Source organism: Bos indicus x Bos taurus, chromosome 2, assembly GCF_003369695.1.
Source record: "Bos indicus x Bos taurus breed Angus x Brahman F1 hybrid chromosome 2, Bos_hybrid_MaternalHap_v2.0, whole genome shotgun sequence".
NCBI lineage: Eukaryota > Metazoa > Chordata > Mammalia > Artiodactyla > Bovidae > Bos > Bos indicus x Bos taurus.
The window spans coordinates 7455960-8032675 of NC_040077.1; the positions used below are offsets into that span (position 1 = coordinate 7455960).

At 37.5% G+C, this 576716-nt stretch overlaps 1 protein-coding gene, 1 long non-coding RNA gene, 1 other non-coding gene and 2 pseudogenes across 10 annotated transcripts; 2 read left to right on the forward strand and 3 right to left on the reverse strand.

Moving 5' to 3' along the window:
- Positions 1 to 6001: 6001 nt before the first annotated feature.
- LOC113880625 lies at positions 6002 to 98527 on the forward strand (annotated as a pseudogene).
- A 6791-nt stretch (positions 98528 to 105318) lies between these two features.
- Positions 105319 to 110499, reverse strand: LOC113880730. Its single transcript, XR_003507809.1, has 2 exons — positions 110292 to 110499; positions 105319 to 105672 (listed from the first exon to the last, which is right to left on the reverse strand). It is a non-coding gene; the product is annotated as an uncharacterized LOC113880730 (long non-coding RNA).
- Positions 110500 to 139522: 29023 nt separating this feature from the next.
- On the reverse strand, positions 139523 to 476256 carry GULP1 (GULP PTB domain containing engulfment adaptor 1). 8 transcript variants are annotated; one of them, XM_027555736.1, is made up of 14 exons: positions 475698 to 476256; positions 347175 to 347300; positions 264915 to 264989; positions 258829 to 258890; positions 207994 to 208065; positions 201641 to 201739; positions 188896 to 189033; positions 173953 to 174069; positions 173183 to 173275; positions 157810 to 158034; positions 155388 to 155526; positions 148960 to 149054; positions 146926 to 146936; positions 139523 to 141549 (listed from the first exon to the last, which is right to left on the reverse strand). In XM_027555736.1, the coding sequence occupies exons 3-14, from the start codon at positions 264940 to 264942 to the stop codon at positions 141528 to 141530; spliced, it is 1101 nt and encodes a 366-aa protein (XP_027411537.1). In that variant the 5' UTR covers positions 264943 to 264989; positions 347175 to 347300; positions 475698 to 476256; the 3' UTR covers positions 139523 to 141527. The 8 variants fall into 8 exon arrangements, with proteins under 8 accessions (XP_027411537.1, XP_027411504.1, XP_027411555.1 ...); XM_027555703.1 differs by lacking the exon at positions 146926 to 146936 and having other exon boundaries at positions 475698 to 476252; XM_027555754.1 differs by lacking the exon at positions 157810 to 158034 and having other exon boundaries at positions 475698 to 476242.
- On the reverse strand, positions 372478 to 372615 carry LOC113881689 (annotated as a pseudogene).
- Positions 406809 to 406913, forward strand: LOC113881421. Its single transcript, XR_003508037.1, has one exon. It is a non-coding gene; the product is annotated as a U6 spliceosomal RNA (small nuclear RNA).
- Positions 476257 to 576716: the final 100460 nt, after the last annotated feature.

The following is a 576716-nucleotide window of genomic DNA, read 5'->3' on the forward strand; positions in this document are numbered from 1 at the left end:
TAATATTCTTGGCTTGTTCCTACATGTTTTGCTCCAGATTATTCAAGTTCAGCCATAGCAGTCCTGATAGTTTAGAGATAACGTTTCCTCTAAACTTATTACTTGCATCTTCTCTTAACATTCATATCATGACATTTAAGAAATTTAACATATTTATTAGCTCCTCAGCTTTTATCAAATCATTCAAGAAGGTTCTACACAGCAGTTAAAAAAATAACCCACAAAATAGAATTCTTAAATGATTGCTTCTTTCTTTCCAAGCCTTATACCAGTCTGCAACTATCATTCTAAATTAGAGACAAAGTGACAAATTTTACTAAATAATATAAATTTACATCTTCTAAAAGTTAAAAAGTTTTACTCAACTTCTCTCCAACCTGTCTGGGAGATAACCTGCATATACATTGAGAGTGCAACAGAGATGAGAAGTCACTGAAGCAATGCCCACATCGGTGTCTGTGTCTTGTGAATATTGCCGTATTTCCACAGTGAATAGACAAAAGAGTATCTTCTAATAATATCAAGGGACTAGTGCAAGTGCTAGCCCTAATTGGTCATTTCAGTCTGATTGCTGTAGACACTGCCCCATATTATTAACTCTTCAAATGAGAAGAGTCTTCCTGGTTCTCATTGCCAGGAAATAGCCAAGGCATATGATGTAAAATCCATAAATAGTGGGTTTATCCCAAGTTAACCTTTGAAATGATTTTGACCACTACATTCAATCTAGCCTTAAATAAATTACATTAGTTTGCTCCAAACTGGTTGAAATATTCCAGAACAAAGAACAGTTCATCTCAAAATTAATTTTAGCAACAGGTTTTACATGATGGCATGCTGCTGCTGCTGCTGCTGCTAAGTCACTTCAGTCGTGTCCGATTCTGTGCGACCCCATAGATGGCAGCCCACCAGGCTCCCCCATCCCTGGGATTCTCCAGGCAAGAACACTGGAGTGGGTTGCCATTTCCTTCTCCAACGCATGAAAGTGAAAAGTGAAAATGAAGTCTCTCAGTCGTGTCCAACTCTTTGCGACCCCATGGACTGCAGCCTGTCAGGCTCATGGCATACCAGCTGCTAACCATGGAGACCAGCACAACCTCATGAGTTTCTTTTTTGGCTTCAGTTTGAAATTTATTATGCATTTTGGGTTCTTTATTAAAATTCTGTGCTTTATTTCATTAGCCTCTGTGTTAAACACTGTACCTGGCACATAGTAGGAACTGAAACTGTGATAAATAAGTTTCATTGAACATGCTTTGTGTTCTTCTTTCAGTGAAATCCTTAGAGAAAGATATGCTTCTTTGAAGCATTAGTGCTGGGACCGTGAAAGGGTGCAGTTGAAACGATGGCTTTAAAGATAACATCCAGGCATTGAGCTTGGGACTCCCACTGAAATTTTGCCCTCAAAACAGCTATCTGAAAACCCAGGCCCAGTGTGTGGGTGACAAACTACGATTGAACCTGACTCCAAAGCCGGGGGCGGGGGAGGGGGCGGAATTTACTTGAAGGACTAGTCATTACATTTACTTCCCATGAAAAACTATTTACCTATATAAGTAAGATGAACACTGAACATGTTCATGTAGATGGAAATGTTGCTGTAACAAATAATTTACATCTGCTGATCAACAAGCATTTTGTCAGCAGGATTAGCTCTTATACAAAACAGCAAACAGGAGTAAGGAGTAAAGTGGTCCATGCTTGGTTAGCCCTAAACAAGCAAATCGGAGAAGGCAATGGCACCCCACTCCAGGACTCTTGCCTGGAAAATCCCATGGAGGGAGGAGGCTGGTAGGCTGCAGTCCATGGGGTCGATACAAGTCAGACAAGACTGAACAACTTCACTTTCACTTTTCATTTTCATGCATTGGAGAAGGAAATGGCAACCCACTCCAGTGTTCTTGCCTGGAGAATCCCGAGGACGGGGGAGCCTGGTAGGCTGCCGTCTAGGGGTCACACAGAGTCGGACACGACTGAAGCGACTTAGGAGCAGCAGCAGCAGCAAACAAGCAAATAATCCAAAGAATTGCCACCCTCCCCACTTTGCTAAAGGGAGTGAAAATATGATTGTCTTTAGAAAATTCCAGTGCGTATATATGGTAGACTCAGTTCATGTAGCTAGCCTTCCCCAGCTTCCTTTATGAACTCATGTTCCTGGAAATAACTTAGGGCAAACTGGGGGTGAAGTAAGAAAACCAGATAAGCCAAAGCTTTTCCTCTCTGCCTCTCAGTCCTTTCTTCCTTGCTTTAACTGATTTGTTCTTCATTTTTAACTGGCTTTAGCTTAACTGATTTTTTTTCTGTCACAGATGTTACTAATGATGCATAAATTGCTGGAACCAATGTGGAAACTATTGCACAAAAGAAATGCTATCCTTTTAGTTTTATTGCCAGGTATAATTGATTCCATACAGTCTGGCCATCATTTTAGTTATTCTATTTCTTCCAGCACAGAAATATATGATCTCCCACTGACTTTTGATGTTTTAGTTCTTCTCAGTACTTAATGATATCAATTCTTTTGGGGAGAATGAGATAGAGTAAAAGAGTCATGTTTACTTAACTGCTCAAAAACTTGAAAATAGGAAGTGACCATTTAAATACCTCACTGACTTTGCTTTATTTTTTCATTTATTTATATTTTAACTCATTTTCCAATGATCAACTATGATTTGACTTTTATAGTTTAAAATCTACCTTATCAAGGTTAACAGTCTATAAAATGTGCTGAAGTTCTCTTAAAAATGTATAATTATAGGACCTTTGCCATAAAGCCTCCTTAAATAATGTCTTATTTGTATTTGAGGAGCTTTCTTTAAATATTCAGCTTTAGATTATAAAGGGTTTTGCAACTAACTTTATACTTAAACAAAACCCCCACAATTATATGTCTACCCCCTGAATATTTCTATGCAATAAGTTCTTTCCTCATGAGTCATACATCACAGAATCACACTGAAAAATAAATCACTCAAATTTTTTAAATGATTAACTTGACATTTTTATGGTAATGTGTATTTTGAGTAAGTTGAAACCAGGAAAAAAATAGTAAAAATAACCTACCTGGTTTATGTGCTGTGTGCTCAGTCATTCAGTCATATCTGACTGTTTGTGACCCCATGGACTGTAGCCCATCAGGCTCCTCTATCCATGGGATTTTTCCAGGCAAGAATACTGGAGTGGGTTGACATTTCCTTCTCCAGGGGATCTTCCCAGTACAGGGATGGAACCTACATCTCCTGCATTGATAGGCAATCTCTATAGTGCTGAGCCACCTGGGAAGCCCATCCCTGATATATATACCTGTTCATTTGTTCACTGTGTGGTGAGGTCTCCTACATAAAGGCAGACTTTGATGATCTCATAGCTTTCTTTTCTTCTTTATATTATTATCCATAAATGATGTAAGTCATACTTGAAGAGATAATAAAAATTTGGAATATGATGTCCAAAGCATCCCTCTCACTCCCAAAAGCATCTTTATTTTTCTTCAAATTATTCCAGAATGTTTATTAAAAAGCATTTGCAAAACACATGGAAACATTTGCAGAAATGTCACATAGCCAACAGAAATGGAATACTTTTTTTAATATCAGTACCTTTTTAGATCTTTAGATCTGCTCACCATTTGGTGTTCTTGAGAAGTCAAAGAAAGGAATAATTAAATACAAATTACATTTCCCTGTATCTAAACAGAATTATTTTATCTTATGTCTACCTAATCTATTTATGGCAGTATAAGACTTCAAGACTGTGTTAGAAGAACTTGTAAACTGCCCAGAACATAGGTTCTAACCTTGTCTATAAGTTAAGCACAAAGAAATTAAGCAATATAATAAGTATATTTGAAAATAATGATGGAAATCTATCAGAAACAAGACATAAAATGCATAGTTTTGTGTTTTAGAAGCACCTATTAAATAGACAGTTTGTGTTCAGAGAAACCCAGGGCTTCTTTCTATTAGTTAAATGGAAATTGACATCTAGCATATATTGAAAGGCATTTTTGTAATAAAACCTTCACTTTGCATCAGTCTAAACTATGACTTTAAATCCATGCTAATGATAAATGCTAGTTACTGAAAGGTAGGAAAAGGTGTTTGTGATCTTTTCAATCAGTTGTTTAAGACGTAGTACAAGTGTCTGATTTTGCCATAGCGATGCTTAAAGTAAGGTGCCATGTGCTCATCTAATATGATGCCGAATAACTTGTAAGACCCAAAGAAAGTCTTATAGGTACAGATAATTGTGCCTTAATTGTTTTTATTTCCAAGAGAATTTGCTTTATTCCAGTTAGAAGCTTGCTCTGTAAAGATAAGAATATTGCATTTCCTGTTTTCATTTTCATTTGGAAACTAAGAGCAAGGGGAGCCATCTGTTTGCCGGGGCTGGTGACGCAGGCAATGCTGCTTCCCTTGGGTCCCTGATTGGCTCCCACGAGTGAATGTTAGGGACAAAGCTGGAGAAACCAAGGTTCCAAACCTGAAGATTAAGAGCCACAGCTGCCAGCAGCCAGGCGTTATCCCTAAACTATAGTTCAGGTTGTCATCTCTGAAGTTTGCCTTGAAACGTTAAACGGGGGAAATAAAATTACTTGAACTTATTTTTATGTCAAAATTCATGGTAGTTCAAGAAATATATTTTGAACTCACTCAAAATAGTGAATTTAAGGAAATGTATTATTAAATAAAGACTTTTCGTCAACTCATATAATTGAATGTTTTCATTGGGCAAAAAGGCAGAAACATACTCAATCAGTTTTGTTGTGGAAAAAAGAAGTGAACCATTTTTCAATTTGTGTTACAAGTAGATTTCTTCCTTTTTTTAACTTTTTTTTTTTATGGTGACATGAAAATTCGCTTTTTTATCACTGTCCTTTGCCTCTAGACAAATTAATAGACTCCTATATTTTAATCTTCATTTCCATATTGTTGATTCCCAAGTCTCTTGAATACGCCAACCTAGGCTGAAGCACAGATAAGCTCTGGAGTAAGAGAAATAAATCCCACTACACATGCACATCTCAGGATATCTTGAGGACAACACAGATTTATTACATCCTGAACTGAACTCTAATCCGTACTCCTCCTAAAAATAAAAACATAAATAAAAACTATCTCCCCTCTTCTTCATTATCATGATCTAATCTAAGCCTAGAAATCAGAAAGCCACTTCAGGAGCCCTCTTCAGCCCATATCACTCCCTCTGCTACGCCCAATTAGTGACCAATACATGGCACTGATGTCACTTAACATTTGGCTTTTTTTTTGGGGGGGGGAGGGTGGGTAGAACTGTCACCACTATCATGATTTCATAATTATAGTTTTTATCTCTTCATCCCCCACGTATATCCCATCTCTATGCTACTTTCAGAGTAAAATTATTTCAGTGTAAAAAAGCTAATCTTATCTCTTAAAAATACTGTCCTCTGCTTTCCATTCCATCAGATTCAAAGTTTAGTGTAATGTATAAGAGGCCCATGACCTGATCACCTTATTGCTTTTTTATACTCCCATCTCTCCCCTATACTTGTGGCTTTCTGTCCTATGCAAACACCATATATACCAACATTATATATGTATATAAGAAATTAAATTACTTGAAAGAATCTTGCTCTATTATAACTCCAGCCCTTTGTAAATGCCAGTTCACCTATCTCCTTTTTCCACAGTTTGCTTTTGTTGGGGTGATGCATTCACATTAAGATTAAATATCACCTCCTTAATATAATCACCCTGACCCCTGAAAGATTATCAATCCTTCCTTGTGCTTCCCTCAGGCTTCCCTGGTGGCTCAGATGGTAAAGAATCTGCCTGCAATGCGGGAGACCTGGGTTTGATCCCTGGGTTGGGAAGATCCCCTGGAGAAGGTCATGCAACCCACTCTAGTATTCTTATCTGGAGAATCCCCATGGACAGAAGGGCCTGGTGGGCTACTGTCCTTGGGGATACAAAGAGTCAGACACACGACTGAGTGACTAAGCACACTTCCTTGTGCTATCATGGTAGCTTATGTACCTACTTCTCTTTCTGACAGTTCGTCTGTGACTGTCGACTTTGCAGATTTCCTCACTAGACTTGGAGAAAGGTAAGTGCAGAAATCCTATATTATTCATGTTTGATTTCTCAGCACTTTGTCACTCTGCTTGGACATTTTTGTACAAATGATGACCTGGAAATATACCCACTATGCCTTAAAAGACTGGAGAAATAATATTTTCTAAAGCATGATGAGTGTCAGTGTATGAACAGATCCATTTCTCTAATACCTTAAGGACAAAAATACTGACAGGATGGGATGAGAGTGAGATCTGAAAACAACAAGTTACAGTTTGATGATCATTTGCTTCACTCAACACTATTAGTGTTAATCACTCAGTCATGTCCAGTTCTTTGCAATTCCATGGACTGTAGCCCACCAGGCTTCTCTGCCCGTGTGATTTTTCCAGGCAAGAATAGCTTGTCATTCCCTTCTCCAAAGGATCATCCCAACCCAGAGATCAAACCCAGGTCTCCTGCATTGCAGGCAGATTCTTTACCATCTGAGCCGCCAGGGAATAAACACAAGTATTAGAGCATTTCTCAAAATCCCATCACCATACATGCTTTCGTTTTAGCCTCAAACTATCATCTGGACAAGGAGATATTTACTTATTTTACTGATGAAGACACTAATTACTAGACAGGTTAAATGATTTCGCCAGGCAGAAAGTTAGAAAATGTAGGCAACAAGAATTAAACCCATAACCTCTGGCTATGAGTCCGAAGTTCTTTCCTCTCACATCATCAACTGTGCAAATAAGGTTCAGACATGTATTTTTGACGTTGGATGTATGGAGTCTTTCATAATCTCTGGTCAGATGCTGAAATGAAGTTTGTAGTGTAAGAGATTTAGTGAGAGATAACCCCCAGGATCATAGGAAGCAGGACTGGGCAGAGAGAGACTCGGATTATAACGCACTTATGACAATCTTAGTCAACCCAAAGGATAACTCAGGAGCACAGCTGGCACATCAGGTAAGTCTTTCATTGCAGAAATCGCCAGGCTCTGCTGTCCTCATTCTGCCCAGTCATTGACAGGGAGCTACTCTGAGAGTACTTGACCTTGGCTTGAAAGTGAGGCCCATCCTTCAGGCACTAACAGCCGGAGGCTGTCAGCTAAAATTGCAACTAAATGGCAAGGTCTTTCTTGAAGGTACAGCAATAGTAACTGTATTCACATATAAGCAGTCGAGCTAAATAGGAATCTAAACAATTTTGGAAATGATGCAGCAAGAGATAAGCAGTGAATTAACCCAGATTGCAGAAAAGAACTTAGCTCTGAGGTGGTATTAGAGTAATATATATTTTAAAGTCTTGTTTCTAGAAAAGTGTGAACCAAAAGTTCACGTGAGCTATATTACTTCATGAATTTGTCTTCCTTCTCCAAGAAAATAAGTTGGCCATGGTCAATGACTATTTTCTAACAGTCTTCAGAATATGAGAAAGTATTTCCTTATGAGTCACATAATTCTATTTTGGTGCCTTGTAAGCAAGTTTGTACATGAAACATGAAAATGGAAAGCAGCTGGCTTCAAAATTTTGTATATGAGAATTTTCTTTAGTAGCTTATTAGTTTATAGAATGCATAAGATGGCTTAGAATTACTATAGCCCAAAGTTACCAGATGATTCCTGAAAGGCAAATCCAGTTTCAGTATCAAGAGAACTTAAAGCATAAAAATACAACATACTGTTCCAAGGATTCTTAAGTAAGAAAAATTTGTAGAGATGCATGGCTAAGTATTGGATAAATTAATCAGCTTGAGATTGGTGGCAATAATGTTGTTAGAAAAATTATTGCTGAGCTGTTTCTCAGTTTCCATCCTGTATATATTATAGCAATGCTTATGAATATTTTGCTAAAGTGAAATAGAGTTAGCTATCTATAGGTATAAATAAATTTATCTACTGATTTACAGATGCAATGTTACTTAGATTAGTAGGTGTGTCCAAATCATTTAGAAGTCAAGCAGATACAGTTCAGCAACTAAACTATTTTCAAGACAGTTGAAAACCACTGGCTTATATTTTTCAGAGGATTCTGAAGAGAATCAAAATGTATCATTCTCATCAATATTTATAACATTCCCCTTACAACACCCTTCCTATAATGATGACATGTATAGTCATCGTTCTTCCTCCATCCCCAACAAATATTTTTTTTTCTTTTTCTCCACTTCCTTTTCTTTCCTGTCTTTTATTATGAAAGTCAATTTAGTCAATCTTTAATAAGCTAGAATCTTTTTAATTTCAGGGAGAGGAAAAAAAGAAATATTAATCTGGTAACAGCAATATTCTCTTTGAGTAAGGAATATCATGAATACAAACTAATTAATATAACTTTTGTTCTAGTCACATTTTGCAGAACTCAAAATTCACAATTTTATATAATGTTCAGGCATTAAGGAAAAACATTTTTAGAATATCTGAGTCTTAACAGAATCCCATTTCCTAATAATTCCTGGAATTCTTACTTACAAGACAAATCCATCTTCAATGCTGCTAACTTTACAGTTAGCATCTGGGCCTTTAACAAGCTTTGCCCTTAGGTCACCTCCTGCAGGCCCAAGGTAAGGATTCCTAGGATTTCTGCTACTTACACTATACATGCTTCTCTCTATGTATGGGCCCAATGCATCCTACAATGTATTTTCCTGGTTATGGTAACCAAATTGTGATGGTACACAAGACTTCAACGAATGGCTGAGGACAATACAAGAAAACAATCGAACAAAAACTGAGTTAAATTGAATAATCTCTCAGGGATATAGAGTACAAAATTTATAGGAAGTTCTTGTCATGCAAGTTGTTTCGTAGGTACATAATACAATTTAGTGGTTTAGAAAATTTTGTTTTCTTTGGAAATTCAAATTAACCCTTTGATTATGACATGAGCATACATGGCAAAAACTATACCAAGAAGACCTTTTGAATGTTTCTGTTTTACGCTGTTCTGTTTTGGATTTTTGCTATAGAGATTCTAATCCAGCAGTTTATATTATGTAGGTGTCAGCTGGGTTATTCTACATCTTTTGTTGTAACTTCTTAGGCAGCTACATGAGGCATGAAGGTTTTCTCTAGACTAAATGAGACCCTAAGAACCAGGAGCAAGTCAGGCAGAACTCCAGTCTAGCATGACCTGTAACCTAAGTTCACTTACTTCATGGAGCACAGAGGTAGAAAGAAGTTGGAGCTCTGCATGCCGCAATACCGCTTGCAGATTCAGCAATCAATGTAGGTATGCGAGAATGACATGGAAGGATAGGAACGTTCTTTCTTGCCACTACTTCTCAAGGAGCATAAGTTTCTATATTTTGGCTTAGTTTAGGAATACTGAAAAAAAAAAAAAAAAGAAATATATGGTTCTCCCTACAGTTTCAATCCATAATTCCTGTATTCATGAGGCTTAATTTGTCTGTACCTAATGATAATCTGCAATAATATATACATACTGATTTTTCACTCACATAACAGACGTCATAAAGTAGCGTTCAGCTATCTTTTGAAAGTTTTATTCTCATCACACACCTGAATAGCCTCTGAATTTTGTATTATAAACTTTATTTCATAGTGCACAAACCACATGAGCCTTCTTTTGGTTTTTTAAGCATGTTGTGTTCATTTCTGTTTTAGGGCCCATAAAATATGACCCATAATTGATCTAAGGGTCTGTTAGCCTGAGCTATTCGGAAGTGTCTAGATAATTGGCCTTTGTTCTACTTTTGCAGAAATAAATTCAGAAAAGTACTTAGGACAGGGTGTCCTGGCATGAGAGTGGTAAATAAGAGCCTTATTAATGCTGCATTAGTCTTATTGTATACTGATGAATACATTTTATACTCTGTGAATAGCAAGCTTAATTTTTTACTTTTTGATTTCCCATTGTAAGCTTTACTTACCACTGTGGAAGATGTAGATTTAGTTTCTCCCACTTAATTGCATCTTACTTAAGTATCCTTCTTTCCAACATACAAGCTTACCTCTTTTCACTGCTCTTTGAAGATACTGCTTATTTTTACAAATTGAAATTCTGTAGCAACCTTGTGTCAAGCAAGTCTATCGGCTCAGTTTTTCCAATAGCATTTGCTGTGTCCCATTTTGGTAACTGGAAATGGCAACCCACTCCAGTGTTCTTGCCTGGAGAATCCCAGGGATGGGGGAGCCTGGTAGGCTGCCGTCTATGGGGTCGCACAGAGTCGGACACGACTGAAGTGACTTAGCAGCAGCAGCAGCAGCAATATTTCAAATGTTTCCATTGTTATTATATTTATTACCTTGATTTGTGACCAGGAAATCTTTGATGTTACTGTTGACTGTTTTGAGACACCATGAACCACATTCATATAAAATGGAAAACTTAATCCATAAATGTTGTATGTGTTCTGACTGCTCTACCCATTGGCCTTTCCCTCATTTCTTTCCCTCTTTGTGCCTACTCATTCCCTGAAACACAACAATACTGAAATTAGGCCAGTTAATAACCCTATAGTGGCTTCTGAGTGTTCAAAGGAAAGGAAAAGAGTGACGTGTCTCTCAAATTTAAATCAAAAGCTATAAATGATGAAGCTTGGTAAAGAAGTCATGTCCAAAGCTGAGATGGGCAGAAACCTAGTCTTCTTGAAGCAAACAGTTAGCCAAGTTGTGAATGCAAAGGGACAGTTCTTGAAAAAAATAGAAAGTACCACTCCAGTGAACACACAAGTGATAAGAAAGTGAAACACCCTTATGGTTGATAAGGAGAAAGTTTTAGTGATCTAGATAGATCAAACCAGCCACAATATTCCCTTAAGCCAAAGCCTAATCCAGAACAAGAGCCTGATTCTCTTCAATGTTTTGAAGGTTGAGAGAAATGAGGAAGCTGCAGAAGAAATGTTTGAAGATAACAGAAGTTTCTTCATGAGGTTTAAGGAAAGAAGCCAACTTCATATCATAAAAGTACAAAGTAAAGCAGCAAATGCTGTTGTTGAAGCTGCAGCAAGTTATCCATAAGATCTAGCTAAGATAAACAATGAAACCAGCTTATATTGGGAAAAATAATACCTACGATTTTCACAGCAAAAGAGGTGAAGTCACTGCCTGGCTTCAAAGCTTGGAGGTTTGAAAGGCAGGGGATATATGTATCAGTTCAGTTCAGGCCTCCCTGTCCATCACCAGCTCCCGGAGTTCACCCAGACTCATGTCCATCGAGTCCATGATGCCATCCAGCCCTCTCATCCTCTGTCGTCCCCTTCTCCTCCTGCCCCCAATCCCTCCCAGCATCAGAGTCTTTTCCAGTGAGTCAACTCTTCGCGTGAGGTGGCCAAAGTACTGGAGTTTCAGCTTTAGCATCATTCCTTCCAAAGAAATCCCAGGGCTGATCTCCTTCAGAATGGACTGGTTGGATCTCCTTGCAGTCCAAGGGACTCTCAAGAGTCTTCTCCAACACCACAGTTCAAAAGCATCAATTCTTTGGTGCTCAGCTTTCTTCACAGTCCAACTCTCACATCCATACATGACCACTGGGAAAACCATAGCCTTGACTAGACGGACCTTTGTTGGCAAAGTAATACCTATGTTGAGGTATTCATGTTGAGGATTGACAGAAAACAACAAAATTCTGTAAAGTAATTATTTTTCAATTAAAAATAAATTAATTTAAAATCAAAAAAAGCTTGAAAGGACAGATTGGCTCTCTTGTTAGGGTCTAATGCAGTGGGGGATTTGAAGTTGAAGCCAATGCTTATTTACCTATTTGGAACTCTTAAGACCTTTAAGATTTATGCTAAACCTACTCTGCCTTGTCTATAAATGAAACACATAGATGTGCTGGATGACAGCACATCTATTGGCAACACGGTTCATTGAATATTTAAAGTTGAGACCGTTCAGAAAAGATTTCTTTCCTATTGCGAAAGATTCCTCTCAACAATCTTCACAGCATCCTTACCAGGTGAAGATTCTATCCCAAGAAACTAGTTTACTTATCCACAAGAAGCAACTCTTCATTTTTTAACATTTATTGTAAGATTCCCTTGTGGAATCGGGCTTCCCTTGTGGCTCAGCTTGTAAAGAATCTGCCTGACATGTGGGAGACCTGGGTTTGATCCCTGGGTTGGGAAGATCCCCTGGAGAAGGGAAAGGCTACCCACTCCAGTATTCTGGCCTGGAGAATCGCATGAACTGTGTAGTCCATGGGGTTGCAAAGAGTCAGACACGACTGGGGGCCTTTTTTGTTTGTTTGTTGATGTAAGACTGCAGCAATTCAGTCTCATCTTCTGGCTCCAATTATAATTATGCTTCTGCTGCTTTTCCACCATGTCTTCAGTTTTGAAAGACTCCTTTCAAAATATTACTGCTCACTGACAATGCAGCTAGTCACCCAAGAGGTCTGACGGAGATATATAATGATAATATTGTTTTCATGCCAGCTAACACATCCATTCTGCAGCCCATGGATTATAAGTAATTTTGAGTTTCAAATCTAATTCTTGAAATTTTGTAAGGCTGCCATTGTGGTTGATAGTGATTTCTGCAATGAATCTGGGCAAAGTAAATTGAAAACCTTCTGAAGAGGATCACCGTTTCAGACTCCGTGAAGAACATTAGTGAAGAGATCCAAATGTCAGCTTTATGTAGGAGTTTGGAAGGTGTTGATTCCAACCCTCATGGATGACTTTGAAATGTTCAAGACTTCAGTGGATGAAGTAACTGCAGGCATGGTGAAAACACCGCAGGCATGGTGAAAATAGCAGCAGAAGCAAAATTGTAAGTGGAGCTTGAAGATAAGAGTGAATTGCTGCAATCTGAAAATGTTAGGAAATGGAAGAGTTGCTTCTTAGGGATGCATAAAGAAAGTAGCTTCTTGAGATAGAATCTACACCTGATGAGGATGCTGTGAAGGTTGTTGAGAAGACGATAAAGGATTTAGAATATTACATAAACTTTGTTGATAAAGAAGTGGCCGATTTTGAGAGGACTTACTCCAATTTTGAAAGAAGTTCTGTAGGTAAATGCTGTCAAAATCATTATATTCTGTTGAGAAATCATTCATGAAATGGAGAGTCAATCAATGTGGCAAATTTCATTGTTGTCTTGTTTTAAGGAATTGACAAAGCTAGCCCAACCTTCAGCAACCACCATCCTGGTTATTCAGTAGTCATCACAAGGCAAGACCCTCCACCAGCACAAACTTGCCAAAGGTTCACACGATGGTTAGCATTTTTCAACAATAAAGCACTTTTAACTAAGGTATGTGCATTTGTTTTAGCCAATACTAGTGCACAGTTAGGCTACAGAATACTGTAAATATAACTTATGCACTTGGAAACCATAAAAATTAGTGTGACTTGCTTTATAGCAATATTTGCTTTATTATAGTGATCTGAAACCAAGCCCACAATATGTCCAAGGTATGCCTTAGTTAATTTGCACTTTTGATTAGTTCAATATCTAGTATCTACATTATACTTAGATTACATTATACCTAGATTATCTACATTATACATAGACATGTTGGATGTTATAATCATGTCTCTCATGTGTAACTCCTGTTTTTTCTAGAATTAATAAAGGATTTGAATGTTTATATTTGTAAAATTTTCTTACTATTTTCTATTAACTGAAGCCCTTACAATGGTTTCAGAATGCAGTACGCGGTAGTAGTAGTAGTTCAGTTGCTCAGTCGTGTCCAACTCTTTGCGACCCCATGGACTGCAGCACGTAGGCCTCCCTGCCCATCACCAACATATGTGGACTATAATGTATTTAATCATTCCAGTATCTTTAAACATTAAGTTTGTTATAACTTTCGCTGTTAAAAATATGAATATGGGATATTTGCATATAATAACAGCTAGCACTAGATCTTCTTACCACATTTCCACTTGGACTGATTTAACCTTCATAACAACCCTGTGGCTATACTTACTGCCAGATGAGCAACTGAGGCACAGTGATGTTCACACAGCTAGGAAGAGGCGGTCATAAGATGTGAGCTCCGGCAGCCTTGCTCGAGAGTCCATCCTTTTCCCATTATTTCATACAATGCCTCCAACAGTATCAGTGTCTGTTAGGGTTTTTTTTTTTTTTTCCCTTAGGATAAATTCCTAGAAGTCATATTTTTGAAACACATTGTAATAAAGACTATTTTTTGAAAGAATCTACTGTGCTGGAAAAAATTTTTCCTTAACACTGTTCCAATGGTAAGACTAGTGGGAAGGTAATGAAGATTGTCTTTCTAATCTAACTTAAAACTTGCTAATTCTCACTTTAAAAATAGCCCAAATAGGGGCTTCCCTGGTGGCTCAGTTGTAAAGAATTGGCATGTCAAATGCAGGATACAGGGCTTTGAACACTGATCAGGGAGGAGCCCTCATGGCACACAGCAACTGCGCTCTGGGCACCACAACTATTGCGCCTGTGCTCTTGAGCCAAGCAGCCACAACCCCTGATCCCACACACCACGACTACTGAAGGCTGCATGGCCGAGAGCCCGTGCTCTGCATTAAGAGAAGCCGCTGAAATGAGAGTCCTGCCCACTGCAACTACAGAGTAGTCCCTGCTTGTCGCAACTAAAGAAAAGCCCATGCAGCAATGAATACCCAGCACAACCATAAATAAATAAATAAATATTATTTTTAATGTAAATTTATTTATTTTAATTGGAGGTTAATTACTTTACAATATTGTATTGGTTTCGCCATACATCAACATGAATCCGGCACAGGTATACACGTGTTCCCCATCCCGAACCCCACTCCCTCCTCCCTCCCCGTACCATCCCGCTGGGTCATCTTAGTGCACCATTATTTTAAGAAATTTTTTAAGTAGCCCAAATCAAAGGTGCTGTGTCGTCATTTTTATATTCAATTTCTTTAAGTACTATAGGGCTTATAAAATATTTAACAATTATTTTCTTTTTTACTCTTTCTAACTTTTTATTCATGTCTTATATTCTTCACCAACAAATGTATATTTTCTTTATAATATGATGAAATTTTAAATGCTAAGGAAACCCATTTCCTGTCATGTTTGTGATAATTTTTCCTAAATTTTTCTGTTATATTAAATCTTGACATTTATAATTTTAATTCTTTTTTGTTGTTGTTGTTAGTTGAAAAGAAGGTATGTCCTTTAGTAGCTGAACATGTAACAAACTTAATAAAGGTACTTTCCAAATCATAAAAAATGCTTTTCAAAGTCTAAAATGTGTATCCTCTCACTGCTATTATATTTCTGACAGTTTATCAATATGTGCATGTGTGTGTATAAAACTTTACTTACATATTATTTAATTTTAAAAAATCATGCTTTTCAGCAATATGAGATAGTCTTTTTAAGAAAGATCATCCAAATTCTAATTACTAGAAACATCTGTAATATTTGATCAGCATTATTCCAGATAACTCTCTAGAGAGAAAGAAATGCAGATTTAATTTTAGAGGTGTATTTTAGTCTTAATAAAATTATATTTAATTTTAATTGTGTATAACTCCAAATTTCCATAAAACTTTTAGAACTAGGCAATTCCTTCCTTACCAAAAATGACATTTTTTTTCCTAAAATATTCTTCTAAAGTTAAGATTTAGAAATACAATGAAAACTTGAAGTGATTGGAGTTTTATTTAAATGATTTTCACATTTTGTCACAACTTATTTTGAAATTTTTGAAATTCGTAGATAATATACAATAACAGTAAAACAAAGACTCCATATACTCTTTCAAAGATTTATGGAATCATTGGCATTTTCTGGCTTTTAAAAAAATTGTTTCAATTAATACAGCTTTTATTTACTATTAGGAAAGATGATATAATGTACATTTATATGTCTCTTTTTCTTACTCCTTTGATTTATGTTATTAATATACTTATGTTCATATTGAATACTTTCTTTCTAAACTGATAGTTACCATAACTGAATTCAGTTTTGTAGTTAAAAGGATTAAAATTACTCCCAACAATTTCTCTTCCCATCTCCTCAAGGGAGTTTCTAAAGTACTGTGCTTGCTATACTGGTTGTTGCAGAATACTTTTGTTTGTCTATTTGACACTAAATTTGCTAAAATTCTTAGACACTGTGATCTTCTATCTGCTGCTGTTAATATGATGAACATGTACCTAAGAAAAAGCCTGGGGTTATATTTCATATCTCTCATATTTGTAGACATCATTTACTAGCTAGAAAACACTGTCTTCTGGCATAAGAGGCTGCTCCTGTCTGTCTGGATACCATCTATTAAGGATGTTAAATCCTCAAGACATGTCTGGTGCTTGTTCTTTTCTATCAGTTTTCCCTGGTAAATAGCATGCTCCACAAATCTACAGATTTCAGTCTTTGTTTCAGAATTTTCACCTATTATTTGAATTTGAATAGATTTTTATATTGTATGTATTCTGTTCTCGACAAAAGTACTAATTCTGTGTGGCCCAGATGTCTTTTGTTACTATATTTTTAATGTTTTGTAGTCCTATTTAATTAGTAAGGATTTTCCTTTTATTATGTGTTTTGGCTCAAAGCTACCCACATATTTCTGACATTCTTTTCAACCATTTTACTTTATCTTTTTTTGTTTCCATAGTATCTTAAATATTTTAATTCACTCCCACTTCTTCCCCATGCTCTGTTCACAAACTTTTCTTTTGCACTGAGGTATTGTCTTCTGCTATCTTAAGACTTTTCTTTCAGTTATTTACTACTAAAAAAAAAAGTTTTCTTTCATTATTTTGAGATTTTGAAGGATAATTTCTAATGTCTCCCTATATTTTTATGTAAGCATTTTTCTTGAGGTGCATGATGTTTATGTTTTGATTATGTGTCTATTCTTTCTATGATTAGCAGTTTTAATGCATCAAAATTTTATTAGTTTATTTCCCATTAAGATTCATCTTTGAATTAGCAATGGTCTTGAGAAAATACAATGTACAGAGAGGCAATTGGAAATAAAGCACAGAGAGCACTTATTTTCTGGAACACACACCCTTCCATTTTCTTTGTATCTGATAACGCTCTTTGTACAAGGGACATAATCCCCCTCAAGTCTTGTTTAAGAAACTCATGGGCCTCATAGCAATTCCTGTTCAGGCCCAGACCATCTGTTTGATGATCTGGCTCTTCCTCTTTCACTCCACTTCACACTCTGTCGTATCCTGGAGTTAGGTATCCAAATCCTAAATAAAAGAAGTTGCTTATCGTCTTAATTTTTCTCTTAGTTTCCCTATGTAGTTATTTTAACTGAGTTACTTTCTGGACATTCTATCTAAAACCTAAGACTATACTGAACTAGATCTAATCTCTAATCAAGCTACACTCACATATGCCTTCCATGAAGATGATACTTATGGAGAATATGTACTTTACTAAAGTTTAAAGGCAATAATGTTCAATACGTTCCTCATCTCAGTCTAGGCTTTACAGTTTTGGCAAGCGTGTCCCATGGTTTGTGGTTTGAGGTTATGATTGTCTTTGTGTTTTTTTGGCTGCATTGCAATGCATGTGGGGACATGTGGGATCCTGGTTCCCAGACCAGGGATCAAACCCTCACCTCCTGCATTTTGAGCAGAGTCTTAACTGCTGGTCTGCCAGAGAAATCCCATGGCTGTTTTTTAATACCACCGATGAAGTACTTTTAATACCTGATATTTGTTGCAAGATGTAAAATTGTGTAAACTGTGAATGTTTGTCTTAATTTCTGTAGATTTATTCATTTTTCTGGAAGATCACTTTGCCCTTCTGAGGTCAATCTTCCATTTCTCCAATGCAATTGGGAAGAATATGGTGATTCTTCATTAAAAGATGTTATCATGGTACTCACAACCTGAATTAGAAGTCATGACCATGTTTTTGAAGTGCAGAAGTTCCTATATCTTAGTAACAGTATATTTTTGTAATCAATTTTCTTTATGTTTAGAAAAACATCTTTCCCACAAAAAGAACAGCTATTTCTGCTTCATTGACTTCACTAAAGCCTTTTAGTGTGTAGATCACAACAAACTGTGGGAATTCTTAAAGAGATGGGAAAACCAGGCCCCATTACCTGTCTCCTAGTAAAGCTGTATGCAAGTCAAGAAGCAATAGTTAGAACTGGACAAGGAACAACACACTGATTCCAAATTAGGAAAGGAGTACCACAAGGCTATATATTGTCCCTCTGTTTATTTAACTTATATGCAGAGTACATCATGTGAAATGCTGGGCTGGATGAAGCACAAGCTGGGATCAAGATTGCCGGGAGAAATATCAATAACCTCAGACATGCAGATGGCACCACCCTTATGGCAGAAAGCGAATAAGAACTAAAGAGCCTCTTGATGAAAGTGAAAGAGGAGAGTAAAAAGACTGCTTTAAAATTCTACATTCAAAAAACAAAGATCATGGCAACCGGTGTTATCACTTCATGACAAATAGATGGGGAAACAGTGAAAGGCTTTATTTTCTTGGGCTCCAAAATCACTGCAGATGGTGACTGCAGCTATGAAATTAAAAAATGCTTCCTCCTTGGAAGAAAATCTATGAGCAACCTAGACAGCATATTAAAAAGCAGAGACATTACTTTGCCAACAAAGGTCTGTCTAGTCAAAGCTATGGTTTTTCCAGTCAAAGCTATGGTTTTCCAGCTAGTCATGTATGAATGTAAGAGGCCATAAAGAAAGCTGAGCGCCAAAGAACTGATGCTTTGAACTGTGGTGTTGGAGAAGACTCTTGAGAGTCCCTTGGACTGCAAGGAGATCAAATCAATCAATCCTAAAGGAAATCAGTCCTGGAAGGACTCATGCTGAAGATGAAGCTCCAATACTTTGGCCACCTGATGAGAAGAACCATAAACCAGAGCTTTGACTATGGTTTGCAAAAATCATAGCTTTGACTAGACTCACAACTAACTTTATTCCTCACAACACATTCTATCTTGAAGGGAGATCTTAATGGAACACTGCTTTTCTTGCCACAGATACCACTGATAAGCCAACAGAAAAGAAAAGCAAAGAGACTCTCCATGAATAATCCTCTTTTCTCAGATAGTGAAGTGAAAGTCGCTCAGTGTATCTGACTCTTTGTAACCCCATGGATTATACAGTCCATGGAGTTCTCTAGGCCAGAATACTGGAGAGGGTAGCCTTTCCCTTCTCCAGGGGATCTTCCCAACCCAGGGATCGAACTCAGGTCTCCCACAGTGTAGGCAGATAGGAGGCTCAATAATTATCAGGATCGGAGACACTTTTGTTATTATATATAAAGTTCTATTATTACATTAAAAAATCCATTAACTTTGTTTACTCAATTTTTCACCCAGTTTACACAGCCTCAGTTTCCATATGTGAAACCAACGAGTATCCCTAGAACCGAAGAAGCTCCGATTTTGCATTCTGGGTATGCTGATATATGCCAGTCCATTCTTGATTTAAAATAATTGTAGTTTAAGATAAAACCATAGGAAATTAGTTGCTAAAGTATGTGTAGGGCCCAGTTTAGTGTTATCAAGAGGTACACCCTTTCTCCTAGTGAATAAAAGACAAACACACACACCCATGCAGACACAGGGTATCTACAGAAAAAAGAAAATAGCTTCAACCGTATATTTATTGTATGTTTTTCTTGCAGAAGGTGAAGTTTCACACAAATTTTTATTTAGTGAAAAAAATACATGAACACACACACATACAGACACACAATGTTTACTGAGAAGAGAACATAGTTTCAGCAGCATATTTATTGTGTATTTCCCTTGGAGAACATGAGGTTTCACACAAGTTTTTATATATGGCTGGGCTGCATTTTTGGTCATCATGGAAATAATTTTATCTTTCACCATTCTATGTTCTTCTCACAATGCTTATGTTAAATATTTTCATCATTAAATAGCATTATCAATTTAATTTTAATGAATTTTTTATCAAACAAAAGCTTCATCATAGACCTTTTGTTTGTTAAGGCCATTATGTGATTATTCTGTACTTTTCCATACTGTGTATATATCTGACATTCTATTTCTTATTTATTTAAAAAAAAGCCACAGTCCTAATGTCTCATGAAAATTAAAGCCAAATTCTTAAACTGGGGGTATCTCCTTCAAAGAGCAATTCCAGAGTATCATCTGCAGTGAATATCTTGCCCCTTAGGCAATAGCCAAGTCTTGACAGCTCTACTCTCCAAATGATACAGATACGCTCTCCCTTCCATGAACTTGTTCACATCGTACTTGTACTGTGCTAATAGTTGTTGATTTCAACCAAACTGATTTACAGTAAATGACAAGGGGCAGAATGAACTCTCATTCATCATGTTCTGTAGCTTATCTTCTTCCATTGCTATGAGTATCAGAAATATACTTGGCCTAGTAAAAAAGAGCATGGTCTTTGCAAGTGGATAGGAATATAGGTGTATGTCATGACATTTGCAAACTGTGTGACCTGGTCCAATGATTGCATCCTTCTTGTCCCTTATTTTTCTCTTTTTTGAAAAGATGAAATAATAATACCTAAATTGCAGTTTTCTGTGAGGACTAAATGACAACATAAATGCAAAATCCTTACAGTAGTGTCTGAAATACACTACACACTCACTAAATATTCAGTTCTGTTCAGTTCAGTTCAGTCACTCAGTCCTGTCTGACTCTTTCTGACCCCATGAATCGCAGCACGCCAGGCCTCCCTGTCCATCACCAACTCCCGGAGTTCACTCAGACTCACGTCCATAGAGTCAGTGATGCCATCCAGCCATCTCATCCTCTGTCGTCCCCTTCTCCTGCCCCCAATTCCTCCCAGCATCAGAGTCTTTTACAGTGAGTCAATTCTTCGAATGAGGTGGCCAAAGTACTGGAGTTTCAGCTTGAGCATCATTCCTTCCAAAGAAATCCCAGGGCTGATCTCCTTCAGAATGGACTGGTTGGATCTCCTTGCAGTCCAAGGGACTCTCAAGAGTCTTCTCCAACACCACAGTTGAAGAGCATGAATTCTTCGGTGCTCAGCTTTCTTCAAGTCCAACTCTCACATCCATACATGACCACTGGAAAAAACATAGCCTTGACTAGATGGACCTTTGTTGGCAAAGTATTGTCTCTGGTTTTGAATATGCTATCTAGGTTGGTCATAACTTTCCTTCCAAGGAGTAAGCATCTTTTAATTTCATGGCTGCAGTCACTATCTACAGTGATTTTGGAGCCCACAAAAATAAAGTCTGACACTGTTTCCACTGTTTCCCCATCTATTTCCCATGAAGTGATGGGACCGGATGCCATGATCTTCATTTTCTGAATATTGAGCTTTAAGCCAACATTTTCACTCTCCACTTTCACTTTCATCAAGAGGCTTTTGAGTTCCTCTTCACTTTCTGCCATAACGGTGGTGTCATCTGCATATCTAAGGTTATTGATACTTCTCTGGGCAATCTTGATTCCAGCTTGTATTTCTTCCAGTCCAGCATTTCTCATGATGTACTCTGCATTTAAGTTAAATAAGCACAGTGACAATATACAGCCTTGACATACTCCTTTTCCTATTTGGAACCAGTCTGTTGTTCCATGTCCAGTTCTAACTGTTGCTTCCTGGCCTACACACAGATTTCTCAAGAGGCAGGTCAGGTGGTCTGGTATTCCCATCTCTTTCAGAATTGTCCACAGTTTATTGTGATCCACATGGTCAAAGGCTTTAGCATAGTCAATAAAGCAGAAATAGATGTTTTTCTGGAACTCTCTTGCTTTTTCCATGATCCAGCGGATGTTGGCAATTTGATCTCTGGTTCCTCTGCCTTTTCTAAAACCAGCTTGAACATCTGGGAAGTTCACGGTTCACGTACTGCTGAAGCCTGGCTTGGAGAATTTTGAGCATTACTTTACTAGCGTGTGAGATGAGTGCAAATGTGTGGTAGTTTGAGCATTCTTTGGCATTGCCTTTCTTTGGGATTGGAATGAAAACTGACCTTTTCCAGTCCTGTGGCCACTGCTCAGTTTTCCAAATTTGCTGGCATATTGAGTGCAGCACTTTCACAGCATCATCTTTCAGGATTTGAAATAGCTCAACTGAAATTCCATCACCTCCACTAGCTTTGTTTGTAGTGATGCTTTCTAAGGCCCACTTGACTTCACATTCCAGAATGTCTGGCTCTAGATGAGTGATCATACCATCATGATTATCTGGGTCGTGAAGATCTTTTTTGTAGAGTTCTTCTGTATAGTCTTGCCACCTCTTCTTAATATCTTCTGCTTCTGTTAGGTCCATACCATTTCTGTCCTTTATCGAGCCCATTTTTGCATGAAATATTCCCTTGGTATCTCTAATTTTCTTGAAGAGATCTCTAGTCTTTCCCATTCTGTTGTTTTCCTCTATTTCTTTGCACTGATGGCTGAGGAAGGCTTTCTTATCTCTTCTTGCTATTCTTTGGAACTCTGCATTCAGATGCTTATATCTTTCCTTTTCTCTAGCCGCTATTAACTTTTTTGAATTGAAAGTAGTTTAGTATATACTGTGTTTTTCTCAGTATATGCAATTGGGTTTTACTTTGGCTTATAGTTAAAGTTAGTCATAGCCCTTCCATTCCCCTTGTCAAGAACTGATTGAAGTTTAGTAAGTAAATTAGCACTCTCCGGGAGGTGAAACTATAATATCAATAAAACACAAGTGAATGCTCAATGAATGCCCCTAAATAAAGAAGTTTCAGTTTATTTGAAAGAAAGACATTATCATAATGCTTGATATCAGGACATGTATAAAGTCTAAAGTATACATGTATAAAGTATAAAGTGTGGAGCCCTGTCAGCCATCTTATTGATGGTTGATTAAATTATTTCTCCTGTATACCATGCCACTTAACTTCCAAATATGTGATCTGATTGATTTTTATATCATAATAAGCTTGTTTTTGCTTGGGTTTTCTGTTATTTGTCATCAAATGAAAACTATCACAGATTTTCTTCTGAAACATAAATGCACAGAGTGCATATGAATGTGTATGTACATTGGTACTGTCAGTTGCAATAAACAAAAGTAGAAAACAAATTTGAAGACAGAAAGTGTTATCTTACAACACATAACTGGAAAAGTCTATAGCTGAGTCAATAATCTGTTGTCATTCTGTAAGGGGTCTAGATTGACTTCCTTTATTCTCTCTGCTCTCTCCTCTCCATGTGTCCCCTTCATCTTCATGACAGTAGCAGGAGGGTTGTGGTAATTCTACACTGCATTTTTATACACAGGAAAGTATAGAGGAATGTAATAAACTTTCATCAGTTCTTTTTTTCCAGTTTTACTGAGAAATAATTGACATACTTAAATATGTTTAAGTTTAAGGTGTACAACATACTTATTTAACTTACATACATCATAAAACTATCACCACCATAAAATAGGTTTAGTTAACATCCATCATATCATACAGATAGGATAAAAAGAAAAGAAAAAAACTGTGATGAGAACTCTTAGGATCTACTCTCAGCAATTTTCTTATATATAACACAGCAGTGTTAACTATGGTCATCATGTTGTATATTACATACCTAGCACTTATTTATCTTACAACTGAATTTTGTACTTTTTGGTCTCTTCTTTTAATTCCCCACCCCCATTCCATATCTTTTTTCACCACAAATCTCTTTCTCAATGAGTTTAGTGAGGTGTTTTGGCTTTGTTTTTTTGTTTTTTTTTTAGATTATACTTATGAGTTAATACAGTATTTGTCTTTCTTTGACTTATTTCATTTAGCATAATGCCTTCAAGTTCCATTCATGTTGTTGCAAATGCTAAGATTTCCTTATTTTATGGCTGAATAATATATATATAATATATATTATGTAGATATTTATATGTGAACATAATGTATATTTTATATGTATTGTATCTGTAAATATGTGTGTGTGTATACCCAACTTCTTATCTGTTCATCTATTGATGGATACTTAAGTTGTTTCTATGTCTTAGCTATTATAAATAATGCTACTATGAACCTGGAACTACAGGTTTTTGTGTTACTGTTTTTGTTTCCTTTGGATATACTCCCAGAAGTAGAATTGCCAAATCATATGGTAGTCTTGATTTTAATTTTTTCAAGAACTTCCATATGGCTTTCGGGCCCAAGTGTTATCTTTTCTCCACTTTCAGGCCAATACTTGTTATCTGTCTTTTTGATGATTATTTTGACTCTGTCTTAGCATCAGGCAAGTATTCCACAAAAAAAAACCTATTTTAGCTTCCCTGGGTGTTTTATCAGACACTACGCTTCCCTAGTGGCTCAGCAGTAAAGAATCTGCCTGCAAGACAGGAGACCCGGATTTGATCCCTGGGTCAGGAAGATCCCCTGGAGGAGGGCATGGCAACCCACTCTAGTACTCTTGCCTAGAGAATCCCGTGGACAGAGGAGCCTGGCAGACTACAGTCCATAAGGTTGCACAGAATTGGACATGACTGAAGAGACTAAGCAGCAGCAACAGAAAATTAAGGGAAGTACTACAGGATGATTAACTTAAACCTTAGTTGCTAAACACTTGCAGAGAGAATGGAGGATAGAATCATCTTTAAAACAAATGAAATCCACTTAATAAAGATGGGGTCAACTTCCTTTCAAGCATAATGGATGTTTACTTAGCTGAGGGTTGGATAACTGAAAGAAATAGTGTTTCCATTAGAAAGGGACAAATAGATTAGTAATCAACAATTTTTGACTAGAGTATTTATATTTTTTTTAATCTATGCTTTCCCCTAGAAATTCAAAGAATTTTGAATTACCCGTGTAGCAGAGTTCAACCAATGGATATTTTTGGAATAGCCATGGAAAAGGATACATAATCCTTAAGTTCAACTTTGAGACATTACCTACCTACCTATCACCTTTGCAAATACCATAATACATTCCTTCGGGTAGAGTGATAAAAATAATTCTTAGCATTGTATACTATGTACTAATCACTCTTCTGAGCAACACATATTATTCATTTAATCCTCACGATTACCTGTTAGATGTTATTTCACAGAGGAGTTAACTTGGACATAGAGAAGTTAAGTGACTTGCCCAGTCTCACACTAAGTAGGTAACTGGGCCAGGATTTGAATCCAGGCATTCTGGCTTCAGAGACAATAATCTTTACTATTGTGGAATCTGCATCTTTGTGTTCCTAGCTCATAAAATTCAAGCATGTTTTGTCCTTTCTTAAATGCCCACTGATCTTATATTATTCTGACTCTACCCATCCAAGCTTACAAGCATGATTCAGTATGTTCCTGAATATGTGTATGCACCCATTGAGAGTATGAACAGATGAAGAACATGAATAAAGAAAAGATTTAATTATATATTGAGTTATAATCATTTCTTTAAACAGAGTCATCAATTTGTATTGCAATGACTTAGGGTTTAGGCAAAAAATATACTTGGAAATTTTCACTAAAAAAGCAGGGCATGTTACTAGCTATAGCAATATACATTGTGTCTAACAGCTGGTTGCATTAATTTACTTTTTCCTCCTTGGATAAATCAAAAAATCAAGAGAATTTTATATTTTTATTTTTTTTATAACCAAGAAATCTTAAATCCTTAAAAAATAAATTGGGAAAGTAAGTGGGAATTAAATTATGTCTGTCTTAGTTGTTTTAACTCAAATATTGATTTAGTAAATATTAATTATCTTAAAATTAAAATGTTAATTAAGATGTAGACACTTGATAATTATAAACAATAGAAGCAAACATATATATGGCAAATATATGGCAAAATGCCTTCAAATATATGGCAAAATATAATCAATTCAATATAAAAAATCCACAAAGATAAAATCCAACCCACAGTACATCAGCAAGACATGAATCAATCAAAATCTGGGCATCAAATTTCTAGAGCAGTATGACCAGCATCAGTATAATTAAATAAGCATGACAGAATGGCTTCACCATCAAAGAGTTTGGTGACTGATGTTGAGGTGGTTTTAATTATGATTCTGCTCTTCTGGAAAATGCACATTTATGGAACTACTTATTACTACATGTACAACTAGCTGCCTGATTTGTGCATTTTTAATTTATTCAGTGAAATGAATTAAATGCTTACTATGTTCCAGGCATATGGGTATGCAGCACTGCAGAAAACAGAACACTGTCATAAAATCATAGAAGAGTAGAATGATTTGAAGAAACAGAAACATAATCCAGTAATGGAGTGGAGCCAATGACAGCTGGAACAGACCATTGGTAAAGAAAAGAATCTGGTACATAACAAGAAAAATGGAATAATCTCCTTTGAAAAGGGATTTTGAGAAGCACATGAGTCTGAGTCAGAGCCACAAAAGTAATCCATCTAAGACAGACCATAGCCAGATATCAAGATATTTTTATGTCTAAACATTCATTTTTTGCTATCCTAGCTGCTGCAAGAAATTGCATCCTCAACATTCTAAATTCCCTTTTTTTTCCTTTCAACCAAACCTTCACTTTTACTCACAAACCCAATGATGTAAATACAGTAACTTGACATTTAAATACCAAACATAAAGAGAAAAGAATAAACATATAAAAGATTTGGTCAACAAGAGTTTAGAAGTCATTTATTTACCACTATACATCTAAATTACCAGGCTCAGACTCTGGTAAAATTATCCATCCCAACAATAACAGAATGACTCAGATTTTTCATCTAGCCCCCTAAATTATCATGTTGTTCTGGGAGAATGAGTAAGGGCCTTTGCCTAGTCATTTAATTGTACAGTATAAGTAAAGGGGCCAGGGAGTTTTAGTATTCTCATCCAAATATTATTGGGTTGAGTTTTCAAGGTAAAATACAGAGACCTTCATGTCTCACACTTCTTTCTTCATTAATGTCATGGCAGTCTGAACTTGGGTTGGAAAAGAATTTCCAGACACAGAGTAAAGCAGAAAGGAGTGAGTTTACCAAGAACAAAGAGCATAGACAATGAGGGTGCTGCTAACTCAGCAGGCTGACCTCCTGACAGAATGGGGAGAATCAAAGGAACACTATTTGAATAGCAGGTCAGCTCAAGAGAGAGCTGATGCTTTTCATGGGTTAGTAGCCAACTTTTATAGCCTCATGATAAAGAAAATTTCTGCTGTAATGGTGGCATTAGGTGATTGGTTAGGGCATTATTGGGTGAGAATTACTGGGGTGGGCATTTGTGCCCAATTTGGGGTCAGGAAGCTGGCTGGTAAGGTCAGGGGGACATTTGGTAATGGTTGCAATAGAGCTCAATCAGTTCCAGAGGCAACCTTGGTTCTAGGCTCCATTTCTGTGGCCTTCGTGCAAGGCCTTGCACCTGTGACCTTGGGATAGGACTCCACAATTAATGCTTCATGTTTTCTTATTGCTTTGCTAAATAAAAATTGGAGAAATCCACAAAATTTTGAAGTCTTATCTGAAGGTGCCAAGAAGAAAAAGAAAAACATGAAGGTGTTCTCTTTCCTGGGCAAATTTTTCCTTATTTTAACAGTTGAAAAGAGTAGCCCAGATGCTTATTCCTATATGTAAAGTGAGTCTTGGCCATCAGTATGCCTCACACATTTGCACAGATTTCAGTCAGTTCAGTTGCTCAGTCATGTCCGACTCTTTGAGACCCCATGGGCTGCAGCATGCCAGGCTTCTCTGTTCATCACCAACTCCTGGAGCTTGCTCAAATTCATGTCCATAAGTTGGTGATGCCATCCAACCATCTCATCCTTGGTCATCCCCTTCTTCTCCTGTTTTCAATCTTTCCCAGCATCAGGGTCTTTTCCAGTGAGTCAGTTCTTTGCATCAGGTGGTCAAAGTATTGGAGTTTCAACATCAACATCAGTCCTTCCAATAAATATTCAGGACTGATTTCCTTTAGGATGAATTGGTTGGATCTCCTTGCAGTCCAAGGGACTCTCAAGAGTCTTCTCCAACACCATAGTTCAAAAGCATCAATTCTTTGGCACTCAGCTTTCTTTATAGTCCAACTTTCACGTCTGTACATGACTACTGGAAAAACCATAGCTTTGACTAGATGGACCTTTGTTGGCAAAGTAATGTCTCTGCTTTTTAATATGCTATCTAGGTCAGTCATAGCATTTCTTCCAAGGTGGAAGCATCTTTTAATTTCATGGCTGCAGTCACCATCTGCAATGATTTTGGAACCCCCCAAAATAAAGTCTCTCTTTGTTTTGATTGTTTCCCCATCTATTTGCCATAAAATGATGGGACCGGATGTCATGATCTAAGTTAGATTTCAGTTACCCTCAAATTCAAGAAAGAGGTCAGACCCAGAGACAGACAGCAGAGAAAGCTTACCTCATTTACCTGTACTGACAGCATTGTTGTTGCTGTTGAGCTGCTGAGTCGTGTCTGACTCTTTGCAACCCCATGAACTGCAGCACACTAGGCTTAACATTGGCTTTCATTGATAAATGAATGACCATATCACCAAATATTTAAGATAAGATCAAGTAAGATAAGGGATTCCCTGGTAGCTCAGCTGGTAAAGAGTCTGCCTGCAATACACGTGATCTTGGTTTGATTCCTGGGTTGGGAAGATCTCCTGAAGAAGGGATAGGCTGGTCACTCCAGTATTCTTGGGCTTCCTTGCTGGCTCAGATGGTAAAGAATCTGCCTGCAATGTGGGAGACCTGGGTTCGATCCCTGGGTTGGGAAGAGCCCCAGGGAGGAGGGCATGGCAACCCTCCTTACCTGGAGAATCCCCATGGACAGAGGAGCTGGTGGGCTATAGTCCATACAGTTGCAAAGAGTTGGACATGACTGAGCAACAGAGCACAGCACAACAAGATAAGATCAAGATATTGATTTAAGAAAAGTTATTTCAAGAAATAAAAAATAAATTTTAAATATAAATCTATGTCTAAATAGGATCAAGGAAATACAGCATCAATAAAATAAGACTGGGCACCTATCAGTTCAGTTCAGTCACTCAGTCGTGTCTGACTCTTTGCGACCCCATGAATTGCAGCACACCAGGCCTCCCTGTCCATCACCAACTCCCGGAGTTCACCCAGACTCACGTCCATCCAGTCAGTGATGCCATCCAGCCATCTCATCCTCTGTCGTCCCCTTCTCCTCCTGCCCCCAATCCTTCCCAACATCAGAGTCTTTTCCAATGAGTCAACTTTTTGCATGAGGTGGCCAAAGTACTGGAGTTTCAGCTTTAACATCATTCCTTCCAAAGAAATCACAGGGCTGATCTCCTTCAGAATGGGCTGGTTGGATCTCCTTGCAGTCCAGGGGACTCTCAAGAGTCTTCTCCAACACCACAGTTCAAAGGCACCAATTCTTTGGCACTCAGCCTTCTTCACAGTCCAACTCTCACATCCATACATGACCACAGGAAAAACCATAGCCTTGACTAGACGGACCTTTGTTGGCAAAGTAATGTCTCTGCTTTTGAATATGCTGTCTAGGTTGGTCATAACTTTCCTTCCAAGGAGTAAGCGTCTTTTAATTTCATGGCTGCAGTCACCATCTGCAGTGATTTTGGAGCCCAGAAAAATAAAGTCTGACACTGTTTCCACTGTTTCCCCATCTATTTCCCATGAAGTGATGGGACCGGATGCCATGATCTTCATTTTCTGAATGTTGAGTTTTAAGCCAACTTTTTCACTCTCCTCTTGCACTTTCATCAAGAGGCTTTTGAGTTCCTTTTCACTTTCTGCCATAAGGGTGGTGTCATCTGCATATCTGAGGTTGTTGATATGTCTCCTGGCAATCTTGATTCCAGCTTGTGCTTCTTCCAGCCCAGCATTTCTCATGATGTACTCTGCATTTAAGTTAAATAAGCACAGTGACAACATACAGCCTTGATGTACTCCTTTTCCTATTTGGAACCAGTCTGTTGTTCTATGTCCAGTTCTAACTCTTGCTTCCTGACCTGCATACAAATTTCTCAAGAGGCAGGTCAGGTGGTCTGGTATTCCCATCTCTTTCAGAATTGTCCACAGTTTATTGTGATCCACACAGTCAAAGGCTTTGGCATAGTCAATAAAGCAGAAATAGATGTTTTTCTGGAACTCTCTTGCTTTTTCCATGATCCAGCGGATGTTGGAAATTTGATCTCTGGTTCCTCTGCCTTTTCTAAAACCAGCTTGAACATCAGGAAGTTCACGGTTCACATATTGCTGAAGCCTGGCTTGGAGAATTTTGAGCATTACTTCACTAGCGTGTGAGATGAGTGCAATTGTGCGGTAGTTTGAGCATTCTTTGGCATTGCCTTTCTTGGGGACCTATGAACTGAAGCAATTAAGGGAACAGAAATAAGTCCATTGGTATTAATTGCAATTGCAATATTTAAACTAAATAGAAAAATAATAGAATAAATGTTATTGACAATTAGTCCTGTGGAAGATAAATTTAAAGAAGTATCCTAGAACATACAGCAAACTGCCTTAAGACCAGGGAAGAATTCCATAAAAAAAAAAAAAAAAAAGAGAGAGAGAGACAATGGAGGGGCAGGGTGAATTTCAAGGAAATGTAGATCATTTTTATTATTGTCACGAACATTTCCTCCTCTGACTTCCAGAGTATACATTTCTGCCTTGTCAAACCCAGGAGTTGCAAGTAACCCCCATGCGTGCTCAACCACTCACTTATGGTGGCACACCAGGCTCCTCTGTCCATGGAATTTTCCAGGAGTGAATACTGGAGCAGGTTGCCATTTTCTCCAGGGGATCTTCCTGATCCAGGGATCCAACCCGAATCTCTTGTGTCTCCTGCATTGGCAGGTGGATTCTTTACCACTGGGCTACCTGGGAAGCCCAAGTGACTTGCTTTAGCCAATTAACCACTTGCAAAAGTCATGTAGGCCATTTCTGAACAGAAATGTTTAAGTCCAATTTACTTTTCCCCGTCTACCTCTAGATTTGCAATAAAGGCTATTTCTTAGCCAAAGTCCTACAGTGAAAACTCATAGGAGGTTACAATTTATCAAAACATTTTGTCACGGCACAATATTCCAGAATCTAATAACAGATCTCTCATCATTCTTGCCAGGTGTAACCCTCAATGGATATGTATGCAGAGAGTGTGAGAAAATAACGTTTTTGCACCACTGTTTTGTGAGAGGTCGAAGTTTTATTGTTGCAGGTAAAGCTTTGTGCTTTGCGGTTATACACAAATTGGATGTTACCATAGCAGAAAACCTCAAATATGTGTCACTGGCCTCATGAGCAGCCAGTGGGCATTGAGAAAATTATTACTCTAGAAGGATAGTGATGGTATGCAGTGATAAAACATTTTAAAACTGTCACCGGTTGTCATTTTGAATGAAGATGATGTACTGACTGAGTTTGTGCCTTTAGTCTGTTGGGAAACTCAGTGTAGGTTGCTTGCTGTGAAGCTGTTGGTTGCATTTAAAAAAATTCTACAAGACAGGGACAAACTCAGAAGTAAATTGGCTGGATTGCAAGCAAAATTTAAGGGGTACAGAAAATCAAAAATTTCGGATCCTTGTAGGGTTAAAAGTTTAAAAACTCTAAAACATCCAAAGAAAATAGTGGTACTAGTGGTAAAGAACTGACCTGCCAATGCAGGAGATGTAAGAGATGTGGGTTCAATCCCTGTGTTGGAAAGATCCCTTGGAGAAGGGCAAGAGTACTGGAGAGGGTAGCTATGCCCTTCTCCAGGGGATCTTCCTGACCCACATATTGCCCCTGGGTCTCCTGCATTGCAGGCAGATTCATTACCATCTGAGCTAGCAGGGAAGCCCTTATATGCATGTATATATAAATATATACACATCCTATTTACTCTAAAGCCCTGTGTGAGAAAAGTGCATTTTTCTGATTTTATCATATTCATTCTAAAGAAAACACAATGCTGTTTTCAAACAGTTAAAAGATTAATTAGTGGATTCTCCAGGCAAGAATACTGGAGTGGGTTACCATTTCCTTCTCCAGAGGATCTTCCCGACCCAGGGATCGAACCCCGGTCTCCCACATTGCAGGCAGATGCTTTAACCTCTGAGCCACCAGGGAAGCCCAATTACTGTGTTTAGCCAGTGGTGAATCAGCACACATATATAAGGAAACTGCTTTTCTGCAACTTGAATGATATAAAAGCATCAACCAAGTTAAAAAGGAGAGAAAAAGCTACAATTACATGTCTGTCTGAGCTTCTAGATGAGTTCTTTAAAACAATGCCCTCTTCATCTTTCTTGGTCAGATCAGATCAGATCAGTCACTCAGTCGTGTCCGACTCTTTGCGACCTCATGAATGGCAGCACGCCAGGCCTCCCTGTCCATCACCAACCCCCGGTGTTCACTCAGACTCACGTCCATCGAGTCAGTGATGCCATCCAGCCATCTCATCCTCTGTCGTCCCCTTCTCCTCCTGCCCCCAATCCCTCCCAGCATCAGAGTCTTTTCCAATGAGTCAGCTCTTCGCATGAAGTGACCAAAGTACTGGAGTTTCAGCTTTAACATCATTCCTTCCAAAGAAATCACAGGGCTGATCTCCTTTAGAATGGACTGGTTGGATCTCCTTGCAGTCCCAGGGACTCTCAAGAGTCTTCTCCAACACCACAGTTCAAAAGCATCAATCTTTGTAGGTGTTAAATAAATGTTCAGAACATTATTGGGTGGATTCTTAGGACTAGATGACACTGCATAAACATATCTGCCAGAGAGTGACTTATTAGAAACTTCAAAGCACAAAATTTTGGAAGACATCCACCACTTTGCCGAAAATGACCTGGATTCCATAATTAAACTATCAGATTAAAAAGCAATTAAAAAAATAATTTTTAGTACGTTACTGTGATATAACTATAAACTTCATCTTTTAGTTTTGGTCTCAATTATTGTTATGTCCAATTTTCAATTTCATTTTTCTTTTTCCCAACCTTTATAATTTTATTAGTCATTAATATGTATGCTTACCAATTTGTTTATTTCTTCATTCCACAAACATTTATTAAACCCTTTTGTGAATAAGATTATTACTACAATTACAAAAACCCTTGTTTGACAGATATTTATATTCTTCACAGGTAAAGAAGTTGTGATACAGACCTTTTTCTGCTTCTCTTGAAAATAAAATGAGATTTCTTACAAATAGTGATTTTTGATATATTCATAGCACCTAAGATGTATACAATAAGATTAACTGTCTCCTTTTTATCCATTTATTTTTTAAGTTCTGATGTCATCCTCATCATACAGATCACATCTGATGATCAGTAGGAAATGTAATCAGTCATCTAGATACTGCTGTCTATATAGAGAATGGATAAATGATATAGAGAATGGATAAACAAGGTCCTACTCTATAGCACAGGGAAATATATTCAATATCATGTGATAAACCATACTTGAAAAGAACAAGAAATATAATATATATATGTATAACTAAATCACTGAACAGCAGAAATTAACATTGCAAATCAAGTACATGTCAATAAAATAGAATTTTTAATAATGAATCTATATTAATGTCTATACAACTTAACGATCAGCAATTTAGAAACATTAAGATAAATTACTAATTTCTTTCTTCAGCATTTTAAATAAATATCTTGGAATATTGGAGGGCTTGACATTAGTAAGGAAATGAAATATTGAAGATCCAACTCCACTTTCAGATTTTTGTGTGTATTGTAAGTAGAACAAAGCCTAAAATAGGACAAGTCCTGTGAGAGACTAATGACAGATGTATGCCTGGGGAGTCTCACTTTTTTTTTTTAATCACCAAAAGCATTTGCATGTATTTTATCAACATGGTAATTGTGATTCCATCTTAAGAAGTTTTGCTTTTACTTTGAGGTTTTCATTCTTACACATCAAGAATTAACCATAAATATGCAGGTTTAAAAATAGTCCCAAATGATCTAGTTAGTCCCTTGAGCTTATGGCATGAAAAGAATGGGAATGAATGATGTGGTACCTGTTGAAACTCCTCCAAGATTTTTACCCACTTGTTCCAAAAAGGGCATTGCTAGTGTTGAGACACTAAACAAGCTAAATACTTGAAATGCCCCACAGCAGGTTTTTTTTTTTTTTTCTGGAAACACATCTATCCATGTTTTAAATTTATAACATTAGAAATTAAAACATACAGAGCTGACTAAAGACTATCTGCCAAGTATATCCTGCAGTAAGATACATAAACCATATATCACAATTTTCACTGTTACTGTATATTAAGGAAAATGTAAAAAAGTTTCTTTGGTCCTGCTGGGCCTTGTGTCACGCAGGTTTAGCTGCCCCATGGTATGTGGGATCTTAGTTCCTCCACCAGGGATGAAACCTGCATCCCCAGATTCTCAACCACTGGACTTCCAAGGCAGTCTGAATTATATACATATGAATAACATCTTAACATAGATTTAAGAGTAGATGCTGCTAATTAACAATTTCTGCTATTATACATATGAGTAAAATTGCTTATATCAGACATTTGTGACAAGATATGCTAACTTCATGAATATTAATAATAAAATTATATTAATTAATTATGAGAATAACACTGAGAAGTAATATGAATATAATGTAATTTAAAACAGGGCCCATAAAAGATTTGGTGTCTGATGGAGCCTGAAGTCAGGATCAACAGGAATGATATACTAGAGATTTTGGAACAGATTTGAATGTAAGAAGAAATCATTAAAATACTCTAGTTTTTAAAATTTTGTTGCAGTAATTAGATTTTAAATCAGAAAATCATTGGCTTGACAATTACAATAGTAAAAGGAATAATGGATGAGTTTGTGTGGGTGGATGATTAGTGGTTAGAGAGGTAATTCATGCTCAGAAAAGAGTATTTATGACAAAACCCTCGGCAATATTGCAATTAACCTCCAATTAAAATAAATAAATTAATAAAAAAGCAGTGAAATATTGTGCATGTGTGTTGCACATATATACTATATACATTTTATTTTGCATATATTATATGCTATGGAGAAGGCAATGGCACCCCGCTCCAGTACTCTTGCCTGGAAAATCCCATGGATGGAGGAGCCTGGTGGGCTGCAGTCCATGGGGTCCCTAAGAATCGGACACGACTGAGCGACTTCACTTTCACTTTCCTGCATTGGAAAAGGAAATGGCAACCCACTCCAGTGTTCTTGCCTGGAGAATCCCAGGGAAGGGGGAGGCTGGTGGGAGGCTGTCTATGGGGTCGCACAGAGTCGGACACGACTGAAGCGACTTAGCAGCAGCAGCAGCATATGCTATACACACACACACACACACACACACACACACACACACACACACTAACGCACACTTAGAAGTATCTCTTTAACAGTAGCTCTTGGTGAATGTGAGATGTTTAAACACTGTAGAAAAATCCTATGCTTTTACTCATATGTAACCTCTAGTTTTTGAGATACCACGTTGCAATTTACTGCTTCATTAGTCAGTGAACATTTGCTGGACATCTACTATGTGTCAAGTACTTTGTTAGAAATGGCAAATAAGGTTCAAATTATTTTTGCCCTCATGAGATTATATTGATAAAGATAGAAAATAAATAGGTGTATAAACAAATAAATGTGAAATTGCAAGTTTTGATAAGTGTGATGGAAAATAGACATTTGGGAAGTAATGAGATGGGCGAAGGTTTTTTTCTTTAGATGGGTTGTTAAGGAATACTACTTTGGGAAACTGACATTTGAGCTGTGATATAAATAACGAGAATCTAGATATAGTAGTATAAAGAACATTAAAAAAGAGCAAATTCCACATATAAAGATCATAAAGAAGCTAAAAGCACAGTATATTTTAGGAATTCAAAGAAAGTATAGCTAAAACAGTTGAGAAAGGTGACTGTCATAACATGAAACAGGAATAGTAGTGTAGAAGACAAATTATGTCTTTTAAGTGATGGAACATAAATTTAATTAATTCTAAATTTAGTTAAAAAATGTGTAGCTTTTGTTTCAGTTTATTCATTTGTAAAGTAGTAATAATAACTATACATCATATGATTTTTATGAAGATTAAATTAGTTGAAATAAGTAAACTTAAAATACTATCCAGGACAAAGGAAGTGCTCTGTAATTAACAATTATTTATATTATTGTTGCTATTATTTACAATAATAACATTGAAAGCCTTAAAAATATGTGTCAATATTCATCATTATTCAGAAGAGAAATCGAATAGACTATGATCCAGGTGGTAATTATTTAGGATTTGTAAAACATATGTTCTCTATCACAACTGCCCAACTCTACCATTGTGGCTTGTGTCCAGTAAAACTATTCACACAAGTAGGTGGTGGGTTAGATTTTGCTTGTGAGCTATAGATATAAGTCCCTGAATCAGAGGATTACACAGCTTAAACATCTGCCGGCATCACCAAAATTCCCCAAAAGGGCTGAAGATCTGAAAATCAGTTGACTTGCTACTAGAAGGTAAGGTTGATTAAAAAAAAATGGAAATTATTGGTTAAATTTATAATTGTCAAAATATATTTCAGCTGGTAGCAATAAAAAAAAGCATGGGTTATTGCTCCCCCAAGTATAATTTGTGATATCTAACCATTTTGACCACCCAGTCCATTTTTTGTTGCTGTTTATTCACGAACTCATGTTTGACTCTTTGCAACCCCATGGACTATACCCCACCAAGCTTCTCTGTCCATGGAATATCCCAGGCAAGGATAATGGAATGGATTGTTATTTCCTTCTTCAGGGGATCTTCCCAATCCAGGGATCGAACCCACGTCTCCTGCATTGTAGGCAGATTATTTACTGCCGAGACACCTGTGAAGCCCTCAGCCATCCCCCTTGCTAACCTGAGAACTCTCTACAGATATGAAAAGTCTTAGCCAAGATCAGGTGGGCCTGGACCAGGTTAGAACAGCTGGCCTGTCGCACTAAAGTTGATGATCTACAGAATCCTGGGGTAAATCAAAGTTATTTTTAAGCTATATTTGGGTATAATTTGCTAGACAGCAAAAAGTAATTGACATAACTGACTATCATTGTGTTAAACAAATAATGCATATTAAATGATGGCAAAACTTATATAAAACAGAATGAATATGAATAACAGCATTTACTATGTGCCGTCTATACATAGGGACCAGGCTGAGTTCTGAGATGCTCTAGGAATCAAGAATCTTGCCACATACCCACAAAAGTATTCATTTGTTATGTTCAAATAACAGGTTGTTGGAAAGATCCAGTCTATAGGTAAAGATTAACGTTCCACAGTGGCAAATATCAACAGTGGCATAAAATTCAAGATATCTACTTGGCGTGGCTCTAACCAAAGTGAGTTAGAGTGTTCATGGCATTTTAGATCTTACAGGAAATAGAAATCCTTGGTCTCCCCTTTTACTCATTGCTTCCAAACTGAAGAATAAAGTTTTAACCTTTTCTTTCCTTCAGTTTTGCTTTTGTAAAGGAGAAGCTTGTTGCTACACATGGTATTCACTGAGCCTCTTTTTTTTCCTTAGGAGTCTGTTATAAGTGGAAGACATAGGTAAGTGGGACTTGAGCATTTTAAAAGCGCTTTGGAAGATATCCAGTCCTTTGAAATCTAGTTCTGTTCTCTATGCTGTAATAGTTTCCGTTTTGAATCTTAGCATCAATATTTTGCACCTTATAACTATTTGCTACTGGCTTTGTTAACCTATTTAAAAACTCATTGATTTAAAATCAATAACATGGCTGTATGCATAATAAGGGCCCCAAATGCCCTTTTAAACTCATTTAAACTCAAAATTGAGCAAAGCAAGTATCATCACCATTGTCAGCTACATAATAATAACTCTCTTATTAAAATGTGTGGAATAACATATGTTGAGAATGATCTGTTTCTCATTTCCCACTATACAGAGATTCTCCACATTTTTTTTATATTTCTTTTTTTATTTTATTTTTATTATTTTTTTTAACTTTACAATATTGTATTGGTTTTGCCATACATCAACATGCATCCGCCATGGATGTACACATGTTCCCCATCCTGAACCCCCCTCCCACCTCTCCACATTTTTAACAAGAACTGAGGTTTTCTCATACTTCCTAAACTTTAAAATCTCTGTTGTTCTAGAAATAAAGAAAATAAGAAAGAGAAAGCAGCTTGTTCATGATCATAAAAGTATGTTCAAAGCAACTAAAATTGTTTCCATGAAAATTATTAAATTTGATATTAAAAATGAATATTTCTAAGTACCATTAATGCTTGCTACTAGATCTGATAGAGTGTCTGATGAACTATGCATGGAGGTTTGTGACATTGTACAGGAGACAGGGGTCAAGATCATCCCCAAGAAAAAGAAATGCAAAAAGCAAAACGGCTGTCTGAGGAGGCCTTACAAATAGCTGTGAAAAGAAGAGAAGAGAAAAGCAAAGGAGAAAAGGAAAGATATACCCATTTGAATGCAGAGTCACAAAGAATAACAAGGAGATATAAGAAAGCCTTCCTCAGCAATCAATGCAAAGAAATAGAGGAAAACAACAGAATGGGAAAGACTAGAGATCTCTTCAAGAAAATTAGAGATACCAAGGGAACATTTCATGCAAAGAAGGGCTCAATAAAGGACATAAATGGTATGGACCTAACAGAAGCAGAAGATATTAAGAGGTGGCAAGGATACACAGAAGAACTATACAAAAAAGATCTTCACGACCCAGATATCACGATGGTGTGATCACTGACCTAGAGCCAGACATCCTGGAATGTGAAGTCAAGTGGGCCTTAGGAAGCATCACTACGAACAAAGCTAGTGGAGGTGATGGAATTCCAGTTGAGCTATTTCAAATCCTAAAAGATGATGCTGTGAAAGTGCTGCACTCAATATGCCAGCAAATTTGGAAAACTCAGTAGTGGCCACAGGACTGGAAAAGGTCAGTTTTCATTCCAATCCCAAAGAAAGGCAATGCCAAAGAATGCTCAAATTACCTCACAATTGCACTCATCTCACATGCTAGCAAAGTACTGCTCAAAATTCTCCAAGCCAGGCTTCAGTAATATTTGAACCATGAACTTCCAGATGTTCAAGCAGGATTTAGAAAAGGCAGAGGAACCAGAGATCAAAGTGCCAACATCCACTGGAACCAGAGATCAAAGTGCCAACATCCACTGGATCATTAAAAAAGTGAGAGAATTCCAGAAAAACATCTATTTCTGCTTTATTGACTATGCCAAAGCCTTTGACTGTGTGGATCACAATAAACTGTGGAAAATTCTGTAAGAGATGGGAATACCAGACCACCTGACCTGCCTCTTGAGAAACCTGTATGCAGGTCAGAAAGCAACAATTAGAAATGGACATGGAACAGCAGACTGGTTCCAAATAGGAAAAGGAGTATGTCAAGGCTGTATATTGTCACCCTGCTTATTTAACTTATATGCAGAGTACATTATGTGAAACGCTGGGCTGAAGGATTCACAAGCTGGATTCAAGATTGTCAGGAGAAATATCAATAACCTCAGATATGCAGATGACATCACCCTTATTGCAGAAAGTGAAGAACTCAAAAGCCTCTTGATGAAAGTGAAAGAGGACAGTTAAAAAGTTGGCTTAAAGCTCAACATTCAGAAAACTAAGATCATGGCATCCAGTCCTATCTCTTCATGGCAAATAGATGGGGAAACAGTGGAAACAGTGGCTGACTTTATTTTTTTGGCCTCCAAAATCACTGCAGATGGTGACTGCAGCCACGAAATTAAAAGACACTTACTCCTTCAAAGGAAAGTTATGACCTACCTAGACAGTGTATTGAAAAGCAGAGACACTATTTTGCCAACAAAGGTCCATCTAGTCAAGGCTATGGTTTTCCCAGTAGTCATGTATGGATGTGAGGGTTGGACTATAAAGAAAGCTAAGCACCAAAGAATTGATGCTTTTGAACTATGGTGTTGGAGAAAACTCTTGAGAGTCCCCTGGACTGCAAGGAGATCCAACCAGTCCATCCTAAAGGAGATCAGTCCAGGGTGTTCACTGGAAGGACTGATGTTGAAGCTGAAACTCCAATACTTTGACCACCTGATGTGAAGAGCTGACTCATTTGAAAAGACCCTGATGCTGAGAAAGATTGAGGGCAGGAGGAGAAGGGGACAACAGAGGATGAGATGGTTGGATAGCATCACCGACTCGATTGACATGAGTTTGGGTGAACTCCAGGAGTTGGTGATAGACAGGGAGGCCTGGTGTGCTGCGATTCATGAGGTCACAAAGAGTCAGACGTGACAGAGCGAATGAACTGAAGTGAACTGAATTTCATAACACCTATATTTAGCAAAATAAAAACTTGAGTTTTTACATTTGAGAGTAAAAATCAACATATAATTACGTGCTTAAAATAGCATTGAAATTCTGAAGGTAAATTTTATCTATTTATGTACATTGCTAAATGGTAACAAAATAAACTGTATGACATCAATTAGCATTTTTATTTATATTCCACTTAGAATACTAGTAACAGAAGTCTTCCAGTATATTAGGTTAACATTATTTTTTAAGTTATCCCCCATATGGAGTAGTACATTAATATAACATCTGTATCATTCTAATATTTTCTAAAATCCTCCAAAACACTGTAAGTATCAGACGACCAAGAGTCTTGCACAGACGCAAGTCACAGGTGCAAGCCAAAAAGAAACAGACTGAAATTAAATCACCTTAAATGTTCTGTGTGTCAATCATCTTGAAAAAATAATGGGGAAAGTAGTCTCAGCATGAGAACTGATGAAGTGTTTATGAGTTTAAGCATTTGAATTCTATATCATTTCTCAAATTTTTAGATTAAAAATTTTAATACCCACATTTTTTACATTAGTTTTTCATAGATAAAATAGTCCAGGCTCAAAATAGGCAAATCCAGACTGCTACATTTTTTAACTATGATAAAAGAACCATATGCTTAATGAAACCTCATGCCTAAAATCTAAATGTTTATGGTCACATACGTTGTCTCCTACTCTCAACCTTTTGATTTAAAATGTTTTCATTTTACATTTTATTTTTAAAATTGAATGATGAACCTGAGATTTTTGACTTTTGATGGCATTCAATACCCTTTAGGTAGTTTTCTAAGCCACAGGACAGAAAAAGGGAGTTCAAGAAATGCAGGTAGAGAGTGACCTTCTCTAGGCGTAAACTAACATCAACACTCGAGACTGTCAACATAGCTGGAATTTGAGGGTCATACTAGAGAGGAAGGATCCACAGGGAAGAAACCATAAAACCTGTGTAAAAATTTATTCTGCTTCTTGGTCAAAGTTGTGTCTGACTCTTTTGCAATCCCATGGACTGTAACCCTCCAGGCTCCTCCGGCCATGGAATTTTCCAGGAAAGAATACTGGAGGGGGTTGCCATTTCCTTTCTCAGGGGATCTTCCCCAACCCGGGATCTAACCCATCTCTCCTGCATTGGCAGGCAGATTCTTTAACACTGAGCCACCTGGGAAGCCCAGATGAACACTTACTAGGCATTCAGTTGAGACAAAAAAGTCACATCCTTGTTCCCAGAATCTTGCTCCAAGAGTTAAGTGCTGCATCCAACAGGACAGGAAAACTTGAAAGAGACAAGCCAACAAAGCCTAAAGCCAAGTTTGCAAGGTTCAAAGTCATCATCCAGGAAGTTAACTGCTTCCCAGAAGACAATCAACATTTTGCTGTGTATAATTTACTAAAAATGTATGTTCCATTGGTTATCAATAAAGTAAATAATCTTAAAACCTGCGATATGTGATTGGAATTTTATTTACTGCCCTAGTTAAACATATTTGGGCTAAGAACTTTTTGTTCTTTTTTGCAAATACCTCCAGTCATTCCAGGTGATCCTACTTAAATCAATCTTCATCCTTCTACTTCCTCCCCAAAATTTGATTGTGTGCAATATTGTCCCCTTCCTTTTTATGTACATCATATATTTTTGATGAATTATAATATGACACTGTTCATGCTTTAACATTTCTATAGTTAGGTGTGACTTATAATCAATGATGAATCACTGTTTACTTTTTTTCTTTCTGATTGGCACATATAATGATAGTTGCATAAGGCTATCAGTGTAGACTTAGAGCCAATGAATTATGATAAATATGTAGAAATGCAATTAGTTATCTATTAAAAAATATAACAAATGAAAAAGAACTGCTTTATAAAGTCATAAGAGCTACCACCCTAAGACAATGATACCTGAAGTGCAGCATATTGGCATGGCAAAGATCTATTGTACGTTGGACTCAATAACGTCTCTGTCATTGACAAGCTGGTAGACCTTGCATAGTTTTCTGAATATTTTTCAGTCTTGGTCTTCTCATCAGTGAAATCATACCAGTAATAGTAGTGGATACCTCATAGGGTTGTGAGAATTTAAAAAGGTAGAAAAGAAACTGCCTAAAACAGTCCTGGAGTAAACTGTGCTCGATGAACAGAAACCATTTTTATTAGTAAGAAGATTATGAAGATACTGAGTTACCAGTTTCTTTTATATATTGGTAAAAAACATATCTTAATCTTTCATTCCTAAAAAAAAAAAAAAAAAGATGAAGTAAATAAGGAAGGCAGAAAGAGGGAAGAAAGAAGAAATTAAAGAAGCTACCATAGTGCTTCTGCCAATAATGCAATCAGCAGATAGAAATGCATCTTCTGTTCATTAATGAAGGAAAGTTGACTTCAGTTTCTATTTTACTAATTGCTGAGCTATTAGAGTTTCTGATATGTGAATAAGTGCGAAATCATGACTCTGTTTCTACCAACTAGATTGTAAGCTCCATGAGGGTAGAGATGAGTCTTTTCTTTTTACTCAACAGGGTTAATAAGAATTGAAATATATGATGAAAAAATGTTATACATTGTTAAATTCCAATTCCTTGAAGAAGAAAATAAATCCTGGTAAAACTACTGTATTTTGCAACTTGATAACAGAAATGAAGAAATATCTCTAACATGACAATAGTCAACAAATCATTCTATCAGGTAGAAATAATTACTTCCGTCTTTGGTCCCCTACAACTTTATGTAATATTTGTTACATTTGATTGCATTTATGTCTCTCTTTGAGGGCAGGGGCAAGCTTACTCATCTTTGAGGTGCAGCATCTAGAGAAGACACAGAACATAGAAGCTGTCAGTGAATGTCTGATGGATGAATGAGCCAGCAAATGGTTAATCCTGAAGCAGATCTTAGATCTGACTCTATCCTAATGGCTAAGTCACTTCAGTAGTTTCTGATTCTGTGTGACCCCATAGACGGCAGCCCACCAGACTCCCCCGTCCCTGGGATTCTCCAGGCAAGAACACTGGAGTGGGTTGCCATTTCCTTCTCCAATGCATGAAAGTGAAAAGTGAAAGTGAAGTCGCTTAGTCATGTCCGACTCTTAGCGACCCCATGGACTGCAGCCTACCAGCCTCCTCCTTCCATGGTATTTTCCAGGCAAGAGTACTGGAGTGGGGTGCCATTGCCTTCTCCGTCTATCCTAACAGAGACACTCTATTTAACTCAACTCTGACTGAATCTGGACCTATTACCAACCTTCTCCTAAAGCTGATCCCACTATTGACATTTTCTTTAAGGATAAGATGCCATTCCCTCAAAGGATAGAATTGACTCAACCACCATCTGTCGTGGGCTGACAAAGAGCCAGGTCCATTTCTGGGCACTGGGGCTTAGATGGCAGATAGGGGCCAGGCTGCGACCAAGCTTCCTAGAGGAAAAACTCAAAGCCAGGGCTAGAAAGAACTAGATGCTTTGTCTTCAGCCTTCGGGCAGCTGCCTGGAGCCAGCTCTCTGCATATCCCCACACTACCCTTACTGTGTCTTCCTCTCTCTGCCCCATTGTATTCACTCCCAGATCCCAAATTAGCAACTGAGGTGATTCTTGGAGGAATCATCACCAGTGGTTAAAGTCATCACCTGAGGCAGAATGAATAGGGACTGACGGATAAAGAGATCGAGGGTAAAGTCAACAAGGAATGATCAGTAGGAAGACACTTACAGAAAGAGCAAATAAATCAGTCCATGGTGGGAATAAAGATGAGGCAAAAAGGAGAAGGGAGGAGGGGTGAAAAATCATGGCTGGAGGGAAGAGAGGAAATAAAGGGGAAAATGAGGAGAAAAAGTAGGAGTAAAAAGAAAGGGAAAAAGATAAGGAAATGAGAGAGAAAAAAGGTAGAGAGGGGTTGTTAAGAGGGAAGGGGGAGAAAAGAGGAAGAAGATGACCAAGAAAAAGGCTTAGAAGGACAACACAGACCACCATAAAATAAAATAAAGAGTAATTTTATAAATTAGTTTTCATAAATAATATTTCTATATTTGTTATTTTATAAAACGGGACAGTTATTTTTAGAAAGATTTTCAAGAGCTAGATGTTTTAAAATAATGAGAAGCCTTTGTGCTTAGAAGACTATGTTTTGGTGCTTGGAAAATCCATTCATTTAAGATGCTGCTGCTGCTAAGTCACTTCTGTCATGTCCGACTCTGTGCGACCCCATAGATGGCAGCCCACCAGGCTCCCCCATCCCTGGGATTCTCCAGGCAAGAACACTGGAGTGGGTTGCCATTTCCTTCTCCAATGCATGAAAGTGAAAAGTGAAAGTGAAGTCACTCAGTCGGGTCCAACCCTCAGCTACTTTTCCCAAAGACATTAGCAAAACAAGAAAAGACCCAATTCCAGTCATGATAAGGTCAAGTGACAGAATATTTTGATTCCTTGTAGCTTGTATTGATCTTGAAAGTACATGTTTCAGCTTTACCAAACTGTATAAACAATAGAGAAAGATGTAGAGTCATTCTACTTCTTAAGAGGCTCAATTTTATCATTTTTCATTCTTACACAGTCTCTTGGAAGTGGACATCTGTGACGTGGTAAACTGGCTCAAAGAAGAGTGAAACTTATCAAGAACATGGACATTTCCTTCTCCTTTCTGCTGGAGGAGGGCTCTTTGTTATGGCATCCCCCCTCAAGCCACCCAGTTACTCTGCAGCCATGTTCTTTGGCTCCTAACAACAAGAATATGTCATAATTCCCAAAGACGCAGCTGCATGTAGTTACTGTGCTCTAGACATGCACACATCTCAAGCTGACACCTAATGAAATCATTAAAAACAGTTCAAACTCTATGTGCTTTGGAAGAGGCCAAAAGCACCAGTGTACATTACACAGGCATCAAGTGAAGAGTTCGGAGGAAGGGATGACATCACACATAATGAGAAAGTTTCTCAGAATCCTTCACCCTGTGAGTCACTGAAGGGGAAGAACTAGAGCACAGCCTAGTTCTATTGAAATAGAGAAAAATATTTTTCTCTAATAGATGGTGAAATCTTTAGATATCTTGCTTAAGATCCTTGTATCCCCAAAGGTTTTGATTTTATGCTATCCTTAATTTCAAAAGTGATTGTGCATGTACTATTACATGAAAAGGATAGCAAAAAAGAAGAGTCACTAAATCATTCATGAGTTGACTGATGAAAAGGGGCCATATAATTCCTCAGCTATACTTTTCCAGAGCTTGAGATACAATAAGTATCAAAATATATATTTAAAATATAATCTATTGTATAATAAATTATCTATATTTGGGTCTATGTCAGACTTTATTTTTGGGGGCTCCAAAATCACTGCAGATGGTGACTGCAGCCATGAGATTAAAAGACGCTTACTCCTTGGAAGGAAAGTTATGACCAACCTAGATAGCATATTCAAAAGCAGAGACATTACTTTGCCAACAAAAGTCCGTCTAGTCAAGGCTATGGTTTTTCCTGTGGTCATGTATGGATGTGAGAGTTGGACTGTGAAGAAGGCTGAGCACCGAAGAATGGATGCTTCTGAACTGTGGTGTTGGAGAAGACTCTTGAGAGTCCCTTGGACTGCAAGGAGATCCAACCAGTCCATTCCGAAGGAGATCAGCCCTGTGATTTCTTTGGAAGGAATGATGCTGAAGCTGAAACTCCAATACTTTGGCCACCTCATGGGAAGAGTTGACTCATTGGAAAAGACTCTGATGCTGGGAGGGATTGGGGGCAGGAGGAGAAGGGGATGACAGAGGATGAGATGGCTGGATGGCATCACTGACTCGATGGACGTGAGTCTCAGTGAACTCCGGGAGTTGGTGATGGTCAGGGAGGCCTGGCGTGCTTCGATTCATGGAGTCACAAAGAGTCGGACATGACCGAGCAACTGAACTGAACTGAACTGAACTGATTATTATATTTATGTACTCACATTTTTGTTCTTTTCTATTTTTGTAGTCTTATTTGTTGTTTGCTATTTACTCTGAATTGCTTATCTTTTGTGGAATCTATTACTCATCCCTTTGTCCATTTTCATGTTCTATTTTAAAAGTATTCAGTTATAAAATTGAAGTTGAAATTTACTTCTATTAGGTTTTCCATCTTGTGTGGAAATGTACAAATGGGTGGGGGGGAAACTTTAGAAAGGAAAGTGATTATAACTATTTCACATTGAATATCTAGGTTTCAGAGTATCTTTTAATGGTATCTTTTTCTCAAGCAGTTTATAAATACAAAATTATCTTTATGGGCTCCAGATGTGTTGTCAAATAAAAAGTGTCTCTAGGGCTATTTGGCATATTATACACTTGTTTCCACATGTGTCAGGCAAAGCAAAACTTGACCTGGGACTACATAAGGTATCTTTCTGAAACTGTTAAAACCATCAGTGCAGCTGCTCATTTTATGGGCTCTGTTTACTAAAATAATTATACAGACAGTAAATACATGGATAATGAAGACCCACAGAATCTCTAAGTGTATCCATAGAGATATTTTGAGATAAGCTTCTTGGGACCTACTAACGTCACAGTGGGATGCTTAAGTTATATAGTTAAAGGGAAACACACCCATTTTTTAATTTCACTTTTTCAATGTAAAGAAAACCTCAATTTGAAGCACAGATTTGCTGAACACTTTATAATTCAATTCTGTAAATCAGAATTTGTGTCAGCACTTCATTCTGATATGTAAAAGAGTATCAAAAAGATATATCTTCACTGAAGCAAAAAAGTTTTGGACCCCTCAGGCAAAGAACATAAACTATGTGTTAAGGTTTGCAAATATGAGAACTCATTGCCAGAATAGAAAGGATAAAGATGGGAATATACTTTTTAAAAATACATCTGATCATTTCATTAGCAGTATGAAAAAGAGAAAATGTACTTAATATCAAAGTTGGGAAATTCCGATTTTATCTCACATGTTTTTATACTCTTAAGTTCTATTTCTCATTAGCAGTGCATGAGAGAATATAATTGCAATAATGGCTAATCACCAGAGGGTAATGCACATATAGTTTATACATAAGATTGAATTTAGTTAAAATTACCACCACAATTTTTTAAGTTGGCATATTTTTAAAATTTGAACAAACAATTTCTTCCATAGCCTCATTTCTAATGTACTTAGTCAATATTTCTGTACAATAAAATAAATTCAAAGTTGATAAGGTGTATCAGTTTTTCTCCCTAAGTGCATAAAATATTGTTAAAAATATATTTTTTCAATCAAAATCACAATGCAATGCTATTTTGTCACTAGAATGGCTAGAATTTTTAAATGGAAAATGGAAAAATGAAGAGAAACTGGAATGCCCATACATTGTTGGTCAGAATGTAAGATGGTGCAGCCATTGTACAACATGGTTTGGTGGCTCTTAAATTTAGCCTATGACTCAGAAATTTCATTGCTAAGTAGATACTCAAAACAATTAAAACAGCTGTTCAAACAAAATTAATGTTCATAGTAGCAATTTTTTTGCAATAGTCCAACATAAAACAACCCAAATATTCTTCGACAGAATAGATAAATAAATGTGTTACTTCCATTCAATGGAACATTACTCAACCATGGAAAAAATAGAGTGCTGATTTGCTACAGAGTAAATCTTGAAAACATTGTGCTAAGTGAAATAAGCCAGACACAAATGGAGATATTATGTAATTTAATTTATATAAATTAATCCCAATAGCAAACACATAGGGTCAGAAAACAGAATAATGGTTGCCAGCAGCTGAGGAGTATGGAAATGGGGAATGAATATTCAACGGGTATGGAGTTTCCTTTTGGAATAAGGAAAATGTTATAGAACTAAATGGTGATGATGGTGGACCACACTGTAAAATGCTAAATGCCATTTAATTGTACATTTTGAGATGGTTAAAATAGTAAATTTTATATCATGTGTCTTACACTAACATTTTAGAAATATATCTTGACAGCCACGGTCATATGACTGTCTACTTAAGAATTTGTGCATTTGTATATTGAATTCTATAACAATTTTATACTGAAAAAAGCTCAAAGAAAGACTATTTCTGCTCTCTCATGAAATTATAAAATTATATAAATGAATTTGAAAATGGATATGAACTAACAATGACTAAGGGTAAACTAATATCAGCAAGAAGTAATTATCCACAATATTTAGGAAGCCAGGAAGTAAATTGATGGATCACATGGCAGAAAATGTTGAGTCCCAACATCTGCCCTCCAATTATGTTAATAAAATATGTAGATGAGAGTATGAAAATTAATTAGAATACTATTGCCAAAATATTTGGAGAAGGCAATGGTGACTCACTCCAGTACTCTTGCCTGGAAAACCCCATGGATGGAGGAACCTGGTAGGCTACAGTCCACTGGGACTACGACTGAACAACTTCACTTTCACTTTTCACTTTTATGCATTGGAGAAGGAAATGGCAACCCACTCCAGTGTTCTTGCCTGGAGAATCCCAGGGGCGGGGGAGCCTGGTGGGCTGCTGTCTATGGGGTCGCACAGAGTGGGACATGACTGAAGTGACTTAGCAGCAGCAGCAGGCAAAATATTTTATACTCAAAAATAAATTTTGAATTCTGCCTTAATTTTCTAAAGAAAGAACAGTGGCCTTTGTCCAGAGGCATTTCAAGAGGCTGGATTCATTATTATTCACCATAGAAGTCTGTCTCTAACAGTAGAGACCATGAAGAAATTTCAATATATATGGAAAGATTATGATTATGTGTGATTTCTGCTAAAATTTTCATAGTGAAAAAATTTACCTCCTAAGCATTGCCTCTGAATATTGTAAAACAAGTTTTATTTCTATCAAAAACCTTCAGAGTCTTAGTAAAATATGCTGTCATCCTGCGTGTGAATTACAGCAATAAATCCACAGTCTGGTTTAGAAACAAGAAGAAAGAATCTATGTTAACTTTAAATGAAAGTTACTTTCCCTTGAGAACCTTAATACAGTTGCAACACCAAGCAAAGGGTTTTAAGAAAAGAATCATAAAGATTCTGGAATGTAAACAGTTTTGCTATTTCAAATATGCACATGTTTGAATTCTTCCAAAGCAGTCCTTATACTATCTTCATATGCATGTCTCTAGTAAATTGTAATCACATGTATACATTTGGAATTTTAGAGTTTATACATGGTATAGATAGCCTTCTACATTGAATATTTTTAAGTTCTAGTTATCCATGATTCACTGATCTATGGGTTTAGAGGGTGTAGTGAGATTTGGTACAGAGAATGGGTAGTTTGTATCAGAAATTTGAAAGATTAAGTCAAGCGCCTAATAAAGATGCAGCCCAAGGGTGTAGTAATCTTAACGTAGAGAGACTGGGACATGGGCAGGCTTAGGCATTTGTACTGGTTTAATCTCCTTTTAACCTAACTATTTACCTTAGAAACATGGAGCAAATAATATGCACAATCTGATCAATGAACACTATAGTGAAGCATACAAGGACTCCATGTACCAAAATTTTCTATTTTCTTCCATTCTAATATTGCTTTCCTTATCCATTAACTAAAAGCTTATCTGAGTTTCTTAACTTTGCACTCCACTCTATAACTAAAAGTTTTCAGAGCTTTAGAACACAGAAATTAATATTTTGGATAACAATGCCAAAACTTAGTTTCAATAAATAAAGTGTCTGACTTTACTTGGTTAGTCTTCTATGAGTGGAAAACTCTAGTGTCATATGCCAAAATAAACAAAATGACAGAACAACTCTTAAAAGTTTAAAAGGTTATTAATTGCTGTCCTTTGTTTAAACAAATCTATAAAGATATTTAAATTTAGATAAAATATAAACTTTTAAATCACAGTATGTTAGTCTTAAATTTTACTCTAATCTTGGAGGAAAGAAAACACTCTTTTTCAGAAGCATCTGTCTATAGTTTTCTTTCCAATGATGTCTTTTGTCCTATTTGAGTTTCAGGATATTGCAATTCCCTAAAATGGGCTTAAAACTCAACATTGAAAAAAATAACGGACACTTAGTCCCATCACTTCATGGAAAATAGAGAAAAAGTGGAAACAGTGATAGATTTTATTTTCTCGGGCTTCAAAATCACTGTGAATGATGAAATTCACAGCCATTAAATTAAAAGGCACTAGCTCCTTGGAAGAAAAAACTATGACAAAGCTTTTATTCTTGTTGTTCAGTCACTCAGTCACATCCAACTCTTTGTGACCCCATGAACTGTAGCATGCCAGGCTTCCCTGTCCTTCACTATCTCCCAGACTTTGTTCAAACTCATGTTCATTGAATCAGTAATGCCATTCAACCATCTCATCCTCTGTTGCTAATGTCTCTCCTGCCCTCAGTCTTTCCCAGCTTCAGGGCATTTTCCCAATGAGTTGGCTCTTTCCTCCAGGTGGCCGAAACACTGGAGCTACAGCTTCAAAGTCAGTCCTTACAATTTTAGAATATTTAGAGTTGATTTCCTTTAGGAGTGACTGATTTGGTCTCCTTGCTATCCTAGACAGCATACTATAAAGCAGAGACATCATTTTGCTGACAAAAGTCTGTGGAGTCAAAGCTATGGTTTTTCCAGTAATCATGTATAGATATGAGAGTTGGTCCATAAAGAAGGTTGAGAGCTAAGGCATTGATGCTTTTGAACTGTGGTGCTAGAAAAGATTCTTGAGAGTCTGTTGGACAGCAAGGAGATCAAACCAGTCAATCCTAAAGGAAATTAACCCTGAATATTCATTGGGAGTACTGATGCTGAAGCTGAAACTCAAATACTTTGGTCATTTGATGCAAAGAGCCAACTTATTGGAAAAGACCTGATGCTGAGAAAGACTAAGGGCAAGAGAAGAGAGGACAGAGGATGAGTTGGTTGGATGGCATCACTAATTCAATGGATATGAGTTTGAGCAAACTCTGGGAGATAGTGAAGGCCAGGGAAGCCTAGTGTGCTGCAGTCCATGGAATCACAAAGAGTAGGACTTGACTTAATGACTGAACAACAAAAATGATTTCGGAAGTATTCCATCTTTCTCTATTATCTGGAAGGGATTTTGTAGAATTGGTGTGATTCCTTAAACCTTTGTTAGATGCTGCTGCTTCTGCTGCTGAGTTGCTTCAGTCATGTCATCTCTGTGCAATCCCATAGATGGCAGCCCACCAGGCTCCTGTGTCCACAGGATTCTCTAAGCAAGAATACTGGAGTGGGTTGCCATTTCCTTCTCTGTTTGTTAGATGAGCCCATGAAATTATCTAGGCCTAAAGTTTCCAACCTAGATAGCATATTGAAAAGCAGAGACATTACTTTGCCAACAAAGGTTCGTCTAGTCAAGGCTATGGTTTTTCCTGTGGTCATGTATGAATGTGAGAGTTGGACTGTGAAGAAGGCTGAGCGCCGAAGAATTGATGCTTTTGAACTGTGGTGTTGGAGAAGACTCTTGAGAGTCCCTTGGCCTGCAAGGAGATCCAACCAGTCCCTTCTGAAGGAGATCAGCCCTGGGATTTCTTTGGAAGGACTGATGCTAAAGCTGAAACTCCAGTACTTTGGCCACCTCATGCAAAGAGTTGACTCATTGGAAAAGACTCTGATGCTGGGAGGGATTGGGGGGAGGGGGAGAAGGGGACGACAGAGGATGAGATGGCTAGATGGCATCACTGACTTGATGGACGTGAGTCTAAGTGAACTCCGGGAGTTGGTGATGGACAGGGAGGCCTGGCGTGCTGCCATTCATGGAGTCGCAAAGAGTTGGACACGACTGGAGCGACTGAACTGAACTGAAAGTTTTTTTGGGCTTCCCTGGTGGCTCAGAGGGTAAAGCATCTCCCTGGCAATGAGGAATACCTGGGTTCGATCCCTGGTTCAAGAAGATCCCTTGGAGATGGAAATGGCAATGCACTCCAGTACTCTTGCCTGGAAAATGCCATGGACAGAGGAGCCTAGTAGGCTACAGTCAGTGGGATCCCAAAGAGTCCTACATGACTGAGCAACTTCACTTTATTTGGATAGTCAAATTGGAAAACTTAATTTGAATTTCTGCTTCAGGGCTTCCCTTGTGGCTCAGCTGGTAAAGAATCCGCCTACAATGTGGGAGGCCTGGGTTCGATCCCTGGGTTGGGAAGATCCCACGGAGAAGGGAAAGGCTCCAGTATTCTGACCCGGAGAATTCCATGGACTGTATAGTCCATGGGGTCGCAAAGCACACGACTAAATGACTTTCACTTTCAAAGTTTCTTGAGGGGAAAATTTTTAAGTAAAAATTCAATTTATCATACATGTGAATTGTTCAGATTATCTATTAGCTCATGTCTTCATAGAACTGGTGTGTTTCATTTAAGTAGCTGGATTTGCATGCATTGTTTACACTATTATTGTCCTTTGCAATGTCTGTGGGGTCAGTAATAATGCTCCCTCTTTCCTTTCTTGTTAGATAATTTGTATTTTCTCTCTTTTTATTTCTTGATCAGTCTGTTAAGGAGTTTATCAATACTAGTGGCTGTGCAATTGTTTTCTGCTCTCCTTTGCTCCTCCTTGTATTTTTAGTATAAACTCAAATTTAGCTGACTAAACAAAACCAATTTCTGTGACTTACATCTAGTGTCATTTTAATGTGCCTTTTTGTAAAGCAAACTGTAATATGATCAACAAAAAAATCTATAAACTTTGGAACATGACTCCTAGTAAATGAAATACAACAAAACTAAGCAATTTGTGTAAAGCAAAAGAAAACTACTTTGGGTTGAATGACTGCTTTCTCCTCTTATCCTCTAAACCTAAGGAAATATTGAATTACTCTGGGAATTTTTTTTAACAAAATAAAGTTGACAGTTTGTTCACAGAATCCTGTGATCTTCAAAGTATGTACACATAAATCCTTTGAAGTGCTGTGATTATATTTTCCAAGGTACTGAAAAAATTCAGAGTATTTGAGAATATATTAAGCAGCTTTCTAATATTTTCAATATTGTCACTGCACTAACTTATTTCTTGAACTTTAAAAAATATTGACTCTGAAATCTCTTCAATTGACTCCATAATTGTTCAAGTTTTAGGTCCTGATACATATTTTTGGAGGAGAACTTCCTTAGAATAAAATCAATTTGATTAAAATATACTATATTTGTTAAAATTAAACTTAGACTTGTTTGGAGAATTTTCAATTTCTCTTGAAATATTTGGAAAAGCTTATCAAGTCATAAGAATAGAAAACAGCAAAGCCTCAACTGATAAAGCAGCTATTTATCTACATTTTGATTTAGATAACTGTCCAAATTTCACAAATAAACACATCCTCTTAGTTTGCTAAATGATTAAATTTCACAGTTAAATTGATAATTTGCTTTTCGTTCACACCAAATAATAAAAGTAGTATTTTTAAGATTTTATTCCATGTAACTTCTATGTGTTGAGGCCATCAAGAAAGCATTTTAATAAAAGATATATTTCTCTTTTTTTGGTATTATTCCTCTGATATGAAAATACTACTTGGCGTAAATAGTCTCTGCTTTTAAAACATGCCCAAATCATTATTATTTTCATAAACCGTATTTAAAAATAACTGACTGTCAAATATCTTTAGTTACAAAAATATATAATTTTTTTTTTTTGCATACCTAAATGCCAACAAATTTGGAAAACTCAGCAGTGGCCACAGGACTGGAAAAGGTCAGTTAGAACTGGACATGGAACAACAGACTGGTTCCAAATCAGGAAAGGAGTACTTCAAGGCTGTATTTTGTCACCCTGCTTATTTAACTTTTATGCACAGCACATCATGAGAAACACTGGGCTGGAAGAAGCACAACCTGGAATCAAGATTGTCAGGAGAAATATCAATAACCTCAAATATGCAGATGACACCACCCTTATGGCAGAAAGTGAAGAAAAACTAAAGAGCCTCTTGATAAAAGTGAAAGAGGAGAGTGAAAAAGCTGACTTAAAGCTCAACATTCAGAAAACTAAGATCATGGCATCCAGTCCCATCACTTCATGGCAAATAGATGGGGAAACAGTGGCTAACTTTATTTTTTTGGACTCCAAAATCACTGCAGATGGTGACTGTAGCCATGAAATTAAAAGATACTTACTCCTGGGAAGGAAAGTTATGACCAACCTAGACACCATATTAAAAAGCAGAGACATTACTTTGCCAACAAAGGTCCATCTAGTCAAGGCTATGGTTTTTCCAGTGGTCATGTATGGATGTAAGAGTTGGACTGTGAAGAAGGCTGAGCACCGAAGAATGGATGCTTTTGAACTGTGGTGTTGGAGAAGACTCTTGAGAGTCCCTTGGACTGCAAGGAGATCCAACCAGTCCATTCTGAAGGAGATCAGCCCTGGGATTTCTTTGGAAGGACTGATGCTAAAGCTGAAACTCCAGTACTTTGGCCACCTGATATGAAGAGCTGACTCATTTGAAAAGACCCTGATGGGAAAGATTGAAGGCAGGAGGAGAAGGGGACGACGGAGGATGAAATGGCTGGATGGCATCACCGACTCAATGGACATGGGTTTGGGTGGACTCTGGGAGTTGGTGATGGACAGGGAGGCCTGGCATGCTGCGGTTCATGGGGTTCAAAGAGTTCAAAGAGTCGGACACAACTGAGTGACTGAACTGAACAGAAATGCACATTTTAAGGACAGTTTTATAAGCTTTTAATAATCTTGGAGAAAATATAAAATAAAATTACGTTTTGCATTAAATATCTAAAACTAAAATACAAAGCTAGACTGCAGAGTTTATCCAGTTGTCTCTAAAATGCCCTAAAATTATATTCTTTCACTGTCATTTCAAAAAGTCATATAAAATTATTTTCCAAAAACAATGTACATTTAAACTTAGCGAAAATTATTGTTATTATCTGCTCTTGCCAATCAAACAAATAATCTTTTTTTTTAATTTTATTTTATTTTTAAACTTTACATAATTGTATTAGTTTTGCCAAATATCAAAATGAATCCGCCACAGGTATACATGTGTTCCCCATCCTGAACCCTCCTCCCTTCTCCCTCCCCATACCATCCCTCTGGGTCGTCCCAGTGCACCAGCCCCAAGTATCCAGTATCGTGCATCGAACCTGGACTGGCATCTCATTTCATACATGATATTTTACATGTTTCAATGCCATTCACCCAAATCTTCCCATCCTCTCCCTCTCCCATAGAGTCCATAAGACTGTTTTATACATCAGTGTCTCTTTTGCTTTCTCGTACACAGGGTTATTGTTACCATCTTTCTAAATTCCATATATATGCATTATTATACTGTATTGGTGTTTTTCCTTCTGGCTTACTTCACTCTGTATAATAGGCTCCAGTTTCATCCACCTCATTAGAACTGATTCAAATGTTTTCTTTTTAATGGCTGAGCAATACTCCATTGTGTATATGTACCACTGCTTTCTTATCCATTCATCTGCTGATGGACATCTAGGTTGCTTCCATGTCTTGGCTATTATAAACAGTGCTGCGATGAACATTGGGGTACATGTGTCTCTTTCCCTTCTGGTTTCCTCAGTGTGTATGCCCAGCAGTGGGATTGCTGGATCATAAGGCAGTTCTATTTCCAGTTTTTTAAGGAATCTCCACACTGTTCTCCATAGTGGCTGTACTAGTTTGCATTCCCACCAACACTGTAAGAGGGTTCTCTTTTCTCCACACCCTCTCCAGCATTTATTATTTGTAGACTTTTGGATCGCAGCCATTCTGACTGGTGTGAAATGGTACCTCATAGTGGTTTTGATTTGCATTTCTCTGATAATGAGTGATGTTGAGCATCTTTTCATGTGTTTGTTAGCCCTCTGTATGTCTTCTTTGGAGAAATGTCTATTTAGTTCTTTGGCCCATTTTTTGATTGGGTCATTTATTTTTCTGGAGTTGAGCTGTAGGAGTTGCTTGTATATTTTTGAGATTAGTTGTTTGTCAGTTGCTTCATTTGCTATTATTTTCTCCCATTCTGAAGGCTGTCTTTTCACCTTGCTAATAGTTTCCTTTGGTGTGCAGAAGCTTTTAAGGTTAATTAGGTCCCATTTGTTTATTTTTGCTTTTATTTCCAATATTCTGGGAGGTGGGTCATAGAGGATCCTGCTGTGATGTATGTTGGAGTGTGTTTTGACTATGTTCTCCTCTAGGAGTTTTATAGTTTCTGGTCTAACATTTAGATCTTTAATCCATTTTGAGTTTATTTTTGTGCATGGTGTTAGAAAGTGTTCTAGTTTCATTCTTTTACAAGTGGTTGACCAGATTTCCCAGCACCACTTGTTAAAGAGATTGTCTTTAATCCATTGTATATTCTTGCCTCCTTTGTCAAAGATAAGGTGTCCATATGTGCGTGGATTTATCTCTGGGCTTTCTATTTTGTTCCATTGATCTATATTTCTGTCTTTGTGCCAGTACCATACTGTCTTGATAACTGTGGCTTTGTAGTAGAGCCTGAAGTCAGGGAGGTTGATTCCTCCAGTTCCATTCTTCTTTCTCAAGATCGCTTTGGCTATTCGAGGTTTTTTGTATTTCCATACAAATTGTGAAATTATTTGTTCTAGCTCTGTGAAGAATACTGTTGGTAGCTTGATAGGGATTGCATTGAATCTATAAATTGCTTTGGGTAGTATACTCATTTTCACTATATTGATTATTCCAATCCACGAACATGGTATATTTCTCCATCTATTAGTGTCCGCTTTGATTTCTTTCACCAGTGTTTTATAGTTTTCTATATATAGGTCTTTAGTTTCTTTAGGTAAATATATTCCTAAGTATTTTATTCTTTCCGTTGCAATGGTGAATGGAATTGTTTCCTTAATTTCTCTTTCTGTTTTCTCATTATTAGTGTATAGGAATGCAAGGGATTTCTGTGTGTTGATTTTATATCCTGCAACTTTACTATAGTCATTGATTAGTTCTAGTAATTTTCTAGTGGAGTCTTTAGGGTTTTCTATGTAGAGGATCATGTCATCTGCAAATAGTGAGAGTTTTACTTCTTCTTTTCCAATTTGGATTCCTTGTATTTCTTTTTCTGCTCTGATTGCTGTGGCCAAAACTTCCAAGACTATGTTGAATAGTAATGGTGAAAGTGGGCACCCTTGTCTTCAAACAAATACTCTTATCAAAACCAAAAAAAATGAGTCTAGTCAAGTATAAAAGTGACACAATTTTCTTCTATATATTGCAAAACTGATCACTTAGGTGTGGATAGGGAAAACTTTTAATCTTTCACCACTGAGTATGGGCTTGTCATTTATGATCTTTATCATGTTGAGATATATTTCTTTTTTACCCAATTTATTGAGACATTTTATATAAAAGTCTGCTCTATTTCATCAATAGCCTTTTTCAGCACCTATTGATATGATCATATGAGTTTTTGTCTATTTGCTTATAATTTATTTATTTTGAATTGAGAGATAATTGCTTTACAATATTTCTTGGTTTCTGCCATACATCAATATGAATCAACCATAGGTATACATATGTCCCCACCCTGTAGACCCTCACACCTACCTCTCACCCCATCACACCCACACACCTATGAGCACCTTATCTTTTACAAAGAATGAAAGAGTATACAATGCAGAAAAGATAGTCTCTTCAATAAGTGATGCTGGGATAACTGTATAGCTACATGTAAAAGAATGAAATTAGAACACTTTCTAAAACCTTTAGTTCAGTTCAGTTCAGTCGCTCAGTCGTGTCCGACTCTGCAACCCCATGAATCGCAGCACGCCAGGCCTCCTTGTCCATCACCAACTCCCGGAGTTCACCCAGACTCACGTCCATCGAGTCAGTGATGCCATCCAGTCATCTCATCCTCTGTCGTCCCCTTCTCCTCCTGCCCCCAATCCCTCCCAACATCAGAGTCTTTTCCAATGAGTCAACTCTTCACATGAGGTGGCCAAAGTACTGGAGTTTTAGCTTTAGCATCAGTCCTTCCAAAGAAATCCCAGGGCTGATCTCCTTCAGAATGGACTGGTTGGATCTCCTTGCAGTCCAAGGGACTCTCAAGAGTCTTCTCCAACACCACAGTTCAAAAGCATCAATACTTCGGCACTCAGCCTTCTTCACAGTCCAACTCTCACATCCATACATGACTACAGGAAAAACCATAGCCTTGACTAGATGAACCTTTTTTGGCAAAGTAATGTCTCTGCTTTTGAATATGCTATCTAGGTTGGTCATAACTTTCCTTCCAAGGAGTAAGTGTCTTTTAATTTCATGGCTGCAGTCACCATCTACAGTGATTTTGGAGCCCCCCAAAATAAAGTCTGACACTGTTTCCACTGTTTCCCCATCTATTTGCCATGAAGTGATGGGACCGGATGCCATGATCTTAGTGTTCTGAATGTTGAGCTTTAAGCTAACTTTTTCACTCTCCACTTTCACTTTCATCAAGGGGCTTTTTAGTTCCTCTTCACTTCTGCCATAAGGGTGGTGTCATCTGCATATCTGAGGTGATTGATATTTCTCCCAGCAATCTTGATTCCAGCTTGTGCTTCTTCTAGCCCAGCATTTCTCATGATGTGCTGTGCATAAAAGTTAAATAAGTAGGGTGACAATATACAGCCTTGATGTACTCCTTTTCCTATTTGGAACCAGTCTGTTGTTCCATGTCCCGTTCTAACTGTTGCTTCCTGACCTGCATACAGGTTTCCCAAGAGGCAGGTCAGGTGGTCTGGTATTCCCATCTCTTTCAGAATTGTCCACAGTTTATTGTGATCCACACAGTCAAAGGCTTTGGCATAGTCAATAAAGCAGAAATAGATGTTTTTCTGGAACTCTCTTGCTTTTTCCATGATCCAGCGGATGTTGGAAATTTGATCTCTGGTTCCTCTGCCTTTTCTAAAACCAGCTTGAACATCAGGAAGTTCACGGTTCACATATTGCTGAAGCCTGGCTTGGAGAATTTTGAGCATTACTTTACTAGCATGTGAGATGAGTGCCATTGTGCGGTAGTTTAAGTATTCTTTGGCATTGCCTTTCTTTGGGATTGGAATGAAAACTGACCTTTTCCAGTCCTGTGGCCACTACTGAGTTTTCCAAATTTCCTGGCATATTGAGTGCAGCACTTTCACAGCATCATCTTTTAGGATTTGGAATAGCTCAACTGGAATTCCATCACCTCCACTAGCTTTGTTCGTAGTGATGCTTTCTAAGGCCCACTTGACTTCACATTCCAAGACGTCTGGCTCTAGGTGAGTGATCACACCATCGTGATTATCTGGGTCATGAAGGTCTTTTTTATACAGTCCTTCTTTGTATTCTTGCCATCTCTTCTTAATATCTTCTGCTTCTGTTAGGTCCATACCATTTCTGTCCTTTATCGAGCCCATCTTTGCATGAAATGTTCCTTTGGTATCTCTAATTTTCCTGAAGACATCTCTAGTCTTTCCCATTCTGTTGTTTTCCTCTATTTCTTTGCATTGATCGCTGAAGAAGGCTTTCTTATCTCTTCTTGCTATTCTTTGGAACTCTGCATTCAGATGCTTATATCTTTCCTTTTCTCCTTCGCTTTTCACTTCTCTTCTTTTCACAGCTATTTGTAAGGCCTCCCCAGACAGCCATTTTGCTTTTTTGCATTTCTTTTCCATGGGGATGGTCTTGATCCCTGTCTCCTGTACAATGTTATGAACCTCATTCCATAGTTCATCAGGCACTCTATCTATCAGATCTAGGCCCTTAAATCTATTTCTCACTTCCACTATATAATCATAAGGGATTTGATTTAGGTCATATCTGAATGGTCTAGTTGTTTTCCCTACTTTCTTCAATTTAAGTCTGAATTTGGCAATAAGGAGTTCATGATCTGATCCACAGTCAACTCCTGGTCTTGTTTTTGCTGACTGTATAGAGCTTCTCCATCTTTGGCTGCAAAGAATATAATCAATCTGATTTTGGTGTTGACCATCTGGTGATGTCCATGTGCAGAGTCTTCTCCTGTGTTGTTGGAAGAGGGTGTTTGTTATGACCAGTGCATTTTCTTCGCAAAACTCTATTAGTCTTTGCCCTGCTTCATTCCATATTCCAAGGCCAAATTTGCCTGTTGCTCCAGGTGTTTCCTGACTTCCTACTTTTGCATTCCAGTCTCCTATAATGAAAAGGATATCTTTTTTGGGTGTTAGTTCTAAAAGGTCTTGTAGGTCTTCATAGAACTGTTCAACTTCCGCTTGTCTATCATACACAAAGATAAACTTAAAATGAATTAAAGACCTAAATGTAAGACCAGAAACTATAAAATTCTTAGAGGAAAACATAGGTAGAACACTCTATGACATAAATCCCAGTAAGATCCTAAATCATCCACCTCCTAGAGTAACAGAAATAAAAGTAAAAAGTAAATAAGTGGGGCCTAATTAAACTTAAGTCTTTTGCACAGCAAAGAAAACTATAAATAAGGTAAAAAGGCAACTCTCCAAATGGGAGAAAATAATAGCAAGTGAAACAACTGACAAAGGACTAATCTCCAAAATATACAAGCAGCTCATGAAACTCAGTATCAAAAAAACAAAAAACCCAATCAAAAAGTGAGCAGAAGACCTAAACAAACATTTTTCCAAAGAAGACATACAGATGATTAATAAGCAAGTAAGAGGATGCTCAACATTGCTCATTATTAGAGAAATGCAGGTCATATGATTTCTTTCACTCTACAAATGTGGTTTATCATATTTATTGATGTATGTATGTTGAACCATCCTTGCATCCCTGGAATAAATTCACTTCCCTTTGATTGCTGTGAATGATCCTCTCAATGTGCTCTTGAATTTAGTTTTCTAAAATTTTGTTGAGAATTTTTTCACCTGTGTTCAACAGAAATATTGGCCTATGATTCTTGTATTGTCCTTAAATAGCTTTGGTATCAGGGTAATGCTGGCCTCCTCAAATGAGTTTGAGGGTGTCACTTCCTCTGCACATTATTTGAAGAGCTTAAAAAAGCTTGGTGTTCTCTAAATGGTGGAATTCAATCAGGGAAGACTTTTGATCCTGGGTGCAAAACTCAAGTTTGTGGTTTCTTCCTGGCTTGCAGATTCTAGCTGGCTTTCTCCACATGCTCACTAACCATCTATGAAAGCTTGCTCTAACCATCATCACTGGGAATGCATATGAAATTTTGGCTTACGGAAGGGTGTGTGAGTGAGGCACAGAGTGCTGTGGGTGTCTGTTGGCCAACTGGGGGCATCCATGGTGGGGAATCCCCAGTGATTTGTAGTCTGGCTTCTTGCTATAGTCCACCACACAATTAGTGGGATCTGAGTCTTTTTAATGCCCTTCGAGATTCTACCTTCCACTCTCCCAGCTTCTTTCTGCATCCAGTCATTCACCTCATGACTCAGTAATCTGGATTGGGTGAGAGAGAAAGGAGACATTTGTGCACAGCTGGGGTAGCTGGGGGCTCATTCACAAGCTCTCACTCACCTAGAAAGATCTGTCTTGGCATTAAGCTCTGCAGCTTTGAGGGAAGGATGATGCAGGCAGGTGAAGTCAAACTCTTCCTTGTAGCCTCTCCATTATGTCCAAACTCAAACTTTTTGGCTTCAGTGTTGTGTGGAACTTCTGCACTTGAAACCTAGCCTTTAAAAAAGGTTCTATAAATTGTGGGTGTTTGTCTAAGATAATGCTTTCCAAGGGCTCTTGGACCATGGCAGAGAGGGGCTGGAGCCAGTTTCCACAGATGGGATCAAAGTGTTTATGCCTAATACCCAATACACAGGTGGGCCAGACTCCTCCTGGGTCCTTTGGTGTATGTAGCTGAATACCACAGAGCCATAAACACACTTTTGCCCATGGATCGATGCCAATTTTTTTGATTTTCAGGGGATGATAGCGCATAAATGAGGGATGTTTTTTTCAGTCATGATGCTGACTTTGCTAGATTTACCTGATGTTTGCTTTTAATTTTCATTTGAGGAAGTAATTTATTTAATAAACTGGTATTATGATGAACTGGCTTAGATTGGAGTATTTATGTAATTCCTATCATTTTAAAATTGGTAGGATCAATACAGTTTCATTTTTCATACAAGCATCTAAGAATTTGTTATTTTTCTAAGCAGGATTTAATAATTCTTTATGAGAGATTACATCTCTAATGATTTGGGCCGTTACTTATAGTAATTCCTGGTGTTAAAATTGCCACAAATATTCCTTTGTCCTATTAAAAGATGTAAAGTTTATAAAACTAAACCCACAAAAATCCCATATTCAAAATGACTATGATTACTGGACATGGAACAACAGACTGTTCCAAATAAGAAAAGGACTATGTCAAAGCTATATATTGTCACCAGGCTTATATAAATTATATGCAGAGTATATCATGAGAAATGCTGGGCTGGAGGAAGCACAAGCTGGAATCAAGATTGCCGGGAGAAATATCAATAACCTCAGATATGCAGATGACACCACCCTTATGGCAGACAGTGAAGAAGAACTAAAGAGCCTCTTGGTGAAAGTGAAAGAGGAGAGTGAAAAGATGGCTTAAAGCTCAACATTCAGAAAACTAAGATCATGGCATCCGGTCCAATCACTTCATGGCAAATAGATGGGGAAACAGTGGAATCAGTGGCAGACTTTATTTTTCTGGGCTCCAAAATCACTGCAGATGGTGATTGCAGCCATGAAATTAAAAGATGCTTACTCCTTGGAAGGGAAGTTATGACCAACCTAAACAGCATATTAAAAAGCAGAGACATTACTTTGCCAACAAAGTTCCGTCTAGTCAAGGCTGTTTTTCCCAGTAGTCATGTATGGATGTGACAGTTGGACTGTGAGAAAGCTGCACATTGAAGAATTGATGCTTTTGACCTGTGGTGTTGGAGAAGACTCTTGAGAGTCCCTTGGATTGCAAGGAGATCCAACCAGTCCATTCTAAAGGAGATCAGTCCTGGGTGTTCATTGGAAGGACTGATGCTGAAGCTGAAACTCCAGTACTTTGGCCACCTGATGCAAAGAGCTGACTCATTTGAAAAGACCCTGATGCTGGGAAAGATTGAGGGCAGGAGGAGAAGGGGACAACAGAAGATGAGATGGTTGAATGGCATCACTGACTCAATGGACATGGGTTTGGGTGGACTCCAGGGGTTGGTAATGGACAAGTGAGTCAATTCCTAGGTAGGTTGATAAGAAGTCCAGTGGTCCCCAAGGACAGAGAGGTCTGGAATTCTCAAGGATGAGGAAAGGATAAACATATTTTTTGTCTACAGTCATTCAGTCAGTTCAGTTCAGTGGCTCAGTCGTGTCCGACTCTTTGCAACCCCATGAATTGCAGCACACCAGGCCTCCCTGTCCATCACCAACTGCCAGATAACCAAACCACATAAGACTAATTGCCAAACAACATAACATTCATTTGAGCTGTTAGTTCCTTGTGAGTGTTATCTAAATGTGACATTTAAAAGTATTGATCACCTCCATTGATTTATGTTTATACAATTGATCTGTCATGGTTTTTACATGACAGGAATGGAAGGCACAAGTGGAAATTCCTGATTATCAGGATTTCCTGTACTGATCTCTGGGTCTCTCACACCAGCTATTTTTCTCATATGATAAAAAGGCCCTGGTTCTCTTGTCACCAAAAAGGCCAGGAACAGAGTCCCTCTATCTCTTGAGCTCTTCAATGTTCATTTGATCATCTCAGAACAAACACTGACCATTTGTCTACCCTACCATATGCCAAAATGCCATCTGTCCTACTAACTGGAAGTTAGGAAAGAATGGGAAATTACTTCAAGACCTAATATAATCTTTCTTATGTTGGTTATATGGAGGACATTCCTTTGAGGCAAGAGATATGCATAAGATCATCTTGCTGCTGCTGCTGCTGCTGCTAAGTCGCTTCCGTCGTGTCCGACTCTGTGCGACCCCATAGATGGCTCAGGCTCCCCCGTCCCTGGGATTCTCCAGGCAAAAACACTGGAATGGCTTGCCATTTCCTTCTCCAATGCACAAAAGTGAAAAGTGAAAATGAAGTCGCTCAGTCGTGTCTGACTCTTCGCGACGCCATGGACTGCAGCCTACCAGGTTCCTCTGCCCATGGGATTTTCCAGGCAAGAGTAAGATATTTTATTTCATTAAAAATTCAGCACTTTGCATATTCTTATTTATTTAATCATGGCCAACCTCATTCCAAAATGAATTAAGGCAGCTGATCTTTCAGCAGGGTAGGCATAGCAAAGTGATGCTTTCGGTTTCTAAACCCTCAGAATGCCTTGGATCCTATTTAAGTAACCCTAGAAAGTCTACAGCTACCTACCTCCTCAAATACAAAATATTGCTCCTTCCAGGGGACCCTTAATGTTCAAGCTTATACAAATGGAAGAATGATCTTTTGACTAATATTGCTTAAGTGAATTTGCTCTTAATTCTAGTTCTAATTCTAGTTCTAGCCAGGTGCTAGAACTAGGTTATTTTCTTAATAAATTTCTGTGTTGTTATTCCTTAGTGATTCTCAGTGGTTTTCAAGAAGTCTAACTTGGCATACGATTGCACTGAAAATGTTTCACAGATGTACCTTCAGTTTCTGATTAATTATAATGTATTTGTTTCTATCAATATAGCTCAGTATAATAATATCTCCTCGTTAGAATGGGGGTACGTGGGCTAATGAGACTCAGTGGTAAAGAAGCCATCTGCCAATTCAGGAGACATGGGTTCAATCCCTAAGTTGGGAAGATCCCCTGGAGGAGGAAGTGGCAATCCACTCCAATATTCTTGCCTGGAAAATCCCATGGACAGAGGAGCCTGGTGGGCTACAGTCCATAGGGTAGCAAAGAGTCAGACATGACTGAGCACACATGCATGCAGGGTAAGAAAAAATCAAGATGGGACAAAAGGAAGATGGCTTTTTAAAAAGAAAAGAACTTTGTATTGTACATACATATGCAAGAAATGGAGACAGATGGAAGATCAAGTACTTTCTAACAGGAAGCTGAAGGCAAAGAAAGTGACAAGTACACTCACGGAGGATACTTTTAAGCATGCCGAGGAACACTGCAAAAATGGTCATGTTGTTGGAGTTGATGTCTCATCAGTGTTTTGGATCTTTCAGTTCAGTTCAGTTTCTCAGTCCTGTCCGACTCTTTGTGACCCAATAGACTGCAGCATGCCAGGCCTCCCTATCTATCACCAACTCCAAAGCTTGCTCAAACTCCTGTCCATCAAGTTGGTGATGCCATCCAACAAACTCATCCTCTGTCGTCCCCTTCTCCTCCTGCCCTCAATCTTTCCCAGCATCAGGGTCTTTTCCAATGATTAAGTTCTTTGCATCAGGTGCCCAAAGTATTGGAGTTTCAGCTTCAGTATCAGTCCTTCCAGTGAATATTCAGGACTCATTTCCTTTAGGATTGACTTATTTGATCTCCTTGTAGTCCAAGGAATTCTCAAGCATCTTCTCCAATATCACAGTTCAAAAGTATCAGTTCTTCGGTGCTCAGCTTTCTTTATTGGATCTTTGGATCTTTAAGTCTCTGTAAGCTTAGGATGCAGAAGTGAGTTGTAGGGATGAACTGTATCTTAAGATTTCATGTCATCAATCACAGAACCAATAAATATTGTAAAGTTTAAAAATAAAATAAAATTTAAAAAATATATGACAAAATAGTTACTTCAAGCACAAAAATATTTTATATTCCTAGCTGTAGTATCTGTTTTGAAATCTTGGTTTTGAAGTAATATTGGGGCAAAAATCCTCAGGAGTACCTCCTTTCCATGAAACATGAAATTAAGCAATGTTAACCAGCCAGCCTGCCACTTTTATTCTCCTATCCCTTATATTTATAATCAAAGGAACCTGCAAGGAAAGGAACACATGTACATAAGCAGACTCAAAACTTTCAAGATCACCCTCCCCAGTGAACAGATTTAGCTGCAGGCATTCATTAAAATACGCTCTATCTCTTGGCACTTAGGATATATTATCTCCAGATTTACCTATTTAAATGCTCACTCAATCTTACCTGTTTCTCAATATAAACTTCCCATTTCAAATCTAGTTCTTTCTCTCCTTCTGCCCTTTGGACTTACTGCCTAAATCAAGCCTTGCTTTCCAGAGTCTTGGCGTGGACTGAGACTTCCATTGCTCCTTCCTGAAAACAGCTTCTTCTTCTAGGGTCTTTAGGTCAAGTAAGAACTTTAGGATCTCCACCCTTTTCAGAGGGAGGGAAAGAAGATTAAACAATTTTAATTTCCAAATATTACTCATCTAGGAGAGGAAGAGAGGAGAGAGTTCTGGAGAAGACAGAGAAGACTCATATGTATGATGAAATCCATCGTTACATTTGTATATTTTTGCTGAGTGGCATTATCCTTAAAAAAGCTTCACTAACTCCATTGTTCTCCCCATTCAAACTAGACTTTGGTCTCTCCTGATCCAAGGAAAAGATGAAAAAAGAAACAAAATATGATGTTTGAATTGAATTAGGGTTACTGGTGTCTAGTGAAGTTTCATTTCTTTATGTCTCTGATCATTTGATTTATTAGTCCTGATTCTCCCCTTCCCTGTAGACATTGCAATAGTCTCATGATGGACAGTGTATTTTGCAGCCTCTGGAAATTGAGGATAGCCTTGTGAGTTGTTTTAGCCAATGGGATATTAGTGACACAATGTGAACAGAAGCTTAAGATGTGTTTGTGTGGATGTGTTTCTGGTCATTCATTTATGTTTTTTCACTATGAGAGCATAACTTGAGTAGCCACTGGCCCAAGGTGGAACAGACCTAGATCCCATTTGCAACTTGAAGTCAAGCCCAACTGAACCCAGACTTGAAGAACCAAACTTCCACCAACCAAGAGTCATGCAAGCATATTTTTACGTCACTGAATTAAAGGTGATTTGTTCCATGCATTGTTTTGGCAATAGCAAAATGATCTACAGTCTCTGAAAAGATAAGATTGTCTAAACTGGAGAGGGGATCAGGAAATGTTGGAGACAACAACATGTTGGAGGGAAAAAAAAATAGTAAGAGATATGAATAGAAGTTTTCTACCAGCTTATTGCCTGCCTTAGGCTGATTCCATGGGAAAGGGTGGTAAATGAGAGAAGCCTCTTAAAAGTTTAGAGATCCAAGATGGAAGATGCCCCATGCAGATGATTTTCAGAGTCCAGGAAGATGTCAAGTCTCATTGGATAATCTCCTGAAACAGTGCTGTGTGATTGCTAGAGGAGAACTAGCTGCATACTATCCCAAGCATAAGTGGACCAGACCAGCACCCTCTAAGAGCACCGAAAATTTCCTGGCTCCACCCTTCTTCTGCAGGAGGAAGTGGAAGATTCTTCTAAAAGCGAAATTTGGAGATCTTGCAGACTGGGTATGTAACCAGGGAATTGATAAGGACCCCCGTGAATGTCAATAAGGAATAAAAGTATGCCAGAGATGCCTTGTGTCTCAAAGGATGCCAACATGAAACTTATACCATTGCAGCATCTGCCTAGTCTCCTATAGCTTAGTATTATCTTCAAGAAGTGAATCCAAGCTACAAATGCCCTGGATCACAACACATTAGATTGATTTGGAGATGGGAGATATTACCAAGTCATAAAACAAATCTTAGTAAACACCCCCACACACCAGAGTGTTTTTTTTAATCAGCCTATTTCCAGCTTTTAGTGATCAAGAGAGGCTTCTTCAGTCATTTCAGGAGGTAAAAAGGATCTCTCTCATTTCCTTTAGGCTCTATAAGAAAAAGCTAAGAAAGCATACTATATTTGGAAAAGAGCCCAAAATCTGATATTAATACCATCAGGAAACCAGAAACTAAGGACTATGTTGTACTAAATATGATAGCTTCCCCTCCTATAAAGGTCCTAAGGGATTCACAAGCTATATTACGCTTAAAAATTGCTTAGGCACCAGATCACCCACATTGCAAGGCTGAAATAGATTAAACTATTTAAAACACACACAGAGAATTCTTTGTAAACTTAGTTTTAAATAATATACTGTTGGCAGACAGGGAAACTTCCAGAAAAGAGAGAGAGAGAAATTTTACACATACCAACTTCTTTAATCCACATACAAAAGAATCTAGGTAATGATACTGTTCCATAGATGAAATAACTGTCACCACCACTGTTCAAGTAGGAAGTAGAGAAGTAAATGTGAACCTATAAGATAAACATATGCCCCAAATAGACACAGATCCTTTTTTACTTCATAATTTTGAAATTCCTTATTGTCGATCCTGATGTTGTTTTTTAACACCTGAAATTTTATTCCTTTACAAGTCTCATTGCTTTTTAGGTCTTGTTGATATGGAAATAAAATTAATTAATCTGTAACATGGCATTTTTTTGGTCATAATCTTGCATGTGAATCTACAGATAGATACGTACTAAGTATTTTCAATTACTTTGAAAAGGCACTTAAGTGTGCTCCCAAACTCTGTCACATCTTTAAATCAATAAAGAACTTTAAAATATTTAAAAATTTTAAAGTTAAAAAAAATTAAATTTTAAAATTTAATTTAAAAATTTAGAATCTTTAAATGTACAAAATGGAGCTTTTAGCCTATATTTTATATCAAAACAAATTAAATATACCACATATTTGATTAATATTCTTCCAACTATTTTAATATAATGTAGAAGTAAACATGTGTAAATGATAATCTTTATGTACAGTTTTAAAGAAAAATGGCAGGTTGAAAATATGGATTATCATTTAAAAATTAGCTATTAATTAGCTAGAAACAATCACAAATTTTATTTTGGCTCTTTTTAATCATAATTTGTATGACCAACTTTTAGCTAAATATACCACTGTTTCATATTATGAACCTTATCATACGAAAACAGCACTATTGATACAGTACCCTACTGTCAATCAGATTAGTAAGAAGTAATAGAACACTTTTAGTACCTTTGACATTCAACTCTGTCCTTCAACTCAAATATAATTATCTTATTTGCAATCATTCATACAGGGCTTACCAATTTCCAAGTACCATACTAAATGTGCTTTGGATAGTGATGTTAAAATCTCATGACTATCTTGATGTGCTGGTTACTGATATATTATTTCCATTTCACAGTGAGGAAACCGAGACACTAAGAGGGTAGGAGATCGTTGACACAGTTTTGATGATACTGCTCATGAGGAGAAGGCTAGGACTCTGATTTCTGCAGTCCACTTTTGGAGGCTGTCTTCCCAGTCATTATCTTCTACTGTTTCTTTTGTAGTTCTCTTTCTGTATTTGTTACACATTTTAAAATACAGTAGTTTTCAATTTAAGTCATTTATATGCAACATTATATTAACAAGAAAGCATGGTGCCATAAACACAAGTAAGTAATAACTCTAAACTATACATGGTTTCATATTTGTATTCTTTGAGTACATTATTATTTTTTAATTTGCTAATTTACTTATTCTTCTTCTCTGTCATACCAGAGTTATTTCAGACTGTGGGCTTTCTTTACTTAAATTAATCTTCATACTAATCAGTACTCCTGCATTATTTCTTCCACTCTAGCATCGCCTCCTTCACTCACTTCTACACAGTTTTAACTTATTATGGTTAAGGCTTGATGTCATGGAAGATTCTCTTCCTACCAAAGTAGTTTAAATCATTGAAATGACCAGATACATGACCAAAAGTGGAATATTTCTGAGAATTGAAGGGATCTTATTGATAAACCTACATAACAACAGATGTAAAACACACTCTTTGGTACAGATCTGAATTTATGTCTACTCAAGGGATCACTGACATGTGGGATGCATCTTGAAATGAATACATTGTTAGACAAAAAAGGTGGAGAAGTGTTTCAAACACAGGCAGTAGAGCCATTAAAAGCAGGAAAGCTTGATGTATGTTTAGAAAATACAAGAAGCCTAGGATGGCTGAGATAGAGGTTCCATGTTCCACTGCAACAGAAGACAAAGCTGCAGAGTAGTTATTTATAGTGAGAATACAGAGGACTGTGAACATCAGACTAAGGCATCTGACCTTAATTGTAGAGATGGAGAGTCGTTGAGTGCTCCATGGCACAGAAGGACCAGCAAAAATATGATGAATAGGGATGTCCTTGGTGGGCCAGCAGTTAAGAATCCACCTGCCAAAGGGTTCAATCCATGGCCCCAGAGCTAAGATCTCACATGCTGCTGAGCCTGTGTGCTGCAACGACTGAAGCCTGTGAGCCCTAGAGTCTGTGCTCTGCAACAAGAGAAGTCACTGCAATGAGAAGCCTGAGCGCAGCAACTAGAGAGAAACCCCAGCTCACCGTTCGTGCAGCAAAAAAAAAAAAAACAAAAAAACAAACATGTGCCACAAAGAAGTCCCAGTGCAGTCAAGCAAAAAGAGAGATAAAAAGTGTAAAAGTATGATGAATCAAAGTTTAAATAAGATTAATCTAGTCATTGACCATCACTGATGGGTCAGAGTATCAGTTAGAAGATGGATGAGATGGTTCATGTGTCAGGTGATCCTGGGAGGTCTAAGATGTGACCATTTAGAATAATTTGACTTCCTTTTGTAGTGCAGAGCAATATGAGGGATCTTCAGTTAGTTCTCAAGTTTTCACAGTTTACTTTACTCTTTAATTCTTGGTAATCAAATGTCTGCTATTATCACTTCTATCAAGTAAGTTTATGCAATGCTGTTTTATGACCCTCACATTTTATAACCCATAAAAGTTTGGAAGGTCCCCTTGCCCTTATTTTGTTCAAAGACACATGATAAAAGCACACTTGATAAAAACCAAACAAAGAAAAAAACAACTGTATTTGTTATTGAGTAATATCCACTTACTTAAATTTCTATAATGCTAATGGACTTCTTGTATTCATTTATTCACCACTTTGGTGCACAAGTTGTCCTTTTTAGAAAATCTGCCTAAGAAAGTGATACATTTGCTCTGGTGCCTGAAAGGATGGCACTTACTTTTTAATTAATAAATTAGACAAAAATTGGCTGGGATTTATTCAACTCACTGCTCAAAACTTTTGTGCTTCACCGAGTATGCATGTATTTTTAGTGCCTGTGCTAGCATTGAATTATTTGGGTTATATTATTATCTTCTGTAATTCAGGCCTATGCCTGCTTTACAATATCTGCTTGCCATAGATGGTCAGAATATCCTCATAAACAGGATGACAATAATTGTATGTTTATACTGATTTGAACTTATTTTAATCTAGCATATTTATTTAAAAATTTTATTTTCTGATCATTTCCTTTTAAAATGTGAATGAATCACAGGATAGCTGTTAATGTATTTTTATTTTTGGATGAATAGCAAATACACATTTCTTATTTTCATAATAAATTATAGTTTTAAATTGGTAACATAATTTTGCATATGTTACTAGTATCAAAATCTGTTGTTTTGCCTGCTACAATGAAATACTAGTTTATTTTTATCACATTAATTCTTGGCTTGCTTCCATTCCTAATAATCTTGAGATATTCAGTATCAGTTGTTATTTGTGAAGGGCTGAAGGTACTAGGGCACTCTTCGATTCATGGGGTCACAAAGAGTCGGACACGACTGAGCGACTGAACTGAAGTGACTGAACTGAAGGTATTATGGTAATAAGAGCCCAGCAGCTAAGATATTGAGTAGAAGGCGTTCTGCTCCTCAGGTCATATGGGACACTTGTGAGATGCTTGTGGTCCAGACTCAAAGATTTGAAGAACCCATAACTTCTTCCTCTTAATGTCATGTGTCTCTTTGTATCTTTTACAGAAGTTCTAGTCAGAAATGCATAGTATTGACTTTTTTGTATCAACAAACTACTTAGTTAACTTTCCATGAAAGCACGAAGATTCTGATAGCACTAAAAACTCCCAAACTCCCAACTCTTCTCAGGAATTGGCAATTTCTTCTCATCACCATCATAGTACCCTGTTACACTTTTGATGCCAAATCCTTGTTTCCAACCTCAGAGTCTCTAGTAAGTGCATATACCAAATATGTTATCTCAGAAAGCAACATTTTATAGGACAAGGAGGAAAGGAATGTTGAAATCAGTTACAGTGTGCTCTTGTCTGCAAGATAATGCTAACAATCTGCTATCGGTCAGCTTACTTGGCAGCGTTTCTTAAATCTAATCTCCAAAACTCTCTTCAGCTTGCACTGAAAGTGTCCAATATAGCCATTTGAATTAAAAGAAATGCAGATGTTCAAACACTGGAACTGAACTATTTTTTTCTTTAACATTTATCAAGATTTGTTGGTCACTTTTTTATTTTATAAAATGTGGTGTAGTGAGAACTTTTGCATTATCACTGTAATCTCAGGGTTTGAGAAACCCCATACTAGCAGTTTCAGTGGAACTTAAAATCTTTAGTGGTAGATTTCCTGGCAGAGATATTTTTTCCCCAAGATTTAGTCCAAAGTTATCTCAATCAACACAGCTGCAAAATCAAAACTTTGCAGCTTGAACTACAATTCCCTAAGACTGAATATCAGGAAATATGTACATTTTTCTAGTTTTTATACATGACTTCTAAATGAAGAAGTCAAATCATTTTTTATAACCATGAATTTATTCTGCTTACATATCATATCCCCAAAGCAAAATATACCATAAAATCTTGGATTTCCAAACAGAATAAAAGCCAAATTAATAACTCATATTACTATAATATGTATTGCTTCTATAAAATTAAAACATGAATTTTATTCTTCATTTATTATTTCATTTTGCAAAAGAAGAAACAAAAGGATCAAGGAAGCGAAGTGACTTCTGAGACTGCCCAGCAAATAACTGTTAATGAAAAATCAGTCTGGCCCTATTTCTAACTTTTCTACCAAAATCATGTAAAAAATTATTTTATAAATATTACCTTCATGTATTAGTAAAAGAGTGTAGTTCTATATTATTCTATACTTCACAATGATGAATAAAATTTGCATCATTTGCCCAAAGAAAGTCAAACCACAAAGCATTCCCATGTAACTGAGGCTAAAGGAATAAATAATCCACAAAAGAGCTTAAAAAATGTTAGTGATAAGTGATAGTACCAATGTTAGTTAGTTAGTGATAACATCACTCTTGCCTAGGGTATAGCTCCACACAAAACTTTTTTAAAGAGTAGTATGTGGCTTGTTTACTGGTGAATAATATTAATATCTTTGAAGTTTACTTTCATACTAAATGCAGAAAATCAACAGGTAGACTCACACACCTATGACAAAAAATATGTCTAACCTGTCTATTGTCTCCAAATATAACTTTTTCTCCACTACAAAGTTGCATATGATGCTTTTACAGGCACACCTTGGAGATATTGTGGGTTTGGTTCCAGACAACTGCAGTAAATTAGATATTACATTAAAATGTCATATGAAGTTTTTTGTTTCCTATGTATATAAAAATTATATTTACACTGCACTGTGCATTCTTCCAGAGAAGGCAATGGCACCCCACTCCAGTACTCTTGCCTGGAAAATCCCATGGACAGAGGAGCCTGGTGGGCTGCAGTCCATGGGGTCGCTAGGAGTCGGACACGACTGAGCGATTTCACTTTCACTTTTCACTTTCATGCATTGGAGAAGGAAATGGCAACCCACTCCAGTGTTCTTGCCTGGAGAATCCCAGGGACAGCAGAGCCTGGTGGGCTGCCGTCTATGGGGTCGCACAGAGTCGGACACGACTGAAGCAACGTAGCAGCAGTACATTCTTAAGTGTGGAATATTACCATGTCTAAAAAAGTGCACGTACCTTAGTTAAAAATAATTTATTGCTGAAAAATGTTTACCATCATTTGAGTTTCCAATGAGTTGTAATTTTTTGCTGGAGGAGGGTCTTGCCTTCATGTTTGTTTGTTTTTCTTTTTCTCTAAATTAGATGTTTTATTTATTCATTTTCAGAAAAGGAAAGTCACATGCAAATTTTATTTTGGAAAAATGCAACTGTCTACACATTTGGCTTTCAAACACCCATTTATTTCAAATAAGGTAGCTTATTCTATTTTCAAAGAAGGACATGTGTTTGTGAAATTTTATTTTTACATTAGAACTTTTTTTGTTCTGAGATAGTGGAGGTGGTTTAGAAACTTAGAAGTGATGTGAATATAAAGTGATCATTCACATGCACATGGACTCTAGAAAAAGGTACTGGTGAACCTATTTGCCTTATGACTGATCAATGTGGTGCTTGCTGAAAATTGAGGGGGATTTGGTAATTTCTTAAAATAAGACAACAATGAGGTTAACCTCACTACTTGTTCCTTTCACCAACAATTTCTCTATAGCATGTCATGCTCTTTGATAGCAATTCCACAAATAGAATACCTTTCAAAATTAGAGTCCTTTCAAACCCTGCTACTGCTTAACCAAATTTGTGTAATATTCTAAATCATGTGTGGTCCTTTCAACAATCTTCATAGCATTCCACACCAGGAGTAATTTCATCTCACGAATCAACTTCCTTTGCTCACCCATAAGAAGCAACTCATCATCCACAAGTTTTACCCTGAGATTGCAGCAATTCAGTCACAACTTCAGTTCAGTTTAGTTGCTCAGTCTTGTCTGACTCTTTGTGATTGCATTGACGGCAGAACTCCAGGCTTCCCTGTCCATCACCAACACTGGAGCTTACTCAAACTCATGTCCATCGAGTTGGTGATGTCATCCAACCAACTCATCCTCTATCATCCCCTTTTCCTACTGCCTTCACTCTTTCCCAGCATCAGGGGCTTTTCCAATGAGTCAGTTCTTTGCCTCAGGGGGCCAAAGTATTGGAGCTTCAGCTTCTGCATCAGTCCTTTCAATGAATATTCAGGACTGATTTCCTTTAGGATTGATTGATAGACCTCCTTTCAGTCCAAGGGACTCTCAAGAGTCTTCTCCAACACCACAGTTCAAAAGCATCAATTCACTGGTGCTCAGCTATCTTTATAGTCCAACTCTCACATCCATACATGACCACTGGAAAAACCATAGCCTTGACCAGAAGGACCTTTGTTGGCAAAGTAATGTCTCTGCTTGTTAATATGCTGTCTAGTTTGGTCATAGTGTTTCTTCCAAGAGCAAGTGTTTTTTAATTTCATGGCTGTAGTCACCATCTGCAGTGATTTTGGAGCCCCCCCAAAATAAAGTCTGTCACTGTTTCCATTGTTTCCTCATCTATTTGCCATGAAGTGATGGGAGCAGACCCATGATCTTAGTTTTCTGAATGTTGAGTTTTAAGTTAACTTTTTCACTCTCCTCTTTCACTTTCATCAAGAAGCTCTTTAGTTCTTCTTCACTTTCTGCCATAAGGGTGGTGTCATCTGCATATCTGAGGTTATTGATATTTCTCTTGGCAATCTTGATTCCATGCTGTGTTTCATCTAATCTGGCATTTCGCATGATGTCTGCATATAAATTAAATCAGCAGGGTGACAATATACAGTCTTGATGTACTCCTTTCCAAATTTGGAACCAGTCTGTTGTTCCATGTCCAGTTCTAACTGTTGCTTCTTGATTGGCATACAAATTTCTCAGGAGGCAGGTCAGGTGGTCTGGTATTGCCATCTCTATAAGAATTCTCCACAGTTTGTTGTAATCCACATAGTCAAAGGCTTTGGCATAGTCAATAAAGCAGAAGTAGATGTTCTTCTGGAACTCTGTTGCTCTTTTGATGATCCAATGGATGTTGGCAATTTGATCTCTGGCTCCTCTGCCTTTTCTAAATCCTGCTTGAACATCTGGAAGTTCACAGTTCACATACTATTGAAGCCTGGCTTGGAGAATTTTGAGCATTACCTTGCTAGCATGTGATATGAGTGCAATTGTGAGGTAGTTTGAGCATTCTTTGTCATTGCCTTTCTTTGGGATTAGAATGAATACTGACCTTTTCCATTCCCGTGACCACTGCTGAGTTTTCCAAATTTGCTGGCATATTAAGTGTAGCACTTTCACAGCATCATCTTTTAGGATTTGAAGTAGCTCAACTGGAATTCCACCACCCCTGCCAGCTTTGTTCATAGTGATGCTTCTTAAAGCCCACTTGACTTCGCATTCCAGGACGTCTGGCTCTAGGTGAGTGATCACACCATGTGGTCATCTAGGTCATGAAGATCTCTTTTGTGTAGTTTGTCTGTGTATTCTTGCCACCTCTTCTTAATATCTTCTGCTTCTGTTAGGTCCATGCCATTTCTGTCCTTTATCGAGCCCATCTTTGCATGAAATTTTCCCTTGGTATTTCTAATTTTCTTGAAGAGATGTCTAGTCTTTCCCATTCTATTGTTTTCCTTTATTTCTTTGCGTTGGTCACTGAGGAAGGCTTTTTAATCTCTCCTTGCTATTCTTTATACTCCACTTTTAATTCTAGTTTTCTTGCAGTTTTCACCATATCTGCATTTACTTTCTCCACTAAAGTCTTTAACCACTCAAAGTCATCCATGAAGACGGAGTTAGAATCAACCTCTTCCAAATTCCTGTGAATGTTGATATTTTTACTTCTTCTTATGTATCATGAATGTGCTTAATGAAATCAAGAATGGTGGATATCTTCCAGAAAGCTTTTAATTTACTTTGCCCACATCCACCAGGGCAGGCACTATCTATGGCAGCTATAAATTTATGAAACATTCTTCTTATATAATAAGACTTGAAAATTTATATTACTCCTTGATCCTTGGGTTTCAGAATGAATATTATGGTAATGACATGGAAATAACCTTAATCTCACTGTACATCTCCAACCAAGCTTTTGTATGACTAAGCGCCTTATCAATGAGGAGTAAGATTTTGAAGGGAATCTTTTTTTCTGAGCAAAATGTCTCAACTGTTGACTTACATATTCCAGAAACTATGTTATAAATGAACGTGCTATCATTCAGGCTTTGTGGTTCCATTTATAGAGCCAAAAGTAGAGTTAGCATAATTTTTAAGGGCCCTAGGATTTTCAGAAGGATAAAGGAGCATTGACTTCAACTTCAAATCACCAACTGCATCAGCCCTTAACAAGAGAGTCAGCCTGTCCTTTGAAGATTTCAAACCAGACATTAATTTCTCTCTAGCTCTAAATGTCCTAGATGGTATTTTCTTCCAGTGGAAGACTCTTTGGTATACATTGAAAATTTGTTTAGTGGAGTCACCTTCATTCATTAGCTCAGCTAGATTTTCTAGATAACTTGCTGTGCCCTCTACATCAACACTTGCTGCTTCACCTTGCAAGTTGTAGAGACAGCTTCCTTCTTTAAACTTTGTCAACTAAGTTCTACTGGTTAAAATTTTTCTTTGGCAGCTTCCTCACCTTTTAACCCTTCATAGAATTAAAGAGGATTAGGGCCTTGCTCCAGAGAAGACAATGGCACCCCACTCCAGTACTCTTGCCTGGAAAATCCCATGGACGGAGGAGTCTGGTAGGCTGCAGTCCATGGGGTCGCACAGAGTCGGACATGACTGAATCGACTTAGCAGCAGCAGCAGCAGCAGCAGCAGCAGCAGCAGCAGGGCCTTGCTCTGAATTAGGCTTTGGGAATGTTATGGCCGGTTTGGTCTTCAATCCAGACCCCTAAAACTTTCTCCATATCAGTAACAAAGCTTTTCACATTTTTTTAAATCACTCATGAGTTCACTGAAATAGCACTTTTAAGTTTTTATTTAAGAACGCTTCCTCTGCATTCAAAACTTGGCTGCTGCTGCTGCTAAGTCTCTTCAGTCATGTCCAACTCTGTGCGACCCTATAGACAGCAGCCCACCAGGCTCCCCCGCCCTGGATTCTCCAGGCAAGAACACTGGAGTGGGTTGCCATTTCCTTCTCCAATGCATGAAAGTGAAAAGTGAAAGTGAAGTCACTTAGTCATGTCTGACTCTTAGCGACCCCATGGACTGCAGCCTACCAGGCTCCTTCGTCCACAGGATTTTCCAGACAAGAGTACTGGAGTGGAGTTCCAAGGCCTTCTCCGAAATCTTGGCTAACTGATACTAAAGGTTTAGTTTCTGGTGTATTTTGGCTTTCAACATGCCTTCCTCACTACGCTTACTCACTTCTAGCTTTTGATTTAAAGTGAGAAATGTGTGATTCTTCCCATCATTTGAAGGGCATTGTAGGGTTATTAACTGGCATGATTTCAATATTGTTGTGTCTCAGGGAATAGGGAGGCCTGAGTAGAGGGAGAGATGGAGGAATGGCTTGTCAGAGAAGCAGTCAGAACACATACAACATTTATCAATGAGATTCACTGTTTTATGAGGTGGTTCATGTCTCTCCCAAACAACTGCAACAATACCATCAAAGATCACTGATCACAGATCACTATAACACATATAATAAAGCTGGAAAAATTTGAAATAGTGCTCAAAGCATGGTTATCATAGACCTTCAATTTGTTAAAAAAAAAATTTGTAAAGTGCAATAAACTGAAGTACAATGAAATAAGTTATGCCTGTACTTGATAAGTTTTTCTTTACTCCTTGATATAAGCTCACATAAAACAATATTTTGTTCTTCCTAACAATAGTCTAGACAAGTGGAAGTTTCCTCCTACCAGTTTGGCAACAAGCGGGTCTGTCCCTAAATTATGAGCCCCCAAGCAGAGAAGGCAAAGGCAACCCACTCCAGTACTCTTGCCGGGAGAATCCCAGGGACAGGGGAGCCTGGTGGGCTGCCATCTATGGGGTCGCACAGAGTCGGACATGACTGAAGCGACGTAGCAGCAGCAGCAGCAGCAAGAATGTGCAGAAAAATCTGATATACATATGAGTCACCTGGGGAATCTTCTTAAAATGTAGGTCTAGGGTGGGCCTGAGACTGTATATTTTTTTCTGAGCTTATATGATGCTTGCTGCTGATTCTCAAATCACACTTTGAGTAGTGAGCCATTATTAGTAGAACCCTAACTGTAAAGAACTTGGAAGGTCATTCTCTATGAACTCTCACAGTACTGTGAGTAGAAAATACTTGGAAAGCTCGTCAATACTGGGAATTGCAAATTTAATGCCAAGGCAGCTGCAGTCAGCTTGAGTGTATTCCCAGTTCACTCCATTCCACAGTTATACTAAAGGAATGAATAATCCAGGAATGATCCTCAAATGTGTTAGTGATAAATGTTAGAATTAATGCTAGTAATAAAGCATAACTTTAGTTAAAGATAGCTCCATCCAAAAAAAAATTTTTTTAAAGTCAAGTTCACTTCATTCTCTAATGTTTCTCAAACCCACCCATTGCAAAAATATTCTGCTAAGTAAATTTCAGGGGAAATGTCTTTTCATACACTAAGATACATTTTAATATTTTAGATAATAAAACTATATACCTTAGTATAGCTTTTCTTCTTATACTAACCCAGAAAATTTAGGGTCAGTTTTAGATACTATCATAGGCTGTAACTCCTAAAATCCTCACAAATATAATTTAATTTATTATTAATGAATTTATTATTTATTATTAATGAAGTTATTGCTTCATTTAGTTTCCATTATTTTGTATCCCTAATATTCTTATTGTATGTAATGTTTAATATGAAAGTGTCTCCAAATAATTTTTGGAGGCAACCAGGAAAATAAGAGAGGAAAGGAAAAATAATAAAACAAAAGTGGAGGGAGGACCTAGGAGGGAGGTAAGAGAAAAGAGCATGGAAGCAAAAGGAATGCTCCTAGAGAAGAAGAGAGTGAAGGAGGGAGCAAGGTAGGAAAGAAAGGAGGAAGGCAGCAAAGGAGAAAGAGAAAAAGAAAGACTAGGTACAAAGTATGAGAAATTAGTATTTTGTAAAATGTATCAGATAAAGGTCAGGTATTACCCCCTCTGCGTATGTGTGTGTGCGAATTCGTTTCAGTTACGTCCAACTGTTTGTGACCCTATGGACTGCTGCCTGCCAGGCTCTTCTGTCCATGGGATTCTCCAGGCAAGAAAACTTGAGTGAATTGCCATGCCTTCCTCCAGGGGATCTTCCCTACTCAAAGATCCAACCCATGGCCCCCTTAGACCTTGGCAGGCATTGGCAGGCGGGTTCTTTACCACTAGCACCACCTGGGAAACCTTTTTCCCCTCTGAAAGTGAAAGTCACTCAGTCATGTCCAACTCTTTAGTCCATGGGATTTTCCAGGCCAGAATACTGGAGTGGATAGCCTTTCCCTTCTCCAGGCGATCTTTCCCACCCAGGGATCGAACCCAGGTCTCCTGCATTGCAGGCAGGTTCTTTACCAGCTGAGCCCCATAGCTAGTTGCTCCAGCATGTGCTGTGTGCTCAGTCACTCAGTTTCATTGATTTCTAATTTTACCTTTATCCTTTCCCTCATTATGTTTGCATTGGGTTTATTTTGCTATTCAAAGTTCTTGAGCTAGGGACTTGGATTATTGATTTGAGACTTTTCTACTTTTCTAATATGTAGTATGCATGTTGGGCTTCCCGGGCCGGGGGTGGGGGGGGCCGGGATGTGGGGCGGGGGGGTGGGGGGAGGGGGAGGGCTCAGTGGTAAAGAATCTGCCAGCAATACAGGAGACCTGGGTTTGATCTCTGGGTTGTGAAGATCCCCTGGAGGTAGGCATGGCAACCCATTCCAGTATTCTTGCCTGGAGAACTCCATGGATAGAAGAGCCTGGTTATAGTCCATAGCATCGCGCAGAGTCAGACATGAGGAAAGCGACTAAGCTGCAGCAGCAGTATGCATGCTAGTGCTATAAATTTTCTTTTCATTGCTGCTTTAGCTATGTCTCACGTATTTTGCCATATTGTATTTTCATTTCCATTCAGTCCATTTTTTTGCAATTTCCCCATATTAGATTTTAACAAAATAGTTATTTATGTTATTCACTTTCCAAGTGTTTGGAGCTTTTCATCTTATTTCTTATTGCTTTCTGGTTTGATTTTATAGTGGTTGGTCATGCGAAGAGTTGACTCATTGGAAAAGACTCTGATGCTGGGAGGGATTGGGGGCGAAAGGAGAAGGGGACGACAGAGGATGAGATGGCTGGATGGCATCACTGACTCGATGGATGTGAGTCTCAGTGAACTCCGGGAGTTGGTGATGGACAGGGAGGCCTGGCGTGCTGCGATTCATGGGGTCTCAAAGAGTCGGACACGACTGAGCGACTGATCTGATCTGATCTGATCTGGTAAATACTTTGTGTGATATCAATTCTTTTAAGTTTCTTGAATATTATTTTATGGCCATAAATCTTCTGTTGTTGTTGCTTATTCGCTCAGTAATATCTGACTCTGTAGCCAGCCAGGCTCCTCTTCTGTAGACACTAGAAAAGAAGGTGCATTCTACTGTTGATGGGAGGAATAGTCTATAAAATTTATAGACTATAAAATGGTCTATAAAACAGGATCTTATTTGATCCTGTTGATTGATCAGTTCAATCAGTTCAGTTGCTCAGTCATGTCCAACTTTGTGACCCCATGGACTGCAGCATGCCAGGTTGATGGTGTTTTTAAATTCTTGTGTATTCCTGTTGACTTTCTGTCCAAGTAATTCTTGTTGAGACACAGGTGTTGAAGTCTCCAACTTTAATTTTCTATCTTTTCTATCAGGTTTGCTATACATATTAGGCAGCTCTCTTGTTTGTTTTAGAATTGTGATATTTTCTTGTTGCTATGACACTTTTATCACTACAGAATACCCAAGGAAGTGGTGGCTTACTGGTAAAGAATCTGTTTGCCCATGCAGGAGACAAGGGTTCCATCCCTAAGTTGAGAAGATGCCTGAAGAAGGAAATGGCAATCCGTTGTGGTATTCCTGGAAAATCCCATAAACAGAGGAGCCTGACAGGCTACAGTCCATGGGGTTGCAAAAGAGTAAGACACGACTGAGTGACTAAACAACAACATAACTTTTTCACAGTCTATTAATGTCATAATATTACTAGTTTGCATAAATTATAAAAACTTCCCCCCTTTACATCCATTTATGCTCACACATTTATAATTTAATTGCCTTTAATATTTCTTCTACATTCATTGAGAATCACTTTCAGTATATTATACATTTTTCTTCAATAATCAAAAATAATCTAGAAAACTCAACAAGAGAAAGTCCACCATACTTACCTTTATTTTTTTTTTTTTAACTTCATTTTTTCCTTCTATGATCCAAGATTTCTTTGTTGTTCACTTTCTGATTAGAGTACCTCTCTCAGTCCCTGATCAGGATGGAGCCTATGCCCCCTGTACCCCCTGCAGAATCTTAACCACCAGACCACCAGGGAGGCCCCTAGTCATTCTTTTAATAAAGGTCTACTGACCACAAATAATCTCAGTTTTGTTCTTCTGAGAATGTCTTAATTTCCCCTGAATTCCCCAAGGACGTTTTTGTCAGATACGGAATTTTTGACAGTTCTTTCAGAACTTGAAAAAATGTTTTGCCATTTCCTTCTGGACTCCACAGTTTCTAAAGAAATACTCTGTCATTCATATTTCCTTTCTCTAATGGCGATTTTTTTTCTTGCTGCTCTCAAGAATTTTTGTCTTTAGCTTTTAGAACTTCACCTATGGTGTTTCTTTGTGTGAAATTCTTTGCTATTTGCTGAGTTTTTCATACCTGAATCTTTATGTCTGTTGCCAAATTGGGAAGTTCTCAACCATTCTTTGAATATTTTTTCAGTCCCTCCCCTCTTTATCCTCTCCTTTGTGTTTCATAAAAAAATACTTGTTCTTTTATTATCCTCTCACACAGGCCTGAGGCTCTGCTTCTTCCTTTTTATGTCATTTTCTTTCTACTATTCTGCTCTTTTATCTTCCAGTTAACTGATTCTTTCCTCTCTCCTCTCCATTCTGCTGTTGAGCCGGTACATTTTTCAATGCTAACACTTCCACCATTCAAGTTTTCTTAATATTTCATATCTGTGTGCTGAGACTTTCTATTATGGTTGTTTCTCGTGTGTTCATAATTTCTCATTGAAGCATTCTTATGACGGCTGTTTTAGATGTCAGATAATTTTACTACCCCTATCGTTTCCATTTGTCTTTGTTTTCCCCTTTAGGTTGAGATCTTCCTGATTCTTAATGATAACTGAAAGTTAGAAAGTTTGGGTATCATGCTATGATGTTACTTAAACTTTCTATGTCTTATTAAATTTTATGTTTTAGCTGGCTTGCTTCTCTCTGCTCTAGTATTCCAGCTCTGTTGACTCCTGAGTGGGATGCTCCTCATTACTGCTGAATGAGAGTTCACTGATACCTCCCAGGCTGCTGGGTGGGGGCAGGGGGTGGGGGTGGGGGATGGGGACTCATCACTACTCAACACACTGAGACCTCCACTGAGACCAGGGATGGGTGGGGCCTTATTAGAGCTGGGTGGTGGTGAAATTCCTGATTCCCCTAGGCCTCCTTTAATACCACCTTAGTGGGGGATGGGGGAGGGCTTTTTCACTTCCAGGTGGAGGATAAAAGTTCAATTTATCTAATTGATCAGTCTCTCCTAAGGCTGGGGAGTCTTTACCTCCAGTGGTGACACTTCTAGCTCCTTACCAGGTCTCTTATACCTTCCCAACAGAAGGCTTGAAATGCTTCACTGCAGGAGGTAGAAAGTGGAAGCTTCGGCTCCCCTGGAAACAGTGGAAGTCTAGGCTCTCCTTTCAACATTTGCTGACTTGGGGAAATGTCAGGACACAGCTTTGTCTGTGATGTTTACCTTGAGTAGTGTTTGTTTTGCTACACTTCACCTTTCTGGGAATTTGGTTACAGAGAACAGGCTTTTTTGGGGTCATTTTTGTCTGTGTGCATTTGTTTTTCTGGGTTACCAGCTCTTTCAGCCCCAACTCTGAGATACATTAGTCAAAAAGGAAGCCAAAGGAATTTACTACTGTGTTCTTTCTTGGATCTGGAGACTCCTAGCCAGTCAGCCATCTTTCAACGCTTCTGAGTCTTACGTATGTTTTATGTATAATGTCCAGGGCTTTCGAGGGCTTCCCAGGTGGCAAGGGTAAAGAATCTACTTGTAAATGCAGAAGATGAAAGAGAAGTGGGTTCCACCCCTGGATCTGGAAGATCCCCTGGAAGAGGAAATGGCAAACTACTTCAATATTCTTGCCTGAAAAATTCAATGGACAGAGGAGCCTGGTGGGCTACAGTCCATCGGGTGGCAAAGAGTCAGACACGACTGAGGACACACATACACCAGGGCATTCAGTTTTACAGAAAAAGAGTAAAGTATGTCTATTTCATCTCTCTGGAAGCAGAAAATGTCCTCTCAATGTAGGCTTATTTTGCCTTTATCTTATTATATTTAAGATCCTTAATTAGATATCTTTCCTGAACTCTTTTGTATTTTGCCTATTTTTGTAACTTGGTTTTTGTCTTGTTTTCCTCAGATTGTAAGAGCCCATCACATGTTAGGAATCTTAACTCTTCATATCTGATACATATTAAAATATTTTCTTGTAGTGTTTAATATGCTTATTGAAGTTCCTGGTCATGTGCAGCAAGTTTACTTTTTAAATTTTTATGAGTCTAGTTGTATCAGTCTTCTATGTCACCTGGATTATGAATTACATATGTACCAGGTCACCTTAGAATTATGTATTACATATGTACCAGGTAGCCTGAGAAACCTGTATGCTGGTCAAGAAATAACAGTTAGAACTTGACATGGAAAAACTGACTGGTTCAAAATTGGGAAAGGAATACGATAAGGCTGTATATTGTCACCCTGATTATTTAACTTATATGCAGAGTACATCATGAGAAACGCTGGGCTGAAAGAAGCACAAGCTGGAATCAAGAGTTCCAGGAGAAATATCAATCACCTCAGATATGCAGATGACATCACCCTTATGGCAGAAAGTGAAGAACTAAAGAGCCTTTTGATGAAAGTGAAAGAGGAGAGTTCAAAAGTTGGCTTAAAACTCAACATTCAGAAAACTAAGATCATGGCATCTGGTCCCATCACTTCATGGCAAAAAGATGGGGAAATAGTGGAAACAGTGTCTGAATTTATTTTTCTGGGCTCAAAAACCCCTGCAGATGGTGATTGTAACCATGAAATTAAAAGATGCTTACTCATTGGAAGGAAAGTTATAACCAAACTAGACAGCGTATTGAAAAGCAGAGACATTACTTTGTCAACAAAGGTCCGTCTAGTCAAGCCTATGGTTTTTCCTGTGGTCATGTATGAATGTGAGAGTTGGACTGTAAAGAAAGCTGAGTGCCGAAGAATTGATGCTTTTGAACTGTGGTGTTGGAGAAGACTCTTGAGAGTCCCTTGGACTGCAAGGAGAGCCAACCAGTCCATCCTAAAGGATATCAGTCCTAGGTGTTCATTGATAGGACTGATGTTCAAGCTGAAACTCCAATACTTTGGCCACCTAATACAAAGAGCTGACTCATTTGAAAAGACCCTGATGCTGGGAAAGATAGAGGGCAGGAGGAGAAGGGGATGACAGAGGAAGAGATGGTTGGATGGTATCACCGACTCAATGGACATGGATTTGGGTGGACTCCAGGAGTTGGTGATGGACAGGGAGGCCTGGCTTGCTGCGGTTCATGGGGTCACAAAGAGTCGGCCATGACTGAGCGACTGAACTGAACTGAATGGCAGAAAATGAAGAGGAAGTAAGAGGCTCTTGATGAGGGTTAAAAAGAAGAGTGAAAAAGCTGGCTTAAAACTCAACATTCAAAAAACTAAGATCATGGCATCTGGTCCCATCACTTCATGGTAAATAGAAGGATAAAAAATGGAAACAGTGACAGATTTATTTTATTGGACTCCAAAATCACTGCAGATGGTGACAGCAGCCATGAAATTAAAAGATGCTTGCTCCTTATAAGGATAACTAAAATAAACCTAGATGGTGTATTAAAAAGCAAATACGTCACTTTGCCAACAAAGGTCCATATAGTCAAAGCTATGGTTTTTCCAGTAGTCAGATGTACAGGTGTGAGAGTTGGATCATAAAGAAGGCTAAGAACCAAAGAATTAATGCTTTCAAACTGGGGTGCTGGGAGAGGACTCTTGAGGGTCCCTGGACTGCAAGAACATCAAACCAGTCAATCCTAAAGGAAATCATCCCTGAACATTCATTGCAAGAACTGATGCTGAAGCTCTAATCCTTTGGCCACCTGTGCAAAGAGACTCTTCATTGGAAAAGACCCCGATACTGGGAAAGATCTAAGGCAAGAGGAGAAAGAGGCAGCAAAGAACGAGATATAGTTAGATAGCATCAGCGACTCCATGAACATGAAATTGAGAAAACTCCAAGAGGTAGTGAAGGAAAGAAGAGCCTGGCGTACTGCAGTTCATAGGATTGAAAAGAGTGGGACACAACTTAGTGACTGAACAACAACGAGTGTTTTCTGTTGCTGCTGCAACAAATAATCAAAATACAGTTTTTGTTTTTTTTTTTTGTAGCTCTGTAAGTCAGAAATCTGATGTAGATCTTACTCGGTACAATCAAAGGGTCAATAAGACAGCATTACTTTCTCAAAGCTATATGGGAGAATCCATTTTCCTTCCATCTCCAGCTTCTGGCTGTGATCCCTTCCACTGCTTTTAAAGCTAGAATGTTGGGTATGATTCCTTCATGTTTTCTTCTTCTAGTATCATATCTCTTTCTTATGTAGTTGAGAAAGATTCTCTGCTTTTAAGAATTTATGTAATTATATTGTATTTACCTAGATAATCCAGGGAATTTTTCCCATCTTAAAGTTCTTACCCTTTATAATATCTGCAAAGTCCCTTCTGTCACTTAAGGTAGCATATTGACAAGTTTCAGGGATTAAGTCTGGACATCTTTGGGGGCCATTATTCTAACATGTGATTCATAATTAAAAAAAGGAAAAAAACTTGTCTATAAAGAGTTATAGAAGAATTCACCCTTTTACCCGTACTTCTTATATTTGTTTCTTATTTTGACTGTAAGAAAATTAAGTGTCTTAAAAATATGCATATGTTCTCCTTCAGTATTGGTTCAGTGTACAGAATGAGTATTTATAGGGCTAATCAAGGTAATAAAAAGTCAATTCCTTCTGATGGCTCCAAGGGAAAATCCATTCCTTTCCTCTTCCAGCTCCCAGAGGATGTTGGCATTCATTCGCTTTCAGCCACATCACTCCAGTCTCCGCTTCCGCCATCAGATTGCATTTTTCATTTTGGAGTACTACTGTGTCTCTCATGTAATGACCCTTGTGATTGCGCCAGGTCTACATGGATAATCCAGGATAATCTTCCCTTCTCAAGATCCTTAACTTGAGAGCATCTACAAAGTCCGTTTTTTCCAAATAAGGCAAAATTTACAGATTCTGGGGATTAGGATATGGACATTTTGGGGAGTCTAAATTACTGTCTTTCTTCCTCCCTTCCTTTCTTTTTTTCTGTCTTTTTTCTTTGCTTTATTTTTAAGGATAAATATTTTCCCAAGAAGCATTTATTAAAGAGTCTATTTTTGCCATAATGACTTGAGATGCCACTTTTTTCAAACACTAAATTTTCATACTTACATGAATCTACTTTTGGAATTCATCTTTTCTTTCATAGACTGGATTGTCTACTCATGCCTGCTCAGCTTTTGTATGGGAATTTTTAGCAAATTTTAGTATCTGTTTTGGCTATTCAGTGCTCACAGCTTTTATCTTTCAATGTTTACTGTAGTATAATAATTGAGCTATGTAAACTCTAGGTTGAGTTTGCTTTACATAGTAAAAAAAAAAAAGAGTATTTATATTTTCAGTAGGATACAACTATAATAATAAATTGAATGACATTGTTATGATGTTGAGTTGTTACAATCAAGGACAAGGATATCTTTTCATTATTATCTCTTCCAAAGAATTTCTATTTCTCCTCATATACAGTGAGTATATTTTTATTAGGTTTACTCATGTATTGCTTTTTTTGTTCTTACTATATATGGGATTGTCTCTTCCATTATTTTCTCTAAGTGGGTATGCTGCTGCTCCTGCTAAGTCACTTCAGTCGTGTCCGACTCTGTGTGACCCCACAGATGACAGCCCACCAGGCTCCCCCGTCCCTGGGATTCTTCAGGCAAGAACACTGGAGTGGGTTGCCATTTCCTTCTCCAATGCATGAAAGTGAAAAGTGAAAGTGGAATCGCTCAGTTGTGTCCAACCTCAGCGACCCCATGGACTGCAGCCAACCAGGCTCCTCCATCCATGGGATTTTCCAGGCAAGAGTACTGGGGTGGGGTACCATTGCCTTCTCCCTAAGTGGGTATAGATTTCAGTTTATGAAGCCTTTTTATTTCTGTTTCTTGCTATCTTTAAAGTCATTAATGACTAATTCTGGTGGTAAAGTTAGCTTACTGCATACCATGGCAAACAAGTCGATAAACAGTACCTGTGAATGCCTGTAATTTGATGTCAATACCAGTAATGGCTTTGGGTAACTAAGTATTTGCTCTGATAGAACACCTTACTGAAAATAAGAAGTATCGTAGGGCTGGTAGACAGGTTATAAGTGCTCTGGAGAAATTGGGGAAAGAAAATGATTAATTTACATCATTAAATTCCTTCTTTCCATTTGTGTCTCTATCCCAATATTCAAGATCCTGCTTCTTCCCAATTAATGTTCTAACTTTAACAAATGATCTTGTTGGGAAATTAATGTGTGCTACTTCAGGCACCTGCAGGACTAACTGGTGGTCTTCCTTTTTAGAAATCTAGGCCCTTTTCTCTACACTTTCATAAACATTTTGCTTTCAGCTGGTCAGATTGGCAATATAGCTTGATGGTCATACCGCAACCAAGGCTATATCCTATTTCACTCCTGTGTCATAATCTAATCTTCAGGGACTTTGATTGCCTTTGTATTCTACAAGGCACAGTGCTGTTCTCTGACATTGCTAAGATCATGCTAAATGGACCTAGATTGATACAGTCTGCTTAAGCTTTTCATATCTAATGGGGTCCAATTTGGTAGACTATTTTCCTAGTAAATTACCCATTTCATCCAGGTTTTCAAATCTGTTTGTATAAATCCCACTTGTTTCCCTTCTGTTTCAATGTTTATGTTCACTATTATTTGTCATTTTGTAAATTTATTTACTTGCAGTTTCCCTCTTGTAAATTCTCCATTTTGAATTTTTAAAAACATATATCATTTGTTTAATTTTGGATACACTTTAAAATTATTTTACCTTCTTGATTTCTGTTTATATACTTATTATTTCCTTGTTTTCTATTTATTTATGTGTTGTTCCTTTTTTAGCTTCTGATTTGAGAATTTATTCATTTATTTTTATTTCCTAATTCTTACTGGTGTTTAGTGCCAGAAACTCTTCTTTTGTGACTACTTTAAATATACATCATAAATTCTTATGGGTAGTGTTTACATTATCATTGTCTTTTAGAAGTTTAATATCCAGCAATTATTTTCTCTCACTGACAGATTTATTTAATATAACATTTTAATTAATTTCTATATGGAAGAGCCTTTATAACATTTAAAAAATAATATGTACTCTACTATGATCAAATACTGTTGATTAAAATGTTTCTATCCCATGGAACTTACTGATGCATATTTAGAACCTAATATTTTATCAAGTTTTGTAATATTCCATATACAGTTGAGAAGCAAATGCCTTCTTTATGATCAGAGGACAAATTTCATGTGTAAAAAAATATATATGTTTATAAAATACAACTTATTACATTGATTTGTCTTTTACAGCTCTACTTATTTTTTGTCAATTTGCTCTCTTATATTGATTAGGAGTGTCTTATTCTTGGTGTGATTCTATATACATCTTCTTGACTCTCCTATACCTTTTAACATGTAAAGATAGCCACTATGTTCTTTTGGTTCAAGAATATATATAATATAATCATTACAAATTATAATAGTTTGCATTGAAAGTATCCTTTTCCACATTGAATTCTCCTTTTTTTTTGATATTAGGATGACAAGTGTTTTCCATCTGTCTAGTGTTTTGTACATTTAGTAGTAGTAGTAATGTTAGTTGCTCAGTTGTGTCTGACACTCTGCTATCCCATGGACTGTAGCTCACCAGGTTACTCTGTCCATGGAATTCTCCAGGCAAGAATATTGGATTGGGTAGCCATTCCTTTCTCCAGGGTATCTTGCTGACCCAGAAATTAAACCCAGATCTCCCGCATTGCAAGCAGATTCTTTACTATCTGAGCCATCACCCTTCCCTTAATTTTTAACCTAAAGAGTGTCTTAGCATTTAGTTTTGCTTTTAGATCCAAACTGAAAATGCTTTTCTTTTAAAATACGAATTAACTCCACTCACCTATATTGAGTGCTTCCCCTGTGGCTCAGATGGTAAAGAATCTGCCTGCAATTCAGGATATCTGGGTTCAGTCTCTGGGTTGGTGAGATCCGATGGAGAAGGGAAAGCTAGCCACTCCAGTATTCTGGCCTGGAGAATTCTATGTACTGTATGGTCCATGGGGTTCGAAAGAGTCAGATATGACTGAGCGACTTTCACTTTCACCTATGTTGATGCAATATTAGGTTTGAACTAATTTCTACCATGTTATTTTGTCATAATTTATGAACACCATTGCATATTTGCTGTGTTTATTTCTCCACATCTTGTATTCTCTTTTCTCTTACATCTTTTGATTTTTCTTTTGGTATACACAGAAGTTTTCTTTTTCTGTTCTAGTTCATGTATCCTCTTTAAATGGCATTAGCCCATTGTTTTACATATTTAATATTTTACTGACTTGGTTGTTAATTATTGATGATTTCCATCATTGTGCAATCGGTGAGCTTATTCTACTGTCTTCCATCTCTTTCTCATATTCTATAATTTTTATTTGAATTATTTCTATTTTGTTAGTATCCTAATATTTATGCATCGTGCTTTCATCGTTGCTCCCACATTTATTTTAGTCATAGATCTATATTTAAATATATTAAACGCTGGCCATCAGGCCCTTGCCGCCCTCTCCAGCCTCGTCTCCTACGATTCTTCTCATTATTTGCTACTTTCCACCCTCGGTTGCTCCTCGATCACCAGTGTCACCCTGTGTCTTGTCGTGATTTAATTTCTCCATAATATTTACCACTATCTGAAGCAATGTAATTAATTTATGGTCACTTTCTCTCTCCCCCAACAAGGTACACGAGGTTTCATCACTATAAGCACAGAGTCTTATCTGTAGTCCCCGTGGAACTCCCAGGTCCTGGCACATAGACAGTCACGTAGTTCATAGTCGGTAAGTATGGTGAATGAAGAGACAGTAGTACATGTTTGGTGTCAAATTTTTACTATCAATCCCATTCTATTCCTTCAGAAATTATCCTTAATGCAAGATGGGATGGTGACCTACCCCCAGTAATATTTTGTCCACTAAACAAGTTCAATCTCTTCTTTCCTAAAGCATGACCTCTTTCTTCAGGATTGCCACTAACTGTCCACTGTTTTGGATGGAAGAGTCACAATATTACATAAGTTAGGTTGAAAAATTACCTTACAGCATGCTTGAATCATTAAAACAGCCTTCACCGAGAAGCGATATTTCAGGTAGTGAGAGAAGCCTCTAAATTAGATTGCATCATCTTTTTCTGTCATCACATCTTTCTTCACCTTCCCATCCCTTATTTAAGTAGAAGAAAATTGTATTAAAGCTTGAAGTAAGTAGAGGTGAAGCACTAAGGTGAAACCAAGATTGTTAGCTACAGTGGAAAGTCTGCAAGGTCAAATAGTGGGTAGTCAGTCCTCTGCAAAGACGGGGAAAAACAGGACCTTTCCATAATATTGTGAAATGGCCATAGTTCAGGTTTGTGTCTTTGGAAATAAATCACACATTTTCCCCAAAGGAAATTTTAACCCGTGTGTCCAGCTGTATTTTTATCTTTGCATGTACTAAGAAAACTGTGTTCCTGAGATTTTAAGTGTGCTGCACTTAAAAGACAGAGCCAAATTCTCTGTAAGATATATGAGGTGGGGGCCATATGGCTCTCTGCCAAAACACTGAGCTCTTCTAAGGCTGTAGAGTTTCTGAATACAGAGATTCCTGAACTCAGACAACACACAAGAGAGCATCATTTCTCCAATCATTTCCATCCAAAGAACCACAATTTAATTTATATGAAAAAATTTGATAAACTTTAGAATGATCCAAATGTATGGCAATATTATTTTTAAACAAACTAAAGTTTCTGCTTTTGAATAACTATTTTTAAGAGCCTTGATTAATACTATTTATATTAATAAATACTGAAAATTGCCACATTTTAGCTGAAGTATATTTGGAGGTTAGAAAAAAACAAACTGGCAAGTCTGAATAAAGCCCAAGGAAGAGCAAATACATTTAGAGAAGCTTGGCTCTCAAGGCTTGTCACAGCAAGAATGAAGGGACCTTTAACACTGATCTCTGCCCACATTTATGATTACTTAAAATGTGTAAAAGTGTGCATTGGTTGCAATATAGTAAGTAGTAGCCTGGTTTTCTTCAGTCCATGGGGTTGCAAGAGTAGGACACGACTGAGCAACAGAACTGAAATGCATTTCATAAGTCTGTGCTTATGCTTTTATCTTATAATTCTTAAGTAACGTGAGGTAATTTTTCTTTTTTTTTTTGGTGAACAGCATGCGTTTCTGCATAGTTACAAGTCTGGCCAAAGTTCCCTATAACAGAACTCTTATTTTGTAACTCCTGGGCCAAACACACACTTGGGGTTTCAATAAATGAATATCAAACAAGTACCTGAAATAATAGTGATGAAAGTATTAGGATTCTCCACAGAAGCAGAATCAACAAGATGTGAAAAGATATATATATATATATATATATATATGTATATTTATTGTGAGGAATTGGCTCACAGAATTATGGAGGCTGAGAGGCCCACCATCTGCCTTTTGCAAGCTGTCAGCCTAGGGAAGCTGATATAATTCCAATCCGAGCCAGGGTAGCCATTGGCACAGCAAAAATAGTCCCAGCCCTAGTCAAAAGGCCTAGGACTGGAAGCAGTGATGTACTTGGGCAGAAGGAACTGGATGTTCCATTCAAGTAGAGAGAGCAAATTTACCCTTCCTCTACCTTTTTATTCTATTCAGATCCTCAGTGGATTGGTGGGGGCAATCTACTTTAGTCCACTGATCAAGTGCTAATCTCTTCAGGAAACACCTTTAATGATACTACTAGAAATAATTTTTAGTTGCTCTTTGGTGCATCCTTTACCTCAATCAAGTTAACATAAAATTAACCATTACGATGACTATAAACTACTTTTGAAAATAACTGTAAGTAAATAATTGTGCCACACTATTTAATCCAATTTTCTTTAGTTGACTTATTTTATAAAATCAAAAGTGATTTGGCTGAAGTCAGTTGCAGATTCAACAGTTCATCTGACTTTTGTGTATCTCCTTACAGACTGTGTACCTTAAACTTGGATGTGCATTCTTTCAAAAGTCTGGAAGCAAGCAATTGTTCTAGCTTTGGTTAGAAGATCTTGGCTAGAGATCTGTATATCCAGAGCACATTATTAAGGGCTACTAATACTCAGCTCAATTGATTTGAAGAGAGATGAAAATTAAATGAAATAGAGATTTGTAAAAGCTATACAGAAGAACATTTATTCAAATAAAAATTTTCATATGAGCAGATGGATAAAGATTTTAATTTGTGGCTAAAAGCATAAAAGAAAGGCAAAATAGAGTTAAATTACATTAAGCAAGGCTTCCCTTGTGGCTCAGCTGGTAAATGATCTGCCTGCAATCTGGGAGACCTGGGTTCAATCCCTGGGTTGGGAAGATCCCCAGGAGGAGGGAAAGTCTACCCACTCAGTATTCTGGCCTGGAGAATTCCATCACTGTATAGTCCATGGGGTCACAAAGAGTCAGACACGACTGAGCAACATTCACTTTCAACTTTCAACATTAGGTAAAAAGAAATTTAAGAAAACTGGGGTTTACCTGCTTGTGATAATGTTTATAATAATTTGCTCTTTCTTTATTTTGGCCATACCGTGGAGCTTCTAAGATTTTTGTTCCATAACCAAGGATTGAACCTGTGCCCGTGGCAAAGAAAAGGCAGAGTTCTAACCACTGGACTGCTAGGGAATTCCCTAGTTTGCTCTTTATAAGGGAATTAACTCTTATAATTCTCTAGAATATTTATGAGTTTTAACTGCATGAGTATTAGAGCTAATGAAATCCCAAAATTAAACTTCATTAGATACATGCTGCTACTGTTGTTGCTGCTGCTAAGTCGCTTCAGTCGTGTCCGACTCTGTGCGACCCCAGAGATGGCAGCCCACCAGGCTCCCCCATCCCTGGGATTCTCCAGGCAGGAACACTGGAGTGGGTTGCCATTTCCTTCTCCAATGCATGAAAGTGAAAAGTGAAAGTGAAGTCGCTCAGTCGTGCCCGACTCTTAGCGACCCCATGGACTGCAGCCTACCAGGCTCCTCCGTCCATGGGATTTTCCAGGCAAGAGTACTGGAGTGGGGTGCCATTGCCTTCTCCCCATTAGATACATAGTAGCAATTAATTTAAATTTTATGAATATCATAAAACATTGCTTTATTATTTGTGTTGCTTATGTTGTTTTTTCCAGCGGTCATGTATGGATGTGAGAGTTGGACTGTGAAGAAAGCTGAGCACCAAAGAACTGATGCTTTTGAACTGTGGTGTTGGAGAAGACTCTTGAGAATCCCTTGGACTGCAAGGAGATCCAACCAGCCCATTCTAAAGGAGATCAGCCCTGGGTGTTATTTGGAAGGAATGATGCTAAAGCTGAAACTCCAGTACTTTGGCCACCTCATGCGAAGAGTTGACTCATTGGAAAAGACTCTGATGCTAGGAGGCATTGGGGGCAGGAGGAAAAGGGGACGACAGAGGATGAGATGGCTGGATGGCATCACCGACTCAGTGGATGTGAGTCTAAGTGAACTCCGGGAGTTGGTGATGGACATGGAGGCCTGGCGTGCTGCGATTCATGGTGTCGCAAAGAGTCGGACACAACTGAGCGACTGAACTGATATTGAATTCCAAACTCTGTTTTCTCTGAGAATATACACAAGTATACACAAAAGAGTTTTCCTTGTCCATATGTGTCTGATATGTAGATACGTCCACAATATACTTTCATTAATACAAGGTGCAGATTTTGTCTTACTTTTTTAGATATGCACAATTCTAAGGGCAAGAGTTGTATCTTACTAATCTTTTAATCACCTCAAATACCCAGCACAATGTTCTGCACATAATTAGGTGAATGTTTGCAGAGAAAAGTCAAGGAAAAAAAGAGTTGACTAATAAAACTTAGGACAAGATGTCTTTCTCTCTTTTGCATTTGCATTTTCCATTTGCATGGAGTAAAAATCTTACATTATAGGAAATAAATTCAAGTAACATGAAAATTTCAGAGAAGACAATAATAAAGCAAAATGCTTCTTCCAAAACATAACCTTTGTCCTTTAACAATACTAGAATATTTGCATCAATTTACAAAGCATCCCAAGCATGTTTTAATAAAATTAAGAACAAAATAACAAATTTAAACAATTGTGAAACAAGCAGGCAACACTAATACCATATTTTTAATGTCTAGAAACTTCAATTGAGTGTAAAACAAACATTTTTTACTATGTACATATACGATACAAATGTACATTTAATTACTGATCATTAAATATTAGAAATTTACTATTACTTATTTACCTTCAGTGTCTATTTATTTTCTGAATAACTCAGCCAAATACATACAATTTCATTGAAAATAATCCTCCAAAATTATGATCATTATATCATTTTTAGAAGTATACTATACCTGGCTACTAAAAGCCTTCTGGAAAAAAAAAGGCTGAGAGCCGAAGAACTGATGTCTTTGAACTGTGGTGTTGGAGAAGACTCCTGAGCACCTTGGACTGCAAGGAGATCCAACCAGTTCATCCTAAAGGAAACCAGTCCTGAACATTCATTGGAAGGACTGATGCTAAAGCTGAAGCTCCAATATTTTGGCTACCTGATGCAAAGAATTGACTTATTGGAAAAGATCCTGATTCTGGGAAAGACTGAAGTCAGTAGGAGATGGGGACGACAGAGGATGAGATGGTGGGATAGCATCACCGACTCAATGGACATGAGTTTCAGCAAACGCTGGAAGATGGTGAAGGATAGGGAAGCCTGGCATGCTGCAGTCCATGGGGTCGCAAAGAGTTGGACATGGCTGAGTGACTAAACAACAAACAACAGGAAATGTTAGCATTAAAAGGTCTACACAAACTTTGAGCTGTCTAAATTAAGTCAAGTATTGTGGATTTGAACGATAGATCTAGGCAGGAGGCAGCTTAGGCAACTTAATTGATTATATTCTTCCTCTTAGTGGTATCAATCAATAGCATTTCAGAGTTGTCAAGGTAAAAAGATGGAATGTAAATTACTTAAAAGTTTGTTGATTTGTGGGAAGTGAGAGGGAGATTCAAGAGGGAGGGGACATATGTACACTTGTGGTTAATTTATGTTGATGTATGACAGAAATCAAACCAATATTGTAAACCAACCATCAATCAATTAAAAGTAAAAAAAATTTTTTAAAGTTTGTTGATTTGATTTATAATCTTAAATATTTAAATTTATGGCATATGGACCTCCATTTGTACCCCTATCCTGAGCCTTATAAATAATAAGACACAATGATAATTAGTGATATTAAGCATCTTTTCATGTGTTTACTGGCCATCTGTATGTCTTCTTTGGAGAAATGTCTGCTTAGGTCTTCGGACCATCTTTTTCCTAATAATGAGCTGCATGAGCTCCTTATATATTCTGGAAATTGATCTTCTGTCAGTTGTTTCATTTGCAATTATTTTCTCCCGTTCTGAAGTTTGTCTTTTAAGTTTGTTTATTGTTGCCTTTGCTGTGCAAAAACTTTTAAGGGAAGAATGGGATGGGGGGAGGGGAGGGAGGCTAGAGAGTGAGGGGATATATGTATCATTATGACTGATTTGCATTGTTTTATGACAAAAATTGGTCTTCCCTGATGGTTCAGACAGTAAATATTCCACCTGCAATGTGGGAGACCTGGGTTCGATCCCAGGGTTGGGTAGATCCCCTGGAGGAGGGCATGGCAACCCACTCCAGTATTCTTGCCTGGAGCATCCCCATGGACAGAGGAGCCTGGTGGGCTACAGTCCATGGGGTCACAAAGAGTCGGACACTACTGAGCTTTAAGCACAGCACATGACAAAAATCAACACAATTTTGTAAATTTTTTAAATTTTAAATAAAACAAACAAAAACAATAATAAGATACAATGTACAAATTCTGCCATACCAATTTATTTGCAAGCAGGCCCAGAAAAGTTATATAATCCTGGTCTATAAACTCTGTGAATTCTAATGTTTAGGAATTCTTATCTAAGTGCCTTGCATGAAAAATTCATTTGAGGCATATTCAACAATATTTCAGGGGCAGGATTCTGCTAATCTTCTCATCAGAGTCAGAGTAGAGTCATCTGTATGTGGCTTTGCAGGTAGACATACAGACTGAAATTTTAACTCAGGATGTAATTCAACTAGATTATTCCTTCTATTTACATAAGGACTGAGATGCCTGTCCATTATTTCTAGCCCATCCACATGGATTTCTACCATTTCTTATGAAAAAACAGTCAATTCTGGAATGCAGACTAAAATAGAGTTATTTAAAGCTCCTCTGTTAACTCCTGCTGGTGCGTGGTAATTAGGGTTTTTAGAATGTTACCTATCAAATTCTGAATAGATATTTGCCCTAGTAAGAAACTTGCCCTAGTGTAGAGATTAAATTTTATACCCATTTAGCCATATTTATGCTGAAATGTTTGGAGAAGGGCATGGCACCCCACTCCAGTACTCTTGCCTGGAAAATCCCATGGACGGAGGAACTTGGTAGGCTGCAGTCTGTGGGGTCTCTGGTCGGACATGACTGAGCAACTTCACTTTCACTTTTCACTTTCATGCATTGGAGAAGGAAATGGCAACCCACTCCAGTATTCTTGCCTGGAGAATCCCAGGGACAGGGGAGCCTGGTGGGCTGCCGTCTATGGGGTCATACAGTTGGACACGGCTGAAGCGACTTAGCAGCAGCAGCAGCATGCTGAAATGTTATAATGGAAATTAAATACATTAGAATACACTGTCATGAAGAGCTCCATCCTGGCCTCTCTGGAAGTTCTACAGCAGAAGAGGGGCCTGGAATCCTAGAGCTTTATGCATTCTTCCTAGTCATACAGTCTCCTGCCCACTCTGACATTGACTTCAAATCTAGAACAGTGCCTAGGGAATCTGAGTTGGAATCTTTGCCAAGTGCTATCTGTAAAACCATCACTATTGACTGCCTTTGTATCAACATGAAACTGTTAAAATATGAGACCTTGAAGGTCCATTTCGCTGGCTCTCAAGAAAATTAGAAAGATGATCTAACATGCAGAAATGGAATGATGGCTGGCTTTTACCCTTTTCCACTCTCCCCCCAGTGGAGACAAAGTTTTCACAATCTGAATGTCAGACTTCTGTTTTGTTTTCCGTTTTTCTTTCTTTCTTTTTGGAGATTCACAGGAAACAGCTTTATGAGGACACTATTCTTTCCAGGTCTCCAGAAGTTTGACCGCCAGCCCTAATGCCCACAGGAAGTCCACGAGAATGAGTTGCATCTGGTTCTCTGAGAGCCCATTCCTCTTGATCTCTGCCCTCCCTTGAGGTGTGTTCTTGGCCAGGAATTACATAAAGGATTTTGAAAGGAGTATCAGCCCACTGGGCTTTTCCTAAAGAGTCGACGCCCGTTTTATCTATAGCAAACACCTCCAAGCAGAGCCAGATTTTACAAGCCAGAGCCTAGGCAGAGTTCTAGAGGGCTGCATCTCATCAGACCCAAAGAACAAAGAAACAGCAAATTTTATCTGCCAGTTCTCTGACTGGCCTAGGCTTTCACGGTGCAGTGTTCTCAAGCAAAGTACCTAAAACTCTCAAAAGAAAAAAAGCATCCTGAATTTTCTCTAACATTTCCCGTCCACACCCTGCTTTCCTTACCCAGATGTCACAGCCTTGGAGAGAGCATTAAAGGGCCTCAGTCAAGGTCACCACGGCCCAGGCTCCTATCCCCACTCTGTCAGGGTGCGTACACCCGGAACACATCCTCCTTTCCCTTAGACTCCTCAGCCTGCATGTCTCTGGAGGCCCGCTCTGTCAGGGCTCTGACCTGGGCCAAGGGCAGCAGAAGTCTGATTTGGAATGCTGGTTCCTGAGACTGAGTACTTGCAGTGTTCTCTCTTACACTGAGGCCAGGGATGGAATAACAGCTCTGTAAACAGAAGGAGAGCAACTGCCAGATCCTGAGGTTCAATTACAGGGATTACCCTTGAAAATTTGCGGGGTGAAAGGGTTTAAATCCTGAGTTTCATAGAGTCAGGTGATGGGTAATGCCCCAATTTGAGGCTTTTGGCATCTTCACCATCGGGTGTGTACTGTGCCTCTTGTTCTTGTGTTCTATGATGCCAGCCACAAAACAAACATTCCATGCCTCTGCAGTATCCATCCTTTTTTTACCATATTTCTGAAGGCTTCTGGCTTATTCTGCAACAGTAGTCTAGAGCTGGGGGGTTTCCCATATGAGGAACATTGTCAGGCTCCCTAGCACTGGAATTCTTTTTTTTTTTTTTTTTAATTATTTTATTTTTTAAATTATATTTATTTTAATTGGAGGCTAACTGCTTCACAATATTGTAGCGGCTTTTGCCATACATTGACATGAATCAGCCACGGGTGTACATGTATTCCCCATCTTGAAACCTCCTCCCACCTCCCTCCCCATCCCATCCCTCAGGGTCATGCCAATGCACCAGCCCTGAGCAACCCATCTCATGCATCGAATCTGGACTGGCGATCTATTTCACATATTACATGTCTCAATGCTATTCTCTCAAATCATCCCACCTTCGCCTTCTCCCACAGAGTCCAAAAGTCTCTTCTTTACATCTGTGTCTCTTTTGCTGTCTCTCATATAAGGTCATTGTTACCATCTTTCTAAAGTCCATATATATACTGTATTGATTATTACTGCATTAATATACTGTATTGATCTTTTTCCTTCTGACTTACTTCAGTCTGTAAATAGGCTCCAGTTTCATCCACCTCATTAGAACTGATTCAAATGTATTCTTTTTAATGGCAGAGTAATATTCCATTGTGTATATGTACCACAGCTTTCTTATCCATTCGTCTGCTGATGGACATCTAGGTTGCTTCCATGTCCTGGCTATTATAAACAATGCTGCAATGAACATTGGGGTACATATATCTCTTTCAATTCTGGTTTCCTTGGTGTGTATGCCCAGTAGTGGGATTGCTGGGTCGTATGGCAGTTCTAGTTCCAGTTTTTTAAGGAATCTCCACACTGTTCTCCATAGTGGCTGTACTAGTTTGCATTCTCACTAGCAGCGTAAGAGGGTTCCCTTTTCTCCACACCCTTTCCAGCATTTATTGTTTGTGGACTTTTTGATGGCAGCCATTCTGACCAGCTTCTCACCTCATTGTGATTTTGATTTGCGTTTCTCTGATAATGATGTTGAGCATCTTTTCATGTGTTTGTTAGCCATCTGTATGTCTTCTTTGGAGAAATGTCTATTTAGTTCTTTGGCCCATTTTTTTATTGGGTCATTTATTTTTCTGGAATTGAGCTGCAGGAGTTGCTTGTATATTTTTGAGATTCTTTGTTAGTTGCTTCATTTGCTATTATTTTCTCCCATTCTGAAGGCTTTTTCACCTTACTTATAGTTTCCTTCATTGTGCAAAAGCTTTTAAGTTTAATTAGGTCCCATTTGTTCATTTTTGCTTTTATTTCCATTACTCTGGGAGGTGGGTCATAGAGGATCCTGCTGTGATTGATTTATGTCAGAGAGTGTTTTGCCTATGTTTTCCTCTAGGAGTTTTATGGTTTCTGGTTTCACATTTAGATATTTAATCCATTTTGAGTTTATTTTTGTGTATGGTGTTAGAAAGTGTTCTAATTTCATTCTTTTACAAGTGGTTGACCAGTTTTCCCAGCACCACTTGTTAGATTGTCTTTTCTCTATTGTATATTCTTGCCTCTTTTGTCAAAGATAAGGTGTCCCTATCTCTGGGCTTTCTGTTTTGTTCTATTGATCTATATTTCTGTCTTTGTGCCAGTACCATACTGTCTTGATGACTGTAGTTTGTAATATAAGCACTGAGACTTTAAAGACCCAAATGGATGTCCCTGAGGGAAACAGTCTTACCCCCATTTCTTTCCTGTTATGCGCCTTATGTGGCAAAGTAGGGTACATAGCTTAATCGAGGCAAAACAGAAATCATCATCTATTCTAAGTTTAGAATTTAATGCTTTATGATGTGCGTGTGTGTGTGTGTATGTGTGTATATCTGTGTGTAATTAGAATTTGGAGTACAGTTAGTTTGTATCAACCAAGGAGTTGTGTGATTGAGCTCCTCTGGGAACTGGAGAAAGGTTTTTGCAAATGACTGAGTCTGTAATTGAGACTTTATGTTCTACAGTGAAAAACCATGACAAGATAATTATACTTTATTGTTATTTGAAATGGATAAAGAAAGTGAGGGTAAAGAAAATGGGAAAAGTTAGGTCGGTAAGAACCTGGAAAGGAGGATGGGGGAGCTAAGGTATTCAACCCCAGTCATGGTACCTAAGAAAGTATAAAAGTTGCAGCTGAGGAAAAATGTCAAATGTGGGACCAAGGAAAAGACACCTTCAAGGGACACTGTTGCAATGTCTGGTCTTACTTGAGTTTCCATCTTCTTTGACCATCCATCTTCTCTCTGGGGCTAGTATGGCTGATCATCTCCCTGAACTACTGAATCCCTAACCTCCACCACCAATGGCCTCACAGGAGTTAACATGTGACTGTGTCACAAAACTTTGTTCAGACTTGATGTAGATAATCCCACAGCTTCTATGTGCATCAAGATTGTGTGATGGTGCATTGAGGACAGCTTTGGAGGACTGAACTAAACCAGCTGGAGGGCAGTTAGCTGAAGGTGATTTGTGACATCTCCACCACATGCATTTACCTTAGAGATATGTCTTTCACCCTCCATGAACTTTAGTTCCATAATCTGGCAACAAACCAGATCCCTGTCCTTAACACATAGATTCTAAGAGATGCTCGGGTTTTTTTTTGTTTGTTTGTTTGCTTTTTTTTTTTTTTAAACAAACTACTTAAATTAATGTCTTAGGAGCTATACTACACTAAGCGACTTCATGAATTTTGTGTACTCAGAACTGCATTGAAAATGAACCATTGGAAATAATGCAGTTCACTTTCCTAAGGGTCCAAGCTTCTCTTGTACAGGAATGCAGGAGGAGACACAATTGAAAAAGTTGGCTTGGCACTGTGTCTTATAAGGCACTGAGTGTCAAGCAGAGATTGTGGATGGGGGTATTGAAAGTTCTGAGCAGGGCATAAATTCTATGAAGTGTTACAGAACACAGAGGAAAATTCAAGGGCAGCTTCAAAGAAAAATTTAGAACTCCTGTAGGGGAGTAAAATACCAAAATGATTTGTTTTATTGAGTAAAAGAAAAAGGAATAAAATCTGAGAGACTTTATATTTGATTTCAAAAATAACATAGCTCACAGGGATAGCTTTAGAAAAAAAGAGTAAAATGAATAAAAAAAGAAATCAGGGTGCAGGTGTTGATTACATTGGAGCTATCCTGGAAATTTCCAATATGGTTATAGACAAAGTGCTGCTAATTTCTCTGAAGACAAGAAATACCTGGAGGATAAATACACTTATGACCTTATGATCTTTCAAAATCTGTCCTAACCCAATTCTACCTATGAGACAGTTTAGTTCAGTTCAGTCACTCAGTCATGTCCAACTCTTTGCAACCCCATGGACTGCAGCATGCCAGGCATCCCTGTCCATCACCAACTCATGGAGTTTACTCAAATCCATGTCCATTGGGTCGATGATGCCATCCAACCATCTCATCCTCTGTTGTCTCCTTCTCCCGGCTTCAATCTTTCCCAGCATCAGGGTCTTTTCCAATGAGTCGGTTCTTCACATCAGGTAGTCAAAGTATTGGAGCTTCAGCTTCAGCATCAGTCCTTCCAATGAATAAATATTCAGGACTGATTTCCTTTAGGATGGACTGGTTGGATCTCTTTGCAGTCCAAGGGACTCTCAAGAGTCTTCTTGGGGCTGGTACACTGGGATGACCCAGAGGGATGGAATGGGGAGGGAGGTGGAAGGGGGATTCAGGATGGGGAACACATGTACACCCATGGCAGATTCATGTCAGTGTATGGCAAAACCAATACAATATTGTAAAGTAATTAGCCTCCAATTAAAATAAATAAATTTATATTAAAAAAAAGAATCTTCTCCAGCACCACAGTTCAAAGCCTCAATTCTTTGATGCTCTGCTTTCTTTATAGTCCAACTCTCACATCCATACATGACTACTGGAAAAACCATAGCTTTGACTATGCGGACCTTTGTTGACAAAGTAAAGTACGAGACAGTAAACTTTCATTAATAGAAAAGACAAAAATTTATAAAGTTATAAAAAAATGTGCACAAAGTAGTTAAGTTTTTCATATAGATATTTCAATTATTCTCTACATTGTTTTTTGAACTCAGTACTCATTTTATAAAAAGAAAGAGCCTTGATTTATCTTTTTTTTTTTTGCTTTAAACCTACTTTCCAGGAAGGAGTTCTGCTAGCTGAAAAAAAGAAAAATATTTTACTTTTTTCCTTCAAGCCAGGAAAATTCAAATACTGAAAAGCAAAGAGACAAAAATTCAAGTTATAGGGCTATCACTTTAAGACCCATAGGTTTTTACTGATATATATTTTTGTTATTGTGTTTGGTTTTATGCATCAGAAAATTTAATCTACTGGATTAACTATTTTTTCCTTCCATAACAAGAAACTCAGAGGTAAATAGCTCAGAATTGGTATGATGGTAAAGGACCATGCCATTAAAGATAGTTCAACATGTTTTCTGTTATTTGTAGTATCCAGCTTTTATCCATATGGCACAAATTAGCTAAGAATATCTAGGCATCATGCTTACATTCCAAGATGAAAAAGAGAAAAGAAAGTAAAAATTACCCAACTGACTCTTCCCCTTTGCATCAATGAATCGTATAGATTTGGCCATGAATGGCATACAATGGCTGCAAAGGAATATGAGGAGGTAAAAAATTTTAATCTGGGAAGTTGATATCATAAACAAAATCGTCTCTCTTAGTAAGGAAGAGGGGGAAATTAAGCCGCAAGCAATAATGTTTTACTTGCTTAGAACTTTTTCAATTTTAGCTTCTATTAAAAGCTCAAGGAACTGTTATATGTACTGTTAACAAAAATGCCTTCGTGCATCCTTTATTGATCAAGATACAAGAATAAAATGTAATATTTTATATTATGTACTCTGTTCCAAATAGTTCATAGCACTGTATATGTTTGTGTGTATATGCAGCTGGATGAATATAAGAAGGAAAAAATGTAAACATATTTCTATATAAATCATACACGGGAATTAGTTTTCAAGTTATCTACACTAGGGTTCTAGAGCAAGTGGCTGGCATGGAGTAAAGAGACAGTGCCCTGCCATGCTCAGTCTTTTGAGACCCCATGGACTGTAGCCCTCCAGGCTCCTCTGTCCATGAGATTTTCCAGGTAAGAATACTGGAGCACGTTGCTATTTTTTTTTCCCAGGGTATCTTTCCAATCCAGGGATCGAACCCACATCTCTTGTGTCCCCTGCATTGGCAGGCAGATTCTTTACCTCTGCACTGTCTGGGAAGCCCACAAGGAAGTGGTACACAGTAGAGACTTCATAGATGAGCTGACAGATAAAATTTATCCTGTGTCCCAGGAGTTTAGCTAATTTCCATAATGTCATCAAGAACTGATCAAAGGCAGAAAGAAAGTGGCATTGAACAGCCACTCACATTGACACTTCACCTCCAAAATCTGGTCTTATGAAGTTGAAAGTCTACTATATGCCATGATTAAATATACTTTTGGGAATTAGTCTCAAATTACTTAACTGTAATATCAGATAGTTAGAACATTTAAAATAAATCATTTGATAAAATTTGAACCTGGAGTCTGCTTATTGAATTTTTTGATCGATTAAGTTTTAAAAATTAGGTTATTAAACTAATTGAACAAATATCAGTGATGCTGAGATATAAAATGAACAAACAAAAAATCATACATCTTCAGGCTTACACAATTACTTCCAAGAAAGAAAATGCTAAATTAGAGGTCACAATGGAAATATCTACTTCTTAGAGAAAGACTTTGTATTTATTTGTATGATAGGCAGACTGTGTTCTTTCATATCAAGCATCTGGAAAAGCAGAGACTGATCAAGGCAGGAAAATAACCAGATTTACTCCAATAGAACTTAACAGTTTTATAAAAAATAGACAGTTTGCAAATATTTAACCATAGCACCATCTGAGGCTTATGAACCATAGACAGAGGCTTAGATCAAAGCCCCAAGACATGCTGTGGCTTAGCCAGTGCTTGAGTTTATCCAGAAACAACGGAAACGTGATATCTTTTCACATCAGGGAATAAACTAAAGTGGAAACAGCACAATTGCAGTGACGGGTTCAGTCTGTGGTCAGACACGCAAGAAAAAGGAAGGCAAAAAATACATTGTTCTGCTACAAAGCTTCATTTCTGCTTGTAGAAAATTGTCATCAAATTGTGATTCATCCATGGTCATCAAATTGTGATCTGTTAAGATGAGAGAGAGATTATCAGAATAAGATATACCTTCAATAAGGATTTAGAGGGGTTTTTTTTTTTCTTTCTTTCTTTCTTTTCCCTTCCTTCTCTAATCTCATCTTCTATTATGACAGTGTCAAATTTTATATCAGGCCAGCTTGCAGGGGTAAAATGTGTGAAATCTGCTGAAAGAAAAGCAACATGTTCTCTAGTCCTTCCAGATAACTGTACAAAACCTAAAGCATTATTTTGAGAAGCACATTTTCTCTCTCCCAGCCAGAAAGGCATAATCATCCCTCTTGTACTGCCCATGAAGACAATTATATTATTTTATATACTTTAAAAGAGTTCATACAGGTTTTTATTTCACTATAAGCAAGCATATTTAGCATTCATTGAGGTCAAGCTTATATTCATTTTTAAATTTTTTTTTAACTTTTTTATTGAAGTATAGTTGATTTACAATGTTGTGTCTATTTCAGGTATACAGCAAAGTGATTAAGTATGTATATATTCACACATATATATTCATTTATATGAGGCTTCCCTGGAGGAAGAAATGGCAACTGACTCCAGTATTCTTGCCTGGAAATCCCATGGACAGAGGAGCCTGGTGGGCTACAGTCTATGCAGTTGCAAAGAGTCAGACACAACTTAGCGACTAAATAACAACAACAATATTCAATTATATACATTCTGAATATATATATATTTTTCAATTCTTTCCCCTTATAGGTTATTATAAAATACTGAGTATAGTTCTCTGTACTATACAATAGATCATTGTTGGTTATCATTTTATATATAGTAGTGTGTATATGTTCATCCCAAACTCCTAATTTATTCCTCCCTCAAGTATACATTTATTAATGAAACATCAAGTTTAAATCTTCTTGATTCCTTCATAACTAAGATGAATAAGAACAATTTCTTGTATTTGGTGTAGTTTATACTTTTTAATATTTTAACACCCATTATTCTACATATCATTCACCTTCACCTTCTCAACTAAATAAGCAGAGATATACAATTCTTCTTTTATGGAAAAGACAGGCATGAAGAGGTTAATTTACCAAAGTGACACATCGCACCAAAACTGGAGTTGGAACCAGACAACTATTTCCTTTCCCCAAACCCTGAAAACAATTGAGGAAAATTTGAAAACTAGTCACCTACATGCTTTTGTCAGGTAAATCTGGCTTATCTGGGGTTGCTTATTTGCCTGTTCTATTAAACTACACAGAACTTCCTAGAGTTTTTAATTGAATTATACAAAGTGTTTCAATTACCTCTGTCCAAATTTAAGTATAAATGTTTACAAGTTTCATTGAGAATCTTTCTGTTGCTCTATGGTTGTTGGATACAACAAGCAAATCAGTGATCAAGTAATGTTGATAATTGCATCTTTATTTTTAGAACAGAATTATTTTACTTTAAAATAGTGAGTTCTAGAGAAAGCAATGAATTACCAATGGCAGAACATCAGGAGTCAGTGGGTGTACCACCAAGGACCTTCAAGCTATATTTATCTGAAATCCAAATTTAATTTGATTTAAAAAATATTTAGGGGTTGAAATCTGCTAGAAAATGTAAAATTTAGAAGTAATTTTGAAGAACTGTAAAGACAAATTGGGAAGCACTTTCTAAAATAATCTTAATTTTAATATAATAAAAATTGAACAGTCAGTATAATTAGCACTCACTCTCTTCTGCATGTTTATCAGTTACTCTAATTTGTTCCCATTGCTGGTGGCTGACCCTCAATTTTACTGTTTCCTTCACCTGAGGACTTGTCTGTTTTATGGCACTTGGGCTTCAGACAGGTCTTCTTTCACCTACTTAAAAGTATGGCACAATACATACAGCATATTTTCAGGACAATTTTTAGCACAATAATACCAATTTGGTTTTTTAAGGTAATAAACATTAAAAGAATAATAAACAACACTACTAATTGAACCTCCTTGGAAGAAAAGTTATGACCAACCTAGATAGCATATTGAAAAGCAGAGACATTACTTTGCCAAAAAAGGTCTGTCTAGTCAAGGCTATGGTTTTTCCAGTGGTCATGTATGGATGTGAGAGTTGGACTGTGAAGAAAGCTGAGCGCCGAAGAATTGATGCTTTTGACCTGTGGTGTTGGAGAAGACTCTTGAGAGTCCCTTGGACTGCAAGGATATCCAACCAGTCCGTTCTAAAGGAGATCAGCCCTGGGTGTTATTTGGAAGGAATGATGCTAAAGCTGAAACTCCAGTACTTTGGCCACCTCATGCGAAGAGTTTACTCACTGGAAAAGACTCTGATGCTGGAAGGGATTGGGGGCAGGAGGAGAAGGGGACGACAGAGGATGATACGGCTGGATGGCATCACCGACTCGATGGACATGAGTTTGAGTGAACTCCGGGAGATGGTGATGGACAGGGAGGCCTTGCGTGCTGCGATTCATGGTGTCTCAAAGAGTCGGACACGACTGAGCAACTGAACTAAACTGAATAAGTTTTTTCTTGGTTATACTCATTGAGGCATAAGAGAGTTTGAGTAAATTCTCTCTATCATACAACTCACCAGTAGCAGATATGGGGTCAAATTCAGGATTTAGAGAACTAGAGTCTGCTGCTCATGACAGCATTCTGTTAATAATATCTTACTTTAATGTAATGCTATATCATTGCTTATGATAGATCAAGTTAATTATTTATGAGTTAGACAAGCACAGATCTAGACTTTTTGTTGCTGTTTTGAGCATTTTTTTTTTCCTGAATATTAGCTCAGTGAATTGGAAACTGGGAAATATTAGATCTCTAGTCTAACATAGCTCTGAGGTATTGAGATTCTAAACTCTTTATGCTTCAATTTCATTGTGTGGATAATGGAATTTTTAGAAGAGATTAACTTGATCTCAGGTGAATGGTATGTGTTTTTATCTGGAGAATGGATGTTTTTCCATTTGGCTACTCAGCAAGCCATGGGGGTGGGAAATCCTCAATATGGGCAGATCTTAGATGATGCTTTTACTCATCCACTTTATGAAGAGGGTTGCCCTCTTGTAATAATATATACACAATTATAGGCAGTGATGAGTCAATTTGTTGGTTGGTCTGAGACCTAGAGAAATATTGAAAGATTGAGAACAAGCATATCTGTACACATGTGGCCATATCCTTTACTGTAAAACAGAAGCTAACACAACGTTGGAAAGCAACTATACTCCAAAGAAAAAAGAAGGAAAGAACAAGCCTATCTGGGTTTATGGCACATGGGTGGCTTTATAGTCTTAAGTATGAAGCATGAAGATTTTTGTATTGTGTGTTAACAACCACTGTGGAAGAGGCAACATACACCCAGGTCGTCAGAATGACTTGGCCCGGTTTTGGTAGACACAGGCAGCTTCTGTCCTCAGAAAATTAACTATAAGAACAGAGTAGCATGGTGACAGAGATGGAAGCAATGCAGTCCAGCAGCCTAGGCACTCATTCCCTAAAGCTGATCTAGCCACTGCCATTGCCTAATGCCATTCTTCTAGCAACAGGAAATATCCCAGATTCCCCAAATAAGTACCATTCTATGAGGAGGAGAAGCGGCATTTGATGGCAACTTTACTACATTGGACCACTTTACCATGGAAGGTATTGCAATCCATCTATACTATTGGGTATGGTTTTACCTTGCTTGTCTATAAAACTTGAGTGCTTAAATAGAGCTTTTTCTATTGACAAAGAATTCCTGAATAACATCACATCAGACCAAAGAGACCTATTTCATAGACTAGAAGGGACAGTGTGGGCACATATTCATGGGATCCACCGGTTCAATCACATACTGTATAATCCAAAAACTGAATTCCTGATACAAATGGCCTTTTGCCAATGCACCTAAGGTACCAATTTGGAGATGACTTTCTATTAGCATGGCAAGTCATCCTCCACAGTGTAATACATGGCTTTAATCAATGACCATTATCAGTGACAGGTCACTGCCAGGTGGACTATATTAAGTGTGGTCCTGCTTACAATTACTTGCAATGACCCACATGAAGAATTCATGCTTCTAGGTCCTGCAATTTTTAGCTCTGTGGCTTCAGAAGTTTTGATTCCTGATACAGAAGTACCTCTACTAGGAAAATAACAAGAGTCCCATTAAACTTTATGCTACACATGCCATCACTTATTTCATGCTCCTTGTACAAGAAAACTTCTGGCAAGGAAAGGAGACACTATCCTGGTAGGAATAACTGATCCTGATCAACAGGTGGAAATAGGGCTGCTGCTAAACAATGGGACCAGATAATTTACTGGGGTACTGCTTGGTAATTCTGTGCTCAATGTTGATAATAAATAAACAAAAGTAGAAGTTATAAACTAAAAAATGTTACTCAGAGGCTCAGTCTCATTAATAAGCATCTTGGTTTCCCTGCTAGAGTGAACATGTACACAGAAAAGGGTGCCAGCTATGACAAGAACTTAATGGATAATGATGAGTATCATTTGCTTTCTAAATATAAGCTGTAGTGGTGGGAGCTCTAATTTTTCCCACTAATCTTACTCAAGTATATTTCCTCGTGAAACAAAGAACAGCTCAAACCATGCAGGGACTGTTCCCAAACAGGAAGAGCTTAAATACCCACATACCTCCATTAGGATGTTCCAAGGCACTCATGTTTGTGGTCTCCAGAATCACCACTTTCTAATGGTTTCTAGTTGAGTTCTTCCCTAGTAATTACTTTGGACCAAAGGGAGATGCCTCACCAGAATTAACTGCCTCACTCCAAAGCACACTGTATATAACCTCTAATCCATGGGAAGGTACAGCCCACTTTCTTCAATTTAGAATATCTCTGAAGGGTCATACCAGCCCCCCAGCTCCTTATTGGATGGTTGGAGCCATTGTTGCATCACAGTTCAACTTCTCCTTCTGCCCAATCCAGAGCCCTCATTCCTGCACAGGTGTCATTACCAAAAACAATCCCCAGTGAACCATCTGCATGCAAATATCCATCTCAGAGTCTTTTCCCTATGGAACTCGCCCTACAGCATTATTACATCTCGATTGCTGTAGCATATATTTAAAACGTGTTGTTAATTTGAATGTCACCTCCCAGTGCCACACCTTCCAAAGTGGTCTTTCCTTAGGTGATTCTTGGATTCTTGGAAGTGCTGCCGGCCCCTTTTGGCCATGCTTTCTTCCCAGGATTCTGGAGAAGTGAGGTCTTTACCTTCAGGCTCATCCACATGTTAAAGGCTGCTGTTCTGCTTATGTTTTCTCCCCATTGTGAAACCTCATGAGAGATTTTTACTAAGTTACAGATCAAACTGTCCAACTCAGCAGCCCTCGCTTGTATTCTGTGGTGGCTCAGACGGTAAACTGTCTGCCCACAATGTGGGAGACCCAGGTTCGATCCCTGGGTTGGGAAGATCCCCTGGAGAAGGAAATGGCAACCCATTCCAGTATTTTTGCCTGGAAAATCCCATGGACGGAGGAGCCTGGTAGGCTACAGTCCATGGGGTCACAAAGAATTGGACACGACTGAGTGACTTCACTTCACTCTTGTATTCATCCTCTTTTATTTCTGTGGTTTAAAGCCTGGTTTGGGACTGTTTACTCCAGATCTTCCATTCTGGGTAATCCATCCTTTAATAATTCTCAAGTTTCCTTTTTTACCCAACCTCCCACATTTTTGCTGAAAGTATCTGTACTCCTTTCTGCCTTTACGCAAGGAGAACAATTGGTGGTTTCAAGGCTGGGAACACCTTAAATACTCATTTTTAGGGAATTATGGAGGACAAATACACGTTTAAATTGTGCCTTTATTAGCAATGTTCATTTATTAGCACTCGAAACTATTTCAAAAATGTTTTGCTTTCTCAGTTAAAATTGATCAACTATTTCTCTGAGTCAACCCTCAGACCATAATTATCTTTGAGGAAAAATATCATTTTGTGTAAAGAATAGCAACAAAACTAAGAAAAATGATGAATAGGCAGCTGACTATAAAAGCACTATACGAGATATTGAAGGTCATAAATTGTATTTTATATTTGCTATGAATAAATTCTTAAAAGCTAAAGATGAAAAGCAGATGATATCACATAAAATAACATTAAATTAAAGGATTTAACAATATCCAAGTAGAAATGGATAAAACTATAAGAATGTGAGAGGAGATTTAAGTGAGAGAGAAAGAATTTGTACTTGCAAAAAAAGGGAGTATTAGAAGAGTGTAGACTCATGGAAACCAAATATTCAGATTTTCAAGAGGAAGAAAGATAAGGGCAGTGCATCTAAGCAAACTATAATCACATTCTACTCATGTCTACCATGTTCAACGAAGCAAAACTGGACTGATGTTTTATCAGCAGCCATTTATAACTCAGCATATTTTAGTTGCCTGAGTACTCACATTTTTAAAGAATTTTAGCCAAGTTTGGTTTTGGTCTGAATTCTTCTTTGGGATAAATTTCAAACCATAGAAAAAGCACATCGTTTTTTTGGCTTCCCACTAAGGCAAGCTGGGTTAGACTTTGTGGGACTCTGGGTTCTGTAGCCATGCTCAGCACAAAGGTTTCTGGCAGACACAGACCCATTTCAAAAGCCATGCCAATGGCTGCAATTGCGGGGATAAGCCCTTCAAAAGACCAAAATTCCTGTTTTCAATTATGTAGGTCTTGTTATGATTTATTTAGTTCTGGACATCCAATCCTGGAAAGATTGAACCCCACTTTCATTAAAGATATCATATGGAGCAAATAGGCAGCTCAAAATTGCAGAACAGTTTATGGAGCAGACAAAATGAAGTTATTCTGAAAAAGTATATTAAAACAATATTTGTTATTAAGTCATTTGATGATATGTAAAATATTAAAAGAAATACAAGGTTAAGCCCTTTTATATTACTTTCCTTACTGCTTTATTTTTATTACCTAAGACTTGTTTGAAGCATAAGAACCTCATGGTTGTAACAGTACCTCTGCATTCATTTTTATAATAATAGCTATCATTTATTTAGTTACTAATTTAGACATTTTATGTATTCAATTTCATTTTATCCTTAACCTCTGTGACTAAAAACTATTCATATTTTATAGGTAAGGAGACTTAAAGATGCTGAGTATTTTTTCAAAGGTCACAAGTTAATAAGTATTGGAGGCATTTAATAGGTATCATGGACTATATTAATGCAAAATTTGGCTTCCTCCCTTAGTAGTTTCCCTTCTGTAGCCATTTCCTGATGAACTCAGGAGTAGGTATGTACTTGCTTTGGCCAGTGAAATAATATGTGCTCACTTCTGAGCAAAAGTGTTGTGGGCTGCTACCAAGCAGAAGTGTGAAGAGTTAGCAAATGGGTCATCATGACTTTTTTCTTCATCATCAGAAATGCCCTAGTTAGAGACAGCTCCTTTAGCCTAGACTATATCTGCCTTGAGATAAACAGAAGCAGCATTTTGCAATGGACATGTAGTGTGAATGAAAATAAACTGTTACTCTCTTCTGATACTTGGGGGGTCATTTGTTGACACAGTATCATGGTCTGGCCTGACTGACTCAATAGAATCAGCAAGTAGAAGTCACTGTGACTTGAATTCAACATCTTTCCCATGATTGTTGCAAATAAAATGTGTTCTGATTACACATTCATATTTATCTCCATCAAAAAGTTACTTAAAGTATTTATGTGCCATCTACTGTGAGATTATGTTCAATTGCTTTCATGATTTCAGTTTTGTATTTTTAATCTATGACCAGATAACAGCATATATATTAATATATGTATATGCCTTTCCTTCTGCCTAAATTTAACTTATATGCAGAGTACACCATGAGAAACATTGGGCTGGAAGAAGCACAAGCTGGAATCAAGATTGCCAGGAGAAATATCAATAACCTCAGATATGCAGATGACACCACCCTTATGGCAGAAAGTGAAGAGGAGCTAAAAAGCCTCTTGATGAAAGTGAAAGAGGAGAGTGAAAAAGTTGGCTTAAAACTCAACATTCAGAAAACTAAGATCATGGCATCCAGTCCCATCACTTCATGGGAAATAGATGGGGAAACAGTGGAAACAGTGTCAGACTTTATTTTTCTGGGCTCCAAAATCACTGCAGATGGTGACTGCGGCCATGAAATTAAAAGATGCTTACTCCTTGGAAGGAAAGTTATGACCAACCTAGATAACATATTCAAAAGCAGAGACAATACTTTGCCAACAAAAGTCCGTCTAGTCAAGGCTATGGTTTTTCCAGTGGTCATGTATGGATGTGAGAGTTGGACTGTGAAGAAGGCTGAGCACCGAAGAATTGATGCTTTTGAACTGTGGTGTTGGAGAAGACTCCTGAGGGTCCCTTGGACTGCAAGGAGATCCAACCAGTCCATCCTAAAGCAGTCCTGGGTGTTCTTTGGAAGGAATGATGCTAAAGCTGAAACTCCAATACTTTGGCCATCTCATGCAAAGAGTTGACCATTGGAGAAGACTCTGATGCTGGGAGGGATTGGGGGCAGGAGGAGAAGGGGACGAGAGGATGAGATGGCTGGATGGCATCACTGACTTGATGGACATGAGTTTGAGTGAACTCTGGGAGTTGGTGATGGACAGGGAGGCCTGGAGTTTTGCAGTTCATGCGGTCGCAAATAGTCGGACACGACTGAGCAACTGAACTGAACTGAACCTTAAGTATATTAAGTGACAGTAGTAAGTCTTGAAATGGTGTCTTTGGAAATAATGCTGAAAATATTTCTGTAATTTCTACAACTTAAATCTAATATTTGTATTGAATTCATGTAAAATTACATCTTACTCACTCAATTCTGGTTTATCACCACTTCTATATTTCTAATGCACATTCTCTAGTACTCTTTAGATAGGTCATTTCCTCTGCTGCTTAGGTCTAGGGAAAAAAATGGCACTTAATTTTTCTTCTTTTATCTATATTTTTCTTTTTAATATTTTTAGTGTTATATTCATAAAATCTATATCCAGCAAACACATATCCCAAGAAGCTGTTAAAATTCATTAAAATAAAGTTTTAAAATTTAGAATATTCTTAGATTTACATATCCCACATAGGTTGCCACATATCTGAAGACACTGTTAAAATTCATTAAAATAAAGTTTTAAAATTTAGAATATTCTTAGATTTACAGAAGAATCACAAAGATAGTACAAGGTATTCATATGTACTGCACACATATACCCTTATTATTAACTTGTTTTGTGTAGTGCATTTGTTACAATAAATGGCTAAGAATGATGTATTATTATTCACTGAGGTTCACAAATTATTCAGATTTCCTTAGTTTTTACCTAATGTCCCTTCTCTTTTCCTGGATTTCATCCAGGATACTGCATTATAAAGAGTAGTTAAGTCTCCTTAGGCTCCTCTTTGCTGTGACAATTTCTCATGCTGCCCTAGTTTTTGATGAACTTGATAGCTTGACTAGTACTGGGTAGCTATTTTGTAGAATAACCCTCTCTTCTGATGTCTGGTGCTTTTTCCTCATGATTAGATGGAGTTGTGGTTTTATGAAAGGAAGTCCTCAGAGATAAAGTGTCATCTTCATTACATCATTTCAAGGGTAGATACTATCAATGTGATTGATTACTTCTGATGTGAGCCCTGCTCACCTGTCAGAGATAGTGTTGATCAGGCTTCTCCACCACGCAGTTAACTTTTCCTGACTTTTGATTCTATGCTCTTTTTCACCTTTCTTTACTATGCTGTGCTTCTCTCTGAACAGCCCATACTTAAGGAGTGGAGAGTTATGCTTCACTCCCTTGAGCGCAAAGTATCTGCACAAATTATTTGGAATCCTTCCGTTTATATTTTTATATTTTATGAATATAAAATTTATATTTATATTTTTTATATAAATGTTTATATTTTCTCCACAATTTGTTGATTTATTCAATCACTTGTTTATATCAATATAAACTCATGAACATTTATTTTTAGCACTGGATCATAATCGAATTCTATTTTCTTGCTCATTTTTATCCATCTTTGGCCACGGGAAGCTCTTTCAGTTGACTCATGTGTCCCTCTGATATACTCCATCATTGTGGTTTTCTTTTCTTATTACCAGCCCCTTACTTTCAGATACTACAGAAGACTTCAGGATCATTTTGTATACTTTTTCCCAAGATTATAGAGTCAGCTGCTTTTTTTCCAAGAAGTACCCTAGTCCCTTTTACTAGAAATCAAGATCTGGGTAACATGCTTATTGTTACTAAAGGGCACTGCTTCTGGATCCTCTAAGCTGACAAAGCAGGGAACAATATGTGTGAATAATAACTGGTACATACTCACATATCTATAAATATTTCTATATGTAACTGTTTTAATCTAAAAAAGGGTCTATTGCTGATGTATCCAAAGTCCATCGATTTCCACAAGATCATTGTAGTCTTCTTCCTTTGCTTATCTGTAATCTTCTGTTCCAGAAGTGAGAAATCTGGCTATTTTCATTGGCCATAGGTTCACTTAATTGTTTAATCACAATATACACATGTAGCGGTGTCAGAATGATTAATCCCCACCCCCTTGTGAAATAACTCTAATATCTAGAGCATATTGCTTATGCGTAGTTCCCTTTGCCTCTAGTCTTATAGACTGCACTTCTTTCCAAGTTTATTTAGGCCAGGACATTGACTCCCTCCCCTTCCAGTGAACTTGTTTCACATGCTCATAATACAGTTAGATTGTTTTGGTACATTCTGCCATTCGTCCTGGGATCCCCCAATATCCTAAGTGATTTTTAAAATTTTTCATGCGTTAAGGTTCAGTCTTTTGCTGCACAGTGTCATGTATCCACCATTATGCTGCTGCTGCTGCTAAGTCACTTGTCGTGTCCGACTCTGTGTGACCCCATAGATGGAAGCCCACCAGGCTCCTCTGTCCCTGGGATTCTCCAGGAAAGAACACTGGAGTGGGTTGCCATTTCCTACTCCAATCCACCATTATAGTGTAAGACAAAATATTTTCACCGCCTTAAATTGTTTTTTTTTATGTTTCATCTATTAAATCTTCTCCCATTCCCCAAACCCTTGGCAAACACATATTTTTTACTATGGCTTCAGTTTTGCCTTTTCCATAATAAAATATTCTTTGAATCATACAGTAATAGCATTTTCAGAGTGACTTCTTTCCATTAGAAACATGTAGTTAAGATTCACCAATGTCTTTTCATGGTTTGATAGCTCATATCTTTTTTCCCTTTAATAGTATTACATGAATATACCTTGTACGAGTAAACCACAGTTGATTTATACATTCACCTATTAAAGGACATCTTGGTTGCTTCCAGTTTTTGACAATTATGAAAAAGGCTGCTACAAGCATTTACATGCAGTTTTTTGTGAAACATAAATTTCCAAATAAATGACTTGGATAAATAACCATGCGAATGTTTATTGAATCGAATGCTAGGGCCATATTTAATTTTGTATAAAGCTGCCAAACCGTCTTCCAAGTTGCTGTACCATTTTCCATTTTCAGCAGCGATGAATTGGAGTTTCAATTGTGCAACATCCTTGTCTGCAGTCAGCACTGTCAGTATTTTGGATTTTAGCCAAATATTGAGGTCACCAAAAATTTCTTTTGGGTTTTTCTGTAACATCATATGGAAGCCATAAGATTATTTAATGTAGAATAATGTAGAAATAATGTACATTATTTAATGTAGAAGCTCTAGTTTAGAAAAGGCAGGTATCATTAAGTATAGACAAAGCTCTCACACTTTATACTTTTTCTGAGAATCATCAAGTCCACTTCAGAATACTTTAGCATTAGTAATTTGGGAAGACAACACATCCTGAATAAGTCATCTCTATGCACGAATTTTATTTCCACCATAAAATGAAGCTAGAATCAAAGTTAGAATTACTTTGATTAGAAACTAACAATTAGAACTGAACAACTTTCCTATTTAACATACAACATTGTTGATTATATTTATCATATTTTATATTACATCCCCAGTACTTATCTGGGGATAAATTAAATTGGAAGTCTGTACCTTTTGGTTGCCTTCAGCCAGTTCCCCCTTCACTTTCCCCACCACTGTTAAACACAACTTTGATCTATTTTCCTATTTGTTTTTGAGGTATAATTGACCAACCCTGTGTTAGTTCTTGTTACAAAGCATAGCAATTCCATATTTTTGCACATTTTAAAGCAATCACCACAAGTTTTGTTACCTTACTAAGATATTATTACATCAGATCAGATTAGATCAGTCGCTCAGTCGTGTCCGACTCTTTGCGACCCCATGAATCGCAGCACGCCAGGCCTCCCTGTCCATCACCAACTCCTGGAGTTCATTCAGACTCACGTCCATCGAGTCAGTGATGCCATCCAGCCATCTCATCCTCTGTCATCCCCTTCTCCTCCTGCCCCCAATCCCTCCCAGCATCAGAGTCTTTTCCAATGGTCAACTCTTCACATGAGGTGGCCAAGGTACTGGAGTTTCAGCTTTAGCATCATTCCTTCCAAAGAAATCCCAGGGCTGATCTCCTTCAGAATGGACTGGTTGGATCTCCTTGCAATCCAAGGACTCTCAAGAGTCTTCTCCAACACCACAGTTCAAAAGCATCCATTCTTCGGTGCTCAGCCTTCTTCACAGTCCAACTCTCACATCCATACATGACCACAGGAAAAACCATAGCCTTGACTAGATGAACCTTTGTTGGCAAAGTAATGTCTCTGCTTTTGAATATGCTATCTAGGTTGGTCATAACTTTCCTTCCGAGGAGTAAGCATCTTTTAATTTCATGGCTGCAGTCACCATCTGCAGTGATTCTGGAGCCCAGAAAAATAAAGTCTGACACTGTTTCCACTGTTTCCCCATCTATTTGCCATGAAGTGATGGGACCGGATGCCATGATCTTCGTTTTCTGAATGTTGAGCTTTAAGCCAACTTTGTCACTCTCCACTTTCACTTTCATCAAGAGGCGTTTTAGCTCCTCTTCACTTTCTGCCTTAAGGGTGGTGTCATCTGCATATCTGAGGTTATTGATATTTCTCCCGGCAATCTTGATTCCAGCTTGTGTTTCTTCCAGTCCAGCGTTTCTCATGATGTACTCTGCATATAAGTTAAATAAACAGGGTGACAATATACAGCCTTGACGTACTCCTTTTCCTATTTGGAACCAGTCTGTTGTTCCATGTCCAGTTCTAACTGTTGCTTCCTGACCTGCATACAAATTTCTCAAGAGGCAGGTCAGGTGATCTGGTATTCCCATCTCTTTCAGAATTTTCCACAGTTTCTTGTGATCCACACAGTCAAAGGCTTTGGCATAGTTGAATGTATTTCCCACACTGTACATTTCCTAGCTGTGACTCATTTATTTTGCAGCTGGAAGTTTGTACCTCTTAATCTCCCCCACTTATTTCTTTCCTTTCCCCATCCCCTCCCTTCTGGCAGCAGTGTTTCTTTTCTGTATTCATAACTCTGTTTCTGTTTTGTTTGTTCATTTGTTTTCTTTGTCAGATTCCACAAAAATGTGAGATCTTACAGTTCTTGTCTTTTTCTATCAAACTTATTTCACTAAGCATAATATCACATGATCGTCCATGCTGTCACAAATGGTAAGACTTCATTCTTTTTATGGCTAATAGTCCATTGTGTGTGTGTGTATGCATACCACATCTCTTTTATCCATTCACCTATTGATGGGAATTGAGGGTGCTTCCATATCTTGGCTACTGTAAATCATGCTGCAATAAACAGGAATGCATTTATCTTTCAAATTAGTGCTTTTGATCTTTTTAGATAAATACCTAGAAGTGGAATTGCTGGGTGATATGGTAGTTCTATTTTTAACTTTTTGAGAAAACTCCATACTATTTTCCATAGTAGGTGCCCAAAATTTACATTCCCACTGACAGTGTACCAACCTCCCCTTTTCTCCATGTCCTTGCCAATATTGTTATTTGTTTTTTGATAATACCCATTCTGCCAGGTGTGAGGTGATATCTTACTGTGGTTTGATTTGCATCTCTCTGATTAGTGATACTGAGTATCTTCTCATGTGAGGTGATATCTTACTGTGGTTTGATTTGCATCTCTCTGATTAGTGATACTGAGTATCTTTTCATGTGAGGTGATATCTTACTGTGGTTTGATTTGCATCTCTGATTAGTGATACTGAGTATCTTTTCATGTGAGGTGATATCTTACTGTGGTTTGATTTGCATCTCTCTGATTAGTGATACTGAGTATCTTTTCACGTGAGGTGATATCTTACTGTGGTTTGATTTGCATCTCTCTGATTAGTGATACTGAGTATCTTTTCACGTGAGGTGATATCTTACTGTGGTTTGATTTGCATCTCTCTGATTAGTGATACTGAGTATCTTTTCATGTGAGGTGATATCTTACTGTGGTTTGATTTGCATCTCTCTGATTAGTGATACTGAGTATCTTTTCATGTGAGGTGATATCTTACTGTGGTTTGATTTGCATCTCTCTGATTAGTGATACTGAGTATCTTTTCATGTGAGGTGATATCTTACTGTGGTTTGATTTGCATCTCTCTGATTAGTGATACTGAGTATCTTTTCATGTGAGGTGATATCTTACTGTGGTTTGATTTGCATCTCTGATTAGTGATACTGAGTATCTTTTCATGTGAGGTGATATCTTACTGTGGTTTGATTTGCATCTCTGATTAGTGATACTGAGTATCTTTTCATGTGAGGTGATATCTTACTGTGGTTTGATTTGCATCTCTCTGATTAGTGATACTGAGTATCTTTTCACGTGAGGTGATATCTTACTGTGGTTTGATTTGCATCTCTCTGATTAGTGATACTGAGTATCTTTTCACGTGAGGTGATATCTTACTGTGGTTTGATTTGCATCTCTCTGATTAGTGATACTGAGTATCTTTTCATGTGAGGTGATATCTTACTGTGGTTTGATTTGCATCTCTCTGATTAGTGATACTGAGTATCTTTTCATGTGAGGTGATATCTTACTGTGGTTTGATTTGCATCTCTGATTAGTGATACTGAGTATCTTTTCATGTGAGGTGATATCTTACTGTGGTTTGATTTGCATCTCTCTGATTAGTGATACTGAGTATCTTTTCATGTGAGGTGATATCTTACTGTGGTTTGATTTGCATCTCTGATTAGTGATACTGAGTATCTTTTCACGTGAGGTGATATCTTACTGTGGTTTGATTTGCATCTCTCTGATTAGTGATACTGAGTATCTTTTCACGTGAGGTGATATCTTACTGTGGTTTGAGTTGCATCTCTGATTAGTGATACTGAGTATCTTTTCACGTGAGGTGATATCTTACTGTGGTTTGATTTGCATCTCTGATTAGTGATACTGAGTATCTTTTCATGTGAGGTGATATCTTACTGTGGTTTGATTTGCATCTCTCTGATTAGTGATACTGAGTATCTTTTCATGTGAGGTGATATCTTACTGTGGTTTGATTTGCATCTCTGATTAGTGATACTGAGTATCTTTTCATGTGAGGTGATATCTTACTGTGGTTTGATTTGCATCTCTGATTAGTGATACTGAGTATCTTTTCACGTGCCTGTAGGCCACTTGTGCCTTTGGGAAAAGGTTTATTCAGATACTCTGCTCATTTTCTAATCACGTTGTTTGTTTACTTGATGTTGAGTTAAATGAGTTCTTTGGATATTAAACCCTTATCAGATATAATGTTTGCAAAATTTTTTCACATTCAGTAGGTGGCCTTCTCATTTTGTTGATGCATTTCCTCTGCTGTGCAAAAGCTTTGCAGTTTGATATAGTTCCATTTGTTTATTTTTGCTTTTATTTCCCTTGTTGAAGGAGACAGTTTCCCCTCCTCCCAAAAAACATAGTAAAACCAGTGCCAAACACCTTACTCCCAAAGTTTTCTCGTAAAAAGTTTATAGTTTCAAGTCTTACACTTAGGTCTTTAATCCATTTTTAATCACATTATTTGAGATTCCAATTCTTCATTTTAACAAGTTATCTACAACTTGTGGTTTTTAGACTGACTATTCATATAGAAACCCATTAGTCCATGTTTAACTATCACATATATAGAAATAAAGGATTATGGCATAGTAATCAGAAGTTTCTGTCAAACTATCCAGATAATTTAATACACTCTGGGAGAAATCTAAGCTAGAACAGTTGATAGTAAATGATTCTTTCATCACAGCACTAATCGATGATTTCTGCTCTACTGAAATAGTTCAGTGGAAGATATTGAATAAAGTTTTCTGTCAAAATGTAGTGCTAAATTAATAGGGAATCAGAAAAAGCATCACTTATATGGGTGGAGGCTAACTTAAAAATATTGTGTAGAATGAATGAACATTATATAGCATTAAAATCACATTAAAATTAAGAAGTAGAAACTTATAGTGAATTTATTTTCACAAAATCTTGATACAAAACCAAAATGTTTAATGAATATATACACATTCATTGTATGTTTTTTTTCCCCCAAATTTGAAGTTTTTACAAAAGCTTAAACATAGTAGGCTTCTCTGCCTTTCAAGTTGAATCTATTTATTTATTGCTATAAATAAGTAGAACTCACATACTTCTATCTCCAAAATTGCCTTGGCTCTAAATCATATCAATTTATAATCAATATGAAGTGTCAAATAACAAAGCCAAGAATAACTTTATGAGAACATCCGATTAAGTATTTTTTTTTAATTAGAAAAAATGCTTCTATATGGAACCCTATATCTATACAAAAGTATTTCATAATTTGTAATTACAATTCATTTAGGCAGGATAGAAATAGTTAGATGCAATAAGTTTGACTGAAATGTATAACTGATGGTCTTTGCAACTGTCTTTTGAGACTCTACAGCTAAGAAAATAAAGGGCAACATGGAATTTCTGTTCAACACTGTCCACTTTAGATCCACATTTTTTAGTTTGCTAATAACTTTTCCATATTATGCTGATCTGCAATTTTTGAAACCATATTTTAACCCAAGCAGTTGGCATAATTTCTAGAGTAACTGCTTTATTCTGGGAAATCTGGCTGCCATGATTAGTGGTTTGACTACAGTATTTCCATACGAGTAAGTTCCCACTGATGTATTTGTGGTTTCACATATACCAAGAAATATTCTGTGATGAGTGCTGGATGGAAAAGATTGTTCATCTCACAATGATCTTTCTGGCCACATAGACATACCACAATCTGTATCAGTAATCTTGAAATTTTGGCAGTCATAAATATACATTAGTCTTGCCAATATATATTCATTATTCAGACAGTTTTCTTTTGATGTTTTAGCCTTTAGGAAATGAAAGAAAAAGAAATATGTCTCTAAAATTTTTCCAAATTTTCTATTGAATACCCCAAGCTACTTTAATAATTGACTTAGACCAATTTCAGAGTCACATTTCTAGAATTATATATATATATATATATATATATATACACAGAGAGAGAGAGAGAGAGAGAGAGAGAGAGAGAGAGAGGAGAGAGAAGGAGAAAGGGAGGGTGGTAGGGAGAGAGAGAGAGACTTATACTGTGAGCAGTCAGAGTGCAGATGCAGCCAGGGTGCAGAAATTCCAATTGTTCCTTAAAAATATGTGCAGTTAAGGCACATAAAAGGATCAGTAGAGGACAATAACTTGTTTTTTCTTTCAGTCTATACCCACCAAGGAGAACAGACTCCAGTCACCATAAAAGGACCTCATCAGAGAAGGCTTTTAATATAAAGCATCTGTCTCAAGTTTTTAAAATGTGACTTCAGTTTTCCTCTTAAATACCATCACTGCTGACCTTTTGAAACAGAGCTGAAGTTTCTCTCTGCCTGAAATTGTTCATTCTCATAAAGAACAATAATCAATTAATGCATTTATTTTAATCTCACTTGGCCTTTCTTGAGAGCAAGCACATTCCAAAATAGCTCTCTGTGCTCTTTAAGTCCCAGTTACACTGTTTCATTTTACATCTGAAAAATGAATTTGCTAGAGCAATTTTCCTGATAATTGTTAAAGGAAAAGATAATGGTATTACATGAAAGTTAATAACATAATATATGATATAAAAATTATATATTTTTATATGTTAAAGGCTGTTCAGCTGTTGAACAGGCTTTAAAGTATAAAATTCAAAATGATAAAACATGTTCTTACTCTTCCATTTATTTTGTTTTGTTAGTTGTTAGACAATTTTCATGAATTGCTTTTTGGGACATTTTTGTACAATTTTCCTTTGACCTTCTAATTTTTAGTTGGGGAACAGTACGGGAAACAATCTGGTTTTGATGCAAACCCAAATTTTTGTAAGTGTGTGTGTTCTAAATAAACTCAACTAGGTCATATGACTCATGTGCTTTCCATGGTCTCATTGACTTTATGTCTACAAACTTTCTAATTAATTTTATTTGATCATATAGACATTTCTAATTATTTCTTTTAAAAAACTGAACTATTTGCTAAGAAAGAGGTACTGCTTTTTAGGGTTTACTTGGCAAGATAACTTTGAAAGGTTTGTACAAATTCGCTCAATTTGCATAGCAAAAATAAATACTTGAGCCCCTTGTGGTTTTCAAGGACAGCTGTTTTCTCTAGTTTCAGCTCTATGATTAAGCCTTAAGGAAGGGATACAGAGTGATGAGAAATTCAATTGGTGCCTTTGGAAGAGCTAACAGGCATGCTGGGGGTTTGTATGTTCTCTGTTTTTCTTTTCTTTATAGGTACAGTAATAAGAAAAACTTTGCCCAAAAAGTGACACAAAGGTGTATAACACAACATATGTCAAAGGCAAGTTCTATTTGAATCAGTTTCGTGGGAATATTCTAACATTTACCTTCTCACAAATGAAGTTTTGTTATAAAACCAAAGCACATATAAGCAAGACAAATTCTCTGTGAACTTAGCTATTTGACTTCATGTAAACATATTTAAGAATATTTGTGCTTTGCTATTTTATTATAGGTTTATTGTATACATGTCAGCATTTTTTGCTGGCATTTTTAAGGTTTAATGTTTACTTGGAAAAGTTAGGGGCCTCTGAATTCCTTTGGGACATGATCATTTATCTTGAAGTTATCCTGAAAATGCAGCAAGACAGTAATAGTTCTGAAGAGAAGGATAGACCCCATTTCTACCCTGTAAATATGCTCTGAGTCTGTGTGCCTAGGAGTATGAAAAGTTGAGAAATGAGAGAATGTTAGAACCAGGCTTTTGCCTTGCATTCAGATTTATTATGAAGGTACAGAACTCTTCTCTGGTTACTCACTGGTAAAGAACTTGCCTGCCGATGCAGGGGACATGAGTTTGATCCCTGAGTCAGAAAAATCCCCTGGAGAAGGAATTGACTACCCACTCCAGCATTCTCAGTTGGGAAATTCCACGGACAGAGGAGCCTGGTAGGCTACAGTCCATGGGATTTCAGGAGAGTTGGACATGAGTTAGCAACTTAACAACAACAGCAGTAGAACTGTACACACAGATTTTGAGATGGTGGGATCTTCCTGACCCAGGGATTGAACTTGGGTCTCCATCATTGCAGGCAGATTCTTTACCATCTGAGACACCAATGAAGCTCACTTTGAGACGATAAACAGATACAAAGGCTGGGACAGTTTTGTGCATTCTACTTTCCTTTTTAAAGGGACTCTGGCCAGCCAGATGCCTCATGAACCTAGAAGCCATTGATTCAATATTTATTTATAACTGGAATGTAAATAAAAGATGAAATATAGCTTCCTATGACTTTCTTAAGCTTTGGTTTATTTGGAGGACTTTCCTCCTTTTATGACAAGAATAGCTAATGTTCAAGAATGTTATTCCCAAAGTCAAAGATCAGTCTAGAGCTATAACCATGTCACATCACAGTATGAAGTTTTAAATCTTCATTCATTAATTCACTGTAGATCAGACTGAGTTGTTTTATATCAAACACAGTTTATATAAGTAATCTTTTTAAAAATAAGTTAAAAATTCATGTAATGTATGGTTAAGATATTTTCAAAATCTAGTCATGCTAAGAAAGAGATACATATTTTCCTAATCACCATGGATGTCAGGAAGTCATGAAAGAAGTGGCCAGCTTATCTTCAGGCATTTTCCTGTTTAACTCCTTTTATGTAGAAAAGATGAAAACTGGAAGCCTTTACCAGAGATCTAGGGGGGAATTGAAGATTTACTGGAGAAACAGTTTTTTACAAAATTGCATCATACTGTTTACTCCCAAGCCTGCAAATGATCCAAATTGTCTGAAAAATGAACAGGGCAGGTATCTGTGCTTAGTTCTTTGCCAAGTGTGAGTTAGTTTTTACCTCTCAACATTTACAACTGTCTCCTCACTATCTGTCTCCTCCCATTCCTTGTACTGTCCAGTACAAGTTTTATTTTGTTTTCAATTAAAGTAGATACTGTGAATAAAATAAATGAAGAGCTAAATAGATAAATGAGGTATGTGTGTTTGTGTATGTATATGAGAGAACATGGTTTAAGATGATTCTTTGCCAAAATCTGTGTTCAAACACTTCCTACATGTACTTAGCTATTTATTGCCAATTATTAAATTACACTCATATTAAACTTTAAAAAGTATGTAAAAAAGTGAAGTGACATGAAGCACTGGAAAAGAGCAACAATTTTAAATTAGTCCCAGAGCTACATTAATATTTTCAAGTATTAGTAGACTTCACCATAAAATTCTTTAATTTTTTTCTTTCAAAATGTAGCCAAGAAACTAACATCTTTCTTTGCTTTCTCTACAGGAAAGAACCAGTATCTGGATTATTTCCAGGCCATCCAGACAGCTATTTCAACTGGAACAAGTGACCTTTGGAACAGACTAGAACATAGCAGACTGGCCAGACAGAGGGGAGGGAGTGGTCAACTGGGAAGGGCCCCAGCATGTTCCTATGAAATGTCATTTGAAGTAAGAGGACAGTAAAAAGCTAAGGACAAATAAATGAACTTAAAAATACTTAAAGCCAATGAAAACTGTATGACCACAACATGGGAATGAAGAAAAGACACAGTTTGAATCTTTATGTATAATTCTTATTTTTTTTTTTTATTGGAGCATAGTTGCCCAACAATGCTGTGTTAGTTTCTGTTGTACAGCAAAGTGAATCAACTATAGTGTTCCTATATCTCCGTTTTGGATTTCCTCCCCATTTAGGTCAGCACACAGCACTGAGTAGAATTCCCTGTGCTCTATGGCAGGTTCTCCTGAACTGTCTATTTATACACAGTAGTGCATACATGTCAATCCCAATCTCCCAATCTACCTGATTCCCTACTTTCCCTCCTTGATGTCCATACATTTGTTCTCCGTATCTGTGTCTCTATTTCTGCTTTGAAACTAGGTTCATCTGTGCCATTTTTATAGATTCCACATATGTGCATTAATATATGATTATTTGTTTTTCTCGTTCTGACTTACTTCAGTCTGTATGACAGTCTCTAGGTCCATCCACCTCTCTGCAAATGGCACAATTTTGTTCCTTTTTATGGCTGAGTAGTATTCCATTGTATATATGTGCCACATCTTTATTCATCCTTCTGCTGATGGACATTTAGGTTGCTTCCATATCCTGGCTGTTATAAATAGTATCATTCTTTAATTCACATGCTCAACAAATACAGTTCTCCACCTGCTGAGTACATGCAATGCCCCTTAACTATACAACATTAATCTTTGAATCTTCACACCCTCTTTGAAGCTATATAATCAATTAATAAATACTATTAACATAATTAATATAAATAGTCAATTGTCTACCTCCCGTGACTGAGCCAGATTTCCTTAGTGAAATCTAAGTGAAATTTAGATATATCCATAGTGAAATCTATGGTGATTAATAGATGCTCATAGAGAATGTCAAGTTTTTATTTAGCAAATCATTGCTGCATAAAATAACAGTTAAAATTATGGTAAAGATTTTATCACAGAGGACAAAGTGATTATATTCTCCTAATATTTACTTGGAAGGCTATTGCTCTTTTCTTTCACAGATAGCATATGAAGTTTTAGCTTACATCATTAGCAAGAAACATGCTAAAGAATCATAAATCATTTTACTGAACACTTTGTGAATAAAATGTTGTGTGTGGCACCAAAGAAGATACAAAACTGTCAAAGCAATCCTTCATAACATTTTTGGAGAATAAATACAAAAGTTTAAAAAATATTTTATTAAAAATTTATTTTAAATGTTTCCAACAGAGTATTTTATTGATTTTGCAAATACACTAGTAATGAAAAGTTGATAAACCATGATTTATGGAGAAAATGCGATGAGATTTCAGAATATTTTTAACAGAGAATTTCATTAGACCCAGCGCATGCTGGGGAATTCTTTTAAGAAGATAGTTTCTACAGCTTCTAGCCAGACTCTCTTTAATGAGAACAGCAACACTTGGAAAGTCTAATGCAAGTTCCAAAGTGCCTATAGAGCTGCGTGCAAACTGGAAATATTTGGCTCAATGAATTCTGAGTGTGCATCTGAATAAACTCCAAAAACGTGGTTAAATGTAAATATAAGGTAATTAGCAAAGTTTTAGTTATGTAGAGTGAAGCAGGGCAAAGACTAATAGAGTTTTGCCAAGAAAATGCACTGGTCATAACAAACACCCTCTTCCAACAACACAAGAGAAGACTCTATACATGGACATCACCAGATGGTCAACACCGAAATCAGATTGATTATATTCTTTGCAGCCAAAGATGGAGAAGCTCTATACAGTCAGCAAAAACAAGACCAGGAGCTGACTGTGGCTCAGACCATGAACTCCTTATTGCCAAATTCAGACTTAAATTGAAGAAAGTAGGGAAAACCACTAGACCATTCAGGTATGACCTAAATCAAATGCCTTATGATTATACAGTGGAAGTGAGAAATAGATGTAAGGGCCTAGATCTGATAGATAGACTGCCTGATGAACTATGGAATGAGGTTCGTGCCATTGTACAGGAGACAGGGATCAAGACCATCCCCATGGCAAAGAAATGCAAAAAAGCAAAACGGCTGTCTGGGGAGGCCTTACAAATAGCTGTGAAAAGAAGAGAAGCGAAAAGCAAAGGAGAAAAGGAAAGATATAAACATCTGAATGCAGAGTTCCCAAGAATAGCAAGAAGAGATAAGAACGCTTTCTTCAGTGATCAATGCAAAGAAATAGAGGAAAACAACAGAATGGGAAAGACTAGGGACCTCTTCAAGAAAATCAGAGATACCAAAGGAACATTTCATGCAAAGATGGGCTCGATAAAGGACAGAAATGGTACGGACCTAACAGAAGCAGAAGATATTAAGAACAGATGGCAAGAATACACAGAAGAACTGTACAAAAAAGATCTTCACGACCCAGATAATCACAATGGTGTGATCACTAACCTAGAGCCAGACATGCTGGAATGTGAAGTCAAGTGGGCCTTAGAAAGCATCACTACGAACAAAGCTAGTGGAGGTGATGGAATTCCAGTTGAGCTATTTCAAATCCTGAAAGATGATGCTGTGAAAGTGCTGCACTCAATATGCCAGCAAATTTGGAAAACTCAGCAGTGGCCACAGGACTGGAAAAGGTTAGTTTTCATTCCAATCCCAAAGAAAGGCAACGCCAAAGAACGCTCAAACTACCACACAATTGTACTCATCTCACACGCTAATAGAGTACTGCTGAAAATTCTCCAAGCCAGGCTTCAGCAATATGTGAACCGTGAACTTCCTGATGTTCAAGCTGGTTTTAGAAAAGGCAGAGGAACCAGAGATCAAATTACCAACATCCACTAGATCGTGGAAAAAGCAAAAGACTTCCAGAAAAACATCTATTTCTGCTTTATTGACTATGCCAAAGCCTTTGACTGTGTGGATCACAAGAAACTGTGGAAAATTCTGAAAGAGATGGGAATACCAGACCACCTGACCTGCCTCCTGAGAAATCTGTGTAGGTCAGGAAGCAACAGTTAGAACTGGACATGGAAAAACAGACTGGTTGCAAATAGGAAAAGGAATTTGTCAAGGCTGTTAATTGTCACCCTGTTTATTTAACTTATATGCAGAATACATCATGAGAAACGCTGGACTGGAAGAAACACAAGCTGGAATCAAGATTGCTGGGAGAAATATCAATAACCTCAGATATGCAGATGACTCCACCCTTATGGCAGAAAGTGAAGAGGAACTCAAAAGCCTCTTGATGAAAGTGAAAGTGGAGAGTGACAAAGTTGGCTTAAAACTCAACATTCAGAAAACGAAGATCATGGCATCTGGTCCCATCACTTCATGGGAAATAGATGGGGAAACAGTGGAAACAGTGTCAGACTTTATTTTTGGGGGCTCCACAATCACTGCAGATGGTAACTGCAGCCATAAAATCAAAAGACGCTTACTCCTTGGAAGGAAAGTTATGACCAACCTAGATAACATATTCAAAAGCAGAGACACTACTTTGCCAACAAAGATTCATCTAGTCAAGGCTATGGTTTTTCCTGTGGTCATGTATGGATGTGAGAGTTGGACTGTGAAGAAGGCTGAGCGCCGAATAATGGATGCTTTTGAACTGTGGTATTGGAGAAGACTCTTGAGAGTCCCTTGGACTGCAAGGAGATCCAACCAGTCCATTCTGAAGGAGATCAGCCCTGGGATTTCTTTCGAAGGAATGATGCTAAAGCTGAAACTCGAGTACTTTGGCCACCTCACGCGAAGAGTTGACTCACTGTGAGGTACCATTTCACACCAGTCAGAATGGCTGCAATCCAAAAGTCTACAAATAATAAATGCTGGAGAGGGTGTGGAGAAAAGGGAACCCTCTTACACTGTTGGTGGGAATGCAAACTAGTACAGCCACTATGGAGAACAGTGTGGAGATTCCTTAAAAAACTGGAAATAGAACTGCCTTATGATCCAGCAATCCCACTGCTGGGCATACACACTGAGGAAACCAGAAGGGAAAGAGACACATGTAACCCAATGTTCATCGCAGCACTGTTTATAATAGCCAGGACATGGAAGCAACCTAGATGTCCATCAGCAGATGAATGGATAAGAAAGCAGTGGTACATATACACAATGGAGTATTACTCAGCCATTAAAAAGAATACATTTGAATCAGTTCTAATGAAGTGGATGAAACTGGAGCCTATTATACAGAGTGAAATAAGCCAGAAGGAAAAACACCAATACAGTATACTAACGCATATATATGGAATTTAGAAAGATGGTAACGATAACCCTGTATACGAGACAGCAAAAGAGACACTGACGTAAAAAAAAAAAAAAAAGAGTTTTGAAATCTGATGCTCCGCCAGACAGCTTCATACAGTCCCTGAACACTGTTGAATTGTCCCTGCCCCTGGAGTTCGGTAGCCTTGAAACAGACCTTGTTGAGGGATGCACGGAAGGGTGGATCACTCACAATATCGGCAACATTCTTTTCCTTAGGATGGCCATAGGGACGTGGCTGTTCAATTTATTCTCTGTTAAACTTTGTATATAATTTTTATAGATATGAAATATTTTCTTTAAAATATATTACTTCTTTTTGACAAACTTCACAATGTTTAAAAAAAAAAAAAAAGAAGAGTTGACTCACTGGAAAAGACTCTGATGCTGGGAGGGATTGGGGGCAGGAGGAGAAGGGGACGACAGAGGATGAGATGGCTGGATGGCATCACTGACTCGATGGACGTGAGTCTGAGTGAACTCCAGGAGTTGGTGATGGACAGGGAGGCCTGGCGTGCTGCGATTCATGGGGTCGCAAAGAGTCGGACATGACTGAGCGACTGATCTGATCTGCAGTGGTACTATTCGGCTTCCCCAGTAGTTCAGCAATAAAGAATCTTCATGCAATGCAGGAGAAACAGATCTGATTCCCGGGTCATGAAGATTCCCTGGAGGAAGAAATAGTAACCAACTCCAGTGTTCTTGCCTGAAAAATCCCATGGACAAGTGAGTCTGGGGGGCTAGTCCATAGGGTCACAAAGAGCTGGATATGACCTGGTGTGACAAGTGAGTGAGTGGTATTGTTAACTCACACAAAACCCAATATTTTTGATATAGAAATAAGAAATTCAGCTATTTCAATTTGTCATGTACTATCAGAAAAATATGAAATGAATTTTTAAATTCCTTATTTTGTACATTATTTAACTATGATTTTAGAAGTAGTGGGTCTTAGGATCCATGAATTAGAGTGGAAAGAAATGGATTCAGAGAAAGGCAGTATTTTCGTATACAGTGGAAGTGACAAATAGATTCAAGGGAGTAGATCTGATAGATGGAGTGCCTGAAGAACTATGGATGTAGGTTCATGACATTGTACAAGAGGCTGTGATCAAGACCATCCCCAAGAAAAAGAAATGCAAAAGGCAAAATGGTTGTCTGAGGAGGCCTTACAAATAGCTGAGAAAAGAAGAGAAGCAAAAGGCAAAGGAGAAAAAGAAGATATGCCTATTTGAATGCAGAGTTCCAAAGAATATCAAGGAGAGATAAGAAAGCCTTCCTCCATGATCAGTGCAAAGAAATAGAGGAAAGCAATAGAATGGGAAAAACTAGAGATCTCTTCAAGAAAATCAGAGATGCTAAGGGAACATTTCATGCAAAGATAGGCAGAATTAAGGACAGAAATGGCATGGACCTAACAGAAGCAAAAGATATTAAGAAGAGGTGGCAAGAATACACAGAACTATACAAAAAGATCTTAATGACCCAGATAACCACAAGGGTATGATCACTCACCTATAGCCAGACATGCTGGAATGTGAACTCAAGTGGGCCCTAGGAAACATCACTATGAACAAAGCTAGTGGAGGTGATGGAATCCCAGTTGAGCTATTCCAAATCCTAAGAGATGATGCTATGAAAGTACTACACTCAATATGCCAGCAAATTTGGAAAACTCAGCAGTGGCCACAGGATTGGAAGAGGTCAGTTTTCATTCCAATCCCAAAGAAAGGCAATGCCAAAGAATGCTCAAACTACCGCACAATTGCACTCATCTCACATGCTAGTAAAGTAATGCTCAAAATTCTCCAAGTCAGGCTTCAGCAATATGTGAACCACGAACTTTCAGATGTTCAAGCTGGATTTTGAAAAGACAGAGGAACCAGAGATTAACTTGCTAACATCCATTGGATCATTGAAAAAGCAAGAGCGTTCCAAAAAAAATCTACTTCTGCTTTATTGACTATGCTAAAGCCTTTGACTGTGTGGATCACAATAAACTGGAAAATTCTTCAAGAGGTGGGAATACCAGACCACCTGATCTGCCTCCTGAGAAATCTGTATGCAGATCAACAAACAGAAGTTAGAACTGAGAGAGTCAGTTCCTAGGCAGGTTGATAAGAGGTCTGGGGTTCCTAAGGAGAGAGAGTCTGGGCTTCTCAGGGAGGAGGAAAGGACAAAATTAATCTTTAGAAAAAACTGTTACAGCTGCCTCAGATGGTATTTATGGTAGAGAATATAAAGAGGAAAAAAAGAGGCAAAAAAGAACCAGGCAAAAGACTGAAGCCTCAACAATGGTTGTTAGATCTGCTCTGAAACAGCCTGAAGAAAATACCCAGAGGCACCCAGGTGAAAAGAGAGGGACTTGTTATACTGTGTTAAGGAGGGGTATCTCAAGCGGGATTGCCCTCAGGCATCTAAGCCACCCCTGGCTCCAGGTCCGGACTTCAAAGGACTACACTGGAAAAGAGACTGCCCTCTGAACTGTGGGCCCCAGGAGTCGGACTCTCAAGACAATCTGGACTGAAAGTGCCCCGGGGTCCCCATACAAGCTCCCGTCCTAATTATACCTGAGGAACCTGGGGTATTAATAAATGTGGAGGGCCAATCAGTTGATTTCTTTTGGACACTGAGGCAACTTTCTGCTCACTAATGCCCCTGGTCTGCTTTCCTCTCCATCCACTACCATAATGGGGCTGCCTGGACAAGCCAAATATTTTTCAATCATTGATTTGAAGGTTGCTTTCTAGAGTTAAACCTATATTAGATCACCCTCTACCTATCACTTTAAGACAATTGAAAGGATTCTTGGGCATTACAGGCTACTGCCTCATTTGGATTCCAGGTTATGGGAACTTGCCTGGCCTTTATATAAACTTACAACTGATGCCCACTCTTACCACTACTATTCAACATAGTTTTGGAAGTTTTGGCCACAACAATCAGAGCAGAAAAAGAAATAAAAGGAATCCAGATTGGAAAAGAAGAAGTAAAACTCTCACTGTTTGCAGATGACATGATCCTCTAGGTAGAAAACCCTAAAGACTCCACCAGAAAATTACTTGAACTAATTAATGAATATAGTACAGTTGCAAGATATAAAATTAACACACAGAAATCCCTTGCACTCTTATACACTAACAATGAAAAAACAATGAAAGAGAAATTAAGGAAACAATTCCATTCACTATTGCAACGAAAATAATAAAATACTTAGGAATAAATCTACCTAAAGAAATGAAAGACCTATATGTATAAAACTATAAAACACTGATGAAAGAAATCAAAGATGACACAAATAGATGGAGAAATATACCGTGTTCATGGATCAGAAGAATCAATATAGTGAAAATGAGTATACTACCTAAAGCACTATATAGATTCAATGCAATCCCTATCAAGCTACTAACAGTATTTTTCAGAGAATTAGAACAAATGATTTCACAATTTGTATGGAATTACAAAAAAACCTTGAATAGCCAAAGGAATATTGAGAAAGAAGAATGGAACTGGACGAATCAACTTGCCTGACTTCAGGCTATACTACATAGCCATAGTCATCAAGAGAGTATGGTACTGGCACAAAGACAGAAACATAGATCAATGGAACAAAATAGAAAGCCCAGAGATAAATCCATGCATCTATGGACACCTTATCTTTGACAAAGGAGGCAAGAATATACAGTGGAGAAAAGACAATCCCTTTAACAAGTGGTGCTAGGAATACTGGTCAACCACTTGTAAAAGAATGAAACTAGAACACTTTCTAACAAAATACACAAAAATAAACTCAAAATAGATAAAGATCTAAATGTAAGACCAGAAACCATAAAACTCCTAGAGGAAAACATAGGCAAAACACTCTCTGACATAAATCACAGCAGGATCCTCTATGACCCACCTCCCAGAGTAATGGAAATAAAAACAAAAATAAACAAATGGGACCTAATTAAACTTAAAAGCTTTTGCACAATGAAGGAAACTATAAGCAAGGTGAAAAGACAGCCTTCAGAATGGGAGAAAATAATAGCAAATGAAGCAACTGACAAAGTATTAATCTCAAAAATATACAAGCAGCTCCTGCAGCTCAATTCAACAAAAATAAGTGACCCAATAAAAAAATGGGCCAAAGAACTAAATAGACATTTCTCCAAAGAAGACATACCACACACAAACTACCACACAATTGCACTCATCTCACACGCTAGTAAAGTAATGCTCAAAATTCTCCAAGCCAGGCTTCAGCAATAGGTGAACCATGAATTTCCAGATGTTCAAGCTGGTTTTAGAAAAGGCAGAGGAACCAGAGATCAAATTGCCAACATCTGCTGGATCATGGAAAAATCAAGAGAGTTCCAGAAAAACATCTATTTCTGCTTTATTGACTATGCCAAAGCCTTTGACTGTGTGGATCACAATAAACTGTGGAAAATTCTGAAAGAAATGGGGATACCAGACCACCTGACCTGCCTCTTGAGAAACCTGTATACAGGTCAGGAAGCAACAGTTAGAACTGGACATGGAACAACAGACTGGTTCCAAATAGGAAAAGGAGTCCATCAAGGCTGTATATTGTCACACTGCTTATTTAACTTATATGCAGAGTACATCAGAGGAACGCTGGGCTGCAGGAAGCACAAGCTGGACTCAAGATTGCCAGGAGAAATATCAATAACCTCAGATATGCAGATGACACCACCCTTATGGCAGAAAGTGAAGAAGAACTAAAAAGCCTCTTGATGAAAATGAAAGAGGAGATTGAAAAAGTTGGCTTAAAGCTGAACATAGAGAAAACTAAGATCATGGCATCTGGTCCCATCACTTCATGACAAATAGATGGGGAAACAGCTGAAACAGTGGCTGACTTTATTTTTCTGGGCTACAAAAACACTGCAGATGGTGATTGCAGCCATGAAATTAAAAGATGCTTGCTCCTTTGAAAGAAAGTTATGACCAACCTCGATAGCATATTCAAAAGCAGAGACATTAGTTTGCCAACAAAGGTCCGTCTAGTCAAGGCTATGGTTTTCCCAGTGGTCGTGTATGGATGTGAGAGTTGGACTATAAAGAAAGCTGAGCGCAGAAGAATTGATGCTTTTGAACTGTGCTGTTGGAGAAGACTCTTGAGAGTCCCTTGGACTGCAAGGAGATCCAACCAGTCCATCCTAAAGGATATCAGTCCTGGGTGTTCAGTGGAGGAACTGATGTTGAAGCTGAAATTCCAATACCTTGACCACCTGATGAGAAGAGGTGACTCATTTGAAAAGACTCTGATGCTGGGATGGATTGGGGGCAGGAGGAGCAGGGGACAACAGAGGATGAGATGGTTGGATGGCATCTCCAACTCAATGGACATGAGTTTGAGTAAGCTCTGGGAGTTGGTGATGGACAGGGAGGCCTGGCGTACTGTCATGGGGGTCCATGGGGTCGCAAAGAGTTGGATATGACTGAATGACTGAACTGAACTGAACTGAAGTAACCCTAAAATGGACTGATATAACTGTGGCATGGTCACATTTGACTTTAAATTTTGATTTTAACTTGGTCTAATGACTATTTTGCCTTACATCTGTAACTTTATAATGGGGTTTGTTTCTAACTGTCTGAAAGCTTTTAAGTTACAAATGGTTGTTCAAGCTCCTATGAGTGCCACAATCTCCTCCAACTATTACTTGGGGCCCCTGGATCAGAGACCATCAATATGAGTGTTAGGAGAATGTTGCCTCAATAATTTAGGTACCACACCCCTAAACAGCAGGAAGTAGTTATGGAATGAAAACGATGCCCCTTTTCCTTGGCAACATAATTCTTCTAAAAGAAAAGGGAGGAATGAGAGTCAATTCCTAGGCAGGTTGATAAGGGGTCTGGTGTCCCTGAGGAGGAGAGAGGGGTCTGAGGTTCTCAAGGAGGAAGAAAAGACAAATGTTTTATTTTTTTCTCTACATTCCTTAGTCTTAGTCACTATATATATATATATATATATATATATTTTTTTTTTTTCTTTAAGCCCGGAACTGCTGCTGCTGCTGCTGCTAAGTCGCTTCAGTCATGTCCAACTCTGTGCACCCCATAGACGGCAGCCCACCAGGCTCCACCGTCCCTGGGATTCTCCAGGCAAGAACACTGGAGTGGGTTGCCATTTCCTTCTCCAATGCATGGAAGTGGAAAGTGAAAGTGAAGTTGCTCAATTGTGTCTGACTCTTCGCGACCCCATGGACTGCAGCCTACCAGGCTCCTCTGTCCATGGGATTTTTCCAGGCAAGAGTACTGGAGTGGGGTGCCATTGCCTTCTCCCCAGAACTGATGATTACACACCAAACAACTCAGTTTAAACTCTGTATTAGTGTTTATATAACAACAATGTATCTTGCTTGAGGACAGTTTTTCCTTCCTGAAAACATTCTGACTAATCCTGATATTTTAGATTGTATACTGTGAAGAAAGCTGAGCGCCGAACAATTGATGCTTTTGAACTGTGGTATTGGAGAAGACTCTTGAGAGTCCCTTGGACTGCAAGGAGATCCACCCAGTCCATTCTGAAGGAGGTCAGCCCTGGGATTTCTTTGGAAGGAATGATGCTAAAGCTGAAACCCCAGTACTTTGGCCACCTCATGCAAAAAGTTGACTCATTGGAAAAGACCCTGATGCTGGGAGAGATTGGGGGCAGGAGGAAAAAGGGACGACAGAGGATGAGATGGCTGGATGGCATCACTGACTCGATGGATGTGAGTCTGGGTGAACTCGGGGAGTTGGTGATGGACAGGGAGGCCTGGTGTGCTGTGATTCATGGGGTCGCAAAGAGTCGGACATGACTAAGCGACTGAACTGAACTGATACTATGGGAGTGCGTCTGGTAGGATCTTTCTATTGCTAAATTTGAATCCTGTTATCCTAAAATGTAAATTGTGGGAGTGGGTCTGGTAAAATTTTCACAATCTTGAGACATTCTTTTGATTTATTGTAATAATTAATTAAAATGTATATAACACCCTTGCTAACACTAGCAAGGGGGGCAGTCTCGGCCCCCTTCTGATGTTTATGTCAGAAGCTTTCTCAGTCCCTTTTTCACTTTAATAAAACTCTGCTACACAAAACTCTTGAGTGATCAAGACTGGTCCCTGGTCCTGAAGCTAAATCTTCTTCAGAGATCACGAATCCGACATTGTTTAGGTGGACTCCGGGAGTTGGTGATAGACAGGGAGGCCTGGCGTGCTGTGATTCATGGGGTTGCAAAGAGTCAGAAAAAACAGAGCGACTGAATGAACTGAACTTGAAAGTAAAGAAATAGACCATAAATTATTTTAAGAGGTGGTCTCCTCACTAGAGTAAAGGAATACCTTTTCAGATGAGAAATGTCTTTGAGGGACAGAATTTTATAAGTGGGTTACATTTGGACCTTAATAATATAAGGTTAATACATGGAACAAAGGTATGTAACTTTGTGTAAAATTTATGAGATGGGTGTTAGAGGGAGAAGTTCTTGAGATATTTGTCTGAGGTTATCTAGGAAGCAGAAGACAATTAAATTAGGTGCTTCTTGCATGAGTCACAGGTGGCTGAGGGCATACTAGCCATACCCGTATCAACAGTGCGTTAGCCGCCCAAAAAGAGTGTAGCTTGGGTGGAGTCTGGGATTTAGTTGTCAAAACTGAGTCCAAGATTCTTCAAGTAATTTAACAGAGGCTGAAACCCAAAATCATGAATAAATATTGAATTTGGAACTATAGATGGAAACACTGGAACAGAAAAATTATTAACAGCCAGGTTTTTTTCATGGTTATGTTAAGTAACATCAAAAAGAGCAAAAATAGAAGTCAGTATTTAGAAATGCAACAACACAAAATCTATCAGAAATTCTATCTGAAAGTGAAGTCCCATAATGTGACTAAAATTAAAAAAATCAAATATACAATATAACGAGAAAAGATGAAGAAAATTATCCTCACTGGCCTGTCTTCATAAGTCTGACCCTGGATTTCTAACATGATAGAGACTGGCCAGTACTAGGAACCCAAATTTAAGCATAGCTAAATAGTAATATTTGTGTCACACTGTACTTTAATACATATAGGTTTTCATTTACTAATTCATATAAATATCTTACTTTTCCTTTAGGACAATAAACTAACTGAAGGCAGGGATCTGGTCATCTTCTGTTTAACAATGTCTGTTAGAAACTTACCAAATGTTTTCTTACCCACCTAATACATGTTATTCACATGGAGGAATAAATGAATTTTATTGAACAGATGGATAAAGTGCTCATTGTTTTGCAAAGGCTGTGCATGTGTCTTGTGTACCATTAAAATATTTAACATTGCTTTTTAAATAGGTTCAAAACTTCATGACATTCTAATTAGCCACAACTTAAATTCTATTATCAGGTCCACCTTTATAAGACTATCAGCCAACATACCCCGTGTATTACTAGGATAAAAACGCTCTCCATTCTGAAAAGAGATATTTATATAATACGGTTATTATACCAAATGCTTCTGGTAAAAGGAAGCAAACTATGACCTCTCTCACCAGCAGGATGAAGTGTCCTGTTTTCACAACAGAATGATGTTTGACCATAAAGCTAGAATGTGTGTGGGCTGTAAGAAATTTCTGCTTCCTTCTTTCTCTTTCTGTCTTTCTTTTGGCACCAATTTACAACCAGTAAAATCTGGCATGAAATTAGCTTCAGAATGTTTCTAAATGAATTAGAGATTATTTAATGAGTTATAATATATACAAATATAAATTATACAATTTATTTAAAATCATTTATTCTCAGCAAAATCAAACATATCATTGAGTTTACATAGAAATACCATTTGAAACTGGATCTTCATAAAAATGCACTGGTGAAATAAAATGTTCATAATTAATGACCAATTATATATACTATTTAATCATGCCAGTAGCAGGATTGATTACTTTTAAAAATTGGTAAAGTAACTTATTTTAAATGTGCAAAGTACTCTATTGTGTTGCCATTGATAATAAATTGCCACTAAATATATACCTATTACATAAAGCTTTTTAAAGTACAATAAAAATACAAATTCTATCTGTTAAAAAAAGCCATTGATAGGGCTTCTAAACATCCTCATTATACAAATTCCAAAATACTATATGACAAACAAAATTATAAAGACTCTTCTTTATGAAACATATACTACCCTCTAATTAAGGTACAAATGAACAGATAACAGAAAACAAACAGGAAGGCTTATATAGACCATAGAATATTATGAAGATACATACAAATATAATATTGCATAAGCATATTTGATTTCTGTTCCTAGTGAAAATGTACCTTTAGCACATGAAGAAAATTCCCATGACTAAAAGAAAAGAAAAATTTTTGAGATCTACCTTCTATCTAAGCTCACATTTTCATTAATTTAATTTACTTTTCTTATAATGAGATGAACCAAATTATATATCTGACCGTAAATTTTTGCTGCACTCTGTATAAATTAGAGTCTGTTACACAACAGGTGAAGATGTAGGAAACAATTTTTTTTTAAAAAAGCTGAAGTTCACCAGCACAAGAGTCAGGTGCAAGAAAATGTTATTGTTCAGGTAAAAGACTAAACTGAACAGTAATTCCATTCATTTAAAAAATGAGATCCTGACTTTAATAGAAAAAACATTAAATTTGCTAAATAATATTGATAATTCATAAATAAAATGTTACAGAATTTTTAAATTATCAGAATTAATGGGCTATCACAAAATAAACCTTGATGAGAAGATATTTTAATCAAGGGAGAAATATAAGAAGAATAGTCTTATTCAGTGAGAAAAAATTTATTTTGTAAAGTAAATACGGGTAATAGATGCTGCGACTATAGACAGTATATATTCAAAATCATTTTGAGAAAACATCAGATCAAATGACATTTAGATGTTTAGTAATGTAACTTATCTTGATAGAAACTAAATTTTAAGTCCTTTGTGAATAGCAAGCTTTCATTTTTCCACAATCTTTATGTATGAAATAAAATATTTAGAGTATAGCTGATAATAATAGCTAACATTATTACCTTGAACTTAGTAATAACAACTCTAAACACATTTAGTTTAATTCTTGGGATTTATATTTCTGTTATTTTACCTGTTAAAAATGATATGGTGGTGTTATATTCAAAGTTTACATTTTCCCAATAATATGAACAACATTTCATACATAAAATGATATCTGTATAATTAATGGTAACATGTTTATTGGTTTGAATATAGAACATATTTAGTTTGGCATTGGTATATCTCTTAGAATTCTGAAAGGTATCATTTATGTATAGCTTTTGGGAAATTAATAATAAACTAGCAGCCTAGAGAATGAACATAAATTTGAAGAAGCTAATTATTTAGAACTCAGACAAAGGCAGATATTTGGATAATCTGTCTTTCAATTACAAATTCTTCTACAAACAAACTGAAAGGAACATAAAAGTATGATTTAATTTACAGCAAAATGTTACAGATCAACAGTGAATGCATCAGGAAATTTTACTGAAATAATTCTCAAAAAGTTAAGAGACTCAAAAATATATTGGCACATTTATAATACCTGACATAAGTAATAATGACTGATATATATATATATACGTATACAAAACAATTTTAACAGATTCCGGACCTCTTGTTCTTTACATCAGCACCTGCTGTCTAAAGGGTCGAGACAAAATACTGTGCCTTCAAGAGTTAGTCCCATTTTGAACCCCTCCTGTAAAACAAAGTAAAATCATTAAAATAGGAAATGCTCATAGGAAAAAAAAAATCTGTAAATGAAAAAGACTATGAACAAAAGTTGAAATCTTCATGCTTTGATCAAAAAAGAAATAATTATATGTCAAATGTTGACTTGTCAAATTTGTATCAAGTGCTTTTATATCCATTAACATATTAAATGTTTTAAAAATATACATGAGGTTAGCATCCATAAGCTAGCTAGATAGCATATTAAAAAGACATGACCAACCTAGACAGCATATTAAAAAGCAGAGACATTACTCTGCCAACAAAGGTCTGTCTAGTCAAAGCTATGGTTTTTCCAGTGGTCATCTATGATGTGAGAGCTGGACTATAAAGAAAGCTGAGTGCTGAAGAATTGATACTTTTGAACTGTGGTGTTGGAGAAGACTCTTGAGAGTCTCCTGGACTGCAAGGAGATCCAACCAGTCCATCCTAAAGGAAATCAATCCTTTTGAATATTCATTGTAAGGACTGATGTTGAAACTGAAACTCCAATACTTTGACCACCTGATGCGAACTGACTCCTTGGCAAAGACCCTGATGCTGGGCAAGATTGAAGGTGGGAGGAGAAGGGGATGACAGAGGATGAGATGGCTGGATGGCATCACTGACTCTATGGACATGAGTTTGAGTAGGCCCCGGGAGTTGGTGATGGACACGGAAGCCTGGCTTGCTGCAGTCCATGGGGTCACAAAGAGTCTGACATGACTGAGCAACTGAACTGAACTGAGCATCCATAAGAGACAGAAGAAAACAGAACTAATGGAATTAATTTTAAGACTTAAATGTTTCTTTTCAGTAAAAGTCTACTTTATGTCATTCTACTATAGTTTAAAAAGATTCCTTGACTTTAAAGGTCAGTGTTCATTTAAGTATAAGCACAATAGCTAGATCTCAAGTTGATGACAGTTTAATAGTTTTCATCTTTCTTTCTTTCTTTAATAGTTTTCACCTTTCTTTAAGTGAAAGGTGTTCACCTTTCACTGCCCAGAGCCTGGTAAAATAAACTGCATTGCATTTAGGAATTGCAATGCTGTATCCTATGTAGGGGATCCTATGGTGGCAATGGATTGCAGACCACTTTGCCATGGAAAGAGCTTCCTCTGCAGCTTCCCTGGTGACTCAGTGGTAGAGAATCTACCTGCCAATGCAGGAGATGCTGCTTCAATCTCTGCATTGGGAATATTTCCTGTGTTTCAGGGAAGAAGCCAGTTCTGACACCATGTTGGAAACTGTTTCTTTGACTTGCTTTCATTATTATAATCATACTAAATGGCTTGCCTGGCGGACCCTGCCCCTCTGCTTGATGATAAACTAAAGTGCCTTTGTTTAGCTCATGGAGAGACACTTGTCCTGCCCACCTGTGAATAGAAGAGATTAACATACCCCTTCTGAAGGCTGGGCATTCCCCTGGAGATGCTTTGCAAGACTGAAGACCCTTTCACTTTACTTCCCACTGCATCTCTCTCTCTATTCTGCCTTTTGATTTTAATTCCTCATTGATTCTTTTTCTCTGATCTATAAAAGAACCTGGCATCCAGACCCCAAGAAGATGGTTATTTTGAAGCAGAGCCTTCCATGTTCTCGGTCTGCCAGCTCCCCGATTAAAGTCTCTTCCTTGCCTCAACACCTGTCTCTTGGATTCATTGGCCTATTGTACGGCAGGAGAGCAAGCTTGGACTTGGTAACACCTGGAGAAGGAAATGGCAACCCACTCCAGTATTCTTGCCTGGGAAATACCATGGACAGAGGAGTCTGGCAGGGTACAGTCCATGGAATCTCAAAAGAGTCAGACATGATTGAGCGACTCAACAACTAGTTCTGCAGTTGCTTGCATTTGCAAATTATTTGAATCCCACTCACCCCAGCATGTTTTAGCATCTTCCCTGGTGGCTGCAATGTGGGAGAGTAGGGTTTGATCCCTGGGTGAGGAAGATCCCCTGGAGAAGGAAACAGCAACCCATTCCAGTACTCTTGTCTGGGAAATCCAATGGACAGAGGAGTCTGGTGGTCTACAGTCCATGGGGTCGCAAAGAGTTGGACATGACTGAGAGGCTAACAGTTTTTCATAGCATGTTTTAAATGCTTCTGGAAGTTAAACTGCCTTTAATTTATTAATAGCAAGGACCCAATTGCCGTGAAAATTTTTTTTCAAAGAGTTTTAGTAAAAATTCAGTGGCAAAGGATTTTGTCCTTCTCTTCTCAAAGCTCTCTTCTTTTCTGCACAAAGTAATTGAATGATGGACCATCTCTGGCCTTACTATCTCTCCCATACTCATCTTTGCCCATGAAATGTAGACAGCAGTCTGTTCCTGAGGAAAAGAAAATCTCTTTCAAAGAGAGGGCTTCTGCCCTCTGTCGTGCTTTGTCTTTCATTTAATTAGATGACAGCCAAATGCATATTCATTTGCATTTCCTCAAATGAATTTGAGAAATTTGAGTTACCTTCAAATAGAATTGGTGTCTAATGTACTTTAATTATAAGTTCAATGCAAACAGTATCATATAGAGGAAAAGAATCATTACAAAATGCAAGCTGCACCTTTTTCGCTATTAGTGTTTTGAGAATGCTCTTCATTATGTCTACCGCAAAAAGTCCACATGGCAATACCATCACTTTAATGGTTTTTCAAAACTACTTCTCATTATTTGAAATACAAATTCTATTTAGTTAAGTAAAAGTCAGAGTACTTACCATATATTTAAAAGCCTATTTTGTCACAAGCAGAAATATTTTGCCAACTGTATGCATATTTTTTAAACAGCTGCCAAATGGTTAGAAAAGTCAATACTTTAAACTGAAAATACTGTAAATAAACTTCTTTTTAAAATATTGTATTTGGATATCTGAGGATCTATGTACTATATCATCTTCTGGAATATTATTAGATAGATAGACAAGTACTGTGGGTATGTATTATCTTTGCAAAGATTTGATATCATTGTTTTTAAAATGTTATCAGTTCATTCTGAAATTAAACCACTATCTCTTTAATTACCCTGAAAATATAATTTATCAATGTGCTATTACTATAGGAAAAGCAGAATAGTAATCAAAGTAAGATAGGAGTTGATCATTATTTCAACAGCAGCAAAAAATATTTGTATATTAATTATAAGAATATCTCCAAGTTTTTATAAGGATCCTTTTGGATTCCTTTTACATTAACTTAATTATCTCTTTTGACAGACACATTGTCACATGGCTGCATGGTTTTCTTTCCTCCTAAAATAAAATTTCCCACACATTTTCTGACCCTTCCTCTCTAGGTCTCATTTAGTAAGTCATGATTTAACAAATGCTCAGTCCTTCTAAAGTTCCATATCCTCTTGAATTTTAAACCTCTGAATGAAAATAAAGCTTATTTATGTAGGGATGGAATGGAGACTATAATTAATATCACACAAAATAATGATTTTATTATTAATATATTATTAATAATATATGTTATATAAAATGTTTTCCCCAATTGTATTTTCTTACTTTGAAATAGAAAAGTATATCAAGAAAAAAAAAACACTCATATGTAACAATTAAACATGTTGAAGTATGTCCTTTGAATCTCCCTTTTCTCTAACTATAAATTTAAAAAATAATTTAATAATATACTATATATTATATATAACATTTATTTGATGTATTACATACATTATATATAAATTTCTGTATTCTATTTTTTTAATCTTAGCAGAACAAATTTCTTTGAGTCCGTGTAAAACTAATTTGATGATTTTATGATGTTTTATTAATTTTAATATGATGTTTCCTGAATTTTATAATTTTAAATACGGTTGACTGGATGTTTCTATACATAGAGAGTTTCCATATTCATAGTTATTTTCTCTTCAGGACAGATTGCATTAAAGTTTTTGATACCACATAGAAATACACGTATTAGCAACAAATTCCTGCTCGAGCGATGCTATGCACTGATCTTGACCCTGCAATGATTTAGAGTGCCTGTTTCATCACACTTTGATTTGTACTCATATTAGTAAAAAATAAAATGCTTAATTTGCTGAACTAAAGTAGCGTTTATAGTAGTTGATTTGCATGTTTTCTTTGATTAGATTTAACGTGTCTACAAGTACTAGCCATTTGTGGTCCTTTGTGAGCAACTGCCTTTTCATCTGTTGATTATTTAGTTTCCCTATCATTTGTCTACTTATTTTAATTATTTTAATTATATATACACAATATGGTTATACTTTTTAAAACAAAATTAAAAGAAGTATAGAAGTTTTTCTACAAGAGACTGCATGTACATATTTTCCTTATAAAGATTTCTTTATAATTCAAAAGTCTGATAAGTATGTAATTGTATTTCAAATATTTTAAACTATCCAAGGCTTCCAAAGTTTATCTGAATATTTGTTGTATATTTCAGCTATACACTGATCTTGCGAATTATTAACCACTTGAATTAGCATCATTTAATGCAAAATTCATTCATCTTTCATTGACTTACCATGGTTCTTTTTTAACATGTTAAATTATTATAATGAATAAGGTACACTTCTGGAATATCAATACTATTACACTAATTTGCCTGCCAGTGACAGGTAATGAGAAATGTAAATTATGTCAAATCAGATACCCACATAATTGATTTTAAAGAAATATCTAATTTTCTAACAATTTATAAAAAATATGGCTTAATAGTTCTGCTTAAATTCTTGCATTCATGAGATGTTTTTTCGATTTCCTCTGTAAATAAAACAGTAAAATCCAAAATTTCAGTAAGCTTAACTCAATATAATTTATATGCACTCATGCTAAGTCGCTTCAGTTGTGCTGACTCTTTGCGACGCTATGGACTGTAGACCGCGAGGCTCCGCTGTCCATGGGATTCTGCAGGTGAGAATACCGCAGTGGTTGCCAGGCCCTTCTCTGGGGAACCTTCCTGACCCAGGGATTGAACCTGAAGCCCATTATGTCTCCTGGCATTGCAGGAGGATTGTTTACCATTAGCACCTATACTGTATTAAGTTTTTACACTATACGTAAAGATAAAAATAGTAACTAAATGTGTGCATTCAGTTAATCAGGCTAACAAGATTAATAATGAAAGCTGTCATAGATTTTAGATAAAATATGATATTACTTGAGTTAAACTTGCAAATAAATCATGGATTAAAAGAAACAGACAAACAATGAGATGGACAATGCCATAGTGACTTATTCATTGAAAAAAACTTCAAAATATGAGTATAAACCTCTTTAAATAATAATCAGACATATCCATGTGAACTGCTATTTGAGTATTTATTAAATAAAGCATGCAAATATTAAGGTTTAACTTCAAGAAGCCATAACTTGTTTAAAATATGAAAATGATATACCAACCATCTCTGGCGCTACCAACCATGAAAGCAGAAAAGAATGAAAAAGACATTAGGAAATAACAAAAACAAAAGCAAAAATACCACAGTGTAACATTATTTATCTAACACATGTTAAATCATTCCAATACGTTGTTTCTCAAACTAAGTTTCTACAAAAATCTGGAGATATAGGCTTATCTTCAAATATCTATAGAAAACGTTTGTTGTGTGAAAATCTAAAAAAAAATAGTAGTAATTATTTGTGGTTTTTATAACCTTTGAGAACAAATACTACCATATCACTGTCCATGTTTTTGTCTGTTCCTACAAGAACATTAGCACCGAGGTAGAATAAGCGTAATTGATAAAATTAATGAAAAGGTAAATTATTTACATATGAAATAAATAAAGCATTATCACTAAATAATCATGCACTATTTGCATGAAGTCTCTTAGTATTTGAACTATAGAAAAGATGTGATACATGCTATATCAACAGAAGTTTGATATTGATGGTTTTAGCTTCAGCCAAGTAAAATAATCCATGCTATTATATTAAAGTTTGTAATTAGAATTTTATTAGGTGTTATAATTTTGCTTTTAATTGATGTTTTGAATTAACAGTTATATAAGATCTAGAAGGATAAAATGCTTTTCAACTTTTTGTAAGTATTTATGAAATGTTATAATAAAAGTTTAAGTCAGTATTAAGGATTTAAAATAATTTTTTATGCAAAAGGGAATTATAAATCATTCAACTTGAGAAATTTTTATTTTAACATATTCTTAAAAAATCTCAAGATATGTTAAACAATCCAACTTTTAAGATAGAGAGGTATTATTACATCTGGAATAATTACATCTGGAATAATAAGGAAGATCACATAATACTTAAAAACCTGCTTCATACCTTCAGTCCAAAATCAGTGAAAGGATTTTTATGATCTTTCTAAGAAGTAGTGTTTTTATCAGTGTTAGAAGATCATAATCCACCCCTTAATTTTTTTTCCAGGAAACAAAGCATAGAAGAGTGAGTATATTGTCCAGGCCGAATAAGTAAATTTATCACATCTTCTCTTTATCACATCTTTTCAGTCAGCTTCATATAAGCTGATTGATATAAGGAGCTGATATCTGACTGCAATCTACCACATATATATTGTCTTTTTGGTGAAAAATAGGACATAAAAACTTCATCAAGATATATAAGGAAATATAAAGAGAAGACCTTATTATAGTACTTATAATGCTAATTATTAATCATGGCCCACTACACAAAATATCTTCAAACTTTCAGAACAACTCAGAATTGAAAAATACAAGGGAAAGAAAGAAATGAAAATGCAGCTGGACTACATTCCTCAACAAGTGGTCATTTGGTGTCTGCTGCTTCAGTAAGAGCCCAGAAGAGCCCACAATGCTTCCTTCTTTTTCTACATCCCCACCCCCACTTCTTTGGAATTCTTGGTTTTAGCTATCAGCTTAGTTAGCTATCTTTTTTAGTTAATTGTGGTACATGGTTTATAACATTATATAAATTTTATGTGTGCAACATTACATTGCAACTTCTGTATATACTACAGTGTGCCCAAAAGTTTAGTTTCCATCCATAACCATACAGTTGACCTCTTTTACAATGATTCCTTTAAAAGAATGATTTCACTCTTACAAAGCTTTTCCTTCATTCACCCATTCACAATTTTGAAATTCATAATTGTTTTAAAAGACTGAGATCAAATCTTATAAATCTAATGCAATGACCTTTTAATTTTTGGATTTTGAATAATGAACTCATGAAGAATTCATGCAATTTTGTATCAAAAAGATGCACCACCTTATTGACACTGTAAATTGCACCATTAAGAAAAAAACACAACAAAACCTTATCTTTAGCATCTGAGTATTTTTAGAGTGAAATGTATATTGTTATTTTAAAGCAATTATTTTAAGTAAGTTGATAATAGTTCAAGGGAAGGATAACTATAGTATATAACATTTTCTAGGAACCACAGAAAAAAGAAAAAAAGATTATGGGCCAATCTGTTAAAATAATCACCTGCATCTCATCTAATTTTGATTGAATGTCTGGCGGGAAGTCCCCTGCTCCACAGTTAAATGGGTCAAAAGGTTCTGCTCCAAACAGGTCCCGCTCTAAAAGGAAGAAAATAATATAGTGAATGAAATGATAAGGAGTGAGTTGAAGTAAGTTAAGTTCAGTCATGTCCAACTCTTTGTGACCACATGGACTGCAGCCCGCCAGGCTCCTCTGCCCATGGAGTTCTCCAGGCAAGAATACTGGAGTGGGTTGCATAGCCCTCCTCCATGGGATTTTCCCACAACAGGGATCAAAGCCAGGTCTCAACCAATGCAGGCAGATTCTTTACCAGCTGAGCCACCAGGGAAGTCCTAAGTTTCGAAGCAAGATTAAATCAAGAAAAACCTGCATAACCAAATGAGCCTCTATCCACAGTAGTTAAAGACCAAAAGGAAGCAAAAATCCATTTTTATGATGATTTAAAAACTATTTGGTGGCAAAGGACTATTATTCAGAGAGGCTTTTAAGCCTTTAAGTAAGAAATAGCAAAATCACTAAATGTTTGATAATTAGTATATTTCAATGCCTATATTTTACCGAAGCAATTTATTTTCTTTTACATTTTTATTCCTTTTGAAGCAATTTAAATGTACTGAAATTGATGTATTATTCACTGAAACTTCCCTATTCCATTTACTGATGACCCTGAAACACAATAGTGACACAATATGTAGGACCTGGTAGATTAGTAAGTAGCTTAACTCAGTTCATGCACTTTAATCTCACCTTTTAGCCAGGAAAAAAAAAATTAAGGAACAATAATTTCTTGTGTAGCATGAAATCATATCACCTTCCTAGGTAACCACAATGAGACTATTTCTCTAAAAATGTCTCCTATTCCCCACACAGATTTTTTTTTTTTTTAATTGCAGTAATGGGGACTCTCTGGCTGCCCAGTGGTTAAGACTCCATGCTTCCAATGAAGGGGGAGTGGGTTCAACTCCTGGTAGAGTAACTAAGATCCCACATGCCACATGGCCAAAAAAAAAAAAAAAACCCAAAAGACCCCACAAGAGTAATAGAATATCAAAGATCCCTGTGAGTATATTTTAAAGTATGCATTGCAATGCATACTTCAAAACATATAGACAGGGAGTTTTATATATTCTATGGCTTATTATATGCCAAAGTTTTTAAAGAAATTTCTTTCCTCTGAATACATTCAAAGCCAGTCTTAAATGACAAAAAATTAAACTGTCCATAGGCAATAAAATTTATAATGTAGCAAGATTTTCACTTTTCAGTTCAGTTGCCCAGTTGTGTCTGACTCTTTGCGACCCCACTGACTGCAGTTTGCCAGGCTTCCCTGTCCATCACCAACTCCTGGAGCTTGCTCAAACTCAGGTCCATCAAGTCAGTGACACTATCCAACCATCTCATCCTCTGTCCTCCCCTTCTCTTCCTGCCTTCAATCCTTCCCAGCATCAGGGTTTTTTCTAAAGAATCACTTCTTCGTATCAGGTGTCCAAAAGTATTGGAGCTTCAGCTTCAGCATCAGTCCTTCCAATGAATATTCAGGACTGATTTCCTTCAGGATTGACTGGTTTGATCTCCATGCAGTCCAAGGGACTCTCAAGAGTCTTCTCCAACAGCACAGTTCAAAAGCATCAATTCTTTGGCACTCAGCTTTCTTTATGGTCTAACTGTCACATCCATACATGACTACTGGAAAAATCATAGCCTTGACTAGATGGACCTTTGTTGGTAAAATAATGTCTCTGCTTTTTAATATGCCGTCTAGGTTTCTCATAGCTTTTCTTCCAAGGAGCAAGCATCTTTTAATTTCATGGCTACAGTCACCATTTGCATTGATTTTGGAACCCAAGAAAATAAAGTTTGTCACTGTTTCAATTGTTTGCCCATCTATTTGCCATATGCCATGATCTTTGTTTTTTGAATGTTGAGTTTTAACCCAGCTTTTTAAATTCTCTTCTTTCACTTTCACCAACAGGCTCTTTCATTCCTCTTCACTTTCTGCCATAAGGGTGGTGTCACCTGCATATCTGAGGTTATGGATATTTCTCCTAGCAATCTTGATTTTGTGCCTTATCCATTCCAGCATTTCTCATGAATAAACTTTAAGCAAGGTGACAATATACAGCCTTGACACACTCCTTTTCCAATTTGGAACCAGTCCACTGTTCCATGTCTTCTTGACCTGCATATAGATTTCTCAGGAGGCAGGTAAGGTGGTCTGTTAATCCCATTTATTTAAGAATTTTCCACATTTTCTTGTGATCCACACAGTCAAAGGCTTTAGAATAGTCAGTAAAGCAGAGTAGATGTATTTCTGGAATTTTCTCACTTTTTCTATGATCCAATGGATATTGGCAATTTTATCTCTGGTTCCTCCGCCTTTTCTTTTTTTTTTTTTTCCCTCTGCCTTTTCTAAATCCAGCTTGAACATCTGGAAGTTCACAGTTCACATATTAATTGAGCCTTCCTTGGAGAATTTTAAGCATTACTTTACTAGCGTGTGAGATGAGTGCTATTGTGTGCTAGTTTGAACATTTTTTGGCATTTGCCCTTCTTTGGGATTGGAATGAAAACTGACCTTTTCCAGTCCTGTGGCCATTATTAAGTTTTCCAAATTTGCTGGCATGTTGAGTGCAACACTTGCACAGCATCATCTTTTAGGATTTGAAATAGCTCAGCTGGAATCCCATCACCTCCACTAGCTTTGTTGGTAGTGATGCTTCCTAAGGCTCACTTGACTTCACACTCCAGGATGTCTGGCTCTAGGTGAGTGATCATGCCATCATGGTTAGCTGGGTCATTAATATCTTTTTTGTACAGTTCTTTTGTGTATTCTTGCCACTTCTTAATATCTTCTGCTTCTGTTAGGTCCATACCATTCCTGTCCTTTATTAAGCCCATCTTTGCATGAAATGTTCCCTTGGTATCTCTAATTTTCATAAAGTCTTTCCCATTCTATTGTTTTCCTCTATTTCTTTGCACTGATCACTGAGGAAGGCTTTCTTATCTCTCCCTGCTATTCTTTGGAACCCTGCATTCAGATGGATATATCTTTCCTTTCTCTTTTGGTCACTGTAGAGAGTTTTTACAAAACATGGTCCACTGGAGAAGGGAATGGGAAACCACTTCACTTTTCAGGAATGCTCAGTTTCCTGAAATGCTTTGTAAGAAGTAATATTTATCTACTTGAGTTCTATGAATAACATATTCTCAACCATTCCATGACTCCCATTATGAAAGATTGTTATATACCTTATTGCAAATTTTTTTTTCCAGATTCATGTATTAAATAAGTTAAGAAAAGTAAAATGCTTAGAAGTTTCTGGTGCTGGTAAGTACTACATAAATAAGGATATACAATTTACATCCAAATAAAGTCGCTTTTAAGAATGAAAGGAATGTTACCAATAGTTTCATCAGGATGAAAGGTATAAGCCAGGGCAGTTCTAAATGAATGGGGATTTACTTTTACCTTAGGTATAACAGATGGGTGTTATTATTATTGTTGCTATTTATTTTCCTCAGTCTGATGTTTATTATAGGCAATAAATCAGAACTTGGAGAAACTTTTCTTTGGAAGAGTATCTTGGATACACATTAACAGGATACACATTAAGTGATGCTTTACACACGGTGAAGAAATGAATTAGTAAAGAGAAAGGTCTGTCAGGAGAGACAGAGATTCTCATTACACAGGTCTTCTAAAGTTGGGACTCAAAACCATCAGAGATTTCAGATGGGCTTAAGGGTTTCTTTTAACATTTCTAAAGTACAATGAAATTTTGTATGAGTGAGCATGTTGTGCTTTTAGGTGAAAGAGGTTTAACATTAAATTTATCATATTCTTTGGGGTCCATAAACCCCCAAGTTAAGAAACTACTAATTTAAATATCAAATATATTAATATCATGCAAATTAATAAACAGAGCTCTTTGGCATATTTTGGCCAACTCAGATGGATCTAAAACCCATAAAAAATCATGTGAGTCTAATTTTCAATTTAAAAAGATTTAGTATGTAATTAATAACATGAAAAGTATTTAATCTAATGTAAGAGCAAAAGGACAAAAACAGGTGATATTTCATTTGGTCATTCTTTCCTTCATCAACTAAACATTTATTGGACGCAGTATGTGCCATACATTTTGCTAGGCAGTGGATTAAAGCAGTGAGGAAAGGACTTTCCAGTCAAGTGCCTTCCCTCCTATAACTTATAACCAATTAGGAAATATGATATGAAACAAATTAAAACCTCATATGTATTCAGAGATCAAAAATTTGCTCTGGAGAACTACTAGGGTTCTCAGGCAGTAAGGAAAAAAACTAAAGGGTCTTGTAGGTTTCTGCTTTTATATATTTAGAACATAAAGAAAAGTAAATGAATGAATACATTTAAGAGTTCATTTAAAGAAAAAGTCCTAATACTAAAATCCCATTGGATTAGAGTTTTAGACAATTTTACAATTAAAATTGAGTTGAACAAATCTGTCCTTAAATTGTTAGTATAGATAGACAAAAAGACAATTGATAGATAGTTGGTAGATAGAAATGATACAGTAGTAATCAAAACTCCATATCTATCATTTATTATCTATCTAGTCTATCTATTGATATATTATTGTATTTACTAAACTCAGACATCAGCATAGGTAGACATTAAAAAATATAGCAGGATGTGATGTCAATTTCTCATTAATAAATTCCTTAAAACAATTTACCTATCTCTACCTAGATTTTCCAAAGATGTTTCAAACTCACAAATGTCTAAAAGAGAACTCCTTCACTTTCTCCCTCTCTACCTCAATTTTTCTCATTAACAACATTTGGTCTAAAATCCTGAATTGTAATTGATTTTGAACTCTCACTCATCATCCTGATGGATAACTCTCAATTACCATTCCTTCTAAATGTCTTAAAATCTATTCACGCTTCTCAATTTATATTCTATTTGGTTTTAAGTTGTCCATTGTAGATACACAGCTAACTTATATTTCAAAATCTACTGTGTATGATAAACAAATAAATATTGAATGAAATAAATGAATGAGTAAAAGAGTGAGAAAATCAGAGGAGGTAAAAACAGTGGTAAAAGAAGCGATCTGCCTGCAATGCAGGAGACCAGGGTTTAGTCCACAGGTTGGGAAGATCCCCTGGAGAAGGGACTGGCTACCCACTCCAGTATTCCTGCCTGGAGAATTCCATGGACAGAGGAGCATGGCAGGCTACAGTCCATGGGGTCGCAAAGAGTTGGACATGACTGAGCAACTAACAGTTTCACCCCTCTCAACATTTTCACAAACAAAGAGATGTGGGACACTCATGAGGACAAGAAATATCTCATTTTGGAAAGATTGTCTACCATGACATGTATATTATGGATTATTTCCCTGAAAAAATATTTTGCGTCAACAAAAAATATATTCAGAGGAATTTGAATATGCTATATTTCAACTTACATATTGAAATATTTTTGTACATTGACCTAATATTACTACTTTGCATTTACAAATTAGCCCTCAGAAATTTACTGAATGCCTAAAATGTGCAATGCAGTTTGTTAAGTTCCACAGGGGAAATAGACTATAGGCTCTGAAATACTTCACAGCTTTAAAACTTCAGAGCTACATTGAAAATGTCTTAAGTGTGAACCAGAGAGGAAGCAATAAAGCATAATACGTAAAACTCTTTTCTTCAGTGACCCTTTGGATTTGCTGACTGATCAAGACCATTGGAAACCATTCTTTAGCTTTCTGTGAGAGGGCACAGATCAAAATATAGTCAAGACATTGATGATTAGCATCTGCTAGATGCTTTCTAATTCAACAGAAAAAGACTTACATATAGAAAGATATATAGAAAGTAAATCAGAAAAGCAATGTATTTATTATAGCTTTTTAAATATCAAATAGAGAACACTCACATAAGAGTTAGTTATAAATAAATCATGAAATTCATAGATTTATATATATGAAATTCATAGATTCACATGTTTCTTTAAGACTACCCACATGCCCTATGATAAAAACTTAAACTGATCTCTCTATATATGTCAAAGATAATTAATTACCACCAGAGTTGTTTGTAATCATTGAAAACATATTAAAAATATAACCCCAAACACAATAAAAACATAATTAAGTACCTTGTATTATGATGGAATTAATCTTATACCAAAATACCATTTTTCATGAAATAGTTTTAAATGCAAATAGTGATGTCTTTAGTAGTATACTCTGAATTATAAAGTAAAATATATAATTCACTGAACTTGTTACATATATATAAACAAATTCTTTGGTTATTAAAATTTCTAGTGAGCTTGTTAAGATATATGATTTCACATAAAGAGCTAATTAAACATTTAAAATGTACACAAATGTAGCAAAAAATATTGATTTGTTTAGAAAGCTTACTAATCTCGTTAGATCGACTAGGTACTGGAGGCGGCTGCATGCCATTGTGAGTAGGTATTGAAGACTGGTGTGATACCGGAGAAAATGGAATCATATCAAAGATGTCAGTAGAGGGTGACTTAGGTGTCACACTGCCTGCCTGCAATGAAGATAACACGCATTAGGGTAGTAGTCCATATAGACACATTATAATGAAAAATATTTCACATACATATAAAAGACATGTCAACCCAACACATGTGGTTGAGTCATATGAACTTGCCACTCTGTAGATCAAAAATGGTTAAGTAGGCAATTTCATACGAATGAACCACATATGCCAAATGCTCATTGGCAAGAAAATCTCTACAAAAATGTTATCAAAGATGATGGCAAAAATGGTGACAACACTATTATAGACAGATGTATCTTTTATATTGGATTTTTTATATACCTAGAAATAATTGCCATTTATATCCAAGAATTGAAAACATGTTACAAACAATTTCTTTAAAACCTTGATATCAGTAATGTATTTTGCATAAGATTATAAGATTTAGACAGAAATAACTGAACTTACGTGATGCATCTTAAACATAACCATTCAAAAGCAATTGATAAAGATTTAAAAAAAATTTTCAAGGAGTCTATTTTAAATTGTATTTATAACTCTAGTGACTGCCAACTATTATATTCATTATAGTGACATTTATTCTTAGAATAAGTTTTCATCAAGTTTTCTACAATAAATAGGTACCTTGTAAAATAAATTATAGTCACTAAGTATACCACCAAAATGGTTAAGTTATCTGGGACAATCTGGACTTGGACGTAATGTCAGAATGAAACAATCATCACTTTACATAATATGTAATTTACATATAAAATTACATAATATGTAATTGTCATACAGGGAAGAAATTACATATATATATATCATCTATAAACCAAAGAGAATTTTCATTTTGGAGAGAAATAGTGAGGAGAAATTAACTTTTCCTATAAGAACATGAACATTGCTTGGAACTGCTTAGAGTGGTACACATTAAAATTTGTGTTTTCAGAATACATTTTTTTTTTATTTATAGGTGATGTAGGTAATGAAAAATAAGCCTGATTGTGTGTAAAGAGTAACTGATTTGCTATTCAGTTTACATGACTGTTATTACATTTTTTTCATGCAGGATAATAAAATAGCTGACATCTTCCTTTCTTTAGCAACTTACTTTCCCTTTATGGTTTATCAGTCACAAACACTATACAAAGACTTGGAGGAACCTTCCTCCTACTCAGCAATGTTCTCCTAATCAGCCTCTCTCTCCATTCCCCCTGGCATCCATCTCTCTCCTCTTTGTCAGGATTTAAAGATACTCGAATCTTGACTTTGTTAAAACAAACCAACCAAAAAGCTCTTTACTCAGCGCTTCTTTACTCCTCTAGACCCTCATTTCTCTTTCTCTTCTCTATTGAAGCTGAGCTCTTTGAAGGAGGTATTATATTTCTTGCCTGTTTACTTCATCCAATCCTCAATTAAGATCATTCTAGACTGTTCTTTTTTTTTTTTTTTTTTGATCCCACTCCATGGCATGTGGACCTTAGTTCCCCAAACAAGGATGGAACCCAAGCCCCTTGAACATGGAGTCTTAACCACTGGACTGGCAGAGAAGTCTCTAGATTGCTCTTTTTGCTGAGCTGTACTTAAACAGCTTTGCCAGTATCATCAATGGCCTAACTTCCCAATTACCATATTTGATGAATCTTTTTTTTTCTTTTTAAAATTTGTACTGGCGTATAGATGATCTACAATATTGTGCTAACTTCAGGTGTACAGCAAAGTGAATCATTTGTACATATACATATATCCACTGGTTTTAGATTCTTTTCTGATGAACCCTTGAAAGTACTTGTCCTACTTCATCTTTTTGTGGATTTGGACTACCACTCTCTACTAGAAGGGCTTCCTTTCTGGCTCAGCTGGTAAAGAATCTGCCTGCAATGCAGAAGACCTGGGTTCCATCCCCTAGGCGGGGAAGATCCCCTGGAGAAGGGAAAGGCTGCTGCTGCTAAGTCACTTCAGTCGTGTCCGACTCTGCAACCCCATAGACGGTAGCCCACCAGGCTCCCCCATCCCTGGGATTTTCCAGGCAAGAACACTGGAGTGGGTTGAAGGGAAAGGCTATCCACTCCAATATTCTGGCCTGAAGAATTCCATGGGGTTGCAAAGAGTTGGACAGGACTGAGTAACTTTCACTTTCAATTTCTCTACTAGAAACTCTCTGATGTCAGATGACCCAAGTATGCAAAAATGGCACATAAAGGCCCCAGATCACATCATCAATTCAAGACATACTTGATTTTTTCAATACTATATAAATGGCATATATTGGCAGAATTCAAAATAATATATGGGATAATAAAAATAATTTTCTATTTAGCAAATTACATGCGGTCTTGGGATGCTGTTGTCACTGTCTGGCTTGGGAAGGCCCCGTTTAGAAGGTGGTGGTATTAACAGTCCCAATGATAGTCTGGAATCAGGAGAGTTGACAGGAGTGACAGTAATGGAAGAAATATTTAGACAGGGAGATGAATCATCAGTACTATGCCAGAAAGAGGGCGAGCATCTCTGAAACCCGTGTTGCTCATGATCAGACATTTTGTGCAGCAGCTGTAAAGAAATGACAGAGAAATATACTAAGGAAAAGAAAGAAGACATGGAGGAAAAAGAATATATGAAAATTTATTCATGAAAGAATATTGTGAAAATGATAAGTAATTTCAAAACAACTTTTCTAAGATTAAAACAACTAGTTTGAGTAGATTTTTTCCTATGGCAGGACCTTCCGATTCTGTGTTCTTTAATTGGATGCTTTTTTACTGAAATATTACATTTTTATATATTTAAATAAAATATTGCATTCAATATAACTTAAGAGAAAGAAGGTAGAGAGGGAAATGACAAATGCCTGAAGATTTATTTCTGAGAGAGCTTCTTTGTGATGAGATGGGAGAAGGAAAAAATAGCAACAAGGAAAAACGTCAGTGGGAGTAAAGTCTAGTAAAAAGTTAAGTCTGTAGAATTTTCAAAAAGGGGTACAGCATACCTGTTAGATTTAATCCTCCAATCATTCTTTTAAAGTCTTAGTATTAGTAGTATTATATCATTATCATATTAAAGATAGGGGGGTCAAGGCCCATGGATTCTTTGTGATTTTAGACTTCCCTTTCACTTTTCACTTTCATGCATTGGAGAAGGAAATGGCAACCCACTCCAGTGTTCTTGCCTGGAGAATCCCAGGGATGGGGGAGTCTGGTGCACTGCCGTCTATGGGGTCGCACAGAGTCGGACACGACTGAAGCGACTTAGCAGCAGCAGGAGCAGCAAGGTAAGAAGCAAAGCCAAAATTCAAAACAATCTGACTCCAATCATCATGCCCTTTCTATAGGTAGTGAGTTCCAAGTGGTAAAATTTTGGGGGGATGAACAGAGGCATTGTTGAATGACTTCAAATAAATCAGAGAGATACATAATAATAAACAACTATTATAGTATACTGTATGGGGTCAGTCTTTGGATGACTTTTGGAAGCTATTTTCATTACATCATGGAAAGCTATCGTCAAATACTGAGCTGGACAGAGTTGAGCAGCCAGATGTCAGAATGGTCAGTTAAAACAACCACACAAATGAAAGTACATAATAATTGAGCCTTTATTCACTTACTGTAATAGTGTAAGCAAGAGGCCAAAAAGAAAGTGCTGGCTTCATTAAGGTCCCATTCCTCAATGAATGGCACTGGGCAAAGGTCAGAAGCATCATTACAGAAGCAGGGCATTCTCTCTGTCTTGCTAGGGAGCCCTGAACAAAAGGTTCCTACTGGTTTGGTTTGGTTTTGGGGGAGAGAATAGGGGAACAGAGGGAAGATCAAGGAAAAGAACTAAGAGTAGAAGATACTTAAAACTGAGCTTTACTGGAGAAATACCACTAGTATTTCTCTAGTGCAGTGATACCAAGGGATCATTTCATGCAAAGATGGACACAATAAAGGACAGAAATGGAATGGACCTAACAGAAACAGAAGATATTAAGAAGAGGTGGCAAGAATACATAGAAGAACTGTACAAAAAAGATCTTCATGAACCCGATAACCATGATGGTGTGATAACTCATCTAGAGCCAGACATCCTGGAGTGCAAAGTGAAGTGGACCTTAGGAAGCATCATTGCGAACAAAGCTAGGGCAAGATGATGAAACCTGAGCCATTTCAAATACTAAAAGATGATGCGGTTAGAGTGCTGCACTCAATATGTGAGAACATTTGGAAAACTCAGCAGTGGTCACAGGATTGGAAAAGGTTAGTTTTCATTCCAATCCCAAAGAAAGGAAATGCCAAAGAATGTTCAAACTAGTGCACAATTGCACTCATCTCACATGCTAGCAAAGTAATGCTCAGAATTCTCCAAGCTAGACTTCAATAGTACATGAACTGAGAACTTCCAGATGTTCAGGCTGGAGTTGGATCATAGGAAAAGCAAGAGAGTTCCAGAAAAACATCTACTTCTGCTTCACTGACTACGCTAAATCCTCTGTGTGGATCAGAACAAACTGCGGAAAATTCTTAAAGCGATGAGAATACCAGACCACCATATCTATCTCCTGAGAAACCTGTATGTATGTCAAGAAGCAACAGTTAGAACTGGACATGGAACAACAGACTGGTTCCAAATTGGGAAAGGAGTAGATCAAAGCTGTATATTGTCACCCTGCTTATTTAACTTATATGCAGAGTACATCATGTGAAACGCCAGGCTAAATGAAGCACAAGCTGGAATCAAGATTGCCAGGGGGAAATATCCATAACCTGAGATATGCAAATGACACCACACTTATGGCAGAAAGTGAAGAGGAACTCAAAAGCCTCTTGATGAAAGTGAAAGAGGAGAGTTTAAAAAGCTGGCTTAAAACTCAACATTCAGAAAACTAAGATAATAGCATCCAGTCCCATCACTTCATGCAAACAGATGAGGAAACAGTGACAGACTTTATTTTCTTGGGCTCCAAAATCAATGCAGATGGTGACTGTAGCCATGAAATTGAAAGATGCTTGCTCATTGCAAGAAAATCTATGGCCAATCTAGACAGCATATTAAAAAGCAGAGACATTACTTTGTGGACAAAGGTCTATATAGTCAAAGCTATTGTTTTTCCAGTAGCCATGTGTGGATGTAAGAGTCAGATCATAAAGAAAGCTGAGTGCCGAAGAATCGATGCTTTTGAACTGTGGTGTTGTAGACTCTTGAGAGTTTCTTGGACTCCTAGGAGATCAAACCGGCCAGTCCTAAAGGAAATAAATCTTGAATATTCATTGGGAGGACTGATGCTGAAGCTGAAGCTCCAATACTCTGGCCACCTGATGCAAAGAACTGACTCATTTGAAAAGACCTTGATGGTGGGAAAGGTTGAAGGCAGGAGAAGAAGGAGACAACAGAGCATGAGATGGTTGGATGGGATCACTGACTCGATGGACATGAGTTTGAGCAAGCTCCAGGAGTTGCTGATCGACAGAGAAGCCTGGCGTGCTGCAGATCATGGGGTCATAATGAGTTGGACACGACTGAGAGACTGAACTGAACTGAAGTGTCAAAATGTGTTTTCAAGGGCCCCCCAAAGATGGTCTGGATGAGACCATTAAGAGAGGCCTAGGCCAAGGGCCTCCAATAAGGAGGCCTGTAAATGGAGGCACCTGGGCTGAAATGCAGCTACCTGTAACAGTGTGGCTGCCTGGGTGGGGCAGGGGCCAAGTCTTGGCCTGCAACTCCTCCGCACGCAATGCACTAAATCTGCAGTGGTGCCGGCAGCTTTCCCCCATGAGACTTGCCACAGAAAGACTTTGTAACTTTGTAGGGTCTGGAGGATTTGGCCTGGAGCCAGGCTTCTAGGCTACAAATCACACCGCAGATATTTTTCAACACTAATAGGACTTGGTGGTAGCCAACACAAATCTGGCTTTTGACAAACTTCACGGTGAAAGGTGGTAACTAAAATTATAGTTAGAAGAAACAACAAGCTTGAAAGCATCTTTAAAGTTGAAGTCACTTCACACGTTTCAGGAAGCAGAGGGGGAAACAAGGCAGTGTAAAGCGAGAAATTTAAGCTGAGGAAAGCATTCAGTGTGGAAATAAGTCTATGATGGTCCAAATTATATAACTTATCACTATTAATACGCACATGCATGCATGCTCAGTCGCTAAGTCGCCTCTGACTCTTGTGACCCCATGGACTGTAGCCCCCCAGGCTCCTCTGTCCATGGGATTTTCCAGGCAAGAACACTGGAGTGGATTGCCATTTCCTCCTCCAGGGGCTCTTCCTGACTCAGGGATTGAACTTGCGTCTCCAGCATTGGCAGGTGGATTCTGTACCCCTGATCCACCTGGGAAGCATATTAATGTGCATATACAGTTACACAATGACTGCTCTCCCTATTGATCTTCATAGACACCTATCTATCTATAGATATGTGTACATATATGCATGTATGTGTATAATTTTAAGATCTATTTTATGGTCTATATAATTTGCTGTAAAATTCTGTAGTTGATGGCAACCTTTATGTAATTATAGGTAACAACTGTAAGCTCCTGGTGGACAAACCTTTGTCTTTCTAAATATTCTGTATAACAGATTACTTGGTATATAATAAACTGTCAATTAATATTTTTCTCTAATTTATACTCCAGCAACTGTTTTAACTTAAACTGTAACTTGACAAGGACATCCAAATTGAGTAGAACATAAAAAGATATTAACTGGAAGTTATCCCTGGGATCATTTGGCTTATAAATGGGAGTACTCTATATTATGATTTGTATTGACCAAAACATATTACCAGGTTCCTCAAAGCAAACTGAAGCCCAGAAAAACCTAACTTAAAAGTGCTCTAGTGTTTTATCATAGTGTTAATACTTACATTCTACTTCATCTGAGAAAGTATAAATATACTTCATTTAGATAATATAAATGAAGAATGTATATCATATGAAAATAATAGAATATGTCAGTACCCCAATTAAGAACTATTTTTACTTTCAATGGTAAAGCAGGGCTATCTATCAATAGCTTTAGTGTTCAAAGTTTAAAAATTCTAACACTAACTAATTCTTACTAGTTTCCTTTTGCATATACCTGTGTGCTGAGTTGCTTCAGTCGTGTCTGACTCTTTGCAACCCTATGGGCCATAGTCTGCCAGGCTCCTCTGTCCATGGGACTCTCCAGGCAAGAATACTGGAGTGGGTAGCCATGCCTTCCTCCAGGGGATCTTCCCGACAGAGGGACTGAACCCATGTCTGTTATGCCTCCTGCATTTGCAGGTGGGTTCTTTACCACTAGCATTGCCTGGGAATGCCAGTTTCCTTTGGTCATCAGTAATCTACATTTGGTCCCCTAGGATTTTTTTGTTTGGGTCATACAGGTCTTTAAAATATTGGTTCAGTTGTTTACAGGTTAATTTTAAGATTGTACCTTAAAAATCTAGAGTCTGTTTAGAAGTTAGAAAATCCAGAAAGTGGGCCCAAAAATTTATGTAAAAATAATTCACTGGTATTGAGAAATAGCTGTGCCTTTTAAGTTGGTGTCTGCCCTCCAACTCCTCACTCTAACCCCTTGACTAGGACACACGTTTATGCCACAGCCTGGGCTCTGCTGACATTTGTGTTTGTGATTCTTAACTTACAAACAATTCAACTTAGGGAATTAGATATTCCATCTGATTCCTTTTAAGAATGAAATCTAAACCCAGCATGTTTAAATACACAGACATATTTCACTAGTGTCTGATTCTGCCCCAATCTATTAGGCCTGGTAAATAAGAATAAGAGTATGTGACTACAGCCCCTAAATGGCATACAGTGGCATTTGGGGCACTGGATAAATATTTTGAGTAGTATCTTTGAAGTTAAGGGTTCAGGAACTAGCCATTTTTTATTATTCCATTTTTAAGTGCTTGAGAATTTTTTTTTTTAAGAAATGAAATACACAGCTCAGATAAAAATGGCTTGATATTTTTTTAGGCTGGGTGTTGTGTCAATATTTTGATAGATGGCTAGAAACCAAAATTTTGGAACTTTGCTACAGAAGTTGATGGCACTACCGTTTAATCCTTTTATGCTCACAATTATAAGTGCTTTGGTCTTTAGGAAGTTTCATGGGATCTGAATTACTATACTAAGGGAAATGAGGAAATCTATGCTCAACAATTATATGTTAATTATGCAGGAGTTGTTAGGTTATTCAGACATATTAATAATGAGTGTCCATAATTAAGATTTATAGCTATTATAGTTTTAAAGCTCTTTCTTTCAGTGAGTAAAGACTTGGTATATTAGGCCATGATGAATATTTCAACTGTGATATCTGCCTAAGAATGACAATGATGAGACATCATAAAAGGGTTTGAATCCTATCAGTTAATATTGAATACATTTAAACAATAACAAAAAAATGCATTAAAGATTAGAAATATTAGAATGATACTGAAATTTTATTTTATGCTGCTAGTTATTTTGGCAGTATAAATCTCGAGAGACTCTTTTAAAACATAAAACAAATAATTTCAAGATTAAAACATGATTTATCACAATCATTAAAATAGTAGAATTTAAAATTCTACTTAGAATTATATTTAAAAAATTAATTCTTTGGATTCATATTTTCAATATAGATGCCTAGCTCTTCCAGGTATCCGGAACAAGAAGAGATCAAATGACTTGATTAGGTACTCATTGTAAGAACAGGAATGAAATATATTTTTCTCCACATTAGACAGGGTTTAGTTCTTTACAACCATCACTTGCAAAAGTGACAGTTGTGAAAGTGAAGTTGTGAACTGGTTAATTCAAATGTTCTTGAATCAATGTTCATGTTTAAACTTTATGCTTTTGTTTAAAGATTCACATTTGGTTTGTTGTGTAATTGAAAGTTTTCACAATCTGCCCTTACCCATCTTCAATAGCAGTTGAGACAACCCCAGAGGAAGATAAATAGGCAGTTTTATTTACCCACAACGAAATATACAGTTTAGGGTATAATTTGCCCTATCAAGTCTAATCAGAGGCCACACAGTTGATTACGCAAAGGTAGACTTTTATCCAGTAACAGTTGGTTTAATTGAAAGGGAGACATTTATTTTACTCAGCAAGACAAAGTCCAGTATTTCTTAGGACTGCAATTTTATTCATTTAACTTCCTGGCAATGATCTGATTTGGTTAAAATCTTCTATAGCCAGAAAAGTAAAATGTAAGCATGTAAACACAAGAATCATGAACAATTTGATTTAACTTGCTCTGTCCACATCTTATAATGGAACGATCTTCTGGAGTGCTCACAAGGCTAAGAGGGCAGAAGAAACCTTTTTTTTTTTTTTTTCTGATATAAATACAGGCAGCACTGCCATGTGAATGTAACAAATGGAAATCAGATTGTCCCTAGTTAATTAGTACCAAATGGTGGAAAACCCAACCTCTAATCTGTTGCCAAGCCACCAGAACACAGCAAACAGCACAGTCAAGCAACGGAAATTTCTCAGTGTATCTAAATTACTGTATAAAATAAAGACCCAGTTTCTAAAACCAATGAAAAGATTTCCACAATTTCAATATGATACAGAGGTATGTAATATGGGTACTATCAAAGGATATTCCATTTGCCAGCAAAGGAACCCAAAATTGAATCATCCAAGTGGTGTTTAGGAGACTTATAAGCATTCTGGTTGTTAAGGACAAGTTTAAAGACAACATGCCAATTTACATAAGAAAAGATGAAAAATAGGAGTAGGCTTTCATTTAGTATGAGGAATTGGTTTCAAGTGAAAGAGTTTGGGATATATAATGGTATACAGTTTTGTGGTTAGAAATGTGCTTTAATATAATAATTATTTAATCATTATATTTTATTATATAATACAATAATACTGAGCACAAAAAAGTCTCTTATTTTGGTTTCCTTAGCTAGAACTATGTGAAAGTGAAAGTGTTAGTTTCAGTCATATCTGACTCTTTGCAGCCCTATTGTAGCCCACCAGGCTCCTCTGTCCTTGGAATTCTCCAAAGAATACTGGAGTAGATAGTCATTTCCTTCTCTAGGGGACCTTCTCCACCCAGGGATTGAGTCTAGGTATCCTGTATTGCTGGCAGATTCTTGACTATCTGAGCCACCAGAGAAGCTAGAACTAAAATCTCAACACTAAATTTTATACTGGGTATATTAACTACAATAAACAATAGTCCAAATAATGACAGAAAAAGAGCACTTTTAAATCAATTACTGTATCATGGGGCTTCCCAGGTGACTCAGTGGTAAAGAATCCTCCTGCAAACGCAGGAGATATGAGTTTGATCTCTCAATCAGTAAGATTCCTGGAGAAGGAAATGTTCTCATCTACACAGTGACTCCTTAGAGTACAAAGATTCTCCATGTGGAACATTCTACTCAACAAGGCCTCACATTTTTAATCTATGATTTGATATAGAATAATGAGGAACTAAAGAGCCTCTTCATGAAAGTGAAAAAGGAGAGTGAAAAAGCTCTCTTAAAACTCAACATTCAGAAGGCTAAGACATGGCATCCAGTCCCATCACTTCATGCCAAATAAATGGGGAAACAATGGAAACTGTGACAGCCTTTATTTTCTTGGGCTCCAAAATCACTGGAGCAGTGGACAGTGAGTGCAGCCAGGAAATTAAAAGACATTTGCTCCTTGGAAGAAAGGCTATGACAAACTTAGATAGCACATTAAAAAAGCAGAGACACTACTTTGCTTACAAAGGTCTGTCTAGTCAAAGCTATGGTTTCTCCAATAGTCATGGATGTGAGAGTTGGACTATAAAGAAGCTGAGCACTGAAGAATCGATGCTTTTGAACTGTGGTGTTGGAGAAGACTCTTGAGAGTCTCTTGGACTCCTAGGAGATCAAACCAGTCAATTCTTGAGGAAATCAACTATGAATATTCATTGGAAAGACTGATGCTAAAGCTGAAGCTTCAATTATTGGCCACCTGATGTGAAGACCTGACTCATTAGAAAAGATCTTGATGCTGGGCAAAATTAAAGGCAGGAGGAGAAGGAGACAACAGAGGATGTCTCCTTAGTTGGGGACATCCCCAACCAAGATGGTTTGATGGCATCACCAACCCAAATGACATGAGTTTGAGCAAGCTCTGGGAGATGGTAAAGGATAGCGAAGCCTGGTGTGCTGCAGTCCATGGGGTCACAAAGAGTTGGACATAACTGAGAGACTGAAAAACAACAAGAAATTCATTGGAAGTATTGATGCTGAAGCTGAAGCTCCAGAACTTTGGTTACCTGATGCAAAGAGCCAAGTCACTGGAAAAGACCCTGATGCTGGGAAAGATTGAAGGCAGGAGGAGAAAGGGGTCAATAGAAGATGAGATATTTGGATGGCCTCACTGACTCAATGTACATGAGTTTGAGCAAATGCTGGGAGACAGTGAAGAACAGGGAAGCCTGGCATGCTTCAGTTCATGGGGTCAAAAAGAGTTGGATATGAGTGAGTGACTGAATAAAAACAGCAAAGAAGGATTACCATCTATAAGACTGAAATTTCCTAATAGAAAATCTGATCCTCTAAACTATTATTCTATATTACAGAAAGCTGCATGGCGCTGGAGCATTGGCTGCACATGGACGTCACCAGATGGTCAACACCAAAATCAGATTGATTATATTCTTTGCAGCCAAAGATGGAGAAGCTCTATACATTCAGCAAAAACAGGACTGGGAGCTGACTGTGGCTCAAATCATGAACTCCTTATTGCCAATGTCAGACTTAAATTGAAGAAAGTAGGGAAAATCATTGAGGTAAAACTAAATTAAATCCCTTATGATTATACGATAGAAGTGACAAATAGATTCAGGGATTAGATGTGATAGACAGAGTGCCTGAAGAACTATGGACAGAGGTTCATGACATTGTACAAGAGGCAGGGATCAAGACCATCCCTAAGAAAAAGAAATGCAAAAAGGCAAAATGGTTGTCTGAGGAGGCCTTACAAATAGCTGAGAAAAGAAGAGAAGTGAAAGGCAAAGGAGAAAAGGAAAGATATAAGCATCTGAATGCAGAGTTCCAAAGAATAGCAAGGAGAGATAAGAAAGCCTTCCTCAGAGATCAATGCAAAGAAATAGAGGAAAACAACAGAATGGGAAAGACTAGAGATATCTTCAAGAAAATTAGAAATACCAAGGGAACATTTCATGCAAAGATGGTCACAATAAGGGACAGAAATGCTATGGACCTAATAGGAGCAGAAGATATTAAGAAGAGGTGGCAAGAATACAAAGAAGAACTATACAAAAAAAGATCTTCATGACCCAGATAATCATGGTGGTGTGATCACTCACCTAGAGCCAGACATCCTGGAATGCAAAGTCAAGTGGGCCTTAGGAAGCATCACTATGAACAAAGCTAGTGTAGGTGATCGAATTCCAGTTGAAGTATTTGAACTCCTAAAAGATGATGCTGTGAAAGTGCTTCACTCAATATGCCAGCAAATTTGGAAAACTCAGGAGTGGCCAAAAGATCAGTTTTCATTCCAATCCCAAAGAAAGGCAATGCCAAAGAATGCTCAAACTACCGCACAACAGCACTCATCTCACACGCTAGTAAAGTAATGCTCAATATTCTCCAAGGCAGGCTTCAACAGTATGTGAACTGTGAACTTCCAGATGTCCAAGTTGGATTTAGAAATGGCGGAGAACCAGAGATCAAATTGCCAACATCCGTTGGATCATCGAAAGAGCAAGAGAATTCCAGAAGAACATCTACTTCTGCTTTATTGACTATGCCAAAGCCTTTGACTATGTGGATCACAACAAACTATGGAATATTCTTCAAGAGATGGCAATACCAGACCACCTGACCTGCCTCCTGTGAAATCTGTATGCTGGTCAAGAAGAAACAGTTAGAACTGGACATGGAACAACAGACTGGTTCCAAATTGGAAAAGGAGTACATCAAGGCTGTATATTGTCACCCTGCTTATTTACCTTATATGCAGAGTATATCATGAGAAATTATTGGCTGGATGAAGCACAAGCTGGAATCAAGAGTTCCAGGAGAAATATCAGTAACCTCAGATATGCAGATGACACCACCCTTATGGCAGCAAGTGTAGAGGAACTAAAGCGCCTCTTGATGAAAGTGAAAGAGGAGAGTGAAAAAGTTGGCTTAAAACTCAACATTCAGAAAACTAAGATCATGGCATCTCATCCCATCACTCCATGGCAAATAGATGGGGAAACAATGGAAAGAGTGACAGACTTTATTTTGGGGGGCTCCAAAATCATTGCAGATGGTGACTGCAGCCATGAAATTAAAAGATGCTTGCTCCCTGGAAGAAAACCTATGACCACCCTAGAGAGAGCATATTAAAAGGCAGAGACATTATTTTGCAGATAAAAGTCTGTCTAGTCAAAGCTTTGGTTTTTCCAGTAGTCATGTATGGATGTGAGAGTTGGACTATAAGGAAAACTGAGCAGCTAAGAATTTATGCTTTTGAACTGTGATATTAAACAAGATTCTTAAGAGTCCCTTGGACAGCAAGGAGATCTAACCAGTCCATTCTAAAGGAAATCAGTCCTGAATATTCATTGGAAGGACTGATGTTGAAATTGAAACTCCAATACTTTGGCCATCTGATGCAAAGAACTGACTCTTGGAAAAGACCCTCATGCTGGGAAAGACTGACGGCAGGAATACAAGGGGACAACAGAGGATGAGATGGTTGGATAGCATCACCAACCCAATGCACATGAGTTTGAGCAAGCTCTGGGAGTTGGTAATGGACAGGGATGCCTGGTGTGCAGCAGCCCATGGGGTCAAGACTGAGTGACTGAACTGAATTGATGGTACAGAAATTCAGCTTTTTAACTGTGTATCATTTACTAGGGTAGATGGCTTGTTATCTTTTAGTTATCTATAAATTTTACCAAAAGTGTTTATTTTTCTGATTCTTCCCATAATTAACTTTATCTGCTACTTCATTATACACTGATGTGACAAGAATAGCATCCATACCAGTAATTCACATTATTTTCATTTTATACATTATTTTTAATACCACAAAACTCCAAAATTCTGTTCCTACTTTTGTTCTCTTTCCTTCCTCTCGTAAAGATTATTAATGCTGAGATTAGAGATAAATCTTCTATTTTACTTTGACTAGCAGTTGCTTGATGTGGACTATATTGTGTTTGACTGGCAAATTCTGATATTTCAGAAAACTGCTGCATTAAGTATTTATTTTTACAAGCCAAATTATAGTATCACACTATTTATAGAGAACCATTTTTGAACTGGAGTTAGCAAAAGAATTATTACTTCTGTGTGATTTAGGAAAGTTTGGCTCCTGGGAGAATCAAGGTTTCTTTTGGGTGAAGAGTCATCTGTGTTAGGGGTTCTTCTCATTACTACACACCGAAAACTCATGGAGAATCTGAAGCCAAATTAATCCTATATAACAACCCCCCCCATATTGTAATTTCAGCATGCATAATGGGATTCATAATTTACTTCTATGCTTTTCAATTAATATATTAATTGCTGGCTAATCTTTTAAACAAACTGCCAAAATTTTAGCAATTTTGGAGCATTCTAGCTTCAGTCCTCTGAGAAAAAAACAAACAAAATGTGTAGAATCTCATTTCTGGAGTTATAAGTCCAACGGTGATTTTCTGTATGTGAACTTTGCTAGACTCTGTGAGGTACCTGGTGTTCCAGCAGTGTGTCCTGTAAAATTAATGCTCACACTTCCTGCCTGGAAAATCCCATGGATGGAGGAGCCTGGTAGGCTGCAGTCCATGGGGTCACAAAGAGTCAGACACGACTGAGCGACTTCCCTTTCACTTTTCACTTTCATGCGTTGGAGAAGGAAATGGCAACCCACTCCAGTGTTCTTGCCTGGAGAATCCCAGGGACAGGGGAGCCTGGTGGGCTGCTGTCTATGGGGTCGCACAGAGTCGGACACGACTGAAGTGACTTGGCAGCTTCATAAGAAAGTACATATGTAAAACATTTCCAACTTTATGGAAATTTGCTGTACTATAGGCCCATTATAAGCTATTAGAAAAGAGATACATATATTTTACATTTATATTTTAATTATTTAGAATTTTCATTATTTTTCAAATTCAATTTCAAAAGTTTGAATCATTAGTAAACCTTCAGAAGAGTGGATATTTATGAGCATAGGAATATTTCATAATTACTAAATAATTGTGGTTGTGGTTTAGTTGCTAAGTCGTCTCCGACTCTTGAAATCCCAGGCAGGAGTCCATGGGATTCTCTAGGCAAAAATATTGGAGTGGGTTGCCATTTCCTTTTCCAGGGGATCTTCCTGACTCAGGAATTGAACCCTGGTCTCCTGCATTGCAGGAAGGTTCTTTACCGACTAAGCTACGAGGTAGGTAATTTAATTTAATTTATTTTATTTTTAATATAAGAAAAAGGGAGATAATTTTAACAGGGATGGCATACAGATGGACTGAGTTTTACATTAATTTATTTCTCAGTTACATAACTACAATGAAAATTAAAGGCAAAAATATTTGTGCATAGTCTCTTCAAAAAGATGTTAAAAAGTTAATAAATGCCTATAACAGAATATTCAAATCAGGTATCTTTAGCAATTTGAAAATGTTGAGTCACTTTTTTTTAAAGAATCAAATTCTATTTTTTAATCTTAAGAAGGTGTATTAGCAATTTCAAAAATCACATAAGACTTTAGGAGTTGAAAAGTTATGAGACAAGTAATTTTTTAAAAGTTAAAGAAAAAATATAGACATAGATATTACCACAATAAAAGAATGTAAGTAGATTGTAAAATTATAATTTGAGCTAGTGGCAAAATGATCAATAAGGTAATAAATTTTCTACACGTGTATTAAAGTACAAAAGAATGGTTTAGAGAAAATTATTTCTCTTTTTTCACAGGATGGTTTATAAGACTTTCAATGAGACGCAAACAAGGGTTACTCCATTAAGGGACTAAAGGTTGAAGAGCTGATGTTCTGCCTCGTGGTGGGGAAGGCAAGAACAAAATCATCATTTTGATGAGAAGTAAATGATGATGGTAGTAAAGATAAACACTCAATGAGCATGAACTTGAGCACACTCTAGGAGGTAGTGAAGGACAGGGAAGCCTGGAATGCTGCAGTCCCTGGGGTCAGACATGACTGAGCGACTAAACAACAACAACAACAAAAACCCATAGAGCTATACTGTGACAAAGTCAGAGCTTGAAGAGAATGCTTCTGCACCTCGCTGTGCATTACAGAGGTACACAGCAACTTTCTAAATAAGTTGCTCAAACCTTGGCTATATCAACCCCACGGTTACAAAGTATATGCCAAGCGATGGACACAACTCTTTCAGTGTGGAAGATGGAAAAGTGTCAGTTTAGAAAAAAACAGAAGTTTTTGGATCCATTTCCAGGGGACACCAAATTTAAAACTTCTTACAGAGGCATTCTTCATGGTAATGAACTGGTGAAATAGACTCTAGTGTTGTTGTTTAGTCACCGAGTCATGTCTGACTCTTTGTGACCCCATGAACAACAGCACGCTAGGCTTCTCTGTCTTTCCCCATCTCCTGGAGTTTGCTCAAATTCATGTCCATTGAGTCAGTGATGCTATCTAACCATCTCATCCTCTGTAACCCCCCTTCTCCTCCTGCCTTCAATCTTTCCCAACAGCAGGGTCTTTACCAATGAATTGACTCTCCACATCAGGGTGGCCAAAGTATTAGAGCTTCAGTTTCAGCATCAGTTCTTCCAATGAATATTCATGGTTGATTTCCTTTAAGTGAAATATTCTAGTAGCAATTCTAGATAGCATTAATCATGTGTGTGTGTATATATATATATATATATATATATATTTATATATATATATATAAAGAGTTTGCCTAAGGACAACTGAAATTGACTTGCAAATGAAAATCTGCAGCAGAAAATTCTTTCCAGCGATTTGTAAATGCCATAGTTGAGTTTCAATTCATAGTATCATATCAAAAGTTATATGTATGAAAATTTCTAAATGCAAAATATAATATACACTTTAATGGAGAATATCAATACAGATAACTCTAAAAGAAAATAAGATTCCCAAGTATATTTTGCCTACAGAAAGTATCAACTGTTTTAAATTCTATCTATCTCCCTCCAAAAAATTCCTTTAACCAAATCAGAAAATAATGGCATCATACATTAAGATGAGAAAATGATTTCAAATGTATGCTAAACCAAAAATAAATAATTTAACTATAAATGTACGGAGTGTTATCTGCATAGACTATCACTGGTTTTTGTGTGTGAAATATAACTGTGTCACTCACAGTAGGAGCCCTTGCTATATAATATGAGAAACCAATTCGATCTTGTTAAGAGTCCAGCTTCTATAATGAAGTTTAGAACTCCAAGGGTAGATTGGCTTGGGTCATTAAATCTAACTTCAGGAAATAGTAATCAATTGGAATGAAAGAAAGAGGAAAAAATCAAATAGAGGGCTGAATTATTCTAGAGAAAAGAGCAGCATGGAAAAACAACTCTAATCTGAGCTACCTAGGTAATTTTAACTTTTAAATTAATCTTATTTAGCACCTTTTATCTCTATCTAGGTTTAGTTTAAAATGACTGATCTCAGAATATTATTAATATTTGAACTACTGCAGAGCTGATGATCCAGACATGATTTATCATCATGAAATCATGTTTCTTTAAGGAAAACCATGCATGTATTCTATATACTTACTGGAGGTGTTGATACGTGGGTTATTCTTAACTGGTTTTCCAAATCTTGTACTTTGTTTTTAAGTTCCATATTTTCTGTTTCTAAGTCTTGAATCTAAAAAGTAAATGATTATTGAACAATCTTCAGACATTTATTCTTGGAAAATATTGGCTGTTAAATTGGCTACATTAATGAATAGGATTTCACATTATTTAAACTTTTAATGTATTTTTTTGTGCATTGGGTGAAATTTATTTTATAAAGCTTGAGCTATATCATAGAATTCAAGGTCACTGGAAAGACATACTATTAAATTTAAAACATGTTTTTACGTGTGTGCAAATTTCATGTTCCTAATACCTCTGTGTTTTCCTGTAGCGCTATGCAAGCTGTACCCATAATCGTGGAGTATAACCGCAAGACAGTGAAACTTGCTTATGATGATTTTGAAGAGAGTGGAGAAAGGGTGTAATTTAATTATAAAGGAATCTGATCTGCATGGGAAACCACTTACCCAGCATCTGCTGCTTCTGCTGCTCTGATCCCCATGAGAAGCATCAGGAAGTGAAACAAAGTCACATGAGAACACTAAGTTCTTGTGGGAATTCAATATAAAATGGTTAAAAACTGTGCAGGGGATCAGGAACGAAAAATTATAGGAACACAGTGAAAGCAGTTCCAATCGGTGTGGGGGAAATTGAATGGCAGGGCTTCTAAATTTGTTTGATGGTATGCAAGTTTCCCTGTACTTACATCATATAAATGCAAAATGACAAGCTTAGTTTACTCACTCTTTTCTGTAACCCTGCAATCTGTTTTCTTGTTTCAACATCTTTTCCTCCAGATTCTAGAAATTTCCTGTATGCCAGGTCAAATGCTTGGCCGATTGTTAATGTTATCTCTTCAGCCTTTGTACAAACCAAACAAAGAAGATTTGCAGTTTAATAATAATCTGTTAGAACATTTTTTGAATCAAGAAAAACATTAACATGACATATTTCAAAAGGGCAATGTCTAGGCGCAGAAGTGTAGTAAATGAGCAAAAGCAATCTATGCTAACATAATCATTCAAAGCCTAACCATGCATGACATAAAAGAGAAGTGTTTTGGATATTAAATGAATAGCTGTTGAAGTTCGAAGCAAGAGTGCTATCTAGATTCTCATCTCTTTTATCATAGCATTTCCCCTACTAGTTTGTTTTTTTCCTTTCCTCAAATATTTAGTGCCTAGTAAATGAAAGCACAGTGCCAACTGCAGTTTTTCTCGTAGCTTTGCTACTTATTTTTTTTCCTAGTGAAGAGGGTTTGTTAAACCTGGAAGGTAACTTGAATGAGGTTGGCTGGGTGGTGTCTGTGGAAAACCTGAGGTATGCCTGCTCTAAAGGGAGAAGCTGCTATTCAGTTCCAGTTAATTGTTGGAAATGAGCAATTCCAACCCAGAGTTGTCAATTTTAAATATGTGAATGAGACCAGAAATCTGAATTTTCATATGGAAAATTTTAAGTGGTAGTAAACAAAATTTTTAAAACACAGTGCTGACTGAAAAACTATCTGTCATCTGAATTTGGCCTCATAAAACAATTACCTCTGGCCTATTTACTAGGAACTGCCCCAGATAGTCTAAGTCTACTAGCTCATTTTTTCCCAATGATATTTCAGCTGATATCACAGTGTCTTAGTGGGAACAGTGTAAACACTAAATAAAGATTTATTAAATTAACATTATAAAAAAATTTGGTAAAGGCATTAATTGATTTAATGCATCACAAATATTTCATATTTAATGGTGAGAACTCCAGATGACATAACAACTGGTAGCAATATTAAATCTTGTAAATACCCTGCTTTTACTAATCTACTACAAATCTTAAAATTTTGCTATATTCTATATGCAATCTAAATTAAAAATGTTTTATAAATGAAGCTTACTTAATTAAGACATTGTTATTTTTGTAGTTCACTATTCATTTACAAAGGCTGTTAAACATAAAAAATGTTATAGAGTCTAACCTGGTGAATTAAAAAATGCAAAATATATGCCTACACTTATATAAGAAGACTGTCTTACAAAAAAGATGGAAAATAAGCTATGTTAAAGAATACTATATAATACTGAATAAATTAAAATGAGCTTAATGTATCTTCTTAATAAGACAATGTGTTTTCCTCAAATACTCAAGGTGTATAAGACAGAGAATTATTTAAATAACATGGTTGATTCATCACTAATATCTGACTTCATTATTGGTTGTTTACAATAATAATTTTTAAAAACCACATTCACTTTTTATAGTATGACATATATTTTTAATTAAGGTGGCATTTTTGTTGTTGGTCAGTTGCTCAGTAGTGTCCGATTTTGCAACCCCATGGACCGCACCACATCAAATTTACCTGTTGTTCACCATCTCCCAGAGTTGCAAAAACTCATGCCCACTGAATCACTGATGCCATCCAACCATCTCACCCTCTGTCGGCGCCTTCTCCTCCTGCCCTCAATCTTTCCCAGGATCAGGGTCTTTTTAAATGAGTCAGCTCTTCGCATCAGTGGCCAAAGCACTGGAGCTTCAGCTTTAGCGTCAGTCCTTCCAATGAATACTCAGGACTGATTTCCTTCAGGATAGACTATTGGATCTCCTTGCAGTCCAAGGGACTCTCAGGAGTCTTCTGCAACACCACAGTTCAAAAGCATCAATTCTTTGGCGCTCAGCCTTCTTTACGTTCCAACTCGAACATCCATATGTGACTACTGGAAAAAACAAGCTTTGACTAGACAGACCTTTGTCAGCAAAGTAATGTCTCTGCTTTTTAATATGCTGTCTAGGTTTATCATAGTTTTTCTTCCAAGGAGCAAGTGGCTTTTAATTTCATGGCTGAAGTCACCATCTGCAGTGATTTTGGAGCCCAAGAAAATAAAGTCTGTCACAGTCTCCACTGTTTCCTCATTTATTTGCCACAAAATGATGGGACCAGATGGCATGGTTTTTATTTTTTAAATGTTGAGTTTTAAGTCAGCTTTTTCACTCTCCTTTTTCACTTTTATCAAGAGGCTCTTTATAGTTCCTCTTCACTTTCTGCCATAAGGGTGGTGTCATCTGCATATCTGAGGTTATGGATATTTTTCCCGGCAATCTTGATTCCAGCCTGTGCTTCATCCAGCCCAGCATTTCTCATGATATACTCTGCATAGAAGTTAACTAAGCAGGATGACAATACACAGCCTTGATGCACTCCTTTCCCAATTTGGAACCAGTCTGTTGTTCCATGTCAGGTTCTAACGGTTGCTTCTTGGCCTGCATACCGGTTTCTCAGGAGGTAGGTAAGGTGCTCTGGTATTCCCATCTCTTAAGAATTTTCTACAGTTTGTAGTGATTCACACAGCTGAAAGCTTTAGTATAGTCAATATAGCAGAGGTAGATGGTTTTATGAAATTCTCTTGCTTTTCGATGATCCAACAGATGTTCGCAATTTGACCTCTGGTTCCTCTGCCTTGTCTAAACCCAGCTTGCACACCTGGAAGTTCTTGGTTCACACACTGTTGAAGCTTACCTTGAAGGATTTTGAGCACTACCTTGCTTGCATGTGATATGTGTACAACTGTGAAATGAGATGGCATTTAGTGTTAGTTGCTCAGTTGTGCCTAACTGTTTGCAACCCCATGGACTGCAGTCCACCAGGCTCCTCTGTCCATGGGATTTTTCAGGTAAGGATACTGGAGTGGGTTTCCATTTCCTTCTCCAGGGGATCTTCCCGACCCAGTGATTGAACCCAGGTCTCCTGCACTGCAGGCAGATTCTTTACCAACTGAGCTACAAGTGAAGCCCTTGTAGACAGCATTTAACTCCCTGGTAAATGTTCACCATATATTACCCCCATGGGTTTTCATGACTCTGTGAGGTGGGGATTACTATTACCCCTCAATACTTATGCAACTGCAATTCTTTGTGTAACTTGTCTAAAGGCTCATAGTTAGTTAGAGGAGAACTTGGATTCAGATTCAGAATATCTGAGTCTACAAGCCTCACACTTTTGAGGGTAGGGGATGAAACATATACATTTAAATGCACAGACCACAATTATACAACCAGATGTGTTTTGAAAAAAATGTACATACCTATAAAACCACCATATCATTAGAAATATAGATCTCTAACACCCTTCAAAGCTCTTCTATACCTATGCATGAGTACTCAGTCACTTCAGTCATGTCTAACTCTGTCCAATGCTATGGACTGTAGCCCACCAGGCTCCTCTTGTCCATGGGATTCTCCATGCAAGAATAGTGGAGTGGGTTGCCGTGCTCTCTTCCAGGGGATCTTCCCGACTCAGGAATTGAACCCACGTCTTTTGTGTCTTCTACACTGCAGGTAGACTGAGCCACCTTGGAAGCATCTCCTATACATACGCACACACACAGAAGCCACTCAGTCGTGTCCGACTCTTTGCGACCCCGTGGATTGTAGCCCACCAGACTCCTGAGTCCATGGGATTTTCCAGGCATGAATACTGGAGTGGGTTGCCGTTTCCTTCTCCTCCTATACATACTTCTAGTCAAATCACATTTCTTCCAGGTAACTGTTGCTCTAATTTCTATCACCATAGATCAGTTTGTCTGTCTTTGTATCTATAAAAGTGGGCCATCCTATATATTCTTTTATATTTGTCTTCTTTAGTTTCTCAGATCTTACATTTATGATTTATTGCTGATTACATTCCAACTAGTGAATATATCTCAAATTGTTTTTTCATTTGTCTATCAAGTGAAGTTTGTGGTGTTTTCAGTTCTGAGTTACAAATAAAGGTGTTACAAATATTCCTGTAAAATCTTTTTGTGGACATATGTTTTTATATTTCTGGGTAAATATCTAGAAGAAAGTGAAAGTGAAGTCGCTCATTCATGTCTGAATCTTCACAACCCAATGGACTAAAGCCTACCAGGCTCCTCTGTCCATGGGATTTTCCAGACAAGAATACTGGAATGGGTTGCCATTTTCTTCTCAAATATCTAGAAAGAAATTACTAAATCATAGGATGTGTCTACATTTAACACTATGCTGCTGCTACTGCTGCTAAGTCACTTCAGTCGTGTCTGACTCTGTGCAACCCCAGAGACTGCAGCCCACCAGGCTCCCCCATCCCTGGGATTTTCCAGGCAAGAACACTGGAGTGGGTTGCCATTTCCTTCTCCAATGCATGAAAGTGAAAAGTGAAAGTGAAGTAGCTCAGTTGTGTCCGACTCTAGCGACCCCATCTCATGCTCTGTCGTCCCCTTCTCCTCCTGACCTCATTCTTTGATTTGGATAGATAGAAACAATTAATTCTTGTATATTAACCTGTATGCTGAGACTAATATTATTTCATAGTAATAGTAATTTGTAGATTTCATGGGACTTTTTTTTTGTAAAAAATTATATCTGTGAAAGGGATAGTTTTACTTCTCTTTTTCCCAGTATTTATGCCTTCTGTTTCTTTTCCTATTAACCAGATAAGACATCTAATATCATGCTAAACTAAACAGCCAGAGTTAGAATAAGCACTTATCCTGTTCCCAGTCTCAAGGGGAAGCACTCAATAATTCACCATTTATTTTGATGTCATTCGTAGGATTTTTAACATCCTTACTAGAATAAGAAATGTCCTTTAAATCCTAGGCTATTATGAATTTTATCATCAATTGGATTGAATCTTGTGCTTTTTTTTTGCATCTATGTGATAAATTTTTTTTTATTTTTTAGAACTTAAACTATTTGGCTCTTATATTTTACTTGTCAAGAGATTTTAAAAAAATATTTCATTATATATGTATTCAGATTTGTTATTCCTTCAGTTCCAGTAAATCAAGTTTTTCTCCCAGTTAACACAATGCATTTAATCTGAATTTCCCTGTTGAGCAATTATATTAGCCCAGTTTCATGTAAATCAAGTTTTTCAAATATTCATCAATTTTATCTTACATGCTAAATTTACTGGCATAATAGTTACATAATATTTCTCTCTATCCTTTCTTTCTATTCTTTTAAAGACTGTAGGATCTGCACTTAAATTTTTTGTTTCTGAAATTGGTAATTTGTCCTTTCTCTTATTTTTGTCCTAAATTTGTCTTTTTAGAGGATTGCTAATTTTATTATCCTTATCAAAGAAACAACTTTTGACTTTATCAGTGTTCTTTACTGTTTTCTGTTTTCAGCGTCATTGATTCTATTCTTTATTATTATTACTTTTTATTTTGTTTTAAATTTGTTCATCTAACTTCTGAAGGTCAAGAGATTATTTTTAATCATTTTATCTTTTCTCATAGAAAAAGTTATAAATATCCCTTTAACTGTTTTTTTTTTTTTTTTTTACAAATTTTTACTAATTTTGATGTGTCATATTTTGTTGCTATTCAGATAAAAATAATCTAGTATCCCTTGAGACTTTTTTGGAGCTACTGTTATGCAGAGTGTTTGATTTAAAACATTTTGACAGTTTGTGGCCAGAGAATATACTTTGCAATATTTTCAGTTTTGAAATTCATTGTCTTATAGTATGGTACCAGATATTATGCATCTTTGTAAATATTCTACTTACACTCAAAAAGAAAGTATACTCTGTTGTTGTTGGGGATAGTGTTCTATTTATGTCTCTTAGATCAAATTGGTGGATAACATTTTTTTTTCATTTTTTGTAGCTTTATTGATTTTTTTCTATTTTCTCTGTCAATTGCTAAAAAAGGCATTACGATCGATGACTACGGATGTCAATTTGTCTTTTTCTTCTTGCAATTATTAAATTTTTTGCTTTATTTCTTAAAAAGCAATGTTATTAAATGAAACACATTGGTTTTTTAATCACTGTGGGCTGTCTGTCTTGATGTCTGATAATATTCTTGCCTTGAAATCACCTTTATGACGTGAGTATAGCCACACCAACTTTCACACACTTAAGGTTTGCACTGCATATGTTTATTCAATCTTCTGTTTTTTTACCTATATTTGGTACTAGTGGTAATGCATCCACCTGCCAATGTAGCCGACGCAAGAGACACGGGTTTAATCTTTGCATGGGGAAGATCCCCTGGAGGAGGAAATGGCAACCCACTCCAGTATTCTTGCTTGGGAAATCCCATGGACGGAGGAGACTGGGGCTACAGTCCATGGCGTCGCAAAGAGTCAGTCACTGAGCGACTGAACACACACACATCATTTTATATCTAAAATGTGTGTCTTCTAGAGATCAGCTGTATGTTTTAAAAATCCTGCCTGATAATCTCATCCTTTGATTGGTGTATTTAGTCTATATATTTACATCACTTTTGGGCTTCCCTGGTGGTGCAGAGGTTAAAGCATCTGCCTGGAATGCGGGAGACCCAGGTTCAATCCCTGGGTCGGGAAGATCCCCTAGAGAAGGAAATGGCACCCCACTCCAGTACTCTTGCCTGGAGAATCCTATGGAGGGAGGAGCCTGGTAGGCTACAGTCCATGGGGTCGCAAAGAGTCGGACACGACTGAGCGACTTGACTTCACTTTCACTTTATTTTCTACTTGGTCCATCTGCTTTTCCATTTCTATTCTTTGCCTACTGTCTTTTTCATAAAAAAAAAAAAAAAAACAGTTTTCCATTTTATTTTCTCTATAGGTTTTTAACTATACACTTTTGAATTACTTTTTAGTGGATTGCTCTAGTGATAACAATATGCATCTTTAAGTGAGCAGTCTATTTGGAGTTAATGTGCATTACTTTACATAAATAATAACAACCTTGAAAGTGAAAGTGAAGTCGCTCAGTCGTGTCCGACTCTTTGCGATCCCATGGAATGTAGCCTACCAGGCTCCTCTGTCTATGAGATTTTCCAGGCAATAATACTGAAGTGGATTGCCATTTCCTTCTTCAGGGGATCTTCCCGACCCAGGGATCGAACCCAGGTCTCCCGCATTGCAGACGGACGCTTAACCGTCTGAACCACAATAGTATGCAGCCTTTGTGGTAGTACTGTCACATGTTAACATCATGATGCAATGACCTGACACAATGCTACAATTTTGCTTTTAACAGTTCTGTTTTAAAAAAGAGTGACATTTAGTCACAGTTTTTCTAGTGTTTATTTTTTGTTTATTCTTTTGCACATTTGAATTTACTTTTTGTGTCATTTCCCTTCAGATTAAAGAATCTCCTTTAGCATATCTTGAAGCACAGTTCGCTAGTGGTGAGTCACTGTAGTTTCATTTATTTCAAAATATTTTGATTTAAATTTTGAGACTTCAACAAGTGTAAAATTTTCTTATGACATCTTTTACTTTATGCTTGAAAGATATTGTCATGGTCTCCTCTGACCTTTACTGATACTAATGAAAAGTCAGCTGCCATTCATATTTTTTTTTATTTCTCTATGTAAAGATATAATATGTCTTCATGTTTTTTAATGGATGCTTTCAAGATTCATTCATTCCCTTAATCATTCTCTCACTCTCTTTCTCTCTCTTGTAGATTGTCTGTGATATACCTACAAGTGGTTTTTTTTATAACTGATTCAGCTTGAAGGTTCTCAAATCTGTAGGTTGACAATTTTCACCACATTTGGGAATTCTTCAGCCAGGACTTTCTTTGCTGTCTTACTTTCTCTCTGCTGTCTTCTTATGATTTTGATTTCACACATGTTAGAACACCCCGTTTTTTCCTAGAGGTGATTATGGCTCTGTCATTTAATATTACTATCATTTATTTTCTCTGTTCATTTAATTGGATAATTTCTCTCATCTATCTTCTAGGTTACTGACCATTTTTTTTCTGCCATCCCAAATCTGATGTTAAGCCTATCAATTTTTTTAAGTTATTTTACCTAACCATTGAATTATTTTAGCATTTGCTGTTTCTATGCTAAAATTTTCACTTGTTTCCTCATTACTATGTTCTTTTTCCTTTAATTCCCAAAATATATGTATAAACAATATTAAAGTCTTTGAGCATAACATATAAATCTAAAGCTTCCTTTAGCTCTTAATCTGGGTTCCCTTTATTCTTCATGTAGGTAGCAACTATAATTTGTGCATAATTCAGGAGGTTATGGATTTTGCATATATTTGACTCCTCTCATATATATATGTATATATTTACATATGCTATAAGGGTATAGTGATACTCAGGTTTAATTATGAGAAAAACTGATAAGTCTAAAATTCCTCATCATATATTAGATTCAGTTGTATCAATTATATTTATTTTACCAATAATAATGTTAAATATTAATTATATTAACTTTACAAGAAACACAGTGTTCTATATTAGAATTTATTTGTTGCCATAAACATTATGTAATATAAACTATTAAAATTCATCTAAAATCATATCTACAAATTTATGACAGTAATGACATACTCTTAATGGTTTTACATTGTCTGTTTAGAACAAAAACATTTTGGTTATATACGTATGAATCAGATAGCAAAAACAAACACCCAAATCCTACAAGAAAAAGAAGTTTCCTTCTATTCCTATTTTTCTGAGATTTTTAACCATGAATGGGTGTTGATTATTTTCAAATATTTTTTAAAATGTTGGTTGATAGGATCATATACTTCATTAACCTGTTAATACGATTGATTATATTATTGGATTTTTGATGCTGAATAAGACTTACATCCCAGGAACAAGCTCTACTTGGTCTTGGTGTATAATTCTTTTATATATTGCTGTTATATTTAATATTCTGTTAAAAATATTTGCATCCAATTTCCTGAGGGATATTGGTCTGTAGTTTCCTTTTTTTGCACTATCATTACCTGCTTTGGTGTCTGAAAAATAAAACTTTCATAAAAGTGAATTTTAGGAGTTCTCTCACTTCTGTTATTTGGAATAGCTTGTGCAGAACAATGTTAACTCCTCTTTAAGCATTTATGGATTCTTTCAGTAAAACTATCTAGGAGTAGGGATTTCTACTTTAGTAAGTTTGAAATTATAAATTCAATTGCCTTTATGGTTACAAGGCTATTCAAATTATCCAATAATAGGTAGTCAGCCATTTTTGTTTTTGAGAAATTAATTCTATGTTGTCAAATTTATGTGTACACAGTTGATTATTAGTTCAGTTCAGTTCAGTTCAGTCGCTCAGTCGTGTCCGACTCTTTGTGACCCCATGAATCGCAGCACCCCAGGCTTCCCTGTCCATCACCAACTCCCAGAGTTCACTCAGACTCACATCCATCGAGTCAGTGATGCCATCCAGCCATCTCATCCTCTGTCGTCCCTTTCTCCTCCTGCCCCCAATCCCTCCCAGCATCAGAGTCTTTTCCAATGAGTCAACTCTTCGCATGAGGTGGCCAAAGTATTGGAGTTTCAGCTTTAGCATCATTCCTTCCAAAGAAATCCCAGGGCTGATCTCCTTCAGAATGGACTGGTTGGATCTCCTTGCAGTCCAAGGGACTCTCAAGAGTCTTTTCCAACACTACAGTTCAAAAGCATCAAGTCTTCGGCTGTCAGCTTTCTTCACAGTCCAACTCTCACATCCATATCGGACCACTGCAAAAACCATAGCCTTGAGTAGACGGACCTTTGTTGGCAAAGTAATGTCTCTGCTTTTCAATGTGCTATCTAGGTTGGTCATAACTTTTGGAGTAAGCATCTTTTAATTTCATGGCTGCAGTCATCATCTGCAGTGATTTTGGAGCCCCCCAAAATAAAGTCTGACACTGTTTCCACTGTTTCCCCATCTATTTCCCATGAAGTGATGGGACCAGATGCCATGATCTTCATTTTCTGAATGTTGAGTTTTAAGCCAACTTTTTCACTCTCCTCTTTCACCTTCATCAAGAGGCTTTTTAGTTCCTCTTCAGTTCCTCTTTAGTTCCTCTTCTTTAGTTTCTGCCTTAAGGGTGGTGTCATCTACATATCTGAGGTTATTGGTATTTCTCCCGGCAATCTTGATTCCAGGTTGTGCTTCTTCCAGTCCAGCGTTTCTCATGATGTACTCTGCATATAAGTTAAATAAGCAGGGTGACAATATACAGCCTTGACATACTCCTTTTCCTATTTGGAACCAGTCTGTTGTTTCATGTCCAGTTCTACCTGTTGCTTCCTGACTTGCATACTAATTTCTCAAGAGAAAGGTCAGGTGGTCTGGTACTTCCATCTCTTTCAGAATTTTCCACAGTTTATTGTGATCCACACAGTCAAAGGCTTTAGCATAGTCAATAAAGCAGAAATAGATGTTTTTCTGAAACTCTCTTGCTTTTTTGATGATCCAGAGGATGTTGGCAATTTGGTCTCTGGTTCCTCTGCCTTTTCTAAAACCAGCTTGAATATCTAGCATCCTCTTAATATTTTTTGATATCTGGATGTTTTTCAGTGAAATCCCTGTTTAATGTCTGATATTGGTAATTTGTTTCTTTTTTTTTTGCTTTACTAATCTTAACTGAAATTTTGTTACTCTTATTATCTTTTAATGAAACGGCTCTTTGTGTCATTGATTTTCTCAATTGTTTTTGTTTTCCATTTCATTAATTTCTTCTCTTCTCTTTCTTATTTTCATCCTTCTGCTTCCTTTAATTTGATAATCTGTTTTCTAAGTACTTGAGCTGGCAGCTTAGATTACTGATTTGAAATGTTCTGCTTTTAAATATATTAACTTGTTATAAATTTCTTTCCCAGAATTGCTTTAACTGTATCACATAAACACTGATATGTTCTATTTCATTTCTATATAGTTCACACATTTAAGATTTTTTTCTTTGAAGATTCCTCTTTGACCTACAGAGTGCTTACAAACTTGATGCCGTTTTTGACATATGGATAAACAAAACTTCCAAGTTTTTGAAGCCTTTCATATCATCTTTCTGTTCTTCACTTTTAGGTTGATTTCTTTATTGTTGAAAAGCACTTGCTTAATAATTTCTACTCTTTTACACTTCTGGGATTTGTCTTACAGCCCCGGATACAGTCTATTTTGGTACATGTGCCTTTGGCACTTGAAAATAATGTGCAACCTGCTGTTGTTGAATGAAGTTCCCCTTGGTTGTTTGATTCCATTAGTTGATGATGCTGTTGAGTGATCCTATATTCTTGATGATTTCCTGTCTAGTTGTTCCATTAATTTTAAGAAAAGTGGTGGCAAAATAGTCAATATAACTGTGTATTTGCCTATTGACCCTATATTTCTTTTCATTTCTGTCAGTTTTTATTTCAGTAATTTTGCTGCTCTGTGATTTGGCAATGCAAATTTAGGCTTGCTGTTTTCTTGGTAGTATGAGCCTTTTATTATTAAATATTGCCTTCTTTGTGTAATTTTCTTTACTTTGAAGTGCATTTCATCTGATATTAACACATTCACTTGGGCCAATGTATTTTTAAATGTATCCCATTTTATACGTTTTTTAGTGGTTGCTCCGAGATTCATATTACATTTATACAACTTACCTCAGTCTACTAATCCTGTCATTTTTCCAGTTTGAAAGGTGTAGAAACCTTACCTCCATTTATATGCCTTTAACTTTCTCTGTTCGTAATATACTTGCCTTCAGTTCAGTTCAGTTCAGCTCACTCAGTCGTGTCTGATACTTTGCAACCCCATGACTGCAGCACGCCAGGCTTCCCTGCCTATCACCAACTCCTGGAGTTTACTCAAACTCATGCCCATTGAGTCAGCGATACCATCCAACCATCTCATCCTCTGTCCTCCTCTTGTCTTCTCGCCTTTAATCTTTCCCAGCATCAGGGTCTTTCCGCATAAGTCAGTTCTTCACAACAGGTGGCCAAAGTATTGGAGTTTCAGCTTCAGCATCAGTCCTACCAATGAATATTCAGGACTGATCTCCTTTAGAATGGACTAGTTGGATCTCCTTGTAGTCCAAGGGACTCTCAAGAGTCTTCTCCAACACCACAGTTCAAAAGCATCAAGACTTCGGTGCTCAGCTTTCTTTATAGTCCAACTCTCACATCCATACATGACCACTGGAAAAACCAAAGCTTTGACTAGACAGATCTTTGTTGGCAAAGTAATGTCTCTGCTTTTTAATATGCTGTCTAAGTTGGTCATAACTTTTCTTCCAAAGAGCAAGCACCTTTTAATTTCATGGCTACAGTCACCATCTACAGTGATTTTGGAGCCCCCCCAAAATAGCCTGTCACTGTTTCCATTATTTCCCCTCTATTTGCCATGAAGTGATGGGCCCAGATGCCATGATCTTAGTTTTCTGAATATTGAGTTTTAAGCCAACTTTTTCACTCTCCTCTTTCACTTTCATCAAGAGGCTTTTTAGTTCCTCTTCACTTTCTGCCATAAGGGTGGTGTCATCTGCATATCTGAGGTTATTGATATTTCTCCCAGCAATCTTGATTCCAGCTTGTGCTTCTTCTAGTCCAGCGTTTCTCATGATGTACTCTGCATATAAGTTAAATAAGCAGGGTGACAATATACAGCCTTGACGTACTCCTTTCCCGATTTGGAACCAGTCTGTTTTTCCATGTCTAGTTCTAACTGTTGCTTCTTGACCTACATACAGATTTCTCAGGAGGTAGGTGAGGTGGTCTGGTATTTCTATCTCTTGTAGAATTTTCCCCAGTTTGTTGTGATCCACACAGTAAAAGGCTTTGGCATAGTCAATAAAACAGAAGTAGATGTTTTTCTGGAAATGTCTCACTTTTTCGATAATCCAACAGATACTTGCCCTACATATTTTCTATATATTCATTTAGAATCATATCAGAAAGCATTTTTTGCTTCTGCTGTCAATCATAATTTAGAAATCATGCACAGTAATGTTTGTGAGCCACTGGTATAGGCTTCAAGAAAATATTTTCAACCTTCAAGAAAAAAGAAAGCTAATATGCTATATCAAGAGAGGAATAACGGGTCTAGGTAGTGAAATTTTGGAAACCGATTAAAAAAAGTACGATTAGATAGAAATATAGTTTGTACTTTGAAAACAATGGGGAATTCTTGCAAGTGTTTGTTTTAATAATTATGTAACAAGTTTGGACATCAAAGAAAGGTAAAACGTGACATAAAATTATAGAAAGACTAGTATTTATAAAGGACTTGGGTTATGAATATTTCAAAAAATCCTAAGGAAGTTTATTTCTATATGTAAGGCAAGAAAGAAGGACAATTTAATTTACTGTTTGTCATAAGTGGTAAAAGGTTATAATATCTTACATGTAGAAGATATTCAACAAGTATCAACTTTAATCTTCTCAGTCACATAGAAAATACCTGCAAGTCATCAGGGTTAAGAGGCACCTGGAGCGTTAAATATATGGCATTCATTCAATAGGATACATTTCAAATAGAACTTTTTAATTTCATACAAAATGCCATATAGTTCACATAACACTGTCTTAAACAAATAAGGATAGTATTCTGACAAGATATTTCATAATATTCATCAAATTTTCAAAACATATTATGATGCCAAATAGGTTAGCACAGTAGTTTGCGTATTTGAAGAACTATAGTTTAAAAGATAGAGATAATAACTTGCTCTACCTTTTGTCAATTTATCCACATAACCTTTTTAAAGGAAAAAAATTCATTGAGTATCTATTTTCCACCTGATGCAGGAGTTACATGGACAGATAAAAAAGTATTTGTTTTTAAGAAGTCCACATACTGAAATTAAAGACATATATTATAGTGATAAATATTATTCCCTTCTATTTTGACAGTATGATAAAATGAACAATAAATAAACTAAATTTCTTCCTGTCTAAGGCAATCCTGCTGTTGAGATTAAACGTTCTTTCTCATTTAAAGCTATCAATGGCTACAATGTGTGCTTGGAATTCACATATTACATTTTATAACAGGATCTCAGACTAGGTTATCATTGGTATTAGCTTATGCATATAGTCAAGATATGGGTTTTCATTAAGAATTCCAGATGATTAAAGAATTGTCAGAGAGCTTAACTTTGGAATATCCTAATTGTTCTTACTTGCTAAGAACTTTAGATTATATTCCCAAGCTCAATCACTCACACACACACACATAAACACAATTCTATCACATTTAATTATAAGAAGTTTTTCATGTATGAAACGAGTCGCCAGTCCAGGTTCGATGCACGATACTGGATGCTTGGGGCTGGTGCACTGGGACTACCCAGAGGGAGGGAGGAGGGTTCAGGATGGGGAACACAGGTATACCTGGGGCGGATTCATTTCAATATTTGGCAAAACTAATACAATATTGTAAAGTTTAAAAAAAAAAAGTTTTCTGAATAATGAAAATCAAAAATCAGAGTTTTAAAGAATCAGATTTTTTTTTGAAGAGCCATACAAATTTCATTTCCTACAGTTTAAAAATATTTAAAATAAAAATAAAAATATTTAAAAAATACTTAAAAATAAAAATATTTAAAAATATTTATTTTCAAAATAAAATAAAATAAAATATTTATTTTCATCAGATCCATGACATTCCTGAAAAAATACTTTGCTTTACCATTACTCCTTTGCATTATATGCACATTACTAAATTGTATTTGAGTTTAAAATTTCAAGTCAAGTGATTGTAAGACAGGTAAACATATGACATAGGATGACATTCTAAGGAAAGAAAATTGCATACAAGCTTGTGTCCATTAACGTGAAATTTATTTAGGGATGAAATCCTGAAGCATATTCTCATGACAGGAAGAATCTATTTGTGAAGTTAAGTATTTGCAGACCTTATTCATTTCTAAATACTTTACTAATGCTGGAAACAAGACAATTCCTGGCTTACAAAGTAGAGCAAACCACCCTAAAACATCTGGCATACTTACACACTTTTCGCTGTCAAATACATAGCACAAATGTTTATTTGACTCGGAATCTTTGCATATGAAAGTGAATATCCTCTTGTCAGTTTTATCATCTGCACAAAATGATATTCTGTGAAGCTGGCAATTGTGTTGAACTTCCTGTGAACACAGATGAAAATAAACATAGTTGAAGAGATTTCTTTTTCTGGAATACCAGCTGAGCAAATAATACAACTTATGAAACATCATCTGTCGTACTCTGGTTTTATAACTACATACACCTCAGCTTAAATAAAAATGTAATGAGATAAACCTTCTGACTCAGGATTTAGCTAAATCATTTCAATAGCACTTAGAAAAACACAAGGGGAAAGAGGATCAGAGGTTCATGGGTTTCCTGAGCTACAAGGGATCTTCGGATACCATTACTTCAACTGTGCAATTTTACTTAGGAGATTACTGAGGTCTAGACAGATTAATATATTTCCAAAAGGTTAAAAAATTGGCAGAACCCTTTGAACAAGAATCTTTTCATTTTATTTTATTGCTACTAATATTACAGCTTAAAACATAACATCATCTGTATACAATTTCATATGAAACATATTATACAGTACATGTCTTCACAGTAAACTCAAATACTCTTGAACCTCTTCTATCTAAGGAAAATCACCCTTGCAACTTCTGCAATGATTTCCATTGGAGCAATGAATGAAGAAGATTTACACATTCAGCTTCCTAATTACTAAGTCAATATTCAGACTTAAATTGAAGAAAGTGGGGAAAACCACTAGATCATTCAGATATGACCTAAATCAAATGCCCTATGATTATACAGTGGAAGTGAGAAATAGATTTAAGGGACTAGATCTGATAGACAGAGTGCCTGATGAACTATGGACAGAGGTTTGTGACATTGTACAGAAGACAGGGATCAGGACCATCCCCATGGAAAAGAAATGCAAAAAAGCAAAATGGCTGTCTGGGGAGGCCTTACAAATAGCTGTGAAAGGAAGAGAAGCAAAAAGCAAAGGAGAAAATGAAAGATATAAGCATCTGAATGCAGAGTTCCAAAGAATAGCAAGGAGAGATAAGAAAGGCTTCCTCAGTGATCAATGCAAAGAAATAGAGGAAAACAATAGGATGGGAAAGACTAGAGATCTCTTCAAGAAAGTTAGAGATACCAAAGGAACATTTCATGCAAAGATGGGCTCGATAAAGGACAGAAATGGTATGGACCTAACAGAAGCAGAAGATATTAAGAAGACGTGGCAAGAATACACAGAAAAACTGTATAAAAAAGATCTTCATGACCCAGATAATCATGATGGTGTGATCACTCACCTAGAGCCAGACATCCTGGAATGTGAAGTCAAGTGGGCCTTAGAAAGCATCACTACAAACAAAGCTAGTGGAGGTGATGGAATTCCAGTTGAGCTATTCCAAATCCTGAAAGATGATGCTGTGCAAGTGCTGCACTCAATATGCCAGCAAATTTGGAAAACTCAGCAGTGGCCACAGGACAGGAAAAGGTCAGTTTTCATTCCAATCCCAAAGAAAGGCAATGCCAAAGAATGCTCAAACTACCACACAATTGCACTCATCTCACACGCTAATAAAGTAATGCTCAAAATTCTCCAAGCCAGGCTTCAGAAGTACGTGAACCATGAACTTCCTGATGTTCAAGCTGGTTTTAGAAAAGGCAGAGGAACCAAAGATCAAATTGCCAACATCCACTGGATCATCAAAAAGGCAAGAGGGTTCCAGAAAAACATCTATTTCTGCTTTATTGACTATGCCAAAGCCTTTGACTGTGTGGATCACAATAAACTGTGGACAATTCTGAAAGAGATGGGAATACCAGAACACCTGACCTGCCTCTTGAGAAACCTATATGCAGGTCAGGAAACAACAGTTAGAACTGGACATGGAACAACAGACTGGTTCCAAATAGGAAAAGGAGTACGTCGAGGCTGTATATTGTCACCCTGTTTATTTAACTTCTATGCAGAGTACATCATGAGAAATGCTGGGCTGGAAGAAACACAAGCTGGAATCAAGATTGCCGGAAGATACATCAATAACCTCAGATATGCAGATGACACCATCCTTATGGCAGAAAGTGAAGAGGAACTAAAAAGCCTCTTGATGAAAGTGAAAGAGGAGAGTGAAAAAGTTGGCTTACAGCTCAACATTCAGAAAACAAAGATCATGGCATCTGGTCCCATCACTTCATGGGAAATAGATGGCGAAACAGTGGAAACAGTGTCAGACTTTATTTTGGGGGCTCCAAAGTCACTACAGATGTTGATTGCAGCCATGAAATTAAAAGACGCTTACTCCTTGGAAGGAAAGTTATGACCAACTTAGTATATTGAAAAGCAGAGATATTACTTTGCCAACAAAGGTCCTTCTAGTCAAGCCTATCGTTTTTCCAGTGGTCATGTATGGATGTGAGACTTGGGCTGTGAAGAAAGCTGAGTGCTGAAGAATTGATGCTTTTGAACTGTGGTGTTGGAGAAGACTCTTGAGAGTCCCTTGGACTGCAAGGAGATCCAACCAGTCCATCCTAAAGGATATCAGTCCTGGGTGTTCATTGGAAGGAATGATGCTGACGCTGAAGCTCCAATACTCATGCGAAGAGTTGACTCATTGGAAAAGACCCTGATGCTGGGAGGGATTGGGGGAAGGAGGAGAAGGGGATGACAGAGGATGAGATGGCTGGATGGCATCACCGGCTCGATGCATATGAGTTTGAGTGAACTCCAGGAGTTGGTGATGGACAGGGAGACCTGGCGTGCTGTGATTCATGGGGTTGCAAAGAGTCGGACACGACTGAGCGACTGAACTGAACTGAACTGAAGATAAATACTACATATATATGTCTATGCAGTATATATATACTGTGTGTGTGTATATATAAGTATGGTGGTTTAGTTGCTGAGTCTTGTCCAGCTCTTGCGACCCAATGGACTGTAGCCTGGTAGGCTCCTCTGTCCCTGGGATTCTCCAGGCAAGGATGCTGGAGTGGGTTGCCATTTCTTTCTCCAGGGGATCTTCTCCATCCAGTAATCAAACCTGGGTCTCCTGCATTGCAGGCAGATTCTTTACCGACAGAGGTACAAAGGATTTTAACTATAGCATCTGTCACGTGATCCTTCCAAGTTCAGAGATTGACATGTCTGCTTGCTGAGATTTGATCTATAACTCTGATTCACATTACTGATCATCGGCTGAAAATGAGTACACAAAATGAGCTACAAAAGTAAATGTCTACAATGTTGCATTCTTTCCTTGCATACAAAACCAAAGGTAAGTCATCAGAGAGTTGTCTGCAAGCATGAAAATTAAAATGAGGCTGTATGCTGTATGACTGTAATGTTTAGTCACTGCTAGATAGCCTGATTCAGCCATTTCAACAGCAACGAGGTACAAATGTTCAACTTACTAAGGCTTCTGCCGAAGGCGTCTTTCCTGAGACTATCCTCCTATACTTTGCCTCACTGGCCCGTCTCTTCCTCACTGACATATTTTTTTGTTTGTTTGTTTTAACAGTATTAATACAGACCACTCTTTGAATAGCAAGACATTGTCAAGGGTTGTTACACACATTGATTGATTGAAGATATCAGTGGCAAATGATAGATTAATAAACTCTGCAGATCTATGAAAATATTTTCATAATCTGTTTACAGGCTAGATTTCCTAGGGCTTTCAAATTGAATTAACCGGTCAGTAAGCTTGCTTAGTTGCTCAGTCATGTCCGACTCTTTGCGACCTCACGGATTACAACCTGCCAGGCTCCTCTGTCCATGGGGATTCTCCAGGCAAAAATACTGGAGTCGGTTGCCATGCCTTCCTCCAGGGGATCTTCCCAACCCAGGGACTGAACCTAGGTCTCTTGCATTGTAGGCAGATTCTTTACCATTTGAGCCACCAGGGAAGCCTGGTCAGTAAACATGCTACCATATTAAAATAAAGCATTGGTAATATATATTTGTAAAATGATTGGGGTTGAATGTTAATCAGTTTTTTGAAACTGACTTTCATGATCTTATCAAAATACTAAACAGTAATTCTGAGGCATTATGAATAAAGAGCTATGTTTATTTTCTAGGGCTTCCATAACAAAATATCACAGACTGAATGGCTTCAACAATAGAAATTTATTTTCTCACAGTTCTGGAGGCTTAAAGCCCATGATCAAGGAATTGACAGGTTTGGTTTCTGCTGAAGCCTTGCCTCTTGGCTTACAGATGGCTGTCTTCTTGCTATGTTCTCACATAGCTTTCCTCTGTGTTCACACATACCTGATGTCCCCTTCTCTTATTGTAAGGACACCAGTCTTATTGAATTAAGGTCTAATTTGAACTCATTTAACTCTAATTATCTTAAAGGTTCTATCTCCAATTATGGCCATATTGTGAGTTGGGCTTCAACACAGGAATTTTAGGTGAAAATTACATTCACAACTACATATTAATGTGAATGTGGAGTCAGCTCAGTTCAGTTGCTCAGTCATGTCCAACTCTTTGTGACCCCATGGACTGCAGCACACCAGGCTTCCCTGTCCATCACCAAATCCCAGAGCTTATTCTAACTCATGTCCATCAATTTGGTGATGCCATCCATCCTATGTCATGCCCTTCTCCTTCCGCCTTCAATCTTTCCCAGCAGCAGGGTCTTTTCCAGTGAGTCAGTTCTTTGCATCAGGTGGTCAAAGTATTGGAGTTTCAGCTTCAGTATCAGTCCTTTTGATGAATATTTAGGACTGATATCCTTTAGAATGGACTGGCTGGATCTCCTTGCTGTTTAAGGGACTCTCAAGAGTCTTCTCCAATACCACAGTTCAAAAGCATCAACTCTTTGGTGCTCAGCTTTCTTTATAGTTCAGCTCTCACATCAATACATGTCTACTGGAAATAACAATAGCTTTGACTAGATGGACTTTTGTTGACAAAGTAATGTCTCTGCTTTTTAAGATGCTGTCTAGGTTGGTCATAGCTTTTCTTTCAAGAAGCAAGCATTTTTTAATTTCATGGCTGCAGTCACCATCTGCAGTGATTTGGAGCCCCCCAAAATAAAGTCAGCCACTGTTTCCACTGTTTCCCCATCTATTTCCCATGAAGTGATGGGACCAGATGCCATGATCTTCGTTTTCTGAATGTTGAGCTTTAAACCAACTTTTTCACTCTCCTCTTTCACTTTCATCAAGAGGCTCTTTAGTTCTTCACTTTCTGCCATAACAGTGGTGCCATCTGCATATCTGAGGTTATTGATATTTCTCCCGGCAATCTTGAGTTCAGCTTGTGCTTCATCCAGCCCAGCATTGCTCAATGATGGTCTCTGCATGTAAGTTAAATAAGCAGGGTGACAATATACAGCCTTTATGTACTCCCTTCCCAATTTGGAACCAGTCTGATGTTCCATGTCCAGTTCTAACTCTTGCTTCTTGATCTGTATGCAAATTTCTAAGCAGGCAGGTCAGGTGGTCTGGTATTCCCATCTCTTTAAGAATATTCCATAGTTTGTTGTTATCCACACAGTCAAAGGCTTTTGCATAGTCAATAAAGCAGAAATAGATGTTTTTCTGGAAATCTCTTGCTTTTTTGATGATCCAGTGGATGTTGGCAGTTTGATTTCTGATTCCTGTACCTTTCATATATCCAGCTTGGACATCTGGAATTTCAGAATTCATGTACTGTTGAAGCCTGGCTTGGGGAATTTTGAGCATTACTCTGCTAGCGTGTGAGATGAGTGCAATTGTGTGGTAGTTTGAACACTCTTTGGGATTGCCTTTCTTTGGGATTGGAATGAAAACTGACCTTTTCCAGTCCTGTGGCTATTGCTGAGTTTTCCAAACTTGCTGGCATATTGAATGCAACACTTTCACTGTATCATCTTTTAGGATTTGAAATAGCTCAACTGGAATTCCATCACCTCCACTAGCTTTGTTTGTAGTGATGCCTCCTAAAGCCCACTTGACTTCACACTCCAGGACATCTGGCTCTAGGTGAGTAATCATACCATTGTGGTTATCTGGGTCAAGAAGATCTGTTTTGTATAGTTCTTCTGTGTATTCTTGCTACCTCTTTTTATATCTTCTGCTTCTGTTAGATCCATACCATTTCTGTCCTTTGAGCCCATCTTCGCATGAAATGTTCCCTTGCTATCTCTCATTCTCTTGAAGAGAGTCTTTCCCATTCTACTGCTTTCTTCTATTTCTTTACACTGATCACCGAGGAAGGCTTTCATATCTCTCCTTGCTATTCTTTGAAACTCTGCATTCAAATGGGTACATCTTTCCTTTTCTCCTTTGCCTTGAGCTTGTCTTCCTTTATCAGCTATTTTTAAGGCGTCCTAAGACTTGGGAGCCCCTTGGACTGCAAGGAGATCCATCTAGTCTGTCCTAAGGGAAAGCAGTCCTGCATATTCATTGGAAGGACTGATGTTGAAGTTGAAACTCCAATACTTTGGCCACCTGATGCAAAGATCTGACTCACTGGAAAAGTCCCTGATGCTGGGGAAGATTGAAAGAGGGAGGAGAAGGGGACAACAGTGGATGAGATGGTTGGATGGCATCACTGTCTCAATGCACATGAGTTTGAGTAAACTCCAGGAGTTGGTGATGGACAGGGAGGCCTGGAATGCTACAGTCCATGGGGTCGCAAAGAGTTGGACATGACTGAGTGACTGAACTGAACTGAACAGACAACCATTTTGCCTTTTTTTTTTCTTGGGGATGGTCTTGATCACTGCCTCCTGTACATGAACCTCTGTCCATAGTTCTTCAGGCATTCTGCTATTGGATCTAATTGCTTGAATCTACTTGTCACCTCCATTGTTTCATTGTAAGGGATTTGATTTAGGTCATACCTAAATGGTCTAGTGGTTTTTCCTACTTTGTAATCTGGAAAAGATTATATTTTTATTTTTTTTCCCATTGGATCTGTAGGGGAGATATACAAGCACTTCACATATATAGTGTTACCATGTGTTACGTGCTGACTTTTGTCCTCCTACCCAAATTTATATGTTGAAGGCTTACTTCCCATACCTCAAAACACAACTATATTGTGTTTCCAACTTAATTGGAAATAAGGCTTGAAAGAGCTGATTAAGTCAAAACAAGGTCATTAGAATGGTTCCTCATCCAATCTGACTTGTGTCCTTATGTTTGTTGTTGTTATTCATTCCATAAGTTGTGTCCCATTCTTTGTGGCCCCAGGAACTATAGCACACTAGGGTTTCCTGTCCTTCAGTATTTCCCAGTATCTCAAACTCATGTCCATTGCATCAATGATGCTATCTAACCATCTCAACCTCTATTACCCCCCTCTCGTCTTGCCCTCAATCTTTCCCAGCATCAGGGTCTTTTCCAGTAAGTCAGCTATTAGCATCAGGTGGCCAAAGTATTGGAGTTTCAGCTTCAGCATCAATCCTTTCAATGAATATTCAATGTTGATTTCCTTTAGGATTAACTGGTTTCATCTTGCTGTCCAAGGGATTCTGAAGAATCTTCTGTAGCACCACAGTTCGAAAGCATTAATTCTTTGGTGGTCAGCTTTCTTTATGGTCCAACTCTCATCTTTACATGACTGCTGGAAAAACCATAGCTTTGACTATGTAGCCTTTTATCAGCCAAGTGATGCCTCGGCTTTTTAATATGCTGTCTAGATGTTTTTCCAAGGAGCAAGTGTCTTTTAATCTGGTGACTTCAGTCACCCTCTGCAGTGATTTTGGAGCCCAAGAATATAAAATCTGTCACCGTTTCCACTTTTTCTCCATCTATTTGCCATTAATGATGGGACTAGATGCCACAATCTTAGTCTTTTGAATGTTAAGTTTTAAGCCAGCTTATAAGAGGAAGTGACCTTATCAGAGGAAGAAATTAGACACACAAAGAGACACCAGGAGTGTATGTGCAGACAACCATGTGAAGAGACACCAAGAGGGCTGCCATTTGCTGGCCCAGGAGAGACGCCTCAAAGGAAACCAAGCTTGCTGCTGTCAGTTTACTCATGAACTTCCAGCCTCCAGAACTGTGAGAAATAAATTTCTCTTGTTGGAGCCGCAAGGTTCTGTGCTTTTTATTATGAAAGCCATAGTAAACTAATGCACTGATTATGTCTACAGGTAATAAGGGTCGATCAAGGCACTTTAATGAACATCATACAGCTTTTGTCTTCTTTCATACTCCATGAACCAAACTTAAATGCATCTCTTTCAAAGCATATGAAGAAAAATTCCTAAATACAAGATGAAATACCTTTGCATACACTCAATATAGATTGTTACGTCCCAGACACAGACTGAAGAACAAACCACTCAGAAAGCAAATTCAAACTTTGCTTTCCCCCTTATAAATCCTATAGAGTTTTACATTGTCATTAACTGAGAACTAGATAGTTTCAATGGGTGAGTGTGTGTGTGCTCAGATGTGTCCAACTCTGTGCGACTCCATGGACTTCGGCCCGCTTGCTACTCTCTTCATAGGATTTTACGGGCATGAATACTGGAGTAGGTTACCATTTTCTACTCCAGGCAATCTTTCTGACCCAGAGATTGAACCCACATCTGCACCTTCTGCACTGCAGGTGGATGCTTTACCGCTGAGCCACTGGGTAACATATTTTAAATATTCATTAAAGTAGGAGTGTGATTGCAATTAATGATTCCACACAAATAGAGACCAAAAGAAAGCAGGAGTAGCAACACTCATATCAGATAAATAGTACTGGAGTGGGGTGCCATCGCCTTCTCCGATATCAGATAAAATAGACTTTAAAACAAAGGCTGTGTAAAGAGACAAAGAAGGACACTACATAATGATCAAACGAACAATCCAAGAAGAAGATACAACAATTATAAATATATATGCATCCAACATAGGAGCACCGCAATATGTAAGACAAATGCTAACAAGTATGAAAGGGGAAATTAACAGTAACACAATAATAGTGGGGGACTCTAATACTCCACTCACACCTATGGATAGATCAACTAAACAGAAAATTAATAAGGAAACACAAACTTTAAATGATATAATAGACCAGTTAGACCTAATTGATATCTATAGGACATTTCACCCCAAAACAATGAATTTCACCTTTTTCTCAAATGCACACGGAACCTTCTCCAGGATAGATCACATCCTGGGCCATAAATCTACCCTTGGTAAACTCAAAAAAATTGAAATCATTCCAAGCATCTTTTCTGACCACAGTGCAGTAAGATTAGATCTCAATTACAGGAGAAAAACTATTAAAAATTACAATATATGGAGGCTAAACAACATACTGCTGAATAACCAACAAATCATAGATGAAATCAAAAAAGAAATCAAAATATGCATAGAAACGAATGAAAATGAAAAAACAACAACCCAAAACCTGTGGGACACTGTAAAAGCAGTGCTAAGGGGAAGGTTCATAGCAATAAAGGCTTACCTCAAGAAACAAGAAAAAAGTCAAATAAATAACCTAACTCTACACCTAACGCAACTAGAAAAGGAAGAAATGAGGAACCCCAGGGTTAGTAGAAGGGAAGAAATCTTAAAAATTAGGGCAGAAATAAATGCAAAAGAAATAAAAGAGACCATAGCAAAAATCAACAAAGCCAAAAGCTGGTTCTTTGAAAGGATAAATAAAATTGACAAACCTTTAGCCAGATTCATCAAGAAACAAAGGGAGAAAAATCAACTCAATAAAATTAGAAATGAAAATGGAGAGATCACAACAGACAACACAGAAATACAAAGGATCATAAGAGACTACTATCAGCAATTATATGCCAATAAAATGGAGAACTTGGAAGAAATGGATAAATTCTTAGAAAAGTACAACTTTCCAAAACTGGACCAGGAAGAAATAGAAAATCTTAACAGACCCATCACAAGCACGGAAATTGAAACTGTAATCAGAAATCTTCCAGCAAACAAAAGCCCAGGTCCAGACGGCTTCACAGCTGAATTTTAGCAAAAATTTAGAGAAGAGCTAACACCTATCCTACTCAAACTCTTCCAGAAAATTGCAGAGGAGGGTAAACTTCCAAACTCATTCTTTGAGGCCACCATCACCCTAATACCAAAACCTGACAAAGATGCCACAAAAAAAGAAAACTATAGGCCAATATCACTGATGAACATAGATGCAAAAATCCTTATAAAATTCTAGCAAACAGAATCCAACAACACATTAAAAAGGTCATATATCGTGACCAAGTGGGTTTTATCCCAGGGATGCAAGGATTCTTTAATATCCACAAATCAATCAATGTAATACACCACATTAACAAATTGAAAAATAAAAGCCATATGATTATCTCAATAGATGCAGAGAAAGCCTTTGACAAAATTCAACATCCATTTATGATAAAAACTCTCCAGAAAGCAGGAATAGAAGGAACATACCTCAACATAATAAAAGTTACATATGACAAACCCACAGCAAACATTATCCTCAATGGTGAAAAACTGAAAGCATTTTCCCTAAAGTCAGGAACAAGATAAGGGTGCCTACTTTCACCACTACTATTCAACATAGTTTTGGAAGTTTTGGCCACAGCAATCAGAGCAGAAAAAGAAATAAAAGGAATCCAAATTAGAAAAGAAAAAACTCTCGCTGTTTGCAGATGACATGATCCTCTACATAGAAAACCCTTAAGACTCCATCAGAAAATTACTAGAGCTAATCAATGAATATAGTAAAGTTGCAGGATATAAAATCAACACACAGAAATCCCTTGCATTCCTATACACTAATAATGAGAAAATAGAGAGAGAAATTAAGGAAACAGTCCCATTCACCATTGCAACGAAAAGAATAAAATACTTAGGAATATATCTACCTAAAGAAGCTAAAGACCTATATATAGAAAACTATACAACACTGGTGAAAGAAATCAAAGAGAACACTAATAGATGGAGAAATATACCATGTTCATTGATTGGAAGAATCAATATAGTGAAAATGAGTATACTACCCAAAGGAATCTATAGATTCAATGCAATCAGTATTGCATTGAATACCAATGGTATTTTTCACAGAGATAGGACAAATACTTTCACAATTTGCATGGAATTACAAAAAAACCTCAAATAGCCAAAGCAATCTTGAGAAAGAAGAATGGAACTGGAGAAATCAACCTACCTGACTTCAGGCTCTACTACAAAGCCACAGTCATCAAGACAGTATGGTACTGGCACAAAGACAGAAATATAGATCCATGGAACAAAATAGAAAGCCTAGAGATAAATCCACACACCTATGGATACCTTATCTTTAACAAAGGAGACAAGAATATACAATGAAGAAAAGACAATCTCTTTAACAAGTGGTGCTGGGAAAACTGGTCAACCACTTGTAAAAGAATGAAACTAGAACACTTTCTAACACCATACACCAAAATAAACTAAAAATGGATTAAAGATCTAAACATAAGACCAGAAACTATAAAACTGCAGGAGGAGAACATAGGCAAACATTCTCTGACATAAATCACAGCAGGATTCTGTATGACCCACCTCCCAGAATATTGGAAATAAAAGCAAAAGTAAACAAATGGGACTTAATTAAAATTAAAAGCTTCTGCACAAAAAAGGAAACTTAACCATGGTGAAAGGACAACCTTCAGAATGGGAGAAAATAATAGCAAATGAAGCAACTGACAAAGAATTAAACTCAAAAATATACAAGCAACTCCTGCAGCTCAATTCCCAAAAAATAAATGACCCAATCAAAAAATGGGCCAAAGAACTAAACAGACATTTCTCCAAAGAAGACATACAGATGGCTAACAAACCACGAAAAGATGCTCAACATCACTCATTATCAGAGAAATGCAAATCAAAACCACAATGAGGTACCATTTCACACCAGTCAGAATGGCTGTGATCTAAAAGTCTACAAGCAATAAATGCTGCAGAGGGTGTGGAGAAAAGGGAACCCTCTTACACTGTTGATGGGAATGCAAACTAGTACAGCCACAATGGAGAACAGTGTGGAGATTCCTTAAAAAACTGGAAATAGAACTGTCTTATGACCCAGGAATCCCACTGCTGGGCATACATACCAAAGAAACCAGAATTGAAAGAGACACGTGTACCCCAGTGTTCATCGCAGCACTTTTTATAATAGCTAGAACATGGGAGCAACCTAAATGTCCATCAGCAGATGAATGGATAAGAAAGCTGTGGTACATATACATACTGGAGTTATTACTCAGCCATTAAAAAGAATACATTTGAATCAGTTCTAATGAGGTGGATGAAACTGGAGCCTATTTACAGAGTGAAGTAAGCCAGAAAGAAAAACACCAATACAGTATACTAATGCATATATATGGAATTTAGAAAGATGGTAATGATAACCCTGTATGCAAGACAGCAAAAGAGACACAGATGTATAGAACAGTCTTTTGGACTCTGTGGGAGAGGGAGAGGGTGGGATGATTTGGGAGAATGGCATTGAAACATGTATAATATCATATAAGAAACGAATTGCCAATCCAGGTTCGATGCAGGATACAGAATGCTTGGGGCTGGTGTACTGGGATGACCTAGAGGGATGGTATGGGGAGGGAGGTGGGAGTGGGGTGCAGGATGGGGAACACGTGTACACCCGTGGTGGATTCATGTTGATGTATGGCAAAACCAATAAAATATTGTAAAGTTAAAAAAAAAAAAGTGCAAGAAAAAAAAAAGAAAGAAAATGGAAAGATTAAAAAAAAAAAAAGAATGCTTCTGATGTTCAAAAATAAGCCTTACCTTTGTTTTGGGTTCTAGAATTTTTACTCCATAAATTGAGATTTGCAACTCAACTTTGGGAATTTTCTGGCCTTCAGATTTCTTAATATGTCTTGCAAACTACAAATGAAAATTTATTCACAAAATTGTAATTTTGTCTATGGAAAATGAACACAAACATATATTTAGAGTTTACATTCAATGCTGAAATTTCATTAAATAAATTATTGCCTATTGCCCATTATATTTTTATAAACCCCACACAGCCTCCAAATATTTAGAAATCACAGTGATCTACCATTACTATCATTAAAATCAGGCTGATTCTCAATAACTTTAAAAAAACTTAATATACTTCTTTCATGATATTTCAAAAATCATATTCATATCAAACAGAAAATGAAAACTCTTTGTCTGAAAATAAGCAGAGATATCTTTTCCTGTGGATCTTTTGTTTTTAATGATTTTAGGAAACTTGCAGTCCAGAGCACTAGATCTTTGCATTTCCAGATACTTACATTGTTTGGTATACTGTCCTACTTAATGAAATCAATGAATGAAAAGAGACAGATTACCATATTCAAACTGAAATAATTATCCCAGCTAAAATACTCAGAACTAGACTCATTCTAGAGATATTTAAATGTACTGGTTTTATCTGGCAGTGCTACTCTCCCTACCTTCCTTCTCTCCTCCCTCCCCTACCTCCACCTTTCTTTTCAAGAAACAGAAAAAAATTATTGAAAAAAATTGTATTTATTAACCCCTCTTACAGGGCTCAAAAAGTTATTTCCTAGTATAACACACACACACACACACACACACCCACACATATATATTTAGCATATGGATCATCCTAACTTGATTCAAAATAGATTATCTGTAAGGCAACGTGGAGTTTGGTCATCTTTTGTGTGTCATATTTATTTACATTGTGTATTTCCTTCTAATTTAGGACAGATGTAAATACATGCGGTATACTTCAGTCCCAGAACAGAGTGGTTAAAGGCCTCTTTCTCCTTTCATGGCTTTGTACAGCCATGGAGAATAATATAATTAATGCATATAAGGATGCCTTGAAGTGTCTGCCTTGATATCCAGGGCAGGGTGGGTGGGTGGAGGAGTTCCATTTGTTTTATTCCATTTTGGATGGTATAATTTTTTAGTTTACTCTCTGTACTATCCTATAAATATAGGCAGTTTTTTTCTTCCGTATTAAGCAGGCTTACATTCTGCACATAAATGTGACTAATTCATGCCAGGGTTTTTGTGTGTGTGTGTGTTTAAGAAACATTTTTCTTCAGTGCAACTCTTTACAAATTATCCCAGCTCTCTCCCAAAGAAAGTGGATTAATTTGTTTCTTTTCCCTTCATAACCTTCTTCCTGTATTGCTATAATCAAAACAATTTGGGGGTTTTCACATATGGAGGCTGACAACATAAATCAGCTGCTTTCCATCCATGTGAATGCATCTGAACAAAGCCAGCCCCGTTGCTGGCCGCGGAAGCAGTCTGAACTGGCTTCCTGGGTGCTGCTCCTTTCCAGAAACAGACAATGAGCAATAGCTCTTGAAGCCTTTTTCACATTGGGACACAACCGTTCCTCTGACCTCTTTTAGTTTCCAAACGCCCATCACAAAACAACCACTAACATTAAACTTATGTCTTTTCTGTCAGAAAGAAAAGAAAGGAAGAAAGAAGGGGAAAATTTGAACAAGGGGAAGAAGTAGGGGCTACAAGTAGAGAAAATAAAGAGGGGAGCAAGGAGGGAAGGAGAGGGAAACAAGAGAACGAGACAGAAAAAGAAAAATAAACATAAAATATTTGATCTATGGTTTATGAAGCCTTTTCCTTTGCTTCATATCAAGATAAAATGATTGTGCTCAAAGAAGATTCAGAAATCATCCAGTCTGATTGGCCCATTTCAAAGATGAGAAAATAAGTCTCAGGAGAGTTACTTTGGTCATAAAATAGGTCTGTAGAAATCAGGCTTAACTGTTTCACAGACTTTGAAAAACATTTAAGCTGAAGGACATATTTGTTTAATCTGTATTTTAAACAGTTTAATATTCTCATTCCTGCTTGTATTTTTTAAAGATAACTTTATCCTATAGCTTGCATGATCCCTCTAAGTCTTTTCCTACTTGCAGATCTCTGAATTGCATTCTGAAATACTTGTAATTTATATTTTGAAGATACATTCATGCTTATATTGTATTCCTTTCTCGCCCTACCTACTACTTGAATTCTAATGCTGAAAAAGCCTTTTTGAAGTTTTTTTTCTCCCTCATCTTTGTTTCAGTGAATATATTTTTTGGTAATCTAGATAGAGTGATCTACTAGTAAAACTTGAATATAATAATCGAGTAAAAATGTTCAAAGGGAGTAAAGCCTAAGAATTCTGGAGGCTATCTGGATACAACAAACAAACAAAATAAAGCTTTTATCATCATGAAATGATGAAGTATCAATAGAAGTACTGTATAAAGTACTGCATAAAGTACTATGTTAAATGTATGCCACTGGCAAATACAGCAGCTAAAGAAAATTTAAAGAGAGCACTGCTGAGTTTCAGTATCATCCTAACAGTTTCTATTCATTTCTCAAAGGACTTAAAAAAGTGAAATCTAACTATATTATTAATGTAATACACATTATTAAGCAATTAAAATTAATGAATTAATTCTAATCCTCTTTGTGGTTTTTATAAATTGTTGATTTAATTAAAAGTTTTGATAATCTCACAGGGAAATCAGTTATGTGTATATGTTTTAGCAATTAAAATAAGCCCTAATCATTTCATTAATTAAATAACTGGTGATAAAAACAAAACCCATTTGCAGTAGGCTACACAGGGAGCATGAAGTCAAGTGGAGAAACTGGTGGGCCTAGATTTAACAGAACATTTTATTAATTCCCAAGTCCACAATCCTTCATGTAGTATTAAGCTAGCTCTGCTTAGGTGAGGGGGTCTGTCCTCTAAAACTGGGGTCCAGGAATGCTGCTCCCTGGTTATCTCCCAAAGAATCCAAGAAGTTTTGGCCTTGCATACCAAAATTCATCCACATGTAAATATCACAAACAGACTGTTTATGAAACTCTGACATTGTTTATGAGCCTGCTGACATCTGTAGTAGTTGTATTAAAAATAAATAAACCACTATTAAAACAAGATTCTTAAAAGTAGCTTTGATACTAAAAATAAGAAGTTGAAAGGCTTTTTTAATTATTACTTTTTGAAAATTTTGGCATTTTCTTAAATCATAGACTAAAACATGATTAAGAGATGGAAATTGTTGAATGTGATCGAGAACTAGAAAACATGCTGTTTTGTCATATATAGAACTTTTGAAAGTAAACACATAAAAATTATGATATTGAACAAAACGTTATAAATTGTGAATTCTCCACAAAACAACAGAAAAATAGTACCCAATAAAATAAAGTTCTAAAATTTTTCTTGAGAAATAATTAGGCATAAATAATCATAGAAGCATAAAAAATACATTATTGAGAATCATGGAAGTTTTCTATCATCTTGTATTAGCCTTACATTTTGAATATTTCTTTAAATTCAGAAGCTAATAGATTAATGTTGCAAACATCTGAAAAATTACCAGGTTTAAATAAAATGTTACCTTGTGGGGAAAATAAAATCAAATACTGAAATATAGTGGATAGTACACAGAATACATATGTTTAAGAAAAATAAGCAGTAAATTAAAATTAGATATGTGTACTCAAAACCCAGTTAATAAGCAAATTGTTCTTTTTCTTTTTTTTTTCAGTAGAACCATAGCACCATCTTCTGGCAATCTTTACATGACAACAGAATTAAAGAGGAGCCAGTGTCTAGGTTCTTAAACGTAAACACTCTTATATACTTTGAGTTGTAGCATCTGACCTTTGACACAAATAAACAAAAAAATTAAGATAGACATGAATAAACAACACTTTTTATTATTTTAATTATTTCACGAATTATTACCTTTATATATATTTCCCTGATCTACAAACATTTTGCAATCAACAGACTAAAGATTGTTTATAGGATTAAGTATTCTGAAAGGTACTTGAAAGAGAAAAGCTATTATCAACTGAGTATACATTTTTTAAACTACATTGGATGATTTTTATCTTATTGTAAATCACATTCCTTTACTAACAGAGTCCATTTCCAAACACAAACTATGTAAGAACTAAATACAAAGTTTCCTAATAGTAGCTTGTTTTAGAAGACATTTCATCTCAAGTATCTTTTATATATTATCACTCACTACATAATTGAATGCTTTGGGGTTTGCATTTGGGTTCATTTCATAAAGGACCTCCTAGGTACAAAGAAACATTAAGTGCAAATATCATTATTCTATTATAAACATTCTGATTATAGTGAAGTTGGACTCATGTCCAAAGTGTGCAACATTTTGAACATTTAGATGGAATCTTATTCTAAATGTTGTCCATAAATTGTGAAACATTTTAAATCCTGTTTTAGGGCTTAAAAGTATTTGCCAAACAAGCACAAGTACACTTTTGTCTAGTGAAGGTCACTCAGTCGTGTCCAACTCTTTGCGACTCCATAGACTATACAGTCCGTGGAATTCTCCAGGTCAGAATACTGGAGTGGGAATCCTTTCTACAGGTGATCTTCCTAACCCAGGGATCAAACCCAGGTCTCCCACATTACAGGCAGATTCTTTACCAGCTGAGCCACAAGGGAAGTTTAAATTTTTTTTTTTTTGTCTAATGAATTGTTAAAAGTAATGATTGGCTTGTCCGCCTTTTTTTTCCAAATGGGAGTGATATCACCTTGGAACTTTTTAGTATATTTCTTTAAAAACAGGAAAAATATTTTAAAAATATAAAAATTATGTAAAATAAATGGATACAAATTATCTACTTTTATTTCTTTACCCAGAAAACAAGCCAACTCACTTCAATTTTTTTTTCTCAATTTAAACAGTAAATTCCACCCGATATGACATTCTCAAAGCAAAGTAATACATTTTAATGTCTGTGGCTTTGCCTGGTGCAGAGGCCTACCCATCCTATACAATAATTGGATAATCTCAAAACTAAATAAAGTTAGAGGAGGGTTGTTTCTCAAAAAAAAATTCTGAGAACAACCAGAGAGAATAACAATAAAGTGTGTTAACAAAATAGTGTTAAGTTAAATTTACTTAATGTGATAAACATGAGAATTCTGCTGAAGGAGTTTTTGAATTTTAGTATCTCAGAGGAAACAATGTCTTTGGGGATGGAATGCAATTAGAAAAACATGCAAAGGATGCATGGAAATTATGTAAGGTTTTCTCAGGAAATTTGCTGATTATGAGTATGTGGAGCTGCTTACTGTTTATTTCTGCTTTTATTTTCACCAGTTCCCTGAGTCTGCTCATGGATACGGCCAGACCCTTGTGGGTTTGTCCATTAGTATGTCTTTAATGTACAGTGTCAGTGCAAAATGCTGCTTTGGAATGAATTTTACTTGTTCATTTTCAACTGGTGGGTTCGGTTTTCTAACTACAGTAGATTGTTTTGTCTTTGAGTTAGGGCATGAGTCCACATTGCCCAAGCAAAGTAAAGGCAAGCTACTGCTGCTGCTGCTGCTGCTGCTGCTAAGTCGCTTCAGTCGTGTCCAACTCTGTGCGACGCCATAGACGGCAGCCCACCAGGCTCCCCCGTCCCTGGGATTCTCCAGGCAAGAACACTGGAGTGGGCTGCCATTTCCTTCTCCAATGCATGAAAGTGAAAAGTGAAAGTGAAGTCGCTCAGTCATGTCCGACTCTTAGCGACCCCATGGACTGCAGCCCACCAGGCTCCTCCGTCCATGGGATTTTCCAGGCAAGAGTACTGGAGTGGGGTGCCACTGCCTTCTCCAACAGAATGCCAATACTTATGAAATATTGCTCTTACGTTTTTTTTGGTTGTTGAGTAGGGCTTCTCTGGTGGCTCAGAGGTTAAAGCGTCTGCCTGCAAGGCGGGAGACCTGGGTTCAATCCCTGGGTCGGGAAGATCCCCTGGAGAAGGAAATGGCGACCCACTCCAGTATTCTTGCCTGGAGAATCCCATGGACAAAGGAGCCTGGTAGGTTACAGTCCACGGGGTCGCAAAGAGTTGGACACGACTGAGCAACTTCACTTTCACTTTCTATAAAAAATTACACCTTATGAAACTGTGAAGACTCTGCCACATCCGGAAAAATAATTGTGTCTGCATACGTTTCCTTGATCTACTGGTATTCATTAAACAGCACATTTTTACTAAGACTTATCTGCCACAGAGCTATTCATGCTTTGAATTTCCATTGGTCTACTGATGGCCGAAGGTAAGTTCAGTACATGAGACACTTACTTTGAGGGCTTGCTTACCTTTAGTTTCCTTACAGCGTCTCTTACAACTTCTGTTCCTTTGGGCTGCTCTACTTCTGTGCTGCCAAGAAACTGAAAATGTTCACTGTGAGACAGGCCTTACTACATCATGTGTCATTAAATCATTTTGAGATATATCACGGGGTAACAGATGACGTGATAGTAATTCAAATCCAAATCCAGCACAGAGGAGTTACTAATTTATATTATTTTACATGATATGAAAATATTAACACATTACTTAGTCACATACAATTCCATTATTCTAAGATTTCTTAAAATTACACTTTTCCTAAATAATTTGCTTGCAGATTTTTAATGGAAAGAAAATTAAAGTTATTTTGTTGGGCCCAAAGGAATAAAGTTGATCTCAAATTTAAAATTTAAAACATGTGAACAATTAAAAAATTGTTATCTGAAAATTTAAAGTATATACATTTATTTCATGTTGTCAAAAATATATTTTAAAAATTTAATGTGCTTTAATGCAGTTTATAATGTAAATCAAAATTTTTCTTTGTTTTCCAATTAGCATATAAAATTTAAAAACACACATTTTTAATACCTAATATACAATGCTCATCAAAACCATAAAGTACATTAAAAAATAATAAAAAAAATACATGCTCTAGAATTTTAAAGGATCCCTAGAGGTTTTTAGTTAAAACCTAACCTATCCTCCCCAAAAGAAAAAAGTTTGATAGTAATTACCACATTGTAATAAAATATCTATCCTGGAGCAATATAATACCTCCTAAACAGAAGACCAATATCGTGAAACATTCAAGAAAAATTAGAATTGACATGTGGATATTTTACTCTACAGGATATTTTAAAATAAATAGCAAATAATCATTACATTCATTCAGTTCAGTTCAGTTCAGTCACTCAGTCGTGTCCGACTCTTTGTGACCCCATGAATTGCAGCATGCCAGGCCTCCCTGTCCATCACCAACTCCCGGAGTTCACTCAGACTCATGTCCATCGAGTCAGTGATGCCATCCAGCCATCTCATCCTCTGTTGTTCCCTTCTCCTCCTGTCCCCAATCCCTCCCAGCACGAGAGTCTTTTCCGATGAGTCAACTCTTTGTATGAGGTGGCCAAAGTACTGGAGTTTCAGCTTTAGCATCATACATTCATTAGACATATATAATTTTCCAAAGACTTCTCTTGTCACATACTACCAATCATAACACCAAAGTGAGATATAAATTCATCAGTTCTTAAATAAACAGACATATGCATGGGTACGTATATGTGTATGTGTGGGTGCTAAGTCATTCCAGTCATGTCCAACTCTCTGCAACCCCATGGACTGTAGCCCACCAGGCTCCTCTGTCCATGGGGATTCTCCAGGCAAGAATACTGGAGTGGGTTGCCATGCCCTTCTCCAGTATGTGTATATACTTTACATCAAATAATTAAGTAGAATCTTTTTCATGTGTCAACTCACAGAATGAAAGGGAACAAAATAGCAATATAAGAGTGTCTTTTAAACCACATGTGATTCCTTCTTTCATTCTTGAAAAAATAACAATAACTAAAGAAATTAGACTTTTGTTTTTTAAACTGGCCTCTATGTATTACCTTAATGAGAATCACCTAGGAAGCAGGTTAAAATATAACAATGAAAATTCTTTTTATAAGGGTAGAGGCCTAGGGAATTACAGTTCTAAAACCATCACAGGTGATTTCTTTTACTAAAAATCTAAGGAATAGACTTAGAAAATAGTAACAGGTCAGGAGAATAGTGGAAGGTTGATAGAAAAGCTGAGATGAAAATACAGGAGATAACTGCTGATCCCCTTTCTGATGAGCTCATGGAAAGAAAGTGAAGCTCAGAAGCATTAAGGCAAAAAGGTTTCAGTTTTCAGATTCTATAAGATACAACAGTTTCTCTTTCTAATATGTTTAAACTATGTCAGAAAACTGCTACTAGGTCTGGATGCAATATCATTAGGCACTATGTTTGCCCCAAAGTGATCTCAAGTTGGTTGACCAGACCTGCAAAAAAGACCAAAATAAGTGAAGAAATTCTCAGCTAAAAAGGAATTGAAAAGTTGCCCACTAAGATATGGATTGATGCTTTTGAACTGTGGTGCTGGAGAAGACTCTTCAGAGTCCCTTGGACTGCAAGGAGATCCAACCAGTCCATTCTAAAGGAGATCAGTCCTGGGTGTTCTTTGGAAGGACTGATGCTAAAGCAGAAACTCCAATACTTTGGCCACCTCATGCAAAGAGTTGACTGATTGGAAGAGATTCTGATGCTGGGAGGGATTGGGGGCAGGAGGAGAAGGGGACGACAAGGATGAGATGGCTGGATGGCATCATCGACTCAGTGGATGTGAGTTTGGGTGAACTCCAGGAGTTGGTGATGGACAGGGAGGCCTGGCATGCTGTGATTCATGGGGTCGCAAAGAGTCGGACAGGACTGAGTAACTGAACTGAACTGAACTGAAGATATGGAAGACAACCAAACTGATTCCTGACACCAATGGACCCATCACATTTTCTTCTGTTTCAGGTCAGTGTACTCAACTTTGTCTGTATGATATAATTACATGGGAGGTTTAAGCAGACCAGTGCCTGGGACTCTGATTTAATTGGCTGGCGGTGGAGTCTAGGGCACCTGTGTATGTTAAAGCTCCCTAGGTGATTTTAATGTGCCACCAGATTTGAAAAGCTGTTTTAGATCATCCAGAAAGGATAAAGGGTCTAAGTGACAGGAGGGGAGCGAACACAATAGAAGCTGTTTAGTTCTGAAAAATCTATGGTGTAAACTGTTCTCAACCTCTCTGTATTTATCATATCACTGAGAGATTCCCCATTAGTGGTTGGTCTAGCGTTAGCAGACTGGGAGGTGAAAGCAAACTCTTTATAGATAAGTGATTATTGAACTACAAGAAGTGTCTGATGTGTCGATCACAGACTGTAAGAGTTACTGAAAATATTTATGGAAAAATATTCCTTACTTTGACAGCAATGTCATGAGTCATAAGTGTTATATGTAAATAGCTCCATATGGGAAAATGATGGAAGAACTCCAAGTACATTCTAAATGAATCAACCTCTTGTGGTGCTCCAGGAACCTTTTAATATGTTTCTTTCACATTGGCTTTAATTAAGTCATCTGAGGAATGAAACAGGGAGAATCCTTCAAAGACTGTGGGAACTAAAAAGACATCTGATATGGAGCTTGCCACTTAACCCTTTTCTTCTGTGTAATGTTGGATGCACTGAATGGGAACAGTTTTAAAACTGAAAAGCAGATTATTCCTCATAATAGTTTAAGTTAAAAAAAGTCATAATGCTTCCTCTGATTAAGGTTTGTATTTGTATGCATTCCATGTCTATATAAAATATTTACAAGACTCTTGAATGTGATGCAGCATGCTGGAATAAACCCTAGGCTTAGAATTTGAAAATGTTAGAAAAGTCATGATTCTTGAAAAATAAGAATAATTTTGTTCTTTTTTCCTTACAAAATTTCTCTGAAGACCAATTGCAATAAGAGATGAGAGGGGAAAAAAAAAAAAAAAAAAACAACCTTGTAAACTGCAAAATGCGTTATAATTATGAGGGATGGCCACTTCTTAATTTACTGATTCTTTGGAGATGAAACTAGAATTTAGTGGATATTGGTGCCTGCTCAGCTTTCCTTGGATCCTCTTTAACAGCACTGGGATCCATCCTCCAGCTTCCCCATGCTTTGCTGGTAAGGGCTCACACCAAGACTTTCAGAGGATTCCCTTTGGTCAGTGAGGTTACTTTGCCAGTACTGAGAGCTATAAACTTCTGGGAGTTTTCTGCTATATCAACAATTCTTTAACCAATGACTGGTGTAGAAGTGCAGAGGGCCGGCCCCTTTGCTGGGAAGTGGGGCAAACTCTAAGGTGTAACATCCTGATGCAGAACTTTTCACAGAATCAGGCTGCAGCTGGGGATTCACTTGATTGCTTTCCCTCATCTGTCTGCCTTCCCACGTCCTTACTGGTTGTTCCTGGGAACACTTTCTGACAATCTACTTCCTCCCAAATCTTAACCTCAGGCGCTAATTCTGGGAGGAATTGCCTTACCACGCTATTAAGGGCTTAAATGCTTACATTCAGGAACACACAGTCTGGAACACCAACCCACAAACAGCCTAAATACTCTGGTCCTAAGTGCTCTCCAAAGGCTTGCACACAATACAGGTCAGAGGAAGGACTTTAGTTTCTGTATTTTCCCACTCTACCTGGTGTCTGAAGGGGGAAGGAAAAGAATGGAATCAAGCCATGGCCAAGGGGTTATTCATCCCATCTCAATCGAGCTGTTAACAGGCAGGAGAAACAAGGCCAGGGGAGTTGTGGGTTGCAAGATTACGCCACTGTAATGAGTGAAAACAGAAACACAAACCCAGCACATCAGGCTCATCCTCAATACACTAGAGACAGAGAAAAGACCGTAAAAGACCCCAGAGAGAAACAAAAATCGCACAAAGGCCAGGAAATATGACATCAGACTTCACATCAGCAATAATGGAAGAAAAATAACTTCAAATTCTAAGGAAAAAAAGAAAAAGATTTAGGGCAAGATTACAGATTACCAAGAGGGGGAAAAATATGTACTAAGATGGACTAAAAATTTAAATTCCTGTGTCCCAGTTCTCCATAGGAGAAAAGGAAAGTATGTAAAATACAGCAAAGGAAGAAATACAACCCAGGAATCAAGGGAGGATGACAAGCACTACAAGATGACAAATTGAGGCACGATAGTTAAGCTGGTCATCCAGAAACAAAGAAGAAAATAACGAGCTGAAATTAGTTGTGTCCGTGAGTGACGCTTGGGGAAAGGGCTGGGTAACATTTTGTTGTTTCATTATAAATCTTGGGGAAATATTTAAAATGGACATAGATAACGTTGATAAGTGCTTCCCTGGTGGCTCAGTGGTAAAGAGTCTGCCTGCCAGTGCAGGAGACACAAGTTCAATCCTTGGGTTAGGAAGATCCCCTGGAGAAGGAAATGGCAACCCACTCTAGTATTCTTGCCTGGGAAATCCCATGGACAGTGGGCTACAGTCCATAGGGTTGCAAAAGAGTCGGACATGACTTAATGACTAAACTACAACAAACTTTGATACAATAAAAATTGAATTAAGCCCCCAAATGATAACAAGTTAATGTTACACATACTCATTTATTCCTTAAAAAAAAGTATTTACTATGAGTCAAGCATTTGCTAATTGTTGGATATATAACAGATGAAAAACGTCCCTGTTTTGGTGTAACTTACATCCCAGTGAGCATACTTGTGTGTGTATGTATCCAGGTATGTATATATGAATGTATCTATATATTTCTATATTTATATCTAGATCACAAACAGATTTCTAATACATCTTAGATTATATAAGTAAAAACAACACAAATAATAACATAGGGCAGAATATAATATTTAAGACTGAGTGATCAGGAAAGTGAAGTGAAGTCGCTCAGTCGTGTCCAACTCTTTGCAACCCCATGGACTGTAGCCCACCAGGCTCCTCCATCCATGAGATTCTCCAGGCAAGAATACTGGAGTGGGTTGCCTCTAAAAAAGGTGACAATTTAACAAGACCTAAATGAAAGGAAGAAATGAAACATACACTCAAACACATTGAGTTTAAGTTCCTCTGAGGTGTCAGCTAAAGAAGCAGACTCAACAGCAGGGTATACAAAGTGGAGCTTGGGGAAGGAGTATTCTGGGTAAAAGGTATGGATTAAGGAGACCCTGGAACTGAGGTTTCAATGGAAGGACAGAGAAGTGTCAGAACCATGGCCTCCCCAGGGAGCCGCCGTGTTGTAGAGGGAGATGAGAGAGAAGAACGTTGCCAACAGAAATAAACATTGAGGGAAACGGCAAGGAGAATCAAGAAAGTTGTGTATGCTTAAGCGCTCAGTTGTGTCTGACTCTTTGCGACCCCATGGACCGTACGTAGTCTGCCAGACTCCTCCGTCCATGGGATTCTCCAGGCAAGAATAGTGCAGTGGGTTGCCATGCCCTCCTCCAGGGGATTTTCCCAACCCAGGTATCAAACCCAGGCCTCCCGCATTGCAGGCAGATTCTTTAATGATCAAGAAAGTTAGATCCTTAATATTTGTAAGGTTGTCAGATCAGCAAATAAAATTATAGGATGCTGCTGTTGCTAGGAATGTAAAATGTTACAGCCACTCTGAAATATAGTTTGGTAGTTTCTCTGAAGACTAACATGAACTTATCATAAGACACAGCAGCTGCACTTTTTGGTATTTATATCAAAGAGATGACAATTTATATTCTTGTAAATATTTTTGAAATGATATTCACAGTAGACTTATTTGTAAAAGTCAAATGTCAGAAACAACCCAAATATCCTTCAGTGGGTGAATGGTTAAACAAACTATGGTACATCCATACCATGGAACACTATTCAGCAATAAAAATAGATGGACTATTGTTACACACACAACCTGAATGACTCTTAAGGAAATTATGCTGAATAAAAGAAGTCAATCTCAAAAATTCTCTTTTTTGTTTGAAATTTACCCAAATAAAAAATACGGAATTTTTTTTTTTTAATTATCTTTCAGAAAATGGAACACTGGTATGGTGAACACTTTCAACTCAGTAAAAGTCATTACTTTTATATTTTAGCAACTTTATGTCTTAGCTCCTCCATGTGGTAGCAAAAAAATAACACTGATGAGAAGAGAGTATAATATCAGACTGTTTTGCTTTATACATGTAGATTCTGAGTGCTATTTTTCAGTGTGGCAAAAGAGCAAAAAGAAACAGTTATTTGTTCCATGGCCATGATAATGGTGGGTGCGGAATATTTTAAGTACTCAAGATTTTATCAATTATTTTTCTTCATAATTTCAAAGAGACAACATTCTTTTCAGCACACTTTGTTTTTTTTTAAGATCAGGCATTAGACCTTACCTAAATCCATGTGTAAATCCCATACACAAGTATGTGCCTATGCTTTGAAAATCTGCAAAAAATTTTTCTTTTTACTTATGAATAAATATTTTAATAGTAATGTATGTTCTCTATAGGAAATTTAGAAGCTACAGAAAAATGTAACAATGAAAATAAGCATCAACTTCTTTCTCATAATCAAGAGGTAGTTATCATTGAAAATGTAATATGCTTTAAATTCATTACAATAAAATTAGTCTGCCAATCAATCAGCCAGTGACAGTATTAGGCAAACTTACAAAAAAAAAAAACCCTCTTAAATTACTGTATATTACTGATTCCATTTTGGGAATTATTGTGTGAGTGCATTTGTGTGTTTGCATTTAAATTTTGGCTACTAGTTATTAGAAGGCTGCTGCTGCTACTGCTAAGTCACTTCAGTTGTGTCTGACTCTGTGTGACCCCATAGATGGCAGCCCACCAGGCTTCCCCATCCCTGGGATTCTCCAGGCAAGATCACTGAAGTGGGTTGCTATTTCCTTCCCCAATGCATGAAACTGAAAAGTGAAAGTGAAGTCGCTGAGTCGTGTGCGACTCTAGCGACCCCATGGACTGCATCCTACCAGGCTCCTCCGTCCATGGGATTTTCCAGGCAAAAATACTGGAGTGGGTTGCCATTGCCTTCTCCATATTAAAAGGCTACTAGTTATTAAATTAATCCTAAATAATATGCACAGATAGAAATGATGTAAAACATAAAGGGACATTTAGAAGATATTTGACCATGAAAAGTAAGATGATAGTGATCTAAAAATGTCTTGTGCATTAGTCTATATGTTTAAAGGTATAACAATGTACCATATATTTTTCACAGATTTTACAAAACTATAAAATGTCTTTGGAAAATCACCCATAAAGACTTTGACAAATACTGAGCAAATTTTTATAGTCTAAAACTAATTATATTAATATATTCTATGTAAATATTTCAACCTATACATCTCTTTGCTCAGTGCATTTAGATACTTTGTAAATGTACTCAGCAGATATTTTAATGGCAGCAGTTTGTTGAAATTAAAAACATAAAGCATCAGTAAACTCACTATTATATACAAAAATATTTACTTTATAGACTTTCAAAATTTGAATGCTATTAAGCTGTTTCATGTTTGGCCTAATAATACTTTCCAAAACTCCCACAACTATTTTTCAGTTAATTAAAATGACAGGTTCTCTTCCAACTAATCTCAGATGATGTCTGTAGTCATTTCTTCCAGTTATTTCATTGTATTCCATTATGCCTAAAACAAGCATTTTTCAGAAACATATGTGAAAGTTTGAGGATTACACCTTCATTTTCAAATATTACTTGAAATTGACTTTTTTTTCACTTGAACAGCTAGTTATTTTATGACTTGCTTCTCTGCCAGTAGAGAGCAGTGTTGGACATCATATGGACCCAACTATACTACCCGCTTTGCTTTCCCGAATGTTTTTAGTCATTCTATAAACATGAATACTGTAGGTTTTTTAAAAATGCCAGGTAAACAAAACAATTAACTAAAGAGTTACTAAGTCTAGCTGCTGTGAAATCTGACACTATTTAACCTATGAAAGAGCTTAACTTATGACAAATACACGGAATACATGCTTTGTTTATACCACATTAAAACTTGCCCATTGTATGTAAGATAATATGTTCTATAGATAATTATTTTAAAATTTTACAGAGAAATAATTTCCATTCTGTACATCATAGAAACTTAATCTAACATCAAGGCTAATAAATAACCATTGGTAGCATAACGACCAATGGATATTCTAACTATATAGGACAAAAAAAATGGGCTTCCCAGGCGGTATTTGTGGTAAATAACCTGCCTGCTAATGCAGGAGACGTACTAGATGTGGGTTCAATCCCTGGATCAGGAAGATCCCCTGGAGGGGGACCATTGCAACCCACTCTGGTATTCTTGCCTGGAGAATCCCATGGACAGAAGAGCTTGGAGGGCTATAGTCCATAGGGTTGCAAAGAGTCAGACATGACTGAAGCAACTTAGCACAGAAAAAAATTAATGAGAATGTCACTATCTTTGTAACCGGGGTTGCAGAGACTCCGACAGGATGGGGCTAATTTTCTTGGTATTAACTTGACTGCATATGTGTAAAACAAAAAACAAAAAAAACCCACAGTACTTAAACCGTCCAGCTACTCAACTGTACACAGTAGATAAGCCATATTTAATTTTATAGTCTTTATTTGGCTGACTTGCCATGTCACAGTGCCAAGCAATACAGGAAATATAGTTTTTAAAAAGCTCATCGTAAAAGTCAATTGCTAAAGAAAGGTCAGAATCAATTGAATTTAAATCTATTATTTAATCTTCAAAACCACAATTCTAAAAAATAAAATAGATCCACAAAAGAAGAAAGGATATACTTTAAACTAAATACTCTAAAGGTTATCCTTTAAAGGATGGGCAGGATTTAATAGAGAATTAAAAAAAATATATTGGTGTTAGTATTTAAAAGTCTACTTTTTAAATTTCATTTGATATTTATTCTCATTTTACTGTAGTAAATTCCTATTAAATTGTATCTTGTAATGTCTTCTTATTTTACATGAATATAGAGTGTATTATTTTAAGAGGCTCTTGCTTTCAAAACAAGATTTCCAAGTTTATGCCAAAACAAATCTACTTGCTATAAACAAGAAACAGCTCATTGTGCACTGTGGAAGGGTCTCTTAAACCGAGTTTTGAATCACATGGTCACAATAAAAAGTGGTGAGTTTTTGTCCTGTCCCAGAGGCCCCTCGACAGTCAAATTTTCCTTCACATCTGAAGACTTAGACAGGTGGAGTGAAGGGCAGAGCATTCACCTGTGTTGTTATAGATAGACGTATTATTAATATAAAGACACCAACTTACACAGAAAACCAAAAGCATAGGCTTTGGATCCAGACAGGCTTTATAATCCATTTCCTCATTAGAGAACCATTTGGTTGTGGACTGTGGAGATATTATCATTCAGCTCCCATTATTTTACAGATAATATAAACTGAGGACCAAGAAGGTGGTCACAAAGCTCTTTAGTAGCACAGCGAAGGTTAGGATTCTAGCTCTCTTAGTTTTCAGACACATACTCTTCATTTTTGTTATTTTTACATAAAACAGAAACAGAATGAAAGATAATATAGTATGTTGCATATATATTACCCATTTATGCTATATCCATTTGGCTAATTGTTTTATATTATAGTTTCTATCTACTGTGAGATAAGCTTAAAATCTGAGGAGGTCAAAAATACTTGGTTGGCTTAATAGGTAACCTGAATTTCCTCTACCAATTATTTATTGTATTTCTCAGAGCCTCAGTTTCCTTATTGATAAAACGGGGCTAACACACAGTATTTCTGTGAGAATTAAAGGAGAAAATGTAATTAGTGACTGTAAAAGAGTGAATATGCACTGAATCTATGCTTAGAAATTAAATAACAGTCGTAACAAGAAAATAAGGAAGTCAAACCCTCCCACAACAGATTATGAAGTAAACAAGAAAGAAAACCTACTTTAAGCCACTGGTAGTCAGATTTTGGCTACAGAGGCCTTTCACAGGGTTGCCAAGAGTCGGACACGACTTACCCACTGAAGAACAACAACAGGGGCCGTTAGAATTCTCACTAACCCATACAGAGGTGTATATTTTCCCTCAAAATTTTATTATTTTCAAACATTTATTCTTCTGAATTCTTATTGTAATTTAATTGCAACACAATCAATTACATAAGGCGAGGTGTGAGATTTTTAGGATATTTATGAAATATTGACTTGTGGATACTGTTGCAGTGTTCATATTGCTTTTCAGGTAGGCCAAGTACTTTTATTGCTAAATATATTCCTATTTTCTTTAAAATAAATTTTCTTGACTTATTGATAGTATATGAAACAGTCTGTATATTGTCAACTTATGAAATTTTGGGTTTTTTTGTTATACATATACACACTATTTTTAGAATTATTTTCCATTATAGGTTATTATAAGATACTGACTATAGTTCCCTGTGTTATACAGTAAACCTTTGTTGCTTGTTGGATATCTATTTTTTTAATTAGGACTCTAGCATTCTACTCATACTAAGTCAAACAAGTGACTTCCTAATTTTCTTACTAAACTTAGTTTCATTTATTTTGAAAAATTTGAATCTATTAGAATGTAATTATCAATGAAGCAAGAATGCATTTTATTTTCTTTCTTGATATTCTTACCAATTTTTCATTTTCCTTGCCTACAAAACCATGTTAAATAACAGTGATAACAAGGACCCATTTCTTATTCTCAATTTTCATGGGATTTAATTAAGCTTTTGGCAATACTTACATAAGCCAAATATAATATAAAAGTGATACTGCTTATTATTCTGTGCTGTGTGTTGTGCTTAGTCGCTCAGTCGTGTTCAACTCTTTGCAAGCCTACGGACAGCAGCCTGCCAGGCATTTCTGTCCATAGGGATTCTCCAGGCAAGAATACTGGAGTGGGTTGCCATACGCTCTTCCAGGGAATCTTCCCAACCCAGGGATCGAACCCAGGTCTCCCGTTTTGCAGGCAGATTCTTTACCATCTGAGTCACCAGGAAAGCCTGCTTATTATTCTTTCTTTATAAACTTCAATAACGTAATTGCCCCAAAACTTCTTGTGTTCCTGAAATCTGTCCAAAACAGAAAATACTTACTTGGAGAAGGCGCTAACATTTCAAAGAACCCTCACATGTCTCCTGAGCTAAATTTATCTTTTTATCCCTTTTGGAGACAACATTCCTTAAAAAGTCTAAATTCAAGAGCTTTTAAAGTATATCCTCCAATTAAAGGGATAACCTTCCCAATATTTCCTCCTCATAATCATCGTTATTTCTATATTCTATTCCATTTAAAGAATATTTATTGTGTACCATCTATGTGCCAGTTTCTGTTCAAGACACTGGGGATTCAGCAGTGAACAAAACAGATCCAAATCCTTGACCTACTAATTGTACTGTAGGCTACAGCCTTATCTTCAAAGCCCAGAGAGGGTGCCACAGGTTTTCCTTGATTCCACTCTATCTCCAGCCTCTTTACTCAACCATAATGTAAATAGACTGCAATTAGAGAGCTAATTGCCTCAGTGGAGTTTTCTGGCTGTACTTGATCAGTTTAAATCTTCAGCCATGCGCACATGGCTTCTCCCAAGAAGACTTCATCCCAAGCTGAGTAGAACTTCTTCACATGTAAATATCACAGAAATGAGTGACCACAATAAAGGACTTTACTACTCAAATTGCTATCCTCCTTTCTCTAGGAACAAAGGAAAATATACTTTTTAGATCTTCATAGGCTGTGCATAGCTCTTTCAAGTGAAAAAGGGGTGTCGGCTAATGATACTCTTGTAGTGCAGATTTATTTCTTTCTTTCAGCAGACTTTCTGTCAATGATTAACATGGCCTGATCAGTCTGTGAAGCACTGTTGAGTGTAGATGTGCTGCAGTGGTACAAGCAAGGAAGACCGGATCCTGCCCCCATGAAGTCTTACCTCATAGATTTAAAACACATACAAGGAAAGACAGAGACAACAAAGAACAAAACAAGCAACAACCTGTGACCTGGAACAGATTGAAACAAGCTTAATGTCAGTGACTATGAGTGCACTATTTTATTACATTCCATAGGGTTGCCCAGAGGCATGAGTGAAAGCAGGCTCTGCACCGAGCAGGACTTCTTTTAATCAAGAGACATTTTTACTGAGGACCTACTATGTGTCAGGCACTGTTCCAGATACTCTGATACAGTGATACACAGGAAAGTCAAAGATCGTTATGGAAGTGGCTTGGTGGAGCCATGAAAAAGGGTCTTAGAACCACATGGACACTAGTTATGAATTCTGGCTCTGCCATTCATAGGTATATGAGTCTTAACATCTCTCTGAGCAGCAGCATCTTCTTTCATAAAATGCAGATAAATATCCCCATTTATAAAATGTTGTTGTTGTTCAGGTTCTCAGTTGTGTCCAACCCTTTGCAACCCCATGGACTACAGCACGCCAGGCTTCCTTGTCTTTCACTATCTCCTGGAGTTGCCTCAAAATCATATCCTTTGAGTCAGTGATGCCATCCGACCATCTTGTCCTCTGTCATCCCCTTCTCTTCCTGCCTTCATCTTTCCCAGCATCAGTGTTTTTTCCAGTGAGTCAGATCTTCGCATCAGTTGGCCAAAGTATTGTAGCTTCAGCTTCAGCATTAGTCCTTCCAATGAATATTCAGGGTTGATTTCCTTTAGGATGAATTGGTTTGATCTCCTCGAAGTCCAAGGGACTGCCAAGAGTCTTCTCCACCATCACAGTTTGAAAACATCAATTCTTCAGTGCTCAGCCTTTTTTATGGTCCAACTATCACATCCGTACATGACTACTGGAAAAACCATAGCTTTGACTAGATGGACCTTTGTCGGAAAAGTAATGTCTTGGCTTTTTAATGCTGTCTAGGTTGATCATAGCTTTTCTTCCAAGGGGCAAGCTTTTTGTTTGTTTGTTTTGTTTTGTTTTGTTTTAATTTCATGGCTGCAGTCACCATCTGCAGTGATTTTGGAGCCCAAGAAAATAAAGTTTGTCACACTTTTGATCCATTGTTTCTCCATTTATTTGCCATGAAGTGATAAGACCTGATGTCATGACCTTAGTTTTTTGAATGTTGAGTTTTAAGCCAGTTTTTTCACTCTTCTATTTCACTTTCATCCAGAGGTTCTTTAGTTCCTCTTTGCTTTCTGCCATAAGGGTGGAGTTATTTGCAAATATGAGGTTGTTGAAATTTCTCCTGGCAATCTTGATTCCAACTTATGATTCATCCAGCCCAGCATTACACATGATGTACTCTGCATATAAGTTAAACAAGCAGGGTGACAATATATAGCTTTGACATACTCCTTTCCCAATTTGGAACCAGTCCGTTGTTTCATGTCCAGCTCTAACTGTTGCTTCTTGACCTGCATACAGGTTTCTCTGGAGACAGGTAAGGTGGAATGATATTCCCATGTTTTGAATAATCTTTTAGAGTTTGTTGTAATCTACACAGTGAAAGGGTTTAACATAGTCAATAAAGCAGAAGTAGATGATTTTCTGGAATTCTCCTGCTTTTTCTATGATCCAACGGATATTGGCAATTTAATCTCTGGTTCCTCTGTCTTTTCTAAATCCAGCTTGTGCATCTGGAAGTTCTTGGTTTACATGCAGTTGAAGCCTAGCTTGAAGGATTTTGAGCATTATCTTGCTAGCATGTTAAATGAATGCAGTTGTGTGGTACTTTGAACATTCTTTGCCATTGTCCTTTGGGATTGGAATGAATTTCCAGACCTGTTGAGTATTCCAAATTTGTGGGCATATTGAATGCAGCACTTTGGCAGCATAATCTTTTAAGATTTGAAATAGCACAGCTGGAATCCAATCACCTTCACTAGCTTTGTTCATAGTTATGCTTCCTAAGGCCCAATTGATTTCACACTCCAAGATGTCTGGCTCTAGGTTAGCAATCACATCATCATGGGTATCCAAGTCATTAAGATCTTTTTTTTTGTGCATAGTTCTTCTGTGTATTGTTGCCACCTTTTCTTAATATCTTTTGCTTCTGTTAGGTCCACACTGATTCTGTCCTTTATCATGTCTTTCATTGCATGAAATGTTCCCTTGGTATCTCTAATTTTCTTGAAGAGATCTCTAGTCTTTCCCATTCTGTTGTTTTCCTTTATTTCTTTGCATCATTTGCTTAGGAAAACTTTCTTATCTCTCCTTGCTCTTCTTTGGAACTCTGCATTCAGATGGGTATATCTTTCCTTTTCTCCTTTGCCTTTCACTTTTCTTCTTTTCTCAGCTATTTGTTTGGCCTCCTCAGGCAGCCATTTTGTCTTTTGCATTTCTTTTTCTTGAGGATAGTTTTGATCACCGCCTCCTGTACAATCTTACAAACATCCATCCATAGTTCTTCAAGTACTCTATCAGATCTAATCCCTTGAATCTATTTGTCACTTCTATTGTATAATCTTAAATTATTTGATTTAGGTCATACCTGAATGGCCTAGTGGTTTTCCCTACTTTCTTCAATATAAGTCTGAATTTTGCAATAAGTATTTCATGATCTGAGTCACAGTCAGCTCCAGGTTTCATTTTGGCTGACTGTATAGAGCTTCTGTATCTTTGGCTGCAAAGAATATAATCAATCTGATTTCGGTATTGACCATCTGGTGATAACCATGTGTAGAGCTGTCTCTTATGTTGTTGGACGAGGGTATTTGCTAAGACCAGTACATTCTCTTGGTAAAACTCTGTTAGCCTTTGCCCTGCTTCATTTTGTACTCCAAGGCCAAATTTGCCTGTTACTCCAAGTATCTCTTGACTTCCTACTTTTGCATTCCATTCCCCTATGATGAAAAGGACATCTTTCTTTGGTGTTCTAGAAGGTCTTGTAGGTCTTCATAGAACCATTCAACTTCAGCTTCTTCGGAATTAGTGGTCCATAGACTTGGACTACTGTGATACTGAATGGTTTGCCTTGTAAATAAACTGAGATCATTCTGTTGTTTTTGATACTGCACCCAAGTACTGCATTTTGGACTCTTTTGTTGACTATGAAGGCTACTCCATTTCTTCTAAGGGATTCTTGCCCACAGTAGTAGATATAGTGGTCATGTGAATTAAATTCTCCCATTCCCATCCATTTTATTTTACTGATGGTTCACTGATTAGTTATAAATGAGTTATGAGCAAAAATTATATGGGTAAAGGGCCTGACACATAGTAGGCATTCAAAAAGTATTTGCTCCATTTAACAAATGCTCCTACAGGGAAAGACAAATACTGTATGTTGTCACGTATAGGTGGGAACTAAAAATACAATTAACTAGTGAATGTAACATAAGCAGACTCACAGATATAGAGAATAAACTTAGTAGTTACCAATAGGAAAAGAGGTTAGAATGGGGTGGGGGAGTGAAAAGGACAAACTATTGAGTGTGAGGCAGGCTCAAGGATGTACTGAACACCATGGGGAATGTAGCCAATATTTTGTAAATGGAAAGAAGGCTTTACAAATTGTATAAAAGTAAATTTTTTAAATAAAAATTTTTTGAAAATAGAAATGCTCCTAAATAATACATAAGTACTGATTATCCTAAAGTAACGCCGAACAACAGGGTTTGTGATAATTTTCAACAACAGTCAGGGTGTTTTTTTTTTTTTCTTCTGATTTTACATAATTCAACATAATTCTATTAATAGACTATAAATAAATCTACTGAGAAGCTGATGACTCTGGATAATTAAGTGGCAGATGGGGAAATACAGGTGCATCAAGCATCCAACAATGGCAGGGTACTGGCAATTCCTACTGGGAACCAGGAGAATGAGTGGGTCACCCTGAATCTGCATTATCAGTGGGTCTATTTATGTAAGGAGTCTACCTTGAGATCAGATGCTGCTCTGAGGACATATGCTGTTTTATCTCATTAGCTAATAGCTTAATTCTCTCTTCCTTGTTTGTGAAAGTGAGCCACTATTCTGCTTCTATTATCACAACTCATTCTTCCTGCTTTTGTTACCATTAGGTCAATCCTATATACTTCTAATTTAACATGATAATCCAGTTTAATTTTTAAGTATATGCTTTTTTCTGTTTGAAAACAATTTTATTTAGTTTTATTTTAAAACTTGAAGTCAATTAGCATTAATTAGCACAAATTAGTCTTCACTGTAATGCTTAATTGGTTTGACTTGATCCCTGCTATATGCTGATTTTATTTGATTTTCCTTGGCCTTTAAAGAAATCAATTGTCACATATTCCTGGGTGGCTTTTGAGAGTATTTTTTAGCTGCCCTTTGAAAATTATAATCCTGGTATTAACATAGACCTTTATGTTTTTATTGGAATACTTCTAAAAACTTAATAACATGATCAGTGACTATAATTTCAAACTATATAAAAACTTCCCTTTATATATACATATTACATTGCAGTATATTACTTTTCTCAGAAAGAACTATATACATTTATATTTGCCATAAATATATTTGATTAACATATGAAATACTTAAATTTACTAATTGCAGACTGCAAAACTGGTATTTGAAAAGAACGTTTACTTTATATGCAGTTCCATTATTAATATGACTAAAGTTTAAAGTTATTTATTTTTAATATATTTTTATTTCATGTATTTTATGATATGCCATTTCAATTCCTTGCCTATCAGACAATATATTACAATCCTGAGATTAGTTTGTTTTCATTTTAAAGCAATAAATGTTATTAAAATGTACAAATAAATGAACTGTTAACAAGTGTATAATAGCATTAAAATCATATTTATTTGAATCTCATTTCAGAACTAATCTAGTATAAATTTCAAATTATATATGGCCACAGTAGAAATTATGGATGCTGCTACCTGTAAGAATTAGAAAACAAATGGTATTCTTTGTCCTCAACATTTACATTCTATTACTGAAGATTATCCAAAATCAGGAAGCATCACTCTATAAAGCCTTGCTCTTCCTTCCAAAAAGAATTTACTAAAAACTAAGAGTTGCTATAATTTAAACATGATTAATTTTTTATCTGAGGGTAGACAGCATTTCACATAGTGGACACCATGGGGAGGGGCCTTTTAAGTCTTTGATGACATCGCATTGAGGTTGGTGGGGCCTCAGTCACTAGAACCATCTCTCAAGCTTTGCCTGTAGAAACCCACCCAGCCAGCAGCCTACAGGAAGGAATGCAAAGTGCGTGGTTGATAGGGAAAATGTCTTGAGAAGGGCAAGTAACTTTCTCTTATTCTCTCAACAGTCTTGTTAGCCTCTCCAAAGAAATGACTTCTGGTTTGTTGCTCTAAAAACACTTCCTGAGAGAAGGAAGAAATTCAGATTGTAGTTGGTTCTTCTGTACTCGGGTTGAATTTTCCATTTGTTATTAGGATAGCAAATTTACCCAGTTACCATATATGCTGTGTGTAAAATACAAAACCTCATGTTAACACTGAAGTCAAAGGGCTTCAACTTTGTTCATTTTTATTGTCCTCAAAGATTGGCTCTTTACTTAATGATCAGGTCAAACTTTATTCTGCACAGTGATGTAATGCTAGGAGGAATCTATGAATTCAAATTAAGATCTGAATCTTGGGTCTGCTGTTACAAAGATTTTTGGTCAATCTGTATTTCCCAATGTCGGTCTTTATAAAAAATGGTAGTGATATTTCTATATGGAGTCATTCTGAGGATTGCTGAAGATAATGAGAATATAGTGTTTACTATGGAAATGGCAACCCACTCCAGTATTCTTGCCTGGAGAATCCCAGGAATGGGGGAGCCTGGTGGGCTGCCATCTATGGGGTCGCACAGAGTTGGACACAAGTGAAGCGACTTAGCAGTAGCAGCAGCAGTATTTAATAGATTTGTCTCACTTACTGAAGTAAGAGAACTGAAACGATTTTATAGCAAAAGTCAGAGAGTCTCTTTGAAATTAAACTGTTCCATACCACATGATCCAGATATATTATAGAAAACAGGCTTCCCTGGTAGCTCAGATAGAAAAGAATCTGCCTGCAATGCAGGAGACCTGGGTTTGATCCCTGGGTTGAGAAGATCCCCTGGAGAAGGAAATGGCAACCCACTCCAGTATTCCTGCCTGGGGAATTCCATGGACAGGGGAGCCTGGTGGGCTACAATCTATGGGGTCGCAAAGAGGACATGCCTGAGTGACTAACATGTTCACTTTCACACTAGATAGTCCAGATACATTATAGAAAGCAACTATAACCAATTAGCTTCTGGTTTTTATCTTCTACTTTGAAATTAAATCAATGTCAGTAAAAAGACAAGAGTGTTTGTCATGCCAGTTCTCCCTGTCTATAGTTTTAATGCCTTTTAATGGCAACCCACTCCAGTACTCTTGCCTGGAAAATTCCATGGACGGAGGAGCCTGGTAAGCTACAGTCCACGGGGTCGCAAAGAGTCAGACACGACTGAACGACTTCAATGTCAATGTCAATGCCCAATATAATTTCAGGAGTTTAAGAAATGGGAATCTGATTTAAGTAAGTGTACTATGTAGGTGGGCAGTGATCTCATTAATGAGGTCATGCAACTTCATGACCAACCAAATGGTACAAAAGAAGTTAGTCTGAGGTAACCAGAAACACACTGGTTCAGTGACTGTAAATTGGTTGAAGTCTGAAACTTGCCCTGTTAAATGATCCAGTTTGTGAAAGTCAAGGTATTTAGGAAATATATAAACCATCTCAATGCCTCTAATGTATATGTCTCAAGTCCAATACATACATAGATATGTATAGATAGATGTATTTATTTGAGATAGATGTATTTATTTATTTAACCCCTTGGTTATGATTTTCTGTATGAATAGACTTGTACATTGATAATTCCACTGCTAGCTAGAATAGCACATCTGTACCCAATGGGTCAATCTATCTAAGATGTTTAGTTATAGGTCATATCAAAAGATTTGGCATGCTATGACTATTTTCTTGGGACTATTTGTTGACAGGGAGATCACTACCTTACAAAGACATCTGCTACTATACTGACCGCTCTGTAAAATATTCTTCCTGTGCGTGCGTGTGAAGTTGCTTCACTCATGTCTTGACTCTTTGTGATTCTATGGACTGTTGCCCACCACCCAGGCTTCTCTGTCCTTGGGATTCTTCAGAAAAGAATACTGGAGTGGGTTGCCATGCCCTCTTCCAGGAGATCTTCCCAATGCAGAGATTGAATGCTTGTCTCTAGCATCTACCTGCATTGGCATGCTGGTTCTTGACCACTAGCGCCACCTGAGAAGCCCCAATATTCTTCCTAGTATACAGTTATTTTGGCAAGAATGACAATGAAGCAGAAACTAAAATACTGAAGGAATGAGGAAGTGACCTGGGGATTGTAGATGATTTCAACTAGGAGAGGAAGATGATAACTTGAGACTCAGAGCTAGAGGATTTTAGGGAGAAGGAAAGGAAAATTGCTTGCCAGGCCAGGTGTTCCAGGAAGAGCAGTGTGGAAAAAAAAATCACTTGTGGAAAGAGTTCAAGGTTGGCAAAAATAACAGGGGATTTAAAGTTCTCAGAAGAGAGCTCTTTTCCTTTGGAGCAAGAATAAGTAAGGTTCAGAGGGGAGGCGGAGGAAACAGAGGATTTTGCTGATGATTGATATTGAGTTCCTAGAGAACCAGGCATAGTTCCTCCCTTCAAGGAAAAAAAAAAAACTTTTTTTTCATTTATTTAAAAAATAATTTTACTATGTCCAAAAATGTACTTAAAGTGTCCAATAAAGAGTCGTAAAATAGAGAAAGATGAAATAAACCAGAAAAAATGAACCAAATGAAAAATAAAACAAGAATATGGAGTGGAAACAGGCTTGTAGTAAAAAACCACGTAATCCTGTAAATTTGCTAGAAGTGGATCATAAACTGGGCTTCAATTTCTTCAAGAGTAGTGTAAAGAAGCACCATCAGTTCACTATATGATTCACTGTTGACAAGGTAAAATAAAAACAGATGTGTTTCATATATATGCTGAGACTTTGAAATGTTACTGGATTAATAGGTGATTTCACTGGCAGAGTGTTTGATAGTTCATTAAATTTCACATAGCTCACTAGATATTTGTTTTGTTTTTATAATAACTATGAATAAGAAAAATGACTTCACAGTTATTACTAGCTTTATCTCAACCCATCATCTTCTCTACTGTGTTAAAGTGCATTGGAGAAGTACCTATCACTTTCAGTCAAAATGGGATAAAACATTAACTACCTTTGCCTTTACATTCTGTCCTACACTGTCTAAATAACTTTCTTTATAATTATTGTGTCAGCATTTAATTTAGTCAACCATGAAATAATTCTTGACTGTGAAATGCATTTTGGGGCACGGAAGGGTAAATATATAAGCAACTCAAGCTCTACTTTAAAAATGATTCTCCTGGATGTGATTTCCACATCCAGTAGATCCACCAAGTTTTAAAAGTCTCAATGAGTTTCGAAAGTCAAGTTATCCAAATCGAAAATATATGAATCATGACATCTTGTCAGTTTTATTTTTCAGAGGATACGTTCTTACAGCTTTCCTTATCTCCACAGTGTTAATGTTGGAACTTAGAAGTCATGTCATTCCTTTTACAGTACTGGGTAGTGACAGCTGAATTATTTTTCCTACTTAGCTTTCCTAAGCATTGTTGTTAGCATTGTTTTTGAGACATTTTGTAGTACTAAGTTAAGGGTGGTAATTATCAGGGGAAATAAATGTGTTGGGCCAATTATAACAAACATTCAAAAAATATTTGTCAGTACTGTATTTTAATAAGTATATGTTAACATAAAGTTGTTACATCCAGAAAGTTGGGATATAGGTAGGTATAGATTTATGAAAATTAATTTAAATGTACATCAGTTAGTAAAACTTTATATTACATAGTATTATAAAAATAAACACGATGACAGCATTACTGATTCAGGGACTCATAAGGCATTAGCTGAGTAAATGTGCTCTCATTTATTTGTAGAAATGATTCAGTGAGTGGTTTATATGCAAAGCCCATGGCAGTTGTATTCATATCTATTTATGTTTACAGGAAAAGATTTTCCAAGAAAACTCTATTAGAGTGTCCTTTAAAAGCTCCTTCAAGAAGTTATGCTCTGCTGGAATTTTGAAACACTAAGTGATTAAATGAAATTCTTGCAGATGGCTAGGAAGCATAGAGAAAAGGATGACTTCTAACATCTACTATGTGTCATGTACTGTTTTCAATATAATATCTCAGTTACTGCTACTGCTGCTGCTGCTAAGTCACTTCAGTCGTGTCCGACTCTGTGCGACCCCATAGACAGCAGCCCACCAGGCTCCCCCATCCCTGGAATTCTCCAGGCAAGAACACTGGAGTGGGTTGCCATTTCCTTCTCCAATGCATGAAAGTGAAAAGTGAAAGGGAAGTCGAGGGTTGCCATTTCCTTCTCCAGTGCATGAAAGTGAAGAGTGAAAGTGAAGTTGCTCAGTTGTGTCCGACTCTTAGCGACGCCATGGACTGCAGCCTACCAAGCTCCTCCATCCATGGGATTCTCCAGGCAAGAGTACTGGAGTGGGGTGCCACTGCCTTCTCCACAATACCTTAGTTAAGGGTAATGAAAACATCAGGAAATGTTTCATACATTTGTAGACTAAAATGAGAAAATTGTCACCTTTAGTAAGGCAATTATTACCTATTTCTACATAAATTAAAACTATAGACAGAACCTTATGAGCATCGAGCCCATCTTTGCATGAAATGTTCCCTTGGTATCTCTAATTTTCTTGAAGAGATCTCTAGTCTTTCCCATTCTGTTGTTTTCCTCTATTTCTTTGCACTGATCGCTGAAGAAGGCTTTCTTATCTCTTCTTGCTATTCTTTGGAACTCTGCATTCAGATGCTTATATCTTTCCTTTTTGCCTTTGCTTTTCACTTCTCTTCTTTTCACAGCTATTTGTAAGGCCTCCCCAGACAGCCATTTTGCTTTTTTGCATTTCTTTTCCATGGGGATGGTCTTGATCCCTGTCTCCTGTACAATGTCACGAACCTCATTCCATAGTTCATCAGGCACTCTATCTATCAGATCTAGGCCCTTAAATCTATTTCTCACTTCCACTGTATGGAAATGGTATGGACCTAACAGAAGCAGAAGATATTAAGAACAGGTGGCAAGAATACACAGAAGAACTATACAAAAAAGATCTTCACAGCCCAGATAATCATGATGGTGTGATCACTCACCTAGAGCCAGACATCCTGGAATGTGAAGTCAAGTGGGCCTTAGAAAGCATCACTACGAACAAAGCTAGTGGAGGTGATGGAATTCCAGTTGAGCTATTTCAAATCCTGAAAGATGATGCTGTGAAAGTGCTGCACTCAATATGCCAGCAAATCTGGAAAACTGAGCAGTGGCCACAGGACTGGAAAAGGTCAATTTTCATTCCAATCCCAAAGAAAGGCAATGCCAAAGAATGCTCAAACTACCACACAATTGCACTCATCTCACACACTAGTAAAGTAATGCTCAAAATTCTCCAAGCCAGGCTTCAGCAATATGTGAACCATGAACTTCCTGATGTTCAAGCTGGTTTTAGAAAAGGCAGAGGAACCAGAGATCAAATTGCCAACATCCACTGGATCATGGAAAAAGCAAGAGAGTTCCAGAAAAACATCTATTTCTGCTTTATTGACTATGCCAAAGCCTTTGACTGTGTGGATCACAATAAACTGTGGAAAATTCTGAAAGAGAAGGGAATACCAGACCACCTGACCTGCCTCTTGAGAAATTTGTATGCAGGTCAGGAAGCAACAGTTAGAATCGGACATGGAACAACAGACTGGTTCCAAATAGGAAAAGGAGTACGTCAAGGCTGTATATTGTCACCCTGCTTATTTAACTTATATGCAGAGTACATCATGAGAAACGCTGGGCTGGAAGAAACACAAGCTGGAATCAAGATTGCCGGGAGAAATATCAGTAACCTCAGATATGCAGATGACACCACCCTTATGGCAGAAAGTGAAGAGGAACTAGAAAGCCTCTTGATGGAAGGGAAAGTGAGAGTGAAAAAGTTGGCTTTAAGCTCATCATTCAGAAAATGAAGATCATGGCATCTGGTCCCATCACTTCATGGGAAATAGATGGGGAAACAGTGGAAACAGTGTCAGACTTTATTTTTGGGGGCTCCAAAATCACTGAAGATGGTGACTGCAGCCATGAAATTAAAAGATGCTTACTCCTTGGAAGGAAAGTTATGACCAACCTAGATAGCATATTCAAAAGCAGATTCATTACTTTGTCAACAAAGGTCCATCTAGTCAAGGCTATGGTTTTTCCTGTGGTCATGTATGGATGTGAGAGTTGGACTGTGAAGAAGGCTGAGCGCCGAAGAATTGATGCTTTTGAACTGTGGTGTTGGAGAAGACTCTTGAGAGTCCCTTGGACTGCAGGGAGATCCAACCAGTCCATTCTGAAGGAGATCAGCCCTGGGATTTCTTTGGAGGGAATGATGTTAAAGCTGAAACTCCAGTACTTTGGCCACCTCATGCGAAGAGTTGACTCATTGGAAAAGACTCTGATGCTGGGAGGGACTGGGGGCAGGAGGAGAAGGGGACGACAGAGGATGAGATGGCTGGATTGCATCACTGACTCGATGGACGTGAGTCTGGGTGAACTCCGGGAGTTGGTGATGGACAGGGAGGCCTGGTGTGCTGCGATTCATGAGGTCGCAAAGAGTCGGACATGACTAAGCTACTGAACTGAACTGAACTTATGAGCATAATAAATAATTGACTCAAGCAAATTCTTTTTGTGCTAGTAACCAGCATGCAGTAGTCTCCTTGTTAAAACTGAGTATAAATTCTAATTCTGACAAATTAGAAAACAAGTGTTCTAAAATGTATAAATAATCTCTCCTGAAGAATTTCCTTGCCAGCTAGGGGGCACTCACATCCATCTATGGGATTCTCCAGGCAAGAGTACTGGAGTGGGTTGCCATTTTCTCCTCCAAATCACACCAAATTAAATGCCTAATGAAACTCCTGCATCCTTGGCCCATCAGTTGATGGAGTCTAGCTCTCTCTCCTCCTTCTCCCTCTTCTTACTGGTACTTGCCCAGGGTATAACCATCCATCCCACCGTCCAGTATCCGTCTCTATTCAAAGCCTCCCAGAATTACTTCTTACCCTGCCAGGGCTTTCCTAAGTACCAGAATTCTAATAAGGTATGAGTGGGCTGTCTATGAAATCAGGGCAAATGAATAACAAATATACGTTCTAAATAAAATGAAGGCTATAAGTTGAGGGAGAGAAAAGTACAGTTTTAGAAAACCTGGTGCATCAGAGAAAAGGACATGATGAGCACCCAAGGTGGGGAAAAGCAGCCTGAGAGAAGGGGAGAAGGCAGCCTATGGACAGATCTTTCTGGAAGAACACAGTGACAAAAGGATAATTGTTCTTTTCTGTTCTGGTAATTTCTCAGGAATTGCTAAAAACTATTCATCACAAATGATTCATCAGAAGAGTAGGAGCTTATCAAGGGAAGAGACATAGAACCTCCTTCTTCTGAGTGGAATAAGATACAGAAAGTCTCTAATAAGAAACATTCTCTACTCACATAAAGACAAAGGGCTTCAAGTTCTAAGACCTGGTGGCATGGTATAGTGATTAGAAGCTCATGCTCTAAAATCATGCTGTCCAAACCTGAGAACTCTGCTGATTAATAACTGTGTAGCACGGGCAAGGTATTTAATTATTCTAAGGTTTAATTTCCTTACTTGTAGAATAGAGGCCATAACAGTAACCAAGTAGGTAACTATGTAGAGAGAATTGTTAAACTACATACCTAACTCTTAGTATTGACATGAGGATAAAGACAGAGTATGTGTCTAACAATTTATAAGCAGTCACAAGATTAGTAGAACTATTATTACTGCTAAACTATGAGCTGATCAATCAGCGCAAACCAATGACCAAATCACTAACCCTTTCCCAATTTAATAGAAACTTGCAGGTGAGAGGATGTGAATTCAGGGAAAAGAAAGTTGGGAAAAACAAGGGTCATCATTGAGGGAGGGTGGAATAGAAAAAGGAGGCGGGCAGGGGATTACTAAAACAAATGACTGTATAAACTGGAGTTCACCAAGTCTTATTAATCATAGATGGCTATTCAGAAAATCTTGATAGGGATGACTATACTACCCAAGCACATCCAAGAACAGCTTAAGCAAAGTATTTCCAATGCACTGGAAATTTACTCATTATTTTAGCACAGTTTATTTTATGACAAGACTTTGGTATCTGAAAGTTTTATTTATTCAGGTATCACCAGTACAACAGATCATTCAGATACTGCAGTTTTCTTTTTATTTTCCCAGTCGTCACCTCTGGATGGTCTGAATGCTTATTATCACTGCCACAGTGACTGAGACTAAAGCCATTCAATTTTGCTGCTCATTATTCAGTTCAGTTCAGTTGCTCAGTCGTGTCCGACTCTTTGCGACCCCATGAATCGCAGCACGCCAGGCCTCCCTGTCCATCACCAACTCCCGGAGTTCACCCAGACTCATGTCCGTCGAGTCAGTGATGCAATCCAGCCATCTCATCCTCTGTCATCCCCTTCCCTGCCCCCAATCCCTCCCAGCATCAGAGACTTTTCCAATGAGTCAACTCTTCCCATGAAGTGACCAAAGTACTGGAGTTTCAGCTTTAGCATCTTTCCCTCCAAAGAAATCCCAGGGCTGATCTCCTTCAGAATGGACTGGTTGGATCTCCTTGCAGTCCAAGGGACTCTCAAGAGTCTTCTCCAACACCACAGTTCAAAAGCATCAATTCTTCGGTGCTCAGCCTTCTTCACAGTCCAACTCTCACATCCATACATGACCACAGGAAAAACCATAGCCTTGACTAGACGAACCTTTGTTGGCAAAGTAATGTCTCTGCTTTTGAATATGCTATCTAGGTTGGTCATATTAGCTTTCCCTAAAGACTGGTAGGGAGCAAGGTGGGCAGTATTGATTAAAATAGGCTCTATCTATGTATTTCATTTCTTTGTTTTTTTTTTTTTACTACTTGTATCTTCCAATACAAAGAAAATAACTTTCCCAATGCTTCTCCAGTACACTGCAGTCAAAATGTGGGTTGTTAGGCTCACCCTGGAAGTACTAAATCAGGATAAGTGAATAGGAAATCTTCCTTTTTTATAAGCACATCAGTTTAAGAAATACTGATTGATTCTAAATAAACCCAAATAAGATTACTTCTGCATATTCAGTGATGATGTTTCTTTGTGCCACAAAGTATTGTGACAGCTCTTAATCTGGTATGGGATATGCATGACCTACTTACTAAAACACTATTTGCATTGGAGTAGTGCATAAAGGACATGTGCAAGTTAAAAAATGGGACAATAAAGTAGCAAGTAGCAGCATTCCCATGAAATAAAGCCTACAACTCTCAAGAGCAACTTTCTCTTTCCTTGTATATTTCTATGCAGCAGATTGTTTTAATGTAAACTTCAAAATAAAGAGGGTATACATGATAATAAAAATATAATCTTTGTTTGTTTAAAAATATAATATTAGTTATACAGTATTTTGCCCTATTACTTCATTTCTGAAACTAGAGAAGGCACCTTGGAGAGGAAAAACATTACCTTTCAAATAGGTTAGAACCTAAAAGAACTCATCCGCACAGAAGACCAGGTTTTATTTCTTACGAGGTGTGACTTTACATAAGTAATTTCAGCACTCTAAGGTTGCATTCCTGTCTGTAAAATATAATAATATTAGTTCTGACTACCTCACTGTAAGGCAAAAGCATAAACAAATGTAAAGCAGAAGAACTTAGCAGCAGAGACATGCCAGTTTGCAAAGGTATAGAGGCCACTATTCCAAATGGCATAGGTAATTTTGTAGTTCAAATTGTAGTTCAAAAATGAATTTTTGATGTTTGTGATTACTTTTTAGACATTTCATCATGAGGAGGATGAGGTGAATACACAATATAATATTGATGATTCTTGCTATTTACTTAGTACTTTGAAAGAAACTGGCTCATCATTCAGAAAATAAAAAATCAGGTTTCAAGATATTACTTATTTTAAAATGGTATGAAGATAGTCAGATGTAAAAGTTGGTACCATCAGTCCTTTGATCTGTAAGACTTAGGAAGTTCAAAGTTCTTATATATATGAACTTATATATATAGTAAGTGGCTTATTTATATGAGTGTGTATATATGTGGGTACCCTTTGTACATGAGGTACATTTGTGTACATGAGTTTGTGTGCGTGAATTTAACTTCAATTAATTATTTCTGAAGTCAGTTAAAAATCCTTGGATTAAAGAGAAAATGTAATAGAAAAGGAATGTCTCTGACTCCATATGGTGGGAAGAAACCATAATGAAATTCTCAAGGCAAAATTCCTTCTCCACAGGAAGCCAGCTTTCACCTGATCTTCTGCAAGTGCCTTTGTTAACTGAGAAAAACATCCTTTCCTTTGATGGTATTGAAACTTGCAAACTGTAGTTTGTTCTAACATAAGTTCACAGCATGAGACAGATTTAAAAGCAATTTTTGTTTGCTTCCCTATTTATAACAGATAGATTTCTGATAGAAATTATCAGAGCTTTTAAAATGCAAGATCACAGCACTAGTCTTTTAGTTGTGTTTGCTGAGTGGTCACAAAACACTACACTCAATATTCTGGGTTTTAAATTCCTTTTTTTACATATCTCCAACCTAGATATTCCATAGGGCCTAAAATTCAATGTCTACAACCAATAGATATCTCTGACCTTGTATTCATTATCCTCTCTCTCATGTTTGCATCTATCACTGCACTCCTCCCACCCAGGAATACAGCTGAGGGATTATCTGTATAATTCCTTATCTGTTTTACCTATATATATACATATGTATATGTATGTATATATATCAGATCAGATCAACATATATGTATATATGTATATGTGTGTATATATGTGTACATATATGTGTATATATATTCTATATATAGAGAGATTTTATATATATATAGATTCTACAATATATATAGAGAGATATATTCTATAATACAATCATACGGGAGCTTTAGACTTTCTAAAATTAGCTATATTCTGGAATGTCTCTGGGAGGTTATACATGATGTTCTCTCTGATTGTAATAGCCACTTCACCTTAATCACTAAGATCATTTACGTTGGTTCTGGATCTCCATTAGGAAATCTTCCTTCACCCTTCCCATGGATGCTCCTCAGTACAACTCATGGTGCCATAGTGTATAAGACAATGAGCCAGCTGTAAGCATATCACTGGGATGTGTAGAAGTCTGATAACTAAATTGTTGGCCAAGATAAGAACACAGTCTTCTAAAATCAAAATTCCTTCCACATATGTTGGTGGCTCATAACCTGGAGATGAATCTTGTGAGACTAACCAAAGACTCTAAAGAGGGATGTCTGAAAGCCTCTCGGACTCTTTATGATTTTGTGTGAATTCTTTTTCTTGCTGTGACATTTTCATTGCTTTAAAGCCTTACATAAGTAAGGACATGCATGAAACCCAAGGGGTCTTGTGTGTCCTAATAACCATCCAACTTTGTGTAATCTCTGGAGACAGTCTCTTCCGTGGGACTATGGGGTAGAGTTTTATACACCGGGAGTCCAGCACCTACTACATGCTAAAAAAGAAGAGGCTGAACCAGCCTGTAAACAACTGTAAACACTCATGTCTTTTGTTGGTCAGGTACTCTGAAATTACAAAGTTGGCTCTCGGAACTGGCTTAAAAAAGATTGCTAATTTGTGCCCTAAAATCAAACCCACTATGGATACAATTATACATATCATCTATCACAAGGTGATTAACGTGAAACCAAAAACCAAATCATATGAACTTGTAATAACCCCATCAACTATTTTTTTTAATGACAAAGCTTTCCATTTTATGCTAGTGGCCATTAAAAGCACCATTGCACTGACTTATTCAATTAATGTTCTTTTATTGGGATCATTTACTATAATGTAATGTGAGGTTGCATTTTTGCAATTTTTATTATACTGGAAAACATATGGAAGAACATTATTTATGGTGGTGGTTTAGCCACTAAGTCATGTCCGACTCTTGTGATCCCATGGACTGTAGTCTGCCGGGCTCCTCTGTCTATAGAATTTCCCAGGCAAGGACACTGGAGTGGGTTGCCATTTCCTTCTCCAAGGGATCCTCCGGACTCAGGAATTGAACCCAGGTCTCCTGCATTGCAGGCAGATTCTTTACTGACTGAGCTACGAGGGAATCCCAATTACTACTAAATAGATAAAAACTTTAAGCTAAATTTGTACAAGTATCATTCATACAATGCATGATACAGGTCTATGCTCTGTATCACATCTCTGCTATAAAATTTTTCTTACTTATTTTTCCAGGAAAGGACAGAAAATTCACTAATTATAATACCTTATTTACTTCTTTAAACTGCTATTACCACACTCACATAATATAAAATCATCTGTAAAATGCTACCCATATTTTAAAAAATTATGTATTTGTTTCCTCCCTCTTTCTACACATTTTTAATTAAATTTATTGACATGTTTCTCCTGGCAATATTCAATCTCATTCATTTTTTCCCAGCAATTCCTGTAGCATATTATTTGGTCTGAATACTTGCAAATGAAAATAGCTTCTCTGCTTGTTAAGACATCTTTGTTTTTATCCCGTTACCTAGTCAGATGTTTGTATGAGCAAGCCTGGAGTAATACCATTCTAATGAGCAATAAAACCAGACATGTGACCAAGTAAGTGGTGTGGTAATCCTCAGAAATTACACCTGAGGTAGATAGAGATCAAGTTTTAATTATTTAGTATTATAACTGGGGATCAACTAAATGTAGATCAAATCCCTTCACTGCTTGATGCTGATCAGGGTACCGCTGCTTATCTGAACCTGCAGAATCTGGGGTGAGGTGTTTCACACTTCTCTGACTCTGTGTCTCCTCCGAAGTAATTAACCATCCATCACAGCCTTGCTGCTTACCATTTGTAATTCCATCACAGATAAAATCTGTCTGAGAGACAGGGCAGGAAGACAGAGGGGTTGTGCAAGTCTATTCAACTTGGTTCTAACATTTCATAACATTGAATCTTGGAATAGTCATGTTATTCAAATATGCAAAGAATCAGGGACTAATCTCCTAAAGAAAAGTGCTGTATTCTAAAAACTCCAATCTATGAATAACTCCAAACTGTGGAAACTATTTTCCATAGCAACAATGTTACGCCAAATCTCTCTTAAACCTAGGTATACCTGAAAGATAGAAAATGGGAACGCTAATATTAAGTGAGCACCAACCACGTGCCAGGCACTATACAGATGACATTCTTTTAACTAACACCAAAGCTTTATGAGGAAGGTATCATTTGCATTTTAGAGATGTGATAACTGGGTTAAATACTAGGCTTGCTTTTACGTTATAGATTTTGCTTGCAACTTATTTTTATAAGACTCCAAAGCCCAATGCCTTTTTGATCACACCATACTGCCTCCCCAGATCCCAAACTATTGGTTCTGCTGTTCTAATAGCATAATGGCCCTTATTCACCATATATATTTCTTGGAATAAGTGAATTTATTGCTATATTTTGAAGAACACAAGCCATATTTTCTTCTCACTAGTCCTCTGAGCAACCTTTCCAGTAGAGCTGATGACTTCACTTTCTGGTTCCAAGGCATGTTTGCTGGGACTTAAATCAGACCCATAAATTATGCTATTAAAATTTAATGATAAAAAATGAAGTCTCAAGCATCCATACAGAAAAAGGAAGACACCTTCTAGGGGAGAAAGTGGAGTAGATTTAGATATTTTTCTCAATAGATAATGAGGAAAGACTGCACAGCAGAGACTAATGTTCTGAAAGAAAGATCTAAGGTGATAAGCAGGCATTCTCAAATGTGAAATACCTTATGAAATACTGAAGTTATGAAGCCTCTTGAATAAAATTCTTGAAGAGGAAAATCAAATACACATTTCAGGAATAGAGAAGAAATGGTAAATGGAGTGTTCATAGTCTGAATTTATTTCAATTAGTAATTAAGATTAAACTACCAGGGGAATTGTATTTCAGAACAAAATGTGAATGTTGCAAATTCTGGCAAGTAAAACTGAAATAAGCACCAGAAACTAGGGAGTGGAGCATGTGAGATGGAGGAAATGAAGGAAGCTATCCACCTCATTCAAATGTACACATTATCAAAAACCAAAATGTGCTGTAAAGGAAAAACATCAGGATGGCAAACACTTAATGACTTTCATAATTGCCCTCCTTTAAACTTAGATCTTCCCTGATGGCTCAGATGGTAAATAATCTGCCTGCAAGGCAGGAGACCTGGCTTCAATCCCTGGATTGGGAAGATTCCCTGGAGGAGGGCATAACAACCCACTCCAGTATTCTTGCCTGGAGAATCCCCATGGACAGAGGAATCTGGCAGTCCATGGGGTCTCAGAGTCAGACACGACTGAGCGACTTAAGCACACAAAACCTTAGAGCAATCTTTGAGGAACTAATATCCCTCTCGGCAAAGATACACATACTGGAAATTTAGCAACTCTTTAGACTGACTTTTTTTTCTTCTGTTAAATTCAAATAAAGTTCAATGGGTTTTATTATAAAAGAGGTTGCATGTTAAAATTTCCTTCTTATACAATTAAGTCTTCATATCTACTCATTTCCACCTTAATCTTCTTAATTATTTAACTATTTGTAGTTTAATGTTACAATTCTATTATTTAATGGTGGTATTGCAAATCACTCCAGCATTCTTGCCTGGAGAATTGCAGGACAGAAGAGCCTGGTGGGCTAAGTCCATGGGGTCTCAAAGAGTTGGACATGACTGAGCGAGTAAATTGCAATAACAATTGCAGGCTGAAAAATAAATCTAAAGATTTCAATTAATAGTCTCAATCTAATTTGTGACAATTAAATAAGATAACAGACATAAAATACTTAAAAAGTTATTGGTATAGACTTGTTTATATACTGTTGAATATAATTTTTTAAAAATCTATATATGTATTCTTGCATTTATATTTGTTCAAAAAAAGATGTCTAGACTTCAGTTACTCAAAAAGTAATACAGGGTTACTTCTGCCTGATAGGATTTTGAGCACTGCATTTTGACGTCTACACTTCTGTACTTTTCTGCACAGCTTAAATTTTAATAACACATATCATGTTTACAAAATAACAAGGTTATTATTCTTAGAAAATAATACAGTGCAGACCTATAATGTGGACAATTGCCTTTTCTATGCTTCATTCTGTGTTCTCTGTACTTTGAGATATATCTTTTCTCAGACTTTAGCTCCCAATGGCCCTTTCTTTTACTGCTCTGCTATCACAACCATGCAAGTTACAGAGAAAGGAGGTGCTCCGATACTATCTGATATAAAGACTGACACTGGAATCTACTTTTACTTTTTGACTATGACTTTTTAAAGGTTCAGAAAAAGAAACAGCTTAGCTCCAGCGGGAAGGGAAAAAAAGAGAAGATGATAAATGGTTTCTTGAAAACTGAAGAAATAGGCACACAATAGGAAACCATTCTTAAATGTAAAAATATGCATATCTGCTCTGGAGATCAAGTTTCCCAGTTAATACAGTTAGAGAAATACAAAAATTTTTAGTTTGATTTAAAATACATGTATTTATGTACATGTTTCTTAAGGGATGAAAGATTACTTCATCCAAATGTCTCTTAAAATGTAAGAACACAATGAGCTGGCATCTTGGTTTGTAATCGGAAGAGATTTCATCTCTGAAATGAGTTGACTACTTTCCTTATCTCACACCACTCATGTCAAATGACAAAGAGAAAACTCTGGAGGCAACTTTCTTCCACTGATTAGAAGCCTTCTTTGAAATGCACCCACATAACTACTGATAATGACAATTCCTTGTTGAAATCTAATTTCCAAAACTCTGGAGTGCTGTAACAATCCCTTCTACTTCCTTCCCATTTCTTATTTCCCTTGGGTCCTTTGCTCAAGAAATGCTTAGCTCTTTGCTAATTTTCTTATATTTTGCATACACTTATTTTAATTACTTATCGAAACCACTACTGAAGTGATCTTGATGAAAACATTTTTTTTTTTTTTTACCATTTTTCACTTTCCCACCAAACTACAGTATCTCCTACCTGTCCTTTTTATATAAATCCCTAAGTTTCATATTTCAGAGTTCAGACTGTTACTGCTTGACTCACTTGAGACCAAATTAGACTTTACCTTTTTTACATTCTTTGGCTATGAACAAGTTTTCTTATTATTCCACATATTGCCAAACAAAACCATGCAGAAATATGATATAAATAATAAACGTATCCCATATTCAGAAAATCCCCATTTATAACTAGGTGCTTTCAAGATGAAGAAGCCTTTAAGGATAGATAACACCAGAAACAATTTTATCCAAGGATTATAATAGAAATACCATTAAGCAAAGCACAATAAGGGAAATAAAATACAAAAGGTTAGACTTTGTGGCCTCCCTGTCAGGGAGGCAATATAGAGACTTTGATCTACTTGGCTCACATCTTTGCCAAACTCTTGGCTCCTTTTTTTATTTTCTGGCTGGTTTTAAATGAGGTCCAAGGGATCAGTCACATCCTATAGAGGAAGCAGCTGCCGCTGCTAAGTCGCTTCAGTCGTGTCTGACTCTGTGCGACCCCATAGACGGCAGCCCAGCAGGCTCCCCCATCCCTGGGATTCTCCAGGCAAGAACCCTGGAGTGGGTTGCCATTTCCTTCTCCAATGCATGAAAGTGAAAAGTGAAAGTAAAGTCGCTCAGTTGTGTCCAACTCTTAGCAAGCCCATGGACTGCAGCCTACCAGGCTCCTCTGTCCATGGGATTTTCCAGGCAAGAGTACTGGAGTGGGTTGCCATTGCCTTCTCCATATATAGGAAGAGATTTCATATTAATATATACAAAAGGTAGACATCTATACATATTCAATTTATCTCTGGTTTCACTCATCTACCTGGTAAGTAGGTTATCTCTTTAAAATTGGGAATCATATATTACAATGGAAAGAAAAACAAATGTTGAATAGGAGACTTGATTTCTAGTCTTAATTTTACTATCTTGTTATGGACACTTTTAGCAAATCACTTAACCTCTCTGGGCTTCAATTTACTTTATCAAGAAAATGATGCTGGGATAAATGACTCCTTAAGTTCTTTTCAACACTAAAAGTCTTTGCACCTGTAACACATATAATATCTTTTTTTGGTAAGATACTGTAGTCCATAGTGAAACATAAGTGATAACTAACATGGGATTTTTTAGTTTCTGTTCAGTAATATCTAACAGCCATACCTGAGCTTTCTCATATAGAGTAATAGTTCACAATGATGACAATCTTCAACATCATGTTTAATAACTATTAAATGCCCAGGGTTGGAAGATCTCCTGGAGGATACGCCAGTATTCTTTGAGAATTCCATGGACAGAGGAGCCTGGTGGGCTATAGTCCATGGGTCACAAAGAGTCGGACATGACTGAGCAAATGTTTCAGTTCAGTTTAGTTACTGTGGTGATCATTTCACAATATATACAAATATCAAATCTTTATGTTGTACACTTGAAACTAAAATAATGCTTTATGTCAATTATGTCTCAATAAAATATGACAATAATAAATAAATAAAATTAGAAAGAAATATTTCAATTACCTTGGAAAACTTGGGGGGGGGTTAAAATAGGCCTATGATTTTCAAAAATTCATTTTATAAATTCATCTCAAGAATTGAGAAGTTATGAATGTTTAGTGTTTACTGTCAACTTTTTTTTCCCATTTATTCCTGTATTTTATAAGCAAATACCAACCGTAAAGTCTTAATTCAACAAACTTCCTGCTTTTACTATATTCTTCTTATTTGTCCTTACATTGTTTAACACGAAAAATGCTTCCCATTTTTCATGTGGGAAAAATATCTTCCCACTCTAAAGAAGGCAATGGAAAAATTATACAGCTTTTTATGTTTCTTTTAAGTATCTGTCAGTGAAGATGTGGCACATAAAAGGACATTTCCAAATGGTTACAGATGCAGGATTATTACCAACAAATATAATTTTTAATGAAAGGACAGTTAATTTATATGCTCATTCAACAGATTTTAAAATGTTTGGAATGAATATAAGTTGTGCATATTAGCATTATTGAGAACTTGTTCTAAAATCTAGGACAATTTACTTAAAGGTATTACTTAAAACTGATTTTTTGAAGTGGTTTTGAGACTAACTAAAAACTTATTTTTGAACAAATAAAATGGATTACATAGAATGCAATTGAGTTCTTCATGTTTTTTACATCCTCCCTGATATCTACAACCAGCAAAACTGGAGAATGCTAATGATTCTGCCTATTACAAAGCTGCTGTAAAGAATCTCCTAAATTTGGAATTTTAAACTATTTTGAATGTTTTAGCAATTCATCTCATTGATTACAAAGACGTATCTTTTGCCCAACTTTTAATGATTCCACAGGGTTCAATGTGAATATTTTTATTTCCTGACTTCCTTTTAAAATAAGTATTTATTTCTATTTTTGGCTATGCTGGGTCTTTGTTGCTGGGTGAGGGCTTTCTTGCAGTGAGCAGGGGCTACTCCAGTTGCAGTACGCAGGTTTCTCACTGCAGTGGCCTCTCCTGCTGCCTCTAGTGCAGGCTCAGTAGCTGAGGCTCAGTGGCTCCAGAAGTTGTGGCACACGGGCTTAGTGGGTCCATGGCATGTGGAGTCTTCCCAGCTGCTTCCTAGAGACCCCATGGACTGCAATCCATGTCCCCTGCATTGGTAGGTGGATTCTTTACCACAGACCACCAGGGAGCGCCTTTTATTTATTTATTTATGTTTTGACTTTGCTATAAATACCATTTATTTTTCAGATTCAAATGTTCTTCTAAGTCAAAAACCAATATTAACACTTCATTGAAGGGCTATTTACCATATATTCACTAAAAATAATTTGAGAAGCATTAGTAAAATGATTAAGTTTATATTAAAAACCTTCTTTTACCATGATTCATTAGACTACATAATGTTTTAAGATTCTGTCTTCATTAACATCTTACTTATAAAACTGTGTAACAGTTTTAAAAGGTTGATGTGGACTTCCTTATACTTCTGTATTTGATTTAAAACCCAGATGATCCTCACATTAACATCCTGTTTCAGAATGGAGTTGTTGAAAACTCAGAAAAATAGGAAAGTGTGATTACAATGGTAATTTTCTTTAACAATCAAAGCCATCTCTTGTATATTAACCTACAATGTCAGCAGCACTGAGTGTCTTGCTATGCTTGCAGGAATAGCCAGCCATTCCTTCCCCAGTTGAAATTTTCAGGTTAGCCACTATACATACCCTGGCTGCTCTCACTGTTTCTGATGCAATTATTTTGTAAAAAAGGAGATGATATCTGTATTAGATGATATAGTCTAAGGACTTGGAGATGTAGTCTCATCTCTCAGAATACATGCTTAGAGATGTATTCTAAGAACTTGGCTGTTTTTCAGATAATAGTGCAAAGGCTAATTTATTCTCAAGAGATAATAACAGCCAGTCCAATTCCAGAGTTGACAGAACACTTCTTATAATAAAACTGTTAATAAACTCTTGATACCTAAGACACAGACCAAAGGGGTTTTTATATTAACTCACTTAAACCTCATAATTCAATGAGGTAGGCACAATTATTAACTTCATTTTATAAATGAGAATGCTGCTGCTGCTAAGTTGCGTCAGTCGTGTCGGACTCTGTGTGACCCCATAGACAGCAGCCTACCAGGCTCCCTCATCCATGGGATTCTCCAGACAAGAACACTGGAGTGGGTTGCCATTTCCTTCTCCAAAGCATGAAAGTGAAAAGTGAAAGTGAAGTCGCTCAGTCCTGTCCGACTCTTAGCGACCCCATGGACTGCAGCCCACCAGGCTTCCCTGTCCATGGGAATACTGAGGGACAGAAAAGTTACATAATTCAGATAAGAGCTGGGGGTGGGGGCTGAAATTTGAACCCAGATAGTTTGACTGGAGTGTGAAGTCAAGTGGACTTTAGGAAGCATTACTACAAACAAAGCTAGTGGAAGTGATGGAATTCCACCTGAGCTATTTCAAATCCTAAGAGATGATGTTGTGAAAGTGCTGCACTCAATATGCCAGCAAATTTGAAACAGCAAAAGCCACAGGACTGGAAAAGGTCAGTTTTCATTCTAATCCCAAAGAAGGGCAATGCCAAAGAATGTTCAAACTATTATGCAACTGCACTCATTTCACATGGTAACAAGGTAATGCTCAAAATCTTTCAATCTAGGCTTCAACAGTACATGAACTGAGAACTTCCAGATGTACAAGTTGGGTTTAGAAAAGGCAGAGGAACCAGAGATCAAGTTGTCAATATCCATTGAATCATAGAAAAAGCAAGAGAGTTCCAGAAAAACATCTGCTCTACTTCACTGACTACACTGAAGCCTTTGACTGTCTGGATAACAATAAACTGTGGAAAATTATGAAGACACAGGAATACTAGACCATCTAGTCTGTTTCATAAGAAAATTGTATGCAGGTCAAGAAGCAACAGTTAGAACCAAACATGGAATATTGGACTGGTTCCAAATTGGGAAAGGAGTATATCAAGGCTTGTACGTTGTCACTCTCCTTATTTAACTTATATGCACAGGACATCATGTGAAATGCCGGGCTGGATAAAGCACAAGCTGGAATCAAGATTGCACGGAGAAATATCAACAACTTCAGATATGCAGATGATACCACCCAATGGTAAAAAGTGAAGAGGAACTAAAGAGACTTTTGATGAAGGTGAAAAAAGGAGAGTGAAAAAGCTGGCTTAAAACTCAACATTCAAAAAACTAAGATCATAGCATCCGGTCCCAGTCACTCATGGCAAATCAGTTCAGTTCAGTTTCTCAACTGTGTGTGACCCTGAAACCACATGGACTGCAGTACGCCAAGCTTCCCTGTCCATCACCAACTCTTGGAGTTTACTCAAACTCATGTCCATCAAGTTGGTGATGCCATCCAACCATCTCATCCTCTGTCATCCACTTCTCCTCCCGGCTTCAATCATTCCCAGCATCAGGGTCTTTGCAAATAAATCAGTTCTTTACATCAGGTGGCCAAAGTATTGGAGTTTCAGCTTAAACATCAGTCCTTCCAATGAATATTCAGGACTCATTTCCTTTAGGATGGACTGGTTGAATATCCTTGCTGTCCAAGTACTCTCAAGAGTCTTCTCCAACACCACAGATCAAAAGCATCAATTCTTTGGTGCTCAGCTTTCTTTACAGTCCAACTCTCACATCCACACACAACTACTGGAACAACCATAGCTTTGAGTAGACGGTTGTTTGTTGGCAAAGTAATGTCTCTGCTTTTTAATATGCTGTCTAGGTTGGTCACAACTATTCTTCCAAGGAATAAGGGTCTTTTAATGTCATGGCTGCAGTCACCATCTGCAGGGATTTTGGAGCCCCAAATAATAAAGTCTGTCACTGTTTCCATTGTTTTCCCATATATCTGCCATGAAGTGATGGGACGAAATGCCATGATTTTCGTTTTCTGAATGTTGAGTTTTAAGCCAACTTTTCCACTCTCCTCTTTCACTTTCATCAAGAGGCTTTTTAGTTCCTCTTCACTTCTGCCATAAGGGTGGTGTCATCTGCATATCTGAGGTGATTGATATTGCTCCCAGGAATCTTGATTCCAGCTTGTGCTTCATCCAGTCCAGCATTTCACATGATGTACCCTGCATATAAGTTAAATAAGGAGGGTGACAATATACAGCCTTGATGTACTCCTTTCCCAATTTGGAACCAGTCTGTTGTTCCATGTCCAGTTCTAACTGTTGCTTCTTGACCTTCATACAGATTTTTCAGCAAGCAGGTCGTGTGGTCTGCTATTTCCATCTCTTTAAGAATTTTTCACAGTTTATTGTGATCCACACAGTCAAAGGCTTTGGCATAGCCAATAAAAGCAGAAATAGATGTCTTTCTGGAACTCTCTTTTGTGATGATCCAGTGGATTTTGGTACTTTGATATTTGGTTCCTCTGCCTTTTCTAAATCTAGCTTGCACATTTGGAAGTTCATGGTTCACGTACTATTGAAGCCTGGCTTGGAGAATTTTGACCATTGCTTTGCTAGCGTGTGAGATGAGTGCAGTTGTGAGGTAGTTTGAACATATCTTAGCATTGTAGATGGGAAAAATGGAAATAGTGACAAACTTTATTTTCTTGGGTCCAAAATCACTGCAAATGGTGACTGCAGCCATGAAATTAATAGATTCTTGCTTCTTGAAGGAAAAGCTATGACAAAATTAGACGGCATATTAAAAAGCAGAGAGATCACTTTTCCAGAAAAGCCCAAATAGTCAAAGCTATGGTTTCTACAATCATCACATATGGATGTGAGAGTTGGACCATAAAAAAGGCTGAGAACCAAAGAATTGATGGCTTTTGAATTGTGGTGTTGGAGAAGACTCTTGAGAGTCCCTTGGACAGCAAGGTGATCAAAGCAGTCAATCCTAAAGTCAATCAACCTTAAATATTTATTGGAAGGACTGATGCTGAAGCTGAAGCTTCAATACTTTGCCACCTGATGCAAAGAGCTGAGTCATTGGAAAATACCCTGATGCTGGGAAAGATGGAGGGCAGGAGGACAGGGGGGCAACAGAGGATGAGATGGTTGGATGGCATCACTGACCCAATGGACATGAGTTTGAGCAAACTCTGGAAATGGTGAAAGACAGGGAAGCCTGGCATGCTGCAGTCCATGGGGTTACAAAGCTTCAGATATGGCTTAGCTACTGAACAACAAAAAAGTTTGAGAAGTGGCTGTTCCAATCACTGCAGCTACTATGTGTCTATTAAATTGATAGCATTAAGGGAGTTACTGGGCTGCAACTGAGCATACCAATACCACAAATCTGGATTTTAATTTCCCCATATCAATGACTTGCATACATTTAGCTAGAAGTTTCAAACTTAAGTGGCTTAAGATATGGCTTTCAACTAACTCATCATTAGTATACACAGGTTGTAACCACTGTCATATCTGAGATTTCATCTGTTTTTTGTTCTTTGTTGTTTTCTTTCTGGTTTTGTTGTTGTTGTTTTTGTTTTTAAGCCAAGCAAGAGCTTAGAGGCTGTAAATGCTGAGGGAGATCAGGCTGTGAAGATTGAAAAAGCCTGGTTAGAAACTCCACAACTCACTAAGTGAGGAAGATCTAGAGGGTCACGGTTCAGCTGAGTCTTCTCTCTTGTCAAACACACCAAGAGGCAAATAATGTGTGCTTCATATATGAAATCATGATAGCTCTAGAAATCAATGAAATGTGACAGTCTTTCTTTTTAAAACCTCTCTTTGACCTTAGTGTTTTACTTGTTGGTCATCATTTATTTAGTTTTCTTCCAAACCTTTTGTTTCATGCTCTCTCTCTCCAAGGAAGTCATAATGTTTTAAGGTCAAGATCCATGTTTCTGTTTGCTTTGGATTGATTCACTTTCAGAACTTGGAACACAGTAAGCAGATAATCAAGGAATGCTGACTCTTTACTGCCATATGGTGCAAAGTAGTATAATCTCTCTAGAACCACAATCTTATATTGTTTGACAGAGCTAGGTATTTCATAAAAAGAGAAATACATCATCCTTTTTGGAGAGAGTTATATATTTTAGAATGAAGTATTTAAAAAATAAATGTTTTTCGTGAACGATATCACAATTCTTCATGTGAGAGATGACTATCTCACACCAACAGAATAATAAGTTCATTAAAAGTTTCCCAATATTTCATGTTTTTATAGAAAGGACAGTTTAGCAGTCTCACCAAAAGATGGGAGGAATGGAAAACTACAGTCTTCCTTTGTGTCCCCATGGACTGTAGCCATGGACTTAAGTCCGCCAGGCTCCTCTGTTCATGGAATTCTCCAGACAAGAATAACTGGAATGGATAGGCATTCTCTTCTCCAGGAGATCTTCCTGACTCAGGGATCAAACCTGGGTTTCCTGAATTGCAGGTAGATTCCTTACTGTCTTAGCCACCAGGCAAGTTTCATAGTCTTCCTTAAGGGTGGTCAAAAATTACCTCTAAATTTACACTTAAATGTTCTAATTATAACAGCTGCTGCTGCTAAGTCACTTCAATCGTGTCTGACTCTGTGCGACCCCATAGATGGCAGCCCACCAGGCTCCCCCATCCCTGGGATTCTCCAGGCAAGAACACTGGAGTGGGTTGCCATTTCCTTCTCCAATGCATGAAAGTGAAAAGTGAAAGTGAAGTCGCTCAGTCGTGTCCGACTCTTAGCGACCCCATGGACTGCAGCCTACCAGGCTCCTCTGTCCATGGGATTTTCCAGGCAAGAGTACTGGAGTGGGGTGCCATTGCCTTCTCCAATTATAACAGCAATAGAAAGCTAATCCATTATCCACCTATAAAGCTTATCAGCTTTGCCTTCAAAATATACTCAGATGCCCACTACTCTTCTCCTTCAGCTCCTACCCAGCATCAAGCCACAGTCACTTTCCTTGAGTGGACCTCTCCACTGGACTCCTGATGTGTGTTCACCCCTGCCTCTTACAGCTAATTTCTGTTCAAAGCACTTCTTTCACTTCTTGTCACTCTTTCTCTCAAAACTCTCTAAATTGAGTGTTTCTCAAATTTTACAGTGACCAACGCTGGAGAGGTGGAAATTTCCCCCCTCTACCTTTCTTGAATTCTTGTTGCTGGACTAATAATAGAATTAATACAAGACAGATTAATAGGAGAAAAGAAACATATTTTAATTCATGTACAATGAGGTCTCAAAAATAGGACCAGACTTAAAAAGTGTCCACAGCAGGCAGCTTTTATACTTTCATATTTTTTAGACAAAGAAACAATAAATTTGTGAGCTACTAACAGGACAAAGAAACTTGGGTTTGGAGTGTTCAGTTAGTGAAGAATCTAAACAGAAGTTGGGCTTGTGGTATTAAAGCAGTAACGAGGCTGGTGAATATAGGCTCCTCCTCTAAGTCCCCTATTTCTGGTAATATGGGTGCCCTTCCACCTTCAGATGCAAGCAGGCAGGACCTACCTTTAACACCAGAGCTTTCAGGGAGACAGAAAGGAGGGTTAGGGTGTCCCTCCTGTGTTGTGATTTTTTAAGTAACTTTTATTGAAACGAATCAAGTGGCATATTTGTGGGTAGCATGGTCTGAGCCCTCAAGAACTATAGGACATACTCTGACTTTCCTGCTCTACTCCACATGTATTTACTGTTACTTCTCTATAATCCACTGAGTTCTACCATCTGGGGCCTGGCTAGTCCTTGGCTAAGCAAATCTATGGTCCTACCTAGCCCGTGGCAGCTGACCTGCAAATGCAGCCACAGGCCTCACTCCCTCACTTCCGTTAGGCTTCTGCCCTCTTCGGAGACCTTCCCTGACCACTTCATGTAACACAGTACCCTCTTTCCCACTTCTCCCAACCCTCAACATTTTGCTTTACTTTTCTACATAGTAATAACTACAGCCTGGCATACTGTATTAATAAATAAAATACTGTGTTAATACTACATTATTTATATGAATAAGTATTTCCTACATAATATGTAGTATGCTGAATAAATAACACTAACACTGCATCAATAAAATATACACATTGTTTCCTTATTAGCTGTCTCTTAAAGAAGTCTTATTATTTTGCTTATTATATGTGAATCCCAGGAAGCCAGGATCTTATCTATTTGGTTCACTTATCAATTCCTATTGTCTCAGTCAGAATCTGGAATAAATTAGGAGTTCAATTCAAATGAATAAGTACATATGCACAAATGAATCTATATTTACACTTTACCATATGTTTCTATTATTCCTACCATGTTAGTATGTGCATTTCAGAAATCACGTTAAGACATCATATTCAATGAGGACATGTGGTTAAACTTTTAAAAAAAGCATCTCTTCTATTAAAAATTAATTGTTCTGTTAAGAAACTCCCCCTCCTCATTATTATTTCAAAATTTATAGTTAAAGCTGGTAAAGTCTTTAGTACTACTTATAGGCAGGTGTTCAAGCTGGTTTTAGAAAAGGCAGAGGAACCAGAGATCAAATTGCCAACATCTGCTGGATCATGGAAAAAGCAAGAGAGTTCCAGAAAAACATCTATTTCTGCTTTATTGACTCTACCAAAGCCTTTCACTGTGTGGATCCCAATAAACTGTGGAAAATTCTGAAAGAGCTGGGAATACCAGACCACCTGATCTGCCTCTTGAGAAACCTATATGCAGGTCAGGAAGCAAGAGTTAGAATGGGACATGGAACAACAGATTGGTTCCAAGTGGGAAAAGGAGTATGTCAAGGCTGTATATTGTCACCCTGCTTATTTAACTTATATGCAGAGTACATCATGAGAAACGCTGGACTGGAAGAAGCACAAGCTGGAATCAAGATTGCTGGGAGAAATATCAGCAACCTCAGATAGGCAGATGACACAACCCTTATGGCAGAAAGTGAAGAGGAACTAAAAAGGCTCTTGATGAAAGTGAAAGAAGAGAGTGAAAAAGGTGGCTTAAAGCTCAACATTCAGAAAACGAAGATCATGGCATCTGGTCCCATCACTTCATGGGAAATAGATGGGGAAACAGTGGAAACAGTGTCAAACTTTATTTTTTTGGGCTCCAAAATCACTGCAGATGGTGACTGCAGCCATGAAATTAAAAGACGCTTACTCCTTGGAAGGAAAGTTATGACCAACCTAGATAGCATATTCAAAAGCAGAGACATTACTTTGCCAACAAAGGTCCGTCTAGTCAAGGCTATGGTTTTCCCAGTGGTCATGTATGGATGTGAGAGTTGGACTGTGAAGAAAGCTGAGTGCCGAAGAATTGATGCTTTTGAACTGTGGTGTTGAAGACTCTTGAGAGTCCCTTGGACTGCAAGGAGATCCAACCAGTCCATTCTAAAGGAAATCAGTCCTGGGTGTTCTTTTGAAGGACTGATGCTAAAGCTGAAACTCCAATACTTTGGCCACCTCACGCGAAGAGTTGACTCATTGGAAAAGACCCTGATGCTGGGAGGGATTGGGGGCAGGAGGAGAAGGGGATGACAGAAGATGAGATGGCTGGATGGCATCACCAACTCGATGGACATGAGTTTGAGTGAACTCCAGGAGTTGGTGATGGACAGGGAGGCCTGGCGTGCTGTGATTCATGGGGTCGCAAAGAGTCAGACATGACTGAGCGACTGAACTGAACTGAACTGATAGGTAGGTTACTGTTTAAAGGCAGTGGCTTTCAAGCTCTCAATAAGATTATGAACCATGATTTTCCTGAGTAAATTGATGTTTACCTTTGCATTCTGAAACTTTCTTTTTTCTCTCTCTGTTTTATCCTATTTCATCTTTAATTGCATACCTACATGACCCACTGCATTGATTTTATGACCGAATTTTTTTTCACAGAACATAATGTTCAATTTGAGAAATGTAACTACAGGGTACATAGGAAATATGTAGAATTCCCAATGATTAGTATTAATGCTGTCACTGCTCATAAAAACAACAAAAACAAAGAAAAGAAGACTAATGAATGCTACATTAAAACAAAAAAACTTTTGAAGCCAACTACTATATTTTATATCTATATATGATCTGAAATAGGTATACTATGAATATTAAATGAGTATTTGATATACAATATTAGATAAAAATGAAATAATGTGGAACTAAAATACGTTCCTAAAAAAGAAACTAAGAGAATTATAATATAAACGTAGAAAACTATTACTTTCAAACTTAAAACATTTAAATGTTACTACATATTTCCCCAGGAAGAATTGTAATTCTTAAACAGCTCTGCTAAATTTATCAGATTAATTTGTAACCAGTGGCTGCCAAAAATGAAGTGATAGGAACCATTTAGCGATATAATCATTCTCTCAGACAGAATGAAGATATATATTTTTTCTTCCCCATAAACAAATTATTCCTTGGTTGCATCAATTCTCTCCCAGGAATATTTAGCACATCTTTATTTTCCACTATATGCTTATCTACTACTCTATATAAAATTGGAAATATTTCCTTGTACCATTAAAATAACTTTGTAAGAAGTTAATGTCATCCTTTCTCTCTCGATCCAAATAAACTTTCAGATCCCCGTAGATTTATATTCCTAAACTCCTATTTGATTAGTTCACTATACAAACTGCTTCTCCTGCTATTGAAAGCCTTCTCAACTCATCTGTAAGGCCTTGTCCATCATTAGTACTTCTGATGGTCAGGGTTATGCATTAACTTCACCAGGTTATACTATCCAGTTATTCAATAAAATACTAGTCTAGGAGTTGCCATCAAGTTATTTTGTAGATCAGGCTTCTCTGGCAGCTCATCTTGTAAAGAACCTGCCTGCAATGTGGGAGACCTGGGTTCACTCCCTGGGTTGGGAAGATGCCCTGGGGAAGGGAATGGCTACCCACTCCACTTCTGGCCTGGAGAACTCCAAGGAGTCCAAGTCTGTGGGGTCACAAAGAGTCAGAGACAACTGAGCAACTCTCACTTTCTTTATTTTGTAGATATGAATAACATCTATAATCATTGATTTTATGTAAAGGAACTTACTCTGGATAAACTGGTTGGGCTTGATAGAACCAATTTAAAGGTCTTAACAGAGCCTAACCATCCTGCTATGTTCCTGGAGAAAGAAATTCTACCTGTGGTAGGCTCCAGTTCCCGCCCAGCAGTTTTCAGCCTGTGCTTTCTTAGGGTCTTCATTACGGATTGCAGATGCCTGGCTGGCCAGAATCCCGTCCCCAGTTGTGTAACCCATATCTTGAAATAAATGTGTTTATATGTGTGTGTGGTGGGGGGGGGGGGTGTGTGTGTGTGTCGGGGGGTGGTGGTGGTACATTCTACTAGTTCTGTGTTTTAGATGGAACCTTGGCTGACAAAATACTTTACTAGCATTAGTATTTTATGTCCAGCACAACTCTTGTCATTTTGATGGCTTTAGGCCATCTTGACAGAGCTTATCCTCTTCCAGATGTCTCAGCTTGAAATGGTCATTCCACCCTTCTTTTGATCCTTGGAAACCCTACCTCACTCCTCCTTACATAAAATAGGAATGACTACCAATCTATGAATCTCCATAGCATCCTATTAAGTGTGACTTGAATGGGAAAGAACAAGATTGCCTTTTATGTGAGTTTTTTAAAAAGATATTTCCCTATGACATTAAGCTCTATAAGAATATATCAGCTATGTAATATAGCTCTCAAACTTCACCAACATTCAGTCAAGTTTTAGCAATAGTACCTTATACATACCAGTCATTTAATGAACTAATGAATAATGAAGTGTTATGGATACATTCTAATCCCAAAGAAAGGCAATGCCAAAGAATACTCAAACTACCTCACAATTGCACTCATCTCACACTCTAGCAAATTAATGTTCAAAATTAATGCTCAAAATTCTTCAAGTGAGACTTCAACATTACATGAACTGAGAGCTTCCAGATGTTCAATCTGGATCTGGAAAAGGCAGTGGAAACAGATCAAATTGCCAACATCCATTGATTCATAGAAAAAGCAAGAGAGTTCCATAAATACATCTACTTCTGCTTCACTGACTATGCCAAAGACTTTGACTGTGTAGATCACAACAAACTGTGGAAAATTTTTAAAGAGATGGGAATACTAGACCACCTTACCTGCATCCTGAGAAATCTGTATGCAGGTCAAGAAACAGCAGTAAGAACCGGACATGGAACAACAGACTGGTTCCAAATCAGGGAAGGAGTACGTCAAGGCTGTGTATTGTCACCCTGCTTATTTAACTTATATGCAGAGTACATCATGTGAAATACCAGACTGTATGAAGCACAAGATGGAATCAAGATTCCTGGGAGAAATATCAGTAACCTCAGATACAGATAACACCGTCCTTAGGGCAGAAAGTGAAGAAGAACTAAAGAGCCTCTCGATGAAAGTGAAAGAGGAGAGTGAAAAAGCTGGCCTAAAACTCAACATCGAAAAACCTAAGATCATGGCATCTGGTCCCATCACTTCATGGTAAATAGATGGGGAAACAATGGAAACAGTGACAGCCTTTATTTTCTTGGGCTCCAAAATCACTGCGGATGGTGATTGCAGCCACCAGGAAATTAAAAGATGCATTCTCCTTGGAAGAAAAGCTATGACCAACCTAGACAGCATATTAAAAAGCAGAGGCATTACTTTGCTGACAAAGGTCTAGTCAAAGCTATGGTTTTTCCAAGAGTCATGTATGGATGTGAGAGTTGGATTATAAAGAAAGCTGAACATGGAAGAATGATGCTTTTGAACTATGGTGTTGAAGAGGACTCTTAAGAGTCCTTTAGACAGCAAGGAGATCAAACTAGTCAATCCTAAAGGTATTAATCCTGAATATTCATTGGAAGGACTGATGCTAAAGCTGAAGCTCCAATACTCTGCCCACTTGATGTGAAAAACTGACTCACTGGAAAAGACCCTGATGCTGGGCAAGATTGAAGGCAGGAGGAGAAGGGGATGACAGAGGATGAGATGGTTGGATGGCATCACCCACCTAATGGACATGAGTTTGAGCAAGCTCTGGGAGTTGGTGATGGACAGGGAAGCCTGGCGTGCTGCAGTCCATGGGGTCACAAAGACTGAGAGACTGAATTGACTGATGACATACAGAAAGAGAAGCAAATCTTTGAAGTTATATTGACTTCAGTTTTTTAAAGCCTGGCTCTGTCTTACTAGGTTTGTGATAATCCTGTTGTTTTTGTTGTTATTTAGTCTCTGAGTCATGTCTGACCCTTTTGAGACAACATGGACTGTAGCCCGCCAGGCCGGGTTGCCATTTCCTTCTCCAAGGGATCTTCCTGACCCAGTTATCAAACCTGTGTCTCCTGCCTTAGCAGGTGGATTCTTTACAACTGAGCCCCCTGAGAAGCCCTGTGACAAGTCATAATATTTAAATTTTAATCCTTAGTTTTCTCTTTTGTAAAGTGATGATAACATTAATAATCATTATATTAATAATAAATCATGTAAAAATACACCAGAACAGTGCCTGGCATATTTTGAGACTCAATGAAATATAACAATTTTGTAATTATCTTGGATACGTTATTATGCATCAATTTATAAAATACACACCTACTGAACAACTAGAGTGAGACAGGCACTTTGGTAAGGCCAGTGAAACATTAAAAAAGATAAATTAATGATTGCTACCATTTACAAGTAGTAGTTATTTTATTCCAGATACTGTTTTAAGACTTCATATAACACCTTTCTATCTATAACAATTCTAATTGAGAAATTACTCTTATCCCTATTTACCAATTAACAACCATAGACATAGTAAGTTAATAATTTGCCCCAAACTACACAGCTAGTTAGTGTTGGAGTCGAGATTAAATGAAGGCAATCTGGTTATAGATTCTGTTTTTTACTTCTGTTGCCCCAAAGTATTTCCTATGGACATAGATTTGCTTTGCAAGTGACATCTACTCTAAGAAGAGACAGAAAACATTTTCAAAAACAACTAGTAAATAATCAATCTTTAAAGTTCCACAGAGAAGGAAATTCAGAAAAAAATAATGTTCTTCAAATACTTTTAATGGTGCTTGGTCCACATGGTCTCACTCAGGAGACCACATGAGAAGGAATGGAAGCAACCTGCTCTTCCACATTTGACTGACCCCCATGTGGACGACGTTGCTGCCCCTCTGCTTCGTGTGGATGTCTTACCATTGTTATGGGCCCATGAATCAGCACAGGCAACTTAGCCATGTAGACAGGCGGATTGCCATTGTCGCAATGCAAAGAGTTAATGATAGCTCTAATTACAGTGAAACTTTTCCAATCCTTTATAAACTAGTTTTTAAAATGAGGTACTTCAATTGTTTATAAAAGTGAATAATGTCTGGTGCTTTCACATGAAGGATATAATTCTATTATGATTGATAACAGAAAAAAAAATTGAGCATGGGCTTTAAAGTTATAGTAGTTTTCTACATTAAATTTTTTTTCTATGAGGATTTCATGCAGTGTAGCAATAGCTAACATGAGGAATATCTGTGGAAGAGATGGGTAATATTAACTTGTTTTTTTTTTTTTTTTTAAGCTGTTAAGTAAACTTTTCATGCTAATTCATGGCAATCAATCCTCATGTTAACTTTACAGGGGAATTCATGAGCATCGCAGTGATTTCCAGTATGTTAATTTTACAGAGAAAGCATTTTTGAGCATTTTCTTTGCTGCACAGTCAGGCAGAAAACATATAGTTGCTGCATGCTAGAAAGCTCACTGCTGAGCAACCCTCTAGAAGAATTTATTCTAGATGGCCTTTTAAATGCTGCTTCCTGCTGATTCAGACTCAGATCAGTGCTTTAGAGGTTTCCCGTAGAGCTCTCCATTCAGTAATTTTTTTAGAAAAATTTTCCTGAAATAGTTCTTCATAACTAATATCTTTATATACCACTAATCCACTGTTCACTGTTTATAAAAATAATTTTACCATTTTCTATTTCCTCCCCTGCCATTTTTGAAGTTGCTTAAGTCTGGCCCACTCTCTTATTCCCAAATACAACTCTTTAAAATTCACTTCTGTCTCTTCCAAATTTAAACAGACTTCTCTGAAATCTACTCTATGTTTAGTGTTCATTAATTATAAAATAACATCTTTCTTTAAAGACCCTTCTGTAAATGGCATTCATTCATTTGGACAGTCTTCCAATAACAGCAGTGAATCAAATCTTTTAAGGCATGGAGTATGGATTATTTCTATTTATCTATTTAAATGCAGGACTTGAACAAAAGATCCATACAAAATATGCACTTTTCCTCTGTTTTCTTAATAATTTAAGCGCTGTTTGTCTCCCTTTTTTTTGTGTTATAATTGCATTCATTAAAACGGAAGCTCATTTCCAGACTAGTTGTATATTTGTCTGTGTAATGAAACATTAAGTACTTTTAAAGGAAACTAACTGGTTTGTTATTTTGTTTCTTATAGGCCATGATACTGCAAATTATTTTAACAACAGCCAAAGTCATTTGAAGAAAATACACTTGTGACTTAAACAGAAATTATAAAAAGACTACTTATTTAGGAAGTAAAACAACTTCCCTTATTATATGCTGCCAAATTTATTTATGCAAAGATTTTTCAGGGATTATCTACTAAGAAATATCAAAGCATAAACAATCTTTCTAAGATCAATCATAAACTAGCAATAATACTATAGCAAAATAAGATTCAATAATACCATAGAACTATTTTACCTTTGCATTATAGGGAATGTAATGTTTTGATAAAGCTTCGGGAGTATGCATCCATGTTTTGTCTGCAATGAAGAATACACAGTGTTAAATTAAAACATAGGTTCTAAGGGTGTCATATTCATGCATTAGCATTTATAAAGAGTCTGATATGGGTGGGAGCACTCCTAATTCTAAGACAGTTTTGCTAAAGTGAGAAAGAATAGCTAGTCAGATATAAGAACAATATAACCACAAAGTAATTATAAGATTCTCTCCTTAAGTTAAAAATCTTTTTCTTTTATAAGTTTTCAAATAATAAGACAATTCTGAATTTTTTAAAGAATATATTTTTAAAAATCAGTTGGGCTATGAGTAATTATATCAATCATGTGAATAACTATGTTTTTCTTCTTTCACTTGATAGATAGTCTCATGAATTATAGGTTGTTTTTGGTAATTACTTTTTCAATAAATAGTAACCTGCTCTTTACTCATGACTATTATTCTTTAGTATCAAGAATTGACAATTTGTAAGGGGACATTTTAACATTAGACTAACAACTACATTTATACAAAACTGAAATAAATCAATCTACTAAATTCACTTAAACATTAATATTAGGATAGTTTTTTAGTCTCGATTTAGAGAAACATCGACTGAGTGTCAACTCTCAGGTGTTTCAGATATAAATAATCTTAAATGCAGTAATTTGAAATTATTACACTATTCAAATTAATATAGTAGAATAATGAAGCTTCCCAGGTGGCACAGCAGTAAAGAATCCACCTTGCCAATGCAGGAGACACAAGTTTGATCCCTGGAGGGGGAAGATCCCCGTGAAGGAGGAACTGGCAACCACTCTAGTATTCTTGTTTGAAAAATTCCATGGACAGAGGAGACTGGCAGGGTATTATCAATGGGTTACAAAGAGTTGAACACAACTGGGCGATTGAGCATAGTAGAATAATAGAAATAAAAGTAACTAAAAGAATAGAAGATATTGAAAGTAATTTGTATTATACATTATCAACAATAATACAAAATAATTTTTTCATTCAATTTTTGAATTTAATTTATATATTCCACATATCTTCCAAAACATTTTGTGGAACATATAAGCAGGAAAAAAGCAAAACATGTTAATGTTTACACAAATCAAAATTTTTTTTTTCAAACTGCAATTGTCTGTAGTAAAACTTCTCAATCTTCAAATATATTATGTCTTCTTAAGTGGATTTTTGTGAGTATTTTACTCCTCATGGGAATTCAAAAATTTAGAATCAGTACTATAAATAGAATAAAATTAAAGACATATTTTTACCATGAAAAATATTACATAAGTACACACTAAAATAAAAATCAGGTTACTAACAAAGCATTTTTAACATTCAATTAAGAACATTTAAAAAGGATGGTAACAGAAGCAAGTTCAATACCATTAATATGTTATCAAACTGGGGGAATGTAAAGACAGAGAAAATGGCATACATTTCTGGAATTTTAATGATTTTAAACCATTTAAAGGATACTGCATTATATATGAAACATGTTTATGGATTACAATGCAATATTCAAAAAAAATTTGAAGACAAAACATGAGGGATCTATAAAATCCCATGCTCATGGTGCAATTTAGGGCTATTTCTGACTGATGAAGTGGATACGTGACAACTGCACTTGGGTGAAATATCCTGAGAAGCAATACATCCTAGGCTTCAAAAAGCAGTATTAATATACTGACACTGATGTATGAAACTTCTATTTCATGTATGGATTTTCATTTTAATAATAGATTTTATCATCGGTACTGAATAGTGATATGAATAATTCAAGAATAATTTATACTTAGATGTGGAAAATAGTCTTGCACTTGCATATTAAAATAAATAATCACAATAGTATACATCAAAGTAATAAAAATACCAAAGACTTGCCTTCAGGAAACCTAAAAATATATCTAATTTCCTTTTTTACCCCTTAACACAATTACTTTCATGTCTCTTTTTCCAAGACACTAAACATAGTTCAGGAGGATGTAAAGTCTAACTAAACTTTGAATATGATGGTTCATTCCTATCCTGAGGCAGAGAGATAATTGCTTTTTCCTATAAGACACTATTATTTGAAAACTGATGATACTGCCTTTGTTATAGTCTCCTATTGCAGTAACCTAAAAAGAGGGTAGGTATATCCAACTGTTACTGGTGACAGACTGAAATAATCACAATATTAAATTACCACTGGATAAGCTGCAGTTGCTACAATGACAAAAGATCTACACCCACACACCAAGTGCAGACGATTTAATGCGTGTTCATTTCATACCTCTCGTATAGGTAGTGCACTTATTAAACCTGAAGGATTTCCAAAATGAGTCGTTAATGTCATTGTAATTTATACTTTGACAAAAGAAAAAAAAAACAGAACAAACCTATACGCTAACTTAGATAGATGTGGCTGACCTTGAAGAGAGAATATAGATGATGGTCTCTCGTCATTTTATGGACCCACAGAAGATATTAGATACAGGGAATTGGTGAAGAAACAGGAACATAGATACTCTAGAACGTGTTCTTTTTCTTGAAATTATAAAATATAATCTCAAACTTAATAGTGAGCATTCACATAAAAGTAAACGTCAGCATTTCAAAATATTTGACAGGTGTCAAACCACTTTGACTACTGGACCAATGAATCTGGTGTTCAAAATGTATTTAGATTTAGAGCTCATCTAGAAAGATGCAAGAAACATCACTGTTCTCATATCATAAGAGTTTAACATAGTTAAAGCACCTATTTTGAATATATTAAATTTAAAACTAAGTGCTGATGGATGAATGGATATATCTGAATACAATTTTTCATGAAAAGAAAATCACTGAATTATATTTGAATATTATTGAAATTTCAAGTGCTTTCTACTACAATTATACCTACTCATCAATATATCAACTCATATGTTAAAGAACACAAAGTATAACTAGTTGAATTATTTAATCACATTTATTCATGTGCTATGTTTTGTTTTTTAAATTAAATTATTTTTGATATAAATAGAATATAGGATTTTAAAAATTCAAAAAGTGAGCTAACATAGGGAAAGAAAGAAGATATAAAACATTCATTAAAATGTAATCTATGATTATGAGGTTAGATAATTTTTACAGAGATCTTCAAAATAGTCCAAAATGATGCAATTCTAGTATATTCAGATTTTTTCAGAACCTATGAGCACTTCTGCCTGTGAGCATGCTAAGTTGCTTCAACTGTGTCCGATTCCAACCCTGTGGACTGTAGCCTGCCAGTCTTCTCTGTCCATGGAATTCTCCAGGGAAGAATTCTGGAGTGGGTTGCCATGCTCTCCTCCAGGGGATCTTCCCAACTGAGGGATCAAACCCACTGACCCAGGGTTTGAAGCTATGTCTCTTAAGTCTCATGCTTTGGCAGGCTGGTTCTTTACTACTAGCGCCACCTGGGAAACCCATTCTAATAACTATTAAAGCATTTGAAAAAAGAATCAGTGAAATGCCTGGTCAATTCAAAGAATACCAGACAAATTACTAATTGGGAGATTTAATAAAAATAAAAGAAAATTATGTTTAAGTTTAAGATAACAATCTCTTTTCCTTGGGTTTCTGAGAGCCAAGATGACTTAGTAAGTTTGCATGTAATAACTGAGTAAACTGGATATATGAAATAAGATAAGTTTTCAATGATAGAAGATGATCTTTCTTTGTTTAGAGTACAGTGAAATATATGTTGATACTAGTTATTGGAAAGATGACTTGACTTATATGTTTTCTAGAGCTATAATTACAGTTCCCAATGGTCAAGAGGTATGAATTCTCTCATAAAATTCCAGTTTTGCATCTCAAATTAAAATTCAACAGATAGTGCTATTGGTTGAAATTGGAGCACAGGCTCCAAGAAGTTTTCTTTAACAACTTTATTAAATGAAAGCATTTGAAGTGACTGGTGAACTTAAGGTAGAATTTCTGCACCGAGTTCCAACTGAATTCGAGTGAAATATTGATCAATAATTTTTTGATAAGGATATTTAATCATTAGACTTGAAAAATAAGAGAAGCCAAAAGAAATTTAAAGAAAATGAAGCTAAACAGGAAATAACAAGTGCTTCTGCTTCTTTATTCTCTACATCAATAATTTTCCTTATAGTTGTACTCCTACTGTCTTCAAGTAAGACAAATACACAATCACTGCTTACTCATCTTACTATCCAACTCTTGGGATTTCTCAACTAAAAATCACTCCAAATTCCCTTCAGATGAAGAGTAAATTAGAAAAAAAAAAAAAAAAGAGAGAAGATCTAGAAGTATCTTTAAAAAACATGATAGCATGTTTAAAGTGATGAGTTGTGATGTAAGGTTTTTTATTACTTTATTAAAAATAATTCTATATTTCAGAGAACTATTTCCAGACTTTTTTACTAGGTAAAGGGAATAAAAAGAAATGTGAATTTATTTTTGACATATGTTTTAAATCATAAGCAAGCTACAAAGTACAATAAATGTCATTTGCCTTACCCTTATTCTGAAAAATAAGTAAAATAATAAATTCTTAGTTTCCTAGGGTTGAAAAGTGCCTGAAAGATCTTCATATTACCTAATCTCTACTGAATACATTAATCGTCTGAACCATATCCAAATGTTTGAACACGTTTCATTTCAGAAAAGAAAAAGAAAATACTTTGAATAATTCCATTATATTTTGGCAAAATTTTATTGGAATTTTTTTCCTACATTTAATCTATGACATTATGATTTACACCAATCTTTATTAAACTTTGTTCCATAACCCAATGACAGCATTCAAACATTAAAAGGTCTTCAAACATTGCAAGACCATACCATGGGTTCTCAGCCATGCTTCCACTTGGAATCATCATTGAAGTCATCCTAGCCTTTCTCAACCAGGTATGTTACAATCTGTCAATCCTTTAAAGCAAGAACACACTGCCTGAGGACATGGAGTAGAACAGAATGATCTATGTCCTGGTTCAAGACAGTTCATTATTCATTCATTAGAAAACGAACTGGAATCATGACTTTTTTACCTCTGCATGCTTTACCTACATATTTTACCTGCACATCGAAGTTTAGCTATGTTTTACTCACACAGCAATTAACTGCATTTTCTAAATAATAACAATATAGAAATAAGTATAGAAGTGTTGTATTTTCGGAACCCATGTTTGGCAATTAACAGTATCTTGTTAAGTTTATAGTGTAGATTATGAACTAACTCATCATTTCCCCCCCATATACCTATAATCCTTCCACATCTGTTATCTCTTCCTACTTTCAGTCCACTAAGAACTTGAGTAGCATTATTTAAGTATTCTCTCCCAAGTCATTTATAGTATGTTAAACAGTAAAGAGCCCAGTGCCCACCACCAAATAACTCCTTCTAGAATGGCAAGATACATTTTTTAACTCTACTGAACTATATAAAACTATCAAATTCTTCTCCTTCCTATAAATATATCATGAAATATTTTGTCAAATGCCATGTTTCCTTGCCCTTTAAGAAATAACATGCAACTAGCTGTTTCTTTCATTCCTGTACTGATAATTATGATATAGTCATACTTGTTTTAAATTTCTACTTTAAAATTAATAACAAATTTATTTTGTTCTCATTGCTATAATTCACTTATCATCAATCCTAATACAATTTCAATAAAAAGTGAAGTGTACATGCAAACACACACCTACACGTAAGTTAATTTAAATCACTATAACCTATGTAAGCTCAGGAAATTTAGTATTACAGCTATGAAAAGTGAAGTTAGGACTAACTTTTTAAGTCAGATCATTATTTTTCGCAATTTCACACCACAGAATAAAACTTCCAAAGAACATATTGTCATGTTTTCTGGACTAAATATATTAAACAACTCCACTCTTTGATTAGGCTGATAACCAAAGAAGGTTAATTAGCAATGTTTGCAGGTTTCTGTTCTATTCTAACTTCATTCTGGAGTCACATGATGTGATAATTGGAAAAAGTGATATCTTAACATTTCTGCTTGATTTTCACAATAATATTGAATTGACTCCCAGGTTCTATAAATGGGTACACTTACCTTTCTTTCTGCTAAAAGCACGATTCATGATGAGGATTAACCAAATTGATGTTCAGTTCAATCACACTTTATACCCTACAAAAACATAAAATAGTAAAGCTTAAATAAAGGAATGTTGACCAATCCCTTTTATGCAAATTATTTTAACTGCAAGGTTTTTTTAGATGTTTATAAACAATATTCTGAAATATCCTGAAGGACAATGGGTAAGAATAAACATAAGTATTCAATATTATGAGTGGCACAGCAGACAAGAACAATATATCAAATGGAATTTCTCCAAAGTTCCTTAATTTTCTTGTGTTTGTTTCTTTCATACATCTTTCATTAATTATATTTACTTGCAAATTTAAGAAAAAAGAAGGTTAACTTTTCCCTGAACTTGTCAGTAAAAAGTATGGTAATGTTTTGGATTATCATTAACAGCAGTGGTGGATAAACAAGTCATCTCCTTATGACAAGTGAATATCATGCCCCCTCCCCTCCATCATGCTATGCTGGGCAACTCTTTGCCCCATGATACTCCAGACAGCTGCTGCCTATCTTTTGAAACCAAGGCAATGGGGCATTTCCAGCTCCTCATCCCTGAAACCACAGAGGGAGCCTTGATGATCCCTGAATCGCCATCTGGATGATGAGCCCCTAGTCTTGAAGAACAGTGTGCATTCACAGCCAAATAGATGCATGGTCCTATCCTGTGGGATCTAAGAAATCTAAAATATTTTCATCATTTCATTCCATCAACATTTCCTTCAGGTGAAACCAGCAGTGTTTCTGTTAGAGTAACTGATTAGGTTACTCTAGGTCTGTGAATCACACAGACACTGATCTTATCAAAGGACAGTTTCTCCATTACCTGGTTATTCTCTGCTACATGAATCAACTGAGAATTTTCCAAACCTTTAAGTGTTGATTAATTTGTGCATAACAAATTTCTTTCTTTCTTACATTTTACGATAATCATTTAAAAAGAACCAAGCTCCCCCTTTAACATTTTGCTCAGAAATCCCCTGCAGTTAAATATCCAATTTTGGTGATTCCTAGTTTTACCCTCCACAAAACACTAGAACACAATACAATTCAGTCAAGTTTTTTTTTTTTTTTCCCATTTTTTAACAATGATCACCTTCTCACCATTGTTCAAAAACATGTTCTTTTTTTTCCCCAAGACCTTAAAAGAATGGGCTTTAACATTTGTATTTCTACTAACATCCTGTTCATGATTGTCTATGGACTCTCTAGGAAGATGGGGACTCTCTCTCCAGCTCTCTCCCTTTCTTCCTGACCTCTTACCAGAACTGTCTTCAGCAGTCCCTTCAAAGTACTCTTGGTTTCTTCTAGCATGCACGGCACAATTCTTCAAGCTTCTCCCCAGTATCTAGTTCCAAAGCTACTTCCACATTTTTAGCTATTTGTTATCAGTAACAATTTTCTTTTTTCTCGGTGTGGTCAGGTTGCCATAACAAAATACCTTAGACTGGGTGGCCCAAACAGCAGAAATGTATTTCTCACAGTTGTAGAGGCTGGAATTTTGAGAGTCATACTTTAGCATGCCAGCATGGTCAGGTTTTAATGAGTACCTTCTACCCAATTAGATCCTAAAGACTCCATCTCCAAATACCATTTCTTTGGGGGTAAGGGCTTTGACTTATTAATTTGGAGGGAACACAAGGATTCAGTCCATAGCACTCTCCATAAATCTACACAGCAATTAAAGCACAACAGAGAAATTAATCTTTATCATAAAGTCATTTTTACAGTGAAATTACTGCTGTTTATGTCCTTATATTACTACTCCTAAAGGAAAATTAAAATAGTTAACTGAATTATAAACTATTATTATTAGGCACTGTTTTGTAGATAATGACACAATAGTATCACTCTGTTATTCACCTCATACTTTACTAATCTTCTCATGATATACACTATTAATACTGAATATTTAGTCAGAAATTATTTACACCAGTGCCAGACATTATTCAAGATGCAAAGTAATATAATAAAGACCAAATATTTCTGTATCTGCCCAAGAAGTACTTTTCACCTAGAAGCTAATAGACATGTTTGCTATCCTCAAGGAATAAGTGAAGATCAAAAACTTGCAGAAAAAAATAAAAACATTCAGTAAAGAAATATAATATATCCAAATGTAAGATTCAACTTCTCTGGAAAAATGAAGAAACCAATACTAAGAATGAAGAGAAAATCTTAAAAGCAGTCAGAAAAGAAGACATTATGTATAGAGGAACAAAGATTAGGATTGCAGCAGCTTTCACATCTGAAACATTGCAAACTAAAAGACAGAGGAGCAACATCTTGAAAGTATGAAAAAAACTAAAGCTGGATGAAGAAACAGATCACCTAATCATATATGGGGAAAGGTAAGTGTGCCCAAAGAAAGGCAATGCCAAAGAATGTTCAAACTACCGCCCAATTACACTTATCTCACAGGCTAGGAAAGTCATGCCCAAAATTCTCTAAGCCAGGCTTCAACAGTACATGAACCAAGAACTTCCAGATGTTCAAACTGGATTTAGAAAAGGCAGAGGAACCAGGGATCAAATTGTCAACATCCATTGGATCATTGAAAAAGGAAGAGTTCCAGAAAAGCATCTACTTCTGCCCTCTTGACCATGCTAAAACCTTTGACAGTGTAGATCACAACAAGCTGTGGTCAATTCTTAAAGAGATGGGAACAAAGACCACCTGACCTGCCTCCTGAGAAATCTGTATGCAGGTCAAGAAGCAACAGTTAGAACTGGATGTGGAACAACAGAAAGGCTCCAAATTGGGAAAGGAGTATGTCAAGGCTGTATATTGTCACCCTGCTTATTCAACTTATATGCAGAGTACATCATGCAAAATGCCAGGCTGGATATGAAGCACAAGCTGGAATCAAGATTGCCAGGAGAAATATCAATAACCTCAGATATGCAGATGACAGCACACTATGGCAGAAAGCAAAGAACTAAAGAGCTTCTTGATGAAAGCGAAAGAGGAGAGTGAAAAAGCTGGCTTAAAACAACATTCAGAAAACTAAGATCACGGCATCCAGTACCATCATTTCATAGCAAATAGATGGGGAAACAATGGATACAGTGACAGACTACTTTCCTGGGCTCCAAAATCACTGCAGATGGTGATGATAGCAATGAAATTAAAAGACACTTGTTCCTTGGAAGAAAAGCTATCAACCTAGGTAGCATATTAAAAAGCAGAGACATTACTTTGCTGACAAAGGTCTAGTCAAAGCTATGGTTTTTCCAGGAGTCATGTATGGATGTGCGAGTTGGACTATAAAGAAAGCTGAGTACTCAAGAATTGATGCTTTTGAACCGAAATGTTGGAGAAGACTCTTGAGAGTCCCTTGGACTGTAAGGAGATCAAGCCAGTCAATCCTAAAGGAAATTGGTCCTGAATATTCAGTGGCAGGACTGATGCTAAAGCTGAAACTCCCAATTTTTGGCCAACTAAGGTGAAGAACTGACTCATTGGAAAAGACCCTGATGCTGGCAGAAGGAGAAGGGGACGACAGAGGATGAGATGGTTGGATGGCATCACTAACTCAATGGATATGAGTTTGGGTAAACTCTGGGAGTTGGTGATGGACAGGGAAACCTGGCTTGCTGCAGTCCATAGGGTTGCAAAGAGTCGGACACAACTGAGTGACTGAACCGAACTGAAAGAGTGATTTTTCAGGTCCATTTTTAATTTCTTTATAAAACATAATAATATATTGTACATTTTTATTCTTATCTTTCTTAGGGATCCAGAAAGTAAGTAAGTAAGTAAGTAAGCAAGTAAGTAACTCTGGCTATGTACAAAATACAAACGGGATATGTAAACGTGATCAAGAAAAAAACTGTAATTAATAAATTATTTACAATGTATAGAAACATTATTTAAAGCCAATTGGGAGTTTAAAATCTCTAAATAAAAATTTTAAAATGCATTATAAACATTAAAGGCAGATGTCATTAAATTATTTTAATCCCAAATTTTTTGTAAAAATCAGTAAACACATTGACAAGTACTATGAATCCACTTTGCATTATTTTACTCTATAAATTTAACCTTTTTAGCCCTGATTGTAAAAGAAGTTTGAAGCCAACAATCATTTTTTTAGAATAATCCATCATATACAAGTTTTAAAATTATTTACCAACAGAAATTTGGCAAATTTCCTACAGATATTTATAAATCAGTTCAGAAGAAGTTTAGAGTGAATTTTTAAATGAATGGCAGTTTCTTGCTTTGCAACCTGCTGCCCAGGCTCTTGCTTTAAAAATTAAATTACACTGTTATGACTAAAGAAAATCTAAATGGTATGAATATTAAAAGCTGTAAAGTAGTTGGCTCTGAATTTCATTTTTATTGTTATGAGTACATTTAATATCAAATTTTCCTGGAATTCTTTCAAGGTTAAAAGAAAAAAAAGAAACCTCAAATTGATTAAAACATGGTTCACATTCATGTAACTCATATATCACTTTAAAATCCTGTTCACTAAGAGATCAGAGATGATGCTGAAGTAATGACGACTAATCATTAGATTTAATTCTGTACAGAAGGGAAAACCAGGTGAAGTTAAAATAGTTCTTTTCCTGTGAATGCATATAAAACACATTTCTTTTTACTCTCAAAACTTTTGTGTGCTTTTTGAATATATAATTCAAGATGGTAATCCAGAAACAATGCCAGACAATTTTAGATCCTGCATTAACTCCTCCACATTGCTAAATACTCTAAAGTAGCTGCTAACAATTGGAACTTCATTGCTTGCCATATAAACGAAATTTCAAAACTCCTCCTGGGAGAACTCGGTTCATTTCTGACACTCTTCTGGATCTAATTAGTGTCTACTGTAAATGTTCTCTGCTTAAATCTCCCAATTCTAAGACATCTTCTGATATCCTTCCTCACTGTATTTTAGGACAGTAATTTGCAAAGGGCTCTTTGCTTTTGTGGATCAGTACTAAGCGTAGACAAGAAAACAAACCAGTACACAAACAGACATTTCACAGGAGAAGTCATGTGACATGTGTTTAAGAGGCTATACGTTTAAAATTTACTAAGAAATAGCAATGTTAGTGTCTTCTGAAATTCCCTAACTTGAGATATAAGTGCTTATCACTATTTTCCTTTTTTTTTTTTTAACAATATTCACTCATGTCTAACACTTATAAAAAAAATCCTTTGCCCTTCCACTAGCTACATTTTGAGACCACGTTATATGACAAACATTATAGGAATGGGCTTCCCAGGTGGCACACTGGTAAAAGAATCTGTCTGCTAATGCAGGAGATACAAGAATCACAGGTTTGATCTCTGGCTTGGGAAGATCCCCTCCAGAAGGAAATGGCAACCCACTCCAATTTTCTTGCCTAGAAAATTCCATAGACAGAGGTGCCTGGTGGGCCACAGTCCATGGAGTCGCAGAGTTAGACACAACTGAGGTTGATCTTTATAGCAATTAGAAAGTAAAAATAAGTAGGACATGGTCCCTGCCTTCAAGGAATTTACCATCTTTGAGAGTAAGAGAGAAGGATTTGTGGCTCTACAGATGGGGAATGAACCATATAAAAGAGGTAGATACCCTTGAAAGAGAGAGGATGATGCACAGAACGGCTGTTTTGTTCACAGGAAAAGCTTCAGAGTGTATGTAAACAATCACTTTCTTAATGGGCAAGGGCTAAAGGTGAGGATGGACAAAGGTTTCAGGTAGAAGGGCAGAGCACTTGTGGTACATGTTGATTAGGGGCATGCAGCTCCTAGCTACACTGCTAATCGCCATCTGGGAGCCATCCACTGGCTCTCCTTGAGGGCCTAGACTAGTATGCAACACCCTTTATTAGCAATGGAGGAAGCTCTAAGAAGAGCTTTAGCATTTGATAATGTGGCAAACTCTTCAGAATGGATTATATATGAGAAAATCTTGACATAAAAGATCCAGAAATACCAGGTCTAGGGAACAACAACAAAAAAGGACCTGAATGTCTTGCAATGCTAAAAGTAAGGTCTGGTGACACTAGTGGTAAAAAACAAACAAACAAAAAACCCACCTGCCAACACAAGAGACATGAGACACGAGTTTGATCCCTGGGTCAGGAAGATCCCCCGGAGGACCTCATGGTAACCGACCCCATGATTCTTGTCTGGAGAATGCCATGGACAGAGGAGTCTGGTGGGCTATAGTCCATAGGGTCACAAAGTGTGGGACGTGACTGAAGTGATTTAGCACTGAAGAGTAAGGTCAAAATAAAGGCTGTTGTTGTTGTTGAGTTGCTAAGTCATGTCTGACTCTTGCGACCTCACGGACTATAGCATACCAGGCTTCCCTGTCCTCCAGTATCTCGGGGAGTTTGCTCAAACTCATAGCCGTTGAGACTGTGACACCATCCAAACATCTTCGCCCCTGCCCTCAATCTTTCCCAGCATCAAAATGTTTTCCAGTGAGTCAGCTCTTTGAATCAGGTGGCCAAAGTATTGGCGCTTCAGCTTCACCATCAGTCCTTCTATGAATAATCAGGGTTGATTTCCTTTAGGTCTGACTGATTTGATCTCCTTGCTGTCCAATGGACTCACTCTCAAGAGTCTTCTCCAGCACTACAATAAGAAAGCATCAATTCTTCAGAGCTAAGTCTTCTTTATGGTCCAAATCTCACAATCCTACATGACTACTGGAAAAACCATAGCTTTGACTAGACGGACCTTTGTTGGAAAAGTGCTATCTCTGCTTTTTAATGTGCTGTTTAGATTTTTTGTCATAGCTTTTCTTCCAAGGAGCAAGCATCTTTTAATTTCGTGGTAGCAGGCACCATCTGCAGTGATTTTGGAGCACAGGAAAATAAAATCTGTCACTGTTTCCACTTTTCCACCATCTTTTTCCCATGAAGTGATGGGACCAGATACCATGATCTTAGTTTTCTGAATGTTGAGTTTTAAGCCAGCTTTTTCATTCTCATCTTTCACCTTCATCAAGAGGCTCTTTAGTTCCACTTTACTTTCTGTCATTATAGTGGTATCATCTGCATATCTGAGATTGTTGATATTTCTCCCAGCAATCTTGATTCCAGCTGTGATTCATCCAGCCCAGCATTTCACATGATGTATTCTGCATGTAAGTTAAATAAACAGGGTGACAATATACAGCCTTGATGTATTCTCTTCCTAATATTGAAGCAGTCTGTTGTTCCTTGTCCAGTTCTAACTGTTGTTTCTTGACCTATATACAGCTTTCTCAGGAGACTGGTGAGGTGTCTCTTTAAGAATTTTCCAGTTTGTTGTGATCCACAAAGTCAAAGGCTTAGCACAGTCAATGAAGCAGACATAGATGTTTTTCTGGAATTCTCTTGATTTCTCTGTGATCAAATGGATTTTGGCAATTTGATCTCTGGTTTTTCTGCATCTTCTAAAACCAGCTTGTACATCTGGAGGTTCTCAGTTCAAATACTGCTGAAACCTAGCTTGAAGGATTTTGAGCCTCATGATGCTGGCATGTGGAATGAACACAACTATACATTAGTTTGAACATTCTTTGATACTGCCCTTCTTTTGGATTGGAATGAAAACTGACATTTTCCAGTCTTGTGACCACTGCTGAGTGTTCCAAACTTATTGACATACTGAGTGCAGTACTTTAACAGCATCATGTTGTAGGATTTCCAATAGCTCAGCTGGAATTATATCACCTCCACTAGCTTTATTAGTAGTAATGCTTATTAAGGCACATTTGATTTCACACTTCAGGATGTCTGGCTATAGGTGAGTGCAGTACTTTAACAGCATCATGTTGTAGGATTTCCAATAGCTCAGCTGGAATTATATCACCTCCACTAGCTTTATTAGTAGTAATGCTTATTAAGGCACATTTGATTTCACACTTCAGGATGTCTGGCTATAGGTCATCATCACTCACTGAGAGGCTACAATGAATCAAAAGGAAAAATGGGCATATACAGCCTATTCATACTGACAGTGAAAGCTATGAAATTTGAAATTTACTGACACTCTCTATTCTAAGAGGATTTTAAAGAAACCTATTCAGAAGTCATTTTCAGAGCTGAGTACTATTCAGTAAGTATCTGGTCAGTAATTATGGCAATATTGTGATATCACAAAACTCAGTACAGGGACTGAGTATCAGCCTGGGAGGGGGTACCAACACTCATCCCCTCCAGAATGAGGATAACCACAGGTCCTTTTTTGTGTCCTTTCAATGAAAAGAGAGAAAACTCCAGAGATGGAGATGTAGTGGAAACCTCAAACAATCTGAGCTATCCCAGTGGCATGATGAGTATCTCAATATACTTCCATAAGTGCCTATAAAATTCTGAGCTAAATTTTGGCAGGCATATATCAGTCTGTTCCGACAATTAGATTGAGATTTTTCATGAAAGCTTCATCCAGTGATCAATGAAGCATTTCTCTCCCTGGATTTTCTTCATTATCTTATGCTCTTAATGGGAGATCAGTTACTTTTCTCTAAAATGAGATAATCACAATAAATTATGCTAAAGGAAGCATTTATAAAGATAAAACTCCATATCAAAATGGACATTATTACAATAGAATAAACATGGCTTTCCTATATGTGGACCTACAAGTAACCTGGTTTTAGTTTCATTTTGAATGTTAGATTTTGAAGTTCTTTGTACAAGTTCTACTTAATATTTCCCCCCTTTTAAAAATCACAATAAACTATTTCTCCCTTTTATTTTCATTGCCCTCAAAAGAATTATAGCTTTTTAGATCTGCTGTTTCCATGATTTCACCAAACACTTTGATATCCTTATCCTAACTGTGAGTGAGAGTGTGTGGGATCCAATCACTGAGTTAGCATTATCTTTGGCAAAACTGTCTGAATTCCTTTGAAAGACTAGAATAAAACAGCTTAACTGCTCAATTAATCCTATTAAAGTCTAGGACAGACAGAAGGGATCTTGACTGGAATTCATAAAGTATATATTGTGTTAAGATTCAGTTGATTTCTATAGACAAAGCAACAATATAAAACTTTATATCTCAGTTTCAAATTTTTTTGCCTGTCAATAGGGTATTTAGCTTGAAAAGGATTTTTTCACTTAAATGTCTTGCTTTAATGTTATCTGTTTTGAGTTTTTGACATGTATGGCAAGTAGTTTTTACCTTTATGTTAAATTCTAATAACCAAGGAATTACAAAAGTGCATAGATTTCTTCAAGAAAATTAGAGATACCAAGAGAACATTTCATGCAAAGATGGGCACAATAAAGGACAGAAATGGTATGGACCTAACAGAAGCAGAAGATATTAAGAAGAGGTGGCAAGAATACACAGTAGAACTGTATAAAAATTCTTCACAATCCAGATAATCAAAATGGTGTGATCACTCACCTACAGTCAACATTTTGGAATGCAAAGTCAAGTGGGCATTAGGAAGCATCACTACAAATAAAGCTAGTGGAGGTGATGGAATTCCAGTTGAGCTATTTCAAATCCTAAAAGATGATGCTGTGAAAGTGCTGCACTCAATATGCCAGCAAATTTGGAAAACTCAGCAGTGGCCACAGGACTAGAAAAGGTCAGTTTTCATTCCAATCCCAAAGAAAGGTAATGCCAACGAATGCTCAACCTACCTCACAATTGCACTCATCTCACACGTTAGTAAAGTAATGCTCAGTATTCTCCAAGCCAGGCTTCAACAGTACGTGAATGTGAACTTCCAGATACAGAAGCTGGATTTAGAAAAGGCAGAGAAAGCAGAGATCAAATTGCCAATGTCCATTGGATCATCGAAAAAGCAAGAGAATTCCAGTAAAACACCTAATTCTGCCTCACTGACTATGCTAAAGCCTTTGACTGTGTGGATCACAACAAACTGTGGAAAATTCTTAAAGATGTGGGAATACTAGACCACCTTACTTGCATCCTGAGAAATCTGTATGCAGGTCAAGAAGCAACGGTTAGAACTGGACATGGAACAACAGACTGGTTCCAAATCGGGAAAGGAGTAGGTCAAGGCTGTATATTGTCACCCTGCTTATTTAACTTCTATGCAGAGTACATCATGAGAAACGCTGGGCTGGAAGAAACACAAGCTGGAATCAAGATTGCCAGGAGAAATATCAATAACCTCGGATATGCAGATGACACCACTCTTATGGCAGAAAGTGAAGAGGAACTAAAGAGCCTCTTGATGAAAGTGAAAGAGGAGAGTGAAAAAGTTGGCTTAAAACTCAACATTCAGAAAACTAGATCATGGCATCTGGTCCCATCACTTCACAGTAAATAGATGGGGAAACAATGGAAACAGTGACAGACTTGATTTTTAGGGGCTCCAAACTCCAATACTTTGGCCACCTCATGCGAAGAGTTGACTTGTTGGAAAAGACTCTGATGCTGGGAGGGACTAGGGGCAAGAGGAGAAGGGGACGGCAGAGGATGAGATGACTGGATGGCATCACCGACTCAATGGACGTGAGTTTGAGTGAACTCTGGGAGTTGGTGATGGACAGGGAGGCCCGGCGTGCTGCAATTCATGGGTCGCAAAGAGTCAGACATGACTGGGCGACTGAACTGAACTGAACTGAAAATCCCTGCAGGTGGTGACTGCAGTCATGAAATTAAAGACACTTCCTCCTTGGAAGAAAAGTTATGACCAACCTAGACAGCATACTAAAAAGCAGAGACATTACTTTGCCAACAAAGGTCTGTCTAGTCGAAGCTGTGGTTTTTCCATTAGTCACGTTTGGATGTGAGAATTGCACTATAAAGAAAGCTGAGCACTAAAGAATTGATGCTTTTGAACCGAAGTGTTGGAGAAGACTCTTGAGAGTTCCTTGGACAGCAAGGAGATACAACCAGTCTATCCTAAAGGAAATCAGTCCTGAATATTCATTGAAGGACTGATGCTGAAACTGAAGCTCCAATACTTTGACCACCTGATGGGAAGAACTGACTCATTTGAAAAGACCCTGATGCTGGGAATGATTGAAAGCGAGAGGAGAAGGGGATAACAGAGGATGAGATGGTTGGATGGCATCACTGACTTTATGGATGTGAGTTTGAGTAAGCTCCGGGAGTTGGTGATGGACAGAGAAGCCTGGCACTGCAGTCCATGGGGTTGCAAAGAGTCGGACATGACTGAGTGACTGAACTGAACTGAACTGAATAGATTTTCCATTTTAATCATTTTATATACAGTTTTAAGAGAAAGAGAAACAATTCCTTTTACCAGCTCTTTGCATCAGTCCTAGAAGAAACTTCTCATATCTTTTTACATGATGTCTACAGCATCTTACAGTGTTAATGGCTTCATTAAGAGCACATTGATAGAAAATCTAGTCCTCCAAAATATATCCTTCAAATATTTCCATTGTAAAATCATGCTTTCCTTACTATTAGAGGCATTACTGTTACTGTTAGAGGCTCTGTACTTGCCTAGGAGTAGTACTGTTTGACCACAGCAAATCATGCATTCTGTCTCTGTGACTACAATCAAAACGACCTATTTTTAACTTTAGTGGAACCATGGTAATCTGCTGGTGACCCTCCTATCAGCTTTCTACCACTCTTTCTTATCCAGCTGCCAAAATATTTCTACTGAGAAATCTCTATCTTCAACACCACCTTGATGATTTGAACTTTACCCTAGTCATGTAATCCTGGAAAATAACAAAGGTTAAGGAAATCCCCCACCCTTTGTGTCTGGTAATGGCTTGCTACAAAGAACCACCCTTTCCCACATTACTTAGATAAGATTCAGAGCACTCTCCTGTTTACCCAGAACAGGGTCAGACTTAAACATTCCACATTCCCATTGTTTGCTTCATTAATGATTGATTGAAATTAAAAGACACTTTCTCCTGGGAAGAAAAGCTGTGACAAATCCAAAAAGCATATTAAAAAGCAGAGACATCACTTTGCCAATAAAGGTCTCGATAGTCAAAGCTATGGTGCTATGGTTTTTCCAGTAGTCATGGGATGTGAGAGTTGGACCATAAAGAAGGCTGAGCATTGTAGAATTGATGCTTTTGATCTGTGGTATTGGAGAAGACTCTTGAAAGTCCCTTGGACAGCATGGAGATTAAACCATCAATCCTAAAGGAAATCAGTCCTGAATATTCATTTGAAGGACTGATGCTGAAGCTGAAACTTCAATACTTTGGCCACCTGATGTGAAGAGCCAACTCGCTGGAAAAGACCCTGATTCTATGAAAGATCGAGGGCAGGAGGAGAAGGGGACAACAGAGGATGAGAAGGTTGGAGGGCATCAATGATTCAATGGACATGAGCTGAGCAAACTCTGGGAGGTGGTGAACAACAGGGAAGTTTGGCATGCAGCAGTCCCTAGGGTCACAAAGTCACTCAGACATGACTGAGTGACTGAACAACAACACTGATTAGCTGAACTGTCTGTATTACTGACCAGTCTGGACAAAATACCTGCTACTTAGATGTGACCAAACTAGCTAAGCTTCTCTCCTTCCACAAGCTCCTGAACTTTGACTCACCCTCAGCCTTCCTGGTGGGCTTCTGTCTACAGGGTTGCACAGAGTCGGACACGACTGAAGCAACTTAGCAGCAACAGCAGCAGCAGCAGCCTTCCTTCAGAGTCTCTGCTAAGAGGAGAACCTCAGAGTAAAACATTCTCTAGTCTACTGTCTGTAAATGTACCATCCTCACACATCCTACATTTCTACCAACATCCTATTCTTTCCAGTCTTGCTTACTCTTCCTTATAAGAGAACAGCCCTTTTCTGTCTAGCCTTTGAAATGCTTACAGATCCTATACTTAGCATATTCTTCCTACTGCAATCACCTACTCCCATTATTGCAGGAATCTTATCAAATAAGGTTTCTCTTCTCAATCTAAATTTGAATTTATTTTTTACTTGACACTCCATTTGACCATATTTAGAAAGCTCTGATAACTAACATCTACCTACTTCATTGAATTAATTTGCAAATTTTCCTTTGACTAAATCTAATCATTCTCACATTCTCACATTCATGGGTATCTTCATTTCACCATCAAATAAATTGCAAAAAGATATCCTAGAAAAGTAAATGAATCTGGCTTGTAAAATTTTCATTATTTTTGTATCCCTAGCATCAAGTTCATATCTACAGTAAATATCAGTTAAATTACAAAGTGAATTAACAAATTTGATTATACCTTAATTATAAAGCTAATTAACAAATTGTTTTAAAAAACAATATACATTTTCTTGTAATACAAGTATATATCTTAGTTCCCAAAATCTGTTGAAAATGTGCAACAAAGAAAAATCTTGAATTACTTTGAAGATATTTCCAAAGTTAGGAAAATTTCTAAGATTGTTCAGTAGTCCAATTAACAAAGCTATACTCTTACCTTATTACATATATAATACAGAGTTATGACAAAAATGCAAATAAATACAATGCACTTCATCATCAAAGAAGACATTATAAACAAGCCAATTATGATAACAGCCATAATCATTCTCTGACAGAAGATATATTTTCTGTGTTAGATAAAAAGAAATCAATTTAAAAAATACATCTGGTGAAACAATATAAATTAATGAATAATTTGATAAAGCCATGTATATTTTCAGGCTTCCCTGGTAGATCAGAGAGTAAAGAATCTGCCTGCAATGCTGGGTTTGATCCCTGGGTTGGGAAGATCCCCTAGAAGAGGGCATGGCAACCCATTCCAGTATTCTTGCCTGCAGAATCCCATGGACAAAGGATCCTGGGGGGCTACAGTCCATGGGGTTGCAAAGAGTTGGACACGACTAAGCAACTTTCACTTTGACGTTCATGTATATTTTCAGACTGAAGTCCATCAGACACTGTGATTTTTTTCAATAGCAAAAAATGAAGTAAAAAAGTTTACTCTAATAAGGCAAATATTCTTTTTAGGTTAAAGTTTTCATACAAACAAAATTTTTAGAATAGGAGGAAATGAAGATAGTATCTACCTAAAGACAAGGGGGAAATACTTGTAAATGAGAAAAGAGTAACAAGTCATTAATAAGTGAACCATATGGAATATATTAGCATGAAAATATAATGTCTGAAATTATAAAATGTCATAAAAATAATTTGCAGAATTGGTAAAATTAATAGATGAATTATTGACCACAAAGATTAAATGGAGAAACTCTCCTAGAGAACTACAAAAAAGAGTATAGAGATATATCAAAGAAATACTGAGAGATTTAGAGCATAGAAATAAAAGTGCCAAAATTTAGATACTGGGAATACCAGAAAGAGAGAAACATAAAAGGAGAGATCAAGATACATTTAAAAAATTATGAAGTGAATTTTCACAGAATTAAAACTGATTATGAAAAATATCAAATAGAAAGTTTCAAATTTAGGCATATTACACTAAAATTTAGAATAGTAAATTGCAAGACAATATACAACACACACAGGCAGAAATAGACTACCTACATAGCAACAAGCACCAAATTAATAATAACCTTCCTAACTGTAACACAGGAGGCAAAAAAGACAAGTAACCAATATTTTCAATGTATTCTGAAAAAAAAAAAAAAGAACTTTGAATTTCAACTGTTATAAGAAGTAACTTTACTATAGTCATTGATTAGCTCTAGTAATTTTCTGGTGGAGTCTAGGGTTTTCTATGTAGAGGATCATGTCATCTGCAAACAGTGAGAGTTTTACTTCTTTTCCAATCTGGATTCCTTTTATTTCTTTTTGTGCTCTGATTGCTGTGGCCAAAACTTCCAAAACTATGTTGAATAGTAGTGGTGAGAGTGGGCACCCTTGTCTTGTTCCTGATTTTAGGGGAAATGCTTTCAATTTTTCACCATTGAGGATAATGTTTGCTGTGGGTTTGTCATATATAGCTTTTATTATGTGGAGGTATGTTCCTTCTATTCCTGCTTTCTGGAGGGTTTTTATCATAAATGGATGTTGAATTTTGTCAGAGGCTTTCTCTGCATATGAGATAATCATATGGTTTTTATTTTTCAATTTGTTAATGTGGTGTATTACGTTGATTGATTTGCAAATATTGAAGAATCCTTGCATCTCTGAGATAAAGCCCACTTGGTCATGATGTATGACCTTTTTAATATGTTGTTGGATTCTGTTTGCTAGAATTTTGTTAAGGATTTTTGCATCTATGTTCATCGGTGATACTGGCCTGGAAGAGAAATTAAGGAAACAATTCCATTCACCATTGCAACGAAAAGAATAAAATACTTAGGAATATATCTACCTAAAGAAACAAAAGACCTATATATGAAACACTGGTGAAAGTAATCAAAGAGGACACAAATAGATGGAGAAATATATCGTGTTCATGGATTGGAAGAATCAATATAGTGAAAATGAGTATACTATGCAAAGCAATCTACAGATTCAATGCAATCCCTATCAAGCTACCAACAGATTTTTCACAGAACTAGAACAAATAATTTCACAATTTGTATAGAAATACAAAAAACCTCTAATAGCCAAAGCAATCTTGAGAAAGAAGAATGGAACTGGAGGAATCAACCTGCCTGACTTCAGGCTCTACTACAAAGCCACAGTCATCAAGACAGTATGGTACTGGCACAAAGAAATATAGATCAATGGAACAAAATAGAGGCCCAGAGATAAATCCATGCACCTATGGACACCTTATCTTCGACAAGGGAGGCAAGAATACACAATGGAGAAAAGACAATGTCTTTAACAAGTGGTGCTGGGGAAACTGACCAACCACTTGTAAAAGAATGACACTAGAACACTTTCTAACACCATACACAAAAATAAACTCAAAATGGATTAAAGATCTAAATGTAAGACCAGAAACTATAAAACTCTTAGAGGAAAAATAGGCAAAACAGTCTCTGACATAAATCAGAACAGGATCCTCTATAACCCACCTCCCAGATTATTGGAAATAAAAGCAAAAATAAACAAATGGGATCTAATTAAAATTAAAAGCGTTTGCACAACAAAGGAAACTATAAGCAAGGTGAAAAGACAGCCTTCAGAATTGGAGAAAATAATAGCATATGAAGCAACTGACAAAGAATTAATCTCAAAAATATACAAGCAACTCCTACAGCTCAATTCCAAAAAAATAAACGACCCAATCAAAAAATGGGCCAAAGACCTAAACAGACATTTCTCCAAAGAAGACATACAGATGACTAACAAACACATGAAAATATGTTCAACATCACTCATTATCAGAGAAATGCAAATCAAAACCACAATGAGGTACCATTTCACGCCAGTCAGAATGACTGCGATCCAAAAGTCTACAAGCAATAAATGCTGGAGAGGGTGTGGAGAAAAGGGAACCCTCTTACACTGTTGGTGGGAATGCAAACTAGTACAGCCACTATGGAGAACAGTGTGGAGATTCCTTAAAAAACTGGAAATAGAACTGCCTTATGACCCAGCAATCCCACTGGTGGACATACACATAGAGGAAACCAGAATTGAAAGAGACACGTGTACCCCAATGTTCATCGCAGCACTGTTTACAATAGCCAGGACATGGAAGCAACCTAGATGTCTGTCAGCAGACAAATGGATAAGAAAGTTGTGGTACATACACACAGTGGAGTATTACCCAGCCATTAAAAAGAATACATTTGAATCAGTTCTAATGAGGTGGATGAAACTGGAGCCTATTATACAGAGTGAAGTAAGTCAGAAAGAAAAACACCAATACAGTATACTAACGCATATATATGGAATTTAGAAAGATGGTAACGATAACCCTGTATGCAAGACAGCAAAAGAGATACAGATGTATAGAACAGTCTTTTGGACTCTGTGGGAGAGGGCGAGGGTGGGATGGTTTGGGTGAATGGCATTGAAACATGTATAATATCACATGTGAAACGAATCGCCAGCCCAGGTTCAATGCATGATACAGGGTTCTCAGGGCTGGTGCACTGGGATGACCCAGAGGTATGGGATGGGGAGGGAGGTGGGAGGGGGTTCAGGATGGGGGACACATGTACACCGTGGCAGATTCATGTTAATGTATGGCAAAACCAATACAATATTGTAAAGTAATTAGCTTCCAATTAAAATAAATAAATTTATATTAAAAATAAATAAATAAAATATTTCTATAAAAAGAAGTAACTATAATATAATATAATGTGGGAGTAATAACTACTTGAAGACGAACAATGCCTCAGAATTGTTACCACTGAAAAAATTTATTTTGGCTTAAGAAAGTATTAAAACTATTCTTGGGAGTAGTAAAATAAGAAAAAAAACAAATCCAAGTTTTGTAAGGAAAGAGACACTAATTTTACATTTTATTGTAAGAAAAATAATAGCTAAAGTAGGACTAGAAAAGAAGAAAAATAGAGATAGATGCATACATTATAAATGAAACCTATGTATATGTATATATATGTAATAGTGTGTATGTAAGCTTTTGAACAACCATTAATTCCTATTTTGAACATGTTTTGTCAGAAAATAGAAAACAAAAGCTGTCTAGTTAATTTATTAACATGTATTAATATAATTTTATTCCAAAACAGAAACTAATTAAAAAATAAGAATATGCCCATTTATATGTGAAACAGATGCAAAACTCACAATAAAATGTTAGCTACTGAAGTGGGAAAAGGGTTGTAAAGAACGAGCATAAAAAGGACAGACTCAGAGGGAAGATGGTGACTCTGAACAGCCCTAATGAGTGTGACTATTTCAGTACCTGCACCTGTGATCAATATATTCATCTTTGCACAAGGCTGACACTCTCATGCCATTCTTCATTCAGTCGCCCAGGGTACAGGGAGTTCTGTGGCACCCTTATGGGGTGATGTCAGAGCTGCTGCCCTCAGTACAGGAAAATGCAGAAGTTCATTTCAGGCTAGAAAACAATGCTTTCCATTCAATGGAGACATCTAGACTGGGACCTCCTAGCTACTCGGTGTTCCTTTTATCTCTTTTCCTTTGGTACCTCGTGGTAGCTGTTTCAGATACTTTCTATGCTCATCAAGTCATATGCTCGGCGACAACTTTGCCTCCTCCTTTACTGAGGTGACTGATGACAGCCTGTCCATATCCCCACATTTTTTTTTTTCTATTATCTCCACTAGTCAACTGGACAATGATGATCACTCACTTTAAGGTTGAGATCCTACTAGACAGTCATCAATCTCTGCCTACTCCCTTCACCATCTCTCTTATCTCAGAGGAACAGGAACATCTCACTCCCTACACTTGTGCTCTTTGTTCTAATTTAATCGCAGTTCTTTCCAGTTCTTGAGAATCAGCATCATTATCATCCTCACTCCACCAAGAGATGAAAATCTTCAGAGTACGGAATTTCTCTTTTAACTTTTGCCACAAAGTTTTTGAAATTCTGGCTACTTTTTTCACTGTGTTATGTCCTCAGACCTTTTGAAATATCTTCTGATTTATATTTCAAAGAGAGACCTGACTAGTCTAATTGATGGATGGATATTGAAAGTAAGAGAAAGAGAACTCAAGGACAACTACTTGCCTTTTTATTTTTAGCTGAGTAAATCATAGTGTCACTTATGAAAAAGGGGACACTTGGGGAAAGCAAAGGCTGGAAAGTGGAATCAAGAATTTTGTTTTGGATATGCTAGTTCTTAGACATCTATTAGACATCTAAGAAGAGAAATTGAGTGAATGCTTAGATATAGGAGTCTGCTACTGGCAGGCAGGGTAGAAACGGAAATGTAATTTGTGAAGTAATCAGTTTATAGATGATGAGATCAGCTAGGAAGTGGATATAAATAGAGAAATGATACTTGAGCCCATGGGCATGCCAAATTTTATAAACTAGGCAGAATAAGAAGATTAAGCTTGGGGACGGCTAAGAAACAGCCACTGAAGTCAACATTAAAACCAAGAAATTGTGCAGTTCTGGCATCCAAATGAAGAATATTTTCAGTAAAAAAAAAAAAAAAAAAAGATTAAGTAATACTGACATATCTACAAAGGGGAAGCTTGAGAAATAGCGATCAGTTTCAAAACATGGAGATTATGGGTGACTTTTGCATTGTAGTTTCAGGGATGAAGGGGCTAAGACAGCTTGATTGGTCCTGGTTCCTGACAGAACAAGTGAGGTAGTAAGACAGGAAGTGGAAAAACTCATGAAATTTCTTCTATAAAGGGAAGCAAGAAATAAGGCAGGACTTAAGGGTGATGAACTCAAGGAACAGACATTTATTAAGTACTGTTGCAAGTGTATTTATGCTGATGAGAAAATAACTTTAGTAGCAGAAAATTGATGATACAGAAAAAGAGGGGATAAATAGAAGAACAAATTCCTTAAACAGGCAAAAAGGGATATGGTCAAATCCACAAGTGAAGTGACTTATTTAGATAAAAGGAAAGGTTATTCATTCATATTTGAAAGTAAGGTTGAGTCATTGGAACATATAAAAATACTTGGTAGTTCAGTAGATTGAGTGGTAAGCAAATATGGAATTTCTCTTCTAATTGCATATATTGTATCAGTTAAAATGCATGTCCTTAGCCCTGAATGAGGAAGTGAAGAGATGGAAGGATTAAAGAAGAGAAAAGAAGAAGAAAGGAAGGGTCAGAAAATAGTCATCTCAAAGACAAGAACAAATTTAAATTGAATTTCTGAGCAATTTTAATGACCTGATGAGGACTGCAATCTAAACACACATTCAGACTCTTCAACATAGTCATATGAGTTTGTGCACGTATTTGTGCGCTTGACCTATTTAAGCACTGAAGAGTACAGAACTGGAACATAAAAAATCTTGGTCCATGAGAATTGTAGAAGGTAGCACGAGAAAATACTTTTAAGTAAGGTGTGAAAAGTTTAAAAATATGTTGGGAAAATCAGTGTCCTTGTAGTCCTTGGCATTTTTAATACCTAAAAAGGAGACTGGAACCATGTGATGTGAGTCCACCTCCTTATTTTGCACTTTTGTATCCTAGACATTGCTGTCAGGCACCACCTGGTAAGCTGACTCGGCTTTCAGATTAGTGACCTGGAGGTGAAAAGTCTCCTCATTTTGTGATTTCTCTGTAGAAACACACAGTTGTTTCTGGATCTGGTTATTGCTTTCCTTTCACTATTCGTAACATGTAAAAAGAGAAGTCACAAAAGCACAAGTTCCAGTTTTAATGACAACTAGAAAGAGAAGAAACGAGTCTGTCCAAGAATAACAAGAACAGTTGTCCCTAGCCTTCATGCACTTAGAAAGCTAAGTGTGCCTTTTAGAATATGTTAAATACTGTGTGTATGGACTTCCCGGGGGTGCAGTGGTAAAGAATCTGCCTGCCCATGCCGGAGATGCAGGAGACATGGGTTCAATCCCTGGGGCAGGAATATCCTCTGTAGTAGGAAATGGCAATCCACTCCAGGACTCTCACCTGGGAAATCCCCTTGACAGAGGAGCCTGGAGGGCCACCATCCATGAGGTCGCACAGAGTTGGACACGACTGAAGCAACTTAACATGCAGCATTATCTTTGATTTTTGGTTAAAACTTTAATTTACTGTATGTTATGACATATATGTCTATCATACATATAAACTGAGTACTTCAATGGATTTGAAATGCCTTGATGCAATTTAAAATTTAGTCTTCTTCCTAGTACATGCTAGCAGGGACATCATCAAAGATAGAAGTAAACTGAGACAAGAGATAAGATGTACATATCCTTGATGTACCTTCTTTAACAAATGCTGAGCAAAGGACACTTTACAAACATTGTGTTTTCAGTCCTAGTATTAATACTGAGAATAATATTAATACAGAGATTAAGAAAGCTAAATTAAAATAATTTTTTTAATTAAAGGAATATTGGGAAAGTGTAAACACTTTTGAAGTGCTGGATCCACTTAACTCATCTAATAGCATCCTTAGCAGATAATCATTATTTAAGGATAAAAATGCAGTATATGCACTATGACAAAGAAGCTATCTTGGGGGAAGTGAAATCAAAATGTTCTTCTAAAGAGAAACAAATCTGGAGTTTTCTTGTTTCCCAGTGCTTTTAGTTTCTATTAACATTCTGTTCTCATAATGCAAACCTTATGTGATAATATACAGCCCAGCTCATTCCCTTAACATTACACAAACGTGCTCACTCAGCAGTCCAACAAAAGTGACCAAATTGCTATGAAAGTCTTTTATCGTTTCTATGCCAACCTTAGCCAGGTAAAGTAAAACAACAATGTATCTTTCCTCTGCAATGTATCATGTTTTTAAGATCATAAACTGTTTGAAGAAAATCAGTAGAAAACTAGTCTTTAAAAAATTTTAAATTCAGAAATCATCAACCAAAATAGAAAGTTAAGAGAAGATACCAGTGCTGCTTTTGTTTAAGCTAAAAAGAGTTACTATATTTCACAGTTTAAATGAGCACTTATACTCATTAACTAAAGGAGTGATTTACCATAAGTAGCTGTGAAAAGAAGAGAAGCGAAAAGCAAAGGAGAAAAGGAAAGATATAAGCATCTGAATGCAGAGTTCCAAAGAATAGCAAGAAGAGATAAGAAAGCTTTCCTCAGCGATCAATGCAAAGAAATAGAGGAAAACACCAGAATGTGAAAGACTAGAGATCTCTTCAAGAAAATTAGAGATACCAAGGGAACATTTCATGCAAAGATGGGCTCAATAAAGGACAGAAATGGTATGGACCTAACAGAAGCAGAAGATATTAAGAAGAGGTGGCAAAATTACACAGAAGTACTGTACAAAAAAGATCTTCACAACCCACATAATCAAGATGGTGTGATCACTCACCTAGAGCCAGACATCCTGGAATGTGAAGTCAAGTGGGCCTTAAAAAGCATCACTACGAACAAAGCTAGTGGAGGTGATGGAATTCCAGTTGAGCTATTTCAAATCCTTAAAGATGATGTTGTGAAAGTGCTGCACTCAATATGCCAGCAAATTTGGAAAACTCAGCAGTGGCCACAGGACTGGAAAAGGTCAGTTTTCATTCCAATCCCAAAGAAAGGCAATGCCAAAGAATGCTCAAACTACTGCACAATTGCACTCATCTCACATGCTAGTAAAGTAATGCTCAAAATTCTCCAAGCCAGGCTTCAGCAATATGTGAACTGTGAAATTCCTGATGTTCAAGCTGGTTTTAGAAAATGCAGAGGAACCAGAGACCAAATTGCCAACATCCACTGGATCATGGAAAAAGCAAGAGAGTTCCAGAAAAACATCTATTTCTGCTTTATTGACTATGCAAAAGCCTTTGACTGTGTGGATCACAATAAACTGTGGAAAATTCTGAAAGAGATGGGAATACCAGACCACCTGACCTCCCTCTTGAGAAATCTGTATGCAGGTCAAGGAGCAACAGTTAGAACTGGACATGGAACAACAGACTGGTGCCAAATAGGAAAAGGAGTTCCTCAAGGCTGTATATTGTCACCCTGCTTATTTAACTTATATGCAGAGTACACCATGAGAAATGCTGGGCTGGAAGAAACACCAGCTGGAATCAAGATTGCCGGGAGAAATATCAATCACCTCAGATATGCAGATGACACCACCCTTATGGCAGAAAGTGAAGAGGAACTAAAAAACCTCTTGATGAAAGTGAAAGAGGAGAGTGAAAAAGTTGGCTTAAAACTCAACATTCAGAAAACAAAGATCATGGCATCTGGTCCCATCACTTCACAGTAAATAGATGGGGAAACAGTGGAAACAGTGTCAGACTTTATTTTTTGGGGCTCCAAAATCACTGAAGATGGTGACTGCAGCCATGAAATTAAAAGACGCTTACTCCTTGGAAGACAATAGCTAGTAGGAATTTGGTATAAAACACAGAGAGCTCAGATTGATGCTCTATGATGACATAGCTGGGTGGGATAGGGGTTGGCGGTAGAAGTCCAAGCAGTAAGGGATATATGTATGCATGCAACTGATTTACTTCATTGTACAGCAGAAATTAACACAACATTGTAAAATGATTATATTCTAATAAAAAAGAGATTCAGTATCAAAAAAAAAAAGAAAAGTTATGACCAACCTAGGTAGTATACTGAAAAGCAGAGACATTACTTTGCCAACAAAGGTTCGTCTAGTCAAGGCTATGGTTTTTCCTGTGGTCATGTATGGATGTGAGAGTTGGACTGTGAAGAAGGCTGAGCGCTGAAGAATTGATGCTTTTGAACTGTGGTGTTAGAGAAGACTCTTGAGAGTCCCTTGGACTGCAAGGAGATCCAATCAGTCCATTCTGAAGGAGATCAGCCCTGCGGTTTCTTTGGAAGGAATGATGCCAAAGCTGAAACTCCAGTACTTTGGCCACCTCATGGGAAGATTTGACTCATTGGAAAAGACTCTGATGCTGGGAGGGATTGGGGGCAGGAGCAGAAGGGGACGACAGAAGATGAGATGGCTGGATGGCATCACTGACTCGATGGACGTGAGTCTCAGTGAACTCCAGGAGTTGGTGATGGACAGGGAGGCCTGGCGTGCTGCGATTCATGGGGTCGTGAAGGGTCGGACAGGACTGAGCGACTGAACTGAACTGAAAGGTAAAACTTCTTACTCTCTTGGGCAAAATCAGGAACTGAGTGAGGAAAATGTAGCTGAAGTTTAGTGATCTTCAGCTGGGAGACAAACAGTGCTTCAGACTGAACTCAAAATCCTTTTGAATAGTGAAGTTGGGGCTCCCCAAACCTGGAGGAATTCCACCCTTGCTTCTGTTGGGTTCCCTGCTTTAGACTATGGAAGAACAATTCCTTCTCAAAGTTCAGGCAGTCCAAATATACCTACTAAACAGAAACATCTTTGTCTTAAAAGAGAAATCCTATGTCCTCATACCTTCTATTTCTTTTACATTAAGACATTCTGAATTAAAGAGAGTTAAAGAAAAAGATACATCTTAATCCACAGATGCACTGATTATTGCATTTGAGAAAAATGTGTAATTGCATATATGTACATTTATATACTGATTAAATATACACTGCATTCTTAATAATTTTAATAGTCATATTATACACATTAGTATTATTTTAGGTAATCATGAATTTGCATGTATTAAATATGTAAACCATATATATTGCAATATTGGTTAGATTTAGAGAAACTGAATTAGCTGAAATCTAAATGCACGCTATTAGAAATGAAGAAGAAAAGGAAAGGAAATCAGAGGCAGAATACTTTCTAAATACTTGAATGAATGAACAAAAGAAACTCTATTGAGGCAATCTGAGTTAATGCTACGCTATACTTCATTTAAATTCAAGCAAAACCAATGTCTCACTGAATTTGCCAATAATGTGGCAACAATTCATTTTGGCCATAGTCTTGTATAACCTTTCCAATGCATTGAAGTGAAGTCGCTCAGTCGTGTCCGACTCTTTGTGACCCAGTGGACTGTAGCCCACCTGGCTCCTCCCTCCATGGGATTCTCCAGGCAAGAGTACTGGAGCGGGTTGCCATTTCCTTCTCCAGGGGATCTTCCCGACCCAGGGATCGAACTCAGGTCTCCCACATTCCAGGCAGACACTTTACCTCTGAGCCACCAGGGAAGCTCCAGACACATTCCAAGATTCTGAATCTTAGAATAGCAATGGGAATTGCTTTGCAATCCTTCACATTAGCAGAAGTATATTTTCATTTGGTAGATCTATAGTGGAAATATGCATTTAAATTTTCTAGCTTCATTGTTGTGCTGGATACCCTATACTACACACCAATCCATGGAAGCAAGGATATCTCACATGATTGTGCCATCTGTATTCTCATTCTGTTATATGTTGAGTTCCATAATGCTGTTACTAGAAGTATATTTACTACCAATTAGTATTCATTTCACATAATTTCTTTAGTGAGAAAAATACATAGATATATAGGGAGGCAGGCCAAAGCTGAGGTTCCTAGAGAAAGAGAGATTCAATGGTGAGTATAGAAAAATACAAAAAAAAAAAAAAATTATGGATGAAGAAAGAAAAAAAAAGTAAAACAAATTCTCTACCCTGGAGGTTAACTTCACTACATGAAAAGTTTATATGTAGCTAACTTTACTACATGAAAGCAGAGTTACTACAGGTTTAACATATTTTTGTAGGATAAATATTCTGTTTCTCTGCAAGGCTGGGGAAAACGAAGGTGGGAAATGATAGACAACTAAATTTGGGAATACTGTGTAATTCACCAAACATTTACTGTGTACCTATTTTGTGTTAGGCTCTGGAAATCTAAGAGCTTTCATATATGTTCTTGTTTCATACAGCCATTCTCTGAAGCAGGTAATACTATTCATAGATGGGTATGCAGAGGTTCATATAGATTTTAAATATTCCCCAGATCAAACAGCTGGTAAGAGACACATTAAATAACCAACCTTAAATCTTATAATGGCAAGTTCTAGAAGAGTTTCACACAAATACCATACAAATATATCTTTGTGTGGAATGGAAGATAAATAGAGGATATATTTCTTACATAAAATGCTTCTGTTTTTTAATTTATTCATTTTTTAGTGATGTGGGGAAGTAGGCTTTTTTTTTTTCTTTTTTTGGCTGGCATAGCATAACTAAAATTGGGGTTGCAAAGGAAGAAAACAATATGGGTCCTGATTGATTGCAATAATGTAGGTGAAAGAGTTAAACATATTTCTTAAAACTAAGGTAAGTTATAATTAGCAGTGCTGCCTTACACATGCTATCAAACATCTATTTAAACTTTTTATCACAGTCTATATAGTCAAAGCAATGGCTTTTCCAGTACTTATGTATGGATGTGAGAGTTGGACCATAAAAAAGGCTGAGTGCCAATGAATTGATGCTTTTGAATTGTGGTGTTGGAGAAGACTCTTGAGAGTCCCTTGGACTGCAAGGAGATCCAACCAGTCCATCCTAAAGGAGATCAGTCCTGGGTGTTCATTGGAAGGACTGATGCTGAAGCTGAAGCTCCAATACTTTGGCCACCAGATGTGAAGAGCTGACTCACTGGAGAAGACCCTGATGCTGGGAAAGATTGAAGGCAGGAGGAGAAGAGGGCAACAGAGGACGAGATGGCTGGATGGCATCAACAATGCAATAGCCATGAACTTGGGCAAACTCCGGGGTATGGTGAGGGACAGGAAAGCCTGTCATGCTGCAGTGCTTTGGGTCAGAAAGAGCCAGACACGACCTGGCGACTGAACAAACAAACAATCTGGCATTAACTCTATATTCTTATAGTACCATAAAGTGAAAGTGAAGTGAAGTCACTCAATCATGTCTGATTTTTGAGACCCCATGGACTGTAGCCCACCAGGCTCCTCCATCCACGGGATTTTCCAGGCAAAAATACTGGAGTGGGTTGCCATTTCCTTCTCCAGGAGATCTTCCCAACCAAGGGATTGAACCCAGGTCTCCTTCACTGTAGGCAGATGCTTTACCATCTGAGCCACTGTGGTTCATAGTAGTATAGTAACATCAATAACTGATACTTTATGTTATGATTTTCCTGATAGAAATAGATTTAAATTTTTTCTCGCCCCAAAATTAAAACTTTTCTTGTTATCAATGGTAAAAGAATAAGACATATGTAGAGGGTCATACTGTCTATGAGCATGGAATAAAAAGAATCAATGGGTTGATAGAGTAACTAGAATTCTTACCCTAGTTTCATTTTCAGGGAACTCTAAAGAATTTACCTACCATGTATTTGGCATCTAGTGTGTGTCTGGCAATGAACTAGTGCTTTAAATACAGCATCTCATTTACTTCTCAAAATAACACTCTCAATTCTACATGACCATATCTGGACTAAAGCAGCAAAATGATTTACCCAAATCTAAGTGTCAGTCAAAGTGACAGAGTTAGAGTCTGACTGTAAGTTGATGTGACTCATGGATATGTTTGAACTTCCCACTGTATAGGGCTGACTCTCAGCTTGCATTCTAATTATAAAACAGATTCCTTCTAAATTACCACCATGGTCAATGACAGTGCCATAGGAACTCTTAGTCCCAATGTCGTTAGAAAGAAACACCAATACATCTAGAAAGAAACATCTAGAAAGAAACACCAGTACATCATTAAGTAAAACCATACTTCACTAACTTCATTTAAAAACATCAAAAGAAAATTAATTTTGACATTTACATATAAATTTAAAATGCACCCACAACACCCAACCACTGTTTCAATTCCAAATATGTCTATTATTTTATTTTTTGAACAAAGAATTTAACCTCTGTAATTATGATCAGAAAGATAATTTATTGACATTCTAAAAATAAAGTAACATTTTTATTAGCTGACATTTGATATTTTTCACCTAGCTTTTTAAAGGCTATCTTTCATGATTTTAAAAAACAATGGTCATAACTTGTCAACCCATCATTGTAAAGTCTAACTCAAAATGTTTGCTTGTTCAGTAAACAGAAGCCCTTTTAGATCTGTTGCATTATTTTAACATACAAAGCTCTATTGATCAGAGCTCTGTCAGTTCCAAATAAAGAACAAATCAATTTTAGTTTAAACAAGAAAGGTACAGGCCTTATTGATTCATTTAACCAAACCAAAGAAAATGGAAAGCACAGTGGTTGGTACACAGCACTGGGCTCAAGGCAAAGCAGACAGTATCAGGCCTCTCAGTTCATCATTTGAGTTAACATTATTTAAGAAAATAACTCTGAAAAAGAAATATATATATATATATATATATATATATGTAAATATATAAATATATATATATATATGTAACATATATAAAACTGAATCACTTGGCCCTATGCCTACCATTATAAAGAAAATATATTAAAAAAATAGATAATAGTTGAAGCAAAAAAAAAGAAAATATGAACTATCAGGTTTCCTCTTTTCGGTATCTTTCTAGAAGATTCACTGTGGGTGACTGAGCCTGAAAGCAAACATGTGTGCATGGGTGCCCTGATGCCACACAGTGGAGCCCAAGTCTGAGCAAGAGCACTATTGCGGGGGGGTTTGAGCACTGTGGAATACTGGCCCAAACTCACTGGATTTGGAGGAGGGCAAAGCTTGGTTGCATTCCAGCTATAAAATTTAGAGGGTAATTTAGGCTAAATATCAACCATCCACAGCCTCAGATCCCAGACTTTAAAAATGTTAATAACCATTTAATTTTTAATTAGGATTAAGTGAAAAAGCATGTAATAGGGCTTGTAGAGGATCTGATCTACAGCTATCACTTATGATATGTGCAAGAGACTATAAGAGATTCTGAGAGGATCAAACATATGGGCATGTAAACATTAAAGTACTGTACAGATTTCAGTTATGCTATATTCATCTCTACACTTTGATGTGTAGGGTGCCAACCCCAAGCTTCATCTGTCCCAATAGGGCTTTTCAATGCTATTCAAATGCATCTGCCCTCCCTGTAAGCAACCCAGAGTAGAGGCCACTTCTTACATCTCCTTCTCCCCATCCTTCCTCCCACAGTTCCTAACACCATGCTGAGCACAGAATAAAGGCCCAGTATACATCTGGGAACTGATTAATTGATCAGGATTAGTTGATCATTAATGGAAATGCAAATTCCCAGGGAGGATATAAGTAGAATTTTATTTTTCCCCACCAAAAATAATACTTTATTACTTAAGTAATAAAATACATGCTTATCAATGGTTTACTTTCAAGTTGATAACAATTACCTGGATATCTTGAATACATACTAACTTTTGCAAAAATTATACTAAAATGCTTGTGAATATTACTATTAATCAAAATTTGCGCCATAACCCGCAACATAGGTGGTAAATTGAAGACAGGGCTCACAACAAAGTTGAAATACTACAATATCAAAATAAATACTTGAGTGTGTGTTTCCACACAAAATATTTATCCTTGAGGATTGAGGTATTCTACATGAGTAACTTTTCTGATAGTTTTCATCTTTAGACAACATGGCTTGTATCAATTTCAGAATGACACCTTCCCATAGTTAAGTTTGGGCTTCCCCAGAAGCTCAGCAGTAAAGAGTTCATCTGCAGTGCAGGAGATATGGGTTATCTCCTAGGTTATGACCTAGGAGATATCCCTAGGTCAGGAAGATCCCTGGAGGAGGGCATGGCAACCACCCCAGTATTCTTGCCTGGAGAATCCCATGGGCAGAGAAGCCTGGCAGGCTATGGTCCATAGGGTTGCAAAGAGTCGGACACTACTGAAGTGACTGAGCACAGCACACGTAGTTAAGTTTGGTAACAGAGAGGCTTGAAAGAAGCTTCAGTAGTTATCGACTCTGCCCTCAGTTCAATGCAAAATCACTTCTAGAGCTTCCCCCCCAAATAGATATGCTTCTACATAAGGAACACGGTGAACTATGTTTCTTTATCTGCTCTGGCTTATAGAGGATCTATATTTGTGGCTCAATTTGAGCAAAATACACTAGACCTTCAGTAGATGCATTCATAAAACAGTTCACCTCAGTTTCACTTACCTTGTTTATCCCCTCTGTATTATTTCCTCACTTTTAAATTCTTTCAGATATTATGGTTGCATGTTTTTTTTTTAAATGAAGATATGCATAAATGAACAAGGATATAAATAAATTCCTTTTCCTATCATCTAATGCTACTTGATGCAAGGTAGTTTCACTTCATTACAGTTTTCCTGCATCACTTTACTCATAAACAGTGCTCAATATAGCCTCTAATATTTCACATTCTGCTTTTTATCATTTCTTTTCATGACAAAGTTTGCATATCTGCTACAAAGTTTTTTAAAATACAGAGATACAGAATGGGAAAAGATAGAAACCCCTATGCTCAGTTTAACAACCGTTATTCCCTTCTCCCTCTTTTCCTGCCGTTTCTTCCCCCTGGACCCACACCTTGAAGATCATGCCAACCACCAGAAAATGGTTTGGTGGAGAATGTTACAGAACACACACACACACAAACATTTGTGTGTATCTGTAGTCTTTCTTTCACTTGTCACATCTCTAAAGGTCAATTATTGCCCAAATGACATCAGCAAGATGGTGGAACAGGAGCTCTTCCTACTCACATTGCCCTTTGATAACAACAATTTGGCACAACAGTGCTTTTCTGGGATCTTTGGGATCCAGCCTCAGGCTGGGAGCAGTCCTGTTCTCCTAGACAACTGCCAGGAGTCTCATCTGTCTGAGCCCTGGGAGGCTGGTGCCCCAACCTCAGTGCTACACAGACCCTGCAAAGGTCCTTGCTTGATTCTTGCTCCTCTCCACCGTAGCCCAGGAATGCTCTTGCCACCCAGCAGTGGGGCAGGAGACACACTTGTCTGTGCCCCGAGGCAAGCCCACCGACCTCGTTTCTGCTGCAGAGCCTGAAATGGCCCAGTAACTTGAATTCAGTCCCTCTCAGTCACAGGCCAAAGGCAGTCCTAGCCACCCACACCACAAGACACACTTCTCTGTGTCCCCAGAGCTAGGCCTTTTGTTGGTGGATCTGGAAGCAGCCCTTAACCTGGGTCTAGCTCCTTTCAGTTGCCTTCTAGGAATGGTTCTGCCTGCTCAAGGAACTGGAGGGAAATTAGCCCACCCATGCGCCAGGAGGAAGGCCCTTGGTCCAACTTAGGCTATTGAAGTAGCCCAGCTCCAGCCCCACTGTGCCCCAATCCAGAGGCACTCCGACCCACTGAGGAAACTGGCAGGAGGAATGCCCATCTGTGTCCCTGAAGCACCTCCATGATTTAGTTCTAGTCCCTATCAGGAAATTACAAAGGAAGACAGAAAGAGAGGGAAAGGAACAAATGGAACAAATAAACTACAAACAAATCAGAAAGTAATTAGCAAAATGATGATAGTAAGTCCTTACATATAAATAATCACTTTGACATTCCAACCAAGCAGTACAGAATGGATTTAAAAGGGATTAAAAAATAATAATAATAATCCAATAACATGTTACCTATAAAAGATTCACCTAGCTTTAAGGACACACATAAGATGAAAGTGAAGGGCTAGGAAAAGATATTCCATGGAAATGGTAACCAAAAGAGATCCATGCTGGCTACCCTTACATTAGATAAACAAGATATGTCTCTCATTCACTGCAATATTATTTACAAAGGTGAATATAGAAACAACTTATGTGTACAGACAAATAGATAAGGAAAATGGAATATTACTCAGCCATTAAAAAAAACCAAAGAAACAAGGAAATCTTGCCCTTTGTGACAATATGGAGGAAACTGGGGAATATTATGTTGAGAGAAATAAGCCTGACATAGAAAAATAAGTACTGCATGATCTCACTTATTGTGGAATCTAAAAAAAGTAAAACTCATAGAAACAGAGAGAATAAAGGTGGTTGCCATAAGCTGGGACATCATGGAAATGGAGAAATGCTGGTCAAGTATATCAACTTTCAGTTATAAGATAAATAAGTTATGAGAATCTGATGTACAGCAGTGTAACTACAGTTAATAATACTGGATTGAAAAGTTGAAATTTGCTTAGAGTATAAATCTTGCTTGTTCTCACCATTAAAAGACACCAATTACTATGTGAAGTGATGAATGTGATAATTAGTTTGACTGTGATGATCACTTCATAATACATACATATATTAAATCAAGTTGTTCATATTAAACATAAGCAATTTTTGTCAATTTACCCCAATAAGGATGGAGAGGAAAAGATCAATTATCATTCTACTGTATAGATACACTATAGTTCATTTAACCATAAATAATTTAATATATATATATATATTTTTTTTTTTTTTTGGTTCAAGATAAAGGATGTTATTCCATCCTAAAGGAGACCGGTCCTGGGTGTTCATTGGAAGGACTGATGCTGAGGCTGAAACTCAATACTTTGGCCACCTCATGCAAAGAGTTGACTCATTGGAAAAGACCCTGATGCTGGGAAGGACTGGGGGCAGGAGGAGAAGGAGACGACAGAGGATGAGATGGCTGGATGGCATCACCGACTGGATGCACATGAGTTTGGGTGAACTCGGGAGTTGGTGATGGACAGGGAGGCCTGGCGTGCTGTGATTCTTGGGGTCGCAAGGAGTCGGACACGACTGAGGGACTGAACTGAAAGGATGTTATAAAGACATTCTTGTATGTATGTCTTTGCCTGCTTAAGAATTTTTCTAGGATAGTTTTTTCCCCTCTAACTTTAATTTAATGGTTCTAATTTGCTACCTGACAGGAACTTGGAGAACCAAGCTGATTAGGATGCCCTATGAAATGATAAATGTGTTTTAAGTGAGGGGATGAAGATTTCTTCATTAGTAAAATTCATGAGTTTTAGACTCCAATCTTCATGAAATCTATCAGAGAATAGTTATCATTCAGAGAAGAGTATAATTTAAAGCTGATAATTTAATTGTAGTCCTAATTTCAGGAAATAATTTAGTGTTTCTTTAAAAAAAAGCATTCCCCCCAAACTTTTAAGTACATTTGATTTTTGAATATTTATGGAATATCTACTATTTGTATAAATGGAGAGATTTTGTGCTAGGTTCATTTTTTATATTATATAACAGGACTTATTAAAATGACATTAAAGACACATAGCAATAATATATGATTTTAAGTGTTGTACCAAGTTAGCATGGCTGAACTCACATTTATTTCCATCTGATAACGTGACTCAATGAATTTTATCTGTTTACATTTATTGAGACTATTGTTCATGCAACTTTATTTTGTGCTTTTTCCATACCTTACTATATACTTTTTGTTTCCTCTTCCTGTCCCATCCCATGGTTAAATGAATTATTGTTCTAATCTTCACTCTCTTGTTATATCATTATATACACAGCCCTTGAAATAACCTGAAAGCGGCTGGCTTTAGGGCTTGGGTATGTGACTCAAATTAGCCAATGAAATGTTGGAAGATGAAGTTCAAGCAGGGACCTGAAATGAAATGTTCTTGCACAGTTATTTTTTTTTAACTCTGATTTGTCCTGGACAAGATTTTATAATTCTAGGCCGAGTTTCCTGTTCTATGCTCAGTTCACTTCAGCCCCTCAGTCGTGTCCGACTCTTTGCAACCCCATGGACTACAGCACTCCAGGCTTCCCTGTCCATCACCAACTCCCAGAGTTTACTCAAACTCATGTCCATTGAGTCCGTGATGCCATCCAACCATTTCATCCTCTGTCGCCCCTTCTCCTCCTGCCTTCAATCTTTCCCAGCATCAAGGTCTTTTCCAATGAGACAGTTCTTTGCATCAGGTGGCCAAACAATTGGAGTTTCAGCTTCAGTATCACTCCTTCAGTGAATATTCACGACTGATTTGCTTTGGGATAGACTGGTTGGATCTCCTTGCTGACCAAGGACTCTCAAGAGTCTTCTCCAAAACCACAGTTCAAAGGCATCCATTCTTCGGCGCTCAGCTTTCTTTATAGTCCAACTCTCACTTCCATATATGACTACTGGAAAAACCATTGCTTTGACTAGACAGACCTTTGTTGGCAAAGTAATGTCTCTGCTTTTCAATATGTTGTAAATGTTGGTCATAGCTTTTCTTCCAAGGAGTAAGCGTCTTTTAATTTCATAGCTGCAGTCACCATCTGCAGTGATTTTGGAGTCCCCCCAAAATAAAGTCTGTCACTGTTTCCACTGTTTCCCCATCTATTTGCCATGAAGTGATGGAACCAGATGCTATGATCTTAGTTTTCTGAATGTTGAGCTTTAAGCCAACTTTTTCACTCTCCTCTTTCACTTTCATCAAGAGGATCTTTAGTTCTTTTCACTTTATGCCATAAGAGTGGTGTCATCTGCATATGTGAGGTTATTGATATTTCTCCCAGCAATCTTGATTTCAGCTTGTGCTTCATCCAGTCCAGCATTTCTCATGATGTAGTCTGCATATAAGTTAAATAAGCAAGGTGACAATATACAGCCTTTAAATACTCGTTTCCCAATTTGGAACCAGTCTGTTGTTCCATGTCCAGTTCTAACTGTTGCTTCTTGACCTACATACAGATTTCTCACACTAGTAGTATATATTACAATTCCCTTCCCTGCATTTTTAAGCCTGGAGTTTATTACTTAATGATGACTTTTCTCCTACCCAAGACCCTGCACAGACAAGTGTGCAGAACTGCTTATCTGGATCAGTGGATAGGTTTTGTTTTATTTTGTTGTTTAAACTCCTTTTCATAGTGGGAGCAATACTCAAGCTTTATATATGCAGCTGGATGTCAGCTCCCTTGTTTTTTTAGCAAGTCTAAGCCCATGTCTCTGGGCTTCCCAGGTGGCGCTAGTGGTAAAGAACGCTCCTGCCAATGCAAGAGACATAAGGGAGGGAAGTTCTATCCCTGGTGTTGGAAAAAGCCCCCTGAAGGAGAGTATGGCAACCTACTCCAGAGAGAATTTATTGCCTAGAGAATCCATGGACAGAGAAGCTGGTGGGCTACAGTCCATAGGATCACAAAGAGTCAAACAGAATTGAAGCAATTTAGCACACACGCACGCAAGCCCATATGTCTACCCCAGCATGAATTTCCCCTTTCTTTCTTCAGAATTTGTTTGTGTGCTCAAACACTTATTGGATATCTACTGTGAAATGAAATATTTTCTACTTTATGCTCTACCAGTAAACAATCCTTTTCTATATGCAAATTTCTGAACACAGGTGAACCAAAGTCAGCTCTTTGGAAGCCATCAGCTACTTCCTCCCAAAGAAGCACTGAGGAGCAGGGGGAATGTGAGAGGCACCATCTACCACATTTGCCATCTCTTTCAGTAAACAAGGAATTGGTATCTGAACAATAAAGCAAGCAGGATTGGCCCCAGATAGCTAGATGCATACGAAGGAAATGATTTCAGCCAGCCCAGACCCTTGCATCTTCTTAACCATGTTGTTGTTGAGTCGATCAGTCCTGTCCGACTTTTTGTGATCCCATGGACTGCAGCATGTCAGGCTTCTCTGTCCTTCACTATCTCCCAGAATTTGTTCAAAGTTATGTCGGTTGAGTTGATTATGCCTGCCAACCATCTCATCCTCTGTTGTACCCTTCTCCTACCCTCAATCTTTCCTAGCACCAGGGTCTTTTCCAATGAGTCAGCTCTTCACATCAGGTAGCCAAAGTATTGGAGTTTCAGTTCAGCATCAGTCTTTCCAATGAATATTCACAGTTGATTTCCTTTAGGATTGACTGGTTGATTTTGCAGTCCAAGGGACTCTCAAAGAGTCTTTTCCAACACCACAGTTTGAAAACATCAATTCTTTGGCACTCAGCCTTCTTTATGGTCCAACTCTAACTTCCATACATGACAACTGAAAAAATCATAGCTTTGACTATAGGGATCTTTGTTGGCAAAGTGGTATCTCTGCTTTTTAGTACGTTGTCTAGGTTTGTCACAGCTTTTCTTCCAAGGAGCAAACATCTCTTAATTAGAAGATCATTAAATCTCTTCATGTGAGAGATTTGGTGTTCTCTTAATTAACAGTAATCTTTTAATATTCAGATTACCTGTCCTTTGCTGCAAACTTGTACATAGCCTGGCTCCTCCCTCGCCTCCTAGGAGTCAGCTCTCTCAGGGTCACCTGAGATACTAAATCCCAGGCTGGGTCCTAACATTCCCACCAAATAAAACATAACTCTCAACTTTCGGGTTGTTGGTATTTTTCTATGAAATAGAGGGAGGAGTCAGTCAACATTAGTTTAGCTTGCTATTTACCCAAAGTCACTCAAATAACCTTTACCTTATTAGCTTATTTGAACATAGTATAAGCAAATAAAAGTCATGGAAAGTAACAGCAGAAAGTTAGGAAGAATAACAATATCATCACAATTCATTCTCACATTTGGAAGGCACCTGACAAAAAACCCACAGAGCACAGCTGAGTAGTGTCACCTGTTCACTAGACAATTATTTATTAAGACCCTGTAATAACTTGGGGATTTCCAGGTGATTCAATGGGAAAGAATCTGCCTGCAATGTAGGAGATACCAGTTCAATCCCTGGATCAGGAAGATTCCCTAGAGGAGAAAATGGCAATCCCCTATGGTATTTTTTCTGGGAAAATCCCATGGACAGAGGAGCCTGAAAGGCTACAGTCCATGGGGTCACAAAGAGTAGGACATGACAGAGCACACAGCACACATCATACTTTCTATCCAAATCAAAGAGAGCAGCTTTCAGGAGATGGCAGTCCACCAAGAAAGATGGCTCAGTTGGTAAAGAATCCGCCTGCAATGCAGGAGACTGCCTACAATACGGGAGACCTGGGTTTGATCCCTGGGTCAGGAAGTTCCCCTGGAGAAGGAAATGGTAACCTAATCCAGTATTCTTGCTTGTAAAATCCCACGGACAGAGGAGCCTGGCAGGCTACAGTCCATAGAGTCGCCAAGAGTCAGACATGACTGAGCAGTTAAACCACCACCACAAATAATAGAGAATAAAACTATCAAAAGAGACAAGTACCTAAAGCAATACAAGAGAAGATCATTCCAGCTTAGAGGAAATGATATTAGGATATAATAAATGATGTATATTTGGTTTTCATTCTGTAACCGGGCACAGAACTCCTGAAGCCCTTGGTATTTCCTGAATGCAGTACTCTTGCCTGGAGGGTCCAGGCAACCCACTCCAGTACTCTTGCCTGGAGGGTCCCATGGATGGAGGAGCCTGGTAGGCTGCAGTCCATGGGGTGGCGAAGAGTCGGACACGACTGAGCAACTTCAGTTTCACTTTTCACTTTAATGCATTGGAGAAGGAAATGGCAATCCACTCCAGTGTTCTTGCCTGGAGAATCCCAGGGATGGTGGAGCCTGGTGGGCTGCCATCTATGGGGTTGCAGCAGGGATGAGAGGAGTGCCTTTTGTTATTTTTTTTTTTTTTTTTGTAATAAGTTCCTCTCTACCAAACCAGAGTTTATGTCAATAAGGTGACTGGAGGAGGATGGGGCTCCTTGTCAGAGGATTAGATTAAAGGGTTGAAACTTTCAGCCCTACCCCCACCTTGGGGAAAGGGACAAAGGCTACAGACTGAGTTCAATGAGTGACCAATGATCTAATCAACCATGCCTACATAGTAGAATCTCAGAAAAACCCTAAACAAAGGGGTTTGAAGAGCTTCTGGGTTGGTTGGCAAAACGCATCCATGAGCCTGGAGTGTGGCACATCCCAAACTCCAGAGACAGAAGTTCCTGTGTGCAGGACCCTGTGACCTCACCATGTGCATCCCTTCATCTGACTACTCACTTGTGTCCCTTAAAATACCAGTCGTAATAAACTGATAATAGTAAGTAGACTGCTCTCATGGGTTCTATGAGCAAACTATTGAATCTGAAGACGGGTTTGTAGAAATCTCCCAATTTATAACAATCTGGGACATGTAATCAGATTCTGCAGCTGGGGCAGTCTTGTGGGACTGTCCCATTAGCCTGTGAGATCTGTGATAAAAATATGTAGACACTGACAGAATTTACTTAAATTGGAGGACATCCAGGTTGTGTCCACCAAGAACTGGAGAATAGATTGGTATGGAAAAACTCACACTCATCATTTGTCAGATGTGTTTTGAGTAGAAGAAACAGTTTTTTCCTTTTAAAAGGACAATGAAAACAGGCCTTAAAAAATCACCCCTTCTTTCTCCCTCTTTCTCTGCTGTCCTTCATTTTTTTTCTTCTTCCTTTTCACAAATATTTACTGAGCATCTTCTCAATTTCCAGGCGTGAATCTGAATGCTAGGAAGTCAGGAAGGTTATTCAGTTATTCAGTTGTGTCCAACTCTTTGCAATCCCATGAACTGCAGCATGCCAGGCTTCCCCGAGCTTTACTATCTCCCAGAGTTTGCTCAAACTCATGCACATTGAGTCGGTGATGCCATCCAACCATCTCATCTTCTGTTGTCCCCTTCTTCTCCTGCCTTAAATCTTTCCTAGCATTAGGGTCTTTTCCAATGATTCAGCTCTTTGCATCAGGTAGCCAAATTATTAGAGCATCAGGTTCAGCATCAGTTCTTGCAAGGAATATTCAGAGCTGATTTCCTTTAAGATGGACTTGTTTGAACTCCTTGCAGTCCAAGGACTCTCAAGAATCTTCTCCAGCACCACAGTTCAAAAACATCAATTCTTTGGTCCTCAGCTTTCTTTATAGCCCAACTCTCATATCCATACATGACTACTGGAAAAGCCATAGCTTTGACTATATGGACTTTTGTCAGCAAAGTAATGTCTCTGCTATTTAATATGCTGTCTAGGTTGATCATAGCTTTTCTTCCAAGGAGCAAGTATCTTTTATTTCATGGTTGCAAACAAAATCTGCAGTGATGTTGGAGCCCAAGAAAATCAAGTCTGTCGTTCTTTCCCCATCAATTTGCCATGAAGTGATGGGACTGGATGCCATGTTCTTAGTTTTTTGACCATTGAGTTTTAAGTCAGCTTTTTCACTTTCCTCTTTCACTTTGATCAAGAGGCTCTTTAGTTCCTCTTTGCTTTCTGCCATAAGGGTGGTGTCATCTGCATACCTGAAGTTATTGATATTTCTCCCAGCAATCTTGATTCCAGCTTCTGCTTCATCCAGCCTGGCATTTCACATGATGTACTCATCTTCTAAATTAAATAAGCAGGGTGACAACATACAACCTTGACGTACTCCATTCCCAACTGGGAACCAGTCCGTTGTTCCATGTCCAGTTCTAACTGTTGCTTCTTGACCTGCATACAGGTTTCTCAGGAGGCAGGTAAGGTGGTCTGGTATTCCCATCTCTTTAAGAATTTTCCACAGTTTGTTGTTATCCACACAGTCAGAGGCTTTGGCATAGTCAATAAAGCAGAAGTAGATGCTTTTCTGGAACTCTCTTGCTTTCTCTATGATCCAACGGATGTTAGCAATTTGATTTCTGGTTCCTCTGCCTTTTCTAAATCCAGCTTGAACATCTGGAGGTTCTCAGTTCATCTAATGTTGAAGCTTTGCCTGGAGAATTTTGAGGATTACTTTGCTTGTGTGTGAGATGAATCCTTATCCATCAGAGGGCAGAAAGAATGAAAACCCCAGGTTGGTACATGTTCAATATGCTACTGGAAAAGGGCAAGGAATAGCTCCAGATGGAAAGAAGAGGCTGAGCCCAAGCGAAACAACACCCAGTTGTGCATGTGTCTGGTGGAGAAGTAAAGTCCAACACTGTAAATAAGATTATTACATAGGAACCTGGAACGTTAGGTCCATGAATCAAGGTAAATTGGAAGTGGTCAAACAGGAGGTGGCAAGAGTAAACATCGACATTTCAGGAATCAGTGAACTAAAATGGATGGGAATGGGCAAATTTTATTCAGGTGACATTTTATCTACTACTGTGGGCAAGAATCCCTTAGAAGAAACAGAGCAACCCTCATAGTCAACAACAGACTCTGAAATGCAGTACCGGATGCAGTCTCAAAAGCAACAGAACAATCTCAGTTCATCTCCAAGGCAAACCATTCAATATCACAGTAATCTAAGTCTATGCCCCAACAACTAATGCCAAAGAAGCTGAAGTTGAATGGTTCTGTGAAGACCTTCAAGACCTTCTGGAAATAACACCGAAAAAGGATGTCCTTTTCATCATAGGGGACTGGAATGCAAAAGTAGGAAGTCAAGATATACCTAGAGTAACAGGCAAGCTTGGCCTTGGAGTACAAAGTGAAGCAGGGAAGTTTTGCTAAGAGAATGCACTGGTCATGGCAAACACCCTCTTCCAACAACACAAGAGATGACTCTTGGGCAGGGGGCAGTAATAAAATATAGAATTTTAGGCACTCAAAAGTACTATTAAAAATAAGGCAAAAGGTTAAAAATTAATATGATAGGCACCGATTTTAGATTACAGGTTTAGAAAAGGAAGATAAAATGGCTTTGAGTAGAAACGTAAGTGAAGTGAGGTAGTAAGTCAAGGTACTTCCTGAAAAAAGCAAGAGGAAAAAGCAAGTCTGGCATTTTGAAAAATAGCAAGGAAGCCAGTATGCTTGAGGAGGTTGAGGGTAAGGAAAGTGGTAAGGACAGAGGTCAGCAGGCCAGGTGCTGCAGGGCTTCGTAAACATGGTAAGTAGTATGGATTCTGTTCTAAGTATATTAGGAAGGCACTGGAAAGATTTAGTAAAATAGCTGATAAGACTTGACTTTTTATTTAAAAGTTATCATTCTGACAATAAATGGAAACTAGACTGTTGAGGTGAGGGAACGTGGTACAAGAGTGGAAGCAGGGAGGCCAAGTAGGGGCTGTAAGAAATGACAGAGAAAAGAGCCTGTTGTAAGGAGTCAGGCACACAGTAGTAAAAATTGGCCAAATTGTGCATGTATTTTGAGGACAGAACCATAAATTCTTACTAACAGATGGACTGCTGGGTATAGTAGATTTGAGAGAAAGTGAGATTATCAATGATCCTGAAGGGAAAAAACAAGTGAGGAGCAAATCTGGGGATAAATTGTGAGTCAAAGTTTCTCTTTTGACACTTTCTAAGCAATTACATTTTACAGTCCTGTACTAATATTACTACTAACTTGGAAAAACTCTTAAAAATCTTAAAGCAAATGCCCTGTTTCTGTTCCTGTCTTCATGCCTGAGGCTAGCTCCAATTAGAACAAAGGAAGAGGCTGGGTGGCAGTGCAGCTCATGTCCCACTTTTCTTTTTTCTAACCACAACAACCAACGAGTATGACATCTTAAATATGCAAGATGCTTATTCTTCATATTGGTTTGATCCCTTCCTGACTGCATTGTGAAGTACTATATGGTACAATCATCGTAATATTTAAAAATATTCAAGTTAGTGTTAGAGTAACAAAGCTTACGCAATTGATTGGACTATCTGGCAGATTTAGCTATATTTGTGTTAATAAGATGTAATTTATATCTGACCTAAAAAAATCCTTCTATATTATTCAATGTTTAAATTGCTGAGATTTTGATTCCTACTTTTTTATACTTATCAATTAACAGAACAAATTCTTAACACATGCCTTAGCTTCCAGCATCAATTTGCGAACCTACTGTTTTAGTTAAAATAATTTTATTTTCTTGAAATAATAAAATATTTTTATTTAAGGTAGATTAAACATAATGGTTATAAAATTTAAAAAATATTCCAAAATATCCATATAAATTGACATTTTATTTTAAATCCTTCACTCTCTGGGGCCAAAAAACATAACAAAAAACATTTCTTAACAGCTAGAAAGTATGTCTGCTTCACAGGTAATAAGCAGGCACCATCCTGTGTGCATCTGGAGAATTAATATCTGTTTCTGGATAATAAGATTCAAGATACTAGCAGATAACCTTTGATCTCAGAACTGCTAAACATCCTTTTTAAGAGTTAACTGTTTTTCAATTCTTCTTTGTCTTTTATGCTGATGTAACTTACAACTCTAAGAACTTTAATTGCCAAGCAAATATTGAAGCCGAAGTGAAAAAGAAATGCTATTTCACCTCTAAATAGAACAAACAGATGATACCAAAGTATAATCAATTCTAACTTCAACTTGATATGTGCAACTGCCAATTAGATCATGTGGGCTCTGAATTTTAAAGAGGCCTGAAGAACAGTTTCAAAAAGAATCAGTAAATTTAGCTCTTAATGCTCTTCTTTCTTCGGGTATAAAATGTAGCCTAAAAAGCATACTTCCTCCATTTCTAGAAAAGATTCTGAGACATTCCTTTGTCTTTGTCCTATCAGTTAACAGATATTAATATTGTTGCTCAGTCCTACAGTTGTGTCTTCATCGCCCTAATGCATAATATGAAAAATTTCATTCAGTTGTGGTGTTCATATACTAAAAACAAAGATATATTAAAAATGTCATTCAAGCAGAACTGCTATGGTAAATTTGATAAAAGAAAGCAAGTCTATGATGAATAATCCTGTGGTCCAGGTAAGTAATCACTTGTTATTTTTATTGCAGAACAGCCAAATTTTATTGTGTTCTTACCTATATGCCAAGAGCTAAGCCTTCCCTGGTGGCTCAGATAATAATCTGCCTGCAGTGCAGGAGACCCAGGTTCGATCCCTGGGTTGGGAAGATCCCCTGGAGAAGGGAATGGCAACCCACTCCTGTATTCTTGCCTGGAGAATTCCATGGTCAGAGGAGCCTTGTAAGCTATAGTCCGTGGGGTCACTAAGATGTGGGGATGTTCCCGGTGGTCCAGTGGCTAAGGGTCCATGTTCCCAAAGCAGGGGGCCTGGGTTCAACCCCTGGTTTGGAACTAAATCCCACATGCTATAACTAAGAGCTCACATAGTGCAACTAAAGATCCCACATGCCGCAACTAAGACCCGATGCAGCCAAATAAATAAATAAAAACAAATATTTTAAAAAAGATTTTTTAGAAGAGTTTCTGGATGTGGGTTAGCAGTCCTGGCTTAGCTCTGTCCACAGATCTATCTGCCCTTCTCATAACTCATATTGGGCTTCCCTGGCTCAAATAGTAAAGAATCTGCCTGCAATGCAGGATACCTGGGTTCAATCCCTGGGTTAGAAAGATCCCTTGGAGAAGGGAATGGCTACCCACTCCAGTATTCTTGCCTGGAGAATCCCATGGACAGAGGAGCCTGGCAGGTTACAATCCATGGGGTCGCAAAGAGTCAGACACGACTGAGCGACTAAGACTTTCACGCTTCACAAGGATATACAGCTAGAGAGAGAAGTATATAGCTTTTCTTGAAGTACTTTCTGATCAAAGAAAGTATTCTTCAAAATGTTTTCTTTATGAAGACTATTTGTAGAGAATGCTTGAGCATGTGCCCCAACACACATGCAAATTAATATATGTACATATATAATATACTATATTTAATCTAAAAATTAAATGTACATACTACTTTCTTAATATTAGGATATCTTGAAATATACATAAATGGCACCCCACTCTAGTACTCTTGCCTGGAAAGTCCCATGGATGGAGGAGCCTAGAAGGCTGCAGTCCATGGAGTCGCTGAGGGTCGGACACGACTGAGCAACTTCACTTTGACTTTTCACTTTCATGCATTGGAGAAGGAAATGGCAACCCACTCCAGTGTTCTTGCCTGGAGAATCCCAGGGACGGGGGAGCCTGGTGGGCTGCCATCTCTGGGGTCGCACAGAGTAGGACACGACTGAAGTGACTTAGCAGCATAAGGCAAAAAGCATGAGATAAAAATTGATTTTGATTAAAAATTTTAACATTTCTTTTTTTTTTCTCTTTGAATTCCCCATAGGAATTCATGTATTCCACTTTGGAAACCACTGGTCAAAGAAAAAAGACAGTAAAATGTATACTACGAAAAGAGGCATGAAAATGTTTTTATGATGGGTGCTTGGGAGGAGAGAATCTAAATTTATGACGAGGGTAATCCCAAAATAAAATGATGAGGGCCTAGGGACTTACACTTTGATAAACTAGGAAGATCATACCTATGATGCCATGGTGTCTTTTCTTATCATATTATCTCACATTTAATTTTGTTAGCATAAAAATTTAATTACAGAATTTGTGGAAAAGGTGATGATGATGGATAGGATGTGAATTCCTCCATTAAGAAGAAAAAAGCACAATTAATAGAGCAAAATTAAATATCCAGAAACAAAGTCTACAACAAAATTAGGTGACAAAATGTGATGGACAGAACTTTAAGATAACCTCAAGATTCTTACCTGCTAGTGTACATACCCTTTAAATATTTCCCATTGAATGTGGATAGGATCTGAGAGAATAATGGGGTGTCATTCTTGAGATGACATTAGGTGATTGGAGTAAAAGTAGAGATACAATGAAGATACAATGAAGGTCTCCAAGCAGTTGACTTTATAAGTTAATAAAAAAAAGAAATCATCCTGGGTAGACCTAACTTAATCAAGTGAGAGCCCTTAAAAGATGTACTGGGCTCTATCTGAAGAGAGACTCTCCTGGTAGGAGAAGCAAAGAGCCTGCTGTGAACTGCTTATGAAGAGAGAGCAGCCTTTCCCCCAGATTAGATATTTTAAGAACAGACATAGACTCTTTTTAACTGGCTTTGCCATGAAATGTACAGCTGAAAGAAAATGAATTCTGACAAAAATCCATGGAGTCTTGGAAGCTGATTCTTCTCTAGTTGAGTCTGCTGATGAGAAAACAGTCCAGCCCACACCTTAATATCAGTCTTGTGATACCCTGAGCAGAGGACCCAGCTAGGGAGTCTATGGGACTTTCAACACACAAAAACTGTGAGGAAATAAATGATGATGCAAGGAGGTGTTTTAGACAACACAACATCTGTTACAAGGTATAGAAAATGAATACATGTGCTGCCTCCAGGAATCTCATAATTCAACTAAATGAGGATAAACAATTGACAGCCAGAGACACTTGTAGTATCAGTACCTGTGATGGAGAAAATAAAGGAAATAGAAGGTCTTTTGACACACCAGAATAGCCAAGAGGTTCTCAGTGACAGCTGGTATAATTGAGAGGGCATTTTCCCTTCCAGCTCTCTGGGGTGGGCATGAGATTTGGGTGAAGGTTCAAAATGGTCAGAGCAATCTAAGTGCCATGAATTTCCAAAAGCTGCACATTAAAGCCTCCCATTAATGATAACTTCTGGAAAGAGAAACAAACTGAGATAAACTGGAATAATAGTGAGTGAAGAAAAAGTCTTGAAAAACTTAACGAAGAAGACAAGGCCAGAATTTGAAAGTAAGAAGTTATACTACAGAACAGAAAATTTTAGCATTGTGAAGCTAGAAAAGATATTGTAAGCCACTACCTTTGTTTCAGCAAACTTATTCTCATGCCAAAAATATTAAAATACAAAAAGATTATATTAGAATCTCATAAGACTGTAATAAGATATAAAAGAAAAATGAGAAGGGAATAATATTATAATCAATGAAAGTGAGCCAAAAGACTTGGCAACAAATTGAAATACACCTCTAGCATGATTTTTCAAAATAAGCCAAAATAACTTAAAAAAATAATAGAAGGCATGAAAAAATGACAGGGTAAACATTAGAAAAACTCAAAAATTAACTGACAAATCTCAGAAAATTCAGAAATAAATGAGATAACTAATTTTGAAAGAAAAACTAAACCAGAAGAATTCAAACACTCTTTATAGTGCTATAAAGAACTAAAGGTAAAAATAGCAAGAATTATTTAAGTTAGAAAAAAAGAAATGAAGAAAGAGATACAAAGGATTTGATAGGAAGTCTCAAAAATTGAATGCAGAAAAAATAATCCAACATATAATGAGTCCTCAAAGGAGACAGCCAAAAAATGGGACAGAATAAATACTAAAATTAAAAAAAAAATTTTAACTTTATTAAATGAAAAAAATTTAATAATGTCATATGAATATTACATTGCATACTTGGGCAAAGTCACCAACATAACCAATAAGACATATTCTAGTCAAATTCCAGTAAAATTTAAAGTTAAAAAAAAAAAAATCTTTGAGAATGTAGACAAAAACTTCAAGGTACTCATAAAGAAGAAAAATGTCAGGTTAAAATCAAAGTTTTAACAACAATGCTAATAGCAAAAGACAACTGAAGAAAAGAAAATGGAAACTAATGATTTTGGATAGAGCAAATATCTTTGAAATATTAAGGTACAGACCAATTGCTGTCAGCCTGTGAGAACTAAGGAAATATTCCAATCAGTTCTTCCTGAAGTATCACCTTCAGTCAGGCAAATTAAGAAGAGAAACAATTACATAAGGCAAATTTACATTTACAGCTCACACAACAAAAAGACAACCCAATTAAATATGATCAAAGGATTTGAGTAGACATTTCTCCAAAGATATATCAATGGCCAACAAGTACTACACCAAAAGATGTTCAACATCTTTAATCATTCAGATCAGATCAGATCAGATCAGTCAGTCGTTCAGTCGTGTCCGACTCTTTGCGACCCCATGAATCGCAGCACACCAGGCTTCCCTGTCCATCACCAACTCCCGGAGTTCACTCAGACTCATGTCCATCGAGTCAGTGATGCCATTCAGCCATCTCATCCTCTGTCGTCCCCTTCTCCTCTTGCCCTCAATCCCTCCCAGCATCAGAGTCTTTTCCAATGAGTCAACTCTTCGCATGAGGTGGCCAAAGTACTGGAGTTTCAGCTTTAGCATCATTCCTTCCAAAGAAATCCCAGGGCTGATCTCCTTAGTGAAATGCAAATTGAAACCATAATGAGATAGCATTTGATACTCACTAGAATCACTAGAAACTTTTAAAAATAGATGATAGCAAGCATCAGTGAGCATGAAGACATCACTGGAGAGAATATAAAATGATACAATCACTATGGAACAGTTTGGCTGTTCCTAAAAAGTTAAACATAGAATTACCCCATGACCCAGGAATTGACCCTTAAGAATTGAAAACAAGTTCCCAAATACTTGGTTGAAAATGCTCTTAGCAGCACTATCTATAATAATCAAAAGGTGGAAACAACCTAAATACTCATTAATGGATCAGTGGCTAAATAGAAATGTGGTATACACATACAATGGAATATTATTTAATCATTTAAAGGATTGAAGTACTAGAACATACTATGACATGAAAGTGAAAATGTTAGTCCCTCAGTCATGTCTAACTCTTTGTGACCCCATGGACTGTAGCCTGCCAGGTTCCTCTGTCCATGGAATTCTCCAGGTAAGTATACTGGAGTGGGCAGCCTTCCCTTCTCCTGAGGATCTTCCCAAGCCAGGGATCAAAGCTGGGTCTCCTGCAAGTTTCCTGCATTGCAGGCAGATTCTTTACTGTCTGAGCCACCATGGATTCCTCAAAAACATTACTAAAGTGAAAGAAATCAGACACTAAAAGCCAGATATTATATGATCTCATTTACTTGAAATATATAGAAAGAGTAAATCAAAAAGCAAGTTGATGGCGGCCAGGTGCTAGGGGGAGGTGAGAATGAGATCTGACTCTATTAGATATAAGGTTTTCTTTTAGGCCAATGGAAATATTTTGTAACTAGAAATGGTGTTCAAAAAACACTGTGAAGGGACTAAATTACCACTGAATTGCACACTTTAAAATAGTTATTTTTATTTTGTGAATTTCATCTCAAAAAATAAAATTAAAATTATAAATATATATATATATATACACACCTACATGTAAAACTAAGATGAAATGATGAAGACAGGATAGAATATACAGTGTTTAATATAAAGAAAGGACTATCAAAAATGGATGTAATCATGGAAATTATATGAAAACTAGAATGAACTTGCTAACTGTCTTTTATATATCAACAGCAAAATAAAGACTGTTACTTTGAGTCAGATGCTAGAGTTACCAAGGAAAGAAGAGATCTTATACTGCTCATCATAGGAAAATAAGAGATTAAAATAAAAAGAAGGGTTCATAGAATCAAGACTCAATCTACTCTAGGGGCTTATTCGGGACTAGACTGACGTGTTTGACTGTGCTGATCTGAGGCCAGCCAGTCCCTTCCTGTGTGTTCTGTGTCAAGGGCAGGGTTGGCGAAATGTTTGATAGCTGGATTGAGGCAGAGAAAGGACAAGACGAACCAGAACCTCTCCAGCACCAAAAAACACAAACGTGCTCAAAGAATGATGGAGGTATGCCAAAGTGACACCAAGGCCTAAAGGGTCACCAGTGAGACAATTTAAAGAGCACTATACATAATGATAGTAATGGATTATAAGCCACTGAATAAAATAGGAAGTCATGAGGAAATAATGCTATAAATAAATACATACATTACAGAGAAGGAAAGTCATACTTTATAGCAGAATGCCAACACAGAGGGAATGAATTAAAAAGCGACCATTTGACAACCATCACAGAAATAACTAATTAAGACAAGGGTAATCAGTGCTAAAATTAATAGGTGAACATTGATGTAGCTCAAGTTATTCACAAGGTTTTGATTCTGAGTCTCTTTCGTATGTAAACTGAGATAACAATGAATAATGCTATTTTCTTTTATCTCCACTGGTGTGGAGAACTGGGATTCTTAAAATATCTCTCCCAAATATTAATTACTCATTTATATAAAACTACTGATTATCAACCTTTTCACAAGAGAAATAGGGTAGATACTATATTAACTAATTTGAGGAAATGACCAGTATTGGGACATATTGACAACTTGTAGTTCTTGATGCATTGGGAAAAACACCAGACAAACTCAAATTGAGAGATACCCTACAAAGTAGCCGGTATTCTTAATAAAATGCAAAGGTCATGAAAGGAAAGGGAAGAATGGTAACTTTCCTAACTGGGAGATTACAGAGACAGCTATACATAGTATGCAGTCTTAATTGGATCTTGAAGTATACTATTGGGACTATCAGCAAAACATAAATAGAGTTTATGAGTGAGATGATGGAATTCAATATTAATTTTGTGATGTTGATGGCTATACTGTGGTTATAAAGAAGAATGTTCTTGTTTTTAGGGAAAAGTCACTGAAGTAATATAGGGTAATGGGACAGCATGTCTGCTATTTCATCTCAAACAGTTCTGAAAAAAATATTATATTTATGTGTGTGTTATTATGCTACATACAATGGATGTATAAATGTATAAATATGCATGTGTATATACATATATATATAGAGAGAGAGAGAAGAGAAAGAGGGGGAAAGAGAAAGAAAATAAATATATATGCTTAATGCAGTAAAATTTCAATGAATGAAAGCTAGGAAATCTTTGCTAGGCAAAGATTATACGGAGTTCTTCATACTATTCTTAAAACACTTCTGTGCAGCAGAAACTCCTTATTGAGAAAAGAAAGACTGTATCATAATTCCTGGCCCCAATGATTACCATAGTGAAGGGAAGCTGCAAAGGACAAGGATTCAGCCCTGTCTACTTTAAGTATACATTGTTTAATTGATTAAACTTAGAAAAGAGGTAAATTTTTACTAATTTTTAAAGCACAATTTTAAAATGGCAATTCCTTAGAATAGAAAATAAAAGGAAAAATATGATCCTAAATACGTATCTTGTTGGTAGTATAATCACACAAACAAGAGCTATTTCTTGTGACTCTGAAACAAAACAATTTGACCCAATATCTCTAAGGTGATATGTCATAAGGAACAAAAGGAAGTGCAAACAAAACAAATTCATTTCAGTGATGATATAGGTAAGATAGTTCTGGCATTGTGATTCTGAGGCTCTTTCATATATAAAGATGGACAACAATCAGTTTAGTTCAGTTCAGTCGCTCAGCCGTGTCCGACTCTTTGTGAACCCATGAACTGCAGCACGCCAGGCCTCCCTGTCCATCACCAACTCCCAGAGCCTACTCAAACTCATGTTAATTGAGTCAGTGATGCCATCCAAACATCTCATCCTCTGTTGTCCCCTTCTCCTGCCTTCAATTTTTCCCAGCATCAGGGTCTTTTCAAATGAGTCAGTTCTTCACATCAGGTGGCCAAAGTTTTGGACTTTCAGCTTCAGCATCAGTCCTTCCAATGAACACTCAGGACTGATCTCCTTTAGGATGGACAGGTTGGATCTCCTTGCAGTCCAAGGGACTCTCAAGAGTCTTCTCCAACACCACAGTTTAAAAGCATCAATTCTTTGGCGCTCAGCTTTCTTCACAGTCCAACTCTCACATCCATACATGACCACTGGGAAAACCATAGCCTTGACTAGACGGACCTTTGTTGGCAAAGTAATGTCTCTGCTTTTCAATATGCTGTCTAGATTGGTCATAACTTTCCTTCCAAGGAGTAAGCATCTTTTAAGTTCATGGCTGCAGTCACCATCTGCAGTGATTTTGAAGCCCCAAAAAATAAAGTCTGCCACTGTTTCCACTGTTTCCCCATCTATTTCCCATGAAGTGATGGGACCAGATGCCATGATCTTTGTTTTCTGAATGTTGAGTTTTAAGCCAACTTTTCCACTCTCCTCTTTCACTTTCATTAAGAGGCTCTTTAGTTCTTCCTCACTTTCTGCCATAAGGATGGTGTCATCTGCATATCTGAGGTTATTGATATTTCTCCCGGCAATCTTGATTTCAGCTTATGCTTCTTCCAGTCCAGCATTTCTCATGATGTACTCTGCATATATGTTAAATAAGCAGGGTGTCAATATACAGCCTTGACGTACTCCTTTTCCTATTTGGAACCAGTCTGTTGTTCCATGTCCAGTTCTAAGTGTTGCTTCCTGACCTGCATACAGATTTCTCAAGAGGCAGGTCAGGTCGTCTGGTATTCCCATCTCTTTCAGAATTTTCCACAGTTTATTGTGATCCACACAGTCAAAGGCTTTGGCATAGACAATAAAGCAAAAACAATAAACAACGTTACATTCTATTATCTTCATTGGTATTGAGACTTTTAGGTGAAAGTTGAATGTATGTGAAAGAAGATACACATGTGAAACAGAAATAGTTAAATAAACTCCACAGTTCTGATATCAAATTGGAACAATCAGTGTAATCTCTAGACATATGTTTATCTTTAAAAAAACGAATATTGAAAGGTTAGAAACAGCCAACTCTAGTAGTAATGAACAGCACTCTGGCACCCAGTTTTTGGTCTTAAAAATAGTGCTTCTCACTAAAGAACCAAAGTTCCTTGAACAAATGGCTGAGTCATTGTCTGAGACGAGAACTGTACAGAGTCTAAGTATAAGGTTTGAAGGCCCCAATGGAAAAATGATCATCAATTAGAATAATAACTGAAATGGATGGAAAAATGTCAAACATGTCTAAATTCATGAGCTAATAAGAATAAGAAAGGATAATAACTCATCCCTCAACACTGAAAAGAGCTAGAAAACAAATTCCTCATTGCAAGAGCCAGCATATAAAGGAAAAAAACCCAACAATTTATCTCGACTTCCCTATGTAAACAGTTTCATTGTTAACCTAGAACAGGTTTTTCTTTAGAAGTATCCTGCTAGTTAATTGTAAAAGTAATGACAGAATGGGAACATACATTTCAAGCCCTAATAAACTAGTGGAGCCATTGAGTATCAGTGGCTACTTAACATCAAACAAGAGAAACAAGCAAAAGTTATATAACTCCTGATGAAAGAATGCTACACCACCAGGAAACAGATTTGCTGAAAGAAAATCAAACCTGATTCTGATCAAACTTCTATATCCAACTAATTAACATTGTACAGAAAATTCAGAGAACTGAGGAACATGTTAACTACTCCACAGGGTTGCCATCATTAAAATCAGATAGTGAGAAACTCTCTAGCACAAAGGAATGGTTTCTTCTACATTTATTTGTTACATGCAGGGTAGAAAGAGAGAAAGATGAAAGAGAACATTGATTAAAAAGACATGAATAATGTAAGTTATGGACTTGTTAAGGAATATAAGTTATATTTAAAACAAGCAAATTGAAAACACTATGAGACAATTGGCAATTTAAACATGGCTAGCAATTGATGCTATTGAAGAATTACTATAATTATTTTCATGTCCTAATGACATAGTAATTACATTTAAAATAGTTTTAGATATTCACACAGAGATACTCATAGATGAAATTAAAGAATGCTGGATTTGCATCAAAATAGTATTAGGAGAGGGTTAAGGAAAGAGCATATAGATGAACAGAACGTCCATGCATGGAAATTGCTGAAGGTGGGTGAGGGATACACAAGGGTTCATTACATCACTGTGAACTCTGCACATGTCTGAAATTATTCTTAATAAACATTTAAAATAATTTATAACTACGATAGTGGATTAAACTAGTAATTTTGGTAAAGTATTCTCTATATTACAAAATTTACACACATATAAAAATTCATAAAAATTTTCAGATTAGAAGAGTTGCAATTTTTTAATTAGTATGTTTCATGTGTTACTAGTCAGTAGTCCTCTTTGTCATCAGTTCAAATAACAACCTCATATTTTACATGTGACAAACCAATATAACAGATTTCTATCATAAGGCCAGACAACGATTCCTCCAACAGTTGCACATTTAAGACACAATTATCTTTTAATATCTATAGTAAATAAAATACCAAAATATCCTGAAATGAGGCAAAGATACACTTAACTTTTAAGAAGGTTTATTTTTAGGACTGAAACTCAAGTGCACACACATACGTATACATACACATATTATATACATATAGTATATGTATATACCCATATATGCATATATATATACACACAGAAACATATATACTTTTAAAAATAGAAACATGATGGAAGTCTGAAAATCAAAAGAAATTTTAAAAGTGCTATTTTCAGCTCAACTTTATCCATCTTAAAATGCTAACTAATCATGAACATTTATATTTCTGCTAATGCCTTTGAAAATGATTTTGATATGTTAAATGTTTCATAAAATACCTTTAACCGACTTTTGAGTTACTAAAATTATATGGAGTTAAAAAAATACTAGTTAGCACAGAAATTTTGTTTTTTCATCATATTTTAAAAATTTAATCCCTTGTTGGGAATTTTTAACAGAATATGCTTTACAAGTGTGTAGTACTATTAAAATGCAGTCAGATCACAGTCATGGAATCTCTGTAAAACTATATTGCTTTATTTAAAACTAATGAAAGAGCCTAATGTGTGTAAGCAACATTGTGCAGCAGAAAGAATACTACATTAGGAAAACAAGTTATAATTCTCATTATCATTGTCTGTATGGCCAAGGGTAAATCCCATATATTCTGGAATTTAATTTCTTTGAATAGGGCCATAACATGGGAATAAATTGTTTCTACAGACATACTGAACAGTTTTAAAGGAATAAAGATATTTCCTCATCTTTAAAATGGGATACATAACATCAATACTTTACTGTGCTCTTTGAGTGTAGTGCTACAGAAAAGCAGGGATCAATTATAAGCAAATTGAGTTTCTCAAAAACTCACCCTCAGCTGGTAGAACATGACTTTTTCATCCTCAGGAGCAATGAATAAACTGGAAACCGCTAAGGAGAAGAAGCCATCCGTGGTTGACTTTTGAAAAGCAGACTACATAGTACTAAAGATTAACCTGAATCTCTACCTGATTTCTGAGCAGCTCATCTTCTAAGCAGTAGTTCTCAGAAAGGAGGTCAAAGAGATGTTTGAGGAGTCCAGGGGTCTGGAAACTGAAGCAGCAGAGAAATAAATAGTGCCTCTATAGGGTCAGTGCCTCTAATTAGCACAGGCACAGAGAAACTCCACTGCTTTTATGCAGTCACAGTAAGAAAGAGAGTCTCATTACATCCTGTGACCTGTGTGTCCTGGAAAAGGCTTAGGAAGGAAAAAGGTATTTTCAGTAACAGTTGAGAAAATTTCTTTTTAAATAGGTGCAGGGATTTTTTGTGAATCAAAATTCCTGCCTGAGTCCAAAACCGATTAATAATATCTAATTAAAATTACCTATTTAATTTGAATGTTTATTTACTTTAAACAGATGAACATATATTTAATTAAATTAGAAAATACATCAGAGTTTCAAATACAAAGTGAAAAGCAAGTCTAAAATAAGTTTATATTTTTAAATTTCATGTCTGCAAGTAACAAATACAACATCAGATTGACTAAGGCTATTTAAGTGTAGGACAGGTTGAAGGCATAGCCTGTCATTCAGTTTTAGGAATTAAGTTAAGAACACATACATATATATATATCATATGTAAATTGTATGTGTATATGGTGTATGTGTAATACCTATGTATACATGTACATATCCATATACATATGTATTTGTACAAACCTGACAACTGAATTTATTCTTAGAAATTAACCAATTAATATAGACAAATTTATTGTTTTAAAAGGGCATTGATAAGAACTAATTCCTAGTTGAACTAGCACTTTAAATGAAATCTGATGAATTCTTGACTAAAATATTAAAAGGAATTTGGAGGATTTTGAAAGGAATAAATACAGTATTTAAAGGGTATTAACATATGATGGATAAAAAGTAAGCCTAAAGAGAAATGAAAAAGTCAATAAAATAGCAGTATGTCCAGTGTTGAGAATGAATTTTTTTTTAATTTTGAATTTTTGACACGTGTATTGAGTCCTGCCCCCGAGACCTCAGGTGCGAGGCTTTGCACCAAGGCCTCAGAAGTGGAGCCCAGAATCAAGGTCACCTCCGAAGCCGACTGAGCCCCTCTGTAACTGTTGCCAAAGGCCCCTGATCACCACTAACAAGCTTCCTGACTCCCAATTAGGCAAAGATGCCCACTCCAGTAAATATTCTTGCACCCCAACCAATCACCTAACGCCAACCTTTTAGCAAGAATTTTCTTTGTCTTGAGACTATAAAAATTGGCTATTAACACACAAAATCTGTTGACTCTCCCTGGTCTGTCAGGGGAGGTCGGCCTGCTGCGCTTGCAGTACTCACTTTATCTCTGCTCTTTGTTCTTAATAAACTGACTCCCTTCTGAAATGCTTTATGTCTGGAAATTTTTTTCTAACCCGTGCTCGGACTGCCTCAACAACATGAGAAATATTTTAAAAATTAAGAAAATATGAAGAAAGAGGTTTAACACTTTATCTTTGATTAAAAACAAAGAATAGCTACTTAGCGCTATTTGAAATGCTCTTCCATGTGTAAGGAAAAGGCAGTTAGAATTATATTTCCAAAAATGAAGATGTGATTTTCCATTCTCTGCTCGGAGACCTTCATATTTTGATTCTTCGGCTCTACCTGTCCCTCTTCCTGTAAAGCTTTTCCTCATGCACTGGAGTGCTCCACTCCCAAACAAATAATTACTCTCCCTATAAGTCTTCATATATTCTGTCACAGTATTTGAAATTATTAATTTATACATGCTTTCACTCTATTATAGTGAAATAAATAGATTCTCAAATGAAATAAAAAGATTCTCAAATGCAAAAGCTATGCCTTCTTTATGGTTTTAATCCCAAGCCTGACACATACATGACAAAAAGACAAAAATAATCAATTAATGACTGACTAAATGGGTGGATAGAAGTAACCACAACAAAGAGCTGGTGATGATAACCCTTCATATTTTTAATCTGAAATTTCACTAATAATGTTCTAAAAGAAAAAATATAGTATGGCATAATTAACATTTTATCACTGTATTATCACCTACATCCCTCTGTAAACACAAAACACACACACACACATGCACACAAACACATACAAATATTCCAAGTTAAAATGTAAATTTTTAGTTTAGACTTCACATATTTAAAATTTCATAATTTGTACAGCCCTACAGGCTAGCACTACCAAATTTATTAATGACTGTGACTGATTCAAAAATGTTAAATAGGGGAAATAAAAGCTCCACCTTAAAAGAACAAATCTGCTCTTTGCCAATGAGAGGGTGAGACCAGATAATCAATAAGGGTCCTCCGAATTATTTTAAAGAATTTTTCCCATGGCGTCAAACTCCCATTAAGCCAAACTTTCACTAAGGCTGGCTGCACATGTTTTACAAAAGAACAACTTTTTTAAATGAAGAGAAACTAATTTTTCAAATGGTAGCACAGTTGAATAAATATGAATAAATTCTCTAGACATGCTATAGTAATGTATTTTTTGCTATTTTTTAACTAATTGGAATAAATTATACTATAGTTTCCATTGGGAAAAACTGTTAAAATGGATCTTCCTTCCTAACATGGATCACCTGAGCTATTCACATAATTTAGAGTATGTAGGCAATTTCTGGCACAGAATGTAAGGAAGTAAGTATAAAGAAACCATTGGGTAATTCTAGCAAATAGCACTAGCTTGAACAAACGCAACAAAGCAACAATCCTTTATAATCCAATGAAACATGCTTTAAAAGCTTCCAGCCGTTTCCTGAGAAGAACTCAGAGTCATTAGAAAGCAGCCACGTTTTGCCATAAGAGACAATGGAAAAAGGAATTTCCTGTTGTAATGAGTAACATGAGGCAAGGAAACAACGAAAACAGGCAAATTGACACTGTTTACAGATAATAGAAACACAACAACCTTTTATTTGTATACTGACACTTATATTCAAATTGGCTGGATTCTCACGGCCTCAGTTTTAAAACAGTTTAACTGCTAAGTATTTTGAAAAATTTCCTAGTGTAGACAAAAAGTATTTTCTGAGCATCTAAAACTTTCAAAAACAGAAATTAAAATATTTTTTTCAAAAACTCAGTCTTCACCATTATGAGTTGGCATCTATCTGAGAATGAATATAGTCTACCAGACTTTAAACATAAATGTTTAAGTATATTTACCCAACTATATCTGATGAACTGCCATAAATATCTTATGTGTTTGTGTGCTTTTTATTCACTTTGCAGTTGAATACTACGAGTTGAAGGGCTTGCCGTCCTGTGGCCTGTATTCATTTAATCCTGTCTCTGAATTATTGCTGACAGTCTCTCTTCCCGGGATGTAGGACACGAAGTCCACAAGTTGATACAGGTGAATTAAAGCTGAGACTGATGCCAGTTTTCTGATTGTCAGACCAGCTCTTCTATCACAAGACTAAAAAGCATGAGATTGTTAAGACCGGAAAGGACTACCAATTGAGTCCTGAAACTAAATGTCTAGCCTTGTGATTTGTTGTAATCAATCTGAGAAAAGACCTAGTATCCTTGCGCTTTACTTACTCCAGTCTAGTCACCTTAGTTAACCTCTGGCTGGCATTTACTTGATATATAATTTACATAGCATAGAGTTCACTCATTTAATACACAATTCAGTGGTTTTTAGAATATTTACAAAGTTATGCAACCATCACTATCTAACTACATTTATGCAGAACATTTTCATCACCCCAAAAAGAACTCTCAATGGAAGAACAGAAGAAAGGAGGGGAAAAAGAGGAAGAGAGGGATAGAAAGAAGAAAGGAAAGGATAAGAAGAGGAAACTACACAGAAAGAACTTCATTTAAAAGTGAAAAAAAAATGCTTACAAAATAAATATTAAAAAAAAAAACACTGGAAATAGAAATTCAATAACACTTTAAAAGTACATTTTTCACTTTATTCTAGATGATTATATCTTTCCTTTCTTTTTCAAGGACTTCCCTGGTGGCTCAGATGGTAAAGTGTCTGCCTATAATGCGGGAGACCCGGGTTCAATCCCTGGGTGGGGAAGATCCCCTGGAGAAAGAAATGGCAATCCACTCCAGTACTATTGCCTGGAAAATCCCATGGACAGAGGAGCCAGGTAGGCTACAGTCCATGGGGTTGCGAAGAGTCGGACACGACTGAGCGACTTCACTTCACTTCTTCTTTTTCAAAGTCAGTATTATAATTTAGTCACGGGGTAGGTAAAAGATTCCTGGATTAGAAACTTGTTTTCTAAGACAGAGCACTGGGGCATCTTGGTTTGGTTATATTATTTTGCAAACCATAAAATTTACTTTTATCTGAGAATGGTTGCACTCATTCCATGGTACCTTGAGGAATTTTGAAATAATAAAGGTATTTTTATAAAAGGCCATGAGATGTAACTAGGGACTGTCAGCTCCTTAGCATTGTTTCAACTCTATTTCTTACTTATGATAGGGCTGTGACTCTGGGCTTACCACGCCTGACATCTACCCTGTTGTTATTTAGTCGCTTAGCCATGTCTGTCTCTTTGTGACTCCATGGACCGTAGCCCGCCAGGCTCCTCTGTTCATGGGATTTTCCAAGAAAAAAACTAGAGTGGGTTGCCATTTCCTTCTCCAGGGGATCTTCCCGACTGGGGGTCAAAAGCCATGTCTCCTGCTTGACAGGCAGATTCTTTACCACTGAGTCACCTGGGAAGCCTAGACTGCTACCCTAGACCACCATTCACTTAGCTTAGCTTGCTGCTAGTGAAAAAAGCTGATGCCTGTCGAGACTGAAGATTAGTTCCGTCTGCTTCAGTTTGTCTTTGTCCCTTGTTTCTTGTTTTTTTTCAGAACTAGCTAGCCAGAGTTTTCTGACTTAGGTAACGTTCCAGTTGGAAGCAAGACTTGATGGCTACTTGGAATCATGTGACCAAGGCAATCATCTTTGAAAATAAGAGCCCTTTCTTCTTTTTCCTACATAAAGTGAAGTGAAGTCACTCAGTCCTGTCCGACTCTTTGCGACCCCATGGACTGTAGCCCACCACACTCCTCTGTCCATGGGATTTTTCAGGCAAGAGTACTGGAGTGGGTTGCCATTTCCTTCTCCAGAGGATCTTCCCAACCCAGGGATCGAACCTGGGTCTCCCACATGGTAGGCAGACGCTTTACCGTATGAGCTACCAGCGAAGTCTCCCAGCAAAACCTGGAGAGTTGGAAGTTGCTCTTTGGGACATGAGTCCACCTTCACCCCAGGATTCTCAGCTTCCTCAACAAAGCTGTCTTTCCTTTTACCCAGCACTTGTCTCCTGGTATTGGATTCTTGGGCAACAAGCAACTGAACCTAAGGTAGGTAACATTTCCTTTTATTCTTACTGTAACTCTCATTTTCAGCACTCGGTTAGCATATACATTCAGGTCTTCATAATCTTAAGCTTTTTAGTCTCATGATGGAACAGATGGATGGCAATCAGAAAACTGGAAACAATTGCCACTTTAATTCATCCCTATTTACTTCTTCCTTCTCTTCCAAGGGCATGTTCTATGTTCTTCTATTCTTTCATCTCCAACTGCAAACATCTTTTTTTCTGATTTGTTCTACACTGATAAAGGATTTAAACAGAAATTAACGTTTCATCTAACACTTTTCTTTGAGATTTGTTGTGTCAGAAGAATAAGTGTCATATTCTTTAAAATATCATGGGATTCTTCAAAAAGTCAACTTCTAGAAATTATTAATATCATTAAACTTTTCAGTATCTGGGTTGCATTTCACAGACAGATTATATGCAGTCCTGCAGTTTTCTGAGATAAAATTGCTTTATTACTTAGATAAAATAGATTGTATCTGAGATTGTGCTAATTGACCCTGAGAAATACAAACCACAGTAGCCTCCATGTTATAATCTTTTTTAAAAAAATTCCCTACAACGTGCCCTTTACTTTTGTCTTCAAAATACACAATTTCCTAAGATTTACTCCTTATTCTATCAGAAACTCCAATGGACTATATGAAGAAAACTCTCTGGATCATATTAATCTATAGTAAGGAATCATGGCTATTTGCAAAGTAATTTGGGACTGTGAAAATGAAGCAAATGAACTTTAAGTAAATACTGCTAAAAGTCGTCTTTAAACACTTCATTCAAACATTTTAAGACTTATCCCACATGGTAACATATATACCCTTCAGGAACTACAAATTGCTACAAAGGAGTTATAGTATCACCTAGTCACTCCATTAGAATCTTGTTTTATAATAATAAAACAGTCATGCAAATTAATTCCATTTAAGAAATTATAAATTAGTCTAATTATGTAAATTTTATTTTTTGAGAAGACCAGAATAATTTCTGTCATTGTATGATTAAAAAATTTACGTAGATTAAAATACATAAACTGAAATCATTTTCCTGTCATAAATGCTATTTTAGAATAGAACAAATTATAAGCCCCTGACATATTACAAAACCTCTTTCTAATGATTAATAGTGTTGAGTTCTAAGAGGAATTGCCAAGCTAATGACATATTAAGCTTTTCCAGCTTCAGCATTCTTTTGAACACACTGGGAGGGCAAGCATCTTATCTGTCAAATCCTTCACTTAGTTCTTGCTAAATTAAGTTCTAAAAAATGCATAAATTACTTTTTTTCCAATGAAGATTACTGAAGTGTTATGATTTGGAATACTGCCTACTGGCTAGAATCATACTAATAAATCATAAAAATGATTTGCCTAATAGTTACACACTTGTAGTCAATATTCCATTTTAAAAATATATTGTATTGCTTCTTTGTAAAGAAAATGACAGAATTCAGTAAAGTAGACATATAACAAAAACTTGTCACCAACTAGAAACATAAAAACTGACCAATAAATAAAAATATTTTCCTTATACAACACTAACTTAATTTTAATACATTAAAAAAATTTGGTGTTTAACAAACAAACTGAAACAGGAACATCTCTCAACAAGTACAATAACTTATATGATTTATCCTCCAATATTCATTTTAATTGTAATTAGTGTATGAGGTTAAGGTATAGATTTTTAAATTATTAAGTTCTTTAATTTAGAGAGTGTCAGAAAACTTAAAAGATACATAAAAGGGATAAACTGACTTCAGTCTCTTATTTAAAGAATATTTACTATGAACTTACATTGTGAATTATATTATAATACAAGTGAGAAAGATAGAATTAAGCTATGCCTCATGGAATTTATACACCATTGGCAAAGACAGAAATGGGAGAAAATAACTCACACATAAGGAGAAGAAAAATGTAGTGATTTATAGGGTATTATGGTGGCTGGTGGCTTATTACAAGAAAACCTTAACTAGTATAAAAAAAATATCAAGGGGTCCTTTTTGGAGGAAGTAATGTTTAGACTATAATTTGAAAGATGTAAGTGAAGTTTACCACACAGAAGGAACAGGGAAAGGTTTGCTGCTGCTAAGTCGCTTCAGTCGTGTCCAACTCTGTGTGACCCCATAGACGGCAGTCCACCAGTCTCCCCCATCCCTGGGATTCTCCAGGCAAGAACACTGGAGTGGGTTGCCATTTCCTTCTCCAATGCATGAAAGTGGAAAGTGAAAGTGAAGTCGCTCAGTCATGTCCAACTCCTAGCGACCCCATGAACTGCAGCCTACCAGGCTCCTCTGTCCATGGGATTTTCCAGGCAAGAGTACTGGAGTGGGGTGCCATTGGGAAGGGTTTGAAGGTGTGCAAACATGGCATTTAAAGAACTGAAAAAAGGCCAATAAGGATGAACAGTGGAGAAAGGTGGAAGCAGTGACAACAGATAGAGCTGAAGAGATAAGGCCAGGAGGAAACCTGTTTGGTACCTTAAGCCTTGCAATAGGAATCAACTGAAGTTGACTGGGAGATAATAAATCTGCATGTAGATTTACATATTAATATATTCACATTGTTAAAGAAACTTCTAGAAGAAGAGTTAAAAAGCTGTTGCTGTAGCTCAGGCAAAAGATGATGGTAGAGAAATAAAGCTGTCACTAAGAAGGGAAGCAAATTAATGCATTATATATTTTAAAAAATTAATGGATAAGATTCAGTGTCTGAAAATAAGGGAGTGTGGGAAGATGAAGTAATCACAGAATTAAAGCTTGAGCAGCAGTACAAAGCCCTGGTAGATCTGGAAGGGTGGACTAGTTCTAGGACACTGATACAGGTCTTCCAGACAAAGAGAAGATGCTCACCTGACTTCATACAGTTTTAGATTAATTGTTTAATCAAACGTGCTGTTCAAGGAGTGTAAGCCTTTCATGAAAACCAAAAGTTGATCGGAAACCTATCCAAAGATCTCAAAGTGAAAGGTGAAAGCATGATGCTTTTGCATTGAAATGTACATTGGGTTAGTCATCAATAAAAACAAGGAACTGTTATACCATTCATTAAAGATGAAAGGGAATAATGTAATATTTAATTGGGCTTTGCCAAGTCTCCATTGCTTTTTTTTTTATAAAATTGGGGACACAAATCCTGATCCAACAACATGGAATCACTGCAGAGGAAAGATAAATGATATTCAAGGTGAACTCCAAGAAGTACCAAAAAGCAGATAAAAAATGAGCATAATCTATTTATAATGCTAACTGAAAATTTTGTGGTAGCAATTTGCAAGTATGAAATATTTAAACATCATAGCATCCGTCATCTCTTAACTACAGTTTGCATCTGTTAGATGGCTAAGGAGAGAGTATATATTATCCTGAGATGAAAAAAAAAAAAGCCTCAGGAGGAAAATGCTTCCTACTATTGGAGTATTAGAGGAGAATCACTGAATCATGCAAATTAACATGTTGAACATAAATTGATGTTCTGTCTCAAATCCAGCAGCAATTCAGGTTCAAGTCAGCAATCCTCTGATTTGACTTGCCATAGAAAATTCATAGAAAATACTCGAATGAAAGTTGCAGACTTATTAGCCCAAAACACTGTGAGTGACTAGAAGCAGTAACTTAGCCCTACCTTGGGTGTTACCAACATGTGAACACACATGTTGTTCTATAAAATAACTGAACATAGTTCCAAATGTAATCTATAAAACTTGTAGACATAGAAAGATTATGGTTAAGATATGATCTATGATTAACCTCTCAGAGAGACTTCAAATTGTATCCAATATTCATAGCAGCATTATTTACAAGCCAAGAAATATTAATAGAAGCAATCTAAGTTTCCATCGAGAGATAAATGGATAAAGAAGATGTGGTGTACACACACACACACACACACACACACACACGATGGAATACTACTCAGCCATAAAAAGTATAAAAATTTTGCCATTTGCAGCAACATGGATGGACTTGAAGGGAATTATGCCCAATGAAATGTCAGAAAGAGAAATAAAAGTATTGTATGATATCATTTACATGTCTAATCTAAAAAATAAAATAAAGTAGTGAATATAACAAAACAGAAGCAGACTCAGACATAAAGAGAAGAAACTAGTGGTTACCAGTGGGAAGACGGAAGGGGGCCATATTAGGAGTGGACTCTTAAAAATATATGCTAAACAATATATATTATTGTCTATATTCATGCATCATATCAAATCATACTGACTAGTTACTGAAATACTTGATTCTGTATAACCAAAAACACTAACTTAGCAATTTTGCAAGTTTCAAAAAACAAAGGGCTCCAGAAAATTCCAAGTTTTACTAGCGTTGTAACCATCAGGGATAGAGGGGAAAAAATCCAACACCTTTTCAACACTAATTTAATGGGTTTGTTTGCAATGAAATATTAAGACTATGACTGGAAATCTGTTAGGTTTGGGAATAATAGGTATAAAAAGCTAAATAACCTTATATCTAGGTTTGGAAATGGAAAGAAACAAGCCAGCTAAAAAGCTAAAAATCTACAGTGTAACTTTGGAATAAAGACAATGAAAATATTTTGCTACTATTTGGAAACTTCCATAGCTCAGAAGACAGAAAAAGCATTCTTTATGCCCTACCACACAGATAGACATACAGCTTTCTATTTCTAGAATAAATAACCTGTGATTATAAAAGCCTGACAAACTAGGGTGCCATTTGCTACTTTTTAAAGTGGGTTCAATTTAATTCCTAAGTGAGAGTTGGGATGGAGAAGAGGTGTACTCTCTACTTTTTTGCATTCCAATACTTCAATAAAGTATTTCATATGAGTTTATTTTCTTCAACATTATTTAAATTGTTCCTGAGAAGTGTGAATAAACAGAAAAAAACCAGCCCAAACTCTATATAAAAACTAAACAACTCAGACTCTACAGAGGCAAAAGTTTTCTCCCTGCTGTTGAGGAACAATTATCAGAAAATAATTTACTAAAACTTTGGTGATGACACCATTGAACACTGCAATATTTTTTATGGTTTTAATGCTGAAATATTTGATGATGTTTTAGTGTAAAAATTATGTATCATGCTTTAATTTTGGAAAGAATTACATTAAAACAACAAAAAGCATTCTCAATAAACAATTTGCTTTGTTCTGAAACGATAAAATAACCTTGGTCCTCTATATTCATTCCTAATTTTTAACACTATTCCTAACATTTCAAATATACAGTGAAATTTTAGGCTGAAATATTTCTCATTTATGCCTTGAATTGTTAAAGCGTAACAAGTTGAACGGTAGGGGCTTCCCAGGTGGCACAGAGGCAAACAATCTGTTTGCCAATGGAGGAGACACAAGAGATGCGGGTTCCATCCCTGGGTCAGGAAGATCCCCTGGAGAAGGAAATGGCAACTCACTCCAGTATTCTTGCCTGGAAAATTCCATGGACACAGGAGTTTGATGGGTTACAATCCATTGGACATGACTGTGCACACACACACAAACTACAAGTTGAAATGGTAAAGGAATATGATCAAGTTTTTAATTCAGTTTTTTGCTTTACTCTCTTCTGTTCAAGGAATACCCCCCCCATCCTTCTGCTGTTATATATTAACTGTACTCTGCTTACTTTATTAACTCATGTTATCTCAGTACCGTAATCTGTCTTCAATGAGAGTGAGAGGAAAGAGTTCTCTGATTCTCCTCATGGTTGCTAAGACCAGAACGCTTAACTGTTTTTCTCTAATCCAAGCACATATCTTCAGTATCCAGACTGCAGAAGATAACTAGGGCTTTCTTTTACCAGTCTGAATACTTGACAAAGCTCCTCTGCATCACAACTAAGTAAGTAGTTACTCATCCCAGCTCAAGGCTTCTCCAGGAAGCGGGAACCTGCCATTTCTGAGACTGGTGCATTCTTAATGCAACACCCACCTTTGGTTAAGTGTCCTACCCAAGGCCTACGCTTGTTTTCTTTTTAAAAATTGATTTTTTATTTTGTATTGGGGTAGGGCTTCCCTGATGACTCAGAGGCAAAGAACCCACCTGCCAATGCACAAGACACAGGAGACGGGGGTTCTATCCCTGGGTGGGAAGATCCCCTGGAGAAGGAAATGGCAACCCACTCCAGTATTCTTGCCTGGGAAATCTCATAGACAGAGGAGCTACAGCCCATGGGGTGACAAAGAGTCAGACACACCTTAAGTGACTGAACAATAATAGTCATTAAACAGCACTGGGACAGTTTCAGGTGAACAGTGAAGGGACTTAGCTATACATATCGTGTATCCACCCTCCCTCAAACTGCCCTCCCCAGGGCCTATCTTCAATCATGACTTCCCTTTCAAATCTGACAGTGTATCCTTTTATGGATTTTTCATACTTTTTGGTCTATTGAAGGTTCTCTGACTTATTTTCCAATACAGTTCTAAATTGAATTATATATATTTATTTTCTGGTCTATCCAGGGATTTGAGGTTATAACAGGGATATTACTGTGTGTGCTTGGTTTATCACAAGGAATAGAAAATGTGTAATTTTCCTCTCACAAAAAAATTTAATATCAAGTGTAAGTTTAAATTATGAAAGGGGATATAAAAACTCTTTTTAATATTCTCACTACCCTGGAAACTTACTATTGCTGCTTGCATTAGTGTTATCTTTAGGACACAAAACTAATGTTTTACTTTCTCAAAATGATATTTTCATCTTTTCTAAGTAAACAAAATAAGAGGTTTTTCTTGGAATCTTTCTGTATATTGGAAAACATGTAAATAAAACTATAAAACTGAATATGAGGTAGGAGAACAGTCAAGGGATCTGAAATAAATGAAATATGAGGAGGATTAGCAGCACAAAAATGTGGGAGAATAAGAAATACGTAACCCAGCTATCACAGAGCTGTATGTCAGATCTTTCCACAAGAAGATGACAGGGAATACTGATGAGGTGTCTGATATTTTTGGATTAAAATTCTTTCATATGAATCTATAGTTTCTTCATGAATTGAGTATGGTGGATAAAATAGTCTACCTGGGTTCTACTCGCCTCTCTACCATTTGATCTTGGGCAAATTTACTTTACTGCTTTCTGCTTAAGCTTTTTCATCTGTAACTGAGTCCCCTACCTCAAAATATCCTTATAAGGATTAGACAGGTTCCTTTATATAGACAGCTAAAAACAATATGTAAGTGCTGGACATTGTAATTAATATTATTAATGCTACTGGGACTGATTTTTAATTCTCAGAAGTTTAGAAAACTCAAGAATGGGGGTGGAGGGAAGCCTATAAACTCCAAGCAGGTAGACTTTCAGGTTCATAGTCGTGTTGTTGTTGTTGTTCAATCACTAAGCTGTGTCCAGCTCTTTGTGACCCCATGGACTGCAGCAGGCCAGACTTCCATGTCCTTCCCTATCTCCTGAAGTTTGCTCAAACTCATGTCCATTGAGGCAGTGATGCCATAACAGTCCTAATTAAGTTAAATTTTATATAGGACAAGTTACTTAAAAAAATATTTGGGGGATGGGCTAACTAAATGATATAAGAGATATAAAGTTGTTTGAAAAAGTCAAGCAATGGAAGCACAGACATAGAGAACAGACTTGTGGACATAGTGTGGGAAGGAGAGGGAGGGACCAAGTGAGAGAGTAACACTGAAGCATGTACATCACCACATGTTAAATAGACAGCCAGTGGGAATTTGCTGTATGACACAGGGAGCTCAAACCTGGCGCTGTGTGACAACCTACAGGGGTGGGATGGGGTGAGAAGTGGAAGGGAGGTTCAAGAAGGAGGGGACATGTATGTTGATGTATGGCAGAAACTAATACAATATTGTAAAGCAACTGTCCTCCTATTAAAAATAAATTTATTAAAAAAAGAAAAAAGTCAAACTTTGCACTGAAAGTACAGCTCCGTTGGCTCAGATGGTAAAGAATCTGCCAACAATGCAGGAGACCCAGGTTCAATCTCTGGGTCGGGAAGAGCCCCTGGAGAAGGGAATGGCTACCCACTCCAGTCTTCTTGCCCAGAGAATCCCATGGACAGAGGAACCTGATGCAGGCTACAGTCCATGGGGTTGCAAAGAGTCAGACACAACTAAGCGACTAATACTTTCAACGAGAAGATCATGAAAAAGACCTGTGGTGACACTCATGTATTTTGGGCTTCCCAGGTAATGCTGGTGGTAAAGAACTTGCCTGCCAATGCAGGAGAGGTAAGAGTGGCGGAGTCAATTCCCAGGTAGGGAAGATCCCTTGCAGGAGGGCATGGCAACCCACTCCAGCATTCTTGCCTGGAGAATGTCATGGACAGAGGAGCCTGATGGGCTACAGTTCATAGGGTTGCAAAGAGTTGGACATGGCTGATTCTACTGAAATGTTTAGTTTTCTATTATAATTATTGGTATCTATATTTTCTTATAAATAATTAACCAAGAAATGTATTTCCAGTATATATTTTACTAGAATATATTCAAGACTATTTTTAAGAAAGAAGGTCTGCCTACTTTATAGTCATTAGCAAGTAAAATGTTTGAACTCTGAACTATTTTTAATAGCAAAATATTTATACATCATCTCAGGTCAGGATTAGCAAACAATTTTATTGGTGAATCAAAGTAAACAATGCTATTTAAGCAATTATCAATACTTTGAAAAAAATAAAAAACAAAAAACCTCCACAGAAGTATCAAATGATTTTCTTTGATAAACATTTTATAAACATTATTATGAGACATTAATTAAGCTGCTTTATCTCTTGCAAGAGAAATAGTCCAAAGATGATGTGAGAGTTTTAATTGCCCCATCACATCATCCAGTATATGTTAATGGAATAGTTGTTTAATATTCTGAAGCTGGTGGAAAACACAGAAGAACATGCAAATGTGTTCTGTTCTCACAGCACGACCCTTGGATATGTAAAATAAATTTAACATTAAAGCTCTAATTTTGCATTCCAAAAATTTAAATACACTTCAGTCTTACAAAAATTAGTAAAATCTTCACAGGAATGTTCTGCCTAATCACCTTACATAAGATAACTTGGCGTTACTGATGACAACTTACATAAAAGGATCAATTTCTATGCTTTATTAAATTGCTCACTCACTGACATGGTTTTCAAAATCAAGAGAAAAATGCTTTCAGTCTAAATGTATTTCCTATCTTATGTCCAAAGTAGAAGTCTTTTTTCTTGATTTAGCCAATGTCTACATAACCCACCTGAGGATGTGCAATCAATATCTCCATACATATTTCAGGATATTTTATGAAATACCTTCTTCAGGTGGTATAATTCTTTATTCACTTACAGCTCTTTTCCCTCCTAAATCAAAAGATATGCAATCCTTGAAATCAATTACTTATTTTTAAAAACACTATGCTATGTAAATCTTATATCAGGTTTATTTAATGTGCTAAAATTTTCAAAAAAAATATTTTTGTTCCCACCATTATAAAAGTAGTATAAGCTCTTTGGACTTGCTGTACTTTAAAAATGTTATAAAGAGTAAAATTAAAGTCACCACTGCTAACATTTAAGTGCCTTTACTTTTAGTGTTTAATATTAAAGGTTGAAGGTTGCTAGATATAGTGTTGAGATCTGACTGTAGATACAGCTGCGTGTCCTAGTTTCACTCTTTCACTCTCTCTCTCTCTTTTTTTTTTTTCATTTTATAACTACAGTCTATGGGGTCACAAAGAATCAGACAGGACTTGAGTGACTAACAAACTACCACTGTTCCCTCAAAGGCACCTACTATATTCAGGATAATGTCAAAGCCCTTACATGTTCCCTTATCATCTGTTCCATGTAACCTCGTCTCTGTCCTCTCTCCTGTCCACCTCTCACCAGTCCCCTGTACTCTTTGCTTCAGCTGAACTGAACTACTGATACTTTCATTTCTTCCAATGAACTATGCTTCCTCACAAGCACTGGGAGGGTCCATTGTACACTCCTCTCCTTCTGCTGGTGCTTCCTTCTACTGCTGTGAGCTTCCCTGGTGGCTCAGATGGTAAAGTGTCTGCCTGCAATGCGGGAGACCCAGGTTCAATCCCTGGGTTGAGAAGATCTCCTGGAGAAGGAAATGGCAACCCACTTCAGTATTCTTGCCTGGAGAATCCCATGGATGGAGGAGCATGGTAGGCTACAGTCCATGAGGTCACAAAAAGTCGGAACGACTGAGCAAGCTTCACTTTTCACTTTTCACTTCCTTCTGCTGAGCATTCACTCTCAGACATTTCCTGCAAGTGGGATTCTCTAGCATACCCCAAAAACAGGCCCTGGGACCCTACAAAGAACACCAACAGTATCATGTGCCCTCCCTATAGTGGGATAAACACCATCTCCCCCAAACTCATGTCCACTCAGAACCTCAGCATGTGACCTTATTTCGAAACAGTGTCTTTACAGATGTAATTAGTTCAAGATCTTGAGGTGAAATCATTCTGGATTTAGGATAGAGCCTAAATTCAATGACTGGTATTTTCATAAGAGGCAAGGACACACCCAGAGACACAGGGAAGACGGCCGTGTGAAGATGGAGCCAGAGAGGTGAGGTAGGCTGCCGGAGGCCAAGAAAGACCATCAGCCACCAGAAGCTGGAAGAAACACAGCAGGATGCTCCCTTAGAACCTTTGCAGGACACAGGACCCTCTGACACCCAGATTTCAGACTTCTAGCCTCTAGAATTTGTGTTGTTTAAAGCCACTCAGTTTGTAGCTCTTTCTGACGGCAACTCTAGGAAACTACTGCAGCTCTGGTTCTAGACTTCCTGCAATATATTAATTGTCATATATCTTTCAGTTTACACTAAGACTCTATACAAAGCAAAAACGAATTCTATAGTTTATAGCTTTATGTTCACTGCTTAGGACAGCACTTAGCACATGACAAACAATAGACATATGTATAAAAGAAAGAACAAAGAAAATTTTCATAAGAGTAGATATCTATTAAAACCTGAGCAACATTACTATTTAATCTATGCTAATTTTACTGGCAAAATCTTTATTCTCAGTTTTTTGCTGTTAGAGTTTGATACTTTTCGAATGACAGTTCTGAAGAAAGGCTTTAGAAACATCAATTGTTTTTACTTGCCCTACTCCCCATCTTAGTCCTAAAACTCTGAAATTGTTTTTGGGAACCTACCCTCTCCACATGCTAGCAGTCTCAGGAGAATTGTTAATCAAGTGCCATGGTTCCTGGCAGAGGGCAAATGATTGAAACCCAGCCATGCACACTGGCTTTGTGAATGTGGGAAGAATAGCATTAAACCACATTATTGGTCCAGACTTAGCTCCATGGCAGTACTTTTCACAGTCTCTCTCCACTTCCTGCTCTCTAGATCCCTGGAAATGCTCTGGCTCCTGTCTTTCTTGAGAACTGTTTTTCTGATTACCCTCTGATTCCATGAGCTAACTCATATCCTTTCAACAAAATACTTTTTTGCCTAAAGTACACAGAACTCCTTTCTGTTACTTGCAAAATAAGAACTGTAATTTATAGAGACTCGTCAACTATAGATGTGATTCATATTAATACATAAAACAGACTGCTTGTATAAAGAGATGTTGACCATTACAGGTAGTCATTTGATCAAAATGTTTACAGTTTAGACTGTCAGGCCACTAAACTGATGAACTATGCAATTCAAAACTCAACATTTAACAATTTCCTTCTCTGAGATAGCCACTTCCATCTCTTCATTCATTGCACATAATTATGTAAATCTTTCTTATTCATTTATTTCTGTCTTTATGTGTAAAAAATATCCTTTTTAAAGAATCTTTTTGCTAAGCTAAATTTTATCAATGTAGATTATGTTCTAAAAGTAAGGTAAATCATTTTGTAAAGAATGTTAACTCTTGGGGAACCTTCAGAGGTTAAAAAAAAGAGAATGTTATCTCTAAATATTTAAGGCTTTGATATACTATATAATACTCTCATCGCATAAATAATTTGTTTAAGCTAAAAGCCCATAGATTACCAATCTGTAACATAGAGACTAACGTATTTGATAAAAAACCATTTTCCCTGTTTTCACTATTTCATTCAAATAGCAATTCATTCATGAATAAACCATTTGTTACAATTACATATTACATAAATATACAAAGCATGTTTCCCTTTGTCTCTTCATTAAATAAAAACTAATGTTAATATTATACAGGTAATGATTAATTTTTATATCACATACAGATGTACTAAATCTAAATTTTTCATGTACAATCAAAGGTCAGTGAAAGTAAAATGGCTTTCTTCAGTTTCTGCAAACAGCTTAAAGAGGATTTCCTTTGGTATTTAAATGCTGATTAAGCATAACACATCTGCTGAATACGATTTGAATATGCTCTCCACTGAGGGACTTCCCCAGAGACATTCTTCAGACAAGAGCACTATTAGTCTTACTTCAGTTCAGTTCAATTCAGTTTAGTTGCTCAGTCGTGTCCAACTCTTTGTGACCCCATGGACTGCAGTACGCCAGGCTTTCCTGTCCATCCACCAACTCCTGGAGCTTACTCAAACTCCTTTTCTGCTGCTTTCTTAACATTGCATTGCATTTTTGTCATCTATTTCTTCTACTTCTTATCTTCCTTACACTTCCTATCTAATATAGTATAAACTCTGTGAGGATGCACCTTTTAATACTCTTAAAACCACATTACAGCACATTCAAATCTAAACTTTATATAGGGTCTCAAAACTAAAACTCTCTTTTTTTCACACTTTTTTGACTTCTACTTCTTCCACACATTTACATTGAACATGCCTTTGCGTTTATTCTATCCTTAAACTATCCAGTCTTGCCCATCATTAATTAGTCCACAGTTTTCCTTTCTCTTACGTGTGTTTCCATCTTAAAGGAGTCTGTAAGTTTAGTCATTTATTGCTATTTCAAGACTCTTCTCTTCATCTTTCATCTTTGACATTAGTTTACAACAGATGAAAACTTATTCTGTGCTGGCCATTGTATTAGGCATTCTGCAGGGTGCTCTGGGTACAAAAACAAACACACACCTATCTGAGTACTGGAAAAAGAGAATCCCAGAGAAAGGTAAGCAAAAATGAAAGAACATAATATATCTGGAAAGGTTTATACAATTTTCTAGACCTATATTAAGGAATGATTAAAGATACACTTTGGATTTTAGAAGTCAAGAGCCAGTCCACATAAGGAAATTATGTAATCCCACTTGAATTTTCAAAAGTCACTTTGCAGCAAAAGGTTTGAAGGGGAAATGCTCAGAAACAGACAGAGCACTTAGGGGTTATACTGCTACTTCTAGAAAGACATAATCATGGGATAGATGATAAAAATTTAAGGAATAGAATGAAAAAGACTGGTTAATAGATTAAAGGTTATGAGCATTAAGAAAAAAGCAGAAATTCAAATTAAGTTTTCCAATTTGACTATCCAAATGAATAACAATTCTAATAAAAGAGTTAGGAAATACAAAAAGAAAGATCATGATTTTTAAGAAAGTGAGATAATGACTCTAATGGTTTGGCTATACAGATGTATCAAATATCAAGCAAATGGAGGGATTCAGAAATCTAATAGAATAGCAAGACTCTCATATGGCTTCTGCCTGATACTCATGCCCTTTTGTGACCCCCTGCCACTGAATGCTGGCTAGATCTATGATGCATTTCTAAAATATAGAAGACTACAGAAAAGGGTGGTATATTAGTTTCCCATGGCTTCCATAACAAACCACCACAAACTGGGTGACTGAAAACAACACTGAGGAGGAGCCAAGATGGCGGAGGAGTAGGACGGGGAGAACACTTTCTCCCCCACAAATTCATCAAAAGAGCATTTAAACGTCGAGTAAATTCCACAAAACAACTTCTGAATGCCGGCAGAGGACATCAGGCACCCAGAAAAGCAATCCAACTCTTCGAAAGGAGGTAGGAAAAAATATAAAAGACAAAAAAAGAGACAAAAGAGGGAGGGACGGAGTTCCGTCCCAGGAAGGGAGTCTTAAAAAGAGAGAAGTTTCCAAACACCAGGAAACCTTCTCACTGCCGAATCTGTGCCGAGCTTTGGAAGCACAGAGGGCAACATAACAGGAAGAAAAAATAAATAAACAATTAAAACTCGAAGATTGCGAGTCCTACGGTAACTCCCCCAGCGGAGAAGCAGCGCAGACGCCTGCACGTGCCATTAGCAAGCGGGGGCTGGGCAGGGAGGCGCAGCGCGGGCTGCATCGCTTAGAGTAAGAATCTGGCCTGAATACCCTGAGCACTATCTGAGCGAAATAATTTGGGCTAGCAAACCAGACTGTGGGATATCTACCACGCGAAAAGCCAGCCCCAACCTAAGACACCACCAGGCCCGCGCACGGAACAAAGAATTGAACAGAGATAGCCGGCTGCAGACCTTGCCCCTCCGGTGACAGGCAGCCAGAGCCGGAAAGGGGCAATCGCAGACCCAGAGAGACATTATCTATAAAACTGTAAGCAGGCTTCTTTGCTAACTAAAACTTTTTGGGGGTCTGGACGGTTAACATCTGCCTGAGAAGGTGCGCCGGTTTTACACCCAGATAACCGAGTGGCGGGGAGGCGATAAGTCGCAGCATTGGCGCTCGCCAAACACCTCATCACTTGAGCTGCTCGGACCTGGGAAGAGCACAAAACTCAGGCCTAAATGAGTCTGCGCCTCTGAGGACTACCCGAGTGCCTGAACCTGAGCGGCTTGGACCTGGGAGGTACATGCAACCCAGGGCCAGCCTCGGATTGTTCCCGGCGGAACAACCTAGAGCCCGAGCAGTGTGGGCAGGGAGGCTACACGCGCCGTGAGCGGGGGCAGACCCAGTGTGGCTGAGGACTGCGAGCGCACGCCAGTGTTATTTGTTTGCAGCATCCATCCCTCCCTCCCCACAGCGCGAATGAACAAAAAGAAGAAATACAGCTCCACCCATCAGAACACCGACACAAGCTTCCCTAACCAGGAAGCCTTGACAAGCCACCTGTACAAACCACGCACAGCGAGGAAAAGCCACAATAAAGAGAACTCCACAAATTGCCAGAATACAGAAAGGACACCCCAAACTCAACAATTTAAACAAGATGAAGAGACAGAGGAATAGCCAGCAGATAAAGGAACAGGATAAATGCCCACCAAACCAAACAAAAGAGGAAGAGATAGGGAATCTACCTGATAAAGAATTCCGAATAATGATAGTGAAATTGATCCAAAATCTTGAAATTAAAATGGAATCACAGATAAATAGCTTGGAGACAAGGATTGACAAGATGCAAGAAAGGTTTAACAAGGACCTAGAAGAAATAAAAAAGAGTCAATATATAATGAATAATGCAATAAATGAAATTAAAAACACTCTGGAGGCAACAAATAGTAGAATAACAGAGGCAGAAGATAGGATTAGTGAATTAGAAGATAGAATGGTAGAAATAAATGAATCAGAGAGAATAAAAGAAAAACAAATTTAAAAAAATGAGGACAATCTCAGAGACCTCCAGGACAATATTAAACGCTACAACATTCGAATCATAGGGGTTCCAGAAGAAGAAGACAAAAAGAAAGACCATGAGAAAATACTTGAGGAGATAATAGTTGAAAACTTCCTTAAACTGGGGAAGGAAATAATCACCCAAGTCCAAGAAACCCAGAGAATCCCAAACAGGATAAACCCAAGGCGAAACACCCCAAGACACATATTAATCAAATTAACAAAGATCAAACACAAAGAACAAATATTAAAAGCAGCAAGGGAAAAACAACAAATAACACACAAGGGAATTCCCATAAGGATAACAGCTGATCTTTCAATAGAAACTCTTCAAGCCAGGAGGGAATGGCAAGACATACTTAAAATGATGAAAGAAAATAACCTACAGCCCAGATTATTGTACCCAGCAAGGATTTCATTCAAGTATGAAGGAGAAATCAAAAGCTTCTCAGACAAGCAAAAGCTGAGAGAATTCTGCACCACCAAACCAGCTCTCCAACAAATACTAAAGGGTATTCTCTAGACAGGAAACACAAAAATGGTGTATAAATTCGAACCCCAAACAATAAAGTAAACGGCAACGGGATCATACTTATCAGTAATTACCTTAAACGTAAATGGGTTGAATGCCCCAACCAAAAGACAAAGACTGGCTGAATGGATACAAAAACAAGACCCCTACATATGTTGTCTACAGGAGACCCACCTCAAAACAGGGGACACATACAGACTGAAAGTGAAGGGCTGGAAAAAGATTTTCCATGCAAATAGGGACCAAAAGAAAGCAGGAGTAGCAATACTCATATCAGATAAATAGACTTTAAAACAAAGACTGTGAAAAGAGACAAAGAAGGTCACTACATAATGATCAAAGGATCAATCCAAGAAGAAGATATAACAATTATAAATATATATGCACCCAACACGGGAGCACCACAGTATGTAAGACAAATGCTAACAAGTATGAAAGGAGAAATTAACAATAACACAATAAGAGTGGGAGACTTTAATACCCCACTCACAACTATGGATAGATCAACTACACAGAAAATTAACAAGGAAACACAAACTTTAAACGATACAATAGACCAGTTAGACCTAATTGATATCTATAGGACATTTCATCCCAAAACAATGAACTTCACCTTTTTCTCAAGCACACATGGAACCTTCTCCAGGATAGATCACATCCTGGGCCATAAAGCTAGCCTTGGTAAATTCAAAAAAATTGAAATCATTCCAAGCATCTTTTCTGACCACAATGCAGTAAGATTAGATCTCAATTACAGGAGAAAAACTATTAAAAATTCCAACATATGGAGGTTGAACAACACCCTGCTGAATAACCAACAAATCACAGAAGAAATCAAGAAAGAAATCAAAATTTGCATAGAAACGAATGAAAATGAAAACACAACAACCCAAAACCTGTGGGACACAGTAAAAGCAGTCCTAAGGGGAAAGTTCATAGCAATACAGGCACACCTCAAGAAACAAGAAAAAAGTCAAATAAATAACCTAACTCTACACCTAAAGCAACTAGAAAAGGAAGAAATGAAGAACCCCAGGGTTAGTAGAAGGAAAGAAATCTTAAAAATTAGAGCAGAAATAAATGCAAAAGAAACAAAAGAGACCATAGCAAAAATCAACAAAGCCAAAAGCTGGTTCTTTGAAAGGATAAATAAAATTGATAAACCATTAGCCAGACTCATCAAGAAACAAAGGGAGAAAAATCAAATCAATAAAATTAGAAACGAAAATGGAGAGATCACAACAGACAACACAGAAATACAAAAGATCATAAGAGACTATTATCAACAATTATATGCCAATAAAATGGACAACGAGGAAGAAATGGACAAATTCTTAGAAAAGTACAACTTTCCAAAACTCGACCAGGAAGAAATAGAAAACCTTAACAGACCCATCACAAGCATGGAAATTGAAACTGTAATCAAAAATCTTCCAGCAAACAAAAGCCCAGGTCCAGACGGCTTCACAGCTGAATTCTACCAAAAATTTAGAGAAGAGCTAACACCTATCCTGCTCAAACTCTTCCAGAAAATTGCAGAGGAAGGTAAACTTCCAAACTCATTCTATGAGGCCACCATCACCCTAATACCAAAACCTGACAAAGATCCCACAAAAAAAGAAAACTACAGGCCAATATCACTGATGAACATAGATGGAAAAATCCTAAACAAAATTTTAGCAATCAGAATCCAACAACACATTAAAAAGATCATACACCATGACCAAGTGGGCTTTATCCCAGGGATGCAAGGATTCTTCAATATCCGCAAATCAATCAATGTAATACACCACATTAACAAATTGAAAAACAAAAACCATATGATTATCTTAATAGATGCAGAGAAAGCCTTTGACAAAATTCAACACCCATTTATGAAAAAACTCTCCAGAAAGCAGGAATAGAAGGAACATACCTCGACATAATAAAAGCTATATATGACAAACCAACAGCAAACATTATCCTCAATGGTGAAAAATTGAAAGCATTTCCTCTAAAGTCAGGAACAAGACAAGGGTGCCCACTTTCACCATTACTATTCAACATAGTTTTGGAAGTTTTGGCCACAGAAATCAGAGCAGAAAAAGAAATAAAAGGAATCCAAATTGGAAAAGAAGAAGTAAAACTCTCACTATTTGCAGATGACATGATCCTCTACATAGAAAACCCTAAAGACTCCACCAGAAAATTACTAGAACTAATCAATGATTATAGTAAAGTGGCAGGATATAAAATCAACACACAGAAATCCCTTGCATTCCTATACACTAATAATGAGAAAACAGAAAGAGAAATTAAGGAAACAATTCCATTCACCATTGCAACGGAAAGAATAAAATACTTAGGAATATATCTACCTAAAGAAACTAAAGACCTATATATAGAAAACTATAAAACACTGGTGAAAGAAATCAAAGAGGACACTAATAGATGGAGAAATATACCATGTTCATGGATTGGAAGAATCAATATAGTGAAAATGAGTATACTACCCAAAGCAATTTATAGATTCAATGCAATCCCTATCAAGCTACCAACAGTATTCTTCACAGAGCTAGAACAAATAATTTCACAATTTGTATGGAAATACAAAAAACCTCGAATAGCCAAAGCGATCTTGAGAAAGAAAAATGGAACTGGAGGAATCAACCTACCTGACTTCAGGCTCTACTACAAAGCCACAGTTATCAAGACAGTATGGTACTGGCACAAAGACAGAAATATAGATCAATGGAACAAAATAGAAAGCCCAGAGATAAATCCACGCACATATGGACACCTTATCTTTGACAAAGGAGGCAAGAATATACAATGGATTAAAGACAATCTCTTTAACAAGTGGTGATGGGAAATCTGGTCAACCACTTGTAAAAGAATGAAACTAGAACACTTTCTACACCATATACAAAAATAAACTCCAAATGGATTAAAGATCTCAACGTAAGACCAGAAACTATAAAACTCCTAGAGGAGAACATAGGCAGAACACTCTCTGACATACATCACAGCAGGATCCTCTATGACCCACCTCCCAGAATATTGGAAATAAAAGCAAAAATAAACAAATGGGACCTAATTAAACTTAAAAGCTTCTGCACATCAAAGGAAACTATTAGCAAGGTGAAAAGACAGCCTTCAGAATGGGAGAAAATAATAGCAAATGATGCAACCGACAAACAACTAATCTCAAAAATATACAAGCAACTCCTACAGCTCAACTCTAGAAAACTAAATGACCCAATCAAAAAATGGGCCAAAGATCTAAATAGACATTTCTCCAAAGAAGACATACAGATGGCTAACAAATACATGAAAAGATGCTCAACATCACTCATTATCAGAGAAATGCAAATCAAAACCACTATGAGATACCATTTCACACCAGTCAGAATGGCTGCGATCCAAAAGTCTACAAATAATAAATGCTGGAGAGGGTGTGGAGAAAAGGGAACCCTCTTACACTGTTGGTGGGAATGCAAACTAGTACAGCCACTATGGAGAACAGTGTGGAGATTCCTTAAAAAACTGGAAATAGAACTGCCTTATGATCCAGCAATCCCACTGCTGGGCATACACACTGAGGAAACCAGAAGGGAAAGAGACACGTGTACCCCAATGTTCATCGCAGCACTGTTTATAATAGCCAGGACATGGAAACAACCTAGATGTCCATCAGCAGATGAATGGATAAGCAAGCTGTGGTACATATACACAATGGAGTATTACTCAGCCATTAAAAAGAATACATTTGAATCAGTTCTAATGAGGTGGATGAAACTGGAGCCTATTATACAGAGTGAAGTAAGCCAGAAGGACAAACACAAATACAGTATACTAACGCATATATATGGAATTTAGAAAGATGGTAACGATAACCCTGTATACGAGACAGCAAAAGAGACTGTATAGAACAGGCTTATGGACTCTGTGGGAGAGGGAGAGGGTGGGAAGATTTGGGAGAATGGCATTGAAACATGTGAAATGTCATGTATGAAACGAGATGCCAGTCCAGGTTGGATGCACGATGCTGGATGCTTGGGGCTGGTGCACTGGGACGACCCAGAGGGATGGTATGGGGAGGGAGGAGGGAGGAGGGTTCAGGATGGGGAACACATGTATAATAATTTTTTTTAAATTAAAATTGAATAAAAAAAAATAAAATAAAAAAAAAAAGAAAACAACACAAATTCATTCCTTCATAGTTTTGATGGACAAGAGTTGGAAATCAAGGTGTCAGAAAGACTACACTTCCTCTGAAAGGTCTAAGGGAGATTTTATTCTTGCCTCTTCAGCTGCTAGTGTTGCCAGGCAATCCTTGATTGTGGTTGCATCATACCTGTCCTTGCCTCTGCCTTCACAGAACCTTCTTTCTTCTCTATGTACACCTCATAAGGATACATGTTATTAGATTTAAAGTTCATCTAGCTAAGAGTCAGACAGGACTGAGCGATTTCACTTTCACTTTCATACATTGGAGAAGGAAATGGCAACCCACTCCAGTGTTCTTGCCTGGAGAATCCCAGGGACAGGGGAGCCTGGTGAGCTGCCATCTATGAGGTTGCACAAAGTTGGACACAACTGAAGCGACTTAGCAGCAGCAGAAGCAGCAGCAGCAGTTAATCCAGGATGTTCCCACTCAAGATCCTTTATTTAATTCCATTTATCTTCATAAGCCTTTATTCTGTTTCCAAATACTGTCTCATTCACAAGTAACACAGGTTAAGACTTGAGCTATCTTTTTAGAGGCCATCATTAAACTACCACAAATGGGATGACACTTCCGAGATTTGGTTATAGAGGAATGCGGTTTCCATCATGGATGCTCACTTTTTCTCTCTCTCTTGGATTGCTTGCCCCAGAGAAAGCTAGCTTTAATTTCATGGAAGCAACCCTATTGAGAGAGGCCCTCCATGGTTGAGTCTGGAGGGGACGCTTCAGCCCCAGCTGAGCTCTGAAATGACTGTAGCTGCAGAGGACCTAGAGCCAGAAGCAGCAGCTAAGCTGTGCTCAGATTTGTAGTCCACAGAAAACTGTGAGATAATACATAAGCACTGTTTTAAGCTGCTAAGTTTTTAAGTGATTTATCATAGAGAGACAGAAAACTAACATGGAGCTCACAAAAACATCTAAGCTAGGGCAGGAATGATGAAGACAAATCACGGAAATGGATTCAATTTTGCATCTAAGAAATATTTACAGAGTATCCATAAAACCAACATTGTGGTGAGTTTTATTTAGAGTGAATTTATATCTGGAATGATAAACGATAACTCAATTCTCAAGAATCTTAGTCTCAGGAAATGATAGATAAAACCACAATGCATGGTACAACTGAGGAATGTTTAATAAGCAGTGTTAAGGTTCATCAGTGGCACAAGATCTGGTCTCCGATCCAAAAATCGGGAAAGCCTTCCTGGAGAAGTTGAATTCTTAAATTCTACAAACTTATCTATTTATAACTCCGTAGTAACAAATTTCCCTTTCCTTTCAACAATGCAAAATTTAAGGCACCTAAGTGGTAAGGATAATTTTCCTGTCCATTACACTAAGACTTCTATAATAAATTTACTTAAGCTCTTAGGGCAGGAACATACATCCACTTTTGAGACTGCTGCTGCTGCAGCTGCTAAGTCGCTTCAGTCATGTCCGACTCTGTGTGACCCCAGAGATGGCAGCCCACCAGGCTCCACCGTCCCTGGGATTCTCCAGGCAAGAACACTGGAGTGGGTTGCCATTTCCTTCTCCAATGCATGAAAGTAAAAAGCGAAAGTGAAGTCACTCAGTCCTTAGCGACCCCATGGACTGCAGCCTACCAGGCTCCTCTGTCCATGGGATTGCTAGAAACGCTAAATTATACATATAGTAAATATATATATATATATATATATATATATATATATATATATGTATATATACAATGGTATGAATCAAATCAGGTCTTTACTTATGTTTTATTTAGTGTAACTTATTTTTACTCTTATTATACTTGTAATTTTAAAGAAACTCACATCACTTTTCATAGTGAATAAATGAATCTTCAATTAATTATGTAAGGAATTGCAATGAAATTTTAAAATGCTGAGTGCCTTAGCAAAGATATGAGCAAAAAACATAAGAGCAAGGCAACACCAAACCTATTACTTTACCCACATGAAAATCCCAGTTTTGCTGTTTCCCCCCAGATCTGTTAATGCCAACCTGCCCCTGTTTCCTAAGATAAAAAGCCCTATCCTTAATCTTCCACCACATTACCACTGCCTTATTTTTCATTTACACTATTTTCACCACAGCTAAAGTTTCACTGAATTCTTTCAAAGACTAGAAACACTTTTTATAATAAGACTTGACATCTTTGGAAAAACGGTATTAGTTGATAACCTGGTATCTACATCTCAATATAGCTAGTTACCAATCAGTCTTACCTTGAGAATGAGAATAATTCAGTTGTTACTCTGTCATGGTGTATTCCATTTTTTTTTTTTTTTTTTTTGCCATGCATGTCTAACTATAAGTGCCTCAAAAGTGAGGATTATATCTTCTTCATCTTTTTTCTCTACAGTCCCTACCATAGTGCCTGGCAAACAACAAGTGTTTAAACAGATGTTGATGAAAATAAAACAGAAAAGCCTACAATTTGTTCTCCCTCCCTTTGGATTTGCTCTCCATTAGTCTAACACACATATCACTTCCAGATTAATCTTCTTAGAATAAAGCACAGATAATCTTATTCCCCTGCAACTGTCCCTCATCATATAATGATGAAATATAAATGCCAAAGTTCAGGAATCCAAGTCACAGAACATATTTCTCATCACTCTGCTATATCTACTCTATTTTCCAATTTTCTGAATATCACCAGCTTTCTCAGTTCTGTATCTATGCACCAATTGACTCTCTATTTAAACGTTTACCTGTCAAATCCTGCCTCCAATAAAAAGCACAACTCAACTGGTCTCTCATTTGTTCCCAAGCTGAAAGTATCATTATCAGCAATCACCCTTTCCTTTTATTTCTTTCGTGGCACTTAATACATCCTATCTGTGCCTAAAGTACTGGAATATATTTCTTATTTCATCATATTTTATTGAAAATTATAAGAAGAAAGCAACTAGCAACTATTTTTATGTTTTCCTGCCCCTAACTAATGTCCATTATCACCACCATCGTACAATCAATAATGAAATAATCACAGTGCTTGAGCTGAGTGAAATAATGTTTTCAGCAGATATTAATCAAATAAATATATACTTCACTGTCATCTGTAAATATTGTACTTTTAGACAGTGTGAAAGGATTCTGCACATATAATATTCACTTTCCTTCTAGGCTTAGTTGTGTAAGGGACAAACTGGCTGAATACATGTGAGTAAAGGATGCTACTGCTCGCAACCAAAATTTAGAATCTTAACTTAGTTTTTTACATTTTTAATTCAACACAAAGTAGGTTTAATTCCCAACACAAACAAACAGTTAGGGAAACTGTTTGAATGGAAAACTCTAAATCAGTGGGTCAACAAATATTTTCAAAAATTACTAATGAAAACTATAACTCATTATCACCTTCTGGAGGTAATTTCAGCAATATGAATAAAAAGCTTTAAAAATATTATAGACTTTGAACCAGTGATGCTAATTTTAGTAACTCTACTTATGCAAAATGAGCACTATTTATATCAATTTATAAAGATATTCTTTGAATAATAAACCCAATCTAAAAACATTTTAAACCATGTATGTTTATATTTAACAGATACAATGGAAAATATGAACATTAATTCATATTCTCAAATAGAACAAAATAGACTTGTTACAAAAACAATAAAGAAATTCAACAAAAAATACATATACTAATTAGCCCAACATTGTTTAAAGGGAAAAATCAACAAAACAAAAAACAAGTGATATAGAACAAAATAATAAAAGAAGTTATCTTTAGAGAACAGACATTCATGATTTCAATTTTATTTTGCTTTTATGTATTTTACCATTTTGCTCAATAAAACTGTCTTTTTAAATAATGGGTACAAAATACAGACATCTTTTATACTTTTGAATCATTTTTCAAAATCTTGTTAAGTATAGAAATGAGCGATCACTTATTCTTACCTGGGTAGGTATGTTCAAATATAGTTGAAAGAATATGCAGACACTTGACTTTCAATTATACAGCTGCCATTCAAATTCTCCTTTGGTTTCTTTTCTCTTGTGTATACCAGATGCAATCACATATAACTAAAAATGAAATTAAAATTGGACTCAATAGAGGTAATCAATAATAACATTTATGGGTATTATAATTTAGATATTATAACACTTGCTCTAAAATTCTAATTACATTTCTTGTGAAAGTTCAAGAAAGTTACCCAATAATAGGAAAACCGTGGTAAAGCATGTAATTTTTTTTGAAAAAGCAGAGTAATAGATTGCTAGAAAAGGGCAAAGAGTAACATTGCTAGATAATGAGTTAAATGTTTTAATTCATGGATATGTTACTATTAAAGTAGTGATGGTTGCTTGACAGTATACCCCTCTCTCCCTCAGGCTGTATGACAACTCGGCCCAGCTGTCTCCTCCACTTATTAGCTAATGAGCCTAACCAAGCGCATACTCTGTCCCTGATTAAGAAGGTGAAACAAAATTGTAGAAAGCACTAATCTATTTTAACTTTCATTTCACTTCAACTTCCATGGAGAAGCATTTGGGGAGCTTATCCTTCCATTTATTCTCATGCTATAACTAGAAGAGACATAGCTTGTTAAGATTTTTACATTTTTATTCCAACAGACGAAAAGGAAAAGTCTTTCCAGATGCAACAGCATAAATTATGCCTTCCCTTAATTCCATTATTTCAAATGGACCTCTGTATTTCTTCTTGCCAAAACAGCAAAACCAGTGCTTGTTTCTGAGGAGGAGGGGAAGCACAAGTGCACAAGCATATCTCATTCTTGTTCAGCCTCCCTCCATAACTCTAATACAGACCACTGGCAAAGCCACACCTGTATTTTTGACTTTTGCAAATTATAGACTAAAGATGGCTCTCAAATACTTTATTTCTGCCTCTTTGTATCTGAGTCATCTTAATATTCTGAAACGATTCTAACTTAGCTAAAATTTTCTTTAGAAGCCTGTTTATCTATTTGTTCACCGTATTCTTTTTCATTTTCTAACATGTTTAGAGATAAAGAAAAAAGGCATCTGAGTTTATGAGGCACCAGAGACAAACTCTGGGGCAATAATTCAAGTAAAAAAGCTTATCTGGAAGATAATAAGGCAGTAGGGTATAGTCAGATCATCAACAGCATCTGGCAGAGAAGGCAACAATTGTAAAATCTGAATTAAAATATGGGCAGGATATATTTTAAGGCCATTTATAGATATTCTATAATTTTAGTGAAAAACCTGTTTATCTACCCAATGATGCTGCTGTTTATTAAATCATTTGCATGATATGTTCTTAGGATTGACTTTTAGGGTATATAAATGATATGATTCATCTTTATCTTTCCTGAAAATATAAAAGCTGCATTATCATGTATCTGTTCAACCTGAACAGGAAATTTCAAACATGGCACAGCTAAACGGTAACCATGAAATTATGTCACGATTTCCAAGTGATTAACCAGGTCATTTTTTTTCTCTTTTGTCTGTCTTGGGGACGGAGAAGAAAAAAAGGAGACAAAACTATTTTTTAGCATAATGGCTATTTCCCTATATATTTTATGTGAATGTTAATCTAATGGTATGAAATTAGAAAGAAATCAGCCAAGGTAACATAAGTAATTTTGTTTAAAAATAAAAAAAACTATTAAAAGTCATATTCCAACATTGGAGCAAAGTAAATATTTTCCTTAAAATGGTTAATTCAGCTTATCCCCACAGCTTTTATTTCTATCTCAGATTGACTGAAATCCACTTTAACTGTGGAAAATACTTTCAACCTAGAATATATTATGTAATGTGACAGAATAAAGAAAAGCATAAAAATATCCACATCAAAAAACAAGAATGAACTTGTGCCTACTTCTTTCTTCTTGCAGGAAAATGACACATACTCTGAAGTGGATCTATTATTCCACTGTCCGATATGATTAGATTTGTTTATATAAAGAGCGTCTTAAATATTCTTGCAAAAACTGAGATATGCTTATGAGCTGTCTTTTTTAACACATTTTATTTTAAAATATAAAATCAATTTCCATGTGAATGATTCCTCAAATTATTCTTAAAAACATTACTCTCAATCTTATACTATGTTGCCACCATTTATTACAAAGTATGAAATTTGAAGAGGTACAAAAATTAAATGAAGCCAACCATTTTTATTTATTTTACCAAGTGTTCATTCTTTCCAAGAGTGTTAGTTTAAGAAAACCACTATAAACATTGCAATATGACTAGAAGCCTCAACTGGTTGATGCAACATTTGTATCTTTAAATATTCCATACACATCAAAACCACCCTAAACAAACAAGCCAGGCTAAAAGATATTCTTATTTGTCATCAAATGAAATAAAGACTACCATGAAACAGAGACCACCGTTATCATGATCTTAAAACTTTTCAAAATCATTTTACTACTTATTTTTCTTTTTATAACTAGCTCCAAGAATTTAGAAATATTACAAACTAATTTCCAAAATGTTGCAAAAAAAGTTTTCCTGAATATTAATTTCTTATTTCTATTACAGGCATCTAAATTCAAAATATGCAAAATTGGATTCTTGGTTCACAATTATCTTTTTTTTCCGTTCATCCTGAGACTTTAATTAAGTAAATACTACAATTCTCATTCTAATTGCTCAGGACAGAAACCATGCATTACTAATCCCTTTTATTTCCCTTACTAGCTACATGCAGTTAAATCAAGAAAAAAACCCAATTATACTCAATACTGATCATTCCGTTTTGTTACTTCTTCAAGTTTACTTCCTTAAGGTCATCAGTACTCAGCTATGATTTCTCTAACAAGTAATACAACCGTATCACCCTCTGGACAAAGTTCAAATGACTTAGCATGCCTTAACATCTTCGTCCAACTGCCTTGGCGGTTGTCTTCTCAATGTTTTTTACCCTAATGTTCTAGGCCAAAAGTATAAGATGATTGTCATAAGTGACTTGGGACAATCATTTCCTGTGCATTCTAGTCTTCTCACTGAGGCAGTGACATTCATATAGCCCTAATATACTCCTATGCTCTAGGGAAAGTAAAGTTGGAAAATTAACTTAGTTCATTAAAAAAAAGTTCATGACAAATAGATTCAAGAGATTAGATCTCACAGAGTGACTGAAGAACTATGGGCAGAGGTTAATGTCATTGTACAAGAGGCAGTGATCAAAACCATCCCCCAAAAAAGAAATGGAAAGAAGCAAAATGGTTGCCTCAAGAGGTCTTACAAATAGCTGAGAAAAGAAGAGAAGCAAAAGGGAAAGGAGAAACGGAAAGATATACCCATCTGAATGCAGAGTTCCAAAGAATAGCATGAAGAAATAAGAAAGCCTTCCTAAGTAAACAAGGCCAAGAAATATAGGAAAACAACAGAATAGGAAAGACTAGAGATCTCTTCAAGAAAATGAGAGCTACCAAAGGAACATTTCATGCAAAGATGGGCACAAAAAAGGACAGAAACTGTATGGACCTAACAGAAGCAGAAGATATTAAGAAGACATGGGAAGAATACACAGAAAAACTATACAAAAAAGATCTTCATGACCCAGATTAACCATGATGGTGTGATCACCCACCTAGAGCCTGATATCCTGGAGTGGGAAGCCAAGTGGGCCTTAGGAAGCATCACTACCAACAAAGCTAGTGAAGGAGATAGAATTCTAGCTGAGATATTTATAATCGTAAAAGATGAAGCTGTTAAAGTGCTGCATTTAACATGCCAGCAAATTTGAAAAACTCAGCAGTGGCCACAGGACTGGAAAATGTGAGTTTTCATTCCAATCCCAAAGAAGGGCAATGTCAAAGAATGTTCAAACACATAATTGCACTCATTTCCCCTGCTAGTGAGTGAGTGAGTGAAAGTTGCTCAGTCGTGTCTGACTGTTTGCAATCCCTTGCACTTGGAATTCTCCAGGCCAGAACACTGGAGTGGGTAGCCGTTCCCTTCTCCAGGGTATCTTCCCAACCCAGGGATCGAACCCAGGTCTCCTGCATTGCAGGTGGATTCTTTACCAGCTGAGCCACCAGGGAAGCCCCATGCTAGTAAGGTTATTTACAAAATCCTTCAAACTAAGTGTCAGCAGTACTTGAATCAAACACTTCCAGATATACAAGCTGGATTTAGAAAAGGCAGAGGAACCAGAGAACAAATTGCCAACATTCATTGGATCTTATAGAAAGCAAGAGAGTTCCAGAAAAACATCTACTTCTGATTCATTGACTATGCTAAACCCTTTGACTGTGTGGATCACAATAAACTGTGGATAATTCTTAAAAAGATGGAAATACCAGACCACCTGACCTGTCTCCTGAGAAACCTACTGTATGCATGTCAAGAAGCAACAGTTAGAACTGGATGTGGAACAATGGACTGGTTCAAAATTGGAAAGGAGTACATCAAGGCTTTATATTATCACCCTGCTTATTTAACTTATATGCCAAGTATATAAGCTATTTACTTACGTGTGTGTGTGTGTGTGTGTGTGTGTGTGTATGTGTGTGTCATTTCACAAGCTGGTATCAAGATTGCCAGGAGAAATATCAATAACCTCAGATATGCAGATGACACCACCCTTATGGCAGAAAGCAAAGAGGAACTAAGAAGAGACTCTTGATGAAGGTGAAATAGGAGAATGAAAAAGCTGGTATAAAACTCAACATTTGAAAACCGAAGGTCATGGCATTTGGTCCCATCACTTCATGGCAAATAGATGGGAAAACAATGGAAACAGTGACAGACTTTATTTTCTTGGGCTCCAAAATCACTGTAGATAATTACTACAACCATAAAATTAAAAGACACTTGTTCCTTTGAAGAGAAAGTGTGACAAATCTAGCCAGAGTATTAAAAAGCAGAGACATTACTTTGCTGACAAAGGTCCGGAGGTCCTTTGCCCTTTTCACAAAGGTCAAAGCTATGGTTTTTCAGTAGTCATGTCATGTATGGATGTGAGAGTTTGACCATAAGGAAGGCAGAACACTGAAGAATTGACACCTTTGAATCTTGATTCTGGAGAAGACTCTTGAGAGTCCCTTGGACAACAAGGAAATCAAACCTTGTTGATCCTAAAGGAAATCAACCCTGAATATTCATTGGTAGGGTTGATGCTGAATATCCAGTACTTTGGCTACCTGATGAAAGGAGCTGACTCATTGGAAAAGACCCTGACGCTGGGAATGACTTGAAGGCAAGAAGAGAGGGGATGACAGAAGACAAAATGGTTGGATGGCATCACCAACTCAATGGACATTCAGTTTGAGCAAGCTCTGGGAGATGGTGAAGGACAGGGAAGCCTGCTGTGCTGCAGCCCATGGGGTCTCAAAGAGTCAGACATGAGAGAGTGAATAACAACACAAACAAGTAGGTGTTTGTTGAACAACTACTTAAAGTCCAATTGTATTAGTCATTTTTGCTGTTGTAATAGTCACTAGGTCAGGTCCAACTCTTCTGCAGCTCCGTGGACTATAGCCCTCCAGGCTCCTCTGTCCATGGGATTTCCCAGGCAACAATACAAGATTGGGTTGCCATTTCCTTCTCCAGGGGATCTTCCCAACCCAGGGATCAAACCCACGTCTTCTGTATCGAAGGCAGATTCTTTACCACTGATCCACCAGGGAAGCCCTGTATTAATCATTAGGGAGAAGAAAATAAGTCTATACCCTCCTTTGAGTCTGTCAAAGCAAGACTACGTTAATTGAAGAAACAAAGAGAAAGTTCAGGAAATTCTTCCTTAAAAAAAGGGAATCTGAACCATCAGTTCAGAAGTTTTCCAATGAACAAATTAGATGGCAGAGGGAACATTGTAAGCAAAAGTACGTGAACAAGAAAAAACATGCCACCTTTAAGGAATGCTAGTGATTAGTGATTTTGAAATAAAATATTTATGAAACTATTTATGAAAAAATTTTACAGTAAGACAAGACTATATCAAGAAGCTTCCTGAATGACATGTCAAAATTTGGGTTTTATCCTAAAGGTGATATGAATATGATAAAACAGGGAAGTGGTGCAAGGTAAAAGACGATGAGGATAGCAAACTATTTCTTAGAAATCTGTGTATATTTGCTAAATGGCAACGCAAAAATAGAAATAGATTCAGGGCATTCATATTTGTAAGATATAAAAGGGGAATGATTCTTGGGATTTAATTAATTTAGGAAGAAAGCTGGAGAAGGAAATGGCACCCCACTCCAGTACTCTTGCCTGGCAAATCCCAGGGACGGAGGAGCCTGGTAGGCTGCAGTCCATGGGGTCGCTAGGAGTCAGACATGACTGAGCGACTTCACTTTCACTTTTCACTTTCATGCATTGGAGAAGGAAATGGCAACCCACTCCAGTGTTCTTGCCTGGAGAATCCCAGGGACGGGGGAGCCTGGTGGGCTGCGGTCTATGGGGTTGCACAGAGTTGGACACGACTGAAGCGACTTAGCAGCAGCAGCAGCAGCAGTATAGTTTATAGATTTAATTAGGCTTAATTTTAAACTGGGCTTCCCTGGTGGCTTAGAGGGTAAAGCATCTGCCTGCAATGTGGGAGACCCGGGTTCAATCCCTGAGTCGGGAAGATCCCCTGGAAAAGGAAATGGCAACCCACTCCAGTACTCTTGCCAGGAAAATCCCATGGATGGAGAAGCACACTAGGACTATTTCTAAAATACTGCAAATATGAATTTTAGCACCATTTAGAAACAATTTTTCCCAACTATTCTTCATTTTTAGGTATTTTCTCTCCTTCTTTCATTCCTTCTTCCCTCTCTCCTTCCTTCTTTCTTTCTGGATGAAGGAATTTTCCTTCCTTCATCTCGGAAGATGAAAATTATGAGTAACTATTCTTTACTATAGTATTTTAATACATTAAAAAACATATTCAGGTAATTGAAGAAACATTTATAAAACATTTATGATAGGGGCCACTCTTAATTATTAAAAGACCTCATATTACTACCCAAAACTGTAACAGTGTATAAATATATTTCAGTATGTGTATGGAAATAGAACACCTATTCAATAAATGCTCTTATTAAGCATTTTTGTAAATAGTCCCACAATAGAGGCTATTCAAATGAAGGGAATCAAGAAACTGTGGTTGAGTCCTTAATGAATAATTGGACCAGAAAGCATTCATTTACTTGGATTATGTAAAAAGTCATTAGTTTAATTTTTCCAGTCCTGTGGAGTTTACTTTTATTGATGCTAATATCCATGAAATGAATAATGTATTTAAAGACAAATTTCAGTGAGCTGTGATACAGTGTTCCAATTTCCCACAGTTAAAGCAGAAGGTGGGGAGAGGGGTTTTACTAATCCTTGCCTCCATTGTAAATTGATTGCAATATTACCAGCATTGGATATAATTAAATTAAATTATACAAACACTATTCAATAAAATCTGCAATACCTTCTACAGTGATAAAATTCAACACAAAAATAAATGTATAAATGTATGTACTGTTAACCAAATAATTATTTTGCAAGTGAGAAAGTCTCAGAAATGCTATGATCACAAGTATTTGTAAGATGATTGGTTATGTACCCAGGCCTTTTTTCAGCAATGAAACATTTTCAGTATCGAGGTTTTTAATTCTTTATGTTGTTCTACTACCAAATATTAGTATACCATTTTAAACTCCTGCTTTTTTGCTCAATGGGACATATATAATGGTACACATTTAATTTAATGTGGTACACTATAACAGTACACTCTTCATTTAATTAGTATATACATACATTGTGCTTTGCTGCCGTCATCACCACCTCTCACCAAAAAAAAAAAAAAGCAAAACAAGGCAGAGACTCATGATAGTGCCCTGGGTTTCCCTTGCAGACCTACACTTCTTTCCTACTTACTGGTAGGTATGTTTGCCTGGGGTTACTCTAGGTCCAGGACTGGCCAATGAATGCACCATAACCCTAGTCATAATTATTCTTGTTCAGGAATGGAAAGTTTGACTAAGTGACAACAAAGAAAATCAAATCAACTCTTTTCTAAAACTATTTAGAAAGAAGCAATCTCTAGTCACTTGAGTTGACTAACTGGGGGATTGAAAGCCTGGTGATTCTGTCCTATTTAAGGTGACATTGCCTTAAAATGTATCCAACTAAATGGAAAACAAACTATGAGAGTGCCTAGATTCAGCTATGTCTGAAACATCATTACAGAACTTTCAATTATGATAGCCTATATATACTTTGCTAAGCTTAACTGAGTTTTAATTGATTTTCTGTCATGTACAACCAAATTATCACTCTCAAATATGTTATTTACTAATGTGTCAAAATATTTTATTAAATTTGCATGTGACCTTCCCAAAATTGAGCTGCTGCTACTGCTGCTGCTAAGTCGCTTCAGTTGTGTCCAACTCTGTGCAACCCCTGAGATGGCAGCCAACCAGGCTCCCCCGTCCCTGGCAACTCACTGGAGTGGGTTGCCATTTCCTTCTCCAATGCATGAAAGTGGAAAGTGAAAGTGAAGTTGTTCAGTCGTGTCCGACTCTGAGCGACCCCATAGACTGCAGCCTACCAGGCTCCTCTGCCCATGGGATTTTCCAGGCAAGAGTACGGGAGTGGGGTGCCATTGCCTTCTCCGAAAATTGAGCTAACAGTATAAAATAATTGATGTATTAAAAACAATAAAAATTTTCTACAAAATTGTTACTCAGCAACTTTCCTGGTGTTCTGAAGGCATCTGTCATTGAAGCTGAAAAGGGACATACTGTGCCTTCAGTAGATTTTCAGAATTAGCAGGGCAAAATTTATATGCTGTAAAATGTTTGGTTTTCTTAGGAAATCATATAATATAGTCTTTCATTAAATTTAGATTGGAGTATTACATTAATCACATCTTTACTTGAAGTATAATCTGATTGGTTTAAACAATTACAAATAAACAGATTCAGGATAGATATGAACAATAAATCTGATGTGCAATAAGAAATGTGGAGCTTTACTAATTAAAAAATTACACAAGATGAATAATATCTCTTCCTGATGAATTAATATTATGGCTTACATGAAAGCAAATAAAAAAACTGATTGGCAGCTAAAGAGAATTATTCCAACCTGATTATACTCTAAAAAGGTCCTTTCTTTTTTCTTTGATGCTCTTCAGAAAGACAATAGCTAAGTAAATCTTCGGTGCCTTACTAAGTGGTCATAGAAGTTCCTAAAGCAATTACCTGCTTTGACACCTGGTACTTTCAGAGATTTTCACTGTCTGATAAGGATTTGATATCTACTAAGTGGTATCTGAATGACCTATTTAAAAAAAAAAAGACTTGAACTACTGGTGTTTGTAGAACTGGATAAATAAACTTTATTTTTTATAAAACACCTAAGGATATATAAGATACCTGGGTACTGTGAAATGAAATTTCACAATTTCATTTTTAAGACTGGGTGTACAAAGTATCATCAGACACCAAAATCTTCTCCCAAATATCAGCTGTGAAGAAATAAAATTTTCAGTTACTAAAGTTCACTTCTCTTCGTTATATGTTAAGAAAAAAAGTTTTTTTAAGAAAATGTTATGGCCATTTTCCTTTCTGTTAAATGGATTTAAATATATTAAACTATCTAAATATTCATGAGTTTGAGAAAACTCCCCAGAGTTACCTGATTCTTCTCCAAAATTTTCTCTCCACTTACCCCCTCTCTTTAGATCTTAGCCCCATCTCAAATAGAATTCAACAAACTATAATTACCAAAGAAAGTGGTCATGGATTATAAATATGCATTTGAATAAGTCCTTCCCCTGACTCCTATAAAATAAATATATAAAACACAATAAAAAAGCATTACATTTATCCATACTATAAACATCTTTCTCTTCAGCCTTCTCTGTTACAAAGAGAGATGTATGTACCTTGACAAAAAAATCAAAAAATATCTCTATTTCAGTTATTCTTTGGTTACTCACAGTTTCCTATCTGTGAGCAAAGGAGATTGCAATCATCTCACCTGAGCCAAATTTCCCAAGATACAAGGTCCCAAAACCCAATGATATGATTTAGCATAGATATATTTATGCAAGTATTTTCTTGGTTCACAGATTTGCCAGAATAGTAAAAGGTGTGGAAATGTCAACATAATTAGGTCGAATCTAATTTTACTTGACAATTACATATTCTGTAGGTAACTTAAGAATCTGCCTGCAATGCAGGAGACCCGGATTTGATCCCTAGGTCGGGAAAAATCCCCTGGAGAAGGGAATAGCTATTCATTCCAATATTCTTGCCTGGAGAATTGCCTGGACAGAGGAGCCTGGTGGGCTACAGTCCATAGGGTCACAAAGAGTCAGACAGGACTGAGCAACTAACACTTTCACTTTCACATTAGGTCAAAGTAACTTACAGAGCAGTCGCAACAAAATGCCTGTGACACCTATTCTCCTCTCTTCTAGAGTATTTTCAAAGAAGTTATGTATAAAACTGTAAAGCACTATACAAACAGGAGATCATACTACTAAGCCAGGAAAAGATGCATTCAGGAGCATTTATGATGCGCTGAAAAGGTAAAATTTACAACCAAATTTCCCTTTTCTAACAAATGATGTCAGAGTCCATACATGCATGGAAACTTTTGCAAAGACATGTCATTAGAATTCAACACTGAGCCATAGAAAATAGAAAATCATGTAATAATATCTATGTCAAAGTGCTGTACTCAATATGCCAGGAAATTTGGAAAACTCAGCAGTGGCCACAGGACTGGAAAAGGTCAATGTTCATTCCAATCCCAAAGAAAGGCAATGCCAAAGAATGCTCAAACTACTGCACAATTGCACTCATCTCACACGTTAGTAAAGTAATGCTCAAAATTCTCCAAGCCAGGCTTCAGCAATACGTCAACCGTGAACTTCCACAGGTTCAAGCTGGTTTTAGAAAAGGCAGAGAAACCAAAGATCAAATTGCCAATATCCGCTGGATCACTGAAAAATCAAGAGAGTTCCAGAAAAACATATATTTCTTCTGTATTGGCTATGTCAAAGCCTTTGACTATGTGGATCACAATAAACTGTGGAAAATTCTGAAAAAGATGGGAATACCAGACCACCTGACCTGCCTCTTGAGAAACCTGTATGCAGGTCAGGAAGCAAGAGTTAGAGCTGGACATGGAACAACAGACTGGTTCCAAATAGGAAAAGGAGTACGTCAAGGCTATATATTGTCACCCTGCTTATTTAACTTATACGCAGAGTACATCATGAGAAACGCTGGGCTGGAGGAAGCACAAGGTGGAATCAAGATTTCTGGGAGAAATATCCATAACCTCAGATATGCAGATGACACCACCCTTATGGCAGAAAGTGAAGAAGAACTAAAGAGCCTCTTGATGAAAGTGAAAGAGTAGAGTTAAACAGCTGGCTTAAAGCTCAACATTCAGAAAACTAAGATCATGGCATCCAGTCCCATCACTTCATGGTAAATAGATGGGGAAACAGTGGAAACAGTGGCAGACTTTACTTTTTTGTGCTCCAAAATCACTGCAGATGGTGACTGCAGCCATGAAATTAAAAGACGCTTACTCCTTGGAAGGAAAGTTATGACCAATAGCATATTAAAAAGCAGAGACGTTACTTTGCCAACAAAGGTCCGTCTAGTCAAGGCTATGGTTTTTCCAGTGGTCATGTATGGATGTGAGAGTTGGACTATAAAGAAAGCTGAGTGCCGAAGAATTAATGTTTTTGAACTGTGGCGTTGGAGAAAACTCTTGAGCGTCCCTTGGACTGCAAGGAGATCCAGCCAGTCCATGCTAAAGATCAGTCCTAGGTGTTCATTGGAGAACTGATGCTGAAGCTGAAACTCCAATACTCTGGCCACCTGATACGAAGAGCTGACTCATTTGAAAAGACCCTCATGCTGGGAAAGATTGAGGGCAGGAGGAGAAGGTGACGACAGAGGATGAGATGGTTGAATGGCATCACTGACTCAATGGACATGGGTTTGGGTGGACTCTGGGAGTTGGTGATGGACAGGGAGGCCTGGTGTAGCTGTGATTCATGGGGTCGCGAAGAGTCGGACACGACTGAGCGACTGAACTGAACTGAACTGAATTTGCAAGCTGTGAGTATTTAAAAGAATTAAATGATTAAAGATCAATTTTTTAATGCTTCTAGTCTATTATTACGGGTAAAGTCCTAGTATTAGCCATAGCAGGTCACGCCTCTAGAGCACTTCATTGTTGTTTAGTCTCTCAGTTTAGTCTCTCAGGCTCCCCCGTCCCTGGGATTCTCTACACAAGAACATTGGAGCGGGTTGCCGTTGCCTTCTCCAATGCATGAAAGTGAAAAGTGAAAGTGAAGTCGCTCAGTCATGTCCAACTCTTAGCGACCCCATGGACTGCAGCCTACCAGCCTCCTCCGTCCATGGGATTTTCCAGGCAAGAGTACTGGAGTGGGGTGCCATTGCCTTCTCCGCTTCCCATCTCCTAGACTGTAGCAAAAGTGTAACAGTGACCAGTACCTGTTTAATAGATTTACCTCTCTCCAAAATATGACTGAAAAGTTTATGGTAATCAGACTGCTAAGTAGCTTTAGTTATGTCCAACTCTTTGAGACCATATGAACTGTAGCCCACCAGGCTCCTCTGTCCATAGGATTCTCCAGGCAAGAATACTGGAGTGGGTTGCCATTTACTTCTCCAGAGGATCTTCCTGACCCACAGATAGAAACTGTGTCTCCTGCGGCTCCTGCACCACAGGCAGATTCTTTATTACTGAGCTTACTAGGAAGCCCCCAGTAATCAGAATGTGATGTTATATAAAGATGTTCTTTCCTCATCTCCTCACCAGTTTTGTTTATCCAATGAACATTTATTGAAAACCTACTTGGTGCTCAGGACTGGGGATACAGGTGAAGAAATACTGCTTTGAATGTAGTAGAGGAATCTGACGTGGACATATTATAAATTGTTATTATAAAAGCTAAAATAGATGTCATCTTATTAGGAGCTTGGGTCTAACTTAATTCTTAATTTTTAAACAGTAATATATTTAGACTAGGTTAGTCACTGATGATAAGAAACATTTTAGGTTCTTCTAACCTTTCAAAATATTTTCAATGGTATAATAACATTTTATTTTCAAAACAACCCTGTCCCATGTGTAGGACTGTGTTTCCTTACTTGGCAAAAAGAAAATCAATATAGTAGATAATGAGATATACATTAAAAGCATCAGAATCAAGACTACAACTCGGGATTTTTGACTATTTTCTTTTCATGACTAGAGGATAACACATCTAGTTTGCAAGTTAAAATCTTGTGTACTAATTACCATTTTACTTCACACATTTTTGGTGAACTCTAAATTTTTATTGATAATACTAGAAGAGAAAATCTCTTACCCATTGTTGCTCTGAGAAAATTATTCTAAGCTATGAATTGCTCATTATCAAATGAAATGATGAAATTTATTTTTGTCTATTAGAATCTACCAAGAAAACTTTCTACAGAAGAAAACAGACAGAGTGTGAAGTCTGAAAGAATGTATTAGGTGCTTATACACAATGAAAATTGCTCCCTAATCAAGGATACCATACTTTTCAAACTACTTACATCTTGCCAGCTGAATTATATGTACAGCAATCATGGGCTTACTATATATCTGAATCAGATAAAAACTGCATCACTTTCTTTGTGCTTGGTACATAGTAAATCCTCAATAGATACATGGGAAAGATTTGGGCAAGAAATGGCAAAAAAAAGAGTGCTAAACGAAAAATCTTATCAATAAGTCATCAAGTTCCATCATGCCCCAAATCAAACAAATTAGAAAACAGCAACAATAATAAAACCACACATACACATACACACACACACACACACACACACACACACACACACACACACAGAGCTAAATAGAAGCAACACATACATTTAAAGACAAACTTGTCTCACATTTAAAATACTCTGACTCTGCTTTTGCCGGTGCTACCTGTATAGTCTTTGAAAATCTGTTCAGAGACTTGCAGATAACTAATTTATCCAAGATAGAGACAACACTCTGGGATGCAATCTTTATCACTTTTTAAACCTGAAAGAGCGTTACCTACTCATAGATGTCACCATTATCGAATAAGTTTAACTCCCTTTAGAAGCTGTTTATATATTTCAAGCCCTACCTATGGGCTGAAATAACCCATAAAGCAGTAAACGAAAATTAAGCTGGAAAGAAAAATGTGTGAATTAAATGAGGGGGGTGATAAATAAAATATGAAATGAGAGTCGAGAAAAGCCTCTAAAACTTAGTGAGGAACAATTATTTCTATTTATTATTGATAATTTCATCAGGGCCAAAATACACGGAGGGTCAACTGTGAACAACACACTGGGCTAGTGTTTGGGGTTCCCAAACTCTGTCCTCCTTGTGCCAAAGTAATTTCTCACTATATGCAAACTAGCCATCGGTTTCTCCCCAAATGCCTGCCATGCCTCAAATCCCATCTATGAGGGCCCTGCATTCATCCTCCTGCTAAAAGTGTAAGTTACCAGGAAGCACTTGGCATAACTCTGCGCCTTTGAGGAGACCAGAGTGAGCACTTGAGCTAAGACTATGTCTTCTAAGGTGTAAATGGGGACCTGGTGTAAAAGCTCCACGTAAACAAAGCAACAGGGGATTACCTGGACCAAGAACGTGCTCTAGACTCTGAGCTCTCACAGGAAGAGAATAGGACTATTTGGAGTAGAAAATAAGACACAGGGAAAAGATGCTTGACAGATGTTATGAGGCAATAGAAAGCATGAAAAATAACAACTATGAGTGATCAGAAGCTGAGTGAGAAGAAAGGAGAGAAATATACAAAGAGAGGAGGCTGGAGTGGCAAGAAAAGCAAGTTTCATTCCGGCAGCAGAGAATCAACTCTGTCACTAGCGGGCAGAGAGGGAATCGGCTCTGAGCTGTACTGGTTGCTTCGCATTTCTGAATCTCAGTCCATTTTCCTTGGATCCCCTTAACGGCTGGACACATGACTGGTAATTCTGTCTTCTTCATTCCTAAATATAACCTTACTGAGGAAACCCGAGTGAGCCTTTTCCTTACATCAGTTCAGTTCAGTTCGGTTGCTCAGTTGTGTCTGACTCTTTGTGACCCCATGAACCATAGCAGGCCAGGCCTGCCTGTCCATCACTAACTCCCAGAGTTCACCCAAACACATGTCCATTGAGTCAGTGATGCCATCCAGCCATCTCATCCTCTGCTGTCCCCTTGTTCCTTGCATAAAAAGAACCTAACTCTTGTGTCTGGGCCCCAGAGTCACTTAAGGAATGAATCTTAAAACTACAAATGAACAAAACTTCACCATATATAACACTGTAAAAATGATATTCTTACTGTATAAAATTAATACATTCTCAAAACAGTAATGCTGAAGAAGCTGAAGTTGAAGGGATCTATGAAGACCTACAAGACCTTTTAGAACTTACACCCCCCCAAAAATGTTCTTTTCATTATAGGGGACAGGAATGCAAAAGTAAGAAGTCAAAAAACACCTGGAGTAACAGGCAAATTTGGCCTCGGAGTACAGAATGAAGCAGGGCAAAGGCTAATAGAGTTTTGCTAAGAGAATGCACTGGTCATAGCAAACACCCTCTTCCAACAACACAAGAGAAGACTCTACACATGGACATCAGCAGATGACCAACACCAAAATCAGACTGATTATATTCTTTGCAGCCAAAGATGGGGAAGCTCATACAGTCAGCAAAAACAAGACTGGGGGCTGACTGTGGCTCAGATCATGAATTCCTTATTGCCAAATTAAGACTGAAATTGAAGAAAGTAGGGAAAACCACTAGACCATTGAGGAACGACATAAATCAAATCCCTTATGATTATACAGTGGAAGTGAGAAATAGATTTAAGGGACTAGATCTGATAGACAGAGTGCCTGATGAACTATGGAATGAGGTTCGTGGCATTGTACAGGAGACAGGGATCAAGACCTTCCCTATGGAAAAGAAATGCAAAAAAGCAAAATGGCTGTCTGGGGAGGCCTTACAAATAGCTGTGAAAAGAAGAGAAGAGAAAAGTAAAGGAGAAAAGGAAAGATATACCCATTTGAATGTAGAGTTCCAAAGAATAGCAAGGAGAGATAAGAAAGCCTTCCTCAGTGATCAGTGCAAATAAGTAGAGGAAAACAATAGAATGGGAAAGACTACAGATTTCTTTAAGAGAATGAGAGATACCAAGGGAACATTTCAAGCAAAGATGGGCTCGATAAAGGACAGAAATGGTATGGACCTAACAGAAGCAGAAGATATTAAGAAGGGATGGCAAGAATACACAGAAGAACTGTACAAAAAAGACCTTCATGACCCAGATAATCATGATGGTGTGATCACTGACATAGAGCCAGACATCCTGGAATGTGAAGTCAAGTGGGCCTTAGAAAGCATCACTACGAACAAAGCTAGTGGAGGTGATAGAATTCCAGTTGAGCTATTCCAAATCCTGAAAGATGATGCTGTGAAAGTGCTGCACTCAATATGCCAGGAAATTTGGAAAACTCAGCAGTGGCCACAGGACTGGAAAAGGTCAGTTTTCATTCCAATCCCAAAGAAAGGCAGTGACAAAGAATGCTCAACCTACCGCACAGTTGCACTCATCTCACACACTAGTAAAGTAATGCTCAAAATTCTCTAAGCCAGGCTTCAGCAATACGTGAACCATGAACTTCCAGATGTTCAAGCTCGTTTTAGAAAGGCAGAGGAACCAGAGATCAATTGCCAACATCTGCTGGATCATTGAAAAAGCAAGAGAGTTCCAGAAAAACATCTATTTCTGCTTTATTGACTATGAAAAAGCTGGCTTAAAGCTCAACAGGCAGAAAACTAAGATCATGGCATCTGGTCCCATCCCTTCATGGCAAACAGATGAGGAAACAAAAACAATGGCTGACTATTTTCTTGGGCTCCAAAATCACTGCAGATGGTGACTGCATCCATGAAATTAAAAGACGCTTACTCCTTGGAAGGAAAGTTATGACCAACCTAGATAGCATATTCAAAAGCAGAGATATTATTTTGCCAACAAAGGTCCATCTAGTCAAGGCTATGGTTATTCCAGTGGTCATGTATGGATGTGAGAGTTGGATTGTGAAGAAAGCTGAGTGCCGAAGAATTGTAGCTTTTGAACTGTGGTGTTGGAGAAGACTCTTCAGAGTCCCTTGGACTGCAAAGAGGCCCAACCAGTCCATCCTAAAGGAGATCAGTCCTGGGTGTTCATTGGAAGGACTGATGTTGAAGCTGAAACTCCAATACTTTGGCCACCTGATGCGAAGAGCAGACTCAATGGAAAGACCCGGAATCTGGGAAAGACTGAAGGCAGGAGGTGAAGGGGACGACAGAGGATGCGATGATTGAATCGCATCACCAACTCAATGGAGATGAGTTTGAGTGGACTCCTGGAATTGGTGATGGACAGGGAGGCCTGGCATGCTGTGGTCATGGGGTCGCAAAGATTCAGACACTACTGAGCGACTGAACTGAACTGAATGAAAAGGAAAAAGAGTCACACAAATTATCATATCTCAAGTCATTGGAAATTGTGTACTCTCCAAAAAAGAAAATATGCCTACATTTTGTAGACATCTGTTCTGCTACAGCTAATTCAAAGCAAAAACAAACAAGCAAATCTGTGCTATGATTTTTTATTCTTTTTTAGAGTAATAAAGCAGACAATTTAGCTATGTCTTCTGTGTTTTCTTTGTTACGTGTAAAACATTTTTTTGTAAATCAAGGCTAAATGAAATGTATTCATATACTGTATCATATAGCAAAAAATATAGTACATTATTTTCAATTTTAGGGATCTTCCAACACCAAGATAGTCCAGGCATTTTTGCTAGATTATCTTTATTTATGTATTAGATTTTATTTTCTATATTATTAAAATTAGATGCAGAAGCTTTACTATACTTAAAATTCATATCTTACAGCTGTAAAGAAGGAAGGAATATGACAAAAAGGGAAAGAGAGGGTCAAAAGGGAAAAGAAGAGAGGATAGTATATACAAAGAATGTAAAGGAGAAATACAAGGATGCAATGAGGGGAAGAAAATGGAGGCAGAGGACAAATGGTTACAGCATGCCATGGAGCATCACCACATCCTTACTCCAGGCTTCATGTCAGATTCCTGTACACCCACTCTAGGGCCGAAGTACGGAAGGGCAGAGAGCAAATAGGCTGAAGGTCATGCCCATCGCTCTGACTCACAATCCCCTGCCTCCCGAAGCTGCCCCCTCTGGTGAGGACACAGATGCCCACATTCCTAGTCATGCAGCTCTTCTCTAGGCTGCAGTATATAACTGTTACAAACTTGGTGCCTGATCTGGGTTCCTAGAATGATACTGTACTTCTGTCACACCTTTAGAAATAAAACTTGACAAATAAATCTTATCTTATGACATGGGCTCACCTAGACTTCAAAATAAAAGCAAAACAACAAACACCTGTGAAAGCCCAGGGAACACATGTATGAAACACCATCTGATTCTCCACGGCTGTCCCAGACCCACAAGTTGATGCTCTCTGTTGCTTCACCCTGAACTCCTGGAGTTAATCCATTTTCTCAAAAGTGCCTGGAGGCAGTCTAAGGTAACCCTGGATACCATGGTACTGACCACTCACTGGAACTCCACTGTCTACCCTATGGTTGAGGCAACTTCCCCAGCCCCTGCCCTCTCCTTTACCCTTCCCAGTCAGTTCACACAAACACTAAGAGAAAAATCTTAACTAAAATTAATTTATTTAAACAATATTTATTGAGAGTTGGGGATATGTCCAAACAGTAGTGATATGGTGATGAACATGACAAATAACCAGTCCTCAAATAATTTACATTCTATTTATCTGCACATATAAACTAAAATCTAACTACATACAAAGGTAAAATCGTTGTCTCTTTGTTACTAGAACATATAAAAACCTGTGAGCTCTCTTCCTAGAGACAGACTGCTCCAAATTAGTTGGATTTAATTTGAACATGCTGAAGTTCCAGGAAACTGGTACTCTGAACATGCTTCTTGGGATGTGAAATCTTCACTTTTCACTGTGAATTCTCTCACAGACATCTCTGCGCCAATAAACTACCCAGGTAATCCTGGGAATCTGAAAGTGTTTTCAGTGGGCACTTCTCCTCCATGTAACTTCCCCTCCATGTGAACCCCACATGCCAATAGGACTTTCTCTGGAATTTACAAGCCCTGCATTGCAAATGAGCTTTCAATTACTTGAACACCGTCAGCAGGATGATCCAATAGGAGACAATAAAGATTTGTTTAACTGTAGCAAATGATTCTTCTGAGTAACACACAGGGCGGAAGGCTAGTTCTAAATAAGACAGATGATACAGTAACCATAGCATCCATTAAACCTATTGCATATAGATTGAAGACTTTTAATATGCCCTTTAAAAAACTGCAGTATTAGATTTGGTATGTTTAATACAACACAGTCTATACCAGTCAATATTACACAAGCATATGAAGTATACCTAGCAAGACCACTGCCACTAATCTGCTCCCAAAGGTGTCACAAACTAAACAGGTCTAAATAAACCCTTATCTTCATGACTGCCAAAGCCGCTCTGCTTCCAAATTTTTCACCTAGGAAAATGTTGCCAGATCGTCAAGTTACATCAAATTTCTTCTCTTTGCTCAATTCCCTATATCCCGTCATTTCATCATGTCCATTTTATTTTCAAAAGAGCTCTAGAATCTATTGCATCTTCTCCATTCTGTCTGCACTTCCCTAGTAACACTGAACCTTGAAATTTGGACTAAATTTCCTTACCTGGATATTTCCCCCAGATCTTGCTCTATCTCCTGGCAGCAATAGCTTGGAAATGTATATCTTGATTCCCCCCATCCCCTATTAACTATCCTTTAGTGCATCCTTGGAATCTGCAGAAAAAAATTTATATTCCTCCATAATTTGGTCCCTGTTAACACTGCTAAACCCCACTCTCATCAACCATGACTTGATGAGCATCCATTGCTTTCAATAATTTCTGTTCAATGGATTCAATTCCTTGAATGACAACAAAGTTATTGCAAAACATCTATGAATCCACAACTACAACAAGTATCTTCTATAGACTAAAAATGTCACATATGGAGACACCTAATTGTTCAAATGTGTAAAAATAAACTTTTAAAAGTATCAAAGTCAAATAGATGTTATAATTCTGAATCCTCACAAGTAACAAAAATAATATTTTTCTAAAAGAAAAAAACAGGCAATATGTTAATATAAAAGATATTAAGAATTGGACAGGAGATAATTTTTCAAAATTTAGTATTTCTATCATTTTTAGAAAATCAAGAGTGGAAAGGTCTTTCCAATCACTAGACAGCTCAATCTTCTACCAGTCTTTAAAATCCATGTGCTTTTTTTTTTTTAACTAGACAGAGCCCACCTCCTGTTACACATCAATTTTTTTTTCTGTTTCTACTTTTTCCCTTTAACTGGTTGGAAGTAAATGATGATAATTCTCCAGATGCTTCAATTGTTACATATTTGATAGAATAAGTCACTGTGCACATCAAAGGAATCAAAGAATGTTCTACTCTTTTGGCCACTATTACCTAGCAGCCTTCTAAATCAGATAATCGAGAAAGAAATGAAAAGAATGCCTCAATGTTCAGAGGCTTGCGAAAGAAACACAATCACTTAATGCCTTGGCATATGATTGTACATAGGCACTCTTTCTGTGAAAGGCCTGGAGTTATTGATGGATACAAATTTAAGACTTTAGAAGAACAAGAACAGACTTATTTCTAAGTCCCTCAAGCACTAATAAGGAAATAAAATTCACATCTGTTCAATGTCAAAAAGAATCATAAGCATCCAGTATTTTGTTTTGTTTATAAACATGTGCAGGTGAGTAAGACATCATCAATTATACCACCTGCAGAAATAAGTCAATTACACATGTAGAACAATGTTTCTCAAAATGAATTCTGAGAAACGCTAGTTCTATCAAATGTAGGTGTTTTACACACACACACACACATACACACCTTCAGTCAGAAGGTTTCCATAGTCAAATACGTTTGGAAAACATTTGGATAAATAAATGTAAACAATGTTTTTACTGTGTTATTTCTCATGTTTTTAAAATACTTTTATATATTTTGAGATTCCAAAAGTATATTGTAATATGATTCTTTATTTTATTTCACCAAGAAAACACTTTTCCTTAGAGTATCTTCAGAGTTTTATTCACAGTGGTTTTATTCATAGTGCTCTCATAAGAATGAGAAGATAGAGTTGGTTTCATGATTAATAATTTTATTTCCAGAAAATATGTCATTTGTTACAACTAAACTCTTGATTAGAATGCAGAAGTATCTGACATGCAAGTAATCATAAGCATATAAAATCAAATTCACAAAGAAGCCATTAAATAATTTTTATTTTTAAAAATTGAGCTGACAATATATATCAGCAATCATAGAGGACATTTTGCCATTAAGAAGGAAAGAGAATTAAATCTGAAAAGACAGATAATCATGAAGGAAACTAGGTTTTGTTCAAAGTCCCTTTGAATTAAGAGAACAATTATTGAATATAAATGACATGTATATTTTCTTAAAAGAAGCATACCCCCTCCCCATTAAAATGGGATAATTATTAGTGTATACGTCAAAGACATGGTGAACACCTAGTTATTTTCTTAGCCAGATTACCAAAAGCTTCCTGCAGGTGTCAGTTTGCCCCAATATTTTTTTTCTCATGCAGTTAATCTACAAAAAAGAACAACTTAGATTTACTTCAGGTGTGAACGCCTGACAAATCATAACAAACATCAAATGCAGAATGTCTAAAAGTACTCTCCACATTTTTTCTGTAATGATATTAATGATAAAGTCATAATAATATTTTCAAAATGCACATAAGGTCTAGTCATTGGTGGCTTCTGCTCCCACCACAGGCATACAGGCCCTACATAAGCTGTCCCATGTTTTTGCTCTCAAGCTTTCTCACTTCCCCTCCCTCCCTTCCTTCCTCCCCCTCTTTCTTCCTCCTCCAATCCATCCACAGTAGTCTTCTTTCTCTCTTTCAAACCAGCCAGGGTCTTTCCTGTCTTAGGGTCTTTGCATTACCTTTTCCCTAGCTCAAGCACCTTCCCATCATTCAACCTTCTATTCAAAGGTCACCACATCCAAAATACATTTCTAGTTGGACTGCTGCTCTATACTACTCCACTCCCTCCTCTCTTACCCTGGCTTATTTTCCTTTCTAGTGCTTCTCAGTAGCCTAAATTTTCATTTGTTTACTGTCTGCTTTCTTCACTATAATGAGAAAGAGACCTCTTAGCTTTTCTCTCTACTTAAACACATGCTTTTCAAATCTACTTGTAAATCATCAGAAACCCTAAAAGGTTTTAAGATGTAGAATGCCTGGGCTCTATGCATTTCGAACTTAAATATTATGAAATAAGGTTTACACATGTGTTTCTTGAAAATGACTACAGAGAAAGATGTCTGGGACATAGTAGTAAATAAATGAAGGAGTAATTGAAATAAACAAAGAACCTACTTCCTATCAGATATATTTACAGGGATCTCTCCCTGACCAGGCATTGGTTAAAAATCCGCCTTCTAATACAGTGAACGTGTGTTTGATCCCTGATCAGGGGGAAAAAAAAAAAAATCCCACATGCCACGGGCCATCTAAACCCACGTACCACAACTACTGACCCTTTGAGCCACTACAGCTGGAGAGAAGGCCCATGCACCACAACTAAGATGCTGTGTACCACAACTAAGACCCAATGCAGCCAGCTAAATATATAACATCATTTAAAAAATTTTTAAAACACATTTACAGGACAGACCGTATTTTGAATGCTGCATACAATATTTAGCATTTAATATCTAATGGCCAAGATATATATATCATCTGTTCAATATTACACAATACAACAACAGTTTAGAAAGGCAAAGAGCTCCAAATTGCTAATTTGTTGGGGAAAATAATTAAGTTTTCAAGTTTATGTCACCATAAAAGAGGAGCTCTGTCCAAGACTTCATTGAATAATAATAGCCTTCAGTTGTGTGGTAATTCTGGATATGTTAAAACCAAGACTGTTATTTGAGCTACTTATTTTCAGTTTTTATAACTTGATAATAAAAATAAATATCAACTTCCACAATAAAATTTCCAGGAGGCAATTTGTGTCTTATTGCCCTCCAACAAAGGAAGCAGGTCACAGACTCCAATCCTTCCAAAAACAGCAGCCAAACAGTTTCCACTTCATCTCTTCCTCCAGCATCTCACCAGACAAGGGCACATGTCAAGGGTACAGGGATCAAACAGTGTACAGCCTGACCCAACCAAAACCCAAATGGCTCATCACTGACTCAGTCAACATTAATAATTAAATCAATCTGCCTGTTGAATTAGAGTAAAGGTTTCACAGGCGGAAGCATTCTTACTGCCAAAGGGCTTTCCACAATTTGACACATCCAAGATTTGGTGCCAGCAAAGGTGATGAAAACCTCGGGACGTTTCTAGTAGAGGAAATTTTCATTGCATGAAAGATCAGCGTTAAAAGAACATGCAGAGTTGTTTATAGTGCTCAATCAGGATTCTTTAAAAGCTATGCTGAATACATATAGACTTCTGCGGTGGCGATTTGAAGATCTTTCTTTTTAAAAATTATTAGCAGTTCAGAGTAGAAGTGAAGCCTGTTTTGGTCAGAAAGATTTTTAATCATGAGTGACACTGTTTATAACTAGAGAATCTGAGAATGAACTAGGTAAAATCATCAAAGTAAACCAGTGGGGCACTAACTACAGGATGTCAAAGAGAATTGGAGATCAAGAGGCAGTGCAGCTTATTTCCAAGGGGAAACAAAATTCTCCAACATCGAAGAGTTCACATCATGTTACAAAATGTCAACAAATCTTGATAATCAAGACTTTTTTAAAATAACTATAGCCATAAAACATAGAACAATCACAAAATAAACACTGACAGCCACTACATTTAGCTAGCCCGGAACCTTTTTCCTACTCTATTTACTTAGCTAGTCTTTCCTTTCTGTGATAATGACTCTGATATATAACCTTGCACAATTCCTAATGCTTACTAATGTATATAAGCAACATCTCAATTTGAGTTCACCTTTTTCTTTTTATTAAAGCACATTTGCTTTACAATGTTGTGCTAATTCCAGGTGTACAGCAAAGTGATTTAGTTACATGCACTTTTTAATATTCTGTTCTCTTATAGTTTATTACAAAATACTCAGTGTAGTTTCCTATGCTATAGAGTAGGTCCTTATTGGTTATCTATTTTCCATATAGCAGTGTGTATATGTTATTTTCAAACTTCTAATGTACCCTCCCCACTTTCCCCTTTGGTAACCATAACTGTGTTTTCTAGGCCTGTGAGTCTCTTGCTGTTTTGTAAATAAGTTCATTTGTATCTTTTTAGTTGTTATTGTTGTTCAGTTGCTATGTCCGACACTTTGTGACTCCACTGACTGCAGCACGCCAATCTCCCCTGTCCCTCTCTTTTTTACATTTCACATAAAAGCAATATAATACAATACCTGTCTTTGTTTGTCTTACTTCACTTAGCATGATAATCTCTAGGTCCATCCAAGTTGCCTCAATTGGCATTTTTCATTCTTTTCTATGGCTGTAATATTCTATTGCATATTTACATCAAACTAGTCAACCCAGGTGATGCTAGTGGTAAAGAACCCACCTGCCAATACAGGAGACATAAGAGACTCAGGTTTGATCCCTGAGTTGAGAAGATCCCCTGGAAGAGGGCATAGCAACCTACTCTAGTATTCTTGCCTGGAGAATCCCCATAGACAGAGGAACCTGGTAGGCTACAGTCTATAAGGTCACAAAGAGTCGGACACAACTGAAGCAACTTAGCACACAAAGTCAGTCAGTCCTAAAGGCAATCAACCCTGAATATTCATTGGAAGGACTGATGCTGAAGCTGAAGCTCCAATACTTTGGCCACCCGATGTGAAGAGCCAACTCATTGGAAAAGACCCTGATGCCAGGAAAGATTGAGGGCAGGAGGAGAAGGGAGTGAAAGATGATGAGATGGTTGGATGGCATCACCAACTCAATGGACATAAGTCTGAGCAAACTCGGGAGATAGTGAAGGACAGGGAAGGTTGGTGTGCAGCAGTTCATGGGGACACAAAGAGTCAGACACAACGTAGTGTCTGACTGAAGAATCATATACATACATACCAAGTTTTTTTTTTTTTTTTTCAGGGGGGAGTGCAAATGCTGTCCCCAGCTGACACAAGCTATGCAGTCGAGTTTCCCACATTTGGGGAAATCATAGGAATCAGCACACCTTCAGTTCAAAGGATGAGACTTGCCCTGGGAAAACCACCTTGTGATTATACCACTTCTCTATCCATTCATCTGTCGATGAACATCTGGGTTACTTCCATGTCTTGGCTATTGTAAATAGTGCTGCAATACACATTGTGGTGCATGTGTCTTTTCAAATTATACTTTTCTCCAGATGTATGCCCAGGAGTGGGACTGTAGGATCATATGGTAACTCTACTTTTAGTTTTTTTAAGGAATCCCTATACTGTTGTCCATAGTCACTGCACCAATTTATTGATACATTCTCACCAACAGTGTAAGGGAGTTCCTTTTTCTCCACACCCTCCCCAACATCTATTATCTATAGACTCTTTGATGATGGTCATTCTGACTGGAGTAATGTATAAGTATAGATGTTAAGCATCTTTTCATGTGTCTATTAGCCATTTGTATGTCCTCTTTGGAGAAATGTCTATTTAGATCTTCTGCCCATTTTTTTTTATTGGATTGTTTTATTGACATTGAGTTGTATTGAACTGTTAGTATATTTTGGAAATTAATTCATTGTTGGTTGCATCATTTGCAAATCAAATCCAATAGCACCATTTATGTCATGTGAAAAAAACATTATAAGGAAAAAGAACAATCAATTATTCTAGGCCTGTCATCTCTCTTCAGGAAAATTAAATTAAATACTAAATGGGAATCATTTTTAAATTCATATAGCTCATATCCATAACTTATTAATAAGCCACTTTTATTCACCACCACTTTTATTCAAAACAATATAATCAAAACCCTATTAAAGGTTTTGATTTTGCAGGTTGTAGAATCATGAGGCAAGCATAATAACAAATGTATTTATTAACCTGCTACAGGAGAAAAGCATTCTAAAAAAATTGGTTTAGATCGATAGATAATTTGAGTTAGTAGATAAGAGCTTATGTCAGTGTTTACACGCGCATTTCAGGGGCTGTTAAACATAATCATAGTACCATTTATTTCTCCTCCACAGCTTGTATCACTCTGAAGCCTAATTAATTATCAGTGACTAACTACATCTGTTTTACTCACTGTTATATTTCCAACATTTGGTACAATGCCTGGCATGTAATCATAATTCAAAACAAACCTGTTGGAAGAGTAAATTAATGTTAAAATATATATAAGAAGTGAAAACAGGGTATCAGTTTATAGGTACCTTGAAATACATACTTGAAACTTTTATATATTTCTTTGGCATCCAAGTCCAATTTAAAATATTAAATTTATATATAAAAATTTTCTTTGATAAGCCTTCCAACATATCTTTGTAACTATCTGATAAATATGTTGGCATTTAAAGAAATCAAAAGGAATTTTTGACCTCTTCTCAAAATAAAAAGACCTAAAAGCCAAAAGAATATAATTGAATCCATTATCCACTATATAGGGCTTCCCAGGTGGTGCTAGTGTTAAAGAACCTGCCTGCCAATGCAGGAGACATAAGAGATACGGGTTCCATCCCTGGGTCAGGAAGATCCTCTGGAGAAGGGCATGGCAATGCACTCCAGTATTCTTGCCTGGAGAATTCCATGGACAGAGGAGCCTGGTCAGCTATGGTTCATACAGTCACAAAGAGCCAGATATGACTGAAGCGATTTAGCACACATGCATCCACTATATAACTCAGATACTAGACTGCTTATTTTTTAAATGTACTAATCACTCAATGTTTTCTGATTAGAAATGGATATCCAAAAGATGCTCAAGCATCAGTAATCATCAGGGGAATGCAAATCAAAATCACAATGAGATATCATCTCACACTTGTTAGAATGGCTATTAGCAAAAAAAAAAAAAAAGAGATAACAAATGGTGGTAGGGATGTGGGAATATATTGATGGGAATATAAATTGGTGCAGCCACTGTGTAAGACTGTATTCAGGGTCCTCAAAAAAAATAAAAGAACTCTATATGATTCAGCAATTCCACTTCTGAGTATTTATTTGAAGAAAACAAAAATAGTAACTCAAAAAGATACCTGCACTGTCATATTCATTGCAGCATTATTTACAAAAGCTAAAATGTGGAAACAACCTAAGTGTCCACCAACAGACGAATGGTTAAGGAAAATGTGAGACATATAATTCAGCCATAAAAGAGAATGAAATCTGGCCAACTGAGACAACATAATGAGACCTTGAGGGCATTATGCTAAGTGAAATAACTTGGGCTGAGAAAAACACATACTATATGATTTCACTTATATACGGAATCTTAAAGAGGCAAAAACAAGGTTGTAGATACAGAGAACAGTCTGACGGTTTCCTAAAGCAAAAAGTGGGTGGTAGGCAAAATGAATGAATGAAGGGGATCAAAAGTTATAAACTTATTTACAAAATAAACAAGTCACAGAGATGTATAGCATGACAACTGTAATTAATAAAACTGTATTGCATATTTGAAAGTTGCAAGCAGAGTAGATCATAAAAATTCTCATCTCAAGAAAAAATAACCTGTAACTGTGTATGGTAATGGGTATTAACTAGACTTACTGTGGTGATCATTTCACTATGCATCCAGATGTCAAAAAGTTATGTTGTACAATTGAAATTAATAGGCTGCTCTATGTCAGTTGTATCTCATATTTAAAAAAAAGAAAAACCTAACAGATTAAAAAAAATCCAATGTTCATGTTTTTAATCAAACAATAAATGTTGTAAAGAATAGTCTCAAACACAATTGATATTAGAAATCATCTTATTTCTTTATTTTTCTTCATGTAAACCACTGTGCAAGAAGTAAGTAGTCTTAAATTTTATAATGTGCAAATTCTATTCTAATATTATTGTTGTTCAGTTGCTAAGTCATGTCCAACTCTTTGCGGCCTCATGAACTGCAGCATACCAATTCCTCTGCCCTCCACTATCTCCTGGAGTTTGCTCAAACTTCTGTCATCCAACCATCTTATCCTCTACTACCCCTTATCCTCCTGCCCTCAATATTTCCCAGAATCAAGGTCTTTTTCAATTAGTCAGCTCTTTGCTATTAGGTAGCCAAAGTATTGGAGCTTCACCTTCAGCATCAGTCCTTCCAATGAGTATTCAGGACTGATCTCCTTTAGGATGGACTGGCTTGATCTCCTTGTAGTCCAAGGGACTCTCAAGAGTCTTCTTCAACACTACAATTCAAAAGCATTCAGCCTTTGTTATGGTCCATCTGTCACATCTATACATGACTACTGGAAAAACCAATACTTTGACAATATGAAGTGTCGGGAACGTTCAGCTTTAAGGGATCCAATATGTTATTCTTTTCTTTTGTGCGCTGTTTCTCAAGGATTCTCTATTCCTTATCAGTTCCTGGAAAACAGGAACAAGCAGAGCTGCATGCAGTTCTGAGGACTGAGATCATGAGAAGGGGCACCTGCTTGGATTCCTTTCAGGGACTCCCTTCAGTGACCTTACTTAAATGTAATCTATTCATTTATGCCCCTCTTACTCAGGATATGGAATGCTTTCTGGCCCTTTGAAGATTGTTATTTGCTTGGCTTTGTTTTTGCTGTTTTTTTTTTTTACTGCCTATAGCTGCCTTGTATGAAGATATATAAACATGCATTTCTGCAAATAAAGCACCCTTGTTTCACTCGAGACTTGGGTACCCTGTGTCCTTCTTCTCGTAGACTCCAGTACCCAGGCCCCAGTCTACAAAGACCGTGACAAGTGGCACCCGAACAGGGACCTGGTGGAAGCCCTTGGCAACCAAACGGAGTGACTGTTAGGACCTACAGAGGTCACTAAGTGTGGGGTTATGGGACAAACGGCTGGAAAGCCCCCATCACTTTTCTACTTTACTTCATCATTTATTTAAGGTTCAAGGACTTTCGCTTTCACGTCAATGGATAAGGGCTTGTCCCCAAACAGTAGTTGAATATAATCCCTGGTTCCCTGATGAAGACAGTTTCAATTTAAAATTTTGGAACCGGGTTAAAAATAACAATAATAATATATTAAATGAGCCAAATGATGGGTAAAAAATATTCCAATAGATTTCTGGCTTTTGTGGGCCCTCATTAAAGCCATGGTCTTGCCATATCTAGGCAATTCTAGCCCCCATGATATTCGTCAACAAGCGGAACGCTCATTATACGAATATAAATTAAATGATAAGACTTTACAAAAAGCCCAATTAGAGCAACATAAAATGATTCAAAACTTTCCCACAATCCCTGCTCCAGCTATCCCAAGCCCTCCTCCTCCTCTTGTAACGGGCACGAAACCAAAAGTCCCCTCGATTTGAGGACAAGATAAATCTGATAATGATTCTTCTGATGCTCTATTTGAGACTAAAGCCAACAATACTTTTTTTGATGACAATGATAAGCCCCTAACACACACTCATATTTATGAATACAGATGATCCACTCATTCTCCTTTATGGCAAAGGCTTTCTGATTTACTGGCTTTGCAATCTCAAGTCTCTGAGGCCAATGATCTTTTTGCCTTTCCTATTTAACTTATGTGCAGAGTACATCATGAGAAACGCTGGGCTGGAAGAAGCACAGGCTGGAATCAAGATTACAGGGAGAAATATCAATCACCTCAGATATGCAGATGACACCACCCTTATGGCAGAAAATGAAGAGGAACTATAAAGCCACTTGTTGAAAGTGAAAGTGGAAAGTGAAAAAGTTGGCTTAAAGCTGAACATTCAGAAAACTAAGATCATGGCATCTGGTCCCATCACTTCATGGGAAATAGATGGGGAAACAGTGGAAACAGTGTCAGACTTTATTTTTGGGGGCTCCAAAATCACTGCATATGGTGACTGCAGCCATAAAATTAAAAGACGCTTACTCCTTGGAAGGAAAGTTATGACCAACCTAGATAGCATATTCAAAAGCAGAGACATTACTTTGTCAACAAAGGTCCATCTAGTCAAGGCTATGGTTCTTCCAGAGGTCATGTATGGATGTGAGGGTTGGACTGTGATGAAAGCTGAGTGGCGAAGAATTGATGCTTTTGAACTGTGGTGTTGGAGAAGACCCCTGAGTCCCCTGGACTGCAAGGAGATCCAACCAGTCCATTCTAAAGGAGATCAGCCCTGGGTGTTCTTTGGAAGGAATGATGCTAAAGCTGAAACTCCAGAACTTTGGCCACCTCATGCAAAGAGTTGACTCATTGGAAAAGACTCTGATGCTGGGAGGGATTGGGGGCAGGAGGAAAAGGGGACGACAGAGGATGAGATGGCTGGATGGCATCACCGACTCGATGGACGTGAGTTTGAGTGAACTCTGGGAGTTGGTGATGGACAGGGAGGCCTTGCATGCTGCGATTCATGGGGTCACAAAGAGTCGGACACGACTGAGCGACTGGACTGAACTGATGTTAAAAAATGTTAATGCACTAAGACAACTAATACCTCAATATGGAGACATTGACTTTTCTCACATACAATAAATAAAAAAGACTATAACTATGTATGGCTCTCATTCACCTTTCACTAAAGAACTTCTAAACTCTATGACATCTTCTATTAAAAATTTTATTCCCTATGACTGGAAAATTTTGATAAAAGCTCTTCTTAAACCAAGAGAATATCTTCAATAGATAATATGGTTTCATGATGTGGCCCGAGATCATGCCAGTTCTAATGCTCAAACTGACACTCCCCCAAACCAAATAACTTTTAAAATGTTAACCGATATGGGACAATTTAATTCAATGAAAGCTTAGATACAATGCCCTCCTTTGTTACATGAGCAATTGAAAGAAGTTGCCCTTGAAGCATGGGATCAAATTACTTCTTAAAGAAAAGCTAAAGATAGCTACACAAAGATATTACAAGGGCCTAATGAAACCTGAAAGTGAAATGCATTGGAGAAGGCAATGGCAACCCACTCCAGTGTTCTTGCCTGGAGAATCTCAGGGACGGGAGAGCTTGGTGGGCTGCCGTCTCGGGTGGCACAGAATCAGACACGACTAAAGCGACTTAGCAGCAGCAGCAGCAATGAAACCTATGCTGATTTTTTAGCTGCAGCTGCTGCTGCTGCTGCTGCTGCTGCTAAATCACTTCAGTCGTGTCCGACTCTGTGCAACCCCATAGATGGCAGCTCACCAGGCTCCCCCATCCCTGGGATTCTCCAGGCAAGAACACTGGAGTAGGTTGCCATATCCTTCTCCCATGCATGAAAGTAAAAAGTGAAAGTGAAGTTACTATCTCCCATAATGTTATCGGAGAGGAAGCCAAAGTACAATTTAAAAAACTGCTTACATATGAAAATGCTAATCAAAAATGCCACAGAGCTATCACTCCAGTACATGAGACCCAAAATTTTATTGATTATTTAAAGGCTTGTCACAACTTTAAATCAAAAACTCAGAAACAAATGTTAGTTGAAGCAATGGCTGCTACCTTTAAAAAGAAAAATGAAAGATATTTTGTTTGTAGGGATAAGAGCCATTTAAAAAAGAATTGCCCAATTACTTCTTTTACCTTACATTTCTATTAACTCCTCTAATGATATATGGATAGATAGATTTGATAACACTAATCAAAAACAATCCTTACGGACAATCAATAGTATTTAAATATGCATGACCAAATATAAATATCAAAATTAATGACAAAGATTTTCTGGTCTTCTTGATACTGGATCCAATATTACTATTATTTCCAAACATTTATGGCCCAAATCTTGGCCTATACAGAGAATTTCTTGCCAAATTGCAGGATTTTCTCAAACCAAAGTACAAGAGGTTTATCAAAGTGTTCAAATATATCCATGTGAGGGACCAGAAGGCCAGCCTGCAACATTATGACCTTATGTGATAGATGCACCCTTTAATTTAATAGGAAGAGATTTACTTATGCAACAGCAAACTCAAATATATATTCCACATTTTTCCTAGGGGCCACTGCTCATTAAACAAACAATACAATTACTAAAATAACTTGGAAAAATGACAAGCCTATTTGGACAAAGCAGTGGCCCCTTACAAAAGAGAAATTAGAGGCTACTAAAGAACTTATAGATACACAACTGAAATTATAACATATTGAGGAATCTTATTCCCCTTGAAATTTTCCCATTTTTGTAATAATAATAATAATAAAATCTAGCAAATGGAGTCTTTTAACAGATCTTCAAAAAGTTAATACATCTACGAAACCTATGGGTACATTACAACCAGAAATTCCATAACCTACTACTATTTCTCAAAACTGACATATTATTATTATTATTATAGATTTACAAGATTGCTTTTTTTAACTATACCTTTACACCCTCTAAACCAAGAGAGATTTGCTTTCTCTCTTCTTTATCCTAATCATGTCAGGCCTCATAAACAGTATCAATGGACTGTGTTACCTCAAAAAATGATGAATTCTCCCACCATATGTCAATATTATATAGCCAAAGCCCTTAAACCTGTGAGAAAACAACTTCCTGACTTTCTTGTTATTCATTACATGGATGATATATTGTTTTCGGCTCCATCTGTTTTAGAAACTCAACAAATGTTTGACATAACTCAACAATGCTTAAGAGCTTCTAGACTAATCTTTGCCCCTGAAAAGATTCAAACCTCTACACCTTACCATTACTTGAGACTTGTTGTTAATAGACAACATATTACTCCCCAACTAACACAGATTCAGGTTGATAAATTATCAACCTTAAATGATTTTCAAAAACTTTTAGGTGACATAAATTGGATTAGACCCTCATTAGACATAGCAAATTATCAACTAACTAATTTATTTAACACTTTAAAAGGAGATCCAAATTTAAATAGCCCTCATTCACTTTCACAAGAGACACGAGAAAAACTCTGTTTGGTGCAAAATAAATTACAAAAACAGTTTCTTACTCATAGCAGACTTGATTTACCTCTAGAGTTATTTATACTCCCCTCTCTCCATTCTCCCACAGGACTTCTTACCCAACAAAAATACCCAATAAAATGGATCTATACCCATTTTAGAGAGACAAGATCACTTACACCCTATCTTGACTTGATCGCTCTAATCATTACCAATGAAAGAAATAGAGCTAAGACTCTAATTGGCTCCAATCCTCATAAAATTGTAATGCCTATTAATAAATCTCAATTTGAACACACATTACAAACTTCTACCAATTTTGAAATAGCCTTTCTAGAATATTTTAGAGAAATTTCATTTCATTATCCTTCTAACAAACTCTAGAATTTCTTCGAAAATACTGAATTTATTATCTCTCGCATTGTCACACCATGACCTATACCTCAAACTGATATTTTCTATATAGATGGGACTAAAAACACCAAACCCTCATTCTAGTCTCTCAAAGAATATAAAGTCTTTTATACTAAATTTCACTCGGCTCAACAAAATGAATTATATGCTCTCATTCAGGTTATTCACTTACATTCTTATCCTATTAATATAGTTTCTGACTCCTTATATTCAGTTTTTGTATTAAGAAATATAGAAACTTCTATCATAAATTCTAATCAATCTATTATCCAACAACTTTTTCTTGAACTACAATATATTATTAGAAACCACACTTCCCCCACTTATATTACCCATATCCGAGCACATTCTTGTTTTCCTGGCCCGATGGCCCATGGCAATGAACAAGCTGATAAACTTGTCTCTTTTGCTACTCCTAAAGAACAACATGCTCTATTAAACAATAATGCTGGTTCATTACATCAAATTTTAAAAATTCCATACTGACATGCTAAAAAAATCATTAATAACTGCTCCACCTGTAGGCCCCTACATCTTTGATCCATTACACAAGATATCAGTCTTCAAAGATTACAACCCCCCAATGAACTATGGCAAATGGATGTAACTTGTTGCCCTGAACTTTCTTCCTCTTCCTTCTTACATGTTGCGATTGATGCAAAATCTTCATTTATATGGGCCACACCTCTCCAAGGTGAAGCTACATGACATGTTATAACCCACCTGTTAGCTTGCTTTGCAGTAATGGGAACACCTAATTCTATAAAAACAGACAATGGCCCTGCCTATATTTCTAGGCAATTCAAACAATTTTTACATTCATTCTCTATGAAACATATGACAAACATTCCTTATAATCCACAAACACAAGACATAGTTAAACAAACACATCACACACTGAAACTACAAATAAAAAAATTAAAAAGGGGGGAATACACAGGAACACGTCTATCTTCCTTATCCAGAGCACTTTACTAAATTCCAATGCAACATATTCTTTAAGCCTGTAACTATTGTTAATACAGCTTTATTTGTTTTAAATTTTTTAAACTTACCGCAAGGAGATATTTTGACAAAAGCAGAAAAACATTTTGAGGCATTGAAGGACACCTCCCTTCCTCTGCCCATCTGGTATCAAGATGGGTTGACTAAACAATGAAAATCTGGAAAATTAATATTACAGGGAAAAGGGTATGCTTGTATTTCGCCAGATGGATGCAACGAAATCAGCTGGCTCCCTCTTTGGAAGATCCGCCCCAGGGGAGCCATCAACATTCAAGAAAGAGAAGAAATGGCGAAATCCCTAGGAGGAGGAGTTTCCAGTACAAGCCATGGATGCTTGAAAAATTTCCAAGAAACGCCACACTCGACGTCATCGACCTTATGATTTCCCTACTTGGGGACACATAAAAGCCCTTACTAATCAAGCTAAAAATCTGGTTTCTCAACAGGGAATGCCTCAGAATCCTGAAAATATTTGTCGGTATGCTTGCTTTGCTTGCTTTTGCTTCCCCTGCTTAGGCTGACTTGATTAATCACACTTATTGGGCTTATATACTTAACCCCCCTTTATTGCAGGTTGCAGAATGGACAGATATACAACCAGTCGTATCCACTAATGACTCAACACATATGCCCACTCCTTGGAGCTTTGAGGGGCCCTCTCATCCTCAGGAAGAAGGAAGACTAATTAACATTTCTCTAGGCTATGAAATCCTTCATTTATGCATGGGCCCAGCAGAATTATGTATTAATGTTAAGTCAACAAATGTAGGCTTTCATCCTGCTTCCAAAAAAGAACTTCCACACATTGCTTGGACTGTTTACTGCCCTGTCCTTTTATGAAAACCATGTCAATACTACCAAAACTCTAGGAAAAGGACAAAAGTTGGAATGTAAGGGGTTTACTTATAAGGACTTTAAATATACTCCTGTTTATTGGAATAGATGTCAAGCTAAATCAGGGAAATTAATGTTTATGGCCAATTATACCATTGTTGATTGGGGACCCCATGGTATATGGCTATCTAACTGCTCAGATGATATTAATAGTACTATATGTGATTATGTTACTCAAGTAGCATAGAAGATTACCAACAGTTCAACGAAACACTTCCATGACAAAGGACTCTTTGGCTGGCTTGACGGCAAAATGGCACCTTCTCGCCCTCAAATCATCCTCAATAAACAAATTGGGCCTGAACAATGGGACATCTGAAAACTTGCTGCAAGTACTGAAAAACTTGGAACTTGGACTAGATATTTCACAGAGACCAGTTGTTGTCATAGTAATTATTCTTTCCATTATAATCATATATTTTATACAAGCTTGTGTTCCCCTTCCTTTTGTTATAGCCATAAGAAACTTATAATTTAATAGACTTTACATTCTGTGACCTGTATAGATTGCATATTGTATACTTGTCTTAATTCCTCTATTTCTCTAAAAAATGAATCCCTTTTGATCCTTCCATCTCGATGTGGTCTGTGGATACCAGTAGATCTCCAACAACCCTGGGAAGAGGGTCCCATGGCAGCACTTGCTTCCCGGTTACTCACTAAATTACTCCAACGATCTAAGCGATTCATTGGATGGTTAATTCTTGGCATTTTGGGGTTAATAGCCATTTGCACCACTGCTACTGTCGCAGGCATTGCTTTACAAACTTCAATTCAAACACAAAACTTTATTCAAAATTGGACTAAAGATGTTCATACTATGTGGGCCACTCAGGTTCAGATAGATGAAGAAGTTCAGGATAAAATTCAGAAATTAAAAACAGCCATCCTATGGGTTGGAGACCAATTAATAGATTTACAAAAAAAAAAATTATTAAATTGTGATTGGAATTCTACTGAATTTTGTATCACTCCTGTTTGATTCAACCATAGTGCTTACAATTGGGAACAAATCAAATTTCATCTGCAATATATACATAATAACACCTCCTTAAATGTACAGTTGCTGCAAAAGGAAAATTTTGAAACCTTCTCTAAAAGTCTACCCTCTTCCAACTATTTGGAAACCTTAGCTGAACAGCTGACTGATCAATTATCTGGGCTGGACCCTCAAGAATGGTTTCAAAGCATTACACATAGTATTGGATCTGGAACTATAACACTGATAATTGTCCTGGTGATAATATTTGTAGTATACCAATGCCTTTCAACTAAAATGGTTCAAACTGAATAAACTCAATTGCTCAGGGCCTTCATAAAAGTATCTACAGTGACCCCCCAATTGTGAAAAAATAAAAAAGGGGGAATTGTCAGGGGACGTTCAGCTTTAAGGGATCCAATATATTATTCTTATCTTTTGTGCGCCGTTTCTCAAGGATTCTCTATTCCTTATCAGTTTCTGGAAAACAGGAATGAGCACAGCTGCATGCAGTTCTGAAGACTGAGATCATGAGAAGGGGCACCTGCTTGACTTCCTTTCAAGGACTCCCTTCAGTGACTCCCTTCAGTGACCTTACTTAAATGTAATCTATTCAGTTATGCCCCTCTTACTCAAGATATGGAATGCTTTCTGGCCCTTTGAAGATTGTTATTTGCTTGGCTCTATTTTTGAACAGTTTTTTTTTTTTTTACTGCCTATAGCTGCCTTGTATGAAGATATATAAACATGCATTTCTGCAAATAAAGCACCCTTGTTTCACTCGAGACTTGGGTTTCCTGCATCTCTCTTCTCGTAGACTCCAGTCCCCAGGTCCCGGTCTACAAAGACCGTGACAATGAAGCTTTTTCAACAAAGTGATAGCTCCCTGCTTTTTAATATGCTGTATAGGTTTGTCATAGCTTCTCTTCCAAGGATCAAGCATCTTTCAATTTCTTGGCTGCAATCACCATCTGCAGTCTCTTAAAAACAGTTTTTATTTCTATCATAATTTTTAAGGAAATACCAAAATATCACAAAAACAAGCATATATGTATACATCCTTTTAGTCTGTGATTTTATTGCATTTCTCCCACACCTTTGTTTTTAAGATCCTATGATCGAGTCGCCAGTCCAGGTTCGATGCACGATACTGGATGCTTGGGGCTGGTGCACTGGGACAACCCAGAGGGATGGTACAGGGAGGGAGGAGGGAGGAGGGTTCAGGATGGGGATCACGTGTATACCTGTGGCAGATTCATGTTGATACATGGCAAAACCAATATAATATTGTAAAGTTAAATAATAAAATAAAATTTAAAAAACTAAATAAAAATAAACATACCATTTCTATCCTTTTTCCAGTCACCCCAAAAATATTAACAAATATTTATTAACCTTAAATTTAGTATTTGGTAGAAAATTATTAAGCAATCAGGCAAATTTAGTGGTTTAGGTTTCAGTTCCATGTATTAACTCCTGATTTTATTGTCATCTTCCTTTTGTAGGAAGCAACCCTTTTAGAACTATGGTAGCAAGAAGCTATTCAATATGTCCTCCAAGATTTATTTAACATTTATTATTAATATAGAATCTTTCTTTCAATTTCTATTTTCTCTCAAATATTTCTATTTGCTTTTCTTTCCTTTTACACCTCAATTTACATGATATTATCAAGAAATATTTCTCCTGAGCCACATCTCACAAAAGTTAAAAATACACAGAATCCAATACTTCTTGGTTCAAATTGGTTTGTCTTTTTGTGGTACTTTATAGCTTTAGCCTAACTAAAACACAACCCAGAAGTGTGATCTACCATCCAACTGCTTCCTCCAGTAGATCCCAGTATACACAGTGATTAAATGTATATTTTTCATCTAAGACCTATCACACTAGTTAATCTTCTTGGCTGGTCTTGTTGGGTAGACTTCAACACCTGTTTATCAATAGAAGGATCTTGATGAATAAATTTCATCAAGATATAAGGCTATAAAGAAGGTTCTGAATTTTGATGAAATGAAAAAGTTTTTCTCCATATTCAGAACTATACTTCCCATGACCTAAACAAGATTAAAAAGTAAAAAATTTATTCAAATCATACAGGGTATCAAGGATGCATGTTTATATCATGTTTATACTCCATCATGTCTGACTTTTTTCGACCCCATGGACTGCAGAACGCCAGGCTTCCCTGTCCATCACCAATTCCCAGAGGTTACTCAAACTCATGTCCATCGAGTTGGTGATGCCATTCAACCATCCAAACCTCTATTGTCCCCTTCTCCTCCTGCCCTCAATCTTTCCCAGCATCAGGATCTTTTGAAATGAGTCAGCTCTTTGCATCAGGTGGCCAGAGTATTGAAGTTTCAGCTTCAAAATCAGTCCTACCAATGAACACCCAGGACTGATCTTTAGGATGGACTGGTTGGATCTCCTTGCAGTTCAAGAAACTCTGAAGTCTTCTCCAACACCACTGCTCAAAAGCATCAATTCTTCGGCGCTCAGATTTCTTTAGAGTCCAGTTCTCACGTACATACATGTCTACTGGAAAAACCATAGCTTTGACTAGATGGACCTTTGCTGGTAAAGTAACGTCTCTGCTTTTTAATATGCTGTCGAGGTTGGTCATAGCTTTTCTTCCAAGGAGCAAGCATCTTTTAATTTCATGGCTACAGTCACCATCTGCATTGATTTTCTAGCCCCCAAAAATAAAGTTTTTCATGTTTATATACATGAATATAATTGTGGAATGGAATAAATGTACAAAACTAAAGAGACCATGATTCATCAATTATATATATATATAATTTAACTTTTCTAAATGTTGTATAACTATGTGCTAAAACCACACAGTATTAAAATGTATTCTAAAGGTAAATTCTTAAAAACTTCATCACTTAAAGCAATTAGTTGCTTTTTCTTGGTCTAGAAAGTTATTCATCTGAATCTCTGACAAGGTCTTCCTTCTATTTTCTCGTTTCTCTTAGTCTAGGAGGTTTTACGGTGTCCAAGCAGTTCACAGGCTATATGAATGTGTTCTAAAAACTTCCCAGATAACCTAAAACTGCATGCAATATTAGATGTGTTCATAGATATTCTGAATACACTCTCAAAAGGGTCTATGACCCCAATATGTTAAGAATTGCCATTTAGCATTTATTGTTTCTTCAGTGCCCAAGCTGATATGAATTTGTAAATGGTTTAAACAAACACACACACACATTAGTAAACTGGGTTAAAAGATTTCAAACATATTTCACTTAGTTTCTAATTTGACATAGATAAGTGAGTGAAGTGAGTGAAGTCACTCAGTCGTGTCCGACTCTTTGCGACCCCATGGACTGTAGCCTACCAGGCTCCTCCCTCCATGGGATTCTCCAGGCAAGAGTACCGGAGTGGGTTGCCATTTCCTTCTCTAGGGGATCTTCCCAACCCAGGGATCGAACCCAGGTCTCCCGCATTGCAGGCAGACGCTTTAACCTCTGAGCCACCAGGGAAGCCCTCACTCAAGTAAATACATACAAATAAATTTTTAAATACAGTGGGAGGAATACTATACCAAAATACAAGCGTCACAGACAAGAATTCCTTAGAGAACACCTTAATTTGCTTACTTGCCCTGCTGTGAAAATGGCCTGACAATGCTTTACAAATGCATGTGCCTGTAGTCTAAGAGTTGCTCTTACTTTTTTGTGGCACAACAAACAAAAGTTAGTCTTAGCTGACTAGCTTGATAGAACCAAACAAAACAAACCATATAGCATCATTGGAAAATCAAGTTTGACAGGATATTTTGACAAGAAAGAAATGGAGGGAGGGAGTAAAGGGAAATGAAAAGAAAGAAAAGGAGATGAAAAGAAACAATATTTTTGACCCATATAAATAAAAGATCTTTTAATCCAACTCTGGCAATTTCTCAGGTTTACAGAATGGATTTTTAACTAGTGAATTTTTAACCTGTGTTCTGTTTGTACTCTTTTTCTTTGATGAAGTACTTGCCTATCTTACTTCTGCTTATCAGCCTTTTACATCAGTTTTCTATTCAGTCTTTTGGGGTGGGAGGTGTGGGAAGGACTACCTGTCAAGGCTCCTTTATTGCAGACATAATTTTGTTATTTGATAACTTTCTGATTCATGTGATATTTATTCCTGCATATCTTTTTTAACTTCTACAATTTTGTGCTGGAATGAAATATGGAAGAGTAAAAAAGAGCAAAATATGTATTTTTTAAGTTTTTCATTTCAATAAAATATACATAACATATAATTTACCATCGCAATCATTGTCAAGTGCATAGTTTAGTAGTAAGAACACTCACAGTGCTATGAATCCATCTCTAAAACACTTTTCATATTGCAGAAATGAAACTCTATACTCCACTAAATATCAGCCCTCCATTGCCACCCGCCAGTCCTCTTCAGGTCCTTATAAAAATAATATATTTTTAATAGATGAGAAAGTATGAACTCATTGAGGAAATGAACTTCTTAAAATACATTTTGTGTTTTTTCAAACTATTCACTGCATAGAGGTCTTTCCTCAAATACATGTTTGTAACTGACAATCAGATCAGATCAGATCAGATCAGTCGCTCAGTCGTGTCCAACTCTTTGTGACCCCATGAATCGCAGCACGCCAGGCCTCCCTGTCCATCACCAACTCCCGGAGTTCACTCAGACTCATGTCCATCGAGTCAGTGATGCCATGCAGCCATATCATCCTCTGTGGTCCCCTTCTCCTCCTGCCCCCAATCCCTCCCAGCATCAGAGTCTTTTCCAATGAGTCAACTCTTCGCATCAGGTGGCCAAAGTACTGGAGTTTCAGCTTTAGTATCATTCCTTCCAAAGAAATCCCAGGGCTGATCTCCTTCAGAATAGACTGGTTGGATCTCCTTGCAGTCCAAGGGACTCTCAAGAGTCTTCTCCAACACCACAGTTCAAAAGCATCAATTCTTCGGCGCTCAGTTTTCTTCACAGTCCAGCTCTCACATCCATACATGACCACAGGAAAAACCACAGCCTTGACTAGACGAACCTTTGTTGGCAAAGTCATGTCTCTGCTTTTCAATATGCTATCTAGGTCGGTCAAAACTTTCCTTCCAAGGAGTAAGCGTCTTTTAATTTCATGGCTGCAGTCACCATCTGTAGTGATTTTGGAGCCCAGAAAAATAAAGTCTGACACTGTTTCCACTGTTTCCCCATCTATTTCCCATGAAGTGATGGGACCAGATGCCATGATCTTTGTTTTCTGAATGTTGAGCTTTAAGCCAACTTTTTCACTCTCCACTTTCACTTTCATCAAGAGGCTTTTTAGTTCCTCTGCACTTTCTGCCATAAGGGTGGTGTCATCTGCATATCTGAGGTTACTGATATTTCTCCCAGCAATCTTGATTCCAGCTTGTGTTTCTTCCAGTCCAGCGTTTCTCATGATGTTCTCTGCATATAAGTTAAATAAACAGGGTGACAATATACAGCCTTGATGAACTCCTTTTCCTGTTTGGAACCAGTCTGTTGTTCCATGTCCAGTTCTAACTGTTGCTTCCTGACCTACATACAAATTTCTCAAGAGGCAGATCAGGTGTTCTGGTATTCCCATCTCTTTCAGAATTTTCCACAGTTTATTGTGATCCACACAGTCATCTCTCTATAATTAGCACAGAAACAATACTTTGTTTTATGGACATCAGAGGCACCTGTGCATTGGAAGTTATTTCCAGTAATGAGGATGATTTCTCACAACCTGCCCACATTTTTTAAAACTCAGTCCTTATTCATAACATGAGACAACAACAGAGTGACAGACACTGTTTTGTGTGCTCTGCAAATGTGTTAGTTATACTATTTCTGACTACAAGCATACAGGTAGGTCTTAACATGACCGCTATTTCACAGATGGGAAATGAGAGTGAGGTATCGGCCTAATTTTGATGGCATAAAAGCATAAAAAGTTTACAGAGTTACTATAGAATGGGAAAATACCCAAGAATAAAAGGTGGATGAACATGCTGGGTTTTGTTTTTAGGTTGTCAAGAAGGATTCTTCCCAGGGTCCAATGTGACAAAGATTTCAGCATGTCGCTCTGTGATCCCTACATCATAGAAGATAAGCTTGTAGACTACAAAGAACTAAGCTTAAGCCAACATTTGTTCCACCGCTTAACTGAAAAACTTAGGACAAAGCACACAAACATATCCATCCATAAAATGAAGTATCTTAATGTGTTCTGCTTCACAAGATCTATCCATACACACGTGATGTGCATGTGTGTATGCATGTGTCTGCATGTGTGAGTGAGACTGGGGGAGGGTGAGAGAAGGAAAAAAAATAACAGACTATTCAGACAAGGACTTAGTTAACCACAAGATATTCTAAAAATGTATGATAGTATCGTGATTATTAGTGCTTCCCTGGTGGCTCAGTGGTAAAGAATCTTCCTGCAAATGCAGGAGATGTGGATTTGATCCATGGGTCATGAAGATTCCCCTGAAGAAAAAAATGTCAACCCACCCCAGTATTCTTGCCTGGGAAATCCCATGGACAGAAGAGCCTGGAGCTGCAAAAGAGTTGGACATGACGTAGAGACTAAACAACAACAATAACAAATCATGATTATTAAGTGTAAATGGGCACCTAAGAACACATGAGAAGTGTCAGGCAATATTTAAAAGCGAAGCCTATAGGTCCAAAAAGTCTGGTTTAAGTGCCAGTTGAGTGGCCCTTCAAGTTAACTATTCTGTATCTAATTTTCTTCATTTCTGGGATTAAAATAATACCATCATGGCTTGTGTGGATAAATGAGTTAGTACAAGTAAAGCACTTAAAATTGTGCCTGGAATATAGTTAAGTGCTTGGTGAATGTTACCTTTCATTATTTTATTCAGTATTTCCTATTACTAATCATAGTTTTTTCCTATTTCTACCAAGTCTTTTCCTAAAACAATTCATGTAAAAGATTTTCTACCCTGTAAACAAAGAATGTTAAAAAGCTGTATCTTACTTATTTATCAGCTCATGGATTCTGCCAGGTTAAAAGTTTATCATAAGCCTTTGCATACAAAACTAATCTCACATTTCTGCTAAAACCTTAGCAATCAACTGAAAAGAGGGAAAAAAAGGTTTTATTTAACTGTTTTTTTAAAAAGTAGAAATATACCATGTCATAAGTGTAAAATCAGTATTATCCTGTTTTTTGAATTACCAAACATCTTCACTTCTAGTTTGAATTGTTTTCTTGGAGTTCAATCTTTATTTACTATAGAATTGTGTCATTCATATACTTTTTCTTGCTCAGTCACTAAGTGGTGTCCAACTCTTTGTGACCCCAGGATTATAGCATGTCATGTTTCACTATCTCCTGGAATTTCCTCAGATTCATGTCCATGGAGTCAGTGATGCTATCTAACCATCTCATCCTCTGTCGTCCCCTTCTCCGCCTACCTTCAATCTTTCCCAGCATCAAGGTCTTTTCCAATGAGTCAGCTCTTTGCATCAGGTGGCCAAAGTATTGGAGCTTCAGCTTCAGCATCAGTCCTTCCAATGAATATTCAGGATTGATTTCCTTTAGGATCGACTGGTTTGAACCCCTTGCAGTCCAAGGGACTCTCAAGAGTCTTCTCCAGCACCACAATTCAAAAGCATCAATTCTTTGGCTCTCAGCCTTGTTAATAGTTCATTTCTCATATCCATGCATGACTACTGGAAAAACCTCAGCCATGGTCATTTACACACTTGCCATTTTCCACTTCAGTTCTTCAGTAGTGATACCGAAGATAGGGGATATGCCTTCAAACTGAAATTTTACTGAAAATACGAATTTCAATGTATTCTGTGGGTAACCATATAATTTACCACCCCAAATTGGGACACTTTTGAAAGTGAGCAGAGTGATAACTAGACAGGGTACAAGGACAACTGGTCTGAGCAAGCTGCCTTTTTATTTTCCCAAAGTCTTAATTTCTCTTCATAGAGCTTAGGATGTAGACATGAATAATTGCTGAATGAAGAAATGAATACATAAAGTAGGTAAAGGAATTCTCATGTTAAATGATAGAAATGGAGTACAATATATCAGTTACACTCTGCTCCTTAAGTATGATTAGCCATGGGAGTCCAAACTGGCATGACAGGGTCACAAGATGCTAATGAAAACACAAGTTGCATATTACGGATTACAACACATTCATGTAAATTTTTAACATAAACGCTCGATTTTTTTCTTTTTTCCTACTTTTCATGAGCACCAACCTCTAGAATGAGCTACAACCTCTAGAATTTATGAAGAGATATGACTCCTCTATTATAAAGTTCAGTTCAGTTCAGTCGCTCAGTCATGTCTGACTATTTGCGACCCCAAGGACTGCAGAACGCCAGGCTTCCCTGTCCATCATAAATTCCCAGAGCATACTCAAACTCATGCCCATCGAGTCAGTGATGACATCCAACCATCTCATCCTCTGATGTCCCCTTATCCTCCCACCTTCCATCTTTTCCAGCAACAGGATCTTTTCCAAGGAGTCAGTTCTTCATATTAGGTGGCAAAAGTACTGGAGTTTCAGCTTCAGCATCAGTCCTCCAAATGAATATACAGGACTGATTGCCCTTAGGATTGACTGGCTTGATTTCCTTGCAGTCCAAGGGACTCTCAAGAGTCTTCTCCAACACCACAGTTCAAAAGCATCGATTCTTCGGCACTCACCTTTCTTCACAGTTCAACTCTCACATCCATACGTGACCACTGGAAAAACCATAGCCTTGACTAGACGAACTTTTGTTGGCAAAGTAATGTCTCTGGTTTTCAATATGCTATCTAGGTTGGTCATAACTTTCCTTCCAAGGAGTAAGCGTCTTTTAATTTCATGGCTGCAGTCACCATCTGCAGTGATTTTGGAGCCCAAAAAATAAAGTCTGACACTTTGCACTGTTTCCCCATCTATTTCCCATGAAGTGATGGGACTGGATGCCATGATCTTCGTTTTCTGAATGTTCAGCTTTAAGCCAACTTTTTCACTCTCTACTTTCACTTTCATCAAGAGGCTTTTTAGTTCCTCTTCACTTTCTGCCATAAGGGTGGTGTCATCTGCATATCTGAGGTGATTGATATTTCTCCTGGCAATCTTGATTCCAGCTTGTGCTTCTTCCAGTCCAGCGTTTCTCATGATGTACTCTGCATAGAAGTTAAATAAGCAGGGTGACAATATTCAGCCTTGACGTACTCCTTTTCCTTTTTGGAACCAGTCTGTTGTTCCATGTCCAAATGATAGACGTTAAGAATTGCTGGCAACAATGAGGTGAAATTGGAAACTTCAAACATGGCAGGTGAGATTATATAATAGTATGGCCACTTTGGGAAACAGTTTGGCAGGTCCTCAAAATATTAAACACAGAGTTACCATATAATCCAGTAATGCTACTCTGAGGTATATACCCCAAAGAATTGAACATATATATATACATATATATATACATATATATATACATATATATATATGTATGTATATACACACACACACACACACACACAGAGAAAACAATTATGCACAAAAGTTCTCAGAAACATTATTCAAAATAAAAAACAGAAGCAACCTAAATGTCTGTCAGTGGAAAATGTAAAAACAGATTATGGCACTTTAGAATGATGCACTTGTAGAGACTTTGTTTCTTTGAAAAGTGAAAGTTTTAAAAAAAAAAAAAAACTTTGCCTTCTTCATTAATTTTTTTTTAAGATAAAACATAAATAAGCGCTTCCCTGGTGGCACAGTGGATGGGAAACCATCTGCCAATGCTGGGGACATGGGTTTGATCCCTGGTCTTCAAGATTCCACATGGAACAAACTAAGCCCATGTGCCACAACTACTGAAGCCCACACACCTAGAGCCTGTGGTCCTCAACAAGAGAAGCCACAGCAATGAAAAGCACCCACACTGCAAGGAAGAGAAGGCCCTGCTCACGGCAACTAGAGAAAGCTGGTGCAAAGCAACACCCAGCACCATCAAAAAAATAAATAAATAAATGTTTTTAAAAGTCCATTTAAATTAAAAAAAAATAAACAAGTTTTTTTTTTTTGAGATAGAGTTTTGTTATATCAGAAAGTTTCAGTAATTTTCATCTACTATTGAGAAAAAGGTATTAAATTTCAATGTTTTCAAAACTGGTTGATATTCAGGCCACTATTCCTTTCAATTTTTTATTAAATTAAGATAGCATATTATAGATATACAAGATGTTACCAGAGGGCAAGCTGGGAGTTGGATATTCTCACTAGTTTTGGAACTCTTGTGACAAATATTAAAAAGCAGAGACCTTACTTTGTCCACAAAGGTCCGTCTAGTCAAGGCTATGGTTTTTCCAGTAGTCATGTACGGATGTGTGAGTTGGGCTGTGAAGAAAGCTGAGTGCCGAAGAATTGATGCTTTTGAACTGTAGTGTTGGAGAAGACTCTTGAGAGTCCCTTGGACTGCAAGGAGATCCAACCAGTCCATCCTAAAGGACATCAGTCCTGGGTTTTCATTGGAAGGACTGATGTAGAAACTGAAACTCCAATACTTTGACCAGCTGATGCGAAGAGCTGACTCATTTGAAAAGCCCCTGATGCTGGGGAAGATTGAGGGCAGGCGGAGAAGGGGACGACAGAGGATGAGATTGTTGGATGGCTTCACCGTCTCAATGGACATGGGTTTGTGTAGACTCCGACAGTTGGTGATGAACAGGGAAGCCTGGTGTGCTGCCGTTTGTGGGGTCACAAAGAGTTGGACACGGCTGAGCAACTGAACTGAACTGTGACATCATAATTTATTTCCAAAATAAAATTAAATATATACACATATATCTCCTTATTTTCACTTTTAAGTATTCTGTTGATATTCTCCTTGCTTGTTTCAGATATGACTGGAAAGCCAATTTAAGGCTAAACTTTCATCTAAAACTTTCCCACCTCTAAAGAATAAGAGCTGGTGTTCATACAAATGGATGTTTACCCTACATTAACCTTTGAGTAACATCAGCCTAATACTACATTCAAATCATGAGGCAAGATTCACAGAGCACTCCAGCAACAGTTGAATGCACTACATGTCCCAGTGGAGGCTGTTGGTCAAAGCAGTACCTGAGCTAATGTCCCAGTCAACAGTTACACATCTGACCAGATAACCTCCTGGCATGATGGGGATGCGCACACGCATGCTCAGTTGCTTCAGTCGTGTCCGAATCTTTGCAACCCTATGGACTGCAGCCCACCAGGCTCCTCTGTCCATGGGATTCTCTAGTCAAGAACAAGTGGGTTGCTATGCCATCCTCCAAAAGATCTTCCCAACCCAGGGGTCAAACCTGTGATTCCAGTGTCTCCTACATTGCAGGATTTTTTACCACTGAGCCACCGAGGAAGCCCCCACGATAGAAATGACCCATTAACTATTAAAAGCAGATTACTACACAGCAATATGTTTAGCATTTTTCTCAGATATAATAGTTATATAATATTGATATATACCAATTAAAAGTTTCATTAAGTTAAGTATCTTTAAGAATGAGCTTGTCAAGTGCTATATAAATTTATCATGTGTTCCTCAAACATTTCATGATAAATCACTTCTACAGTGAATTTTATTTCTTTTGGTATAGAATACAGAATATTTCCAAAGGAAAAATATATACTGACTCCAATTGATAAGTTCCAATATTCACTTCATTAGATAGTATCTCTTTTAATTCTCCAATATGAAAAACAAAAACCCTCAGAGAAGAACCAGTCACTGAGTGGACACTAAAATAACATATGTGCCAACTGAAAGTATGAATATATTTAGTCCACTGACTTTTTTGAGAGTATTTAGAGAACTGTATTATGTCATGAATTGTTTGTGACAGTTTGCTATAATTAGAGGTTATAAGAGCCACAGAGAAGAAAGAAAACTCATGTGTAAAGAGCTTAAAGAAGCAGTGCATTACTCAAAGGTTCCAACTGTCCTTCAGTCAGTCCACCTTGGTTCAAGTCATGACTCATTTACCAGTCATATACCCTGGGATAAGTTATTTAACCACTTCTCAATTTTATCAACCACAAAATCCAAGTCATAATCTTTATAGCACAGGATAGTGCCAAAGATAAAACTATCTGTAAATTTCCAAACCCCATGTCTGGTACATAACAAGCCCTCAACATGTCAGCTTTTATTACTGATATTGATGAGCCTCAATTTCCTAATCTGTAAAATACTAATATAATAGTAACATCTCCTCTACCTGTGGCCCACCTGTGTAGTGAAAAGCAATAATACTGATTATAATATTTTATAAACTATAAACAACAAGGCACTTCACAAATGGAAAACACTCTTTAATACTGTGATTTATCAAATACTCACTATAGATTATGAAGGCTATTTCCCAAAATACCTACAAGCCTTTTCTCATTTGTTCCTGTTTTTTTTTTTTTTTTTAATACTCTTATTAGTCTTCATTAGAATTTTGTGTACCCTTGAGACTAGTAGCAGCCACTAAATGACTACTGTGATAAACATTTGGAGGCATTAATTGACTCATCAGGAAGTCTCATTAACCTGGAGATTTCTGCATTGCTTTTGAAAGTTCTTTCTGGGCTCAAGCCAACCATCCTATTATAACACAACTGATCATTACATGAATTTAGCTGCATATCATATCAAACCTTCTTAAACAGTATTATCATCTCAAACAATGGAAGCCTGATAAACCACTACTGGGACTACAGCCTATAAAACAGGGGTTATTTCTGTTCTTGATGCCAAGGTTAAAAAGAAGTTCTGCTCCATGTGATTCAGATCAGTCAGTCAGTCAGTTCAGTCGCTCAATCGTGTCCCACTCTTTTCGACCCCATGAATTGCAGCACGCCAGGCCTCCCTGTCCATAACCAACTCCCGGAGTTCACTCAAACTCATGTCCATCAAGTTGGGGATGCCATGCAGCCATCTCATCCTCTGTTGTCCCCTTTTCCTCCTGCCCCTAATCGCCCCCAACATCAGAGTCTTTTCTTCGCATGAGGTGGCCAAAGTACTGGAGTTTTAGCTTTAGCATGATTCCTTCCAAAGAACACCCAGGGCTGATCTCCTTCAGAATGGACTGGTTGGGTCTCCTTGCAGTCCAAGGAACTCTCAAGAGTCTTCTCAGCACCACAGTTCAAAAGCATCAATTCTTCGGCGCTCAGTTTTCTTCACAGTCCAACTCTCATATCCATACGTGACCACTGGAAAAACCATAGCCTTGACTAGACAAACCTTTGTTGGCAAAGTAATGTCTCTGCTTTTCAATATGCTATCTAGGTCGGTCAAAACTTTCCTTCCAAGGAGTAAGCGTCTTTTAATTTCATGGCTGCAGTCACCATCTGAAGTGATTTTGGAGCACAAAAAAATGAAGTCTGACACTGTTTCCACTGTTTCTCCATCTATTTCCCATGAAGTGATGGGACCAGATGCCATGATCTTCATTTTCTGAATGTTCAGCTTACTCTCCACTTTCACTTTCATCAAGAGGCTTTTTAGTTCCTCTTCACTTTCTGCCATAAGGGTGGTATCATCTGCATATCTGAGGTTATTGAGATTTCTCCTGGCAATCTTGATTACAGCTTGTGCTTCTTCCAGCCCAGCGTTTCTCATGATGTACTTTGCATGTAAGTTAAATAAGCAGGGTGACAATATACAGCCTTGACGTACTCCTTTTCCTATTTGGAACCAGTCTGTTGTTCCATGTCCAGTTCTAACTGTTGCTTCCTGACCTGCATAGGTGTATTAAATCATGACTCTCAAAAAAAAAAAAACAAAAACCCACATTAAAACCCTAATAAAGAACACCCTCAAAGCAGTAATGATCCCTAATCTTACACCATACGCTATGACTTTAAACTGTAAATTCCAAAAAGCAGGAATAAGAACCTCATAGTTCTTTTCCTCTAACATCTGACAGAGTGACACATTCAATACATTCAAGTTATTGCTATTAACAAGGGTATGAGAAACTGAGGGGAGATTCTGTTTCAGGAAGAGTGACCAGGACCACTACATATCGAGTTCCTCACCTCTTCTATAATGTCTACCTTCTTTCACTGGCTTCTTTACAGATACAGTCACAGCTCTTTCATCTTAAATAAAATCTCTATCTCTTTCCATTCACAGTTAACCTTTTGAAAGAGTGGTCTACACACTATTTGCATTATCTTACTTCCCACATACTGTTGAAACCACAGCAATTCCATGGCTCTTCACCATTCTACCCTGGTTCTTGTCCCCTGAGATAAGTTCTCTTTCACTGTCTCCATGGTATCAAACAAGTTAGTTGAGGTAGAGTGAAACTTCTTAGAGGGATTTGAAAATTTTTTAAAAAATGGGCAAAATGATAAAAGGATCTTGAAAACCACTTTACAGCGTTCTGTTTTGACAGCAGGGGCAACTGGCAGATAGTGCAAACCACTTAGAAGAGTGGTGTGATGCTAATGATTTAAGAAAACAGTCTTGCATAACTGAAAGGGGGGAGGAGGTACATCTGCTTCACAGCTAGCACTCAGAACAGGTCAGGAACACAAAAGTTTTCAAAACCACACTTAGTAAGCAAAAAGGGTATTTTTGGCAGACCCTCTAAAGTACATAATCTGAGGTTTTTAAGAATACTGATATTTATAAGCATTGCTCAGAATCTTGGCAAAATTATTAATGAAAATAAGATCCTACTTGTTTTTTATAATAACAAAATCATACTATTTAAAGTATTTAACCTTATTTTGCAAAAACATATCTGTTCAAATAAACTGATATTAAGCTAAATGTGTCTGTGTGTGTATATGTACACAGGTGCTATCATGCAATAGGCACAGCATTAAACTATCGAAGACTGTCATATTTACATTTGTGCCTTACCACGTTCAAGGGAGAGGACAAGGGCCACCCAGGAAAAGACCACCCAAGAACAACACAGCTACACCACTGGGTGAGCCAGTCCTCACAGAAGTGCTCTCTCAGGACCTGAAATCAACGCTGCAAATTTCTCTCCCCTTATCTCTCAGCCTGTGATACAAATGCCAGGAACTGATAGTTTTTAACCCCAGAAAACAAACACACACTCAGGTTATCATGAATCCTTCTACTATCTTGTCCTTGCAAGTTAGCTCAAATCTAATTTGCTCTGTAAATCCTCTCCCCCTAAATTTTGTGTGAGCCTTTGTAGTACTTTTAAAGCTCAGTTAGAGGAGTAAAGGTTCTCAAAACAGAGTTTCACTTAACTAGTTCACCACCCAGCAAACTCACTGAAACTCTCCATTAAAGTGTAAACCACACTGACTGCTGCCCTTGGCTCAGTTGACACTTACAGCCACTAGACTTCAACCCACGTGTATTTCAGCAGTTCTCTTCCCACCAATCCTGCTGCATGCTTATTGTGATGGAAATTGTTGACCGCCTACCAAGCATCTACTCCTCATTCTTCCTTCTCTTTTTTAAACCGGGGTATAGTTGCTTTACAATGTTGTATTAGTTTCTGCTGTACAGAGTGAACTAAGTCAGAAAGAGAAAACAAATATATGGTAATGTATATATTGGGCTTCCTTAAGTGCCTCAGATGGTAAAGAATCTGCCTGCAATGCGGGAGACCTGGGTTCAGTTCCTGGGTTGGGAAGATCCCCTGGAGAAGGAATGGCTACCCACTCCAGTATTCCGACCTGGAGAATTCTATGGACTGTATAGTCCATGGAGTCAGAAAGAGTCAGACATGACTGAGCATCAGTTCAGCTTAGCTAATGTATATATATATACATTACATATATACATATGTATATGTATATATGGAACCTAGAAAAATGGTATAGATGAACCTATTTGCAGGACAGGAATAGAGACACAGACATAGAGAACAGACATGTAGGCATGGGGTGGGGGAAGTGGGAGTGGGATGAATTGGGAGATTGGGATTGATATCTATACACTACCACGAATAAAACAGATAGCTAGTGGGAACCTGCTGTATAGCACAGGGAGCTCAGCTAAGAGATCTATGATGACCAAGATGGGTGGGGTGGAGGTTGGGGAGGGGTACAAGAGGCTCAAGAGGGAGGGGATATATGTATACATATAGCTGATTCACGTCATTTTATAGAAGAAAATGCCACAATTTAGTCAGGTATTCACTCTTATGTCACATCAGATGTAGGCAAGATTCAGATGAAACTATTACATTTTAGAAAGAACTTGAATGTATGCAGATTCCCCTAAGTTGTCTCTCCCATTTGATAAAGTGATCATTGCAATGATCTGTCATTGGCATTATTTACACATAAGAAAGTCTTTGTAGAACTCCAATCAGCCACCTCACACTCAAAGGAAAGAATTTAACTTACTTGAATAGTTTGGCAGATAAATAAATTTGTATAAGCTTTATATTAAAACAAGATCGCTTAAGTAGACATGCATTTTTTTGTAATTATGCTACTTTAACCATCTTTCACTAATACTTTATCAGCAATATACCTGGTCATTGCTTACTCAGCATCTTCTCCCTAATATGGCACTAAACAGACAAAGAACAAATCAAACATTTCTAAATTTGCATAAAAAATACACATTGACTGGGCTAAACATATATGGATCACCTATCATCTTTGGTTTTCCCCTTTTTTATCTTCAGAACTTTGCTCAAATTTTGATTTCCACATTTCTTCATGAATCATCCTCTCCAAAGCTCTTAGCAATCTGCCTGCTGTGATTACCTCCACATTCCTTTTGTTCTTTAAAAGGTTGGTTTTTTTTTTTTTTGGTTTGTTTGTTTGTTCACTTGTTTTTCTGTTCCACTCTGCAGAGGTAGACAGCTTGTAAAATGCTGAGAATGTAATCCAGATCTTGATGCTTAGTTGGGCTTTTTCTCTTTTACATGACCCAAATTTTGGTCAGTCATCAAATGCTATTACATATCTTTGTCAGTTCAATTTTTTTAATTCAATATCCCTTCACTAGATCTAGTTCTAACATTCTGTGTCATGTTAATACGTGCTTCAAGATAAGAATCAGGAGCCCTCATTGAAATATACATTTTTACCATTTAGACTTCCTTAAAAATAATTTCAAATATCAAACTTTCAGGAAATAACTGAAAATGACAATTTGCATATAGGTTTCACTAGTGAAACAGCAGAAAGGAAACAAAATTTAAGTCTAAAATCTTTGGGGAATATCTCTGGCATCAAGATAATGTACATAAAATAGCTTCTTTCTATTAAAACACACTTACAGCTTAGCAATTAAAGAATTGAGATAGTCTGAAACCAAAGTTTTCATTGTACTGTTTTACCTACTTCTTTAAAACAAATGATTAAAATAAGTAGTGGGACAAATAGTGGCCCCCCAAAAGATATGTCCAAATTCTAACCTTTGGTACCTGTGAATGTAAATTTATTTGTTAATAGGGTCTTGGCAGATGGTAAAGAATCTACCTACAATGCAGGAGACCCCAGTTCAATTCCTGGGTCGGTAAGATCCCCTGGAGAAGGAATAGGCTATCGACTCCAGTACTTGGGCTTCCCTGGTGGCTCAACTGGTAAAGAATCTGCCCACAATGCGGGAGACCTGGGTTCCATCCCTGGGTTGGGAAGATCCCCTGGAGAAGGGAACAGCTACCCACTCCAGTATTCTGGCCTGGACAATTCCATGGACAGAGGTGCCTGCCAGGCTATAGTCCATAGCGTCACAAAGAGTCAGACATGACAGAGAAATTTCAGTGGCAGATGGTAATTAATTCAGTTAAAAATGTAAGATGAGATCACTTTGGATTTGGGGTGGGCTCTCCAGGGACAGGGAAGCCTGGTGGGTTGCCGTCTATGGGGTGGTACAGAGTCAGACATGACTGAAACAGCTTAGCAGCTACAGCCAAAGACCAGTCAGTGTCTATAGAAAAGAGAGGGAAATTTGAGACACAGAAAGACAAAGAAATTGCCAAGCAAAAACAGAGGCCAAGGCTGGAGTTATGAAGCTACAAGCCAAAGAATGCTAAGGATTGCCAGATCTCACCAGAAGCTAGGGGAAAACCATTAATTGATTTTCTCTCAGAGGTCCAGAAGGAATCAACCCAGCCAACACATTGATTTTGGACCTTTTTGGCCTCCAGAAATGTGAGAAAACACATTTCTCTTGTTTTCAGCCACCAAGTTTGTGATATTTGTTATGGGGTGTGCATGCTTAGGGGCTTCCCAGGTGGTGCTGGTAGATCAGGGTTCCATGGTGGCTTTCTTGGTAAAGATTCCACCTACAGAGCAGGAGACTTGGTCTTGATCCCTGGGTGGGGAAGATCCCCTGGAGAAGGAAATGGCAACCTACTCCAGTATTCTTGCCTGGGAGTCCCATGGGCAGAGGAGCCTGGTAGGCCACAGTCCATAGGGTTGCAAGAGTCGGACACAACTTAGCGACTTAATCACTACCACCACCAAAACTGCTCTAATAAGTGAAGTCTACTAATTTGGGCTTCCCTGTTGGCTCAGATGGTAAAGAATCCACTGCAATACAGGAAACCCTAGTTCAATCCCTAAGTCAGGAAGATTCCCTGGTAAAGGGAATGGCTACCCCCTCCAGTATTCTTGCCTAGAGAATTCCATGGACAAATGAACCTGGTGGACTACAGTCCATGGGGCCTCCAAGAGCCAGACATTACTGAGTCACTAATAGAGTTAACAGAGAGTGCATTCCTAGTCATTCAGTCCTGTCCAGCTCTTTGCGACCCTTTCGACTGTAGCCTAGTTTCCTCTGTTTCCTCCTCCCAGGATCTTCCCGACCCAGGGATGAACTCATGTCTCCTGTGTCTCCTGCATTGCAGGTGGATTCTTTACCCGCTGAGCCATTGGGAAAGCCCCATTTGTTATGGCAGTCCTAGGGAAATTAATACAACATGATTACCTATATGCATTTATATATTTTCATTTGAATTCTCTCCACTTCAAAAACAGACTTTCTGGACCATTATAGAAAAATACTGGTGTATACTTGCCTACACAGTTGAATAAAGAAGCACAGAAATAGAGGCAGAAAAAAAACAAAAAAAGTTTAGAAAAAAGCCTAGGCTAAAATAACTGTTATGAAGAATCAATATGGTATAGTAAAGACCATACATTCTATAGTTAAAATGGTAAGTTCTAGTCTTAAGTCTATCATTTTTGTGTTTATATAAACTTGGGCAAGATATTTAACCTCTGAGACATAATGACCTGCCTCATCTATATAACAAAAGATAACAGTATTTTTTCTTATGTGGCAATGAGAAAAATACAATAATTTATGTTGAGACTTGTGCACATTTCCAAGTATACAGTAAACTTTGAATAAATATTGTCTTATTAACTGGACAAATGTTCATAATGGATTATTTCAAAATCAATCCTTTAGAGCAGATATAAATTCTCATGAGACTCCCTCTGAAGCTAGCCTGTCCACCTACAGTGACAGATGCTCTAATTTTGAAGACCTTCAACCATGAAACTGATATTAATTTAAGAAAGATAATATTAAGAAATCTCCCAATTTAAAACAAGAGTTATCTTTTTTTAACTAGGATCACCATTTATTGCACAAATACAAAAAATAAAGTTTCTCACCCTATGTTATACTTAGTTGTGGTCCACCATTTCCTAAATGGCCACCTTCTAAAGGCAACCCATGCCCTCTTCTGGCTTCTATGACCTTGTTATTCTAATACAAAACATAATTATACAAATCTCTGTCCAGTTCTTTTTAGGTTAATCAATGTTAAGTGACGCTTGCACAAAATCCTTCTATAATTAATACTCAACATGTGAATAGTATTTCAGAATACAATCCACACTGGAACACTAGAGCATTCATTCCATGACAAAATCCTAATCCTATAAATAGAGTATTTATTTCTTTATGTATTTTCTTTGTTTAGGATACTGAAACTCAGTGAAGCCTGGTGAATTGCCTAAGTCATAGGGTTATACTAGTCTAAGATATAATGTCTTCTTTTTTAACATTTTATTAAAAGAAAAAATAAAACATATATAAAGTAACATAATAAAATAATAAACTATCATATTCCCATCATCTAGAAATGTCTATTTAAAAGATTTTCTTTCAATTTCTCAAAATCTTCCTGATGAGACAACGAGCACACATCTTCAGCTGTAATGCATAATTTAAAATGTGTATCATGTATGTATTAAGACAAAAGGAGGAATAGTGACAACCAGAAAATATATTCCAGAATGAAAATTTTCCACCCTAGGCATTGTGTCTTGAAATCCATAAAGAGAATATCCCTAGATATTAACATTCAGGTGACTATAAAAGTATTCACCAAAAACTTACCACCAAAGCATGATCAAGGCAAGAAGTTTCTAAAAATTCATCAGCAAAGGCAAAACCTAAATATGTATAAGCCTAGTGATTAAATCTCCCATAAAGACACTGAATCAAAAATATTCTTTTCAATTGACAATCAAAGTAAGTACTCTTAACTATGTATACTGGTATCATGGAAGATAAGGCCTTTAAACAAGAAAACTGGGTACGTCTTTCCCTCCTATTTGGAGCAATGAGCATTTCCCATTAAGGTAAACAATATGTGAAATATTTCCAAGAAATAACCATCATTTTCACCTCCTGAGATGTTGGAGATGCAATTTTATTCACTAGTATAATCATTGTGATGAGCACTGCATCCAATTGACATGTCAATGAAAAAGAAAACAAATTTAGCTACAAATGAAAGAATACATCCTAAGAAACGAAAGTGGCATGAGTTAGTAAAGATTCAGAACTTTAACACAGAGTGGAGAGACAGCCAGAGTGGCAGAAAAATGGAAATCCGTTTTAGAGAAGAAACTACAACAACCCTTCCAAGAATAGCCTGGCACAATTACTGAACAGATGGGGGTGTGATAATTATAAACATATTTTCACCTCTCTTCTGCACAGCTATTAAGAACCACTTAAATTTCAGAAGCCCTTTCTCAGATGCAACACAGGAGACCTCATAAAAGACTGGTTTCGTGTATTACTGAAATAATGACTAAACAGACACCAAAAATTTTTCTTAAAATGAGTATATGTTTAAGATTGTGGTTAATAATTAAATAATTATTTATCTTTACCTATAAGGGGGAAGGGACGCTCTTAGTGAGTTGTTCAAGATAATGTATACCTTATCAAAGATGTATCTGGGAGCCTGGAGAGATCTTTAAGTGTAATGGGAAAGTAGCATCTTTGAACATCCTACTCTTTAAGTTAAGGGAGGTCAATAAAGAAGTTTCCAGAAAAAAAAAATCAATAATTAGTCTGTCTTCCCATTAATGTCTGCAAAGAATTAAGTAGGCTTTCATTACTGCAATACATTTACAAATACTAGTTTTACAAATAAAAATATGAGAAATAGGGTTTTGAAATAAGCAGTGTTTAGGTAACATTTGGTCACTAATTCACCCAAGAACTTAAAGCTGAAATGAATCTCTAGATCTTATTCTTCTCAGATACAGGTAGTAAATTTCTCTGACTCTTATTTCAAGCTGGGGTCATAGGCACAGGGCTCTGAATTGCAAACAGAAATGCACTCTAGTAAATTTAAGTAAAAAGAAATTTATGGAAGGCGATTATAGACTCACAGAAACTCCACGATGGCCAAAGAACTAAGCTATGCAGTCAGAAACAGTACAGAAATAAGAGCATCAAACCGGCCCAAGAGCATCAAACTCACAGTGCTGCGTGCTCAGCACTGCCGCCATCACCAGGCATTCTCACTAAAGTCCTTTTTGCTAACAGGATCTGTGCACCAGATACTATACTAGAAACTCTGTATGGCAGGCCCTGTGGATGAAATGTATCAGCCACTATCAATGCCAGAATGAATTCCATGGTGCCTGTTTCTTGTCATTAACTTCTGATTGGAAGATTTACCTCTGAACCTCTGATCAACAGGGCCTGGGTCATACAAGTCTTTGATACACAAGACGCTGAGGAAGCAAGATTCTAGTTTCTATTCTGGGAAATGACTCCTAAGGAAGGATTTTCCCAAAGATGTGAAAAGTGGCAAAGACGTTGGAAGAAGTATCAAAGATGTCAAAGGTATCAAAGACGTGAGACCATCATTGTGAATTTCTGTGGAGTATCTGCAAGCTAGCATTTGAGAAACAGTCTATACCACTGACTGTGACTCCATAATCTGGACCTGTCAAGCTCTGTCTCATCTCCTCCTATTCTCTTCCCACCAGCCACACTGGACTCAGTGGTCCTCCAACAAGAAGGGCTCTTCTGGAGTTAGGATTTCTCCCCTGAGTGTTTTGCTGCCCAGAAATCTGAGCCTCCAAATGTATTCATGGCTGACGTCTGCTTCATTTACAGGTCTCCCTTTAAATGTCAATTCCTAAAGGAGACAGCCTGACCACCACATCCATGGATATCTTCACCCGTATCTACTCCATCCATTCTTGTCACCATGTTGTATTTGCCTTCTGGTACTAATCACTGATTTTGTTTTACTTGTTTATTTTCAGCCTCAATTGCCATAATCACCATAATATAAGCTCTGTAGTTCTATGGGTGTTGTCTGTCCTTTTCTGTTCTTTTTAATCTTCAGAACCTAAAACAGTGTCCAGTATCCGTTAGTCTTTTAAATATTGGTTGCATAATAAATGGACCCCTGCTATAGTAAAATAGGTCCATCTAATAAATGAGGAGACTGAGGAACAGCTTCTACTTCTTTTGTCTATGGTCACACAACAAATTAATAATCAAAGTGCAAGTCCTGGATTCCAAACCATGCAATTTCTGGGAAGATAAATGGCTGGATGTCATCACCGACTCGATGGACATGAGTTTGAGTAAACTCCGGGAGTTGGTGATGGACAGGGAGGCCTGGCGTGCTGCAATTCATGGGGTCACAGAGTCGGACACGACTGAGCAACTGAACTGAACTGAAAGACACAAGGAGCTTCTGCTGCTTCCTAAAGAAATGGAGGAGGCAGAGAAGAGCAGAAAGAACACTGATTAGGAAAAAAGCATGTGTTCTACAATCATACACCTCTGAGTTCAAATCTATGTCCCCAAACCTAACATAAGCCTTAAAGGGTTTTCAGAGAGTTAAATGTGACTATATTGTACATTGTACACATAAATCGTTTCCAATACCTGACATGTACAGGAGATTAACTGGAGGCAAGTGCTAACCTCGAGTACATACACTAAAATTGGAATAATATAGAGAAGATTATCATGGTACCTATGCAAGGATAACACACAAACTCATGAAGCATTCCCCATTTTTCTACCATATATAGAATAGATAAACAACAAGGATATACTGTATAGCACAGGGATCTATATTCAGTATCCTCTTCAGATCAATCGCTCAGTCGTGTCTGACTCTTTGCAACCCCATGTCCATCACCAACTTCCGGAGTTTACTCAAACTCATGTCCATGATGCCATCTAACCATCTCATCCTCTTTCATCCCCTTATCCTCCTGCCTTCAATCCTGCCCCAAATCACAGTTTTTTTCCACTGACTCAGTTCTTCGCATCAGGTGTTTGGATGCGAAGTATTGGAGTTTCAGCTTCAGCATCATTCCTTCCAATGAATATTCAGGACAGATTTCCTTTAGGATTGACTGCTTTGATTTCCTGTGGTCCAAGGGACTCTCAAGAGACTTCTCCAACACCACAGTTCAAAAGCATCAATTCTTCAGAGTTCAGCTTTCCTTATAGTCCAAATCTCACATCCATACATGACTACTGGAAAAACTATAGCTTTGACTAGACGGACCTTTGTGGGCAAAGTAACATCTCTGCTTTTTAATATGCTGTCTAGGTTGGTCATAACTTTTCTTCCAAGGAGTAAGCATCTTTGAAGTTCATGGCAGCAGTCACCAACTGCAGTGATTTTGGAGCTCAAAAAAAAAAAGTCTGTCACTGTTCCCATTGTTTCCCAATCTATTTGCCATGAAGTGATGGCCATGATCTCAGTTTTCTGAATGTTGAGTTTTAAGCCAACTTTTTCACTCTCCTCTTTCACTTTCATCAAGAGACTCTTGAGTTCATCTTTGTTTTCTGCCATAAGGGTAGTGTCATCTGCATAACTGACACTATTGATATTTCTCCTGGCAACCTTGATTCCAGCTTGTGCTTCATCCAGCCTGGCATTTCTCATGATGTACTATGCAAATAAGTTAAATAAGCAGGGTGACAATATACAGCCTTGACATACTCCTTTCCCGACTTGGAATCAGTCTATTGTTCCATGTCCAGTTCTAACTGTTGCTTCTTAACATGCATACTGATTTCTTGGGAGGCAGGCCAGGTGGTCTGATATTCCCATCTCTTGAAGAATTTTCCACAGTTTGTTGTGATCCACACAGTCAAAGGTGTAGTCAATAAAACAGAAAGAGATATTTTTCTGGAACTCTCTTGCTTTTTCTATGATCCAACAGATGTTGGCAATTTGATCTCTGGTCACTCTGCGTATTCTAAATCCAACTTGAACATCTGGAAGTTCACGGTCATGTACCGTTGAAGCCTGGCTTGGAGAATTTTAAGCTAATTTGGTAGCATGTGTGATGAGTGCAATTTTGTGATAGTTCTAACATTCTTTGGCATTGCCTTTCTTTGGGACTACAATAAAAACTGACCTTTTCCATTCCTGTGGCCACTGTTGAGTTTCCCAAATTTGCTGGCAGATTGAGAGCAGCACTTTCACAGCATCATCTTTCAGGATTTGAAATAGCTCAACTGGAATTCTGTCACCTCCACTAGCTTTGTTCATAGTGATGTTTCCTAAGGCCCACTTGACTTCACATTCCAGGATGTCTGGCTCTAGGTGAGTGATCACACCATCATGATTATTTGGGTCGTAAAGATTGTTTTTGTATAGTTCTTCCAAGTATTCTTGCCACCTCTTCTTAATATCTTCTGCTTCTGTTAGGTCCATACCATTTCTGTCCTTTATTTTGCCCATCTTTGCATGAAATGTTCCCTTGATATCTCTAATTTTCTTGAAGAGATCTCTAGTCTGTCCCATTCTATTCTTTCCTCTATTTCTTGGCATTGATCACTGAGGAAGGCTTTCCTATCTGTCTTTCCTATGCTTTGAAACTCTACAATCAAATGAGTATATCTTTCCTTTTCTCCTTTGCCTTTCACCTCTCCTTTTTACTCAGCTATGTAAGCCCTCCTCAGACAACCATTTTACCTTTTTACATTTCTTTTTCTTGGGGATGGTCTTGCTCACTGCTGCCTGTACAATGTCACAAACCTGTGTCCATAGTTCTTCAGGCACTCTGTCTATCAGATCTAATCCCTTAAATCTATTTGTCACTTCCACCGTATAATCGTAAGGGATTTGATATAGGTCATACATGAATGGTCTAAGGGTTTACTCTACTTACTTCAGTTGAAGTCTGAATTTGGCAAACAGGAGTTCATAATCTGAGCCATAGTCAGCTCCCAGTCTTGTTTTTTCTGACTGTATAGAGTTTCTCCATCTTTGGCTGCAAAGAATATAATCAATCTGATTTCAGTATTGACCTTCTGCTGAAATCCATGTGTAGAGTTGTTGGAAGAGGGTGTTTGCCATGACCATTGCATTCTCCTGGCAAAACTCTGTTAGCCTTTGCCCTGCTTCATTTTGTACTCCAAGGCCAAATTTCCCTGTTACTCCAGGTATCTCTTAACTTCCTACTTTTGCATTCCAGTCCCTTATAATGAAAAGGACATCTTTTTTGGGTGTTAGTTCTAGAAGTTCTTGTAGGTCTTCATAGAACAGTTCAACTTCAGCTTCTTCAGCATTACTGGTCAGGGCATAGACTTGGATTACTGTGATACTGAATGGTTTGCCTTGGAAACAAACAGAGATCATTCTATTGTTTTTGAGATTGCATCCAAGTACTGCATTTCAGACTCTTGTTGACTACGAAGGCTACTCCATTTATTCTAAGGGATCCTTTCCCACAGTAGTAAATACAATGGTCATCTGATTTAAATTCACCATTCCAGTCCATTTTAGTTCACTGATTCCTAAAATGTCAATGTTCACTCTTGCCATCTCCTGTTTGACCACTTCCAATTTACCTTGATTCATGGACCTAACTTTCCAGGTTCTCATACAATATTCTCCTTTATAGCATCAGACTTTACTTCTACCACCATTTACATCCACAACTGGGTGTTGTTTTTGCTTTGGCTGTCTCTTCATTCTTTCTGGAGTTATTTCTCTACTGTTCTCCAGAAGCATATTGGGCACCTACCGACCTGGGGAGTTCATCTTTTAGTGTCCTATCTTTTTGCCTTTTCATACTGTTCATGGGGTTCTCAAGGCAAGAATACTGAAGCAGTTTGCCATTCCCTTCTCCAGTGGACCACCTTTTGTCAGAACTCTCCACCATGACCCATCCATCTTGGGTGGCCCTACATGGCATGGCTCATAGTTTCATTGAGTTAGACAAGGTTATGGTTCATGTGATCAGTTTGATTAGTTTTCCATGACTGTGATTTTCATTCTGTCTGCCCTCTGATGGATAAGGATAAGAAGCTTATGGAAGCTTCCTGATGGGAGAGACTGACTGAGGGGGAAACTGGGTCTTGTTCTGATGGGCAAGACTGGTTTCTTTCCCTTTTGTTTGATCTGAGGCCAAACTATGGTGGAGGTAATGAAGGTAACAGTGACCTCCTTCAAAAGGTTCCAGTGCCCTTAACCCTGCAGCAGGCCACCACCAACCCACATCTCCATCAGAGACTCCTGGCAACTCAAGGGCAAGTCTGGGTCAGTCTCTTGTGGGGTCATTGTTCCTTTCTCCTGGATCCAGGAGCAGACTAGCTTTTGTCTGTGCCCTCCAAGAGTCTGTTTCCCCAGTTCTATGTAAGTTCTGGCAGCTCTATGGTGGGGTTAATGATGACCTCCTCTAAGAGGGCTTATGTGATACCCAGGGCTGCTGCACGCAGAGCCCCTGCCCCTGTGGCAGGCCCCTGCTGACCCGTACCTCCGCAGGAGACACTCAAACACTCAAAGGCAGGTCTCAGGGAACACATAGTACAGAGAGCTATATTCAGTATCTTATAATAAACCATAATGAAAAATAAAATTATATATATATATATATATACACACACACATACAACTGATTCACTTTGCTGTATACCAGAAACTAACACAACATTGTAAATCAACTATATACTTTAATAAAAATTTTTAAAAATTAGAGGTCATAAAAATGATTGCTACTTTATGAGTAAAGATCAATGTCTGAGTTTATATTCACCTAACAATATGCTAAGAGAGACATCACATCCTTAACATAATCTACATCAGAGCCTTTGTATATTAAATGAAAATGTTCATTCTTTTCCTCACCTAAAATGTATTGGGAATCTGCTATATGCCAGCCATGTGTTATATACAGGTTGAAGTCTCTAAATTTCTCCCCAACTATCAATGTAAAGACCTTGTAATCCATTATTGCCATCTCCAAGACCATCTTGACACTGTCAGCTATGGGAAAAGATAGGCTATTGCTTTCATTTTTCATTTTATTTCTAAGAATTTCTTGAGTCAAGAACTCTGAGAAGTTCTGGAGACACAGAAGCCATTGGAAAACCCCTGCCTTCAAGGTACTTACTGTTTCATGAGATAAATAGACAAAAAGAAAATTGACAGTAATGTGACATATACAGGATGTTATAGGAACCCAGAAGAATGGTACCCAACCTAGAGTGTAAATTCGAAGAAGCAGTTCTGGGCAGAATGCCAGTTGAAGGAAGAGGAGGATTTAGCAATGGGTAGAATAAGGAGTCAAAAATGGGAAGGAAATCCAAAAAAATGAGGGGATGTATGTATACATATGGCTGATTCCCTTTGCTGTACAGCAGAAAATAACATAACATTGTAAAGCAACCATATGCCAATCAAAATTAAATAAAAAGAAGAAGAAGAGGTCAGCCTGCCAGCAGAGAAAATAAGCGGCTTCAAAGGCCCTGAGAAGTTAAGCACAGCACCTCAAAGAAACCCACAAATGCCAGAGAGTAGGGTCACAAGAATTTCCAAAAGAGAGAACTTCCAAAAAATTCTGTCCCCAATCCTCTTCAGGAGCCCTAATTTAGCTACAAATGATTAGTTGTCCTTAATTACTTTGCTTTCCTCAAAAAAGAGAAAGAAAGTCTTCCTTTAATTATTAGATTATCTCTAGTCTGGCACTAATCTTCAGTTTGGGGTTTGGCATTATCTTTTTTAAAATATATACCGGTGTTTTCAACATTATATTTTCATCAAAACCCAATTTTATGTTTCTTTCTAAAACTCCTTTCATATTAGAGAATTTTCTTGAAGGAATTGTCCTTTGTGTCTTTCTCTGTGCCCAGAATGTCTTCAAGTCACCTTTCTTGGGTAATTTTCCTTCTTCTTTTATTTATTTATTGAAGGATAATTGCTTTACAGAATTTTGTTGTTTTTTGTCAAACCTCAACATGAATCAGCCATAGGTATACATATATCCCCTCCCTTCTGAACTTCCCTCCCATCTCCCTCCCCATTCCACCCCTCTAGGTTGATACAGAGCCCCTGTTTGAGTTTCCCGAGCCATACAGCAAACTCCCACTGGCTATCTATTTTACATATGGTAATGTAAGTTTCCATGTTACTCTTTCCATACAACTCACCCTCTCCTCACCTCTCCCCATTTCCATAAGTCTGTTCTCTATGTCTGTTTCTCTACTGCTGCCCTGTAAATAAGTTCTTCACTACCATTCTTCTAGATTCCATATATATGTGTTAAAATACAATATTTATCTTTGGGTTCTAGGTTTTCATCCACCTCATTAGAACTGACTCAAATGTGTTCCCTTTTGTGGCTGAGTATCACTGACTCGATGGACGTGAGTCTGAGTGAACTCCGGGAGTTGGTGATGGACAGGGAGGCCTGGGGTGCTGCGATTCATGGGGTCGCAAAGAGTCAGACACGACTGAGTGACTGAACTGAACTGAACTGAATATTCCATTGTGTATATGTACCACAACTTCTTTATCCATTCATCTGTCGATGGACACCTAGGTTGCTTCCATGTTCTAGTTATTGTAAATAGTGCTGGAATGAACAATGGGATACATGTGTCTTTTTCAATTTTTATTTCCTCAGGGTATATGCCTAGGAGTGAGATTGCTGGGTCATATGGTAGTTTTATTCCTAGTTTTTTAAGGAATCTCCATACCGTCTTCCATAGTGGCTGTATCAATTTATATTCCCACCAACAGTGCAAGAGTGTTCCCTTTTCTCTACACCCTCCCCAGCATTTATTGTTTGTAGACTTTTTGATGATGGCCATTCTGACTGGTGTGAGGTGATATCTCATTGTAGTTTTGATTTGCATTTCTCTAATAATAAGCAATGTTGAGCATCTTTTCATGTGTTTGTAAGCCATCTCTATGTCTTCTTTGGATAAATTGTTTATGTCTTTTCCCCACTTTTTGATTGGGATGTTTGTTTTTCTGGCACTGAGTTGTATGAGCTGCTTGTATATTTTGGAAGTTAATCCTTTGTCAGTTTCATTTGCTATTATTCTCTCCCATTCTGAGGGTTGTGTTTTCACCTTGCTGTTTACTTTTGTTTTTATTTCCATTACTCTAGGAGATGGGTAATAGAGGATCTTGTTTGAGTTTATGTCATCAAGTGTTCTGAAGGATCTTGTTTGAGTTTATGTCATCAAGTGTTCTGCCTATGTTTTCCTCTAAGAGTTTTATAGTTTCTGTTCTTACATTTAGGTCTTTAATCCATTTCGAGTTTATCTTTGCATATGGTGTTAGTCTTCTAATTTCATTCTTTTACATGTAGCTGTCCAGTTTTCCCAGCACCATTTATTGAAGAGGCTGTCTTTGCGCCATTGTGTATTCTTGCCTCCTTTGTCAAAAATAAGGTACCCATAGGTACATGGGTTTATTTCTGGGCTTTCTATCTTGTTCTATTGGTCTATATTTCTGTTTTTGTTCACTTTCATGCACTGGAGAAGGAAATGGCAACCCACTCCAGGGTTCTTGCCTGGAGAATCCCAGGGATGGGGGAGCCTGATGGGCTGCCGTCTATGGGGTCACACAGAGTCAGACATGACTGAAGTGACTCAGCAGCAGCAGCAGCAGCATACTGTCTTGATTACTGAAGCTTTGTAGTATAATCAGAAGTCAAGAAGGTTGATTCCTCCAGCTCCATTCTTCTTTCTCAAGGCTACTTTGGCTATTCAGGGTCTTTTGTGTTTCCATACGAATTGTGGAATTTTTTGTTCAAGTTCTGTGAAAAATGCCATTGGTAATTTGATAGAGATCACATTAAATCTGTAGATTGAGTTTGGTAGTATAGTCATTTAAACAATATTGACTCTTCCTACCCAGGAACATGGAATATCTCTTCATCTGTTTATGTCATCTTTGATTTCTTTCATTAGTGTCTTATAATTTTCTGTGTACAGTTCTTTTGACTCCTTAGGTAAGTTTATTCCTATGTAAATTCTTTTTGTTGCAATGGTGAATGGGATTGATTCCTTAATTTTTTTCTGATTTTCATAGAAAAATATAGAAATGCAAGTGATTTCTGTGTATTGATCTTGTAGCCTGCAACTTTGTTAAATTCACTGATTAGCTCTAGAATTTTCTGATACTATCTTTAGGGTTTTCTGAATAGAGGATCATGTCATCTGCAAACAATGAGAGCTTTACTTCTTCTTTTCCAATCTGGATTCCTTTTATTTCTTTTTCTTCTGATTGCTGTAGCTAGGACTTCCAAAACTATGTTGAATAATAGTGGGAAAAGTGTACACCCTTGTCTTGTTCCTGAACTTAGGGGGAATGTTTTCATTTTTCCAACACTGAGAATAATGTTTGCTGTAGGTTCATCATATATGGCCTTTACTATGTTGAGGTAGGTTCCTTCTATGCCCATTTTTTGAAGAATTTTAATCCTAAATGGATGCTGAATTTTGTCAAAGGCTTTTTCTGCATCTATTGAGATGATCATATGGTTTTTATCTTTCAGTTTTATCTTTCAATATGGTGTATCACATTGATTGATTTGCATATTTTGAAGAATCCTTGCATTCCTGGAATAAACCCAACTTGATCATAGTGTATTAGCTTTTTGATGTGTTGCTGAATTCTGTTTCCTAAACTTTTGTTGAGGATTTTTGCATCTATGTTCATCAGTGATATTGGCCTCTAGTTTTCTTTTTTTGTGTTGTCTTTGTCTGGTTTTGGTATCAGGGTAATGGTGGCCTCATAGAATGAGTTTGGAAATGTTCCTTCCTCTGCAATTTTTTGAAAAAGTTTTAGAAGGATAGGCATTAGCTTTTCTCTAAATGTTTGATAGAATTCTGCTGTGAAGTCATCTGGTCCTGGGTTTTTGTTTTTGGGGGGAGATTTTTGACTACAGCTTCAATTTCAGTGCTTGTAATTGTGTTGTTCATAATTTTTACTTCTTCCTGGTTAATAATCTGTCCATTTCTTCCAGGTTATCCATTTTATTGCCATATAGTTGTTCATAACAGTCTGTTATAATCCTTTGTATTTCTGCATTGTCTGTTGTAACCTCTCCTTTTTCATTTCCAATTTTGTTGATTTGATTCTTCTCTCTCTTTTTCCTGATGGGTCTGGCTAAATGCTTGTCAATTTTATTTTCTCAAAGAACCAGCTTTTAGTTTTATTAATCTTTACTATTGTTTCTTTCATTTCTTTTTCATTTATTTCTCTCAGATCTTTATTATTTCTTGCCTTCTACTAATTTGGGGAGTTTTTGCTGTTGTTCTTCTTTTTCCAGTTGTTTTAGGTGTAAAGTTAGGTTGTCTATTCAATGTTTTTCTTGTTTATTGAGGTAGGGCTGTGTTGCTATAAACTTCCCTTTTAGAACTGCTTTTGCTGCATCCCATAGGTTTTGAGTTGTTTTCATTGTCATTTGTTTCTAGAAATGTTTTTATTTCCCTTTTGATTTCTTCAGTAACTTGGTTATTTAAGAAATGTGTTATTTAATCTCCATGTGTTTGTGTTCCTTACAATTTTATTCTTGTAATCAATATCTAGTCTCATAGCATTGTGGCCAGAGAAGATGCTTGATATTTCAATTTTCTTAAATTAACTGAGGTTTGATTTGTGACCCAAGATGTTGTCTATCCTCAAGAATGTTCCATGTGCATTTAAGAAGAAGGTGTATTCTTCGGCAATTGGATGGGATGGCCTGAAGATGTCAATGAGATCCATCTCATCTAATGTATCATTTAAGACTTGTGTTTCCTTATTAATTTTCTGTTTCAATGATCTGTCCATTGGTGTGAGTGGGGAGTTAAAGTCGCCTACTATTATTGTGTTACTGTCAATTTCTCCTTTTATGCCTGCTAGTGTTTGTCTTACGTATTGAGGTGTTCCAATGTTGGGTGCATAGATATTTACAATTGTTATGTCTTCCTCTTGGATTAATCCCTTGATCATTATGTAGTGTCCTTCCTTATCTCTTGTAATCTTCTTTAAGGTCTATTTTGTCTGTATGAGGATAGCTACTCCAGCATTTTTTTTGCTTCCCATTTGCATGGAATACATTTTCCCATACTCTCACTTTCAGTCTATGTGTGCCTTTAGGTCTGAAGTGGGTTTCTTATAGACAGCATATATATGGGTCTTGTTTTTGTATTAATTCAGCCTGCCTGTCTTTTGGTTGGAGCATTTAATCCATTTACATTTAATGTAATTATTGATACATATCTTCCTATTGCCATTTTCTTAATTGTTTGGGGTTGATTTTGTAGATCTTTTTTCTTCTCTTGTATTTCTGGACTACATAAGTCCCTTTAACATTTGTTGTAAAGCTGGTTTGCTGCTAAGTCACTTCAGTCGTGTCCAACTCTGTGCAACCCCATAGACGGCAGCCCACCAGGCTCCCCCATCCCTGGGATTCTCCAAGGCAAGAACACTGGAGTGGGTTGCCATTTCCTTCTCCAATGCATGCAAGTGGAAAATGAAAGTGAAGTCACTCAGTTGTTTGGTGGTACTGAATTCTCTTAACTTTCGCTTGTCTGAATAGCTTATTTCTCCATCAATTTTGAACGAGATCCTTGTCGGTACAGTAATGTTGGTTGTTGATTTTTCCCTTTCAGTACTTTAAATATATCCTGCCATTCCCTTCTGGCCTGAAGAGTTTCTGCTGAAAGATCAGCTGTTAAACATATGGGGTTTTCACTGTATGTTACTTGTTGCTTCTCCCTTGTTGCTTTTAATATTCTTTCTTTGTGTTTAGTCTCAGTTAGTGTGATTAGTATGTGTCTTGGTGTGTTTCTTCTTGGGTTTATCCTGTATGGGACTCTTTGTGCCTCTTGGACTTGATTGACTATTTCCTTTTCCGTGTTGAAGAAATTTTCAACTATAGTCTCTTCAAAAATTTTCTCATACCCTTTCTTTTTCTCTTCTTCTTCTGGGACCCATATATTCAAATGCTGGTGCATTTGATATTGTCCTAGAGGTCTCTGAGACTGTCCTCAATTCTTTTCATTCTTTTTACTTTATTCTGCTTTTCAGAAGTTATTTCCATTTTATCTTCCAGCTCATTGATTCATTCTTCTGCTTCAGATATTCTGCTATTGATTCCTTCTAGAGTATTTTTAATTTCAACAATTGTGTTCTTTGTTTCTAAAATGTCCTCTGATGAAGGCTGAGTGAGGTGGTAACCCTATCTGCTGTTGATTGGGTTTGTATTTTAGCTTTGTTTTTGTTTAGATGAGGCATCCTGCACAGGGTGCTAGGGTGGTTGGGTGATGCCTCTTGCATTCAAGAGGTTTCCTTTGTGTGAGTTTTCACTATTTGATACTCCCTAGGGTTAGTTCTCTGGTAGTCTAGGGTTTTAGAGTCAATGCTCCCACTCCGAAGGATCAGGACTTGATCTCACAGAGGATGTTTTCTCACTCTTGCAACAAGATTATCAGAGTCAGCTGTGGCTCTCCTCTGTATCATCTTCATTCTGCAACCCAGATAAATGAAGCCACACCCTTGGGACCCTGGCTGAAAAGGTGCTTATGAGTTGGCTGGTGCTCTGGCTGAGCCAGAGGAGGAGGCCTGGGGTCCAGTGCCCCAGAGCAGGCTATATGAAAGCAAAGGAAGCTGGCAGCCTTCCTTCCATGGAACTCGCCCTCAGAAATGTGGCAACAGCAGGGATGCTCACTGACCCAGAGGCAGAGGGCATGGTGGGGCACATGACACAGTGGTGAGAGGCCTTGTGCTCCAGCTGTCAAAGCCATAGCCCCCCCAAAAATGCTAACCCAATGCTGAAGGGGAGAAACCTCCTCACCCATACCTCACGAGATAAGCCAGGATATGTTCTCTTTAATTTCTCCACAGAGCAGTTCTCATTTCCTTCCATAAAGTGACAGCACTTTCTACATTACTTCCATTATAACTCTTAGCAAATTGCCTTTTAATAAGCTTCTCTCTTGTTGGACAGAGCCACTGGAGGGAAGGTTTTGATCTTTGTATCCAAAACATGATTTTCTTTTTTCCTAATAAACACTTTTAATTTTAGAAGAATGTTAGATTTATAGGAAAGTTTCAAGAACGATACAAATAGGAAGTTCCCTAGGGATTTTTTAAAAATTCAGGTTCTGATACATCAGGTTGGGAAAGTCCTGATAGTCTGGGTTTCTAACAAGTTTCTAACTCAAGCATATGTGGCTGATGCAGGATCAGGATTTGATAAGGGCCACTCCTACTTATGATCAGTCACTTAGTCATGTCCAATTCCTTGTGACCCCATGGACTGTAGCCCACCTGGCTCCTCTGTCCATGGGATTCTCCAGGCAAGAATCCTAGAGTGGGTTATCATTTCCTCCTCTAGGGGAATCTTCCCGACCCAGGGATCTAGCTCATGTCTGTAGCATATCCTGAATTGGCAGGCAGATTCTTTACCACTAGTGCTGCCTGAGAAGCCTTGGTAAGGGATGAGTGTCAGGCAAATTAGGACAAAGGTTCACAACTCTTGCTATAAATTATAATCATCTGGGAAGGTGTTTTATTTTTAAAATGGCACCTCCAGGAATTCTATTCTAACTTATCTGTCCTAAACCTAGGAATATATATTTTAAAAAAGCTTTTCAGGTAAACCAAATATGCAGCCAGAGATAAAACCCACTAGTCTTCCTAAATTGTCAGACACCTATATCCTTGCAGGCTCTCTGTTTCTGTCTCTGTAGACCAGAAATAACACAAGTATCTGGTAAAGTATTACTGAGACCAAGCAAAACAAAAGTCAGCACCACATTCAGTGCTTATTAAATTCCAGGTGCTTGAAAATGTTAATTACAAATTCAGACAAGGCACAGGCCATGTAGATCCACATTTCTCACCAATAAACCTTTGAGAACATTCTTCCTAAGCTGTCCTCTCAGAGTCAAACAGATCTGAACTCCAGCTGTCATGTCAAAGGCCAGAAGGTCACGCTGTTAGAATGGAGTCCACATAGAAATCTGCTAGTCTTTAGGGAATGTGGGCTCAGTATCCTTTTATTAATTCAGCCAGCCCACAGCTGGGCCTGGAGACCCTGCCCATGTGGGACAGAAACAGCTTTGTAAAGGCACAGTCCACAGGGTGGCTAAATGGGTTAAATAAGCTGCTTTTTCCAGAACAATGAGTGGTCACATCAGAATTGCAGCTGGTCTTGAGGAAAGGTCTCAGAAAACCTTCCGGTTTCAAACTGCTGTTTATAGGCTTGAGGGCAGAGCTCCCAATAACATTCAAAGAGTGATATGCAGTCATTAAAATTCAAGCCAGAGGGATATTAGCTGTTGTTTGGGGGGGAAAAAAAATGCAAGTCTTCCATAGCTCTTCTAACATAAAGCCCCTTCTCTCCTCTCCAAGGAATACAAAGGTAACTCTACTTTAACCAGACACTGAAAAAAAAAGGGTTATCTTTTTTTTTTTTTTTAATGTTCCTCAGTCAACTGTTTTGATCAAGCTAAACTAAGGTTACTAGGTGCTTGGGATGATTAAAAGAGTTAAAAGGTTAAGAGATGCCATACATAATTATCACTCCCTTAATCCTGCCTTCACCTAAACCAACTACTAACTTTTTTAGTATCAGGTAAGCATTTTGGCCCAAAATATGGTCACCTGCCTGAACAGCCGAATACTTTTGACTATCAAGATCAAATCACATATTTTCAATGGCTCTTTTATCTCTACCATCTCATATCATTTGAATAATACACATAATAAACAGTAAAATAAATAGTGAGGAGGCATTTATAAAAACTGTGGTCAAAAAAATGCTGCTGGCAATAACAGTAAACAAAGGATGTTTCGGCCATCACCCACTGCAACTGCCCCAACTGTGTATCCCTACAGGGCTCAGGATGGAGAAAAATAGGATACTGGCCCCAGATAATTAAGGTGCATATAAAGAAAATGACTTCTTTGAGCCCAGACTCTGGCATCTTCCCATGCATATTTAAAGAAAAGCACTAAATTTATTGACTTGGCATGTCTGGTTTTCTTTAATTAGCAGTAATCTTTTGATGTTCGACTCTCTGGTTCTTAATTGCTTGTTTGACCTTCTATATATCCTAGCCCCTCCCTCACTTCTTCAGAGCCATCCCTCAGAGCTATCTGAGAGGCTGCTTCCCAGGCTTAAGTTCTCAGCAAGTCCCCCTGAATAAAATATTATTCTCAACTTTTAGGTGGTGAATTTTTTTTTCAATCAATGAAACACATATAAATATGGAAGAATACTCATTAAATTGTAGTAGAAGAAAGTCAATAAACTATATTTTAGTTCCATTTCTGTACCTTACATAAAAGTAAATGTACAATGGAAATGTACAATAAATTTGCTTTAGCAATACAGGGCATCTGTCAGTGGTTTCTATTTCTTAGTCTAGGTACAAGATTACTTTTGCAAATCAACAGACTAGATGCATTCCATTAGTAGCTACCATTTACACACAGAAAAACCACTTAAGCTCATTTAGTCTTAGAGTCTTACCCTTTATGTAAAATTATCTAAATCAAATTTTCAGCAGCAGAATGACCCACAGAAGTCATATGCATATCCTTATCTGGTAAATATGGATGGATTCTACTCATTTAAGCACAACATCTGACGAGATACTAAAATTATCTGCCATCACTGCATATCCAACAAATTTCACAAAACTTAACTTTGCTTTCTGACATCCCCCTCCATTCCAAATAGTTCATTCTTGGTGTGACTTTCTGATTTTTCTAAAAGGTATACTCTCTCACAGTTATCTCTAAATTCATATAGACAAAGAGGTTTATATAAATGGAAGGTTATTAAGTTGTATACAGTGAAAATTTCCTAAGTCACAACAAGCTTTTGAGACAGAGAAATGCTGAAATTAAATGTAGGGATAGGCACGTGAAAAACAATGTCCCAAATTTTACTTTCTTCTATATATGCCATGTAATTTTTTTCTCACTCTGTACCATGGGAGAGGAGTGACAGTCTAAATGGAAAACAACTTGTGTGACTTATAACCTATCTTCTGCCATGCAAAAATGGTACTAGAATCTAATCCACCCTAAAACCTACAAGAAACTGAGTCACACCAGACTCCTCCCTCTGTGGTTAGTTAGCCCCCACAACCAACCAGTCAGATATTGTTAATTTCAACCCTTTAATAACTCTTGCCTCTAGGACTGCACAATTGCACTCATCTCACATGCTAGTAAAGTAATGCTTAAAATTCTCCAAGCCAGGCTTTACCAATACTTGAACCATAAAATTCCAGATGTTCAAGCTGGTTTTAGAAAAGGCAGAGGAACCAGAGATCAAATTGCCAACATACGTTGGATCATCAAAAAAGCAAGAGAGTTCCAGAAAAATATCTCTTTCTGTTTTATTGACGATGCCAAAGCCTTTGATTGTGTTGATCACAATAAACTGTGGAAAATTCTGAAAGAGATGGGCATACCAGACTCCTGACCTGCCTCCTTAGAAACCTGTATGCAGGTCAGGAAGCAACAGTTAGAACAGGACATGGAATAACAGACTGGTTCCAAATAGTAAAAGGAGTACCTCAAGGCTGTATATTGTCACCCTGCTTATTTAACTTACATGCAGAGTACATCATGAGAAATGCTGGGCTGGAGGAAGCACAAGCTGGAATCAAGATTGCTAGGAGAAGTATCAATAACCTCAGATATGCAGATGACACCACCCTTATGGCAGAAAGTGAAGAGGAACTAAAAAGCCTCTTGATGAAAGTGAAAGTGGAGAATGAAAAAGTTGGCTTAAAGCTCAACATTCAGAAAATGAAGATCATGGCATCTGGTCCCATCACTTCATGGGAAATAGATGGGGAAACAGTGGAAACAATGTCAGACTTTATTTTGGGGGGGCTCCAAAATCACTGCAGACGGTGACTGCAGCCATGAAATTAAAAGACGCTTACTCCTTGGAAGGAAAGTTATGACCAACCTAGATAGCATATTGAAAAGCAGAGACATTACTTTGCCAACAAAGGTCCATCTAGTCAAAGTTATGGTTTTTCCTGTGGTCATGTATGGATGTGAGAGTTGGACTATAAAGAAAGCTGAGTGCCAAAGAATTGATGCTTTTGAACTGTGGTGTTGGAGAAGACTCTTGAGAGTCCCTTGGATGGCAAGGAGATCCAACCAGTCCATCCTAAAGGAGATCAGTCCTGGGTGTTCATTCAAAGGACTGATGTTGAAGCTGAAACTCCAATACTTCGGCCACCTGATGCGAAGAGCTGTCTCATTTGAAAAGACCCTGATGCTGGGAAAGATTGAGGGGAGGCGGAGAAAGGGACGACAGAGGATGAGATAGTTGGATGGCATCACCGACTCGATGGACATGGGTTTGGATGGACTCCAGGAGTTGGTGATGGACAGGGAGGCCTGGCGTGCTGCAGTCCATGGGGTTGCAAAGAGTCGGACACAACTGAGCGATTGAACTGAACTGAACTAGGACTTTTTCTTAGTACCAGAATAGTCTTGCCCTCTCCAGCCACTGCCCCCACTCCTGCTCTCCAATCTATCTGCCACATTATAAAGCTGATCAAGTTATTCACCTAAACTCCCGAATTCTTTAAAATGGCATATAAAAATGCTGTTCTCCAAGAACAGCTCCTGCTTATCTGTTAAAATTGCCTCTTGCAGTTTTCTCAAGGGCACCCAGCCCTCTAGCCATATCAAAGTATTTACAGTTCCCCATTTATAACACGAGGTTACAATTCCATGGTCTTTGTATTTGTGTTGCACTTCCATGTGCTTTGTATATTTCTTTCTCAAGGAAAAATCTCCAGCCTCATTTCATCAGCTTAGATAAGATTGCTCCTCACTTTTCAAGGTTTACTTTATTCAACCACTCTTCAGTGAAACTACCTCAGAGCTTCCCAAGGAAAAACAACTCCTCTGTTTTTTATGCCACCTTTGCTTTCTGCTATGGTAGGAATTTGGTACACAAGTGTTCCTCTATAGTCTGACTGAGTGGCATATATCCTATGAACATGATTTTTTTAATTTATTTATTCACTTATTTATTTAGCTGCGCTGGGATCTCAGTTGCAGCATGCGGGATCTAGTTCCCTGACCAGGATCAAACCCAGGTCCCTCTGCATTGTGAGCTCCAAGTCTTACCCACCGGACCACCAGGAAAATCCCCATAAATATTTGTTGAAAGAACAAACAGATGATGATAAACTGGCCTTGGGCTGAGTGATGAGATGACTGTCATTGCTGACCCTCATTCTCCTGAAATGGAGTCCCCCTAAAACTGAGTTCTCTCACTGAGTTTATGATTACTCTCTATCCAAAACTTTATTCCCTTTCTTGTCCCACTTCTGTTCCCCTCAGGTTGAGGAATATTAAAGAAAAGGGGGATTGAAACCAAGCAGAACCTATGAAAGGCCCCTCAATATCCCCTGTACCTTGTTTGCAGAGAAAAAGAAATTCTAGGCTTCCCTGAATTCCAAAGAGCAGACCGGAGCAGTTAATGATTAGGACAAGTCACAGGACTTCTTATTCCTCCTGAAGGGATATAGATAGCAATCTGATGAATATCTTTTAGTTGTTCTGTAGAAACTAAGATCTCCACTCAGGTGGAGGATGGTGAGTTCATGCTGACCACAATCATGTAGACCTCAGACTGTTTTCAATCAGAAGGTTGAGATTCCGGAAACTTTACCCTGTTATCTCACCACCAGCCAATCAGAACAAAGTCCAGGAGCTGATCACATATCCTATGACCCTTTACCCTAATACCAAGTTTAAAAACCCTTGCCCGAAAAACATCGAGGAGTTTGGGTCTTTTGGGCATGAGTTGCCCATTCTCCCTGCTTGGCACCCTGCAAATAAATCCTGACTTTGCCGCAAATATCTGCTGTCAGAGTTTGACTTTCTGTGCCATAGGCACAGAAAGCCTTGCTCAGTAACACTCCCTTTAGAGCAGATCAAAAGAGTTAGTTGGTTTTTTTTTTTCCAAGGACCCTGACTCTAATATGCCCTGAAAGGACTCAGCAGCAATAATACTGCCATATTAGATAGGTTTCTTTTGTTCTAGCCAGTCTCCAAGTTCTGTAAAATCACCTTTATGATAAGTGAAGTGAAGTGAAAGTCGCTCAGTCCTGTCTGACTCTTAGTGACCCCATGGGCTATACAGCCCATGGAATTCTCCAGGCCAGAATACTGGAGTGGGTGGCCATTCTCTTCTCCAGGGGATGTTCCCAATCCAGGGATCGAACCCAGGTCTCCTGCATTGTAGGTGGATTCTTTACCAGCTGAGCCACCAAGGAAGCCCTTATGATAAGTTCTGGGGGTGATAAAACACTAATTAAAACATCATTTTTAATGATAGAAGCAATATATAATCATTGCAGAAATAAAGCTGTCTGCAATGTCAACAAACATAAATAATCAACCCCTGGTAACATTTGGGAGACATCCTTTTAAATTGATCTTTTTAATATAAGCAGGTGCTATTATATACAAAAGTGAAATCATACAAACTATTTTATAAATGAATTTTACAATTCACAGTCTTCTGTGATGAGTTATAGTAATGATCTATAATTATAATTAAAGAAAATGTTTATTGAAAATTTGGATTGCTGGACTGCATCTCTTGATTAATTGAAACAATCTTTGAATAGAGTCCTAGAATATTCATCATAACCCTGTAAGTGATTCTGTATATAGTAAACTTTGAGAGCCACTAACCACAGATAGGGTTTTCAAATCCCTATGGTAAATGACAGAAAAGTGAAGGTTTCGATGGTATTTATTTTGGCCACACATAAGAAAGCATATGACGAGCTGTTGTAAACAGAATGGGTTGCCATCTCAGTTGATGAGCCCCTGGTACTCTGCAAATAGATTTTGAATAACTAGTCTCAAAGATGTAGTAGTCAATCTGTATCAGGAAAGAGGTTGAAAGAGATCATTTCTAAGGTCTTTCTCAACTTTAAGACTCTCTTAAGATTCTATAATTAAAGAATGTTAAAGACTTAAGTATACTTCAGAAGCAAAAAAGAATAGTTACCTAGGAAGAGTTATGGAACTGACCGGGTATATTTTGAGGGCAATGGTTTAGAGGGAAGGCAGTTCTCAAAGCTGACAAAGCTTTATGCGTAATTAATTAAAAGAATTCTTTTCCTAGTAAAGATTAGCATTTAACTGGTTTTCTAAGACTATAAACTGGGGGTGAATACATTGAAAATGTCTTCCTTGGCAGCTCTGCTGCTGCTGCTAAGTCACATCAGTCGTATCTGACTCTGTGTGACCCCATAGATGGCAGCCCACTGGCTCCTCTGTCCCTGGCATTCTCCAAGCAAGAATACTGGAGTGGGTTGCCATTTCTTTCTCTAACACAGAGCAGATAAAATGTAAAAGCTCTGGTTGAAAAAGTGAGAGACCCAGGCATTTCTGGCAATACTTGGCCCATCCTGACCAGTCTGGGGGCTGAGCCAGGGGATAGTCTGTGGAACTATGGAAATACCAGTAATCTAAATTAATCTTTTAACTTTCAAACAAGTTAAAGGCCTAGAGATGTTTTGTTACATATTCACATAGCTAGTTGGTGGCAAAATAATTACCCTCAACACTGACACATCTCACACCTAGTCTACTGCTTTAGGTGGTAAAGATTTCTTTACCACTGCAAATGGCCCTTTATTCAAAATCCTAACAAGTTAGAGATGAATCAAAAAAGGGTCAAATATTTGAAACTGTATACAAATAGAGATGCCATTTTGTAAACAAATGGCTTAAAATAATTGCATTTTAAAAGTTGACTGACATTTCAAAGGCAGCTGCAATAATGCTCCTTATGTTCTTCTTAGAGTTATAATTACTTCCCTTGTTTGGCAGGAAAATCAGTGATTTCTCTCATTTTTTGACATTTAAATAAAAATGCCTTCCAAAAAGGCAAATAATATTTTCAAACATAGTCTTTGTGTTAGACACACTTGAATATCTGAGTTTGCATGTACATGTCAGTATTTTAATAGATATTCTCATTTTTAGGTGCTTATGTTATATGCATGTTAATTATAGAATATGCAAGTTCTTCATTTCTTGTAAATGTTGTTTAGTCTCTAAGTCATGTACAGCTCTTTTACCACCCCATGGATTTTAGCCCACCAGGCTCCACTGTCTATGGGATTTTCCAGGCAAGAATACAGGATTGGGTTACCACTTCTTCCACCAGGGGGATCTTCCTGATCCAGGATTGAACTAGCGTCTCCCGGACTCCTGGCATTGCAGGTGGATTCTTTATCAAGAAAATGCACTGGTCATAACAAACACCCTCTTCCAACAACACAAGAGAAAACTCTATACATGGACATCACCAGATGGTCAACACCGAAATCAGATTGATTATATTCTTTGCAGCCAAAGATGGAGAAACTCTATACAGTAAGCAAAAACAAGACCAGTAGCTGACTGGCTCAGACTATGAACTCCTTATTGCCAAATTCAGACTTAAATTGAAGTAGGGAAAACCACTAGACCATTCGGGTATGACCTAAATCAAATCCCTTATGATTATACAGTGGAAGTGAGAAATACATTTAAGGGCCTAGATCTGATAGATAGAGTGCCTGATGAACTATGGAATGAGGTCTGTGACATTGTACAGGAGACAGGGATCAAGACCATCCCCATGGAAAAGAAATGCAAAAAAGCAAAACGGCTGTCTGGGGAGGCCTTACAAATAGCTGTGAAAAGAAGAGAAGTGAAAAGCAAAGGAGAAAAGGAAAGATATAAACATCTGAATGCAGAGTTCCAAAGAAAAGCAAGAAGAGAAAAGAAAGCCTTCTTCAGCAATCAATGCAAAGAAATAGAGGAAAACAACAGAATGGGAAAGGCTAGGGATCTCTTCAAGAAAATCAGAGATACCAAAGGAACATTTCATGCAAAGATGGGCTCGATAAAGGACAGAAATGGTATGGACCTAACAGAAGCATAAAATATTAACAAGAGATGGCAAGAATACACAGAAGAATTGTACAAAAAAGATCTCATGACCCAGATAATCACAATGGTGTGATCACTCACCTAGAGCCAGACATCCTGGAATGTGAAGTCAAGTGGGCCTAGAAAGCATCACTACCAACAAAGCTAGTGGAGGTGACAGAATTCCAGTTGAGCTATTCCAAATCCTGAAAGATGATGCTGTGAAAGTGCTGCCCTCAATATGCCAGCAAATCTGGAAAACTCAGCAGTGGCCACAGGACTGGAAAAGGTCAGTTTTCATTCCAATCCCAAAGAAAGGCAATGCCAATGAATGCTCAAACTACCACACAATTGCACTCATCTCACACGCTAGTAAAGTAATGCTCAAAATTCTCCAAGCCGGGCTTCAGCAATATGTGAACCGTGAACTTCCTGATGTTCAAGCTGGTTTTAGAAAAGGCAGAGGAACCAGAGATCAAATTGTCAACATCCACTGGATCATGGAAAAAGCAAGAGAGTTCCAAAAAAAACATTTATTTCTGCTTTATTGACTATGCCAAAGCCTTTGACTGTGTGGATCACAATAAACTGTGGAAAATTCTCAAAGTGATGGGAATACTAGACCACCTGATCTGCCTCTTGAGAAATTTGTATGCAGGTCAGGAAGCAACAGTTAGAACTGGACATGGAACAACAGACTGGTTCCAAATAGGAAAAGGAGGACGTCAAGGCTGTATATTGTCACCCTGTTTATTTAACCTATATGCAGAGTACATCATGAGAAACGCTGGACTGGAAGAAACACAAGCTGGAATCAAGATTGCCGGGAGAAATATCAATAATCTCAGATATGCAGATAACACCACCCTTATGCCAGAAAGTGAAGAGGAACTAAAAAGCCTCTTGATGAAAGTTAAAGTGGAGAGTGAAAAAGTTGGCTTAAAGCTCAACAGGCAGAAAACTGAGATCATGGCATCCAGTCCCATCACTTCATGGGAAATAGATGGGGAAACAGTGGAAACAGTGTCAGACTTTATTTTTTTGGGCTCCAAAATCACTGCAGATGGTGACTGCACTCATGAAATTAAAAGACGCTTACTCCTTGGAAGGAAAGTTATGACCAACCTAGATAGCATATTCAAAAGCAGACATTACTTTGCCAACAAAGGTCCGTCTAGTCAAAGCTATGGTTTTTCCTGTGGTCATGTATGGATATGAGAGTTGGACTGTGAAGAAGGCTGAGCACCGAAGAACTGATGCTTTTGAACTGTGGTGTTGGAGAAGACTCTTGAGAGTCCCTTGGACTGCAAGGAGATCCAACCAGTCCATTCTGAAGGAGATCAGCCCTGGGATTTCTTTGGAAGGAATGATGCTAAAGCTGAAACTCCAGTACTTTGGCCACCTCCTGTGAAGAGTTGACTCACTGGAAAAGACTCTGATGCTGGGAGGGATTGGGGGCAAGAGGAGAAGGGACAACAGAGGATGAGATGGCTGGATGGCATCACTGACTGATGGACGTGAGTCTCAGTGAACTCCGGGAGTTGGTGATGGACAGGGAGGCCTGGCGTGTTGCAATTCATGGGGTCGCAAGAGTTGGACACGACTGAGCAACTGATCTGATCTGATCTGATCTTTATCTCTGAGCCACTGGGGAAGCCATATAGTCTAATTCTAATAACACTGTTCTTAGAGTTTGCTGACCCAACCACCATAATTTACAATGAAAATTATATTTATAAGTATGTAAATCAGAAGTTTGAGCATCAACATCCTAGGGAATTTCAGGCTAAATATCATCTGTGTGTTGATGACTCCTGAATTTGTATTTCTATCCCAGACACATTCCCTGTGAACCACTCTCACTCACTATATCCACTTCATATGGATATGAAGGATATCCATAAGACTGTTGGAGAATGACTCTTCCTCCAGCAGTCATCTCCATATCAGAAATGACAGGTCCATCCATCTAAGTGCCAAATTTGCCATCTGGACTCCTTCTTTAACCATCAGCAAATCTCTTCCCCATTTTCCAAAATATATCCAAAATCCCACCATTTATCACTACTTCTGCTGCTGCTGCAATTACCATCATCTTTCTCAACAGCCTTCTAACTGGCCTCCCTGCTTCTACCTTTGTCCCCAGTCTATTCTCCAAATAGTAGTCCGAGTGACACATGATAAACCAGTCATCAACTCCTATGACTTCACTCTCGTGATGAAAATAAGCCCTATTAGGCATTTGGTGGTCTTCCCACCTCATTCTGCTACCACTCTCATTTAATTTCTTACTTCTTTCCAATTTGCCTACTTCATTCTAGCCACCCAGTCCACCTTGCTGTCCTTCTAATTTTCCAGGAAAAGAGTTTTTCCATGCAGAAAGTTCTTTCCCTGCATGAATTTTTTTCCCTCACTACTTCATATATCACTGATAACCTCAAAGCATGACAGAGGTTCAGTCAGATCTAGAAGGCAATGAGTACCAGACTCAATTAAGATAATTGATAAAGAATTTGAAAAGTGAGAGTGCTAGTCACTCAGTTGTGTCTGACTATCTGACTCTGTGACCCCGTGGACTGTTGGCCCCAGGCTTCTCGTCCATAGAATCCTCTGGGCAAGAATATTGCAGTGAGTAGCCATTCCATTCTCCAGGTGATCTTCCCCACCCAGGGATCGAACCTGGGTCTCCTGCGTTGCAGGCAGATTCTTTACCATCTGAGCTACTGGAGAAGCCCCTGGAGAGTTTAATAAAGGACTGTTTACAAGAGGTAGAAGGATGTAAGGAAACCAAAAGGGATTATCAAGAACTTCAGTGGTAGTAATATTGGTCTACTGCCACACACAACCCTGAAGGGACAAGAGAGAGGAAAGATACTGAAAACCAGAAAGAGTCCAACAGAGAGGACGGCTTTGAGAGAAACACTCATAATTGGAGGGGGCCAACAGTCAAGTTAAGAGCTAAGAGAATAAATAATGAGAGCTCACACTTCTCTCTCCCTCATAGCTCTTCCCAGGAGGCTTATGGTTTATATTTATATTTATGGTTTATATTGATTTGTCTCTCAGGGAAGAGAGCATAACAGACACAGGTAGAGAAGGGACCTGGAAGAGACATCTGAAGATGTCCAGCCCACTTCACGCCAGTTCTCCCTAGCACTCAATTGGTACTTGTTCAATGAATATATATGATGCAATGGTGACTATCCTTTGTATAAGGCTTTTAAATATGCTATATAAACAATGTTTCCTTAAAAAGAACTCCTTTGACAGTGGGTCAGAAAGAGTCAGGAGCCATAGAGGTCACCATTGGAGAGACTAAGGAAGCTTACATGAGCATCAATCCGTCAGTTCAGTCAGTTCAGTCACTCAGTCGTGTCCAACTCTGTGCGACCCCGCAGACGGCAGCCCACCAGGCTCCCCCATCCCTGGGATTCTCCAGGCAAGAACACTGGAGTGGGTTGCCATTTCCTTCTCCAATGCACGAAAGTGAAAAGTGAAAGTGAAGTTGCTCAGTCGTATCCGACTCTTAGTGACCCCATGGACTGCAGCCTACCGGCTCCTCCATCCATGGGATTCTCCAGGCAAGAGTACTGGAGTGGGCTACCATTGCCTTCTCTGTACATGAGCATAATATGGCAAATAAGTCATGAGGTGTCTTGCATGCCTCACATTCTGCCTTACAGAATTTTAAGGTTGGTTGTCACATTCACCAAGATGGGGAAATATAAAAGAAAGGAGGTGGGGGTCATGGGTGGGCACTATACTGAGGATCCTCCCTCAACCAAATGCTTTACATGTAATTTATGATGAGTTGATCTGTGATCTTAAGTTTTCTAAATTATTCGTGACATTTGGGGAGTTGTATGCATCAATAAGAAGAGTATTGCTTCTTTGGTTACAGCTTCCCAGATTCCCCAAAGTTGGTAAAATTAAGAAGACAAAACAACAGGACAGAAGAGCAAACGGCTGTTTTACTTGTGAACGCTGAAGAATTCATGTTTATGGAGAATTTATTAACAAATAATTTATTTGCTGATTCTAGCAGTGCCTCCCAGGCCACCTTTGAAGAAAAAGGGGGAAAAAAAACTGTCAGGCTAACATATCGTTAGGAAACAGAGTGGAAAACACTAGAAGACAGCTTGAGTGAAGGTCTTTCATACACACCCGGCTTCATTAACTAAAAAATCTCATTCACCGATGATCCTTATCTGTGTTTATTTTCCTGAAAGGCAAGATGGTAATAAACAAGGTTAAGAAAAGATAGAGATGAATAGAAATAGATTTTGAGTTGCTATGGTTTTTAAAATTTACTCCAATCCTAACCCTAGAAACATCACCTTATATACTCTGCAGCTAAGTCGCTTCAGTCATGTCCGACTCTGTGCGACCCCATCGAGGGCAGCCCACCAGGCTCCCCTGTCCCTGGGATTCTCCAGGCAAGAACAGTGGAGTGGGTTGCCATTTCCTTCTCCAATGCATGAAAGTGAAAAGTGAAAGTGAAGTCGCTCAGTCGTGTCCGACTCTTAGCGACCCAATGGACTGCAGCCCACCAGGCTCCTCCATCCATGGGTTTCTCCAGGTGAGAGTACTGGAGTGGGGTGCCATTTCCTTCTCTGTTATATACTCTAGTATCATGCTTATAATCTATTTTCATCCCATTACACACCTTTTTTCCTCTGAAAGGAAATCAGTTATGTCACTATGCTTGAGCTCCAATTTAAGAAGTTATAAAAATATTCTCAGGAAAGGATCTCTGGGTTCCTGGAAAAAAATCTGTTTGCTATCGGAACCCCATTCCATATGCTTCCAATTTAGGTGCAGATACAAGTACTGTGAACTTTGAAACTTATACAATGAAGGCCGGGAAACCCTTTAAGTAAACAAGCTTCAAAATGCCACAAATAATTTGACAGTTGCCACAAAAATCACAAAATCCAGAAAAACTGCATATGCTTTCAGAGAATTACTAGACATGTTTCTGTATATTTTCTTTTTTCAGTGTTTTGTTTTGCTTTGCCTTATAGACCTCAAGGGGTACCCCATCATTTTTTAAGGATTTTGTATTGTTTTCTACGGGAAAACTAGAAAGATGATGCAGTTTCCTCTATCAGAGTCGATCAAAGTTTTATCATTGTTCCTCCTTCACCCACATGTTTTCTGTGCCAGGTGCCCAAGGACATGTGCGTATCACAAAATGCCCTCTTGCTGTGCACTTGTCACACAGGGTATATAGCTCAGTGAGCAGCAGGAAGATTCCTGGAAGACAGTTCTTTACCAGGGCAGTAGAAATAACTTAATTCTACACTGAAGCAACTTCCAACCGCCTGTAACCATATGACATCGCCAATGTTCAATCATCTTCGACCTCCAAAAATGACAATTTCAGATGTCTCACACTGATATATCCCACTAAGCCCAAAATAAATATATCTCCAACTCAGCATCCCATCAGCCAGATTCCAGAATTGAACACAGCCACTTCAATACGGAACTATGACAGAGGGAGTAGGTGTACAAAAAAAATCACAGTCTTACCTGAGTGTATAAAACATCTTAACTGCAAATTTTACATAAGATCATGTGAATAAGGTCCAAGGTCTTCGTAAGAACCTGGGAAAATAAAGAGCCCTGAAGGCTAAGGTCCATTAATTTCACATTAAATCACCTCTGCAGTTCAATCCAATCACTGCAAGTTTTGTCATCTGACCGGTCCCAGAAAAATACACAAGGCACATCAGAAAAAGTACACACACTTCTCTTTTCTCCCAAAAAAATATTTTCCACATATCACCTAGAAGCGATTCCTAATTTATAGGCACAAGCAGAAGAGCAAGAGCAGGCCTTGTCCATCCATTACCAGATTCAAATAATCCTGTCCAAAATGATGAAAATTTCTGGGAAACAAAGAGTCCTTTGTTGGCACTGAAATCTCATCTCCCTGTCATTATTCCCTAAGGCATTCATCAATTGCATGTTCTGTACACCAGGCATCTTGCCTTCATATGAGCACGTGTAAAACACAGCGCCTTCAGATAAAAATGGTCTCAATGCAAAATGTAAACTTGTGGTTTATGTGGAATATGACACCAGGCTATTTGCTAACTGGAACTACGGTGAAATCGGTCCTGGCCATATGCTTCTAAAATCTGACACAGAATGCCACACAGAGAACAGAGTTCAGCTTGTGCCCTCAACCCATTTTAGTAAGAATCCTCTTATTTTCCCCTCTGCTTTTACAGATAAATCTCTCCACTGCTGACTGATGCCTTATATAGGCAAACTGTTTATCTGGAGAATTATGCTGAGCTGGCAGCACAGCTCAGGAGAGCTGTGCTGATTCTACACAACGGCCACCATCTGTTGTAGAGCTTCTAGGAACACTGTCATCAGCATGAAATACGGTGTCAGCCTTGACCATTAAAAGATTGCTTTGCAAGTTAAAGCCAATAATGAAAATTTATTCCATGAGGTCATTAACAGCTGGCTTCTTTGCAGTAATAGAGAACACAGCTGCATAGGGAAAGAAATATAACTGCATCAAGTGTTCACTCTATTTGTATTTCAAAAGATATCAAATATAGTCAACATACACTGTAGATTCAGATAAGGCAGAACATTAGCTATGCCACTGACTGATATGTTGGCATTGATAAGAGCAATACCATCAACCAACAAGAGTATTAAAATTTTTACTTATTGAAAGACTACTATGTGCCAGTCTCTGTGTGAGCTACTTCAGACATACAGTGTCTTGATTCTCACAGTAACCCACAGGGATATATTATTATCTAAAAGGCAAACTATTTTAACCATCTAAGCTTCTTTTTTCTCATCTCTAAAATACAGATAACTTGAATAATTTTGTTTAAGATTTCAGTAAAAACTAAAGATAATATAGGTAAAGCATTGAGTATTCAATAGTTATTGTTTTTCAGTGGCCAACTCATGTCCCATGAACTGCAGCATGCCAGGCTTCCCTGTCCTTCACAATCTCCCTGAGTTTTCTCAAGGAGATTCAAGTCCAATGACTCATGTTCATTGAGTCAGTGATGCCATCCAACCATCTTATCTTCTGCTGCCCCTTCTCCTGACCTCAATCTTTCCCAGCATCAAGGTCTTTTCCAATGAAGCAGCTCTTTGCATCAGGTGGCCAAAGTATTGGAGCTTTAGCTTCAGCGTCAGTTTTTCCAATGAGTATTCAGAGTTGATTTCCCTTAGGAGTGACTGGTTTGATCTCCTTTCAGTCCAAGGGGCTCTCAAGAGTCTTTTTCAGCACCACAGTTTCAAAGCATTGATTCTTTGGTGTTCAGCCTTCTTTACGGTCCCAACTCTCACATCCATACATGACTACTGGAAAAACCATAGCTTTGACTATACGGATCTTTGTCAGTAAAGTGATGTCTGTGCTTTTTACTATGCTGTCTAGGTTTGTCATTCAATAGTTGATGTACGAAATTATAAAATATCTGTTATTAAAATATTCTTAAACTCAAAGTTTATATAGATTTTATATATCCTGAAGTATTAACTATAGATCAAACATGTAAAACCAAAAACTTCAAACATCTCATCAGGTGATCTAGGACACTGCCTTGCTGATAATACAGATTTGAGGAGTAAGCTAACAAAAAATGAAGCAGAGCAGCTGTATGGGGCACATCTTCATTTAAATCAGTCAGCATGTATTAAAAGCCTACTCAAGTATAGCAAGAAATGGCAAAGAGAGTAATAACATAGTCCTTCTAAAACTGTATTTTAAGATTCTAGAACATACAGGTATCACATTCATCTGTTTCTTGGAGCAGGACATAAAAAAATAATAATGAAATAAGTAGCAAAACATTTGAAAATCAAGGATCTGTGAAGACTGAGAGTTGTGAAACATTTGTGCTCAGTATATAATTTTCATACTAAAATCCACCTTTAACATGAAAGTAATATCTATGTGCTAAGTGACAAGGTTAGCTAGTGATTTTATCCCAAACATTCAACATCACCCTATGGAGAGTTAACACCATGCTCCCTTTCATCCCCTTTCCTTCATCCCTTGCTTGGAACCATTAGTCAAAACACCTCAAAGGTGAATAGAAGAAAGGGTGTATACTGTCTCCCTTGCTCAACAAACATTCATAGTGGTCATATAAATTGAGCATAAAAAGTTGTAACCGAGATAAAAATGGCTAAGAGTGGAAAACCAAATTTACCAGAAGGCTCTGTTTATCATCACCTAAATCAGACCAAAATGTCTTTTATTTCTATCATGAACATAAATATTCAAAAACAAAAGAGATAAGAAAGCTTACCAGAAAAAAACTTTTTTAAACATCACCCTCAAGTGGTTTATGAAAAAAATGTATACACCCACACATGTATATAACATGTGAACATATTATATACACACAAACATATACACACACACTGAGAGAGAGAACATGAATGATGACCCAAATGAAATATTAACAATAAGTTACTGTAGATAGAGGGTACCCTTTCAACTATCCTTGCAAATTTATTCTACGTTTGAAATTATTTCCAAATAGTTATAAAAAGAAAGCTAAAAAAAGAGAAAGCTAACAAAAATTTAAACATAAAATATAAAATAAAATAAAATGTCAATATATTTATATATTCCTCTTAAAATGCAAAAAAGATTAATATTATCATCATTTTCTAAAGGAGCATTCAAAAAGTTAGAAAAGTTACACTCAATTAGGAATACTGGTTCAGTACAGAAAACTATAGGGGTTTTTTTCCCACACATGATTCTCCTACAAAGAAATATGAATCTCTGAAAGAAACAACAAAAAATTCAAATTTAAAATAATTCTATTTGTACAGATGCCACATGCGATTGAACAAGGCATGAGGTAACAATGTGTGTGCACGCTCAGTTGTGCCTGACTCTTTGAAACCCCATGGACTATAGCCTGCCAGGCTCTGTCCATGAAATTTTCCAGGCAAGAATACTGGAGTGGGTAGTCATTTCCTACTTCTGGGGATCTTCCTGACCCAGGGATCAAACCCCTATGTCTTGCTCTCCAGCATTGGCAGGCCAATTCTTTACCCCTGGGAGAAGGCAATGGCACCCCACTCCAGTACTCTTGCCTGGAAAATCCCATGGATGGAGGAGCCTGGTAGGCTGTAGTCCATGGGGTCGCGAAGAGTCGGACATGACTGAGTGACTTCACTTTCACTTTTCACTTTCATGCATTGGAGAAGGAAATGGCAACCCACTCCACTGTTCTTGCCTGGAGAATCCCAGGGACAGAGGAGCCTGGTGGGCTGCCGTCTATGGGGTCACACCGAGTCGGACATGACTGAAGGGACTTAGCAGCAGCAGCAGCACCTGGGAAGTAACAATACCCGTACTTAACTCTTTTGCTTTCTCTTCTACTATCTCCATTGTATTCAGAGCTGTCAGTGTAACATGTAATCAGGAAATATACTGCATCCTCTAAGGAGCCTCCAACTATAATCATGACCTCTTATATTTCTGGCAAATGCCCCAGGTTCTCACAAATTAGAGAATACCAACATGAGTCTATATAATCTACATTAAGGGTATACAGAGAAATATATTACTGCACTGGGTTTTGGAAATACATACATATGTTTCAGTGTGCTGTAGCTTTGTCTAGCACCAGTATACTTGCCATTGACTTCAGTAGATTAGAAATGGGAAGACGCTTTTAAAGGAAATCAATTTTTGAATTTGTTAAATAATTAAGCAGAGGTATAAATTTAAAGGATTCTAAGTTGCTATATTTAGTCTTAAATTCTAGTTAAACGGGCATCTAAGGAGTAAGAAAATATCCTCATGTATTATTTAGAAGACCCCTTTGAATATTACTCTTCTTGAAGAGAGAACATTTTCTATGTTCACTAAGAAATTATTGTTACAGGTCTAGTTTCAGAATGTCCCCTGGAAAATGATTCAGAGGCATCAGAGACTCTTCAACAAATTTAATTTGTTGAATTAAATAGTGCTGACACTTAGTCATTTACTCATTTAGTCCTGAGTAAATACAAAAAAAGTGCTCAGAGTAATCACAGACATTGCCATGCATGGGCAGCATGAGGGCCCAGACTTTAAATCTAGTATGTCTTATAATTAAATCCCCTTTCCTATTTTTGTCATTAGCACTTTGGTCTAAGTTTAAGACAAATTACTTCTTTTTTGAAATTTTGCTAAGGTATGTATGTTGCAATAACAAGTTTTTGATAAAGATACAAGAAAGTGTAAAAGTAAGATTATTATACTCAGGAGCCTAAACATATAACTCAATAGATTATTATCAAATTAATAAATTATTTTATATTCTTTCTATTTGCAAATATATGAACTTTTTTCCTGCTGGTAACTTGCTATACAGAAGGTAAATAAATCATGGAAGAGTGAGAGAATGAGATGAGCAATAATCTCCAGATTCCACACCACTGCAATTTCCCCCTTAAAAGATGGAAACTGGCATTAGGATCATAAGTGACCACAGATGGCTCTAAAATGCAGTGGGACTGAATACATTTAATTCATTTAATATTTAATTCAGACTTAAAACACTGGGAAGCACTGATGGTAAAAGAAACCTCTTTCCCCAATTTTGTACACACACAGACACGCACACATATACATACATGTAAACTTTCAGCCATCTCCTCAGTGGTATATTTTCATTCAATTCCTGCTCACAAACACCTTAACTGTGCACTTTATTGGAAAGGAAATTATTTCCCTGTGGGTGGCAAAAACTTTGAGATTCTTCAGGATATTGTTTGAATAAATATTAAAATAACATTCCTTCATAAATAAGGAATTTCAGCCTTCTAAACCATCCATTGCAAACTGCAACTTTGTGTGCAAAAAGAGTCCCTAAAATATAACAGAATATAGGTCTTCTTCAACCGATGATGTGCTTATGCCCTAATGAACTCATTCTAAATTGAAAATATCCCAAATTGAAAATGCAAATAATACATGCGACTACCTAACATTGAATGGGCTTCCCTGATAGCTCAGTTGGTAAAGAATCTGCTTGCAATGCAGGAGACCCCGGTTTGATTCCTGGGGTGGGGAGATCTGCTGGAGAAAGGGTAGGCTACTCACTTTAGCATTCTTGGGCTTCTCTTGTGGCTCAGCTAGTAAAGAATCTGCCTGCAATGCAGGAAACCTGGGGTCGATCCCTGGGTTAGGAAGATCCCCCGGAGAAGGGAAAGGCTACCCACTCCAGTATTCAGAGAAGTCCATGGGTTCACAAAGAGGTGGACACGACTGAACGACTTTCACTTTTTCACTTTTCACCTAACATTGTAGCTTAGCCTAGCATACTTACACATGCTCAAAACATTTACGTTAGCCAATAGTTGGCAAAACCATCTAACACAAAACCTATATTATAATAAATTATTAAATATCTCATGTAGTTTATTGAATACTGTACTGAAAGTAAAAACCAGAATGGTTTTATGGATACAGAATAGCTGTAAGTGTTTCCCTCCTTTACAATCCTGATCACATTGCTGACTGGGAACTGTAGTTCACCACCACTGCTCAGTATCAGAGTATCCTACAGCAGATTACTAGCCTGGTAAAAGATCAAAATTCAAAGTATAGTTCCTACTGAATGTGTACTGCATTATCATAAAGTCAAAAAAATTATAAGAATCATTACAAGTCATCTATACACAATGTAACACAAGCTCTGATCACAGCAGTTACCCAGGGAACAGAGAAGACCAAAAAACCCATGCCTTCTCTCTACACTGAGATTACAATCACAGTATTATTTTTTAATAAGAAAAATATAATGATGATTCAGGGAGAAGAGACATAGTACATCGTGTTTGTGGGGGGTTAAAAGAGAACCCAAGGAGTCTAAGGTGAAGGGTAAAATGTAAAATGTGAGTTGAGCCTGGAAAGTAGTGTAGATATTAACAGACAAATGAATTTATATACTTTGGTATTCAAGAAGGGTAGTGAATGAGAAGAGAGGACAGCAAAAGCACAGGTATAATCTCCGAAGGACTTGATGACCATAGTTTGTGTAGATCAAGAGTAATGGGAATATAAGAAGACTAGGGTAGATAGTGGTGGGAACAGAAGGTAGAAATAGGTCTTCGCAAAGATGAGATTCTGAAGACTTTTGACCAGGGCAAAACAAATTCAGAGCTGCAATGAACTAGAGTGAGAAAATACCAACGGCTGAGAAAAAGTTAAGACAGAATTCTAAGTTACAAGGAAAGCGGGAAGGCCAAATCCAGGTCAGTGAAGCAGTGGGAATGGAAATTGGCTGGTCCCAATGTACCTCTTAGCCATAAAGCCTGTATTCTAATTAAATGTGACCTTTACTACACAGAGCTAAGTGAGGGTGGCATAAGAAACTTTAGTCAATATACATTTCCAAAATAAACCTCCATGTCACAGCTGAAATAACAAATGTAGGGAGGAACTGCAGTGTTGTGAAAGACTTGAGAAACAGCTAAAGAAATGTCTGGTAAAAGACCAGCTACAAATTTGAAATATAATAAACCACCAAGAATATTATACTCATTACAAACTGCCCTAATGTCATTCTTCTTGAAATCTAGAACTAAATAACTTGGCATAAGTTTCAGTTCTCTCCTTTAAGGTAAAACTAAACTTAATGTCATGAGAACAGAACAAAATAAAAAAGCCATACTGTTACTTTTTACAATCCCAGCTGATAACCAAGGCCAACCACCTCCCCTGTCCCCAAAAAGGAGTTTTAAGACATAAATGCATTAGACTCAATTATATTCTATGATAATCAGCATTTTACAGAAATCACTGTGTGTTAATTTTAAAATAACAAAGCACAAGAATTTTTGGTCATGTTCTGGAAAATTCTTGCTTCCATAACCTCAAGCCTCTGCAAATCAAAGGCTAAGTTTTATAAAGCACAGATTATCTCTCTCAAATTATGTTTCCCAAAATGTGGCAGGTGACATAATAGATGACTTCAAGTGACTCCTGTGTAACCTTTTCTGTAGCTCTTTTCATTCTATTTATTTTAATGTGTACTGGGAAAAAATATGGACCATTATATATTTTCCTTTTAAATATTTTTAAGACTGATATTTGAATAAAAATATTAAAGTTATGCAAATGATACTCAGATAATGCCAGTGACACAATAAAGACAAATAGCATGACACTGTGAACATAGGTTTTAACCTTAGTGGCATAGGTATTTTTATTAGAATATTATTTTTAATAATTCTTACTTGGTCTCAAGTCTGTGAAAGTCTATTACTTTAGTCAGAATTTATATTAGTGTTAAAAATAATACTGATGTCTAGAATGTGTTTTATATTAGCTTGAAAACAAAGAAAAAAGTTCATCCTTCTATTAGATTTGCCATTTTCAAATCTTTAAAGTTGGATTAGGTAAATATACATAGAAATTATAAAAACAGAATGCAAAATTTTAAACAGATTTAAACTTTAAACAGATTTAAAGATGGGTGTATTGAAAACAATAATTTGATACATTAAAATACAACGCTTGGATTTTGAAAACACTCAAATATTGACTTTCAAAATGGCTGAGTGTTGCTTCTGTAAAGCAAGTAATTTAAATATGGGAGAAAGTTTAAAGTAATTATTTTAAAATAGCCTACAGTACAAATTTCCTTTAAAATCAACAGGAAATTAATTAAATAAGAATACATACTAAGGGTGGAGATAAGAACAATAAGTCTAAAAATACAGGAAACACTGTTTGAAATAGTCTAAATTTCATTGTGAAGGTCATTTTTTCTTTCTGTTCTTGGCCCTTTTCTGGGGGAGTGCCAAAATGTTTCAAAGGTAAACTTTCAGAGATAAATATGTCTGAAAACATTTCCTAGATAGTATATAGGATAAGATTTTTATTATTAAAATATCATCACTGAGTTCTGAAAATTTTAGATAAAATCTTAAAATGTTAGTTTATGTTATTTCCATTGACACTGAATATACACAGATTTACATATTTGAAGATAAATGTTGAGTGGCTATGTATGAAAAAAACCATGTATATTGGGACTTTATGATGCCTGATCTATTCTGGAAAGTAGTTTGGTATGATTTAAGGCCTTTTCACAATACATGTTTACATGTTACACTGCAATAGCCTAAATGCATATATTTTTTAAAAATTCTAGAATTCAAGTGCTGAAGAATTAGATAAGAGGGCTTGAATTCAGGTTTCAGATTTCATCTATATAGATAAATGAGGACATTTCTTTCATGATGCAAAGGTCTTTTCCTGAGCAAATATTTTCATATACATATAAATTTTTAATGTAAATATACAGTAAACATCTATCTACTTCTATGTGACTTAAAGTCAATTATATATATAAAGTCAACTCATATATAGAGTGAAGTTTTAACAGTGCTGTATTTATACAATTTTAATGATACGTCAAAACATATTATGGACCAGATTAAAGATAGTTATCTATCCCTGCAAAATATATGCCATAAAAATAAAAGTTTAGAAATGCTATTGAACCATGGTTGATTGTGCACCCCCAGGGACAAATGTATCACCTGGCGGTACTTTTGGCCCTCAGGGGACATTCAGCAGCATCTAAAGATATTTTCGATTCTTATAGTATGGGTAAACAATGGGTAGAGGTAAACAGCCTACAATGCCCAGAAAAACCCTCTCCTTGACCTAACAACTAAGAATCATCTGGCCTGACATATCAATATTGCCAAGGTTGAGAAAATCTTTTCTAAATACATGACCATCAAACATGCTCCAAAATGTTAGGGTTAAAGATAGCAGAAGATAGGAAAAGCACAGGAGGTCAAATAACAGAGAATAAGATAAAAAAGAAAAGATCAGAATCAACTAAAGAACATTCTAACATATCTAACAAGCATTTGCCCACATGGTTATTATGAGAAATGCAATATGGGGCTAAACCATTAATGACTGCAAACATAGAGAAAGAGTGTGGGCAAACTTAACGGATTTCTTTTCTTAAAAGAAAAAAAAAAGATATATCTTTTTAAGCCATGGTTCTTTGATGAATGAACTGGCTTGTATATAATTATTTTACTCTCTCATGGATATATTTCCCTTTCTTCAGAGATGCTATGCCAAGAAAATGCTAGAGTAGCTTGGGGAGACTCACACTGGGCAGCAGTGATAACTACTTGGGTAGATGGTCCAAATAATAGTGACCTTGGGATATACAAATCAAATCTCCTTACTTACAAAGTATGTTGAATTTCCAACCCCAATTCAAAATAAAGAATATACATTATGATCCTATTTTTCATTTTTTAATATTAAGGTATATATATTCGTGTATGGATAGAATTTGTGTTGGAATGATGCATGCTAAACTATTAATGTTTTGTACCTGAGGATCATGATGGTGAGAGGACATGAAGGTAAACCTATTTTGCTAGATCTTGGGAGTATTTGAATCTTTTATAATGAGAATGTATTAAGGTGTAATAACTTTTTTTAATGAGTTTCCCCAAAAAGCAAAATGCAAATACTCTGCTATGGTCTATAAACACTCAATACAACTATCTTGCTTTATATGAGATACATATTGTTGAAAAATGGTTGCAACAGCTTTAATCATACTCCCAGAAAGGAATTTGCTAGTTAAATAAATCTCACAGAATTAATTTCATAGGTTTAAAAACTTTCTAGAAAACAAACATCACTCATAAATTAAACGATATATTGAGCTAAATTTCCAGATATGAACTTTATTGAAAGAAAAGAACAATTGAATATCATCAGTATGCCACTGTTTCCACTGGGAATTTACTGACACTTTCAAAGTGAAATTTCAGATTTTCAAATTTCAGTGAACTTTCAGATTTCTGTCTGAAAATTAATCAGCTGACAGCATTATAGAGCATTCAAGACTTTTTTTAAGAACTTAGAAATTCTCCTAATAGTATGAAAAATTTTTACCATCTCTTAAATGGATTCCATAAATGTTTTACAACTTTTATGAGGGATATTCATATTCACTGAAGTGGTGTATACAGCAATAGCTGATGAACAGTTAAAGAAATTGTTTGAATTCTCTCCATTCTGCTTTAATCCTGAGCAGGAGTAACTGCACTTTGCTATTTTATGCTTGATTTTCCTCATTTATTAACATATTTTAAGGGACCAAAAGATGAATCAGATGAAAATCAGTTATTTCATCCAACTAAAATTAGGGTATCATAAAGTTTTCTCACTCATCAATTAGGGTAATTTACAATAAATAGTCAAGTGAAATTTTGGCTGATGCTAAAGATTAGCTTGCCAATGTGTAAGAAATGAACAGTGAAAAACTGGAAATGAAAATGCTGTGATCATAAAATCAGTCTCTTTATAGAACTGTAATTTCATTCTCAGAAAACATTTCCTGTTCCAACTAATATTATCCTCTTTGCAATGTATAGACACAGATATTATAATACAAAAAAGAATATAAATTTACTTATATTATTTAAAAGCATAGTTTAAAATGTAAACATGTCTTTATAAAAACATGCAGTCACACACTTATATGGTTGAGTATATTATAAATAAAACCAGCATCCTCCTCAACTTTTCAAGGAGACTTATCCTTTAACATGGCATCAGCTAATAAATCAAAAACATGTTTATTCCTTATTTCTCACACTTTGTTAGTGAGTGACATTTTTCAACACAAACATTTTGACAGGCTGTACCATGATAATGGAGAAATAAACTTGAAATAAATTTTTTAAAATGTAGTAAAAGACATCAAAACAAATCCATGTGTTATTATAACAAACACATGCAAGTCAAGTGACTATTACAAAAGCTAAATATATTTCTTTTCAGTTATCACTACTTCTTAGAAATTGCTTCCCAAATTAACCACTGAAATACCAGTTGACTGGACAGTCTCAACCATGTTTTGAATTCAGTATATTTTACAACAATGTAATTTCTATTTCATTGCTATATAATTTGGGGTTTTCCCAGATGGCACTAGTGGTAAAGAACCAACCTGCTAATGCAGGAGACATAAGAGATGCAAGTTCGATGATCCCTGGGTTGGGAAGATCCCCTGGAGAAGGAAGTGGCAACCCATTCCAGTGTTCTTGCCTGGAGAATCCCATGGACAGAGGAGCCTGGTGGGCTACACAGTCCACAGGGTCACAAAGAGTTGGACACAACTGAAGCAACTTAGCACACAAGCAATCTTAAATAATCATATAAAAAGTAGACCATGAAAAATGTTGTCATTCCTTCACATGGAGTATGATGAGGTAGTGAGATGGCCAAGACAAGATTCTGCGGACCAGTGTTGGTTCATGGTGCAGAGTCGGAATTATTTCTGCTAATACCCTGAGATGAAAACTAACTCTAACAAGCAATAGCCATCATGTAATGGATAGGCTAAGGGTCAACGTACAGGAGTGTCCTTTATCAGGCAACATTTGCATCTTTCAAACAGTTCAGGAGAAGGAAATGGCAACCCACTCCAGTATTCTTGCCTTCAGAATCCCATAGACAGAGGAGCCTTTTGGGCTACAATCCACGGGGTCACAAAGAGTCAGACATGACTCAGCAACTAAAAAAACTAAACAACAGCTCTTATTAAGACATATTTTAGTACATGTATGTTGGATGGGGCACACTTAATCTTAAAGAAAATAGATTTTGAAGTCCTTATTTCTGCATTCACTCATCAAATATTTGAATACCCATTGTGCGGGGCACACTTTTAGGTTCTGGTCCCAAGAAATAAGCAAATACACTAAAATCCCTGCTCTTGCAGAGCTTCCATTGCAGTGAGCAAGAAATACAAGCTTAAGTTTCACACTTAAATACATTATTATTTCTCATCCACCCCTCTAAATTCATGGAGACTTAGTAATCTGATTAAGACTACCCAGTTACTACCAAGAAGCCGATAGAAAATTCAATAGTCCACAACTAAAAATGCACTAAAAATGACCCTAGATAAAGTGCTAAAAAGAATCCATTTCTGTACTATATCCAAGACCAGTGTCTTACACCAAGTTAATTTGGAAAGATTATTTAATATGTATCTTATCTCTTTATTTTCATTTGTATGAAACATTTTTTAAATGGAGAAGAAAAATTAAAACTTTAGGTATCTTCTTAAGTCCTGTTTTTTTTTAAAAGAAAAAATCTATGACATAAAGAGAATAGCAAATCTAGGTATGATGTTTTTGAATGATACTGAAGGGGCTGTCTAAGAAGTTTTGAATAAGAGTAAGGTTTAAAGTCTACTTCAATGCTATCTATCAATTCTTAATTTCTTCAGTATAATTATTTTATAAAAATCCAATTTAACTGAATATAAAATATGTGTGATAATACAACTATATTCAGTACATAGATGTAGGTTCATAATGTTTTCATAAAATAATAAAATGATTTGCTAATTAACATTAATATAATATTAATATAGAGGTAAATCATTTTCTCTAATCTAGGAAAATCCACTTTGGTAAAATTGGTTATATCCACTCATATTTACTTCTAGGTATCTCTGCTTCAGTGATTGGTCAAATTCAAAATGGTGTGGGAATCAGCAAAGGCCAGAGTGGAGTCACAAACAGGAACAGAAAATTCTTCAGTACAGTTTTGGTTACCTTTAAGAATAGCTTTGTGAAAATAAGTTGTAGAGATAGCATTTGGGTAATTGGGGAAAATCCAATGGACTCAGAGGCCTGGCGGCTACAGTCCATAGGGTTGCAAAGAGTCAAACAGGACTGAGCACAAGCACAGGGAGTCTTAGAATACTTATATTTTGACCAAGGACTGAGGTTCATTTTGCCAAATCTGGGAAATCTGTATTCTGTTTCTGGAGTGGAGTTGTGTGAACATAGAAAGCCATAACCCTGAAATGAACATGAAGCCACGACCAACTAAACTGGCCAGTTCCAGAAATACTTGCCTTATGTCAGATGCAATTTGGCCTTGACCTTGAACAATACATAACAGCCCTTTCCTCTGCAAGATGATTCCAGTTTAGATCTCTATTATCTACCTCCCAGGTGCGTAAGACTCTCCTGTCGAATAAGACTTTGGGTTCATGCTTGGGTTCCTCTCAGTCTCTTTTGCTGGCTTTTCAATTTCTGATTCCCCTTAACTATCAGTGCTCTCAAGAGTCTGATCTCATGGCACTAATAATCTCCCAGTGTTGATGACTCTCACATCTGTATCTCCATCCCAGGATTTTTCCCTTATTTCCAAATGATGTATCTCTCTTGCTACAGTGCATCTATCTATAATGGTCCCCAAACACCTCAAACTCAAAAATTCAAAGTAGAATTTTTAGTCCTTCCCTCCAGTCACATTTTTCACTCTGTATTCCCTTGTCTTGATGAATAGTACCACAATCTACCCAAGAAATCTAAGTGTGCACTAAGTCTCTTTATTCCTTCTTCCTAAAATGCTCACATCTAACCAGCCAACAATTCTATAAATTAAGCATCACTCTAATTCATTCTCTTCCAATATTACTGACAGTTCCTATATTCAGGGCCTTACCATCTCTCACTTGGACTATTTTAACATTTCCTAACTTAGTTTCAGACTGCTGTTCTCATATCTCTTCATTCCATCCTGCCCAAAGCCGTAAGGCTTCACCCATACAAAGTTTATCGAGTTTCGTCCCTCCTTTTCCCTTGCTCTTCTACTACAAAAATCTTAAAGGACTCACCACAGCTCACAGCCATAGAACTTTATGAGGCATGTACACTATTAGGGAAATGTAACATCAAGGCAAGGGATAAGTGAAGCACAAGATTAACACTGCATAATTCTGAAGGACTGGTATTGCCTCACTATAGAGTAATTAAAATACATTAGTTTTAATTTAAAACCAAGTTTATAGAAACAATACATGTTGGAGGGGTGTGGAAAGGCACCCTTTTGGAGGGGCACCTTCCCTAAACTGTTGGTGGGAATGTAAATTGGTACAGTCACTGTGAGGTACAGTATGGAGGTTCCTCAAAAAAAATAAAAATAGAGCTACCATATGATCCTGCAATCTCACTCCTGGGGATATATCTGGAGAAAACCATGGTCCAAGATGATATGTGCACCCCATATGTTCACCGCAGTGCTGCTTACACTGGCCAAGACATGGAAGCAACCCAAATGTTCATTGACAGAGGAATGGATAAAGTTGTGGTACATACACGATATGGAATATTACTCAGCCATTAAAAAGAATGAAATAATGCCATTTGCAGCAACATGGATGGACCTCGAGAATGTCATACTGAGTGAAGTAAAACAGACACAGAAAGAGTTTCTATTGGGAATCTTTAAAAAATGATACAAATGAACTTATTTACTAAACACAGACAGACTCACAGACTTAAAAAACAAACTTATGGTTACCTAGAAGGGGGAGGGATAATTAGGGAGTTTGAGACTGACATGTACACACTGCTGTATTTAAAATAACCAACAAGGCTAAAGCAACTAGAAAAGGAAGAAATGAAGAACCCCAGGGTGAGTAGAAGGAAACAAACCTTAAAAATTAGAGCAGAAATAAATGCAAAAGAAACAAAAGAGACAATAGCAAAAATCAACAAAGCCAAAAGCTGGTTTTTTGAGAGGATAAATAAAATTGACACACCATTAGCCAGACTCATCAAGAAAAAATGGGAGAAAAATCAAATCAATAAAATTAGAAATAAAAATGGAGAGCTCACAACAGACAACCTAGAAATACAAAGGATCATAAGAGACTACTATCAGCAATTATATGCCAATAAAATGGACAACTTGGAAGAAATGGACAAATTCTTAGAAAAGTACAACTTTCCAAAGCTGAGCCAGGAAGAAATAGAAAATCTTAACAGACCCATTACAAGCATGGAAATCGAAACTGTAATCAGAAATCTTCCAGCAAACAAAAGCCCAGGTCCAAACAGCTTCACAGCTGAATTCTACCAAAAATTTAAAGAGCTAATACCCATCCAACTTAAACTCTTCCAGAAAATTGCAGAGGAAGGTAAACTTCCAAACTCATTCTATGAGGCCACCATCACCCTAATACCAAAACCTGACAAAGATGCCACAAAAAAATAAAACTACAGGCCAACATCACTGATGAACACAGATGTAAAAATCCTTAACAAAATTCTAGCAATCAGAATCCAGCAACACATTAAAAAGATCATACATCATGACTAAGTGGGCTTTATCCCAGGGATGCAAGGATTCTTCAATAGCTGCAAATCAATCAATGTAATACATCACATTAACAAATTGAAAAATAAAAGCCATATGATTATCTCAATAGATGCAGAGAAAGCCTTTGACAAAATTCAACATCATTTATGATAAAAACCCTCCAGAAATCAGGAATAGAAGGAACATACCTCAACATAATAAAAGCTATATAAGACAAACCCACAACAAACATTATCCTCAATGGTGGAAAATTGAAAGCATTTCCCCTAAAATCAGGAACAAGACAAGGATGCCCACTCTCACCACCACTATTCAACAAAGTTTTGGAAGTTTTGGCCACAGCAATCAGAGCAGAAAAAGAAATAAAAGGAATCCAAATTGGGAAAGAAGAAGTAAAACTTTCACTGTTTGCAGCTGGCATGATCCTCTACATAGAAAACCCTAAAGACTCCACCAGAAAATCACTAGCGCTAATCAATGAATATAGTAAAGTTGCAGGATATAAAATCAATACACAGAAATCCCTTGCATTCCTATACACTAATAATGAGAAAATAGAAAGAGAAATTAAGGAAACAATTCCATTCACCATTGCAACAAAAAGAATAAAATACTTAGGAATAGATCTACCTAAAGAAACAAAAGACCTGTATACAGAAAACTATAAAACACTGGTGAAAGAAATCAAACAGGACACTAATAGACGGAGAAATATACCGTGTTCATGGATCAGAAGAATCAATATAGTGAAAATGAGTATACTTCCCAAAGCAATCTATAGATTCAATGCAATCCCTATCAAGCTACCAACGGTATTTTTCACAGAGCTAGAACAAATAATTTCACAATTTGTATGGAAATACAAAAAACCTCGAATAGCCAAAGCAATCTTGAGAAAGAAGAATGGAACTGGAGGAATCAATCTGACTGACTTCAGGCTCTACTACAAAGCCACAGTCATCAAGACAGTATGGTACTGGCACAAAGACAGAAATACAGATCAATGGAACAAAAAAAAAGCCCAGAGATAAATTCACGCAACTATGGACACCTTATCTTTGACAAAGGAGACAAGACTATACAATGGAGAAAAGAGTCTTTAACAAGCAGTGCTGGGAAAACTGGTCAACCACTTGTAAAAGAATGAAACTAGAATACTTTCTAACACCATACACAAAAATAAACTCAAAATGGATTAAAGATCTAAATGTAAGACCAGAAACTATAAAAATCCTAGAGGAGAACATAGGCAAAACACTCTCTGATATAAATCACAGCAGGATCCTCTATGACCCACCTCCCAGAATATTGGAAATAAAAGCAAAAATAAACAAAAGGGACCTAAGTAAAATTAAAAGCTTCTGCATAACAAAGGAAACTATAAGCAAGGTGAAAAGACAGCCTTCAGAATGGGAGAAAATAATAGCAAATGAAGCAACTGACAAACAACTACTCTCAAAAATATACAAGCAACTCCTACAGCTCAACTCCAGAAAAATAAATGACCCAATCAAAAAATGGGCCAAAGAACTAAACAGACATTTCTCCAAAGAAGACATACAAATGGCTAACAAACACATGAAAAGATGCTCAACATCACTCGTTATCAGAGAAATGCAAATCAAAACCACAATGAGGTACCATTTCAAGCCAGTTAGAATGGCTGCTATCCAAAAGTGTACAAGCAATAAATGCTGGAGAGGGTGTGGAGAAAAGGGAACCCTCTTACACTGTTGGTGCGAATGAAAACTAGTACAGCCACTATGGAGAACAGTGTGGAATTCCTTAAAAAAGTGGAAATAGAACTGCCTTATGACCCAGCAATCCCACTGCTGGCATACACACCGAGGAAACCAGAATTGAAAGAGACACGTGTACCCCAGTGTTCATCGCAGCACTGTTTACAATAGCCAGGACATGGAAGCAACCTAGATGTCCATCAGCAGACAAATGAATAAGAAAACTGTGGTACATATACACAATGGAGTATTACTCAGTCATTAAAAAGAATGCATTTGAATCAGTTCTAATGAGGTGGATGAAACTGGAGCCTATTATACAGAGTGAAGTAAGCCAGAAAGAAAAACACCAATACAGTATACTAATGCATATATATGGAATTTAGAAAGATGGTAACGATAACCCTGTATGCGAGACAGCAAAAGAGACACAGATGTATAGAACAGTCTTTTGGACTCTGTGGGAGAGGGAGAGGGTGGGATGATTTGGGAGAATGGCATTGAAACAGGTATAATATCATATGTGAAACAAATCTCCACTCCAGGTTTGATGTATGAGAAAGGGTTCTCAGGGCTGGTGCACTGGGATGACCCAGAGGGATTGGATGGGGAGGGAGGTGGCAGGGGGGTTCAGGATGGGGAACACGTGTACACCCATGGCAGATCCATGTCAATATATGGCAAAACCAATACAATATTGTAAAGTAAAAAAAATAAAATAAAATAAAAAAATAAAATAACCAACAAGGGATAAAAAAAAAACAAAAAACATTTGTATAGTAGACGTTTAGATTCAAATGAACTTGAAACCTCAAAGAAATTGCTCTTGCAGCAGGCAGATTCAAGCTTGTGAGTCCACGCTTCCAGACACTAGGATACTTTGAAGGAATCTAGCATGGTAGCTGATATATAGGAATAGAGTTTGGAAGTGTTTTGAATTCATGAAGGTCTTACATGATTAAATGCAGGAATCCCAGTAGCTTTAATCCATTTAGCACAGAATTATTACTCTCTCTTATTTTTCAGGAGATTGATCGCTCCATTTAAATTTTAATTATTATCACAGTCGGACCTTAGAAATCTCAACTAATGTGTCAAGCTTATAGACAAGCTACAGGATACTCTCCTATATCAGCTCTTACCCACAGCTATTCAGCCTTTCTCCAAACAGGTTCAGTAATAGAACATCACTATCAAATAATCAATCTTGATTTATTGTCAGAAGTGGCTTTCTTTTACAGGGTTGGAATCTGAATTTAACACAACTTTATTTCATCCTAACATAGAGACTATTCATAATGTTACATCTCCCGAAATACAGACTGATAAAGAAAAATGTCATTGGGCTCAAACTGTGGAAAGAATGGATTTCAAAATAACAATGTAACAATAGGAAATTTAACCATGTGTTGACCCCCAGAAGCCTCTTGGTGATCTGATAAGAAGGAGAATAAGGAAATCTGATGCTGCCTGCACTACAAGCCCAACACAGCCAGTGCAAACTCTAAAAATATTAGGGCCAAAGGAGAAATAGGATGTTGGCAACCATCTGGTTCTGCAAGGATTAAGATTAGCCATGGCAGTCGCTACAGGGGCATTCAGCATGAAAAATGGGATGAGGCACCCTATGCTTTGGAAAAACAGTCTCCATTGATAGTTAAATGTTTACTGCAAGAATAATTTTAATAAACCCACATTCTGGCATCTTTCCATACATGGAAAATCACCAAAAGCATTAACTAGAATCATCTGCTCTTTGTGACTAGCAATAATCTTTTACCAAGATGTATGTTTGACAGCATATACTCTCTAGTCAAAAATTATATATACACTGGCCTCTTCCCTATAATTTGCAGTGGTATTCTCACAGCTATTTAGAGGCTGTCTCCAGAGATATAGTCCTCTGTAAGATCCTTGGATAAAACCTAAACTCACAACTCTTAGACTGAGCATTTTTCTTTAAGTCACACCTAGGAGAAAATTACAGGAAAATCTACTGGTGCCACTGAAGATTGTTTTATACCTTCCAGTGATATGTACAAGGTTCATGTCATTATGTTCATTTTACATTCAGGAAAAAAATTCCAGAATACGAAATCAATTTCCCAAGATCCCAAAGCTAGTAAATGATGAAGCCAGAAGCAAGACTACACAGCATGGGAACATCAGGTGAGGGACCAAGTTTATCTGTATCTCAGTAAGTCTTCAATAACTCATCTGGAGCCGCCATAATATCCCACAGACTATACATTTTCACTTCATCTTTTTTTGCAGAGGTTCAGCACATAAAATGTACAGGGGGTCCATAAATAAAAGTCCCAGTGCATTTCTATCTTTTTTTCCTGTCTTTTTTCATTGTATATTTCTTTGTTTTCCAAAGTTTAACCAGAGAAAACTTCTTTTAAAAATGTTAGTGAGAAAAAACATTATCAAAAGCTGATTTTTGTGAGTCTGTAATTTTAATACTGAAAATTAGTTCCTAAAAGACTTTTCTTGATAACAGTTTTCACATGCAAATTTACAAAATACAATGCTTGCTTTAGCCCTTGATAGAAATGATGTATTTTAAACACCAGACCTAAAAAGTAGATTCCTCCTTGAGGTCCAAGTTACTTTAAGCCTTGTAAGGCATCATGAAGAGACTTAAAAATACAGCCTCCTCTTATAACCAAAGTAAGTTGAGTCCAGGCACATGTGGGTGCTAATGTATTCATCCAAAAACAATGACCTAAGTGATCCAGATTTTAGGTCTCTAGTAATCATGAACACAGCTATTGAGTTAAAAATGAACCAAGTTGCAGGGTGTAAGATAAAGCAAAGGAACAAAGACTGACACTCGTGCCTATCAGTTTACAATGCACCTATCAGTTTACTTCAGTCACCTGACTACTTGAGCAAAAAGGTTATGATTCTCACAGAAACCACTGCCAGCAATTTATCTTTGATGACTTACTTTCTGTTTATACATTATCAATCCACAGTGTGTTACGTTTATCCTTAAAAGTAACACAAATTTAAAATCATGAAATGATATGGCTAAGACACTTCCCTTCAAGTTCTTCCTGCTCTGATACAAGTACACACACATAAACCAGTTCCTGATGTCTATATAGCATATCACTTGAAAAAGAGTCAAATTACAAACTGATATGTAGCCCATGATTCCAGTTGTTTTGTTTTTTATTTTTTATTGAAATATAGTTGATTTGCAATGTTGTGCTAGCTTCAGAGGTGCAGCAAAGTGATTCAATTTATATATATATTGAATATACAAATGGTGGCTTAAAACTCAACATTCAAAAACCAAAGATGATGGCATCTGGTCCCATCACTTCATGGCAGATAGATGGGGAAACAATGGAAACAGTGACAGACTTGATTTTCTTGGGCTCCAAAATCACTGCAGATGATGACTGCAGCCATGAAATTAAAAGACACTTGCTCCTTGAAAGAAAAGCTATGACCAACCTAGACAGCATATTAAAAAGCAGAGACATTACTTTCCAACAAAGGCCCATCTAGTCAAACCTATGGTTTTTCCAGTAGTCATGTGTGGATGTGAGAGTTGGACTATAAAGAAAGCTGAATGTCGAAGAATTGATGCTTTTGAACTGTGGTGTTGGAGAAGACTCTTGAGAGTCCCTTGGACTGCAAGGAGATCCAACCAGTCTAGCCTAAAGGAAATCAATTCTAAATATTCATTGGAAGGATTGATGCTGAAGATGAAACTTCAATACTTTGGCCACCTGATGCAAAGAACTGACTCACTGGAAAAGACCCTGATGCTGGGGAAGATTGAAGGCAGGAGGAAAAGGGGATGACAGAGGGTGAGATGGTTGGATGGCATCAATGACTGGATGGACATGAGTTTAAGCAAGCTCCAGGAGTTGGTGATGGACAAGGAAGCCTGATGTGCTGCAGTCTATGGGATTGCAAATAGTGAGACACAACTGAGCAAGTGAATTGAACTGATTCTTTTTATATATTTTATAAATATTTTTCATATATATATACATATACATTCTTTTTTACATTCTGTTTCATTATAGGTTATTACACGATATTAAGTATAGCTGTCTGTTCTATAGAGTAGATCCTTGTTGGTTATCTATTTTATATATAGTAGTGTGTATATTTTAATCACAAACTCCTAGCCAATTCTATTTTTAAAATTAAGGAACTATCAAATCAGTTGATGAGACTCATTTTTTTCTTTATTTTTTCAGTATTGTTAAACTTGTTTCAACGGTATCTTTCAACTGTAAATTTAAGAAAAAAAGTATTGCGATATATACATTAAAAAGTTGAAAACAGTTTTCTTCTACATTATTTTAATATTAAGGATTTCTTATTTGTTTCATGTTAATAGCAGCCATGAAATTAAAAGATGCTTACTCCTTGGAAGGAAAATTATGTCCAACCTAGATAGCATATTGAAAAGCAGAGACATTACTTTGTCAACAAAGGTCCGTCTAGTCAAGGCTATGGTTTTTCCTGTGGTCATGTATGGATGTGAGAGTTGGACTGTGAAGAAGGCTGAGCACCGAAGAATTGATGCTTTTGAACTGTGGTGTTGGAGAAGACTCTTGAGAGTCCCTTGGATTGCAAGGAGATCCAACAAGTCCATTCTAAAGGAGATCAGCCCTGGGATTTCTTTGGAAGGAATGATGCTAAAGCTGAAACTCCAGTATTTTGGCCACCTACTGCAAAGATTTGACTCATTGGAAAAGACTCTGATGCTGGGAGGGATTGGGGGCAGGAGGAGAAGGGGACAACAGAGGATGAGATGGCTGGATGGCATCACTGACTCGATGGACGTGAGTCTGAGTGAACTCCGGGAGTTGGTGATGGACAGGGAGGCCTGGCGTGCTGCGATTCATGGGGTTGCAAAGAGTCGGACACGACTGAGCGACTGAACTGAACTGAACTGAATAATTTATACTATAATATTCTTCTACCATATTTCATTTATATATATAGTCTTTTAATTCTAAAAGGAGAATATATATCTCAGTTCAAATTACACACGGATTTAAGCTAATGGGGTTTGATAACTATGGTGTTGTGTTTGGATTTTTTATTTTGCATGTATATCTAGGAGGAGTTAAGCATCAGTATCAGTTCTCATTTTAATCCCCAAAAGAGGCAATGCCTAACAATGTTCAAACTACTGAACAACAGCACTCATTTCACATGCCAGCAAAGTAATGCGCAAACTCCTTCATGCTAAGCTTCAACAGTACATGAACCGAGAATTTCCAGATGTACAAGTTGGATTTAGAAAAGGCAGAGGAACCAGAGATTAAGTTGCCAACATCTGCTGGATCATCAAAAAAGCAAGAGAATTCCAGAAAAACATCGACTTCTGCTTCATTGACCATCCTAAAGTCTTTGACTGTGAATCACAACAAACTGGAAAATTCTGTAAACAGATGGGAAATTCTTAAAGAGAGGGAAATATCAGACCACCTTCCTGTCTCCTAAGAAACCTGTATCCAGGTCCAGAAACAACAGTTAGAACTGGACATGGAACAATGGAATGGTTCTACATTGTGAAAGGAGTACGTCAAGGCTGTATATTGTCACCCTGCTTATTTAACTTATGTGCAGAGTACATCATATGCAATACTGGGCTGGATGAATCACAAGTTGGAATCAAGATTGCTGGGAAAAATATCAATAATCTCAGATATGCAGATGATACTACCCTAATGGCAGAAATCAAAGAGAAACTAAAGAGCTCCTTGATGAGGGTGAAAGAAGAGAGTGAAAAAGTTGGCTTAAAACTCAAAATTCAAAAACTAAGATCATGACATCTGGTCCCATCACTTAATGGCAAATAGATGCGGGAAAAAATGGAAACAGTGCCAGATTTTATTTTCTTGGATCCAAAATCACTATGGATGGTGACTGCAGCCATGGTATTAAAAAATGCTTGCTCCTTGGAAGAAAAGCTATGAGAAACCTAGACAATGTATTAAAAAGCAGGGGCATAACTTTGCTGACATATATGTCAAAGCTATGTTTTTTCCAGTGGTCATGTATGGATGAGAGAGTTGGACTATAAGGAAGGTTGAGCAGTGAAGAATGAATGCTTTCAAATTGTGGGGCTAGAGAAGACTCCTGAGAGTCCCTTGGACAGTAAGGAGACCAAACCAGTCAATCCTAAAGGAAATCAACCTTTAATATTCTTTGCAAGGACTGATGCGGAAGCTGAAGCTCCAACACTTTGGCCACCTGATGTGAAGAGCTGACTCATTGGAAAAGACCCGGATGCTGGGAAAGATTGAAAGCAGGAGGAGAAGGGGGTGACAGAGGATGAGATGGTTGGATGGCATCACCAACTCAATGGACATGAGTTTGAATAAACACTGGGAAATAGTGAAGGACAGGGAAACCTGGTATTCTACAGTCCTTGGGGCAGAAAACAGTCAGACATGACTTAGCTGCTGCTACTGCTGCTGCTAAGTCGCTTCAGTCTTGTCTGACTCTGCACAACCCCATAGAGGGTAGCCCACCAGGCTCCCCCGTCCCTGGGATTCTCCAGGCAAGAACACTGGAGTGGGTTTCCTTCTCCAATGCATGGAAGTGAAAAGTGAAAGTGAAGTCGCTCAGTCGTGTCCGACTCTTAGCGACCCCATGGACTGCAGCCCACCAGGCTCCTCCATCCATGGGATTTTCCAGGCAAGAGTACTGGCGTGGGGTGCCATTGCCTTCTCCTTGACTTAGCTACTGAACAACAAAAGCATATACCAAGAATCTACGTAATCCAGGTTATCCAAAGGCATGGAACTCTCACCAGTAAAAACTACCAAAGCTGCCGTTATACCTCAGGGGGACTCTCAGCACTCTATTGCACATTTCCGCAACTCTTAGCATCCTTAAGATGCACTATTTCCCACCCTACTATCCTCCCTAGTCCACTGTTTGCCAGCTCTGGAAACTTAAACAAGTTTCTTAATCATTTACAAATCATAAAAGAAACAGCATAATGCCTAGGACATAGTGAACACTCTGTAAATGCTTATTTGTAGGGAAGAAAAAATATTTTTTTGCTTTACCCTCAACTGAGACTCACTGTAAGATGGACAGATGACAAGAGAATAGCATACCAATATATTTAAGTTTTGAGTGACATGGTAGCTTAGATAAAGAAATGAAGACCCAAAGAATGATTAAACCGGAACGTTATTTGTGCTAGGTTTGAAGAAAAGTTATAGATCTTGGAAAGATATGATAGAATAAAGAGAATGAGGTAGGTATAGTAAACCAGGGGAAACTTGGCAAGATCATTCAGATTCCTCTCTCTGTCCCTTTTTTTTCAGAGCTAAGGACAGACAGGGCACCTCTCACATGATTTTATGACCTGGTTCAGGAGCAGGTCAGAAAGTCCTTCCTTCACATGCCATTTCTCAAATTCCTTCAGGTTGAAGTATTCAATATGTTAAGGTGCTATATTTTGAGGTAGTGTGTCCTGAACCCTGTCATATGCTTGTTATGTCTCTCATTCAAAAAATCATCTTTGATGTGGATTCACAGGTATAAGAAAACAGGTTGAGAAGAGTTCACATACCATGAAGATCCTAATAGAGACAACGATGGGGAGGGGACGGGGGCAGGGGTAGACACAACTATTTTCACTGTATTTTATTATTTTAGAACTAGTGAGAGCTGAAACTTGAATTATCTGAATACTTATCCCCTTATTTTATATCTGCTGTGTGCCAATTTATATTTTCTACTAAAATTCCCAAAGTAGAGAAGCAAAGTCCCTTTACAATAGGTTCAATAAAGTGAAAGCAAAAGTGAAGTCGCTCAGTCGTGTCCAACTCTTTGCAACCCCATGGACTGTAGCCCACCAGGCTCCTCCATTCATGGAATTTTCCAGGCAAGATAACTGGAGTGGGTTGCCATTTCCTTCTCCAGGAGATCTTCCTGACCCAGGGATCCAACCAGGTCTCCCACATTGCAGGCAGACACTTTACTGCTTGACCTGCCAGGTAAGCCCCAACTAAGAGCTGCCAGGTAAGCCCCCTTATCTATTCACGTTCAAAAATCCACAAGAATGTGGCTCCCTTTTAAATCAGGAAAAGGTCACCAGAGGGCACTCCGATTCTGGGCAAAGGGATACCCCAGAACAATCCCTGAATAACTTCTAAAAGAACAATAACCCTCTGAGAATTGAAGCACTTTGTATTCTCTAGTTCTCTTGCCCAGTTTTGAAAGATCATGATTTCATAGTGGAAGTATTTCAAGTATGTTTCCTGCATTTTTATGCAAAAAAATAATATGCACATCTCAATCACAGTAATGCAGGAGGTCTTTTTACTTTGGATGTCTCCAACAGTAACTTCTTCTAGGGTCTCTCAATTTCCTTTAGTATTCAAATTACTGGTTGTCCATTGCCCTCCAACCCAATCTCCATACTTTGAACATCCACACTAACACAGCTCTAATACAATAGCCTTGCTCTTTCTTGGCCAATGAATCATCTGCCACTCTGCTTTATTGCAGCTTTTCAACATCTATAACATTTAATCCTTCAGTTTCACCAGTTTGCTCTTGTTCGTCTCCACTACCAACACAATCTTTAGCTTTCTGTTTCTCACACTCCCTCATTTCCAACAAATCTGCCCACTGTAACACTTTCCTATTCTGAGCCTTTTAGATTATTCCTGGTTTTGCTTGCCTCCACCTCCTCCAGTTAAGCTACTGGTTAACCATTTCTCATAAGGACAGCAATAATACTCTGAAATATATCTCACTCCTGCTTTTGTCAATTCTCTGCTTTGGGTAATTCCTATCACCTTTAGAGTAAGAAGACAAAGACCCAGCTATATCTCCATACTTTGACACAACTAACTACAAAAAAACCAATGTGCAAATGGTAAATTTAAATCACCAAAAAAATCTAACTCAAGAACAGGGTGGCAGAAAGTAAATTGCTTATGGTTCCAGTGAACCAAAGCTTTATAACACTAGCTCTGACAAAAAAGAGTATTATATGTCTGCAATGTTTTTTACCTCTATGAATGGATCTGTACTACACAATTTCCTTAATTTCATTCCCATTGGCTTTATCTTTTATATTTAAATTACATTAGATTTATCAAAACTCCAAGCTTGAAACTACTCAAACAAGGCACTAAGATTCCTTTAATGTTTCCTAAGGTACATTGAATGTTTCCAATGCAATGAAGACACCAAACAACCAAATAAACAGTAATGTGATCTTATGGATTAGATTTTGAATTTGTATTTCAAGTCATTTATTTTTATTGAATAATGATTCTGATTTATGTGTAGAATACATTCATTCCAGAATAACTTTAGTTAAGATAATTAATACAATTACTGTATTAAAAACATAATAGAAGTTGGTGAATTGAGTAATAAAATATCTGTATAGAGTAATGGCACTAATCACATCCAAAGTTTACAAAACCCAAGTAGTCCATAAATTTTCTTTAATTATATACATTGTTTTTTATAAAATGTTTATTTCAAATGAAGATACCACTTAATAACTATTTTAATTAAGATATTTTCTCATTTAAGAAACTGAAAGGTCTAGTTCAAATTGGTTTGAAAAATAATTTACTGTCAAATGTACATGACAGTAAATCCAGAAATATGGTAGGTTGGTTCAGGCACCCAACAATGCCATCAAGTATCCAGGTTCTTTACATTTATTCTTTCATCATGGATTCATTTGTTTTGTCCTCAAGCTAGATCTCCTCATGGACAAGAGATGATCTCCCGTTGCAATTTCAAGCATCTATTCCAGAACAGGACAAATATCAGGAGCTGAGACATGCCATCTTATCCAATGTCTTCTCTACCTCCCTCCAGTTCTGTTATTTCATACAACTGATTCTGTCTGTGACAAGGAACAAGTGCCTCCTCCAAAACCAATCACTGACAAGGGGAATAGAAACACTGTAACTATTAGTTCAGCCTAATCCAAATTTCACTTTTATTGGAAATGAATTGCTTTCCCCTGGAAGCAAGGCCAAGCAGCTGGAGTTCATTCCATGTGGACTAATACTCCAAAATGAAGATAGGGGAGGCTGTGTCCTGCCCAAATAAAAGATAAGAGACCATATATTCCTCATTGTCTAAGTTAAGGAGACCTTCCCAACTGAAAAGTTTCTTGGAGGTCAAAAGGTAAGTGATGTCTAGGTACCCATAGGTCTTTCAGTGGAACCCATCTAGCTAAGAGATGAGCACATGCACAAGAGGGGTTCTGATATGTACCAAATATGGGCTCAGAACCAGGGAAGCCAAAATGATTGACTAAAGGAAACCCAGAAGAAATGCCCCACGTAAGTGATTTAAACTGTCACAAGGGCATGGTTGTCTCCCTGAAACTGCCCATGTGTCTATCCACATATACTGTATTCTTTCTTCCCCTAATAAACACTTTTACTTGTTTCACTAGTTTTCATCTTTGTGAGAATTCTTTTCTGCAAAGCTGATGGGCCAGGGCCTTGTCAACGACCAGTAGTCTACTGGCTAGGATTCAGTGCTTTCACTGCCACAACTCAACATCAATCTCTGGCCAGGAACCAAAACCCTGCTTCAAGCCACGGCAGGCTGAGGCCATCCGAGATTACCCTGAGTTGTGAGGGGAGTAGTGGACATCTGAATAACACCAGAGTTCTATGGACAAAGAGGAATAAAGAAATCACTTAAATAAACAACAAATAACAAGGACTGTGATGTGACTCTTAAAAGTGAAATATGTTTCTATGAATTGATGTGCATGAAATGGAAAGGAGAAGTAACTTCAGGTAGGACTTCCCAGGTGGCTCTAGTGGTAAACAATCTGCCTACCAATGCAGGAAATGCAAGAGACAGGGATTCGATCCTTAGGTCAGAAAGATCCTCTGGAGGAGGAAACGGCAACTCACTCCAGTATTGTCTGGGAAATTCTGTGGACAGAGGAACCTGGTGGGCTTTGCAACCACGGGGTTGCAAAGAGTTGGACGTGACTGAGCGTGCATGCATAGAAAATCACACCTGGCTTAAGTTATTCAGTGTCATTCAGAGAGAACAAGGAGATCCAACAGGGAAGGTATACAAATAAGTGCCAATGATGGTTGATCCCTATCATTAGAGAAGACAAAGTGAAGCCAAAAACAAGAAAAAAACAAAGATAATTTTCATTCATTGTGATCTTGAAGCTACTGTCAATTTTCAAGTACAGAATTATTACCTTGCACCCATCCCTTGGAATGTTAAGGTGGTCCAGATCAACAAAAATCAGACCAATTTTATAAACGTGAAGCCCTACACAGTATTATGTCAAATTAATAACGTTAAAGAAATTTCTTTTGTCATATATTCAAAAAATAAAACTGAGTCAACAGTTTCAATTAAATCAAATACTAGTAAAACTGGAAACTAATTTAAAAAAAAATTGTCAAGCCAAACAAACAGAAGAAAGGGAACATACAGAAATAAATTACATCATTGATGTTTTAATTATATATAGCCTTCATAACACCATAATTTGCTGTACTTTTATGTATGTATTCTTATTTTCCAAAATTCTAGGCATGCATTAAATTTCTCATCAACAATGGTCATGACAAATGCACATCATATAACCAAATATACAAAATATACAAAATAATTCAGTGATGCATAGGAAAAATCAAGTTTCCATATATACACAAATTATTTTTTCCTTAGTATTCACAGGAAATCAACAATACTGGCTTGGTTATTTCTTACTAAACAGGAGATACAAAAATCTGTCTCACATATCTATTCTCTCTTGCAAAACATATTTACTCTCTCCTGCAATTTAAGATGAACCTGAGGAGACAACACATTTACGTATGAAAAATAAACCCGTACAAGACAAAATTCCCAGCCAAATCCTTCCAAAAGTAGTTAATGCTATAATGTGAGAAAGCTAAATCTGTTCTTTAATATACATATTCTAAAATGAAATGAAATGCTTCTTTGAACTGTGTCACTAAGTAAGATAACCAAAAACTGTACACATGCTTCTTGAATAAAGCAAATTACCTGCAAAATATGCATTATTTGTCAGATAGTAACTTTCAAAAACAATTTAGGACACCTCTGTACATCTACACAGTATCAGATAAAACTGAGTTGCATGCATGTGTGCTAAGTCACTTCAGTCGTGTCCAACTCTTTGCAACCATATGGACTGTAGCCCACCAGGATCTTCTGTCCGTGGGATTCTCCTGGCAAGAATACTGGAGTGGGTTGTCAAGCCCTCCTCCAGGGATCTTCCCAATCCAGGGAACGAATGCACATCTCTTATGTCTCCTGTAATGGCAGGTAAGTTATTTACCAATAGTGCCACCTGGGAAGCCCAAAACTGAGTTAAGTAACTTCAGTTTCTTTTTTTCTCATTAAATGACAGCTAAACCCACTGCCAGTTCTTAAGAAAACAGTATAGGTTTCTAGAGGTTCTTAAACTTTATTGTGCATGAATCCATTTAGCAATCTAATAATTGATGGACCCCTTTTCAAAAACTCTATTTAAATGTATAAAATATAAATTATGTAAAAGAACAGATTTATTATGGTTTAGTAATTAAATTATATTAAAAATAGTTTGACATATAGCTACATGACTATAGATATATCCATATATAAAAATAATTCCTAGAAGCAGGTGTAATTACTATTATAATTTTAAGTTAGCTATAAACATAAAAACATTTCAAAAATGTGCAGAGTAATGAGACACTACATTAAATATGTACAACTGCTAGAAATTTACAGGTAGCTAAGGAAGGAGAGATAAGAAACACTTCCTCAGCGATCAATGCAAAGAAATAGAGGAAAACAACAGAATGGGAAAGACTAGAGATCTCTTCAAGAAAATTAGAGATACCAAGGGAACATTTCATGCGAAGATGGGCTCAATACAGGACAGAAATGGTATGGACCTAACAGAAGCAGAAGATATTAAGAAGAGGTGGCAAGAATACACAGAAGAATTGTACAAAAAAGAGCTTCACGACCAAGATAATCACAATGGTGTGATCACTCACCTACAGCCAGACATCCTGGAAAGTGATGCTTAGAAAGCATCACTACGAACAAAGCTAGTGGAGGTGATGGAATTCCAGTTGAGCTATTTCAAATCCTAAAAGATGATGCTGTGAAAGTGCTACACTCAATATGCCAGCAAATCTGGAAAACTCAGCAGTGGCCACAGGACCGGAAAAGGTCAGTTTTCATTCCAATCCCAAAGAAAGGCAATGCCAAAGAATGCTCAAACTACCGCACAATTGTACTCATCTCACACGCTAGTAAAGTAATGCTCAAAATTCTCCAAGCCAGGCTTCAGCAATACGTGAACCATGAACTTCCAGATGTTCAAGCTTGTTTTAGAAAAGGCAGAGGAACCAGAAATCAAATTGCCAACATCCGCTGGATCATGGAAAGAGCAAGAGAGTTCCAGAAAAACATCTATTTCTGCTTTATTGACTACGCCAAAGCCTTTGACTACGTGGATCACAATAAACTGTGGAAAATTCTAAAAGAGATGGGCATACCAGACCACCTGACATGCCTCTTGAGAAACCTATATGTAGATCAGGAAGCAACAGTTAGAACTGGACATGGAACAACAGCCTGGTTCCAAATAGGAAAAGGAGTACGTCAAGGCTGTATATTGTCACCGTGCTTATTTAACTTCTATCCAGACTACATCATGAGAAACGCTGGACTGGAAGGACAAGCTGGAATCAAGATTGCCGGGAGAAATCTAAATAACCTCAGATATGCAGATGACACCACCCTTATGGCAGAAAGTGAAGAGGAACTAAAAAGCCTCTTGAGGAAAGTGAAAGTGGAGAGTGAAAAAGTTGGCTTAAAGCTCAACATTCAGAAAACGAAGATCATGGCATCTGGTCCCATCACTTCATGGGAAATAGATGGGGAAACAGTGTCAGACTTTATTTTTGGGGGCTCCAAAATCACTGCAGATAGTGACTGCAGCCATGAAATTAAAAGATGCTTACTGCTTGGAAGGAAAGTTATGACCAACCTAGATAGCATATTCAAAAGCAGAGACATTCCTTTGCCAGCAAAGGTCCATCTAGTCAAGGCTATGGTTTTTCCTGTGGTCATGTATGGATGTGAGAGTTAGACTGTGAAGAAAGCTGAGCGCTGAAGAATTGATGCTTTTGAACTGTGGTGTTGGAGAAGACTCTTGAGAGTCCCTTGGATGGCAAGGAGATCCAACCAGTCCATCCTAAAGGAGATCAGTCCTGGGTTTTCATTGGAAGGACTGATGCTGAAGCTGAAAGTCCAATTCTTTGGCCACCTCATGCAAGGAGTTGACTCATTGGAAAAGACCCTGATGCTGGGAGGGATTAGGGGCAGGAGGAGAAGGGGATGACAGAGGATGAGATGGCTGAATGGCATCACCGACTCGATGGACATGAGTTTGAGTGAACTCCAGGAGTTGGTGATGGACAGGGAGGCCTGGCGTGCTGTGACTCATGGGGTCACCAAGAGTTGGACACGACTGAGTGACTGAACTGAACTAAACTGAAGACTGTTTGTGGGCTTCCCTTGTGGTTCAGCTGGTAAAGAATCTGCCTACTATGTGGGAAACCTGGGTTTGAACACTGGGTTGGGAAGATCCCCTGGAGAAGGGAAAGGTTATCCACTCCAGTATTCTGGCCTGGAAAATTCCATGGACTGTATAGTCCATGGGGCTGCAAAGAGTTGGAGACGACTAAGTGACTTTCACTAAGACTGTGTGTGTGACTCCTTTCCTTCAAAACTGAAACATATCCTAAATCTCAGTGAGATATTCATTAGAGTAATAATGCTAATATTTTATATCCAAGTCCATATACTACCCCACCCCACTCCACCCCACCCCTGACCCCAGAGTGTGAAATGGAACACACACTCAACTCTTTATGACTCCAATTACATGTCAGTTAGACCTGGAGAAATAAAAAAAGATAGCAGGGTTGTTTTTTGTTTTTGTTTTTGTTTTTTAAGATAATTAATCCAAAGTTCTTAAACTCCCATATGCAATTACTAATGATTATGGTCATCAACATGAAGACAAAAAGGCGAAACATCTCCAAAGTTCTGAGACCATTTGCTCTGTTAATCTAGGCCTCCTTGTCTTTACTGTCTTGAATTGTCCTTATTCATTGCTCAATAACTCATCCTCATCTTTTGCCCAGAAATCACCTCCATACTTTCTTTACAGACACTGCTTTCCCTCATGCTGATGGATAATCTCCACACCCTACTTCTTCAACATTCTCTCCACTGTAACACAGAATTATATGGAAATAGCAAGTTCTATTTAAGTCTATTTAATTGGATATAGGTCTCTATCACCTACTACTAAAATAACATAACTGCCAAAAAAAAACTAGTACTCAACACATTAAATTCAACAAGATTGTACGAAAATACTTTTATTGGTCAACTTGTAATTTAAACCTAGTTACATTTTCAAAACGAGAAGGGAGTGGGCAAAGATTGCAAATTTCTATGAAGATTTAAGAGAAAGTCTGTATCTCATCAATAAGGAAGTCCTAAAGATTTCTTTTTGTTTCAGTCAGTCATGTCTGACTCTTTGCGACCCCATGGACTGCAGCACGCCAGGCTTCACCACGCCCTATCCTTCACCATCTCCCAGAGCTTGCTCAAACTCATGTCCATTGAGTCAGTGATACCATCCAACCATCTCATCCTCTGTCATCCCCCTTCTCCTTCTGCCTTCAATCTTTCCCAACATCAGGGAATGAGTCTTTCAAAAGAGTTGGCTTTTCACGTCAGGTGACCAAAGTATTGGAGCTTCAGCTTCAGCACCAGTCCTTCCAAAAAAATATTCAGAATTGATTTCTTTTAGGATTGACTGGTTTGATCTCCTTGCAGTCCAAGGGACTCTCAAGAGTCTTCTCCAAAAGATCAATTCTTCAGTGTTTAGCATTGTTTATGCTCCAACTCTCACATCCATACATGACTACTGGAAAAACATAGCTTTGATTGTATAGACCTTTGTGGCCAAAGAAATGTCTCTGCTTTTTAATATGCTGTCTAGGTTGGTCATAGATTTTCTACCAAGGAGCAAGTGTCTTTTAATTTGATGGCTGCAGTCACCATCTGCAGTGATTTTGGAACCCCCCAAAATAAATATTTATTATAACACTGTTTTTCAAGGCCTCATCTGCACAACTCGAGGAAATTTCATTTTTCCAAATTAATCATAAATGTCCTAGTTGACCTAATTTAAGCAATTAAGCCTATGATAATTCAGATCTTATAAATTTAGTAGTAGTTCTTCTTTTAAAACTAATTAAAGATAATGTTGGCAGTATAATAAATCTTCATTTTTTGCCATTAAGAATTTTAAAGTCTTTCTCCTAGATATCCAGAGTCACAATGATGTATTAAAACAGAAATAATAGTTCACAGAACTTCAAAACAATATCTACTCTTATTATAAAGCATTGTGACTTTGTAGATCTGAAATTTCAGTAGACTTTTGCCATTTGAGATGGCATTTAGGTAATTTTGAATACAATTCATTTATTCAAATGTTACTCTTAACAATTTTCTCAAATCGTATTTTGCTAAACTACACTGCATAAGCAGCTTCTTACTCAATTACTATATGCCAGCATAGATAAATTGCTTTGAAATTAACTCATTTATACAATTGTTCTTTATAATAAGCCAAATTTCTCTGCATTTATGTGTACTACCAGTGATGATCAACATTTAAAGACATTTTACAATGATAATAATGCACATCCTCAAGGAAGTAGTAGGAAATTCAACATCAGAGAAAATTCTGTATTTTTTTGGAGTTCTTAAAAGGCAGACAAAAATTAAACAGATTATGAGAATACCGAGCACAGTGACTTTAAAAACACTTTACAAAGTACTCTGTCTTCTTAAATAAAACTCCTATCAGACGTACCAAGCTGTGTTTTAACTCACCCAAATGGAGATCTGGGTAAATTAACCTATTTGCTGTTATAATTTTATGGGCACTCTTGCTGGTTGTAAATACCTATAGGAAAAACCAAGAGGCTAAAATTAAGTTCATTCTGTTATATCAACTTTTTTTTTTTTTTTTAAACTGGAGGCTAATTACTTTACAATATTGTGGTGGTTTTTGCCATACATTGACATGAATCAGCCATGGGTGTACATGTGTTCCCCATCCTGAATCCCCCTCCCACCTCCTTCCCCATCCCATCCCTGAGGGTCATCCCAGCGCACCAGCCCTGAGCACCCTGCCTCGTGCATTGAACCTGGACTGGTGATCTATTTCACATATGATAATATACATGTTTCAATGCTATTCTCCCAAATCATCCCACCCTCGCCTTCTCCCACAGAGTCCAACAGTCTGTTCTTTACATCTGTGTCCCTTTTGCTGTCTCGCATATAGGGTCATTGTTACCATCTTTCTAAATTCCATATATGTGCATTAATATACTGTATTGGTTTTTTCTTTCTAACTTACTTCACTCTGTATAATAGGCTCCAGTTTCATCCACCTCATTAGAACTGATTCAAATGCATTCTTTTTAATAGCTGAGTAATATTCCATTGTGTATATGTACCGCAGCTTTCTTATCCATTCATCTGCTGATGGACATCTAGGTTGCTTCTGTGTCCTGGCTATTATAAACAGTGCTGCAATGAACATTGGGGTACATGTGTCTCTTTCAATTCTGGTTTCCTCGGAGTGTACGCCCAGCAGTGGGATTGCTGGGTCATATGGCAGTTCTATTTCCAGTTTTTTTAAGGAATCTCCACACTGTTCTCCATAGTGGGTGTACTAGTTTGCATTCCCACCAACAGTGTAAGAGGGTTCCTTTTTTTCCACACCCTCTCCAGCATTTGTTTATAGACTTTTTGATAGCAGCTATTCTGACCTGCATGAGATGATACCTCATTGTGGTTTTGATTTGCATTTCTCTGATAATGAGTGATGTTGAGCATCTTTTCATGTGTTTGTTAGCCATCTGTATGTCTTCTTTGGAGAAATGTTTGTTTAGTTCTTTGGCCCATTTTTTTTTTTTTTTGTTTGGGTCGCTTATTTTTCTGGAATTGAGCTGCAGGAATTGCTTGTATATTTTTGAGATTAATTCTTTGTCAGTTGCTTCATTTGCTATTATTTTCTCCCATTCTGAAGGCTGTCTTTTCACCTTGCTTATAGTTTCCTTCATTGTGCAAAAGCTTTTAAGTTTAGTTAGGTCCCACTTGTTTATTTTTGCTTTTATTTCCAATATTGTGGGAGGTGGGTCATAGAGACTCCTGCTACGATTTATGTCAGAGAGTGTTTTGCCTATGTTTTCCTCTAGGAGTTTTACAGTTTCTGGTCTTACATTTAGATCTTTAATCCATTTTGAGTTTATTTTTGTGTATGGTGTTAGAAAATGTTCTAGTTTCATTCTTTTACAAGTTACCAGTTTTCCCAGCACCACTTGTTAAAGATTGTCTTTTCTCCATTGTATATTCTTGCCTCCTTTGTCAAAGATAAAGTGTCCATAGGTGCGTGGGTTTATCTCTGGGCTTTCTATTCTGTTCCAATGATCTATATTTCTGTCTTTGTGCCAGTACCATACTGTCTGGATGACTGTTGCTTGTAGTATTGCCTGAAGTCAGGCAGGTTAATTCCTCCAGTTCCATTCTTCTTTCTCAAGATTGCTTTGGCTATTCAAGGTTTTTTGTAATTGCATACAAACTGAAATTATTTATTCTAATTCTCTGAAAAATACCGTTGGTAGCTTGATAAAGATTGCATTGAATCTATAGATTGCTTTGGGTAGTATACTTATTTTCACTATATTGATATATCAACTTTTAATTACCCGAATTGGAGATCTGCTACCACAGCACAGATGGTTCTGTCTGCTTTTCAGCTAAAATGCTGTCTAAACACACTCTTTCTTCATTTGAATACAAAGTGAGAAGTAGAGCTAAGTTTTATCATTTGATGAAACATTACATAACTATTTTAAAAGGTTATATACCCAGTCCTGAATGATTCCTTTAGTAGGTTACTTGTGCTTTATATTTTCTTCTACCAAACCTCTCAGCTAGCTGTGTTTTGGTCATTTAAATGGCTATCATCACTTCTACAAGAGAATGGATTAAAGACCGAACCCAAATCGTTCAATCTGCTCTTGGTTGATAGATCTGTCAAAGTTTAAGTTCCCTGAAACTCTTCAAGGACATGTGGTTGAAGTTTCAGGGAACAGGTCAACTATAACATCGGATAAGCAAAAGAAAAAGCTATACAATACAAGGAAAACACTACATTTACATACAATTCTCACTTCACAGAACCTTATAAATTTAGCAGTAGTAGTCATCTTTCAAGAAGTGGATTTACCTTCTGACAGCAGTTAACTGGGCGTTTGCCTGTATTCTAAAGGAAAGTAGAAAAGAATTTGATGATTATGTCACCATAAGAGCCATTAACCAAGAATGAGGATACCAGATCTTTCCCACTAATTTTCTTAACCTTTATGAGTATAAATAAAAGCCTGAAAACCCCACTAAAATTTGGGGCCAAAAATCAAGTATCTTTAGATTTATCTGGAAAAGATTTTAAATTAATGGATAAAACTAATTCAGTTCAGTTAAGTTCAGTCGCTCAGTCGTGTCCGACTCTTTGTGACCCCATGAATCGCAGCACGCCAGGCCTCCCTGTCCATCACCAACTCCCAGAGTTCACCCAGACTCATGTCCATCGAGTCAGTGATGTCATCCAGCCATCTCATCCTCTGTCGTCCCCTTCTCCTCCTGCCCCCAATCCTTCCCAGCATCAGAGTCTTTTCCAATGAGTCAACTCTTCGCATGAGGTGGCCAAAGTACTGGAGTTTCAGCTTTAGCATCATTCCCTCCAAAGAAATCCCAGGGCTGATTTCCTTCAGAATGGACTGGTTGGATCTCCTTGCAGTCCAAGGGATTCTCAAGAGTCTTCTCCAACACCACAGTTCAAAAGCATCAATTCTTCAGCACTCAGCCTTCTTCACAGTCCAACTCTCACATCCATACATGACCACAGGAAAACACATAGCCTTGACTAGACGGACCTTTTTTGGCAAAGTAATGTCTTTGCTTTTGAACATGCTATCTAGGTTGGTCATAACTTTCCTTCCAAGCAGTAAGCGTCTTTTAATTTCATGGCTGCAGTCACCATCTGCAGTGATTTTGGAGCCCCCCAAAATAAAGTTTGTCACACTTTTGATCCATTGTTTCCCCATCTATTTCCCATGAAGTGATGGGACCAGATGCCATGATCTTCATTTTCTGAATGTTGAGCTTTAAGCCAACTTTTTCACTCTCCACTTTCACTTTCCTCAAGAGGCTTTTTAGTTCCTCTTCACTTTCTGCCATAAGGGTGGTGTCATCTGCATATCTGAGGTTATTGATATTTCTCCCAGCAATCTTGATTTCAGCTTGTGCTTCTTCCAGTCCAGCATTTCTCATAATGTACTCTGCATATAAGTTAAATAAGCAGGGTGACAATATACAGCCTTGATGTACTCCTTTTCCTATTTGGAACCAGTTTGTTGTTCCATGTCCAGTTCTAACTGTTGCTTCCTGAAAATATCAATTAGTTGGAGTCGTTTTCTCCTATGAAAAATATACCTAGCACAAATAGAGAAATATCAAAGAATATATATGGTCTATAATTCTATGTACATATATATACATATCCATATAAGCATATATGTGGAGGAGGGATATCCAAATCTTGGAAGTTTCTAGTTCTAAGTTTCTAGTTTCTAGTTTCTAATCTGAATCTCCTCTTCAGAAGGCATGTGATAAGGATTATATGTAGGTATATTTATATAAGGCTAATAGCAAGAAACAAACATGAAATAAAGACAGCTATTACTATCTAGATATTATCTCATAGGTACACTCTGAAAATATATACAATGTTATTTGAAACTCTTAAAAATTTATATTAATATTTGTAATCACAATTGTTACATAAATTAATCCACTCATTCATATTAAGAGAGAAAATTAGAGCAATCTTTCCAAAACTATCCTTAAGTATACAGTATTGAATGATGAAACTTATTCCAAATTTACCATAACTATAGCACTTTAACAGTAAACAGAAAATTTGCAGTTATTCTCCTGCACAATTTTTGAGTCAACAAACTGTCTTCTGAGAAAAAACAATCATGCATTATATGCATCATTAGAGTGGTTGGAAACATTTTCTTAAAATAAAACAAACACAAAACTAGCAAATCACAGAACCTAAAAAGAGTATAAGAACAGTTTTCTAAGCCTAACTCTGGAATAATGACTTAGAACCATTATCTTTAAAACTAAAAGGTTGATTTCAATTTCATATCCTCACTGGAAGCAAAGCAATTTCTCTGCTCAAAGTTTATACTATTTTTCCTCTTTGAATTTGAATATGTTTCACCTCCCATAGGAACAAGCGTAAGTTTCCTGATCTCTAAATCCATTAAGACAAACACTATTAGATCTACCAGGCTCTAATGCGTTTAGATACCAGGGCTCACAGCAGTCAGGTCCTGTAACGACTTTTGAATTCATTATTATATTTGAATAAAATAACTTTTTTTGTTCTTCAGAGGTTATAGAAAACAAATTTCAGTTTTTCAGAATGAACCAAAAAGTACTGTGCAAAGTAGAATTTAAATTTTATATTATCTTATATTCAGCAATGGTGAATAAGATTTTTAAGACTTTAAAATCAAAAGCAAAACTGGATATTTTACATTAAAATTACCCTATCACATCCTTGAACAGTCACTCATCCTGTGATTATTCAAGAAAAGTATCTGCTATGTTAATATGACCATAAATTCAACTAAAATTTTCCTTATACTCCCACTTTTTACAGATTCACTTTTAATGATAAGGTTTCCTCAGTGGCTGAGCGGTAAAGAATCTACCTGCAACGTAGGAGACACATGTTCTATCCCTAGGTTGGGAAGATCCTCTAGAGGAGGGTATGGGAATCCATTCCAGTATTCTTGCTGTGGAAATAATCCCATGAACAGAGAAGCCTGGCAGGCTACAATACATAGGGTCGAAAAGAGTCAGACACTACTGAAGCAAAGAGCACTGCAGGGCACTAAGTCTAAAAATAAAAGTTATGATTAAGTATTTTACCAATAGATCTTATCCTTTACTTTACCCAATTTATTCTGTTTTATTTCTCTAATACAAGGACCTGTTCACCTGGAAAATAAGTTTTACACATCCAAGAATACACTCAACTATAAAAATAAGTAGTTTATTTTACTAATTGATATATCAAACTAAAAATTAAATATCTCACAATTATTATACATGTATCAACAGTTTAAAAGTCCATACATTATGGACAGCAATATAGATAATACATTATATGTTGGTAAAATGTTCAAGAAGTAAAATAACCTTCACAAATCACAGTGCTGAGAAGTTCAGGGCTGGGATTTGAATTCAAGCCTGATGTTTCCTCAGACATAAAAAGTACACAACAAATTTTGGCTGAATCAATTAATGAATGGCTCCTAAATCTACCCTCTAATTTTTTAAGGAAACTATTGTGGCTATTGGGAAAAGAAAGTTTGTTTATACATCATAAATGTATCTCAGTCTCTCAAGTGTTATTTCCGAGAAGGGAGCCAAATTCTGCAAATATGTTTAGTAATTTCTCATAAAAGCAAAATTGAGCTGGTTTAAAAAAAATAATTGGTCCTTGAGTATAAATATAAACTAAAATAAAAAGTAAATGAATTTGCTGATTGTTCTTTTCTGTTTGAGAGAATGACTCAGCTTTTGCCATAAGGAAATCTCAGCCAGTATTCTTTAAAAATAAAATTTATGATTAAACTACAACTATGATTAAAATGCAAGCTAGTAATTTTTATAAATTAAACACAGATATGTCACTATTACATGTGCAATTTAGATATAAATTTTCCAATTTATCCCTATAAATCTCAGCTGAATCAACCAAGACAGAAGCCCTATGACCTTTATGCTTAAAAATATATTAACATAAATTCATCTCTTTAATGCTCACTATAAGCTTCTAACTATGTAAAGGAAATTTCTTTACTTTGCAAGTGGAAAAACTGAAATCATAGACAGGGAAAACACTTCGCCAAGAGTGATTCATAAAGTCAATCTCAGACAGTAGGCTGATATCCACAATCTCAAACTCACCAACCCAGTGGAAATACAAACCAGGTCAGCATTTTTTACTGTTCAGCAACCCCAAACCCACAACAGTAGACCTACCTTCCTGAAAAAAAAAAAAAAATAGAGAAAACATGAACAATTTTAACACAAAAAAGAAAGGTCCTAATTGCAGATAAGATTCTTCAGTTCCCAGCTAGTCTGAAACTTGGAAGCAGCAGGGCCTTACCTATTGGGCCAATGTGTGAAATACTGAGATCACACTGACTTCTACTCCTTCAGGTGAAAGAGCAAAATCTATTACTGAGATCACTCTTGACAAACACAAGGAAGACATTTGGACCCATTTTCCACTTCAATTTCATGGCCTAATTCTGTGCTATTTGAGAATACCTAATTGAATTATTTGATTTAGGTGGAAAAACATCTGCTCAAAACCCAAGTCTTCCGTTCTTACTGGCTATGAAAACAAAGAACGTCAAGGTCAAGGGCTTGAAGCTGCAGCAAGCCTAGTCCAAGTTGGGGAGAGAAATAGCAACAAAATGTGGGTATCCCCAAAATATGATCAGCACAAAAAGCATCATATCCCCAGCTATTCCCCGCACCACTGATAGGGGCAATGGTCAGACTTTCCTCCTAGAGCACTTCTTTCACTCTCCTCTGTCACATCCCACTGCAGTCTATGCTTAGTTTATTTTATTTTTTTGGCCAGGAAGATTGATCTTAGTCACCTAAAAGTTCTCACTGCAAAAGAAACCCCTTGTTTAAACTCAAGTACAACCAACAGCTCCTTTCCAATCATCCCCTGCAACTTCCCCAATCCCTTTTATGCCTGGCTACTGAGCTCAGTCTAGTTTGGCTGCCTGCCAGCTTCCTCTCTTCTTTCCTTGTCAGTCGTGAAAACTTGGAAAATACTCCTGGACAGCTCAAGCAGACCTTTTAGTTATCCAATGGGGCAGTACCTTAGCCTGTCTGCTGTTTCCAGCAAGGCTTGTAGTCGCCAGCGACTGCACTCTCCCAATTGGGTTTTCTAGCAAGTCTACTTGTTTATATCGGGGAGGGAGGGAAAGAATGGCAGAAAGGGGGGTGATTTGCAAATCTGAAAAAAGTCCAACTCCTTGTTTGAGTTTCCTACCTCCTCACATTCAGTCTATCTCATTACTGCCCTCCTTTTAGCAACTTATTACCCATTTGGCATCAAAGACAAAATCATCCCTATCAGGGTCTCCTTGTAGTCCCAGAAATTAACAAGGGGAGTCACAACTGGAAACTCTCCAAAAACTTTTATTCTCAAGTGCTGATGCAAGATTTAAAAAAAAAAAAAGGGTCCAAAAATAAATTTATTAAACCCTTCCTAATTGCATTACTCTTTGTCAAACTTGCAGACTGAAACAGTGCATGTAAATTTGATTGCCAGTGAAAGTAAAGCCGGAGCAATTGGGGAAAACTGAGGACACAGGAAGAGACACCTTGACTGACATCCCGCACTTACTCGGGGTTTGCCCAAGGTACTAAGTGCACTCGCCAAGCCCAACACCAGCTACGTCTCCCTTACTCTACCCTGGCAGGCTAGTTCCAGCTGCGGCTTCCAGCTTCCTGTTCAAGTTCCATTCAACATCGTAAACACATTCCAAGAAACCCAGCCTGCCCAGAGTTCCCTCCCGCACACAGGGAACTCTGAGCTGCGGCCCCAGCAGCCACGGGGAAGAACCGATTGTGCTGGGTCCTGATGAGTGCAGGGAGCCAGCCCCCGAGGTGGTGAACCCCAGCGAGCGAGCTCGGCGCGGGAACCGAGAGCCCAGGGTTTCATCAACCCGCAGCGCCGCGCGCCGCTCTAAGGTAGAGCCTGCCTGAAGGAACTACTTGACCCACCCAGTCAAAGGGTAACCGTGCGGGCGCCGCCCCTGAGTTTGGGCCCTCCCAGCCCTGGGCTTTAAAGAATCGGCGGCCCGGCCTCGGAGCTTCGCGCCTCCCCACCCCCATGTCCACACACTCTGCCGGAGCCAACAAAAGGGAGGTTACGCTGGAAGAAGTTTCGCTCCTGGGTCGCCTCGCGGTGACCCGGCGATGACTTGCCTGCTCAGCCCCGTCTGGTCCGCACACTCTCCGCCGTTCAGATCTGCCGGCGTCCCGCCAGCTCCTGCCCACCGGTCCCGGCCCCCCGGGACCAAAGTTACCACAAAGGGCTCCAGGAGTCGGGAGACCGCGGCGTCCCCGACCTCGGAGGCTCTCCGTCATCATCCCGGCAGCACTGCCACGGCACTCGTCAACAGGTCTCAGCCGCCTTTCTTGCTGAAAGACTCCCTGAGCTTTTCACCGTCCTAATTTTTGCAACCTGCCCCGCGGCGGCACGCAGCGCCGCGTTAGCCCTTCCTTCCCCGCCACCCGGCCGCGGCTGACCACCGCCCGCCGCCTCTCTTGGTGTCAGTTTAAAAGAGACTGTCTGCTACCTGGCGGGACGCGCGGCTACCCGGGAAGCCCTCAGATGAAACCGCGGTCTCTCCGTACCTTCCTGACGGATACAGTCGGGTCAGGCTCCGGGCAGGGGCGTGGAGAGCCGCGGGCGTCCTCGGGGCCGGGCGATCTCCGCTCCGGCGCAGCCGGGGCGCCGTCTCCGCGGCCGAGAGGGAAAGTTTCTCTACGTCAACGGCGAGCTGGCCTCGAGACCCTCCGGCTCCTGTCCCCTCCCTCGACGTGCTCGCGGCCCCCTCCCTCCTCTTCCTAATCGGCTGAAGCCGTTACTGGCGCGGGCTGGCGGCTGGGGCTCGAGGCTCGGGACTCCGGGTCGCTCCCGGCTGGGAACGCGGGGCTCCCCCTCTCGGCCAGAAGGAAAGTCTCCCAGACGCGGCTGGCGCACTTGGGGCGGTCTCCTTAGACACTTCCAAACGGGACGCCTGTGTTCCAGCTTGCTGACTTTCTTCAGTCTCTGATGCTTGTCTCCTATGGGCCCACTGGGTGCTGTGGCATCTGCACGAAGGACCCAAGGGGGAGAGGAATGTGGAGAAGGCTAGGCCTTACCTAACCCGGTTCTTAGTTGGCACAGAAGCCAAAACACAGTTCCACCCACCCCGCTCCTCGTCCCCCCGCCGCGTTTCCTTTTGAACCTCCTCCCTGAAGAACCGGATCGCGATTATTAGCCTTCCCTTATCTGTCTGTTTCCGAATACAATTTTAAAACACTTTTGCTGCTTAGCAAGGAGAGAGGGAGGTTAAAAAAAAAAAAAAAAAAAAAGTCAAAAAAGCACACATACGAGTAGACCATTGCAGCATTTATCAAGAAAGCATTGACACAGTTGTTGCTCTCTGACCGCACCTCAACACTTTTTTTCATTTTTTTTCTCAGTTTTTAAAAACAGACTGAATCTCTGCACTTCTTTATGTCTTAAAAAAGCAGATAAACAAAAGAAAAAAAAAACTGCCTCCAACACTAGATCATGCTCATTTTCTCCATTCAGATATTAATCTCCAAAATTCAAGACTTCTATATGGGGTTCAAGGGAAAACACAACAAACCATTTTCACTAACGTTTAAGCGATTCTTTGAGGATGAGAGGACATTTACCAAAGTTTTGGGGGACGCCACTAAGAATTTAGTTTACTATTTTTTTTTTTTTTTAAATTTGAACGTGAAAACAGATGGAGAAAGGGGAAACAAAAAGGAGTTTTTTGCAGGACTAACAAATATACTGTATTACAGTGGAATCCTGGGCTTAGAATCAAACTAGTCATATTCCTTTCCAGATTCCATGCTTAACTCATTCTGTGCCCTAGGACACCGGTCGCAATCACAGCTGCCAAAAGGAATTATATAATAGAACTCGCAGAGTCACAGTCACATTTACAGGAATTAGACTAGTGTCAGGCACAGAGAAGGTACTCAATAAATATGTGGTTCTTGTATCCCACTAGATTTGACTATAACTAGGAGAAGATGGTACTAGAAATTTCCCCCAAAGACCTTAACTTTATCAGTGTTCTTCTCCCTAATTTTTTTTCCACTAGAAAAGATACATCACAATTATTAAAAAAAAACAAAACCTGAGTTTATAGATTACCCAGGTCCAGTCAAACTCCCCTTACTTTTAAATACAAGCAACTGAAGTCCAAGAATCTTAACTGATTTTCCCCAAATCTCGTTATTAGGAGGTACTAAAGCTAGGACCAGCAACCAGGCACTTAGTTCATAGGCAGAGTCTTCTTTCAACTATCTCTTCCACTTTATATCATAACAATCAAGCAGTAAAATAATTACATTTAAAACATTAATCATAGGACAATGCTGGTTGCCTTTTCTGTAAATAACATTTAAACAATTAATTTTCAAACAACTACTAAAAAATAAATGATGCCATATAGGTGATCAATTAATATTAAAATGATTATAAGAATAAATCAAATGATAGCCCACAGCATTGATACTTAGGAATAATGAGGTTGACCAGATGACCAAATCCATGCTTGTATAATGATGGGCTGCCATCTATGGGGTCATACAAGAGTTAGACACGACTGAAGTGACTTAGCAGCAGCAGCAGCAGGTATATTCTTTTAACACAATATTTTAAAATTAAATACAGAACTCTAGGCTCCCAAGGACACACCAACAAATCACTGGGGTCTATGGCCCTCACTTTGAGAAACACTAGTTTAGTCTTCAATACTCTGGCTCCACTTGAAAGAGTAAGTCATAAGAATAAATAAGGCTGCAGAACTCAAACATAAGCTCCATCATTTAAATTAATGGAAAATTTCATAGCGTGTACTTATTTCTTATTCATTTGCCTCTGATATCTTTAAAGAGAAGTTCTTCTAAACCTTTTCTTACCTTACTCAATGTTGAAAGTAGCCTGGAATTTTTTACATAGTTGGACTTTTATATAATTCCCAGGTTCTCAGAGATATCTTCCTTCTGAATAGGGATTATCTACTACACCAGCCTCCTCCTGAATTAGCCACTTAAATAATTTCTTGAAGGCATTTCTTAGTCTTCTCTTTAGAGTTCTATACTCCCTTTCCATGAGACTTGGAAGTTACCAAAAACAGAAAAAATTATAACCATAAAGTACATCTATCATGGATGAATGAATGGGAATGCATGAATCCCCATAACTGTCTTTTTCGAATCATTACATACAGAGTTAAAGATTACTCGTCTTTATATTACCTCCCAATGTTTAAGATCTCTAAACATGGTATTGCTCTCTAATTTTTATAACCTGACTTTTGATACAAAGTGCTTTATGAAATATCTTAGAAGTACAAAAATCTCAAAGATGTCAGAACCAAGTTTTTAAAAACATTAAAATGAAATAGAACAAGATTTAAAATCAGATCTATAGCATGCTCCAGGAACTGAAGATGCAGGATAGCAAGGAGATGGGCTGCAGAGGCTCTGGCAGGGCACCACCATTAGAATGTGCCTAATTCTACTTACAGCAAATATTCAGATTTCCATTTGAAAAGTCTTCACATGCATCATAGGAACATACCATTTACTGAATGATCCATTCTTTTCCCAGTGATCTTAGAAGTAATCCTTGGTGGTTTATTCGCTAAGCCATGTCTGACTCTTGCAACCCCGTGGACTGTAGCCTGCCAGGCTCCTCTGTCGATGAGATTTTCCAGCAAGATTACTGGAGTGGGTTGCCATTTCCTTCTCCAAGTGGTCTTCCTGACCCAGGAATTGAACTCCTGCATTGCAGGAGATTCTTTCCCAACTGAGCTACAAGGGAAGCCCAAAGTAATCCTTCAGTTCAGTTCAGTTCAGTCGCTCAGTCGTGTCGACTCTTTGTGACCCCATGAATCGCAGCACGCCAGGCCGCCCTGTCCATCATCAACTCTCGGAGTTCACTCAGACTCATGTCCATAGAGTCAGTGATGCCATCCAGCCATCTCATCCTCTGTCGTCCCCTTCTCCTCTTGCCCCCAATCCCTCCCAGCATCAGAGTCTTTTCCAATGAGTCAACTTCTCATGAGGTGGCCAAAGTACTGGAATTTCAGCTTTAGCATCATTCCTTCCAAAGAAATCCCAGGGCTCATCTCCTTCAGAACGGACTGGTTGGATCTCCTTGCAGTCCAAGGGACTCTCAAGAGTCTTCTCCAACACCACAGTTCAAAAGCATCAATTCTTCGGCGCTCAGCCTTCTTCACAGTCCAACTCTCACATCCATACATGACCACAGGAAAAAACATAGCCTGGAGTAGACGGACCTTTTTTGGCAAAGTAATGTCTCTGCTTTTGAATATGCTACCTAGGTTGGACATAACTTTCCTTCCAAGGAGTAATTTCATGGCTGCAGTCACCATCTGAAGTGATTTTGGAGCCCCCCAAAATAAAGTTTGTCACACTTTTGATCCATTGTTTCCCCATCTATTTCCCATGAAGTGATGGGACCCGATGCCATGATCTTCGTTTTCTGAATGTTGAGCTTTAAGCCAACTTTTTCACTCTCCACTTTCACTTTCATCAAGAGGCTTTTTAGTTCCTCTTCACTCTCTGCCATAAGGGTGGTGTCATCTGCATATCTGAGGTTATTGATATTTCTCCTGGCAACCTTGATTCCAGCTTGTGCTTCTTCCAGCCCAGCGTTTCTCATAATGTACTCTGCATATAAGTTGAATAAGCAGGGTGACAATATACAGCCTTGACGTACTCCTTTTCCTATTTGGAACCAGTCTATTGTTCCATGCCCAGTTCTAACTGTTGCTTCCTGACCTTACCATATATTAATTTAGATATAAAATAGGATCTGTTTATGAACATCCAGGTGTGATAAAACAGTAAAGAGAATGCAGTAAGACTCCTTCCAACTCCCACCAAAAAAAAGGTGTTATACAGACTGAAATCCAACCAGGGTTCCTTTCCAGCCATGTCAGTGGAGCTCATCTATTAGTCTGTAGAAAGGGGAATCTTTTCTAACTATAAAGACATCCTCCGCTCTTAGCTAAACACCTGCAGAGCTTCCTTGGAAGAGTTCTCGGTGTTTTTCTAATTTACACAAAACTACCATATGGGCTAGCAGCAGTCCTTTGCCATTTATCTTTCAGTGTATTCCTGCAATAAAACATTATTAATTGCCTCAGCCTATAATTGTTTAAAATATGTGTTCAGTAAGTTCCCTTAACTATTTCTTCTTCAAAAGTTTCATCATTATTCTCTCCTTTATTTTTCTAAGTGAACTTTGGAATAATTCTGTTAAGTTTCCTTATCATATCTTCTTCTTTCCTACCTTTGATCACTAAACTCTTCTGTTAGAATTGTGTTAAACTTATATATTAGCCTACTCGAATCACTTCATTATTCAATTTTTCCTTCTGATCCTGAAACAGAAGATGCATTTCTATCTTGAAAAGAGTGGACTTCTGCACCCATTCATATCATGCCTTCCAGCCCATTAGCCCATAAAACTGCCACTTGTTGGGTCCTAGTTTTCTGCTGAGAATGAAAAGACTTTTATTCTACAATAACTACAGAACACAAACAACAACTGGGATTGTCACAGCCCGACTTTACAGTAGAAAAGAGGGAAAACAAAGATCTTGATCCAGGTCAGGTTTCTACTTCTAGTTCCAGTTCACATGCACCCGAGACTGTAGTGAGTGCCTTATAAGGAAGCCGGTCATGATCAAAAGAGAAAAACTTGTAGCAGCTTTATGGAGAGGCTTGGCCTAATGACCAGGGCTGGTCTCTTGAGATATGCTCTCCTGCCTCAGCATTTGTAGGCCAGAAAAGTTTGCTCAAAGTAGCTTTATTTTCACGAAAAGCTGCAGAATTCAGAAGATATTTTGTCCACTTGAAGACTCACATACTTAAAATACAAGAAATATAACAAACAAATCTTACTGCAAAAAGAATTAGGTTATTTTTCTTTTAATTAGGTTGGAAACAAATAATACATTCTAGACTGTCTAAAAGTGATTTTGGGCACAAGAAAACCTTTTATTTGAAAATTATGATTTGTGTTCTTTCATGAGAATGCTAATTTCTTAAATGACTTTCAAAGTTTTATATCAGAATTTACCCAGACTGGGTGAGCAGGGCCTGACAAAAATGTAACGCAAGTGACGGCACCTAAACACTTGATCTTGACAAAATGTGATTTGGGGAAATGTCATCATCCTTTAAAATGCAAAGGGACATTGGCTCCTATCACAATCTAACAACAAAGCACTGAGTCTCTTTTTCATTACAGGGATAAAATAATATTAACCATGGCTCTTCTGCAAAAGGCAATCTATGGTATGAATTGCTAGAACACAGATTTGTCATGTTGATTCCATGTCAACAATCTCTCTAGCCTGGCAGCCTGAGAACACACACAGATAAAGTGCTATCAGTTTAGTGGAAATTGGATGGTTTTCAGTGGTGTAACTGTGCAAGCCCATTGTTCACTTTCAAAAATGAAGCTCTCCAGAAGCAATTTCAAAATCACACATATTTCACATATACTGATAGTGTAGGTAAGGATCATCTATTTTCCACAAAATAAATTGCTAAAGACTTTAAGATGAACACCACTATCTATAAATACAATGTTCTGTGTGAAAATCTATACATTATAAAAGTTAAGAAGATAATAAAATACTTAAGGAAATGAAATTGTTTTTATTGAAAATTCTGTGCACTCTACCATGGGCTTAGGGAAGAATTAGTGAAGTGTAAGTGAAAGGTAGAATTAACTTAACCTCATGAGAGAGTGTTTAAAATTTGAAGGGAGCTTTTGCAGGTAAAACTCTATTTACCAAATTAAGTTTCAATATTGCTTATAACTGTAAATTTTGAGGCTGCTGATTTTTGAAGGAAAAAGCATAGCATAGAGTTTTAAAGCATGAACTTTGAAATAATAGTCATGAGTTCAAATATGTGTGATGCCACATTGGCTATCGAATCTTGGAACTTCTCTTGCTTTAAATTAGATTCCTCACTTCTGAAACATAATTGTCAAAATTATTAGAGTTCATAAATGTAATGCATTTAGCATAGTCTACCTCCAGGGATCTTCCAAACACAGGGATCAAACCCAGGTCTCCCACATTACAGGTGGATTCTTTACCAACTCAGCCACCAGGGAAGCCCATAGTCTGGCAAGAAAATATAAAATATATGGTAGTGGTATACAGAAACATGTAAAGTTATTCAAACTTTGATATGTTTATGTGAGTTTCTCTTGAAACTGAATCAATATGGGCCAAAATAAAAGGAAAATAGTTACCTTGGCTGGAAAAACAGACTATAACTGTACAGTTTTCTTTGAGGAAGTAAGAGATATTTCTGACATTTTTATCAAGAAATAAATTTTATGGTTAAGAGCTATAAACTATTATGTAAAAAAAAAAAAAACAAGCTATAAGGATCAGTTCAATCAGTTCATTGCTCAGTCATGTCCAACACTTTGCACCCCATGGATCCCAGCACGCCAGGCTTCCCTGTCTATTATCAACTCCCGGAGTTTACTTAAACCCATCTCCATTGGGTCAGTGATGCCATCCAACCATCTCATCCTCTGTCGTTCCCTTCTCCTCCTGCCCTCAAACTTTCTTAGCATCAAAGTCTTTTCAAATGAGTCAGTTCTTCACATCAGGTGGCCAAAGTATTGGAGTTTCAGCCTCAACATCAGTTCTTCCAATGAATACTCAGGGCTGATGTGCTTTAGGATGGACTGGTTGGATCCCCTTGCAGTTCAAGGGACTGTCAAGAGTCTTCTCCAATACCACAGTTCAAAAGCATCAATTCTTCAGCACTCACTTTTTTATAGTCAACTCTCATATCTATACATGACTACTGGAAAAACCATAGCCTTGACTAGATGGACCTTTGTTGAAAAAGTAATGTCTCTGCTTTTTAATATGCTGTCTAGGTTGGTCACAACTTTCCTTCTAAGGAGTAAGCATCTTTTAATTTCATGGCTCCAATCACCATTTGCAGTGATTTTGGACCCCAAAAATTAAAGTCTGTCACTGTTTCCATTGTTTCCCCATCTATTTCCCATGAAGTGATGGGACCGGATGCCATGATCTTTGTTTTCTGAATGTTGAGTTTTAAGCCAACTTTTTCACTCTCCTCTTTCACTTTATCAAGAGACTCTTTAGTTCTTCTTCACTTTCTGCCATGAGGGTGGTGTCACCTGCATATCTGAGGTTATTGATATTTCTCCCGGCAATCCTGATTTTAGTTTATGCTTCTTCCAGCCCAGCGTTTCTCATAATGTACTCTGCTTATAAGTTAAATAAGCAGGGTGACAATATACAGGCTTGACATACTCCTTTTCCTATTTGGAACCAGTCTGTTGTTCCATGTCCAGTTCTAACTGTTGCTTCCTGACCTGCATATAGGTTTCTCAAGACACAGGTCAGGTAGTCTGGTATTTCCATCTCTTTCAGATTTTTCCACAGCTTATTGTCATCCACACAGTCAAAGGCTTTGGCATAGTCAATAAAGCAGAAATGGTGGAGAGATCTGACAGAATGTGGTCCACTGGAGAAGGGAATGGCAAACCACTTTAGTATTCTTGCCTTGAGAACCCCATGAACAGTATGAAAAGGCAAAATGATAGGATACTGAAAGAGGAACTCCCTGGGTCGGTAGGTGCCCAATATGCTACTGGAGATCAGTGTTGAAATAACTCCAGAAAGAATGAAAAGATGGAACCAAAGCAAAAACAATACCCAGTTGTAGATGTGACTGGTGATAGAAGCAAGGGCTGATGCTACAAAGAGCAATATTGCATAGGAACCTGGAGTGTCAGGTCCATGAATCAAGGCAAATTGGAAGTGGTCAAACAGAAGATGGCAGGAATGAACATTGACATTCTAGAAATCAGAGAACTAAAATGGACTGGAATGGGTGAATTTAACTGAGATGACCGTTATATCTACTACTGTGGGCAGGAATCCCTAGGAGAAATGGAGTAGCCATCATAGTCAACAAAAGAGTCTAAAATGCAGTACTTGGATGCAATCTCAAAAATGACAGAATGATCTCTGTTTGTTTCCAAGGCAAACCATTCAATATCATGTAATCCAAGCCTATGCCCCAACCAGCGCTGAAGAAGCTGAAGTTGAACTGTTCTATGAAGACCTACAAGATCTTTTAGGACTAACACCCAAAAAAGATGTTCTTTTCATTATAGGGGACTGGAATGCAGAAAATACTATACTCAAGTATACCTCAATTAAAATAGAAATTTATTTACAAAGTTAAACATATTTTTAGATATGTTATTCATCAGTTAATTCTAAATTTACAAAATGATTTTATACAGATATATATTCTTTTTCATTAGAACTTTCTGAATTTATTTTTTACTGAAATATAATTGCTTTATAATATTTTGTTAGTTTCTGTTGTACAATGAAGTGAATCAGCTATGTATTTTTAAATGATCACAACAGTAAGTCTTGTTAACATTCATCACTAACACAGTTACAATTTTTTTAAGATCTGCTCTTGTAGCAACTTTAGTATATACAATACAGTATTATTAACTACAGTAAATTATACTGTACAATGTATTCCCAGTACTTATTTATTTTGTAACTGGAAGTTTAAACTGGTGGTCAAGAGGTGTCAAGTTCCAGTTGTATATTTATTTTAATCTTTTAAGTGATCAATTGCATTTATTCAGATATTGCCAGTTTTTCTACCAATGTGCCTTTTCTGTCCCAGATTTCCATACAGCATTTATATCTCCCAGTCTCCCCTGATCTCTGACAGTTGCTTGCTCTTTCTGTGTCTTTCATGACCTTAATTATTTTGAAAAGTAATAGGTGAATATTTTGTAGATTGTCCCTCAAATCAAGTTTGTCTGCTGTTTCCTCATAGTTAGACTGGGGTGATGAGTAATTGGGAAGATACCACAGAAGTGTCATCATTGTATCATCAAGAAGGTACATGATATTGACATGAACTCACACTGGTTATGTAAACGTGGTTAAGGTAGTGTCCACCAGATTTCTCTGCTGTAAAGTTACTCTTTTTATGTTTGTAATTAATTATTATTTGGGAGGAGATACTTTGAGCAGAAAAGAATTTACGTTTTCTAATTGTGGTGCTGGAGAAGACTCTAAGAGTCTCTTGGATTGTAAGGAGATCCAACCAGTCAATCCTAAAGGAAATCAACCCTGAATATTCATTGGAAGGACTGATGCTAAATCTGAAGCTCCAATACTTTGGCCACCTGATGCAAACAACCAACTCATTGGAAAAGACCCTGATGCTGAGAAAGACTGAAGACAGGAGGAGAAAGGGAAGACAGAGGATGAGATGATTGAGTGGCATCACCGACTCAATGGACATAAACTTGGGCAAACTCTGGGAGATAGTGACAGACAGGGAGGTCTGCAGTGCTGCAGTCCATGGGGTCACTTGCAAAGAATTAGACACAACTTAGGGACTGAACAACAATAATTTGGATATTATGTAAATATCCTATTTCTCCTTAAACTTCTGGCCAATAATTTTAACATGCACTAATGAATCTTGCCTGCAGCAATTAGTACTGTAGTGCTCTAAGAGTGCTACACACTTAGCACTCTTAGTGTGTAGAAGTGCTTAGTGTGTAGAAGTGTTACACACTTCTTTTTTTTTCACATTTTTTGTAATTATTAATTGGGATTCTTTTGTAAGAATTCTTTTACACTTTCTTTGTAAGGAAGTGTGTTTCTTCCACCTCATCTAATATTACCATTTGACTGAGTTTGGTTTAAATCTTAAAATACTATCTGTTCAAAGAACTGCTGTAAGTGTACTGCTAGGAAGCAGGAATAATGGAGGACAGGCCTGCTCCAGGAGTTGCATCATCATTCATGCAGCATTTGGAACTGAGCATCTCCAATGTCAGTCACTGAGCTGGTGCAGGAGAAATGACAATAAATAAGCACAGTCTGTATTTAAGGAACTCACAGTCTAATAGAGGGAAACTCATGTAATAAATAAATGCAAGTTAGGCACTAACATAGAAATACATTCCTTAACTATTGGGAGCAGGATGTGCTAACAATTTAGAAATCAGGTACGTAGTCACAATGTGAGCTGAGTTTTTAAAGGTGATTGGGTGTATAGCAGGCAGGCAAGATGGAGAAAGGTATTCTTGGCAGAGAGAATGGCATGATTGTAGGCCGAGAAACTTGAAATCGAAAGATAAACACTAGGAAGTTCAAAAAGATTAGTGGGTTAGTAAGTATTCAGTGACAGTCCTAAATTGACCTTGTAAATCTTTGTGATGAGAGCTACTCAGAGTCTTATACTACTTTTGTTTTAGAAAATGCACTCCAGGGACCATTTAGGTAAGGTATTGAAACTGTGTAAAATTTTAAGTAGGGAGATCAATTAAGGGACTTGGGTTTCTTTTTTTAATCAAATTTAATATTTTGCGCTATCTGAGTGATAAATATTAATATAAACTTTAGAGTGAGGTGATTATTTTATCGAGAGAAGGTACCATTTATGGGGTCTTATAGCTCAGTAAGTTTGGGGTCATGACTCTTTAGCATTTTTGAGTATCCTGAATTTAGGATTTGGTTTTGCATTATTTGGGTTTAAAATTCTCTTGAATCCTGAGAACAGCAAACCACATAATATAATGGAAAATCTAGATCTTGCAGCCACTGCTTTTGTCTAGTTACCTTTACAGCCTGCAATGTATATTTTCATAATTTTTAATAGTACATAGAAAATTAGGGTGATGTAGGAACCTCTATGAATCTATTAAATCTACATTCTTAGAGTTATATTTGTATAGGAAACACCACTCTTTTAGTTATTTTAAGTTAATATTTAATTTCAGCTGTTGGAAACAAAGCAATGGGAGTGAGGCCAATGTTGAAGGAATTTCAGAAAAGGGTAAGATTAAGAAGTTCATGAGGGAAGGTAAACAGTAAAGCAACACTCTAGTTATTACTGAAAAGCATAGACTCTAGATAATACAATAGGGGCTGATGAGATATTCAAAGAGAACTGCATAGTTATTGGCAATTTAGATTACATGCTGCTATGATGCATTAGCAGCAAGCTGACCTTTGAGTTTATGTATAAAAACTTTTAACATTTCATGAGTACCAAGAACATTAACCTATACAGATATTTCAGAAAGTTCTATGAGAACTTGTATGTATTAGTCAGAATCCTGGAAGGGAATAAATAGGTCATTCAAGCTAGGTTATTTGAGAAGAGTTTAATTAAAAGACTATTTTTAAAGGTGTGGGCAAGATTTAAGAAATATAGTTACCCTCATAGAGTAATACTTTAGGAAGCCATCGCCACACCTAGACATACAGAGGCAAGAGGAAGACGAAGGAATGGTTACTGGAATCCAGAAAGGATAACTATATGGAGAAGTTGTGACTTTCAGGTAAGGGGCACAGCCAAATGTGACTAGTCAGGAAGGGAACAGGGGGTATCACTGTGCTGACATCACTCTCCTCCCACATTCCCATCTCCTGCTGGTGTTTCCCATCGCTCGATTGCAGTAGCAAATCTGAAGGCAATGGAGCGATCAGATGCAGTCCCAGTGGGTCATTCTTCTAGGGAACACAGCAGTATAAAGAAGGATGATTAGCAAATCTGGTTGGTTAAATTGAAGATATTTAACACATTTTAACTAATACTTTTTAAGAAGCAAGAAAGAGTTATCTTTATTTAAATTGGACTTTATTTGAATATAACTCTCATTAAAGATAAAAGGGTTTTAACCAATATGAGTTTCTTGAGTTTGGAATTCATTAAATTTGGGGAAGCATAGATTAGCATGTTGAAGGCTTTTTTATCATTTTAAAATAGATTTTACAGTTATTGGAAACAGAAAGAACACACAAATTAAATATAAAAGAATGAAATAAAATATAAAAATAGGTACAGTTTATAAGCTTAAAAACTTCAGTTGCCCACTCGGTATCACGAAATCCAATTTGACATTAAAATGAATATGAAAGTCTACTAACAGATATTTAGAAAAAGCATTTAATAATGCCCAAACATCAGAAATCGCTTAGATGCCTTTAGGCAAAGTATAATGTGTATTTATGATACTAACATTTAAAAATTCTTCTTCAAGCAAAGTATATCATGTGGGAATCTGGGGGGTTTGGGGTGTGTCTGCCGGTATAATGCTTGAATTTTCACTTGGATAATTGAAAAAATTTTGTGTCATTATCTACTTCAAATAATATTTAAAAGCAAAAGTAGACTGAAATTTTAGTAAGCCAAAAATATTATAATGTATTATTTCAAATAACATAGCAAAATAATTTCATTTTTATTGTAAATATTTAAAGTAAAACAATGTTTAAATATTCACTTGAGAATAAAAGTCTTAATGCAACTTTTACAAGTTTCGTGTTCTTTTTCAAAATATTTTATTTTGTATTAGTTATAAAATTAGTTTCTATTAGCCTGGTCCTGGTCAAAAGTACTTTATGAATATTAACTATTTCTGGTACATATTGTTAGTTTTATTCATGAGAGGAACCAATTTTCCCATTTATTTATTTTGTTTACTGACAGTCTTCAGACTTTCAACTGTACTGAGTGGACTACTTTAGCTTTCAATTTTAATAACTGATTTTTGTTAATATGGTAGTACTATTTTTATTTTCTTGATAAGAACATTTAAATGTTAAACTAATGCAATAATTCTAGTTGTAAATATGAGTAATAACCATCATTATTATAGAATTGGTCTTGACAAGTCTAAAATAAAACATCTGAGATCGTGTGAGAGTGAAGTAATGTAGTAACATAGAAAAAGAAAAAAAAAAATACATGAGTTGAAGTCAAAACAATTGGATATCAGTCTTGGTTATGTTCTGCAGCTCTATGAATCAGTTGTACCAGCTCTGGATAACAGTTTGGGGCATTAAATAAGATACTGTTTTTACACGGTTGCTTGTACCCATTCCTCTGGTCGCATTATTTCTTCTGTTCTCGGCCATGTATTAATATATATAGGTGTGTACATGTTGACTCTTTAAAGTTCATCTTGCAAACAGTACCTTGAAAGCAAAAATGCTTTTGATTTTCAAGTGAGAGTCTTTGTTGAGAGAGAAAAGTTTCACCTGGAATATCTAAAGCTAGGTTTTACAGATTAAAAGCAATTGCTGGGAATTCCCTGGCAGTTCAGTAGTTGATCCTCATTCAGAGGATGAGATGGTTGGCTGGCATCATGGACTCAATGGACATGAGTTTGAGCAAACTCTCAGGGATGGTGAAGGACAGGGAAGCCTGAGGTGCTGCAGTCCATTGGATTACGAAGAGTTGCACAGGATTTAGCAATCAAACAACAACCAGTAGTTAGGACTCAGCGTCTTCACTGTCAGGACCCAGGCTTGATCCACAGCGATCCATGGTCATACCAAAAGATGCATGGTGCAGCCAAAAAAAAAAGTAATTGGTAAAACTGATGCTAGGAACCCAAGTAGTGAAAAGTGCTAATGCATCACCTTTCCTACTCCAATCAAACAAGGGCTTAATTTGGATGATTCTGGGAACAGCAGATAGCCTTGAAGCTTCATGAATAGCCTTGAAGCTCTGTAGTACCTACCAACTTCCCAGACAGTTAAGAGTAACTGTGCCTTGGAGAAGGCACTGGCAACCCACTCCAGTACTCTTGCCTGGAAACTCCCATGGATGGAGGAGCCTGGTGGGCTGCAGTCCATGGGGTCGCTAAGAGTCGGACACAACTGAGCGACTTCCCTTTCACTTTCTACTTTCATGTGTTGGAGAAGGAAATGGCAACCCACTCCAGTGTTCTTGCCTTGAGAATCCCAGGGACAGAGGAGCCTGATGGGCTGCTGTCTATGGGGTGGCACAGAGTCGGACACTACTGAAGCGACTTAGCAGCAGCAGTGCCTGTGGGAGATAGTCCCACTTAACAGGAGAAAGTGTGCCCCACCCTCCCAGTGAAATGGAAAGAACATTTCTCTGTAAACAGTGCACTCCCCAGGAGGCTGAGGACTACAATTCTGCTTTTCTGGGTCCCAGTCCTCTTCCAGATAGTCTCTTTCTATCTGGATTGTTAACAGGGCCTTGCTTGGCTTCAGAGTTAACCAGGACAGGACCAGCTAGCTGTAGGAGAATCATTTTAGAATGTACACTACATTTTATACCTCCAGTTTAAAGCTAGAGAACAACAGGATGACAGGAAAATTCTACTCAATATTCTGTTATGCAAACTTCCTAAAGATCATCTAGAAATAATTGTGATTTTTTTTTGGATATTCACAAATAATTTTTTAAAGCCAGCAAGAATGTATTGGGAAGTTAAAACCATTAAAGTGTTGCCTATTACATTTTAGCAATGGAAAAATAAGTTTTCAAAGGAGAAAAGAAGACATTAAACAATTTTCTGTCACACGGATTCATATGTGTACAAATTTTATACAATACAAAAACTCAAGAAATCTGCTATATGGAATATAAAGCCTAGATATCAAAATTGAGAAGTAATTTTTATGTAATGATACGTCTCATTCACAGTTGCTTTAGGATATTGCTACATAATGAACTTTTAATACAATGGTTATTATGACAAAGTATGATTCCCCTTGGAAAACATACAGGATATGTTTTAGGGAAACATAGCATGCTGCTGCTGCTGCTAAGTCGCTTCAGTCGTGTCCAACTCTGTGCGACCCCATAGATGGCAGCCCACCAGGCTCCTCTGTCCCTAGGATTCTCCAGGCAAGAATACTGGAGTGGGTTGCCATTTCCTTCTCCAATGCATGGAAGTGAAAAGTGAAAGTGAAGTCGCTCAGTCATGCCCAACTCTTAGCGACCCCACGGAATGGAGCCTACCACGCTCCTCCATCCGTGGGATTTTCCAGGCAAGAGTACTGGAGTGGGGTGTCATTGCCTTCTCTGACACATAGCATATCTTACTAATATTACACAGGAAAATCTGAATACTCTCTCTTTTATAAATAGAATTGCTCTGTAAGGTATTATTTTCACAGAGCTTTACTGAAAGATAGCCTATATGCTTATTAAGAGTAGTGGTGGAAAATACTTGCGTGCTCAGTCATGTCTGACTTTACAACCATGGACTATAGCCCGTCAGGCTCCTCTGTTCATGGGATTCTCTGGCAAAAGTACTGGAGAGGGTTGCCATATCTTTCTCCATGGGATCTTCTTAACCCAGGGATTGAACCCGAGTCTCCTATATCTCCTGCATTTGTAGGTAGATTCTTTACCACTGAGCCACCTGGAAAATACTTAAAAAAGATTAGAGACAATGGCATACCACGTTAGAAGCTCTGTTTTAAAAGGGTCTCAAGATCACTTGGGCTTCCCTGGTGGCTCAGACGGTAAAGCGTCTGTCTGCAATGCAGGAGACCCGGATTTGATCCCTAGGTTGGGAAGATCCCCCGGAGAAGGAAATGGCAGCCCACTCCAGTATTCTTGCCTGGAAAATCCCATGGATGGTGGAGCCTGGTAGGCTGCTGTCCATGGAGTCACAAAGAGTCAGACACGACTGAGCGACTTCACTTTCTTTCATGCTCACTTAGAAACAACTCAGTGAATTCTACTTAACTGCACATTCCAAAACAAGAAGGAAACAATTATTGAAGGCAAGAAGGCTATGTCATAGATTTAACTTCAACTAATATTTTATTTTCAAAAATTGGAATGAGCAAGCTAATTACTTTAAACTCATTTTAAAATTATAGCTAAGTCCTTCCTTTTTCCTCTTTACAAGAAAGTTATGGTATTGCTATTATTTGAGAAACAACAGTGTATAAGAAAATCTGGTAGGATTATTTTGAAAATATAGTGTATTTCTTTCAGTTTTCTTCTTCTACCTCAGAGAACGCTGTTTCCTTGTTTCATATTCTTTATCCTATCTACTACCAAATAATTTGACTCTAAAACCATAATTTACTCTAGTTCTAGTACAGGTAAATAGTTCCTTTCTTTGTAATATATTTATTGAAGAAAGTAACATTTGGCCAAATCTTCGATGTAACAGACTAGTAAGAAGATTGCAAACAAATATAATGATAGAGAAAAATTATAATTTAAGGTAGGGAGAAGGTGCTAATGAATAAAATAATAGAGATGTTTCTAAGCTTTTTAAATTAATATACTGTATTCAACAGTGATAAAAAATTAATGAAGAATATTCATAATATGTTAATAGTGAGTGGTTAGTCTCAGTAATGGAAATAAAAATTAGTTAATTGTTAAAAATTATCTGCATTTCTTAAATTTTTATACAATTTTCCTTCTTTTTAATTTAGCTATGGTTTTCTAAGTTATATTATTCAACAGGATAAAAATAATTAGAAATATTATGTCATTTGAGTTTTATAGAAATCATTTAATAGTATGAAAGTAATATACTTTTCTCACTTTTAGTTCAGAAATTAGTGAAAAAATGCCATGTCTTTCTTAAGTTATGGATGCATTTTTATAATTACAGTTAAACTTTCGGCTTAGTGAACGATAATGAAGCTTGGTGTGTGTAGCTTGTATGCCACGATTCTAAAAAACAAAAACAAACAACAAAGAAAAGTGCCCGTAGTTATGAGATTATCCATTTAGTTTTGGTTGTGCTGGATCTTTGTTCCTGCATGCGGGCTTTCTCCTACTGCCGCCAGCTGGGACTATTCCTCCTCGTGGTGCTCAGGCTTCTCACTGCGGTGAATTCTGTTGTGGAATACAGACTCTAGGCATACGGCCTTCAGTAGTTGTGGCTCACCAGCTTGGTGCTCTGCGGCATGTGGAATCTTCTGGATCAGGGATTTGAACCCATATCCTCTGTACTGGCAGGTGGATTCTTATCTACCAGGAAAGTCCAGCCCTTTTATTTTGATATATTCTTAGAATAAAATCCAACCTAATCCTTGGGATAACAGTAGAAAGAGTGTGAACTTTGAAATGAAACAATCCTGGGTTCAAATGCCAAGCTTTCTGTCTCCTGTTTTTACAGTACCTCTCATCTCTAACGTTATGCACTTAACCTGATAGTCCCCACATTTCCTTCTCTTTCACATCACATTTTGTTTCTCACATCGAGGGATAAAGCTTGTTTACGGCCTCCTTGAATCTTTGCTGGCCTTATGACTAGCTTCATCCCATAGAATGCAGTAGACTTCTCGGTCTAAGACAGGCAGCTTTCACTTTTCTTTATCTTGGAATCCAGCTTCCAAGCTATGAGAAGCCTAAACCAAAGTAACAGCCTATGTGGCAAAGCCATGTGGAAAGAGAAAAGTCCTAAGACTACATAGAGGAGAACCAAGAAACCCAGCCAACAGTGAGAACAGGCCCCAAACACATGACCCTAAATGAGTGCTTTTACTTAAGTCTTTCCAACTATTCTACTTAATCCACTGGCCTGTGAGTGCGGAGGCCATGTTGGATGTTCCGCTTCAGTAGTGGGGCGTGCCGCTGGATGGCGCGCCACCTGAACAGTTGCTTGGAAGGCCCCATTCCTTGAAACGTCCTGTACTTTTTTTAGTGCTCTGCCGTCACAAACTCGATTCCTTGCTAGTTTATAAGCAAAGTCCCACATTTTCATCACACACTGGACTGGCAAACCACATAGCCTGGCTGCCAAGCGGATGTCATGTGGAGCTGAGGTCGCTCAAACCCACCGTACCCTGTTCACATATCTCACCTGTAATATTTTAAGTAATAATTAAATGATAGTTGTTTTAAGCTGCTAAGTTTTAGGGGAGTGAGTTCACAGCCATAAAACAAATAGTTCACAAAACACATGACATTTGAAAATAGCATAGAAGCTCAGAAGAAGACTGTGAAGAATATCTTTTGAGAGGGAGAAGGAGGAAGAAATAGAGATATTTATATGAAGATATAATGGTATGTTTAAAGAATATATTTATAAAATGTATTTTTAGAATGACAGATGGTAAAAGGAATAGAGGAAATTTTGGAAACAAAAGTATTAACCAATGAATTATTGAAAAACTTTAAGGGTTTTGTAATCATAATCAATGTATGTACCTTACCCTTACTACTACTACTGCTGCTACTGCTACTGCTGCTGCTGCTGCTGCTGCTAAGTCGCTTCAGTCGTGTCCGACTCTGTGTGACCCCAAAAATGGCAGCCCACCAGGCTGCCCCGTCCCTAGGATTCTCCAGGCAAGAACACTGGAGTGGGTTGCCATTGCCTTCTCCAATGCATGAAAATGAAAAGTAAAAGTGAAGTTGCTCAGTCGTGTCCAACTCTTAGTGACCCCATGGACTGCAGCCTACCAGGCTCCTCCGTCCATGGGATTTTCCAGGCAAGAGTACTGGAGTGGGGTGCCATTGACTTCGGTCGTGTCCGACTCTTTGCAACCCCAGAGACGGCAGCCCATCAGGCTCCCCCGTCCCTGGGATTCTCCAGGCAAGAACAAGTACTGGAGTGGGTTGCCATTTCCTTCTCCAATGCATGAAAGTGAAAAGTGAAAGTGAAGTCGCTCAGTCGCGTCTGACTCCTTGCGACCCCATGGACTGCAGCCCACCAGGCCCCTCCGTCCATGGGATTTTCCAGGCAAGATAGCAACCTAAAAAAAGCAACCTTACCCTTAGTTGATGTTTAAAATATTGAATTGTGGATTAAATGTTACTCAATAGTTAAAGCTCAATAATTTTAGAAAGTGCATTTTTAATAAAGAATTAGTTCATAAGAAAAAGAAAAGTAAGCATGTATAGAAAAATATATTTCTAAGAAAAATGAATTAAAGTTATCCCTCTTACACTGTTGGTGGGAATGCAAACTAGTACAGCCACTATGGAGAACAGTGTGGAGATTCCTTAAAAAAACTGGAAATAGAACTGCCTTATGATCCAGCAATCCCACTGCTGGGCCTACACACTGAGGAAACCAGAAGGGAAAGAGACACGTGTACCCCAATGTTCATTGCAGCACTGTTTATAATAGCCAGGACATGGAAGCAACCTAGATGTCCATCAGCAGATGAATGGATAAGAAAGCTGTGGTACAGATACACAATGGAGTATAACTCAGCCATTAAAAAGAATACATTTGAATCAGTTCTAATGAGATGGATGAAACTGGAACCTATTATACAGAGTGAAGTAAGCCAGAAAGAAAAACACCAATACAGTATACTAACGCATATATATGGAATTTAGAAAGATGGTGACAATAACCCTGTGTACGAGACAGCAAAAGAGACACTGATGTATAGATCAGTCTTATGGACTCTGTGGGAGAGGGAGAGGGTGGGGAGATTTGGGAGAATGGCATTGAAAAATGTATAATATCATGTATGAAACGAGTCACCAGTCCAGGTTCGATGCATGATACTGGATGCTTGGGGCTGGTGCATTGGGACGACCCAGAGGGAGGGTATGGGGAGGGAGGAGGGAGGAGGGTTCAGGATGGGGAACACAGGTATACCTGTGGCGGATTCATTTCGATATTTGGCAAAACTAATACAATATTGTAAAGTTTAAAAATAAAATTAAATTAAAAAAAAAGAAACAACTGACAATTAATCTCAAAAATATACAAGCAACTCCTGCAGCTCAATTCCAGAAAAATAAGCAACCTAATAAAAAAATGGGCCAGAGAACTAAGCAGACATTTCTCCAAAGAAGACATACAGATGGCTAACAAACACATGAAAAGATGCTCAACATCACTCATTATCAGGGAGATGCAAATCAAAGCCACAATGAGGTACCATCTCATGCCGGTCAGAATGGCTGTGATCCAAAAGTCTACAATTAATGATGGAGAGGGTGTGGAGAAAAAGGAACCCTTTTACACTGTTGGTGGGAAAGCAAACTAGTATAGCCACTATGGAGAACAGTGTGGAGATTCCTTAAAAAACAAACTAGAACTGCCATACGACCCAGCAATCCCACTGCTGGGCATACACACCAAGGAAACCAGAATTGAAAGAGACACGTGTACCCCAATGTTCATCGCAGCACTGTTTACAATAGCCAGGATATGGAAGCAACCTAGATGTCCATCAGCAGATGAATGGATAACATAGCATATGGTGGTACATACACACAATGGAATATTACTCAGCTATTAAAAAGAATGCATTTGAATCAGCTCTAATAAGGTGAATGAAACTGGAGCCTATTATACTTTTTTTTAAATTTTATTTTATTTTTAAACTTTACAATATTGTATTAGTTTTGCCAAATATCGAAATGAATCTTTCACAGGTATACCTGTGTTCCCCATCTTGAACCCTCCTCCCTCCTCCCTCCCCATACCCTCCCTATGGGTCGTCCCAGTGCACCAGCCCCAAGCATCCAGTATCGTACATCGAACCTGGACTGGCGATTCGTTTCATACATGATATTATACATGTTTCAATGCCATTCTCCCAAATCTCCCCACCCTCTCCCTCTCCCACAGAGTCCATAAGACTGATCTACACGTCAGTGTCTCTTTTGCTGTCTCGTACACAGGGTTTTTGTTACCATCTTTCTAAATTCCATATATATGCATTAGTATACTGTATTGGTGTTTTTCTTTCTGGCTTACTTCACTCTGTATAATAGGCTCCAGTTTCATCCATCTCATTAGAACTGATTCAAATGTATTCTTTTTAATGGCTGAGTTATACTCCATTGTGTATCTGTACCACAGCTTTCTTATCCATTCATCTGCTGATGGGCATCTAGGTTGCTTCCATGTCCTGGCTATTATAAACAGTGCTGCGATGAACATTGGGGTACACGTGTCTCTTTCCCTTCTGGTTTCCTCAGTGTGTATGCCTAGCAGTGGGATTGCTGGATCATAAGGCAGTTCTATTTCCAGTTTTTTTAAGGAATCTCCACACTGTTCTCCATAGTGGCTATACTAGTTTGCATTCCCACCAACAGTGTAAGAGAGTTCCCTTTTCTCCACACCCTCTCCAGCATTCATTGCTTGTAGACTTTTGGATCGCACCCATTCTGACTGGCGTGAAATGGTACCTCACTGTGGTTTTGATTTGCATTTCTCTGATAATGAGTGATGTTGAGCATCTTTTCATGTGTTTGTTAGCCATCTGTATGTCTTCTTTGGAGAAATGTCTATTTAGTTCTTTGGCCCATTTTTTGATTGGGTCATTTATTTTTCTGGAGTTGAGCTGTAGGAGTTGCTTGTATATTTTTGAGATTAGTTGTTTGTCAGTTGCTTCATTTGCTATTATTTTCTCCCATTCTGAAGCCTATTATACTGAGTGAAGTAAGTCAAAAAGAAAAACACCAATACAGTATACTAACGCATATGTATGGAATTTAGAAAGATGGTAATGATGAACCTATATGTGAGACAGCAAAAGAGACACAGATGTAAAGAACAGACTTTTGGACTCTGTGGGAGAAGGTAAGGGTGGGATGATTTGAGAGAATAGCATTGAAACATGTATATTATCATATGTGAAATAGGTCTCCAGTCCAGGTTCGAGGCATGAGACAGGGTGCTCAGGGCTGGTGCACTGGGATGACCCTGAGGGATGGGATGGGGAGGGAGGTGGGAGGGAGGGTCAGGATGGGGGACACATGTACACCCGTGGCTGATTCATGAGAATGTATAGCAAAAACCGCCACAATATTGTAAAGTAATTAGCCTCCAATTAAAATAAAATTTTTTTTAAAAAGCTAAAAAAAAAAAATACTAATAAAGTTATCCAGACTAGATTAAAATAATGCTTATAGAGCAAAAAATGACAATATATTTTTTTATCAATTCAAAAAATATGTAAGTTCAGTTTGAAATGCCCTAAAATTCTATACATCAACTTAACTGGGCTGAATTTTTGTGCATGATCAGGAACTAGATGAGGATCTAATTGCATTTTTATTCATGTGAATAATATGTCTACCTCTTCACTGGTTTATAATTTCACATCACTCATATGCTAATGTCATATATGTGGATCTCTTCCCACGTACTTTATTCTGCCCCATTATTTTTCTGTTCATGCATCAATATCACACTCTTTTAATTACTACAGACCTAAAGTGAGTTTCTATTTCCTTGAGTAAGTCTTAAGGAAAACTCCTCTCGTTTTCTTTTCTCCTCTGTTTTCTTCTTTTTCTATACCTCTTTTATCACTCCTCTCTTTCTTATTATTCTACTTTAAAAATTAGTCTTATCTGATTTATAATAAGCTTGCCAACTGTATGAAAAACAGCTTCTCATGCTGTCTTTTATCTTTTGTTCCTTTTTCAGAAACTTCTTTTAAATTCATATATTAGACTTTCTCCATTTAAACATTCTCTTATATATGCAGCATTCTATATCATTAAATTAATCTTTTCTTGTCTCTCTGTATCTAGGCTTGATGTTTAACTATATCCCTAGCTTTAAATTGCAATGTCAGTATTCTTTACTTCTAGAATTGTTTTTCTTGAATCTGTTTTCTGTTCATGGCTCTTGTTCTTTCAGTATGTTTTATTTTCTTTTTTAATTTCTTCTTTTATTATTTTACATTTTCACTTAGTATAATATAATGTCTCTATCATTGAGCTCTCAATTCTACTTTTCCAGCTTATTTTGAACTAAGGCATTTCCTTCCCCTTATTGGTAATAAAACCAAAGCTCATAGTGGTGAGGGTCCATATTCTAGATTCCATATTTCCATGATCCTTCTGAACAGTAGTTCATAGTTTCCATACTGCGTTTGGTTTCTTTGTTTATATGCAGTAAGTAATTGATTTTTTTGAACAACAGTAAAAGTAGAGAAGCTCATCTTATATTTTAGCTAAAATACTTGTTATTATAGCACAGAGATTAAATACATAACTAACAAAGCCATGTTTTATTGATGGTGATCAAATCTTTACTTCTTACTAGCTGTGACTTTAGAAAAGGAGAGAGAATGCAATATTTGAAGCAATCAATAATGACTGACATGTTTCTAAAACTGATTTGAGAAGCTTTCTGAGCTCATTCAGGATAAATACAAACAAAGCATGTTTAGACAATTATATCAACACTGATGAAAACCACATACAAAGACAAATCTTAAAAGTAGTTAAAGGGGGAACACTGCATTGTCTCTAAAAAAGCAACAGAAAAACTTACACATGGCTTCTTAACAAAAATTCCATATGCTGATGGAAATCTGAATCAGCATATCATGGAATAATATTTTAATAATGCTGAAAGAAAATAATTCCAAGCTATCTCCTTATACCAATAATAAAATCTTTCAAAAGTTAAGAAAAATAAGAAGATCTAAAACAAATTTCATCAGCTAACCCACAATAGAGAGAGCAAGAGAGAGAGGTAGATAAATACTGAAGCGAATTGTTTTGCCTCCTCTCTTAAGTAAAATCCAGTTTATATTATATGACTTAGTCTAAGCAATTATCTCATTTGTGAGGCTCCCCTGAGAACTTCTTCATCCACTATAGAATAACATTTATTTCATTGTCTACTTTTTCCATATACTAACTGTAGTATTTCTTTGATTGCAGTAACATGTAATCTGCCTCTTCCTTAGGATGAACTTGTGGTAAGTGATGGTGTAAAACAGTTAATCTGAACTCTATAGTAAGGGATAGTGTCATATTTATCTTTGTATCTGAGGTAATTAGCACATTGTCTGATTCATGATATGTATGCTATCAGTATTTGATAAGTAAGAGAATAATTGAATAAATTAATGACTTTGTAGTAGAAGTTAGCTGGCAGTGGGAAAGATAGAAAGCAAAGCTTATCTTCTAAGTGATTATAACCTAATTAATGACAGTACTTTTGCACATTCAATTGTTTAGCAAATGTATAGGCTCCAAATATCAGCAATAAAATGTGTAATATAGAAAATAAGTCCTTTAAGATTCAGGAAAAAAATTCTGTAGGAAAGGAAGAAGCTAGTTGGTTGGTCTTAATAAAGTCACTTACGCATTCTAACTCAGCTTTCTTCTGAGTGATATGGAAGGTTAAGAAGTTTCTGGACATTTTCCCTTTCCTTAAGGCATTTATATCCTCCTACACACATCAAGCAGTTAGCTTCTGAGTGGTCTTGTGTTTTTTGCCTGCCTAACAAGCTGTCCTTCTGGTAATGCCATCCAAAATTTTCTTGAGAGATAAATTAACCCTATATTATGAAATGAGCACTTCAATGGATCCCTGGTTTCCTCACTAGTGACTATGTTTTTGTTGAAGCAATGGTATCCTTATTGTTTCCAGGCCCAACATGGTCACAGGAAGCCATAGGGAGAAGGCAATCAACCCTCTTAAATCCCTTAGTGCATCACTATAACCCTCCAGCAATTTTATGACCGCTAAATATTAATGTAACTAAATCACCTGAATGGAGTATCCAGAATCTTTTCCCAATGCTCTCTCTGAATGTTTCTGTTACATGAAAAAAATAAAATTCCCTTCATATTAATCTTATGTGTTTTATTGCTTGAAATAAAAAGAATCTTGATGGGAAAAGGCAAAAATAACACTACAGAAGTTGAAGAACCCTCCTCCTTGAACTTTTTCCTGCCTTATCATTCTTTCCTCCATTTTGCTCCAACGATAGAAAACTACTTTCATTGCCCAGGCATATTATGTTCTTTGGGTGCCTGACATACTTATACTATTTCTGGTAAAGGTCTGGCACGAAGATCTTACTTATTTTTTCTGTGGAGACTTCAGTGTTAGTATAGATCTCCCTCTCCTCACCTTCTGCATGCAAACTTCATCATTTTATTCTGCACCACTGCTTTGTCTTTTATATAACATTTTTGTTCATATAATACTATATTGTAATTATTTATTCATATCTAGTCATCCTCATTATTGTATACTTTTTGAGGGTTGTAATTTTATTGGATTAATTTTTTATTCACCAGTAATATGTTGAAAGTAAATTGAAGTAAAATATGTATTGAATACGTAAAAACACCAGAAAGGAAGAAAAACAAACTGAGCACAGCAACGCATTGGGCATAACTACTCCAAAAGTATTTTCTCAACTAGACAGCTATGTCATGAGGGACTTTTTCTTTTTTTTTTTTATTGCTTTGGTTTTTCCCTCATAAAATTGTATATAATGAAATCCTAAAACTTAAAGGCACTTTAAAAGCATTCCCACGTCAAAAATTATCTTTATATCACTAGGGCATTAAAACAGGATGCATGTCTTGTCAAATATCTTATCTCTTCTGAGCTACTACATGAATTCTTTTTTGAAATTGACACATGGGGACCAAAGAAATAAAGTGCGTATAGAGTGCGGAAATACACAATAACAGTGTCATAAACAAATATCAGAGAGATAATATTCAAAGCTGCAAACTCTGACTTTGTTTAAAACCCAACTGATGCTAGTTGTATGGCTAGCAGTACTAATAAAAATGCCAAAGTATACCAAAAAACAAAATCCAACCCAATATCACACAAGCAAGCAAAGACAATGAACAAAAATCAACGTTCTTGACAAATATGTGATTATCTCTTGTTTACTCCAGCAGCTTTAAATTAGCATGGCTAATTCTGGCTTTGAGGCCTCATTTACCTACTAAAGGGGATGAAGCAGGGGTCATTCTATTAAAGGAACAAGAATGTTGTTGTGTGGGGGTCATGATATCAAAAGGTTGGAGTCCTGTTGACTAAACTGGAACTCTCTTCTAGGCCAATAAGTGTGATAATTTAACTTGTACTTTCAATGAAACAATTTTTCTGTCATCTACTGAAATATACTATATTAAAAGATAATTTCTTAGATAAAAATGAAAAACTCTAGATATCTACTCCAAATACAAAAGGTGATGTTGAATTTGAAATCTTAATAAAATATAAATCTTTTTTGCTAAACTTCACTAAATGGATAGTGTATTAGTCTGTTTGGCTGCCATAACAAAATACTATAATCCAGTAGTGAAAAAAGCTGAAATTGATTTCTCACACGGTTCTGGAGGCTGGGAAGTCCAAGATCAAAATGCCATCATATTGGTTCTCGGTGAGAGCTCTTTTCCGGGCTTGCACACTATTGCCTTCTTGTAATCCTCTCACATGGCTTTGCATGCAGAAAGAACAGAAAGAGAGAGAGAGAGTCATTTCACTTCTTCTTATAAGGTACTATTGTCCTCATGTCTAACTGGACCCTAATTACTTCCCAAAGACTCCATCTTCAAATACTATTACAATGGAGTGTAAAGCATATGCAGATGGAAGGAGCCAGAGTCTATGACAAGTAGAGAGCTACTGATAATTTGATCTCATGCAGTTTGCTGCCAGAGAATTCTATCATTTTATTATTTTAAACTGGGCCTTCCCTGGTGGCTCACTGCTAGAGAATCTGCCTGCCAGGGCAGGAGACAAACCCTGCATTAAGGAAGATCATGCGGAGAAGGGAATGGCAACCCACTCCAGTATTCTTGCCTGGAGAATTCCATGGACAGAGGAGGCTGGCAGGGCCCAGTCCCTGGGGTTGCAAAAGACTTGGGCCTTGCATAGTGACTAAACAACAATTATTTTGAAACACCTTAGGAAGATTGCCACTTGAAAATCACCAAGTTAATTTTATTGACAACTATTTCCTCAGCCCTTACAATAATTGACCAACACGGTGATGCTCATTAAATATGTTGTTGAATAAACATATAGATGAGAGAAGGAATGAATTAACAAACTTCACACTTAGGTATAAATGCAGAAAATGAAGGAGCTCCCCAAAAAAGAGTTCTGTGTTATATTGTCCATGTATTTTATACTTGTTTGTGAAGGGTCTAATAATAGCAACGCAAGCTGAATTTTGAGGGGTTCGGGGAGGTTGGCCGCATCTCACGGCATGTGGGATCTTAGTTCCCTGGCTAGTGATTGAACCAGAAGTCCCTGCTTTGGAAGCTTGGAGACATAAACCACTGGACCACCAAGGAAGTCTTACAAGCTGAGCTTTTTTATTTTTGTTTTTGGCAATCCTGATTCATCAGTGAGAATCAAGTCAAAAAACTACCCTTGGATTTCAAACAAAATGTAACACAGACCATATTTACATAGCTGAGATCAGAGCTGAAAAGCCAAAATAAAGATGATGAGACAATTGGTAATAGCAATAAATTAGTATCATCAGTAGGCTGGAAAGACAAAACAAGAAGGCCTTATTAGTGAATTCCAAAAGACAAAGCATCGAGCAGAAGCTGGAAGTACAGCGGGCCTGTACAGCAAGACCTCAGTCCGTGCTCTGGAGGACTGTTTGGTGGCAGTAAGACCACAGAGAAAACTCACTGGAGTTTTACACTTTGTAAAACACTGGAGATGCCAGTGGAGGTAGACACTTATGGAGAGAGGCTGTGGGGTAAAATACTCTGGCTTCTCATTTCATCCTGCCTTCTAATCTTATTAGTAAACAAGGGTTTCTGGGAAATGCAGTTTCTATTGCGATAGAAAGAAGGGGAAAAAGTTGGAGAATGGAAGTGAGAACGAAACAACCAAATGTTTGGCTGTTTCTAATTAGCCAAACAGTATGCACTGTGATTTTAAGTAGAAAAATGTTCATATTTAATTCTTTATATTGCCATATTCTTTTTTAAAGAGAATCAGTTATTTTTCTCACTTCATTTTTAAAAAATATTGTCATAAAAGATGTAAGAACTTATCTTTAGAACAAAGATACACTTTTTATTGAAGATGAAATTATAGATCCAATGTTTGAGACACAAAAAGTGATAGATATAAGGACCACATTTTTGTCATTAATAATCTATTTTTGCTTGCTTCTTAAAATAACTCAAAGCAACGTGGTATCTCATGCCACAAAGTGGAAAAGCCATATGATTTAAACATGGTGAAAATATTTTCAGTTCAGTTCAGTCATTCAGTTGTGTCTGACTCTTTGAGACCCTATGAATCGCAGCACGCCAGGCCTCCCTGTCCATCACCAACTCCCAGAGTTCACTCAGACTCACGTCCATCGAGTCAGTGATGCCATCCAGCCATCTCATCCTCTGTCGTCCCCTTCTCCTCTTGCCCCCAATCCCTCCCAGCATCAGAGTCTTTTCCAATGAGTCAACTCTTCGCATGAGGTGGCCAAAGTACTGGAGGTTCAGCTTTAGCATCATTCCCTCCAAAGAAATCCCAGGGCTGATCTCCTTCAGAATGGACTGGTTGGATCTGCTTGCAGTCCAAGGGACTCTCAAGAGTCTTCTCCAACACCACAGTTCAAAAGCATCAATTCTTCAGTGCTCAGCTTTCTTCACAGTCCAACTCTCACATCCATACATGACCACTGGGAAAACCATAGCCTTGACTAGATGGACCTTAATTGGCAAAGTAATGTCTCTGCTTTTGAATATGCTATCTAGGTTGGTCGTAACTTTTCTTCCAAGGAGTAAGCGTCTTTTAATTTCATGGCTGCAGTCACCATCTGCAGTGATTTTGGAGTCCAAAACAATAAAGTCTGACACTGTTTCCACTGTTTCCCCATCTATTTCCCATGAAGTGATGGGACCAGATGCCACGATCTTAGTTTTCTGAATGTTGAGCTTTAAGCCAACTTTTGCACTCCCCTCTTTAACTTTCATCAAGAGGCATTTTAGTTCCTCTTCACTTTCTGCCATAAGGGTGCTGTCATCTGCCTATCTGAGGTTATTGATATTTCTCCCGGCAATCTTGATTCCAGCTTGTGTTTCTTCCAGTCCAGCATTTCTCATGATGTACTCTGCATAGAAGTTAAATAACCAAGGTGACAATATACAGCCTTGACATACTCCTTTTCCTATTTGGAACCAGTCTGTTGTTCCATGTCCAGTTCCTACTGTTGCTTCCTGACCTGCATACACATTTCTCAAGAGGCAGATCAGGTGGTCTGGTATTCCCATCTCTTTTAGAATTTCCCACAGTTTATTGTGATCCTCACAGTCAAAGACTTTGGCATAGTCAATAAAGCAGAAATAGATGTTTTCCTGGAACTCTCTTGCTTTTTTGATGATCCAGAGGATGTTGGCAATTTGATCTGGTTCCTCTGCCTTTTCTAAAACCAGCTTAAACATCAGGAAGTTCACGGTTCACGTATAGCTGAAGCCTGGCTTGGAGAATTTTGAGCATTACTTTACTATAATACTCTTGTGTATTAGTAGTATACTATTTGTTATCTTTCGCATTGCTTTACAGAAGTTTAAATATTCTAGATTCTAGTTTTGGTTGATTATGTTGCAAATACTTTCCTTCAGTTGTGGTTTTGGTTAAAAAATTTCAATGAAAAAAAAACAACAACCATTTTTCTTACAAATTAGTTTATCTGTAGTTTGGAAGAGAAATTAAAAAAAAAAAACAACTAGAATCGGTAAGACTACTAAAACATTTTTTATAAGCTAAATCAAGGATTTTGCACATAAACACACACATCTTCCCATTTACATATGTGACACAATAAAAAAAGCTTGGAAAAAATGCTTTCATATGCATATATGGGACATTTTCTTTTTTACTGGTTGATTAACGATTTCAAAGAAATTTGAACTCACTTCATGTAGAGAACACTAGCAAAGAGAAAAGACAAAAGAAATTCTGAAAAATAAGTACCCTAAAACAGAGATTCTAAGAGTAAATTTTTTATTACAAAGATGTTGCTTCTTTTCTGTGATATTTATAATTGGGAATTCAGTATATGTATTTTATGATTCATCTACTCAATCATTCAATCCATTTGTTTTCTTAATTATTTAGTAAAATTTATCAATGAGAGTTGAAATTCAAGGTAAAATACATTTTAATTTAAGTGGAGAGAGATAATTTTTGTAGCTGAAGGGAAAAACAGCAGCTATTTATAATTTATTTTCTTTTGGAGTTCTCTTGGGTTTTTTTAGATTTTAGAGTCTATTCTATTCTCTTTCTTATGGAATTTGGTGATCATTATTTTAAATATTTGCAAATGTTGCCATTTATATTCTGGCAAACTGTGACACTAATCATATCTTTTTATAGCAAGTATAGATTATGAAAAATCACCTAGGCAAGTGTCTTCTGTGCCTGAATTATTTTTATGTGCATATAACTTTCCTTTCTACCACATAGCCCTATTTTGTTGGGACATTCATAATTACTTTGCCTTTTCCCCCTCTGACCCTTATTCTACTCCTAGGTTTTACTAAGGCAGTTAAATATTTTAGTTTCTCACAAATTGTATAATGACTCTTGGAATATATTCTTTCTATTTTAAGATTTTTTTTTTAATCAGGAACTTGTATTCCACATTCTTAGTTTATCATTATCCTTTGTATAATATCAATATCCTTTGTATAATGTATCCTTTGTATCTATCTGTACTTCTTTCTATACATCGACAGGATTACTACTAACCTGTGTTTTCTCTTTATTTTCCCTATCTTGAATTCTCAACTCTGATAAACCTGCACTTCAATTATAATGCATTTCTTAGCTATTATTCTCAAATGACCCCAGAGGAGGGAATGGCAATGCACTCCAGTATTCTTGCCTGGAGAATCCCCATAGACAGAGGAGCCTGGAGGGCTAGAGTCCATGTGGTCGCCGAGTCGGACACGACTGAAGTGACTGACCACGCACGCATGCATTCTCGAATGATTAATGTAGATGATAAACTCTGAATCCTTGGCTGTCTACAAATATCTTTTTCTCTGCTAGGAAATAATATCTAGTCTGATTAAAGATTTTGCAGGTTATCCTCTTTTTTTCTCAGTAATCTGAGCTTTAATCCATTTCTCTGATAAGAGGTTGGACAGAGGTGATTCTTTTTAATTGTCAAAGACTAGTTCTTTCTATCTAGAAACTTATAGAATTTTGTCATAATTTTCAGAGTTCAACAATTTTTTGCCAGAATATGCCTTTTTTATAAAATCTTTTCTCATCAGCACTACTTGGAATTTGATGAGGAATTTTCATGAGCCAGCTTTATTTGGCTTAGAGAAAGTTTAGTGTGTGGTGTGTGGGTGCTCAGTCATGTCTGACTCTGTGACCCCATGGACTGTAGCCCTCCAGGCTCCTCTGTCCACAGAATTTTCCAGGCAAGAATACTGGAGTGAGTTGCCATTCTCTCCTCCAGGGGATCTTCCTGACCCAGGGATCAAATTTGTGTCTCCTGTGTCTCCTGAATTGGCAGGTGGATTCTTTACTACTAGTGCAAGCTGTGAATCCCCAAAGTTTATTTTACTGTTTGTTTAATCATTGTCTCTTCTCCATGTATTCTTTTTTCCTTCTCTGGAACTATTCTTCAAATGATACATGTGTTTCCTCTATTTAATCTTTAAGTCTCTTATCTTCACTTACATTTTCCATGTGATAATGCTTTTGTATTGTATTTGGCCTATCTTTGCTTTTTTTCAATAGTGCCCGTACTTTAACTTATCTGCAGAGATTTCTGTGCAAGGTTATGCATCATTTCCATACATGTGCATCCTTAAATAGTCTTCCTACAAGATTCCATTTTATTTTATTTATTTATTTTAAATTTAAATTTATTTATTTTAATTAGAAGCTAATACTTTACAATATTGTATTGGTTTTGCCATACATCCACATGAATCCGCTATGGGTGTACACATGTTCCCAGTCCTGAACCGCTCTCCCTCCTCCCTCAATGTACCATCCCCCTGGGTCATCCCAGTGCACCAGCCTCAAGCATCCAGTATCCTGCATCAAACCTGGACTGGCGATTCGTTTCTTATATGATATTATACATTTTCAATGCCATTCTCCCAAGGTTCCATTTTAATAAAGAACTATATGAAATGTTTGTTGTTTTTTTTTGTGCAGACTGCTGGACCCTTCAGGTGAGTGGTTCCCTTTGAACTTCTCACTGTGTCTTGGCTATAGTTGTCAGAATACTGTCATAGGTTGGGATCTTTGGAAAACAGGATTGGAATGGAAATTTATGTGCATGCTCTTTATGGGTGCTAAGTCACTCCAGTCATGTCCGACTCTTTGTGACGCTATGGATTGTAGCCTGTCAGGCTCCTCTGTCCATGAGATTCTCGAGGCAAAAATACTGGAGTGGGTTGTTGTGCCCTCCTCCAGGTGTATTTCCGACCCAAGGATAAGCACCCCCCCCGCCCGCAATCTCTTGCTTTGACATGCAGGTTCTCCACAACCAGTGCCACTTGGGAAGCCCACTCAGTATGTTTAAAGACCCACAATTTAAACACAAACACATACAAATAATCTATAAAAAATATTCGCTATGTTGTACACCTGAAACTGAAAAGGAGTCTCCTTAAAACCAAAATCCCTTATTGAGTTTATGATTAATCTCTCTATCCAAAACTTGGTTCATTTCTTTCTCCCCTTTGACTTCAATCTTGCACTAACAGAACACTAATCAACCAGCATGCTATTGATACTTGCATGTGTGCACAAGGGAAATTTATGTATTGAACCTGTACTTGGGAGTGATCTTTGGATCAATGCTTATGGAAGGGAAGGAGGCTGAAATGAGCAGAGGAAAAAGTTGAGCTACAGTCCCAAGGAAGGCTTTTGTTTCAGCCAACTCCATGGTGAGCTGTGGTGTTGGGATGGCTCATTCTGATTTGGGGTGAGGCAACTGGACTTCTCTTACCTTGCATTGATCAGTAATGTGATGGAAGCTGCTCCCAAACAAATTTGCAAAAAAATTAGTTTTGCAAATTTCTCCAGCTGAATCAAGGCCTAAAGATGAGCAGCTGAGAGCTGGCTTCTGGCACTATTTTTTTTTATATAAATTTATTTATTTTAATTGGAGGCTAATTACTTTACAATATTGTATTGGTTTTGCCATACATCCACATGAATCCACCATGGGTGTACACGTGTTCCCCATCCTGCTGCCCCCTCCCACCTCCCTCCCTATCCTTTCCCTGTGGGTCATCCCAGTGCACCAGCCCCAAGCATCCTGTATCCTGCATCAAACATGGACTGGAGATTCATTTCTTATATATTATACATGTTTCAATGCCATTCTCCCAAATCATCCCACCCTCTCCCTCTCCCACAGAGTCCAAAAGACTGTTCTATACATCTGTGTCTCTTTTGCTGTCTCGCATACAGGGTTATCGTTACCATCTTTCTAAATTCCATATATATGCGTTAGTGTACTGTATTGGTGTTTTTCTTTCTGGCTTACTTCAGTCTGTATAATAGTTTCCAGTTTCATCCACCTCATTAGAACTGAATCAAATGTATTCTTTTTTAATAGCTGAGTAGTATTCCATTGTGTATATGTACCACAGCTTTCTTATCCATTCATCTGCTGATGGACATCTAGGTTGCTTCCATGTTCTGGCTATTATAAACAGTGCTGCGATGAACATTGGGGTACATGTGTCTCTTTCAATTCTGGTTTCCTCGGTGTGTATGCCCAGCAGTGGGATTTCTGGGTCGTATGACAGTTCTATTTCCAGTTTTTTAAGGAATCTCCACAGTGTTCTCCATAGTGGCTGTACTAGTTTGCATTCCCACCAACAGCGTAAGAAGGTTTCCTTTTCTCCACACCCTCTCCAGCATTTATTGCTTGTAGACTTTTGGATAGCAGCCATTCTGACTGGTGTGAAATGGTACCTCATTGTGGTTTTGATTTGCATAATGAGTGATGTTGAGCATCTTTTCATGTGTTTATTAGCCATCTGTATGTCTTCTTTGGAGAAATGTCTGTTTAGGTCTTTGGCCCATTTTTTGATTGTGTTGTTTATTTATCTGGAATTGAGCTTCAGGTGTTGCTTGTATATTTTTGAGATTAATTCTTTGTCAGTTGCTTCATTTGCTATTATTTTCTCCCATTCTGAAGGCTGTCTTTTCACCTTGCTTATAGTTTCCTTTGTTGTGCAGAAGCTTTTAATTTTAATCAGGTCCCATTTGTTTATTTTTGCTTTTATTTCCAATGTTCTGGGAGGTGGGTCATAGAGGATCCTGCTGGGATGTATGTCGGAGAGTGTTTTGCCTATGTTCTCCTCTAGGAGTTTTATAGTTTCTGGTCTTACATTTAGATCTTTAATCCATTTTGAGTTTATTTTTGTGTATGGTGTTAGAAAGTGTTCTAGTTTCATTCTTTTACAAGTGGTTGACCAGCTTTCCCAGCACCACTTGTTAAAGAGATTGTCTTTTCTCCCTTGTATATTCTTGCCTCCTTTGTCAAAGATAAGTTGTCCATAGGTGAGTGGATTTATCTCTGGGCTTTCTATTTTGTTCCATATTGTTGATCTATATTTCTGTCTTTGTTCTGACACCATTCTTAACAGAAGAATTATTCTTTCTTAAAGGAAATGTATGTAGTGCATTACAGAATTCACCCCATGAGTTAAAACCTGATAGGGGAGGTATGCCAACTGCCAAGAATATTCATTCCAATCCTATATGTGGGGAAGAGGGAAATTACAGCTAAGAGGGCCTATGGACAAAAATGAGCTTCCTGTGAGTAAGATCTGGGCCCAGGGCTGGCTTCCTGGGGGTCTCTCCTGTGCAGTCTCATAGAATCTTATGCTTAGAAGTGCTTCATGCTTGGTTTATTGTTCCACTTTTTTCATCTTTAAATTCTTAATAATTTTTTTACTAGAAACTGCATATTCATTCACACTGAGCTTCAAAAATATGTAGCTGGCCCCACTTGGGCCCCAGGGCTGCACTCATTACCTGGCCCATATGGTCTCACTCTGTCAGGCCGGTCATGCTGCTGAGTATCACTGCTAACTCGGATTCTATGTTCAGCTGTCCTCTGAATATCTTACCCTTTCCTCTGTCTGAAGGTACTCAAGTAAATGAGATGAGTTTCTTAGAAGTTAGAGGGGATAATTACTGTAATGTTTGCCATGTTACTTTTTTCTTGGCAAGTTGACAGACTCTAGGTCTGAAAATTGGTCAAGGAATGATGTCTTTTATGAATGTTGCTTCCTTTGGCCTCTTGGTCATTCATCCTTGATTTCTTATGACCCAAATGAATAAATAGCAGCCTTAGAATTTTGTTCCTGGATTGCCTTGTTCTAAAGACTGTCTCTAATAATTCTTTTCAGATAAGGCTTCCTTGCTGTCTACCAGATTTCTATCCATCAGTCACTGCCATCCATCCGGTATTGCTTTTGTGTCTTTTAATCCCTTTCATTATTAGAGATCTTGATTCTATAATGGAGTTGCCAACTGTCAGTCCCAGCTACAAAGGAGAGCTACCACCAGACCTCTTAGAGATATTGGTGTCCCTTCTAAGGATGCAACTTTTCTTGCTTTTGTGATCCTCAAGGTCTTCCCTTGGATCATAGTCATCTGCAGGGGTTTCCAGCATTACAGAGGACTACCTCCCACACCCCTATCCCCAAATTTCCTCCTCTGTGAATCTTTTAAATTCTTCTTTCACTGTCTTCCTTGTAGTTATGGCAATTCTATCTCACGATGTATCAGACATTGCTTTTATCATGCTCTAGACCATTCTAGAAGTGTTTACATTGTGGGGACCTTTTAGAATATTAAATCACATCTCTCGGAAAAATATCCATATTAGTAAGTTATTTTATCAAATTTATGTTCACTGTTTGCCATTGCTTTAGCACTCTCAAAATCCAATCCCAAACAGTCTTCCAACTCCTTCAGGACATATTTTTCCATCCTACAGCTCCTTTAGGGTCAACAGTCAGCCTTCTGTATTTTCAAGCTCCACACTGGAAGATTCAATCAACCATGGATGGAAAATATTAGACTAAAAAAAAAATTCCAGGAAGTTCCAAAAACCAAAGCTTGAATTTGTTGTACTGCACAACTGTTTACATCATATTCACATTGTATTTGGTATTTATAAATAATTCAGAGATGACTCAAAGTGTAGGGGAGGATGTGCATTGGTTACATGCAAATATTAAACCGTATTATATAAGGGACTTGAGCATCTGTATTAAAAAGCAGAGATATTACTTTGTCAACAAAGGTCCGTCTAGTCAAGGCTATGGTTTTTCCAGTGGTCACGTATGGATGTGAGAGTTGGACTATAAAGAAAGCTGAGCACTGAAGAATTGATGCTTTTGAACTGTGGTGTTGGAGAAGACTCTTGTGAGTCCTTTGGACTGCAAGGAGATCCAACCAGTCCATCCTAAAGGAGATCAGTCCTGGGTGTTCATTGAAAGGACTGATGTTGAAGCTGAAACTCTAATACTTTGGCCACCTGATGCAAAGAGCTGACTCATTTGAAAAGACCCTGATGCTGGGAAAGATTGAGGGCAAGTGGAGAAGGGGATGACAGAGGAGATGGTTGGGTGACATCACCGACTCAATGAACATAGGTTTGGGTGAACTCCAGGAGTTGGTGATGGACAGGGAGGCCTGGTGTGCTGCAGTTCATGGGGTTGCAAAGAGTTGAACACGACTGAGTGACTGAACTGAACTGAACTGAACTGAGCATCTGTGGATTTTGGTATCTGTGAGTTTTTCCTGGAAGCAATCCCTGGTGGATACAAAGGGATCACTGTACTCTCTGTCCTGCCTTAGTAGGCTCAGCTTACCTTTAACAGGATTGTATGAATTTAATCTGGCTAATGACTCAGTAAGCAGGAAGGGAGATGGGAGCAAATCCTGAGGGGACTGCATGTTGTCTTGCAGTGTAGATGACCTTGATAGCCTTCAAGAGGTGGAGGAAGCCCTAATAGGGAGGAGTGGGCCATTAATGTAGTCATACCAGATTCAGAAGAATATAAGGAGTCGAGATTTTTAGTTTATCAACCCGCATATTCCACACATTCCATTCGTATATGTCAGGGCTCCATTTTCATCAAGTCCCTGGCCTTGTCAAGGCAGATATATCAAAGCTGGGAGTTTCACTTTCTGTGGAGCTCGGCTACCTTTGTGATTAAGTTCTGGGCCTTGGCTTTGCAGCTCTTCTTTTTTCCTATAGAGTTTGCCATATATCATCACCTCAAAGAGGCTTACTCTGAATCCTTATTTAAAATTGTAACAGCCTTGACCCATACCACTGGTCTCTTTAAACTTACTTTAATTTTGTATCTTCTAACAAAGGACATTATTAATTTACTATATTTATTTTAATTGTGAGCCTTCCATGCTGTAATTAATTTAACAAGGTTAGGAACATTTGCCTTTTTAAAGGATAGTACTCATGCATCTAGAAGAGTATGACATCTGATATATAGTAGAGGTTAAAATAAATAGTGGACACATGAATGAACATTCTAGGAAAACATCTACTTCTGCTTTATTGACTATGCCAAAGCCTTTGTGTGGATCACAACAAACTGTGGGAAATTCTTAAAGAGATGGAAATAGCAGACCACCTTAACTGCCTCCTGAGAAATCTGTATGCAGGTCAAGAAGAAACAATTAGAACTGGACATGGAAAACAGACTGGTTCCAAATTGGGAAAGGAGTACATCAAGGCTGCATATTGTCACTCTGCTTATTTAACTTATATGCCGAGTGCATCATGTGAAATCTGGCCTGTATGAATCACAAGCTGGAATCAAGATTGCCGGGAGAAATATCAACAACCTCAGATATGCAGATGATAGCACTCTAATGGCAGAAAGCGAAGAGAAACTTAAAGAGAGTCTTGATAAAGGTGAAAGAAGAGACTGAAAAAGCTTAGAACTCAACATTCAAGAAACTAAGATCATGGCATCCAGTCCTATCAGTTCATGGCAAATAGATAGGGAAAATATGGAAACAGTGTCAGATTTCATCTTCATGGGCCCCAAAATCAATGTAGACAGTGATTGCAGCCACAAAATTTAAAAGTGCATACTCCTTGGAAGAATTGCTATGTCAAACCTACACAGTGTTTTAAAAAGCCGAGACATCATTTTGCTGACAAAGGTCCATATAGTCAAAGCTATGGTTTTTCCAGTAGTCCTGTATGCATGCAAGAGTTGGACCATAAAGAAGGCTGAGCACTGAAGAACTGACATTTTTGAACTGTGCTGCTGGAGAAGACTCTTGAGAGTCCCTTGGACAGAAAGGAGATCAAACCAGTCAATCCTAAAGGAAATCAACCTTGAATATTCATTGGAAGGACAGATGAAGCTGCAGCTGCAATACTTTGGCCACCTGATGCCAAGACCTGATTCATTGGAAAAGATCCTGATGGAAAAGATCCTGATTCATTGGAAAAGATTGAGAGCAAGAGGAGAAGGGGGAGACAGAGGCTGAGACGGTTGGATAGTAACACCAACTCAATGGATATGAGTTTGAGCAAACTCAGGGAGATAATGATGAACAGAGAAGCCTGGCATGTTGCAGTTAGTTCACGGGGTCGCAAAGAGTTGGACTTGACAGTGACTGAACAACAGCAACAACAACCCCATTATTTAGGTATACTACAATTTCATTATTCATTCAACTGTTGGTAGAATTTTTATTTTTCAGTTTTTTGTTCACTACAAATAATTCTACTATGAACATTTTAGTGCACTAGTCTTTGTATTGATGTGTGCTTTCATTTTGGTTTCCCTGGTAGCTCAGATGGTAAAGTGTCTGACTGCAATGCGGGAGACCCACGTTTGATCCCTGAGTCAGGAAGATCCCTTGGAGAAGGAAATGGCAACCCACTCCAGTATTCTTGCCTGGGAAAATCCCATGGACTTAGGAGCCTGGTAGGCTATAGTCCATGGGGTCGCAAAGAGTTGGACATGACTGAGCGAGTTCACTTTCATTTTGGGTAAATACCTGGGAATGGAATGACTGGGTCATATGGTAGAAGACTAGTTTCATATGGTAGGTAAATGTTTTATGAACCTGCCACATATTTTCTAAAATGGTTGTCGCTCTTTATATTCCTGTCAGCAGTGTATGTGTATTCTGGTTATTCCACCTCCTTGCTGACACTTGATATGCTTTACATGTTCTGATTTTTATCATTTTGATCTTCCTAGTTCTACTCTTTCCCTTAGTTTTTGGTGTACATTAAATACAGTTATAATAACTATTTTCAAGTTCTTGACTGCTAATTCAAAATCTGATACTTCTGGAATGGTTTCTACTAATTGATTTATTTTCTTCCTTATGGATTGTATTTTCATGTCTCTTTGCATTTCAACTTGGGTGCTAAATGTTATGCATTTTACCTTTTCAGTTCAGTTCAGTTCAGTCATTTAGTCATGGCCGACTCTCTGCAACCCCGGCCTCCCTGTCCATCACCAACTCCCGGAGATTACTCAAACTCATGTCCATTGAGTCAGTGATGCCATCCAACCGTCTCATTCTCTGTTGTTCCCTTCTCTTGCCTTCAATCATTCTCAGCATCAGGGTCTTTTCAAATGAGTCAGTTCTTTGTGTCAAGTAGCCAACGTATTGGAGCTTCCTTCCAAGGAGCAAGCGTCATTTAATTTCATGGCTGCAGTCACCATCTGCAGTGATTTTGGAAACTAAAAACATAAAGTCTGTCACTGTTTCCATATCTACTTACCATGAAGTAATGGGACTGGATGCCATGATCTTAGTTTTCTGACTGCTGAGTTTTAAGCCAACTTTTTCATTCTCTTCTTTTATCTTATTAAGTGCTGAATATTTATTTGTTCTTATTGATGCTCCTGACTGCATTCTCAGAAGTGATTGTATTATTTTAACCATTTGAACACGTGAGTGAGTTTTGTGTTTAATTTGTTAGCGGCATTTGATCTAGGGTTAATTTTGCTCTACCGATGAGATAAAAACTCTTCTGGGTCCTTTAGCTAATTTCTCATGAAAAACTAGGCTTTTCCACTCTGGCTGTTGGGAAAAGGTTCCTGGTTTTGTGTAAGTTCCCAGTGACTATCCTTTTAATCCTTTTGAGTGTTTCTTTCATTGGTTTTAGATACTTTTCTCACATGCTTGTGCTGATCAGTATTTGGCTATAAACTCAACTGAGTAATTCTGCAAAGTTCTGAAGCTCTCCATGAAGCTCTTCTTTCCCCTCTCCAGCACCTGGACCTCTAGCCCTTTCCCTTTCCTGCTTAGTCTGCTCAAATCCAGGAGATCATTAAGTGTTTCCTGTGTTTCATCTCCTGGCACCAAAACCCAATAAGTCTTTCTTTCTCAAGGTAAGGTAGGGCAATCGTAAGTCTCACCTCATTTGCTTTTTGTCTCTCAGGGATCACTGTCTTTACTTGTGTACTGAATATCTCCAATGTCTTGAAAACTCAATGGTTTTCTATAATTTTAAATTTTCTTTCAGTCAGGGGGGTACATCTTGTCCATATTACTTCACTTTGGCCAAAAGCACAAGTGAGCACATGGGCTTTATTGAATATTCCAAAGGTAAATTAAATATACATATATATATATATATATATAGAGAGAGAGAGAGAGAGACCTTTAAAAAGCAGACTAATTTTAAACCAATCAGCCTAGAATTTCCTGATCTACACTCTTGAGGTAATCTGCTTGATAAGACCTCTTGCCTCCCTCTAAGGAAGAGAAGACCTTACTTGAACTAATTTACTCTTTTTTTACTTTCTTGTCCCATAGCCTTCTGTTTACAAAACACCTTCCATTTTTTATAGCTCTTTGGAGTTGCTAAATTATAAAGCTAATTAAATCTTCAGATTTATTCAGTTGAATTTTTTTAACAGTTCCAAATTATTCCAGAAAAAAAAATACTCTAGTAAAAAGTTTAAAATTTGTGCTTCTGATAAGAACATCTCTTTTCTTTTAGGAGATTATTGTAGTTGACTTTGACTAGTGGTAAAAACAACAGCCACCACAACTTGGAAGCTTGACAGTTATTGTTTACCCATTATAGCTGTCATGCTTAAATTACAGATGGCATTGAAATTTGGAGTTGTTACTTTGAAGCTTTTGTGAGAGCTGAAACTTGCAGAATATTTTTAATAATTATAGTTAGAAACTGCTATGCTTATTTTTGTTAGTGTTATAGTTCAGCACTTAGCACTCAGTCACTCATTTGCTCTTTGTGATCCTGTGGACTGGAGCTCGCCAGGCTCCTCTGTCCATGGGATTCTCTGGCAAGAATACTGGAGTGGGTTGCCATGACATCCTCCAGTGGCTCTTCCTGACTCAGGGATGGGTCTGCATCTCTCTTGCATTGTCAGGTAGATTTTTCCCACTGTGCCACCTGGGAAACAGTTACAGTTCAGATTCCTCTGCAATTTCATTTACATTTTTATTTTTGATGATTTTTAAATTTAATAAATGGCTTGCTAATTCACAGACATGGCTTTAAATGTCTTACATAAGCTATCTGGTCTTTAAAACAACCTTAGGAGGTAAAGTTTTGCTTTATTTCTCTTTTTATTAAATGACAAACTAAAGCAAAGTGGAGTTCCTTAGCCAGGAAGTAGAAGAGCTAAAAGTAGAGGGCCTCATCCTATCTCTCTTACTAGGATATCAGATTTCTATACTCCTTTGCTTTTCATGATTTAGGATTTGAGGTTAAAGTTGTATCTGATCTACTGCTGAGTATTTGTATTAATGCTAAGTAAAGGTATAAAAATTCTTATACAATTTCAGAATACTGAGGTCATAAAAGTAATTTTATCCAATTTATTCACAGAGATAAGAGACATGAAAATTTAGTCATGTAGTCTCAAGCCAGCTAGCTAGCTAGAGTCAAACTGACTTTTTATTACATAAATTATTCTAGATATTTTAAATGAAAATGTTATGTGACCTAATAAAGAACAAACTATCATTTGACAAAGGGATGCTCATTTTATTGTTTTCTGCTCCCTAGTTTTCCTCAGGTGGTTATTTGAGAAAATATATTTTTCTCCACTTCATTTTCCAACTTTCACTCCATTTAATTGAAATTGTAGATTAAGTAACCTAAATAAAGAGATTTGTATTATTTTCATTGTATTATCACCTGTAAAGAAATTATTTTTTTAGTTCCAGAAAAACTATAATGCATAATTAATTAATTAATAAGTTGCAGATAAAACAGCATTAGAATAGAACTATATCAGCATCAATCTTGATACCTAAAAATGTGATGCCAAGACTGACTGCATAGGTATCAGATAGGAGTTTGCCAGAAATGCTGAATCTCAGGCCTAACCCCAGACCTGCTGACTCAGAATTTTCTTTTAATAAAATCCTGCAGTGATTTGTGCACACAAATTTTGAGAAGTACTGTTCATCCCAGTTTTGCAGCTGTGTCCTTCTTCTGTTCATTTATCTCCCCAGTAAGGAGCTATAATCTGACTAATTATCCTTGATTAGCAAACCTTAAAGGGGACAGGAGAAGGGAAGTTAAAGCATAAACTCTAAATTACTGACTTCAAATTGAGAAAGGTCACCAAGTTGATTCCCTAACACCTTTCCATTCTCTACTCAGGTTTTTCAGATATTCTGAAAGAATATCTAGTTACTCTGAGTAACCAACAGCTGTCTGTATCAGAAAATATCCAAATAATACTGTTCATCTGTGTGATTTCCTGCTTCTCATCCTTATTCTACAAATTATTTGTGTCTTTAAAAGTTATTCCTTTAAAAATCTGTAGAATTTAAATGTAATATCATCAGAGAAGTTACAGACATTGAAATATTTTACTATTCATAATTAAGTCCTCAAACATAGTTCTAACATAATTTAGTATTTACTTGGAATGGAGTTAGGAATTTTTCAGATATGATTAAAGTCAACTCCTTTGAAATATATCAAAGATTAAATAAATAGTGTTCTTGAAAGACAATGTAAGGAATTAAGTGATGATTTTGAAACAAATTTTTCTTGGTTTAATCAGGTAAATTCCAGCATCAAATTATCCACACTATTCCCTGAGATTCACATGTTAAGTGATGAAATATATGAAAGAATAAAATATAGTTTGACATAAATATTTTGTCAGTTCTGAACTTTGTCAGTTTGCTCTTTAGGAAAAGAAAGAGGCCACCTCTATGAATTTAAATGTCTTCCTCTTCTCCAAGACTGGGAACTCTAAAATAGCCCACATCTGTCTTGTGGAATGATCGAGCAAGTGCTCTCTGTGGTATTTTACTGCTCTCTGTTCTGTACTATGTGCAGACTACACTACAGATCATCACCTTTGATCCTCCACTTTTCATCCTACAATTTCCATCACTAGGGGTCCTAAAAGGATAAAAATTAGTAAATAGGTTACTATCTCTAAAGGGTTACATTGATATCTATCTACCTACCTATCTATCTATATCTTCTGGAAGTAGGTTTCTACTTCTCTATTGCAATAGCTCTAAATTCTGACTGTAGTCTATCATTTGGAGAGCCCAAAAATGTGCCCAGACATCACCCTAGAGTCATACTAACTGAATTCATGGTTATATAATATCATCTATTTGACTATTTTTTACCTTCTTTGAGCCCTAAATGGGGATACAAACCAATTCATAAACTTCAATGAGGCACTTTCTAAGACAAATCACAGTAATCAGTCAGTGGGCAGGAATGTGGTAATTGTGTGGGCAAGTAGAGATAATGGGACACTGAAGGTTTATCATCTCATCCTCATTTTTTTTTCTGTCTTCTACATCAATTTTGTATCTCATTCTATAGTAGAAATAGTCTGTTACAGAGTAACTATATATAAATAGCCTAGTCCTCACTGGTATAGTTATACATGCTAGTTAACAGCAGTAAAACAAAGTCCTTGCTCTGAGTTATGATAGTTTCCGGTAAGTATAGTAGCCCACAGTCATCTCACAGTTAGGTAGTGTTTTGCCTAATATTGTTTTTTTCTTGTTTTTTTCTTATCTCCTATGCCCTCTTCTTTCCACTTCCAATATCAATAGTATTGGCCCATTTTTCTAACAGTAAATGAATTCCTTGAGTCTCAAGTGGAGTAGTGTAGTCCTCTTAGTGAAGCTGTGGATCCATCTATGGTTCCATCTATGACTTCAGAATTTTTCATTTTACTTCACCTGGGCTTGTTAGAGCATTTCCTTGAAACATGCAGTATACCTCCAAGATAGGATAGGTTATGATGCAGTAGGCAAGACTCTCCAAGTTTTAGTCACTTACTGTGAAAGTGTGCTTCCCTCATAACTCAGTTGGTAAAGAATCTGCATGCAATGCAGGAGACCTGGGTCAGGGAGATCTGCTGGAGAAGGAAATGGCAACCCACTCCAGTATTCTTTCCTGGAGAATCCCATGGACAGAGGAGCCTGGAGGGCTACAGTCTATGGGGTTGCAAGAGTCAGACATGACTTAGCAACTATACTACTACTACTACTGTGAAACTCTTAGTCTTTGTGACTCCGTGGACTGTAGCCCACCAGGCTCCTCTGTCCATGAAATTCTCTAGGCAAGAATACTGGGCTGGGTAGCCATTCCCTTCTTTAGGAATCTCCTGCATTACAGGCAGATTCTTTACCATCTGAATCAGCAGGGAAGTGACTTATTAACAAAGATTTATTCCTCACTACATTACATGTTCATTCTTGGTCAGCTTTGACTCTTAAGTAGTTTTTACTTCAAGATCCAGGATGATATTGCAATTTCTAGCAGAAACAGTGACAGTCATAGTCACTGTTTCTGCTAGAAACAGTGAAGAAAGACAGGAAGAAAGAGAATTTGATAAACCATGCACTGGCTTTTAAGAGTTCTACCACTGTGTGATATGTATGACTTAACCTCACATTCCACAGGCCAATCAAATCTTAAGGCCTCACATAGTATCCATTGGATAGGGGAATTATGATTTCCCTTTCCTAACTGGAAAGACAGTGCATACTTATGAATAATAATTCACTGCATCATCAAAGCATTATGGAAAAATACAACTTTATCCACTATTATGTATGATATTCTCCTTTTTAAGTTGCTCCTTCATGAAACTGAGATTTGTTCAGTCAAGAAACTATTTTTATTATTCTTTTGTTTCCTCAACATCTAATTAGTGCTTCACATTCAGCTGGCATTTGAAAACAGTTTATGGAATGGATTAAAGATAAACATTATTAAACCACATTTGCATTTAGGGTTGAACACTGGTGTTGCTGTAATAAAACCACATGATTCTTAGATACAAACATTTCTCATGTGAACATTTATGCACTTAGAATATATCTTGCTGTCATCTGCCAAACACATCTTATCATGACGGGCATGTGGCAGAAACTGTATTAGAATTATTCAAGAAACTCTCAAGGAGTTTGTTTGGAGAATAACAAAGTTTTCACTTCTGCCAAAAACTTTCTGTGTCTAATTCTTAAGATCTTAAAAACAAGGATGAAGACAGTTTATCTGCTTCCCTTCTTTCATGGGTAAAATAAAATGTGGCACCATCACAGTGGGATTTGAAGTATTTGTGGAAAGACGCTACACTGGAGAGAGCACATTATTTATATTCATCTTCAAAAGAAGAGGCTCTTTTTGCCTTCTCAAAAATAAATGTGCACACTATCTTCTTGTAGGACTAGTTATTGTAGACTTAATTATATGGACTTATGAAGTAAACCACAACTAAAATATTTGCTTTCATAATGTTAGGCTAAATTATATCTCACGATACCGTCCATGATCATAACAGTAAATGCAATACCTAAAAATTATTTTACATCTTGACATCCTTTCTCAACCCAGAAAGGCAGGGAAGAAAGGAGTAGCTTTCTATGAAATTATGTAAGTGCATATTAAACCATTACTATTTTGCATTTTGAACAGTATTGTATAAAAAGATTAATGGCTTCTTAAAATTATTACAACATTCAAATACTAGATACCTATTTTTTATATGAAAATAAATATTATTTAGGTATAAATGAAATATGTTGAGGTGAAGGAATTTAAATTAATTGTGAAATAAATTATATTAGTAAAAGAATGTCTTTAGATTTAGATGTAAGCAAAGCCAAAACCTTAAAGAAAAAGAGAATGAGGGGGCAAATCTCCTCCTGCTCACTGATGCCTGAAATTGAGCTGTGGAAGCAGAATTCACTTAAAGTTTTAAATTCTTGTTAAAATGCCTTAAAAAAAAAAAAAAAGCCACAGTGAAAATCTCCTCTTTTAAATTGCAGATGACTTGAAAAGTAGAGAGAATATCATCATATCCACACTCAGGTTCTTAGAAGAGCATTTAAATATGGATGAAGCATATTGATAGGAACCCAATTAGTCACTCTGAGCAATCAATGCATTATTTAAGTAGTCAGTAACTTCCTGGTTTTGGGTAAACATTGGGTCATTTTGGAGTAGACTGCATTTGTTCAGAATCATTGAAGTGACTTAGCTTTGTGATACAAATGTAGGGTGGTGAAAACTTTGTCGTTGCTATTGTTATTGTTTCCATATAAAGATGTCTCCTTAATAGTCTTGGTAGAAAGCATTCTAAGAAGGATACGAAAAAAATTTTGCACAACTCCTGACAAGCTTTGCAGTACACCGGGAGGTATAGAAATTGTTGCCTTCCATGATAGAGTTGCACTATATTCATGGGTGAAGCTGGTCTTTACCTAGATCTTTTGAAGGCAGAGAACACTGGATGTTACCTAAAGAAACTCACCATGATGGCTGTAGTAGGAATCAGTGTCAAGAATAATGGAGGGTGAGGAGAGCTGGTCCAGCCCTGCATGTGACCCAGATTGGATGTCAAATCTATCTAGGAACAGTGGCAAGGAGAGCAGAGTTCATAGTGTGATGAAACACAATCTTAGGTTGTTTAGTCACTAAGTCATATCCCACTCTTGTGACCCCATGTATTGTAGCCCACCAGGTTGCTCTGTCCATGGGATTTCCCAGGCAAGAATATTGGATGGATTGCCATTGCTTTCGTCAGGGGATCTTCCCAACCCAGGGATTGAACACACATCTCCTACATTAGCAAACAGAATCTTTATTACTGAATCACTGGGGAAACCCCACAACCTTAGGAGCCCAGGTGTAAAACATGAATGAGATGATAGGGTTGGGGATAGATGGATTTTCCTTCCTGGAAAATTTTTATAAAATAATACAAGAAACATTTGAGTATCCATTTCATAATTTTGAAAAATATTAATATTGTTCCAGAGTTGCTTCAGATTCTTTTTTTTTAACCTTAAGACATATTTGAAATCTCCTGTTTATTCCTTTCTGATCCCATTTCCTTCTTTAGTTAGTGAAGTTATCCAGAATTTGATATTTATTATTCTTGTGTATATTATCTCTATTATTAATAAATATATACAAACCCATAAAGTAATGATTTTAATAAGCAAATGAATAATAAATGAATAAAACATTAGGTAAGCACTAAGGAAAGCCAAAATAAAGCAGAGGGAAATGACACAGTGATACAATGTGAAGTGTGTGGGTCTGTAGCTAGGATTGGCTGAGAAAGCCTCATTAAGAAGGTTACCATTGTCAACAAAAAAATTAACCAATAGTCAATCTAATAAAGAAATAGAAACTTTTATTTGAACCAAATTGAGGATTGTAATGGGGAAGGTAGTCTTTCAGAGAGTTTTGAGAAATGTTCTGAAGAGGTAAAGGGGAAGGCCAGTATGTATGTGATTTTGGTGAAATACAACTAATATAGTTAGTAACATCAGATCAGATCAGATCAGATCAGTCGCTCAGTTGTGTCCGACTCTTTTCAACCCCATGAATCGTAGCACGCCAATAGTAAATATTTAAGCTGAGAATTTCAGTTAGGTGTGGTCCAGAATCTCCCCAGGTCATCTGACCAGTCTGTTCTGCACTGATGTCTGTCTTTAAGGGGAATGATTTACTGACATTGAACCAAAGATGTCTGCAGGTACAAGACAAGTGGTGGGTTACTGTGGCTCCTTACAAGATCGGGAAAGAAATGCTCTCTTCTAAGGAGTTACATGGCTAGCACCAGAATAACCATAAAGATCAATTTTTCTTGTGGTGCAGGCCGTGTAATTCTTTAGAAGACCTGTAAAACTAGACTATAGTGAACTTTAAACTCTCTTAAAAAATAAATAGTAATAAATTCTTTAAAAGTTTGTAGAAAATTAATCTTTTTCCCCATACCAAATCCTAATACTTTTTCTCCCTTGTCCCTCATGTGATTTCAAAAAGTGGTTGTTACAGTGGGCATTCCTTTCTTGTTCTTCACTTAAAGGGAATTAAAGTAAAATTTCTCCATTAAATGTACCATTTGATGTAGCTTCTTTTAAAGTCTCTTCATTGGGCCTAAAATGTCCCATTCTATCCCCTTTTGGCCTGGGAATTTTTTAACTTGTTTCTTTTAGAAAAGAAACATACTTTCTGAATTTTATTAAAATTTTATTCTGACTCATACAGATATAGTATCTAGATCTCATCTCTTCTTGCATCCTGGAGATTAAATAAAAATTGATCACTTATATTTTACATTTCTTGATTTTGATTAATAATACTTTATTTAATTTTTTTAAGCTATGCTTGTAAATGGAATTGACATTTTGTGTTTTCCTAGTGAAGTTTTGGTGTCAAGGTTATTGTCCTCTCATAAAATGAGTTAAGGGACTATCCCTTCTTTTTCTTTTTTTTCCCACTTTTAAATATTGATTTGCAGATTGGGAAATGATTTGTCTGGAACTCGACCTGATATTTTTGTTTGTTTTGAGAGACTTTTAATTACTCTTTAAATATCACTGGGCTTCCCTGGTGGCTCAGCTGGTAAAGAATCAGCCTGCAATGTGGGAGACCTGGATTTGACCCCTGGGTTGGGAAGATCCCAGAGAAGGGAAAGGCTACCCACTCCAGTATTCTGGCCTGGAGAATTCCATGGATTGTATAGTCCATGGGGTCACAAAGGGTCGGACACAACTGAGCAACTTTCACTTTCAAATTTCATTAATGGATAAAGTTATAATTTAGATATATTTTTATTTAGTCTGTATCTTCTTTGCACTGTTCTGGCAGTAATTGAAATGGAGACAACTCCTGCCTGATTTAATCTTTTACCAGCTGGATTTGAAAGAAAGAATATACCTTTCAAACTGAGTTTCAAACTGAGCTGTTGAATAATTCTTGGCAAACTGAGAGGTAAAATGAAAGAGAGTTTTGGAACATTTTGTTAATTCTGGCACGTAGGAGACTGAAACTTTTAGTGAGACTAAGATTTTACTTGTACCTGAGGTTAGTGAATGGGCTCATGCCAGTTACAGCTCTATCTATCCCTATGTCTATCTCTTGATCCATCATCCTTTTCTTTCTATCTCTATGGCTCTTTTTGTCTATATGCATTTCTCTAGTGTCCTACACATAACAGTTACCTGTTATTCCTAGTGTATAGGTAGATGTGCATATTCTACTAAAATGTGCATGTTCTACTCCCCAGTACCTGTGATAAGTTAGATTACATCGCAAAGGGAAATTAAGGCTACAAATGGAGATATGTTTGCTAATGAACTGGCTTTGACATGGGGTGAAAGTCTATGACTTTGAAAGTCATTTCAATTCCATAAGTTTCTCTTTCTTTCCATTTAAATTAATAAAATCTAACTCTGCTCTATATTCAGACAATATTAATAGTCCATCAAAGAGAACATTGGCATTAAATAAATCAGATAAGTGATAGACTAATTAATGACTCTTAATTGATTGCTGATAAAAAGTAAGGACATTTTCTTAAAGGATGAGTCCCAGCATGTGAGGGAATTACAAGGCAATTAGTTAAAAAGTGGACAGTGCGTGAACAATCTAAAGAGACATGTTTATCCTAAGAAAGTAACTTTTTATTGGCATAAAATTTTTAGGTGTTTATGTCTAGTAAAAGAGAGTAGGTTTACTAAGATTAACATTAATTCTTACACTAAATAAGACTGCCATAATGCTTGAGCCAGATTACTTGTACGAGAACCTGGAAACAAGCTCTTTAATGTTGTAGCACCTTGATTGCAAAAGCTATAAAGTAGACTTTCTATCTACTGGCATATTCTCCACCTGGCAACAATATTGGAAAAAAAGACATAAGTTATGGTAATATTGTTGCTGCTTAGTCACTAAGTCATGTCTGACTCTTCTTGTGACCCCAAGGACTGTAGCCCACCAGGCTTATCTTTCCATGGGATTCCCTAGCCAAGAACACTGGAGTGGGTTGTCATTTCCTTCTTCAAGGGATCTTCCTGACCCAGGGTTTGAACCCATGTCTCCTGCACTGGCAGGTGGATTTTTTACCACTGAATGACCAGGGAAGCCCTATGATAATATGAGTTCAGTTCAGTTCAATTCAGCCACTCAGTCATGTCCGACTTTTTGTAACCCCATAGACTGCAGCACTCCAGGCCTCCCTGGAGTTTACTCAAACTCATGTCCATTGAGTCAGTGATGCCATCCAACCATCTCATCCTCTGTTGTCCCCTTGTCCTACCACCTTCAATCTTTCACAGCATCAGGGTCTTTTCAAATGAGTCACTTCTTTGAATCAGGTGGCCAAATTATTGGAGTTTCAGCTTCAGCATCAGTCCTTCCAATGAATATTCAGAGTTGATTTCCTTTAGGATGGACTGGTTGGATCTCCTTGCAGTCCAAGGGATTCCCAAGAGTCTTCTCCAACACCACAATTTGAAAGCATCAGTTCTTTAGCGCTCAGCTTTCTTCACAGTCCAACTCTCACATCCATACATGACCACTGTAAAAACCATAGCCTTGACTAGACAGACCTTTGTTGGCAAAGTAATGTCTCTGCTTTTGAATATGCTATCTAGGTTGGTCATAACTTTCCTTCCAAGGAGTAAATGCCTTTTAATTTCATGGCTGCAATCACCATCTGCAGTGATTTTGGAGCCCCAAAAAGCAAAGTCTGTCACTGTTTCCACTGTTTCCCCATCTATTTCCCATGAAGTGATGGGACCGGATGCCATGATCTTAGTTTTCTGAATGTTGAGCTTTAAGCCAACTTTTTCACTCTCCTCTTTCACTTTCATCAAGAGGCTTTTTATTTCCTCTTCACTTTCTGTCATAAGGGTGGTGTCATCTGCATATCTGAGGTTATTGATATTTCCCCTGGCAATCTTGATTCGAGCCTGTGCTTATTACAGCCCGGCGTTTCTCATGATGTACTCTGCATAGAAGTTAAATAAGCAGGGTGACAATATACAGCTTTGACCTACTCTTTTTCCTATTGGAAGCAGTCTGTTGTTCCATATTCAGTTCTAATTGTTGCTTCCTGACCTGCATATAGGTTTCTGAAGAGGCACATCAAGTGGTCTGGTATTCCCATCTCTTTCAGAATTTTCCACAGTTTATTGTGATCCACGCAGTCAAAGGTTTTGGCATAGTCAATAAAGCAGAAATAGATATTTTTCTGGAACTCTCTTGCTTTTTCGATAGGATAATATAGTTGGTGATAATTTGAAGGCAAATTGCCTACCCTTAGCTAAAAAAAATCAAAAAGAGGGTAGAGTGGTTTTTTTTTTTTTTTTAATATTTAGTTCAGACATTTAGATTCTATAGTGAAGAGGCTTTACCAGTATGTAGATTTCTATATATGGAATTTTACAGAAGTGGCTTTTAAATCTTTGAAAGTTTACACTGGGACCTAGCGGGTGCATGCATACACACACACACACACGCACACACACACACACAACACACACTTTATTTACCTTTCTCAGGTGAGATGTAGTCTAATATTTTCTATTTTATTTGTTCTATTCTGTTTCAGTCTATTTCATTAAGATGTTGTTTCTGACACAAGGGATTTATCTTAAACCACACTGAGGCTGTACCTGGCAGTTTGAGAATCACTGCATTAGAGACTATTTTCTAAGGGGCCTGGGGGCTGGGGAAGGGATTTCAACATTCAGGCTGTGTGTGCTATCTCTGCCTTTCTGGAAATGCCCAAAGGGTATGAGAGGGTTATAATGAGGGATTATATAACCAGATTTCTGGAGAACCATTTTTATGCTGGGATCTACAGGGCAGTGTGTGGAGCTAAGAATTTAAGAGAATCAGAACAGTAATCAGGGGGTTATCAAATGAGATGCACCATTCAGATGACATGGGGTAAGACATTGTAAAGGTGGATAAGCTTGTCTAACTCAATGAAACTATGAGCCATGCCATGTAGGGAGACAGCGAAGTACATGGAAGCCTGGCGTGCTGCAGTCCATGGGGTTGCAAAGAGTTGGACATGACTGAGCAACTGAAAAACAATAATACATTATCTCAATGAGGAAAGCAGAGTTTTTATTCCTATAATTCTCATATGTTAGAATTGTTAATTACATTTGACTGCAAGGTACAGCATTCAGGATCTTAGTTTCCCCTGACCAGGGATTGAACCCAAGCCCCCTGCAATGGAAGTGTGAAATCTTAACCACTGGACTGCCAGGAAAGCTCCTAGAGCTGTTTTAAAGAGGATAAAATCATATGAATGGTTTCCGGCACATAGCAAACACTTATTAAATAAAAATGGTGAGATATAAAAGTTTTCTGAAAACCTAAAAACAAGCAGCAGGCAAAGGAAACTCATCCAATCACTAGGTATCATTCCACTTCCTAACTATTACAAAGCAATAACATTAGTTTGCTTAGCTATAAAAGGAGATACAATCAGGTTGAAGAGTAGGTGAGCTAATGGAGATAAAACACTTATTATTGGAAGATAATTCTCCATGGCTTTTCTGCATGCCTTATATTAAGTTTTGTCCTGGACTATCTTTTCAAGGATGTTTGTAGGAGAAAGAGCTTTGAGAGACAGAGGTAATATCTCCCATCAGGGCAGAGGCCAGGATTATTATCTTTTAAAGAAATTATATTCCTCTAGGACAAACATTTGGCAGGTTTGCTAGCAATTCTCTCTAAATGATTAAAAAATTTTAAACTCTGGGTCCCTCAGCTAAGACATGAACCCATTGTGTGGGCAGCATTCCTATGAGTCAACCTACATAGAGCTGCTGTGGGTGCAGAGAGGGAAGAAGAACAGATGCAGACTTGAAGCTCATGTTGCCTGCTGTGCCATGAATAATAAAGTCCCTTGTCTGTGATCCTGAAGTCTATTCTTTTCTGAAACTGTGGTTACCTTGTTAGTTTGCAAGTGAGAAAAAGAAATCTCAGACCATTCACAGTTCTTCATGCTTAGACAATGATGAGCCACATACTGAGTACTCGATAAATTCTACCCTGTTAGCACTATTTTTGTCGGTGTTGTTATTAGCACTATGGCACTGACAAAACAAAGCTATGGTTTTTCCAGTAGTTATGTACAGATGTGAGGGTTGGACCATAAGGAAGGCTGAGCACTGAAGAACTGATGCTTTCAAATTGTGGTGCTGGAGAAGACTCTTGAGAGTCCCTTGGTGTCCCAGCAAGAAGATCAAACCCGTCCATCCTAAAGGAAATCAGTCCTGAATATTCATTGGAAGGACTGATGCTGAAGCTGAAGCTCCAATACTTTGGCCACCTGATGTGAAGAACTGACTCATTGGAAAAGACCCTGATGCTGGGAAAGACTGAAGGTGGGAGGGGAAGGGGACAACAGAGGATGAGATGGTTGGATGGCATCATTGACTCAATGGACATGAATTTGAGCAAATTGGAAGACAGTGAAAGACAGGGGAGTCTGGCACACTGAAGTCCATGGGGTCCCAAAATGTCACACCTGACTGAGTGACTGAACGACACCAGCAGTATGGTATTTATGAATGTGGCAATGCGGTAGATGACTAATTTAATTTAGCAGCTATCTAGTGCATATCTGCTATGTGTTAGCCGTGACACAGTGTCTAAGGTTAAGGAAGTGAATAAGACAGAACTCTGATTTCACATTCACAGGGAAAGACATTTGTATATAGACAATTATAACATAATCTCAATACTGTAGTAGAAATGTGTATAGGTATCTAGGGCTGCATAAAAAAGGGAACATCTATTTGCCCGAAATGTGAGATGAAGAGAGGTATCAGGAAAGTTGCTCAGGGTAAGAAATACTTCAACTGAATTTTAATAGTTGAATGAGGATGGTGAACGTGGATTTGTCAGTCCCAGTGGCAACAATGATTTATTATTGTTTTATTATTATTTACTGTCATGATTTGTTATAAGTTGAGCTGTTTCCCTCATATGTTAAAGTCCTAACCCTTTTATCTGTGGATGTGAACTTATTTAGAAATTAGAGTCTTTGCAGATGAAATTAAGATGTAACTTAAGGTAAGATTATACTGGAGTAGGGTGGACCTGTGCTCCAGTATGACTGGTATCTTTATGAGAAAAGGAGGGACTCTGAGATAGATACACATACAGACAGGTGGGGAGAACATGTGAAAACACAGACGTGCAGAAGGAAGACATCCATGTGATGACAGAAGAAAGAATAGACTTATACAGATGCAACCTTAAGAATGCCAAGTATTGCTTGCAACCACCAAAAGCTGGCAGAGAGGAAGCACGGCCCTCTCACACTGAGTTTTGACTTGTTTCTAGAACTGAAGGAAAATAAATTTGTTTTATGTAGCCCAGGTTGTGGTACTTTGTCACATTAGCTCTAGGAAACTACTCGGCCATTTTAACCGTTATTGTCTTCAATGTTGTTATATTTAGACAACAATGAGGAAAGGATATAGCAGTCACAAAGGCATGAGAGAGAGAATAACAAGCTCAGGAAACCATAATTGCTGACTTTTACTCTGTGGGGAGCTAAGTGACAGTTTATGAGGCTGGAAAGTAGTGCGCCTTCTACGGGTATTTGGGTCCTGACGTAGCGCAATGACTATAGAATACGGGTGTTGGCAGATCTGTCCAAATTCTAGCTTCTCCACACAGTGGATGTGCAATCTTGGGAAATGGAGCCATCCTTTCCAAACCTTGCTATCATTAGCTGTAGGATGGGATAACAATTTCTGCCACAAAATGTGGTTTGAAGAATTTGAAAAATGCACATAAAGCACATGGCAAATGTTTGATCTGTGGTAGTCAGCAGTGCTATCAGATTTGTGTGTTAGGGAGGTTTTCCGACAGCCATGGTGATGATGGAAGCTGGACGGGGAGGGTTGTGGTTGAGACATACTGAGGTAACTGTTGAGACAGCCCAGGTGGGCAGTGTTAGAGGCCTAGCTACAGTAGTAGCACACGTGGGCAGAAAAATGAGGAAATGAGTAAGAAATGTTTCATCATTAGAATTAATTGACCATATTGCCCAGTCGTATGGACGCAGTGATGAGGTAACAGTTGTTTCATCTTGTATCTGTTCCTGGTAATGTGTGAAAAGGGCTAGGTATTTCAGATGTTTTGTTTTGTTCTTCCAAATAAAGAGTGTCATTATCCCACTCTCCTTGGAGGAGGGCATGGCAACCCACTTGCCTGGAGAATCGCATGGACAGAGGAGCCTGGCCAGCAGTCCATGGGGCTGCAAAGAGTCTGGCGTGACTGAGCATCTAAGCATAGCACCTCACAGCATTATCCCACTCTACTTAGACAACTAGGCTCATTTACAGGCCCAACCCCTTAAGTCAGGTCTAAGCCAGAATGTCTTGAGAAATCATTAGAATGAAGAGGTGATGCAGTCATTTCAGGTGAAAAATGGCGGCAAATTTGAGCATTGTTTGTCCTGGAGGACAAAAATAAAAATGATGCATCACCAATTCAAGATTAACTCAACCCAATATGAAAAAAACCCCAACTATGCAAAAATGTTATCCTCTGCTCTTAGAAATTCACACACAATAGAAGGAACCCCCACCCAAGACTCAAGTCTAAACAATCAGAAGCACAGGAAAGCCATGCTTAGAATGATGTTATTTCTGCAAGAAAGAAAAGTAATGTTCTCTCAAAAAAGTATTTAATATATTTTAAGAAAAGTTTTATAAATAAAATTTGGATACTGATAAATTTTATGCATTTCCAGAGGCTTATATTTATCACATCAAATATGCATCACTTTCTCTGTCCCTCTGTCACACACACACTTACATTCACACAAACACATATATTTTAGAACACAAAGACTTGAGATTTAGAATACAAATTTCAGAGGAATGATTATTTAACCAGAAAATTCAACACTAAATGCTTCAACTGTAGGTAATAAAAAAAAAATCTGAAATGACAAGTAGACAAATTAATTTGTAGCAGCTAAACAATGAGTGTGACGTTTACCAAGTGGAGATGATAGATTTCTGAGAACACTGAAAACAAAGTTCTCTCCTAGAGGACTCCTCTCATTCTAAGGCTTATTTGAAAAACTCCCTGGTAATGTAAACATCCTTACAGTATGATAGATAGCACTGATTTTCCTTAAAGTTAGGAATATTAATGGTCATTCTGTTTATTTTTGTCTTCATGGTACATTTTTTGAATATCATTTAGCGTAATTTCTAGATGCTTGAGTTTTCAGCTCCCACCATTTCAGCATAGGAAATAATCATCAAACACAGCTGATCCAAAAACTGTGGACCCAAATATTGTTTTTTGGTGTTGTCTGTGAATTTATCTTTTCAAGCTAGGCTACTTTTTATCAGATATCCTTAGTAGTGGCAAAACATCATCCTTTAAAGATGAATTTGATTTTTTAAACAACTTATGTCATTAAGACCCACGTCTGTTGAATAAGGTTAAGGATTAATTTGCAAAATTAAGTAAGATTTGATTACAAAGAAGAAAAAATAAAACCTCTTTTTTTGTTATTCATATGCCTGAGCCTGAAGATCTTACTATTCAAGACAAGAGTCAGTATAAAGGTAATTATTTTCCACACCCAAACATTAAGTACTACTAAGCAGACAAATGAAGAAAACTAGGGTTTTGAGAAATTGTGACAAACCTCCTTTAGAAAAAGTGTTTTAAAATAATAATTTTAAGAAACCTATCATAATTTGTAGAGGATAATATTCCTCTTTCTCTTGTATAATAGAATGTTTTCACTTCTATGCCTATTTATCATATCTGTGTGTACTAGGAATGCCAAATATAAATGCCAGGGGTCAGTGATTGCTGTCCCTTTGCCCGCTGGGGTTAGCTGGCTCTGAACCTTTCCAAGCAGTCTCTGCAGGGAACCTGATCTCTCACCCTCAGTCATTGTTTCAGCCTTCTGAGGCCTATGTGCTGTTGCATTCCTACAGCCTCTCTCCAACGTAATAAGTTTAAGATTCTTATAGAAATTAAGATTAATTGGAATGAATTCCTTGAATATTTGTGCGTGTTCTCTTATGAGTGAAGGGCTTTCTTTATGCATTTCCTGCTGTGATTTTCTAAGGAGGCCTAGCTCTGTTCTCTGGGTGCTACTCACCAAAATCATTAATAGTATTAATCAGGATAATTCTATTTATTTTAGTTGGCTGATTTTACAGATATGAAAGAGTTGACAAAATGGTTATGGAAGATAGGAAGAAGGAAGCAAAACCTACAGTTCTACCACTGGCCTTGTGTTAGGTATGACATTTCTGATGACTTCCTGGGGTCAGATTGAGTGATGCCAGAAGCCACAGGTGATAATACCCTATTATTTCACTCTACTGAGCCAGGATATGGAGCTACTTTAAGATAAAAGAAATTCCATATGGACAGGAGAAAAATGAACCACATTTAAATCTTCTAACTTTGAAGGCCTGTGAATTTATACTTTTCCATAAAACATACATATGCATTAAACTTAAAAGCATAAAAGTAATTTATTTGATTGCTTTTTTTAATTGCATTGTAAATCTATTCAATGAAAACTTACAACTTACTGTTTTTTAATACTATTTATAAAGAGTCAGTAATGAACATATCAAAATGATTGACTGGAGAACTGGAAAGGATTTTTGCAAGAACATAACTTAAACTCAGAGCCCTAAAGCAAAACTTGCATTAAATCTGTCATTTCCAATATTGCATTTATTTTATGATTACTGTTGATAACTGTGAAAATGATCCTTCTATATACAATATGGGTGTCTAACAAATTAATTCTAAGTACAACATAGTGGCCTTTTTATACAGTTCATAGGGTTCTTATGATAAAAATACTGGGGTGGTTTGCCATTTTCTCCTAGGAGGAGGATTGAAGGCAGAAGATGACGACAGAGGACAGGATGGTTGGATGGTATCACCGATTCAATGGACATGAACTTGAGCAAACTCTGAGAGATGGTGACGGACAGGGAGGCCTGGCATGCTGCAGTCCATGGGGTTGCAGAGTCACACATGACTTGGCAACTGAACAACAACAGCATAATGGTAGTGTTATGATGGTTTAGAACTTGTTTTTGGAACCAGATAGACCCAGATTCATATATATTCTTTATATTCGTTGTGTCATTAAAGCAATTATCTCATCTCCATAAGCCTCTGATTTCTCATCTGCATCCACAATAGTAATGCCTACTTCATAGCCTGTTTTGAGGATTAGGTGAAAAGTTAGTGGTTTCCATAGCATTTGGCACATAGTATTCTGTAAACAAAAGTGGTTATAATCTCTCCACATTATTCTCTAGCTAACTAATTACTAATGAAGAAACTAATCACTGCTTATTTGCACTGCACATTTTCTTTAAATTGTTTCTTCTTTTCCATGTGCTCTGCTCCTAAATAGATCCTATCTTATTGTTCTGAAATTTAAAAAAAATGTTTAGTTTTATAAATATAGTTTAGTTGTATATGTTACTTATATATAATATATTTGTAGATTTATAGTATTATGCATGGCATATTATATATAGTAATACATATATATAATACTATATTAGAGTTTAGATTTAGCCTCTCAGTTGTGTCCTATTTTTGCGAACCCCTGGACTGTAGCTTGCAAAGCTCCTCTGCCCATGGGATTTCATATATGTATACTATATAGATACGTATATATATACCTATATATCAATACTGTATCTGCAATAGTAATCAACTAGATTGACTTAGAAATTTGTTAAAATGATATTGAGTTGCTAGTGGAATGAACAATGACTATTAATAGAACTTCTTGGAAAAAAAGGAAGAGTGACTGTGGGAACCATATAACTAGGGTCACAGTTAAAATGATGACAGAACAGAGCAAGGAGGACTCTGAGGAAATCACCGTTGAACACTTGTCCTGGCCTTTACCTCGGGCACTGCTGGCATACAATAGTGACACCACATTTGCCACTGTGGCTAGAGGTGCCCGTGGGGATTATACATCGGTGGTACTCCCCTTTAAAGAAATCTCTGCAGGATAGGTTTGAAACTCTAGCTCTTGTTTCCTATGCACCTGATTGAGTTGTTAGGAAGGCTGCAAAAGCAAGTTTCTAGAACTTTAGATTCAATAGTAGGCTCTACTTTCCATCAAGACCTGTAAAGTAAGACATTTTCTAAATACAGCAAAAGGAATTTACATACTGGACAGTCAAAATTGACTAGTGCTCACTATAAATAGTAACATTTAAGATGAGCCTTAAGGGAGCTCCCTGGTGGTCTAGATGTTAGGATTCCAGGCTCTTATTACCATGGTCCAGGTTCAGTGCCTGGTTGGGGAACTGAAATCTAGCCAGCCATGTGTATGCCCCCTCCCCCCAAAATAAAATAAAATAAAGCTTTAAAAAGTTTTAATGTGCACTAGGGTAGAAAGAAATTGACAACTACCATGGATAGAGGGACATTTCACCTTTAATTATTCATCTCTACAACTTGTTCCTTTAGAATAGATTTTTAGCATAAAAACTCACTTACCAAATTAGTCACAAAGAAATAATGACTATGAATTAGCTATGGTACTATCATGAATACTGTGGGTTCTAAACTTAAATCATATGGAAATCACTAAAGCCATCATTTCTGAGAAGTTCTGATACTGGAGGTGGGATTGGGTGAAATACTCATTTAGATTTAAAAAAATGGCAAATTTTCTATCCTTAATTATTTTGCATGTTGCTTGGGGTTGGATGATGTCTACAAACAGAAGAGCAATACTTTCATTTAGAATTTGTATAGTCCTTTACGTTTGTGAAGATTTTTGCATCCAATCTTTCCTGTCTTATTGAGCTGCACTACACGGCATAGAGAACATCTGTGAGCATTTCCATTTCTTCAATGGGGGGAAAAAGCCCAATGGACTTCTTTTAGCTTTCTTAGAGTAAATTCATTTTCCTTTTTCTACCTTTACCCTTTGGATGCACCCAGACAAGAATCTAACTAATCTGAAAAATTTTCTCAACATCACTCCATCCAGAGTGCTTACGGAAAGCTGTAGAGTACAAAGCTTATGTAATTTACATTTGTTGGCATGTCAGTTAAGAAGATATATGGATGGGAAGAAAAACGAAGCCATTTTCTTAAATGAGTTTGAATTTCACACACTTAATCTGTTCCTGACATTTAGAATTATCTTGGATCATGAGCGGTATGTAGGACTTTTTTTTCTTTTTTCATTTTGTAGGGTTGGATTGGAAGGAGAGTGCCGTCTTCTCAGGTCTTCTAGGCTCCCGAGTGAATCTCAAGGGAGAGTAATGCTAATCTGCTGATTACCTTTCTTTCACTGCGTTTTCTTCTCTGAAGTCACTTTGACTCTCAAGCATAGCTTTTTTGTTTTGCGTTGTTTTACTTTGGGGGTGGGGGTGGGGGGAGTGCTGCTAACAGACATTCTAAGGAAGCTTTGCTTCCTGTGAATTTATCTAATACACTATTTAATATTAGGCTATCCAAACAAATCTAAATAATTTGGATTTGCAAAGCCAAAGAAGTAGTAAGGGCATAGAGGTAGTAGGTTCCTGAAGTGAAGACAATGTTCTAAAGGTCAAATGACTGGATTTTCTTTGTTTCCTTTTCTCTACACCTCTCAGGATGAAACCTGGATTAGTAGTAAACTAAGAAAGAGCCCTTAATCTTCAAACTCAGTTAACTGTTACTTTTTAAGGAATTCTTTGCTACATTACCCCCATTTCATTGTTCAATCTATTTAACAGTATAGTTAAACATACATGGATGATCCTAAGTTTTTGCTGATGAGCTTTTCTCTGTGTGTGTGTGGTTTCTCAACAAGCCCTTGAGTCTATTCTCTCTCAGCATATGAATCCCAAAGCGATGAGACGTCATGATTTGTTCTATCTAGTTGTTTCGTGTTTCTGCCACCTAAGAAATGGGCTTTCTTTCCCATATAGAAAAACCATCTAGGATATTTAGATAATGACCAACTGGAACAATTTTAACTTATTTTGGGATCCTTAGAAGTTCACTTGTTAGAAGATAATTTAAATCCTTGGTTGCTATTTGGGAGCCATCCTTCTTCTTTTAAAAGGAAAATTTCTTATGAAATTTTAGATCTTAATATGACTTTTATTTTTCTTTTTTTTTTAATTTAATTTTATTTTTAAACTTTACATAATTGTATTAGTTTTGCCAAATATCAAAATGAATCCACCACAGGTATACATGTGTTCCCCATCCTGAACCCTGCTCCCTCCTCCCTCCCCATACCATCCCTCTGGGTCGTCCCAGTGCTCTAGCCCCAAGCATCCAGTATCGTGCATCGAACCTGGACTGGCATCTCGTTTCATACATGATATTTTACATGTTTCAATGCCATTCTCCCAAATCTTCCCACCCTCTCCCTCTCCCATAGAGTCCATAAGACTGTTCTATACATCAGTGTCTCTTTTGCTGTCTTGTACAAAGGGTTATTGTTACCATCTTTCTAAATTCCATATATATGCGTTAGTATACTGTAATGGTGTTTTTCCTTCTGGCTTACTTCACTCTGTATAATAGGCTCCAGTTTCATCCACCTCATTAGAACTGATTCAAATGTATTCTTTTTAATGGCTGAGTAATTGTGTATATGTACCACAGCTTTCTTATCCATTCATCTGCTGATGGGCATCTAGGTTGCTTCCATGTCCTGGCTATTATAAACAGTGCTGCAAATTAATCGCTTAAGTTAATCAAGCTAAGTATATTCTAATACACACACATGAGCTTCCCAGCTGGCTCAGTGATAAAAGAACTTGCCTGCCAATGCAGGAGACACAGAAGACTCAGGTTCAATTCCTGAGTTAGGAAGATTCCCTGGAGAAGGAAATGGCAACCCACTCCAGTAGTCTTGCCTGGAGAATCCCATGGACAGAGGAGCCTGGTGGACTACAGTCAGTGGGGTCGCAGAGAGTCGGACATGACTGACTAAGCACGCACAGGCGAGCATGAATGCGTGCAGTACACACACAGACCTAACTGCTGGGAGGCATACTCGAGCATCTGTTTGAAAGATTTCTGTAAATATTAGGCAAGTATTTCCTTAATAAAGGAAATACTTTATCAAGGTGAAAAGGATTCTTCTCAATTAAGAAAATGTATTAACTATTCAGCACAAAGCAATTAGGTAAGGAAAAACAGAGGCCCAACAAAAGTATAATGGGATATTTTTTTCTTTTCTTTTCTTTTTTTGCGTTGATGGATGGTTAGGCTGACACAAAGGTACTAAAAATTGTAGGGTGGAGGCTGTTGAATATTTGAGTCACCTAACAGCTATTTTTTATTTCTAAGTTTGGTATCAAGCCCAGATATCCAGCTTTTTATTTTTTTTTAAATGCACTAGATCAACAACAACAAAGCAGCATCTGATATCTCATTTGCAAAAGCTAGACTATAGCAATCTATGGAATAAAAGTCCCACTTGCATACTTGCTTTGCCTAAATGAATGATGGCAGAAAAACTACCAGGTCACTGAAAGAGCAAACACCAGTCTTACTCAGATTTCTCTTTGCTGTGTTCTCTCTCTGCTGGAGTTTTTCATTCGTATTCATTAATTACTTATCTATTGCCTATTTGATAACAAAGTCCTCATAAACTTTTTCATTAATAGTAGAGAAATTAAAAAGTAGTTTGTCAAATTATTTCCTCAAATGTATAAACCAGGACATTTCAATTTACTAAATAAGCTGGTGAGTGACTGTAATTCAGAATATCAGTTTAATAAAGTCTCTTAAATTAAGCTCTAGTTAAACATACTTGCAAAAGACCTAAGTTAATTTTTTTTCCAATTTTGCCATCTACTGTTCATTGTTTTCAAAATTAGAAGTCAAAGTTTTCACAGAATACCTTCATTTGTACAAGGAATTGTGCCTGATCCCCAGTGCTGTCTAAAGAAATTAGAACAGACATGTTTCTGCCTCTGTAGGTAGGAAAATGAGTAAGTGATTACCTCAAGTATATAAAGAATTAGATGACCATAAGTGTTTTGTTTAAAACAAGATTTTCATTTGGCCATAGGTCTGTATAACAGGGTAACCAACCCCAGCCTGGGAGTTCAGGAAGTGTTTTGCTTTGGAAGTAATACGCTAAGTCATGAAGGAGAGTAACACTTATGTTGCTGCTGCTAAGTCGCTTCAGTCGTGTCCGACTCTGTGTGACCCCATAGATGGCAGCCCACAAAGCTCCCCCATCCCTGGGATTCTCCAGGCAAGAACACTGGAGTGGGTTGCCATTTCCTTCTCCAATGCATGAAAGTCAAAAGTGAAAGTTAAGTTGCTCAGTCCTGTCTGACCTTTAGAGACCCCATGGACTGCAGCCTACCAGGCTTCTCCGTCCATGGGATTTTCCAGGCAAGAGTACTGGAGTGGGTTGCCATTGCCTTCTCTAACACTTATGTAGGCAGAGGCAAACAGGAGAGTGTTCTAGGCAGAAGGAAGTGCAGGTAAAGACTTGAGAGGATAAACAGTCCAAATGGTATGAGGAATGAGAGAAGCCCATGGAGCTGGCATGGACAGACAGGGACAGAGAATCCTATTAAATGACTCAGAAGCACAGAGCACTGTATTATGCAGGCCCTCCTAGATCCTGCTCAGATTGTTGGAAGAGTCCAGGTAAGAGAGGATGAACTATGCAGGTAGCAATGAAAAAAGAGAAATAGCTTGCTAATCAATAGGGAGGGACTGGGAATGGATGAGAGTGAGAATGTGAGGAATGCAGAGGGGACCACCATGATTCCAAAGTTGAATGGAGGATGGTGTGAGTATCAAAGACTGGGAAGCAAAAGAAAAATCAAGCTTGAAGATGAAAATCAAATGTTAATTTTTGGGTTTATTATTTTGTGATATCTATGAGGCATGTCAAGTAAATTATTGCATATAGGAATTTGGAGCTTGACATGGAGAAATAGATTTGAGTGTTATCAACATCAATATACCGGTCAGGGTTTAGTCTAAGTATTCTAACAAAAGTAATTCCCTATACAATGGATAGAACAAGATAGATAGAACAAGATAGAAATCCATATCTTCTTCTCAGCAGTGCAGAGGAAGGTAATACAGGGCTGGCCAGTTTACTCTGTGCATTTCAGGACACAGTTATAACTCTTGGACTCATGGTGGCTGCTCTAGCCTGTGTCATCCTGAATGCATTCCAGCTCAAAGGAAAGGGAAAAGAGGAGGTCACTTCTTCCTTTTAAGGATACTGACAGTTAGACAAAGTCACTTACAATCTGACTCAGACAAGAAAAGTGGACTCTGTGTTTAGTAACATCGCATTGTCTAGTGACCTAGTTACAGCAGATTAAAGGGTATTTACTGGGTGCAGAAGTAGCAAACTATTTTGAGAAAATTTGTCATGAGAAAATAGAGAGTGAAACAGAAGATGGAGGGATAAGAGGAGTTGAAGGCGGAGGGGGGCTCTTTTAAGATAGGCACATTTTGAAAAAAAATAAATTATTATAGAATAAATCATGCTGCTGCTAAGTCACTTTAGTCGTGTCTGACTCTGTGTGACCCCATAGATGGCAGCCCACCAGGGTCCCCCGTCCCTGGGATTTTCCAGGCAAGAACACTGGAATAAATCATAAGTGCATACAATTTGAAGACACTGAGAAAAGGTATAATTGTTAGTCGAATAATTGTCTCTAGATAAGAAATAAGACAGCAATTCCATCTGCAGAACAACAGAAAAGGATGAAAACAGATACAGAAATAACTGGAGAGTTGAAGGCAGAATTTTGACCTAGTTCCATTTGTTGTTTTATATCTGTAGATGGTAAACTCGTCTGCTGAGAGTGACTGCGGAGATGGCATCCGGAGTCAGGATATTAAGGAGAGAGGGGGAGATTTGAAAATATCATGGAGGTCAGGGCAGTCATGGACAAATGAGCAGGTTATGCCCCATTCATCTTTAGGGGTTGCTATGCACACAATTTACCATGAGAGCAGTGCTCCCTAGAGTCATAAGGTGCATAAACACAAGACTCAGTGGCGGCTTTCAACACACTAGAGATCTTTTATTGTGCAATGGACAGGCCATTAGTGGTTTTCAGCCCGAATTTATGGCCTATCCGTTTTTCCTATCATTCTTTAGCAATGAAACTGTGTTCCTGTTCCCTTTACAACCTGTTAGATTGACAAAGCTTTGTCACTTCATCAGTTACCTTATTTATTTTCAACCATTTTTTTTTATTCTGTCTCATTTGAAAACTTAAGATTTTTTTTGATAGTCATTCTTAAGTTTTCCCCATTTTTCTTCAAATTTAATTTTATATACTTACAGTTTTAACCTTAGTTTTTAAGAGGAAGTAATGTTTTCATATGTGTAAGAACCTTTATACTTGTCTCATCCTCTTTCCTTATGTCAGATTTCTTCAGTTTGAAGAGCTGATTTCTGTACAGGTACCCATCGTCTTTCATTTTATTTGGTTTGTAGGGTTATATTTTTGTTTGCATTAGGCATTATATCTCCCCAAAATCATCTCACGTTTAAATTGATTTTTAATGTAATCAATTGGGAAGGGCAAATAAGTTGGATCAGGAGAGGCCAGTTCTGACTAATGATTATGCCTGCTATGAACAGAAAGTTGACAAATGTGGCACATGTGCCTTTTCCTGAAATTTTTTATTAGAAATGAACAAATGAACAACCACAGTAACAACCAGCCTGAGTGTTTGGTCCTTGGAAATATAATCCTGGTTTCATTTCAATCCGGAGACACCAAGGTAACTTGAACAGATCAGAAGTTCTACACAGCTTTTGAAGCCTAAGATGTGGAAACCAGGAATTTTCAAGTGTATAACTCTACTGCTTGCTTCATTCTTGTATCACAGTGGTTGTTCCTGATAAGAGCTTGACAGGCAATTATCAAGACTTGCTAGCTCTCAAAAAACCAATTCAGATATCTGAGCTTAATACATTTTATGAACTCTCTGTGACTGATCTCTGACTATTCTTCTAGAAAAGCAATGTCCTTGTAGGAAGTCTGGACTGATTACTAAAAATATATACTATTTTATCATCTCTTTTACTTATATCTCAACAATAAGAGGGAATGGTAGAAATGCATAGGACAGAGAAATACAGGCGCCTGGCTACAGGTTTGGTCTTTAAACTTTGAATTGAAATATCAAGGACTCATTATGTAAATAACTCAAAATGTTAATGAGTTTTTCAAGTTCTATGTTGTCATGTATAAAAACAGGCTGGCTCTAAACATGGTTTAATGAGGCCTAGACAATGGTTCTAAATGTGATCCAATGAAGAATTTCTTTTGGTCCAACCATTTCCTATAGATAAGCAAATTAACTCCAGATTAGATTTAAAAACTAAGATCATGGCATCCAGTCCCATCACTTCATGGCAAATAGATGGAGAAACAATGGAAACAGTGACAGACTTTATTTTCTTGGGTTCCAAAATGACTGCAGATGGTGACTGCAGCCATGAAACTAAAGACAGTTGCTCTTTGGAAAAAAATCTATGACAAACAGTATATTACAAAGCAGAGACATCACTTTGCTGACAAAGGTCCATCTAGTCAAAGCTATGGTTTTTCCAGTAGTCTTGTATGGATGTGAGAGTTGGACCATAAAGAAGGCTGAGAACCAAAGAACTGATGCTTTTGAACTGTGGTTCTGGAGAATACTCTTGAAAATCCCTTGGATAGCAAGGAGATCAAATCAGTCAGTCCTAAAGGAAATCAACCCTGAATGTTCATTGGAAGGACTGGTGCTGAAGCTCCAGTACTTTGGCCACCTGATGTGAGGAGCCAGCTCATTGGAAAAGACCCTGATGTTGGGAAAGATTGAAGGCAGGAGGAGAATGGGATGACAGAGGATGAGATGGTTGGATGGCATCACTGATTCAATGGACATGAGTTTGAGCAAACTCTGGAAGACAGTGAAGGACAGGGAAGCCTTGTATGCTGCAGTCCATGGGGTTTCAAAGGGTTGGACACAACTGAGCAACTGAAAAACAACACGATTTTTATGTAGATGAAGTAAATCTTATGATTCATGAGAAAGTCTTTGTTCTGTCTATGCTGCGGCTGCTAAGTCACTTCAGTTGTGTCCGACTCTGTGTGATCCCATAGACGGCAGCCCACCAGGCTCCCCAGTCCCTGGGATTCCCCAGGCAAGAACACTGGAGTGGGTTGCCATTTCCTTCTCCAATGCACGAAAGTGAAAAGTGAAAGTGAAGTTGCTCAGTCATGTTCAACGCTCAGCGATTCCATGGACTGCAGCCTACCAGGCTCCCCCATCCATGGGATTTTCCAGGCAGGAGTACTGGAGTGGGGTGCCATAGGCAGTCCATATATATATAATAATAATAAAGAATAATAAATAATATTAAATAATAAAGAATAATAAATAAATAATAAAGAATAAATCAACCTCAGATATCATTCTTATATTAGTTAATAATTAGCTGCTCTTAGTAATCTAGCTAAGGAGAAGGCAATGGCACCATACTCCAGTACTCTTGCTTGGAAAATCCCATGGATGGAGGAGCCTGGTAGGCTGCAGTCCATGGGGTCACGAAGAGGGACTTCACTTTAACTTTTCCCTTTCATGCATTGGAGAAGGAAATGGCAACCCACTCCAGTGTTCTTGCCTGGAGAATCCCAGGGACGGGGGAGCCTGGTGGGCTGCTGTCTATGGGGCCACACAGAGTCGAACATGAATGAAGTGATTTAGCAGAAGTAGCAGCAGCAGTAATCTGGCTGACATAATTGAATATCATTCAACAAAACGTCTAAGACATTGATTTTCAAACTACCGTATGGAGCAAGCGGGTTTCTCCAGAGTTTTCAAGTTAAACTTAAGAAGCTCCTGGGTGCTGAGGAACCATTGTTAACCTCTATCCTTTGCAAGAAAAGGAGGTCTGCTTCGATATCTTTGAAATATGAACCCCATACAAGCATTCATTTGGAGAACATATTTTTCAAATTAAAAAGAGGTTTGCAATCACTTTTTAAGGATTATAGGACCATCCTTTTCTATAGGTTTTTAAAAAACTCAGTTCTTGAGTCACAGGTAAATAGCAACATAGAGACATTGCTTTAGCATAGATAGATAGATCTATCTATATCTATACATATATCTTTATCCACCTATCTATTTATCTATCTGCCTTCCAAAATGCTATTTCTAGCTCCAGGGTTGGATCTTAATTACTGCTGACCAAAGTAATCCTGTCTCCCTTGCCACAGTTGTTGACTTAAGGATGGTTATATGACTGTACTATGGAATGAGATGAAAAAAGGGCTTTATGAGGATTTCTGGAAAAGGAAGTTTATAGCTCTCCTGTATCATGATGACAGTCCAATTTTGGATGTCAGAGAAATCATCTCATCCAAATTCCAACTGGAAGATGTCCTTGGAACATAAGGACTAGATTTAGAATGGAGCCAGTGTGATGAGTGATTAAATCAAAAGGTGGAAAAAATTCAAGAACTTGATTATAATGTTGAATTATGGATCAACCAGCCCTAAAGCTTGACTTTCCTCTAACTTGTTTTAAATGCAAAGTCATGTCTGACTCTTTTCCAACCCCATTTTGTAGCTCACAACTCTTTTGTAGCCCACAAGGCTCCTCTGTCCATGGGATTTCCCAGGCAAGAATACTGGAGTGGGTTGCCATTTCCTATTCCAGAGCATCTTCCCGACTCTGGGACTGAGTCCCTCCTGTGTCTCTTGCATCAGCAGGCAGATATTTTACCACTGAGCTACCAGGGAAGCCCAACTCCCGCTTATGTGAACCAATATATGCTCTATTGTTTAAGACAGTTTTTTTACTCAAATCATCCTGACTGACATATATATTCCAGAGGAGGGAGGTAGCTTATAGAGAGATACAGAAGTGAGAATAAGCTTGGCATGTTCAGAGAACAAGAATGCTACCAGCAAGTTATTAAAGATGAACGAAGATGAAGTCAAGTGTTTCGAGGCAAGAAACATGAATAAGATAGAAACTGTAGCTGCAAATGTTGGCAGTTTAATAGAAGCCCAGTTTAATGGAAGTAAGGTGTTCGAGGAGTCAAGACTATGGGATAATTCAGAAATTAAGGATTTAGATACATTTTGTTACTCAAGTGAAAAGTTTCCAGTGACTCTCAGTTCAGTTCAGTTCAGTTCAGTTGTTCAGTCGTGTCCGACTCTTCACAACCCCGTGAATCGCAGCACGCCAGGCCTCCCTGTCCATCACAAACTCCCAGAGTTCACTCAAACTCACGTCCATCGAGTTGGTGATGCCATCCAGCCATCTTACCCTCTGTCATCCTCTTTTCCTCCCGCCCCCAATCCCTCCCAGCATCAGAGTCTTTTCCAATGAGTCAACTCTTCGCATGAGGTGGCCAAAGTACTGGAGTTTCAGCTTTAGCGTCATTCCCTTCAAAGAACACCCAGGGCTGATCTCCTTCAGAATGGACTGGTTGGATCTCCTTGCAGTCCAAGGGACTCTTGGGAGTCTTCTCCAACACCACAGTTCAAAAGCATCAATTCTTCTGCACTCAGCTTTCTTCACAGTCCAACTCTCACATCCATACCTGACCACTGGAAAAACCATAGCCTTGACTAGATGGACCTTTGTTGGCAAAGTAATGTCTCTGCTTTTCAATATGCTATCTAGGTTGGTCATAACTTTCCTTCCAAGGAGTAAGCGTCTTTTAATTTCATGGCTGCAAATACCATCTGCAGTGATTTTGGAGCCCCCCAAAATAAAGTCTGACACTGTTTCCACTGTTTCTCCAACTATTTCCCATTAAGTGATGGGACCAGATGCCATGATCTTATTTTTCTCAATGTTGAGTTTTAAGCCAACTTTTTCTCTTTCCTCTTTCACTTTCTTCAAGAGGCATTTTAGTTCCTCTTCACTTTCTGCCATAAGGGTGGTGTCATCTGCATATCTGAGGTTATTGATTTTTCTTCTGGCAATCTTGATTCCAGCTTGTGCTTCTTCCAGCCCAGCGTTTCTCATGATGTACTCTGCATAGAAGTTAAATAAGCAGGGTGACAATATACAGCCTTGACGAACTCCTTTTCCTATTTGAACCAACCTAGGAGCCTGCTAAGGATGTAAGTTAATGGTAGCATTATGGAAAGGAGTAGTGATTCATATTGACAAATGGCGTATGGAACATGGAATGGTAGGTATAGCTTCTCCTGGAAAGGACCAGTGTAAAGATCAAACCAAGAAAAGATTTACATGTCAATGAGGCCAAAGAATAGTGATGAAGAAAGGGTTTTGAATTCACAGGAGAGCTTAGTAAACATGGAATGTGGTTTTCAGAGGGTAGAGTAGAAAAGGCTTTCAGGAAAGACAGGACTTGGGTAAGTCAGAGAAAAAGAAGGAAAAACATTCAAATAGATGTATTGAAGAAAAGATTATCAGTGGGGAGGAAGGAGTAAAGGCATGGAGAAAACACCTGGTTTTGAAACAATATGAAACACCATCATTTCAACAAAGGAATTAAAAGGCTAGCACACAGGTTTTTAAAAAGAAATTGATGGAGAGATTGTATTAAAAAATCCAAAGAAATCCTTTGTCAACTGTGCAATGGAATGGATTTCTAGAACCTTCTCCTAGTGCTGAAACAGCAGTAGCCTTAATAAGTGGACAAATTCATGATGGTTATAATCTTAAGGGATGAAAATCTTGGGCAAGAGCAAGGACTTCTTAGTTCTTAGGGACAAGAATTAGCCACCCCAGAGGACTTGAGGCTTTGTCCTCAAATTTGTGCATGGAACATACAATATTCATTCCAAGACTGTTTTGTCTGAAATAACAAAAGATGTAAAATAAGCTTTTCATACAACTATCAATATTCTTGGACAGAGATTATTTTCCTTCTCTAGTTCTTTTACCTATATGTCCAGGAGAGATACTGTCTCATATATGAGGATGGTTTCCTTCAACGGAGTTTGTGAATGAATAGTCTTCCTTCTATAGAAAATGCTGTGTGTCTTCAAACTGCTGAAGAAACTTGCTTTATTTCTTTATGACATTTATGAAACTGAAAGGTCTTGGGGGAAAAGACTTATGGCTTAAAATTAGTTTACTGAGTGAAAAGAATATATTATAAACTCATAACTAAGAAAGACTATAAACAACTATAATCGAAAGTGGTGTGTTTTACATGAACAATTGCATAATTAGGGAGTTTTACTATAAGTGCAAGACTTGGGGATATTAATACTTGACACATATTTTACAGAATAGTCTTCTAAACCAGAGAGTTAAGTGTCATAAAAAAGCCTTACATAATGAAGGTGTTTCTGGAAAGTTTTCTTTACAATATTCTAGCAGTTTTTTCATTATAATTCCATTGTCCTTGTTGCCTCAAAATATCTTTCCTTTCCCTGTGAATTTATCAAAGAGATGTCAATTTCCAAAACCTTAAGTTGTTTCAAACTTAACTGCACCGTATGAACCTATTTTTTAACTGTAAATGTCTGTGTGCAGAGATTTTATGTTAATTGTGCTGTGCCTTTTAAAATTTTTTTTCTATAAGGAAATAATAGTAACTAGTTTTGCTATATAGGTATCTCTCACTTCTTAAAGTTAGCTTTACTCCACTTCACATTTATGAAAGACCTACAGTAGTATCTGCTTTTGCTAACTGAAAGAAATTCAAAGAGGATTTTCACTTTTCCAGGAAAAAAAATCTAAAAGCAAATATAGCTTTATTGCTCTTAAAAGCAAATAAAGTTTTTGCTTTGAAGGGGGTGTGGTAGTGGCCACTGGAATGGTAGTGCCAGGCTCCTTCCCTGGGGATTACAGTCAGTATCTCAGAGTCAAGGGACCAGAGTCTTGCGTTGTGCTGTAAGCATCTGTGCTTTATTTTGATTTACTTTGTGCATCCATCAGCAAGATGCATTCAAAGGTAATTGCTTCTTCACTATATACCATTTCAGCTCAGAAAAGATTACATAGTTACACACTACTTTTGGAAGGGATGCAGGGAAATCTGAATATGATACACTGATAGATGTCATTTAAAAAATATTTCTAATATCAAGTTATTTGTGCACTTATGAAATGATTTTGAATTTGCCATTGATTTCTTACTGTGTCATGCTATTTTATAATTAGTCATACAACATACACTTAATATACAACAGCTCAAATAAACTTAGCCTATATTCCTTTAGAAGCACCAAAAGGAATGATCCAGAATTATTCACTCTTAATACTTTTTTCTAATATCTTACTGCTGCCCTTGATTCAGTCTAAAAGTAGTTTAGGTATTAGCTTTGCTAGTAGTGGTAAATGCCTCTGATTCCTTGTGATTCTCTGATCAAATCCATCTGAGTACAGTTAATTTAGCTGGGTTTGTGGGATTTGGCTTCTCAGGATAAGCAGCTATTTCAGTGCCTGTATATACTTATCTTCTTTTACAGTGGTTAACAGGCACCTAACAGAATGACAGATATCCAAGGGTCACTCTTTAAATATTTGTTAAGTTTCTAAACAACAGATCTTTGGCTCTTGATGCTTCTGTTAATAGAAAACTTGATAATAATTAGTCATTATGATGTGTTCAGGAAATTAAAATTATTTGCCTTGAAAAATTTATGAAGAGTTTTTTTAAAGTCAATAATTGAAGCAAGTGTCTGTAAATATTGCTGCTTGAAATATTAATAATCATGTAGAGAAGGAGAACCCTTTGGAACCATTTGAGAACTAATGTCTCAGTGAGAGTGTTTAGGGATGGTAAATAATTGCAATAAGGTTTGGAGTATGTTTTTGGCTCATGGTATGTTTTTTCCACAAATAAAGTAGGAGTGAGGCCTTTTGGATATAGTTGTATGGTAAGCGTGGGGAAATTAACAAGATGGCACCAGTCAGTCTCTCTCAGCCCATGCTCTCACTCCTTTTCTCCACATATTCTACAAACAGTGACTTTGCATGATTGTGCAACAGTTGAGATCACTTCAGGACTGCACATGCACATCACGAGGTACTTGTGTGGTCTCGGGCTACTTTGTGTGGTATGCCTATATGAGCTTCACCATGGAAGCCTTGGCTGCTACTGCATTAGGATTACATTCGAGTGGCCTCATGGTCATGTTATATGAGGTTGTGTTATTGCTATGTCATTGCTGTCTGAGGAAGCCTTACAAATAGCTGAGGAAAGAAGAGAAGCAAAAAGCAAAGGAGAAAAAGGAAAGGTATATCCATCTAATATGGAGTTCCAAAGAATAACAAGGAGAGAAAAGAAAGCCATCCTAAGAGACCAATGCAAAGAAATAGAGGAAAAAAATAGAATGAGAAAGCCTAGAGATCTGTTCAAGAATATTAGAGATACCAAGGGAATATTTCATGCAAAGATGGGCACAATAAAGGATAGAAATGGTATGGACCTAACAGAAGCAGAAGATACTAAAAAGAGGTGGCAAGAATACACAGAAGAACTGAACAAAAAGAGATCTTAATGACCCAGATAACCACGAAGATGTGATCACTCACTTAGAGCCAGATATCCTGGAATGTGAAGTCAAGTGGGCCTTAGGAAGCATCACTATGAACAAAGCTAGTAGAGGCAATGGAATTCCAACTGAGCTATTTCAATTCCTAAAAGATGATGCTGTGAAAGTGCTGCTATCAATCTGCCAGCAAATTTGGAAAACTCAGCAGTGGCCACAGGGCTGGAAAATGTCAGTTTTCATTCCAATCCCAAAGAAAGACAATGCCAAAGAATGTTCAAACTTCAGCACAATTGCACTCGTTTCAGATGTTAGCAGCTGCTTCTGCTAAGTCACTTCAGTTGTGTCTGACTCTGTGCAATCCCATAGACAGCAGCCCACCAGGCTCCCCTGTCCCTGGGCTTCTCCAGGCAAGAACACTGGAGTGGGTTGCCATTTCCTTCTCCAATGCATGAAAGTGAAAAGTGAAAGTGAAGTCACTCAGTCAGGTCCGACTTTTCGTGACCCCATGGACTGCAGCCTACCAGGCTCCTCTGTCCATGGGATTTTCCAGGCAAGAGTACTGGAGTGGGTTGCCATTGCCTTTTCCAGATATTAGCACAGTAATACTCAAAATTCCCCAAGCAAGACTTCAACAGTACATGAACTGATAACTTCCAGATGTTCAAACCGGATTTAGAAAAGGCAGAGAAACCAGAGATCAAATTGCCAACATCCATTGGATCATCAAAAAAGCAAGAGAATTCCAGAAAAACATCTACTTCTGCTTCATTGACTACATTAAAGCCTTTGAGTGTGTGGATCACAACAAACTGTGGAAACTTCTTAAAGATGTAGAAATAGCAGACCACCTTATATCTGTATGCAAGTCAAGAGCAACAGTTAGAAAAGGGCATGGAACACGGACTGGTTCCAAATTGGGAAAGGAGTACAACAAGGCTGTACATTGTCACCCTGTTTATTTCACTTATATTCAGAGTACATCATGAGAAATGCTGGGCTGGACAAAGCACAAGCTGGAATCAAGATTGCAGGAGAAATATCAATAACCTCAGGTATGCAGATGACACCACCCTTATCCCTTACGTCAGAAAGCAAAGAACTAAAGAGCTTCTTGATATAAGTGAAAGAGAAGTGTGAAAAATTTAACTTAAAACTCAACATTTAAAAAACGAAGATTATGGCATCCAGTCCCATCACTTCATGGCAAATAGATGGAGAAATAGTTGAAACAGTGTCAGACTTTATTTTTTGGGGGGCTCCAAAATCACCGCAGATGGTGACTGCAGCCATGAAATTAAAAGACGCTTGCTCCTTTGAAGAAAAGCTATGACAAACCTAGACAAACCTAGAAAAGTGGAGATGTTACTTTGCTGACAAAGGTCCATGTAGTCAAAGCTATGGTTTTCTAGTAGCTCTGTATGGATGTGAGAGCTGGACTATAAAGAAAGCTGAGCACCAAAGAACTGATTTCAACTGTGATGTTGGAGAAGACTCTTGAGAGTCCCTTGGACTGCCAGGAGATCAAACCAGTCAATCCTTAAGGAGATCAGTCCTGAATATTCATTGGAAGGACTGATGTCGAAGCTGAAGCTCCAATACTTTGGCCACCTGATGCAAAGAACCGACTCATTGGGAAACACTCTGATGCTAGGAAAGATTGAAGGCAGGAGGAGAAGGGAACAACAGAGGATGAGATGGTTGGATAGATAGCATCACCTACTTGATGGACAAGAGTTTGAACAAGCTCCAGGAGTTGGTGATAGACAAGGAAGCCTGGCATGCTGCAGTCTATGGGGTTGCAAAGAATAGGACAGGACTGAGTTATTGACCTGGACTGAGTGATTGAACTGAACTGTGCTGATGTCATGGTTATGTTATGGTTATGTTGTAGTTGCTGCCTCAGCCAGGAAAGAATATATATGTCTGCAGTTCCACAACTCCTCGAGTTTCCTTCAAGCCTCTTAGCTCCTGCCTTGCCTACCCTGTGTTCAGAGGACAGTGAGGACAGTGTGAACAGGTAGACGATTAGAATCTTGAGCAGGATGATAAGAGAGGCAGTACATAAGTGCAAACTGGATGACTGTTAATGGTAAGCAGTTGACTGTTAGAAGTGTTATGAGCACATACAAAAATTAAAGCAAGAGATAGTGTAGTTCTAAGTTTTTAGTCTCTTTCTGAGTGAATGTCTCTCTCTTTGCCTTCGGCTTTGATTCTCACCACCCCCACCGCCACTCCCCACCTCACATTTTGGCATGAATCCCTTTTCCAATCTTCCCTTACTCTGAAGTTTTGTTTTTTGTCCAAATCTGTTGCCTTATTTTTTTTTTTTTCTCCTTCATTCCAAATTTACTGGCTTCCCTCCGCATGCAAGCATTGCTCCAAAGCACTGGGACTCTGGAGATACAAAGCTTCATGGAGTTCTTCTTGTCCTATTTTCAAGGTAAGATTTAAGTCAAGTAAGAAACAGTTTCTAGCATCTCCTGTGTATAAGTCACTATCCTGAGGGGAACAAAGATGTAGCACCCATCTGACTTGAGATCTCATAATCAGGTTAGAGAGACCAACATTTACAAACACAAAAACTGGTAAGCTAGGTGTTTATTTAATTTGTTGTGGGAATTCTGAGAAAGGATCTAACCTTATATACCACTGATAGCAAGGTAAAGAGAGGATGGTTCATCACCACATTTGATATTTATGATTTACTTCCCTCAATGTCCACATATTCAATAAAGACCTATTGCTTTGTTGCCTTTTTGCTGATGTAATTTCCTCTTAGTGATTTAGCTAATCTCAGGTTTTTATTTTTCCTATCTCTTTATATCTGGGAGGCCTAACAGTCTTAAATGAAAAGCAGTGGTGATCAAGTGGTGATCAAGTGGAAATTGGAGAAAGGGATATCTGGGGGGAAGAGGCTCTAAGTATTAATTCATTCATTCCATAAATCTTTATTGAGCATGTACAATATCAAGCACTGTTCTAGGTTCTGAGCACATAGCATTTCACAAACAAATGCAAATCTTGTTTACAAGGTTAACAAAAAGAAGTTAAATTTCTTCTTATAAATAAAAAGAAGTTAAATTTCTTATAAATTTCTTCTTATAAAAAGAAGATATATTTCTTGTGGATAGGACAATTAAACAAATAAATATGGAAAACATAGCATGTAACATGATAAGAGTTATGGAGAAAAAGAAGGAACAGAAGAGAAGCAGAGTCTTAAGATTGGGGTGGGCTTACTTCACATATCTTTGATAAGACAGTCCTCACTGATAAGGTGATGTTTGTTCAGAAACTTAAAGGTAGTAAGGGATTGAGCCATGCAAGTACCTGGAACAATAGTATTACCTACTTAGAGAAGAGTACATGCAAAACTCTGAGATGTGAGCATGATCAGAATGTTTAAGGGACAGCAAGAAAGTACCATAAGGACACAGAAGAGGATTTTAAGATGAAGTCACAGAGAAACACAGAGATGGTGTAATGGGGGTGATGTTGCATGGGCTGTTCAAAAAGAGAGGAAAGAGGTCAATATAAGGTCAGCTATTAGCTCTTGATCAACATATCAAGGATCTTAACTCAAATTTAGGTAGCAGGTGAAGGATCAGTTTTTTGTAAAGATAGGAATTCAGTCTAGAGAAAAATTATTCTCAATTTTCCCATTTTTAAAATCTAATAGAGTAGAAAGGGCCTAGATTTAGAGTTAGAAACTGAATTCTTGTCTCTTCTGCCTCCAACTCTCTGGGAAATTGATGCTGATAAATTACTCCAAGTTTCTCTTTTATTTTTCCTTTACAATGGAAGGATGTTTTCTAGATGATATTCAACTTTTGAGGGTCTAATTCAAGGACAAATGGCAGGTGCATTCAGGCTGGTGCTGCAGATAGAGCCGTATTGTTTTCAGAGCACAGGATACTGGCTTGTATTTGCGTTACTCTTTTTCTCCCACTCTTCTGCTTTTAATTCTTTTTTTTTTTTAACTTCATGACAATTTTCATAAGATAACAATTCTTTCCATTTATTTCCTGGTTACTGACAGGAGGTGTCTTCCCTCAAGCTGGTTTTCTAGCTTTGTTCTGAACTCCACAGGGCTGAGTCCAGAGGCATACTCTGGGATCTCTGCAGATAAAAATGCTCATCCTCTGCTCTCTAACATCTCAAGCATGAGTTGGTGCCATTCAAAAATGCAGAGAGAAGCTGGCTGTGAAGGAGTTATATAGTCCTTGCCTCGTTTTTTCTCCCGGAATGAGTCTTGGGGGAGCCTGTTAATACTTTGGCTAAGCCAGAGGCTTCCATAATTACCTGGAAATATGGGACTGTATCACATTTTCTATTAAGTCATGATTTTATAAAGTGAATTTATTGCATGCCACTCTTCAATCCAGAAATGGAGAATTAAGTTGCTCTGAGTTCCTAACAAAGTAAAATCTGTTAACTGATTAATTTTTAGCTTTTGGAGAAAGAGATTAGCAATTTCATTATAATATTTTTTAGAAGATTAAACAAAACCAAAGCAACAGATTGTAGGATTTATGGAAAAATAGATATTTACTTGGAAAAAAATGTGAGATTTATGGTCTTTTATAAGAAAAACAACCAACTTCTGAAAAAAATAACAGACGAATGGGTAGGGCAAGTTAGGAAAACAAAAACTGAAATAAATTGAACTGTATTTCTAAAATTTAACAGACTATCTTAAAGGTATCAAATCAATATCTTAAAAGAAAATGTAAATAAAATGAAACAACTTATTAATTCTGATAAAAATTAAGCAAAATAACCTAAAGAATTTACTAAAGAGTTAAAAATATAATCACATATTTTCTGGGGCAAAAATTTACTCTCTTACTAGAAAAACTCATAAATGGTTACTTGACTTCTACCACCTTATTTTATTTCTCTTCTGAGAGTAAGCATATTACAAATATTCTATTATCTATAGTTCAGAAGTTTAAAAATCATGCTTACATATGAGTTAATGTGTAATTTGGGCTGCTGGGTTTTCAGTGTTAAATTCAAGAAGAACACTTTTCTTTCTTATTTCCAACCATAGTTTTACATATAATTTATCACTAAATAATCCAAGCCCCCAGATAAAAAAAAATTATAGATGAACACACTGCTCTATGTTGCTGTTGATCACTCGCTGAGTTGTGTCCAGCTCTTGGAAACCCCATGGACTGTAGCACACCAGGCCTCCCTGTCTTTTACTATCTCCCAAAGTTTGCTCAAATTCATGCTCATTGAGTCGGTGATGCTATCTAACCATCTCATCCTCTGTCGCCCCCTTCTTCTCCTGCCCTCAGTCTTTCCCAGTATTAGGGTCTTTTCCACTGAGTCAGCTCCTCACATCAGGTGGCCAAAGTATTGGAGCTTCAGCATCAATCTTTCCAATGAATAGTCAGGGTTGATTTCCTTCAAGATTAACTGGTTTGATATCCTTGCAGTCCAAGGGACTCGCGAGCGTCTTCTCTAGGACTAAAATTCAAAAGCATCAGTTTTTCGGTTCTCAAAGTTCTTTATGGTCCAACGCTCACACCCATACATGACTACTGGAAAAACCATAGCTTTGACCATACAGAAAAGTGATGTTTTTTTGTTGGCAAAAGACTCTCTGCTTTTAATATTCTGTCTAGGTTTGCCATAACTTGCCAAGGGACAAATGTCCTTTAATTTCAAGGCTGCAGTCTCCATCCACAGTGATTTTGGAGCTCAAGAAAAGAAAATCTTACAGTGCTTCCACTTTTTTCCCTACTACTCAATGTAAGGACTGGATGCCATCATCTTAATTTTTGAATGTTGAGTTTCAAGCCAGCTTTTTCACTCTCCTCTTTCTTATCAAGAGGCTCTTTAGTTCCTTTTCACTTTCTGCCATTAGAGTGGTACCATCTGCATACCTGAAGTTGTTGGTGTTTCTCCCAGCAATTTGATTCCAGCATGTGCTTCATCCAGCCCAGTATTTCACATGATGTATTCTGTATATGTTAAATAAACAGGGTGACAATATACAGCCTTTTCGTACTTTTTTCCCAATTTTGAATTAACCCTTTGTTCCATGTAAGGTTCTAACTCTTGCTTCTTGACCTGCATACAGGTTTCTCAGGAGACAGGTTTGGTGGTTTGGTATTCTGGAAAAGATCAGTTTTCATTCCAAGCCCAAAGAAAGGCAATGCCAAAGAATGCTCAAACTACCTACCGCACAATTGCACTCATCTCACACGATAGTGAAGTAATGCTCAAAATTCTCCAAGCCAGGATTCAGCAATATGTGAACTGTGAACTTCCTGATGTTCAAGCTGGTTTTAGAAAAGGCAGAGGAACCAGAGACCAAATTGCCAACATCCGCTGGATCATGGAAAAAGCAAGAGAGTTCTAGAAAAACATCTATTTCTGCTTTATTGACTATGCCAAAGCCTTTGACTGTGTGGATCACAATAAACTGTGGAAAATTCTGAAAGAGATGGGAATAACAGACCACCTGATCTGCCTCTTGAGAAATTTGTATGTAGGTCAGGAAGCAACAGTTACAACTGGACATGGAACAACAGACTGGTTCCAAATAGGAAAAGGAGTATGTCAAGGCTGTATATTGTCACCCTGCTTATTTAACTTCTATACAGAGTACATCATGAGAAACACTGGGCTGGAAGAAGCACAAGCTGGAATCAAGATTGCTGGGAGAAATATCAATAACCTCAGATATGCAGATGACACCACCTTTATGGCAGAAAGTGAAGAGGAACTAAAAAGCCTCTTGATGAAAGTGAAAGAGGAGAGTGAAAAAGTTGGCTTAAAGCTCAATATTCAGAAAACGAAGATCATGGCATCCGGTCCCATCACTTCATGGGAAATAGATGGGGAACAGTGGAAACAGTGTCAGACTTTATTTGTTTGGGCTCCAAAATCACTGCAGATGGTGACTGCAGCCATGAAATTAAAAGACGCTTACTCCTTGGAAGGAAAGTTATGACCAACCTAGATAGCATATTGAAAAGCAGAGACATTACTTTGCCAACAAAGGTCTGTCTAGTCAAGGCTATGGTTTTTCCAGTGGTCATGTATGGATGTGAGAGTTGGACTGTGAAGAAGGCTGAGCGCTGAAGAATTGATGCTTTTGAGATGTGGTGTTTGAGAAGACTCTTGAGAGTCCCTTGGACTGCAAGGAGATCCAACCAGTCCATTCTGAAGGAGATCAGCCCTGGGATTTCTTCGGAAAGAATGATGCTAAAGCTGAAACTCCAGTACTTTGGCCACCTCATGTGAAGAGTTGACTCATTGGAAAAGACTCTGATGCTGGGAGGGATTGGAGGCAGGAGGAGAAGGGGATGACAGAGGATGAGATGGCTGGATGGCATCACTGACTCGATGGATGTGAGTCTGAGTGAACTCTGGGAGTTTGTGATGGACAGGGAGGCCTGGCGTGCTGCAATTCACAGGGTCTCAAAGAGTCGGACATGACTGTGCAACTGAAATGAATGAATGAAGAAGTTTCCACAGTTTGTTGTGATCCACACAGTCAAAGGCTTTAGCATAGTCAGTGAAGCAGAAGTAGATTTTTTCCTGGAATTCCTTTGTTTTTTTCTATGATCCAATGGATGTTGTCAATTTGATCTCTGGTTTCTCTGCCTTTTGCAAACTCAGCTTATACATCTGGAAATTCTTGGTTCATATACTGCTGATGCTAGCTTGAAGGATTTTGAGCATGACCTTATTGGCATTTGAAATGAGCACAGTTGTGCTGTCTGTAGTTTGAACATTCTTTGACATTGTACTTCTTTGGGACTTGGAATCAAGACTCACATTTTCCAGTCCTGTGGCCACTGCTGAGTTTTCCAAATCTGCTGGCATAATGTGCACAGCATTTTAACAGCATCGTCTTTTAGGATTTTAAATAGTTCAGCTGGAATTCCATCACCTCCACTAGCTTTATTGCAGAAATGGTTCCTAAGGCCCACTAGACTTCACAATTCATGATGTCTGGCTCTAGGTGGATGACCACCCATCATGGTTTTCTGAGTCATTACAACCTTTTCTGTATAGTTTTTCTGTGTATTCTTGCTACCTCTTATTAATCTCTTCTGCTAACTTTAGATGATTATCTTCCTTGACCTATGAAGTCTATAGGCATTACTAATACTACTATGGGCAAGAGTTTGTGTGCTAGAGTCTCAGCCAGTGTCCCTAAGCTACACTAACATTCTTTTAAGAGGTCTGTATAGTCAAAGCAATGGTTTTTCCAGTAGTCACATATGGATGTAAAGTTGGACCATTAAGAAGGCTGAGCATCAAAGAATTGATGTTTTCAAACTATGGCTCTGGAGAAGACTCCTGAGAGTCCCTTGGACAGCAAGGAGATCAAACCAGGTAATCCTAAAGGAAATTAACCCTGAATTTTCATTGGAAGTACTGATGCTGAACTTGAAGCTCCAACACTTTGGCTACCTGATGCAAAGAGCCAACTCACTGGAAGAAACCTTGATGTTGGGAAAGATTGAGGGCAGGAAGAGAAGGGGGAAACATATGTTGAGATGAGTGGATGGCCTCACTGACTCAACTGACAAAAGTTTGAGCAAGCTCTAGGAGACAGTGAAGCCTGGTGTGCTGCTGTTCATGGAGTTGAAAAGAGTCAGACATGACAGAGCAACTGAACAACAACAACGACATCACAATGCAAGACAGAAAACATAATATCAATTACTATTGTAACTCATCCTTTTGGTGGAAAAGAACTCCAAAGTCTATGTTTTGACAGGACAGTGTATGTTTTGTCCTCTCTGAGGGTGAAGGACAGCACAGATGGAGTGCTTGGCAGAGTGGCCGTACTGACTCAAACTTCAGCGCCTCACTGAAAAGACTCACATTTGACAGTCTGGTTTTCCAAGGACAAACGTGTCATGATCTCTCCCTTCCTCCTTTTCCATACCACTTTCCGGAAGCCCTTCTTCACATTGCACAGCTTCTCGGAACTGAAAAAACATGTATATTTGCCTTAGCTAATGAGAAATGAGGCAATAGAAAAGATTGTGGAAGAAAAATGTGAAGTTCCAATTGGCAAAGTGTACTGAATAATTACAAGCAGAGAATCCAGGAATGAGAGGAAGCAGCAGTGATGGTGGATCTAAGGAACTGACAAGGGGGGGTGACCGTGAAGTGGAAACTGAGGAGAAAACTTGCTTTATGGGAATATGAAAATACTGAAAGCAACGCTCCAATTTAAGGAAGAACAAAGTAGTGCTGGGCTAAACTGCCTGATATTTCTTTTTCAAAATAAAGGATTATTCAAACAAATTTGCAGGGGCAGATCCATCTTATGTCTTTAGCTAATTATTAGATTGTTTTCTGTAGTAAGACTCAGTTTTGTGAATTCTCACAGTCAGCACTGAGGTGGCAGTGGCCAGACTGAGTGAGCCATGCATGACTATCCTGGTCTGATCTGGGTAAATACGATCCAAGAATTAGAAATGAAGGCTCAAGAAGAAAAAAAGAAAAGAAAAAGGTAATAAGACAAGAAACAGAGCAGAGGGAATTAGAAATATCCTCAGCCTGAATGCAACATTGGCTGCTTAGTTTTTACTTTGTACTGTCTGTTGAAGGGTTTTCAAGTGTCTTACCCTTCTCCCTGTGACAGAATTTATTTTCTATTTTTTTCCCCTTGGTAGTCTGTAGAGAAATTATGCCTTTTGACATTGCTCCAGTTATAAAGATCTCTGAAACTGGACACATCACTGTGGACGATGAGGAAGCTATGCCACTGAGGATGTTATGGGAGGTACAGAGTAATCAACTCATCTATTTCCAGTGAGTCACTGTCCCTTCCACCGAGACTATTACCTGGGGACAAAGGCAATTAGCTTGTGAATGGACTGCTGCAGACTACACACTGCTGGGAAGACAACTCTTGCACAAAAGCAATGGCTGAGGGGCCTTTCTGGGAGTGTGCTTCCTGCCCTGAGCTCTCTGACTAGGGCTGCAACAGTGACCAATTTCAGTGAAGAGGTCATCTTATGAGCACTGAAGAATCAAAGCAGGAAAATATATTGTTTTTCCATCTTCCCTCTCCTGCTCCTTCAGTGAAGAACATTTTTCCTTTCAAAAGCTTCTGTTATCTATTGGTGGTATCATCTTAAAGGATTATTTCAACATTTCTAATTAGTCAGTCAATGTGTCAAACTTCACTGTTGTCTCACTTTAAGACACTGACACAACCAACCCAACCTTCAGCAATCGTTACCCTGATCAGTCACGACCGTCAGCACTGAGGCAAGATACTTCACCAGCAAAAACAGCATGTCTCATCGAAGGCTCAGATGATGATTAGCATTTGTTAACAACAAGGCATTTATAAATTAAGGCATATTCATTGCTTTTTAAAAACATAATGCTATTGCACATTTAATAGACTAACATATAGTATAAACATAACATTTATGTGCACCGAGAAACCAAAAAATTCCTATGACTGGCTTTATTGCAATATTCTCTTTAATGCACTGGTCTCGAAGCAAGCCCACTATATCTCCAAGGAAGGCCTTTATTAAACTGGATAAAGGTTTTTAATATCTGACAAAAACTTCTATTAATAATCTGACAAATCTTCTAGTAATACTCCAGACAAATGAATGGATAGTTATAGATCCTGTCTAGGACATTGTTCAGAGACGGGGAAGGAAAAACAGAACTGGTTCCCAGTGGGATATTTTTAGTTTTTAAAATATTATATATAATATAAATTATGCTTATATAAGGTACATAATATATATTCTAAAATATGTATCTTTCCTTTCATAAATAACTACTTTAAAAGGTAAAATGGAGTAACTGGAGAATGCCAAAGTAGAATATGATCACCCAAAAGTAAGTCTCAGGTTGAGAACTCCCAGTGATTCAAAAATAGGGAATTATTTCCCCCCTGCTAATTGTTGTTAGGTCTACCTGTGGTGGAAAACAAAAAACAAAACCAGCCAATCAGCAATAAAAAACTGTGCTGTATGGAGCTTAAGAAGCCCTTTTACTAAACCATGGAATACATATCCCCAAACAGCTCAGAATAAAACGAACTTGTTCCTTTTTCTAACTTATTGTGGAAGAGGCTGTGCATGGGTAAGTGGCATTACGAAGATTAATCTTCAGGACATCTGTCTATTAAAGAACAAAGAAATACCTTTAGGGTAAAAAAAATCAGCCTAAAATAAAAAAGTAAAGAAGTATAGGTTTGGCTTAAAGACACTGCATCAGTATCAGAAGAAAACTGATCTGAGGTAAAGCTGTAGGCTCTTATTAGCTTATTCTGTGCCCCACACCCATGAACTTACGTCTTAACTTCAGGGAAAGAAAGCTGCAATGAAAGAAAAAGAATAACTCTAATGTCAGTTGCTCTATATTTTATACAAAGCATTGAAAGCACTACTTGTATCTTTTGAAACAGAAGAGCAACAGTTAATTGAGCTGCATGCTAAGTGCATAATAGCCATTCAGACCAACTTACATTTAGAATAGAGAATAGACATCAGGTCTTGGTTCCCCCAAAATAAATGGTGTCATTGGTACCAGTCTTGATAGCTTTGACAGCAGACACCATGTGAGAACAGAGCAGTCATGTGAAAAACCACAGACACAGCAGGGGCTAACCAAGATCAAAATTGGGTGAGCAAACAAGAGACACTATTCAAAAGAAAATAAAAACTATCAGGGAGGAACTTGCTGCTGCTGCTGCTAAGTCGCTTCAGTCGTGTCCGACTCTGTGCGACCCCATAGATGGCAGCCCACCAGGCTCCCCCGTCCCTGGGATTCTCCAGGCAAGAACACTGAAGTGGGTTGCCAGTTCCTTCTCCAATGCATGAAAGTGGAAAGTGAAAGTGAAGTCGTTCAGTTGTGTCTGACCTTCAGCGACCTCACGGACTGCAGCCTTCCAGGCTCCCCCATCCATGGGATTTTTCCAGGCAAGAGTACTGGAGTGGGGGTGCCATTGCCTTCTCCAGGAGGAACTTAGGGGAGTTGGAATTCTTGTAAAGATGGGAGATTCCAAATAAAGGGAAACTTTTAAAATTGTTAATGATTCTATTACTACCCCCAAGTTCAGTTCAGTTCAGTTGCTCAGTCATGTCCGACTCTTTGCAACCCCATGAACTGCAGCATGCCAGGCCTCCCTGTCCATCACCCGGAGTTCACCCAAACCAATGTCCATCGAGTCGGTGATGCCATCCAACCATCTCATCCTCTGTCATCCCCTTCTCTTCCTGCGCTCTATGTTTTCCAGCATCAGGGTCTTTTCAAATGAGTCAGCTCTTCACATCAGGTGGCCAAAGTATTGGAGTTTCAGCTTCAACATCAGTCCTTCCAATGAATACCCAGGACTGATCTCCTTTAGGATGGACTGGTTGGATCTCCTTGCAGTCCAAGGGACTCTCAAAAGTCTTCTCCAACACCACAGTTCAAAAGCATAAATTCTTTGGCGCTCAGCCTTCTTTATAGTCCAACTCTCTGGTGTCATCTAAATACAATGAAGCAGCTGACTCAATATAATTACATATTGAAAATCTGGAAAATACAGGGAAGGAAAAAGCCATCTATTATCCTACAGGTACACTCTTTGGACAGTTTCATGGAGGAAATATATTTGGATCAAGGCAGACATGGAATGGAGAAGGCAATGGCACCCCACTCCAATACTCTTGCCTGGAAAATCCCATGGACGGAGGAGCCTGGTAGGCTGCAGTCCATGGGGTTGCTAAGAGTCGGACACGACTGAGCGACTTCACTTTCACCTTTCACTTTCATGCATTGGAGAAGGAAATGGCAACCCACTCCAGTGTTCTTGCCTGGAGAATCCCAGGGACAGGGGAGCCTGGTGGGCTGCCGTCTATGGGGTCGCACAGAGTCTGACACGACTGAAGCAACTTAGCAGCAGCAGCAGCAGCAGACATGCAAACCATATGGTTGCTGCTAAATATAGGTTTAAAGGTGACCCATTGGATGATACATTTCTGACCTGAAATTTTTATGCATTCTACTTTCCCATATGAACTGAAAAGATAAAGAGAAACTTAAAAGAAAAAGAAACAAAATAAAAATAGATAAAATTATAAAATGACTGTTAGAGAATAAAGAAGGTTAAACAATGCAAATTCCTGAGATAAGTGGAGAGCAATTTGGGCTTCCCAATTGCCTTAGTGGTAAAGAATCCACTTGCCACCAGGAGATGCAGGAGGCATGTATTCGATTCCTGGATGGGGAAGATCCACGGGGAAGGAAATGGCAAACCACTCCATTATGCTTGTCTGGAGAATTCTATGGACAGAGGAGCCTCAGTACAGTTCAGTTCAGTTCAGTCACTCAGTTATGTCTGACTCTTTGTGACCCCATGGACTGCAGCACACCAGGTCTCCCTGTCCATCACCAACTCCCAGAGTTTACCCAAAATCATGTCCACTGAGCTGGTGGTGCCATCTAACCATCTCATCCTGTGTCATCCCTTTCTCCTCCTGCCCTCAATCTTTCCCAGAATCAGGGTCTTTTCAAATGAGTCAGTTCTTTGCATCAGGTGGCCAAATTATTGGAGTTTCAGCTTCAACATCCATCCTATCAATGAACACCCAAGACTGATTTCCTTTAGGACAGACTGGTTGGATCTCCTTGCCATCCAAGGGACTCTCAAGAGTCTTCTCCAACACCACAGTTCAAAAGCATCAATTCTTTGGTGCTCAGCTTTCCTTATAGTCCAACTCTCACATCCATACATGACCACTGGAAAAACCATAGCCTTAACTAGATGGACCTTTGTTGGCAAAGTAATGTCTCTGCTTTTTAATATGCTGTCTAGGTTGTTCATAACTTTTCTTCCAAGGAGTAAATGTCTTTTAATTTCATGGCTGCAGTCACCAACTGCCGTGATTTTGGAGCCCAAAATCAGAGGAGCCTGGCAGGCTACATTTCAGGGGTTGCGAAGAGTCAGACATGATGGAGCACGCACATGCATGCACACTTTATCATCTTACTTATGTGATTTAAGATTCATAATTTATATATTGGACTTCTTTAAACTAGGTTGCAACTTGTAGAATTATGTCTACTCAGAAGGCTAATGGAGAAGGCAATAGCAACCCACTCCAGTACTCTTGCCTGGCAAATCTCATGTACGGAGGAGCCTGGTAGGCTGCAGTCCATGGGGTCGCTAGGAGTTGGACACAACTAAGCGACTTCACTTTCACACATTGGAGAAGGAAATGGCAACCCAGTCCAGTGTTCTTGCCTGGAGAATCTTCCAGGGATGGGGGAGCCTGGTGGTCTGCCATCTATGGGGTCACGCAGAGTCGGACACCACTGAAGTGACTTAGCAGCAGCAGCAGTAGAAGGCTAAATGAGACAAGCCAGGAACAAGAATTTGGAAGAGAAAAAAGTGAATATATATATATATATATTTTTGTTCCTTTACTCATAAAATATATGCCGGCTCCTAAGTGCCGTATTATAAAAACTGTTTAAACAAACTGCTTGCAGACAAATATGAAACATAGATGTTGCAAACAAGCAATAAGAATGAGAGAAAGAAAAAAACATAAGAATATCTTTTTCAAATATTTATTAGTACTTAGGAATTATTATTCCAGAATATTCCTAGGAAGAGCTAATAGAACTATTTGCAAATTTAGAAATATGAAATACACTATGTAATATAAAGCCAGGTATATGCAGATAAAATTATGTTTATCCTTAGAAATACACTTGCTAATTGTTTTTTAAGAAAATATTTTGTTCAACTTCAAGCCTTTCATAAACAGACGCTTTCAAGAGGAGATAATAAAGAGACCCTTTTTTTTTTTTAATTTCTAGTACTTTTAAAAATGCAGTGTAGATTTCTAGAGTAAGTCCTCAGTGTTCTACCAGTGGAGTATTATATAAATGAAAAACTAATTTACTTGGAAATACAGCAGAGGTATTACAGTAATACAGCCTTAAGAAGTAAATAAAATGTGTATGCTGTGTCTTTAAGTCTGAAATTTATAAAGGAAAACTGATATAATTTCTTAGTCATTTAAATAATTATTTATATTGTTAAAGTTACCAGGATAACTCATGACAAAATTGTAGCATCTGGGGCAATTTTACATAAAAATACAATGTGTCGATCACCCTGTGTGTTAAGATATATAGTGCAATGACAATTTTTGACAGACATATCTGAGCTTATCGTTCATGTGTATAGTATCATCAGCCATATTAGTCTCTTCACAGTTGACAGAATTTATGTGGGAATTGTCTGTCTTATCCTCAAAATTTTAGTAAGTAGAGGAATCAGATCAAGAAAATGGGATCAATAATTCAAAATATAGTCATGTCCTCATCCTAAAGAAGAGTTTTAAATACAGTGGACCTAACTATGTTATCACTGGAATAAGCTATGATTCTCAGGGTGATTAATCTGGAGGTGACCAAGATGGTGTTAATTCTTCCCTCAGTTTGACTGAACTTTAGGAAGAATTTTTCCTAACTCTAGGCCCTCATCTCCCTTTTCTTAGAACATCTTATTTGGTGAGCTGTAATTTTAAGTTCTTTCTCTTCCTCTGAAGTTTTACACCTCAGCTGAGTTCAGTTCAGTCATTCAGTTGTGTCTGACTCTCTTCGACCCCATGGACTCCAGCATGCCAGGCCTCCCTGTCCATCACCATCTCCCACAGTTTACTCAAACTCATGTCCATTGAGGCGGTGATGCCACTCAATTATCTCATCCTCTGTCGTCCCCTTCTCCTGCCTTCAACCTTTCCCAGCATCAGAGTCTTTTCCAGGGAGTCAGTTCTTTGCATCAGGTGGCCAAAGTATTGGAGTTTCAGCTTCAACATCAGTCCTTCCAATGAAAACTCAGGACTGGTCTCCTTTAGAATGGACTGGCTGTATCTCCTTGCTGTCCAAGGGACAAGGAACTCTCAAGAGTCCAACACCACAGTTCAAAAGCATTAATTATTTGGTGCTCAGCTTTCTTTATAATCCAACTCTCACATCCATACATGACTACTGGAAAGCCGTAGCTTTGACTAGATGAACATTTGTTGGCAAAATAATGTCTCTGCTTTTTAATAAGCTGTCTAAGTTTGTCATAACTTTTCTTCCAAGGAGAAAGCATCTTTTAATTTTATGGCTGCAGTCACCATCTGCATTTGCTGCAAAATCGGCAATGATTTTGGAACCCAAAAAGATAAAGTCTGTCACTGTTTCCCCATCTATTTGCCATGAAGTGATGGGACCAGATGCCATGATTTTAGTTTTCTGAATGTTGAGCTTTAAGCCAACTTTTTCACTTTCCTCTTTCACTTTCATCAAGAGGCTCTTTTACACCTCAGGAAAGTTATTTTTCAAGGATCTAGTTGTCATCTCTTTGAAATGTAAACAAGGGATGTAGCGTCCCTATTTCCCAGTCCCTTTGGGAGGGTATGGGCCTAACTTTCCAACATGAAATTTTGAGTAGGCTTACTTTTCTTCTGTGGGTGTCTGTGTTCAGTCATGTCCAACTCTTTGAGACCCCATGGACTGTAACCTGCCAGGCTCCTCTGTCCATGGAAATTTCCAGGCAAGAATACTGGTGTGGGTTGCCATTCCCTTCTCCAGAAGATCTTCCCAACCCAGGGATTGAACCGGAGTCTCTTGTGTCTCCTGCGTTAGCAGGTGGATTATTTACCATTGAGCCACCCGGGAAGTCACTGGGCAAGGCCAGTTAGCAAATACAAATGCCTTTTGATCCCCCACTCCAGCTTTTCAAAAGCTGTTTTGTCTCATTTAAATGGAGTTGAGTTCATTCTGGATGCTAGTCTCTGTCTTCTGTTGCAACAGACTTGAATAAAGTCTTCTTTATCTGTTTAACTTTGATGCAGTTTTTGCTTTGACAGAGCACAAAATATTTACCGCTCCTTTTGTATGATTCTTCACACATCTATTCTATCTAACATACCTCCTCATCTTGTTAGACGAGTTTAAGAACTTAGTTAAGTAATTCTCATCTCTTTTTTCTGTCATAATCTTCATGGAAAACTGTTTGTGGACTGACTAATGAGCATTGGTGGAAAACATCACAAAACAGTGTGATTAGGTCCGCTTAAAAAGTACACACTCTTGGTTTTATTTACATCAATCTTGGAGGTGGGTCAGAGAGAATCTTACTTTGATTTATGTTAAAGAGTGTGTTGCCAATGTTTTCCTTTTTATAGTTTCTGGCCTTGCATTTAAGTCTTTAATCCATTTTGAGTTTATTTTTGTGTATGGTGTTAGGAAGTATTCTAACATTTACTAGAAGTTTTTCACTTTTTATATGTAGCTATCTAGTTTCCCAGCACCACTTATTGACGAGGCAGTCTTTTCTCCATTGTATATTCTTGCTTCTTTGTCAAAGATAAGGTGCCCTTAGGTGTGTGGGCTTATCTCTGGGCTTTATATCTTGTTCCATTGGTCTATGTTTCTGTTTTTATGCCAGTGTCATTCTGTCTTGATGACTCTAGTTTAGTTATGTAATTTGAAGTCAGGGAGGTTGATTTCTCCAACTCTGTTTTTCTTCCTCAAGATTACTTTGGCAATTTGAGGTCTTTTGTGTTTCCACACCCACCTCCAAGATTAATAGAAATAAAAATAAACAAATGAAACAAATAAAACTTAAAAGTTTTTGCACAGCAAAGGAAATTATAAACAAGATGAAAAGACAACCCTCACAATGGGAGATAATTTCAAATGCAGCAACTATTAAAGGGTTAATCTCCAAAACATGTAAAAAGTTCATACAACTCAATATCAGAAAAACTAAAAACCCAATCAAAATATGATCTAGAAGAACTAAACAGAATTTCTTCAAAGAAGACATATAGATGGGCAATAAACACATGAGAAAATGGTCAACATGGCTCATTATTAGAGAAATGCAAATCAAAACTACAATGAGGTATCACCTAACACCAGTCAGAATGACTATCATCAAGAAATACAAATAATAAATACTGGAGAGGATGTGGAGAAAAAGGAGCCCTCCTGCACTGTTGGTGTGAATGTAAATTGATGCAGCCATTATGAAAAATAGTATGGAATTCCTTAAAAAACTAGGAATAAATCATTAGTCATGTCCAACTCTTTGCGACCCCATGGGCTAGTCCACCTGGCTCCTCTGTCCATGGGGATTATCCAGGCAAGAATACTGGAGTGGGGTGCCATGCCTCCTCCAGGGGATCTTCTCAGTCATGAAAAAGGAACGAATTTGAGTCAGTTGTAATGAGGTGGATGAAACTAGAGCCTCTAATACAGAATGAAGTAACTCAGAAAGAGAAAAATAGGTATCACATTGTTAGGTAGTTAGAAAAGGAAAAAGGAGTCCAGAATGGTGGTGGCTAAAAGGCAAGGAAGGGAAAAGCCTGTGAAAAATAGAACAAAGGAAGGTTGAGGACCGGAATGAGGACCTCAGGTAGAACAAATAGCACTCCTGGCTAGCCAGATTTACATAGGGCAGACCCAGGGGAAGGAGAGAAAACATAAAAAGAGGAGCCAAAGGACTGTGGTGTTTGTCTCTCTCTCCCTTTCTCTTCTCTTTGCGTGTTTTGGGTTGTCATGCTCTCATGCCTCAAGGATGTATTTTCCTTTGTTTTCTAAATAAAGCTGAGCTGTAACACAGAGCTGTAACACTGGTCCATCTGAGAGCTGTGACACTGGTCTGTCCAAGAGCTGTAATGCTGGCCCATCCAAGGGCTGTAACGCTGGTCCATTGCTTCAAACTTCTGTTGTGATGAGACAGAACTGAGGAAACTACACACTCCCCTGACATTATACTAATGTCTATGTATGGAATCTAGAGAAATGGTACTGGTGAACCTAGTTCAGAAGGGACTTGTGACATATCAGGGGGAGGTGAGGGTGAGCTAAATTGAGAAAGTGGAATCGACATATATTCACTCTCATATGTAAAGTAGATGGTTAGTGAGAAGTTGTTAAATGACACAGGGAACCCAGCCTGGCACTCTGTGATGACTTAGAGGGGTGGGGTGGGGAAAGGGAGGGAGGCTCAGGAGTAAAGGGATATGTATTGAATTATTACTGATTTGCATTGTTGTATGGCAGAAACCAATACAAAATTGTAAAGCAATTTTCCACCAATTAAAAAAATAAATGAAATTGAAAACAAACTTTCTAAAGAGCACACACTTCTGTTGAGTTCTCGTAGCACAATTCTATTTAACAACTATTTAACAGCGATAAGTTGAAATTTATTATATTTTGTATAATTTACCTTAAAATAGCACAGTGTAGCAAATGGCTTAATATTTTTAACTATCCCTTTACTATTATGAAATGAAACTCATAAATAATATGGCCTCCTTACACACAAAAGATCATTTAAAAAATCAAATCCCTCTAACATAAATGAAACAGAGCTGTAACATAAAAGAGAAATTTAAGGGAAGTTATAATACAATTATATGCATTTTATTTTATAAAAGACTAATAAAAGGCAAAATGAAATAGCCAAATGTTTGCATCAGTGTGTAATATTATGATGATTGCAACAGCTACAAAGGCAGACTTATACTGTGTTGTATTGACTGCTTCAAACAGTACAAGTAATGCTACCATTGGTGACATTATTTTCTGTAATTATAAGCAACTCTTGATAAAGACTTGAACAAAACAAGTATTGTCTTTAACTCACAAGTCACTTGCGTAGCTGGAAAAATGTGTTCACTAAAAAGTTGCCGAAATATGTCACACTCTTCTGTAAAGCAGAGATGAAGGCTGGACTCAGATAAGTATAATAAGAAATTCACTCGTGAGAATATCTGACAGGCATTTTGAAATCGACTGTGTCCAATTTGTCTTTGTTAAAAAATTATTCTATATCCAGCAATATATCTTGCAAGTGGTCTATCTTCACCTCAGTTCAGGTTAGTTCAGTTGCTTAGTCCAACTCTTTGTGACTCCATGGACTACAGCATTCCAGGCCTCACCAACTCCCAGAGTTCACTCAAACTCATGTCCATTGAGTCAGTGATGCCATCCAACCATCTCATCCTCTGTCGTCCCTTTCTCCTCCCACCTTCAATCTTTCCCAGCAACAGGGTCTTTTGAAATGAGTCAGTTCTTCACATCAGGTGGCCAAAGTATTGGAGTTTCAGCTTCAGCATCAGTCCTTCCAATGAATATTCAGGACTGACTTCCTTTAGGATGGACTGGTTGGACCTCCTTGTAGTCCAAGGGACTCTCAAGGGTCTTCTCCAACACCACTGTTCAAAAGCATCTATTCTTCAGTGCTCAGCTTTCTTTATACTCCAACTCTCACATCCATCCATGACTACTGGAAAAACCATATCTTTGACTAGATGGACCTTTGTTGACAAAGCAGTCTGTCTTTTAATGTGTTCTCTAGGTTGGTCATAACTTTTCTTCCAAGGGACAAGCATCTTTTAATTTTATGGCTGCAGTCAACATCTACAGGGATTTTGGAGCCCCCCAAAATAAAGTCTGATACTGTTTCCATTGTTTCCCCATCTATTTCCCATGAAGTGATGGGACTAGATGCCATGATATTAGTTTTCTGAATGTTGAGCTTTAGACCAACTTTTTCTCTCTCCTCTTTCACTTTCATCAAGAGGCTCTTAGTTCTTCTTCTCTTTCTGCCGTAAGAGTGGTGTCATCTGCATATCTGAGGTTTATTGATATTTCTTCCGGCAATCTTGATCCTAGCCTGTGCTTCATCCAGGACAGCGTTTCCCATGATGTACCCTGCATATAAGTTAAATAAGGAGGGTGACAATATACAGCCTTGACATATTACTTTCCCACTTTGGAACCAGTCTGTTGTTCCATGTCCAGTTCTAACTGTTGCTTCCTGACCTGCATACAAGTTTCTCAAGAGGCAGGTAAGGTGGTCTGGTATTATTATCTCTTAAGAATTTTCCAAAGTTTGCTATGATCCACACAATCAAAGGCTTTGGCATAGTCAATAAAGCAAAAGAAGATGTTTTTCTGGAACTATCTTGCTTTTTTGATAATCCAGGGGATGTTGGCAATTTGAACTCTGATTCCTCTGCCTTTTCTAAAACCAGCTTGAACATCTGGAAGTTCACAAGTCACATACTGTTGAAGCCTAGCTTGGAGAATTTTGAGCATTACTTTGCTAGCGTGTGAGATGAGTGCAATTGTGCGGTAGTGTGAGCATTCTTTGGCATTGCCTTTCTTTGGGATTGCAATGAAAATTGACCTTTTCCAGTCCTGTGGCCACTGCTGAGTTTTCCAAATTTGCTGGCATATTGAGTGCACACTTTCATACCATCATTTGTTAGGATTTGAAATAGCTCAACTGGAATTCCATCACCTCCACTAGCTTTGTTCATAGTGATGCTTCCAAAGGCCCACTTGACTCCAGGATGTCTGGGTCTAGGTGAGTGATCATATCATCGTGATTATCTGGGTCATGAAGATCTTTTTTGTATAGTTCTTCTGTGTATTCTTGCCACCTTTTCTTAATATCTTCTGCTTCTTTTAGGTCCATACCATTTCTGTCCTTAATTGTACCCATCTTTGCATGAAATATTCCCTGGTATCTCTAGTTTTCTAGTCTTTCCCATTCTATTGTTTTCCTCTATTTCTTTGCACTGATGACTGAGGATGACTTTCTTTATCTCTCCTTGCTATTCTTTGAAACTTTGCATTCAAATAGGTATATTTTTCCTTTCTCCTTTTCCTTTTGCTTCATTTCACAGCTATTTGTCAAGCCTCTCCAGACAATCATTTTGCCTTTTGTATTTCTTTTTCTTGGATATGGTCTTGAACCCTGCCTCTTGTACAATGTCAGGAACCTCCATCCATAGCTCTTCAGGCACGCTATCAGATCTAATCCCTTGAATTTATTTCTCACTCCCATTGTAAAGGATTTGATTTAGGTCATACCTGAATGGTCTAGTGGTTTTCCATACTTTCTTCAGTTTACGTCTGAATTTCGCAATAAGGAGTTCATAATCTGAGCCACAGTCAGCTCCTTGTTTTGTTTTTGCTGATTGTATACAGCTTCTCCATCTTTGGCTCCTAAGAATAAAGTCAATCTGATTTCGGTATTTACCACCTGGTGATGTCCATGTGTAGAGGCTTCTCCTGTGTTGCTGGAAGAGGGTGTTTGCTATGACCAATGCATTCTCTTGGCAAAACTCTATTAGTCCTTGCTCTGCTTCATTCTGTACTCCAAGGCCAAATTTTCCTGTTACTCCAAGTGTTTCTTGACTTCCTACTTTTGCATTCTAGTCCCCTAAAATGAAAAGGAAATCTTTTGCGGGTGTTAGTTCTAGAAGGTCTTGTAGGTCTTCATAGAACTGTTCAATTTCAGCTTCTTCAGCATTAATGGTTGGTCATAGACCTAGATTATTGTGATATTGAATGGTTTGCCTTGGAAAAGAACAGAAATCATCCTTCGTTTCTGAGATTACATCCAAGTACTGCATTTTGGACACTTTTGTTGACTAGTGATGGCTACTCCATATCCTCTAAGGGATTCTTACCCACAGTAGTAGATATAATGGTCATCTGAGTTGAATTCACCATTCCAGTCTATTTTAGTGTGCTGATACCTAAAATGTTGATGTTCACTCTTGCCATCCCCTGTTTGACCACTTCCAATTTTCCTTGATTCTTGGAACCCACATTCCAGGTTCCTATGCAATATTGCTCTTTACAGCATTGGACTTTACATCTATTACCAGTCACATCCACAGCTGGATGTTGTTTTTGCTTTGGCTCCATCTCTTCATTCTTTCTGGAGTTATTTCTCCACTGATCTCCAGTAGCAATCTTCACCTAGTAGCCATCAGTTAGGTTCAAGTAACAACCAAAATGTCACAAATAACTTCCACCCTCTACATAGTGACAGTATGTTAATGTTTTGCTGATACTAACTTCAACAATTTAAGAAGTGTTGTTCCAATTTTAAGTACCAGAATCTGTTGTTTACAATTCAAGGATAATTAATTAGCATTTGAATGACTTTAATCAAAGGCCCACACTTCAGCAAGTCATTCAATTAGTGTTATCTAAATCTGCACTAGAGAATTTGTTAATTAACATAAGAAATGGTGAAAATAAATTTTCTCTTGCAGAATGAGTATTGTACATGATACATGATTAGTTAAAAATAATGCACAGGTTAGTGGGAGAGGGGCAAGATAAGAGAAAGGGATTAAGATCTATAAACTATTATGCTAGGTCTGGATACACAATTCATGGCAAATAGATGGGGAAACAATGGAAACAGTGACAGGCTTTATTTTGGGAGCTCAAAAATCACTGCAAATGGTGACTGCAGCCATGAAATTAAAAAACACATGCTCCTTGGAAGAAAAGCTATGACCAACCTAGACAACATATTAGAAAGCAGAGACATTACTTTGCCAACAAAGGTATGTATGTATGTGACTATAAAGAAAGCTGAGCACCAAAGAATTGATGCTTTTGAACTGTGGTGTTGGAAAAGACTCTCAAGAGTCCCTTGGACTTCAAGGAGATCCAACCAGTCCATCCTAAAGGAGATCAGTCCTGGGTGCTCATTGGAAGGACTGATGCTGAAGCTGAAATTCCAATACTTTGGCCACCTGATGTACAGGCATCTGTACTAGGTATTGATACACAGGCATGTGATACTCGGGATCAAAATCTAGGAAGTTCAGCCAGTGAACAGCTTTGGAAAAGCACCCTAGTTCTAGCACTCCATGTAGAGTTGTTCCTTTGACTTGGCTAGAAAATTTTCTCTTGATTCAATTAGAAAGGATCATATTAGGTGATTATATTTGCCATCAAATATTTGTTGAATTTGCCTCCATTGATCTTTTTATCAAGATGCTAGTTAAGAGTGCTAAGAGTATAGGAGGCTGAGACTTTGTCTAGCTTAGCTTAACATGGCTTTAAATATTTTTGTACCTTTTTATGACCATGGAAACTTCAATCTGAAACTTACTATCATGGCAACATACCTGCTGGTAGTGAGATTCTAGGAGAGGAAAATTGTGGATCCCAACTACTTCAAATTTTTGGCAGCTGCCAAACTGACTTGGGCAATTTGTAACAGCAACAATGATTCTCATTCTTGGAAACTTCTAAAGAATACTTATACCTGAAACTCTCCCAAGAGATTCTCATTTGTGGATCTGGTGTGGTCTAAGCATTGGAATTTTTGAGAAGTCCCTAGTAATTTTACTGGGCAATCAAAATTGAGAACCACTGTCACATTGCCTTCCCTATAGCAGTTTTCCTATAACATTTCCTCTTTTTGCAAGTCCTGGTCTCTCTCCATTTTTCAATATTTGAGCAACTTTCACCTATTTACTGGGGAATTGAGAATATTCTATGACAGCACTTTATTTCCTTTTTTCCCGTCTTCAAGTTTCTCTGTCTCCACCCATCTAAATATCTGTCTGTGTAAATGGGAATGTCTTTTCTGGGTAAATTGACTTATTGATATTCCTTTGAAGCCATCTGCTATATTTTCTAGCACAGTGTTTCTTAAAATTTGGTTCCTAGACTCTTGGATAGTGATATTACCAAGTATCAGTATCACTTGAGAGGTTTCTAAAAATATAGAATCACATGTACCATTTCAGACCTGCTGAATCAGATTTGTATTTTAAACATGTTTTTGAGGTCATTTGTATGCACTTAAAATTTGATGATCATTTCTCTGGGGTAGTACTTTCAGTTCAGTTCAGTTCAGTCGCTCAGTGGTGTCTGACTCTTTGTGACCCCATGAATCGCAGCACGCCAGGTCTCCCTGTCTATCACCGTCTCCTGGAGTTCACTCAAACTCACGTCCATCAAGTCGGTGATGCCATCCAGCCATCTCATCCTCTGTTGTCGCCTTTTCCTCCTGCCTCCAATCCCTCCCAGTATCAGAGTCTTTTTCAACGAGTCAACTCTTCACATGAGGTGGTCAAAGTACTGGAGTTTCAGCTTTAGCATCATTCCTTCCAAAGAAATCCCAGAGCTGATCTCCTTCAGAATGAACTGGTTGGATCTCCTTGCAGTCCAAGGGACTGTCAAGAGTCTTCTCCAACACCACAGTTCAAAGGCTCAGCTTTCTTCACAGTCCAACTCTCACATCCATACATGACCACTGGAAAAACCATAGCCTTGACTAGACGGACGTTTGTTGGCAAAGTAATGTCTCTGCTTTTCAAAATGCTATCTAGGTTGGTCATAACTTTTCTTCCAAGGAGTAAGTGTCTTTTAATTTCATGGCTGCAGTCACCATCTGCAGTGATTTTGGAGCCCAGAAAAATAAAGTCTGACACTGTTTCCACTGTTTCCCCATCTATTTCCCATGAAGTGGTGGGACCGGATGCCATGATCTTCGTTTTCTGAATGTTGAGCTTTAAGCCAACTTTTTCACTCTCCTCTTTCACTTTCATCAAGAGGCTTTTTAGTTCCTCTTCACTTTCTGCCGTAAGGGTGGTGTCATCTGCATATCTGAGGTTATTGATATTTCTCCTGGCAATTTTGATTCCAGCTTGTGTTTCTTCCAGTCCAGCGTTTCTCATGATGTACTCTGCATATAAGTTAATAGTAGCTATTAATTGCTACTATTCTCTCTATTCTCTCTTGTCTCTATTCTCTCTTGGCTGACTCTCTTTGACTAAAAAGTAAAAACAAACAAACATTCTCATCAATACCTTCTTCCCCCTGAAACAATGTAAACACCCTCCCTCAGCCCTCTGAAAAGCTCAAACCACAGTTCTCAACAATGCATTTAAACAGTCATTGACTCATTTTGAAAAATTCATTCAATACTAAGTATTGATTGTGCCAGGCACTGTCAATACTTTGAAAATGCAATACAGAGCAAAACAGGCATGGGATTTGCCTCCAAGTATATTAGAATAAACTACAGGAGACATACAATTAAATGCATAATTAAAATAGAGTATGATTTATTCCTAAAATGGGAGGGAGCATAAGGTACTGTGTATGCACAGCAAGGCAATCATATCCAGGTTAGTTTGGGAAGATGTGTGATACTTAAAATGAGTCATGCAGGATGAGTAAAGAAAAACAAGTGAAGTTGAGAGGAAGAGCAGTGTGATCTGAAGTGTTAGGAATAAAGGGCAGAGAAGAATTAATGGCACATTTACATGCTTGAGGATCTGAAAGAAAGCAAGGATATTTATGCTTTTCTAGTTTTCTGGGGATAATCTATATTATCTCAGTGTTTTTATCTTCCAGTCATTCATTAATTCCTTTCAGTCTGTCTTCTGATACCAACACTCTACTTAACCTCTCACTCAGCATTACTAATGCCCTGCTCATTGTAAAATGCTATGGACTTTTTTCCATCTTCATTCCCTTGACACATTTTTGTAGTAGAGTTCCTGGTTGGGCAAAATTTCAAATCTCTGTCTCCTTCCTAATGGAGTTGGATCAGAAACTCACTTTTTATCAGATTATTTGTTATTTAAAGAATAACTGAATAATTCCTCTTAGTTTTATTACAGCAAGACCACAATGTACTTATTGCTTAGAGAAAAGTTTAAATTTTTTGCCCCACTTTAAGTTCTTTGCCAAGCATTTGATTAGTGGGCAGCAAGTAGATACATTGTCTTTTAAAATTATCAAGATAATATACATAAATGATTAACTCTAATTAAGTGGGGATAATAAAATTATGGCCTTCTCTTTCATCTTTCTCCACGTTAGGACTGAACTACAGAGAAAAACAATTTTAAACCATTTTTATTTCAGTTACTTTTTAAGCTTCCTTTGTATCTCTAAATAAAAGACATATCTTTTTGCCGCAATTTATTGAAAATATACAACCCAGTAATTTCCTGGAAAGATACATGAAGTTTGAACTATTTGGCACATCTTTGTCTTCCGAATTTTATAGCTACACCAGTTTTTTTTTTTCTTCTTACATTTAGTTACACTTGAAATTCAAGTCATAGGCTTCCCTGCTATTTCTCCTCCTATCAATATTTGACTGACATCTAGTTTTTGTAGTTCTTATTTTTGAGATTTTAGAGACTTTTTGGTCCCTCCACTTCTTTTCCCATTTATTCTTACTCTTGCTAACATTTATTCATTTGCTAAGTTGTGCCCAACTCTATGCTACCCCATGGGTTGTAGCCCACCAGGTTGCTCTGTCCATATAATTTTCCAGGCAAGAATACTGGAGTGGGGAGCCATTTCCTTCTCCATGCTAATATGGACAACTGTTACCAGATTATTAACATTTATACTCTGTCCTGTAAGAGAATTAACTTTTCAATACATTACA

Excerpts from the sequence above, each read along its gene's own strand:
- GULP1 (XM_027555721.1), bottom strand. The coding sequence starts at position 264,942 with ATGAATCGTGCTTTTAGCAGAAAGAAAG. Across the intron at positions 201,740-207,993 it reads ACGCTGTAAGGAAACTAAAG|TTTGCAAGACATATTAAGAA; the intron begins GTAAGCAAGCCC and ends TTTCATTTGTAG. Across the intron at positions 174,070-188,895 it reads TATTTGACAGCGAAAAGTGT|GCTGAAGAGATAACATTAAC; the intron begins GTAAGTATGCCA and ends GTTTGTACAAAG.